The sequence below is a fragment of the Pinus tabuliformis genome, chromosome 4_1, assembly GCF_031772625.1.
Source record: "Pinus tabuliformis cultivar Carrire ecotype Pingquan chromosome 4_1, CPIR1, whole genome shotgun sequence".
In the NCBI taxonomy this organism is placed as follows: Eukaryota; Viridiplantae; Streptophyta; class Pinopsida; order Pinales; family Pinaceae; genus Pinus; species Pinus tabuliformis.
The window spans coordinates 226122745-226699460 of NC_142303.1; the positions used below are offsets into that span (position 1 = coordinate 226122745).

At 39.7% G+C, this 576716-nt stretch overlaps 1 pseudogene; it reads right to left on the reverse strand.

Moving 5' to 3' along the window:
- Nucleotides 1-532096: 532096 nt before the first annotated feature.
- LOC149175058 (cullin-1 pseudogene) lies at nucleotides 532097-532870 on the reverse strand (annotated as a pseudogene).
- Between the last annotated feature and the right edge of the window lie 43846 nt (nucleotides 532871-576716).

Sequence of the window (576716 nt, forward strand, 5' to 3'; positions counted from 1 at the left end):
TCAGATTTTGATGATTTAAGTACCATTGGAAAGATCTCAACAAGATCTACACAATGAGAAATCTATCATTTGAGTTTGAAATGGCAAATAATGAAATAAATTGCTGAAAAGAAGCAACATCAACTTGAGGCACTAATTCCAAATCAGGTATAAATTCTTTTGATTTTTCCTTTGAGAACTTGTTTCACTAATACAAATTCTTAGTTTTGTGTGTAAATATCATAACTAGAGAGATTGGCCATCTCTCTCCTTTGATAAGCTTACATTCCATTGCAGAAGAAGTATTAGTTTTTTTGCAGGTTCCAAGAGGAAGGACAAATGACTACAAGAGAATGGTGTCTCTCTAAGAGACCAATTTGTTTCATAAGAGGATGATCAGCAACAAAGAGGAAATATGATGATGCAAAATCAGTTCCAAACACTTGAAAAACTTTCAGATACTATTGTCTCCATCACATCCATACTTCATAATAAACCATTCACCTCATTCCACTCCATACTTTCCACTTACATTCACATACACTTTCCATCTCTTTTTGTCCATTCATAACCCACAAATAAAAGCAAGGGACTCATTCACATGCTTATTGCCGATTGCCATTTCTACTCTCCATTGCCATTTTCCATTTTCATCTTCCATTTCCTGTCATTTTCATTCCGCAAATAAGCCCTGCTTCAATGCAAATTATTGAGTCCATAGTCCTTTGAGTCTAATTTCTTTGTAAAAACACCTTGAGGCTTGCGTGCCTTAATGGCAAGTTCTCATGCTGACAAATAATGGGAATACATTAATGTCCCTTGTTCGTTAGATCTTCTAGGTGACTCGACATCAACAAATTCATTCGTACCTAGCAAGATGCGTTTGGGCATCTTGACTCTCATTTTCATCAATGGTGAGAGTTCTCATGTTGACTAGTGACATCCATTAATGGCCACTAAGCCAACAATTTCCTACTATGTTCGACATCAAAACATCTTTTCACATAGTAGGAATTGTGCCAATGAGTTTTGAAGACGTGAAGACTATTATTTTCAGCATTTTGGAGCAGATTCAACAAGTTTTAGTAGAAGCAATAAAAAGTCATCTTATCTCTCTATCCATGACTCCTCTTGTTCAGCCACTTGAAGAAGAATATGATTAGAATTTTTCAGCCACCACACATACAACTCATCCATTCTAAAGGGGTAAGTGAAGGTACGCCATTTTCTAATTTTTGACCATAGAATTCCATAAAAAGCTACAATGATAATTGTTGGAAAAACATTTCTCTTCCTCATTTCATAAAATTGTCAATACCATCAGTTGGGGGGGGGGGAATACATTCATCTTCATATTTTGCCACATCCATATCATATTCAGGAGCCCACATACTTCCAACATATATTAATTATTACATTGCTATTATGAGCATACAATGGCTTTTGAAAAAGTGCTTAAAGGATAAATTGGATACAAACAAAATCATGGTTGTCACACAAGAACCAGCCATCATGCAATCCAATAAAGATATACTTTGCAACAATAATCAAAATATCATTATGCAAAGTTCAAAGATCAAAATAGAATGCAAAAAAAAAAAAAAAAATGGTTGTAACACAAGAACCAACCATGTTGCAATTCAAGTAAAACACTTTGCAAAAATATGAAGTTATCAAATGATATCATGCAAAGTTAAGCCAAGCTCAAGGATCAAAAGAGTTAATGTAATATATATTGCATGAGGACATGCAATAGCTTCAGTTGGGGGGTATGTTGAGTCTTGAAAATGTCATTCATTTCCATTACACTTTCACTATTATGTCCATTATATCACCTCCATTTCACTACTATGTCACCACATTCATCCCACTTTCATTATCATTGGGCCATATTTATGTTTTTCCAATCTTTATAAATTCTAAGTCTTTTAAGTGAATTTGTGGTTAAAAATTAGAAAATAATGTGCATATGCTTATACCTAACAAATGGGTTAAGACTGTTGACATGTGTAGGTTGAAAGGAGGCTTCTAGAAGACCCTTATGTGGCACTCTAAGGCCAAATTCAAATTTGAGTGGAAAGAATCATGGGATCATGAGGATATGTGTCACATCTCCTAATTGTATTGTAACTCTAAGAAGACATGTGTCTTATCAGTTCCTATTTTGATTAGAACTCTAGAGGTAGAGGGAGAGATTCATGGACTCTCATTAATGAGATGGCTTCTCATCTTTTTGTATAAATATGAGATCTCTCTCCTTCATTTGTTAGCTTAGAGCTTAGAGTTTGGAGTTTTTAAGTCTTTTAGCTTGTGAGTTTGTAGTTCTTCCTTGATGGCTTTTGAAAGCTTTGGAGAGCTTTGTTGTACTTTGTAATTTTGAAGAATTTGAATAAAGCTTTGATGTTCTCAACATGGAAGGAGATGTGAAGTAGATGTCATGGAGCATATTAGAATGTAAGGTAGAGTAGATTTCATTTTGTAAATTTTGCTTTGATTTCATTATGTCATTTGATTGCTTTCAAGTTGGTAGATTAGATTTTTCATTCATGCAGTTTTAATTCATGCAAGTGTGTTCAACCGGTTGATTGTAGGTTAGTAATGCACATAGCTTTTTAATAACTAATGACATGATGGAATCATCTTGTCCTTCTGCTGATTTATTTTTTTGAGTTCTAATTCCAGCATTGTTATTTCTTTCAGTTTTGTTTTGCTCATTTACTTTCATGCAATTTAGATATCATATTACTCAGCTTGTTTATGATTACTTCCTATAGACAGATTGAGTTGAAAGGAGAAGGATCATAACGGGGGTTGAAGTAGTGTGATTTAGTTGCTTTGCTTTCAGTCTTTGAGTTGCTTTAAGTTCAATTTTTACTTTCTTCAGTTTTCTTTTATACAGCAGTAAGGATACTGGGTTTCATAGTCACTAGCTCATTGATTGGTTATTGCATTCTATTTTGATTGAAGTAGCTGCATATTTACACTTTTGTTTAAGTACTAATTCCATCAATAACATGTTTTAAGATCTTTTGAAGTGCTAAGTTTTGGAAGTTACCATTAGGGACATAGGCCTTGTCTTGAAATCTCTATCCATACTTGTCCTTTAAAAGTATTCTTAAGACCTTAGAATAGGATTTCCATTTGCATTAGACACTTTAGGAAACCAACAAAAACAAAACCCCAAAACAAAATAAAATCTATAAAACAACGAAGTAAGAAAAAGGTTAACTAAGCACATATGGTGCACCACACTTCATTAGTTTACGATACCCGGATTGATAATTTATGTAGAGCAATTTAAGACGTTAAATTGACTAGACATTGCCATCGAGGAGAGATGAAGTAGTTTGGTTATGGATCCATATTAGTCCCGATCATGCTGGAGCGGGTGCCGACATTGCAGTTACAGGACATGGATTTGGATTAGCCAAGACCACGTGAAACTAGGGCCACACGGTGGGCACATGTCATGCCACAAGGAGGTGGCGGACGACCAGTGGCGTGGGGGACACTGTTTCGAGAGTGGATGGAGTGCTAAACGATCTTTGTGGAGGATTGGCCATATGCCGGCATGGACTTCCACGGAGATCCTGACATGCAGCTGCCCACTGGAGAGCAGTGGGATGATGGTGGTAAGACACTTGATCACATTTTTTGCATTATTATTTTTTATGATGTTTTTTGATTTTTCATGTACATGTCCTAATAACGAACGCTATGGTATGCAGATGTAGGACCAGTGAGACATGTCGGGTTGGCTCCAGAGGTGTGGAGGGATGCACAGGGCATTGCAGCACTATCCTTGGCTCCCCCAGCTGATGATACGGTGGAGACAGTGGCGCGGAACCTTGAGGGTCTAACAGTAGGGATTCCAGATTACATGGGGATTGAGGAGGTCCCCAAAGCGTTCCAGATCCACACAGTAGGAGTGGAACCTAGGGTGCACCACCTGTTGAGTTAGGTAGCACGGGCGGTGGTGTGCTACAGAGAGCACAACCCACCTCAGTAGTCGCCTAGGCTTTATTTCCTGTTGGTGATTTTTGAGAGACATGTGTCTCGGATGTATGGAGAACACAGACTCTATTTGGACATGTACACTTATTTTTTGAGCACCTCGGTGCACCACATGAGATATATATATATATATATATATATATATACATATTTCTATGGTTTATTATCGTGTTTTACATGCTTCTTGTATGCTGTTTTGATTACATGTTACGCAAATGTTTGTCTAATACATGATTAGCCAATGTATCAGTTAGCGTGTTTAATTGTCGTGGAATATGCTGATATGTAATGAAATCAAAATCCCTCTCTAACAATTTAACACATAAATACAACCTTAAAATCCGATGGTCTCTAATGGAATATCGCCCATTGAGCTAGTGGACGACAAGTTGAGAGTCCAGGTTCACAACCAATGTACGAATACCGAGATTGATTACCTCAGCCATTAACTCAATAACAACACTATATTCAGTGACATTGTTTGTGGTACAACCTAGACAAACACCTTGAAGGTCTATCAACTCACCATGAGGATCGTAGATCACCCATGCCGCAGAAGACAAGTTGCGAGTAGTGCGGCAGGCACCATCAGCGAAACCAATGTAAGGTGCACCAGACATCTACATAAGAAGCAAAAGACACAATAAGTGGCAATCATGCCTACACACCAAGCCAAAACATGAAAACACACACACAACACACCTGCTAAAAACACACGTATTTACAAACCAAAATGCATGAAATTCACGCATAATACTTTTTCAAGTAAAGCCCATTTTGGGGCTTATCGAGAGGATTCCCTTCATAATCAATTAAATCGTAGGGCCCTTTTTGCAAAACTTCTTTACAATATAAGGCCCATGCCACATGGGCTCGAATTTTCCTGCCCCCAGCTTATCATTCGCTTGATCGTAGAGTAGTACTAAATCTCCCTCAACAAAAGAATGAGGATGGACAGTATGATCGAAGTGAGTTTTCACTCTCTTCTTCTATGCTTCAATAGCTAGAGAGGCTAGCCGACAAGTCTCATCCAGCCATTCTAGGTAAAGAAGGTGTTCTTCTACCGGAGTAGTGTTGGGGAGTAATTCGACGACTAATTTCAAAGAAGGGATCTTGCACTCGATGGGAAGGGTAGCCTCCTGTCCGTAAACTAATTGAAATGGAGTGAAACCGGTGGCATCCTTCACAGAAGTTTGGTAGGCCCATAAGGCAGAGAACAACATCAAGTGCCAGTTTTACTTGTGCATGCTAATGGTACGTTGAAGCATCGTAACTAGAACCTTGTTGACGGCTTCTACTTGTCCATTGGCCTGAGGATAGTATGGAGTCGAGCTATCATGCTGCAAGCCTAGCTGGGTTGTTAGCTCAGTCATCATATGTTTACGGAAATGCTTACCGTGATCAGTGACGATAGCCTGTGGGACTCCGAACTGTGAGATAACATGATTAAACAAAAATTGCACCACTGTGTGACCGTCTTCAGATAGTGTGGGCATCGCCTCGACCCATTTTGTAAAGTAATCAATGGCAACGATGATATACCCATGCCCCCCGGCTGAGCAAGGGTTACAGGTCATATAATCAATGCCCCATTTTGCAAAAGGGTCGACGATAATAACAAGGTGCAATGGAGCGGGGGGCGCATGCATCTTCCTCTGGTAGATTTGGCACTCGTGATAGGATCAGACGGCAAGAATGCAATCCTTGAAGATGGAGGGCCAAAAGTACCCAGCGCGGAGGATCTTTTGAGCAGTAGCATATCTGGACATGTGACCACCATAGGCGCCAGAATGGCAGTCATTTAAAACTTGCTCAGCTTCCTCGAATGTTAAACATCGGCGGAGAACAGAGTCGACGCCGAGACAGTACAAGGTGTCCCTGATAATACGATAGGGCTGAGAGTGATGACGAATCCATCGCCGAGCATCCTTAGAAACATCGGGACGGAAAGAAGATGTCTGCAGATAAATAATGATATCCCCGTACCAGGGATCGAGGGTGCTAATTAGGAACAGAGTTTTGTCTGGGATATGGTCCTCTAACTGAGAGGGCGTAGTAGGAGATGGCAAAGAGCAAAGTAACTCAGCAAAGACAAGGGATTTATTAGACTTGGTGGTGGTGATTCCAAGTCAAACTCTTGGAGGATAACGATCCACTTCGAGTACTTGCCCCCCAGCAGCTGACATGACAGAATGTACATCATCGGGTTGCAATCAGAAACCACTGTCGTAGTGCGCAACAAGATATAATGGCGGAAACGTTGGACGACACAAATGGTGGCCAATTCCAACTTCTCGATGTAAGTGTATCGAGTTTCTGTATCTAGAAGATTGCGACTGAGATAATAAATGACATGTTCAGTGTCATCATCATCATCTTGAACGAGAACCATGCCAATAATGGTGTCAGCAACAACCAAATACAAAGTGTAGTCATGATGATAATTTGGAGGATGCAACAACAGAGAAGAAACAAGGAGAACCTTGAGACGCTCGAAGGACTCTTGAGCAGTGGCATCCCATAGAAAAGGGGTGTCCCACTTCAATAACCACGTGAAACCTTTAGCCACTTCGGCATAGTTTGGAATGAATTATCGTAAAAAATTCGCTTTGTCCTGCAAACTCTGCAATTGCTGCAAAGAAGCAGGGGGAGGAAGATTCAGAATAGCCTCGAATTTAAGGGGATCCAAACAGATGCCCTCTTGGGAGACGATAAACTCGAGAAGTTTTCTTGACTCAAAGCAGAAGACACACTTATGAGGATTAAGCCTGATGCGGTAGTGTCGACAACAAAGAAAGATTTCGCGAAGATGAGCGGGATGGTCTTGGCGTTTTGCTGAATGAGCTAGTAGATAATCTGGGTACGGTTGTACAATGTTTCGAATATCATGGAATGCATACGACATTGCACGTTGGAAGGTAGCACCGACGTTTTTCAAACCGAAATGGAGCTTTTTGTAGGCGAAAGTGCCCCACAGATAGATAAAGGCAAGCTTGTGTTGATCGGCGGGCGCAATATTAATCTAGTTGTAACCAGAAAAACCGTCCATGAATGAATACATTTCACTCCCACTACACTCATCAATGAGCTGGTCAATGAAGGGTGTGGAGAATTTATGTTTGGGACAGGCACGGTTAATATCACAGTAATCGACACAGACTCGGATAGTACCCTATTTTTTAGTCACAGGGACGATATTGGAGACCCAATCTGTGAGTGGGATGGGGTAAATAAAACTAGCCTTAAGAAGCTTTTCAACTTCTGCTTTAATAGCTGCAGCCTCTCGGGGGTGCACGGGGCGTAGACACTGACGAACAGGCTTAGCACCCAGATACGTGGGTATCTCATGCACCACGATGCTAGGATCGATGCCGGGCATTTCTTTGTAAGACCAAGCAAAGACATCGCGAAATTCGCTAAAAATATTGGTATAGAGCTGAATCTCCTCCGCAGTACAAGTGACTCTGACATGGATATGCTTGACAATCCCCGGTTTAACAGAGATGTCGATTGGCTGGGTTTGTGTGATGTTTCCCATGTTCCCTTCAGAAGACACTTGATAAATTTGAATGAGTGTCTGAAGGGGTTGGGTTGGGAGACAAGGAGAAAACCGCTCGAGACAGGTAAGCCTTTCCCGATGGGGAGGGAGAAACGAGGAATGGTGGTGATGATCGAATCAAGGGGGTTCCTCGAGAGACATGGTCTTGATAATGGCTTCATCAGAAGGAAATATTTCCTTTAATGGGTCTGAAGAAGAATTGTCTCCGAGCCAAGGGGAATGAGCGTACGAGTCAAGAGCTCTGCTCGAAGGAGCAGGTTCAGAAGGTCGAGCCGATGCAGCAAAAATTTCGACGTAGTTGAGCTCGGTAGGACTCAACGGAATTTCATCGCCCCATGAGTCTATCTGATCGACGGGGGGAAGAACCCAAGGATCAGAATGAACATAAATCATGTTGACAGGAGCGATGTTAGGAGGTGGGAGTGAGAAAACACCCATAAGGGCAGGATCTTTAAAAAGTCCAGCTCCCACACTCTCACATGGGATGGAGGTATGCTCCACAAAAGGCACGTTGCCTTCGGAAGAGGAGGCGAAGAAAGACAGATGGTCTACTGTGACAATCTTCCCCTAATGAGGGAAACAAATGACACGAAGTAGAGATGAAGCCATGGCTCGCATGGCATATGTCCAACTGCGTCCTAGAAGGAGTTTGTAAGTAATATTGGCATCAACAACTTCAGCTTCCACTTCGACCGTCTTCCCTTCCAAAGTAATAGGCAAACATTGGAGTATACCATAAGGGCGAGACTCTCTCCCATCAAAGGCTTCCAAGGTCGTAGGAGATTGGCTCAGAGTCGGAGAACCAATAGCCTTCCAGCAAGCAACAAACATTATACAAGTCGAAGCGCCTTCATCAATGACGGTATGATGAATCGTTTTGGAATTGACGATGACCTGGATAAGGAAGGTAATCTGGTGAGGCAGTCTCAGAATATGGCTTTCTAGGTCAAAAGTTATCAAATCCGAGTCGGTCAGGTTAATGGCACCGATAGCCAATAGCCAGGACTTCCTTTGAGAGGGGTAGCTCTGGAGAACTTCTAGAGCGGACATAGCTAACGAAGCTTGGGCTAAGTCCTCAACAATGCTATAGTGCTGAGTAGCACGAGCATTAGGGTTGTAAGAAGATTTCCGGAGTACACATTTAGGAGGGGGTCGGATGGGCATCTGAGTGCTAGGTCTCTCGATATGGACCAGAACTGGACGGAGGAGCGCTAAAGGGGTACTCAGGCTCTTTCCCGGCAGGCGATGGATACTCTTTTGCCCGAGTACTAATGTGGATGGGAATCGTCCCAGCCATAAATACTTGAGAACTGAAGGGAGAAGAGGATTGGAATGGATTAGCCACCATTTGCGTTTGTTGTGAGGGAAAAGGCTCTTTGAGCACGGCAGGAGTCCCGGGAGCACCTTTCAACAAACGACTAATTTCAGACCACCTTGGGAAGTCTTTGGTATAGTGATCCTCGTCACAGATAAGGCAAGGATACTTGGGCTTGCATTTGGCGCGTTCCTCGGGTGGAGGTTTAGGGGAATCCTGCTTAGGTTGATTAGCTTTATTCTTTCCTTTTCACTTCTTCTTTCCTTTTGAGGCTTTGTCCGCCGTGATGGACTGGACGACGTTAACCTCGGAAGTATTACTAGAATTGGATACCACCTGAGAAGTATTTTCATTCGGAGCATTCGACTTTTGCTTCCCAGGGTTTGCGAAAGATTTCTTAGAAGGCGGATTAACAGAACCAGTGACACTGTCAACGGATGGTGTTGGCTGGGCTTTGGAAGTTCTGGGTCTCAGGGCATCAGGCAAATAATCGTATAGCGTACCGGACTAGGAGTAAACCAAGTCAAGGTACTGAGCACGTGCAATAACCTGCTCTTCAGTTACACATGCCCTCATAGCAATGTCCTGTGCTATTGGATTGACAAATGAGGTCGTGAACCAATCGGTCAAAAGCTAATCGGGAATCCAAAACTTAATCAAACGACGATGCCGTCTCCATTCATGAATATGATTGGAGATATGCGTAGTCGTTGTTTGTTTTAAGGATGTCAGGAGGTATGTGCCTGTTTCATATCGAATCGGCAACTGAAAATGAGTTAGAAATGCCATAGCCAATGAGTTAAAATCCTGAAAAGATCCGCGAGATAACTCGATATACCATTTAGCAGCAGAGCCAGTGAGGGTCCTTTGAAAAAGGCTGAGCCGGATTGAATCATCAAGCCACGAATTTGACGAACACCATAGATGATAAGTCATAACATGGGCTTGGGGATCTTCTCCAGCTTTACCATCGAATTTGTGACAATCACCGGGAATCTTAGTTGGAACCAGGGGCCAATACGGATTATGAAGAATAGGATCATTTTTCAGTTTGGACACATCCGGTAATTCCAACGTTGCTAAAAAGGGTAATTAAGGGTTAAAGGACATCTGAGGCCACATATAAGAGGTAGTACCAGAGTTGCATCCAGCTGCTGGTTGCCCCCCATTGATTTTGTCCGGACGGATTTGGCCCAAGAGGGTTTTGTTCGTAGGGATTTTGTCCATAGGGGTTATAGGATGGCTGACCATGGATTTTCCCCCCAGCATTCCATTGATTACCAACTTGGCCTGCAGGAGCAACATATGGTTGTTGGTAATTCTGATAAGGACTCACTTGCAGTTGTTGATAATTTTGGTACGGGGCAAATTGAGTTTTCCCTTGGGAATGCTGGAAACCATAAGGTGGCTGGACTCCAAACTGAGCCTGGGAACCAGGATGCGTTTGAAAGGCAGGTTGAGATTGGGACCCAACTTGAATTTGAATACCGGATTGGGTTTGGAGCCCAGACTGGGGCTGAAAACCGGGTTGAGCTTGAGAGGCAACAATCATTTGAGTGCCCGGTTGAGCAGGCCCAGATAGATGTCCTTGGGAGAACTGAGACTGAGCCACCTGGCCATCAGGTTGACCTAGTTGAGATTGAGATTGGCCCATTTGCCCAGAAGGTTAAGCTTGCTGGGTATTGGGTTGTCCTTGCACAACTGAGGGCTGTCTTGATAGACAGGATGGCTGAGAAGACTGGACAGTTGGTTGACCTGATTGGATTTGAGGCTGACCAACTTGTCCAAATGGTTGACCAGACTGGATAGTGGGTTGGCCTTGCTGAACGTAAGGTTGACCGACTTGCCCAGAAGGGTAGCCTTGCTGGACACTAGGTTGGCCTTATTGCATGTAAGGTTGTCCCATATTACCAGAAGGTTGCGCAAAATAGGTAAAAGACGGAGCACCAGAGCCTGAAGGTTGTCCCTAGAAGGGTTGTCCTTGTGGGCCTCCAGGTTTCCCTGGATAAGACTGTCCGTAATACTGCTGCCCATAGGAGGGTTGTGTGTAAGACGACTACCCTTGATAAGGTGGTCCTTAAAAGTTCGTAGGAGATACTTGGCCACCGCCATAACCAGTGGTGGCCCAAGCAACAGATAACGGGAACGTAACCTCAACCGCAGGCTAAGAGGGTAAAGGTCCACGGTGATAGATATGAGCCCCTCTAGAATCGTAATAATGAAACGGATTTTGAGGATCCAGATTTTGAAGAGCATACAGATATTGATCATATGCCCCCCCTGCTGGAATGGAACCAGAAGAAGGTGGGGCACTTAGTGTAGGATCAACAACTCCGGGTATAGATGCCGACGGGCCACTATTTTTCGATCCGGAAGAAGGTCCAACAACAGTGGTCACAACTGAGGATGCAGTAACGACACCAACAACAGGGGTTGAAGAAGCCACACAGATAGTTGGAATAGTCGGGATGGAAGTGACAGACACATTGTGAATTTGAGGAATAAAAGACTCCGAGGTCGGAGTGACGGTGTGAGACCACATAGAACTCATAAGGGAGGTCCTAGAACCCATAACATCCCTCAAAGCCTTATAGCGTAAAGGCAATGTGACACCAAGAGGGGTGATACGAAAAGGTGTAGTTTTCGTTGAGACGGGAATTTCACCGCTCGTCGCAACGGATTCTTCACTTGTGACGGGGGATGTGTCCTCCATATCAGAAGAAGACATTGGGACCGAAACACTAGGAGGAGTACCGGGAATATCTTCTTCAGAAGGCTCCCAAACGGGGTTCTAGTGAATATCGTAAGACTCGTCCTCTAGAGCGCGAGATTTAATCAGTTGGATACTCGGAATAACAGGGAGAGTATCACTAACAACCGGTACCTCAGGAGCAACAGAAGAAGGAGACCCTTGGTCACTTGCAATGGGAGACGGGATCAATGATTCCACCAGGATGATGATTCAAAAAACCCTAGGAAAACTAACGAGAAAGGACCCTACTCAAGCTAACGCAAACAATATCTAACAGGGCAAATGTGAATCGTGGCCGAATAAATTTTAAGACACAGGAACAGAACTTGACCTTTTCATCTTTAAAGAGTCGAGAAAAGGACAAAAAGATGACTCTAGTCACCTTTGAATATTTAATGAGCCTGAAGTGACAAGTGCTCAGACGGACCTTTTCTTTTAGGGAGTCCGAAAAGGAACGAAAGTGACTACTCTGGAGAACTAGGCAAAAGGTTTACCAGACAAATCCGTAAAACTGCATATACACCTTGGCAGTCATATGAAAACCAAGGACTTTCCATACGACAGTTAATCTTCCTGAATGCTATGTTTGGTGCGTTACGGCTTGTAAGGCGACAAACACGGCTTCCTAAGGATAAAGGATGATAACCTAGTGGGGTATCCCAACATATACTCGACGGTACATGGGAGCACAATTCTGTGCTAGACCACTATTGAGTCACAGAAGGAGGAATCACCCAACCTTGAGTGGAAACAAAAGTGACTAGGTTTAAAGACGTCGGAGCACGTCTCTAGCCTAGACATCTAAATAGTGTGCGTTATGTTCCAATGCGTTGTTAGATTTATTCAGTTCATTTTAGAGTTGATCTTGATTATGTTTCAGTTTTTAGGCCTTACCGTATGTATATAACAAATTTCCGGATGCAGCTAGAATGAATAAAAAAAAATATCTTTTTCTTCGATGAACACCTACCTACGGGAGGGTAGAGAGATCATTCCCAAACCAGGAAAACCAAGACAACAAAGGCAGCCACTTAATGCACGAAGACATCAATTCCTAAAGTGCATGGATACTACTAATGAGAGATTTAAACATTCACTTTCCAATATGTAAACTTGAAATGCAAATTCACTTTCACTTTTTTATACTAAATGAATGCAATTCTTTTTGATTTTGATGTCTTTTAAATCTAGAAGAAACAAATAAGCAACAAGCAAGTGTGGAAAACGGTTGATCCAGACAATTGTGATCTATGTTCGGGCAGTGAAGAGAAATCGAATCAATGTCAAAGATTGGTTCAATAACAGTCACTAAACAATCAACCAAAAACAAGCAAAGGGGAAGGCTCAATTAAACCGACAAGAAGCTGCAAACGAACCTTGAGCAATCAAACAACCAAGCCAAACTGATCCAAGAGACTTGAAACAATGAACTAGGTCACATAACCAAAAAAGCAAGATTCATTCAACAAAGCTCACAAGAGAGTGCCTCAAACATAAACAGTGAAAAACAAGTTATCAAACAAGTGAGAACAACAAGGGACCAATAGGGCTGATGGACTCAGGAGGCAGAATTGAAAAAATCAATTCTACAGCAATCAACGCGGGTAATACACAAGCAACAAGCGTTGATAAAGAACACACTGTAGCAACAGAGCGATGTCAGCGCGGAAGTACACGACTTTTCCGCGATGGTCCAATTTACAGAACCGTTGCGTCTGTTAGGCATAATCACACGATGAACAAGATATCACAAAAGGGTGGACGCGATGACAGTGTGACTGTTAAATTTAAAGCCGCGATGATGTTCAAAAAGTAACGGGCAGACCAAAAACTCCCAAATCAAAACAATCAAATCTTCAATCAAATAAGGGCATTTCCCAGATCAGGCTAGGAAACTCAGAAGACTAGTAACTAATCCCCAAAACTTCAAAAGAGACCAAATAAAAAAAAATCAAGACAAGAGTAAAAAAGAAAAGGACAAAGGCCAAGGATCCCCAGCGGAGTCGCCAATTTGTGATGCAGGAAAGTGTTCCCTCTGCGGACAGAGGCAACCCCTCTAGCCCTAGAGTGGGTCTAGTCACAGACAAGGACAGATCAACAATAGATTTCCTTAAACAGTCATAGTTGGAGGTCTACCTCAATCGGTGGTCGATGGAGTTCCGTTGCGCTGCTCTAGCTTCCGCTTCCTAATGAGTGATCAACCTGAAACAATGTAAAGGAAATACAACAAAGCACATAACCAGAAATAAAAAAGATCTATTTACTCACAAAATCAAGAAGTCATGAGCTATCAAGTAAATTACATACAAGACATAGGAAAACATCATTGATTGCATTAATAATGAAATAAGAGTAAGCTTACAACCAAAGTCTTGACGTCACAAGCCTTCTCAGAGGGATCCAGCCAAGCATTCACTCTTTGAAGATGGATCTCCCAATACACAAGTCTTTCTCACTCACAAGTTTTACACAAGATTAAGGGCACTTCACATCCTTCCACAAGCTATCAACAATCTCACACTTGTCACACTCACACCAACTATCTAGCAAACTCACAAACACTAACAACACTGCTCAACTAGTCAACCATCAGCAACTATCCCAAAAACTAGCAGTGCATAGCAATGGTGAGAGTTTAAATAGGAGAAGGAGTCTCCATGAAAGGTGGAAGAGTGAGCTTATCTCCAATGAAGGTAGCAAAAATGATGGAACAACCATGCCAGAGAAAGGAGGGCGATAAAAACTATGTCAACAACCAGGTCTGGAGCCATCTGGAAGGCCGATTGTTGGAACAAATTCGCCCAATCTGGATCATCGTGGGTACATAACTGATCTTCCGCGCTGACATCGCTATTGAATAACGTAACTAGTCAGGTCATCGCTAAAGATCACAAGCAACCTCGTGATGGCACACAAAATCAGACCATCGCGGGAATTAGGTGTACTTCTGCGATGGCAGCACTTCTGGACTGTTTAGGAGCGCCCTTCAGCGCATTATTTAGCCAACAGACGTGATGAGGTAGATAACTTAGGAAAAGTGGGTCATTTGGCAGCATCAGAGAGCATTTGTCTAATATGAGCATGTTTGACTTGAACACATGACACAGTAGGAAGACTGGAATGAAGACAGTGACAAATTACTGTGTAACAATCCTATCTCTGAAACTACAATGAACAAAGATCTGAAATGTGTATGCAAGGTTTAGTACGATTTCATCTCAAATGGGTTTTAATTTCATCTTTTGAAGTTTCATAGAAAAATGTTATAGCGAAAATTCCACGATGACTTGTTTGAGATGGAATTCTGAGCCTACAAAACCCTATCTTCCTCAGCTCATATCTCCTAAAATATAGCGAGAAAATATTTGAAATTATGACACGAGGTTTACCAATCTTTCGGCTCAAATGGGTTTTAATTTGAACTTCTGAAACTTCATTGAAAACTTTATAGTAGAAATTCCACGATGACCTGTTTGAAGTAGTGAAACCCTAGAATCTAAAGCTCTAATACCAAATGTTATGAAACCAACTCACAAAATAGAGGAAAAGATAGATCAATGAATTCAAAATCAACCTCTTCAAGGGGGAAACCTCCTTTACATTACAAAAATGAACAATTATTGGATGATACAAATGACAATACCTCCTTTCTATATATAGGAGTCTAAGGGGTCACAATAGAATCAAAGTCGACATAACAATAATAATGTAAGGGCAAAACAATAACAATAGTGGGCTTCTATTGGGCACAATAATAACAATATGGGGACTACATGGGCACAACAATACAATAAGGGGGTTGCAGTAATAACAATAAGGGGCCACACTAGTAGTATCGAGACCTAACACTTAACAAGTATTTGAATTATTGTTTAACCTAGTTTCCATTAGTTTGAACAAGTAGATTAGTGGTGCAGTAGTGAAGGAAAGTACTTTAAAATCTTGTGACAGTGGCCTCTATCTCATATCCCTCATGGGATCATGATTAGAGGGTCCCACTCTCATAGCCCAAAAAATAGAGTTTGTCTTTTGCATAGCTTAGGGTTCATTCTTAGCTAGATCACTATTTATGATTTCTTGGAAGCACTTGCAGTTGTTATCCTGTTTCCTTAAGTTTGTTGTAGCTTAAAAGGCATTCCATTTCATAGATCTAGTCCTTAACAATATATAGATCAACTTTCTCAAATTCAAATCATCTTTTCCATGTTGGCATGTAGTGATGCATAAATGAAAAGAAAAACATGTTTTGTTGCAGGGATTATTGATCTGCAAGGAGGAACTCATCCATCTAGCTTCAACTAGGTCCTCTCCACCTTCTGCCAAGGCATATCAGCCCATAGTTCAAACCGCTATTTTGCAGCCACCGTGAGTAAGCCACCTTAGCCAAATTAAACCTCCTTGGAGTGTTGGCATTAGTATTGGGTAATGTGCACCTCCCCTACACCTTCTATCACCATCATACATCTCTCCAACACCTCATCTCACTTTTCTTGCACCCCTAAGCCCTTCATTTAACTCCCCGTAGCAAACCTAGACATCTTGTAGCAGTTTCCTGCAGCAGCTACAGGATATCCTGTAGCAGGTTGTTTGACGTTGTTTTAACTAAAGATGGCAGTACAAGAGTAGGTTAGGCCCTCATCTTGGATTCCATTCCCATCAATGCTACTTAGACCAACCTTCCTATTCCTTTTCCTCCTGCAAGATCGGATAAAATAACGTAGCATTTATATTTCAGAATTTAGCAATTAAAAGATGATTTTTTTGCAAATGTAAAATGGGATAGTTATTGCATGTATGTATGAGTCCTAGAATGATAGAACAAATTTCCATTTCCAAATAGTCCTAATAGCTAGAGGATAAATTGAAAGGTTAACATAGTTATTTTTTACAAGTAATTTGTGTCATTTACTAGCTAGATGGTTCATGGAATTTCAAAGCATTTAACATTCAATAACTTTCATTTCCTAAATAGGCAAGCATTTACTTTCCTGCATTAGAACTAGCTTTACATTCATTGTCAGTAGTGAGAATCCTTGATCCGGATTTAAACAGGAACGCAAAAAATTACAGAGATAACCATATACACAAAGATGCAGCGGAAATAATACTTCATTTCATTAATGGAAAATACTGAAATATGCTTACAACTAGAAATGGAAATAAACCAGCTAGGGCGATGGTAGCTTATCTCTGAGAAGAGATGTGATGGCTACATGCCTCTGAACTGTGTTACAATGAGGCTCGAAGGCCTATTTATTGTTGAGAAACAATGGAAAAACCCTTAACATTCCAAAACCTAACCCTAGGAGATGAAACGCCAAACTGTGGGCCCCGTTTGGGGTAAATTGGTACATCAACTTCCTGGGGTCGTAACTTTGGCATATGATCTCCGTTTGACGTGTACAATAGCTCATTAGAAAGATCTATCCGAGCACTATCCGCAAAAAATGTCGTTTAGGGCCTCAAAACGGCTCTGGAAGTTCAGGACCCGAAAAACTGCTAAAAATAGTAAGTTGTGCTACAATTAAGGAAACTGAAAATGCTGAGAAAGACAATGGTGGGGGTCCAGGTGGACTTGGCAGGTGGCCACCAATATCCACCTGGATCATTCCTCCCCCCTTAGGAAGCAATGGTCCCCATTGCGTTGAGCTCCTCCATGAGATGAGGAAACTTCTGCTGAACTTGTTCCCTGGTGAGCCACTTGCACTGCTGAAGGAGTTGGTCTGCTTTGACAACTCGATACAGTTGGATATTCTGTTGGCGAGTGTTCTTGATCTGTGTGTCCATGATTCGATCAGTTGCAGCTTGTTCCATGCAATCTGGATTTAATTCTGTGGGTTTGAGCTGTTCTGCAATGTCAGATGTGTCTAGCAATGGTGGAAAGTATGGCCGAAGGCGGTCCACATTGAACACTGGGTGCAGGCCAAGGAATGGGGGAATGCTGAGCTCAAATGCATTGTCTCCCATAGCTTTAGTAATGGTGTAAGGACCATATCGGAGTGGTCTCAATTTCCGATAGGCTCCAGTAAGGCGTTCCTTTTGCAAATGCAACCAGACTTTGTCGCCCACCTGAAACTTGTGTGGCACCCGATGTTGATCATGTTGCTGCTTGTACTTGGCATTTGATTTCTCAAGAATGTCATGGACTTGCTGGCGAATATGTTGGATGCACTCAATGAAGCTGGTGGCCTTATCTGTTTCGGACTGGACATGAGCTGAATTCATGTTAGTAGCTGCAAGTGGCATGGCCACATCAATGGGGCATAGTGGCTGGAATCCCAAACCCACCTGAAAAGGGCTATGGCCAGTGGAGCTGTGAAGAGCTCGGTTGTAGCTGTGCTGAACATAGGGGAGGCTCTCGTCCCATGTGCGTGGATGCTTTGAGTTATACATGCGCAGAATGTGCACAATCATCCTATTGACAACCTCTGTCTGGCCATCAGTTTGAGGATGGAAGGCTGTGGACTTCGTGAGTTTGGTGTCCAGCATTGACCAGAGACTGGACCAAAATGTGCTGAGAAACCGACTGTCCCGATCTGAGATGATAGACTGTGGGATCCCAAAGTGCACCCACACTCGTTCAAAGAAGAGTTTGGCAGTGGCTTCTGCTGTGATATTCTTCTTGCAGGCCACCATAATGGCCATCTTCGAGAACCTGTCGACGACCACAAAAACACAGTCATTTCCATGCTTAGTGGAAGGAAGGCCTGACATGTAATCCATGGAGATGGATTCCCAAGGTCGACTAGGGGTAGGCAACGGGGTATAGAGGCCTTGCTTCTTAATGGTCGGTTTGGCAATGGCACAGGCAGTACATGATCGGATGTACTTCCCAACATCCTGTCGAAGATTCAGCCAATAGAAATAATTTTGCAGTACTGCCACTGTTTTCTCGACCCCGAAATGCCCAGCAGCCCGACTGTAGTGTGCTTCCCAAATCATCTTGGCACGCTCGCTTGAAGGAACACAAAGGTGACCGAGGTGGCATAATAGGGCATCCTGGAGGTGAAAATCTGCAACATGCCGACCCTCCAAGAGTGTCTGGTATGTGTGGCCGAATTCTGGGTCGCTTTTGTAGAGAAGTGGCCAATCAGAAGTCTCGTGCCCACAAGAGTTGAGCACGGTGGTCAGCGCCATGATCGGTGGTCGACTGAGGCAATCTGCAACATTATTGGTGCTACCCTTTTTATACTTGATATTCAAGTGAAACTGTTGCAGGTATGTAGACCACTTCTGATGGCGATCATTCTGCAATTTCCCTTGGGTCTGTATGAACTGCAGGGGTCGGTGGTCTGTGTGGATGACCGTTTCCTTCCCCAAAATGTAATGCTTCCATTATCGGCAGGCCTGTACAATGGAATACATCTCTTTATCATAAGTGGGGTACTTCCGGACTGTGTCTGAAAGCGTTTCACTGTGATATGCCACTGGATGTCCATGTTGAGTAAGGACTGCCCCAATAGCATAGTCAGAGGCATCTGTCTCGACCTCAAATGGTTGTTGTAAATCTGGTAACGCGAGCACTGGTGCCGTGCAGAGGCGATCCTTCAACTCCCTGAATGCCTTCTGTTGAGATTCAGACCAAAAGAATTTTGCTTTCGCCCCTCCCTTGGTGACTTGACTCAAGGGCCAAGAAATATGAGAAAACCCCAGCACAAACCTGCGGTAGAAGTTGGCAAGACCTAGAAAGCTGCGGAGCTTTGTTAGAGTGGTTGGAGAGGGCCAATCCCGAATGACTTGGACCTTGGCTGGATCGACATGCACCCCCTGTTCATCAATGATGTATCCCAGATACTGAACCTCGGTCATGCCAAAAGTGCATTTCTCCAAATTGGCACATAGCTTGTGTTGCCGCAGTGTTTGGAGAACCTGTCGGATGTGGTGGAGGTGCTCTTCCCAACTTTGGCTGAAGATCAGAATGTCATCCAAGTATACTACTACAAAGGAGTTGGTGAATGGCCGCAAGATGTCATCCATTAGCCTCATAAAGGTTGCAGGAGCATTCGTCAATCCGAAAGGCATGACCAACCATTCGAAGAGGCCCTCCTTGGATTTGAAGGCAGTCTTCCACACATCTGAGGGTTCGATTGGTACCTGGTGATATCCTGACTTCAGATCGATCTTGCTGAAATACTTCGCCCCCTTTAGTTGGTCTAGGAGGTCATCAATCTGCGGGATCGGGTACCTATTATGGACAGTGATCTTGTTCAGCGCCCGATAGTCAATACAGAGTCTCCACGTCCCATCCTTCTTCTGTACCAACACGATCGGGCTCCCACAGGGCGATGAACTCGGACGGATGTGACCTTTCTGCAGGAGCTCTTGAATCTGCCTCTTGATTTCATTGTTCTCCAGAACGGAGCGCCGATAAATTGGTCCATTGGGTAGCGGCGCACCTGGGGTCAGATCGATGGAGTGCTTGACTTGACAGTGCAGAGGAACCCCTGCCGGGGAGGTGAAGATGTCTTCGTACTCCTCCACAATCTTGTCCATCTGTAGCTGTCGTGCAGAGGGACCCCGTTTGGAGGCCGCGGCCACTGTCTTCTTCTTCCCTTGAGGGCGTATCATCAGGAAAACAAATTTCCTGGTTTTGGAAATGATCTTACTGCATTGTTTTGCAGTAATCAAAGAGATGGCGACAGGTGGTGCTACCTCTGGTATCCTGAACAACTTATTTCCCAATGTAATAATAACAGCACGGGGCCTTGATTCATACACAGCATGTCGCTTCCACAAGTATGGTTGTCCTAGTAATACATCACAAACTTCAAGGGGAGCAATGTCACACAATACCTCATCCGTGAAGGGCTTGATGTTGTATGGAAGGCGACACTGCTGGCTCACGCGAAGATCTCGCCCTTGGTGAAGCCACCCAATGGTGTATGGTTGTGGATGTGCTGTGGTCGGTAAGCCCAACCGCTTCACGACCTCTGCCGAAATGAGGTTCTTTTGACTCCCACTATCAACAATGAACTGTATCGGGGAGCCCTTTACCCACATCTGGGAGTGGAAGAGAGGCTCCTCCTCCTCTGGATCTTCGGGTTCATTTTTCTGGATCTTTGCGGTAGCAACAGTGGCGCTGGGATCCGCATCAATGATCTGCTTCCCTTTTTCATACCCCTTATCGGGTTCTGACTCAGAGTCGGAACATGCATCTGATTCTGAAACCTTTAGCTCAGCCACGAGTGACTGCTTGGCCCGACACTCACTTGTGTTGTGAGTGGAGCTCTTATGGAACTCGCACCATTTTCCAGTGTCCTTTCTCGGCTTCGCGGCGTTGTTCTTTGCTTGCAGCTTCGGTTGGTTGTCTTGGGCTGTCCCGCCTTGGCTCTGTCCTTTGTTCTGTGGTTTAGGGGCACCTTTCCCCTGCTTTGGATTCGCAGATCCAAAGTCTCGCTTCTTTTGCTTAAACTTCTGCTCGACCTTGACGGCATATCGGTATGCTGCGCCGAGCGAGGGGATGTTTAGGAATTGTATTTCTTCCTGGATGTACTTGTGCAGGCAGCCACGGTATTTGAGTATCAAATGTTGCTCCGAATCCTTGATACCCAACTTTGTGCGAAGGGTATGGAAAAGATTGGTGAACTCCGGCACGTCTTGGTCCCTTCCCTGCCGTAGCGTGGTCCACTTTATGTATTCATCCTCATAGCTTCCGACAGGGTAGTACTGCTCCTTGATGGCATCCCGGAACGAATCCCAGGTGGGTGCGGCTGAAAATAGTGAGCCAGTACTTTCATCCTTCTGCTCGCAGTAGGTTTCCCACCAGTCCTTGACGTGGGGGGCTGCTTTGAGAAGAGCAAAAACAATCTTTTCCCGACTCGAAAATTCATGAACAGAAAAATAACCCTCTAGCAGATTTAACGATTTATCTACGGCATCGGCGTCTATCTGACCCTCGAATATGGGGATTTCAAAATTAACTTGTACCTTAAAGGGTGTGGCGTTTCCAGAGGAGCTGCTGGAAGCCGATGCGTCGCTTCTGGGTAGCCGCTGAAGGATCTGGGCAAAGCTGTCCATCATCGCGTTCCGTTGTCGCTCGAGGGCTTCTTCGAGCAAGATTTTGATGGGATCTCCTGCCCCCTCGTCTTTCTTCTCGTTCGCCATGGGAGGCCGTCGGGATTTGCGAGGCTGGTCTTGCAAAGGTTCAACCAGTTCAAGCCCTAACTCCTTATATCCCGACCTTGTTGGGGACATGCAAAGAAAAACAGAGAAAAAGCAGACCGCTCTGATACCACTGATCCAGATTTAAACAGGAACGCAACAAATTACAGAGATAACCATATACACAAAGATGCAGCGGAAATAATACTTCATTTCATTAATGGAAAATACTGAAATATGCTTACAACCAGAAATGGAAATAAACCAGCTAAGGCGATGGTAGCTTATCTCTGAGAAGAGATGTGATGGCTACATGCCTCTGAACTGTGTTACAATGAGGCTCGAAGGCCTATTTATTGTTGAGAAACAATGGAAAAACCCTTAACATTCCAAAACCTAACCCTAAGAGATGAAACGCCAAACTGTGGGCCCCGTTTGGGGTAAATTGGTACATCAACTTCCTGGGGTCGTAACTTTGGCATATGATCTCCGTTTGACGCGTACAATAGCTCATTAGAAAGATCTATCCGAGCACTATCATTGTTGGAACGGGCAACATGGGTCCATTCCATGGACCCATGTTGCCCTCGGATTCCCCAAAAAACGTCGTTTAGGGCCTCAAAACGGCTCCGGAAGTTCAGGACCCGAAAAACTGCTAAAAATAGTAAGTTGTGCTACAATTAAGGAAATTGAAAATGCTGAGAAAGACAATGGTGGGGGTCCAGGTGGACTTGGCAGGTGGCCACCAATATCCACCTGGATCAATCCTTTTAGTCAATAGAAGACTGGTTTGGAACCCTAGTGGTCTAGTGCTTCAGTTGAGAAGTGACATGAGTAGAATGTTGCATCTGCTGTGTATATAGCATTGTCACCTCCAAGTTGTACGAAACACCGGGTTGATAAAGTAAAGTTGGTAGCCCTAGGAGTTGCAACATGCTTGTTGCAATACTAAGGCTCATCACCAGGAACTGTTGAGCGGAATTTTCACATGCGCCAGCGAGATTCCCATTGTTTCGGGTGTAAATTTGTCAATCTGTTTAAATGCGCAATGTCGCCTTTGGAGGAAAATCAGGGCCACATGGGGACATGTCCCTGGGGGTTGGGGCTAACCACTTTCCACCATTCGCATAGCCCTCAAATCCATCAACCATAGTTTTAAATGTTCATAGAACTCAGAGCTGGGCCTTGCTTTCCTGCACTCGAAACCTGACCTCTTTCGCTCGCACCATGGTCATGTAGTTTTCCATATGCCCTAGGGCCGTGCCATACCTAAGCCCCCTCCGCATTAGCACCAATACTTCACTGGCCTTTGGTCATGTGTCGTATTATGTGACCTCGGGTTGGGGCTAAACCTCGAGCCCTTGGCTTCTCTGCTTGCGGTTCCATGGTTGTAAGGCAACCTGGGGCCAAGGGCTTAGCCTTGGCCCCATTCCCAAATGGACTTTGCCAAAACTTAAAATAATAATCGTGAACTATAGTGGTTAAGTCCCATCGGCAACGCATTGGTAGAGTGTTGCATTGATTTCCAAGAGGTCTTGTGTTTGAACCTTGTGGAGACCAATTTGGCCCTTAACAAAATTTTAGTCAATCCTGGGGTGCCACGTGGCAGCCCGTGATTGGGCCACATGGCACCCTTTCATAGGTCCACATAAAATATACCACAACCAATCAAATTTCAACAATTCTCAACCAATCATGTATAGCCACTTGGAAGCCTGCCATTGGCCCAAAGTACATAGTCAACCTGCACAGTCAGTGTTGTCTTTTTGGGGCCTGTACCAGGTTTGGAGTTAATTAGCCAAACAAATCCCTGTACTACTGGCCCTTTCGGCAATAGCCTGCGGAGCGCGGATTGAGGTCTCACCCAAAGTAGTATGGGAGGGTGCTAGAACGAGGTTTCCACACCCTTGAGATTTTTGAAAGGTTCGACTCGTCCTTTGTTTGTTCCTGGGTGTAGGTGGCTTTGTGCACCTTCCGTTCCTCGTGGCCTGATACCCTGCCTTTGCGCAACCCTAAGCAAGGGCTGTGCCGCACTCTGCGCTATTTCCTGAGATCTTATTTATCTTCCAGTATTAATTAAGCATTTTCTCCTATTTAAATGTCTTAAGTTATACTTAACAATACAAAACATTCATACATGTTTGCACAGTAAATAAACAATATACTTGCAAATTATATCCAATCATGCATTAAACCAGGAAAAGATACACAAAATTATAGAAAAACTTCTCTTTATTGATTCTCCAATGGTTATAGACTCGACCCGCCCTGCACACTCAGCTGCAGGGGTTCACGCACTCATCTGCAGACTACTAGGCCTTTGCGCAATCCGCTGCAGAGCCTTCTCCTACTCTACGACTCATAGACACACTTTTCACTTTGACTCAATCACTTAGACTTCTCATCCTTCTATTCGTTGCTCTATTTCTTCTACACTTAGAACCTCACTCTATTTATACAATCCCATAGTCCACAGACCATGGGTAGGTCTATCCAGCTGACATTACATTACAAAAATTAGGGTGGACAACCCTGTGACTCTATTATACTTTCGCACCCCGTGTCCGCAATTCGCGGAGCTTTTACAACAAGATTCGGTCAAAACTTGGGCTTTAAGCCCCAAAAAATGCCTTGGGGGGATTCCATGCCTAATAGGCCCCCAAAAGAAACATCGTGACTCGCCCTTGAGTCACTCTGTCGATGTGGAGATCTTTGCACGGAGTCCCTCCAGTTGTTCTTGAACTGCGGCAAGGTCAGCAGCACATTGAGCTGCTGCTTGCTGGATCTGCTGCATATGTTGTTCTGAGACCTCTGTGTCGGAAGTGCTTCTCTACATTAGTGCATGCATCCCCTACATTTTTGTGAGCTTGCCTTCAATTTCTGCTGTGATGGTGAAGGCCTTGTCAATCCAAGACTGAACGCACGCCTTCAAGACTGCTTCCTTGTGTTGTGTCGCGTCCACCTATTCTTTCAACGCTTTAGCCTGTTGCATCCACGCAAGCCTCTGAGAAGTTCCTTTGATGCTGTCATACTGCTGTTGGAGTTCTCACACCTCTGTCTTTAAGCGCTGGATGTTGGGGTCCTCCTATAGATTTGTGAGGACCTCAAATGATTCTTCCAACATGCTGGTGTAGTCTCGTACTGCGTTGCCAATTTCATCTAGTCCTGCTGTGATAGCGCTAGTGCACTGTTCTATGACTTCCGGGGGGGTGGACGGCTGCGCCTTTAACCGCAACTCGACGATCTGAAGGTTCAGCTCCAGCTGCACCTTTGTCATTTCTTCCCTCGCCTCACGTACCCCTACTGCTAACCTGTGGATCCGCACCTCTACTGGCATGTCTGCTGGGATGGCTAGCTCCGGGACGCTTTAGGAACCGTCGTCTATTACCTATACCAGCTTTTGATTCTGCAACACCACTTTGTCGCGTTGCAAGCTCAATTGTTCCATATTGATTTTCTGCTCACTAAGGACTTGCAGTGCGTAACTCTCCCTAGCTCGCAGCTCGACCATTACCCCATCTTGTAAAACATATAATGTCTCTCACAGGAGTGTAGCTATGTTGATACCAAGACCCTTTAGTGTGCTAATTGTAGGCCTGTTGGCCTCATTTGTTGTCACTAGTGCCCCTTCTCGTAACACTATGGTATTTGTCATCCGTGCGTGCAACATCTATTCTGTTGTCGTTGTTCCAACTCCGAGGTTGGTTGAAAGGGTACCAACTTGAGGAGGGTGCACCTGCAACTCCTGCAGCTGCGCTCTAAGGGCCCCCAACACAATCTGGTTTTCTTGCATGAAATTTTGGAGGGCCTCGGAGGTGACATCATGCACTGTCTTTCCGATTTCGTGCAGATCCCCCTCGGTTAGGGTGATCGGGTCAATTGACGACTTTGATGCCTTGACATTTTTATGTGACCTTGCCCGCTCAGCTGGGTGCTGGTGCTTTAACTGTGTTGATGTGGTTCGTGGGTCCACGCCTTCCTCTTCTTCCTCTACTTCCTGCCTATGCAAAGGTGACAGTTGGCCCTCACGCATCGTTGCGGCTGCCTCCTGCGCTGTTGGTGTTGGTGCTGTGGCCTGTTCCTGTTTAGTTGCTGTCTATGTAGCATCCCACGCTACCTGCACTTCTGCTGCCGCTGCTTCCTTCCTTCATTTTTCGGCCAACTGTGCGATGCGCAGCTTGGCCTCGTCTTTATTTCTTTGTGCCGTCGACTTCTCTATCTCTGTGATGTCTGGGGCGTGCCACTCCGATGACCATGCCTCCATTACATTAAAGATGACATCGTCTATGGCTACAAAGGGTAGATTTATCCACTATTTGGTTGGGTCCTTGCGCGCTCTAATGTAAATGTTGTAGATGTCTACTTTGAATTCCACAAAACTCTGCAAGTTGTTGTAGACAGTGGGTGACAACCGCGGCTTGCAGTTGATCTCCATTTTGGGGTTCATCTCCATGAACACCCAAAATATTTTACTGTCGTGGATCCTCTTGGCATCCTTTGTGGCCCAGAGCGAAGCATACTTCACGGCCACTGGAAGGTCCCTGTCAGTTATGGGGAATTGACTATCGTAATTCCCCTGCCACAAGCACTATGGATAGCAGAAGCCATGCATAATGGAACGTTTTTCCCTGTTCTTGAGCTTCACAGAAATTCTCTAAAAAATCCTTGCAGAGGAACTTGGACCAGTTAAATTGGACCTCCTCCGCTCACTGCTCAACCAGTGCGACCACCAGGGCAGGTACTTTGTCTGCACGACACTTGCGCATAACCTTACTAGCCAGTATTTGGGTTGCCACTTTCACTGCTTTGTCACTAGTGCTAGATATGGCGTAGCCCCTTTTCTTATTTTCCAACTTGTATTTTTCCTTCATGGCCTTCACGATGGCCAAGTCATTGTTCTTCCCCTCTGAGATGTCCACGGGGTCCTCTCCTTTGCATGGAAGCAGGGAGATGTAATGAACCAAGTCTGCCGTGATGGGGATGGGATCCTTCAGCCACAAACACCCATCATGCACCAGGAAGAGCAGCTGCCTAATGACGAAAATGGCTATTGGGGCGTGGTAGAAATGCGACACCCAGAGCAGGTTCAGTAGCCTAACCTTTTCCACTCCGCACAACCACCTTCGCAGCTCTAATTCTATAACCCCTGCCACGGTGTTCTGCTTGGGCTTCATGAGGTGCCTGGTATCAAGGTGAGGGAACTTCTCGTGGTCAGCAAGGTCCCAATCTTAAAATTTTAGGCTTGGCACCCATCCTAGGTGTGTGCCCTCAAACATACTGTTGTCTAGGAGGAGTAGGGTCTAGAGTGAGCTCTTGGTCTCCTCCAGGTCCTTGGGCACTTTAGCCTTCCCTTTTCGTGAGGAGAGATAGGCGGGCAACTTTTTCGTGGGGTGCACAGTCTGAGTTTCCTCCTCCATGCCTTCATGCTCGTCTTCTGCAATGATTAGGTCCTCCAGGTCTTCCTCTTATTAATCGATCTCTATGGTGACGGATTTCCCCTTCTCCTCCATTGACAGCTTGGTCCGTAGCGTGTTCCGTGGGGACACACGTATGGGAACCATCGCTTGATTGTCCTTCTTCAGTCTTGGCGTGCGTGGTGATTTCAGGATTTCTGCCACAATCCTGGTACCTTTCAGAGCATCCCCCACAGTCAGGGCCTGCGCGGCCTCCTCGGCGGTCATTTCGATTATCTCCATAACATCCTCAGCTATTGCCATCGTATCTGTCCAGAAATATAGCACTCGCAAACTCAGGGGCTCAATCAACGCTCGGCACGCAACAACCAGGGATCTGCTCAATAGCTCAATTCGCAAATGACCAAGTGTTGTTTGCTGGGAAACCCTTTGTAATTTATAGCGCTTTTTGAATTTGAATTTGACCGTTCCCCCCAAATCCGGTTCATTAATGCTCCCTTGGTGGCAGATTTTCCCAAATATTGCCCATAAATCGTGTCTTAAATGACTTCCGCCCGCTCCATTTTGTCTCAAGTCGAGCATCCCATCATGAATAGTGACTTCAACGGTCACTTTCTGGTCAACCCGCGTGGCAGTGTAGCCCCTTGTGCGCAGTCATGGACCTTGTGACTCTTTGCTTTTGCGTGCAGCTCTAACATCGCGAAGCTCCTGGGCAGAATGGTTTATAGTCCCGCACTCCCTTTCAACTGCTTGGAGCACTAAGACTGTTCTTCCTTTGGCTAGTGAGGTGGTCGCACCACCCATGAAAAGTTTCATCCTGTCATCCATCCCTTTTCTTGGAGAATACCCACCTTTTATTGTTACAGTCAGCATCATGCACTTTACCATTTGCAACACGCTACCCTGGTCAATACGCTTAGCAATGTGCGGTCCAAGCCAAGTCATCAGACTGATCAATTTGCGATGATAGGCCTTAAGCCTGTCATCGTGATCGTATGCATCCTACCTTATCACCCTGGGTTTTTCTTCCATAAAATCTTCCTTTATATCGTCCTCCATCTTCTTGACTTTCGCGCCCACTAGAGCGCTTTTCTTCCTTAATCGTATCCTTTCTTCTTCAAGTTCTTGGAGTCTGAGATTTCCCTATTTGATTTTTGCTTCCAAGGTTCCGTGAACCGTCGTATCTATCGGTGTAATCATGCAAGTTCTAAGTTCTCCAAGTACTATAGGGCTTAATATGGTTGCTTCATACTCTAGCCGTAGTGGTGCCTGTGCGGTTAGGTTTTTGCACGTGGTCCTATGAGCCCAGAGGACCGCTGGTATGTGCAAGTCCCAATCAGTCTGCTTCACATTGTGGACCTTGTTTAGTGCTTTGCGTACTTTGTTAAAAGCTTCTGCGTGGATATTCTTTTGTGCACTTGGTCTTTCCATACTTCGTGGTCCCAACCAGAGAGGTGGTTCGTGCCATTTCCTTACCCGCACTTGCTTACCAATCATGTCTCCTACCACGAGGACGGTGTTCATTCATGCAGGTTTCACACCATATGCCTGTATCCGCCTAGATAGGTGGGTGTGCGGGCCAGTTCATCTGTCATACTTGTCTTTCAAATGTATCTGAGGCTTCCCAAACCACATGAGCATCATCCTTCTGCATTTGCGCCAGTCCTCAAAACTTCTTTTTTGCGTCCCCCATTATCTTGCAGGCGTAGCTCGCAGTACCCATGTTAGAGCGTTGAAACGATGTTGTTCTGGTACTTCTCTTTCAAATTTGTTCAGGAAGTCATCCACCTCACTCAACCCATCATACGTAGGTAGATCTCTTACCTCTCTTGCCACGTAGCGCAACGACCTTGTCATCATGTTACAGTTGAGCGTGGTTCTGCCATCGTTCTATCTCCTCATCAGAATCTGATGTGCAGGAGATTTCGTGCTCCCAAGAGATTCGACCATCCATGGTTGGATTTACCGAATCTTTCTCCTGTGTGGTTATCTTGTAGATGTAGTCGAGATCATTGTCACTGTCGTAGTTGTGCACTGGCTTTGTGTAGCGCAATCCTTCTGCAGGGTCTAAAGGTACCACTACGTGCAAAGACTTTTTCTCAAAGATCATCTTGTGCTTCCTTAGATTTATCACTCCATTCATGTCAGTGGCCCAATCTATTCCCAATAGCGAGGGTAGGGATTGTTGTCATCAACAATCTCTATCACTTCAAAATCTGCTAGCGTGCTTGCTCCTTCGATGTCTACTGTGATTCCCTGCAACCTCCGCATAGGTAGGATCTTTTGCTAGTTTTCCATTCGCAGTTGGATAAGAGACCATTGCAGCGTATGCCTGCCCATGCACTCCCATATCTGCTTTGGCAAGATGTTCGCGTCTGATCCTAGATCTAGAATCACTTGGTCCATCTCATATCCCTGATCTGCGCGGTCAATCTCATCTCCCTTCTTGTTTGCGTGGTGTGATTCCCGAGCTTCTAGACTACACGCGGTTCGTCCTAGCACATCTAGTTATGAGTTCTTGCAGTCCCTTTACAGCCTTGCTGTCGCGCAAAAACTTCATGCATGTATCCAAGAACGTAGTGAGCATCGATGGGTCCATTTCCGGCTCCAGTCTGTCTTTACTTCCTGAAGTGGAGGCATCAGTGAAGCTCCTCTTGGCTTCCATGAAGATCTCCTTAGTGCACTCCAAATCAAATTCTGGTTCCTTCGTTGGGGCCTTGCGAACCCAGTTACTTTCTTCAGGCTGCTTGCCTTTGTCATCCCCTATCATAATATCACTTCGAAGCACGATATTTACATTAGGGTCTTCCTTGCACGGCTCATACCTCATCATTTGCAGGTTCTGAGTCGGGGGAGGTTGGAGTGCTCCTTTATCGTGCAACCTCATTATCAGTGTTGGAAAATCCTCTGCCTCATGATAAAAAAATGTACAATACAAGCATGATGGCCACGTTGGATTCGTATAATCACGAGCATAATGTCCCGGCCCTCCGCAATTGTAACATATCAGCTGTCCACGACCTCTTCCTAGTCCCCCTCCACCTCAGCCTCGTCTGCGCCCCTGAAATTCGGTGCGTGCCATTCCTGTGTTTTGATTGAGGGCCCATGTTTCGATCTGAACTCTGTAGGTAGGACTTCGATCCATCATCACTTCATAATTTCCACCGGTGCACTCATCATGTCCTACTGACCTGAAGAATTTGCAGAACAACTGCTGTGAATTCTGTGTATACTTTTGTAATAGATGGCAGTTATATGTAGCATGCTTTCCTCCTATATGAAAAATTGTGCACCATAACACAAGCACTGCACTTGGTCCTACTTGTGCCTTTGGTCTTAGTGGCATTTTCCCTCCTCCCGCAAGGTAATTCGCAAACACCGGGCAATGGTCGTTGTCGTGCCCCTAGCCCTTGCATTTTACGCACCATACCTTGTCGTGCACTTCTGGGTGAGCCGTCTTGTCTTGTTTCAAACTCTGCATCTCAAGGCACAAGTTTTTCAACTGTGCATGAATCTGCTGGACTCCCAGGTTAGGATCTTGTATCGGAGTCTCGTCTAATCTCATCACGACCTCCAAAGCCTCAGCCTGAGTGGTTAGCCTTTGTTGCGACAATGCGTTCTGTAGATGCAGTGTTAACAATGCTACAAACCATTCGCGGTGTTTCCCATTTGTTAATGTCATGTTCGCTTCGAAAATTGTGCACTTCAACCTTTGATCCCACTCCCACGGGGTTTCGCCTCATAGCATTGTGATTTCCTTGAATCCAATGACCGACTGTGCCTCCGATTTTGGCCTGCTAAATTCTTTGTTTACTGCAACTTGGATATCCGCTATCCTCGCATTTTGATCGTCATTGGAATGCTTAATGTACCAGGTCAGTGCACAATCCTACAGAGCACTGACCAACATTGCCTTCTTTATATTGTCGTCCATGACACCCTGTGCTTCCCATACGGCTTTTATCATGAACCAAAACTGGTTTGGATCTTCATTCCCCACTCCCTTGAACAATGGTAGCTTTATTGCGCTGGCCATACTGCTTCGCGGTGGTGGCGAAGGTGGTATGAGCGAATTCAGGGGTGAAGACAATGAAACTAGTGGTGGTGTGGGTGGGGGTGGTATGCATAGAATTTTCTTCCTTATCAGATTGATCACACTTCTTGGCGAAACCTTCGCGAGCTCTTCTTCGCCCCCTCGCAGAGGTGAAATCAAGGATCTAGTTTCTAGTTCTCTGCTATCTTCATTTCTGTAGATTCTCCCACTCTGCATAGCCCCAAACATCAATTTATTCACATAACTTGTTTTTCACACAACAACATTTTAATCTAAGTGTTCAAAGATTTAACGTACTTACCTCATGGTCCCTTGAGGAAGCCTTGTTCTGCCTCGCTATGGCTGACTGAAGTATCTACTGCGAATTCGGTGATGAATCCCCCTATGATTCAATCAAGCCAGTTATTTACAACACGCGCGATCTTATCTTCCGATGCTTCGAGTCTGCGCACCAATTCTGGAGTCCACACAATAGGTTTGTCGAGTTTATACCTTCCTTAGCTATTTGCTAGCTTTGCGATCCACTCGTAAAGCTCAATAGGGAAGGATGCAAAGAAAATTTTGTGGATCTCCGTATACAAGTATTAATCTAACCACTCTTCCTTTGATAGTCGCAAATTCATGTTTTCCTGCACTGCGAACTCGTGAATCTTTCTGTCCAACCTCTCTTCAATTCCTTTCTTTGTCAGATTATAGTGATACGACATCAGACATCTCTATGCAGATCTTGGTCCCGACAATGGAACCATTTGTCGGCTTGTTGGGGCTTGACCCAAGTTTGGAGTTAATTAGCCAAACAAATCCCTGTATGGCCCTTTTGGCATCATTCCGTGGAGCGCGGACTGATGTCTCACCCGAAGTAGTATGGGAGGGTGCTAGAACCAGGTTTCTGCACCCTTGAGATATCAGAGAGGTTTGACTGGTCCTTTGTTTGTTCTTGCGCGCAGGTGGCTTTGTGCACCTTCCGTTCCTCGCGGCCTGATAGCCTACCTTCGCGCAACCCTAATCAGGGGCTATGCCGCACTCTGCGCTATTACCCAATATCTTATTTATCTTCCAATATTAATTAAGTGCATTCGCCTACTTTAATGTCTTAAGTTATACTTAACAATACCAAAACATTCATACATGTTCGTGCAGTAAATAAACAATATACTTGCAAATTATATCCAATCATGCATTAAACTAGGAAAAGATACATATAATTATAGCAAAACTTCTCTTTATTGATTCTCCAATGGTTATAGACTCGACCCACCATGCTCACTTAGCTGCAGGGGTCCGCGCACTCAGCTGCAGAGCCTTCTCCTACTCTACGACCCACATACACACTTTTCACTTTGACTCAATCACTTAGACTTCTCATCCTTCTATTCGTTCCTCTATTTCCTCTACACTTAGAGCCTCACTCTATTTATACAATCCCATGGTCCATGGACCATGGGTAGTTCTATCCAACTGACATTACATTACAAAAACTAGGTTGGGCAACCCTGTGACTCTATTATACTTTCGCGCCCCGCGCCCTCAATTCACGGAGCTTTTACAACAAGATTCGGTCAAAACTTGGGCTTTAAGCCCCAAAAAATGCCTTGGGGGGATTCCATGCCCAATAGTTAGCTTGCTGAATCATCGTACAGACTGCCCAGTCAGCAGTCTTGCACTTCAACATGCAAAAATTTTACCTGTTTGCGAAAATGATCATAACATGATATCTGGAGCATACGATATCAGTTTTGAGCGATTCAAGTTGCGTTGGATTAAAGTCGACGAGATTTACATTTTGGTACTAGTTTCAAGCAATTTTGAACACTTTAATTTTTGAGCACTTTTATTGATCTCCTGGATGAGCTAAACATCTATGATCCCATATCGAGCAGTGCGTGATATAGGGGAGAACATCTCAACACATACTATTTACTACCGATCTTCCAAACAATGACCCTCAAGATTCATGTGGTATAACACCTGCATCATAATCTAAGCTTGGGCGAGATACCCAAGTTACCAAAAGGTAAGGAACACATGCCCCCAATCCTCCTCAAACCATTGGCTAGATAGGGAGGGACAATACCAACAAGCCCAACTTGTGGGTATGATGCCAAGTGGGATATACTCTGAAAAGACCAAGATAGGGGAGAAACATATCCAACTCTATGGATATTAGAAAGGGGTGATAACCTATAGTCTAGAGATCCTTTTACCCCTATGAGACCTCTATCTCAATTCCACACCCAGGGAGCTCAAACGGGGGGGACATGTCTCAGTGTCCTCAATCAATGATGCTCTCTATAGATCAAGAACATATCATCATGTCTCAATAACAATTGTCTTTTTTTCATACAGGACATAAAATCAAATATCATATTAGAAAAAATTATACATATCAAAAAAAGGATAACATAATCATCCTCCCTCTCGAGGAGGTTTCAACTACAAGCCTAAGATTTTTTCTTGCAACAACACTGTCTCAGTGAAGGTATCTAATTCCTAGCTATATACGAGATTCTCTGCCAACCAGTTCCCACTCTGTCATCATAATGTATCCATGTCATATCCAAAACCTTCTCAAACATCTCTCCAAAAAGCTTCTTCATATTGCCTCATAGCTAGTCACGCTAGCAACCATCATGCTCAACCTCGGTCATGCTTAAAGCTGCAAACTTCCCATTCAAAACATCATGGAAGATCTCATACTAAGGCAACAACCAAATTTGCTTGTCAATAACAATCCAAAAATCATTAGTACATCCATGCAATCACATATCATAGGAAGAATGTCAAAGATAGATCATCCCATGCCAATATCTATCTCGAAGGGTGCTTAGCGACAACTCAATGTGTATGAAGCATCTTAATCATGAATTCACTCAGGTTATGCACAATATATATATATATATATATATATATATATATATATATATATATATATATATATATATATATATATATATATATATATATATATATATATATGAACGGGTGTTGGAACTTCATTGCTTCAATCAACTATTGGTTTCCAGGTCAGGTTCAACAATATCTCTTCAAAACTTCTTGAAATTAAATCAGAGTGTCCAAGGATTTGCATTTTCCAAAAACTCTTCAATATCTTTGCAATGCATATTTTCTTTTCCAAACTTCAGGATGAGATACATCATGCCATGATTCTTCATTTAAAACTTGAAAGGCCATCTCCCTCTTACTTTGATCATCAGAGGCTCATTACCTGTCAAGAGTAGATCATCAATATACATAAAAACCAGAATCAAATACATACCTCGGACCCCTTTTGAAGTAGAGGTTTGGATCAACACATCTTCTTGGCTTCACCAGGTAACTGTTAATGTAGACATAACCAACCGAGGGAGGTTGCTTCATACAATGCTTTCTGCAAACATAACACTTTACCAAACCAATATACTCAGCTTTACATAAGTAAGTATTGTGAAATCAAATAAACTAAGTTAGCTTATCAAAGTTTAGATGCCGAATTAGAACTAATATCAAAATCATCAAATCACTATAACAAATTCTTTGGACCAAGTGACAAGTAGAGCTCACATCCAAATATAAAATTATGACTTTATCATGCAAACAAGTTGTCATCTACTAGATGCAAATACATACACCAAGAATAAGTCATGCAAGTTCCATCCATTTAATGTGAGATTACTTCATATTGAATCATAACTGTCAATATAAGCTAATGATGTCAACACATAATACCAATATAAGTCACTGAAAATAACTATGCCTATATATCATTGTTATTAAGGAAAATAATCAGTTGTCAAATCAAATAATTAGCCATCAGGTAAAATCCCAAATAGCGAGATCTATAGCCCAAAACATATCTCAATCATCAAGTCAAATTTCTAAATAATTATCAAGCATCATGCCAAAACTCCAAACACTACTTATCTATATCAATCAACCAAATCTATTCAAACCATAGCAATTGTTATCAAATATTGTCATATATAAGCCTCAATGGTTAAATCACAATGACATATTTGTATGTATACCTCGATCACCTGCAAACAAAAGTTTAGTCAACATATTCACATTATAGTAAATCAAACATTCAAACTTCCCTACTCATAGAACTTGTTGTCTGTTCCATGTCTGTAGGATTGACATCCTTTAGGTGAACTTCTGATTTTATGCACAAAGCTTCACTTTTGTGACCTGGAGGCATAATCACACCCATATTTCTTCCTCTGTGCATTTGGGAGGTTACAGTCCCACCCTTTAGCTTACTTCCGTGCAACTGAGGCTTAGAGAAAGGGAATTTTTTTTTCTTCTCAGATCAGAATTTTTCCGCAGACCAACAATACTAGATATTTGTCTATTCATGCCCATAAATCATATTTCAATAGTAAAGAATACACATAAGTAGAATACTTATCTGAGAATCGCTATGAACCATTGTTGCCTCATGCTATTTGCTGCATTATCCTCCATTAAGTCATAGACACATTATCCATTCACATGCAAGTAAAAACATGCTGAGAGCCATACACAACTGCTATCATAAAATGTGCTCGTAATAGGAACAAGAATACAATAAATATATCAATCATCAAATCCATAAATACATCAATGCCTTTACACATGAAAATCAAGGGAATGGATTTCTCATTAATGGATGCAATGAACCAACTGGAGGTAGGGTACCACGTTCCACCCGACCGTAGAATGGCTGAGCCAAATCGCTCTTCATCCATTCACCCCCATGCCATATTCCAATCATGCATGTGGGATCTCATAGAACACATCAATCAAAAGTCATCCAGGTCTTCCAGAGGCCATCCACCTCAACCCATAAAATAGTGATTCCACCTCATGGTCAAACATCACCAAAAAACCATCATCAGGTTGGTCTCCATTCAGGCCTTCCAGGGCTTCCAGAGCATTTTTCCAACCAAGGCTTCCAGGACTAATAACTCAACCCAAGCTAAGGAATCATGAGAACCCACTAAAATAAAAAAATGAAAGTAAACCCACAATCACCATGGCTCTCAAGGAAATGGCAAGGCTAGGCAATCCATTGTCGATCCAGGAAATCCTCCATGCCAATAACAAATCACAACCAAGAAACCACATGCATGTGCCATGCATGCCAAAACAGTGAAGAAACCATACATGCAACTCGGTACTTGCAAGAAAATATGATGTCACTGTTGATGTCGATGCCTTCTTGCGCTTTCCTACTCTTCTTTTACCTTCTTGCTCCAAAAATCCAAGTATGTCACACCCACCAAGAGTGCTCCAAGAAAACTCTAAGTCTCCAAGAGTATGGGAGAGAGAGAGAATACTAAGAGAGCTCCAAAACTGAATTAACAAAAGGTTCACTCTGAAAGGAAGAAGCTTCCCAACTGATCCTCAGAAGCCTTTTTATTAATGAGGCCTCTATTTTCTTCATTTTCCATTATTTTCCTTCATTTTCCTCCTCACATTAAACCTGTGACCTTTTACCCTCCTTTTCTCCTAATTTCCATTAGTTTCCTTCATTTTCCTCCTCACTTGCAACCTGTGACTTTTCACCTCCGTTTTCTCCTAAGTTCCATTATTTTGCTTCATTTGCCTCCTCACATGCAACCTGTGACCTTTCACCTCCTTTTTCTCCTATTTTACATTATTTTCATAAATAAATGTGCCAAATACCTTTTTTCCTCTTTAATTCCTTAGCCATTGCCTTTGCTAATTTCCTTAACCATAAACAACCAAATGAACACCAACTAGGATGTCTTGCCCACCAATCAGCTTGGAATAAGTGTCCCATCCTCCGTGGTACATTAGGGCAGTTTTGAGGTCTAAAATGGGCCTCCTAAGGAAATTATAAAATAATAATGGAAATAATAAAATAATATTAGATTACATCATCAAATTTTAGAGGGAAAAAAGAAAAAACTATTTTTTCAACTTGTATTTTCAACTTATCTCATCGGTTTACTCAAATTTCGAGCGAAAACACTCGTCGGATGAAAAACTTGATTCCTCATCCAAGGAGCACCCATGTTACATACTTTCGATGGACTCTGCTACACGAAAGATGTGAAATACATGAAAAACATGATTGCAATCACGTTTTTTTAAAATGTATTTCTCATTTTTCTTATAGCAGGGTCCATCGAAAGTATGCAACATGGGTACTCCTTGGATGAAGAATTAAATTTTGCATCCAACTAGTACTCTCGCTTGAAATTTGAGTAAAACCTTAGGGAGATAATTTGAAAATACAAGTTGAAAAAGTAGTTTTACTATTTTATTATTTTTTAATAATTTTACTTTTTTACTCCAAAAATGGTGAATCATCCCCCAAGGTTGACATCATCATCTTGAATCCTATTGGTTCTTATAAAGTTTATTTTGGTTGTACATTTTTCTTAGGAGACCCATTTTAGACCTCAAAATTCCCCTAATGTTTATAATTTTTACATGAGTTTTTACCCAGCGCTGTTACACTTCTTGTTTATGTGTGTTTCTACTAGGGGTGGTACTACTACCTCTCTCTTAGAGGCTCAATTCTCCTCCCCTCCACAGTGAAAGAACTGTTACACACATATGATCGAACACTCACCAGGCACACCCCCTTTATTTTCAAAGGTGCATGTTGACTCCTCTCAGGTGCATGTTTACTCCTCTCATGTGCATGTTCACTCCTCTCTCTTGTTGACAATTAGAGCTAAGGCATATATTTAAGGTAATGACAACTGGGCCATATTCTGGATGGGGCTCCTATTCCAAATGATGTGAGACCTAATTGGGACCACATATCGGGGAGACCCCTTGAATGTTGGCGAGTCCAGCACCATCAACATTTCTTACTTCCTCTGGTTAAGGCAATGATATTCTCAACAACTCCCCTACACACATTCCTGAAGTTGGTAATTCTTCCTAGCCTGAGACTGTACAATCTTGTGAAATATCTTACACTAGATACGGGCCATCTGCCCCATCACCCGAAAGTTTTCAAGAGCTATCAGATTGATACACAGAGTAGATAATATTCCGTATTTTCCATAGAAGAACCGAACCACCCCCAGCGGGATAATGGTCTTGAAAGTTGAAGAGATGGTTCTCGCCACCCTTGAAGAGTTAGAAGATTCATAAGAAAATGAAGAAAAACAAAAACAAACTCCAACCTTGAATGGTGGTAACAGTGATAATGTAGTGCTCTCAGACAATACTTTCTGCGAGTTAAGTGATGAAGAAGAAGAAGAAGAAGAAAACCAATTATATTTTTATGAATAAGGGGAAACAATGACAAAGACATGCTAGAACAAGATCTGGAATGGATGAATTAGGGCCCACTTGCACTACCAAGTGTGTTACACAAAATGCCTAGGCACCTGAAGAAGCTACTAACGAAGTATAACCCTAATAAAGCAATTAAAGCGGAGGACCATCTAGAAAACTTCTACCTACATTTGAAAACACTTGAGGTACGTTATGATGATGTTGCATGTAGACTGTTTCTATGTACGTTAGATGGCAGGGCAGATATATGGTATCATAACCTTCCTCCAAACTCGATCCAGAATTGGAGAGGTTTTAAGAAATTATTTCTTGAGAAATTCGCTGATGATAAAACCCCCGCCATGCTTTTAAAAGAGCTAGGAAATCTCAAGATGGAGCAGAAAGAAAAGGTGAAATATTTCAATAAGAGGTTTAACTGTATCTTGAACATATTTCCACCAAACAAAAAACCTCATGACTCCATCACTATTGACTATTTCACCTTTGCTTTACCATCAAGCATTGTGCATTTTGTGAAAAGAATTGCAAAACCAAATTTGTCTAAAACTTTTGAAGAGTCGACCATAGTTGGAAAGGACTTGCATGCGATTGGAGTCATCACAGATGATGAACCAATAAAGGACTCCAAAGAAATGGGGAAAAGGTCTCAGGCCTTTGTAATCAAGGCCAAATAAAAGGAAACAATTGATCTTGAGAGCTTGATCCGCTCCATCAAATCTTTGTCCAATGAGTTGGTAGAATTGAAGTGAGACCACCGTGAGAAACAGGCCTCGCAAGTTCAACCTTCGGAGAAGAACTTCCAACACCGATAGTAGCAACAACTAGTTGGCCAAGTTTGTGCAAAGCTCGAAATTTGTGCTGAATATCAAAAGTATGGGCACGGATCAATACTGTTCATTTCATTAAGAATATCGTTAAGAGAAAACATGCCCATAATGGAACCACAACATGGATGCTCTGGCTGTGATTTTTATTGAAACAATGCTTACCGATGAGCAGACTGAGCTGACAGAGGAAAAGTAAGAAATTGTTGCGACCGATGAGACTCTAAGCATGAGGCATGTAGTGAACACATTTAGTTTCATACTTGCAGCTGGAAAGAGAAATGTCGAACAAAACCCACTGAGTAATGAACCGACCTAGAAGTAGACCACTTGATATAACTTAAGAAGCAAAGGGCCAACTTCTACACAAGAGTTAACGAAGTAGAAATTGAAGGGACATTTGTTAAGAAATATTAGTCTGCCAGTTAACTCAACACAGAACACTCATAACAGGTCTGGAAATGAAGTTACAACAAAAAGTACTTCCCCAAGTAGCAAAACTAAGTCCATCACTTTGGAAGTAGCAGACAAGCCAACTCCCCTAGACCCTTCAACAATCTCTCACGCACTAGATTATAACATAGTTGATGAAATGAAAAAGGATCGCGTGAATATCTCACTGTTTGAATTAAAAAATATCACGAGCTAGCAGGACATGCTCCTATGTGCACTCGGACAGTCTGTCTTAGGTAACGATGCTTCTTCACAAAAGGGATCCAAATCTGGTAGGACCTATGGTTCCATGGAATATGTACTTAATGCTTTAATATTCAATGTAAATACACTCTGCCCTTTGTTTCTATTAACATTTGAAAATTTGAATTATAATGTACACAATTGCTTAGTTGATTTTGGTGCATCAGTAAACATAATGCCCCTATCTGTCGCAAAGAAAATCAATGGAAAATATGATAAAATGGATGCATAGATCATTTAGCTAGACAAGACTCTTGTCCATGCAATTGGTGAAATCAAAACTATGCTTATTCGTTTATCATCTACTCACCGAGTTCACTAATTTATAAACATAGTAATTGTGGACATTCTGGAAGCATATGGTTTATTATTGAGCAGAGATTGGTCCAACAAGTTACAGGGGTACTTTTTGACGGACTGGTCACATTTCTGGCTTTCGTATAAGGTTAGAAATAATTAGTTCTGGTTGAACTCAGGGCGATACATGAAACACACGGTAACTACCTTAGAGGGTGAGAATGAGCCAATGGCTTTCGAAGGTCTTATCTTTGGAAATTGCTTTTTGGAAACTGAAATGGGGTGTTATCTTGCTCAGCCATCCCCAGTCCCACCAGATACACAGTTGGAGCTCCTTCCTAATCCAACAGGTGACAATGATATTTGTACAATTATTAGTAGTAATAATAATAATATTAGTGTAGTATGTGGCCCTTGTACATATGATATGTGGAATTTGTATTTTGATGGTTCCAAAATGTAGGAGGGCTCTAGAGCTGGTTGTGTTTTAATAGACCTATGATAGAGAAAACATCTGATCTCTAGTCACTTGGAGTTCGAGTGCATGAACAATACTGCAGAATACAAAACAATCATCTTTGGTTTGCAAAGAGCCATCAACCTCAACGTTGCGGTTCTCAAAGAAATAGGTGAATCAGAAATTATTGTACGGAAGGTACGTGATACCACCTCACCTCAAAAGTTACCAACAAGAGGTATGATGTTTGATTTTTCATTTCCAAGCTTTTAATATTATCTCTATTCCTAGAATGTGCAACATAGTTGTGGATGCATTGGAAAATGTTGCTACTAGGTTGTGTTAGGGTCCCACCCTAACCCCCTTATTTATGTCTTGGGATCACGTCATAGTCAAGAGTCAATAAAGCCCATATTAATATTTGTAAGTGGTTAACCCGCAATTAATGACGGGACCACAGTTAGTTGCAAATGGGCGAAGTATTAGATAGATGGTAAATGGGCGGTAGTATTAGATAGATGGTATTAATAAAACCCACGATATTGGCCCGTGGTATTGCATGTATGAGTCATATATAAAGGATAGAGACTCCCGGCGAGGAGCATCTTGTCTTGTTTTGTAATCGAGCTCTGCTCTATTGGAGGTTTCCCCCTCGAAGAGGCCTGTGAACATTTCTCTTTGAATAATAAAATCATTGCTATTCTGTGCTCTGGGTATATTTTCTTCGCATATTTTGTGTTCTCGGTATCTTTTCTTCGCAAATTCTATGTTTGGGTATTACTTTGCAGGTTAAGAGCATAACAAGTGGTATCAGAGCACTTTCCAGGGCTCGGTGGGATCTCCAAATTTTAGCAAATTTTTTTTTTGGCTAGAGACGTGTTCCGGCGTCTTTAAACCACGGGATTTGTCGTTAAGCGCATAAACCTGCGGATTTGGGGAGGCATGCACGCAGGAAATACAAGAGGTGGTCACGTCTGTTGGACTCCCTTGTAACCCCTGTGGGTACCCCTTCGAGTAGTAGTGCATTAGACAGAACCGCGCACGGACTGTCTTCCACGTACCCTCTCGGTATATAGGAAGCCCCCTAGCTCCCTTGAAACCTCGCCATAGATAAACCTTCGGCCGTCTTGTGGCTACAGTACACCGAGAACAGCACTCGGAGAGATTACTCGCCCGTACGATAGGGTAGTCGGTTGTACGGCTAAGGGTACGGTCGATCCTCCTTAGTTAGAGCCCTGAAACATTGGGCCGAGTACTACTGTCAGACCCTTATGTATATTGCGATCTGTAGCACCTGACACTCCTCAAGACCATAGTTCCCTTTCTATCGGGGGATCACACATCACCTATTCCAGATCAGCAAGGGCAGCAGCAGTAGACATCAGTCCCGCAGCTCCACCAGATCAGCAGTAGCAGTTGTTCCACCATTCAGATCTCTCAGATCCACCAGATCGGAGTAGTTGTGAAGGGTTCCTGTCCCTGGATATAATTTTAGCAGGACTTTTGGCGGCATTGACATTCTGAGGATTTGGCGACTGCAGTATTGATCAGGAAGGAGTAAAACTCCGTTTGGAGTTTTCCAAAAAAAAAAAAAAAAAAAAGAGTCTGAGATCTTCCGAGGCGCTTATTGGTGACCTAGCCCATCAGAATCAAGACGACGAGCTGAGCAAGGTGGTACCATTCAATTTCTTAGTAAAAATTTTTTCAGCGGTCCCAATTTTTGTCCTCAGGTTGGTGTATGGTAGAAACTCGCGCCCAAGCGATGGCCAATGAAAGGATCGACAAAATTGAAGAGCATGTGCACTCCCTCCAATCGGCGGTGAAGCTTATCGAACTTGAGCTTAAAGGAATAAGTAACCAGATAGCTGATGCACTCCGAAAGGGCAAGGAGCCAGCCCACGAGGAGGCGTATAATGGCCATGAATACCATGAGGGTGAGTCTAGCCACTCTCATCACGTCTAGCACACCCATCCACCACCTAGTCAGTGACCTCCCAAGTTGGATATGCATAAATTTGACGGTTCTCACACGTCCGCATGGCTAGCACAAATGGAGCAGTATTTCCAATTGAATCATATCATAGATGAGGGGACTAAGCTTATGGTGGGCACCATGTACTTGGACAATGAACGATGGAAATGGAAGGAATGGCATCAGCGTTGCAATGGACAGTTTCGGGATTGGGCCCAATTTGCCAAAACTCTTCGCAGTCGCTTTGAACAAGAAGACTCTTTCTTGGGGCGTCTCACTAAGCTCCGATAGACGGGTACAGTGGAGGAATATATTACTGCTTTTGAAGCCTTAGCCTTCCGCACTAAGGGTCTCACAGATGAGTTCTACATGGAATGCTTTATCAATGGTCTTAAAGAAGCCATCAAAGCTCAGGTTCTACTCCACCACCCTCCCACATGGACAGAGGCTTGCCAGGTAGCCCGTAAGGTGGAACGTGCATTAACAGCCCAATCCAGCCGCCCCAACTTCCCCGCTAAAGGTCGTCCCTCACAGGCTCCCAATACGACTCAGACACTTAAGATTCAAAAGGTGTCACCTGCGGAAATGGCCGAAAGAAGGAAGCAAGGACTATGTTACTACTGTGATGAAAAATATTCCCCGGGTCATAAATGCAAAGAGCACAAGTTTTTTCAAATAGATGCCACTGACTACAGCTCCACTGAGGAAGATCCACCACTTGAGGAACCGGAGGAGATCGAAGAAGATAACCAAAAGGAAATTGTATCTGATGAACCAATTATTTTGCTAAATGCATTGGCAGGAATTTCTTCCCCTCAAACTCTCAAAATCAGGGGTTTTCTTAAACATCGCCCAGTAGTAGTCTTGATTGATAGTGGAAGTACCCATAATTTCATCCATCAAAATATCGCTGAAGCAGCACATTGTTTCGTCTGGGCAGTTTCTAACTTCCAAGTCTAGATTGCAGATGGGGGCACAATGAAATGTGAAGGTCGCTGTGAAAATGTCAAACTTCAAATGGGGGATTATCAATTGAAAACCCACATGTTTGCAATACACATGGGGGGTTGTGACATTGTCCTAGGCGCGGAATGGCTCCGCACTCTTGGGCCAATCACAATGGATTTCCAGGAGTTATATATGAGTTTTAAGCAGAACAACTCCACACATACCCTCCGTGGACTACAGGCGGGAGCCCCCTCTATCATCAGCTCGCATAGAATGGAAAAATTGTTAAAAAAGGGCCATCATGGAGTGGTAGCTCAATTTAATGCCATCCAGGTAGTAGACACCATGTCTCCGCCAATTCATCCTGAGATGCAACAGATTTTAAATAAACATCGGACGGTCTTTGACAAGCCTCATGAGATTCCACCCTCGCGAGGGGAACATGATCATAGCATCACATTGGTTCCAGGGGCCCAACCCCCAAATGTGCGGCCATACAGATATCCGTTCACCCAAAAGAATGAAATAGAAAAAATCATCAAGGAATTGTTGGAAGCAGGTGTCATTCGTCCCAGCATTAGTCCTTATTCATCCCCAGTGGTCATGGTCCTCAAGAAAGATGGGGAGTGGCGGATGTGTCCCGACTTCAGGGCCCTCAATAAGTTAACAGTCAAAGATAAATTTCCCATCCCAGTGGTTGACGATTTGCTAGACGAACTCAATGGGGCTCAATTCTTCACTAAGTTGGATCTTCGCTCAGGCTATCACCAAATTCGCATGAAGGAAGTCGACATTCCCAAGACAGCTTTCAGAACTCATGAAGGCCATTATGAGTTCCTCGTCATGCCATTTGGTCTCTGTAATGCCCCCTCTACTTTTCAGAGCCTTATGAATCACCTCCTCAAACCATATCTCAGAAAATTTTTCCTTGTCTTCTTCGATGACATCCTCATCTATAGTGGCACTTGGGCAGCACATCTTCAGCATGTAGATCTACTCTTGCAACTGCTCCGAATGCATAAATTATTTGTCAAGATGTCTAAGTGTTCGTTTGGCATGGACGAAGTTGAGTATTTGGGCCACATTGCGGGGCGTGAAGGGGTCAAGGTGGACCCCAAAAGGATCCAGGCAATGCAAGAATGGCCTCAACCTAAGACCTTGAAAAGCTTGAGAGGATTTTTGGGTCTCACAGGCTATTATCGTAAATTTGTCCGCAACTATGGCCGCATAGCGAAGCCCCTAACGCAACTCCTAAAGAAAAATTCCTTCTTCTGGAACGAGGAAGCACAACAGGCATTTACCACTCTCAAAACCGCCATGTGTTCCACTCCTGTCTTAGCACTACCAGACTTCACCAAATCATTTGTCATTGAATGTGATGCTTCGGGAACAGGTATTGGAGCAGTCTTAATGCAGGAAGGGCGACCATTGGCCTTCACCAGCCAACAACTAAGTGGGAAGAATCTAGGCCAATCTACCTACGAGAAGGAAATGATGGCCATCTTACATGCAGTCGAGACCTGGTGACCTTACTTGTTGGGGCGACGTTTCCAAATCCGCACAGATCATCACAGTCTTAAATATTTTTTGGAGCAACGCCTATCTTCCCCACAAAAAAATAAATGGTTAGCCAAAATGCTGGGATATGATTATGAGATCATTTACAAGAAAGGGAAAGACAACAGGGTAGCAGATGCATTGTCGCGCCAATTTGAGGAGGAAAGTACTCTGCTAGCAATTTCCCTCCCCATTCCCGACTAGATTGAAGAGGCTCGCAGGGAATGGTTTTCACATCCCGGGCTCTCCCAACTCATTTCTCAATTACAGGTAGATCCTAATTCCAGCAAGGGCTACTCGTGGCAGAATGATATTCTTCGCTACAAGGACAGAGTCGTAATATCGCCAACATCCACCCTCAAAAGTCGCATTTTGGCAGAATTGCACTCATCTCCCATTGCAGGACATTCGGGCTTTCAGAAGACGTATGCTCACACCAGAAGATCATTTTTTTGGGCCGGCATGAAACAGGACATCCTTACTTTCGTAGCAGAATGTGACATCTGTCAACGCCACAAAGGGGAAACCGTCAACACACCAGGCACATTACAATCATTGCCCATTCCAGCGTCAATTTGGATAGAGGTCTCCATGGATTTCATTACAGGTCTTCCAAAGTCTGGGAATAAGTCAGTCATCATGGTGGTAGTGGACCGACTGTCGAAGTATGCTCATTTCTACGCCCTACCCCACCCATTTACACCAACCTTGGTTGCTCAAACTTTCATGGATCAGATCTTCAAATTGCATGGCATGCCCACTTCTATTGTGTCCGACCGTGACCCAATCTTCACCAGTAATTTTTGGCAGGAGCTCTTCAGAATACAAGGCACTCAACTCAAACTCAGTACTTCATATCATCCGCAAACAGATGGTCAAACCGAAGCCGTCAACAAATGTCTAGAAACCTACCTTAGGTGTTTCACTTCAGAAAAGCAACACCTTTGGGTACAGTGGTTACCTCTGGCGGAGTGGTGGTATAACACCAACTATCATGCCACCACCAAAATGACTCCCTATGAAGCAGTCTATGGACAACTTCCGCCTTCCCCTACTTCTTATCTCGTAGGGTGCTCCAAAGTACAAGCCGTGAATCAACTCCTACAACACCGCGCAACCATGCTTGCCCATCTGCGCGAGAATCTTCATCAAGCTCAGAACCGTATGAAGCAACAGGCTGACCAACATCACTCAGAGCGCCAATTTCAAGAAGGGGATCAGGTCTTTTTGAGGCTGCAACCATATAAGCAAACATCACTCAAAGACAAGGGTTGTCAAAAGCTCTCCCCAAAATTCTACGGACCATACCAAGTACTTCAGCGCATTGGAGAAGTGGCTTACAAGTTGGCTTTGCCACCTACAGCAAAAATCCACCCAGTTTTCCATGTATCGTGCCTCAAGAAAGTGATTGGGAACAATTGCCGAGTTCAAACCAGTCTACCTGAATTGGACGAAGAAGGGTCAATCTGGTTTCAACCTGAACAGGTTCTAGACACACGAGACAAGCACCTGCACGGCCGCATGATTAAGGAGGTCCTCGTCAAATGGAAAGACACCTCTCCGGAAGATGCAACTTGGGAACCAGCCACTATTCTTCAGCAGTTGCCGCAGCTTCAGCCTTGAGGACAAGGCTAGTCTTAAGGGGGAGGGCATATTAGGGTCCCACCCTAACCCCCTTATTTATGTCTTGGGATCACGTCATAGTCAAGAGTCAATAAAGCCCATATTAATATTTGTAAGTGGTTAACCCGCAATTAATGACGGGACCACAGTTAGTTGCAAATGGGCGGAAGTATTAGATAGATGGTAAATGGGCAGTAGTATTAGATAGATGGTATTAATAAAACCCACGATATTGGCCCGTGGTATTGCATGTATGAGTCATATATAAAGGATAGCGACTCCCTGCGAGGAGCATTGTGTCTTGTTTTGTAATCGAGCTCTGCTCTATTGGAGGTTGCCCCCTCGAAGAGGCCTGTGAACATTTCTCTCTGAATAATAAAATCATTGCTATTCTGTGCTCTGGGTATATTTTCTTCGCATATTTTGTGTTCTCGGTATCTTTTCTTCGCAAATTCTATGTTTGGGTATTACTTTGCAGGTTAAGAGCATAACAGGTTGTCACCACTTAGGGACGATTTTTCTGTGGAAATTCTTTATAAGCCATATTTCCTTGATAATATTACTAACTTAAGCGTTTTCAATGATGACTAGCAGATACTGCACTTTATTGTGAATGCTGATGTATTCAAAGATGCAGCTATCAACGAAGATGAGCACGAGAAGGCATTGTAAGATGCAACTACCACAAGCAAAGGAATCCTTATGCTGAAAGATATGGTATCATTAGAAAAGATGTATGACTTGCAAAATCACTTCCAAGGGCCAGTCAATGCAAAGACCCACAGTTAAATGTTGTCGCATGAGCAGGTCAATTTGGGAACAAAATCATATCTGAAGTTTGTCAATCTTGGTACTTGTTGCACACCACAAGAGCGACAATATTTTATTCACATATTCAAGTAGTACTGAGATGTGTTCATGTGGATGTATGATGAGATCAAAACTTATGACATGTGAATTATCCAGCATGTAATCCAATTCAAAGAAGGGGATAAGTCATTTGAACAAAAACTGTGGAAGGTACATTTGACGCTTGAGACTCTAATTAAAAAGGAGTTAAGGAAGCTGTTGGATGTTTGGATCATATATAAAGTGAAACATTTTACATGGGTATCAAACATGGTCCTGGTAAGGAAGAAGTCTGGGGAAATCTGCTTGTGTGTTTATTTCCATAGCCTGAACCATGCCTCAGACAAAGACAACTATCTCGTGTCATCTATGGAACAAATACTGCAAAAAGTATTAGGGTTAGAGATGTTTTCTTTATTGGATGGGTATTCAAGGTACAACCATGTTCTAGTCTCAGAGCCTGACATACTTAAAACAACATTCCACATTAAGTGGGGTACGTTCACATTCAAGAGAATGCCATTTGGGTTGATTAATGTCGGTGCAACATTTCAACGCGTCATGGAAATTGCATTCCATGGATTGATTGGACAAGGCATGGTAGTCTACCTCGATGATGTCACATCTTTTTTCTTAGAAGAGAGCAGACCACATATGCCATTTGTAGAAAATTTTTGAGTGATGTCGTAATTATGGGATATCCCTTAATCCAAAAAAGAGTATTTTCATAGTGTCCAAGGGTAATCTCTTGGGACACATCATTTCCAAAAGTGGGATTGAATTTGACCTGGAGAGGGTCAAAGAAATTACGCAGATTCCCTTCTCGATGAACAAGAAAGCTATGCAGTCCTTCTTGGGGAAAAGCAACTTCCTCCGTAGTTCATCTCCAATTATGCTCATATTATCAAGCCAATACTAGAGATGGTAAATACGGATGAAATCTATAGATGGGATAAAAGGGAAAAGGACACGTTTTCCCATATGAAGCAAGCTATCATAGAATCACCTCCTCTATACAACGTAGATTTCAACAGATATTTTCTGCTCTACACCTTTGCTTTTGATACTTCTCTTCCTGCTGTGCTTACACAAAAGGATAATCAAAACAATGAGAAGCCAATATATTTCATGATCATTAGTCTTCAGGGACCTAAACTCAACTATCCCACCATTGATAAAAAATCTTATGAAGTATACAAGGCGGTGAAGCACTTTTGACCCTATCTTTTGAAAAAACACTGTATCATATTTTTTCCTCACCGAGTGGTCAAATCATTGTTTGTTCAACAAGAGCTGGGTGAGAGAAGAGAGAGCTGGATGACCAGTCTACAAGAGTATGATTTAGAGTTCAAACCAGTTCACACAATCAAGGGCCACAGTCTATGTCGACTAGCAGCAAAAGCAATTGATGGAAAAGAAGAAGAAGATCCCTCTGGATGGGAACAAGAAATCGAAATGTATAATGTGGAGATAATTGCTCCCAATATTATCACAGACTCTTGGTACACAAAATTTGCGGAAATACCTTTAGCACAACATCGTGCCCTCCCACTTATTCGCACGACAGAAGATGGCACTTAGACTTAAAGCATTATCTTATCATTTGATGCATGGGGTTGTGTTCAGAAAGCACCATGATGGAGTATTGCTCAGGTGTTTGGAAGCACACAATTCAGAGAAAGTATTGCATGACCTCCACGATGGACTAGTTGGGGGATATTTTGCGGGCCACACAATTATGCATAAAATCACGCGTGTTGGTTTCTATTGGCCCACATTGCTAAAAGTTGTTCATGCATACACTCGCAAGTGTCTAGTCAAAGGTGTGCTCACCGAAACAAGAAGTTAGTCGCCCCTTTGCAACCTATCGTAGTGGAAGAACCTTTTCAACATTGGGGTTTGGATGTCATTGGAGAAATATTTCCGCATTCATTGAAGCAACACCGCTACATTCTCACTACCATAGACTACTTTACACGGTGGATAGAAGAAATTCCTCTTCAACAGGTGAATGATCAGGAAATCATCAAGTTCCTTTAGCAGAATATCATTTCCAGGTTTGACATTCCTACTTCACTTGTTTTCGATAATCCAACATATTTATCATCACTAAAACTATATGATTTTACATTAGAAAATGGAATTGTATTGAAAAATTTAGCTAATTATTATCCACAGTTGAATGGTCTTGCTGAGTCCACAAATAAGAGCCTCATTTGTATCATAAAAAAATCCATTTTCTCTAAACAGAGGAACTGGAACCCTACTTTGGTAAATTCTTTATGGGCTGACATAGTCACACAAAAGCGCCCTCTGAACACCTCCCATTATTTCCCAGTGTATGGAAAATAATTCATCCTCCCTCCTAACATTTACTTGCTCGCTCTCCAACTTTTGCAAGAATCCTAAGGCAATCCATTATTCCTAGTGCAACGTATGATGGACACTCTTCACAAGTTATAGGAGGAAAGGTTGAATGAAAAATAAAGATTTTTACTCCATCAAAACCATATCAAGAGGTTTCTCGACAAGGAGACTACAGGGAAGAATAAATTTCGTGTGGATGAATTAGTCTTGAAGTCGGACAAAGCCCATGAGGACAAAGGAAAACACACCAAGTTTCAATCCCTGTAGATTGGGTCATTCACAGTTCACGGAAATCTTGGCCAACACACACATTGTATTCAAGCACTTGACGAGAGAATTGACTCTCTCCCCGTTAATGGCCAAGACATAAAAAATTATTTTCAATGATGATCTAGGGTTGGTACCTACACTATGTACATAGTCTATTCTTGTTTGTTTGTGTCAAGTAAATATATGTTGCGTGTCAATGCGTATCTTGGCTTCTTTATGTATGGCTGAATTAAAAGGGAGTCATGTGACACTTCAACATTTGGATAACCTTCTATCCATCTTCCTTGTGTTGGTTATATATTTTGATCAAGGAAGTTCCGATACAAAACACAATCCGTCCGTGAGGAGAGTTTTGGTTAAACCATGAACCTGTATCTATTCAAGAAAACCTCATGCCCACTCTCGGTTTTTATGTTTCGGTGTTGTCATACTTATCCAATTAGTAGAGGAGGATAAGGGGAAAACATAAATGAGAAAACCTAAATTAGAGGTCTCTATATGATTCTCTGAAGGAACAACCTATTCTACTCTCAATAAGTCGAGATCCCTCTTCTACTCATAAAATGAATAAGTGCCAATGCACAGTCCTATAAATTAAATAAATAAAGGAAAAATAAGAGAAAGGTTTCCTACGTAAAGAGGTGAAGCAAGGAACTCCACCGGGGTACTATTCATGATTGCTGGAAGTGAAGCAATGTTTATGTTCCTATAGTGACCCTACTGGGGTACTGTCCTGTTATAGACATTTTTGTGCCTTACAGCTCTAAGCATGAAATGTACATAAACCAAGGGATCCTAAGTCCCTAAAGGTGTTGTTACAGCTCCTAAAGAAACAAGGTCAACAAATTACAGCTTCTCCCAGAAGTTCTCCACCAGAAACTGCTCAGAACTAGTCAAATCAGGATCATTTCAGTTGCTCCACTAGCTAGCTATGTTGCAAAGCACCCAAATACACTAGCTAGGTGCGTTGCAACGCACTTGAATGCACTACCAGGGTGCGTTGAGCGGGAAATGACAAGTGGCAGAGTCATTCCACGAGGTGGAGAGACAATGGAAGCTTCCAGGATCTTCTCCAATGACACTTGCCTCATTGAATTCGACCAATGATGAGTAAGAGGCTCTCAGTATCCAAGTGGAAGCAAGAACTGACAGAGGGAGGCCACTAATCAATTCATGAGCTGACTCATCCTCTTTGCATACATCTATATATGGATCCCTCACCAAGAGATCCAGAGGCTGGAATTTTGTACATTGCAGAGAATTGCTGTTGGTTTTGAGATAGAGATCAGAGTATTGGGTGATTTATGCTTTGTTGGAGGTGAAGAGGGGATTCCTTTGCTGGGGGGTTGATGCTGGATCAGGAATCATCAGTTGTAACTCCTCCTGGACCTTCTTGTTATATCAATAAAACTATTTGAGTTTCTCCTACATGCTTGTGTATCAATGATGTTTTGTTATATTTGCATGTTTAGCTTAAATCTGATCCTAAGCTATTTATGAATATAAATCCATGTCTTTGTGTAGTTTTCCTCTTCTGTGATCTTGCAGGAACTTGGTGAAGCTGGGCAAGTAAGGGAGCAGGTAGTTGGAAGCTGTCAAAGAGGAGAGAGATTGGATCAAAGGACTAGCGCAAGACACAGGTTGGTTCATCCTATTCCTCTTCGTTTATAGTTCATAAAGAAGAATACGAAAGTAGTTTTCTCTGTTTGTTTATAAGGTACTGTCACACCTTAGTGGGATAGGGGCGTTCTGATTAGACACTTTTCCTGTTAACAAAATGGCGACTCCGCTGGGGAACGTGTCTAGTTAGTTTGTTTGTGTTTCTCTTGTTGTTTGTTTCATAAACACAGAAGTAGCAATCAAACTGCATTTGCCATTATCAAATGCAAAGTAGACACCTGCTACTTCAATCCTTTCGTTCCTTTTCATACTCCTTAACGGAAAAGGTCCATCTGAGCACTTGTCACTTCAGGCTCATTAAAAATCGAAGGAGACTAGAGTCATCTTTTGTTTTTTCTCGACTCTTTAAAACTGAAAAAACAAGTTGTGTCAAAGCGTGTTAAAATTTATTTTAAGCGAAATATTCATCCCCTTTTCCTACGTTGATCTTTGGGTTGAGAAAATGGAGCCTACCAACCAAGGAATTCCCCTTGGTGGAAATCCTAGTCCCTTCTCCTCTTGGGGAGATGTTGGTGCGCCCCATATGGCCACATTGTCGCTTCCAGGACTGACAATTGGCTTGCCACTATGGCTCTTCTCAACCAATGTCGTTCAGAACACCACTATTCCTGAACAATCGAATCAGCAACTAAACGAGTCCAGAGTTGCCCACCAACCTTCTACTTCCTCTAATTCTTCCTCTCCCCCTTCCTCTTCGCTTGATGGGGCTGGCAAAGCCAAAAGTCAAGTTCCTAAGGAGAAGAAGGAGAAGAAGAAGAAAGAGAAGAAGAAGAAGGAGCCAAAGGCGAATGGGGGAAAACAAGTGTCGTCTAACGAAAATCCACACACTGCACTGACTAGGCCTAAATCGCCATGTGTCATTTGCAAAGGAGACCACTTTCACAGAGATTGTCCTTGCATACCTCGGATATTAAGGGACTGGTCTCCTCATTTGCACAATCCGGTGTCATCAACCTCTGATGATCATGTTGAAAGCACACCGTCAACTAGCGAAAGTGAAGCCCCAGGACAAAAAGGGAAAGCTAGATTTCCCTGTAAACTGTGCGAAGGCAATCATGCCGTCCACCGTTGTCCCTTCTTAGACGAAGCGAAAAGAGTTTTGGATGATCGTCCGGTTTCACCGTTACGACTTCCTCCTGGATATAAAAAACTCTTTCCGAGTCCATCGCTAGTTGAGAATCCAGCTGGCCCGCTCAAGTGGTCGGCTGAAGCGCCTATCATCGAAGATAAACCATTTGAATCCATACCAGACGAAAGTCAAAAGGTCGAGGCGGCAGTTGACCCGGTCTTGCCTTTAGAGGTTTTATCTTCGGATGATACAGTCACTGAAGAGAACAAAGATGACACCGTCCAAATTCTCTTCATCAGCACAGACTCCGACGAACATGGGGGCAATCTACCCATTCCCTTACCGCAGGAGGGAAGTTTGTCAAAGCCATACTCGACCGTCTACTCGGTCCCACCTCCAAGCAACCTAGTTGTCTCCTTCGATTGGAATCAACTAGGCAGACCCCGTTTACCAGCAAGCATACCATTCCGAATTATTGTTCAAATATATAGAATGGTCATGGCTGGTACCATCATAGATGAGGGGGCTTCTGTGAGTATCCTTTCCTCTATTGCTTGGAAAGCGCTTGGTTCGCCATCACTATTGCCTGAGATGAGAAATCTGACAGGCTTTGATAAAGGAACCAGTCGACCTTTAGGGATCCTTCCCGATGTGCCCATAACATTAAGAAGGAAGACAGTTCAAATGAACGTAATGGTTGTTCAAGGACCCTTGGATTATAACCTACCCCTTGGATGAGACTATATTTATTGCATGGGAGCCATCGTCTCCTCACTCTTTATAGTAATGTGTTTTCCGCACGAAGGAAGAGTGGTCAAGCTCGTGGACCAACTTTCATTTCCCGGATCACGCATAGCAAATAGTCATATACCATCCCTAAATGGTGTCTTCACGCAAGAAATGTCTCAATCCCCAGTCCATCCTCCCGATGAGCGCGAGTAATTCAGAGGGATATGACTGAAACCCAGGGGGCATGCATCCTGGTCTGCTTCGGTAGGAAAACTTCGGGGATAGGGTAGGTTTCTGCGGGAGAATATGACTAGTCTGTACCCCGTCCGTCAGTGGAAGAGGGGTTATTCTAGAATAAGATTCTCTTGTCAAAGTTATGTGAGTTGACAGAACTGAGTCACTCACCTTTGTTTATCTCAGTAGACATCGCCGAAGAAGTGTTTTGTTTGCACCACGAATCGAGCAATCTTTGGGTAACCTGTAAGAGGTAGGCCTTTCCTGATAGAACAAATGTTTTGTCTGCAAATTGAGGGGTAACTTTGAAACCATATTTTATACCTGGGGGCATGCAAACCTTTTTGGAGTGCAAGCAAGGGGCGGCTATTTATTTTTTAAATTTTTAGGACCTCTAACCCTTTAAACTCGTAGGATTAGTCGTCACCTAACTTGCATAAAGAAAGGATGTGGGGCAAAAATCTAAAAGTTGCCGTTTTATATGAGACATTCTTATCATATGACTGGATTAATCGAGTAGTTTTAGCACATAGTTCAAGCTCGTTAAAAAATAAACATAAGACATGAGCAAATGTTTCCACCCGCGTTTAAGCTCGTTAAAAAATGAACTATTCTTCGGTAAATAACCACCGTGAATGAAGCATTTCAGCCATTAAATCCTTCGTCGTGTTTTCACCGTCACCTCCACTTTTCATTGGCCGATCATTCACATCCATTTGATTGTTTTCCCATTTTGAGGAACAGCTGTGAAGAGTGATTTCACTAGCCATCCTTGTGACACTACCGTGATTGGAAAATTCCAACCCTTACCTGGAATCAGCTGCTACCCATTTTATCACTCGTTCCTCAAAAGATGAGTCTTCTTTAAGCTCTTTTCAACTGACTCGTAAAATATGAAAGATTGCCGAGTTTTGGCCTTCCTGCTCGTTAAAGCGACCGGAAGTGCTATCCCTCCTCTAGATTTTAATCTTTTTGGACCTGAGGGATTATTGCACAAAAAGATCGAGCGCTTGTTTTGTTCGGCTCGTTAAAACTATCGAAAATTCATCCCTTCTGTATTGTTTTATACTTTTTTGGACTTTAGGGATTAGATGACGAAAAAGGAATTTTGGAGTTACCTTTAAGTACCTTTTCAGACTCCTAAAAATGAAAAGGACTGAGTTATCTTTGTCGTTAAACTCGTTAAAAAGATCAATAGCGACAAACTTGTCTTTAGACGAGAACGAGTTTCACTATCGCTAGGCTCGTTAAAACATAGCGATGGGTTTGCCCGAAGGGAAAATTATAGAACAAGCACATTTTATCCTCCTCAAGCTTGACAAAAATAAAGAGGTATTGGTCAACAATGACTGGGGAAAAATTGGGAAGAAACTCAAAGAATCTTTATTGGTAGCAAGTCACTCTTGAACATGACACTTCCACTCCGTGCCTGAGTCGGGTTGGGTTGTTTCATTCACTGGTCACATCACCATGGTCACGCCATACCATCCACATTTGGGGTAAATGCTACCAATCCATCACATAAGTGTCGCCGACATGTTCAAGAGAAGTCATCTAGAGAAGTCACTCGTGTCCCATCCACTACCATACATTATACTTCATTCTTTCATGACCGCCACCCTGAACCATATATCACTAGATCGTTTTCACCTCCATCAAAATCATTTGCTCCGTTCCGTGTCATTGATGTGGGATTCATTAAGGCCCTCCTTTGATGGATCGCTTATTGTCGACATCAGCTCATTATCCAAGAAGTTGATCTAGGAACAACCCCTTCAGTACTTTGAAGCTTGCATGCCTCAATGGCAAGTTTCTCACTTCCGGCGACAGGTATACATCAATGACCTTCGACCGAAAGATTTTACGTGGTGTTCGAGGCCAAGTCCTTTATTCACACCACGTGAATAGTACCGCAGTACCTTGAGGGTCATTATCATTATCAGTGATTCCTCTCGCGCTTGTTAACAGTTTACATCATTTACTGGTAATCAAGCGATGTCTTTCCATGTTCGACTTCAAAACATTTCTCACATGGATCGACTTGTACTTCGAGTGAAGATCGGATGAGATTGAAGACCCCGGATCTAGTTTTATCCATCCGGGTTGCGATATATATTCAGGAAAAATAAAGACATTGAAATGTACAGCATTGCAGCACAGATAATCATCCTACCAAAAGGATGATGACTTCATCAGAATCATCAGTCTACCATCAGACGATTGTCTGTCCTATGTACATGAAAATGAATTTATAAAGCTCAGCATGGGAATGCCCGCCTCAGCTAGATCATGAAAACAGTATGAAGATAATGTATTGTATTGTATCTTATTACAGGTCTCCTCCCAGCATTGAAAGAACTTCGGATCCTCCTAATAAAGCATTTCACCCGATAAACGACCTCATACTTTAGGGGGCAACTGTTATAGACATTTTTGTGCCTTACATCTCTAAGCATGAAATGTCCATAAACCAAGGGATCCTAAGTCCCTAAAGGTGTTGTTCCAGCTCCTAAAGAAACAAGGTCAACAAATTACAGCTTCTCCCAGAAGTTCTCCACCAGAAACTGCTCAGAACTAGTCAAATCAGGATCATTTCAGCTGCTCCACTAGCTAGCTGCGTTGCAAAGCACCCAAATACACTGGCTAGGTGCGTTGCAACGCACTTGAATGCACTACCAGGGTGCGTTGAGCGGGAAATGACAAGTGGCAGAGTCATTCCACGAGGTGGAGAGACAATGGAAGCTTCCAGGATCTTCTCCAATGACACTTGCCTCACTGAATTCGACCAGTGATGAGTAAGAGGCTCTCAGTCTCCAAGTGGAAGCAAGAACTAACAGAGAGAGGCCACTAATCAATTCATGAGCTGACTCATCCTCTTTGCATACATCTATATATGGATCCCTCACCAAGAGATCCAGAGGCTGGAATTTTGTACATTGCAGAGAATTGCTGTTGGTTTTGAGATAGAGATCAGAGTATTGGGTGATTTATGCTTTGTTGGAGGTGAAGAGGGGATTCCTTTGCTGGGGGGTTGATGCTGGATCAGGAATCATCGGTTGTAACTCCTCCTGGACCTTCTTGTTATATCAATAAAACTATTTGAGTTTCTCCTACATGCTTGTGTATCAATGATGTTTTGTTATATTTTCATGTTTAGCTTAAATCTGATCCTAAGCTATTTATGAATATAAATCCATGTCTTTGTGTAGTTTTCCTCTTCTGTGATCTTGCAGGAACTTGGTGAAGCTGGGCAAGTAAGGGAGCAGGTAGCTGGAAGCTGTCAAAGAGGAGAGAGATTGGATCAAAGGACTAGCGCAAGACACAGGTTGGTTCATCCTATTCCTCTTCGTTTATAGTTCATAAAGAAGAATACGAAAGTAGTTTTCTCTGTTTGTTTCTAAGGTACTGTCACACCTTAGTGGGATAGGGGCGTTCTGAGTAGACACTTTTCCCGTTAACATGTCCAAGCCTTCTAGTAGTGGAGCAATAGTAGAGATGAAAAAACATACTCTGAAAATCTTAAGATTGCAAACTTCACTACCCTTCCCAACTCGAAACTTTGCAACATCGCCAAATATTATGGTGTGATCAATTGAGAAAGGTATAGAGGGAACCATGTTTGTTCATGGGGTAAGTGGGGATATCAAAGTTATCTAAACAATGAATGAATACTCCTTGAAGAATCAAGACCATGCACAAAAGAGTTAACCAAGGCAAAGAAGATGGAATTATACCAGTGTGTCGCCAAGTGTTGTTGTTGCTACAACACCCTACAAAATTTCTTCTTACGCTCAATTTCAAAGCCTTCCTTGGTCTTGTACATTATCATCGCAAAATTTGAATATCATTCCATGTGTTTCCTTGAGGAGTTTTTGTCCCCTTTGCAAGATAGGCAAAATGTCATATTTTCACATGTTAGCTATCACATCATGTATAAGGCTGTTATGGTGGTTTCAAGAGGTCACCTTTGTGTAAATGAGTTGTTCTAACCATGTAAATGTCCATCCATGCATTTCTAAAGTTTCAAGCACTATCACACAAGTGTCATCACGGTCGTCGCAAAGTTTATGTTAAGTGTTGCACTTGTCATAAGTTGTCACACATAGGGAAATGCATTGTCATGTGTCCTGGATGATCTATGTTGTTGTGTCATCAAGTATTATAAGTGTGTGATCGCAGTCGAAGTCTTATCATTTTTCACATTAGTCTCACCGATCTCGCACTTAGTCCTTTTCTAAAAAGATTCCCGTCCAAGCAACCTAACTTCACCTGACCTCCCTAAACTACGCATTGTGCAATCTCAGTCCTCTAGCTGTGACCTTGCCTCTTGGCATTGTGAAATGTGCATTTCCTTCCTCCCAAGACTGTTTCACTATGAAATTTCAATGCTCAAACCCTGACCTTGACTCCCAAAATTGCGCAATTCCTTCTCCCAGCCTAGCCTTAATTATGCAAGCTCTTGATTTATGCAACTTCTCAATAGCCCAACCTCCCTTGTCTCTTGGAATTGCACAATGTGCTCACCCAGTGCTAATCCTCTTCAACTGTCACACTAATCCCCAAAATTGCACAGTTTGCTCCGTCAGCCCAGCTTGAACTACGAACTGCACAGTCTCAAGGCTCCCCTTTCCTGCTTGAATTGTGCAACTGCATAGTCACTAAGCCCTTTTCCCAGCCTTCCATCCCTTTTTGGCTTAGTAAATGGATCAATATGCACAATCTTAGGCTAGGGTGTTTTCAGACTGATGTCTTCTCGTCATGAGTGAATTGCAGAAACATGTACCTTATTATGCCATGGAAAGATGATGAAGAAGGAGATGAAGGAGGACAACATGATGAATGGCATTCTTGTAGATGAGTATGTAAGCTAATCAATTAAGAGAAAGCAAAGGGACACTAGTTTGCAATCACCATTCAAGACTTGAGATCATTGAAGATCCCTTATCACAAAGCCATGCAGAGGTGAAAAGAAAAGCATTCTTAAGCTGACCCACAACACAGAGAAACAATAGTGGGTTCACATTGACACATAATCAAGCTATCTATGTCGGTAGTGTCATGTCATGTCATGTCATGAGTTGTCACATGCCACACCATTATTGTTAATGATGTAAATTGTGTTACGAAAATATATTGTAAAGTAGAAGTCCAAAGGACATGTATGGAATATGAAGAGTCATGTGAAGTTGAAAAGTCATAGAAAGTCAAACAGTGATGAGGATAGATGAAGAGTCATGAGGAAAGTTAAGCATCACTTCCTCATTGTTATATATACACCCTCATTGTAAGAGTAAAGGATTTTTCACATTGGCTCCTCTCATAAGCCATTGGAGAGACAAGCTAGTTCTTTTGAGAAGAAAGGGGTGGCTCCAACGCTCCACTATTGGAGCTAGTGATGTTCATTGTATACATGTGTCTTGGAAATTTTACTTAATATAAGAAACCCTATTTTCTAACACGTTCTTCATGTATGGATTATGGATGTTTGTAAGACTATTCTATGAATATGTGTAATTCATGTTCACTTTCATCTGTGCTAAATTAGTTGAACTATTTCAGTTATTTTGGTACTTATCATATTGAGAACATGTTGTAATTGCTATTATCGCTGTCACATCCTCATGGACTATTCCACCGGATATTAGACAAATATTCCTCATTACATTGGTTGAAATGACTGTCGCATCCCTGTGGAATATTTTTCTTGGTATTATATGAATCCTTCTTGTTTATGTGTGTTTCTACTAGGGTGGTACTACCACCTCTCTCTTAAAGGCTCACTTCTTCTCCCCTTTGCAGTGAAAGAAATTTGACACACATACTATCAAATACTCACCAGGCACATCCCCTTGCTTTTTTATGGCACATTTTCACTCCTCTCTCTCGCTGACAGTAGGATCCAAGGCATATATTTAAGGTAATCAGAAATTCAGCCATATTCCGGATGGGGCTCCTGTCCCAAATGGTGTGAAGTATAATTGGAACCACATATCGGGGAGACCCCTTGAATGTTGGAAGTTCCAACACTGTCAACAAGATATTATTGAGAGAATCTCTCTCTGAATGAGAAGCTGCTTCAGTCATCTTCATTCAAGTCATCAACCTGTCTATAACATTGTCATGCATGAGTAGATAAAGCCATACTATATCAGATATTCATCATGGTCATATATGTTAGCATATTTTCATCATAGTGCAGTGTCAAATAGCTAATAGGCGTATACTTCAAGAATCATGATCACACCATTACTTCTTTGTCAAATAACTCAATCCATCAAGTCAGGGCATTCAATTTTGCCATATGCCATAATTACTAAGCACATCAAAACATAACCATGGTCAACAAAATATCCAGAATATCAATCTCACTTTTACACTTATATCATCATGGCTACCATGCTTACCACAAACATTATTAATAATATCAAGTTATTGTCTATTAGAATCAAGGTGCTAGCCTCCATCAAGTATACCAATATATCATAGATCAATATTAAATAGAATCAAGAATTTCATTATGTCTAAAAGGTAAGATACTTGTTCACTACCAAGAGAACCATCTCATCATAAGTATGATGAATTAAACTTACTTTCATATGCATGAGCCATTTGTGATGGTGACATTCTCATCAAACATTAGGGCTTACTTTGCCATCAAAATTGCAGCTGAAACATAACATTGAAACAATATACCATGCATACCTTGTAGTATTCAAATATTTATGCACCTTCAAAAAATTGCATAGGAAACTTGTAGCACTTTGTTACCTTTACTAGATCCTCTCTTCATGCATTAGCCATGACCCTAAAGAAGGATCCACTTATAACAACTCATCAAGAGGTTATAAGCATTCAAATATACATGCAGGAAGTATAGGTTTTAATAAAAAAAATAATAAGATCTATAAGTCTAAACAAAATTAAAGACATAAAGGAGCATCACAAATAAGGAAATACTTATCTTCAATAAGAGGTGATCATCTCCCATCATTGTTTATAGTCCACTTGTTGCCTTTAATATATATTTATCAACTTCTTCATCAAGAAGGCCTAACATAAACTATCCCATATAGGGCTTCATCAAATCTCTCACATTGACCATGCTAGGGTTTTTAGATTTCATATCTCACATCTTTTCCATAAATAAGAGTTTCTCTCAAACCCTAACCTCATAATATCCATCAAACTAATACAAAAATTACCTATGGTTTCCTTCAAACCCTAGAGTTATTTTAGGTCTCCTCCATCCTCTATTTCTTCCATCAATGGTGTCATCATAGGGGTAATCTTCATGAATTTTCTTTAGCCCATCTATGATCCCATGTTAATTTTTCATAGGGCTATATTATTCTTTGCTTTGATAATTGCATTTCTTCATTTACACATTAAATTCACCCCATAACATTATAACATCATAATTTAACAACATATGTAACTATGTAGAAAGAACAATATCATCATCATCGATGCAACGAAACATAAAGGAACAATATAAGAAAAGTATTCACACATAGAGACACCAGGATTGGTCGGAGACCAGGGCAAAACCCACTATGGGGAAAACCCTTTCAAATTATTCTTCTTATTAAATTGTCATTGAATGATTTACTAAATGAGAGTACAATAATACATATATTCAACCATAAAAATATCCAGCAATAATCAACTAAACAATATCCATAAAATGAACCCACCAATGGTTATACTCAAAACATTGATTCAAAAGCATGTAATGAACTGTCACTGTTTGTGGTCAACTGCTGAACCTTGCGTTCAAGGAGCAAAAACTTCAGAAAATGGAAAAATCTATATTTAGGTCCCATTCACATGGAGGAGGAGTAATGCATGTGACTGGAAAGGTCTAGTTTCTCCCTTGAGCCTGTAAACAACGACTGTGGTTGAATACAATCTTTAAAGAGACCATGACTGTGATTATGAAACCCTATATGTCAGTCACATGGAGGATGAGTTGTGCATGCGACTGAGATACTTTGGTCACACAGATGAGCCAGTTAGCAAGTGAATATAGTCAAGTTTTTCCTATGTGTGCCTGCGACTGAGGCCCAAAACCTTAAAACAAAGATGCGAGCTTCAGACCTTGCAATTTCATCTTTGAGCGAACCTATTCCTTCTCAGATCTGCCTCAGATCTGTGCGATAAGAAAATAAGAAAGATAATATAAGCATGATCCATGATGATGTCCAAATGAGGTATAGTTCACTTGTATTTATAGCCTTCCAAGGGTGTCCAATTTTCTCTAGGGCCTGATCAAATATGCACATGTGAGCTCATAATTCAAAAATATACTTTCCCTTGTCGAAATTAGATGATCCTTAGGTCAATTTTGTTCCTCTCGAAAAGATGAATTCAATGAAATCATCATCTCCATCAAATGAGCTATCCAAAGTGGAATTTGATTGTAGTTTCATATTTTAATAGGTCCTACCTTCTGTGGAGGAGTTAGCATCAGATACTTAAGAAGAGTTGACAAAAGATATAGTTTTTTAAAAGAGGTCCATAACTACAATATAAGGACAACATGATCGTTGGAAGTCTTGGTTGAAAGGACAACTTCTAGGAAAATCTAAATTGTACACCAAAGAGAAGGTGGAGGAAAAAGTTCCTCATCTCATTTAGTGGAAGATTTTGGGGACCCAAAACCCCCCAAAATGGGGAGGTGTGATCTAGATCTGATCATTATATTGTTTTTCATCCATATCAATGGTTTTAGAGTAGAAAAAGTGGAGGAATCAACTCACATGCCCATTTTTATCGGCGAGACCCAGTTTGGCAAATTGGGGTTTGAAACCTTTCGATAACATTTTGAGGCATCAAATGACATTTTTTTGGGGTAAAAATTTGTTGCTTTGGTGTCACACATTTTTTTCCTATTCTTCACACAAAGACGTTTCTAATTGGAGCAAGAATCACATTAATCAGATTTTGTATGCAAAATTTTATGCCACTCAAAAGTTGACCTTCATGTTTTAACCACCCTCATTTGAGAGGATGTCACATCATTCCCTATTATTCATGGGAAAGGTATAGGCACATGATTATGATGAATAATAGTCTAGAAATGTCCATATTGTAACTCTGGTTAAGAGGTAAGGTATTCAAAGCTAACCACTAGTAGGCTATCAGGTTGTGTTATAACTAGACCACTAGTAGGGAAAGGGGTTCTATTCTTTCAAGTGCATTTGTTCCATAGATGAGCTAAAATAGTCGAGAGAGATAGAAGATAAAGCACGAAGAGTGGATTTGTGCACTATGGTAGCCGAGGAAGAACAATTTTTTTTATTTGCATGACTTAAATTAGAGGGCCATGCCCTTACTTAGTGGGAAAGCCACATAGAGATGGCCCCAAGGTTGGAGGTATAACTTCCAATGACTAAGTGGGAGGAAATCAAAACTCTCATAAAGTCACAATTTTACCCGGTTAGTATTATTAGGTCCCTATAATACTAGTGTAGCCCTTGTTTTGTTATTGTTGTGCCCCATAGAAGCCAACTATGTTTATTGTTGTGCCCCATAGAGGCCCACTATTGTTGTTCTTGTGCCCTTACATTATTATTGTTATGTAGGCCCTAATTATATTTTAACCTTGTAGACTCCTATATATACCAAGGAGGTCTTATCATTTGAATCATCTAAGAATTTTTCATTGTATTATTTGTAAAAGGAGGTTTCCTCCTCGAAGTGGACTATAATTATTTGTTTCTTATCATTTCTAATTCATAAGGATCATAACATTTGGTATTAGAGCTCCGGATCCTAGGGTTTCACTGCTTCAAACATGTCATCTTTCCATTTTTTCTATAACTTTTTTTTATGAGGATTCAAAAGGTGAAACTTTGAACATGTGAAGTAGAAATATGGATGAATAGGGTATCCAAATTTTAGATCTTAGTTCTCTATATTTTTTGAGATATGGTCAAAGGAATTTAGGGTTTCTAAATGATCCTAAATTATATCTCAAACATGTGTCGCGTGGGAAACCATCATAAATTGATCTTTGAGCATTAGATTTGAATTTCATAAAAATTGATTGAAAGTGCACAAATTTTAGTTTTTTGGGTACAATTTTCAGGGCTGAAGGTTGAAATGGTGACACGTGGCAACCCATACAAGTTTGTTATATCGAACTAGTACAAAATTAGGCCGTCGTGGGAGATTGGGCATAACTTTATTTTGAAGAACCCTATATTAGTGTAGCTTGTGGGGTTGGAAAGAGGACATAGAGAGCTACCAAAAGATGAAATTTTAGACATTGGGATTCCAAAATAATAGAGATACAATAAAGGAAAATTTTAAGAACCACCCTAAATTTATATGTATAATAAATGGGCTAATCCCCATGATACATAGGAAAATGGGAGGCGATTTTATCAATAATATATATATATATATATATATATATATATATATATATATATATATATAATTTATTTGGCGAATCTCTCACCAGATTATATTATCTTGTACAATGATGGAGAATCTTTCACTGAATTATAAAATCTTGTAAGATCTTGGCAAATCTTTTACTGAATAATTAAACATTGTGAAGTCTTGGTGAATGTTTTGTTAAATTATGAAACCATATATGATAATAAGAAAACAAATTCATTACACTATAATATACTAACATACATGTTTGGAAAAAATAAACATAATTTTCTCTTCCTACAAACAATGTTCCAAGTTTTAGTGGCCGTGTTTGTCAAAGTTCTTACAATACACTCTTTCATATCCTTCTATTAGTTTTGATAATATTCCAAAACAAAGTTCTTGTAGGTGTTGATATTAACAACGAGTTCTATCAAGGTAGGAGAGATTAATCTTTTCTCTACAACTTTTGTCAAGCTACCACTTTTTTCAAGTTATCAAATTTCTTTCTTATTCCATAGACTCCAACTGCGAGATAAAAAAAACACATCAAGTTTGTTTACCCCAACACGCCAACAAGTAGCAAGCCCCAACTATATTATATAAGAAAGTATTAGGTATCCCAAAGGCTTGAAGGGGATCTAATTGAAAGAATTCACCATTGTGAGAATCCTTCCAATCAATATATGAATATATAAATGTAGATTTATTATTATTATAATTGGAAATCTTCAATTAAGTAATAAAATTTAATTACATCTCTCCCAATCTAAATTGCTTATTAGCATAATTCACTACCCTCATAGGTCTCACATTTTTTAACAACATTGTAACATGTAGATTAATTTCCTTTTTGGTGAACAATCTCCACCTTTTAGGAAAATATGGTGCAATGGCTCCAACCCCTACAGATCATTAGGACAAACTAAGAATAGCACAGAAGATGAAAGGTTGTACAAACCAGCTTATTTTTCAAACAACTAATCCAACATCAGTGCCTAAACTTTTTCATGAAGATATCATATTGAGAATGTTTGAAAAATGGTGAGAAATCTTCTGAGAGGGTGATGCGGAAAGAGTGATAAGGTTTCATTGTTTTGAATTTTTTTTAATTGGTAGACCCAGAATTAAGATGGATCTAAGATGATAGAATTTCCCCTTTAAATAGTCTATGCTCACATGAATACCATGGTATTACCATGGGTCAATACCATGGGTTATCATAAACTTGGAGCTTAAAAATTACTATTAGTAATTTATAAAAATTAATAAAATTAATAATTAATTTTTATTTTAACCAAGTTAAAATGTTAAACATATATTAAATTACAACACCCATTTTTACTCTTGATCCACCAAGCCCTGAGAGGGATCAAATATTTTTTCACTCTATGCTAGTTTGCATATCACGATATTTGATCCCTCTCGGGGCTTAGTAGATCTAGAGTAAAGATGATCTATGCTGGTTTAAATCCCCCATTTAAATAGGCTACATTCCACGTGAATACCATGGGTCAATACCATGTGCCATTTTTATTTTTATTAATACTAATATTAGGGTTAATAATATTTTTTTGCATGGTATTAATAATAATCTAGCCCATGGTATTTGGCCCATAATATTTTGCCCATAGGTTTCACCTAAATATAACACATTTTTTGAGTGTCCTTAAATATAAGGTGAATTATGGAGAAATATAAAAAAATGTTTTATTTGTTTACCATACCTCTCGTTTATTTATATTTTTATTAATTTACCATACCTCTTTTACAAATATGGTATTTGGCCCATAGGATTCACTTAAATAAAACCTCTTTTTTGAGCCTTCATAAATAGAAAGAGGGATATGGACTAAATATAAAAATAGGTTTTATTTATTTACCATACGTCTAGTTTATTTATATTTTTATTTATTTACCATATCTTTTGAGTAAGTATAAAAATATGTTTTATTTATTTACCATACCTCCACTTTATTTATATTTTTATTTGTTTACACCCTTGCATATATATAAGGGGACTTATGGAGTAAATATAAAAAATGTTTTATTTATTTACCATACCTCTCATTTATTTACATTTTTATTAATTTACCATACCTCTTTTATAAATATGGTATTTGGCCCATAGGATTCACTTAAATAAAACCTATTCTTGAAAATTAGGGTGAATGGAAGGTTGTAACTCCTAATTTCAAGGGCTAAATTTACCCTTTTTAACCCTCTCCCTTAAAATAAGGTGGCTATTTGATGCAATATGTAAAAATGTACTATGATACAAAATATTCGCCAACTAAAAATTTAAAACCCCTTAATTTCGCCTAAGGGCGGACATTCGCCCCTAAAATTTTCCATGGATACAATAGTTGCAAGTTCGGCTACAAGTTCAAAATCAAGCCAAAAAAAAGGTGTATCTTTTTAAAATGCATAACTTTTGTTTGAAAAATTGGTTTGAAGTGATTCAAAGGCCATAGTGAAGCATATATATCATTTTTGGTTCCAAAAAGTATCACAAAAGAAAAATGATAGACCCATTAAGCCTCCAGAAAGCTCTACTATGACGTATGAAGAAGTGGAAGAAATTCAACATGGTATGTCAAAATTATGATACCAAGTGCAACAAATTTTGCTCTCATAAAGAGCAACCAAAATTGAACTGGAAGCAATGATGAATGTTAACATTGATGGTTTAAAAGCATAAATAAAATGGGACATGGAAGGTTTGACAAATTGCTACAAGAAATGCTTCCTAATGGAGACGAGGTATTTCATGAAACTCATGATGAGAATGAAAATAACGTGAATCATGATTTTAGAGACTTGAAATTTGGGTTGAAGATCAACCACATTCCAATGATTGATATGAGAAAGTTTGATGGAAAGGATCCAGTGATATCGATACTAAAAATGGAGTATTTATTTGATCTACACGATGTGCAACACACACAAAAGGTACACATTGCATCTTTATATTTAGAACCCAATAAATTTGTGTGGTATCAATGGATTTGTTCTCATAAATCACTTGTCACTTAGACAATTTTTATGGAGGAATTGATGGAAGATTATGAGGATACAAAGAGAAATACTTTCTTAAGCCAATTGATAAATCTAAAACAAAGGGGTTTGGTAGAGGAGCACATTGAGAACTTCCAAATATTGAATATCAAGGTAACTGATATTCCATAGGAACATCTAACTAATGTCTTCATAGGGACTTTAAAGGATAACATCCAACATGAGGCTCACCTTTGGGAACCTAAGTCATGGGAGAATACATTAAAGGTGGGAAGAAATGTTGAAAGAAAACTTATGTCAACAAGGAGGTCTACACTCACAATTATAAAGATGGAAGTGTTGTGGATCCTAGCTTCCCACAACCTACAAGGTTGACACCACAAAAATCGAAGGAAAAAATAGCAAAAGGGCTTTGTTACAATTGTGATAGCGAATACAGTAAAGGTCATAAGTGCGTTGAGAATAATTTATTTTACATATATTGTGAAGAGGAGGAAGAAAAGGAACAAGAAACATTAAAAGAAGAAGATCTACACTTGTTAAAATTTCTGATTGTTCTATGCTGTATCAGTTACTTTAGCCTAATTTACTTTTTTCATTAACAATGCATCCAATTATTAGCAGTATAATCAATCATAATCATAACTGAAGAAAGTACAATATATGTAGTGAAAAAGAAGACAACAACACAACTATAAAAGATAATAGGTTGGTCCAAGACGAGGGAAAACCCCACAAGGGGAAAACCCTTTCAAATCTTCTTCTTTAATAGATCGTCATAAAAAGACTTTAGCAAAGAGTACAATGAGCTCAATACATATGTTTGCAGTGGATAGAAATAAATCAGATCTATAGATCTGTACAACAGAAGAGGGAAACCTAGATCCATTAGATCACCGAATTAAACTAAAGCCAAGATATAAAACCCTAGATCTGAACCCTGGATGCACTCATCAAAATTGTTTGTGTGTGTCCGAAACTCCCTGGATGATCTCTTGGACACTGTGTGAGGGCATCTACGACTGATCAGACACTCTCAGGAATGATCTGTGCGTGTGTATTGGGTAAAGCACACCAAAAACCCTTGGATGCTCCCTTACAGTTGTTGTGCATGTTGGGTGTGGAGCCTGATTATCTTCTTTATTCAGAGGTGTTGCCGCATTGGACCCCAGTTCGTAATGTGGCGGAAATACCACCCGTAAATGTACGCTGCTAGGGGGGTCCGTGGTGGGGGGACGACGATTATTTGGAGCCCCGCCCCCACTGGCGGGGGATCGGGGGTATGCCCCCGAAGCTAAAAATAGATGTAAAATTGCCTTGTAAAATGTTGTAATTTCGTAGTCAATCTGGGCCGTTCATTAGGCAGAGATCTAACGGTAGAAGTTATGTTTAATTTAGGGTTTTTTGCCCTAGAAGGCAACCCCTCACTATATATGAGGGATTGTATTGCGTCTATGTAGATCTGTATTCTTTTGAGTGAGAAAGAGAGAGGAGATTGTGTGAGAGTGAAGATGGAATTACAACGGAACTGTTGTAGGTTGTATCTCTTCAGTTTGCTGGATAATATAAAAGGAAGGACTGGCTATTTCTCCATTGACGTAGCCCAAATTGGGTGAACCACATATAACTGTGTCTCTCTTGTTTTATGTGTTTATATTTCTGCAATATATTTTATGTGTTCCATTGCTCTGTAATATATAATTTTCTAACAATGCATTCATCCGAGACGACCTGGACGCTCTCAAGACCACTCTATGAGAGCGTCCAGGGATTAATGTAGCCCAATCTGACTCTGAATCCCTAGACTCTCTCATAAACCTCTCTGCCAGTGTCTAGGGGTCTCTGTATGTTGTCTTGTCCACTCTGTGATAGTGTCTAGGGACTAAAATTCCCTATTCTGTGCCAGCATCATGAACCCAGAAAATCCTAACTTAGAGTGAACCTCACACCTGCGATTTTGGACCTTTGTGTGAAATCCTTCTGCCGAACCTGTGCGAACTAAGACAAAGGAGAATAATAGAAAATGGCTTGATCAATGTTATGAGATGAACTTGAGGTCATTTCTATAATGTATGTATGAATAAAATAATTCAAAACTTAACTTCCACTTGACCAAATTGGGTGATCTTTAGGTCGATTTTGGTCCTCTCGAAAAGGGGAATTTAATGCAAGCATAATCTTGGTTAGTTGAGCTATCTAATGTGGAATTTGACTGTAGTTGCAAAAATTAACACTCCCTCTCAACTACGAATAATTCCACCTGCCAATATCCTGTCATGTTGTTTTAGTACTTTGATTGTCTTTGCTCAACTCTATATGATAAAACTTTCTCGAATCTAAAAGAAGAAGAATTTGGGAGCAATAGATTCCACCCATACAGATAAATAATATAACTCATCATATAGGGGAGTACACCCTCGATCTTGGAATCTCATAGGGGAGCTTACCCTCAACCTGGAATTTCATTGGGGAGCTTACCCTCAACTCGAAATCCTATTGCATACCGACATTCCAAACAATTAATCTCAGTAGTAATGTGGTAGAACACCTGCATCATAATCGCCTTGGGTTTTATACCCCCAAGTACACTCTCAACTTGTTGGCCAAATGAGGAGTGGTATTCCCAATAATCCCTACTTGTAGGTATGATGTCAACTGGGGCATACTGTGCAAAGACCAGAAAGGGGAGTAGCACCCTCAACCCTATAGGTAACAGATAAGGGAGTACCCTATTATCTAGAGATCCCTCAACCCCAGGAGTCCTTTATTTCGATTCCTCACCTGGGAGCTCAAATAGGGTAGGAAGAGTTGGCTTAATTTCCTTGATTAGTGTTGCCCCTTATTAGGAGGGGCCACATCCATCAGTCCAAGCTACTCTTTGAATACCAAGAACTTTCCTTTTGATATGTGATGGAGCCTGACAGCTCCTCTCTGCACCATGTCTTGAATAAAGTGATATTGAATCTCAATATGCTTGGACTTGTCATGAAACACATGATTTTATGCCAAATGGATTCCACTCTTATTGTCACTGTATATCACTGTAGTATCTAGGACCTACTCAAATAGATCTCCAAAGAGCTTTCTCAACCAGACTGCTTCATAGCTAGCCTTTCTAGCAGCAATGTATTCTGGTTCAGAGGTGCTCAATTCTACAGACTTTTGATTCTTGTTCATCTAGAATATCATGGAAGATCTAAGGCTAAAACAACTTCCAGATGTACTATTTTTGTCAATAACATTTTCAACCCAGTCAACATTAGTATATCCATGAAGTTGAACACTTCTGGATGAATATTTCAGGCCAAGTGTGATCGACCCATGCAAATATCTCAATATTTGTTTGGCAGCTATCCATTGTGTGTGGAGGGGCTTGATCATGAATTGACTCAAAGTGTTTACTGCATAGTATATGTTTGGATGGGTGTTCACAAGGAACATCAAATCCATAATTAGTTGTCTATACTTGGATGGATTTTCCAAGGCTCGTCCTACAACGTCTCCAGATAGCTTCTTGAAGTTCATTTTCATTGATGTAACCATGGATTTGCATTCAGTCATTTCAAATATTTTTAGCAGCTTCACAACGTATTTTCCTTGTGAAAGGAAAATCTCACCAAGCCTTTACCATACCTCAAGGCCTAAAAATTAGTACATGAGACCAAGGTCTTTCATCTCAAATTCAGAGGCTAGCTTCCTCTTACACTCGATCATCAGAGGCCCACTACTTGTCAAGAATAGATCGTCAACATATAAAACTAAAATCAATGGGATACCTTGGTCTACCTTGAAGTAGAGGTTGGGATCAACATTTCCTCTTGTGAATCCAAGCTTCACTAAGTAACTGTAAATGCGTGCATACCCAACTCGGGGAGCTTGCTTCAAAACTTACAATGCCTTCTTCAACTTGCAAACATGTGTTCTTCGATCTTCCACTTCAAATTCATGTGGTTGTTCAACATATACTTCTTTTTGTAACATGCCATGAAGGAACACAGTCTTTACATCCATATGATAAAGAGTCCACCCCTGACTCACAGTAAGGGTAACAATAGAATGTGTGGTTGTATATCGAGCCACGGGAGGAAATATGTCATCATAATCTTCTCCCTCTTTCTGACAAAATCCTCGAGCTATGAACCTTGATTTGTATTTCTCAATGCTACCATCAATTCCATGTTTGATCTTGAATAGCCACTTTGAAGTCACAACATACTTCCCTTTCAGTCTAGGTACAACATCCCATACATAATTTTTCCAATCGTTTCATATTCCTCAGCCATAACATCCTTCCAGACTTGTATACACACACACACACACGCATGAGATCAATTAAAATAATAATTCATATTCACAAATCATTATATTTAAAAATTTTATATTTAGGTTTAATTAATAAATATATAAAATTAGATTTAATCAATAAATATATAAAAATTCAATAATTACAACAAATTTTATCTTCTAAATTATCTATATATATATATATATGTATGGTATATACATACATATATATGTATGTATGTATATACCATACATACATACATATATATGTATATGTATATATACACACATATATATGTATGGTATATACATACATATATATGTATGTATATATACATATACATATACATATACATATACATATACATATACATATACATATACATATACATATACATATATATATATATATATATATATATATATATATATATATATATATGTATATGTATGTATGTATGTATGTATGTATGTATGTATTGGGTTAGCTCATGTGGTCTACAACCATACGTGAAGTTCTTTAATATTTTTGTTGATCACGGGTTCAACTCTCTTCGATTCATTTGGGGCAAAGCCCCGTAATCTAAGGCCTATGGTTTGCGATCCACAAAATCTGGGAAGTGGTCCAGGATTCCTATGCTTTCATTACAAGTGTGTGTATGTGTATATATTTTTCCCTGCTATGCAAAGCATTCAACTTCACATCAACACACATTATGAATTCACCGTGGAGGAAAATGTAAGTTCATTCAAATTTTCTAGAGGTTCCTATGAAAGGCATTCTGGTTTGGCTATTTCTTATTCAATGCTGGGTTGAGGCAATTGTTGACAACATTTCACTACTTATCTTTGTTATCCACTATAAAGTAATTTTCCCTTCTAAAGTTGTCATTTCTGCCATTGTTCAAGGAGCAAGCTACAATAATTTTAGCTTGGCCGCCCCACCATTGAGTTTATCCAACTCTCTCTAACAATCTCATGCTCCACAAGTCCCTTAAATTGGTTTATTTCACCTATCGACAACCTTCCCTACTTCTAAGGCACAAAATTGTGGATTGTTGTGGATGGCTCGACAAAGGTGTGCGAGGTTGGTGCCTTTGGAGCTCTATGTTTCATGCTCCCTCAAGTGGTTCCTTCTCTTACCAAGGTACATTTAAATTTTGTCCAACATGCATACATTTTATTTCGCTAGAGTTTGGTTCGATTGGTGCAATTACATTGTCAATTGCATGGTAGAAATTATTAATTTTCTTAGGGCTACATTGTTCTTTGTTGTTGATAATTATATTTCTATACTTTTCATCACTTACATGTGCATTCACCCCCCAACGTCATAACATCATTAGAAATTATGTAGAAAGAACAATAATATTAGTAATGCAACAGAACAAAAAGGAAAAATAGAAGAAGAGCATACACAAATAGAGACAACAGGATTTGGTGAGAGACCAGGGAAAAACCCCACAAGGGGAATTTAATTCTTATTCTTTTATTAGTTTTTTATCAATTATTTTGTTGAGATACAAAGTGGATAAATCATGAGATTTTTTCTAAGACATCGGGCTATCAAGGGCCAACTAACTTGTGTAGGCCATCCAAGTCATCGTTCAGTGCTAACCAATGTGGGCCATCAGGCCATACAGGCCATTCTAACTAATGTGGACCATTTGGGCCATCGGGCCATGCTAACCAATGCGGACCATAGGCACCACATGTTGCGGGCCATCCTAGGCCATATAAAGTAAGTGTTGCGGACCATCTTGGGCCATAGGGACCATCTGTTGCGGGCCATCTTGGGCCTTAGGGAACATCTACTTTGGGCCATCGTGGGCCATAGGGACCATCTACTGTGGGCCATCCTAGGCCATATAAACCAAGTTCTGCAGTCCATTTTGGTCTATAGGGACCATTTGTTGCAGGCCATCTTGGGGCATATAAGGCAAGTGTTGTGGGAAATCCTGGGCCATAGGGACCATTTGCTGCAGGCCATGGATTATGAACATATCATCAATGTGTGATATGGAACATCAAACTGATATACAATTTGCATAATTTAGTGATGCCATAATATATATTGGGGTACTTAGGGTGATTCATAGTTACTATTATATGTGCCACGAGTGAGTCTCAGAGCATCTCTAATAAACCATCGTCATTGTTATATGTGCCAAGAGCAAGATCATATGAATTGTTCCAAGAGTGAGAGCATACATATCGAGACCATCGCAGAGATCACAAGAACATATACAATTGTAGAGACCATACATCGAAGAGATCATACATCATAGATATGTAAGAGTTTTGTAACCATGCAGGCGTCATGTAACCATGCGAGATTCTTGTAATCGTGCGACATTGTTCCCATTGTAGTGAGACCATACTGATGATGTGAGATATCATTGAGAGACCATTTATTACCATTATAGTGACGTCATACAAAGAGTAGTGGAATAGAAAATGTGAGAGACATGTGGAAATATAGTGAGAATCCTGTACATGCGTGAGATTTGTGGAGCCCATATGGGAATCCCAGTACCAATTGCCATTCAAATTTCGTTTTGGAGATTAAAACAATGAAAAATATATAGATGTTATCATTAATGAAGGGCTGTGACATTTGGAGAAAGCTGACATGAAACATTTGGAGTTGACCTTAAAATTATGCAGGAACTTTAAATTTATCCTTAAATAATTGTTTGCCTTCATAATTATTTTTCCAAATAAAATATGTGCCCAATAATAATAATAATTACTTTATTAATTTTGAATTTTACCCTTGGGGTTTAATGGATTTCTCATAGGAAATTCTTCCTGACACTGCCCCATATTTTAACAGATACTAGGTTGGTCCAAGCATTTAGTAAGCTCTACTCCCCTTGTAAACTTTTATTCTAACTGTGTAATCTTCCTAGTTATTATTTGCATGGTTAGAGTTTCACTGGTTTGGGTGCCACTTTAGTGGTTTTTCGACCTTTGTACCATCATTTTTCTTTTGTGTCCAGTCCCATTTACTTACTTTTCTCTGTTCATCCTTTTACGCCTTGGGATTAGGCACTATCCCCTCTTTGCTAGATTTGTCCTAGGATTTTCCATACCCCCGCACTCCTACCCTATTAAGAATCTTTTAGCCAGCTTATAATAATGTCATGTCAATGCATGAGGTCACATAGGCTCCTCTACTTGAGTAGGATGGAGTGCTCATGGTCGTCTGAGAGCCCACAACAGTGCTTGATAGTTTCATGATCATACCCCTACTCCAATACAACAGGAGATTTCCCAAGCTAATGATGAAGTGCACACAAATTGGGATGAACACACTAATGAGGAGGTTTTAGCTTCAATGATTGATTAGGTGCTAGACTCAAGTCACACCCAGGGGCGCTAAAATCAATACTTGTGCACAATAGAGTTGTATTAGAACATGAAATCTCTCCTCAACAAAGTTTTGTTGCAGTGTAATGCAACAAGGAGAGATATACTAATGCATATTAATGAGTTGCAGAGGGAACACAAAACTTTAGGACTTGAGCACAGAGATATCTCCACTCGGTTGACTAGAATTGAAGCTTTGTTGTAAAAGGGCAGGGGACTTTATTATCTAGGGACCCTTACGAACCCTGTATACATATCCACGTCCTCTTGAGAACCTTTCATGGATCATGTTTTTTATTATCGATTTTGCCTCTTTGGGGATTAGGCCAAGTTTGTTGCTAGATATATAGGGCTTTCTCTAATAGTCAGGCCCAAGTCAGATACTTTTTTATTGTCTTAGGGATGTAATGTTTTTGGACAACCATTGTTACTACAAGCACTCTTTGTATGTAATATTTTAAACTAAATCTTTGTTCTTCAAACGTTGGTTTGGTTTCACTAGTGGCAGACTATTGGGGAAGAACTAGAGAACGACACATATCTTTTGATAGACTAATGCAAGATTTTAGCTTAAAAAAAGAAACTTTGAATGTATCAAGTGTTGAGAGAAATCATATCTCCACATGTGCAAACATTTCCTCAAGTTTTATGCTAAAAAAAGTTTGCATTTTGAGAGATTTGATCCCTCTCTGTGTTTGGTAGATCTGAAATTAAGATAAATTTATACTAGTTAAATTAAAATTCTAAAAACTCTATTCTAAAATAAGCATGCCTATAGACATAATAAAACAATAAATAAAATAAATTGTGACCCTAATCTAAAAATATAAAATAATAGATAAATTGCTTTACCATAAAATCATAATCTTTTTAATTTTTTTAATTAATATCTTTCTATCCTAATAAAACTAACATGTCCACATTTTTGTTTTAAAAAATCATCAAATTGCATTTAAAAAATCAAAATGAACTTAAAAACTTAAACCTAACTCCAATCATTATTATATTTATTTATACACATTATAAATTTCTTCAACTTGAAAACACACCCTTTGCTTTAATAAATAAATAAATAAATAAAATGATAGATAAAACATATTTTTGAAAACACACCTTTTGCTAGTCCCACGGGGTTGGGTGAGTTGGTAATCACAATGTGGTGAAGTTCATTAGAAAGGTGGGCTCCGTACTGAAGGTCATGAGTTCAAATTCTCTGGACTAGCCCGGAGCTGTGGAGAGGGGCGGGCACAGTTCCTAGGGGTTATAGTGGTAGCGGTCAAAATCAACCCCATGTTACGTGAGTTGCGAGGCTGCTCCAGTTGCCGATTCCTCTGTAATCAAAAAACAAAAAAAAAATACAACTTTTGCTTTAATAAATAAACAAATAAAATGATAGATAAAACATATTATTATTTCCAATTTGAGACTCTGAAATGATAAGTAAGAAGTTCTGCCTATACTTATGTTTAAGACTTCTAGGTAAGAGGATATTTAAAATTATTTTTTTACGTGTTGGAAAAAAAATTCTGTTCTTGTATCTTTTGATAAAGTCAAATGGATAAACACTTTATCAAATGGATAAACATGCCGTTGTCGATGGGTCATCAATAATATAGTCCTTACCAGAAAAGGGAACTTCATTATTATTGACGTTAACTACGAATTAAAGAAATTAGGAGGTGGAAGGAATGTTCGGGTGATTATGTTTACTCTTTGGATAATTTTTTCAAGGATTACTTTCTTAGTTTGTTTGGTACAATATTGGTTATAATATGTATATGTGTGGTTTAAACATGTTATATTTTAGATTTTTTGGTTTGAGTTTGGTGGATTTTGGTTTAAAATTGGTTTTTGATTATATTTATGAATTTAACGTTTTAGAAATTTTTTTTGGGATATTCAGTTTGTTGAGTATTTTCAATTTAAACTTGTGATTTCAGGATTTTTATTGGATTTTAAGCAATTAAACTAGAAAATATATCAAAAAACTTTCCAAAATATAACACAGGTAAACTACGATATTTATATATATATTTTCTATAAATTAGAAGGTGGAAAATTTTTCCAGGTGATTATGTTTACTTTTAGATAGTTTTTTCTAAAAATTACTTTCCCACCTGGTTTAGTACGATAATTGTCTTGAACCTTAAGGAGATTATATTTATATGTTTTAAAAGTTAATTTTGGTTTGATTTGTAAATATAATAATATAATGGGTTTAGTTTGAGTTGTTAAAAAATAAATAAATTATATTTTATATTGTTAATAAAGATTTGAAATTTTATAAAATTCAATTTATTTTTATTAAACAAATTAGAAAGTGTAGAAGTGTTTGATGAGATTTAATAAATAATGTGTTAAGTTTTTTTCCTTTGCTAAGTTACATGAGTCTTGAGATGACTGATGTGTCTAACTTGTAGCTTGATTAGCCGCGACTCAAGCGTATCTAAGCCATCAAAATCACTCGAGGATCGCACCTGGCTTGGGCCACACCAGCCCTTAGCACGACTAGATTTTTGCCCATGAAATTTCAAACCAATGACCTTTACACCACAAAGTACCTTAACAGAACACCGAGTCACCATCTATTTTATTCCCTGTGAACTACAAATATTATATATCTCTATTGGATTCTATTTGATCTCATTTCTAACTATATGTTTGATTGTTATCTTACGTGTCTATTGGATTTTATTTTATCTCTTCTTAGCTTTATTGATAGTTGTTATCTTGTATATGTGTATTGGTTTTTTATTTCCTCTCAACTTTATCTTCAGATGAAATATTATTTTAAGAATAAAAATAAAACATAAAGTTGTCATATCATTTGTTTTGCAAATGTATTAGTGTTATGGATATTGTGAAAAACATTGACACTCGTGGATTTTATTCTATCTCTTCTTAACTTTATTGATAGTTGTTGTCTTATATATGTGTATTGGTTTTTTATTTCCTCTCAATTTTATCTTTAGATGAAATATTATTTTAAGAATAAAAATAAACAATAAAGTTGTTATATCATTCATATTATAAATGTATTAGTGTTATGGATACTATGAAAAACATTGACACTTGTTTAAGTTTTCTTTCTATATTTCTTATTATTGATTTTATAAATAGTTTTTTTGTGTGCTTTTTTGAGTTATATATATATATATATATATACATGTTCTTTTCATTAAGATCTAAGTTAGATACTTATAATAGGGTAGAGAATTGCTCGTATAGACATGATTCATTAAGATCTAAGTTAGATGCTTATAGTAAGGTAGAGAATTGCTTGTATAGACATGATCTTTTGGATTTTTTTAGATAATATTACATTTGTGCATGTATAGTTTGTGATTTTTTATTATTATGTTTATTTGTGAAATGTGTAGGGATTGTCATAATTTGTAGTAAGTTAATGATTGTGTATTCCACTACATTACATTTATTTAGTTCTATATATTAGTGGATTCAAATGATGCTTGAGTATTGAGGATTTTGAACTTAAATTAAGCATGGTTGAAATTGAGTTGTGTCTTCATTTTTCGATTGGGTAATTTATGGAAGGGGACATGATAGCTTTGTATCGTTGTTAAGTTACAACGTTGGGGTTGTTAACAAGCTAAACAATTTGACATGAGTTAGTCCCTTTGGGAAGTTCCAGAGTAAATTGAAGGAATTTAATATGCTTAGGTTCAAATTGGGTTGTCGTTGACATGGTTAGAGGTTAAACCTCAACTTGGAAGTAATACCAAGATTCTTGCTACACTAGGGTCATTTCTTATAAATTTTAAAGTGAATCCCCATTCACTCTATAGTCTTGTTTTGAATTGACACAATGGCCTCATTTCCAAAATCATTGATTGTTGACATTTAAAAATGGTTAAGGTTTGAAAACCATTAATGGCATTATGGTCAAGCATTGGGGCCTTTCCTTGAACTTCTATTGTGCTTCTACATTGACTCTGATGCTCTGATAAAGCAAAATATGCAACCCTCACTTCAAGGTATATGGCTACACAATTGATAAATGGTTTCACAGGTCTTCCCTCAAATTGGTGGCGTTGGTTGCCACAAGGAACAAAAGATAAATTCGTAAATGATCTTAAAGCAGATGAGGTAAGAATAAAAATCTTGAGTGCATAGTTTTATGGTTTGAGAATGATATATATTATGAGCATCTTGCATAATTTTTCATGACCAAGAGGCTTTGTTGATCTAGATTAAATTATTATATTGTTTGTGTTGGCTTAGTGGGTCCTGATCCATGTTCATAATTAGTTGTGCCAAACAAAACCCTACACAACTGGCCCTTTTGGCGTCAACCCGCGTAGCGCGGATTGAAGTCTCACCCAAAGCAGTATGGGGGGGTGCTAGAACCAAGTTTCCACACCCAGAGATCAGTGTGATGTCCTGTTAAGTCCTAGATCTGCCCTCGCGCAGATCTCTAAACCCTTAGGGCTTTAGCACTGTAATTCCATTCAGTTGAGCCCTAGGCCTCCGCAAAGGTCTACGATCGACTTCTGCAGACCTTTGACAGATAGTTTATCTATTTACACGCATCATAGACTAATCTCAGATTGAAGTCTACAGACTTGCTTAAGTACTTAATAAACTTAGCAGAAAGTATTATAACCTTTGCATAAACACTTAACTTGCATTGCGTTCAATTAAAGAGATTCATCCAATAGATTCACGCATCAATACATGATTAATTCATAAAGACATTATTTTATCACAGCATAGGTTGCAAACATAAACAATAGAAATAACACATGAATTTATATAACAATCTTCTTTATTGATCTTCAATGTAAGGTTACAATCTCAAAACTTCCCTGCTCACTCAGTTGCAGGGCTCCGCGCACTCAGTTGCAGACTCTACTCTAGGCCTCCACGCACTCAGTTGCGAAGCCTTTCCCTTCTCTTACAACTCGCTTTCTGCGGTATCTCCTATTGACCATTTACATCTCTCATTATCCCCTCTATGACATGACATCCCCTAGACTCTCTAGGACACACCTGTTTATAGCTTCCTACATACAGTCCCATGGTTCGTGGACCATGGGTGGATCTAAAAAACAACTCGATTTTACATAATCAAGGGGCTAAAGCCCCTTTTGACTTCTAACTATCTACGCACTCTACGTCCATAAATCGTGGATACTTTACTTATTTTTACAAAATTTACATCAAAACCTAGGTTTTTGACCCCAAAGCTAACCCGGGGGACCCCATCCCAATAAGCCCCCAACACAAAGGTTGTGACTCGCCCTCGAGTCACTCGGCTATTGCGGTGATATTGCTGCGAAGATCCCCCAGTTCCACCTGCACCATTGCTACCTGAGCAACACTCTGCGTAGTTGGCTGCTTCACTTGTTTGACGAGTTGCTCCGTGGCTAGTCCTTTGCCAACTAGCTTGATCTTCTGCTGTGTGAGCTACAAGTTCGTCAACTTTTCCTGAATGTTTTTCGCAACCTGGTAGGCTTCGTCCAACCAGGGCTCCAATTTGGCCTTAAGCAAGGCCTCCTTCTTCTAGGTTGCCTCAACTTGGGTGAGGAGCTGCTTACCTTTCTATAATTTGGCTAGGCACTGTGCTAGAGCAATAGAGCGTGCTAGTGCGCTAACTTCCTCATACTGCTTCTATAGCTCCTTAGCTTCTATGTTCAGCTTCTGCAGGGTTGGGTCTTCCTGCAGAGTAGTTACTAGTTCCTTCGCCTACTCGAACAACACTGTGCACTCTGCAGTGGTGGCATCCAAAGTGGCCAATCCTTCCTTGATCACAGCTCCGCGCTACTCCCGGACCACCAGCGGAGTCGATGGCTGCACCTTCAATTGTAGCTTAGTTATATGCATATTGAGTTTGAATTGAACTCGAATAACCATGACTTGTGCCTCGCACACACTGACAACCAATTTTCAAACCTTTGTTTCCGGCTATGCGTCCTCCAGAATTTGGAGCTCTGGTACTGTTCGGCATGCCTCCGCAACCACATACTCCAATCATGAGTTGTGTTCTTGGAGCACTTCCTTTTCTTCCAAAACCAGAGTCTTCTTGGCAAACAACTTCTGATTATCCACCTTGATTTCTTTGAAAGCACTAATGGCGTGCTATTCCCGAAGGTGAAGCTCACCGGCGATTGCATGTAGCAACTCATGTAGTGTCTCTAGTTTGATTGCGGCCAGGTTTAGGCCCATTTTTGATATGTTATCTAGTTGGGCGTGTTGTTCCTCGATCTTAGCACAGATTGACCTTGTAGGCAAGGGAAAGACTCACACATCCATCGTCGGCCATAGAATGAGCCCCATACAGGCACGCTGTTCTGTACCAAGTTGCTCATTGTGCCCCTTGCCTTACTTATCTATGCCTGGATCTTAGTCACCTGAGCTGCAACTTGTGAAGGTCCTTTTGGACTCCCCTGAAGGACCAAGTGTACAAATGTTCCAGTTGTTGCAGTACTTCTGTGGCAACGTCCTGTACTTTATCACCAATCATGTCTAGGTCTCTTCCTGTAATCATCAGAGGATCAACCTGCAATTTTTGCGCCTTCTACTTAAGCCTGGATCCTCCTTGCTATTCCAAATCTCTCTTTTTTCGCTCAGAGGTTGTGCTCTGCCCAATCGCACCATCTTGCCCTGTTTCCATCTCGGTTGCTGTTGAAGGTGACTTGTCACCTTTTTGGGCCTGGCGTTGCTCGCATTCTGTATTTTCCTTGGTAACGCTTTCCTCCTCGAGCTACGCTTTTTCTGCTGCGCCTTTCTCCTTTTGTGCAGCCAAGTTCTGCGTAGCCTTCTTGGCTGCATCCTTTATTTTCCTGGCAACCGTACTTTCTGCACTGGTGCTTGGCCTGACAACCAAATCAAAAGGGGTGCGCCACTCAGCCGGCCAGTGCGACACGACTTCCTCCACTTTGGAATTCGAAACCAAATAGGGTAGGTCATACCATTTCTGTGTGGGATCCTTCTGGGCCTAGATGTAAACTCTATGAAAGTTAGCTTTAAATGCGGAAATGGTGGACATCTGCGTGCATAAGGTTGGGGACAACCTTGGCCGCTGGTTGATGGCCATGCGAAAAATTACTTCCATCAAGACCCAAAAAATATTCGTCTCCATAACATGTGCGGGGTTCTTCGTAGCCCAGAGGGAAGCGAACCGTGCTGCCTCCAACAACCCTTTTTCCAGCGGCGGAAATTGGATCTCCTTCGACAGATCCCACGCAACCAGAACGATAGATAGCAACAACCAAGCCTAATGGAACGGCTTGGTCTCATCTTGTACTTCGCGGAAATTTGCAAGGAACTCTTGGCAGAGGTATTTGGACCAATTGAATAGGACACCTTCTGCGCACTGGGCCGCTAGAGAAATGACAGGCGTCGAACTTCGTCCATGTGACACTTCCTCGTTACCTTGCCGACCAATATTTGCATAGCCAACCAGACTGCAGGGTCAGATATGGACAGGATGTAGTATCCTTGCGACTTCTTTACCAACTTAGAAATGATTTTCATGCACTCAACTAGGTCCCTTTCCCCTGTTTTTCCGCCAAACGGCTTATCCAGATTCAACCCATCATGCGGGAACTGCGTAAGCTTATGAATTAGCATATCAGTGATGGGGATAGGCCCTTTGAGCCATAAACACCCATCATGTACCAGTGTGAGTAGTTGGCGTATACACGCTATGTTAATGTTGGTGTGGTGGTAGTGTGGCACCCAAAGCAAGTTAAGCAGCCCAGATTGCTCAACACCTCGGGCCCATTCCTTTGTTTCCAGGTACCAATTCTAGGGATTATGTCCAGAGTGTGACAGAATAAGTGCACCCACTATGACTACGTAAAATTTAGTCCATTTCACCAAATGATCCGGCATATCATTTCTCCCATTATATTTCTCGGTTAACCGCCTATGGCGACCAAATCACAACCTCATCATCCTCCTATAATAATGCCATTCATTAAAGTTGTCTTTGTGCATACCCCACCACTGTGCGAGCGTAGCGCACAGTGCCAAGTCCAGTGCTTGGAAGTGATGATCCCCAGGGACTTCTCTTTCAAAGGAATCCAAAAATTTATCTACATCATTTATACAATCGTAATAGGGTAAATTTCCTACCTTCGATGACACACAGCATAACGATTTAGTCATCATGTTACAACGCAGCGTAGATACTTCATGTAACCGATTCTTCCAACGCTCCAACTCTTCATCTGAATCCGAGGTACAAGAGATTTCGCAATCCCATGCAATCCGTCTATCAGCTGTTGGATTAATCCAGTCTTGGTCGCCTGCTGTAATTTTATAGATCTGATCCAAATCATCATCATTTTCTTCATAGTCACGGACCGGTTCAGTATAGTGTGGTCCTTCTGCATGGTCCAACGATACTACAACGCAGAGCGATTTCCTTTCAAACGACATTGTCCACTTCTTCAAGTTGATGACCCCATTCATATCAATAGCCCAATCAATTCCAAGGAGTGCAGGGTATGGATTGTTGTCATCAACAATTTCTATTACTTCAAAATCTGCCAGCGCGCTCGCACCTTCTATATCCATGGTGACTCCATGTAATCGTCCCATATGGATAATCTTTTGTTGGTTTTCCATTCTAAGCTGGATCAGAGACCACTGCAGTGTAGGTCTCCCCATTCTCTCCCATGTCTTTTAGGCAAGACGTTCGTGTCAAACCCTAGATCCAAAATAACCTGGTCCATCTCATAGTCTCCTATTTGCGCGGTGAGCCTCATCTCGCACCCTGTTCTTACCTTATGCTTGCCAATCTTCCTAACTACATGGTGTCCATCAGGAGTACTTTCCTTACTAGCACACTTATTTATCAATTCCTGTAGCCCCTTTACAACCTTGCTATCGTGCAACAGTTTCATATAGGTTTCCAAGAACGTGGTGAGTACAGAGGGATCAATCTCTGTGGCCGCGCTAGTTCTTGGTAGTTTGCCCTGACTGCCTGAGGTAGATGCCTCAACGAAGTTTTTCTTTGCCTCCATAAACATCTCCTTCGCGTGTTCCATATCGAAGCCAACTTCCTTTTTTGGGGCCTTGCAGACCCACCCACTTTCTTCAGGTTGTTTTCCTTTATCATCACCAGTCGTTATTCTGCTTCTTAGCACGATATTCACATTCGGATCTTCCTCGCGGGGCTCAGCCCTCATCATCTGCAAGTTCTGGGTAGGCTGTTGAGGTTGTGCCTTCTTCTCCTGCATCTTAGCTATCAACACAAGGCATTCTTCTATTATGTGGTCAAACTGAGTGCAGTATTGACATGATGGGCGTGTCTGATTCGGATACTCCCATGCGTAGTGCCCTGGTGTCCCAAAGTTATAGAAAATGACCTGTCCACGACCTCTACCAGGTCCTCCTCCTCCTCGGCCTCGTCCGTGCCCCTGATGTCCTCTACATATTCCCCCAGCGCCCTACTCCGGAGGTCGAGTTTCTACTTGCATTCGGTACGTAGGCTTCCTCTTCGTCATTAATTTGTAGTTGTGGAAGTGGTGTCATTGTGGCCCACCGATTTGAAGAAATCACATAACAATTGTTGTGTTGTTTGCACAAAATTTTGTAGCAAATGACAATTATCTGTTACATGTTTTCCAGCCACCTGACAAATAGCGCACCATAGTGCGGGCCCCATGCTTGGTCCTGCTGGAGCTTCCTGCCTCAGGGGCATTGGCCCCCCCACTGTGATATAATTTGCGAAGACAGGGCAATGATCTTTATCATGCCCCTGGCTCTTACACTTGAGGCACCAAAATTCTTTGTGCATCTCCGACCTAGCCTCTTTTTCCTTTTTTCAAGCTCTGCAATTCCAAGCAGAGGTTCTGTAACTACGAGTGAATTTGTTGGACTCCTGAAGACGCGTCCTGAATAGGTGTTTCATGCAATCTCATTGCGATTTCCAGAGCTTCCACATGAGTCCCTATCTTTTCCTGCGATAAATCAATCCTTAGGTGGGGCAGGAGCGAGGCTATAAACCATTCACGATGCTAACTATTTGTGAGGTGCATATTAGATTCACGGATCACGCACTTCAATCTTTGATCTCACTCCCAAGGTATTTCACCTGCCCTCATCGTGATTTCCTTGAATCCAATTACTGGTTGCAAGTCAGAATTGGGCTTACCAAATTCTTTGTTCAAAGCGGCCTGAGTGTCTGCTAATGATGCCAGCAGGTTATCAGTGTAGTACTTAATGTACCATGTCAGCGTGCGATCCTGCAAAGTGGTAACCAACAATGCCTTATTTATATTATCATCCGTAATTTTTTGTGCTATCCACAGAGCCGTTGTAACAAACCAAAACTGATATGCATCGTCACTTCCCAAGCCCTTAAAGACTGACAATTTCGTTGTATTCAACATGTTGAATGGTGGTGGTGGTGGTGGTGTGGGTGAAGGTGTTTGCTATGGAGGTGGAGTGTACGGATGATGTGTCCATGGAAAACCCTGCCTTATCAATTGGACAACGGTCCGCAGTGAGGCCTGTACCACTCCCTTGTTGTCGCTTGAAGGAGGTCCAATCAACGGGTTATATTTAGGCCCTATTTTTTCTTGGTTTCTAAAGATTCGTCCACTTCGTGTAGATCCAAACATCAAGGCAATCGCATTACCCGCTTTTCACACAAGAGCATCTTAATCCAGGTATTCAAAGATCTCAAATACTTACCTCGTGGTCCCTTGAAGAAGTGTCGCTCTGCTTTGTTATAACTGACTGAGGTATCAACCACGAATTCTGTTACAAATCCTCGTATAACTCAATTAAGCCAGTGATAAACAACACGCATGATCCTATCTTCAGACGCTTCCAACCTCCGCACTAGTTCTGGAGTCCACATTATTGGACCGTCAAGCCTCCACCTTCCTTGGCTGTCTGCCAACTTAGCTATCCACTCGTATAGTTCAATCGGGAAGGTGCAGAAGAAAATTTCGTGTATTTCTGTGTACAAATATCTGTCCAGCGACTTCTCTTTTGTCAGGCATAGAGTTTTGTTTTCTTGCACCGCAAATTCGTGGATCTTTCTATCCAACCACTTCTCAATTTCCTTTTTGGTCGGATTCCAGTGATGCGACATCACACATCTCTTTATGTAGATCCCGATACCAGCAACAGAACCAATTGTTGTCTTAGTGGGTCTTGGCCTAGGTTCAGAGTTAGTTGTGCCAAACAAAACCCTACACTACTTGCCCTTTCAGCATCAACCCGCGTAGCGCATATTGAAGTTTGTCCTGTTATGTCCTAGATCTGCCCTCGCGCATATCTCTAAGCCATTATGGCTTTAGCGCTGCAATTCCCTTCAGTTAAGTCCTAGGCCTCCACGAAGGTCTACGATTGACTTCTGCAGACCTTTAACAGATAGGTTATCTATTTACATGCATCATAGACTAATATTAGATTAGAATCTACAGACTTACTTGCTTAAGTGATTAATAAACTTAACATAAAGTAATATAACCTTTGCATAAACACTTAACCTGCATTGCATTCAATTAAAGAGATTCATCCAATAGATTCACACATCAATACATGATTAATTCATAAAGACATTCTTTTATCACAACATAGGTCGTAAACATAAACAACAGAAATAACACATGAATTTCTCCAACAGTGTTCTTTATTGATCTTCAATGCAAGGTTATAGACTCAAAACTTCCCAGTGCACTCAGCTATAGGGGTCCGCACACTCAGCTGTGGACTCTACTCTAGACTCTACTCTAGGCCTCCGCGCACTCAGTTGCAGAGCCTTTCCCTTCTCTTACAACTCGCTTTCTGTGCTATCTCCTATTGACCCATTACATTTCTCATTATCCTCTCTATGACATGACATGCCCTAGACTCTCTAGGACACATCTATTTATAGCTTCCTACATATAGTCCGATGGTCCACGGACCATGGGTGGATCTCAAAACCAACTCGATTTTACATAATCAAGGGGCTAAAGCCCCTTTTGACTTCTAACTATCTATGCATTCTGTGTCCATAAATCGTGGAGACTTTACATATTTTTACAAAATTTACATCAAAACTTGGGTTTTTAATCCCAAAACTAACCCGGGGGACCCCATCCCAATAGTTTTTCATCCATCTTGATGCTTTTACAATGGAAAACGTGGAGGAATCAACTCACAATACCTTTTTTACTAGTGGGACCCAGTTTGGCAAATCGGGGTCTCAAATCTCCTCGGAGCATTTTGAGGCATTAAATGATTTTTTTTGGGGTAAATCTTTGTCGCTTTAGCACCACACCTTTTTCTCCTATTCTACACACATAGACCTTTCTAATAGTGTAAGAATCACATCAATTGGAGTCCATATGCAAAATTTATGCCACTCAGAAGTTGACCTTCCTATTTTCACCATCATAATTCAAGAGGATGTCACATTAACCACCATTATTCATGGAAAAGGGGCTAACCATGTGATTATGATGAAGAAGTCACTACAAGAGTCCATATTGTAACTCTGAATAAGAGATGAGGTAGTCAAACCTAACCACTAATAGGCTATTGGGTTGTGTTATAATTGGGCACTAGGAGGAAAAGGGGTTCCATTCTTTCAAGTGCATTTGTTCCATAGATGAGAAAAAATAGTCAAGAGGGATAGGAGATAGAGCACACAGACAGGATTTTTGCACTGCAGTAGCCCACGGGCCACAAGGAATACTTCTTTGTACTCACAACTGTTTTCTATTTAGAGAAACAAAACAAAGCAACCTCACCTTCCAACCAGGTTTTTTCCCAAAAAGGTTTCCCTGGTCCTATCTTGTGCCAAATCATGGTTTGTGAGTTTTTATTTCATTTTTCTCTATTTTTTGCATAATTTTAATATGCATGCATATGGAATTAATAGTAATCTATAGATCCATAATTCTAAAGAGAAATAAAACCTTAATAGTGTAGATTTTGGATTTTTAAACACAGTTTGATTAGATATGTTGTGATGAACTATTTAATGGAATATCCATGATAATTTATGGATCATATTGGCATAAGGGTAGGTTTCTTTGGGTATATTGTGGATATTTGTAGGGGATCTAGATTGGTTAGACCAAAAATTTATAAAACCCTAATCAAAGTCGATGAATTTGTGAATGACCCTCATGATCCTGCAAAGGAGAGGTTTTCGTGGCTAGAAGCACAAGGTTAAGATATAAGTAGTAATATGAATCTCCTCATGTTGGCCTTGAGAAATAAGCTCGAGATATTTGGAGAAGATGGGGGTGCTAATGTAGATGAAATATTAGAGGGGATATCAGGAGATTAGGAAGAAACAAAGAACCTACCGAAGAAGGGACCGAAAAAAGATCAACCCAGTCCAAGTGTCATGAATCATTCAAAATCCATGTTAAAAAAGGAAGCGAAGGCCAATATCAATCTTTACCAAGGTGAGATCGACATTATGAAGCTAAATCACTAGTTGCAGCAATTAGAAGTTTATTTTAGTGTCTATCATGTTGATTAAGAACAAAATATTTCATTTTCATTGTTGAAATGAGAGGGCCATGCCCTCACTTGGTGGGAAATCCACAAAGATACCCTGAGGGAGAGCCTCCAGTGACTATGTGGGAGGAATTCAAAACCCTCATAAATTCATAATTTTACCCTATTTTGTATGTAAAGGACCAGTGGATCTGATGGCATTACTTCAATTAAAAGCATGGGTAGATTGTACAATAGCACACCATAGAGCTCAAAAAGATGGCCATAAGGTTGAGTATTTCCCAAAGATCCTAGATGTACTTCTGCAAAAGCAAGTTGTGTTGTTCAAGCCTAGATCGATGGACGAGGCTTGTGTATAGGTACAAAACCTAGAGAACATAGGCTTAAAGAAAGGGAAATCAAGTGGATCTAAGTAGAAGGAGAAAATGGACACTTCTAAGGAGGGGAAGAAGAATTGGAAATGGGGAAAACGTAAAAATATGGAAGCCACAATACACCAATGCAAAGATCCAAAAAACCACTACAACATTGATGGCCATACAAAGGATAAGTGTTGGAAGTTGCATCTAGAGCTTCACCCGAAGAACAAAGAGAAATACAATAAGAAGAAGAATCTCATGGCCACTAATTCGTGTAACCAAGTTGAAAGCAACTCAGATGTGGAAGAGAAGATCGTATATACATCAGCGAAGAAGGAGGTGAATATGAGTAGCCTTCAAAAACAATATGAGAAAGAATTGACCAAACTCTTCCACATAAATATACAAGCCACGAAGATAAATATTGATGCCCTATTTCACTTATGATCATAGCAAAATATCATTGCATCAATGCAGGTCAACAAATTGGGATTGGAAGTTCATGATCATCTGAGCCATATCCACTGGGATGGGTAAATAAGGATGCAAGTTTGAAGGTAATGAAACAATGAAAAATTAGATTTGCTATTAATTTTTGTTTTATTAATGAATTAGAACTAGATGTGGTTCCCCTTGATGTATGCAAAGTGGTGTTTGGAAGTCCCTACATGTACATGTGAGATGCAATATTCATGTAGAGAGCCAACCAATACCAGATCGTAAAGGATGGAAAATAGTTTACCATCAACACCCACAAAGGCAAGTAAAAACTTCTATTGTAAGATCCAACCAAGCCAAGAAATTGATCAGTTCCAACAAGAAGTGTGTTTTAATATTTTTTAAAGAAAATTAGTATGTAGAAGAGTTTGTAAGAGGCAAGGCATCCCTAGAAGGTTGTACTAAGAAACATAAATAAAAACTAGAAGAGTTTTCTATAGGTGTATAAGTATCTTCCAATATCTAATGGGTTACCACATAAGAGGGAAGTGGAGCATGAGATCTATTTATTGGCGGACTCCCCATTTCCAAATATTAGGATATAGAGGTAGTATGTTATAGAAGCAAGTGGCCTAAAGAGACAATTGTAGCAACTACTGGAACAGGATGTGGGTTGCCCATCATTATTGTTCCAAAGAAGGATTGGACTTTGTGGATGTGTATTGATTACATGGCATCGAACAAAATCAGGCTCAAGAACAGGTACCCATGCCTTGGATAGATGATCCGCTCGATCAGCTGCAACAAGTGAAGTACTTAACCAAGATGAAATTAAAGTTGGGATATCACCAGGTTCGTGTCAAAGAAGAAGATTCTTGGAAAACTGCCTTCAAAACCAGACTAGGTTTGTATGAGTGGTCAGTCATGCCATTCAACTTGTGCAATGCACGAGCTACATTTATGAGGTTAATGGATGATATATTGCACCTTTCTATAGATTCATTTTTTATTGTCTATTTGAATGATATACTGGTATGTAATGCTACCTGGTAGGAGGACATCTCACATTTAACGTAGGTGGTGGAGACATTAAAGAAGCATTGATTGCTAGAAATTTCAAGAAGTGTGAGTTTGCACAGAAATCTTTGGTATATCTGGAGTATGTGATAGGTGGAGGAGAGCTGAAGATAGATCCTACAAAGATAGAGGTCATCATGAAATGGCCGATGCATACCAATGTTTATGAGGTTAGGAGTTTCATTGGAGTATCACAATACCTGAAAACATCTATAACCTCATTTTCAGTAGTATCAATGCCACTCCATGCCATGACAGTGAGTGGAAGGAGTTTCCAGTGGAGAAAGGGTCAGTAGAAGGATTTTAAGGAGCTAAAGAAGAATATCAGTCAAGCACAAGTTCTAGCATTACGAAAGTTTCAACTACACTTCAAAGTGGAGACAAATGTGAGTGGGCATGTTATGGAAGTGGTCTTGATGCAAGGAGAAAGGTTTGTATGCTACCATTCTGAAGTATTTCTTGGGGCAGTTCTTAACTACCCTACCTATGACAAGAAGATATATGCCCTAGTACAAGTTATGAAGAAGTGGAAGCACTATTTGATGGGAAAAGAGACAATTATCAACACAAATCACTAGCCACTACAATACCTACAACCTCAATGTAAGATACAAAAGACCAGACATTACAAGTGGATGGAATTTCTACAATAGTTTCATTTACTGATTAAGTACAAGAAGGGAAATACAAAAAATTAGGCCAACAAGATTTCAAGGCCATCTACATCAAAGATCACAACTTTGGGAACTCTGATGCGCATGGAGCCATTCACCCATGATGAATAGTAAGAGGCATATTCAGAGTATTAGGACTTCAAGGAGGTCAACAATTGCAGGGTGAGAGCCATGTGCATAATGGTGACAACACCATTGGCTACCATCTCCAAGATGGTCTACTCTACAGGTTGGATAAGTTATTTGTTCCTAAGGGTGAGCAATTGCAGTTGATTAGAGAGGCTCACAACTCCAAGGTTTTAGGGAACTTTGGTGTAGGGAAGACAATGGCCAACTTGCAGAGGTATGTGTATTGGCCCAAGATGTAAGAACATGTAGCTAGGTTCATAAGAGGATGCATGCTTTGTTTTACCAACAAGCCTAGAAACATGAAATATGGTTTATATCATCTATTATATGTATACACTTGTCCTGAGGAAAGAATTTCCATGTATTTTGTGGGAGGTATACCAACAAATAGGAAGGGACATGACTACCTGTTTTTGGTAGTTTACAGGTTCAATAAGATGTGTGTTTTGATGCCCTGTAAAAAGATCATCAGTGGGAAAGAAGAAACAAACTTGTTCTTTGGACATGTTTGGGTGTACTTTGGGATCCCAAGGAGCATCATTTTAGATAGGGGCACACGATTTATCTGTGAATTTTGGACTACATTGTGGGAGAATATGGACACCAAGCTGAAGAGGTCTGCAACATTCCATCCATAGAGAAATGGGCAAACTGAAGTAGTCAAGAGGAATTTCGTGCAAATTTTGAGGGGTTATAATCATAAGCATCCAAAGACCTAGGACAAAAATCTAGTATATATACAACACTCTTATAATAGAGAAGTCTACATTTCTACTAGTAAGTCCCCATTTGAAACTTGTTTTGGATATTTGTTTCCCTCACCTTTGGATATTGCTTATGGCTAGTAAGGAAGATTTAGGTACAATCTTACAAGGGAAACCTTGAGGGCTAAAACATTTGTTGATAAGATTAGGTATATCAATATATAGGTATAAGAGACACTGCAAAAGTCACAGGGAAAATACAAGACCAGACATGATTAGCAAAAAACAGAGAAATCGTTTAAGGTGGGAGACACAATATGGCTACAATTGAAAAAGGAGAGGTTACATGACACTGGTAATAAAATCAAGGCTTTGTGGTATGGTACCTTTGAAATAATGGAAAATGTGGGTGATAATGCCTATCAACTCAGTCGACCACCATACATGCACATTTACTGAGTTGTGAATGTAGAGAATCTAAAACTCTATGAGCTTTCCATGTTGGATCAGGAAGAGGAACAAGTCTTGTTAGTTTTTCTTAGGGATATTTTGTTATTTGATTTGATAATTGCATTTATTCATTCACATTAAATTCACCCCATAACACCATAACATCATTATTCAGAAACATATGAAACTATGTAGAAAGAACAATATCATCATCATCAATGCAGTGGAACATAAAGGAACAATAGAAGAAAAAAATTCACACATAGAGACATTAGGATTGGCTAGAGACTAGGGAAAAACCCACTATGAGGAAAACCATTTCAAATTATTCTTCTTATTAGATCGTCATTGAATGATTCAGTAAATGGGAGTACAATAATCCATATCTTCAACCATAAACATATCCAACAATAATCAACTAAACAATATCCATAAAATGAACCCATCAATGCTTATACTCAAAACCTTGATTCAGAAGCCTGTAATGAACTGTCACTATCTGCGGTGAATGAGCGAAAAAATTCAGACAATGAAAAAACCAATATTTAGGTCCTGATCACATGGAGGAGGAGTCATGTGTGTGACTGGAAAGGTCCAATCCCTCCCTTGAGCCTGCAAGCCATTGACTTTGGTCAAAATCAACCTTCGGAGAGTGCATGACTATGATTCTGAAACCCTAGATGTCAATCGTGTGGAGGACGAGTTGTGTGTGTGAATGAGACTCTTTGGTCACACGGATGATCCAGTTAGCGAGTGACAGTGGTTGATTTATTCCTATGTCGTTCTTGTGACTGAGGCCCAAAACCCTAAAAGAAAGATGCGAGCTTCAGACCCTGCAATTTCATCTTCGAGTGAACTTATTCCTCTTCGGATCTGCCTCAGACCCGTGTGATCCAAAAATAAGAAAGAGAATAGAAGAATTATCCATGATTATGTCCAAATGAGATAGATGTCACTTGTATTTATAGCCTTCCAAGCGTGTCCAATTTTCTTTAGGGCCGACTTGATCAAATATTCACATGTGGGCTCATATTTCAAAAATATACTTTCCCTTGTCCAAATTAGATGATATTTAGGTCGATTTCGGTCCTATCTAAAAGAGGAATTCAATGCAATCATCATCTCCGTCAAACGAGTTGTCCAAAGTGGAATTTTACCATAGTTTCCTTATTTAACACTCCCTCTCAACTAGGGAGAATTCCATTTGTCAATATCTCACCATCGATCAATGTGTCATCCTGTCATCATATTATATCCAATCTTAAGAATATCATCATCTAATATCATCATTTTTCATCTCGATTCATTTATTACTTATTCCTGCTTATCTCTTGATTTTCCTTGCTCATGTGTTGAATATTCTCGAATCTAAAAGAAGAAGAATTTTAAATTGGAGGGGAGCCTAAGCTATCACCCTCTATTCATCGGGGAGCCACTGCTACCTCCCAGAATCTCTGCCAACGGGGAGCCCAATGCTACCACCTAGGAAACATAAGCGGGAGCCAAGTCTACGACCCATGGGGGAGCTAAACATCTATGACCCCATATCGAGCAATAAGTGATATAAGGGAGAACATCTCAAACCATCCTACTTCTTATCGATCTTCCCAACAGTGACCCTCAAGGGTCAAGTGGTAGAACACCTACATCATAATCCGAGCTTGGGTGAGATACCCGACTTACCAAAAGGTAAATATCATACAACCCAAAGCCTCCTCAAATCGTTGTCCAGATAGGGAGAGACAATCCCAACAAGCTCGACTTGTGGGTATGATGCCAACTGGGATATACTATGAAAAGACCAAGATAGGCGAGAAACATCTATGTCCCTATGGGTAACAGATAGGGGTGATACCCTATTGTCCAGAGATCCCTCAACCCGAGAAGACCTCTATCTCAATTCCACACCCTGGGAGCTCAAATAGGGGGGGAGAGAGCTAGCTTAGTGTACTCGATCAATGATGTTCTCTATAGATTAGAAACATATAACCATGCTCATGTATGGTAATCATCATGTCTCAATAGCAGTTGTCTCCTGTTCATACAGGACATAAAATCAAATATCATATTAGAACAAAATATACATATAAAAAAAAGATACCATAGTCATCCTCCCTCTCGAGGAGGTGTCAACTACAAGCCTAAGCTTGTTTCATACAACAACACTATGTCAATGAAAGTATCTTATTCCCAGCTACATACATGATTCTCTGCCAATTGGTTCCCACTCTTTGTCATCATAATGTATCCATGTCATATCCAAAACCTGCTCAAACATCTTAAATTGATTTGTATTACAAACTTGAAGGTTTATGGAAAATTTGCAAGTAAATTTTTATGTCTTTTAGGGAATGGATCAATTTGCAAAAGTACATAAATTAATGGTTTTTTAAACTCAATTTCAAGCATAAAAATAGAGGCAAATATACCTTACACAACAACACAAGACAACAAAATGATAAAGGAGTTCACCCCTCCAGAGCTACATCTCTTGGTCCAGCTTCCAATGTTGGGCCTCTTTCATTAAGTGCTCAAATATGTGATTTAATGGATTTAAAATGCTCATAATGTAAAACTAATGTCTCTAATGGCTCTAGAATAGTAAAAAACCCCAAGTTGGGCTCTTGTTGGGCTCAATTTGGCCAAAAACTGAGAAAGTTATGCTCTAGAGAAGTTTTGCTTCTAACTTCTCTACAAACAGGACTCCCTTGCTAATTGTTCTATGAATTCCGCCTTTCCAAGTGTTGAGGCTCATCAATAGGTAGACTATATGGGTCATAATGCCACTCTTCAGCTTATTAAAATTGACTTTTCTCAGATTTTTTTACACATTTTTTTTTTATATTTTTCTTAGTGAGAAGGGTGAAGGTGAGTTACTATGTCATGTGGCCTAATGTGTATTAAATGCAGGAATTGGAGTAGTTTTGGGTTGGCTTAAGTGTAGGAACTCGAAGTGGGCAAGAAACAAAGATTTTAGGAGTTTGGTCTCCCTCCTTAGCTCCTCAAATCATTCGAAGGTTCCTCCACCATATATCATCAGCTCGGAGTTACTAGCAACCAAGCAAGTCAAGTCCATTGGAAGCCAAGCCAGTGAAAATTAAGGAAGAGTCATTCTTGAGTTAGGGAGACAAGTATCCCTATTTTATATGGAGCTGTTGGGAGCTCCTGTTTTGTATAAATAAGAGAGACAAGGGACTCATTAGGATTCAATTTTTTGTTGTAGCCAAGAAGCCATTTTGAGCTAAAACAATGTGACTGTTATAATTGTTATGTTGTATTTGACATTTTGATGATAATGAGAAATTCTACCTTGATCCAGCATTGATTTGACTCAGAGGGTTGACGCTCTTGGGTTAGGGGCCAACCCTAGCAACATAAGTTCCTCTTTTTGTATCTGTATTCTTAGACTAAAATGATAGTTAGCTGCTAAAGCTTATTTATGTTTTTTTTGGTTTAAAAGTATTTGAATGATTGCTTAACTAAGTTTCCATTTGTTTGAAGAGGTAGATGAGTGTTGTAGTAGTGAAGGAAAGTAGTTCATAAAATCTTGTGACAATGGCCTCTATCTCATCTCCCTTATGGGATCATGATTAGAGAGCCCCACTCTCACAACCCCAAAAACAGAGTTTGTCTTTTGGTCATTGCATAACTTAGAGTTCATTCTTAGCTAGATCACTATTTATGACTTCTTGGAAGCACATGTAGTTGTTATCCTGTTTCCTTAAGTTTTTTGTAGCTTAAAAGGCATTCCATTTGATAGATATAATCCTTAACAATAGATAGATCAACTTTCTCAAATTCAATTCATCTTTTCCATGTTGGCATGTAGTGATGCATAAATGAAAAGGAAAACATGTTTTTTTGTAGAGATTGTTGATTTGCAGGGAGGAAACCATCAAAACAGCTTCACCTAGTTCCTCTCCACCTTTTTCCAAGGCATACCAACCCATAGTCCAAACCTATGTTTTGTAGCCACCGTGAGCAAGCCACCTTAGGCAAATCCAACCTCCTTGGAGTGATGGGCTTAGTCTTGGGTAATGTGCACGCCCAATACACCTTATATCACCATCATACATCTCTCCAGCACCTCATCTCACTTTTCTTGCCCCCCTAATCCCTTCAACTAACTTCCAGTAGAAAACCAAGACATCCTATAATAGATCAGGACAACAACTACATGATCTCTTGTAGCAGCTTGTTTGACCCTATTTTGACCAAAGATGGTAGTATAAGAGCAGGTTAGGCCCTCATCTTAGATTCCATGCCCATCAATGCCACTTAGACCAACCTTCTCATTCCTTTTCCTCCTTCTCATATCAAAATGGTAGAATTTGGTCCATCTAAAACATTGAAAATAAACCCCTCTCTCTCAGCCCATTAGGAAGCGAAGTTGTGCAACATGCTAATAAAGAACTTGGATGATTTTTCCTAGACCTATAAGGGAATGAAGGGAGTGCACCCTTTGGTGTGTACTCACCACATCTACATCAACAAAGGTTGCAAACGAGTGTGCCAACCTCAGAGGAGAATGAACCCAACCCTCAAAGACATAGTCAAAGAAGAAATACAGAAGTTTTTTGGATGCAGGGTTCATTTACCCCATCTTAGATAGTGAGTGGGTGTCTCCTCTAGTTCTGGTCCCAAAGAAGAATGGAAAATGGAGGATCTGTGTGGATTACAAAGAGTTAAATAAAGCCACTAAAAAAGACCATTTCCCTCTCCCTTTCATTGATCAAGTCTTGGATGGTCTTGCAGGGAAGAAGTTCTTATCTTTCCTGGATGGATTTAGTGGTTACAATTAAATCCAGATCATCCTAGAGGACCAAGATAAAACCACATTCACTTGTCCTTGGGGTACCTTTTCTTATAGGGTCCTTCCTTTTGGATTATGTAATGCCCCTGCCACTTTTCAAAGGGCAGTTCTGAGCATCTTTGTTGAGCTAGTCCATGACTCTGTAGAAATCTATATGGATGATTTCACTCCCTATGGGTGTGATTTCCTGGAGGCTCTCTCTAACTTGGGGAAAGTATTAAATAAGTGCATTGAAATGAACCTATCCCTTAGTCCTAAGAAGTGTGAGTTCTTGATGAATGTAGGGACTGTTCTAGGTCACTCAATATCCCAGGAAGGACTACAAGTGGACCCAAATAAAATTGCTATCATAAAAGGGTCCCTGCTCCTCAAAAATAGAGGGATATCAAGAGTTTCTTGGGCTTAGCTGGATACTATAGGAAATTTATCAAAGAATTCAACAAAATTCCCTCACCATCGTTTGGAATGCTGACCAAGGACTCTGAATTTTGCTGGTCAGAAAGTTGCCAAGAGGCCCTAGAAATATTGAAGGACAAGTTGACTACTGCACCCATACTTAGAGGACCAAATTGGGCTCTTCCTTTCCACATCCATGCTGATGCATCTAAAAAATATATATGATAAGCTCTACTCTAGATAGATGACAAGTTGCCTTATGCCATTTACTTCATTAGCAAAAATCTGTCCAAGGCTGAATTGAACTACACTATGACTAAAAAGGAACTCCTAGCTGTTGTCCACTCCCTGAACAAATTCAGACACTACATCATTGGTTATCAAACCTTTGTGCATACTGACCATGCTGCCATCAAATACTTAATGAAAAAACCTGATGTGAATGCTAGAATTATTAGATGGTTTATTTTATTACAACAGTTTGATTTAACTATCATTGATAAGCTAGGTAGAGAAAATGTAGTTGCAAATTTTTTGTCTAGAATTGTTTTGCCTACAAGTGAGGAAGGGATGGTTGATGATCAACTGCCAGATGAGAATTTATTTGCTATTTCAGTTCTCTCCCCATGGTTTGCTGACATATCCAACTACCTAGTTGCTTCACAGTTCCCTCCAAATCTGTCATCCAAGGAAAAGAGAAAAATTGCAAGGAAGAGCGCCCCCATTCATTTGGATTGGGGGCAATCTCTTCAAGTTAGGCCCAAATAAAATTTTGAGGAGATGTTTCAAGGAGGAGAAAGTATTTGACATCCTTTTAGCTTGTCATGATGGGCCTTATGGAGGTCACTTTGTAACCAAGAGGACAAGTTTCAAGGTACTGCAAGTTGGCTACCACTGGCCCACTCTCCACCAAGATGCTAGAAGATACACCAGTCGATGAGATCAGTGCTATATAATGGGGAAACATACTCCCAAGGATGAAATTCCCTTGAATCCTCTGGTGTCTCTAGAGCCATTTAACAAGTGGGTCATGGATTTCATTGGGCCCATTGATCCACCATCAGGGAAGAAAAAATACATAATTGTATGCATTGATTATTTGACAAAGTGGGCTAAGACCAAGGTTGTTAAGGTAGCAACATAAGAGAAGCTGGTTGAGTTCTAAGGGAGGATGTATTTTACAAGTTTGGCTACCCTAGAGAACTAGTCACCAATCAGGGAGCTCAATTCACATCACTTATGGTGAGAATTTGTTGAGGAAGCATAAGATAAAACATAGGAAATCAAGTACCTATCATCCTCAAGCCAATGGACAATTAGAAGTCACTAACATAGCATTGGAAGGCATCCTAACCAAGGTTGTGAGCAACAACATAAAATATTGGGCTGATAGAATAGTGGAGGACACTTGGGCCTATAATACAACTTGGAAGAAAACCACTGGCTTCACCCCTTATGACATGGTCTATGGAAAGAAGGCTCTGCTCTCCATTGAGTTTGAGTACAACACTTTGAGAATGGAAACATAGTTGGATTTGGATGTTACAAAGGCATAATAGGAGACACTGCACCAGCTGAATGGATTGGATGAATTCAAGATGCAAGCCCCCCTACACACTGAATTTATTCAATCATGGAGGAAGGTTTGGCATGACAAGAACATCAATGACAAGATTTTTCAAGAAGGGGATTGGGCTCTGCTATATGACTCTAGGTTCAAGGATTTCAAAGGAAAATTGATGACCAGGTGGCTGGGCCCATATCTCATAGAGCAGTTCCATGGCAATGGGGCTGTTCAAATTAGAACCATTGATGAGGAAGGCATTCCCTTGCTTGTCAATGGATACAGATTGAAAGCCTATAAAAGACCTCTGTCCAAGGAAGAGTTCATCAGTACCATTAGTAAGGAGGTAAATTTGATTGGAAGTGTCTTAGCTTCTAGGTCACACAATTCTTGAAGACTATTTTTATTTTTGTGAAAAAAAAGAAAAAAACAATAAGGGGCCTAGATGAAAACCTCTATGAGGCATTTGAGGCCAACTCTTGGGTTGAAAACCGCCCTGAGGCAACCTAGGAGTGAGAAAGGAAAAATAAAAAGATCCTTGGGTGAAACCCTCCTTTGAGGCGCCTAGGGTAGGCAGGCAGGCTGAAAACCTCTTATAGGGCAGCCTGTGTGTCTTTAAAAAAAAAAAAAGAGAAAAAAACCTAAAATACCATGGCAAGGACCTCAAACCTGCCCACTCATGAATTCTGTGATTTTGTAGGTTTTTGAAGGAAATAAAAGACTCAGAGCTATAGGGATAACATGCCAAGAATCATATCATTTTTTCCTCCATCCACTTCATCTCGTTCATGCCACCATGTCCCCATCACTCATCTCCATTTTCAAGCATCACAAATCATTTTTTGGCATTTTCTAGCTTGCTACATGATATCCTGTAGCTGCTACAGGAAGATCCTATATCACTACAAGATGCCCTAAAATGATACATGAAAGGGGTCCCGATAGGAAAATCACTGTGCAAGCCTATTATAGCTTGAGTTGGGACCCTACACCACATCATACATCTCCCATCATCAATGTTCCAAGCCACCATATACCTACATAGCTTTGTGTCATTAAAAAAAACCCAGGAAAAAAATAAAAATCAATAAAAGAGGTCCAGAGGACATGTCCTCCCTTGAATTAGCCATTCACCACTCCATCTGAGCCTTCATCATCATTCTCTAACCCCTACACCATGACCCAACCTCCCTATAAGAAAAACACTTAAAGCAGGAAGAAAAAGGCAGCTACATGATTTGCCATAGTAGCTACATGATCTCAAGTAGCAGCCTATGCCATCACTACATCCAGCCTAAACCCGCATTCTCCTTCAAAACTAGAGCAAAGGGAAGCACCATCATCTCAAAAGACCTTATTTATCCTAGCCAGAACTCCACAACAACAACAACAACAACAATAACAAGGATGTACCAAGCACTTGCATACATGGAACAACAAGAAGTGAGCTACATAAGTAGAAGGAAATGAACAGGAATAACAAAAATGAACACTTATGAGAGTAGCAGCACAACATGCCAATCTTCCAACATGCATCGATCAACAAAGGTAGGCACAGGTATGGCCACTCATCGAACTCTTCCCCGAGTATGATATGATGAAAATGTATAAATGTATAAATGTTGAAAAGGTTATTTTTTTATAAGCTGGAGGTGGCTAATTAACTTGGCCACCCTTAGCTCATGATCAAAAAGTGAACTCCCAGTCAGCATGCCATGTTGGAGTGTCAAATCAATGGGCATTAGTAAAAAAGGTGGTCGATTCAGTTATGTGGGAGTGGGTGATGATTACAAGGGGAAAGTGCATGATCACCAGCGATGGGCCAACGGTCCCAATGAGGAAATCCCGTACCACTACCAGCCAACACAACACTCCAAGCCTCGACCATAAATAACATAAAATTCCAAACTTTCATGCACTTGTTGCTCATTTCAAAATCAGAGAGACTGGGACCAACTAAGAAGCCATTAGAGAGTCGAACCTTGTTTTCGCCACCCTATAGGAAAAAGAGCTACAGGAAGCTACAGGAAACTTAGAAAGCTACAAAAAGCACTAGGAATTCCACAAGAAGTCTGCAAGGGGGTGCCTAGGGTCATCCTGGTCAGCAATTTTCATAATTCCAAGCATCACAGTGAAATTTAAGTGGCCCATCTCTCATGTGTTCATGATTTGGTAACTAAAAAGAAAAAAAGGAAAAGACTCTGCAATCTTCTAGTAATTACAGTGGACTAGAGAATTAGACAAAATTTTGGGAAATTTAAGGGAATTGTGTGGATATAGAAAAGGGTATACATAGAAATCATCTACCAAAAAAAATTTAAGCTCTCAGCCACCCTGAAACTCATACTAAAGCTAGCCTACAAAACCTCCTGCATTTAGCTATAAACAAAGAAGAGAAATGGGAGGGGGTTCAATAGAAGAGAACCCCAAAAATACATCAAGGATTCATCTTCACCCCCCTGTGGTATATATATTTAGGAGGCATCACTGTTTTGGCTTCTTTGAGTTTCTCAGGGTGTATGATGATGATATAGTCCATGAGTTTTCCATGGCACTAATCCCTGAGGCTAGAACAAGTGCTACCATTATGGTGAGAGGGCTTTCCATTACAATAAACCGTGAGGTGATCAACAAAATAAATACACTTCCTCAAGGGGGACAATGGAGGAGGGAGGACAAGGCTAGCAACACCTTTGTTAAGAAAAAAATTCTTCCTAAATGATGAAGATCCAATTGAAGCAGAAAATGGGGTCAGGAGGGAGAGCCTTCCCTATCCTTGGGATGAGGTGAGTTACCACATCGTCAAATACATTTCTTGTGAAGGGAGGCTCAGTGTAGCCTACGACTACCAATTTAGACTACTCCATGAGTTGAGGTTCAGAGATGATTTACCCATAAACCAAAGGTTCAATGTTCCTTATTTCCTTTTGCAGTAAATTATAGACATGATCCAGAAGGTGCAAGGAGTGAAACAATAACAATTAGCACATCATGGACTCATTAAGCTGATAATGGAGGATGCCGTGAGCCAATTGAGAATTCCTATTCTTTGGTCCATATTTAGAGACATGGAAAATAGGCTATCCTTGAAATCCAAGCCCTTGAATATGGTGGGACCCTAACCTCTAGTGATGAAGAGGAAGTAGAAGAAGAGGAAGAAGAAGAAGGAGAAGAAGGAGAAGAAGAATAAAAAGAAGGATAAGAAGAAGAGAAAGAAGAAGAGAAAGAAGAAGAGAAAGAAGAAGAGGAGGAGCATAAGGCAGAGACCAACCTTGAGAAACATACTAAAGAAGGGGAGAGATCTCCAAGATTGTCTCCTGAGCCCACTGAAAAGGAGGCAACTTTTGCTTTGGCTTCCTTGAGCACACCCATCAAGTCCAAGAGGAAAAGACAGAGGAAAACTCCCCTCTATTTTAAAACAAGAAGAAGCACTAGGATCAAGCAGGGGAAGCCATAAACACCTACAATAACTCCCATCCTAATTGAAGAGTCACCAAACAAGCAGGAAGAGCTAGGTTCCTTGGGAATGAAGAGTGAGGAAGGCACATCACAACAAGCAACCCCAAAGGCTCCCATCACCTATGTTAGGAAGCTTGTCACCAGGTCAACATCAACAAAGCAAACCAAGGCACCTGTGACCCTCTTATAGAAAGGAAAAATCCTGCTATAGGATCCTTAGACAATGCTATAGGAAACACTGTCAGTGCTACAGGAAATAAAGAAAAAGCTACAGGAAGGACAACCGAGACATAGAGAAGGCATGGAAGAAACACCACAGGTGCAGGAGGGGGAAACTTCTGCGAAAGCATATGAGGGATATGTTCGTGAGTTACAGGAGCCTAGCCCAAATCCAAATCTGAGTTCTTACTATAACTTCATTGAGGGAGGCAGAGTAAAACCATAGAAATTTGCAATCCCTCTCTTCTTTGAGCTCGAGAAAGAAAGGGAAAGAACACATTACTGGATGCAAATTGCCAAGTCAAAGAAAGTAGAAGATGTGGCCCATATGGAGGAAAAAATCTTAGAGATGGGAAGGGAGTTGAGTGAGTTGAGAGACAAAAAACACATCATGAGATCTCAATTATAGGCAGAAAACAAATGGCCGAGGAGGCAGTTGCAGGAAAAAGAGAGCCAATTGGCTACCATGGAAAGCCTCTCCATGGAGGCACTTCAGTGCAGGATTACATCCAAATCATGTGCACTATACCTCAAGGATCAATGGACGCAGTTTCAAATTAAGACATTAGCATAACAAGGGACCTTGCCATTCCAATACTATAGACAATTGATAGAGCTATGTGGCAAGAGCACCTTGGAGGACAAGGCCATAATATCTGAATTTTACCTACACAACTTTGCCTTGACAGACTTGAATGTGTGGGTGATCCAGGTGATTCAGTTTTTCAGTTTCCTTAATTGTAGCATAATTTACTATTTTTGACAAATTTTTGGGTCCTTAACTTTCAGAGCCGTTTTGAGGCTGTAAACGATTTTTTTTTTTGAAAATCATCACTGGCGAATATGAGGTTTTAACTCAATATCTATAGTTATTAGTTGTAGTCCTCAGATAGATCTTTCTAATGAGGTATCGTGTGCGTCAAACGAGGATCGTTTGCCAAAGTTACGACCCCGAGAAGTTGATGTGCCAATTTACCCCAACGAGCCCCATAGTTTGGCGTTTCATCTCCTAGGGTTAGGTTTTTTGATGTTTAGGGCTTTCCATTGTTTCTCAATAATAAATAGGCCTTCAAGCCTCATTGTAACACAGTTTAGAGGCATGTAGCCATCACATCTCTTCTCAGAGATAAGCTACCATCGTTCGAGCTTGTTTATTTCCATTCTATATGTAAGCATATTTCAGTTCTTTGATAGTAATGAAATGAAGTTTTATTTCTGCTGCATCTCTATGTGTGTATGGTTATATCTGTAATTTGTTATGTTTTTGTTTAAATTCAGATCAGTGGTATCAGAGCGGTCTGCTCTTTCTCGATTCTTCTTTTGCATGTCCCCAATGAGGTCGGGCTATAAGGAGTTAGGGCTCGATCTGGTTGAACCTTTACAAGATCAGCATCGCAAACCCCAACGACCACCCATGGGGAAGAAAAGAAATACAAGGGAGCAAGAGATCCTATCAAAATATTGCTCGAGGAGGCCCTTGAGAAACAAAGGAATGCACTGATGGATAATTTTGCCTAGATCCTTCAATGATTGCCCACCTATGGCACATCCACATCTAGCAACCACTATGGAGGCACCACTCCTTTTGAGGTACAATTAAACTTTGACCTTCCCATATTTGAGGGCCAAATAAATGTAGACCCTATAGATAAATGGTTAAATATTCTAGAAGGATATTTTTTTGTTCATGATTTTTCCAGCCAAGCAAAGATTACTTTTTCTCTTCTCAAAGCCACCCCTCCACGTCAAGGACTGGTGGGAAACCTATTGTGAGCAGAAGGATGAAAGTATGCCCTCACTGTTTTAGAAGCTTCCACTTGGAATTCGTTTCGGGATGCCATCAGGGAGCAATACTACCCTATCAGGAGCTATGAGGATAAATACATAAAGTGGACCACACTGCAACAGGGAAGCGACCAAGACATGCCAAAGTTTACCAATGTTTTTCATACTCTTAGCACGAAGTTGGGTATCAAAGATGCTGAGAAAAATTTGGTACGCAAGTACCACGACTGCCTACACAGGTACATCCAGGATGAGATGGAGTTCCTAGACATCTCCTCATTTGGCATGGCATACCGATTGCTGTCAAGATCAAGCAGAAGCTTAAACAGAAAAAGTGAGACTTTGGATATGCAAATACGAAGCAAGGGAAAGGTGACCCCAAACCGTAGAACAAAGGAGAAAGCTAAGGTGGGCCGGCCCAAGATAACCCACCAAAGACGCAAGAAAAGAACAACACCACAAAGCCGAAGAAGGACATGGGAAATTAGTGTGAGTTCCATAAGAGCTCCACTCACAACATAAGTGAGTGTTGGGCTAAGTAATCACTGGTGATTGAGCTGAAGGCTTCTAAATTAGAAGCATGTTCTGCCTCTGAGTCAGAATTCGACAAGGGGAATGAAAAATGGAAGCATATTATCAATGTGGAGCCCAATGCCACCGTTTCCACCATGAAGATCCAGAAGGAGGAGCCTAAAGATTCAGAGGAGGAGGAGCACCTCTTCCACTCCTAGATGTGGGTAAAGGGTTCCCCGCTACAATTCATTGTCGACAGCGGGAGCTAAAAGAATCTCATTTCAGCAGAGGTCATGATGCAGCTAGGCTTACCGACCACATCACACCCACAACTGTACACCATAGGGTGGCTTCACCAAGGAAGGGATCTCCACGTCAGCCAGAAGTGCCACCTTCCATACAAGAGAAAGCCCTTCACAGATGAGGTATTATGTGACGTTTCTCCTCTCGATGTTTGTGATGTATTATTAGGCCAACCATACTTGTGGAAGCGACATGCTGCATATGAGTCAAGGCCTTGTGCTATTATTGTTACCTTGGGAAACAAGTTGTACATGATACCGAAGGTACCACTGCCTATTGCCATCTCTTTGGTTACTGCAAAGCAATGCAGTAAGCTCATTTAAAAAACTAGGAAATTTTGTTTTCCTAATGATACACCCTTAGGGAAAGAAGAATACAGTGGCCATGACTTCCAGATAGGGCCCCTCCGCACGACAACAACATATGGACAAGGTTGTGGTGGAGTACGAGGACATCTTCACCTCCCCCATAGGGATGCCTCTGCACTGTCAGGTCAAGCACTCCATCGATCTGACCCTAGGTGCACCATTACCCAATGGGCCAATCTATCGATGTTTTGTTTTGGAGAACGACGAAATCAAGAGGCAGATTCAACAGTTGCTGCACAAAGGTCACATCCAACCAAGTTCATCACCCTGTGGGAACCCAATCATGTTGGTACAGAAGAAGTATGGAACTTGGAGACTCTGTATTGACTATCGATGGCTGAGCAAGATCACTGTTTGGAATAGGTACCCGATCCCATAGATTGATGACCTTCTTGACCAACTCAAGGGGGGAAAATATTTCAACAAGATCAACTTGAATTCCGGATATCACCAGGTACCAATTGAACCCTCCGATGTGTGGAAGACTACCTTCAAAGCCAAGGAGGGTCTTTTTGAATGGATGGTTATGCATTTCGAGTTGACGAATTATCATGAAACCTTCACGAGGCTAATGGATGACATCTTGCAGCCATTCACTAACTCATTTATAGTGGCATACTTGGATGAAATCCTGATCTTCAGCCAGAATTGGGAAGAGCACCTCCAGCACATTCGACAGGTTCTCCAAACATTGTGGAAATACAAGATGTGTGCTAATTTGGAGAAATTCACTTTTGGCATGACCCAGATTCAGTATCTGGGTTACATTATTGATGAATGAGGGGTGAATGTGGATCCAACCAAGATCCAAGTCATTCAGGATTGTCCAGCCCCAACCACTCTAACAGAGCTCTGCAACTTTCTGGGTCTTGCCAATTTCTATCGCAGATTTGTGTTGGGGTTCTCTCATATCACTTGGCCCTTGAGTCAAGTCACCAAGGGAGGAGCGAAATCAATTTTTTTTTTGGTCTGAATCTCAACAGAAGGTGTTTGCTGAGTCAAAACATCACCCTTATTCTGCACCAGTGCTCACATTACCAGACTTGCAACAACCATTTGAGATCGAGACAGATGCATCCAACTATGCTATTGGGGTAGTCCTTATTCAACATGGGCATCCAGTGGCATATCACAGTGAGACACTTTCAGACAAGATCTAGAAGTATCCCACTTACGATAAAGAGATGTATTTCATTGTGCAGACCTGACGACAATGGAAGCCTTACATTTTGGGGAAGGAAATGATCATCCACACATACCATCGACCCCTGTAGGTGATACAGATGCAAGGGATGTTGTAGAGTGATTTCCATCAGAAGTGGTCCACATAACTGCAAAAATTCCATTTGAATATCAAGTATAAGAAGGGAAGCATCAATAATGTTGCAGACTGCCTCAGCTAACCACCGATCATGGCGTTAACCACCATGGTTGACTCTTGTGGGCATGAGACTTCTGATTGTCCACTTCTCTACAAAAGCGACCCATAATTCGGCCACACATACTAGACACTCTTTGAGGGTCAACAAGTTCCAGATTTTCACCTCTAGGATGAACTATTATGCCACCTGGGACACCTTTGTGTTCCTTTAAGCGAGCGTGCCAAGATGATTTGGGATGCACATTACAGTTAAGCTGTTGGGAATTTAAGGGTCAAGAAAACGGTGGAAATACTGCAAAAGTATTTCTATTGGCCAAATCTTTGACATGATGTTAAGAAGTAAATTAGATCCTACACTGCCTACGCCATTTCCAAATCGACCATCAAGAAGAAAGGCCTCTATACTCCGCTGACTACCCCTAGTCGACCTTGAGAATCTGTTAGGCCCCTAGAATACTAGTGTATTCCATTATTATTATTGTAATTTTAGCCCCTTATTTTTATTGTTGTGTCCATGTTGTCCCCATATTGTTATTATTGTTCCCTATAGAAGCCCACTATTGTTAGTGTTGTGCCCTTACATTATTATTGTTATGTCGGCTCTAATTATATTGTGACCCCTTAGACTCCTATATATAGAAAGGAGGTCCCTTCATTTGTATCATTCAAGAATTTTTCATTTGTGTAATGTAAACGAGGTTTCCCCCTCGAAGAGGCTGATTTTGAAGTCGTCGATCTATCTTTTCTTCTATTTTGTGAGCTGGTTGCATAGCAATTGGTATCAGAGGTTTGGATTCTAGGGTTTTGCTCCTTCAAATAGGTCATCATGTAATTTTCACTATAAAATTTTTGCTACGATATTTTAGAAGATGAAATTAAAACCCATTTGAGCCGAAATCTTGATGAACCTCGGGTATGAATTTTAGATCTTGTCTCGCTATATGTTCAGAGATATGATCCAAGGAAGTTAGGGTTTTGCAGGTTCCCAAATTATATCTCAAACAGGTGACTTGGGGAAATCATCATAATTTTCTCGCTGAGGATCATATTGAAATTTAGTAAAAAGGTGCAGAAATAGGAGGGACTTTAGTTTTATGTGTGTCGTTTTTAGGTCTGAAGTTCGAAACAGTGACACGTGGCACTTCGTACAAGTTCACTCTACTGAAACAATCTATAATCAGGTCATTGTGGGAGATTTGGAATAACTATTTCTTAGAGAATCCAATATTTATCAGACTTGCGGGGTTGGAACAAGGGCTCAAAGGGCTACCATAGGATGCAATTTAAAACCTTGGAGATTCGAAATTACAGACATACAACAGATTCAATATCAAGCTCCTACAAAGCGAAAAAAGTTGTATAGTCCTTTTAAAATTTTGCATAAGTTTGGTTTGAAAAATTAGTTTGAAGGAATTAAAAGGACATAGTGAAGCATAATTATCATTAATTGATGCCCCAAAGAAATAAAATGGAAACACCTAGTAAGCAACCTGAAAGCTCTACCATGACTCATGGAGAAGAGGAAGAAATGCAACATGATATATCAAAATTACAATACCAAATGCAACAATTTTCACTCTCACAAAAAGTAACAGAAGAAAATATGGATGGTTTAAAGAAATGCATGGAAGCTAAGATGAATGGTGTGGAAGCTAAGATGGATGGCATGTAAGCCAAGATGGATGGTGTAGAAGCAAAAATTAAAGACAACATGGAAGATTTGAAGATAGATTTGACAAAGTTGCTACAAGAAATGCTTACTAATGGTGAAAGGGTAGTAAAGGAAACTCATGATGAAAACAAAATAAATGTTAACCATGATTTCATAGACTCTAATGTTGGATTGAAGACCCACCATGTTCCAAATATCAATATGAGGAAGTTTTATGACAAGGATCCCGTAACATGGATACTACAGATGGAGCAATATTTCGATCTCCATAATGTGAAAAACACACAAAAGGTACGCATTGCAACTTTATATTTGGAACCCAATCAGTTTGTATGGTATCGATGGCTTTGCTCTCATAAAAAAATTGTCACTTGGGTAATTTTTACGGAAGAAATGGTAGCACATTATGAGGATAAAAAAAAGCAACACTTTTTTTAGCCAAGTGATAAATTTCAAACACAAGGGTTCAATGGTGGAGCACATTGAGGAATTCCAAAAAATGAATATAAGGGTAAAAGATATTCTAGAGGAGCATAGGATTGATGTGTTCATAGGGACATTAAAGGATAACATACAACTTGAGGTTCGCCTTTGGGAACCTGATTCATTGGAGAAGGAATTCAGGTTGGTAAGAAAAAATAAAAGAAAAATTATGGCAACAAGGAAGCCTACCACTCACAACTATAAATATGGAAGTATTGTTTCACCTAGCCTTCCTCAACCTACAAGGTTGACACCACAATAATTGGAAGAAAAAAGAGCAAAAGGGCTTCGTTACAGTTGTGATAGCAAATACACTGAAGTTCATAAGTGTGCTGAGAAGAAATTATTTTACATATATTGTGAAGAGGAGGAAGAAAAGGAACAAGAAACGTCAAAAGAAGAGGATATACACCAGGAACAAACCTTAGAGAAAGAAGAAATGAATTTGACCATATCTTGTAATGCATTGGCCAGAATTACCACTCCTCAAACTCTCAAGATAGATAGACATATCAAGAAGAAAAAGGTAATAGTGTTGATTGATTCAGGAAGTACCCATAATTTTATTCATTGTAAGATAGCCAAGGAATTGAATTGCTTCCTATATCCAGCACCAGAGTGTCAAGTGATGGTTGCAAATGGAGGAACCATAAATTGCTCTATAAAGTGGCATAACATAAAACTATCCATGGGAGAATATGTATTGAATAGTCTAATGCTTTCCATTCCAATGGGTGGAAGGAAAGGAAGTTGAGGGGTATCGAACAGAAACCAGGAAAGATAATCAACTCTAACAACATGAAAAATCTTCTAAAGAAAGAACAACGAGGCGTAATTGCACAATTATGTTTGCTAGAGGTTCCCATGTTGAAATCATCTATTTCTCAAGATCTCCAAAAAGTCTTCGAAAATTATTCCAAGGTATTTGAGACTCCCAAAGGCCTCCCACCTATTTGTGATCATGATCATTCTATTCATTTGATTCCAGGAAGTGTTCCTCCAAACATCAGGCCTTACAGATATCCCTATGCCCAAAAGAGTAAAATTGAACGTATGGTTGTAGAAATGCTAGAGGTTGGTATAATTCAACCTAGTCAAAGTTCTTTCTCTGCTCTAGTAGTATTGGTGCACAAGAAGGATGGATCATGACGCATGTGTCCGGATTATAGGGAGATCAACAAGCTCACTGTTAAAGATAAATTTCCCATTCCTGTCATTAATGAATTATTGGATGAATTGCATGGATTGATTTACTTCACCAAGTTGGACCTTCATTCAGGATATCATCAAATCAAAATGAAGACTGAAGACATTTTGAAAAAAAACATTTAGAACTCATGAGGGTCATTATGAATTTTTTGTCATGCCTTTTGGCCTTACTAATGCACCTTCTACATTTCAAGGTTTGATGAATTCCATTTTCAAGCTCGCTCTTAGAAAATTTGTGATAGTATTTTTTGATGATATACTAATCTACAACAAGTCTTGGAAGGATCATGTTCAACATGTTGACAGGGTGCTCAAACTATTGGAGGAGAAACAATTATATGAAAAAACCTACAAATGTTTCTTTGGAGTACAAGAGGTGGAATATTTTGGTCATATTGTATCTCATGAAGGTGTTAAGGTAGACCGTAGAAAAATTAAAACCATTAAGGAATGGAAAATCCCCACATCCATAAAGCATCTGTGAGGATTTCTTGGGTTGATAGGGTATTATTGCAAGGTTGTTACAAACTATGGGAGAATAGCAGCACCTCTAAAAAATATGAATTTTCTTGGACTCCAAAAGAAACGAAGGCCTTTGAACATCTTAAAGAGGCAATGTGCCAAGCATCGGTCTCAGCTATGCCAGACTTCACAAAAACCTTTATTGTGGAATGTGATGCCTCAGGAAATGGAATTGGTGCTATTTTAATGCAAAAAGAAAGACCCATTGCTTTCAAAAGTCGTCCAATCAAAGGAAATTATTTACACAAAGATATTTATGAGAAGGAAATGTTGGCAATACTACATGCACTTAAGAAATGGAGACCTTACCTAATGGGAAGACACTTCAAGGTAAAAACAGATCATGATAGTCTGAAATACTTTTTAGAACAAAGATTATATTCAGAAGAGTAACAAAAATGGGTCACAAAGATGTTGGGTTATGAGTTTGAAATCATCTATAAAAAGGGAAGAAAAATGTTGTTGCAGATGCATTCTCAAGAAAGGATGAGGATGTGGAAGCATTTCGTTGTGCCATTTCTATTATCCAACTAGATTGGATAAACGAAGCAAGGGATGAATGGAAGAATGACGAAGAAGTGTGGGAACTCATTCAAAAGTTACAACAATATCCCAGTACATCTGATACATTTAGCTGGAAAAATGATTCATTATTGTACAAAGATCACTTATACCTCTGTAAGAATTCCCAACTCAAACAAAACATTCTTATGGAATTGCACACCTCTCCCTTAGGATGGCACTTAGGATTTTTAAAAACTTACCACAGGGTTAAGAAGGATTTTTTTCTTGGGATGGCCTTAAATCTGATATTCAAAAGTTTGTGGCAGAATGTTTGGTTTTCCAACAAAATAAAGTTGAAACAATTCAGACCCCTGGTCTATTACAACCTTTACCCATTCCAAGTCAAGGTTGGTAGGAGTTTTCAATGGATTTTATCACAGGTTTACCTAAGTCCGAAGGAAAGAGTGTCATCATGGTGGTAGTTGATAGACTTACCAAGTATGCACACTTTTGTGCATTATCTCATCCCTTTAAATCCAGTACAATTGCTACTACATTTATGGAAACAATTCAAAAGCTACATGGAAACCCAAAGATTATTGTAAGCGACAAAGATCGCATTTTCACTGGAAACTTTTGGACATAATTATTTTCTTGTCTGGGTACTCAGTTAGCTCATAGCTCATATTATCATCCTCAATCTGATGGGAAAAATGAGATAGTGAAAAAATGTTTGGAAGGATATCTTCGTTGCTTTGTATCTGATAAACATACACAATGGGTTAAATGGTTGCCTATGGATGGATGGTGGTATAACAATTCCTTCCATACTGCAACAAAAATGACCTGATTTATGGCACTTTATGGATATCATCCACTATCCATCACATCATATTTAAGAGAAAATTCTAAGGTTCAAGCAATGGAAGATCACATCGAACATCAACAACAAGTTCTACAACTCTTAAAGGATAACCTCACTTTGGCGCAGAATAGAATGAAACAACAAGCATATCAACATCACAGGGAAAGAAGTTTTGATGTAGGTGACTAGGTATTTCTATGGCTACAACCATATAAACAAATGTCCCTCAAGAAAGCTAAGAAGATAATAAATTATCACCAAAGTATTATGGTCCATACAAAGTGTTGCAAAAAATTGGTACTATGGCATACAAATTGGAGCTTCCTGTAGCTTCCCAAGTGCACCTAGTTTTCCATGTTTCATGCTTAAAGAAGGTTATAGGTGACAAGCTTTTAGTTCAAACAATATTGCTAGAACTTGACAAGGAAGGAAAAAACATATTGGAACCTGAAGCAGTCACAAGAACAAGAACTCGACAGCTATGAAATCGATCAATTTCAAAGTATCTCATCAAGTGGAAGAACTTACCTGCTGAAGATTCCACATGGAGGATGAGAATTTTATACAGAAGCATCTATAACTATTCAAGTGTTGAGGGCAACACTTTTCTGAAGGAGAGGGGCATGTTAGGTCCCTATAATACTAGTGTATTCCCTTATTATTATTGTCATTATAGCCCCTTATTGTTATTGTTGCACCCATGTTGTCCCCATATTGTTATTATTGTGCCCCATAGAAGCCCACTATTGTTATTTTTGTGCCCTTACATTATTATTGTTATGTCAGCTTTGATTATATTGTGACCCCTTAGACTCATATATATAGAAAGGAGGTCTTGTCATTTGTATCATCTAAGAATTGTTCATTTGTGTAATGTAAAGGAGGTTGCCCCCTCGAAGAGGCTGATTTTGAAGTCGTTGATCTATCTTTTCTTCTATTTTGTAAGCTGGTTGCATAACATAATCCATCTCCATGGATTACATGTCGGGCCTTCCTTCTACAAAGCATGGAAATGACTGTGTTTTTGTGGTCGTCGACAAATTCTTGAAGATAGCCATTATGGCGACTTGCAAGAAGAATATGACAGTAGAAGCCAGTGACAAACTATTCTTTGAAAGAGTATTGGTACACTTTGGGATCACATAGCCTATCATCTTAGATTGAGATAGCAAGTTCCTCAATACATTTTGGTCCAGTCTCTAGTCGATGCTTGACACCAAGCTCACTAAGTCCACAAATTTACATCCCCAAACTGATGGCCAAATAGAGTTCGTAAAAAGAATGATCGTACACATTTTGCACATGTACAACTTAAAGCATCCACACACATGGGATGCGAGTCTCCCCCATGTCTAGCATATCTATAACTGCGCTCTCCACAACTCGACTGGCCACAACCCTTTTTAGGTGGGCTTGGGATTTCAACTACTATGTCCCATTGATGTGGCCATACCATTTGCAGCTACTCAGGTAGATTCGGCTCATGCCTAGTCCGAAGCCGACAAGGCAAACAACTTCATTGAGTACATTCAACACATCTGCCAACATTTCCATGAAATATTGGATAGAGCCAATGCTAAGTACAAGCAACGACATGATCAACATCGGGTGCCACACAAGTTCCAGGTCGACGACAAAGTTTGGATACATTTGCAGAAAGAGTGCCTTGCTGGCCCCACTTCAAACTTTTCCTGCTTTGTTATTGGCCATACAACATCACAAGGTAGTAGGGGATAATGCCTTCTATCTCATTATTCCACCATTCCTTGGTTATCACCTAGTGTTCAATGTGGACCGCCTTTGGCCTTACTTTCCACCATTATTGGACACATCCTACATTGCTAAACCACTGACACCAACAGAGTTAAACCCAGACTACATGGAACAAGACACAACTGATCGGATTATGGACACATAGATCAAGAATGCCCGAAAACAAAGGATCCAACTATATCAAGTTGTCAAAGCAGGCCAACTCCTTCACTAGGGCAAGTGGCTCACCAGGGACCAAGTTCAGCAGAAGTTTCCTCATCTCATGGAGGAACTCAACGCAATGGGGACCATTGTTTCCTAAGGGAGGAGGAATGATCTAGGTGGATTTTGGTGGCCACCTGCCTATTCTACATGGACCCCCGCCATTGTTTATTTTAGTTTTTCAGTTTCCTTAATTGTAGCACAATTTACTATTTTCCACAATTTTTTTGGTCTTGAACTTCTGGAGCCATTTTGAGGCCCTAAATGACGTTTTTTTTTTGGAAAATCATGAGTGGAAAATATATGGTGGTGACTCCATATTTAATGCTAAAAGTTGTAGTCCTCGGATAGATCTTTCTAGCGAGGTATCGTGTGTGTCAAACGAAGATCGTATGCCAAAGTTACGACCCTAGGAAGTTGATATACCAATTTACCCCAATGGGGCCCATAGTTTGGTGTTTCATCTCCCAGGGTTAGGTTTTTGGATGTTTAGGGTTTTCCATTGTTTCTCAATAATAAATAGCCCTTCAAGCCTAATTGTAACACAATTAAGAGACAAGTAGTCGTCACATCTCTTCTCAGAGATAAGATACCATCACCTGAGCTAGTTTATTTCCATTCTGTATGTAAGAATATTTCAGTTCTTTGATATTAATGAAATGAAGTTTTATTTCTGCTACATCTCTGTGTGTATGGCTATATCTGTAATTTATTGCGTTTCTTTTTAAATTCAGATCTGTGGGACCCCAATGCAAAGTTGGGGGACTTGCAGCTGATGGCCCTTACATCATGGATGAGTCATGAGGAGGTCAGGGCTAAGGAAGTGAAGAGAATTGTAGAAAAAGAGGAAAGAGAGCCCCTTTACATTAGAGCAGAGAAAATAAATTACATGGCTGTCATTAGTAACCACAACATCGTTTCCAATGATGGCCAACTTGCACCAAGATACTTGGCTACATAAGAGCAGGCCATGTCCCCTTTTGAGAACACTTTAAGATTGTTGGGGAGTGAATGCCAACAAGCATGCTAGAGGGGACGAAACAACCTACCACACTAGCTAAGGTTCAGAGAGTACCACACCCTTGAGAGGTTGAGAAATGCATTGGAAAGGACTCCCCTATATAAGAATTCCATGCAAAGACTAAAGATCAATTGGATTAAACTAAAACTCAGTCCACCCTTGCTGTTGGGTCTGTTATAAGGTAGGAAGGAAGAAGAGGAAAGAAAGCAGTGGGAAGAGATAGAGAAAAATGTAGGGTTCCATCCTTAAGAGGAAACTCCATCAACAAAGGCCTGGGATGTTAGAGAGGTCATAAGAGCTATGAAATATATGGATATAGACTAAGTTTCTAAGAGGATGAGAAACACTTTTAGTAGGGTGTGGTGATGAGGCTCATCAATAAGCTAAACTATATGGGTCACAATGCCACTCTCTAGCTTATTAAAATTGACTTTTCTCACATTTATTTACATATTTTGTTATATTTTGCTTAGTGAGAAGGGTGAAGGTGAGTTACTATGTCATGTGGCCTAATATGTATTAAATGCAGGAATTGGAGCAATTTTGGGTTGACTTAAGTGTAGGAACTCGAAGTGGGCAAGCAAGAGAGATTTTAGGAGATTGGTCTCCCTCCTTAACTCCTCAAATCATTCGAAGATTCCTCCACCATATCTCATCAACTCAGAGTTACTAGTAGCCAAGCAAGCCGAGTCCATTGGAAGCCAAGCCAATGATAGTTAAGAAAGAGTCATTCTCAAGTTAGGGAGACAAGTCTCCCTATTTTCTAGGGAGATGTTGGGAGCTCCAGTTTTGTATAAATAAGAGAGCCAAGGGACTCATTAGGATTAATTTTTTTGTTGTAGCCAAGAGGCCATTTTGAGCTAAAACATTGTGACTGTTATTGTTATGTTGTATTTGACATTTTGATGATAATGAGAAATTCTACCTTGATCCAGCACTAAGTTGACTCAGAGGGCTGAAGCTCTTGGGTTAGGGCCCAACCCTAGCAGCAAAAGTTCCTCTTTTTGTATATGTATTCTTAGACTAAAATGATAGTTAGCTGCTGAAGTTTATTTATGTTTTGTTTAGCTTAACAAGTATTTGAATTATTTCTTAACCTAGTTTCCATTAGTTTGAAGAGGTAGATTAGTGGTGCAGTACTTCAGAAAATATTTTGAAAGTGGCCTCTATCTCATCTCCCTCATGGGATCATGATTAGAGGGCCCCACTCTCACAGCCCAAAAAACAGAGTTTGTCTTTTGGTCATTCCATAGCTTAGGGTTCATTCTTAGCTAGATCACTGTTTATGATTTCTTGGAAGCACCTGTAGTTGTTATCACGTTTTGTTAAGTTTGTTGTAGCTTAAAGGAATTCCATTTCATAGATCTAGTCCTTAACAATAGATAGATCAGTTTTCTCAAATTAAATTCATCTTTTCCATGTTGGCATGTAGTGATGCATAAATGAAAATAAAAATAGGTTTTTTTGTAGGGATTTTTTATCTGTAGGGAGGAACTCATCCAACTAGCTTCACCTAGGTCCTCTCCACCTCTTGCCAAGGCATACCAGCCCATAGTCTGAACCTCAATTTTGCATCCATCGTGAGCAAGCCACCTTAGGAAAATACAACCTCCTTGGAGAGATGGGCTTAGTATTAGGTAATGTGCACCTCCCCAACACCTTCTATCACCATCATACATCTCCCTAGCACCTCATGTAACTTTTTCTTTCCCCCCTAAGCCCTTCAGCTAACTTCCTGTAGCAAACCATGACATCTTATCACAGATCAGAACATCCTGTAGCAGTTTCCTTTAGCAGCTACAAGATCTCTGGTAGCAACATGTTTGACCTTGTTTTGACCAAAGATGGTAGTATAAGAGCAGGTTAGGCCCTCATCTTGGATTCTAGGCCCATCAATGCCACTTAGAACAACCTTCCCATTCCTTTTCCTCCTGCAAGATCACACAGAATAACATAGCATTTATATTTTTGAATTTAGCAATTAAAATATGCTTTTTTTGCAAATGTAAAATGGGATAGTTAGTGCATGTATGTATGAGTCTTAGAATGATAGAAAAAATTTCCATTTCCAAATAGTCCTAATAGCTAGAGGATAAATTGCAAGGTTAGCATAGTTCTTTTCTCCAAGTAATTTGTGTCATTTCATAGATGATTTATGGCATTTCATAGCATTTACCATTCAGTAACTGTCATTTCCTAAATAGGCTAGGATTTACTTTCCTGCATTAGAAATAGCTTTACATTCACTGTTAGTAGTTAGAATCCTTCTAGTCAATAGAAGACTGGTTTGGAACCCTAGTGATCTAGCGCCCCATTTGAGAAGTGACATGAGTAGAATGTTACATCTACTGTGTATATAGCCCTGTCACCTCCAAGTTTGTACGAAACCCCGAGTTGATAAAGTAAAGTTGGTAGCCCTAGGAGTTGCAACATCCTTGCTGCAATACTGAGGCTCATCACTAAGAACCACCAAACGAAATTTTCACTTGGTTCTAGCAAGATTCCTATCGTTTTAGGGACAAATTCTCTATCTGTTTAAATGTACAATGCCCCCTTTAGTGGAAAATTAGGGCCACATGGGGCCATGCATCCAGGGGCTGGGGTTAACCGCCCATCCCTGTCGGCATAACCCTCAAATCCACCTGCCATGGTTCCAACTGTTCATAGAACCTGAAGCTAACCCCTGTTTTGGTTAACTCGCAACCTGGCCTCTTTTCGCTCGCGCCACGATCACGTAGTTTTCCATATGCCCTAGGGTCGGGCCATACCTAATCCCCCTTCGCATTAGCACCGATACTTCACTGCCCTTTGGTCATGTGTCATATTATGTGACCTCGAGTTGGGGCTAAACCTCGAACCCTCGGCTTCTCCGCTTGTGGTGTTAGTATCAGTATTTGAAGCCTTCGTCCAGTGATCAAACATGCTCTTACAAAGTGATTTTAAGGTGTCAAGGTCAAATTTTGTCATTTCAATGAGTCTTCAAGTAAAATTTGGTCACTAGGTATTAGGTCTAGGGTTTGCTTTTACCCCTTTCAAAGTTGTCCAAATGTCGGTCCGTCTCACCATTCAACTAAGTGTATCATCATTTAGAGGGTTGTCATCATTATGTCAGGTTCCAATGGGTCATTTTACACCTTGTTCATGCTTCAGTTGTGCCTAGGTGAGGTTCATTTCCCTCTCCTAGGGTTTTGAAGGTAATTTCTCTTGGATGGTCAAATCGTCAACAAAACTTGTATCCTAATGTTCATACACCTTCCCCTATCCTTAATGTACCTTATTAAACACTTCCCATCACTGATATCCCTCAATTTCCTCATTTTCGCACAAACCCTAACTTCTTGCTACGATTTGACAATTTTCTAGGCTAGGCCTATGTTTTTCCATTTTGGACCCCTTCCCCTCACTCAATATTTGAAATTCCAATTGCCCCTACTTCCTAGCATCCCTCCCTACTTCCCAAAATTTTCTTAAGAATTTAGAAGCCCCTTATCCCCTTCATTTCACTTCATTTCGACAAATCCCCTGTTCCACACATCGGGATAGGTTTTACTCCAATGATGTTTCTGAGCAAGAAAAGATGAATTTGGGAGAAATGAGAGACGTTTTTGTCCATAATGGGCCAAGGAAGAAAACAATCCTTCACTTTTTACACAGGTGTCATGGTTTTAGAGAAATGTCAAAAATACAGTTGCCTTAGGAGAATTGATGCACCCCTAAAGTGACCTTGGGAAAATCAAGCTTTCTCCTAGCTTGGTTGGCCAAATGACTTTATTGATGAGTCAAATGATAACTAGAAAAACATATCTTTCCAATGAGCTATCATGAGCTCAATTTGGGGTTGAGGAAGACCTTGAAACGTTGACTGAAACAACCCTCTGCCTTTAGGCAACCTCATTTTGCACATTTTGACCAGTATTGGGAGATTTGACTTTTTACAGAGAAAATGAACTCCAAATTTAAAAATTCAAGTTGTGTTGGAAATTAGACTCAATAATATTTCCAACGAGCTATCCCGTGCCCAATTTGGACACCAGGAAGGCCTCCAAAACTGGTCTGCAAAAAGGCATGGCGCACTTGGGTAGTGGCGCGGTGCACCTGCCTGCTTAGCCCAAATTTCACTCAAATCATCTTGCAAAGTCTCCAAATATTGCAAAATTCTTCCTTCCAAGTAAGTGAAACATCCTAAAGTGCCTTTGCAAGATTTTTCATCCTCCTTGATGGTGTTTAGATAGGTGCAAATTCAAACCCTAGTTTGTTGCACAGTCCATTGAAAAAGTTGTCTAGGGTTTGCAAAAATTGTCATTGTTGCTGTTTGCTCCCTGCAATCATTTTCACATTCCTCCACTACACTCCCATCATTTAATATCCCTTACCCCTCTCATTCACACTCATCTATCCCCCTATCCCCAAAACCCTAATACCTAATTCCTACTATTCCCAAACCCTAATTGGCATCCCCAAACCCTATCACTCCCTAAAAACCACTATATCCAGCATCAAAACCCCTTTTCACTCTTTTATTACCCTAATACACTCCATTTATCCTATTTTCCCATATCCCACTCCCCTAAAGTAACTAATTCCCTCATAAAACCCTAAATCCCTCACTAAACCCTAATCTCCAAAAACTATTCCCTTCTTTCCCCAATTTCATTTCCCAAGAGTAAAATCTCTTCATACTCATCACCATTGTCCTCTTTCATCATCATTTTTTCCACCATACCTTCATCTCATCATTTTCCTAAGACAAGCACTATGAGGAAGAGACACTCAGTGATAGTTCTATGGAGAAACATAAGCAGCAAAGCAAAGGCAAAGAGAAGATGCACGAGGATGATATAGATGACAAACAAGAAAGAAAACAAATAGTTGGAGGATAAGCAAAGCTTAATGGATCTAGAAATGTTGAAACTGAAGAAGAAAAATTATGAAGAGGACCATGTCACTTTGACTTCCATTGAACAAGAGATAGAGAATGACAAGGAGTCTTGACTTGAGAGGGCAAACATGCACTTGGAAAAGATGCTGGAGAAGGCCAACAAAGAGAAAAAGATGTTGAGGCACATGGCATATCACTATTTGGCGAGAAACAAAGTTTGCAAAGTGAGAATTAGGACTTTGAAGGCCAAGCTGCAAAAAAATTTGAGGAGGAGAAACGAGCAAGACAAACTCTAGATCTTGGCTGAGGCTTCCTTAGACCAACACAAAACTTGATGCGGGACAGTCAGCCCAAATTTCAAGAAATTTGGGATAATTTTTGTCAATTTTGAATTTTTGGAGAAAAACACAGGTTTTTCTGCCTGGTGCGCCGCGCCACCTGGCGCACGCTTTTTCTAGGGACCTCATTTGGAGGAAAACTCAGCTTTTTTGGATTCCTCAGGCAAAAATATGAATGCCCATAAATGGCCAAGAAATTTTGTCAAGTTTTGAGATTCCAAAAGGGTCAAAAACAGCTCAAAAATGCCCTTTCTGCCCCTTTTTGGTCACAGAGGAAGCAGTGTTGGGAGAACTCACTTTGGAGGAACAAATGGACACCAAATTCAAAAATTCCACATGTTTGGAAAATAGACAGACAAAAATTTCCAACAAGCCCACTTGGAGAAAATTTGGTGCACGGAAAGGCATCCAAAATCGGATGCAAAAAGGCACGACGCATAGGGACAGAGGCGCGACGCACAGGATGGAAAATTAATTTTTTTTGCCAAAAAACTTTGTTTTTTTTTTTCACCTAGTGTTTTCTCAGTTTGACTTTTCTCTCTCTCATGGTCAAACTCATGATGTAATTTGATGTAACTTGATGGAATTTGATGTAAATATGCTAAAATTTCACTCATGGAGGTAGATACATCATGAAAAGGTAGTTTGAAACTGAATGAATCAGTTTCTTAGGTTTTAGAGGCAAGCTGTTCCATTGCCTACTTTTCAGTTCTTAGTTTAGATCTTGTTGAAATAGCTCCTAAAATCATGAATTCGACTCCTAAATCCTAGCATGAGTTATTTGTTGCCTATATTTAGTAGTTTTTCAGTCATTGGTAAAGGTTGGACTCTTGTGAATGCTTTGAGCATTATTGTACATTCATCTCTGCAGTTTGGCAAAGGAATAGACCAGGGTTTGCAACACTTTGTGGGATTCTTGTGGCAAATTTGATTTGGTATTGTTCTTCCCTCTGTAATGCAAGTTTACATGTGTTTATGTATGCCATCATCTCTTTTTGTTTAGCTTAACTAAATGAATCAAGGATAAAGGTAGAATTCATTGATGTTGCAGTGCTCTACCAAGGGTTTGTTTAGTTATTTATGTTTTCAACTGTTTGAAGAGGATTCCTGAGACTTTCATGCCCTCTCCAACTCCTCACCAGTCGTAAATCTCTCCATCTCAGTCAATTTGAAGTACTAAACCATTTGCCTATCTCGCCCCATAGAGATCTCTACAAGACTGTGTCCATTCCCCGGACCTAAATCTGCCTTTCACATTTGAGCCAACAAACCAACATCAAATTCAATCAAAACTCCTATGAGCATATAACTAGCCTAAAATTAGTCTTTACATCAGTCATCTCAAGCCTCATTGATCATATTTTCCTAAGATTGACAAGGAGAGAGCCCTCTCCCGACCTGGTAGGGCTAGCTACCAGGTTAAGCGTGGTTTGATGTTACCCTAGATTCTGCCTTTCTCAGCTTGAGGTAGATTTAGGCCCTAACATGTGGTTCCATGGGTGCAAGGTGACCTGGGGCCAGGGTTTTAGCCTCGACCCCATGCCCCAATGAACTTTTCCAAAACTTAAAATAGTAATCGTGGACTATAGTGGTTAAGTCCCATCAGCAACACGTTGCTAGAATGCTGCGCTGATTGCTAAGAGGTCTCATGTTCGAACCTCATGGCGACCAGTTTGACCCTTAAAAAAATTTTAGTCAATCCTAGGGTGCCATGTGGTAGCCCGTGATTGGGCCACATGGAACCCTTTCATATGTCCACATAAAATATGCCCCATCCAATCGAATTTCGACAATTCTCAACCAATAACGTGTAGCCACTTGGCATCCTGCCATTGGCCCAAAGTACACAGTCAACCTGCACAATTGGCTTGCTAAGTCATCGTACATATTTCCTAGTCAGCAGTCTTACACTTCAACCTGCAAAAAATTTACCTGTTTGGAAAAACGATCAGAACGTGATATCTGGAGCATACGATATCAGTTTTGAGCATTTAAAGTTATGTTGGATTCAAGTCGATGAGCTCTACGTTTTGGTACCAATTTCGAGCACTTTTGAACACTTCCATTTTTGAGCACTTTTACTGATCTCCTAGATCAACTAAACATCCACGACCCCATATTGAGCAATAAGTGATATAGGGGAGAACATCTCAACACATCCTGTTTCCTACCGTTCTTGCCAATAATGAACCTCAAGAGTCACGTGGTAGAATATCTAAATCATAATCTGAGCTTGGGTGAGATACCAAAATTACTAAAAGGTAAGGATCACATGCCCCCAAGCCTCCTGAAACCGTTGTCTAGATAGGGATGGACAATACCAACAAGCCTGACTTGTGGGTATGATGCCAAATGGGATATACTTTGCAAAGACTAAGATAGGGAGCAACATCTCCAACCCTATGGGTAAAAAATAGGGATGATACCCTATTTTCTAGAGATCCCTTGACCACAAGAGACCTCTATCTCACTTCCACACCCTAAGAGCTCAAACATGGAGGGGAGAGTTGGCTCAGTGTCCTCAATCAACAACACTCTCTGCAGATTATCAACATATCATCATGCTTATATTTGGTAATCATCATGTCTCAATAGCAGTTGTCTCCTGTTCATACATGACATAAAATCAAATATCATATTGAACAAAATATACATATAAAAAAATATACCATTGTCATCCTCCCTTTCGAGGAGGTTTCAACTACAAGCCTAAGCTTGTTTCGTAAAACAACACTGTCTCAATGAAGGTACCTCATTCCCAACTATATACGCGATTCTCTTCCAATTAGTTCCCACTCTTTGTCATCATAATGTATCCATGTCATATCTAGAACCTTCTCAAACATCTCTCCAAAAAACTTCTTCATCCTGCCTCATAGCTAGTCATGCTAGCAACCATCGTAATCAACCTTGGTCATTATTAAAGCTACAAACTTCTCATTCAAAACATAATGGAAGATATCATACTAAGGAAACTCCCAAATGTGCTTGTCAATAAAAATCCAAAAATCATCAGTACATCCATGTAGTCACATATCATAGGAAGAATGTCAAAGATAGATCATCCCATGCAAATATCTCGAAGGGTTCTTAGCGAAAACTCAATGTGTATGAAGAAGCACAGTCATGAATTCACTCAGGTTATGCACAACACACACACACGCACACACGCACGCACGCACACACGCTTACACACACACACACACACACACACACACACACACACACACACACACACACACACACCCACACACACCCACACACACACACACAAACACACACACACACACACACACACACACACACACACACACACACACACACACACATGAACAGGTGTTGGAACTTCATTGCTTCAATCAACTGTTTGTTTCCAAGCTAGGCTAACCAATATCTCTTCACAACTTCTTGAAATTCAATCAGAGTGTCCAAGGATTTGCATTTCCATTTTCCAAAAACTCTTCAATATCTTTGCAATGCATATTTTCTTTTCCAAAATTCAGGACGAGATACATCGTGCCATGATTCTTCATTTAAAACTGCAAAGGCCATCTCCCTCTTACTTTGTTCATCAGAGGCTCATTACCTGTCAAGCGTAGATCATCAGCATACATAAAAACCAAAATCAAAGGGATAACTTGGACCCCTTTGGAAGTAGAGGTTTGGATCAACACATGTTCTTGGCTTCACTAGGTAACTGTTAATGCAAACATACCCGACTCATAGAGCTTTCTTCATACAATGCTTTATTCAAACATAACACTTTACCAAACCAATATGCTCAACTTTACATAAGTCAATATTGTGCAATCAAATCAACTAAGTCATCTTATCAAAGTTTAGATGCCAAATCAGAACTAATATCAAAATCATCAATATCACTGTAACAAATTCTTTGGACCAAGTGACAAGTAGACCTCACATCCAAATATAAAATTATGACTTTATCATGAAAACAAGTTGTCATCTACCAATTAATCCAAAATTCATCAAGTCATCCTCATGATCATAATATAAGTCACTAGATGCAAATACATACACCAAGAATAAGTCATGCAAGTTCCATCCATTTATTGTGAGATTACTTCATACTGAATCATAACTATCAATATTTCAACCATTGTGTCAAAGCTAATGATGTCAACATAGAATACCAATATAAGTCACTGAAAATCACTATGCTTATATAACATTGGTATTAAGGAAAATCATCAGTCGTCAAATCAAATCATTAGCCATCAAGTAAAATCCCATACAGTGAGATCTATAGCCCAAAACATATCTCAATCATTAAGTCAAAGTTCTAAATCATTATCAAGCATCATGCCAAAACTCCAAACACTGCTTATCTATATTAATCAACCAAATCTAGTGAAACCATAACAACTGTTATCAAATATTGTCATATACAAGCCTCAATGGTTAAATCACAATGACATATTTGTATTCATACCATGATCACCTGCAAACACAAGTTTAGTTAACATATTCACATTATAGTAAGTCAAACATTCAAACTTCCATACTCATATAACTTGTTGTCTACTCCATGTTTATAGGACTGACATCCTTTAGGCAAACTTCAGATTTTATGCACAAAGCTTCACTTTTGTGAGCTGCAGGCATAATCAACCCATAAAACTTCCTCTGTGCAGTTGGGAGGCTACAATCCCACCCTTGAGCTTACTTCCATGCAACTGAGGCTTAGAGAAAGGGAATTTTTTTCTTCTTAGATCAAAATTTTGCTGCACACCAACAATGATAGATATTTGTCTATTCATGCCCATAAATCATATTTCAATAGTAAAGAATACACATAATGTAGATGGTAATAAGAGTAAGGGATTTGTGTTCGTTGTTACAACACCCTCCAAAATTTTGGCTTACGTTCAATTTCATAGCCTTCCTTGGACTTGTAGATTGTTTTCCCAAACTTTGAAACTCATTCCATGTGTTTTCTTGAGGAGTTTTTGTCCCCTTTGCAAGATAGGAAAAATGTCGTCTTTTCACATGTTAGTTGTCGCATCATGTATATAAGTCTGTTCTGGTGGTTTCAAGAGTTCACCTTTGTGTAAATGAGTTTTTCTAACCATGTAAACATCTGTCGCACTCATTTCCAAAGTTTCAAGAATTGTCGCACAAGTGTCATCACAGTTGTCGCAAAGTGTATCTTAAGTGTCGCACTTGTCGTAAGTTGTTGTAAAGCTGTCGCATGGAGGGAAATGCATATGTGTCCTGGATGATCTATGTTGTTGTGTCGTCAAGTATTCTAAGTGTGTGATCACAGTCAAAGTCTTATCATTGTTCACATTAGTCTCACTGATCCCACACTTAGTCATTTTTTGAAAATCTTCCTGACCAAGCAATCTAGCTTCACCCGACCTCCCTAAAATGTGCACTGTGTAGTATTAATCCTCTAGTTGTGACCTTGCCTCTTGGCACTATGCAATGTGTAGTTCCTTCCTCCTAGGACTGCTGCACTGCACAATTTCAGTGCTCAAACCCTGACCTTGGTTCCTATAATTGCGTAATTCCTTCTCCCAGACTGGCCTTAACTACACATTGTGTAGTCTCTAGCCTCGAGCTCTTGAAATGTGCAAATTCTGAATAGCCCAACCTCCCTTTTTTCCCATAACTGCACAATGTGCTCACCCAGTGCTCATCTTCTTAGCTTGTCACACCGATCCCTAGAATTGCACAGTTTTCTCCCTCAACCCAACCTAAACTACGCACTGCACAGTATCAAGGCTCAAGGCTCCCCTTTCCTGCCTGAAATGTGCAACTGTGTAGTCACTAAGCCCTTTTCCCAACCTTCCATCCAATTCCGTCTCAATCAATGGATCAATATGCACAATCTTAAGCTAGGCGTTTTTCAAACTGATGTCATCTCATCATGAGTTAACTGCAGAAACATGTACCTTATTATGCCTTCGTGAGATGATGAAGAAGGAAATGAAGGAGCATAACATGTTGAAAGGAATTCTTGTAGCCGAGTACACTAGATGATAAATCAAGAGAAAGCAAAGGGACACTAATTTGCGATAAACATTCAAGACTTGAGTTCATTGAAGATCCCTTATTGCCAAGTGGTTGAAGGGAAAGTACCCCTAGGGTCCTTTGGGCTAAGACTCTACCAGACTGAAAATTGCTTATACAAAGAAACACACACACACAGCCATCTTTTTTACTTTTAAGCAAATCCTAATGTTTAGGGTACATACCTAAGGTCCTACGTTCGAGAAGACCGTTAGGGTGCAAACCCTTCTTGGAGTTCCCTTCTTCTTTCTTTGACCTGCAAGACAAACAAATCAAAGAACACAACAGTACATGTATAGAAGTTTATATATAAATCATCTTTATGCTATAAAGTTAGTTATAAAAAAGTCTTTAAGTAACCACTTTCATAAGAATTCAACACAAGAATCTCATAAGCATAAAGAAAGATTATTCGGGAACAAAGACGTGTTTCTTTATATATAAAGGCAAATAAAGTACATATATCGGAAAGATATCACCTGAACACCTTCAGCAGGCTCCAAGCAAGCTTCCTCCTGGATTCGTTCCAGCCTCCAGCCTCCAACAAGAGCTCCTTCCAAGTCTTACTCAATGATGATGTCAAGGATGAATGATCACCAATACACATGGAAACAAGGGTTTCCTATGCAAAATGGGGGAAGTGCAGAATGCACCAAGGACTTCAGACCTGGTCTAAGGGAAAATCTCAGCATAATAATCTTGCTCTCCTTTCTCTCCCCTCCTTGGCCTTCCCTTTGATGTCTTTTTATACCCTCTCCAAAGTAGTTTTTTAGTTAGGAGTTGGTTGGGAACAGTTGGGCCACGGGCACTAACAGGTGATCCAGCAGGTAAACCCGCGATCACCGCCCGAAAAAGAGGAAATTATATTTTTTTAAGTGTTTTAATAGATACACGCGGGTTGGGTAAGACAGACCCGCGTGTACACGCGTTTAACACAGGGCAAAGTCGCGTATAGGGAATAAAACACTGTTTTTTAAATTTTTGGACCAGGTCTGGAAGGAGGGGTTGCCCTAGGCCATAAGTGCAGCATCACAAACCATAAGAGTGACATTTGGAGCTATAACAGATGCCCCCTAATGTATGAGGTCAGAAGGGGAACATGATGGCCGAAATATATTAAGTAAGTACAAGGAAAGGAACTCTGCCGAAAAACCGAGGAGGACTTCACCAGAATTCAGCCTGCCAAGCCACCGAAAGGAGATCAGAAAGAAACACTGTCTGAGGCGGGCATACCCATGCTCAGGAAAAGTAAAGCATGTCCGCATATCAAGTACAAGCGGATCCACTAAGTATACAAGTATAAATGACTGTAAAATACATAATGGATCATCTGATCATAATGAGTAAGTACATGTCTGAATATCACATATAAAACTGTCAATGATGCTGAAAGATGCAACGGATCACTGAAATCAAAGACTGATCCCATAAGGTACCAACTGAACATGATGGAATAGGATGGTACTACACTGTAAACTCAGGTGCCAGCATATAAAATGTCGCCATAACTGACTGCAACATATAAGGTGGAGTGGTATCAACTAGCAGCAACAGGAGCAACTGTCAAGTGAACCAATGAATGCTGATACAACCTGAGGTCTTCACCGACCGCCGTGGTACATTTCTACACCATGGGAATAAATGATCTGAAGTCGACCATGTGAGAAATCGTTTGATTACCGGTCATTGATGTATACCGTTAACAAACGCGAGACTACTCACCGATAATGATAATGAGCGTCAAGGTACCCAGTACAATCTAACAAGTGTGAATAGATGAGCTGAAGTCGAACACCTGTAAGAATCTATCAATCAGGAGACAATGATGGTTTCCCACTGTCGATAGCGAGGAATCTGCCACTAATGACTGCAAACCCCAAGGTACTGCCAAATGGACTCTAGATCTTTGCCCCAGAGCAATGAGTCGGAGTCGATAGGGAAAGATCCGCTAGAAGGAAGGCATTAAGGCATCCTCCATCAATCTAGCGCGAGTGTAACCCGTAGGCCAATAATGTGGAAGGAATCGGACGAAAAAGATGTAGTAACCCAACCGAAGTACGTTTCCGGCGTACACAAGATGTGGCTAGCGCACGGCAGAAACCCTCTGAACCAACCAATAATGAAAGCTGACACAGAGGCGAGGTATCCACCAATAGGGTCAAATGGAAACCAAGGTACTGCACGAATCCCAATGTGTGATAATGTATGCTGATGTCGAACACAAGGGAAACCACTCAGTCAAAGACCCATGATACTGATCGATGCTGAGCACAAGGTGACCTATCAATAATGAAAATAGGGCCAGGGTGCGGTCTCTAGGTCTGCCCTCAGAGCAATGTGTCGTCGTCGATAAGGACAAGACCCGCCAGCAAGAAGTCAATGGGGACCTTCTCAAACCGGCACGAGTGAAGGACCAATATAACTGATGTGATGATAGACATGACACTGACAACCAGGGATGGCCGACTGAAAAATGAGTCAAGAGACACCGCAGAAAGACCGACTCAGGCTAACTTCCCTTGAACAAAAGCACGACTCAATGTGACTATGTGGCAGCATATAATGAATCTGTATAAGTTCGTCATGCAGGAGGCACGAACGAACCCTCCATATGATTGGAAGAGATAACCAATCGGGGGAGAACTGACTCGATAACAAGGCTATGGCTTACCTAAGTCAAACTAAATCCCACCCATGCGGAGGAGACTTTGTTTTGAGTGCTTTGTTCAAGGGCGACACGACTGACTCTAGCTGCCAACAATAAATGGAAATAATGTCCCTGTTCCCGCTCTTTTTGGAATATTTAATTTTTTTGTCTTTTTCTGATAAGCCGGAAAAAGAATAAAAGAATGCTATGGTACAGTGGAAAGAACGAGTGTCGGTGAAACAGATGATCTAGTTCCTGGGAAAGGAACGTTCCTATGCTCAATGCAGGGAGGTGAAAAACTGGTCAGTGACACTCAGAGGTATGTCCCTTCCACGGGTCTGGGTATGTCAAGCTGCAGAGGTCAAGGGTATGCAAGGTTGATTTTTGCAGACGTCATGGTCAAAAGTGGGCTTAAACACGAGTCCAAGTGAAGCCGGCTATAGGCCAAAAGGTGCAAATGGTCAACATGCAATGCAGAAGTACAACTCAACACACATAGGAGCCTCTGGGGTATAAGGCCAGAACGAAACGAAGAAGCAAAGAAGAATGAGTCTTCAATGCATAAGTCATGGCGGGACTACAGAGGACTCCCGAGCCTACTCAAAACGAAGCAGCATGGGCAACAAATGTTAGTGAGGTGCTAACTAGGATGCCCATGTAAAAGGATGGCTCTACCATCATGTCATGATTTAAAGAATCGGCGAGTGAAAATGGCTTGCGAACCATAACATGATGGGGTCGACCCTACGGCAGATGTATCGGTCAAATGGAGGCTAGTATGCATAATGCAACGGAAAAATGGTGTCCCTAACCTATATGCCAGTGAGAACACGATACCTGCCATGACGGGTCAGCAGTCATGGAACCGTCTCGAACCGTCGAAAAATGTCCAAAAATGTCCTGAAAAACAACTCAATCTCGACATTCCAAGCTCCCAAGTAAAAGTGACATGAAACCAAACAAAATAAAATTTTGAAAAAATTTTGCATTTTCAAAACTTATAAAAAGAAATTTTGGACTTACCATTTTCACCGTTTGACTTGGAGAGCAAATTGTGGAGCAAAAGGAGCAAACTTTCCCCGTGACTTATTCCACCCGTTCAAACTTGCCGAAAACTTCCAGGTAAGCACTAAACTTGTCTTGCAATCAATTGTGATAGTTTTTAGGAAGTTTAATTAATGTTTCACCGTTAGATTTTTGCAAAAAATCGCTCTGCGGCGTACACGCGGGTTGGATGTATATAAATCGCGTATACGACGGCCCTACACGCGACTGTGTAGAGGGTAAACCGCGTGTGCGCAGCGAAAAATTTTTATACATAAAACTAATGGATGAAAATGATTTTTTCTTCCAGGATGACTCACATGGCGTGAAAGAGAGCACTCAGCTGTAGATAATGAAGTTATGGACAATGATGAGGCATTAGATGCCTTACGGGGATGCGGATTGTTAAAATTCTTCAAGTTGCCGAATATGAAAGCAAATGTGCGTCTGCTCGAGAGACTTATTGATTATTGGGATGTCGAGGAAGAAGCTTTTATGATTGATCAGATGCCACTCAGGATAGAAGTGGAAGATATATATTTCATCACGGGCCTTTCCCGAAGGGGAGAGGTAGTACACTCCCGGGGCAGGACCCGGAATAGTCTCAGCGTAGACGACTATGTACAACTTTACTGCCCAGGTCATCGGAAGGTCGGGAGTCAGATCTCGATCCCACACGTGGCGAGTTTGTCACTGCGGATAATCTTGTTCACCATAGCTCGAGTGAACGGATCATCTTCGCTACATCAGGCATCACGGGTAAACATGAGCGTAGCAGTGGACTGTCTCACCACGGTGTTTGACTGGTGTACTCCTCTACTTGCCAACATGAAAGAACAGCTTGCTTCTATCAGGAGGGGACAGACCAAAAACTTTGGGTACGGAACCATTTTATGCACTTTTTTCTTTGAGAAGGTTCCAGCACTTCGCCCCAGGGTGGCAGTTCCCATCAGTAGTCCACGTGATCCACGCATGGGCCGGTGGGCTGACTTGATGAAACGTCTGGGGGGTGGGGAAGTGCCCAGGAATGCATTCGACGATGACTTTTTTGCTTGGTGGGAGCAACAGATCATCGCCATAGATGACTACCCCTATGCTGGACTGGATTTCCGAGGAGATCCTGATCTAGTGTTGCCACCGGATGCAGCATGGGGCGAGATCGGTAAGATTTTTTTTATTTTTTATGATTTTATGATTTTTAGGATTTTTCAAGTATAATGATGAACTTTGAAAAATATATTTTTTTTTGATGAGATTCAAATGACTGATATGATGATCATGTTCCAGACATTGGGCCCGTGCGACCAGATGGATTCCCACGGCATGGACGGCGTGGCCGAGGAGCCGAAGAGGAGGCTGCGAATGCGGAAAGGACCCTCAACAACGTCCAGCGACACTTGGCGAGATTGAGCTACCAAGTACCGATGGCCGAGATAGAGGACCTTCCTCCAGATATGCAGCGTCATGTGGTTGGGATGCCACGTGACTGGGTTCGCGTCTTTCGGCGCGTGGCCACTGCTATAGTTAGTTATTTAGCTGCTCATCCAGAGCCGAGGCATTAGATATGCCTGACATGATTATGGGCATTTGAGTCCCAATTTTGTATATTTTGGACACACATATGTACACTCGAGACGCTTTGCGATATATATATATATACAGTTTGACTTTTTGATGCATGATTTTATGATGATGAATGATTGATATGCCAGTCCAATGCTTGATTAGCGATAGAATCAGCTAACCAATTTTGAGATCTTGGAATGGGCAAATAATTAATGTAAATAAATGATCTTTGCAACAACCTCACCCTTAAATATTGGCGATATAATGATGGATCTCTAACCCGATAAATGTTATTTAACTGAGACACTATCAATTGAGAATCAAGATACACTACCAACGAGTCGATCCCATAAGAGATTGCCTCGGATAGTAAATTGATAACAGCTGTATACTCGGCCATATTGTTTGAAGCAGGACCGATACACACACCTCTCGATGTCATCAACTGACCAGTTGGGTAATAAAGTACCCAAGCTGCGGAAGCAAGATTCCGAGTGTGCCGACTAGCACCATCGGCGAATCCAAAATAAACCAAATCATCCATCAACACCTGCCAAAGCAGACCAAAAAGTGCTGATATCAGGAAACGCTCGATAAGATATGTACAAATATACATAAAATACAAAGAAGCCATTGCCTGGTAAAACTAAGCAAAATACTTCTTTAAATAGAGCCCATTTCGGGGCTCCGCCAACTTGTTTCCTTCGAAATCAATTAACTCATACGATCCTTTTTCTAAGACTCGTTTGATAATGAAAGGACCGTACCACATAGGCTTGAATTTGCCTACCCCCAAGGCGTCCTTATCTTGGTCATAGACCAAGACAAGGTCACCTTCAGAAAAGACACGAGGTCGGACAGACTTATCATACTGAGTTTTGACCCTTTTCTTATGGGCCTCATTCGTCGTGGCGGCATCTCGACGCTGCTCATCGAGATGTTCCAGGTGAACTAGGCGCTCCTCGAGACTCGAAGTCTCAGGAAGAAGCTCGACAGCCAATCTCAGAGATGGAATTTCACATTCGACCGGAAAGATAGATTCCATCCCGTAAACTAACTGAAAAGGAGTAAAACCAGTAGCCGTTTTAACGGAGGTTCGGTATGCCCAAAGAGCCGGATACAACATAATGTGCCAATTGGACCGATTTTTATCGATTGTCCGTTGGAGTATCGTCTTAAGAGTTTTATTGACCGCCTCGACCTGTCCATTGGCCTGAGGATAGTAAGGAGACGAATGCTCTTGACGGAAACCTAATTTAAAAGCCAATTCGGACATTAGCTGATTTTGGAAATGACTGCCATGGTCAGTGACAATCTCTCTTGGGATACCGAATCTTGAGATAACTTGATTGAAAAGAAACAAAGCTGCCGTGTCACTGTCGTTCTTATAAGTAGGCATGGCTTCAGCCCACTTCGTGAAGTAGTCTACAGCCACGATAATGTACTTGTGATTTGCCGCGGAAGGCGGATTACAAGTCGTAAAATCAATACCCCACTTAGTAAAGGGACCGACGGTGACAACGGGAAAAAGGGGAGCTGGATGCGCGCGCATCTTGCGAGTAAAAATTTGACACGGGTGACAGCGTTTTACCGCTTCCACACAGTCCTTAAAGAGTGAAGGCCAAAAGTAGCCAGCACGTAAGATGCGCTGGGCTGTAGCAAGCCCGGATAGATGACCACCACAAGCTCCACTGTGGCAATCATTAAGAACAGACTCTGCTTCCTCTAAGGTTAAACAACGTCGAAGAATTGAATCAACCCCTCGACGGTATAAAGTGTCACCAATGATAACATAGTTTTTAGCCAGGTGACGTAACTTGCGACGTTCATCCTTGGAGGAAGTAGAGGGAAACTTCGAAGTCTGGAGATAAACAATGATATCTCCATACCAAGGGTCTTGTGAAGAGATGAGGAATATATGTTCGTCGGGTAAACTTTCCTCATAAACAACATCCTCTCCACAGGAAGCTCAGAAATTAGCTCCGCGAAGACCATAGATTTCTTAGACTTGGCGGACAAGAACTCGAGGTCGAATTCTTGTAAAATGACTATCCATCTATTATATTTGCCCCCAATCACTCGCCTACTGAGGACAAATTGGAATGGATTGACCGCCGCTAAGACAAAAGTTTTGCGTAGCAAAATGTAATGACGGAGCCTCTGGACAGCATGGACTGCTGCCAAGGCCAACTTCTCAACTGGAGAATAGCGGAGTTCAGGGCCTATCAAGCCTCGGCTCAAATAATAAATCACGTGCTCGACAAGAGCATCGTCTTCCTGAACTAGAACCATACCAATGGTAGATTCTGCTGCAGCGAGATATAAAAGGAAGTCTCTACCATAATCCGGTGGACTCAAAAGCGGGGCAGAGACTAATGCCTTTTTCAAAGCATCAAACGACCGCTGCGCAAAGTTGTCCCACAGGAATGGAACTCCTTTCCGTAGCAAACGCATGAACCCTTTAGTGATCTCGGCATAGTTTGCTATAAACCTTCTTAAGAAATTGGCCTTCCCTTGAAGACTTTGAAGTTGACGAATTGAAGACGGGGGAGGCAACTGAACTATTGCCTCAACCTTGAAGGGATCAACCCGAATCCCTTCATTAGATACAATAAACCCTAACAACCGGCCGGATGTAACCGCGAAAACGCACTTATTAGGATTCAACCGGATTTTGTAAAAACGACATCGCTCAAAGACTAATCGAAGATGACTAGGATGATCAGTTCTCTTTCGAGAACGAGCAGCGAGATCATCTAAGTATGCCTCGATGATATGTTTGATGTCGTGGAAAGCGTAAGACATGGCCCGCTGAAAGGTGGCTCCAACATTTTTAAGACCGAAGGGCATCTTTCGATATGCAAAGGTACCCCAGGGACATATGAAGGCAGCCTTATGCTGATCCTCAGGACGAATAGAGATTTGATTATAACCTGAGAAACCATCCATGAAGGAGAAAATCTCATTACCCGCACACTCGTCAATAATTTGATCAATAAATGGCGTGGGGTAATTGTCTTTTGGACAAGCCTTGTTTAAGTCCCTAAAATCGATGCATACGTGGATTGTTCCTTGCTTTTTGTCCACAGGGACTGGATTCGAAACCCAATCCGTAAGAGGAACAGGGTATATAAAACCCGCCCTTAGCAGCTTCTCAACCTCAGCTTTGATAGCCGCTGCTTTCCTAGGGTTAACCGGCCGAAGCCTTTGACGAATCGGTTTTGCGTTTTCGTACGTCTTGATCTCATGTTGGACTATAGAAGGATCAATGCCGGGCATTTCCTCATAAGACCAAGCAAATACATCACGATATTCCTTGAATAGGTCGGTGTAAATTTGAATTTCTTCAGGGGAACACTCACTTCCGATGAAGATATTCTCGATGATGTTAGGATCCTTAGAGATGTTTATAGGTATCGTTTTTGAGATTACCGACATATTACCTTCAGCACGTGTGTGTGTTGGAGCCAAAGGGTTCGATACCGTACAAACATCACTACCAACGAGCTCGGAAAATCTAGATTCTACTTCCTGCAATGGAGGAAGAAAATATGAGCGATGGTGTAAGTCTTCCCAAGGTCGATCTATACCCATCATAATTTCGAGGATTGCTTCTTCAGAAGGTAGAACCGAATCTAAGCAGTCCAAGGCAGAGTTAGAATCAAAGCTCCAAGCGGGGGCCACATGACCATCTAACTCCTCTTCGGAAAAAGGAGTAGAATGGTTATCTGCAGAGTCTACGATAGCCTGATATCTAAGCTCAGCTGCAGATATAGGAAATGCCATTCCATTAACTTGCCCTTCAACTAATGTGGTCGTAGGTGAAGGCAAGGTCCAAGGGTCGGAAAAATGATGAGTTCGGAAGAACTCCTCTCGAGGAGATTCCTTGGATGATGAAATAGCATTGATTCTTGCAAAAGGAGAGGGAAGATCAAACGTACCCATCAATGAGGAATACATCCCTACTCCTAAATTCTCAGTCGGCGGGCGAGGGTTATCCACCAAAGGAACAGTAGAGTCGGAGGTTGCTTGAGGATCGATTGGAGCATAGTCCAATTGATCAACCTTAATGATTTTCCCCTCATGAGGAAAGCAAATGACACGAAACAGAGTCGAAACAACGGCTTCCATCTCGTACACCCAGTTCCTTCCTAATAGGAGATTATAGTCTAGGTTAGCATCTACGACTTCAACTTCGATATTAACGACCTTCCCTCCAACACATATAGGAAAGGCCGGGATAATCCCATGCGGCTTGTGAGAATGGCCATCAAATGCAGTAAAGACGGTTGGTGAAGGAACAGCCGAAGGTGAACCAATAGCCTTCCAACATGACATGGACATAACGCATGTGGAAGCTCCTTCATCTATAACGGTGCGAAAAATATTGATTTTTCGGTATGTTGACTTTACCTGAAAAGCCATATGATGAGGGAGTCTCTTTTTGACATTTGACATGTCAAAAGAGAGCACTAGAGAGTTAGCTGGATCAACTGCTCCAATGGCGGAGAGTAAAGCACTTCTCTGAGACGGACACGACTGGAGAACTTCCAAAGCGGACATAGCACATGGGCCTTGAGCCAAATCCTCCACAATGGAGTAATTTTGAGCAGCTCTAGCATTGGGGTTAATTGTCGCGCGTTTGGCGGAACCTTTCGGTATCCTAGGTACAGTCTCAACAGGAGGTCGCTCAATATGAAGGTCATTACTTCCGGGAACCGTTTTATCCTTAGATGTTTCGGCTTCACCATAATCACGTGACCGAGTAGTCACGTTAACGTTTGAACCCATCATAAAAACATTTGATGCTTTTTCCCCTTCCTGGTTACCCCCAGAGGAGGTCCCAGGATTCGAATTTGCGCCAGCAAGAAGTTGCTGCCCTTGGGGAAACGGGTTAGTCAACACAGCTTGCGAACTAGAAGTCCCTTGCTGTCCTAACAAGCGCTGAGCGTCTTCGATTCTAGGGCAAAGATGAGTTAGATGGTCCCCACTGCATAACTTGCAAGGAAACTTAACTTTCTTTCTCGACTCACCCTTACCACCACCAGCGTTGTTGCCGGATTTATTTGCATCGGGCTTCCCATCCGAGTTCTTCTTTTTACCACGTCCTTTCTTTTTCCCATTGGAATTTTGATTTCCTTTGGGGTTATCGGATTGGACGGCGTTAATGGAAGAATTTTGGGAAGCGGGAGGATTAGACATTGTGACTTGGTTGTTAGGAGCAGTTTGTAATGACAACTGCTGCAATTGATTCAACAAGTTCACTGTAGTCGAGTCTACAGACCCCACGATACCATCCGCGTGCGGACCTGGCTTTGGCTTAGCTAAATCAACCTTAGATCCAGGAGCATCTGGCAAGTACTTTTGGAGGATCCCAGACTAAGAGTAAATCAGTTCTAACTGCTGGGCCCTGAAAATGGCTTGCTCCTCAGAATAGACCCCAGACATGGAGACATCCTTGGAGATCTCAGGTTGCAAAGACTTCAAAAACCACTCTAGACGGTACTCTGGAGGGATTTCGGCTTTAATGAGCCTTTTTCTCCGTCTCCATTCCTGTATGTGATCAGAAATGTGGGTTGCCTTATCCTGACGAAAGGTAGCCAGAAGTTCAGTTCCGGCATCATAGCGGACAGGCAACTGGAAGTGATTCAAGAAGATATTGGCTAAGTCAGCGAACGATGTAAAGCTGCCCCCTGGCAACTCTATGTACCATTTAGCCGCATTACCAGTCAAGGTGCGCTGAAAGAGTCTCAACCTAACCGAATCTTCGATGAGGGAGTTAGATGAGCACCACAAATGGAATGTGGTTACATGATCGCCCGGATCTTCACCACTCTTCCCTTCGAATTTTGGGATGTCCGAAGGGAGTTTGGTTGGGACCGGAGGCCAGGCCGGATTGTATCTGATAGGGTCGTTCGTTAGCTTAGTGAGATCTGGCAAGTTTAACGTTGCCAGAAATGGAAGCCTAGGAGGACCTAGGGGATTCCACCCAGACTGGGCAGAACTCCCAAAGTTCTGAAAAGATTGTCCTGGGATTTGAGAGGCACCAGGCTGCCCCAAGTGACCAATAGAACCAGCTGAACCAAAAGGCAAGCCTTGTGGTCCAGCAAAATTCGGAGTTTGACCAACTCCTGCCGTATAAGCTCCATAGCTTGCAAAGTTTCCTCCTAAAGAATTGTAAGGAGTCGATAACCCCTGATATGGGTTCCAAGCCGAAGCGAGGGGAGGAATACTTTGAAACATGCTAACCGTGGAATACGGCCTACTTCCTTGTTGGCCAATGAATGGATTCGCAGTTCCTGCGTTACTAACCCCAGGGTTATTCCAACCTTGGAAAGGATTGCTGCTTTGTCCTATTGAAGAAAAAGGCATGGATCCTACCGTTGGGTTGGAATGTGGGATATGACCACTTCCAAAAGGAAAACCCTGAAATGAAGCCGATCCGCCCATCATGGACGTAGCGGCACTGAACGGAACTGACGGAATACCCTGTGATTGGGTGCCAAAAAGGAAGGAACCAGTACTAAAAGCATTGGTTTGGGCATTTCCACTCGTGGACGGAATGGAGGTAGACCCAACCAAAGATGTGCTAGCAAACGATCCGAACAAGGAAGCGGAGGGGATGGAAATGGTTCCTCCCCCTTGCACCGATGTTGGGGTCTGCATAGTCGCAGCGCTCGTGGAAGCCATGCTTCCAGTAGTGATTATAAATGGTAAGCGCGTAGCGTAACCTGGACTCGCTGGTCTATATAATGGAGGCCCAACGTATTGCAATACGTCTGGATAACTAGATGGTAGTGGAGAATTTGGAATCACTAATGATTCTGAAAGTTCTTCTACCTCTACGTTATTCTCCGCTTGAAAGCGAACTTGAGAAAAGACTGGAGTGTCCCTCTCTTGTTCAAAAGTACCAGGCCTTGCTTGGCCGCTAATATCCCCGAGAGGAGGATCAATCCCCGATGCGTCAACCGGCGTGGGACGGACCCCACCGGTAGTATTCCCTCTGCGCCTTCTAGGAGAAGGCTCTAAACTAGGTGGCGAGAGACCACGAAGTCTTCGAGACCGTCTTGGAGACCGGTCAGCCACTTTGAATTTTTTGTTAAGATCTAACTAAAGACTCAAAAAATTAAAAGCTAAGCCGACTAGGAGCACAGAGCACACAGTATAAAGTTCCTAAAGATACAGCCAGTCAAACAACTTTCAAGTATTTCCGCTCCGGGTGATTAGGACCGGACACCAAAATACGAGAAAGTGAATCAAAGGGCCTTCCGAAGATAGTCTGGGATGATGAGGGCCCAGTCCTATCAGCGAAGGTATCAGAGGAAGTTACGCTGACCTCCTAACAACAGCCTGCGCCGGTGCAAGCCCCCAAGCTTCGCAAGGGTGCCCTCCGGAAGTACTGTCGAGAGTGATACAACGTCGACCTCAGGTGCCACGGGATTCCCCTCCGCAGCCACCTATGCAGATCCCTAGGAGAGGCAACTATGGGTACCAACTCGTCGCAGAAGCCAGGCGGAACAGTCGTGAGGTAAGTTCGGACAAGTAGGAGAGGGGGTATCTCTCTTCCCTGTCTTCACAGACCCTCGTGCTTAACTCCCAGATCCGGAGCTTTCCTGGTCTTCCTAACGCTATTGGATTTACTCTCTTTAATCAGACTCTTATGTTTGACGTTTTGTGTGGCCTTGGAGAGTTAACTCTCCACTCGCCTAATCCAAGGCCCTAAAATCCTAAACTTGTTGGTGTAATAACTAAAACAAAAAGTTCTAGTGGATTTTAATTAAGCGCTTGATTTTATTAGGCTGTTCTTTAAGTCAAGGGTAATGGAGGTGAAACTTGTGGTGTTTTTATGGACGCAAAAGAAATTAATAAAACTTAGCTACATGCACATGCACTTTTGTTTTCGATGAATAGCAATTTCTATGAGGTTCAGAAGGCACTTATAATAATTTTTTTTTTTTTTTTTTTTTTTTTTTTTCTTTTTCTTTTCAGACTCCACACTCACAAAAACTAACAAAACTAAATATGCCTAAAAAGAGATGCAAATCTTACCCTAATGCAAGAATTAAATGTGGATGCACGATTCAAAGACTACTCTAAAAACAAAGAAGGAAAGTTGCTGCTTTACCAAATTTTGTCTTGCCACTGAAATGCTTAGATAGAAGATGATTTGTTACTAATCATTTCGTCCAAACAATAAAAACAAGTTTTAAGATAAAAACAAAGCACTTTCACTTCGCAAAAAAAGGAAATCAAATGAGAAGCAAGTTTAAGAAAGCGAAACTCAAAAACTTTCAAAAGATTTTCTTTCAATCAAACCAAAAAGTCTTTTTCAAAGGAAAGCTCTCAAAAACTGACACCAATGATTGATAAACAAGCAACCAAACACTTTTGTGAATTGACACCTTTCAAATGATGAGAACTCAACAAACATAAAATGTGTTCGAAATCGCTTTTGACAATCAAAAGCAGCAATGAAAGTCCAAGAAATCAAAAGACAAGTTTCAAGAAAATGGTAACAAACAACTTTCCCGAAACGAAGGAGCAAATGGTCTTAAAAATGATTTCGTTAAGCAAACAAAAATGTCATGAAAACCAAATGGACACAAAGATTGAACACAATCTTCCCACTCTGCCAAAACAGAGCAATCAAGATTCTTAAACAGAAATCTTGTGTGTCAAAAATCAATGACGCTTGCAATCAACGAAAAACAAGACTAGCACTCCTTATAACTAGAGAGAGTTCGAAACAAGATGCCCCCTGTTAAACAGAGAACTGTCACTGGAAATTGACTGTTTTAAACTGACCCAAACCACCAGACAAACATTCAGCCAAAGAAAAATTATAAATCTTGAAAATTATGTGATATACGCGCCTGCAATTATTTGCAGAATGCGTGTATACGCGACTGTAACTAAGGAAACCTGCGTATACGCGGGTTTACTTAATGCAACTTGCGTATATACGCTTCTGTAATCCAGAAAAAGTGCGTATCTGAAGTCTTTCAAGAAAAATAAAAAACACAAACTGAAAAACTGGAAAAGCTTGGAGTTCAAGAAAATATCAGACAGTCAGAACCAACAAACAGAGGGACTGAGCCTTGATTGGCTTGAGGACTACCCAAACTAGGAACAACAAGAGTGTTGTCCCCAGCGGAGTCGCCAATTCTGGTTGAAGGGAAAGTACCCCTAGGGTCCTTTGGGCTAAGACTCTACCAGACTGAAAATTGCTTATACAAAGAAACACACACACACAGCCATCTTTTTTACTTTTAAGCAAATCCTAATGTTTAGGGTACATACCTAAGGTCCTACGTTCGAGAAGACCGTTAGGGTGCAAACCCTTCTTGGAGTTCCCTTCTTCTTTCTTTGACCTGCAAGACAAACAAATCAAAGAACACAACAGTACATGTATAGAAGTTTATATATAAATCATCTTTATGCTATAAAGTTAGTTATAAAAAAGTCTTTAAGTAACCACTTTCATAAGAATTCAACACAAGAATCTCATAAGCATAAAGAAAGATTATTCGGGAACAAAGACGTGTTTCTTTATATATAAAGGCAAATAAAGTACATATATCGGAAAGATATCACCTGAACACCTTCAGCAGGCTCCAAGCAAGCTTCCTCCCGGATTCGTTCCAGCCTCCAGCCTCCAACAAGAGCTCCTTCCAAGTCTTACTCAATGATGATGTCAAGGATGAATGATCACCAATACACATGGAAACAAGGGTTTCCTATGCAAAATGGGGGAAGTGCAGAATGCACCAAGGACTTCAGACCTGGTCTAAGGGAAAAATCTCAGCATAATAATCTTGCTCTCCTTTCTCTCCCCTCCTTGGCCTTCCCTTTGATGTCTTTTTATACCCTCTCCAAAGTAGTTTTTTAGTTAGGAGTTGGTTGGGAACAGTTGGGCCACGGGCACTAACAGGTGATCCAGCAGGTAAACCCGCGATCACCGCCCGAAAAAGAGGAAATTATATTTTTTTAAGTGTTTTAATAGATACACGCGGGTTGGGTAAGACAGACCCGCGTGTACACGCGTTTAACACAGGGCAAAGTCGCGTATAGGGAATAAAACACTGTTTTTTAAATTTTTGGACCAGGTCTGGAAGGAGGGGTTGCCCTAGGCCATAAGTGCAGCATCACAAACCATAAGAGTGAGATTTGGAGCTATAACACCAAGTCATGCAGAGGTGAAAATAAAAGCATTCTCAAGTAGATTTGCAACATAGAGTAGCAGCAGTGGCTTGACACTACCACATCATCAAGCAGTCTATGTGAGCAATGACAGGTCATGAGTTGTCACATGCCACACCATTGTGGTTAATGATGTAAATTATGTTTCAAAAATTTATTGTGAAGTTGAAGTCCAAAGGACATGTATGGAATATGAAGAGTCATATGAAGTTGAAAAGTCATAGGAAGTCAACAATCATGAGGGTAGATGGAGAGTCATGATGAAGGTGAAGCATTACTTCCTCATTGTTATATATAAACCCTCATTGTAAGAACAAAGGACTTTTCACCTTGGATCTTCCCACAAGGCATTACAGAGACAAGCTAGTTCTTTGAAGAGTAGGAGTGGTTGCAATGCTCCACTATTGGAGGTAATGATGTTCATTGTATACATGTGTCTTGGAAATTTTACTTAATATAAGAATCCCTATGGGCCAACACGTTCTTCATGTATGGATTATGGATGTTTGTAATACTATTTTGTGAATGTTTGTAATTCATGTTCGCTTTCATATGTGCTAAAGTAATTTAACTATTTCGGTTATTTTGGTACTTATCATATTGAGAATGTGTTGTAATTTCTATTATCATTGTCGCATCCTCGTGGAATATTCCGTTGGATATTAGACATATCTTCCTCATTACATTGGTTATAATGACCGTTACATCTTTGTGGACTATTCAGCTTGTTGTTGTATGAATCTTTCTTGTTTATGTGTGTTTATACTAGGGGTGGTATTACTACCTCTCTCTTAGAGGCTTACTTCTCTTCCCCTCCACAGTGAAAGAAATTTTACACACATACGATCGAACACTCACCAGGAAAACCCCCTTGCTTTTCAAAGGCTCATTTTCACTCCTCTCTCTTGCTAAAAATTAGAGTCAAGGCATATCTTTAAGATAAACGACAACTGGGCCATATTTTGGATGGGGCTCTTATCCAAAATGATGTGTTGGGACCACATGTGGGGAGAACCCTTGAATGTTGGAGAGTCCAACACCAAAAAATTTTCTTACTTCCTCTGGTCAAGGCAGTAATATTCTTAGCAAATGCCCTACACACATTCCTGAAGTTGTGATGCAGAAGCATTCAGCTCAACAATATCATTGTATTTTAGTAGACATAGGGTGTCTTGATTTTAAGGTATTGTTTTCCTAAGTGTTGAATTAATGTAATTACTTAGGTTTTGAGTGATTTTAATGAAAATAGGAATTAATTAAGTATTGTGAAGCATATTGTAAATGTTCTCAAATGTAAGGGAACATCAGAGAATCAGGATAGTTGAGAGATTGAGAGATTTTAGAATTAACTGCAAATCTTAGATTAGGAGTTAGTTCACGATTTTGTGGATTAGTGAGAATCCTTAGAGATAAGGAAGAGATTTTAGGGTTTTGTTGAGAAGTTTATGGATCTAAACCAGGTATTGGTTGTAGAATCCTTTTGTATAAATGTAAGCCTAAAAGGCATAGTCAGGGGTTAGCTAGTTAGTTAGGAGTTAGAGTGTGAAGAGTTTGATTGTAAGCCTATGGGCAGATTGTGAAACAGAGGTCATTGATATTGGAAATCAAGCCGCAAACAAGAAACTATGTAAATACCTGTTTATTAATACAAACAACTCAATTCTGAGTTTCTGTGGCTGTATGGAGTAATTTAGTTATAATCTATGTGTGAACTAGAGTAAGTTCTATGTAACAGAAGTTGCATGTGCATAATCAGAGGCAAAATACAGAGAAGAATAACAGAGAGGTGTTACGGCTTTGTACACACCAACATTATAGGAGGAAGCCTTTAACGATATAGTGGAGATGAAGGAAGTATAAAGGCACGAGCGGAGTTAAGGAGGAAGTTGTGATGTAGAACAACTGAAGATCAGAACCCCGGAAGAAACCTGAAACCACAGGAACACTAAGAAACAACCTAAACGTGGAGTAGGCAGAAAGGAATGAGAACCATCAGATCTTTTAGATTGACGGATATGAATGGCAGAAGAAGAATGGCGGAGGACTAGATCATGGGGATAGGAGAGCGTGGAAAGTCTTGATCACGGTTGAAGGCCCGCAATCGACCTTAGCAGTCGATCGCAAATTCAAACACTTATGTGAAGTCAACTACGGGGGTTGAGTGTTTGGAAATCTGCGTGTTAGTTGAAGGGCCGCAGACCGTTGGATCACAACTGATGCTGACCATTGGATTAATATCACATGGCATCATTCAGGAGTGAATGGACCTTGGCCAGAAGATATTGCGATATGCGATGTGCGGTGATCAGGTGAACCATCCGCCGTCAGATTAATGAGAAGATCAACGATGGAGGATGTCGATTGGGTTTGTTTATCGGGTGGATCAACGACCATCGAATTGAATGATAAGATCAATGACGTAGAGTGAAGCGTTCGTGAAAAAATGCAAAGTCAACGCAAAAGTCAACGTGGGACCAATTGTTGTTCAAATACCAATTGTTGTTCAGTTGCTATTCAATTGTTGTTCAATTGCTGTTCAGTTGTTGTTTAATTGTTGTTCAGTTGCTGTTCAATTGGTATTCAGTTGCTATTCAGTTGTTGTTCAATTGTTGTTCAGTTGCTGTTCAATTGCGGAGTGGACCTGAGAAGTTTATAGATGCGAGTTAAAGTTATTTGAGTTCCAGAGGACGAGTAGAGATCACACGAAAACCATTGATATGATGGAATGAAACTGATGGTGGAGATTGAACCAATAAAGGTGGGCCTCGGAAAATGTGTCAAGGTTGTGGAAAAAGTGGAAAGGTAAGGTTAATGCGGTTTATGTATATTTCTATTATATGAGGTTATTATAGAAATAAAGCGGGTTAAGGGAAATTAACCATGGTATGATTAGTGTTGAGTAAATCCGAGACCAGAGTAAGAGGGTATGGTTAATATGCACGGGTTTAAGAATTAACGAAAGTTTATGAGGGTTGAACAAGATTCTGCTAGAGAGGTTAATTAAGGATTAGACTATTGAATAGTCTTCGAAACATTTCCGCATGAGACATTATTAAGGGGCCTTAAGCCATAATTCATGAAGGTTTGACTAGGCAGGTCATTGAAATAACAAGGATATGAGATTATGCATTTTATATGCATACTGTGGGTATTGTCGACTTAGCTGACATCATTTTGGTATCAGAGCAGAATTGTGGTTGAGACATTTGGTAAAGCAGCACAAAGAAATTTCTTTGTGAAAATTTAGAATAGAGTTATGTGTTAAGATGTGTATGCATGCAAGAGGGGATCAGATTTTAATCTGACAAATAGTAGGCACACAAAGATAAAGTATAGCAGAATATTTGGAGAACTTGCAGATGCAAGTAAACAAAGAACAATCCATTCAAAGTGCAGGTGAATGGTAGAAAAAGATCGTGCAGAAGTATTGTTGCAGCTCACAAAGGAAATTCCACGGAGAATGTGGGTAGAATTGCTAAGGGATAAAAGAAGCAGGTAAAAGTTTCTGAATGAAAGCAGAATGTGGCAGAACCTTGAGGAATTTCAAAAAAGGTTGGATAAAGAGGACAGTTATGTTCTTAGAAGATGCAGATGAGTTGAAGCCTAGAGGGAGCAGAGAGAAGTGCTCAAAGGAGATTCCAGAGATCGCGAACCAAGAGATTGCCAAAATACCAAGTATAGAGGAAAGCTTGGTGAGGTAAGTGGCAGCAGGTAGGACTTGCTGTTGCAGAGGATTTAATGCAACTCATACTGAATGAGTGAGGAACTCATAGATATGGAGAAGAAGATGACTATTGATAGTCATAGTGGAGGTTCTAAGGGAAACCACAACAGAAGAAAAGTGAAGAAGGAGAATGCCAAGGCAAATGGCAAGAGGATGAGTCAAGTGGACTTTGAGAAGGAGATGGCTGAGATAAGAGAAGAACTCGGTGTGTTAACAATGTTGCTAAAGGAAGGCCAAAGATTAGGTTGGGTGTTAAAGAAGAAGCTAATGAAGTGGCATAAGCTGCAGAGAAAGCTATGACAGAAGCAAGTAAAGTGGCTGACGGAAAAAATCAGAGAAGCTGAGTTGGAAATGGAAGTGTCCATTTGTGAACCAGAGCAGGGTGAAGTTCTGGGTGAAGATGAAGATTGGAAGACTGAAACTTCAAGTGAGACCAAAGGGTCACATGATTTTTAATCTGATAATTTGTGTATGTTTGCAGATGAAACATGCGAAGAAAGACAATTTTATGATATTGTCGTAAAGGAGGAAGAAGACAGGAGGAATCTAAATTCTGTTCTGAAAAAAGAAGTAGAGAAGGATATCAAGCAATCAAGTGAAGGACTTGATGAGATTGAAGAGAAGACCATTGAAATATTTCTACGTCATGTAGAGGACTTGGAATGACAAGAGGACTTGGTGATTGAATCATCAAATGAGATCATGAGGTCTTGTGGTTTTACAACTGATAAGTTGTGGGTGAATGCAGATATTGCAGAAGACAAACCATCTTATGGAACTGTCTTGAATGAAGGTGAAATTTGCCAAGTAAAGTATGATGATGACTATCTTTCAAATGAAGATCAAGTTGAGTTATTACACCAGAAGGAGTTCATAAATTCGTTGCTTAGTGGAAGAAATATCTTCAATAGAGATGAGACAGTTATGTTTTATGATAAGGAATTTGCTATTGATGAGGACAAAGAGGAATTGATTTTCTTAAATGGCAAAAGGAGAGTGATGGACAAACATCTAAAACTATCACAGAGATCAAGGATCAGAATTTTATTCTAATCAAGAATGAAGAAGTAGTATCAACAAGAAGTTATACTTATGACAGAGAAGAAGATAATGAGGATTGTATCGAGCTTTTAGGAGAAATTCCAAGTGAGATGGAAAATTTATGGCATGAGTTAAATCTTTTGGAGAAAAGGCTAGAAAACCAAAAATTAAGTGTTCAGTTTGTAAAATCAGAACTGAATGAGAATGAAGAAGTTCACTACAGTGGACAAGGACAGGAATACATTATTAAAATAGATGGTGTGGAGGAGAGACTAGCTGAGAGTCTCGTGAATTCTGTTGAGAATTCAAATCAGCATATTGATGTGTTGACAGAGGAGGAAGAATTAGAGAAGCATACTGATGTGTTGCCAAAGGAGGAAAATGCACAAAAGACTTATGACTTTTACTTTTATAATTGTTTGGTGACTGCAAGTTTAGTTGCAGATGCTAGAGAAAATTTGGCACAAATGAGCAGCCAAATAAAAATGAAAGAGGAAGATTCTGTGGAAGTATTTAATCCATGGAACAGAGATGTTAAATTGCTGGAGAGAATGCTGGAAAGTCAGGATTCAATACAGAAAGAGATAATCATGAAAGAGGGTAAGGATGAAAGGGAGGCAGAACAAGTAAGAATGAGAGAACAAGTAAAAATAAGCGAAGAAAAAGTAAGTGTAGGAGAAAGAGTAAGTGATAGAATTCGACAACTTCAAGGTGAAGAACAAAAGTTTGAAGAGTTAGTAGACAACAAAAACAACCTGAAACAAAGAGAAAGAGGTAACAGTAAGTGGAAAAGTATGGACCAGCCCAAGGATGTGCTGGAAATGGAAATTGAAAAACTATGGCAGTTGATGATGAAACAATCCATATGGAGAAGATTGATAGTAGCAAGAAGGATGATCAATCAGAACTTGAACCTGATTGACAAGGAGAGGAAAATAAAATAGAAGATAGTAGACATACAGAAACAGCAGAGGCGCAGAGAATTCAGACAACTACAAACTAAAGTTTGGGACTGTAGAGGTTTCCTATCAACATATGAAGACACATGATCAACAGATCATGAACATTTTCTACTTTGGGAGTCTGATGCAGGAGCATTCATATCAACAATATCATTGTATTTTAGTAGACATAGGGGGTCTTGTATTTTAAGGCATTTGGTTTCCTAAGTGTTGAATTAATGTAATTACTTAGGTTTTGAGTGATTTTAATGAAAATAGGAATTAATTAAGTATTGTGAAGCATATTGTAAATGTTCTCGAATGTAGGAGAACATGAGAGAATCAGGATAGTTGAGAGATTGAGAGATTTGAGAATTAATTGCAAATATTAGATTAGGAGTTAGTTCGTGATTTTGTGGATTAGAGAGGATCCTTAGAGATAAGGAAGAGATTTTAGGGTTTTGTTGAGAATTTTATGGATCTAAACCAGGAATTGGTTGTAGAATCCTTTTGTATAAATGTAAGCCTAAAACACATAGTCATGGGTTAGCTAGTTAGTTAGGAGTTAGAGTGTGAAGAGTTTGATTGTAAGCCTATGGGAAGATTGTGAAACAGAGGCCACTGATATTGGAAATTAGGTCGCAGAGAAGAAAATGTGTAAATACTTGTTTATTAATTGAAACAACTCGATTATGAGTTTATGTGGGTGTATGGAGTAATTTAGTTATAATTTGTGTGTGAACTAGAGTAAGTTCTATGTAACAGAAGTTGCATGTGTAGAATCAAAGGCGAAATACAGAGAATAATAACAAAGAGGTTTTACGGCTTTGTACACACCAACAGTACAGGAGGAAGCCTTGAACGTTACAATGGAGATAAAGGAAGTATAAAGGCATGAGCGGAGTTAAGGAGGAAGTTGTGATGTAGAACAACTAAAGATCAGAACCCTGGAAGAAACCTAAAACCACAGGAACACTAAGAAACGACCTAAATGTGGAGTAGTCAGAAAGGAATGAGAATCGCCAGATCTTTTAGATTGACAGATATGAATGGCAAAGGACTAGATCGCGGGGATAGGAGAGCGCGGAAAGTCTTGATCATGGTTGAAGGCCCGTAATCGAACTTAGCCGTCGATTACAAATTCAAACACTTATGTGAAGTCAACTACGGGGGTTGAGTGTTTGGAAATTCATGTGTTAGTTGAAGGGCCATAGACCGTTGGATCACGACTGATGCTGACTGTTGGATTAATATCGCATCACATCATTCAGGAGTGAATGAACCTTGGCCGGAAGAAATTGCGATATGTGATGTGCGATGATTGGGTGAACCATCAACCGTCAGATTAATGAGGAGATCAACGGTGGAGGATGTCGATTGGGTTTGTTGATCGGGTGGATCAACGACTGTCGAATTGAATGGTAAGATCAACGACGTAGAGTGAAGCATCCATGCAAAAAGGGAAAGTCAACATGGAAGTCAACGTGGGACCAGTTGCTGTTCAAATACCAATTGTTGTTCAATTGTTGTTCAGTTGCTATTCAATTACTGTTCAGTTGCTGTTCAATTGCTATTCAATTGTTGTTCAGTTGCTATTCAATTGCTGTTCAGTTGTTGTTCAATTGCGGAGTGGACCTGAGAAGTTTATAGATGCAAGTTAAAGTTATTTGGGTTCCAGAGGACGAGTAGAGATCATGCGACGACCATTGATATGATGGAATGAAACTGATGGTGGAGATTGAACCGATAAAGGTGTGCCATGAAAAATGTGTCAAGGCTGGGGAAAAGTGGAAAGGCAAGGTTAATGCGGTTTATGTATATTTGTATTATATGAGGTTATTATAGAAATAAAGCGGGTTAAGGGAAATTAACCATGGTATGATTAATGTTGAGTAAATCCGAGACCAGAGTAAGAGGATATGGTTAATATGCGTGGGTTTAAGAATTAACGAAAGTTTACGAGGGTTGAAAAAGATTCTGCTGGAGAGGTTAATTAAGGATTAGACTATTAAATAGTCTTCGAAACATTTCCACATGAGACATTATTAATGGGCCTCAATCCATAATTCATGAAGGTTTGACTAGGCAGGTCATTGAAATTCCTGGGATAAATGAGATTATGCATTTTATATGCATACTGTGGGTATTGTCAGCTTAGTTGGCATCAAGTTGGTAATTCTTCCCAGCCTAAGGCTGTACAATCTTAGGAAATATCTTACAACTAGATCTGGGCCATCCACGCCATCACCCGAAAGTTTGTAAGAGTATCAAATTGATACCCAAAGTAGATAATATTCTTTATTTTCCATAGAAGAGACAAACCACCCCCAGCGGGATAGTGGTCTCAATAGTTGAAGAGATGGTTCTCATCACCCTTGAAGAGTTAGAAGATTCATAAGAAAATGTGGAAAAACCAAAACAACTTCCAGCCTTCAATGGTGGTGATGGTGATAATGTAGTGCTCTCGGATAATACTTTCTGCGGGTTAAGCGGTGAAGAAGAAGAAGAAGAAGAATAAAACCAATTATATTTTGATGAAGAAGGGGAAAAAATGATGAAGACATGATAGAACAAGATCTGGACTAGATGACTCAGGGCTCACTTGCACTGCGGGTGTGTTACAAAAAATTCCAAGGCACCCAAAGAAGTTACTAAAGAAGTATGACCATGACAAAACAATTAAAGTGGAGGACCATCTAGACAAGTTCTACCTACATCTACAAACTCTTGAGGTACGTTATGATGATGTTGCATGTAGACTATTTCTATGTACGTTATATGGCAGAGCAACTGTATGGTATCATAGCCTTTGTCCAAACTCGATCTAGAATTGGAGGGGATTTAAGAAATTATTTGTTGAGAAATTTGCTGATGATATAACCCTTGCCATGCTTTTAAAAGAGCTGGGAAATATCAAAATGGAGAAGAAAGAAAAGGTAAAATATTTCAATCAGAGGTTTAAATATATCTTGAACAAATTTCCACCAAACACAAAACCTCATGAATCCATCACTATTGCCTATTTCACATCTGCTTTACCATCAAGCATTGTGCAGTTTGTGAAAAGAACTTCGAAACCAAATTTGGTTGAACCTTTTGAAGAGGCAATCACAACTGAAAATGACTTCCGTGCGATTGGAGTCATCATAGATTACAAATCAATAAAGGACTCTAAAGAAATGGGGAAAAGGTCTCAGGCCTCCGTAAGCAAGGCCAAAGAAAAGGAAGCAATTGATCTTGAGAGCTTGATCCACATTATCAAGTCTCTATATAATGATTTGGTAGAGTTGAAACGAAGGTTAAGTGAGACCACCGTGAGCAACAGACCTCCCAAGTTCAACCTTTTGAGAAGGACTTCCAACTCCGGTAGTAGCAACAACCAGTCGACCAAGTATGCACAAAGCTCGAAAGTTGTGCTGAATATCGAAAGTATGGGCATGGATTAGTACTATTCATTTCATCAAGAATATCATAAAGAGAAAACATGCCCATTTTAGAACCATATCATGAACGCTCTGGCTGTGATTTTTATTGAAACAATGTTTACCGACGAGAAAACTAAGCTAACGAAGGAAAAGTAAGAAATTGTTGCGAAAGAAGAGACTCGAAGCATGAGGGATGCAATGAACACATTTAGTTGCATATTCACAGCTGGAAAGAGCAATGCCAAACAAAACCCACTGAGTAATGACTCGACCTAGAAGAAGACCACTTGATATAAATTAAGAATCCAAGGGTCGACTCCTACACAAGAGTTAATGAAGTAGAAAATGAAGGAAAAATTGTTAAGAAAGATTAGCCCACCCATCAACTCAACGCAAAACACTCAGAACAGGTTTGGAAATGAAGTTACAACAAAAATTGCTTCCTTAAGTAGCAAAAGTAAACCCATCACTCTAGAAGTAGTAGACAAGCCAACTCCCCCAGACACTTGGCAATCTCTCCTGCACTAGATTACAACATAGTTGATGAAATGAAAAGGCTCATGCGGATATCTCACTGTTCGAATTAACAAATATCACGATCCAACAGGACATGCTCCTATGCACACTTAGAAAATCCGTCTTAGGTAACGATGCTTCTTCACAAAAGAGATCCAAAATCTGGTAAGTCCTCTGGTTCCCTGGAATCTGTACTTAATTCTTTAATTTTTAATGTAAATACACTTTGCCCTCCGTTTCTATTGACATTTGAAATTTTCAATTATAATGTACACAATTTCTCTATTGATTCTCGTGCATCAGTAAACATAATTCCCCTATTTGTTGTAAAGAAAATCAACGGAAAATGGGATAAAACAGATGCACATATCATTCAGTTGGACAAGACTCTTATCCATGCAATTAGTGAACTCAAAATTATGCTTATTCATTTATCATATGATCACTTAGTTGACCAATGTATAAACATAGTAATTATGGACATTCCAGAAGCATATGGTGTATTATTGAGCAGAGATTGGTCCAACAAGTTACAGGGTCACTTTGTGACAGACTAGTCACATTTGTGGCTTATGTATAAGGTCAGAAATAATTAGATCCAGTTGAACTCAGAGCGGTACATGAAACACACGGTAACTCCATTGGAGGGTGAGAATGAGCCAATGGATTTTGAAGATCTTATATTTGGAAATTGAAATGGGGTGTTATCTTGCTCAACCATCCCCAGTCCCACCAGATACATAGTTGGAGCTCCTTCCTAGTCCAATTGGTGAAAATGATATTTATATAGTTAGTAGTAATAATAATAATACTAGTGCAGTATGTGGACCTTGTACATATGATATGTGGACTTTGTATTTTGATGGTTCCAAAATGCAGGAGGGCTCTGGAGCTAGTTGCATTTTAATAGACCCACAATAGAGAAAATATCTGATCTCTAGTCACTTGGAATTTGAGTGCACGAAAAATACAGCAGAATACGAAGCATTCATCTGGGGTTTGCAAAGAGCCATTGACCTCAACATTGTGGTTCTCAAGGAAATAGGTGACTTAGAAATTATTGTTTGACAGGTACGTGATACCATACATTGTGTGTTACCTCACCTCAAAAGTTACCAATAAGAGTATGACGTTTGATTTCACCTTTCCAAGCTTTTAATATTATCTCTGTTCCTAGAATGCGCAACACATTTGTGGATGCATTCGAAAATGTTGCTACTAGGTTTTCACCAATTAGGGACGATTTTTCTGTGGAAATTATTTATAAGCCATCTTTCCTTGATAATATTACTAACTTGAGCGTTTTCAATGATGCAACTATCAATGAAGACGAGCACAAGAAGGTATTGCAAGATGCAATTAGCATAAGCAACGGAAACCTCATGACGAAAGGCTTGGTATCATTAGAAAAGATGTATGACTTGCATAGTCACTTCTGAGGGCCAATCAATGCAAATAACCACAGTTCAATGTTATTGTAATAGCAGGTCAATTTGGGAACAAAAACATATCCGAAGTTTGTCAATCTTGGTACGTTCCGCACACCACAGGGGTGACAAGCTTTTATTCACTTATTCAAGTTGTACCAAGATGTGTTCGCGTGGACGTATGACGATCTCAAAACTTATGACATGCGAATTGTCCAACATGTAATCCCAATCAAAGAAGGGGCCAAGTCGTTCGAACAAAAACTGCGGAAGGTACATCCAACGCTTGAGACTCTCATTCAAAAGGAGTTAAGGAAGTTGTTGGATGTTCAGATCATATATAAAGTGTGAAATTCTACCTGGGTATCAAACTTGGTCCTGGTAAGGAAGAAGTCCATGGAAATCTTCTTGTGTGTTGATTTCTGTAACCTGAACCGCGCCTCAGACAAATACAACTATCCCGTGTCATCTATGGAACAAATACTACAAAAAGTATCTGGGTCAGAGATGTTTTCTTTATTGGATGGGTATTCGAGATACAACCATGTTCTAGTCTCAGACACTTACAGACTTAAAACAACATTCCACACTAAGTGGGGTATGTTCACATTCAAGAGAATTCCATTTGGGTTGATTAATGTCGGTGCAACATTTCAACGCGCCATGGACATTGCATTCCATGGATTGATTGGACAAAGCATGGTGGTTTACCTCGATGATGTCACAATTTTTTCTAAGAAGAGATCTAACCACATACGCCATTTGTGGAAAATTTTCGAGCGATGTCGTAAGTATAGGATATCCCTTAATCCCAAAAAGAGTATTTTCATAGTTTCCGAGGGTAATCTCTTGGGATACATCATTTCCAAAAGTGGGATTGAAGTAGACCCAGAGAGGGTCAAAGCAATTATGCAGATTTACTTCCCGGTGAACAAGAAAGTGATGCAGTCCTTCTTGGGGAAAATCAACTTCCTCCGTAGTTCATCTCTGATTATGCTGAGATTATCAAGCCAATATGAGAGATGGTAAATAAGGATGCGATTTATAGATGGGATAAAAGGGAAAAGGACACATTTTCCTATATGAAGCGAGGTATCGCAGAACCACCTCCTCTATACAACCTAGATTTCAACAAATATTTTTTGTTCCACACCTTTGCTTCTGACACTTCTCTTCTTGTTGTGCTTACGGAAAAGAATAATCAGAAAAATGAGCGAACAATATATTTCATGATCGTTAGTCTTTAGGGACCTGAATTCAACTATCCCACCATTGATAAAAAAAGCTTACAAAGTATACAAGGCGGTGAAGCACTTCCGACCGTATCTTTTGAAAAATAATTGTATCATATTTGTTCCTCACCGAGTGGTCAATTCATTGTCTTTTCAACAAGAGCTAGGTGAGAGAAGAGTGAACTGGATGAATGGTCTATAGGAGTACTATTTAGAGTTCAAACTAGTTCACACAATCAAGGGCCACAATCTATCTCAACTAGCAGCAGAAGCAGTTGATGTAAAAGAAGAAGAAGATCCCTTTGAATGGGAACATGAAATCAAAATGTATAATGCATAGAGAACTGCACCCACTATTATCACAAACTCTTGGTATGCAAAATTTGCACCAATACCTTTAGCATGACACCTTTCCCTCCCAATTATCCGCACGACAGGAGAGGGAACTTAGACTTAAAGCATTATCTTATCAGTTGGTGCATGGGGTGTTGTTCAGAAATCACCATAATGGAGTATTTCTCAGGTGTTTGGAAGCACACAATTTAGAGAAATTATTGCATGACCTGCACGATGGACCAATTGGGGGACATTTTGCGGGCCACACAACTATGCATAAAATCATGTGGGTCAGTTTCTAATTGCCCACATTGTTCAAAGTTGTTCACGCTTACACCTGCAAGTGTATAGTCTGTCAAAGGTGTGCCAATCAAAACAAGAAGTCAGCGGCCCCATTGCAGCCTATCGCAATGGAAGAATCGTTTCAACATTGGGGCTTGGAGGTCATTGGATAAATATTTCCACATTCGTCCAAGTAACACATCTACATTCTCACTGCCACATACTACTTTAAGCGGTGGACAAAAGTAGTTCTGCTTAAATAGGTGAATGATAAGGAAGTCATCAAATTCCTTTAGCAGAATATCATTTCCAGGTTCGACATTCCTACTTCACTTGCTTTCGATAATGAAACATATTTCTCATCACTAAAACTATATGATTTTGCATTAGAAAATGGAATTGTATTGAAGAATTTAGATAATAATTATCCGCAGTGGAATGGTCTTGACAAGTCCACAAATAAGAACCTCATCTGTATCATAAGAAATTCCATATTCTCTAAACATAGGAAATGGCACTCCGCTTTGGTAAATTCTTTATGGGATGGTGGAGTCATGCCAAATCTCTCTTTGAACAAAGCCCATTACTTCTTGGTGTATGGAAAAGAATTCATCCTCCCTCCTAACATTTACTTGCCCGCTCTCCAACTTTCACAAGAATCCTAAGACAATCCATTATTCTTAGTGCAACGTAGGATGGAAACTCTTAACAAGTTGTAGGAAGAAAGTTTGAAAGAAAAGAAATATTTTCACTCCATCAGAACCATATCAAGAGGTGGCTCAACAATAAGTCTGCAGGGAAGAATAAATTTTGTGTGGATGACTTAGCCTTGAAGTGGGACAAAGCCCACGAGGACAAAGGAAAACACACCAAGTTTCAATCCCTGTGGATTGGACCATTTGTAGTTCACGAAAATCTTGTCCAACACAAGTATCATCTTCAAGCACTTGACGGAGAATTGAATCTCTCCCCGTCAATGGCCAAGACTTAAAGCATTATTTTCAATGATGATCTGGGGTTGTGACCTACACTATATACGTAGTCTATTCAAGTTTGTTTGATTTTGTTCTTTGTTTGTGTCATGTAAATAAATGTTGCATTTCAATGTGTTTCCTGGCTTCTTTATGTATGGATGAGTTAAAAGGGAATCGTGTGACACTTCAACATTTGGCTAACCTTCTGTCCATCTTCCTTGTGTTGGTTATATCTTTTGGTCAAGGAAGTTCTCACAGAAAATATGATCCATCTGTGAGGAGAGTTTTGATTAAACCATGAACTTGTATCTATTCAGGAAAACCTCATGCCCACACTCGATTTTTATATTTGAGTGTCGTCATACCTATCCAATTAGTAGAGGAGGAGAAGGGGAAAATCTAAATGAGAAAGCCTAAATTAGAGGTATCTATATGGTTCTATGAAGGAACAATATCTTCTACTCTCAATAAGTCGGGATCCCTCTTCCACTCATAAAATGAATAATTGCCAATGCATAGTCCTATAAAGTAAATAAATAAAGGAAAATTAAGAGAAAGGCTTCTTGCATAGAGAGGTGAAGTAAGGAACTCCACCGGGGTACTGTTCAAGCTCGCTGAAATTGGAGAAATGTTTATGTTCCTGTAGTGACCCTACCGGAGTATTGTCCAAGCCTGCTGGTAGCGAGCAACACTAGAGATGAAAAAACATACTCTAAAAATATTAAGCTCGCAAACTCCACTACCCTTCCCAACTTGAAACATTGCAACATCGTTAAATATTATGATGTGTTCAACCGAGAAAGGTATAGAGGGGACCATGTTTATTCATGGGGTAAGTGGGGATATCAAATTAATCTACATGATGAATCAATACTCCTTGAAGAACTAAGACACTGCACATAAGAGTTAACCAAGGAAAGAAGTTGGAATTCTACTAGTGTGTCACCAAGTGTTGTCGCTACTACAACAGCCTACAAAATTTCTTCTTACACTCAATTTCAGAGCCTTCCTTGGCCTTGTACATTATTGTTGCAAAATTTGAAACTCATTCCATGTGTTTTCTTGAGGAGTTTTTTCCCCTTTGCAAGATAGGAAAAATGTCATATTTTCGCATGTTAGCTATCGCATCATGTATATAAGCCTGTTATGGTGGTTTCAAGAGGTCACCTTTGTGTAAATGAGTTGTTCTAACCATGTAAACATCCATCACACTCATTTCCAAAGTTTGAAGCACTGTCACACAAGTTTCGTCACAGTTGTCGCAAAATGTATCTTAAGTGTTGCACTTGTCATAAGTTGTCAGACAGAGGGAAATGCATTGTCATGTGTCCTGGATGATCTATGTTGTTGTGTCATCAAGTATTATAAGTGTGTGATCATAGTCAAAGTCTTATCACTGTTCACATTAGTCTCACTAATCCTGCACTTAGTCATTTTCTGAAAAGCTTCCCGTCAAAGCAACCTAACTTCACTCGACCTCCCTAAACTATGCATTGTGCAGTATCAGTCCTCTAGTTGTGGCCTTGCCTCTTGACACTGTGTAATGTAAATTTCCTACCTCCCAGGACTGCTGCACTTCATAGTTTCAGTGCTCAAACCCTGACCTTGGCTCCCATAATTATGTAATTCCTTCCGGTAGCCAGGCCTTAACTATGCATTGTGTAGTCTCTAGCCTCAAGCTCATCCTTGAGCTCCTGAGTTATGCAAATTCTCAATGGCCCAACCTACCTTTTCTCCTGGAACTGCACAATGTGCTCACCCAATGCTCATCCTCTCAACCTGTCACACTGATCCCTAGAATTGCATAGTTTTCTCCCTCAGCCCAGCCTGAACTGCCAACTCTATAGTATAAAGGCTCAAGGTTCCCATTTCCTTCCTGAAATGTGCAACTCTGCAGTCACTAAGCCCTTTTCCGAACCTTCCATGATGTTTTGGCTTAGTTAATGGATCAATATGCACGATCTTAGGTTAAGGGGTTTTCAGACTGATGTCGTCTCATCATGAGTGAATTGCATAAACATGTACTTTATTATGCCATGGAAAGATGATCAAGAAGGAGATGAAGGAGTGCAACACGTTGAAAGGCATTCTTGTAGATGAGTATGAAAGCTGATCAATCAAGAGAAAGCAAAGGGACACTAGTTTGCAATCACCATTCAAGACTTGAGATCATTGAATACCCCTTATCACCAAGCCATGCAGAGGTGAAAAGAAAATCATTCTCAAGCATACCCGCAACAAACAGTAACAACAGTTGGTTGACATTGCCACATCATCAAGCTGTCCATGTCAGGAGTGTCATGTCATGTTGTGTGATGAGTTGTCACATGCCACGCCGTTGTGGTTAATGATGTAAATTGTGTTTCAAAAATATATTGTAAAGTGGAAGTACAAAGGACATGTATGGAATATGAAGAGTCATGTGAAGTTGAAAAGTCATAGGAAGTAAGAGTAAAGGACTTTTCACGTTGGCTCCTCCTGCAAGCCATTGGAGAGGCAAGCTAGTTCTTTTGAGGAGCAAGGAGTGGCTCCAACACTCCACTATTGGAGCTAGTGATGTTCATTATATACATGTGTCTTGGAACTTTTACTTAATATAAGAAGCCCTATGGGCCAACATGTTCTTCATGCATGGATTATGGATGTTTATAAGACTATTATGTGAATATTTGTAATTCATGTTTGCTTTCATCTGTGCTAAATTAATTGAACTATTTCAGTTATTTTGGAACTTTTCATATTGAGAACATACTATAATTTCTATCATCATTGTCACATCCTCATTACATTGGTTGCAATGACCGTTGCATCCCTGTGGACTATTTTTCTTGGTGCTATACGAATCCTTCTTATTTATGTGTGTTTATACTAAGGTGGTACTACTACCTCTCTCTTAAAATCTCGGTTCTCCTCCCCTTCACAGTGAAATAAATTTGACACACATACAATCGAACACTCACCAGGCACACCCCCTTGCTTTTTGATGATGCTTTTTCATTCCTCTCTCTTTCCAACAGTATGATCCAAGGCATATATTTAAGATAATTGGAAACCAAGCCATATTACCGATGGGGATCCTTTCCCAAATGGTGTGAGGTCTATTTTGGACCACATATCAGGGAGGCCCCTTGAATGTTGGAAGGTCCAACACCATCAACAAGATATTATTGAGAAAATCTCCCTCTGAATGAGAAGCTACTTCAGTCATCTTCATTCAAGTCATCAACCTATCTATAATATTATCATGCATCAACAGATAAAGTCATACTATATCAGATAGTCATCATGGTCATATATGTTGGCATATTTTCATCAAGGTTTAGTGTCAAATAGCTAATAGGAGTTTAATTCAAGAATCATGATCACAACATTACTTATTTGTTAAATAACTCGATCCATCAAGTCAGGGCATTCAATTTTTCCATATGCCATAATCACTAAGCACATAAAAACATAACCATGGTCAACAAAATATCCTGAATATCAATCTCATTGTTACACTTCTATCATCATGGCTACCATGCTTATCACAAACATTATTAATAATATCAAGGACTATCTATTAGAATCAAGGTGCTAGCCTCCATCAAGTATACCAATATATCATAGATCAATATTAAATAGAATCAAGAATTTCATTGTCTAAAAGGCAAGATACTTGTTCACTACCAAGAGCACCATCTCGTCATAAGTATCATGAATTAAACTTACTTTCACATGCAAGATCCATTTGTGAAGAGGGAATTCTTATCAAACCTTAGGGATTACTTTTCCATCAATATTGCATTTGAAACATAACATTGAAACAATATACCATGCATAACTTGTAGTATTCAAATACCTGTGCACCTTATTATATTGCATAGGCAACTTGTATCACTTTGTTACCTTTATTAGATGCTCTCTTCCTACATTAGCTGTGATCCTAAAGAAGGATCCACTTATAACAACTCATCAAGAGGTTAGAAGCATCCAAATATACATGCAAGAATTATAGGTAATAATCAAAACAATAATAAGATCTATAAGTCTAAACAAAAGTAAAGACATAAAGAAGCATCATAAATCAAGAAATACTTATCTTCAATAAGAGGTGATCATCTCCCATCATTGTTTATAGTCCACTTGTTGCCGTCAATATATATTTATCAACTTCATCATCAGCCAGGCCCAACAAAATCTATCCCATCTAGGGCTTCATCAAATCTCTCACATTGACCATGCTAGGGTTTTTAGATTTCGTATCTCACATATTTGCCATCAATCAGAGTTTCTCTCAAACTGTAACCTCATAATATCCATCAAACCCTAATACACAAATTACCTAAGGTTTCCTTCAAACCCTATAATTATTTTAGGTCTCATCCATCCTCTCTTGCTTCCATCAATGGTGTCATCATAGGGGTGATCTTCTTGAATTTTCTTCAGCCCATCTATGACCCCATGTTAATTTTTATTAGGGCTATATTTTTCTTTGCTTTGATAATTCCATTTATTCATTTACACATTAAATTCACATGATAACATTATAACATCATTATTCAACAACATATGTAACTATGTAGAAAGAATAATATCATTGTCATCAATGTAGCAAAACATAAAGGAACAATAGAAGAAAAACATTCACACATAGAGACACCAGGATTGATCGTAGACCAGTGAAAAACCCACTATGGGGAAAACCCTTTAAAATTATTCTTCTTATTAAATTGTCATTGAATGATTTACTAAATGAGAGTACAATAATACATATATTCAACCATAAATCTATCCAACAATAATCAACTAAACAATATCCATAAAATGAATCCACCAATGCTTATACTCAAAACCTTGACTCAAAAGCACGTAATGCACTGTTGCTATCTACGGTCAACTGCCAAACCCTGCGTTCAACGAGCGAAAAATTTGGAAAATGGAAAAATCTATATTTAGGTCCCAGTTGCATGGAGGAGGAGTAACGCTTGTGACTGGAAAGGTTTAGTTTCTCCCTTGATCCTGTAAGCCAACGACTGTGGTCGAATTCAACCTTTAGATAGCCGATGACTGTGATTCTGAAACCCTAGATGCCAATCACATGGAGGACGAGTTGTGCATGCGACTGATGCTTTGGTTGCACGGATGAGCCAGTTAGTGAGTGAATATGGTCAAGTTCTTCCTATGTCGTGCTTGTGAATGAGGCCCAAAACCCTAAGACAAAGATGTGAGCTTCAAACCCTTCAATTTCATCTTCGAGCGAACATATTCCTCTGCGGATTTGCCTCAGACCTGTGCGATTGGAAAGTAAGAAAGAGAATAGATTAATGATCCATGATGATGTCCAAATGAGGTATAGTTCACTTGTATTTATAGCCTTCCAAGGGTGTCCAATTTTCTTTAGGTCCGACATGATCAAATATGCACATGTGAGCTCATAATTCAAAAATATACTTTCCCTTGTCAAAATTAGATGATCCTTAGCTCGATTTTGGTCCTCTCGAAAAGATGAATTAAATGAAATAATCATCTCCATAACATGAGCTTTCCAAAGTGGAATTTGATTGTAGTTGCCTATTTTAACAAGTCTTACCTTCTGTGGAGGATTTGGCACCAGATACTTAAGGAGAGTTGAGAAAAGATACAGTTTTGCAAAATAGGTCCATGAATACAATATAGGGACAACATGATATTTTGAAGTCTACGTTGAAAGGACAGCTTCTAGGAAAAGCTAAATTGTACACCCGAGAGAAGGTGGAGGAAAAAGTTCCTCGCCTCATTTAGTGGAATATTTTGGGGACCCAAACCCCCCCAAAATGGGGAGGTGTGATCCAGATCTGATCATTATATTGTTTGTCACCCATATCAATGGCTTTAGAGTGGAAAAAGTGGAGGAATCAAATCACGAGACTATTTTTATCGGTGATACCCAGTTTGGCAAATTGGGGTTTGAAACCTTTCGATAACATTTTGAGGCATCAAATGAAAATTTTTAGGGGTAAAAATTTGTTGCTTTGGTGTCATGCATGTTTTTACTATTCTACACACAGAGGCATTTCCAATTGGAGCAAGAATCGTGTTAATCAGAGTTTGTATGCAAAAGTTATGCCACTCAAAAGTTGACATTCATGTTTTCACCACCATCATTCGAGAGGATGTCACATCATTCCCTATTATTCATGGGGAAAGGGAATATGCACGTGATTATGATGAATACGACTCTAGAAGAGTCCATATTGTAACTTTGGTTAAGAGTTAAGGTAGTCAAACCTAACCACTAGTAGGATATCAGGTTGTGTTATAACTAGACCACTAGTCGGAAAAGGGGTTCCATTCCTTCAAGTGCATTTATTCCATAGATGAGCCAAAATAGTCGAGAGAGATAGGATATAGAGCACAAAGAGTGGATTTGTGCACTATGGTAGCTGATGGGCCGCAAGGCATACGTCTTTGTACTTGCAACCATTCTCTATTCAGAGAAAGAGAGAGACGCAACCTCACCTTCTAGTCGGGTTTTCTCTCGAAAAGGTTTCCTAGGTCATATCTTGTGTCAAATCATGGTTTGTGAGTTTTTATTTCATTTTTATTTATTTTCTGCATAATTTTAATTTGCATGCATACAAAATTAATAATAATCTACAAACACAAAATTATAAAGAGAAATAAAACCTAATAGTGTAGATTTCAGATTTTTAAATATAGTTTTATTAGATTTGTTGTAGAAAATTTTATAGTGGAATATCCATAGTATTTTATGGATCATATTGGTATCAAAGAAGGTTTATGTAGGTATATTGTGGAGATTTGTAGGGGATCTAGATCAGTTAGGCCAAAAGGCAAAAAACCCTAATCCATGGTCGACAAATCTTTGAATGTCCCTCATGATCCTACAGAGAAGAGGTTTTCACGGTTGGAAGCAAAAGTTTCAGATATAAGTCGTAATATGTATATCCTCATGTCAGACTCGAGCAATAAGCTCAAGATATTTGGAGAATATGGGGGTTCTAATGTAGAGGACAGATCAGAGGGGAGATTAGGAGGCTAGGAAGAAACTAAGAACTAACCGAAGAAAGAACCTAAAAAAGATCAACCCAGTTCAAGTGTCATGAATCATTCATAGTCGCTGTTCAAAATGGAAGTGAAGGTTGATATTGAGTCATACCAAGGTGAGATCGACACTCTAAAGTTAAATCACTAGTTGTAGAAATTAGAAGTTTATTTCAGTGTCCACAATGTTGAGGAAGAACAATTTTTTTTATTTTCTCGACATAAATTAGGTGGCCATGACCTCACTTAGTGGGAAAGCCACATAGATATGGCCCCGAGGTTGGAGGTAGAACCTCCAGTGACTAAGTTGGAGGAATTAAAAACTTTGATAAAGTCACAATTTTACCCTGTTAGTATTGTTAGGTCCCTATAATACTAGTGTAGTTGTTGTATTATTATTGTTGTGCCCCATAGAAGCCAACTATGTTCATTTTTGTGCCCCATAGAAGCCCACTATTGTTGTTCTTGTGCCCTTACATTATTATTTTTATGTAGGCCCTAATTATATTTTAACCCTATAAACTTCTATATATACCAAGGAGGTCTTATCATTTGAATCATCCAAGAAATTTTCATTGTATTTTTTTGTAAAAGGAGGTTTCTCCTTTGAAGTGGACTATAATTGTTTGTTTATTATCATTTCTAAGTCGCAAGGATCATAACATTTGGTATTAGAGGTTAGGATCCTAGGGTTTTACTGCTTCAAACATGTCATATTTCCATTTTCACTACTGTTTTTTTTTATTTTTATTTTTTATGAGGTTTCAAAAGGTGAAACTTCGAACACGTGGAGTACAAATATGTATGAATAGTGTATCAAAATTTCAAATCTTGGTTCTCTATATTTTTGGAGATATGGTCCAATGAATTTAGAGTTTCTAAATGATCCTAAATTTTATGTCCCGTGGGAAACCATCATAAATTTTTATTTGAGAATCATATTTGAATTTCATGAAAAGTGATTGAAAGTGCACAAATTTAAGTTTTTTGGGTACAATTTTCAGGGCTGAAGGTTGAAATAATGACACATGGCTACCCCTACAAGTTTGTTATATTGAACTAGTACAAAATTAGGTCATTGTGGGAGATTGGGCATAACTTTATTTTGAAGAATCCTATATTAGTGTAACTTGTGGGGTTGTAAAGAGGACGTAGAGAGCTACCTACACACGAAATTTTAGACCTTGGGAGGCCAAAATAATAGAGAGACAATAGTTACAAGGTCGGCCAGATAAACAAGCTCAAAATCAAGCCAAAAAAAAGTGTATGTTTTTAAAATGCATAACTTTTGTTTGAAAAAACGGTTTGAAGTGATTCAAAGGCCATAGTGAAGCATATATATCATTATTTGGTTCCAAAATGAACTGCAAAAGAAAAAATGCTAGACTCGTTAAGCCCCCATAAAGCTCTACTATGACGTATGAAGAAGAGGAAGAAATTCAACATGGTATATCAAAATTATGATACCAAGTGCAACAAAATTCGCTCTCATAAAAAGTAACCAGAATTGAACTGGAAGCAATGATGAATGTTAAGATTGATGGTTTAAAAGCATAAATAAAAGGGGACATGGAAGTTTTGATAAATTGCTACAAGAAATGCTTCCTAATGGAGACAAGGTATTCCATGAAACTCATGATGAGAATAAAAAGAATGTGAATCATGATGTTAGAGACTTGAAATTTGGGTTGAAGACTAGCCACATTCCAAAGATAGATATGAGAAGGTTTTATGACAAGGATCCAATAATATCAATACTCCAAATGGAGCATTTATTTGATTGACACGATGTGCAACACACACAAAAGGTACACATCGCATCTTTATATTTAGAACCAAATAAATTTGTGTGGTATCGATGGATTTGTTCTCGTAAATCACTTGTCACTTAGACAATTTTTACGAAGGAATTGATGACACATTATGAGGATACAAATAGAAATACTTTCTTAAGCCAATTGATAAATCTCAAATAAAGGGGTTTAGTAGAGGAGCACATTGAGAACTTCCAAATATTGAATATCAAGGTAACTGATATTCCGTAGGAATATCTAACTAATGTCTTCATACGGACTTTAAAGGATAACAACCAACATGAGGCTCACCTTTGGGAACCCAATTCATTGGAGAATGCGTTCAGGGTGGGAAGAAATGTTGAAAGCAAACTTATGGAAACAAGAAGGTCTACAATCACAATTATAAAGATGGACGTGTTGTGGTTGCTAGATTCCCACAACCTACAAGGTTGACACCACAAAAACTGAAGGAAGAAATAGCAAAAGGGATTTGTTATAGTTGTGATAACGAATATAGTAAAGGTCATAAGTGTGTTGAGAATAATTTATTTTACATAGATTGTGAAGAGGAGGAAGAAAAGGAACAAGAAACATTAAAAGAAGAAGATACACACTTGTTATATTTTCTAGTTGTTCTATGCTGGTTACTTTAGCCCAATTTACTTTTTGATTAACAATGCATCCAATTATTAGCAGTATAATCAATCATAATCATAACTTAAGAAAGAAAAATATATGTAGTGACAAAGAAGACAACAAAAAAACCATAAAGGACAATAGATTGGGCCAAGATGAGGGAAAAATACCACAAGGGGGAAACTCTTTCAAATATTCTTCTTTAATAGATCGTCATATAAAGATTTTATCAGAGAAGACAATTAGTTCAATACATATGTTTGCAGTGGAAATAAATAAATCATATCTATAGATATACAGATATGCACAGAAGCATAGGAAAACCCTGATCCATCAGATAACTAAAGTAAACTAAAGCTAAGATATAAAACCCTAGATCTGAACCCTGGATGATCTCATCAAAACTGTTTATGTGTGTTCAAAACTCCTTGGACACTCTCTCAGACACTGTGTGAGGGCATCTGCAACTGCTCGAATGATCTCAGGAAGACACTGTGCATGCATCTTGGGTAAAACACACCAAAAACCCTTGTACGCTCCCTTATATCTTCTGTGCATGCGTTTGAGATGACCTGGACATTCTCAGGACCACTTTTTGCAAGTGTCCGGGGACTAATGTAGCTTGATATGACTCCGAACCTGTTACACTAAAAAATGTCACCATGACTATTTACAGTTAGTATGGCTCTATCAACAGTCATGCTATCCTCCTGGGCAAGTCTTATGCCTCTGCTCTCCATGTCAAACTCCAAAAAGAGAGAAAGTCTTTGTAAATGTATTTATCTCTGGGTACGCAGGTTCTCTCAACCTTACCTGCGGATACGCACCTAATGTTCACAAAAGCTGCGTACTTGTACGCTCTGTATGTAAAGGGGCAGGTGCGTACCCCTGTAAAGGTCAAAATGCGCAAGTTTCATCTTTAAAAAGTTACTTGTGGTCATTTCTAGAGCATTCTAGAAGGTTGTTCGACGTGTATTGAGCACCTCCAGATGGTTCATGTACCCCTACCAAAGAGGAACTTATCCCATCAATAAGGGAGCTATCCCATCCAAAGAGGGGATTATCCCATTGATGGTGGACCTGAATAACTTCCTCTAGACCACTATAAATACAGGCATTGGGCCAGAAGGAGGGGAGGTTGGAAGCTAAACATTTCTAAGGGTAGATGCTGCTGGAATTAGGACTCCCATTTAGAAGCTTGTGAGGAGAGATTGCCATCTTTGCTTGTTCTATTTGGAAGTGGGTGAGCTTTGTCAAAGTAAAGGAGAACTCTTGATGGACCCTGGGAGGGACTTGCACAACACCAAGGCTCAGGTTGTAATTGTTCCTTTTGTTTCCTATTAATGCAAATGAGTCCATTCTTCTCAATAACTTGTTATTTATGAGTTGTTTCATGTACTCCTTGGTCTATGTGTTAAATATGTTTTATTTTATGAGATTATCAAGTGCTATTTAATCGTTTGATTGTTAGTGAATGCAGGTTTCGAAGTGAAAGAGGAGCTCATCCGGATCAGCGAGGCTGGACTGCTACAACAGCGTTGGACTACAGGTAGGATCTAAACACTTGATTTCTTATATAGTAAATGCATGTTTAGAGAAGGATTGCTCTTATTTGTCTTGTTTGTCACTAGAGAGTCTTAGGCTCCTAGGGAGGTTGGTTGTGTCCGCACTATCGACTCTTTCCGCCTGACAGAACCCCTGGATGCTCTCATAAGCCTATCTGCCAGTGTCTAGGGCTTTCTGGACGTTCACTTGTCCACTCTGTGCCAACATACAGGGACTAAAATTCCCTATTCTGTGCCAGTGTCCTGAACCCAGGAAACCCTAACTTAGAGTGAACCTCACGCCTATGATTTTGGACCCTTGTGCGAACTCCTTCCGTCCAACCTATGCGAACCAAGACAAAAGAGAAGAACATAAAATGGCTTGATAAATGTTATGAGATGAACTTGAGGCCACTTCTATTTATAGGATTTTTTGAGGGTTCACTTGGGGTTAAGGTTGACCCAAGTAGTTACACATGTGGTTAGGGCCAACCCATTCCATAATGTATGTATGAATAAAATAATTCAAAACTTAACTTCCGCTTGACCAAATTGGGTGATCTTTTGGTCATTTGTTCCTCTCGAAAAGAGGAATTTAATGCAAGCATCATATTGGTTATCTGAGCTATCCAATGTGGAATTTGACTATAGTTGCAAAAATTAAAACTCCCTCTCAACTAGGAAGAATTCCACTTGCCAATATCTTGTTATGTTGTTGTAATACTTTGACTATCTCTGCTCAACTCTATATGATGAAAATTTCTCAAATCTGAAAGAAGAATTTGGGAGATATATATTCCACCCATACCGAGAAATAGTATAACTCATCATATAGGGGATTACACCTTCAATCGTGGAATCTCATCGCAGAGCTTACCCTCAACTTGAAATTTCATTGGGGAGCTTACTTGCAACCCAAAATCCTATTGCCTACCAATATTCCAAATAATTACTCTCAGTAGTAATGTGGTAGAACACCTGCAATTAATCACCTTGGGTTGTATACCCCCAAGTACACTCTCAACTTGTTGGCCAAACGTAGAGTGATATTCCCAACAAGACCTGCTTGTAGGTATGATGCCAACTCGGGTATATTCTACAAAGACCAGAAAGGGGAGTAGCACCCCCAACCCTATGGGTAATAGATAGGGGAGTACCCTATTATCCAAATATTCCTCAGCCCCAGGAGCCCTCTATCTCGATTCCTCGCCCTGGGAGCTCAAATAGGGTAGGAAGAGTTGGATCAGTTTTCTTGATGAGCGCTACCCCTTATCAGGAGGGCCACATCCATCAGTGCAAGCTGCTCTATGAATACCAAGAAATTTCCTTTTAGTAATTCCTTGGTGAGAATATCGACAATATGTTCATCTGTCGATATGTGATGGAGCCTGGCAACTCCCCTCTGCACCATCTCTCGAATATTGTGATATCAAATCTAAATATGCTTGGAATTGTCATGAAACATGGGATTTTATGCCAAAAAAATTCCACTCTTGTTGTCATAGTATATCACTGTAGTATCTAGGACATGCTCAAACAACTCTCCAAAGAGATTTCTCAACGAGACTGCTTCGCCGCTGGCCTTGCTAGCGGCAATGTATTCTGCTTCGGAGGTGCCTAATGCTACATAATTTTGTTTCCTTCTCATCTAAGATTTCATGGCGGATCCAAAGCTGAAACAACTTCCATATGTACTCTTTTTTTCAATAAAATTTCTGGCCTAGTCAACATTAGTATATCCATGAAGTTGAACACTTCCAACAGAATATCTCAGGCCAAGTGTGATCAACCCATGCAAATATTTCAATATGTATTTGGAAGCAATCCAATGTGTGTGGAGGGGCTCGGTGATGAATTGACTCAATGTATTTACTGCATAGCATATGTCTAGATGAGTGTTCACAAGGAACATCAAATCCCCAATTAGTTGTCTATACTTGGATGGATTTTCCAAGGTTGGTCCTACAATATCTCCACATAGCTTCTTGAAGTTCATTTCCATTGGTGTAACCATGGATTTGCATTTAGTCATTTCAAATCTTTCTAGCAACTTCACAACGTATTTTCCTTGTGAAGGGAAAATCTCACCAAACCGTTACCATACTTCAAGGCCTAAAAACTAGTGCATGAGACCAAGGTATTTAATCTCAAATTCAGAGGTTAGCTTCCTCTTACACTCGATCATCAAAGGCTCACTACCTGTCAAGAATAGATCATCAACATATAAAACCAAAATCAATGGGTTACCTTGGACTACCTTGAAGTAGAGGTTGGGATTGGCATTGCTTCTTGCTTATCCTAGCTTCACTAAGTAACTGTCAATGCATGCATACCTAGCTAGGGGAGCTTGCTTCAAACCACACAATGGCTTCCTCAACCTACAAATATGTGTTCTTCGATATTCCACTTCAAATCCATGTGGTTGTTCAACATACAATTCTTCTTGTAACATGCCATGAAGGAATGCAGTCTTTACATCCATCTGATGAAGAGTCCATCCCTGACTCACAGTAAGGGTAACTATAGAACAGATGGTTGTATATCGAGCCACGAGAGAAAATATGTCATCATAATCTTCTCCCTCTCTCTGAGAGAATCCTCGAGCTATGAACCTTGCTTTGTATTTCTCAATGCTGCCATCTATTCCATGTTTGATCTTGAATAGCCACTTTGAAGTCACAAGAAACTCCCATTTTGGTCTAGGTACAACATCCCATACATAATTTTTCGCAATCGATTCATATTCCTTAGCCAAAGTATCCTTCCAAATTTGTACACACACACACATATGAGAACAATTGAAGTTATAATTCATATTCAAAAATAATTATATTTCAAAATTTTATATTTAGGTTTAATTAATCAATATATAAAATTAGATTTAATCAATAAATATATAAAAATTCAATAATTACAACAAATTTTATTTTTTAAGTTATATATATATCTATATATATATATATATATATATATATATATATATAGGCATATATATATATATAAAGTGGGTTATTTCAGAGCCAGAGCCATGTGAAGTTTTTTAATATTGTTGTTGATCACGGTTTCAACTCTCTTCGATTCATTTGGGGCGAAGCCCCGTAAACTAAGGCCTACGGTTCACGATCCACGAAATGTGGGGAAGTACTCTAGGTTCCCATGCTTTCATTACAAGTGTGTGTGTGTGTCCCTACCATGCAAAGCATTCAACTTCACATGAACACACATTATGACTTCACCGTGGAGGAAAATGTAAGTTCATTCGAATTTTATGGAGGTTCCTATGAAAGGCATTCTGGTTTTGCTATTTCTTATTCTATGTTGGGTTGAGGCAATTGGTGACCACATTTCCCTACTTATCTTTGTTATCCACTGCAAAGTAATTTTCCCTTCTAAAGTTTTCATTTATGCCATTGTTCAAGGAGCTAGTTACAATCATTTTAGCCTGACTGCCCCCACCATCGAGTTTCTCCAACTCTCTCTGACAATCGTGAGCTCCACAAGTCCCTCAAATTGGTTTGTTTCATGTACCGACAACCTTCCCTACTTCTAAGGCACAAAATTGTGGATTGTTGTGGATGGGTCGACAAAGGTGTGCGAGGTCGGTGCCTTTGGACCTCTATATTTCACGCTCCCTCAAGTGGTCCCTTCTCTTACCAAGGTACATTTAAATTTCATCCAACATGCAACACATTTGATTTCGCTAGAGTTTGGTTCGATTGGTTTAATTACATTTTCAATTGTATGGTAGATATTGTTAATTTTCTTAGGGCTACATTTTTATTTGTTGTTGATAATTACATTTCTATACTTTTGATGAGCCTCAGTATTGCAACAAGAATGCTGCAACTCCCAAGGCTACCGACTTTAATTATCAACCCGAGGTTCATACAAACTTAAGAGGTATTGGCACTATATGTGTAGCATACAATGTGTCCTTCCTTTGTTGTCATGAGAGAAAAAAATTATGCCTATTTGCAGGAATGAAAGACTGAATTTAAAAATGCTTGTAAAGTAACATGAAATCCTCTATCTACTTATTAACATACTTTGCTTGAAAAAGAACCCTATTTTAACCTTATTTGTCACATGTGATGTTTTGACTAATCTAAGCATGGAATATGATCTAGAGAGTACTAACTACTGTGTGCATGTGTAAATATAAAAGAACTCATCTTTTTAATCTTTTTGCTTTATAAATGCAAATGCTAATCTTTCCTTGATCTTTGGTAGGGGAGATAGGTGTGGAGGAAGAGGGGTACAATGATTTTGATGGCTTGGAGGTCAAGCATGGGCCTAATCCTAGCTTCAATGATATTTTTTCTTAATTCGGGCTCAAAACATGCCGCTACAGGAGTTCCCACAAGATGTACTAGTTCTCCTACAGGATCCCCTGTTTTACTATGGGATGTTACAAATTTACTATACGAAATTATAATTCATCGAATGACTAATAAAATAAAATCAAAATTGGATGGGAAAAATTTTGTTATTTAATAGGATGCCTTAGATCCCAATTCCAAATGGAATCACTCAAAAAAACCTTTGTTAACCCATGCTAAAAAATAGCAGAAAATTACTAATTGAAAATATAGAAATTCGAGAACTAGTGAGCTAGTAAATCTATAAAATGCCTAACCTAATCAAGTGAAAATTCAATGGGGAAATTTTTGTTATGAAATAGAATGTTGTTTTGATCTAATGCAAGTGGAACCAACTCGATTGAAGCTCGTTAGCATGGTCTAAAAAATAACAAAAAATTACTGTTCTTTGCCACAAAGGAGTTCCAGAAATCTAGATTTGGGAATAAGAAAGCTAATCCAAGTAGCTCAATGATTACTATGACCTTACAAAGCTTTTCCAAGGATGAAATGATGCTTGTGATCTTGCAAAACAACTTACATTAACCATTTAACCCAATCCTACAACAATAAATCATTAATATTAAATGTAGAAATGGAAAGAAATAAAAATAAGAGATGCATGTGAATAAGAAGTGAAAAGAAGGAAAGAAAATGATACAAAAGGGATCTGAGGCTCCTGGGATGGCCAAGCCCAAGGAAACTCAGAGATCTATGGAGAAGAACAAGATTTAGAAGCTGAACATAACACTAATCTTCATTATTTACATCAATACAATTACATCCCTGCAAGAAAATACAATGGAGCTGCAAAAATATGAGTTCTCTCCACAAGAACACTAATGAAAATCTACCCCAAGAGGAAAATTCGACTTGGTACTTATAAAAAATGATTAGTAATCATTCCCCATGAATGGAGGAATCTTTCCCCACCAAAATCCCTTGATTAGTGGACCTGGTTCCCAATACTAGGAATCTGCATTAAATGGCAGGGAAAACATTCTTAGATTTTCTCAATCATTGGAGTTCCACAATCTATGCCATAATTCCATAATATCTTGTTGATTTATTATTTAATAGTGATCCTTTTGTAGTAGGGATCAAGTCCCTAAATTATCTCCTCCTCCAAATCTTCATAATCTGCCCAATATTCTCATAATATTCCACAAAAATAAATAATATTAGACACAAATATGCAATTATTCATAAACCTTCCTAATGAATATATTAAAGTTAAAAATACAATATCTAATGCAAAAGATAGGTTTAATGTGCTGAAGGATGGTCATAGGTCTTAATTTATGTTTAATTTAGAGGCGTGGGCCTTAATTTCTGTCTAATTTAGAGGCCCATCATACCCCCTGCTGAAAGTGTTGCTCATCCTCTGAGTAACTTAGTGACCTCATTGTGCCTCATTCACGGCCCTGGTGGCCTCTCTCTTGTGCATTAAGAATCTTGGTTGTAAGTTCTACAAGGAAATGCCCAAAAACATATTTGTGCAAATAAAAATCGTTGTTTCTTGACACCATTATTTTTCCTTCTTCCCCTTATTTAAGATGGTTCTTGAATATTTTTCAGTTTGGCAAGGTCTTCCACATCCTTATCAACCTTATGCTACTTTGTTCCACCATTTGGAAACCTCTGAAACCTTCAAAATGTCTTTAGACGAGAAATAGGAAATCATGTAGTAATTCTCGTCAAAACTATAAGAAACCCTTTTTGAGCATAAATGATAGTCTAAGCCTAGGACATGCCCTCAACTTGACTCCCATGCCTTTCTCTCATTTCTATAACATCTTTTAGGCCTTGGACAAAAGCTAAAAAGAGATTAGAGACCTCTTGGAAAGTGTTTTTTCATCACTACAGTTTGAGTTCTGTTTTGATGGTGGATGCCTCATTTTATTTTGTTTCCTTCTTCTTCTCTCTTGTGGCCTAGATGGTTGCCTAATGGCCTTGGAGTTCTTTGTTTTGATTAGGCCTATCTTAGGTACTGTCATTTTGGGTTTTAGAACAATTTTTTCTTTCTTCCTTCTTGTAGCAACATTATGTCTTCCTGTAGTAGCCATTCCTTCTTCCTTCAGAGTCTTCTAACTGTATGGGAGTGATGAGAAATGATGTAGGTTTGTGAAAATGGAGAGGATGCTCTGTTTACTTTTTTATGAAATTTTCAGGGTGAGATGGGGTTTGTTCTTGAAATTATGAAATGGGATGGATGAATGATGGATAGATAGTGAATATGAAGTGGATGGAGGGCTTGGAGTGTTGTGGTGACTTGACCTTTGCAAAAATTTTTTCTTTTAATTGATGTCCTCATTCCTTGAAATCATCATCGTTCATAATTTGACTTTTCAACATTGCATGAGTGAAGGAGTGAGTTGAAATTAACTAGTTGAAGGTAGCTGAGACTGCTGACTCATGCTTAGCTTATAAAACCTCATCTCTCATGCATTGACAAAAAATTTCTAACTATAATATTCTCAAGAGAAGAGGTCAAGAATATTGCATACCTATACCTACCTGATGGTTGTTGGAGAGACATGCATGCTGCTGCTGAGTTGATGTTGATGTGCAGGTGTTGGGGGACCTATATCAACCTTCCCTAAAGAATACCTTACCTTTTGACCCATTTCTCCATCATATTTCCTCTTGTAGCTTCTTCTCAGCCTTCTTGTAGTACTACAAGAAACTCCTGTAGTAATTCAGGACAACCTCTTGTAGCAGACTTGTTTTGTCCATATCTCCCAAACGGTAGAATGATTTGACTTGAAACTTTCTAAGCATGTTTCCATAATCATTATGCACCTCCCAAAAACAAAAAATTGGTCAATGGATGCACGAATCTCGAGAAAAACTAAAAATAACTGAAGGTGATGGAGGTCAATTTCTTGGAAATCGTGCACAAGAATTTTCTGAAATTGCTTGGGCATGTCACCATCCTCCATATGCATCTTCCCATGAAACATATTTTTAAATGGATGCATGGTTTTCAAGTTATGGCAAAAATAAATTTTTGCTCTATGTATTTTTGTTTCCTGTAGTAAAACAGAGCCTTCCTGTAGTTTTATAGGACAACAAGCGAACTGAATGGGAAAATATTGAGAATGATGAGTGGATGGTGGAAATATATGAGGGTGATGGATTGGCATGGCCTTGTTCTTGTTGGAGCATTTGATCAAAGGAGGAGAAAGTCAAAATTTGACTTCTTTTGACTAGGTTTGACTTATTTTTCTTTCTTTGGTGGAAACTTGTTTTTGTTCCTTGTAGATGTTGAAGAGCACCTACATTCATAAAAGAGATACATGAAGCAAGGATTTTTTTCCCCTTTTTTTTTCTTCTAGGCCTACTAGCCACCTCAAGGAGGTTTTCAACTAGTAGGCCTGCCTAGGCGCCTTAAATGAGGTTTTCACCTAGGATATATTTTTTTTCTTTTTCTTTTTTCCCATCCCATAGATTACCTCATGGAGGTTTTCAATCAATGAACCAACCTGAGGCACTTCAAAGGAGGTTTTCACTCGAGTTTTTTTATTTTTTTTTCTCTTATTTTTCATGTTTTTTTTTAACTCTACCCTACTTGAAAAAGAAAATTACTTTCAAGTATAAGAATACTTCAGTGAAGCCATGTGCACATCAAGATGACATAAAAACTGATGTGTAGGCTTGAAATGTATTCTTTGACATGTACTTGAATTTGAGTGATCAAATGCTTTGACTTTGATGATATCAAGCATGATTGAGGAAGAGAGTATTGTTGCACCTTGTTGATTTTTTGGAACCAAACCTAGATATATCTTTGATGCCCTTGGTTTTCTTGTTGATTTGGATCATCTTGGATGTCTTCTTCTTCCATGAAATTCAAATCTTCCCCTTTTTGCTGATTTTTATCTTGAATACATGGAGGATTTGATGGTAACCATGAGGGAGCTCTCTCGATCTCTGATTTTGATGTCTGTTCTTCATCAAGTGCAACACATGATTCTGTGGTCTTCTCATTTGAATCTTATTCTTCTGGATGTGGTCCTTCAATGATATCAAGGTAATCGCTTTTTTGCAATACTCTTCCTGAGCTATGGTGAATACCATTGATCTTAAGAGGAGATGTTTGGAAGTGTTGTACCTCAACATTGTAAGTGGGCTAAGCTACTTCAATGTGTGGGTTTGGAAATGGTGGTATGAGTAGTTGAGTGGGAGTGGGTATTTGAGATGGATGTGGTTGGGGTTGTGGTTGTGGTGGAGGTGAATGGTAGGGATAACATGGAGTTGGGTATGGAGGGTATTGAGGAAAATATTGAGGATATTGTAGATGGCTCCCATAAGTTCCTTGCAAAACTTGTTGCCAAGATTGGTTTTGGGGTTGAGATTGCCAATGTTGCCAAGGAAAGGGTGTGTTCCAATTACTTTGAGATAGATGTGCATAAGCTTGAAATTTTGAATTAGGTTCTTGCATCATACTAGGTTGAATAGGCTGCCATGGTCCTCTTGAAGCTACATAACATAGTTGCATTGGCAATTGACTTGGTCCATTGTCCTCTTGCTAAACTTCCTTCAACCTTGGTAATGATGGACAATGTTTAACATCATGTGATTCTACATGGACAACAAAAATATCAACATCTTCTTATTCTTCATATTGCATTCTTAACATTTCTACTTGTTTGGTTAGATTGCTAAGAATTTCTGTTTTAAAATTATCAAACAAATTTCCAAGTTTAGCTTGACTTACTGATCTTGATGCCGATTTATCTACTCTTGCCATTCCTCTTGATATGTGTTTGCATGTTTCACAAATTTCTTCAAATGATAATTGGTATACATCACCTCTACTCATGAGAGCAAGGAGATCAATCCACTCATCCTTAATTGTTCTAAGTAAGAGGGTTTTAGTGTGTCGGATCCTAAATGATGTAGTTTTCCCTCTTAAAATTATACATGAACCTCTCTATTAGATCCTCAAGGCTCTCATCTTCTCTTTGATTCATTCTAAATATTTATTCTTTAAGATCATGATCTTTATATTTTTCTAGAAATATCTTTTGCATATCATTCCATGATCTTATTGAATTAGTCCCTAAACTCATGAACCATTTGTAGAGTCCAAGGACTGCTTTACCTTGACACCCTTTTTACCTATACTTCTTCCTTTTTCCTATTCCTATCACCTAAATAAATGCAATAAACACAACGTTTTGTTAAGGTAAGAACTTACATGTCCTCTTTTTCATATTTTGTCTATATACCTTATTGTTTTATTAAAGTTTGCATTCATCTACAGAATTGACCTGATTCTGCAGCTAATCCATAGATCCGCAGCTACCTCCATTGTTGACAGGGTTCAAGTGCACCAGCTCAGCAAAATAAGATATAGATTGATGAGGAATGATCCCCTCATGGATTCTTTCCTATTCTCTCGAGCCAATCCTTCAAGAAAATCACACTGTAATATGGTCAACCTCAAAGTCAACTGCAAGATCATATGCTGGAACAGAGTCCAAATTCCATGAAATATTATCAATTTGCTTTTCCAAATAGCAAATAGATGTTTAAGTGATATGGTTTGGTTTAATAGGGATCATAATGAAGATATGTAGGCTTAAAATTCTCATGCTGTTATTTGAAGAAATGCTATACAAACAATGGCCGCTCTGTGTTTTGGTGCGCGCCACTGTATTTAAATTTTGAAGAACATCATGTCAAAATTGTTTATGATTAATAGACTTTGATTCATACTTTCCATGTTGCGTTGATTAAATATTGTTGACTGTCTCGTGGAGGGCCCCTACATCCAGTTCAGGTCTTTGATCCATTGCAAATAGATTTCCTTTGATTTCTTAGAGTTAAATTATGGATGCTCTATTTTATGTTTTAAGATGTAGTCTAATGGAATTCATGATTAAACTGTTATCTGCATCAAAAATTTCATTTGCTTTCTACCTAGAATAATTCGGTTATTTCATTTTCTTTCTACCTGGTATAGTTTAATCATCTCAATTTCTTTCTACCTAGTATAATTTAGCTATCTCATTTCACAATTTGGTTGTTTTATAGCTTATCAATTTTAGTTCTTGTTTGAGTGAAGCTGCAATAGTTAAAGAGTGATAGTCTTTTTCTTGGAAACTGAATTCAAGCATCATTCATTTCCAATTCGATAGAATAGATCTCTTTTGTACATTCTTTCATAGTTAGTCTAGTTTGGCTGCAGCATAAAATTCAAGATAAAATAAAAAACAGTCTAACAGAGTAGAGTTTAGGATCACTCTCCAACCATCCACAAAACTTGATTCAATTGAGATTAATTTTAGAATAACTAGCTAATATATTTTAGGGACAATACTCTAATATAGACAATAATACCATCTCCATATTAATTCTAAATTTATACCTTAACAGTAACCTAAATATCTTAACGACATAAAATAACTTCTAGCACATACAGTGCACTTGTGCTTCATCAGTATACTTGCCCTAGTCGATAATTTATGCTGACAATTTAAGAACATTAAATTGGCTAAACATTTTGGCGCTTCTACCAGGGAAGTAAAAATAGAAGTTAAAAAAAAAGAGAAAAATCATCAATTCAAAACATGATATGTGTAGGGATAGAGACTGTAGAGGTAGATTTGTAGGAAGAGGAAGAAGCTTAAATCCCACAAATCCACTCACTTCACCATGACTTCGAAATTCCACACCACCTATTCAAACTCGAATTCCATTTGTAGGTTGACAAAGACTTCCTGAAGTCTCAAGATAAAAAATCCAACCCAGAACTTCACCTACTTCATCTACTGAAGCTATAATTGAAGAAAATCCTACATCCCAACTACAAGAGTAGTTTTTCTATCCTCCACTGGTGAAAAAATTATAGGAGAAGAATTATAAATTCCTAGTGAAGAAGAGGAACAAGAAACTTATTTTGGCCACCCATTGATAGAGGTACCATAAGAATCAGAAGAACCTTGCATTAGTTCTAAGGAATCTGTCATGGCTGAAGAAGGGGAAGGAGAAGTACACAATGTCAATGGTGAGGAAAATAGGATTGGAGGAGGTAGAGATAGAGGATGAGGTGGAGACAGGAATAGAGGAGGGGGTAGAGGTAGAGGAGGAGGTGGAGACAATAATAGAGGAGGGGGTAGAGGTAGAGGAAATCAATATCCTTTTGGATTTCCTATTTTCGATGAAGATACAACCCTCACAATGAAAAATATTTCACCTTCTATTCTTCCTAATTTCCACGGAAAAAGAAATGATGACCCAAAACATTTCTCTTCAAATTTGAAGTATTATGCAAATCATATGATTATCTGCATGGTGCTCAAAAACTGAAATTGTTCCCTGCTACCTTAAAGGATTCAACATTAAACTGGTTCATGATTTTAGGAATGAATTCTATAAGAACATGCGCAAAATTAAAGAGGATTTCTTAGGCAAATATAGAGATTAATGTATACCTAATAACCTTAAAGATGAAGTCTTCAAAATGACACAAAAGGAAGATGAAAATATTGAAGACTTAGTAGAGAGATTTGTCTATAATATTAAAAGAGAAAAAATGGATAATTTTGACGAGGAAACTTTGAAAGCCCTCCTGCTCAAAGCTATCAAAGATGAATGGATCGATCTCCTTAACTTAAAAGGGAAAGGAGATATTTCTCAATTACCATTCACAGATATTTGTGATCTATGTGTACATATCTCAAGGGGTAAAGCACGAGTTGGAAAGAGTCCTAGGTACCCTCTCTTATCAAGAATTAATAAATCTGCAGTTGGGACAATCAATAGGGAAGAATTAGGAAGCTTGCTTGATACTTTCAAGACAAATATTTTAGGGAGTCTAAGTGAATAGATAGACACCCTTAAAATATAGAATAGGCAAAAATATGAAAATTCCGCATTATCCATTTTTTGTCCTAGATGTCACAAGAAGCATGCCCTAAGATAGTGTCCCTTAGATTCAAAAGCTATAGAAACTTGTGCCATATGTGAATATAACCATGATACTAAGGAGTGTCCTTCTTTACCAGGTCTCAAGGATGTATTTAATGATGAAGGAATACCAGAACAAGTAGACCCTCTTTACTTTATAGCCAAGAGACCATGGAAAAAACCCAAACAAAATCAACCAAAAGGCTTCAAACCACAACAATTTTCTCAGTCTTCACAAAATAATTGGAATCCATCTTGGTAGCCTTGGGCTTAGCCACAATCACAATATTGGAATCAAGGATGGAAAAAGCCTTATGGGGCTTATGCTCAATATCAACAATATTAACCATCCTATATTCCACCACAATTCCTACCCCAATCTAATCAAATTCCTCAAGCTAATCAATTACCTCAAGTCCAAGTTCAGAGTCAAAATCCACAACTCTCCCTACCATTTGCAAAAAAAGCGAATCAACTACCTGCTCAACCACTTCTGAATCCTAATAATAAAATGTCACAACAACTTGTGTACAACATGGAAGGTAAAGTTCCTCAAACTTATGTAATAACTTGACTAGATCTAAATAATGTTCAATTAAGATCTGGAAGAGTATTGCAAAGAAAACCCCTTGTTGTTATTCAGGAAGCAAGAACAAATCTTCAAAAACATAAAAATAAATTTGAAGAAGGAGAGTCCTCTCTCCCTCAAATAGAAAATGTTCTAATAAATACTCCTGTTATAGAATAACACTCAGTATCAATTAGACCACCTTTCCCTGTATGATTGAAAATTGATAAAGGAGTAGAAAAACAAATCACATTGCCTGATTATAATATGATGGATGAATTAAGAAATGTCTATATCAAAATTCCTTTATTACAAGCCATAAAATTAATACCAATCTTTGCAAAAACGATTAAGGAATTAAGTACTCAAAGATAAGGAAGAAAAAGAAAAGACATAAGAAGAATTCAATTAGTTGGGAAAATTGTAGACATTATGATGGGGAAAATGACAATCCAAAAATATCTAGATCCACGAAGCCCCATTGTAAAAATTCACATCAATGGAATTGAAATACCAAACACATTGATTGATCTAGGAGCAACCATAAACATAATGAGTAAACAAGTTATGGATTCACTTAGGTTTCCTAACCTTCAATACACAACAACACTATTATAATTAGTAGATAGGTCTTGATTAAACCTGATGCTGTGTTGGAAGATGTTTGTGTATCCTTAGATTCTTGGGAATATCCTGTTGATTTCATGGTCTCAACACCCAAGAATAATTTAGGAGGACATCCATTAACCATAGGAAGACCTTGGTTAGATACAACTGATGCTTTCATCAGTTGTAGATTAGGTGACATGTTTATCTCCGATGGAAATTCTACAAAGAAATTTACATTATACCCACCTGCAAGAACAACAATAGAAACAAAAAATGAGGAATGGATAGATGATGAAGATGATATACAACCTATTTTCACTACTAAACAAGTAAGAGAAGAGGACCAAATTTTAAATCTATTGGAAAGTAATGAATATTCCTCACATTATGACCGTAGTCGAAATGAATATGTCTCATATAGACAAGTATCATTGCTCTCCATAGAGAAATTTGGGAATTATTTAATAGAAAATTTTCGAAGAAAAACTTTGAATGTTAATGAAAACTTGGAAGAATTACAAAGGAATCAACTTGTAGAAGTCTTATAGAAACATTCCTATGCTTATGCATGGGAATACACTAATATGAGAGGAATTGATCCTAAAACTTGCATACATCATATCTACATCGAACAAAGTGCAAGACCAGTTAGACAACCACAACGAAGAATGAACCCAAATCTAAAAGAAATTGTTAAGGAGGAATTGCAAAAATGCTAAATGTAAATTTCATCTATCTGATATCAGATAGTCAATGGATCTTACCCTTAATAATTGTTCCAAAGAAAAATGGAAAATGGAGAGTGTTACAGATCCATTTGGGCACATCAAATCCCAACATTCAGATTAGTGTTTTAGGGCTCATCAAACCCTAAATTCAGTTGTTTCATGCCCTAAGCAAGTCACCCATTTGAATGCCTCCTTCCCAAACAGTTTCATGACTTGAAGACATCCAGAAATTTCCTCTAGAGGGACCAGCACAGGTAAGCCCTTATGAAGGTGCGCTGTAGAGCAGTTGAGTCCACTGCTAGGGTGCTCTGCAGAGCACTTAGGCTTCCTTTCACCTGCGCTGGGTGAGAATGAGCGAAATTCACATAGGGTTTGGGGAATATTCTTATCTTTTGGAGTCATCTAGAAGTTTCCCTGTCTTATCAACTCCTATGAGCTCGAAAATGGATGAGGAATGAGTTAAGGAGCATCCTATCCTCTCATCCCTTCCTCCATGGAACTAATTCTAAGTATGGAAGGCCATTCAATGTCACCATTAATGACAAAACCTCCTTCATCTTCCTATAAATTGACCACTCATCTAAGTGATCAAGGGTTGGATTATATTGAATTGTAAGGAGATAATGCTACTATGAGACTTGACTTTGGAGCAAATGATGTGATGCCACAAGATTGTCTTGCTTTTGATGTGATGTGGATGGGATCCAAGCTGAAGGAATGACTTTGAATCAGACATTGATGATTGTAATTCCTTCTTCTATCTAATAAAGTGTTTGAACCTTTTTCCATATGTTGTGTTCTTTCATAATGCTTATATGCATGAATTTTTTATGATTCCTTTCATTTATATTCAATGGATCGTATGCTTTGATTGGTTTTTGTCTTCTGTTGTGTTTACAGGGTACTTCTCAAGAGGATTAAGTATGGGAAGGAGCAACGAAACCGATACAAGGGAGATGAGAGGAAATAGGAACTACAGGTAGGCCTTCTATCCCCTCTTCTTATCTATTGTTTATAGGAAAAGTCTAAAACACTTTAAATTGTTGTTCTAGGCACAACTACTTGTCTAGTGAATTAGTGTTTATCTATAGATGCTAAATTCTCCAAAACAAATTGGAAACTCTGTTGGGGAAGAATCCTCTTTCCTAGTAGCTTAACCACCTCCTAAGACATCCTTGTAGACTTTATTTGTGTTCATTGACTGTATTTAAGCTCTTTTACATTGAATTTTGGTCAAAAATTGAGGTTAGATGACTCTTGAGTGGCCTCTCAGGAATCAGCGTAGGCTTGGTCAGGGGACAGTGCTCTGTAGAGCACCGTTGAGTGAGTGACAATGCTCTATAGTGTAGTTAGGCCCTCTTTGACCTGCACTGATCCACATTAGGTCAAATTCCCACCTTTGGTTTGAGTTTTTGCCAAATTTTCTCTGTTTGTTTGATTGCTGATTGATCAATGAATGTTATGTCTCAGAGAACAAGTTTCTATCTCCTTGTCTATCCCTACTTTGATTTGATTGATTAATGTTTCTTTAATGTTTTCTTTGTCATTATTAGTCTATAGTCAAAGTTAGAAAATAGTTGATTAATCTTTGTTCGAAAGAAAGTGTCGTAAAGTCTTCTTTTCCTTCGAAACAAAACTGTCATAAAAGTCTTCATTCTTATGAAAGATTGATTGATTGTATGTGCATATTCCCTTTTTTTTCATCATAACATTAAGGGATTCAAAAAGAAAAACTTGCATCGCTCATATTGTAGTTTGTGAATGGTTGAGAGGAATAGCTAGGGAAATTGCATTAGAGTGCTCTTTGCTCTTTGATCAAAAGAAATCTGATTTCTGTATCCCTAAGTAGCTAGGATTTTCATCAATAAATAGAATGGAAAGAATGCTTATCATGATAGTTTCATTCCTAGGAATTTCAGAATACATCACGTGATGAAATTGAAAGGCAAATTCCTAAGCAAGATCAACTTAAAATTAACATCAATTTACCTAATGGAGCATTGTCACCTAACAAAAAACATTTAGAGGTCTAGGCTAGAGATGTGTTCCGGCGTCGTAAAACAAAGCAGCTATCGCTAACTTGTCTGCAATACATCCCGAGTGTGATACATCAATCCATGTACGTGAGTATATTGTAGCTCATCCACGTACCTTTGGGTATATAGGGCGGTGTTACAGTACGTAAAGTATATGGGAATGCTCTCACTGTACGGTTTTGCATTAGACAACACTTATACAGATTGGGCCTCCACGTACTTTCGGGTATATATGGGAGGAAAACACTAGGTTGCTATCCATACTTAGGTAACCAAGTCGGCCGCCTTGCACACTGTGATACACCGAATACAACATTCAGGGAGATTGTCTGCCCGTACTTCTTGGTTCGCCAGGAGGTATTCTATAGTTCACAGTTGCTTGGTAAATCTTTTTCCTAGATTATCCCTCTTTTTTTTTGTTATGTTACTTTGATTAAGGTAAAATTAATTGACCACAGACAACATCCTCCACGCTCGCTCCTTAGTTGATCTTAGGTTGAGACATGTGGTGACAAATTCGGAGTCCATTGATCAAGGAATTTCTTTTGATGGGAATCCTAGTCCTTTTCCTCCTTTCGGAAATATTGGTGCTCCTTATATGGCTACATTGTCCCTTATGGGACTTACCATTGGCTTGCCAGTATGGTTGTTTTCAACCTCCTTGGTTCAAAATGTCGTGATTTCTCTGCAATAGAGTACACCTCCAACTGGACAAAATCAACCTCCAGTTGATCCTAATGTTGACCCTTTGCCTTCTTTCTCAGTTGTTTCTTCCTCCCCTTCTTCCTCTTCGCCTGGTGAAAGTATTGGTACTAGTAACCAGGTGGCTAAGAAGAAGAAGAAAGGGAAGAATAAGAAGAAGAAGCAAATTGAGGAGAGGGGCAACCAAGAAACCATTGCTTTGAATGCAACATCTGATGAGAAACCATCCATCAAGTGTCACAAAGTTCGATATCCATGAAAACTTTGTGCGAGAGACCATCTTCTTTGAAATTGTTTTGGTATTCCTCAGATCTTAGAAGAATGGTCTTCCCGTTCACATCATCCTATGTCATCAACTTCTAGAGATCATGTTGGTGACACACCATCAACTAGTGGTAGTAAAGTTCATGGAAAGAAGGGTAAAGTCAAGTTTCCCTGTAGGTTATGTGAAGGGAAATACCCCATTCACCTTTGCCCCTATCTGGATGAAGACAAAAAACTGTTGGATAACCGTCCTGCTTCACCGCAGCGGTTTCCATCTGGTTATAGGGAACTCTCCCTAAATCCTTCACTAGTTGATGAATAAATTGACCAAAATCAACCTTCGGTCAAACCCACTCTCTCTGAAAGTGAATCCTATGAGTCTATACTTGACCCAAATCAACAGGTCAAGGAAACAGTTGACCGGATTTCACCTTCATCTAATCGTACCTTTCCCGAAGAGAGTGAATATGATACCACTCAATTTCTTTTTGTTTCTTCATATTCCAATGAGCTTAGGGGCAGTCCTATTGTTCCATCAAGACAGGAGGAAAATACTCCTGCTCTCATAACTCAAGGGGTTAATTATCCCGTTTCTATGGTACCCCCTCCAAGTAGTCTGGTCACTTCCTTTGATTGGAATCGACTGGCAGGATTCCGTCTTCCTTCTAATGTTCCTTTCTAGATCATAGTACAAGTTTGTAATATGATTGCACCTGGCACTATTATAGATGAAGGTTATTCTGTGACTATCCTTTCCTCAATTTCTTGGCAAGCGCTCGGTTCACCATCGCTTGTGTCAATTACCCAGAATCTATTGGCTTTTAACAGAGGAACCAGTCGACCATTAGGGATCCTTCCTCAGTTTCCTATTACTTTGGGAGGAAAAATCATTTATCTGAATGTGATGGTAGTCCCAGGCCCTTTAGATTACAATTTACTTCTTGGGCGCGACTATGTTTATTACATGGGAGCTATTGTTTCAATGCTCTTTCGAGTGATTTGTTTCCCACATGAAGGCATAATTGTCACCATTGACCAATTTTCATTTCCCAGTCCAAATATGGCTTCCAGTCAAACATCTTCCCTAAATGGTCCTTTTGTACCAATGGTATCTTCCCTGCCACGGGTTAATTACGTGGAAACCCATTCCATACCTACATCAACTGATGATCAATTCAGTGATGTTGTACATCATGTACTGGGGGAATTGGAACCAGATCTCTCCTTCATGACCTCTTACGAGTTGTGATTGACCTATGAGGATAATTATTTTACTGTGTCAACCTCGTTAAAAAATGAAACAGGTCCATAAGGATAGTTCTTTTACTGTGTCAACCTCATTAAAAAATGAAACAAGTCCATGATGAGAGTTCCTGGTCTTGTTTCAACCTCGTTAAAAAATGAAACCAAGGATATGAGGATAGTTCCTTGTCTTGTGTCAACCTCGCTAAAAAATGAAACAAGGAGTACGAAGATATGAGGATAGTTCTTGGTCTTGTGTCAACCTCGTTAAAAAGTGAAATAAGGGTCTATGAGGATAGTTGTTGGTCTTGTGTCAACCTTGTTAAAAAATGAAACAAGGAGTATGAGCATAGTTCCTTGTCTTGTGTCAAGCTTGCTAAAAAATGAAACAAGGAATATGAGCATAGTTCCTTGTCTTGTGCCAAGCTCAATAAAAAATGAAACAAGGTCCCCTGGAGCAAAATCCCAGTCGAGTCTTTCACTTGATCTCGTAAAAGAACCTTCATTCCATCCACTTGATAGCCATGAGTAGTCTACTTAAGTGAATGTAATTAAGCTTGGGAGGCATGCACCTAGTGGTAAAGTTAAGTTTCCCTATAGGTTATGTGAAGGGAATCACCCCATTCACCTTTGTCCCTATCTGGACGAAGCCAAAAAGGTGTTGGATAACTGTCCTGCTTCACCACAACGACTTCCATCTGGTTATAGGAGACTCTCCCTTTCATCATGCTAGGGGCATATAAACCAATCTCAAGCATAGTTTTTCATTTCAAGCTTGTGTAAAAATGAAATTGAATCCAAGCATAGTTCCCTATGGTTCAAGCTTGTGTAAACATGAAACTGAAACCAAGCATAGTTCCCTATGGTTCAAGCTTGTGTAAAAATGAACCCATTTCCATTTCAACCCTCGTGATTGCCATTCTATCAGCCTCTTTCATTAGATGAGCCTTGGTTGTTTTCATCCCATTTCCACCATCCCATTGGACGATCATACGCTTTCACTTGGTTGTTTTACCCTTTTTGAGGAACAGTTGTAATGAGTGGTCTTATTAGCTAGCTTATTCACATAAATCAACATGTTTTGAGAAGTTTCAACATCACCGGAACCAGTTGCTATCATAGACACCACTCATTCCTCAAAGTGGAGTCCTCTTTAAGCTCTTTTAAGACTATAAATATGAAAATATTGCTAAGCACTTGTCCTTTCCAGCTCATTAACGGATTGGAAATGATATCTCTCTTGTATTATTTTACGCTTTTTCGGACTTGAGAGAATATTTTACAAAAAATAACTTGTGGAGTTTTCTTTTTGTACCTTTTAAAACTCTCTAAACATGGAAAGGACCGAGTTATCATTGTCATTAAACTCATTAAAAACATCAAACAGCGACAAACTTGTCCATCTAGACAAGACCGAGTTTCACCTTCACTAGACTCGTTAAAACATCAAATAGCGATGGATTTGCCCGAAGGATGAAATTATACAACAAGCATATGTTATCCTCCTCAAGCTTGATAAGAATAAAGAGGTATTGGTCAACAATGACTGGGGAAAATGGAAAAAAGGGAAAACCACTTTATGGTAGCATGTCGCTCTTGAACATGACACTTTCACTCCATTACCGTGACTATCTGGGTTGGGTTATTAGCTTGATGGTTATCATACTGTTGGTATATCATACCATCCATCGCTTTGTTTTGGGTCAATGCTACCAATTCACTTTACTGTCGCCGACATGTTCAAGAGAAGTCATCCATTCAAAATCCATCTTTGCAATACCATAAACCTTCATTTTCATGACCGCCATTCCTGAACCTTGTGTCGTCAGTCAAATTCCATCTCTAAAATCACTACACTCATTTCGTGTCGTTGATGTGGGATACATCAAGGTCCTCTTGCGACGAGTCGCTTCTTGTCGACATCAACTCATTATCCAAGAAGTTGACTTAGAAACACCCATTTAGTACCTTGAGGCTTGCATGCATCAATGGTAGGTTTCTCACTTTGGGCGATAGGTATACATCAATGGCCTTTGACTAAAAGACTTCCTATGGTGTTCGACATCAAATCACCCATTCACACCATGCAGAATGTACTGCAGTACCTTGAGGATCATTATCATTATCGGTGACTTCTCTTGCATCTGTTAACAACTTACATCATTAGTTGGTAATCAGATGGTGTCTTCCCATGTTCGACTTTAGATCACATATTCACATGGTTATACTCGTACTTGAGCGAATGGTTGAACGAGATTGAAGACCACGGATCTAGTTTCATCCATTTGGGCTGCGATATCAGGAGTACTAAATCGTATGTACAAAGGATTTACATTGATAGTCATTCCGATCATGGGTCTATATCTATAGACGACTATTTATGTACATGTAATGAAAGTTTATAAGTTGAGTATGGGTATGCCTTCCCTTAGCAATTCATGTAAAATCAAATATCATGATATATGTATTGTAATTGATGCAGGTCACCTTCCACTTCGATACCTCCTCATCACATCGTAAAGCATTTCATTCAACATTGGCATTTTTCCGACTTCATGCTTTAGTGGGTAGCTGTTATAGATCCATTTGGGCACATCAAATCCCAACATTTAGATTAGTGTCTTAGGGCTCATCAAACCCTAAATTCAGTTGTTTCATGCCCTAAGCAAGTCACCCCATTGAATGCCTCCTTCCCAGACAATTTCATGACTTGAAGACATCCAGAAATTGCCTCTAAAGGGACCAGTGTAGGTAAGCCCTTATGAAGGTGCACTACAGAGTAGTTGAGTCCACTCCCAGGGTGCTCTCCAGAGCGCTTAGGCTTCCTTTCACCTACGTTGGGCGAGAATGAGTGAAATTCACATAGGGTTTTAGGAATATTCTTATCTTTTGGAGTCATCTAGAAGTTTCCCTGTCTTATCAACTCATATGAGCTTGAAAATGGATGAGGAATGAGTTAAGGAGCATCCTGTCCTCTCATCCCTTCCTCCATGGAACTAATTCTAAGTATGGAAGGCCATTCAATGTCACCATTAATGACAAAACCTCCTTCATTTTCCTATAAATTGACCACTCATCTAAGTGATCAGGGGTTGGATTATATTGAATTGTAAGGAGATAATGCTACTATGAGACTTGACTTTGGAGCAAATGATGTGATGCCTCAAGCTTGTCTTGCTTTTGATGTGATGTGGATGGGATCCAAGCTGAAGGAATGAATTTGAATTAGACACTGATGGTTGTAATTCCTTCTTCTATCTAATAAAGTGTTTGAACCTTTTTCCATATGTTGTGTTCTTTCATAATGCTTATATGTATGAATTGCTTCTAATTCCTTTCATTTATATTCAATGGATCGTATGCTTTGATTGGTTTTTGTCTTCTATTGTGTTTACAGGGTACTTCTCAAGCGGATTAAGTATGGGAAGGAGCAACGGAATCGATACAAGGGAGACGAGAGGAAAGCGGAACTACAGGTAGGCCTTCTATCCCCTCTTCTTATCTATTGTTTATAGGAAAAGTCTAAAACACTTTAAACTGTTGTTCTAGGCACAGCTACTTGTCTAGTGAATTAGTGTTTATTCATAGATGATAAATTCTCCAAAACAGAGAGTATGCATCGATTACAGGGAATTTAATAAAGAAACATTAAAAGACCACTTTCCACTTCCTTTCATAGATCAAGTCTTAGACACATTAGCAAGGAAAAGGTATTTTTCATTTTTTGTCAGTTTTAGTGGATATAACCAGATTCAGGTAGCACCTGAAGATCAAGATAAAACCACATTTACCTGTTCAGGGGGAACTTATGCTTACCAAGTACTTCCCTTTGGATTATTCAATGCTTCGGCAACATTCCAAAGAGTAGTCCTCAGAATTTTCTCTGATCTTATTCATGATTGTGTGGAAGTGTACATGGATGATTTCACAGTTTATGGAGATTCTTTTAATGAAGCACTTGAAAATTTAGAAATTTTTTTAATAATATGTAAAGAAAAAAATCTTTCATTACGTCATGAGAAATGTTTCATGATGTTTAGCGAAGGAATTGTTTTAGGTGACCTCGACAAAAGAACTGCTTATAAATTCCTACTTTTAGGATATTATCGGCCTTCCATTTTCAAGGATACCAAGGAATATGTTAAAAGATGTGACAATTGTTAGAGAATGGGCAAACCTACTCTTTCAAATGAAATTCCATTATAGCCACAGGTACTCATTGAACCATTTGAAAAATGGGCACTAGATTTTGTTGGTCCAATCAGTCCACCTTCAAAGCAAAAAAGGTATATTCTGGTATGTACTGATTATGTCACTAAATGGGTAGAAGCTAAAGCACTTCCTTTTGCTACTGAAAATGTTGTAGTTTCATTTCTTTTTGAGGATATTTTCACTCGTTTTGGTGTTCCAAGAGAAATTGTAACAGATCAAGGAACACAATTTACATCTAGATTAGTGCAGAAGCTTGTGGAGCAATACAAAATCAAACATCGAAAGTCCACTCCATACCATCCACAAGCCAATGGACAAGTTGAGTCTACAAATAAGGTGATTGAAGCAATCCTTACCAAGACTGTACACTTACATAGGAAGGATTGGGTAGAAAAGCTTCCAGAAGCTTTGTGGGCTTATAGAACTACATGGAGAAGTACTACATGACATACTCCCTATGAACTTGTTTATGGGAAGCAAGTCTTACTTCCAATAGAGTTCCAGATCTAAACCTATAAAACAACAATCCAGTTGGATCTTGACTTATCAGAAGCACAAAAGCAAAGGATGAGACAACTTAATGAGCTTGATGAAATAAGACAAGAAGCCCTCTAGAAGACCAGCCTAGTTCAACAACAGAGATCCATATGGCATGATAAGTACATTAAAGAAAGGAAATTTCATCCAGGAGATTGGGCAGTACTCTTCGATTCAAAGTTCAAGAATTTCCAAGAAAATTCCAAACCCACTGGCTTGGACCTTATGAATTTGAAAATGTCTTTGACAATGGTGTAGTTAGAATTAGGACTATTGATGAAGATAAAATTCCTCTTTTAGTGAATGGACATCGACTTAGACTTTATCAGAAGCCATTGACAAAAGAAGAATTTGTCAAAATTTTCCAAGATAATTCAGAATTGAAGATGGTTGAGAAGAATTCTTCTTCTTTTCCACCTTAGAAATTTTATTTTCCTATATATACATAAAAAAAATAAAAAAATATAAATGGAATAAAATATCTATATATATATATATATATATATATATATATATATATAAAATAATAATAATAATAATATATAAACATGAAAACCAACATGTTGTTGGCATGCTTATACAGAAAATTTGAAGTAAAAACCAACTCATGTTGGCACCTCAAATTTTCTCTTTTCCAAAAAGAAAATCCCCTTTCCTAAAGTTTTTTTTTCTTTTTCCTCAGCTACATAATTAGTAACTTTCTGTAGTTCAAACAACTTTTTGCAGCTCAGACAAGTTTCTGCAACTCTAATAAGATTTTTGTAGCCAACTTGACAGGAACACTTAGTGACTCAAATTGAAGAATAATTGACAGTCAGAAGTACCTGCAGAAGATATCAAAGGAAAAATGAGGTTAGCAAATCAGTCAAAGGTATGTGATACTTTAATTTTACAATGAGGATTAATATATTGCATATATGAACTAAGAGGACATAACACTGTCGAAATAAAACGAAATCATTGCAAAAGGTGGGTGATGGTCGCTTGTCAAAATCATCATAGTCCACCATTTGAACTCCTTTCTTGTCCCCATTCCTAATCTATCAAAGTAATCACCGAATCATTATTTTGAATGCGCTCTAATGGTTAACTCATTTCCACATCCTTCATTATAATTCACTTGTTCTCTCATTTCTCAGAATTCACCTAGCCTCTCCTCTGCCACTGAACGAAACCCTACCAACACCATTTTTTTTTCCCTATCAAGTAAACAGTCCTTGAGACAAAGAATCTTCCATAATGGGTGTTATTGTTTGAGAAAAACTAGCAAGAAAGAAGTTTTTGGAAGGATATCCTTAGACTAGGGAGTTGTTGCAGAAAGTACAGTGGTTACAATTCATAGAGAAATTTGATGGTTTCCATAGGGAGGTAACAGAAACTTTTGCATGTTCTTTTGAGGGACTGAAGGTTGAAATAGGAGACATTAAATTCACCATAATAGAGTCCTTGATTGCAGTAGCTACTAAATTACCCAAAAGTGGAGAAAAATGGTTCAAAAACAAAGGAATCAATGGGGAAGATTGGAAAGTCTTCTAGAAAAATCCAAACATGGACACCACCATCTTCAAAAAAGGTATTCCTAGTACAACCCTTAAGAGTAAATGGAGGAATTTTCTCCTTGTACTTCAAAAATCTATTACTTGTGAAGTTCAGTTTGGATACATGTTTTTCTACCACATTAGAATAATGTTGAATTTTCTTGAGGAAAATCAAATGAATCTTCCATATTTTCTCTTGCATAGTCTTAAGAAAATGTGCATGAATGTTCAAAAGAAAATTCAATTCATAGAAAATACCATGTACCATCATGGATTGATAAAGATCTTGATTGAGTTTCACCTTCAGGGTTGTTGTAGTGGCTACAACCACCCTCCAAAATTTTTCCTTAGCCCGTTTTGGAGCCTCCCTACCAACCTTTCACAACACCTTGTCTTGCTTCGTCAAGTACTCAAGCTTCAATTTTTTTCATGCACCAAGGCAGCCTGTCGATCACAGCTTGATCCATTCCCCTCACATCTATCCACCTGGACTTAGTCCAGCTACAGGCCGAGCAACATCCCCAAAAAAATTACGCATTTCTAGAGGGTAACCAACCTTCCTTCCAAAAATTGCGCAATTCTGTCTGGTAGCCTGCTGGGCTCTAGAATTGCGCAATTCTGCCAGCCAACACTCCCAGCAGGAATTGCACAAATTTCCCCAACAGGGCTGCTCAACCTAGAATTTCCCAAATTTGGGTAGCAGTTAGCTGCTTTGCCTAGAAATTGCACAAACCTCCTAGGCAACCAACCCAGCTCCCAGCTAGAAATGCACATTTTCCTCAAGCAGTTGAGTAGCTTCATGCATGAGCAGTCTGGTTGACCAGTTCCACCCGGGACCAAGGAAACTTGACTTTCATGCATCCATGACTTTACTTTTCATAGAATAGCAAAAGGAAACATGAAAAAGGCATCCTATGATTCAGGGAGATATTTTTAGTAGCCGGGGGGTTACATGCAAATTTGTTTTAGAAACTTCCCTCCAAGTGTCACTCTTTCCTAGATTTGTGGCATGCGCATCATGAGGAAAAACTTATTTATTCGACACATCAAAGCTCATTATTTCACATTGATCTTGGAGCTCTGACATCCCACAACACATCCAGGACTCTTTGACACATCTGGCCAAGCTATTCACGGGTAAGTGGCCTCAACTTGTCTTTTCCAAAATTTCAATCGCTTTTTGTGTATTCGCTTGTGTGAGTGTTGTTTGTCTGATTTCTTTGAACGCATGCTGTCGTTTACATGTATACTAGCTTGTCCTAGCTTTGTTTCAGTTTTTGTTGCTATCTCACTTGTTGTCGTATTCATGAAATTGTTTTGCACGAACATTCGATGAACCAACGAATTGCTTCACCCACATGCATGTTGATTTGTTTGTTGAATATTTCATTCATGTTTTGCATGCACTGTAAATCACTTCTGCTATCACTTAGTGTCACCATGCATTCACGATCTTATTTTCTTTCAGTTTCTCGTCGGTGAGTCGAGCCAACCTTGGCCTGGACTTTGCCTTCACTGAGACTGCATGACGCAATCTGGGGAAGGAAGGCTCTGCCTTCCTCTCTAGAAATGCACATTTCTTCCCAGCACTTCCCTTTAGGACTGTTTTTCACATTTCTGAGGGGCAGTGACTACTAGCCCAAAAAATTGTGCAATGCAGTCCCTGAGGCTATAGTCACTCCCAGCTGGAATTGCGCATTATGCAATCCCAGCAGCCAACAACCAGTATGGATTGCACATTGCACAGATCCAACAGCCAGTCCTGCCTCCCAGACAGCCCATACTGCCTTTTGTGCAGTTCTAGAAGCCAGTCACCTAGCCTCCCAGAAGAAATTGCACAATCTTGCCCATCAGTTTCCCAGGTATGTGTTGTGTCATTCCCTGAATTTGCTTTGTTTCCACTGATAGATTTCTTGTCATGCTTTCTCCAGATCTTTCAGATGTTCATCTATATCAATGGCTTCCAAGAGAACATGATCATAGGACATTGATGGAAATGCAACTGGAGCAGCAGTTGAGCAAGTGTCCTCTAGTTCGTTGATCTATGAAGATACAAAGTTGTATCTAGGCAAGGACATCAAACTAAAGTGGCAAGAGGTCAATGAAACAATTGCAGACACTTTTGGGGAAAACCTCGAAGACCGTGGTGTACATGAAAATTCACAAGTCTAGCTTGTACCGGATTGCATGTAGATATGTTGCATTCCCATGCGCGAACATGATACACTGGATCATCTCTCACGCTGATCCCGAGATGATGACCTTGAGCAGTGTCAGTGGGATGAAGCTTACGACCTTCTGGGAACGAGATTATGATGAGATTTATTTGATGTCAGAGCCTGTGACTATCATGGAGACTCCATTTAGCTTACCCAACAACAGCGCTAACTCGAGAGACATTCTGAAGAATTGGGTAAAGTTGCCTGCTCGATTCAGGTTGACACCCAACCAGAGCTACAAGACAAAGATACTAAGGAGGGCATACCAATATTTAGTCATATTTTCTTTTTGACTGTATGACCAAGCAAGCATGGAAACCTTCCCACAGAGTTGGGTGGTTTCACTGGACCAATTGTCTAGAGAAGGAAAACCATGTAATTGGTCTGAAATACTCGATCATCAGCTGAAGGAACAAGTAACAAAGGCTTGACAATCACCTGGAGGTATGCATGCAGAGATTTACATGTCCGCCTACATCCTAGATTCAGTCTGTGCCTGACAGGAGTTCCTGGGCTTGGAGTGGGCATGGTCACCGACGGAGACTGCTGTGAACACGTATTTCAAGTTTTTGTCTGAATGCAGCTTTAAAGGAGTAATCACATGGTTGTTCGATCATTTTGTCACCCCAGTGTACAAGATGATATTCGAATAGGATCCACCCTACATGTCAAAGGAAGCAATGGAGGCATTGCAGATTGGTATGCCTCACCGTCCAACACTTTCATCTTAATGTTCAGTGCGGAGAAGTCGCTGCATGTTTTGCCAAAGTTTGCCTTGGATGTACTTGGCATGCAGGAAGTAGCATATCATATCTCGGTAGGATTGAAAACTATACTGCAATGAAAGAAGAAGGCACCTTGGCCCACTCTTCCGTTATGGATTGGGTTAGAGTATCAACCAAGAAGATGTCGAAGCAGAACTTATGAAGAAGTACCCATTTTACCTTCGAAGCTCCAATTCGTATGACCCACATTGCATTGTGAAAGATCACTACATGAGAGTTCAATTCAACTAGGTCCACGGGGCATGTCATTGGGCCGAGGAGGACCCATGGAGATATTGCTATAGTTTCTCCAGACCTAATGAATTGGTCGGCTTTGTTGTGGAATGGTTATTAAAGCAGCATCATGGAGAGCACCAGAAGTAGCAGTACTGGCAGTAGAGGCAAGCATACTAGTGCGCGACAAAGGTAAGAGGAAGATTGTCAATTGCATGGAGTAAGAGCAACGCTGCAAGTTTCGAGCAGATCCACTTGTAGAGAAAGTAGCGATGGATATAGAGGCAAAGAGGTAGCAACACGACAAGCAAATCACACAAAAGCAGAAGGACAAGAAGAGAATGGAAGAAGCAGAGGAGTTGCATGAGCTGAGGGAGCAAATCTGAAAGGAACAAGAGCTGTGAAAAATAGGAGAGGGAAGCACAACAACAATAGATACAGTAGGGGGTGCAACATGTGAAAACAGTTGAAGCAATGCCTATACAAGTAGTTGATTCATTTGAACAGCTGGCATTAGGCTGTAGGTTTTAACCCCGTACAGAAATTACCTGCATACGAATTCTAAAACACAGAAAATAAAAAATGTGAGAGCATAACACATAAAACATATATACACAGAGATTTTCCCCTGGATCCCAAAACCGGGACTACCAGCTTGATTTTTCATTATGTTCCTTTCTATGTTACAATACATATTTATACATGCTGAAGCATACAATACCACGGACCGAAAACCATCGTGTCCAAAACCATGTGTGAAAAGCATGCACAAAACCATAGGTAGGTCCCCCCAACCTAATATAGGGTCCAAAAACAAAATTTTCCGGGGCGATGCCTCAGACCCCATAGAGTGGGGTTACCTGCACCCCTCAAACCCCCTATGACTCCCCCCGCTACACAATTGATGCAACGAAGGGGGGGCTCTGCCCCCCTTCTAACCCCCCAGTTAACTACGTGGGCTAGTCGTGGAAAGAATATAACACAACCCAACATTCTCCCACTTGTTGTTTTCTTTCCACAGGGGGGCCACTAGAGAGCTTAGTGATTTATCCAACCCTGCAATGCCCATTGTTTCTCTACACCAAGAGAACTTCTTAGAGCTCCCAGATTTTGTCAATGCATCTGTAGTATTCTTCAAAGTGTCCACCTTTACCAACAACACCTTTTTGTCTTCTATCATATCCCTCACAAAGTGATACTAAACATCAATGTGCTTTGTCTATGAATGATATGTAGGGTTCTTTACCAAGAAAATTACACTTTGGCTGTCACAGTCTATCCTTATAGCTCCCTGTACTAACCCCATACTTTAACACAATCTCTACAACCAAACTTCTCCCTTGCTTGCATGAGTGGCTGCCATGTATTCTGCCTCTGTAGTTGATAGTGTCACTACAGATTGTTTCTTACTCATCCAAATGACTACACCTCCAAATAGGTTAAACACATACCCACTTGTAGATCTTCTCTGATCCAGATATCGAGCCCAGTCTGCATCAACAAAGCCACGCATATCCAACACTCTGTCTAATCTTGGTCTTCCTTGATAGCATAAACCATAATCATTAGTGCCACACAAATACCTGAAAACCCTCTTCACTGTTGTCCAGTGCTCCTTCCCTGGTTTTGACATAAACCTGCTCAATACTCCCACCGCATGTGCATTGTCTAGTCTAGTACAGACCATTGCATACATCAAGCTACCGATTACACTTGCATATGGAACACGGGACATGTCCTCTTCCTTTTCTTGTGTCTTGGTACACTATTCAACAGATAACCTTACACGTGCAGGAATAGGAACCTTCACCAGTTTACTATCCTGCATATCAAACCTCTACAATATTGTCTTGACATACCTCCTCTGGTTTAACTAGAGCTTCCTCTTTGTCCGATCTCTTTTAATTTCCATGCCCAAAATATAGTTTGCAGCACCAAGATCTTTCATGTCGAATTTGGAGGACAAATGGGTCTTCAAATCCTGGATAATTTCTTTTTCATTTCCAACCAGCAACATATCATCCACATACAAGACCAGATAAATAACATGGTCACCAATTAATTTAAAATACACAGAGTGATCTGCTTTGCTTCTGGTGAAGCCAAGTCCCCGTCTAAATGTATCAAATTTCTGATACCACATCCTTGGTGACTGTTTTAACCCATACATAGACTTCTTTAACTTGCATACCAGTTCTTTCTTACCCTTCACCGCAAAGCCTTCAGGTTGCTTCATGTAGATCTCCTCTTCCAGATCCTTGTGAAGAAATGTTGTCTTCACATACATCTGTTCTACCTCAAAATCAAAAGCAACAACAACAGATAAAAGTAATCTAATAGAAGCTTCCTTGGCAACAGGAGAAAAAATATCACCAAAATCAATTCCTGGCACCTGGGAATAACCTTTTGCTACCAACCGAGCTTTGTATTTCTCCACCTTTCCTTCTACATTTGTCTTCTTCTTGAACACCCATTTGTTGCCAATGTGTTTCCTTCCAGCCGGAAACTCCACCAGATCCCAAGCCTCATTTTTGTGCAAAGATGCCATTTCATCAACCATGGCCTCTTTCCAGAGTTTTCTATCCTCTGAATCTACTGTTTCCTTCAAAGTTCTAGGATCATCATCAGTAATAGATAAAGCAAACTTTGAACAGAAAGCAGATGGACTATACATTTCTGGCTGCCTTCTTTCTCAAACTGATCTTCTCACACCCAGAGTTTGTGGCTCTTCATCTTCTGATTCCTCCTTTGCTGTAGAGTCTTATTCTTCCTCCTTAAGCTCAAACTCTATCTTCTTAGGTTCCTTTGGTTGGACTTCATGTTTAATAACATCTTTCACCTCTCTGAACACCAGATCTCGGTTGTACAAAACCTTCCTTGTTACTGGGTTCCAAAGCTTATAACCCTTTAAACCATCCTTATACCCAATAAAGATGCACTTTTCAGATTTAATATCCAACTTGGTTCATTTCTCCTTTGGAACATGTACATATGCATCACATCCAAATACCCTCAGATGTGAAAGAGAGGGTTTCTTACTAGTCCATACCTCTTGTGGAGTCTTATCCTCCAACGCTGATGAAGGTGATCTGTTGACTAGGTAACATGCTGTCTCCACTGCCTCTGCCCAGAATTCCTATCCTAACCCGACACCACTGAGCATGCTTCTTTCCCTTTCCATCAACGTAATGTTCATTCTTTCTGCAACTCCATTTTTCTCAGGTGTGTATGGAGTAGTCTTCTGTTGTGCTATACCACACTTCTTACAAAATTCTTCAAATTCCTTACTGCAAAACTCTCCACCGTTATCTGTCCTCAGCACCTTTATCTTCTTCTCTGTTTGGTTTTCCACCAGAGCCTTAAATTCTTTAAAACTGTCAAAGACTTCAGATTTATTCTTAAGGAAATATATCCATGTATTCCTTGAGAAGTCATCTATAAAGGATACATAGTACACAGACTTACCCAGTGATGGAACCTTCACAAGTCCAAACACATCACTGTGCACAAGCTCTAATATCTGTTTCACCCTCTTACCACTAGAGGGGAACTCACCCAATTCTGCTTCTCATATATACAATTTTTACAGAAATCAAAATCCAGAGAGCTATTACTCATACCTTCTACTATACCTTTACCATGAAGTATTCGAAGGACCTTCTCTCCAATATGTCCAAGCCTTTGATGCCACAGCATGGTCTTCTCTCCAGAGACCACTAGATTTTTTTCTCCACTTTTAGAAACCACGGAACTATTGAACCCATCAACAATAGTGCTACCTTGCAGCTTGTACAAAGTTCCAATTCAAACTCCCCGCATCAATACCAGTTCCCCCAAACCATCTTACAGGTATCCTTCTCGAACATTGTTTTTACACCTGCATCATCCAACTTGCTTACAGAAATAAGATTTTTGGCTGATGCAGGAATATGCAAAACACCTGGAAGTGTTCTAACCCTTCCACCTTGCAACTTCAACTTTAATTTTCCATGACCAACAATTCTAGTCTTCCTGTAATCCCCTAAGAAGACATCACCACCATCATATTTCTCATACTCGCAGAACCACTCTCTATGGGGAGTGGAGTGAAAGGATGCACCTGAGTCAATCAACCATGCCTTGTGATCTACATGTGTACTTGAAGAAGCCAAGTACACATCACCACCTTCATCTGAGGTGGTTTTCACCTCCGTAGAAAGAGCATCATCAGATCCCTTTCCTTTATCAAGAGCTTTAGATTTATAGTCCCTTTTTTAGTACCCTTCCTTTTCGCATTTCCAGCACACCACCTTTACAGGTTTTCCTGGAGATTTAGATCTCCCTCTAGATTTAGACCTCCCACTCAATGAATTATTTTTGTTTCTGTTCTGGGACCGTCCTCATACAAACAAGGCATCACCATTCTGGCTCTCCATATTTTTTCGGCTCATTTCCTCCGTCAGCAAGGATGAGACTATTTCATCAAACTGCAAGGAAGTTGCATTACTACCTATTGCAATAACCAGACTATCCCACGAATCTGGTAGAGAACGCAACAAACTGATGCACTTATCTTCATCTGAAATTTTAATATCAACAGATGATAACTGACTTACCACAGTATTAAATGCATTTAGATGCTCTGTCACCAAGTCTCCATCTTTCATCCTCAGGTTATACAGCTTTTTCCGTAGGAACAATTTATTCACCAAAGACTTAGATTGTTACAAAGTCCCTAACTTGTCCCACAAAGCCTTTGTCGTAGCTTCCCCTGATACATTCAACAATACTGAATCTGAGACACACAATCATATTGTGCTCTTTGCCTTCCGATCCAACTTCTTCCATTCATCATCGGGCACTTCCGTTGGTTTAGTACTTGGATCTATCGTGATCCACTGATCTTTATCCACCAATAGATCCTCCATCTTGAGTTTCCATAACTCAAAACTCTGACCATTAAATTTCTCGATCTCTATCTTTCCACTGCTCGCCATCTTCTTTCACCACTAGAATCGATCTCGCAGATCTCCCACTGAACAGGGTCTACCACAGGCCCGGGCGAAACCCCTCAGCAACAAAGTCGTCCCCTTGAAGCCAAAACAACTTTGATACCAAATGTAGGTTTTAACCTCGCAGAAATTACCTGCATAAAAACTCTAAAACACAGAAAATAAACAATGCGAGATCATAACACATAAAACACATATACAAAGAGATTTTCCCCTGGATCCCAAAACCGGGACTACCAACGTGATTTTTCATTATGTTCCTTTCTATGTTACAATACATATTTATACATGCTGAAGCATCCAATACCGTGGACCGAAAACCATCGCGTCCAATACCATGGACCAAAAACCATCACATCTAAAACCATGTGTGAAAATCATGCACAAAACCATAGGTAGGTCCGCCCAACCTAATATAGGGTCCAAAAACAAACTTTTCTAGGGTGCTACCCTAGACCCCATAGAGTGGGGTTACTTGCACCCCTCAAACCCCCTATGACTCCCCCCGCTACGTAATCGGCGCAATGAAGGGGGGGCTTCACCCTCCTTCTAACCCCCCGGTTAACTACGTGGGCTAGCGTGGAAAGAATATAACACAACCCAACACAGGTGAACAGGGTGAACCATCGTAGGGGCAAGACTTCGCTCATGAGATAGAATAAGCACTTCAATAGTTGGATGCAGACATGGAGCATCAGGAGTTGGAACATGACACCAAACTCATGCCTCACCACAGAGAGGTCGACTCACCTACTTCAATGCATCCAGATGATGAGCAAGTCTCGAATGAACAAGGAGGCACTGAGACCCTTGGTGATCAGCTGGAAGAAGAGATGCACAACATCTCATTTGATGAATCCCAACATAGAGTTGTGCAGTCTCATAGAGTGTCGAATCTGGAGGATCATACGTCTCCTGTGCAGGTTGAGGAATGAGCGATCGTGAATGATGTGCGCAAACATCCAACTGCCTTGGTCGATGCAACCAGAGTGTATGCCGAAGCCACTAGCTCAAGTGTTCACTTCCTAATAGCTAAGAATGAGCGAATGACAAATGAACTACGAATGACCAAGCAAGAAGGAGACTTGGTGGCAATGTCCTCCAGACCTGAACTAGAGAAGGAAATACTAGATGAAGTATTGTCCCTTAACATAGTTATGCGAGCATTGTACTCCAAGTTTGGTACCGTGCACAAGGCAGTCATCCATCTCAATGGATGGCAGTAACAATGTGTTAGAAGAACATGTATCTTGATGAAGTTGCATGCTGCTATCGATGACATGCAAACATGGATGATGAAGTACTAGGGAACCCCACTTCACTTGCCTAAGATGATGACAGTCAATGTGGTTGAGCTGAAAGCACGTATCTAGAGTCAAATCCGGAATTATGAAGAACTCTCGCAGTTCATCACTAGCATACATGCTTCCCATGCATGAGTATTCAGAAGTATGGATGTTTTGGTGCGCACACATGAGATCCCATCACTTGGGACTCTCACCTAGGTGAAGACAAAGAAACAGGTCCAACTCGAGCTTGACTCGTACTTCAACGAGTTGATGTGCATTTCCACTAGCCCAAACTTGCCCATCAATGCAGACATCATGCACAAGTATGTTTCTGGTCCGGCCACCTTGAAGAAAATGATGCATGTGATTTCAGATGAGTTGGAAAGAGGAGCCCAAGTAGTGTACCCAGATGTTGTGGAGGAAAGGGTTGGGTTTCAAACAAATGTCACCACAGAACACACTAACACCATCAAGGACTACATATCTTGGCATCAGTATGTTACTGTCGATCAGCATGAAGATGTTGAGGAGTTGGAATTCTATGGTTTTCTAAGTCAGAGTGATGTCTAGTTTGGCTTTCTCAAGCCAGTTGTGTTCACATGGGTACATGTGCATTGTAATGTTAATTCATGTCAAGTGTAAGTCAAGCGTCAATAGTGGATGTAACAGTCATAGAGTAGGTGAAGAGTCATGAGGGTAGTTGGACAGTCACAAAGGGGAATGTCAAGGGCCACCCCACCCTTTGCTATAAATAGTCCCTCATAACTAATTGTATAGGCTTTTGTTTGGCCAAGCTTTCGATAAGACTATATTGGAGAGAGATTGGACAGTATTGTAACGCACCTTGGCTTCTCCACTGCACGGAGCTAATACATCTCTTTGGAGGAGTAGGAAGATGTGGTTGTAACGTTCCACTATTGGGGCTAGCGAGTTTACATGGATGTATTGTATGATTGGAACTTACACTTCTTTATATAATAAGAGCGAACACGTTTTCATGCATATGTTGTTATTGTAGTTGGACTGTTCCGGTTGCTTTAGCGATGTATGTTTTTTAACTTACGTATTTGTGTATGAACTATTTTGTATGAAATTATATGAATCTTGTTGTAGATGTGCTGTTGGTTTAACCATCACTTTGGATTGCCGGCTGACCTGCTTTCCAGCTTTTGATGCATCTTCACTCGTGTGTTCTCTTCCCAGCTGCGTACTATTATAGGTTTCCAAGGGGCACACTCATCTCAACCCACCTGTGTTAGAACTTCTCATACACCTTCCTTGACTCACTACAGCGGTCACACCCTTGCTACTGATAGAGTTATCTTACTTGCCTCTATGCAAAATCGCGGTCAAGGCATTACCATACGACCCACTGCTGGGACTCCTACACCAAACAATCTGAGGTCTAATTGGGACTTCTTACCAGGGAGATCTCCTTGACATTTTGGCAGGTCTAGCACCATCAACATTTGTGGTGCTAGAAGGAGGGCCAGATGACAAGTTGTGTCCTCTCATCCAGTTTTGAACCTTTGCATACCTTTCAAGGATTCTTGCACTCTTCTCCCTTTGCGATGTTTCTCAAATCGTGAATATGTCTCCATCACGAATATGTCTCCATCACGGGGGAGTTTTTTGATCTCTTGTCCACTTACACGTATGATGGTGAAGGTGAAGTGGCCTAGCTTGAGTAATTACATGAATTTCTTTCCATGCTTCATGAGGAAGATGGGTGCTCTGATGAACAAGCCAACTTTCTTTGTGCACACACACTTCGTGAATCTCCACTTCATTGGTTGCTTAGCCTACTGGCTGATAGCGTGCACTCACTTGAGCACTTCTGTGATCTCATTGAAGACACTTTCTATCATTTTGATCCAAACTATCTTGACCAAAAACTGTTATAACAACGGAAGGCTCTGCATGAATCGGTTATTGATTTTTGGCAGTGCTTCCGTGACTTGCAGTTTCAAGCTCCGAGGAGCTAGATGAAATTTGCCTATCTTTGGGACCGATTCGAGTATTGCCTTAAGAAAACTGCCCATCCAAAGAAGAAACTTGAAATCAAGCCTCGCTCAACATTCTTTAGTGAGGGAGCTGCGCAATCTCATGTGGACGCGGTCATTGTCTTGAATGACTATTCGCCTTCCTCTCATTCAACAGCTCCACCACTACTGAGTGATGTTGAGGATCATGCTCACATGTTCAGATTTCACATCCTCCTAACATCACTTCACTCAATTTTCGTGCAAATTTGGTTGTGAGTCGTTTGAGTTCTCATATGAATTCTGTTCTACGACCTCTGTCTTCGCACTCAGGTGTTCCTCTAGATGATACTGTCTTGTGTTTGTCCATTCCGGACTCTTCACTTGTTGTGAATGAGGAACAACCCATCGACGGAGTTGGTGTTGCACAACCAACATGCACTATCATTCATGAAGAGTATGAGTGGGAGCTTGAGCATCAACACTCGGCGAAGGAAGACTCCCTTCCTTCCGAACCCCCTCTGTTCTTTCCTAACATATTTGGTGAACCTTCCATCCATGATTTCACATGTGTGTCTTCATCCATGAATGCACCCATTACTAATCACCCGCAGGACTCGCCAAATGTTGGTCCATCATTCGACAACAGAGAGGATAAGCTATTCATTGAAAATCCACTTGATGTTTCATTTGTCTTTTCTGAAAACACAGAGGATGAGTTTGTTCGCTTTTCATCTACCCCTCTGTTTGATTCATCTGATCATGAGGATGCCGATGAATTCATTGATTTTTATAATCATGGTAGTCGTGATCCATTTGTTTCCATATTTGATCATAATCATGACTCTATCACAGTTGATATTTTGAAGCCACCGGTTTATGTTGATCTATCTGATGATGAGGTTGAAACATCCAACAATGTCGAGGCACTTCTACCCGAGCTGATGGTTATGTCAGGTCCTCACTCTTTTGGGGTTAGTCTTACTTCCTATCAGGAAACTGTTCAATCACCCAAGGCTCCTCACCACTCATCTATATGCATTGAAGATCAATATCACACACAGATCATACCTCCTCCACTCGACCTGCACGATCCCATCTCTCATGCATTGGAGGAATCTTACATTGCAAGCATACGTGTATGATGCAAGTTATATTTGTTTCTTTTGTTTTCTTACATGTCTCAGTCGAGAGTGTGCTTATGCTCCAAAGTTGTACGCAGTGTCACACAACACCATGATAAGTCCACAGACTGCTCATCCTGTACTTGCACTCACTTATGTCCTATGGGAACTGTCAAACACAAAGTGTGGTTGTCTTCATTGTTATATATTTCTTGCTTGCTAGTTTGCACAACTAGGTTGCTCACAGACCAAGCCTTCACCAACATGGGTGTTGGGCATGGAATCCCCCCACAACATGTTTTGGGGCTCAAAGCCCAAGTTGTAGTCAACGGGTTTTTTAAGACTCCATGACTTGCGGGCACGGAGTGCGAAGTATAGGTTAAGTCACAGGGCTTTCTGCCCTAAAGTAATGTAATGTAATGTAAATTCATGTCGGCCTACCCATGGTCTGCGGACCATGGGATTGTATAACTCTAAGTTGTAAAGATAGCAGAGGAGGAAGAGAAAAGAATACGAATGGTTCGAGCTTAGAATAAGAGTCTAAGTTTCTTGGGTCATACTAGTAGGAGGAGGCTCTGCAGCTGAGTGCGCAGAGGCCTAGTAGAGTCCGCAGCTAAGTGCGCGGAACCCTGTAGCTGAGTGCATAGGGCGATGTCGAGTCTATAATCCAGATTGAATATTAATAAAGAGAATTTGATTCCTATTTCTGTGTATCTGCTTTGCATTGCTTTCTTTATGTTTATACTGTTTTATTTATTGCGTGCACTGATATGGTTGCTGAATATGCTATAATAATCATTAGTATTGCATAAACAAGTTAAGTAATCGGATAATAAGGGATTAAATAGCAAGGAACTTGGGTATTATATGGGTTGCACCCAAAATAGGGTTGTGTGGAAGCAGCACCGTGGGTTGCAAAAGGATAGCAAGTGCGCGTAGCGACGGGTCAGACCGCGGATCTCTAGAATCCCATTAGACATCCCCAGGGTGTAGAAACCTAGTTCTAGCACCCTCCAATACTACTTCGGGTGAGACCTCAGTCCGCACTCCGCGAACTGTTGCCGAAAGGGCCAGTAGTACCGAGATTTGCTTAGCTAAATCACCTCTGAACCTGGGTCAAGCCCATACAAGCCAACAAATGGTTCCGTTGCCAGGAGACATGCATGAAACTACTCCGCGAAAACAAGGCGATAAAAGGACTACAAGAACTTATCACTAGGTGCACAGGGTTAGGAGAACAACGTGTGGTCCGGAAACTTGGAAAGCATGCATTACGCACAGGAATGGAAATGAGGTTGACTGCACAAATAGGTGAATACGAAATAGATCAGGTAATCCTGGATTTGGGTTCGGATGTGAATGTACTACCGAAGCAAACATGGGAATGCATGGGCAGACCCACGTTACATGGTCCCCTATTCAGTTATGAATGGTGAACCAACAAAAGATTTTTCCCATGGGAAGATTGCAAGGGGTGACAGTCGATATTGAAGGTGTGAGCACGCAGGCGAATTTTGAAGTGATAAAGATTTTCAATGACAGCAATCCCTATCCAGCGCTACTAGGAATAGACTGGGCCACCAATATGAATGGCTTCATAAATCTGAAGAAGCACAAAATGGTCTTTGAGAAAAGGTCACTACGCGTGGTAGTACTACTAGATCTAGCCGAAGGAGTGCGATACATTGAACCGGTGCGCGACGACGATAGTGATGACGATCTCGATTGTATTTACAAGATAACTGCGTGAGAAGAAGATTGGGTGAATCCAATTGCAGATGGAAGGATTTCATGGGAGAGCGAAAGTTCCTACACTTCGGATTCATATGAAGAGATAGAGCGATGGAAGAATCAGCTGCATGAAGTAACAACGCTTAATTTTAACATGATGATTAGATCATTGCGCTGCGTGACAATAGAGGCAAGGGAGCTGCCGACATATGATGGATTAATAATGGTGGATGAATTTATGAGAAAATTTGAAAGCGCAGTACCAGAACAACAACGTTTCGATGCGCTGAAGTGGGCACTGCATGAAACACTCGCACGATGGTGGGGTACGCATCAAGGAAATTTTGAGGACTGGCGCGGATGCAGAAGGATGATGCGCCTATGATTTGGGAAACCACAAATATGGCTAGTAGAAAAATATGATGGACAAGATGATCCACGCACGCACCTCACAAAATGGACCAAGGTCTACAGGGAAGAGCCGCAACCTGAATGGGTACATTTATTCTACCATACCTTGGATGTCATACCCATGAATTGGTATATGGAGACGGAGCTCCGCCATGGTACGGGCGAATGGGATGTCTTGCGCGAGGGATTCTTGTTAATGTTCACATTTGAAGATCAGTTGTCGGATATTGTTGACGATGCGCTACAAGCAGTAAAAGCCGCTATCTTCAAAACACCACAGGAGCCAATGGGAGTACTTCAGCCAGAATGGGCGACATAGTTAAGTAGCGCACTATAGTGTTATAACGTAAATGTTGAAGAAGATGATGAGGACCCATGAAACCTTAACATTTCAGAAACGGAAGGCTCCCACAAGATTCGCAGACCATCACTTGAAGACCTCGACATCACCGTGCCTCTAAAATCGAAGTAGGTCAACATTGGAATGGAGGCAGAGCTGAGGTATGCAATGCTTGGGGACTATTGGGACGATGCCACAGTTGATAAGGTCATGGAGTTACTCCGCGAATACCAAGACTTGTTCTTGACCAAAATTACGGACTTAACAGGGGTCGTTGGCAATTTAGGGATGATGAAGATCACCCTAAAACCCAATGCAAAGCTAGTTAAGCAGTAGCCTTACCCCTTGAATCCAAAATACAAAGAAAAGGTCTGCGATGAATTAGACAAAATGCTCGCAGCCGGAATTATTAAGCTAGTAGAAGAATCTGACTGGGTGAGTCCTATGGTAGTACAGGAGAAAAAATAGTAAAGGGTGAAATAAGGATATGCGTAGACCTCAAGAAGCTGAACAACACCTGTGTACACGATCCATTCCCAAAACCATTCATAGCTGAAGTACTGGAGAATTTTGGTGGTCAGGAAGCATACTCGTTCATGGATGGGTTCTTAAGGTACCACCAGATCAAGATCATGCCAGAAGATAGGAGCAAAACGGCCTTCGTAACAGAATGGGGCTGCTTTCAATACACCGTTATGACATTCAGACTAAAGAACGCGCTAGCTATATTTTCGCGCATCGTGGTTGCCGCATTCAAAGAATACAAACACAAGTTTTTGGAGGTCTATCTGGATGATTGGATTGTCTTTGGATTAGTTAAGCACCATGTAGCAAGCTTACGCTTGATGCTGGATACTTGCCGCCGACACCAGATTGTGCTGAACCTTAAGAAGTGCACATTCCTCGTCCCCTTTGGAAACCTACTGGGACATGTGGTCTGCAAACAAGGACTGATGGTGGACCCTGTGAAGATTGTCGTTATTCTAAATTTGGAAGCACCGCGAAGTGTTAAACAACTGCGCGCTACTTTGGGACACACCGGATACTATAGGAAGTTCATCAAAAGTTATGCCCAAATAACAACGCTGATGGAAAAGCTATTGAAAAAGGATGTTACATATTGCTGGAATGATGATTGCATGAAGAGTTTGGATGTCCTGAAGGGGAAACTGGCCTCTGCTCCAATCCTGGTCTTCCCAAAATGGGATGTGGAATTTCATGTACATGTTGATGCATCGTGTATTGCGCTAGGAGCCGTACTCACACAAGAGGGCGCAGAGGGTGTGGATCACCCGATCGCGTTTGCAAGTCGGAGATTGTCCAAAGCAGAAAATAATTATTCCACCACTGAGCACGAGGGGTTAGCGATGGTGTACGTGCTCCAAAAATACCGACATTATTTACTTGGAGGACATTTCAAGATGTATACTGACCATTCCGCGTTGAAATACCTGGTGAATAAGCCTGTGTTTGGGGGGCGCATATGCAAATGGATCTTACTGTTCCAAGAATATGATTTTGAGGTCATAGTCAAGCCGGGCTGCTTGAACGTAGGCCCAGATCACTTATCACGAATTGAGACGGGTGAGAAACCAATGAATTTGGAGGACGGACTACATGATCCACAACTCTTTGTAGTGTGTGTCACGGACGGACACTTGAAGATATAATCCATTTTCTAACAACAGGGATTGTGCCAAAGGAATACTCAATCCAACAGAAGAAGGAATTGGTGGTGCGTGCGGCGGACATTTTTGTCATCGCAGGGCACCTCTACAAGATGGGAAACAATGAGATATTGCGAAGATACGTACCTGAATTCGAATGAAATCAGATGCTCACAGAAGCACACGAGGGCACTACAGGAGGACACTATGCAGGACGCGCAAACGCATAGAATATTCTTCGCACAGGGTTATGGTGGCCAACCCTGCACCAACATTCGAAAGTGCACTATAAGGCTTGCGATATATGTCAAAGGACGGGAAAACTATCATGAAGGGATGAGATGCCACTAAATCCCCAAATGACACTGCAACCGTTTGAGAAATGGGCAATCGATCAAACTTCAGGAAAAGATGGGTGCGCGCTACATCATCACTGCGACAGAGTACCTGACACAATGGGCGGAAGCACAGCCGGTCAAGGACTGCACGGCCGCTACGGCTGCAAAGTTTTTGTTTGAAAACGTGTTGACATGATTTGGCTGTCCGAAAATCTTAATGAGCGATCACGGAACACATTTCCTAAATGAAACCATCAGTGCACTCATAGAAGAGTTCCAGGTATATCATCAGAAAAGTACACTGTACCATGCACAGGCCAATGGGATAGTCGAGGCATTCAATAAAATACTGGAGACTGCACTAACCAAAGTATGTAACGCGAAGTAGAATGACTAGGACCTGCGCATACCTGTTGTGTTATGGTCGTAAAGGAAAACGTGCAAGAAATTGATGGGACAGACACCCTTCTGGTTGGTCTATGGTACGGAAGCTATCATGCCGATGGAATACATTGTACCTAGTCTACGAATAGTAGCGCTCCCAGGCATGACGGACTGTGAAGCTCTGGAAGAAAGGCTCGCGCAATTAGAATAACTCGAGGAAGAACGGTTTCTGGCTGGATTTCATCAGCAGGTACAAAAACAACGTGAAAAGACATGGCACGACCACCATATCAAGTTGTGCACCTTCAAGGTAAACGACTTAGTACTATTGTATGACAGTAAGTTTGAAAAATTTCCGAGAAAATTCAAAATGCACTGGCTGGGACCATATGTGGTCAAGTAGGTCATAGACCGAGGCACGGTCCAGTTAGTCAAACTAAATGGAAAAGCTTTCCCAAGGAAAGTAAACGGCAACCACCTGAAACCCTACACGGGTGGGCCATCTCTCTGACTAACTAGTCGATGCACAGTCTTCGCGACCTGAAGAGTCGGACAAGGGCGTAAGACTATAAACATATGCACCAGATTCTGGTACCAAGGAAAGGACATGATTCAGACATGAATGATTCGAAGCAAGAATGCAACAGGTCCAACAAACCGCAGAACAGTGTGCTGCAGACATTCGAGCAGTACGGGACCAATTGGAGGGGCTCCGCGCCAAGGTCGCCGCACCAGGAGAGTGACTCGGGATGAGTCACGATGATTGTGTTGGGGGCCTGTTGGGCATGGAATCCCCCCATAACATGTTTTGAGGCTCAAAGCCCGAGTTATAGTCAAAGGGTTTGTAAGACTCCATGACTTGTGGGCGCGGAGCGCGATGTATAGGTTAAATCATAGGGCTGTCCGCCCTAAAGTAATGTAATGTAATGTAAATTCATGTCGGCCTACCCATGGTCTGCAGACCATGGGATTGTATAAATAGAGCAAGGCTCTAAGTTGTAAATATAGCGGAGGAGGAAGAGAAAAGAATACGAATGGTTCGAGCTTAGAGTAAGAGTCTAAGTGTCTTGGGTCGTAGTAGTAGGAGGAGGCTCTGTAGCTGAGTGCGTAGAGGCCTAGTAGAGTCTGCAGCTGAGTGTGTGGACCCCTATAGCTGAGTGCGCAGGGTGATGTTGAGCCTGTAATCCGGATTGAAGATTAATAAAGATAAGTTGATTCCTATTTCTGTGTATCTGCTGTGCATTGCTTTCTTTACGTTTATACTATTTTATTTATCGCGCGCTCTGATATGATTTCTGAATATGCTATAATAATCATTAGTCTTGCATAAACAAGTTAAGTAATCGGATAATAACAGATTAAATAGCAAGGAACTTGGGTATTATACGGGTTGTGCCCTGAATAGGGCTGTGTGGAAGCAACACCACGGTTGCGAAAGGATAGCAAGTGCGTGTAGTGACGGGTCAGATTGCGGACCTCCAGAAGCCCATCAGACATCCCCAAGGTGCAGAAACCTGGTTCTAGCACCCTCCCATACTACTTCGGGTGAGACCTCAGTCCGCGCTTTGCGGACTATTGCCGAAAGGGCTAGTAGTACCGAGATTTGCTTGGCTAAATCACCTCTGAACCTGGGTCAGGCCCATACAAGCCAACAATGGGTCAACCAATGTGCCGATGGATGCATTGGAAATATCGCTTCACGTGATCAGGCCCATGCACCATTAGTGTAGGAGTAGGAGTAGTGTTTTCTTTCAGTCAGTTTGCTTGCATGCTTGTTTGCTTACTTGCTTTTTTTGTCTGCTTGCTTGCTTGCTTACTTACTTTGCTTTCACTTTCACTTCTGCTCTTGCTTTGCTTTGTTGTTTGTTATTTCGTTTGTTTTATTCGTATACTTCTCTCATTTCGTTCATAGGTTAGTTTCGCATGAAACCGTGTGTGACTCTTGAAATGAGCTGGGTGAAGTACAAGAGGGCCTGTACAACTATCAATACTTGGTTATCTATCATCTTGCCTTTGTATGAAGAGCTTGTTACTTTTAGTCCATGATACTTAGAAGGAAAATATGTATTGTTCGAAGTGAACCATGGTGAAAACACAATTATTGCGTGCTAAATAGTGTCACCTTCTCTAGTCGGTTGTTTTTGGGTTAACCCTTGTCAGCTTAGTCAAGTAGAGTTAGGTGAGGGGAAAAACCTTAACAGGCATGTCAGAGATATAATAAACTACTTCTCTGCTGGAACAACCTTTTCTGCTCTCAATAAGTCAGGATCCCTCTTCCACCTCTGAAATGAATAAGTGCTATGCATAATTGAAAAAATGAAAAAATGAAAAAGTCAAAAATTCAAAATGAAAAATGAATAAGGCGAAAGAAGAGAAAGGCATCCTGCACAAGGAGGTGATGCAAGTAACTCCACCAGGGTATTGACTAGGCTCGCTGGCAGCAGAGCCATGCTCGTGTTCCTATGTGACTCTGCTGAGATATTGTCCAGGCATGCTGGTAGCGGAGAAACACCAGAGATGAAACTAAGACTCTGACGACTATACTGCTTGTGCATCAATATACCCCTCAACCCTAATTGAAACAAATTTGTTGCCTTGGCTTGGAAGGTGTGTTAATCGACCAAGAGCTTGGAAGATGCTACATCTTACAATCAAGCTAGTGTGAAACCAAGATGAGCTGAGAACTGAACAATACTTCCGGAGGTGTTAGACTTGCTTTTCACGAACAAGGTCCATTCAGAGAGCTGGAGTTCTACTAGTGTGTTGCTAAGTGTTGTAGCGGCTACAACCACCCTCCAAAATTTTTCCTTAGCCTGTTTTGGAGCCTCCCTACCAACCTTTCACAACACCTTGTCTTGCTTCATCAAGTACTCAAGCTTCAGTGTTTTTCATGCACTAAAGCAGCCTGCCAATCACATCTTGATCCATTCCCCTCACAGTTGTCCACCCGGACTTATTCCAGCTGTAGGCTGAGCATCTTCCCCAAGAAAATTGCGCATTCTCGGAGGGTAACCAACCTTCCCTCCAGAAATTGAGAAATTCTATTTGGCAACCTACTAGGCTCCAGAATTGTGTAATTCTGCCAACCAACACTCCCAGCAAGAATTGCACAAATTTCCCCAACAAGGCTGCTCAGCCCAGAATTTGTGCAAATCTGGGTAGCAGTCAGCTGCTCTGCCTAGAAATTTAGTAAATATCCTAGGCGGCTAGTCCAGCTCCTAGCCAGAAATGTGCAATTTCCTCAAGTAGTTGAGCAGCTTCATGCATGAGCAGTCCGGTTGACTAGTTCCACCAGGGAACAAGGAAACTTGACTTGCATGCATGCATGACTTGATTTTTCCCAGAATAGAAAAAGGAAACATACAAAATGAATCCCATGATTCAGGGAGCTATTTTTAGCAGCCGACGGTTACATGCAAAGTTTTTTTAGAAACTTTCCTCCAAGTGTCACTTTTTCCTAGATTTGTGGCATGCACATCATGAGCCCAAACTTATTTATTCAATGCATCAGAGCTCATTCTTTCACATCAATCTTAGAGCTCTTACATCCCACAACACATCTAGGACTCTTCGACACATATGACAAAGCTATTCATAAGTAAGTGGCATCAACTTGTCTTTTTCAACATTTCTGTCACTTTTTGTGTATTCGCTTGTGTGAGTGTTGTTTGCTTGATTTCTTTGAACGATTTTTGTCGTTTACATGTATACTAGCTTGTCTTAGCTCTGTTTCAGTTTTTGTTGCTATCTCACTGTTGTCGCATGCATGAAACTATTTTGCACGAACATTCACCGATCCGATGAATCGCTTCACCCACATGCATGTTGATCTATTTGCTGAATCTTTCATTCATGTTTTGCATGCACTGTTAATCACTTCTGCTATCACTTAGTGTCACCATGAATTCACGGTCTTATTTTCTTTCAGTTGCCCATTGGCGAGTCAGGCCAACCTTAGCCCAGACTCTGCCTTCACTAAGACTGCATTGTGCAATCTAGGGAAGGAAGGTTCTGCCTTCCTCTCCAAAAATGCGCATTTCTGCCTAGCACTACCCTCCAAGAATGTTTTGTGCATTTCTGAGGGGCAGTGACTGCTGGCCTAGAAAATTGCGTAATGAAGCCCCTGAGGCTGCAGTCACTCCCAACTGGAATTATGCATTTCACAATCTCAACAGCCAGCAGCCAGTCTGGATTACGTATTGCGCAGATCCAATAGTGAGTCTTGCCTCCCAGACAGCCCAGACTTCCTTTTGCGCAGTTCTAGCAGCCAGTCACCCAGCCTCCCAGAAGAAATTGAGCAATCTTGCCCATTAGTTTCCCAAGTATGTGCTGTGCCATTCCCCGAATTTGCTTTGTTTCTACTGACATATTTCTTGGCATGCTTTTTTCTTGTCTCCAGATCTTTCAGGTGTTCATCTGTCTCAATGGCTTCCAAGAGAACAGGATCATAGGAAACTAATGGAAATGCAGCTGGAGCAGCAGTTGAGCAAGTGTCCTCTAATCTTCCGATCTATGAAGATACAAAGCTGTATCTAGACAAGGACATCAAACTGAAGTGGCAAGAGGTCAATGAAACATTTGCAGGCACTTTTGGGGAACACCTCAAAGACCGTCAGGTGTATGTGAACATTCACAAGTCTGGCTTGTATTGGATTTCATGTAGATATCCCATGTTCCCATGTGCAGACATGATACACTGGATCGTCTCTCACACTGATCCCAAGATGATGACCACGAGCAGTGTCAGTGGGACGAAGCTTGCGAAATTCTGGGAACAAGATTATGATGAGATGTATCAAATGTCAGAGCCTGTGACTGTCATGGAGACTCCATTCAGCTTACCCAACAACAATGCTAACTCCAGAGACATTCTAAAGAATTGGGTAAAGGAGCTAGCTCGATTTATGTTGACACCCAACCAGATCTACAAGACAAAGATACTGAGGAAGGTGTACCAATACTTGGTCATATTTTCTTGTCAACTGTATGGCCAAACAAGCACATAAACCTTCCCACAGATTTGGGTGCTTGCACTAGACCAATTGGCTAGAGAAGGAAAACCATGTAACTGGTTCGGCATACTGGCTCATCAGTGATAGGAATAAGTAACGAAGGCTCGACAATCACTCGGAGGTATGCATGCAGAGATTTACATGTCCGACTACATCCTAAATGCAGTTTGTGCCCGACAAGATTTCCCGGGCTTGGAGTGCCACCCGGCCATACGCAAGCAAGCCAGCCCAGCCAGCCAGGATGATCAAGATTGGATTGAGCAAGCCATTGAGGTCTTTCTGTCTGTATGGAGGGAAGAAACAAACTCTAGCTACGATGGAGAAGTTTAGGCGGTTTAGGTAGCTCCTCGGTAGTTCGGCTTCGGGCACTTAGTGTTGGGTTCTTCGGAGGTCACCAGCGGAGGCTGCTGTGAACAGGTATTTCAAGTTGTTGTCCGAATGTAGCTTCAAAGGAGTAATCACACGGCTATCTGATCATTTTGTCACCCTAGTGTTTAAGATGATATTTGAAAAGGATCCAACCTACATGTCAAAGGAAGCAATGGGGCCATTGATAGGCATTGCAGATTGGTATGCCTCACCATTTGAAACTTTCATCCGAATGTTCAGTGCGAAGAAGACGCCGCATGTTCTGCCAAAGTTTGCCTTGGACATACTTGTCATGCAGGAAATAGCATATTACATCTCAGCAAGATTGATAGCTAGACTACATCGGAAGAAGAAGGCACATTGGCTTGCTCTTCCATTACGGATTGGGTTTTGTGAGATCCAGAGTATCAAGAAAGCAGATGTCGGAGCAAAAATGATGAAGAAGTACCCATTCGACCTTCGAAGCTACAATCCGTATGACCCACATTGCATTGTGAAATATCAATACACTTGAGTTCAGTTCAACTAGGTCCACGTGGCATGTCATTGGGTTGAGAAGGACCCATGGAGATATTTCTACAATTTCTCCATACCCAATGAACCGATCGGCTTCGTTGTTGAATGGTTAGCGAAGCAGCATGAAGCAGCATCAAGGAGAGCAGCAATAATAGCAACAGTGGCAGCAGAGGCAAACATACCTCTGCACGACAAAGATAAGAGGAAGATTGTCGATCATATGGAGGAAGAGCAAAGCTACAAGTTTCGAGTAGATCCACTTGTAGAGAAATCAGCTATGGCTATAAAGGCAAAGAGGCAGCAGCGCAACAAGCAAATTGCGCGAAGGCAGAAGGACAAGAAGAGAATGGAAGAAGCATAGAAGGAGTTGCATGAGCTAAGGGAGAAACTCCGAAAGGAACAAGAGCTTCGCAAATAGGAGAGGGAAGCACATTAATAGTAAATACAACAGGGGGCGCAACATGTGAAAACAGATGAATTAGTGCCCGTACAAGTAGTTGATTCATTTGAACAGCTGACATCAGGCCAACATGGTGAACCATCGTAGGGGACTTTTCTGATGAGATAAAACAAGCACTTCAATAGCTGGATGCAGATATGGAGCAACAGGAGTTGGAATAGGACATCGACCTCATGCCTAACCACAAAGAGGTCGACTCACTTGCTTCAATGCATCCAGATGATGAGAAAGTGTCAAATGACCAAGGAGGCACTGAGATCCTTGGTAATTGTTATCACCCCAAGAAACTCTCCTAGGTTGTATATCAGAGATGCTCGGGAACATTACAAAATCAACAAAAATGTTGGAAAATGGTGGATGAATGGAAGGAATGATGCATATTCAAGCCAGATAACCACTTCTACTATGCTTAACCTTAGACATGGGTGAACACCCCCAGACTACAAGGATTTAGACAACAAATGACTCACAGTTTGAGGAACAGGTGAACATGGAGAATACTGACCACACCAGCAGATGCACAAGACCATGTGATGGCCGGCTGCAACCAGTATAAAGGTTTGTAAATCTATTTCCTAATGCACAGATAGGATGACAGCTCTCTGGCACCAAGAAAATAGAAACCTGCAAACACCTTCAATAATACATACTAGATTCTAACACAGAGGTGGGATGACAACCCCTCTAATGCTAAACATCAAGAGCACATGAAAAATGCATAACGGGCACAGCCTGGAATAAAGAAGAAGTGGAAAGTGAGCAATTAACAACAAAAGAAGCTTGCATTAGCTGAAAATCAAGACCAAACACTACAAGTATCACAGTAGTTACAGTCTCCAGAAGTTGAATTTTTACATCAAAAAAATATCCATCAACCATCCCCCATTACATTCTATCTTCTGGATATATATAGAGGATGATTACAAAAACACTCTGCTATGCTATACGAGTAGGGGTCATAATGGACCACCAACCACATTAATTCTTTGGAATGGGCCTCTGATAAAATCTGCTGCTTTATCAAAGTAATTTGACATTCTCTGGTGCTCTGCAGTCCTTCTCGGGCAGGTGGAGTATTGTATGAGAACTCCATAACTGGTAAATGCCTTTGACTGCTCGAGGCCGTCCATTTTCTTCTCGGCCATCCCCTTCCTTAAATACAGTGGTTGAAGATTAACTGTGCCAGGTACAGGTAGCTGGTCTCCTTCCTCCCTCGGGTACATTGTACAGGCTAAGGACACGGGCAATATGGTGGAGGCATGATGGGGAAAGATCAACCGTTGGTATGCGTGAATCAACGACGGAAAGCATTTGCTACAGAGTATTGGGAGGTACTAAATGATCGGAACATCGTGAGACATCGGATCGTGGTCGGTCAGATCTGACGGCTATCGGGTGACATAGACGAGCGCATGTTAACGAGTGGAGTTCGTACGTGTGGGCGATAAGCGGTTTCCCCACACCACTTACGGGAGGCAGGCGGTATACGTACACGGAGGAGCGATCCAGTCTTTGCGCGACACATGGCGGAGGAGAAATATTTTCCCTACGGATTAACGAGTGCGTAGGTCATGCGAGCGGGGCTTGCGACTACCGTCCAATCGTGCGACGGACGGTCGGATGGCGAGAAAAGTGCACAAGGTTTAACATGTGGTAAAAATAGCGGAGACTGTCGGATCATGATGCGATCAATGGTGGGGATTTAACGAAGGATGGAGGGCAGACCATCGCGGGGTCGTACAATCTCGAAGGGTCGTATGGGCGCGGGTTCATTGGTTAAGCGCCCGGGCTTAAGAACAAGGGTTATGCAGAGCTTCGTAGGAGACGGGAAAGCGGGAAATGAAGAGATTTTCAGAGGAAAAACAGAGAAAGCGGGTTTTAAGAGGGTGAGAGGAAACTGAAGGAGGAGGGAAGAGAAGACCGTTGCAAGCTTTCTTTAACCATCAACAACACGGCCAAGCTGTCATTTTATCCCCCAACTACTGAAGTTTGTAGCAGAGCTAACATTGGCTCCTTCTGGGGATGAGATCCTCCCTGTGAGGTCTCAAGAACTATAGACCAATGCCTTCATACAAAATCAGCTTAAAAACATTGCCTAGTATTCCATTAGGCATGGAGTCAAATTAATCCTACACCTAAAACCTGTAAAAGAACACGATTACAAGCATTAAGGCTTGAGAGCCTTAAACATCATAAATATTCAAAAACTAGCGAACTGATGGGTCATCAAAATTTTTTCTCCTCCTCTTGGTCAATTCATCATAGATCAACAAAACTGGATTTACTTGATCCTCTACCTCAAAAAGTGTAGGACATTTGAGTTTAATAGGTAGATATGGATCAAATTTCATCCCCTTTTTGTGTATTTTCCTCCTTGGACGTTCTTCATAGGAGATTTTGTACAGTTGATAAATAACAATGGGGGCTATGTACTTCTCTGTGTCCTCTATGGCCTGCACAATTAGTATAAATGGTGGACCAATGTATTCTTATGCAGGGGACACAGAGACATGATCAGCACCTTTATTTTTCTTAGAACAATCCACATCCAAGGAGACTGTGCACCCTCTTCCTCTGTCATCTGATTAGCTGCCCTTTCAATCTGTATGGAGGCTATCTGGGTAGGCATTGGAAAATCAAGACTGAGATGATTAGTATCAGCCTTGGGCATTAGGTTATGGCATGCCTCAGTGCCAAGTGGGCAACTGTGAGGGATTGTCACTTGAGCAGATAGAGAAACAAAAGATGATGGGTAGCTTTCTTCTCCCTCTTTGATCATTGGGTAGGGGACAAAAGTAGTAAGGTGAATTTGCAGATCTGCATAGTCATTGGAAGTTGGGCTGGCTTTGGGCTCAGAATCTTCGAGGATGAAGGGATCTGTTGCTAGCTGCTCCTGCTGATAAGCTTGTTGTTCTGCAGCTACAACAAACTCATGAGTAGTGCTTAAGGATAATGATTTTTCATAAGCAGCCTTGGTTAAGAAAGGGGTACTGCCCTTATCTTCCAAACCATGGACCTCCTCCTCTTCAGGCTGTTCTTCTTCCATGACTATATTTTGACATAGGGTCTTCACCCTTTTATCCTCGTTTGCAACTTTATTTCTTTGCAAAATCTGCAATTGCTCATTTTCTCCTCTATATGGATTTGACATTGGAAGAGTAAAGGAACAAGGAGCTCCTGCTTCTTCAGAATACTGCTCAGATTTCAGTTTGGAAACTTCAGAGGTTAATAAGTCTATCATCCTGGCCAATTCATCGATCTTAGGAATAGAGGATGATGAGGATTCACCTCCCTGTCTTCTCCTTTCAGCATCACCTTCGAGTCCGTCTGCAGCCAAAATGTTCGATTCTACTTCAAAAGTTGCATCTTGCATATCGGCCAAAGAAGCACATCTTCTTTCTTTTAACAGAAGGTAGAACTGAGAATCAAAGGCATTAGCATAAGTAATCATAGCAAAAGAAGGGGTAGGATTTATTTCATATGGTATTCTGTTGTACAAATGGTTGAATCTCTTGTTGAAATTAGACAGCAGCTCACCATCTTCTCTCTGCAAGTTCCAAAATTCAGTATGATAATAGAGCAGATCTTTATTATCCCCCTAGTGCTTTAAAAACACATCATCTAAGGCCTCAATGTCTGCAATAGACCTAGGGGGTAATTCTTTCAACCATTTTCTAGCTTCCCCATCTAGGCTTTGGACAAAAACCCTCATCCACACATCCTCTTCATTGATATCTAGGTTATCAGCATAGCTATAAAAGGCCTCTAAATGCTCTTCAGCTGTTACTCCTTCTATACTAGTAAACTTGGGCATATATTCTTGATATTTTCCTGCAGGAATGGCATTCAAAGGGACATGCAAGACCAGGGGTCCATACCTAGCAGCAACTATTCTTTCTATCTTTATGAGAGCTTGCTGGCCTGCCATGACTAGGATATATGAAAGGATACTGGTGTACTGAGTGGTATGAATCAATGAAAAGAATGACAGAAACATAGGAATATGATGGACAGCATGGAAAGCTTCTTTGGATTGAGAACTGAAAGGAAAATGAATGACTAAGGAGCCAAATGAATCTCTGAAGGTGACTTTCACTAATAGAGATACACGAGACTTTTAAGGCTTACCTGATCCTGGTGCTCCTTTCTTCGAAATTTTCATCTACTTAACGATCTTCTCAGGATCAGGCACTGATTCAGCTGGTGATTTCTATAGATATCTCTGAGCATGCCTCACAAACTGAGCCAGAACTTCAATGTGGAGTCGCAAAATGTTGGTCTTCCTCCAGTGGAGTCGCTAGATAGATGATTACAACCGGAAATGTGCCCAGACCTTGTCTATCATCAAAATCTGGAACTGTGTCATTCTCCCAGGGAAGCTGAGCCTCAATCTCCTCTCCCCGGCAACGACGCCAATTAATGTTATCACCCCAAGAAACTCTCCTAGGTTGTATATCAAAGATGCTCGAGAACATTACAAACTCAACAAAAATGTTGGAAAATGGTGGATGAATGGAAGGAATGATGCATATTCAAGCCAGATAACCACTTCTACTATGCTTAACCCCAGACATGGGTGAACACCCCCCGACTAAAAGGCTTTAGACCACCAATTACTCACAGTTTGAGGAACAGGTGAACATGGAGAATACTGACCACACCAGCAGATGCACAAGACCATGTGATGGCCGGCTGCAACCAGTAGAAAGGTCTGTAAATCTATTTCCTAATGCATAGATAGGATGACAGATCTTTGGCATCAAGAAAACAGAAACCTGCATACACCTTCAATAATACATACTAGATTCTAACACAGAGGTGGGATGACAACCCCTCTAATGCTAAACATCAAGAGCACATGAAAAATGCATAACAGGTACAGCCTGGAACAAAGAAGAAGTGGAAAGTGAGCAATTAACCGCAAAAGAAGCTTGCATTAGCTAAAAATGAAGACTAGACGCTGTAGGTATCACAGTAGTTACAGTCTCCAGAAGTTGAATTTTTACATCAAAACAATATCCATCAACCATCCCCCATTCTATCTTCTGGATATATATAGAGGATGATTACAAAAACATTTTGCTATGCTATATGAGGAGGGGTCATAATGGACTACCAACCACATTAATTTTTTGGAATGGGCCTCTGATACAATCTGCTGCTTTATCAAAGTAATTTGACATTCTCTGGTGCTCTGCAGTCCTTCTCGGGCAGGTGGAGTATTGTATGAGAACTCCATAACTGGTAAATGCCTTTGACTGCTCAAGGCCGTCCATTTTCTTCTCGGCCATCCCCTTCCTTAAATACAGTGGTTGAAGATTAACTATGCCGGGTACAGGTAGCTGGCCTCCTTCCTCCCTCGGGTACACTGAACAGGCTAAGGACACAGGCAATATGGCGGAGGCATGATGGGGAAAGATCAACCGTTGGTATGCGTGAATCAATGGTGGAAAGCATTTGCTACAAAGTATCGGGAGGTATGAAATGATCGGAACATCGTGGGCCGTCGGATCGTGGTCGGGCAGATTCAATGGCTATCAGGCGACAGAGATGAGCGCATGTTAATGAGTGGAGAGCGTATGTGTGGGCGGTAAGAGGTTTCCCCACACCGCTTACAGGAGGCAGGCAGTATATGTACATGGAGGAGCGATCCAGTGTTTGCGCGACACGTGGCGGAGGAAAACCATTTTCCCCGCAGATTAACGAGTGTGCAGGTCACGTGAGTGGCACTTGCGACTACCGTTCGATCGTGCGACAGACGGTCGAATGGCGAGAAAAGTGCACAAGGTTTAACGTGTGGTAAACATAGCGGAGACCGTTAGATCATGATGCGATCGACGGTGGGGATTTAACAAAGGATGGAGGGCAGACCATCACAGGGTCGTACAATCTCGAAGGGTCGTATGGGCACGGGTTCATTGGTTAAGCACCTGGGCTTAAGAACAAGGGTTATGCAGAGCTTCGTAGGATACAGGAAAGTGGGAAATGAAGAGATTTTCAGAGGAAAAATAGAGAAAGTGGGTTTTAAGAGGGCGAGGGGAAACTGAATGAGGAGGGAAGAGAAGACCGCTGCAAGCTTTCTTTAACCATCAACAACACGGTCAAACTGTCATTTTATCTCCCAACTGCTGAAGTTTGTAGCAGAGCTAACAGTAATCAGCCGAAAGAAGATATGCACAATATCTCTTTTGATGAATCCCAAAATAGAGTTGTGCAGTCTCGTAGAGTGTCAACTCCAGAGGATCATACATCTCCTACGCAAGTTGAGGAACGAGTGATCATGAATGATGTGTGCAAATATCCAGCTGCCTTGGCCGATGCAACCAGAGAATATGTCGACACCACTAGCTCAAGTGTTCACTTCCTAATAGCTAAGAATGAGCGAATGGCAAAGGAACTACACACGACCAAGCAAGGAGGAGACTTGGTGACAATGTCTACCCGAGCTAAACTGAAGAAGGCAATACTAGATGAATTATTGTCCCTTGACACAGTTATGTAAGCATTGTACTCCAAGTTTGGTACCGTGCACAAGGCAGTCGTCCATCTCAACAGATGTTAGTAGCGATGTGCTAGAAGAGCACATATCTTGATGAACTTGCATGCTACTGTTGATGAAATGCAAACATGGAAGATGAAGTACAAGGGAGCCCCACTTCACTTGCCTAAGATGATGAGGGTCAGTGCGGTCGAGATGAAAGCACGTATCCGGAGTCATCTCCGGAATTACGAAGAACTCCCACAGTTCATCACTAGAATATAGGTTTCCCATGCACGATTATTCAGAAGTATGGATGTTGTGGTGCGCACACATGTGATCCCATCACTTGGGACTCCCACCTAGTTGAAGACAAAGAAACAGGTTCGACTTGAGATTGAATCATACTTCGACAAGTTCATGCAGATTGCCACCAGCCTAGACTTGCCCATCAGTGTAGACATCATGCACAAGTATGTTACTGTTTCGGCCACCTTGAAGACAATGATGTACATGCTTTCAAATGAGTTGGATAGAGGAGCCCGAATAGTGTACCCGAATGCTATGGAGGCAAGGGTCAGGTTTCAGATAGATGTCACCACAAAACACACGGACACCATCAAGGACTACAGATCTTGGCATCAATATGTTATTGTCGATCAGCATGAAGATGTTGAGGAGTTAGACTTCCATGGTTGTCTAAGTCAGAGTGATGTCTAGTTTGGCTTGCTCAACCCAGTTGTGTTCACATGGGTACATGTGCATTGTAATGTTAATTCATGTCAAATGTAAGTCAAGTGTCAATAGTGGATGTAACATTCATAGAGTAGGTGAAGAGTCATGAGGGTAGTTGAACAATCACAAAGGGGAATGTCAATGGCCACCCCACCCTTTGTTATAAATAGTCCCTCATAACTCATTGTATAGGCTTTTGGTCAGTCAAGTTTATGATAAGACTATCATGGAGAGATCTTGGACAATATTGTAACGCACCTTGGCTTCTCCACTGAATGGAGCTAGTACATCTCTTTGGAGGAGCAGGCAGATGTGTCTGTAACGTTCCACTGTTGGGGTTAGCGGGTTTACATAGATGTATTGTATGATTGGAACTTACACTTCTTTATATAATAAGAGCCAACACGTTTTCATGCATATGTTGTTGTAGTTGGACTGTTCCGGTTGCTTTAGAGATGTATGTTGTTTAACTCACATAGTTGTGTATGAACTGTTTTGTATGCAATTTTATGAATCTTGTTGCAGATGTGTTGTTGGTTTAACCATCACTTTGGATTGTCGGCTGACCTGCTTTCCAGCTTATGATGCATCTTCGCTCGTGTGTTCCCTTCCCAGCTGCATACTGTTACAAGTTGCCAAGGGGCGCACTCATCTCAACCCACATGTGTTAGAACCTCTCATACACCTTCCTTGATTCATTGCAGCGGTCACACCCTTTCTATTGACAGAGTTATCTTACTTTCCTTTGTGCGAAATCATGGTCAAGGCATTACCATATGACCCACTACTGAGAATCCTACACCAAACGGTCTGAGGTCTAATTGGGACTTCTTACCAGGGAGATCCCCTTGACATGTTGGCAGGGTCCAGCACCGTCAACAGGAGTATAGGTGACAACTGGGAAAATTTTCTAGTAAGGAATCATTTTGAAGAAAGAACTCTTGAACAACCTAGTGGTAGTAGAACCCTTAGGGGAAGGAAGAGAAAAATGGAAACAATCAAAGAACAAGAACCCTAGTCTCAGCAGGAATTATCAGAGGATGAAATTCCCATAGTAGATATTTTGCAAAAAATGAAAAAAGGGAATATTAGAAGAAAGAAAGCTGGAAAAGGAACAAAATATTTATACCAAACCAAGATCCTTCCTCAGAAAGAGAATCCAAAAGATAAAAAGAGGAAAACATAGGGATTACCGAACCCAGGTCTAAGAAGAAGTACTAGATTGAACACGGTGCAACAAGCAGTCTCATGAGCTGTAGAATATATCGATCTTGAGGCGAAGGAGCCAACTGAAGACCCTGAAGACTCTCCAAAAGGATCACCAAAACTATCACCAAGGGTGTCATCACCCCCCTTCAGTTCACCTCCAAGAAGTCCAGTACACAGTCCAGGTGTTGATCATGTTCAACAGGAAATTTATGACTACATAGAGTCATTAGAAAGGAAGGAAGCAACAACTAAAGAGTCAATCCAAAGTCCAGGAGAAGGAAGTAATCAGTTCAATGAGCCACAAGAACCTTCAACATCTAATGTTTTAAAGCAAGATATCTTTGAGCTAGAGACATTGAATAAATACCTTAAAAATGGAAATCAGACACTGAAAGCACAGAATGGAATTCAAATTGCAAAGAGTGACAACCTTATTATTCACTTGAGTTTATGGTACAAAAAGAACAAGAAGTTGAAGAAAGAAAATAGGGCAATGCAAAGAGAAATCATCAACTTAAAATATAAAATCCTCATGAAGAAACCAAGAATGCCAGTGGTTGCTAGAAAGAAGAAGAAATTGAATCCTGAATGTGATAACCAGAAGGCACAAGAGAATGACAATGATGAATTGTATGAGGACATACAAAACCTCCAGCATGGGGGTATGTAGAGTCCAAGGAATTCTTCACCTTGACACCCTTTTTGCCTATACTTCTTCCTTTTTCCTATTCCCATCACCTATATAAATGTAATAAACATAAGGTTTTGTTAAGGTAAGCACTTACATGTCATCTTTTTCATATTTTGTCTATATACCTTATTGTTTTATTAAAGTTTGCATTCAGCTATGGAATTGACCTGATTCTGTAGCTAATCCACGGATTCGAAACTACCTCCATTGTTGACAGGGTTTGAGTGCACCAGCTCAGCAAAAGAAGATATGGATAGATGAGGAATGATCCCCTCATGGATTCTTTCCTATTCTCTCAAGCCAATCCTTCAAGAAAACACACTGTAATATGGTCAACCTCAAAGTCAACTGCAAGATCATATGCTAGAACAAAGTCCGAATTCCATGAAATATTATCGATTTTCTTTTCCAAATAGAAAATCGATGATTAAGCGATATAGTTTGGTTTAATAGGGATCATAATGAAGATACACAGGCTTAAAACTCATGTTGTTATTTTAATAAATGTTATAAGAACAATGGCCGCTTTTTGTTTTGGTGCGCGTCGCTGTATGTAAATTTTGAAGAACATCCTGTCAAAACTATTTGCGATTAATAGACTTTGGTTCATACTTTCCATGCTGCGTTGATTAAAGATTGTTGACTCTCTCGTGGAGGGCCCCTACGTCCAATTTAGGTCTTTGATCCATTGCAAATAGATTTCCTTTGATTTCTTAGAGTTAAATTATGGATGCTTTGTTTTATGTTTTAAGATGCAGTCTAATGGAATTTGCGATTAAACCGTTATCTACATCAACAATTTCATTTTTTTTCTACCTATCATAATTTGGTTATTTCATTTGCTTTCTACCTGGTATAGTTTGATCATCTCATTTTCTTTCTACCTAGTATAATTCAACTATCTCATTTCACAGTTTAGTTGTTTTCTAGCTTATCAATTTTAGTTCTTGTTTGAGTGAAGCTGCAATAGTTAAAGAGTGACAATCTTTTTCTTGGCAACTGAATTCAAGCATCATTCATTTCCAATTCGATAGAATATATCTCTTTATACATGCTTTCATAGTTAGTCTAGTTTGGTTGCAGCATAAAATTCAAGATAAAATAAAAAACAATCTAAGAGAGTAGAGTTTAGGATCACTCTCCAACCATCCACAAAACTTGATTCAATTGAGATTAATTTTAGAATAACTAGCTAACAGATTTTAAGGACAATACTCTAATATAGACAGTAATACCATCTCCATATTAATTATAAATTTAGACCTTAACAGTAACCTAAATATCTTAACGGCATAAAATAACTTCTCACTTGTGCTTCATCAGTATACCTGCCCTAGTCGATAATTTATGTTGACAATTTAAGAACATTAAATTGGCTAAACACCATTTAAGAGCTCTATCCTTCAATGTTGCTGGAAACAATCTTAATTTTTGAATTTTTAATAAATAACCATAATATCTACAAACAATCTCAAATTCAAAGAGAAAGTTTTCCGGATCCTCTGACATTAGACCATGAAATTTCAGAAGAAAAGATGAAGGGATATTCTTCATGTGCACAGTACCATCAATATATTGAATGGCAAATCTGAGAGGATCTTCCTCATTGTCATTATCTCCATCCATTTGTTCCACATTCTTTGCCATTTCTTCTTCTTCTACCTGCAAAAGTGGATGTTGATGTGGCTCTTACTATACCACGTGATCAAATGGGGGGTGGGTTGGTGTTGGAGAATTTTTTTTTTTTATGATTGAACGGAAACACTAATGCAATGCACTCCTATATTTTTTGAAATGAAATATGCCTAATAAAAATATTTTTTGTTTTTGCAAAAAGTAAAAAGAAATGAATAAACTAGGGAAGAAAACAATGCATACTTTGACACCTCCCCGACAACTGCGCCAAAAAGTGACGAGCCTCGGTATTGCAACAAGAATGTTGCAACTCCCAAGGCTATTGAATTTAATTATCAACCCGGGGTTCGTACAAACTTAAGAGGTATCGGCACTATATGTGCAGCATACAATGTGTCCTTCCTTTGCTGTCATGAGAGAAAAGAAATGCTGCCTATTTGCAGGAATGAAAGACTAAATTTAAAAATTCTTGTAAAGTAACATGAAATCCTCTATCTACTTATTAACACACTTTGCTTGCAAAAGAACCCTATTTTAACCCTATTTGTCACATGTGATGTTTTAACTAATCTAAGCATGAAATCTGATCTAGAGAGTACTAACTGTTGTGTGCATGTGTAAATATAAAAGAACTCCTTTTTTTAATCTTTTTTCTTTATAAATGCAAATGCTAATCTTTCCTTGATCTTTGGTAGGGGAGACAGGTGTGGAGGAAGAGGGGTACAATGATTTTGATGGCTTGGAGGTCAAGCAGGTGCCTAATCCCAACTTCAATGATGACTTTTCTCAATTCGGGCTCAAAACAAACTGCTACATGATTTCCTATAGGATGTACTAGTTCTCCTATAGGATCCCCTAGTTCTTCTACATGATCCCCTATTTTACTACAAGATATTACAAATTTACTATACGAAATTATAATTCATCGAATGACTGAGAAAATAAAATCCAAATTGGATGGTACAAATTCTGTTAATGAATAGGATGTTTTAGGTCCCCATTCCAAGTGTAATCACTCAAAAAGACCTCTGTTAACCCATGCTAAAAAATAGCAGAACATTACTAGTCAATAATATAGAAATTTGAGAACTAGTGAGCTAGTAAATCCATAAAATTCCTAACCTAATCAAGTGAAAATGCAATGGGGTAATTTTTTTTATGAACTAGAATATTTTTGTGATCTAATGCAAGTGGAACCAACTCAATTGAAGCTTGTTAGCATGCTCTAAAAATGTAGAAATTTACTGTTCTTTGCCACAAAGGAGTTCCAAAAATCTAGATTTGGGAATAAGAAAGCTAATCCAAGTAGCTCAATGATTACTATGACCTTCCAAATCTTTTCCAAGGATGAAATGATGCTTGTGATCCTACAAAAAAACTTACATCAACCATTTAACCCAATCCTACAACAAGAAATCGTTAATACTAAATGCAGAAATGGAAAGAAATAAAAACAAGAGATGCATGTGAATAAGAAGTGAAAAGAAGGAAATAAAATGATAAAAAAGGGCTCTAAGGCTCCTGGGATGGCCAAGCCCAAGGAAAATCAGAGACCTATGGAGGAGAACAAGATTTAGAAGCTGAACGTAACACCAATCTTCATTATTTTCATCAATACAATTACATCCTTGCAAGAAAATACAATGGAGCTGCAAAAATACGAGTTTTCTCCACAAGAACACTAATGAAAATCTATCCCTATAGGAAAATTTGACTTGGTAATTATAAAAAATGATTAGGAATCATTCCCCATGAATGGAGGAAGCTTTCCCCACCAAAATCCCTTTCATTAGTGGATCTGGTTCCCAATACTAGGAATCTGCATTAAATGGCAGGGAACACATTCTTAGATTTTCTCTATCATTGGAGTTCCACAATCTGTGCCATAATTCCATAATATCTTGTTGATTTATTATTTAATAGTGATCCTCCTGTAGTAGGGAGCAAGTCCCTAAATTATCTCCTCCTCTAAATCTTCATAATTTTCCCAATATTCTCATGATGTTCCACAAAAATAAATAATATTAGGCACAAATATGAAATTATTCATAAACCTTCCTAATGAATATATTAAAGTTAAAAATACATTATCTAATGAAAAATGAGAGGTTTAATGTGCTGAAGGATGGTCATAGGTCTTAATATATGTTTAATTTAGAGGCATGGGCCTTAATTTATGTCTAATTTAGAGGCCAGTCAACTTTTCATCACTTACATGTGCATTCACCCCCCAACATCATAACATCATTAGCAATTGTGTAGAAAGAACAATAATATTAGTAATGCAGCAGAACAAAAAGGAATAATAAAAGAAAATCATACACAAATAGAGACACTAGGATTTGGTCAGAGACCAGGGCAAAACCCCACAAGGGGGAAAACCCATAATTTAATTCTTTTTCTTTTATTAGATTTTTGTCAATTATTTTGTTGAGATACAAAGTGCATAAATCATGATATTTTTTCCAACACATCACACTATTAAGGGCCAACCATCCTGTGTAGGCCATCCAAGTCATTGGTTCAGTGCTAACAAGTGTGGGCCATCGGGCCATAAGGGCCATTCTAACCAATGTGGGCCATCTCGGCCACTGGGCCATGCTAACCAATGCAAACCATAGGAACCATCTTCTGCAGGCCATCCTTGGCCATATAAACTAACTGTTGTGGGCCATCATGGGCCATAGGGACCATCTGTTGCGGGCCATCTTGGGCCATAGGGACCATCTGCTGTGGGCCATCGTGAGCCATGGGGATCATCTACTGTGGGCCATCCTAGGCCATATAAACCAAGTGTTGCAGCCCATCCTGGTCCATAGCGACCATTTGCTGCGGGCCATCTTGGGGAATATAATCCAAGTCTTGTGGGCCATCCTCGGTCATAGGGACCATTTGCTGTAGGCCATGGATTATGAACATATCATCAATGTGTGATATGGACCATCGAATTGATATAGAAGTTGCATAATTTAGTGATGCTATAATATATATGGGGGTGCTTAGGGTGATTCACAGTTACTATTATATGTGCCAAGAGAAAGATCACATGACTTGTTCCAAGAGTGAGAACATACATATCGAGACCATCGCAGAGATCACGAGACCATATACAATTACAAAGACCATACATCGCAAAGATCATACATCATAGATATGCAAGAGTTTTGTAGCCATGCAGGACTCATGCAACCATGCAAGATTCTTGTGATCATGTGAGAGTGTTCCCATTGCAGTGAGACCATACTAACGATGTGAGCCATTTTCTGTATTCAAGCTTCTGTGATCCATTTTGAATTAAACAAAGTCTTTCTGTAGAAATCACATGAGAGAATTTTTTGGCCGACACATTTCGAACCAACAAGTGTGGCTCATCATCATGACCAGATGAAGAGGCAGACCATGGAAAAGCTTAAATAGAGAGCCTTTAGCGAGAGACCATTTATTACCATTATAACGACGTCACATAGAGAGCAGTGGAATAGAAAATGTGACAAACCTGTGGAAATATAGTGAGAATCCTATAGATGCGAGATATTTGTGGAACCCATCTAAGAATCCCAATACTAATTTCCATTCAAATTGCATTTTGGAGATTAACACAATGAAAAATATATAGATGTTGTCATTAACGAAGAGTCGTGACATTTGGAGAAAGTTGACATGAACCATTTGGAGCCGACCTTAAAATTATGCAAGAAACTTAAAATTTAACCTTAAATAATTGTTTGCCTTCATAATTATTTTTCCAAATAAAATATGTGCCAAATAATAATAATAATTACTTTATTAATTTTGAGTTTTACCCTTGGGGTTTAATGGATTTCTCACGGGAAATTCTTCCTGACGTTGCCCCATATTTGAACAGATACTAGGTTGGTCCAAGCATTTGGTAAGCTCTACTCCCCTCGTTAGCTTTTATTCTAATCGTGTAATCTTCCTAGTTATTATTTGCATGGTTAGAGTCTCACTGGTTTGGGTGCCACACTAGTGGTTTTTCGACCTTTATTCCATCCTTTTACTTTTGTGTCCAATCCCATTTACATACATTGCTCTGTTCATCCTCTTATGCCTTGGGATTAGGCACTATCCCCTCTTTCCTATATTTGTTCCAGGATTTTCCATACCCCTGCACTCCTACCCTGTTAAGAATCTTTTAGCCAGCTTATAATAATGTCGTGTCAATGCATGAGGTCATAAAGGCTCCTCTGCTTGAGTAAGATGGAGTTCTCATGGTTGTCTGAGAGCCCACAATGGTGCTCGATAGTTTCATGATCAGAACCCTACTCCAATACAACAAGAGATTTCCCAAGCTAATGATGAAGTGCACACAAATCGGGATGAACACACTAATGATGAGGTTTTAGCTTCAATGATTGATTAGGTTCTAGACTCGAGTCACACCTAGGGGTGCTAAAATCAGTACTTGTGCACAATAGAGTTGTATTGGAACATGAAATCTCTCAACAAAGTTTTGTTGGAGTGTAAGGAAGCAAGGAGAGAGATACTAATGCAGATTAATGAGCTGCATAGGGAACAAAAAACTTTAGGACTTGAGCACAAAGATATCTCCACTTGGTTGGCTAGAATTGAAGCTTTGTTGTAGAAGGGCAAGGGACTTGCTTATCCAGGGACCGTTACCAATCCTGTAGATGTATCCACGTCCTTCTGAGCACCTTTCATGGATCATTGTTTTTATCAATTTTACCTTTTTGGTGATTAGGCCCAAGTTTGTTGCTAGATATATAGGGCTTTCTCTAATGTTCAGACCCAAGTCAGATACTTTTTAATGTATTAAGGATGTAATGTTTTTGGACAACCATTGTTATTACAAGCACTCTTTGTATGTAATATTTTAAACTAAATTTTTGTTCCTCAGACATTAGTTTGGTTTAACTAGTGGCAGGCCATTGGGGAAGAACTGGACAACGATGTATATCTTTTGATAGGCTAATGCAACATTTTAGCTTAAAAAAAGAAACTTTGAATCTATCAAGTGTTGAGAGGAATCATATCTCCACAGGTGCAAACATTTCCTCAAGTTTTATGCTAAAAAAAGTTTATATCTTGAGAGATTTAATCCCTCTCAGTGTTTAGTATATTTGAAGTTAAGATGAATTTATGCTAATTAAATTAAAATTTTAAAAACTTTATTCTAAAATAAACACACCTATCGACATAATAAAACAATTAATAAAATAAATTATGGCTTCAATCTGAAAATATAAAATAATAAATAAATTACTTTACCATAAAACCATAATATTTTTATTAATATCTTTCTATCCTAATGAAATTAATATTTCTACGTTTTTGTTTTAAAAAATCATCAAATTACATTTTAAAAATCAAAATTAACTTAAAAACTTAAACCTAACTCCAATCATCATTATATTTATTAATACACATTATAAATTTCTACAACTTGAAAATACACCCTTTGCTTTCAAAAATAAATAATAAAATGATAGATAAAACAACTTATTATTATTTCCAATTTGAAACTTTGAAATGATGAGTAAGAAGTTCTGCCTATACTTTAGTTTAAGACTTTTAGGTAAGGTTCTCTTCTGTATCTTTTGATAAAGTGAAATGGATAAACACTTTATCAAATGGATAAACAGGTCATTGTCGATGGGGACATGGTTTGTAAACACATGAAAAATGGGGAATAAAATCGTTCAATGGGTCATCGATAATATAGTCCTTACCAGAAAAGGGAACTTCATAATTATTGACGTTAACTACGAATTAAGGAAATTAGGAGGTGGAAGGAATGTTCGGGTGATTATGTTTACTCTTTGGATAGGTGATTATGTTTACTCTTTGGATAATTTTTTCAAGGATTACTTTCTTAGTTTGTTTGGTAAAATACTTGTTATAATATCTGTAGAGGTTGTTTAAACATGTTATATTTCAGATTTTTTGGTTTGAATTTGGTGGTTTTTTTTTTTTTTTTTGGTTTAAATTGGCTTTTGGTTATATTTATGAATTCAATGTTTTAGAAAACTTTTAGGATACTTAGTTTGTAGAGTATTTTCAACTCAAATTTGTGATTTCAAGATTTTTATTGGATTTTGAGCAATTAAATTAGAAAATATATCGAAAAACCTTCCAAAATATAATATAGGTAAACTACGACATTTATATATATTTTTCTAGAAATTAGGAGGTGGAAAAAATGTTCAGGTGATTATGTTTACTCTTAGATATTTTTTTCCCAAAAACTACTTTCCCACACTATTTGGTACAATAATTGTCTTGAACCCTAAGGAGATTATATTTATATGTTTTTTTTTTCTCGACAAAGACTATGATCTATTAACTTAAAATAAAAATAATTTTACAAGTAATAGAGGCCTCAGAAGAATCATGAGGGCTTTCTACACAACAAGTTTGCCCCAGAGTAGAAGGATTCTGGGCATATGTGCTACAAAAGACTACATGACAGAAGAACATATCAGAGAAAGACCACTAGATAAGAAGATTGTGCATGAGAACACGGAAGTGAGTATCCATAGCGAGTCTAACTGTAAAAGCGTTGCCATTGCCCTGGAAATGACCAAAATCATCAAGCCGACGGAATTGAGGCATGTCTGTCTTTAATGAAACCTGGAAGCAATCATCTGCTTGACAACCAAAAAGCAAAAAGAAACAAAACTGAGCCGCGTGGCCTTAGGCTTCCTTGTCCCCGCCAAGAGTCTTCTCTTCTGCTGGATAGTCGCTAACCAAACACAGAGCTTCATTGCCAGCCTTATCGTCCTCTGGGATCAACATGGGGTGATTAGTATCATTCAGAATTCCATCCCCAACAACAGGGTAATTTTCTACATGGGGCAGAATGATTCTTGGGCTATCAATATGACCTGGTTGATCAACCAGATCTTTCTCCTGGCTTCCCACTGTCAATTGCTGCTCGCTGCTCTGAGAGGGCTTCGGAGCGATACAGGCCAGAGGATGGATCTGGTTTTCTTCTTCCGAGAGAATGATGGTGATATGGGTAGAAATCAGAGGTCTGTTGAGGTTGCTTTGGAATTTAAAATGGGTGGTTTGAAAAGCGCTATTTAGGATTGGCCTACGAGCAATGCTAGGGGATTGCACATTCGCCTGAGAGGGAGGGAGATTGATGGGTGAATGTTCAGGGTTCTCAGAGCTGCTGGCTGTAGGCCGAGAGCCATCACCATGGCGCCCTCTGGGTCGCTTCCTGCCACCTTGGCGGACCATATTGAGGAGCGTATGGATGGCCACAGAATCAACAGAACAAGCAAAGAGCGCAATTGAGAGACAGAGTGCTTGAGCCAGAGAACAGGAAATACAAACTGAGAAGGTTTGAGAAAGATGTCAGAGCCGCTTACCCCTGAGACGAGCCTGAAACCTTCGAAGCGCGCCTCTGTAAACGGAGACCCTCTCGCCACCCGGAACCTTCGAAGACCAGAACTCAGAGCAAGAAGAATGAATACGCACCATGAGAGGGAAGAGCCGGGATGTGTTGAATATAACAATCCTCGCCATGCTTCGAATAGAGCAAACCATAAATGCCCAGATACCGCCATCTCCATCGAAATGCTATCTATCCGCTTTACTTAAGGTGAGGTTCTGGGGAGCCCCGCTGCTCTGCCGCATGCGGTACTCACCATTAACAGTTGGCATGAGAACCATTTATGACACCTGTGTCACCCGCATCCGGGGATATTTATATGTTTTTAAAGTTCATTATTTATTTATTTATCTAGGTTTGATTTGTAAATATAATAATATAACGGGTTTAGTTTGAGTGGTTAAAAAAAAAATTATTATTATTATTATTTATATTTTATATGGTTAATAAGGATTTGAAATTTTACAAAATTTAATTTAGTTTTTATTAAAAAATTTAGAATGTGAAGAAGTGTTTGATGAGATTTAATAAAGAGTGTATTAAAGTTTTTTTTCCTTTGTTAGGTTAAGTGAGTCTTGAGATGATTGGCATGCCTAACTTGTGGCTTGAGTAGCCACGATTCAAGGGTATCTAGGTCATCGAAATCACTCGAGGATCGCACGCCACACTAGCCCTTAGCATAACTAGATTTTTGGCCACGGAATTTCGAACCAATGACCTTTACACTACAGAGTGTCTTAACGGAACACCCTATCACCATCTATTCTATGCCCTATTGACTACAAATGTTATATGTCTCTATTGGATTCTATTCGATCTCATTTCTAACTTTATGTATGGTTGTTATCTTATACATGTCTATTCCATTTGATTCTACTCTTGTTAACTTTACAGAGTGTCTTAACAAAACACTCTATCACCATCTATTTTATGCCCTATAGACTACAAATCTTATATGTCGCTATTATATTCTATTTAATCTCATTTCTAACTTTATGTACGGTTGTTATCTTACATGTCTATTAGATTTTATTCTATCTCTTCTTAACTTTATTGATAGTTTGTTGTCTTATATATGTGTATTGGTTTTTTTATTTCCTTTCAACTTTATCTTTAGATGAAATGTCAATTTGAGAATAAAAATAATCATATCATTTATATTATAAATGTATTAGTGTTATGGATATTGTGAAAAACATGGACACTCGTTTACATTTTCTTCCTATGTTTCTTCTTTTATATGTGTATGCTGATTATTAGTTTTATAATTAGTTTTTTGTGTGCTTTATATATATATATATATATATATATATATATATATATATATATATATGCTTACTATGTTTTTTTGATTACTTATATATTTTAGATGTGGCACCTAAGTTATATGCTTATAATAGGGTAGAAAATTATTTGTATAGATATAGTTTTTTGGATTTTTTTAGTTAAAAGATAATTATACCGAAGGTGTGTTTTTTTTTTTTTAAATTGGTCAGGTTAGGCATTGTTTATCTTTTTCATGTCCATTTGACATCTGTTTGTCTATTGTTTTGCCCATTAAGTGACATTTGTTTGCTAAATTAAATAATAAATCACATCCGGAACAGCACAATCAAATTCACATCAGCACCACATTAACGGCTAAATAAAGAAAGAATGAATAAATACGAACGAGGGAGACAAATGGCTCACTGCCCACGACCTTCCCGTTAGCTCACTAACATGGAACTCTACCACGCATGTTCAGTTGGAAGGAACGGAAAACAAACACAGTTTATTCAACTCGAAGCCTCAACCCGAATACTGTTATTTTTGCAAGTGGTGTGGATCCTCTCAATAAATTACACTAACATTATCTACAAAGGTTAAGAATCATGCTTTAACTTTCCTCATTATATTTTAAATAAAACCGACATAGATCCATCTTAAATACAGATCTAACATGAGCCGAGAGGGATCCAATTTCTTTACATGTAATTTCTTTTATGAGCTGATATTATTTAAATGTTTTGTATAGTAATTTTTTTAAAGATTTTTTTAAAATTTTATTTTGGCCAACATGAACAAAATTTCAATTTTGACGAGCAACACCTTTACACATCATACTAAGCTATAAAATAAGCTTCTCGACTTAACTATTAAATAAATTTTAACCTCAATTATACTTCATATCATTAAAACTTTATTTTAAAATTATTTTGTAAAATACGCTTCTCCACTCAATTATTAAATAAATCTTAACCTCAATTATACTCCATATCTTTAAAACTTTTATTTAAAATTAAATAAGATAATTTTATATAAAGTAAAATTATAGATTTAATTATGTCGTATCTATATAATAATAATAAAAATTAAATTTATTAAATACAACCTAGCATCAATCATTTAAATGCCTCGTCCCCTTCATTGCCTTGCTTGCTTTCTTAATAATTAATACAAATTCTAATTTCATCCAACGAAAGCGACGGATTTCTTCTTCGGGTTGGTTCAATTGCACTTTTTGTTTAATTTTAAGATAGGATAACTTAGATTCACTTAGAAATTCAAGCGTGAGTAATTACATTTTATATTTATTTTAAAAATAAAATAACAATGGTTATGATGGGCGAAATCATGTTAAGAGGCAACAACGTCATGAAGAGTTATCTCCACTCGTCATATACAAAAATGCATGGAGTATTTTATGACAAAATTTAGAGAAATTATGAAATCAAATGTGTAATAATAATTTAATTTTAATATCATGATTAAGTTAGATGGTTTATGAAATCTTGTTTTATTATATTGGTGTATGTAATTTTTATGTGCAGAACAAGCGAGCTATTAAAATTTATAAAAGTGTATATATTTTATTTTTTCTAAATTTAAACTTATGATTTTTCAAAAAAATAAATGTTTTTAACGATTAGGTTTTTTTTATGTATGAATATAACATTAAGACATTCCGTGTCATGATTCATTGGCTCTTTAGCATTATTTTATGTTTATAGTGGTTTTTGTTAGTTTAAGTGTCTGTAAGGAACTAGTTTGAGTCTTTATATATTCAATATGGTTCTTACAAGTTGCAATCCATCAAGTGTTAGTATCATCTATTATCTCTCATGGGGAGTTTACCTTTTCATAACCAATGTTGTAATGACTTATGACAAGTAGGAGGTTTGAAATACACAATATTAAAAAACACCTTCTAGAATAGGTTTTTGTAAAGCCTCCAAAAAATGTTCTTAATCCATTTATAGCAAAGGTTGGTAGTGGAGGTGGGCAAACAAAGGTTTTTAGTAGATGTTGGAGTACATATTGCAGAAAGGGTAACACATAACTATATAGTAACCCATCCAATGGTTAACATATTATGGATAAATTTATACAAATAAGTATTCTGTATCAAAATCCTATGAAACCCAAGAACCAAGAAGCATACTTGTTATCAAAGAGAAAACATACCAAAAAAAGCTATAAAGTCTACCAACAAGGCATATGATTTATAGGATAAGGCAAAGGTCAAATTCTGAATAGCAAAAAAGAGATCCAAAGATATATAACCAGAAAAACTGCCATGATGAAGTGTACATATCTTAATATGAAGAGGCCAGAGGTCTGATGGAAGTTTGTTCCTATAATATCCAGATAGGGAACCTGCCACAAATTTCTCCAAGTAGATGAAGCCCTCCATGCCCTGCAAACCTTTCTTTGAGAGTAAATTAGCCTTAACATTCCTCTCCCTATGGATGTGCTCGTAAGACAACTCATGGAAAAACTAGGCTGATATTTGAGTTCTGGCCATCTAATGGTGAAGTTGTAGAAACTGAAGGTTGCCCTTACCCTTCAACCATTCAATAACAACTTTTGAGTCCCCAAATATTTGTAGAGAGGGCAGATCCAAAGAGGCAACATTGAACAAAAGTGCCCACATCGCTATAACTTCAACCTTCATATTAGTGCCTCTAACAACATTCAACCAATATTGGACACTTAAATTCCCATGCATCATAATCAGACCACCGCACCCACATGTTCCCTATTGTTGGGCCCCAACAAAATAGCCTGTAAGCTCGTTCAAGAAGAGTGCCATAGTTGAGATGAAGCAACACTTGGATATAGACAGAGATGACAAGTAGTCAAGGAAAAATCCAACGACCTAAGGGAGGATCCATAAACAATTGAATTGTGGTCCCTAAAAAATCCTCTTGTTCGTAACCTTCCAAATACCCCAAGCAATGAAGATTAGAAGAAATTTAAGGAATCCCATATATTGTGTCCACTATTCTACACACAATTCCTAAAAACTAGTCATTCCTAGGTCAGGAAGATTGAGGACTTGACCAAATTCCCTCCATATTTCCCTCGAGAAACTATAGGAGAAAATTATTTGAGCATAAAATACACATGTTAGTACCCAAAAAATCACGTCGCACCGGATTGTCTCAAGTCATAATCATGTTATCCATAGCAAGCCATAGGAAATATTTTAGTTTTAGTGGGATGTACCAGTCCCAAATATTGTTCGTCCACCATCTAACACCAAATTTGTCCACATGTTCATTTATCAACTGATATGCCAACTTAATAGTTACCTGTCCTATGGAAATATTACCACACCATATAAAGTGTTATTGTTTTATTGAAATATAATGAGTTATCTTCATCTTGGAACTAGGAAAGGTACAAGGGTTTTACATAGGTTGATTCTGATTTGTGTAATTTGCAGTCGAAAATTTACTTATATATCGTAAACAAAAACTAAATATATTCATTTTTAGGATTTGATTATGGAGCTTCACATTAAAAATCCATGATACCTATGATGTAGTGCTTCCCAATACAGGGAATAGACACCTTAAATTAAATTTGATTTAAACAAGCCATTTTCGGCATGGATTTTTACACTATTCTTGATGCTAGCATGTTATGAAACCAACTCACAAAATAGAAGAAAAGATAGATTAATGCCTTCAAAATCAGCCTCTTCGAGGGGGCAACCTCCTTTACATTATAGAAATGAACAATTCTTGGATGATACAAACGAAAATACCTCCTTTCTATATATAGGAGTCTAAGTGGTCCCAATATAATCAGAGCCTACATAACAATAATATTATAGGGGCACACCAATAACAATAGTGGGCTTCTATGGGGCACAATAAGAACAACATGGGGACTACATGGGCACAACAATACAATAAGGGGCTACACTAGTAATATAGGGACCTAACATGCCCCTCTCCTTCAAAAAGTGTTTTCCTCAATGCTTGAGTAGTTTTGGATGCTTCCATATAAAATTATCATCCTCCCGTGTGAAATATTTAGCGGGTAAGTTCTTCGACTTGATAAGATACTCTGAAATTGATCGATTTCGTAGCTGCCGAGTTTTGGTTTTCGTGACTACTTCAGGTTCCAGTATGATTTTTCCTTCCTCGTCAAGTTCTAACAATATTGTTTGAACTGGGAGCTTGTCATCTATAACCTTCTTTAAACATGAAACATGGAGAGTTGGGGGAACTCAGGAAGATGCAGGAAGCTCCAATCTGTATGCCACAGTACCAATATTTTGCAACACCTTGTAAGGACCATAGTACTTTGGTGATAATTTATTATCCTTCTTACCTTGCTTGAGGGACATTTGTTGTATGGTTGTAGCTGTAGAAATACCTAATCACCTACATCAAAAATTCTTTCGTTTCGATTTTGATCTACTTGTTTTTTCATTCTATTCTGTGCCAAAGTGAGGTTATCCTTTAAGAGTTGGAGAACTTGTTGTTGTTGAGGGTCTACCTTAACACCTTCATGAGATACAATATGACCCAATTATTCCACCTCTTGTACTCCAAAGAAACATTTGGAGGTTTTTGCATATAATTGTTTCTTCTCCAATAGTCTGAGCACTCTATCAACATGTTGAACATGATCCTTCCAAGACTTGTTGTAGATTAGTATATCATCAAAAAATACTAACACAAATTTTCTAAGGAAGGGTTTGAAAATTGAATTCATCAAACCTTGAAATGTAGAAGGTGCATTGGTAAGTCCAAAAGGCATGACCAAAAATTCATAATGACCCTCATGAGTTCTAAATTTTGTTTTCGGAATGTCTTCAGTCTTCATTATGATTTGATGACATCCTGCGTGAAGGTCCAACTTGTTGAAGTAAATTTCTCCATGTAATTCGTCTAATAATTCATCAATGAGAGGAATGGGAAATTTATATTTAATAGTGAGCTTGTTGAGCTCCCTATAATATAGACACATGCACCATGATCCATCCTTCTTATGCACCAATACTATTGGAGAAGAGAAAGAACTTTGACTAGGTTGAATTATACCAGCCTCTAGCATTTCTGCAACCATATGTTCAATTTCACTCTTTTGTGCATAGGGATATCTATAAGGCCCTATGTTTGGAGGAACACTTCCCGGAAAATGAATAGCATGATCATCATCACGAATAGGTGGGAGGCCTTTGGGAGTCTCAAATACCTTGGAATGAATGTCCAAGACTTTTTGGATATCTGGATAAATAGATGATTTCAATGTGGGAACCTCTAGCGAACATAATTTTGCAATTACACCACATTGTTCTTTCTTTAGAAGCTTTTTCATGCCGTTAGAGTTGATTATCTTTCCCGGTTTACCTGTGGTACCCCTTAATTCAACTTCCTTTCCTTCTGAAAAAAAATTCAAGAAGAGTTCTTCAAAATTAAAAGTTATTGTACCCAAAGTGTAGCCATTGGACTCCTAGTACAACATCAATACCACCCATTGGAATGGAAAGCATTGGACTATTCAAAACATATTCTCCCATGGATAGCTTGATATTATGGCACTTTCGAGAGAAATTTATGGTTCTTTCATTTGCAATCAACATTGACACTCTAGTGCTAGATATAGGAATCAATTCAATGCCTTCGCTATCTTACAATGAATAAAATTATGGGTACTGCCTGAATCAATCAACAATATTACCTTTTTCTTCTAGATATGTCCTTCTATCTTGATAGTTTGAGGAGTAGTTATTCCGGCCAATGCATTACAAGATATGGTCGGGTTCATTTCTTCTTTCTCTAGGCTTTGTTCCTAGTGTGTATCCTCTTCTTTTGACATTTCTTTTTCCTTTTCTTTTTCCTCTTCATAATCTATGTAAAAAAATTTCTTCTCAGCACACTTATGACCTTTTGTGTATTTTTTATCACAACTATAATAAAGCCCTTTTGCTCTTTTTTCTTCCAATTGTTGTGGTGTCAACCTTGTAGGTTTTGGAAGGATAGGGGAAACAACACTTCCATCTTTACAGTTGTGATTGGCAGGCTTCCTTGTTGCCATAATTTTTATTTCAATTTTTCTTGCCAACTTGAATGCCTTCTTCAATGAATCAGGTTCCCAAATGCGAACCTCATGTTGGATGTTATCATTTAATGTCCCTATGAACACATCAATCCTATGCTCCTCTTTAATATCTTTTACCCTTATATTTAATTTTTGGAAGTCCTCAATGTGCTCCACCATTGAACCTTTTCGTTTGGCTAAAAAAGGTGTTGCTTTTTGTATCCTCATAATGTGCTATCATTTCTTCCGTAAAAATTTCCCAAGTGACAATTTATTTACAAGAGTAAAGCCATTGATACCATATAAACTGATTGAGTTCCAAATATATAAAGTTGTAATGCGTACTTTTTGTGTGTTTTGCACATCATGGAGATCGAAATATTGCTCCATCTGTAGTATCCATGTTACATGATCCTTGCCATCAAACTTCCTCATATCGATCTTTGGAACATGGTGGGTCTTTATTCCAATTTTAGAGTATATGAAATCATGATTAACACTTCTTTTGTTCTCATCATGAGTTTTTTATACTACCTTTTCGCCATTAGGAAGCCTTTCTTGTAGCAACTTTGTCAAAACTTCCTTCAAACCTTCCATGTCTTTCTTCAAATCTTCAATTTTTTCATTCTTCGAATCAATATTAACATTTCTTTTGTTCTCATTATGCATTTTCTCTACTACCTTTTAGCCATTAGGAAGCTTTTCTTGTAGTAAATTTTTCAAACCTTCCTTCCAACCTTCCATGTCTTTCTTCCAATCTTAAATGTTGTCTTTCATACTCTCCATCTTATCTTGCACGTCTTTCTTTAAACCATCCATCTTAGCTTCTGTTACTTTTTGTGAGAGTGAAATTTGTTGCACTTGGTCTCGTAATTTTGATATATCATATTGCATTTCTTCCTCTTCTTCATGAGTCATGTTAGCGCTTTTAGGTTGCTTACAAGGTGTTTCCATTTTCTTTCTCCAGGTCATCAATTAATGATAATTATGCTTCAATATGCCATTTGCATTCCTTCAAACTAATTTTTCAAACCAAACTTATGCAAGATTTTAAAAAAACTACACACTTTTTTTCACTTTGTAGGAGCTCGATATTGAATCTAATGCATCTCCAAAATTTCGGATCTCTAAGGTCTGAAATTATGAAATGTGGTAGCCCTCTGAGTTCTCTTTCCAATGCCACAAGTCTGATTGAAATTGGATTATCCAAGAAAGCGTTATGCCCAATATCTCAAGATGGTCTGATTATACACTTTTTCAATAGAGCGAACTTGTACGAAGTGACACGTGTCATTGTTTCAGCCTTCGGACCTGAAAATGATGGAAAAAACCCACAGTCCATCCTATTTCTGTAACTTCTGAAGAAATTTCAATCTGATACTCAGAGAGAAAGTTATGCCAATTTTCCCAAGGTCACCTGTTTGGGATGTAATTCATGAGCCTGCAAAAATCCTAAATTCCTCAAATCATATCTTCGAAAATTTAGTGATACAAGATCTGAAATTAGGACCCGAGGTTCAAAATGATTTCACCTCAAATGGTTTTTTTTTTTTAGCATCTGAAACTTCTTAGAGGAAAATTTATAGCAAAAATTCCACGATGACTTGTTTGGAGTAGCAAAACCCTAGAATCCAAAGCTCTGATACCAAATGTTATGAAACCGGCTCAAAAAATAGAAGAAAAGATAGATCAACACCTTCAAAATTAGCCTCTTCGAGGGGGCAACCTCCTTTACATTACACAAGTGAACAATTCTTGGATGATACAAATGACAATACCCCCTTTCTATATATAGGAGTCTCGGTGGTCCCAATATAACAATAATATTGTAGGGGCACAACAATAACAATAGTGGGCTTCTATGGGGCACAATAATAACAACATATGGACTACACGGGCACAACAATACAATAAGGGGGTTGAACTAATAACAATAAGGGGCTACACTAGTAGTATAGTGACCTAACATAGCATATTAATAAATATGATAAAATTTACATTAAATTATATATTTTTAAAGATTTCATTTAGGTGCTTAGGGGATTTTTAGGTAGAATGATATAAAATGTTTAATTGAAAAATTAAATGGGTTTTTGATTTTTTACAACCAATTTACAACTAGATCATAACTTAACCAATTTTTTTATACAACGGAAAATTTCTATTTTTTGGTCAAGTTTGTATCGAAATTCCGGCTTTGGGGATTCTTAAGATAACTCCCACATTTTTTTTAAGCTAATTATGATAAAGTCCCACCTTAAATTGTGTTCAACCTAAAACATTATTGGGTATTTTTTTTTTGTTTAGGAATGGCCATCCTTGACATAAATACTTCTTAACTATGGTTAACGTACATGGTCACTCATTATTGTGGGACCCACATGAGCTGTGCAAAGACAACCGTAAGTACTTCTGGAAAGATGAGAAATAAAGAAAGAATAGAATTATTTTAACGTCCACAAAGCTAAAGATATCATGTGGGACAAATTTCTTCTCCATCTCATTCTTGTATTTGACCATTTTCTTGTGAAGCCTCATAATAAATGCTCCTAACTTCTCGACAAACCCCTCGCTAAATAAATTACCCCAAGAGATAGCTGCCAGAATATCTACATAAATTTCCTAGTTGTCTTTGAAGGCCTCGTATTCTAAAATGAAATGTTTTATGTTTTCACTTTTCTGGAAGAGCAAAAAATACACACTATTTCCTCCCACAATTCTTTTGGCCTTTTCCAGTGCCCTGTTTCACAACAGAGTTGATGAGAATTAGTCCTTAACTGAGCAATAATAATTTTTTCTCTCCAATAAATATTGGCCCCTATGTACCCTTTTTGTTGATGATTATGAGTGGGATTAAACTCTTCACTATAATATTTTTTCTTTCTCCCTAGCTCCTTATCCTAAGTACACTTATGAAACTTATCCCTAAATTGTGATTTTATGCTGTTTTAAATATTTTTAATTATAAATAAATTTAATTTAAAAACATGTTTTATTATTTATTCAAATTGTAATTTAATGTTTTTTAAAATGTTTTTTTATATGTATAAATAAATTCAACTCACTTATAACATTAAAATTATGTGGTTGGAAAAAATGATTTAGCCAGGAATGGTGGTTCGAGCAACACTTGTCAGAGAAACATCAACACATGTGTGAGACTATTGCAAGCCTTAACACATTTCCTCCCCTCCATCCTCCACCCTTTAGGTTGTTATCTTTTGTTTGCTGCAACATTTTTTCAGCAACGTCATAGGCATGTTCTATTCCTTTGGTGTATCTTTTCACCTTTAGGGGCAATTGCTAGTTTACATTTGTGCATGTATAATTTGTGATTTTTTTATTATTATGTATATTTGTGAAATGTGCATGGATTGTCATAATTTGTAGTGAGTTAATGAATGTGTATTCCACTACATTTATTTAGTTCCATACATTAATGAATTCAAATGATTCTTGAGTATTGAGGATTTTGAATTTAAATTAAGCTTTGTTGAAATTGAATTGTGTCCTTATTCTTTGAAGGGGACATGATAGCTTTGTACCATTGTTAAGTTACAATGTTGGGGTTGTTAACAAGTTGAACAATTTGACATGACTTAGTCTCTTTGGGAAGTTACAGAGTAAATTGAGGGAATTTAGTATGCTTAGGTTCAAATTGGGTTGTTGTTGACATGGTTGGAGGTGAAACCTCAACTTGGAAGCAATACCAAGATTCTTGCTACACTGGGGCCCTTTCTTATCAATTTTGAAGTGATTCCCAATTCACTCGAGGACCTTGTTTCGAATTGACACAATGGACTCGTGTAAAAAATCATTGATGGTTGACATTTAAAAATGGTTAAGGTTTGAAAACCATTAATGGCATGATGGTCAAGCATTGGGGCCTTTCCTCGAACTTTTATTGTGCTTCCACATTGGATTTGATGCTCTGATAAAGAAAAATATGCAGCCCTCACTTCAAGGTATATGTCTGCACAACTGATAAATGGTTTCACAGGTCTCACCTCAAATTGGTGGCGTTGGTTGCCACAAAGAACAAAAGATGAATGGGTAAATGGTCTTAAAGCATATGAGGTAAGAATACAAACCTTGAGTGCATAGTTTTAGGGTCTTGAGAATTATATAGATTATGAGTATCTTGCATCATTATTCATGACCCAGAGGCTTTGTTGATCTAGATTAAATTATTATATTGTTTGTCATCCATCTCAATGCTTTTAGAGTGGAAAATGTGGAGGAATCAACTCACCAGACCAATTTTACTGGCGGGAGCCAGTTTGGCAAATTGGGGTCTAAAATCTTTCGGAGGCATTTTGAGGCATCAAATGATGTTTTTTGGGGGTAAAAAATTGTCTCTATAGCACCGTGCCTTTTTCTCCTATTTTACACACAGAGAACTTTCTAATACTGCAATAATCACATCAAATGGATTCCATATGCAAAATTTATGCCACTCAGAAGTTTACCTTCCCATTTTCACCACCATAATTTGAGAGGATGTCACATTAGCCCCCATTATGCATGGAAAATGGGCTAGCCATGTGATTATGATGAAGAAGACTCCAGAAGAGTCCATATTGTAACTCTGGCTAAGAGGTAAATCAAACCTAACCACTAATAAGCTATTAGGTTTTGTAGAAATTCCTTGTAGATTCAAACTGCAAATTGTAATATGCTAAAACAATTTACTTGAATCTACTCTACTCATCAGTGAAAACATTAATTGATTGATGAAATCACGAAGCATATAAGAGAAATAATTCAATCACACATAACATAGTGATTTTATGGGGAAAGCCACAACTAAAAACCCTTGCTATCTGTATATTACATTAGTCAAAGAATCTGGATGAATACAACATGCTCTGCTCAACCTTGAGCTCAACTTGCACAATTATTTTCTATGCTCTTCTAGAATAACTGCATTTGGCCAATGCTTAACCAAATTTCCAAGCCTGTAAGATCCTAATTCCTTGCATTGTTCAATGAGGAATTAGGCCTCTATTTATTAGGAATTTTCCTCCATTAGATTGTGCAGTTCCTTTAGGATCTTCCTTTGACTACATGCACCATATGTACAATTTGGATGATCATACAACTGATAGTACATTGTCCCTGAACTCCAATCTCAACAGGGTCTTTCTCAGATGTGACATGCATGAGTTATTTATGAGTTAATCATCAATTTACTGGTTGATCACTTTAGGCAGCACCACATTGCACTTCAGACAACATCACACTACACTTCAGGTAGCACCACACTGCACTTCAGGCAGCACCACACACGACTGCAGGCAAAACCACACTCGACTGCAGACAACACCATACTACTATACCTCCCACTAGCTCCTCCATCAGTTGGAACTAGTTTAATTGACTTTAACTCAGTTTAACTGAATTAATTAATTACAACTCAAAATAAACTCAATTGGTGCTCCTAATTGTAGGAGATAATCTGCATGACTCTAGTTAGACCCTCAATTCAAATTAACAATCTAACTAAGTTAAATTAACTTAGTTAACTATTACAAGTTTTCATGAGATGTAGAATTACAATTTTATTCCCAATTTAATTCAAGGACAAATTAAATTAGGATTTTTTTTTTTAATATTTCTTGTTTCTATTTTCAACACTCCCTCTCAAAAAGAAAGGAATTCAAATCTATCCCAATCCATTACCTTTGGAATGTTATACATGCAACTCTTGTCACTGTTTTTGTTTCTACTCCAACATCTGCAACTGCATCAAACAAAATAAACTGAATCAACTGTGTCTACAACTGTCTATTGGGAAAACTGTGCTGCTGCTAACTCTGCTACTAAGCCTCCTGCTCTGCGTTCAACATTGCTTCGCACTCTTGAGTATTTGACTGACACTGATCCTCCTACTACTGAATATTGTGGCCCCCCATAGCAAGGTAATGATCCATGAGATGAAAAACATGTCAATGGATCCTGCCCAAATTTATGCACACTTGGGACTATTGCTTCACATCGCCCCACCTCTCACCCGGAGGTATGGATGCATGTTCTCCTTTTGCCCACTTCGTTCGAAATTCCCCCCTACTAGAGGTCTCTGCTTGAGTGGATGTCTCCACTCGACCTCCTCTCTGCTTCTCCAATTGTGGCTAATCCAAAACTTGCAGAGGCTTCTTCTGAGGATGTTGTTGAGACATCTAACATCCTCCCTGTCAACCACCAAATATATAGTCTTTGTATTTCTCCTCAAGGCTTTGCATGCATGAGATAAATTTGATCTAATTTTACTATTGTTGCTACTTCCGTATTGCTGCTACAACTACTAAAATAATGATTCTAATCTCCCCATATCCTGAAGTAATAGCTTCCATAGGGTTGCTCCCTTTGAAACTAGACTTGTTGAAATTCGGCAACAAGTATATTCCAATTTAATTTGTCCTTGAATTAAATTGTGAATTAAAATCGAATTTAGTCTTAACAGCGACTTGGAAATAATTAATTAATTTATTTAAATTAATTAGTTGGAGAAATTCAAGTTAGAAGTCTTTCTGAAGTCATGCAATAGTTATCCCTTAAATTACGGAGATAAGATTGAGATATATTTGAGTTGTAATTAGTTAACTCAATTTACTAAGTTAATTCTATTCAAATTAGTTCCAAACTGTTTGAGGAACTAATAGTGAGTTAACAGTCAGTTGATGCATTAATGCACTCAACTAGTGCTACTCCAGTTAACTGAAGATTCCCTCATCATAAACTCATGCATGTCTATTCTAAGAAAGACCCAATTGAGATTAATGTTCAAGGATAATGTACTATCAGTTGCATGTGTTTTCTCATGGAGAAAACTCATGCATGTAGTCAAGGATTCATCCTTGAGGATTGCGCAGTTTTGAAGGCTTGGTTTTCCACTTGGTAATAGGCTAATCATCCACAAGGAACAGTGTAAGGAAATAGGAGCTTGGAGGGCAGAGAGGAAGGATGAAGAGAAGCCAAAACTTCCTATGAACACCTGTGAGGATTGTATTGAGATCTGGCTAGCTGTGAGAGATAAGGCTTTGTATAATTCCTATGTATTTCCACCATGTAATACAATAGTGTGGGGTTTTTTAGCTGAGGCTTTCCCCAAAGTATTTTCATGTGTATTGTGCCATTGATTCTTCTTCTTCTAGTTCTATTGTTCAGCTCGATCTTTAAGCTTCCGCAAATTGATAGTAGAAGTAGGTTACAGTATTATGCTTTGATTTATATTGCATTCTCAGGTTAACCTATCACAGATTTTCTACATGGTATCAAAGCTGTGAACAATATACTGAGAAGAGAATTCAAAGTTTGAAGTTCGGGGTTGCAGGTGCAAATCGAATTCATATCATACTTCAAGGTTGGCCAATGGCGTTCTATGGCTTAAGACTCAAGTATGCCTTGGAAGGTAGCTCGAATTACATAGCATGGAAAGAAAGAATGGAGGTTGTATTAGAAGACAATGGCTTGAAGGAATTCATTGATCAAGAAATCCCAAAGTTAGCTTTAACTAATGCACAAGAGTTGGTTGAGTGGAAGAAGTGTGTGGTGAAGGTGAGACAGATCATCCTTGAGGGAGTTCAAGACCATATTGTCTTGAGTCTCCATGGGAAGGATACTCCATTCTCAATGTGGAAGACATTGAAGGACCTCTATCAAAACAGTAGCGACCAGAGGAAATTGGCGCTCAAGGATAAGCTTCGAAGAATCAAGATGGAGAAGGGAAATACCATTTGCACATATTTGAACAAGCTCACCACCTGCAGAGATGAGCTTGGCAGTGTGGGAATAACTACTGCCGATGATGATATGGTGAGCCTAGCTTTTCTTGGCCTTCCAAAGAGTTGGAATAGCTACTAGGACTCTGTGAATGGAAGGGAGAAACTGTTGGATTGGGAACGACTATGGTCAGATCTTATGCAAGAGGAGATCAGGAGGAGCACACGAGATGGTTCTTCATCCAAGAATGATGATGAAGAAAATCTGGCCTTAGCAAGTAAGGCAAGGAAAGGGAAGGGGAAGACTTCCCATTTCAAATCGAATTCTTCTCATGGAGGGAAGAAGGGTGACATGTCTAAAGTAAGATGCTTTAATTGTCACAAGATGGGACATTATGTGACTAATTTCCCATCGAAGAAGTCCAAGAAGGGATCCTCAGAAGGATCGAAAGGTGAGGCATTAGCCTCTCAATTCGAAATGGACTTTACCCTCATTGCATGCATGGTGTCATCGATGATGGGTTGTTTCTGGTATCTTGATAGTGGAGCCTCATTCCACATGATTGGTGATAAAAATTTATTCAGTGCCTTGGAGGAGAAAGACCTCAAGATGCGCATAGAGATGGGTGACGACAGAAGGTATGGTGTTTTAAGAGTGGGCACGGTTGCTTTTCAGAGGGAGCATGGAGCTCCTCTCACCTTGACAGATGTGATGTATGTGCCTAGACTGAAGAAGAACTTGGTATCGGTCGCAATGTTGGAGGACAAAGGCTATGATGTTGTCTTCAGTAAAGGAAAGGTGTTGCTAAGACACATAGCCACAGTTCAGACCAATAGGATAGGGATTCGGGTGAAGAATCTCTATAAACTAGAGGTAGATGATTGTGCAACATTGAGTACAAAAGCAAAATTGGTGCAAAGCCAAGACATCTGCAAGTTGTGGCACAGGCAGTTGGGCCATTTGCATCATGGGGCTTTGAAGATAATGCAGCAGATATCTACATGACTTCCCAAAGGTAAACTTGAGCAAGTTGACACATGCAAAGGTTGTACCTTGGGAAAGTACACCAAGTCTTCCTTTCATGATCGAGATAGTTGAGTAGAGGCTATCTTAGAGCGAGTTCATATTGATTTGTGTGGACCATTCTCGACGACATCCATAGTGAAGCAAAGGTATTATGTGATTTTCATTGATGACTATTCTCGTAAATGTTGGATTTATTTCATGCAGAAGAAGGACCAAACTTTCACAAATTTTTGTGAGTTAAAAGCTTTGGTCGAGAAAGAGTTAGGGAAGAAGGTCAAGACCTTGAGAAGTGACAAGGGTGGAGAATATGTCTCTCAAGAGTTTAAGGACTTATGTGCAGTGGAAGGAATTAAAAGAGAGTTGACGACACCTCATAACCCACAACAGAATGGGGTGACCGAGAGGAAGAACATAACTATTGTAAGGGCAACACGAGAAATGCTACATGACCAAGGCCTACCACTTCAGTTGTGGGCTAAGGCATGCAACACAACGGTCTATTTGCATAATAGAAGCCCAAATCACATACTTGGGATGGAGACACCAGGGGAAGCTTTCTTCGATAAGAGACTAGATGTGGGTCACTTCAGGATCTTTGGCTCATCAGTATAGTGCCATGTGACAAAGGATGCACGGAAGAAGCTTGAGCCGACAACAGAGTTGGGTATATTCATGGGGTACACTGATACACCTCACAACTATCGAGTGTACTTTCCTACCAGTTGGAGGACAGTTGTTCTCAAAGATCTCAAGTTTGATGAGTAGAAGGCCATGCGAGTTTCCCTTGAGAGGGAGCTCCAACTGTGGAGGAACTATTGGTTCCTAAGGAGGAGGAGCCTCAGACTGATTTTGAGCAGCCACATGCAGAGGTTCTAGGAGTGGAGACATCCACTCAATCAAAGTCCTCCAGAGATGGACGGAAGCACACAAGAGAAGCTGACAGATTGTTGGAGGATGCAAGAGAGAATGTGGGAGCACCATCTTCTCAACGTAGACAGATGAGGTCACCTGAGAGCTACACTGGATACATGGCCCTTGTTGGGGAATGTGTTGAGGCCGAGCCATCTTCCTTTGAGGAAGCATTGTAGCATCCAATTTGGGTTGATACTATGGTGGAGGAGTATGACTCCATAGTTCATAACAGTGTTTGGGACGTGGTTCCAAGACCAGAGAACAAGTTAGTTGTGAGTTCCTATTGGTTTTACAAGGTAAAGAAAGATGTTGATGGTAGTGTGGAGAAGAATAAGGCGAGATTTGTTGGCCGTGGCTTTTCACGGGTCGAGAGGATCATGTTGTTGCTGTATATTTCGACAGAGGAGCAAGATGCTAACATTTTGACAAAGGCATTGTCAAAGTGTAAATTCAAGTTCCATAGAGACAGGATCGGGGTGGCAGATAATCCCTTTCTTGTTGAGAGGGAGTGTTGAAATATGGCAACAAGAATATTCCAATTTAATTTGTCCTTGAATTTAATTGTGAATTAAAATCGAATTTAGTCTTAACAGCTACTTGGAAATAATTAATTAATTTATTTTAAATTAATTAGTTGGATAAATTCAAGTTAGAAGTCTTTCTAAAGTCATGCAAGAGTTATCCCTTAAATTAAGGAGATAATATTGAGTTATATTTGAGTTTTAATTAATTAACTCAGTTTCCTGAGTTAAGTCCAGTTAAATTATTTCCAAACTGTTTGAGGAACTAATAGTGATTTAACAGTTAGTTGATGCATTAATGCACTCAACTAGTGCTATTCCAGTTAACTGAAGATTTCCTCATCAGAAACTCATTCATGTCTATTCTGAGAAAGACCCAGTTGAGATTAATGTTCAAGGACAGTGTACTATCAATTGCATGTGTTTTATCATGGAGAAAACTCATGCATGCAGTCAAGGATTCATCCTTGAGGATTGCGCAATTTTGAAGGCTTGGTTTTCCACTTGGTAATAGGCTAATCATCCACAAGGAAAAACACAAGGAAATAGGAGCTTGGAGGGTAGAGAGGAAGGCTGGAGAGAAGCCAAGATTTCCTGTGAGCATCTGTGAGGATTGTACTGAGATTTGGCTAGCTGTGAGAGCTAAGGCTTTGTATAATTCCTATATATTTCCACCATGTATGATAATACAATAGTGTGGGATTTTTTAGCTGAGGCTTTCCCCAAAGTATTTTCATGTGTATTATGCCATTGATTATTCTTCTTCTGGTTATATTGTTCAACTTGATCTTTAAGCTTCTGCAAATTGATAGTAAAAGTAGGTTATAATATTCTGATTTGATTTATATTACATTATCGGGTTAACCTATCACATATTTTCTACAAGACTCCCTCTAAGTATCTATCTCCCCGTGGGAAATCTCTTTGCCCCTCAATATACCAATATCAATGATCAAAACTCCTTTTTGTGTCACTAAACATTGGCACATTGATCTTCCCACTAGCAGCCTTCTAGCTCCATAAAGAAGTCTGCACATAGGGTCTTCTGGATCTGCCCTGAACTAGAGCTCCATTAATCTACAATTCGGAATTATTCTCTTCTATCGTGATTTCAGCTCTGATACCATCTAGAAATTTCTACAAATATAGCTATGATACCATGTAGAAATTTCTACAAATCTAGTTCTGATACCATGTAGAATTTTCTACAAATCTAGCTCTAATACCATGCAGACATTTCTACAAATCTAGCTCTGATACCATGTAGAAATTCCTTGTTGTTTTAAACTGCAAATTGTAATATGTTAAAACAATTGACTTGAATCTAGTATACTCATCAACAGAAACAATAATTGATTGATGAAATCATGAAGCATATAAGAGAGAGAATTCAATCACATAGAACACAATGATTTTCTGGGGAAATCCACAGTTAAAAACCATTGCTATCTACATATTGCATTAGTTAAAGAATCTGGACAAATACAATATGTTCTTCTCAACCTTGAGCTCAACCTGCACAAGTATTTTCTATCCTCTGCCTGATTGGCTGCATTTGACCAATACTTAGCCAAATTTCCAAACCTCCAAGCTCATAATTCCTTGCACTGTTCAATGAGGAATTAAGCCTCTATTTATTAGGAATTTTCTTCCATTGCATTGCGCAGTTCCTTTAGGCACTTCCTCTAACTGCATGCACCATCTACAAAATTTATATGATCATAAAACTAATATTACATTGTCCCTAAACTCTAGTCTCAACTGGATCTTTCTCAGATATGACATGCATGAGTTATTTATGATTTAATCATTAGTTTACTGGTTGATCACTTCAGGAAACACCACACTGCACTTTAGGCAACACCACACTACACTTTAGGAAACACCACACTGCACTTCAGGCAACACCACAATCGACTGCAGGCAACACCACACTCAATTGTAGGCAACACCACACTACTAGACCTCCCACTAGTTCCTCCATTAGTTGGAACTAGTTTAACTGACTTTAACTCAGTTAAACTGAATTAATTAATTATAAGTCAAAATAAATTCAACTAGTTCTCATAATTGTAGGAGACACTCTACATGACTTTAGTTAAACTGTCAAATCAAACTAAATGAGCTAATTAATTCAAATTAACTTATTTCACTATTACAAGTTGTCATGAGATGTGGAATTACAATTTTATTCCCAATTTAATTCAAGGAAAAATTAAATTAGGATTTTTTTCTTGATGTTATTTTTAACATTTCTTGTTGCTATTTTCAATAGGTTGTGTTATAATTGGGCACTAGGAGGAAAAGGGGTTCCATTCTTTCAAGGGAATTTGTTCCATAGATGACAAAAAATAGCCAAGAGGGATAGGAGATAGAGCACACAGAGAGGATTTGTGCATTGTAGTATCTCACGAGCCACATGGCATACTTCTTTGTACTTGCAACCATTTTCTATTTAGAGAAACAGAACAGAGAAACCTCACCTTCCAACCAGGTCTTTTCCCAAAAAGGTTTTCCATGTCATATCTTGTGTCAAATCATGGTTTGTGAGTTTTTATTTCATTGTTCTCTATTTTTTGCATAATTTTAATATGCATGCATATGGAATTAATAGTAATCTATAGATCCATAAATCTAAAGAGAAATAAAACCCTAATAGTATAGATTTTGAATTTTTAAGCATAATTTTATTAGATATGCTGTGATGATCTGTTTAATGGAATATCCACGACAGTTTATGGATCATATTGGTATAATAGTAGGTTTCTTTGGGTATAATATAGAGATTTGTAGGGGATCCATATCAATGAGACAAAAAGTTATAAAACCCTAATCAAATTTGATGAATTTGTGAATTATCTTCATGATCCTCCAAAGGATAGGTTTTCGCGGGTGGAAGCACAAGTTGAATATATAAGTAGTAATACGAATCTACTCATGTCAGCCTTGAGCAATAAGCTCGAGATATTTGGAGAAGATGGGGGTTTTAATGCAGAGGACATATTAGAGGGGAGATCAGGAGATCAAGAAGAAACAAAGAACCAACTAAAGAAGGGACCCAAAAAAGATCAACCCAATCCAAGTGTCATGAATCATTCACAATCCATGTTCAAAATGGAAGCGAATTCCAATATAAAAATGTACCTATGTGAGATCTACATTCTAAAGCTAAATCACTAGTTGCGGCAATTAGAAGTTTATTTCAACATCCATCATGTTGATGAAGAACAAAAGATTTCATTTGTATTGTTCAAATTCGAGGTCCATTCCCTCACTTGGTGGGAAATCCACACAAAGACCCTGAGGTTGGAGGGAAAACCTCTAGTGACTAAGTGGGAGGAATTCAAAACCCTCATAAAGTCACAATTTTACCCTATTTTGTATGTAGAGGAGCAGTGGATCTGGTAGCACTACTACAGGTAAAAGCATGGGCAGAGTGTACAAGAATACACCACAAAGTTAAAAAAGATGGCCATGATGTTGGGTATTTCCTTAAAGAACCCATATGTACTCCTCAAGTATCTCGGGGATCTACAGAATAATATGCAAAAGAAAGTGATGTTGTTCAAGGCTAGATTGATGGACAAGGCTTGTGTATAAGCACAAAAATTGGAGAACATAGGCTTGAAGAAAGGGAAATCAAGTGGATATAAGTAGAAGGAGAAACTTTATGCTTCTAAGGAGGGGAAGAAGAAGTGGAAATGGGGAAAAAGATAAAAATACGGAATCCACAACACACTAGTGCAAAGATCCCAAAAACCACTACAACATTAACAAAAATACAGAGAAGTGTTGGAAGTTACATCTAGAGCTTAACCTAAAGAAAAAAGAGAAAGACAATAAGAAGAAGAATCTCATGGCCACTGATTCATGTAACCAAGTTGAAATAAACTCGGACGTGGATGAGAAGATCGTCTATACATTAGTGAAGAAGGAGGTGAATCTGAGTAGCCTTCAACAACAGGATGGGAAAGAAATAATCAAACTCTTCCACATAAATATACAGGTCACAGAGGCAAAGATTGATGCTTTGTTTGACTTAGGATCACAACAAAATCTCATTGTAGTAAAGTTGGTCAATAAATTGGGATTGGAAGTTCATGATCATATGAGCCATATTCATTGGAATGGGTAAATAAGGATACAAATTTGAAGGTAACACAACAATGAAAAATTATATTTGCAATTAGTGTTGATTTTATTGATGAAGTAGAACTAGATGTGGTTCCCCTTGATGTATGCAAAGTGGTGTTTGGAAGTCCCTACATGTACATGCGAGATGCAATATTCATGTAGAGATCCAACCAATACTGGATTGTAAAGGATGGAAAATAGTTTACCATCAACGCACACAAAGGCAAGTAAAAACTTCCATTGGTAAGTGTCAACCAAGCTAAGAAATTGATCAGTTCCAGCAAGAGGTGTGTTTTACTATTTTTAGGAGAAAATTAGTATGTAGAAGAGTTTGTAAGAGGTAAGGCATCCCTGGAAGGTTGTACTAAGAAACATAAAAAACAACTAGAAGAGTTTTCTATAGGTGCATAAGCGTCTTCCAAGATTCTAATGGGTTACCACCCAAGAGGGAAGTGGAGCACGAGATCCAGTTATTGGCGGACTCCCCATCGCCAAATATTAGGATACAGAGGTAGTCTGTTATAGAAGTAAGTGGCCTGAAGAAATAGTTGTAGCAATTATTGGAACAAGGTGTCATTCAATTGAGTACATCACCTTGTGGGTTGACCATCATCATTGTTCCAAAGAAGGATGGGAATTTGTGGATGTGTATTGATTACAAGGCATTGAACAAAATCACGCTCAAGAACATGTACCCTATGCCTAGGATAGATGATTTGTTGGATCAACCGCAACAAGTGAAGTACTTAACCAAGCTGAACTTAAAGTTTGGATATCTCCAGGTTCATGTCAAAGAAGAAGATTCTTGGAAAACTACCTTCAAAACCAGACAAGGCTTGTATGAGTGGTTAATCATGCCATTCAACCTACGCAATGCACAAGCTACATTTATGAGGTTAATGGATGATATTTCACCTTTCTATAGATTCATTTGTTATTTTCTATTTGAATGATATACTTGTATGCAATGTTACCTGGGAGGAGCACATCTCAAATTTGACGTAGGTGTTGGAGACATTAAATAAGCACCATCTGCTAGCAAATATCAAGAAGTGTGAGTTTTCACAACAATATTTTGTGTATATGGATCATGTGATGGGTGGAGGAGAGTTTAAGATAGATCCTATAAAGATTGATGTCATCATGAAATGACCGATGCATACTAATGTTTCTGAGGTTAGGAGTTTCGTTGGAGCATCAAAATACCTGAGGAAGTCCATAGCTTCATTTTCAGTAGTAGCAACACCACTCCATGCCATGACAATGTGTGGAAGGAGTTTCTAGTGGAGAAAAGGATAGCAAAGGGATTTTAAGGAGCTAAAGAAGAAGATTAGTCAAGCACCAGTTCTAGCATTACAAAAGTTTCAAATACGATTCGAAGTGGAGACAAATGTGAGTGGGTATGTTATGGGAGTGGTATTGATGTAGGAAGCAAGGCTTCTATTCTACCATTCTAAATTAATTCATGGGGCAACTCTTAAATACCCTACCTACAACAAGGAGATCTAAGCCCTAGTGCAAGTTTCGAAGAAGTTGAAGCACTATTTGATGGGAAAGGAGGCAATGATCCACACAAATCACTAGCCACTATAGTACCTATAGCCCCAATGTAAGATACAAAATATCATGCATTTTACGTGGAAGGGATTTCTACAATAGTTCCATTTAGTGATTAAGCACAAGAAGGGAAACACAAACAAGTAGGCCAACAAGCTTTCAAGGCCACCCACATCAAAGATCACAACTTTGGGAAATCTGGTGCACATGGATCCATTCACCCATGATGCATACTAAGAGGCATATTTAGAGGATGAGGACTTCAAGGAGGTGTTTCAATAGTTTGTTGAAAACAACAACAAGAAATGATAAAAATAGAATCTAGAAATTCCAATTTTAATTTGTCCTTGAATTAAAATTGTGAATTAAAATCGAATTTAGTCTCACCAACTGCTTGGAAACAATTAATAAATTCATTATGGATTAATTAGTTGGAAAAATTCAAGTTAGAAGTCTTTTTGAAGTCATGCAACAATTATCCCTTAAATTAAGGAGATTATCCCTTAATTAAGGAGATAAGATTGAGTTATATTTGAGTTGTAATTAGCTAACTCAGTTTACTGAGTTAAGTCCAATTAAATTAGTTCCAAACTGTTTGAGGAACTAACTATGAGTTATTAGTTAGTTGATGCATGCATGCACTCAACTAGTGTACTCCAGATAACTGAAGATTCCCTCATTAGTAACTAATGCATGCCTATTCTGAGAAAGACCCAGTTGAGATTAAAGACAAGGACAGTGTACTATCAGTTGCATGTGTTTTCCTATAAAGGAAACTCATGCATGTAGTCAAGGTAAGGTTCCTTGAGGATTGCACATTTCATACAGGGTGTGAGATCAGTGTGAGAGATCAATTTTCCACTTGGTTGGAGAAGATAATCCCAGAGGAACATTGCAAGGAAATAGGAGTTTGGAGGGTAGAGGAGAAGGCTTGTGAGAAGCTTTGATTGCCTGTGAGCATCCAGGAGGATTATACTGAGAGCTGGCTAGCTGTGAGAGCTAAGGCTTTGTATAATTCTGATGTTTTTCCACCTTGTATGATATATAGATAGTGGGGTTTTTAGCTGAGGCTTTCACCAAAGTATTTTCATGTGTCTTGGATGATTGATTCTTCTTCTTCTGGTTATATGTGTTTAGCTTTATCTTGCTCAATCTTTAAGCTTCCGCAAATTAATAGTAGAAGTAGGTTATAGTATTTTGCTTTAGTTATATTGCATTATCAGGTTAATCTACAGTCAGATTTTCTACATGGTTTTAGAGTGAGATTTGTAGAGAATTTGCAGAATTTCTACACAGTTGTAGGGCCAGAGCCATGTGCATGATGGAGACAACACCATTGACTACCATCTCCAAGATGGGTTACTCTACAGGTTGGATAAGTTATGTGTTTCTAAGGGTGAGTGATTGTAGTTGATTAGAGAGGCTCACAACTCCAAGGTTGTATGGCACTTTGGTGTAGGGAAGACAATGGCCAACATGTAGAGGTATGTGTATTTGTCCAAGATGAAAGAACATGTAGCTAGGTTCATAAGAGGATGCATGCTTTTATTACCAGTAAGCCTAATAATAGGAAAGTGGGTTTATATCATCTCTTATATGTACCCACTCTTCCTTAGGAAAGAATTTCAACGGGTTTTGTGGGAGGTTTACCAAAAAATAAGAAGGGACATGACTACCATTTTTTGGTAGTTTACAGGTTCAACAATATGTGTGTTTTAATGCCCTGTAAAAAGATCATTAGTGGGAAAGAAGCAACAAACTTGTTCCTTGGACAGGTTTGGGTGCACTTTGGGATACCAAGGAGCATCATTTTAGATAGGGGCACAATATTTCTTAGTGCATTTTGGAATACATTGTGGGAGGATATGGACACCAAGTTGAAGAGGTCTGCAACATTCCATCCATAGAAAGATGGGAAAACTGAAGTAGTCAAGAGGACTTTGGTGCAACTTTTGAGGGGTTATAATCAGAAGCATCCAAAGATCTGGGATAAAAATCTAGTATATCTACAACACTCTTATAATATAGAAGTCCACACTTCTACTCGTAATTCCCCATTTGAAACTTGTTTTGGGTATTTGCTTCCCTCACCTTTGGATATTCCATATGGGTAATAAGGATGAGTGAGGGACGATCTCACATGGGATGCCTTGAGGGTTAGCTTTTTTTTTTTAGAAGATTAGGCATATCAATATATAGCTAAAAGAGACACAAAAAATGTCACAGGGAAAATACAAGACTGGGCATGATCAGCACAAAAAATAGAAATTGTTTAAGGTGGGAGACACAATATAGCTACAATTGAACACGAATAGGCTATAGGACCTGGTATGAAAATCAAGGATTTGCGGTATGGTACCTTTGAAATATTGGAAAAGGTGGGTGATAATGCCTATCAACTCATTCTACCACCATACATGCACATTTACTCAGTTGTGAATGTAGAGAATCTAAATCTCTATGAGCCTTCCATGTTAGATCAGGAAGAGGAACAAGTCTTGTTAATTTTTCTTAGGGCTATATTGTTCTTTGCTTTGATAATTTCATTTCTTCATTTACACATTAAATTCACCCCATAACATCATACATCATTCTTCAACAACATATGAAATATAGAAACAACAATATCATCATCATTAATGCAGTGGAACATAAAGGAACAATAGAAGAAAATCATTCACACATAGAGACACCAGGATTGGTTGGAGACCAAGAAAAACCTACTATGTGGAAAACCCTTTCAATTTCTTCTTCTTATTAGATCGTCATTAAATGATTTAGTAAATGAGAGTACAATAATCCATATCTTCAACCATAAACCTATCGAGAAATAATCAACTAAACAATATCCATAAAATGAACCCATCAAAGCTTATACTCAAAACCCTGATCCAAAAGCCTATAATGAATTGTTATTGTCTACGGTCAATTGCCGAACCCTGTGGTCAATGAACGAAAACTTCGGACAATGAAAAGACCAATATTTAGGTCCTAGTCACATGGAGGAGGATTCATGTGTGAGACTGGAAAGATCTAGTCACTCCCTTGAGCCTGTAAGCCATCGACTGTGGTCAAATTCAACCATTGGAGAGCTTGCGACTGTAATTCTGAAACCTTAGATGCCAGTGGCATGGAGGACGAGTTGTGCATGTGACTGAGATCTTTTAGTCGCACAGATGAGCCAATTAGTGAGTGATTGTGGTTGAGTTCTTCCTGTGTCATGATTGTGACTGAGGCCCAAAACCATAAAACATAGATGCGAGCTTCAAACCCTGCAATTTCATCTTCGAGCCAACCTATTCCTCTCTAGATCTGCCTTAGACCTGTGCAATCCACAAATAAGAAATATAATAGAGTAATGATCCATGATGATGTCCAAATGAGGTAGAAGTCACTTGTATTTATAGCCTCCCAGGGGTGTCCAATTTGCTTTAGGGCCGACCTAATCAAATAAACACATGTGGGCTCATAATTCAAAAATATACTTTCCCTTGTCCAAATTAAATGATCTTTAGCTCGATTTTGGTCCTCTCTAAAATAGTAATTCAATGTAGTCATCATCTCCGTAAAATGAGCTATCAAAAGTGGACTTCACCTATCAATATTTGACCATAAATCAACATGTCATCCTGGCATCATATCATATCCAATCTCAAGAATCTCATCATCACATATATTCACCGTTCATCTCGATTCATCTATTGCTTATTCCTCCTTATATCTTAATTTTCCCTACTCATATGTTGAACATTCTTGAATCTAAAAGAAGAAGAATTCGACATAGGAGGGGAGCCTAAGCTACCACCCTCTATTCATTAGGGAGCCACTATTACCATTCGGAATATCTACCAACGGGGAGCCCAATTCTACCACCTAGGAAACATTAGTGTGGATTTCTACCATAGTTTCCTATTTTAACACTCCTTCTCAACTAGAGAAAATTCCACCTATCAAAATATGACCATTGATGAACATGACATCCTGTCATCATATCATATCCAATCTCAAGAATATCATCATATAATATCGTCATTGTTCATCTCGATTCATCTCTTACTTATTCCTGATTATCTCTTGATTGTCCTTGCTCATGTGTTGAATATTTTCAAATCTAAAAGAAGAAGAATTTGACATCGGAGGGAGCCTAAGTTGTTGCCCTCTATTCATCAGGGAGGCACTACTACCACCAATAATCTCATCCAGTGGGGAGCCTAATGCTACCACCTAGGGAACAACAGCGGGGATCCAAGTCTATGAACCACATCAACATCAAAGAGAACATCTCAAAATAACATCGAGGAGCACATCTCAACCTGGAATCTCATGGGGAGCTAAACATTTACGACCCCATATTGAATAATAAGTGATATAGGGGAGCACATATCAACCCATCCTATTGCCTACCGGTCTTCCCAACAATGACCCTCAAGAGTCATGTGGTAGAACACCTACATCATAAACCTAGATTGGGTGAGATACTTGACTTACCACAAGGTAAGGATCACATGCCCCCAAGCCTCCTCAACCCATTGGACAGACGGAGAGAGATAGTCCCAACAAGCCCAACTTGATGCCAACTAGGGTATACTATGCAAAGACCAAGATAGGGGAGAAACATGTCCAAACCTATGGGTAAGAGACAAGGGTGATACCCTATTTTCCAGAGATCCCTCAACCCCAGGAGCCCTCTTTCTCAATTCCACACCCTGGGAGCTCAAACAGGGTGGGGGAGGAGCTGTTTGAGTGTCCTCAATCAATGATGCTCTTTGTATATCAACAACATATCATCATGCTCATATATGGAAATCACCATGTCTCAATAGAAACTGTCTCCTATTCATATAGGATATCAAATCAAATATGATATTAGAACAAAATATACATATCACAAAAAGGATACCATAGTCATCCTCCCTCTTGAGGAGGTGTCAACTACAAGCCTAAGCTTGTTTTGTACAAGAACACTATCTTAATGAAGGTATCTCATTCCCGGATATATGAAAGATTCACTACCAATTGGTTCCCACTCTTTGTCATCATAATGTATCCATTTCATATCCAAAACATGCTCAAATATCTCCAAAAAGCTTCTTCATCCTGCCTCATAGTTATTCATTCTTGCAACCATCGTACTCAAGCTCAGTCATGCTTAAAGCTATAGACTTCTCATTCAAAACATCATGGAAGATCTCATACTAAGGTAACACCCAAATGTGCTCATCAATAACGATCCAAACATCATCAACACATTCATGCAGTCACATATCATAAGAATAATGTTAAAGATAGATCATCCCATGAAAACATCTCGAAGGGTGCTTGGCGGAAGATCAATGTGTATGAAGCGCTCAATCATGAATTTGCGCATGTTATATATATATATATATATATATATATATATATATATATATATATATATATATATATATATATATATATATATATATATATATATATGAACGGGTGTTGGAACATCAATGCTTCAATCAAATGTTGGTTTCCAGGTCAGGTTCAATAATATATCTTCACAACTTCTTGAAATTCAATTGGAGTGTCCAAGGACTTGCATTTTCTTTTCTAAAAAACTCTTCAATAGATTTGCAATGCAAATTTCTTTTCCAAACTTCAGGATGAGATACATCAATAAGAGTCTTTTCGGTAGAAATCACATAGGAGAAAATTTTGTGACGCGTTTCAAACCAGCTAGTGTGGTTCATCATCAAGACGAGATACATCGTGCCATGATTCTTCATTTCGAACTTGAGAGGCCATATCCCTCTCACTTTGATCATCAGAGGCTCATTACCTATCAAGAGTAGATCATTAGTATTTATAGAAACCAAAATCAAAGACATACCTTGGACCCATTTTGAAGTAGAGATTTTTATTGACACATCTTCTTGGCTTCACAAGGTAACTGTTAATGCAGACATACCTGACTCGGGGAGCTTGATTCATACAATGATTTCTGCAGACATAACACTTTACCAAACCAATATGCTCAACTTTACATAAGTCAATATTGTGCAATCAAATCAGCGAAGTCAACTTATCAAAGTTTAGATGCCAAGTCAAAACTAATATCAAATCAATATCACAGTAACAAATTCTTTGGACCAAGTGACAGGTAGAGCTCACATCCAAATATCAAATTGCGACTTTATAATGCCAAAAAGTTGTCATCTACCAATTAATACAAACTTCATTAAGTCATCCTCATGATCATAATATAAGTCACTAGATGCAAATGCATACACCAACAATAAGTCATGCAGGTTCCATCCATTTATTGTGAGATTACTTCATACTGAATCATAATTGTCAATATTTCAACCATTGTGTCAAAGCTAATGATGTCAACACAGAATACCAATATAAGTCACTGAAAGTCAATATGCCTATATAGAATTGTTATTAAGGAAAATCATCAGTCATTAAATCAAATAATTAGTCATCAGGTCAAATCCCAAACAATGAGATCTATAGCCCAAAAAATATTTCAATCATCAAGGAAAAGTTATAAATCATTATCAAGCATCATGTCAAAACTCCAAACACTACTTATCTATATCAATCATCCAAATCTAGTGAAACCCTTGTAACTGTTAGCAAATATTGTCATATACAAGCCTCAATGGTTAAATCACAATGGCATATTTATATGCATATATCGATCACCTGAAAACACAAGTTTAGTCAACATATTCACATTATAGTAAGTCAAACATTCAAACTTCCCTGCTCATAGAACTTGTTGCCTGCTCCATGTCCGTAGGAATGACATCCTTTAGGTGAACTTTTGATTTTATACACAAAAATTCACTTTTGTGGCCTACATGCATAATTGTACCCATAGTCCTTCCTCCGTGCGGTTGGGAGGCTGCAGTTGCATCCTTGAGCTTACTTCCGTGTGACTAAGGCTTAGAGTAAGGGAAAACTCTTTCTTCTCAGATCAATTTTTTTTTGTAGAACAACAATATAATATATTTGTCTATTCATGCCAATAAATCATATTTCAATAGTAAAGAATACATATAATGCAGATCATAATAGGATTAAGGGATCTTATTGAGAGAATATCCCTCTGAATGAGAATCCACTTTAGTCATCTTCATTCAAGTCATCAACCTGTTTATAATATTGTCATGCATTAGTAGATCAAGTCAGAATATATCACATATTCATCATGGTCATATATGTTAGCATATTTTCATTAATGGTTAGTGTCAAATAAGTAATATGAGTATACTTAAATAATCATGATCACAACATTACTTCTTTGTTATATAACTCAATCCATCAAGTCAGGGCATTCAATTTTTCCATATTCCATAATTACTAAGCACATCAAAACATAACCATGGTCAACAAAATATCCTTAATATCAATCTCATTGTTACACTTCTATCATCATGGCTACCATGCTTATCATAAACATTATTAATAATATCAAGTTATTTTCTTTTAGAATCAAGGTGCTAGCCTCCATCAAGTATACCAATACATCATAGATTAATATTAAATACAATCAAGAAGTTCATTATGTCTAAAAGGTAAGATACTTGTTCACTACCAAGAGCACCATCTCATCATAAGTACCATTAATTAGACTTACTTTCATACACATGAGCCACTTGTGAAGGGGACATTCTCATCAAACCTTAGGGCTTACCTTGCCATTCATATTGCAACTAAAGCATAACATTGAAACAATATACCATGCATACCTTGTAGTATTCAAATATCTGTGCACATTCTTATATTGCATAGGCAACTTATAGCACTTTGTTACCTTTACTAGATCCTCTCTTCCTACATTAGCCATGATCCTCAAGAAGGATCCACTTATCATAACTCATCAAGAGGTTAGAAGCATCCAAATATACATGAAGGAAGTATAGGTAATAATCAAAACAATAATTAGATTTATAATTCTAAAAAAAAGTAAATACATAAAGGAAAATCATAATTCAAGAAATACTTATCTTCAATAAGAGTTGGTCATCTCCCATCACTGTTCATAGTCCACTTGTTGCCTTAAATATATACTCATCAACTTCATTATCAACCATGCCTAATGGAAACTATCCCATCTAGGACTTCATCAAATCTATCACATTGACCATGCTAGGGTTTCTAAATTTTGTATCTCACATCTTTGCCATAAACCATGGTTTCTCTCAAACCCTAACCTCACAATATCCATCAAACCCTAATACAAAAATTGTCTAGGGTTTCCTTCAAACACTAGAATTATTTTAGGTCTCCTCCATCTTCTCTTGCTTCATGACTTTTCTTCAGCCCAACTCTGATACCATGTTAATTTTTCTTAGGGCTATATTGTTCTTTGCTTTAATAATTGCATTTCTTCATTTACACATTAAATTCACCCCATAACATCATTATTAAGAAACATATGCAACTATGTATAAAGAACAATATCATCATCATCAATGGAACGAAACATAAAGAAACAATAGAAGAAAATAATTCTCACATAGAGACACTAGAATTGGTCGGAGACTAGGGAAAAACCCACTATGGGGAAACCCTTTCAAATTCTTCTTCTTATTAGACCCACATTGAATGATTTAGTAAATGAGAGTACAATAATCCATATCTTCAACCATAAACCTATCCAACAATAATCAACTAAACAATATCCATAAAATGAGCCCATCAATGCTTATACTCAAAACCCTAATTCAGAAGCCTGAAATGAACTGTCACTATCTGCGGTAAACTGTCGAAGCTTGCAATTAATGAGCGAAAACTTTGGACAACAAAAAAACCAATATTTAGGTTCCGGTCACATGGAGGAGGAGTCATGCGTGCAACTAGAAATTTTTAGTAGCTCCCTTGATCTTGTAAGCCAACGATTGTGGTCAAATTCAACCTTTGGAGATCTTGCGACTATGATTATGAAACCCTAGATTCTAGTTGCATGGAGGACGAGTTGTGCGTGCAACTAAGATTATTTGGTCACACGAATGATCCAGTTAGCAAGTGACTGTGGTAGAGTTCTTCCCGTGTCATGCCCGCGACTGAGGACCAAAGCCCTAAAATAAAGATACGAGCTTTAGACCCGACAATTTCATCTTCGAGCCAACCTATTCCTTCGTAGATCTGCCTCAGACCTGTGCGGTCCAAAATAAGAAAGAGAATATAAGAATGATCCACGATGATTCCCAAAGGAGGTTGAGGTCACTTGTATTTATAGCCTTCCAAGGGTGTCCAATTTGCAGTAGGGCCGACCTGATCAAACATGCACATGTGGGCTCATAATTCAAAAATATACTTTCCCTTGTCCAAATTAGATGATCTTTAGGTCGATTTTGGTCCTCTATAAAAGAGGAATTCAATGCAATAATCTTATCCATCAAATGAGTTTTCCAAAGTGGAATTTGACCATATTTTCCTATTTTAACATGTCCTACCTTCTGTGGAGGATTTGGCACTAGATACTTAAGCAAAGTTGACAAAAGATACAATTTTGCAAAAGAGGTCCAACACTATGATGCAAGGGCAACATCATCTTTGGAATATTGGGTTGGAAGGACAACTTCGAGGAAAATCTAAATTGTACACCCGACAGAAGGTGGAGGAAACAGTTCCTCACCTCATTTAGTAGAAGCTTTTTGGGACCAAAAACCTCCCAAAATGGGGAGGTGTGATCTAGATTGGATCATTATATTGTTTTTCACCCATATCAATGGTTTTAGAGTGGAAAAAGTGGAGGAATCAACTCACATGACCATTTTAGCGGTGAGTCCCAGTTTGGCAAATTGGGGTTTGAAACCTTTCGATAACATTTTGAGGCATCAAATGACATTTTTTGGGGTAAAACTTTGTAGCTCTACTTTCATGTTTTTTTTTGTATTATACACATAGATACATTTCCAATGGCACAAGAATCACGTTAATCAGAATATGTATGCAAAATTTATGTCACTCAGAAGTTGACCTTCATGTTTTCACCACCATCATTCGAGAGGATGCCAAACCATGCCCTATTATTAAAGGAAAAGAGGATAGGCACATGATTATGATTAATAAGACTCTAGAAGAGTCCATAGTGTAACTCTGGTTAAGAGTTAAGGTAGTCAAACCTAATCACTAGTAGGCTATCGAGCTCTGTTATAACTAGACCACTAGTAGGAAAAGGGGTTCCATTCTTTCAAGTGCATTTGTTCCATAAATGAGCCAAAATAGTCGAGATAGACAGGAGATAGAGCACAAAGAGTGGATTTTTTCACTATGGTAGCTGATGGGCCATATGGCATACTTCTTTTTACTCACAACCATGTTCTATTTAGAGAAAGAGAGCAAAGCAACCTCACCTTCTAGTTGGGTTTTCCCCTGAAATGGTTTCCCAGGTCATATCTTGTGTCAAATCATGGTTTGTGATTGTTTATTTCATTGTTATATTTTTATGCATAATATTATTTTTCATGCATACACAATTAATAATAATCTACAGATGCAAAATTCTATAGAGAAATAAAGCCCTACTAGTGTATATTTCAGATGTTTGAATATATTTTTATTAGATTTGTTGTGGCAAATTGTCCAGTGGAATATCCATGGTAGTTTATGGATCATATTTTTACTAGAGCGGGTTTCTTTGGGTATATTGTGGAGATTTGAATGGGATCTAGATCGGTTAGGCCAAAATTTTAAAAACTCTAATCATGGCCAAAAAATATTTGAATGGCCCTCGTAATCCGACAAAGAAGAGGTTTTCGTGGTTGGAAGAAAAATTTGTAGATATAAGTTGTAATATGAATATCCTCATGTCGGACTTGAGCAATAAGTTCATGATATTTGGAGAAGATGGGGGTTTTAATGTAGAGGATGGATAAGAGGGGAGATAAGGAGATCGAGAAGAAACTAAGAACCAACTAAAGAAAGATCTTGGAAAAGGTCAACCCGTTTCAAGTGTTGTGAATAATTCATAATTCCTATTCAAAAATGGAAGTGAAGGCCAATGTCGAGTCATACTAAGATGAGATTGACTCTCTAAAGCTAAATCACTGGTTGTAGAAATTAGAAGTTTATTTCAGTGTCCATAATGTTGAGGAAGTACAAAATATTTTATTTCCGCGACATAAATTAGAGGGCCATTCCCTCACTTTGTGGGAAAGTCACATGAAGATGGCCCTGAGGTTGGAGGGAGAACCTCTAGTGACTAAGTGGGGGAATTCAAAACTCTCATAAAGTCACAATTTAACCCTGTTGGGTATTGTTAGGTCCCTATAATACTAATGTTGACTTGTATTGTTATTGTTGTGCCCCATAGAAGCAAACTATGTTTATTTTTGTGCCCCATAGAAGCCCACTATTTTTATTCTTATGCCCTTACATGATTATTTTTATTTAGGCCCTAATTATATTTTGACCCTTTAAACTCCTATATATACCAAGGAGGTCTTTTCATTTGAATCATCAGAGAATTTTTCATTGTATTATTTGTAAAAGGAGGTTTCCCCGTTGAAGTGGACTATAATTAGTTGTTTCTTATCATTTCTAAGTTGCAAGGATCATAACATTTGGTATCAGAGCTCTGGATCGGGTTTTGTTGCTTCAAACAAGTCATATTGCCATTTTCGCAAGGATTCAAAAGGTGAAACTTCGAACATGTGGAGTATATATATGGATGAATATTGTATCCAAACTTTAGATCTTTTTTCACTATATTTTCAGAGATATGGTCCAAGGAATTTAGGGTTTCTAAATCCTCTTAAATTTTGTCTCAAATAGGTGTCCCGTGGGAAATCATCATAAATTTCTCTTTGAGCATTAGATTTGAATTTCATAAAAAGTGTTTGAAAGTGCATAGATTTTAGTTTTTTGGGTACAATTTTCAGGGTTGAAGGTTGAAATAGTGACACGTGGAAACCCATATAAGTTTGTTATATTGAACCAGCCCATAATCAGGTCATCGTGGGAGATTGGGCATAACTTTATTTTGAAGAATCCTATGTCAATATAACTTGTGGGGTTGGAAATAGGACACAGAGAGCTACCTCAAGACGAAATTTTAGACCTTAGGAGGCCAAAATCATAGAGATACAACAGTTGTAAGGTCATCCAGATCAACAAGCTCAAAATCAAGCCAAAAAATAGTGTATATTTTTAAAATGCATAAATTTTGTTTGAAAAATCAGTTTGAAGTGATTAAAAGGGCATAATGAAGCATGAATATCATTCTTTGGTTCCAAAATGTATCACAAAAGAAAAAATTCTATGCTTGTTGAGCCCCCAAAAAGATCTACTATGACATATGAAGAAATGCAACATGGTATATCAAAATTACGAGACCAAGTGCAACAAATTTCACTCTCATAAAGAGAAACCAAAATTGAACAGGAAGCAATGATGAATGTCAATATTGATGGTTTAAAAGCATAAATAAAAGAGGACATGGAATGTTTGACAAAGTTTCTATGATAAATGCTTCCTAATGGAGACAAGGAATTCCATGAAACTCACGATGAGAACAAAAAGAATGTGAATCATGATTTTAGAGACTCCAAATTTGTGTTGAAGACCAACCACATTCCAAAGATAAATAAGAGAAAGTTTGATGGCAAGGTTCTAGTAATATCAATACTACAAATGGAGCATTTCTTTGATCTATACGATGTGAAACACACACAAAAGGTACACATTGCATCTTTATATTTAGAACCCAATAAATTTGTGTGGTATCGATGGATTTGTTCTCATAAATCACTTGTCACTTGGACAATTTTTACAGAGGAATTTATGGCACACTATGAGGATACAAAGAACATTACATTCTTTAGCCAATTGATAAATCTCAAACAAAGGGGTTTAGTAGAGGAGCACATTGAGAACTTCCAAATATTGAATATCAAGGTAATTGATATTCCATAGGAGCATCTAACTAATGTCTTCATAGGGACTTTAAAGGATAACAACCAACACGAGGTTCACCTTTGGGAGCCTAAGTCATTGGAGAATACGTTCAGGGTGGCAAGAAATGTTGAAAGAAAAACTATTGCAATAAGGAGGTCTATACTCACAACTATAAAGATGGAAGTGTTATGGCTCCTATCTTCCCACAAACTACAAGGTTGACACCACAAAAACTGGAGGAAAAAAGAGCAAAAGGGATTTGTTACAGTTGTGATAGTGAATAGAGTAAAGGTCATAAGTGCATTGATAAGAAATTATTTTACATAGATCATGAAGAGGAGGAAGAAAAGGAACAAGAAACATCAAAATAAGAATATCTACACTAGGAAACAATTCTAAGGGTTGAAATAGAAGAAATCAATCCAACCATATCTTGTTATGCATTGTTGGGAATTTCCACTCCTCAAACTCTCAAGATAGAAGGATATATCAAGAAGACAAGGGTATTAATGCTTATTTATTTGGGTAATACCCATAATTTTATTTATTGTAAGATAGCCAAGGACTTGAATTTCTTTCTATATCTAGCACCCGGGTTTTAAGTGATCGTTGTATATGGAGGAACTATAAATTTCTCAAGGAAGTTCCATAATATCAATCTAACCATGGGGGAATATGTCTTGAATAATTTAATGATTGATATTCCAATGAGTAGTGTTAATGTTATATTAGGAGTCCAATGGTTACAATTGTTGGGGACAATAACTTTTATTTTTCAAGAACTTTTCTTGAATGTTTTGTGGGAAGGAAAGGAATTTGAATTTAGGGGTATCAAAGGGAAACCTGGTAAGATAATCGGCTCTAATGGCATGAAAAAACTTTTGAAGAAGGCACAATGAGGGGTAATTGTACAATTATGCTCACTAGATGTTTAAACATCTAATTCATCCATTTCTCCATATCTCCAAAGAGTCATTGATATTCATTCAAAGGTATTTGAGACTCCCAAAGGTCTTCCACCTAATTTCCATCATGATCATGCTATTCACTTGATTCTAGGAAGTGTTCCTCCAAAAATCAAAGCTTACAAATATCCTATGCCTAGAAGAGTGAAATTGAATGTATGGTTATATAATTGCTAGAGGCATGTATAATTAAACCTGGCCAAAGTTCTTTCTCTTCTCCATTAGTATCGGTGCACAAGAAGGATGGATCATGGTGTATGTGTCTGGATTATAGAAAGCTCAACAAGATCACTATTAAAGATAAATTTCCCATTCTTTTCATTGATGAATCATTGGATGAATTACATGGAGGGATTTACTTCACCAATATGGATCTTCGTTTAGGATATCATTAAATAAGAATTAAGACAAAAGACATTCCGAAAACAACATTCAAAACTCATGAAGGTCATTATGAATTTTTGGCCATGCCTTTAATCCTTACTAATGAAATTTCCACATTTCAAGGTTTGATAATTTCCACTTTCAAACCCTTCCTTAGAAACTTTGGGTTAGTATTTTTGATGTTATACTAATCTACAACAAATATTTGAAATATCACGTTCAACATGTTAACAGGGTGCTCAAACTATTGGAGGAGAAACAATTTTATGTAGAACCACCCAAATGTTTCTTTGTGGTACATGAGGTGGAATATTTGGGTCATATTATATCTCATGAGGGTGTTACGGTAGAACTTAACAAAATTAAATCCATCAAGGAATGGAAAATCCCCACAACCTTAAGGAATATTTGAGGATTTCTTGGGTTGACAAGGTATTATCGCAATTTTTCGCACCTCTAGCAAAATTACTAAAGAAAGATGCATTTTCTTGGACTCTAGAAGCAACTAAGGATTTTGAACATCTTAAAGAGGCAATGTGCCAAGTTCCAGTCTTAGCTACACTAGACTTCAAAAAAACCTTTATTGTGGAATGTGATGCCTCAAGAAATTACACTGGTGCTATTTTAATGCAATAAGGAAAACCCATTACCTTTGAAAGTTATCCAATTAAGAGAAATAATTTACATAAACCTATTTATGATAAGCAAATGTTGGTAATACTACATGTCTTGAAGCAATGACGCCCTTACCTAATGGGAAGACACTTAAAGTTAAAAACAAATCTGATAGCCTTAAATACTTCTTGGAACAAATATTATCTTTAGAAGAGTAGCAAAAATGGGTCACAAGGATGTTCGGTTATGACTTTGAAATCATCTACAAAAAAGGGAAGGAAAAATTTTGTTGCATATGTACTCTCAAGAAAGGATGAGGATGCGGAGGCAATGCTTTGTGCCATTTATATTATCTAACCTGATTGGATAAATGAAGTAATGGATGAATGGAATAATGATTAAGATGTGTGGATAATAATTCAAAAGTTGTAGCAATATCCCAATGCATTTGATACTTTTGTCTGGAAAATTGATTCACTATGGTACAAAGGTTGCTTATATCTATGTAAGAACTCCTAACTCAAACAAAATGTTATTTTGGAATTGCACACCTCTCCTATAGGAGGGAAATCATGATTTTTTAAAACTTACGACAGGGCCATGAATATTTTTTCTTAGGATGGCCTTAAGTATGATATTCAGAAGTTTGTGGCCGAATGTTTGGTTTGCCAACAAAATAAAGTTGAGACAATTAAGACCCCAAGTCTTTTACAACCATTAGCCATTCCAAGTCAGTGTTGGGGGGAGGTCTCAATGTATTTTATCACATGTCTACCCATGTCCGAAAGAAAGAGCATCATCATGGTGGTAGTTGATAGAATTAGCAAGTACGCACACATTTGTGCACTATCTCCTCCTTTCAAAGCAAGTACAGTTGCTATGACATTTGTGGAAATAGTTCAAAAGATGCATGGAAACCCAAATATTATTGTAAGTGACAAAGATCCAATTTTTAGTGGAAATATTTTGACATAATTATTTTCTTGTCTTGGTACTCAATTGGCTCATAGCTCATCATATCAGCCTCAATCTAAGGGGAAAACTGAGATAGTGAACAATTTTTGGAATGATATATTCGTTTCTTTGTATTTGATAAACAAACACAATGGGTAGAGTGGTTATCTCAAGCAGAATAGTTGATCTAAAAATGAAAGTGAAGGTTTCATTGATTAATTTGCAGGTTAGTTTATGTCCTTTTAGGTAACGGATCAAAATTGTAAAAGTACACAAACATAACTTAGTTTGCAGAAATTTTATAGTAATAAGGGGAAAAAATTGCAACATAAAACAAGAGCAAATTGATAACGGAGTTCACCCATCTTGGGCCACGTCTCCAAATCTAGCTTCCAATGGTGACCACTTTATTAAAATGATCAAATGATCATTACATTTGTTGATAAGTGTCAAACTAAAAATTTGACACTTCCATGCTACTCAGAATGCTCAAAACCCCCCATCTAGGCTCTTCTTGAGCTTAGAAAGGCTTAAAATTGAGAAAAATATGCCCCCTTTTCCAAACTGTCTGCAAATGGTTCTACATACTCCTCTACTCTACAAAAGTTTCCACAAAATGGGCCTTTGGCCTAACGATGGCACGATGTATTTGTTTCCCACAAGTCTCGGGTTTGATCCATAGGTTTTGGCGCTATTGGCAAAATGTTTTTATTATATACCACTTTTATTTAAACGAGTCATAACCCTCACTAATAGCCCCACTCTCGGTTTCCATGTTAACCACGTAGCCTTGGGTTATGGGCGCGGGCGGTGTGCTACGTGTCCCAGCCCCCTCCATTCTACTGTTGGTCCCATCGGTTCATATGGCCGCAAGACATGGGCGTGGACTGTTGTTTTATGTGCCCAACCCTCCACTCCTTCTACCACTGGACCCCTGCAACAATAAATGACCTAACCCTCTCCCCAACCATCATACCATGAAACTTTAAATATAACCGCTCCACGAACTTATATAACAAGAACCACTTGTGGCCTGTTGGTCGGGAACTCATTTTGTGAACTAGAGGTCGTGGGTTTGATTCCCATAGAGGGTGGTCAATTCATTAAACAAAATTTTGGCACCAAAACATAATCCACTTGGTTGCCTCTCATAGGGCCATGTGGTGCCATCTAATTGGCCCACGTCGTAGCCTATGATTGGACCACCTCACCAATCTGTATCGCCAATTCCATTGCCATATGCCCTCATGTGATAGGTCCCCATGCCATCTATAAAACCTAGTCAAAAAATGATGTCACCACCATGTTAGCATATGGATTTCCATGTTAGCACCCATACCTACACAATCAACCCCGTTAGTTGACTTTTTGTTTGTTTTCCAAAACTTCAAAACGTGATAACTTGCTCATCCTATGTTGGATTGATGTGATTAAACTATCATTAGAATCAGAATGACGAGCTCTATGATCTGGAACTAATTTTGGGAGAATTTGAACACTTTGATTTTTGAACATTTTCTAGATCCTTTAGATCACTCCTCCCCACTGGAAGCTTTTGAACCACCAAAAATCTGTTTTTAATCAACAAGTCAGTGAGAGTACAAATCCCTCACTTTTTCGATCTCTATCCATTTTTATTTACTTGGAATGGTACCTTTGAGCCCCACACAAATATACTCCACATTTCCCTTGCATGAAGTCCTTAATTTCCTGTCAAGAGTAGTGTCTTCATACAACTCATTTAAATATTCAAGAGAAAAATCTTCTATAAATGGAATCTAAACATTCTCCTCTTGATCAATGATCATAGGAGGCTCATACAATCTCAAGTTTCCATATTCATAATAGAATAAATTTGCATGTAAGGTGGAAAGTCTAATCGAAAATTGTTGTTACCAATCTTCACCAAGATTTTGAAAGGACCATATCTATTTTTTTTGAGATTTTTACCTTCACCTTGCAAACTTTCCTTGTCGTTGTACAACTAAACTTGATATCCCACTTGGAAATCACGATAAACCCGATGCTTATCATGTCTTTCTTTGTACTTGGCTTGGCTTTTCTCCAATTGTTCATGTACCCTCTAATGCACTAACTGGATTCTTTCGATGAAATGCTTGGCTTTGTCCACATCACTATGTCCATCTACTGCAATATCTTTACCAAAGATAAAATCCAAAGAAGACTATGGAAAATAACCCAAACAAGCTTCAAATGGAGATACTTGTGTAGATGAATGGTTAGCATGATTGTAGGCATGATGGATGTAATGCAAATTCTCATCTCAAAGTTTAGGATGCTTACCACAATATCCTTGAAGGAGATGCACTACTATTTTGTTCACTACCTCTGTCTGATCGTTAGTTTGTGTATGAAATGTTATGCTCTTCTTCAAATTTGTGTCCATGAGTTCCCATAAACTTGACCAAAACCTCTGAATAAATCAAAAATCTCAATCAGAAACAATAGAAGTAGGAAACCTAAAGTGAACCCAAATATTTTGGAAGAACATATGTGCAGTTTGTTCAGCTATGACTTGCTTCTTACAAGGTATCAACACAGTTTTGCTGAAACGATCCAATACAACATACAAATAATCATGACCTTTTCTAGACATAGGTAGCCCCCCTACAAAATCCATAGAAACACTTTCCCAAGGACGAGAAGGGATAGGAAGTGGAGTGTACAAACCCAATTTCCTATTACTTGGCTTACTAGTAGCGCACATAGAACATCCTTTTACATATATTGATATAATTTCATTCATATGAGGCCAATAAAAATACCTCTGTAGTTGAGAAACTGTTTTGCCTACACCAAAGTGACCAACAATAAGAGAAGTATGGGCTTCCCTTATGACATTAACTCTTTCACCCTATGGAATACACAACTTGCCAAGATGATACAACAACTTGTTATGAACATGATAATCCAACTCTTCAACATGGTTGCCTTAACTCAAAGTTGCATAAACATCTCTGAAATATTTATCCTGAGCATAATGTTCAATATAACTTTCATGCATGATTGAATTATGCTTAAGAATGATAGATGCATTAACAATCGGCCTTGACAACATATCTGCAACATTGTTGTAAATACCTTATTATACCTAATGACCAAATGAAATTGTTGTAGAAATCTCATCCATCTAAATGTCTAGTTTGTTGTAGATTGGTTTGCGATTGAAGAGTTGCAAAGGTTGATGGTTAGTATGAATAATTGTTTCTTTACCCAGCAAATAATGCTTCCACTTCTTCACACATTTTACCAAAGCACACAATTATTTATCATAAGTTGGATAACTAATTATTGCATTGGAAAAGGTCTCAAAATTATAACATATTGGCTTACCATGTCGCATCAACACTACCCCCCTAGCATATTCACTTGCATCAGTTTGAATTTCAAATGGCTGGGTAAGATATGGAAGTCCTAGAACTGGTGTTGTATTGATTTTCTCTTTCAAAGTGTCAGTGATTTATGGTGCTTGCCTCCCCACTGAAAGACCTGCTTCACACTTGTCAAAGCATGTAATAATGTTGCAATAGATGAGAAGTTAGCGATAAATTTTCTCCAATAATGGGTTGCTCCCAAAAAAATCCTAACTTCTGTTACATTGTTGGGTTTAGGCCAATTAAAAATGACTTCAACTTTGGAGGGATCAATTTTCAATTCACCACCTCCTACGATATGACTTAAGTAAACCAAAGAGGTTTTCCCAAATTCACATTTAGACATCTTCAAATACAACTTTTACTTTTTAAATACATCTAGAACTTGATTTACATGATTGAAATGCTCTTCACGAGTCTTACTAAAAGTAAGAATATCATCTAAGTAGGCTATGAAAAACTCATCAAGGAATGGTCACAATAAATCATTCATAACTCTCATGAATGTAGCAGGTGCATTACAAATCCCAAACGACATAACTATCCATTCAAACACCTTGTTTTGTCTTAAAAGCAGTTTTCTAAATATCATCTTCAACAATCCTTATTTGATGATAACCGCTTCTCAATTCTAACTTCGTAAAATAAACAACATCCTTTAAATGATCTAGCAAATCATCAATGTGAGGAAGATGATAATGATTCTTTACCCTGATCTTGTTCAAAGCTTGGAAATCCACACACATGCGCCATGCACCATATTTCTTTGGAACCAACACAATAGGAGACCCACAAGAAGATGTACTAGGTCTGATGACCCCTTTGTCAAGCAACTCTTGGATTTACTTCTTGATCTATTCATTCTCCAAAACTGACATTCTATACATGCCAATATTGGGAAATGGTGCATCCTGCTACAATTGTATCTCATGTTGTATTCCTCTTTTTGGAGGTAACCCTTCAGGTTCCTGAAATTTTTTGTCATAAGTATTAACAACTTCAACCAATTCATGTTTGATTTTAGAATCACATCCTGAGAAAGATTTAGATTCAAAAGTATCTTATCTTTTATCATCAACAACACAAAATTATTACTAGCATTCATAAGCCTTTTCGTTTGTCTTGCACTAACAAGAGATAAGTTCATATTTTTGTGATGTGTACTCAACTCCATCTTTGAAAAGATGATACTTGTTCTGATGATGATATAATATGGCCTTTTAGTCATATAAATATGGTCTCCCTAAGACAATCCCACAAATGTTAAGTGGTACAACATCAAGCTCAACCTCATCTATAAAATTAACAATGATGGCAAATTTGAGTTCACATTTTCTTGTCACTTGCAATTTGGCATCATCACATACCCAACCCAAAGGGTAAGGTTTTATATGAGGTGTAGTCTCTAAATTAAGTTTCTTGACAATTTCTTCAGAAATAATATTGACATGAGATCCACTATCAAATAGTGTATCAACCTTTGTATATTTTGTAATGACCTTGGTATGAAAAATCTCACTTCTTTCTTTATCATTTTTAGATTCAATAGACTTACTAGAAGTACTAGTACTTGCATTAGAAGCTATACCTTTCATTTCCATGGCTATGATTTTAGTTTCATCACCTAAATGAGATTCTAGATCTTGTTGAGTTTGAAGCATAAAAACCGATACTAAAGCACAAAAACTAATAGCTTGAAGACTTAATATGTTAAAATATACGAGGTATTTAAAATAATAATTTATTATATATATAATTGTACAAGTCATGATTGTTTATATACCTAAGCACGTGTCCTTTCGTGAATGGGCATGTCTTTTAGACATGCTTTTTCACTTAACTTAATGACTATTTAACCTAATTAATATTTAATTATTTAATCTTTATATTTATTTTATTTAATTACTTGTTATGAATTATATTCATAACATAGCCCCTTCCTTCAGAATCTTTGTCCTCAAAGGTATATTATTGGCAATTGTCTTTGCGGTTGTTGTCTCGGCATATGGAAGGCGAAAGGTCTCCGTCACTGGTGGCTCAACGTCTATAATTCGCTAATAACTCTATTTTGAGTCCAAAGTTGTCTTCCTTTTGCACCTTTTTTTTAATAAGTTATCTATATATATATATAGTTTATAATCATATAATTTAATTATAAAAAAATAGAGTTTAAAAACACTACTATTTAAAAAATAATATATATATATATATATATATATATTATAAAGTTATAATTTATATATATATATATATAATATGTAATTATATAATTTATACATCAATTTTATAACCTTTTTTTTTTAAATTATGTTATTATAGGATTAACATTACTATCTTAATGTAATGTTTATTGGCCTATTATATTAACCTTGTCATATAAGACCACCCTTATATGATACGTTCATTAAAAAAACATGTGACAACAATCGTTTTAATTTTTATAAAAGGTGTGATGGTGAGCCCTCGTGTCGTTTGAGATCCGTCTCTTGACACCCACAACACGTCCTAAACCCATGCGGGAATGATAGCCGTTGTTTGAAACTGACATCGTTGGAGCCACGGGACAAGCCTGAACGGGTCCGGACAGGGGCAACGCCGACAGAGAATTGGTGCTAGCCGAGAACGTGGTGTTGACATCGTTGAACTGGATATGAAGAATGTGGTGTTCATCGATGACCTGAAGGCTATGTGCGAGCAATATTCATCCAACTCCATTGAGATCAAAGCTTTCAAAGGGGCTGAATAAGATTGCGAGTTGCTGAAGCTAATCCCATTCTTGCGAAATGTGAGCGACCTGGACGATGTGAGGCTGGCGATTCAGGCCAGACATGACAGGCCCGTTCGTGCCATTGTGGTAGAAGAGAGTTAATTGATCGCAGTTCAACAACCCAAAGAAAAAACCGTTGCAGAAAATCAAGTCATGTTTTATATGCAGATGCGCTGGAATTACATCTCCCACTATCTCCCATGATTTTACAGACGAATCATATATTTCAACCATGATATCTGCTCCATTGTTATTGTTGGTAGCCTTGCCTTCCGAGATGGCCCACTCACTGATACTTGCAATGTGATCTTCATAAAGGTTGGGTTGTCTTTTTGACAACTTTCAGTGTATTACATGTTCATATTTTTTTGAAAGTTGTTTCTCCACAACTTGTTTCAAGCGACGTAATATGGAAGGCTACAATACATTGTCTAATATATTGCACTGAAAACATTTGACAAGTGACCCCACAACATTTTCAGTTTTGATCTTAGCAATTCCAAAGGTCATCCTTCAATTTTTCTCGAGAATCCTCCTCTTCAAGATCAATCTATTTATGAAAATTATGTTGGGTGTCTTCCCTGTCAAGTCTATCATTATGATTATCCACCAAAATAGCTTTGTTCTTACACTCATCTTGACCTTGTACTAGAAGGAGATGACTTGCATTGGACCTATCCAATATCATACCATCTATCCTCTCATAATCTACCACAACTTCAGTTCTAATTGTTGAACTCAAGTCTTTATCAATTTCAATAGTAACAAAAGTTTGAAAAATGTATGCTTTATCATGGTCAAGAATGGCCCTTGATACATATTCATCATTATCTATTACATTTTCATTTTCATTATCATCGTTGTGATCAACATCTTCTTCTCCTACTTCACCTAGTTTCGTTTCTTCATTATCGTTATTATCTTCCTTATTATCAGTTTCCCTTTGACATGATTTAACTTCAGCATATGATTTTTCTAAACACTGAAATGCTTCTTGCATTTTACTAAACTTCTCAACGCATGCAGGACGTGAATGTAATGGCACATTGTGCTGCGAACAAAATTCAAAGATTCGCATCATTATATTGTGTGCCACGACTCTGATACCACTGAAGCATAAAAACGGATACTAAAGCACAAAAATTGATAGATTGAAGACTTAATATGTTAAAATACACGAGGTATTTAAAATAATAATTTATTATATATATAATTGTACAAGTCATGATTGTTTACAATGAGGACCCGCATTTATATACCTAAGCAGGTGTCCTTTCGTGAATGGGCATGTCTTTTAGACATGCCTTTTCACTTAACTTAATGACTATTTAACCTAATTAATATTTAATTATTTAATCTTTATATTTATTTTATTTAATTACTTGTTATGAATTATATTCATAACAGAGTTATAGCAAAAATATTTTGTTTCCCCTTGCTATTAAACTTCTTTGGTCTCAATTCTGGATGTAATTTCCAGCAATAGTCTTCATCATGGCCATCTTTTGAAAAATGTTTGAAATAAGTTTCTCTCCCTCTTTCTTTAATGTAGCACTCCTCTTGCCTTTTCCTTTAGCTTTCCCCTTTCCTTTGTCTCCATATTTAAAGGGTTTCTTGCTGGACTCTTGAGGAACATTTTTGCCTCTTGATTCTAAATGATTAGCCTGAACACACACTTCATCTATATTGGTGGGAATAAACATAATTATAGTATGTCTCAAATAATTATGCAATCCACCTATATGTTTAAGAAGGATATCTTGTGTGTAACGTTGGACACTCTGTTCTTTAGCTTGTCTAAAATTTTTCCAATCCATTATTTATTTTTTCATGTAAGCTAATGGATAAAATTGTTTCCTTAATGCAACTATAAAATTATTCCAAGAAGAGATAATTTTACCACTTTCCTCCAAACCTTCTTGAGTTCTAACCTCCCACAAGATAAGAGATGCATCTCCCAAATGAAGAGAAGCAAGTTGGATCTTTGTGACATCATCATCAATCTTTTGGATCCTACAATAAAATTCAATTTGATGAACCCAATTATCCAACTTTTCAAAATTTACTTCTCCATCATACATTGGAAATTCAATCTTGACATCACGCTTAAGCAAAGCAGACGTAGTATGTCCTTTTGGAGATGTTGGAGGAGTTGGTCTATGTGAAGAAGGAGGTGTAGAAGGGGGTGAAGGAGGAGTTGAAGGAGGAGAAGGAGGTGGAGGCTTGCTACCATCCCCACTATCACATTTTGGTTGATCATAACTTTCTCCTTTCAACCATGTTGTTCTTTCATTATACAACAATTTCACCATCTTAGTCATATCAAAGAAATCTTTTCTGAAAGTTCTCTCATCCGCAAAAACTAATTATTTTCCTTGTCCTTGTTCATGTGCCTCTTGTGGAGTATGTGGTATTCTTGAGACAATTGTAGGGTTAGGTTATTCAAGTGCTCCTTCTCCTCTTCTCAATCTGGACCTTATAAGCATTCAAAAACCTTGGAAATTCTGTTAAACCTTCACAAAAACAATGCTCTAATACCAAACTAATCTAAAAATGAAAGTGAAGGTTTCATTGTTTAATTTGTAGGTTAGTTTATGTCCCTTTAGGCAATGAATCAAAATTGCAAAAGTATACGAACATAAGTTAATTTGCAGAAATTTTATAGTAATAAGAGGACAAAAATGCATCATAAAACCAAAGAAAATTGATAACAGAGTTCACCCATCTTGGGCTATGTCTCTGGGTCCAACTTAATGGTGACCGCTTTATTAAAATTCTCAAATTTTCATTACATAATTTTAAAAGATTAAAACTAAAAATCTAACACTTCCATGCTACTTAGAATGCTCAAAAACCCCCATCTAGGCTCTTCTTGAGCTCAAAAAGGCTTAAAATTGAGCAAAATATGACCCCTTTTCCAAACTGTCTACAAATTGTTCTACATACTCCTACTCTTTGTAAAAGTTTCAACAAAATGGGCCTTTGGCCTAATGGTGGTGCATTGTATTTTTTGCCCGCAGGTCGCCAGTTTGATTTGCTGGTTTTGACGTTATTAGTGCAGTGTTTTTATTATATAATTTTATTTTTTTAAAAGGGATCGTAGCCCCGCTGATAGACCCACTCCTAGTTTCCATGTTAACCACATGGCCTTTTTCCATGGGCACGGGAGGTGTGCCACACACCCTAGCCCCCTCCATTTTTTTGTTGGTCCCACCGGTTCATATGACCATGGGTTGTGGTGCCACGTGCCCAACCCTCGACTCCTTCCGCCATTAGTCACCTACAACAATAAAAACAATGGTTGGGCTGGTCAAGTGTGCTTGCTAGCACGACCCTCTTCCCAACCATAAAACCATGAAACTTTAACTATAACTGCTCCACATTATGTAATAAGAACCACTTGTGGCCCGTTGGTCAAGTGATAGTTTTGTGAACTAGAGGTCGTGGGTTTGATTCCCATGGAGGATGGTCGGTCCGCTAAACAATTTTTTAGTGTCAAAATAGAAGCCAGTTGGTAGCCTCTCATAAGGCCACATGGCACCCTCTTATTGGCCCACGTGGTGGCCTATGATTGGACCACCTCACCAATCTATACCGCCAATTCGACTATCATATGACCCCACATGATTGGTCTAGCTTCCATCTGTACAAACTAGTAAAATATGATGGATGAAATCAACACAACATCAATGTATGGATTTCCACATGGCTTTCCACATCACCATCTATACATGCACATTCAACCTTGCAAGTTGACTTTTTTCCTGTTTGTCGAAAACTTAAGAAGGCAAGAACTTGCTGATACAGTGTTAGATTGATGCAATTCAAGCATCATTGGAATTAGAACATCGGGATCTACGATTTGGTGCTAGTTTCAGGAAAATTTGAACACTTTTATTTTTGAGCATTTTTTGGATCCTCTGGTCAATGGTGGTATAACACTTCCTTCCATACCGCAACAAAAATGACCCTGTTTATGGCACTTTATGTATATCAAACACCATCCAACACATCGTCTATAAGAGGTAATTATAAGGTTCAAGCAGTGGAATATCACATGGAGCATCAACAACAAGTCCTCCAACTCTTAAAGGACAACTCGAATCTAGCATAGAATGGAATGAAACAACAAGAAAATTAGCATCGTAGTGAAAGAAGTTTTGATGTGGGCGATTGAGTATTTTTATGGCTACAACCATACAAACAAATGTCCCTCAATCAAGCTAAGAAGGATAATAAATTATCAATGAAGTACTATGGATTTTATAAGGTGTTGCAAAAGATTGGTACTATCGCATACAAATTAGAGTTGTCTGCATCTTCATGAGTACACCTAATCTTCCAATTTTCATGCTTAAAGAAGGTTATAGGTGAGAAGATCCCAATTTAAACTATATTGCTAGAACTTGAAGAGTAAGGAAAAATAATATTGGAGCCTGAAACAATAATAGAAACAAGAATTCAACAACTATAAAATCGATTGATTTCAGATTATCTCTTTAAGTGGAAGAACTTACCTGATAAAGATTCCACATTGGAGGATGATTATTTTATACATAAGCATCCATAACTGCTCAAGCGTTGAGGACAACACTTTTTTGAAGGGGAGGGGCATGTTAGGTCCTTATAATACTAGTGTAACCCCTATATTGTTATTTTTGTGCCCCATAGAAGCCCAATATTGTTATTTATGTCCCCTTACATTATTATTGTTATGTAGGCCCTAATTATATTTTGACCCTTTATACTCCAATATATACCAAGGAGGTCTTTTCATTTGAATAATACAAGAATTTTCCATTATATTATTTGTAAAAGGATGTTTCCCCCTCGAAGTGGAATATAGTTTTTTGTTTCTTATAATTTCTATGTCGCAAGGATCATAAGAGGTATGTAGAGGACCAGTGGCACTAGTTCAAAAAAATCAAGGGAAAAGTGCACAAGAGTACACCACAAAGTTCAAAAACATGGCCATAATGTTGGGTATCTCCCTAAAGAACCCAGATGTACTCCTCAAGTTTCTGGGGGGTCTACACAGCCATTTGTGAAAGAAAGTGATGCTATTCAAGCCTAGATCAGTGGATGAGGCTTGTGTACACGCATAGTACCCGGAGAACATAGGCCTAAAGAAAGGGAAATCAAGTGGATCCAAGTAGAAGGAGAAACAAGACACTTCTAAGGAGGGGAAGAAGAAATGGAAAGGGGGAAGATAAAAAGTTAGTTGCCACAACAAACTAGTCCAAAGATCCCAACAACCATTGCAACATCAACAACCATACAAAGGAGAAGCACTGGAAGTTGCATATAGAGATTAAACCGAAGAAAAAAAGAGAGTCAATAAGAAGAAGAATATCATGGCCACTAATCCGAGTAACCAAGTTGAAAGCAACTTGGATGTGGATGAGAAGAACATATGTACATTTGTGTAGAAGGAGGTGAATCTGAGTAGCCTTCAACAATAGGAAGAGAAAGAAATACCCAAACTCTTCCATATAAATATACAGGTCAAGAAGACAAAGATTGATGCTCTATTTGACTTAGGATCATAGGAAAATCTCATTATACTAAAGTTGGCCAACAAATTGGGATTAAAAGTTTGTGATTATCCAAGCCCATATCCATTGGGATGGGTAAATAAGGATGCAAAGTTGAAGGTAACCAAACAGTGCAAAATTATATTTTTTATTAGTGTTGATTTTATTAATGAAGTAGAACTAGATGTGGTTCCCCTTTACATCTGTTGTGTGGTGTTTAGAAGTACCTACGTGTACATGGGATATGTAATATTCATGTGAAGAGCTAACTAATACTAGCTCGTAAAGGATGGAAAGTCATTTACCATCAACGCACACAAAGGCAAGTCAAAAATTTCACTGGTAAGTGCCAACCAAGCCAAAAATTGATCAGTTCTAGCAAGAAATATGTTTTACTGTTTTTAAGAGAAAATCAATTTGTAAATAATTTGTAAGAGAAAAGGCATCCCTGGAAGGGTCTACTAAGAAACATAAACAACAACTAAAAGAGTTCCTACATGTGTATAGGGATGTATTCAAGTAGCCTAAAGGGTTACCACCTAAGAGGGAAGTGGAGCACAAGATTCAACTATTGTTGGACTCTTCATTGCTAAATATTGGGTTGCACATGCAGTCTATTATAGAAGCAAGTTAGGTGAAGAAACAATTGTAACAACTACTAGAACAAAGTGTGTTATGAAACCAGCTCAAGAAAAGATAGAAAAGATAGATCAACGCCTTATAATTCAGCCTCTTCGAGGGGGCAACCTCCTTTACATTACATAAATGAACAATTCTTGGATGATACAAATGAAAAGACCTCCTTTCTATATATAGGAGTCTAAGGGGTCATAACATAATCAGAGCCGACATAACGATAATAATGTAAGGGCACAATAATAACAATAGTGGGCTTCTATGGGGCACAATAGTAACAATATGGGCACTACATGGGTACATCAATATAATAAGTGGGTTATACTAATAACAATAAGGGGTTACACTAGTAGTATAGGGGCCTAACATGCCCCTCTCCTTCAAAAAGCGTTGTCCTCAACGCTTGAGTAGTTCTTGATGCTTCTGTATAAAATCCTTGTCCTCCCATGTGGAATATTTAGCAGGTAAGTTCTTCCACTTGATGAGATACTCTGAAATTGATCGATTTCGTAGCTGTCAGGTTCTTGTTTCTGTGACTGCTCCAGGTTCCAATATGATTTTTCCTTCCTCTTTAATTTCTGGCAATATTGTTTGAATTGGGATCTTTTGCAACTTTTGAATAAGTGGCCATACTTCTTCGTCCTTCTTCCATTCATCCCTTGCTTCATTTATCCAATCTGGTTAGATAATATAAATAGCACAAAACAATGCTTCCACATCCTCATCCTTTCTTGAGAGTGCATCTGCCACCACATTTTTCTTCCCTTTTTTGTAGATGATTTCAAAGTCATAACCCAACATCTTTGTGACCCACTTTTGTTGCTATCATGATCCGTTTTTACCTTGAAGTGTCTTCCCATTAGGTAGGGTCTCCATTTCTTAAGTGCATGGAGTATTGCCATCGTTTCCTTCTCATAAATAGCTTTGCTTAAAAACTTTCCCTTGATTGGACGACTTTCAAAAGCAATGGGTCTTTCATCTTGCATTAGAACAGCACCAATTCCATTTCCTGAAGCATCACATTCCACAATAAAGGTTTTTTTGAAGTCCGGTGTAGCTAAGACCGGTGCTTGGCACATTGCCTCTTTAAGATGTTCAAAGGCCTTTGTTGCTTCCGGAGTCCATGAAAATGAATCTTTCTTCAATAATGTTGTTAGAGGTGCTGCTATTCTCCCATAACTCTTAACAAACTTGCGATAATACCCTGTCAACCCAAGAAATCCTCGCAGATGCTTTATGGATGTGAGGATTTTCCATTCCTTAATGGCTTTAATTTTGCTAGGGTCTACCTTAACTCCTTCATGAGATACAATATGACCCAAATATTCCACCTCCTGGACTCTAAAGAAACATTTGGATCTTTTTGCATATAATTGTTTCTCCTCCAATAGTTGTAGCACCCTGTCAACATGTTCAACATGATCCTTCCAAGACTTGCTGTAGATTAGTATATCATCAAAAAATACTAACACAAATTTTCTAAGGAATGGTTTGAAAATTGAATTCATCAGACCTTGAAATGTTGAAGGTGCATTGGTAAGGCCAAAAGGCATGACCAAAAATTCATAATGACCCTCATGAGTTCTAAATGTCATTTTCAGAATGTCTTCAATCTTCTTTCTGATTTGATGATATCCCAAACGAAGATCCAACTTGGTGAAGTAAATTGATCCATGCAATTCATCCAGTAATTCATCAATGACAGGAATGGGGAACTTATCTTTAATAGTGAGCTTGTTGAGCTCCCTATAATCCGGACACATGCGCCATGATCCATCCTTCTTGTGCACCAATACTACTGGAGCTGAGAAAGAACTTTGACTTGGTTGAATTATACCAGCCTCTAGCATTTCTGCAACCATACGTTCAATTTCACTTTTTTGGACATAGGGATATCTGTACGGCCTGATGTTTGGAGGAAAACTTCCTAGAATCAGATGAATAGCATGATCATGATCACGCATAGGTGGGAGACCTTTGGGAGTCCCAAATACCTTGGAATGATTGTCCAGGACTTTTTGGAGATCTGGAGAAATAGATGATTCTAATGTGGAAACATCTAGCGAACATAATTGTGCAATTACACCTCTTTTCTCCTTTTTTAGAAGCTTTGTCATGCCATTAGAGTTGATTATCTTTCCTGGTTTCCCTGAAATACCCCTTAATTCAACTTCATTTCCTTCCATAGAAAATTTGATGAAAAGTTCTTGAAATTAAAAGCTATTGTACCCAAGGATTGTAGCCATTGGACTCCTAGTACAACATCAACACCTCCCATTGGAATGGAAAGCATTGGGGTAGTCAATACATATTCTCCCATGGATAGCTTGATATTATGGCACTTTCCAGAGCAATTTATTATTCCTCCATTTGCAATCATCACTTGACACTCTGGTGCTAGATATAGGAAGCAATTCAATTCTTTTGGTACCCTTCAATGAATAAAATTGTGGGTGCTTTCTGAATCAATCAACACTATTACCTTTTTCTTCTTGATTTGTCCTTCTATCTTGATGGTTTGAGGAGTAGTAATTCCCGCCAATGCATTACAAGATATGGTCAGATTTATTTGTTTTTCATCTAGGCTTTGTTCCTGGAGTATATCCTCTTCTTTTGACCTTTCTTGCTCCTTTTCTTGTTCCTCTTCACAATCTATGTAGAATAATTTCTTCTCAGCACACTTATGACCTTTTGTGTATTTGCTATCACAATTGTAACAAAGACCTTTTGCTCTTTTTTCTTCCAATTGTTGTGGTGTCAACCTTGTAGGTTGTGGAAGACTAGGGGCAACAACACTTCCGTCTTTATAGTTGTGAATGGTATGCTTCCTAGTTGCCATAATTTTGCTTTCCATTTTTCTTGCTAACCTGAATGCCTTCTCTAATGAATCAGTTTCCCAAAGGCGAACATCATGTTGGATATTATCCTTTAAAGACCCTATGAACACATCAATCCTATGCTCCTCTAGAATATCTTTTACCCTTATGTTCAATTTTTGGAACTCCTCAATGTGCTCCATTATTGAACCCTTTTGTTTGAGACTTATCAATTGGCTAAAAAATGTGTTGCTTTTTGTATCCTCATAATGTGCTATCAATTCTTCCGTAAAAATTGCCCAAGTGATAAATTGTTTATGAGAACAAAGCCATTTATACCATACAAACTGATTTGGTTCCAAATATACAGTTGCCATACGTACCTTTTGTGCATTTTGCACATTATTGAGATCGAAGAATTGCTCCATCTGTAATATCCATGTGGTGGGATCCTTGCCATCAAAATTCCTCATATCGATTTTTGGAATATGGTGATTCTTCGATCCAACATCAGCGTCTATGGAATCATGATGAACATTTCTTTTGTTCTCATCATGAGTTTCCTTTACTACCTTTTCACCATTAGTAAGTATTTCTTGTAGAAAATTTGTCAAATCTGTCTTCAAATCTGCCATGCCTGTCTTCAAATTTGTGTTCAAATCTATCTTCAAATTGTCCATCTTAGCTTCCATGCCATTCATCTTAGCTTCCACACCATTTATCTTAGCTTCTGTTAACTTTTGTGAGCGTGACATTTGTTGCACTTGTTCTTGTAATTTTGATATATCATGTAGCATTTCTTCCTCTTCTTCATGAGTCATGCTAGAGCTTTCAGGTTCCTTACTAGGTGTTTGCATTTTCTTTCCTCGGGGCATCAGTTACCGATAATAATTCTCTACTATGCCCTTTGAATTCCTTCAAAATAAATTTTCAAACCAAGCTTAAGCAAAAATTTAAAAAAAATCTACACACCTTTTTTCACTTTGTAGGAGCTTGATATTGCCTCTGATGTATCTCTGTACTTTCCAATCATCTAGTTCTGAATTTGTGACCTGTAGTAGCTCTCTATGTCCTCTTTCCAATGCCACCAGTCTGATCCAAATTGGATTCTCCAAGAAAGAGTTATGCACAATCTCCCAAGATGACCTGATTATAGACCTTTCCAGAAGAGCAAACTTGTATGAAGTGCCACGTGTACAATTTTCGATCTTTGGTTCTGAAAAAGATATACAAGAAACTATATTCCGTCCTCTTTCTGTACCTTCTTATGAAATTTCAATCTGATTCCCAGAGAGAAAGTTATGACGATTTTCCCAGGTCACCTGTTTTGAATGTAATTCAGGAGTCTGCAAAAAGACCAACTTCCTCAGATCATATCTCCGCAAATATGGCGTGAAAAGCTCTGAAATTTGGACCCAAGATTCAACGTGATTTCTTCTCAAATGGGTTTTTTTTGCGACTTCTGAAACGCCACATAAAAAAAGTTATAGCGAAAATTCCACGATGACCTATTTGGAGCAGCGAAACCCTAGAATCCAGAGCTCTGATACCAAATGTTATGAAACCAGCTCAAGAAAAGATAGAAAATATAGATCAACGCCTTAGAATTTAGTCTCTTCGAGGGGGCAACCTCCTTTACATTACATAAATGAACAATTCTTGGATGATACAAATGAAAATACCTCCTTTCTATACATAGGAGTCTAAGGGGTCATAACATAATCAGAGCCGACATAACAATAATAATGTAAGGGCACAATAATAACAATAGTGGGCTTCTATGGGGCACAATAGTAACAATATGGGCACTACATGGGTACATCAATATAATAAGTGGGTTATACTAATAACAATAAGGGGTTACACTAGTAGTATAGGGGCCTAACAAGGTGTCATTTGACTAAGTACATCACCATGTTGGTCACCCATACTCATTGTGCCAAAGAAGGATGGGACTTGGCGGATGTGTATTGATTATAGGGCATTGGAAAAATTATTCTCAAGAACAAGTACCCCCTGCCTAGGATAGATGAGCTACTGGATCAGTTGCAACAAGTGAAGTACTTCACCAAGCTAGAATTAAAGCTTGGATATCACCAAGTTCGATTCAAAGAAGAAGATACTTGTAGAACCACGTTCAAAACCATACAATGTTTGTATGAGTGGTTATTCATGCCATTCAACCTATGCAACGCACCAACTACATTTATGAGGTTAATGAATGATATAATTCTCCCTTTTATATATTCATTTGTTATTGTCTATTTGGATGATAAACTAGTATATAATGCTACATGTAAGGAGCACATCTCACATTTGACGCAGGTGTTGGAGACATTAAATAAGCACCAACCACTAGAAAATATCAAGAAGTGTGACTTTTCACAATAATCTGTGGTGTATTTGGGGTATGTGATAGGTGGAGAAGAGTTGAAGATAGATATTTCCAAGATAGACACCATCATGAAATGGTTGGTGCCTACAAATTTTTTTGATTTTGGGAGTTTCATTGGGGAAACAAAATACCTCAGGAAGTTCATAGCCTCATTTTCAATAGTAGCAACGACACTCCATGCCATGATAGAAAGTTGCAAGAGTTTCCTATGGGGAAAGCATTTGTAGGTCTTAACCTTGTACAACGATTACCTACAATCGAATTCTTAAAATAGAAAATATACAATAGCGAGAACATAAAACAAATACACATAGATTTTCCCCTAGATCCCAAAACCGGGACTACCAAATTGATTTTTCTTTATTTTCCTTTCAATGTTACAATACATATATACATGTAGAAGCAATCATAAACCCCAATCCATTAACCCTGGTTTAGAACATAACCGTAGTTCCCTTGACCGAATCTATAAATACCATGGGCTGAAAACCCTAATGCCCAAAACCATGTGCAAAACCCATGCACAAAACCATGTGTAGGTCCGCGCACCATATTTGGGTCCACCCCCCATCCTTGTATCTGCATATATATAGGATTTTTTTTTCCTAGGGTGATGCATCGGACCCCATGCAAGGGGGTTATCGCCACTACCCCTCTGTGACCCCCCTACTGCACTTGGCTCAATGAACAGGGAGTACTATCGCATGTGACTTGTCATGGAAAGAATATTACAGACACCCAATAGGGTTAGAAAAGAGCCTTTGAGGATCTAAAGAATAATATTAGTCAAGCATAATTTCTGACATTAACAAACTTGTAGCATCCCTTCAAAGTGAAGACAGATGCAAATGGTCATGCTATTGGAGTAGCCTTGATGTAGGGAGGAAGGCCTGTATGCTACCATTCTGAAGTATTTCATGGGAAATTCTTAACTACCCTACCTACAACAAGGGACTTTATGCCTTGGTGCAAGCTATGAAGAAGGGGAAGCACTATCCAATGGGAAAGGAAACAATTATCCACATAGATGACCAACCACTACATTACCTGCAGGCCCATAGTAAGCTACATTAGAACATGAATGAAAAGTAGATGAGGTTTCTACAATAGTTTCATTTAGTGATTAAGTATAAGAAGGGAGACACAAACAAGTTATTTGACATGATTTCAAGGCCACCCACATCAAATACCATAAATTTGGAAACTCTGATGCAAATGAAGCCATTCACCCATGATGCATACCAAGAGGAATATTGAGAGGATGAGGAATTCAAGGAGGTCTTTCAACAGCTGTAGAGTCAAAGCCATGTGTACAATGGTGATAAAACCATTGACTACCATATCCAAGATGGGTTACTCTGCATTTTGTATAAGTTGTGTTGCTAAAGTTGAGCAATTATAGTTGATTATAGAGGCTCAGAGCTCCAAGGTTACAGGGTACTTTGGTGTAGGGAAGATAGTGCCCAACTTGCAGAGGTACGTGTATTGTCCCAAGATACAAATAGGTAGCTAGGTTCATAAGAGGATGCATGCTTTGTTGTACCAGCAAGCCCAGTAACAAGAAAATGGGTCTATATCATCCCTTACCTGTACCCACTCATCCTTGGGAACTCATGTCCATGGACTTTGTGGGAGGTGTTAATTTTTCTTTGCTTTGAAAATTGCATTTATTCATTGACACATTATTTTCACCCCATAAAATCATAAAATTATTCATATTTACATCATTATTCAGTATCATATGCAACTATATAGAAAGAACAATATCATGATCATCAATGCAGTGGAACATACGAGAACAATAGAAGAAAAACATTCATACATAGAGACACTAGGATTGGTCGGAGACCAGGGAAAAACCCACTATGGTGAAAAACCTTTAAAATTCTTCTTTTTATTAGATTGTCATCAAACGATTTAGCAAAAGAGAGTACAATGATCCATATATTCATTCATACAACTATCAAACAAAAACAACTACACAATACCATGAAATGAACCCAACAATGCTTACACTCAAAATCCTGATTCTGAAGCTTGTAATGAACTGTCACTATATGAGGTCAACTTCCAAACACTACACTCACTAAGAGAAATATTCAAAAAACTGAAATTTCATCATTTAGATCTCAGTCGCATGGAGGAGGAGTCATTTGTGTGACTAAGAAGCTTCCAATCACTTTTTGGAGACTACAAGCGAGCGACTACAATCTACACTTGAGATACTGAAACCCTAGATGTTGGTCGCATGGATGATGAGATGTGCATGTGGTTTGGATGCTTCATTAACATGAATAATCCTAGTAGCAAGCAACTGCAGTCGAGATCTCTCTTTCCATTTCCTGCGAATGAGGCCCAAAACCCTAAAACTAAAATGCGAGCTTCAGACCCTGAAACTTCGTCTTCGAGCGAACTTGTTCTTCTGCTGACAAGCCTCAAGCCTGTACGAGCCAAAATCCAAGTTAAAACAGTTTCTCATGATGATGTCAAAATGAGTTAGAGGTCACTTGTATTTATAGGCTTCCAAGGGTGTCCACTTTTCTTTAGGGCTGACCTTATCAAATATGCACATGTGGAATTTTATTCATAAATACAATTTCCCTTATCTGATTTGAGTGATATTTAGGTCGATCTTGGTCCTCTCGAAAAGAGGAATTCAATGAAATCATTATATCCCTATCCAAAATGGAATTTAAACCTAGTTTCATATTTCAACACTCCCTCTCAACTAGGGAGAATTTCACCTGCATCATGTCATGAGTATCTTGTCAGCAAATCATATGTAGTGTCAAGTATCTCATCATCACATATAGTCACTGATCATCTCGATTCATCTCTTTCTTATTTGTGTTTGACTCTTGATTGTCCCTGCTCATATGTTGAACATTATCAAATTTAAAAGAAGAAGACTTTTGACATTGAAGGGGAGTTCAATCTACAATCCTCTATCCATTGGGCTACTACTTGGAATTTCTACCAGTAGGCTACTACCTAGAATCTCTGCCAGTGGGCTACTACCCGAGAATATGAGTGGGGATTCAGATCTATGACCTACATCAACATAGGAGAGCATGTCATCAGGTAGCACATCTCAACTTGGAACCACATCGGGGAACACATCTCAACCTAAAATCTCACGGGGGAGCTACTACTACAACCCCATATCGAGCAATAGGTGATATAGGGGATCTACTACTAAACCCATCCTATTGCCTACAAGTATTCCCAATAATGACCCTCAATTGTCATGTGGTAGAACACCTACATCATAATTTGAGCTTGGATGAGATACCCAACTTACCAAGAGGTAAGGATCACATGCCTCCAAGCCTCTTCAAACCATTGGCCAAACAGGGAGGGATAATCCCAACAAGCCCTGCTTGTGGGTGATGCCAACTGGGGTGTAATCCACAAAGACCAATATAGGGGGAGCTACTACTCCAACCCTATGGGTAACAAATATGGTTGATACTCTATTTTCCAGAGTTCCCTCAACCCCAAGAGCTCTCTATCTCAATTCCTCACCTTGGGAGCTCAAATAGGGGGGAACAGATGGCTCAGTGTTCTCAATCAGTCCTACTCTCTTTAGATCAGAAACATGTCATCATACTTATATTTGGTAATCATCATGTCTCAATAGCAATTTTCTCCTGTTCATACAGAACATCAAATCAAATATCATATTAGAACAAAAATATACATACATAAATACATACATACATACACACACACACACACACACACACACACACACATATATATCACAAAAAGGATACCATTGTCATCCTCCCTCTCAAGGAGGTGCCAACCACAAGCCTAAGCTTATCTCGTACCTCAACACTGATCAATATATGAAGGTGTATCAGTCTCAACTATATGCGGGATTTTATTCCAATCGATTCCCATTCTTTGTCATCGCAATGTATCCATGTCATATCCAGAACTTTCTCAAACATCTTACGCAAAAAGCTTCTTTATCCTGCCTCATAGCTAGTCATGATAGCAAGATCATACTCAACCTCGATCATGCTTAAAGATACAAACCTTTCATCCAAAAACATCATGGCAGATCTCATACTAAGGTAACACCCAAATCCGCTCATCAATAATAATCCTAAACATCATCTATACATCCAAGTAGGCACATATCACTTGAAGACTATCTTAGACCAAAAATAGATCATCCCATGCAAATACCTCAAAGGGTGCTTGGAGGCAATCCGATGTGTATGAAGTGCTCAATCATGAGTTTACTCAAGTTATACATAAAACATATATATGTGAATAGGTGTTCAAAAAAGAACATCAATGTTTCAATCGACTGTCGATTGCCAAGTCAGGTTCAACAATATCTCTTCACAACTTCTTGAAATTCAATCAAAGTGTCCGAGGATTTTCATTTCCACTTCTTCAATAGCTTCGCAATATATATTTTCTTCTCCAAACTTTAGAAATCGATTCATAATGCCATGATTCATTATTTCGAGCTTTAGAAGCCATCTCCCTCTTACTTAGATGATCAGAGGCTCATTACTTGTCAATAGTAGACCATCAACATATAAAACGAAAGCCAAAATCAAAATCATACCTTGAAACACTTCTGAAGTACACATCATCCTAGATTCACTAGATAACTATCAATGCGGACACATCTAGATCGAGGAGCTTGCTTCATACAATGCTCTCTACATAACACTTTACCAAACCAATATGTTTAGTCTTACATAAATCAATATTTTACAATTAAATCAACTAAGTCAGCTTATCAAAGTCTATATGCCATATCAAAATTAAACGCACCAATATCACTATAATAGATTCTTTAGGCCATGTGATAGGTAGAGCTCTCTTCAAGTCATGACTTCTTCTATTATCATGCCAACAAGTTTTCATTTAATTATCAAGCCAAGCTTCATTAAGTCATTGTCATGGTCATAATAGAAGCCACTAGATGCAAATGCATACATCAAGAATAAGTCATGCAAGTTCCATCGATTTATTGTGAGATAGATTCATACTAAATCACAAATGCCAATACTTCAACCATTGTTCTAAGTACAAGGAGGCCAATACAAAACCATTATCGAATACTAATATAAGTCACTAAAAGTCACTATGCCCATATAACATTTTTATCAAGGAAATTCATTAATCGTCAAATCAAATCATTAATCATTAGGTCAGATCCAAAATTTGATATCACAGTGAGATCTATAGTTCATAACATATATTAATCACCAAGCCAAGGTTCTAAGTCATTATCATGTCAAAACTCCAAACACTGCTCATTTATTTCAATCAACCAAATATAGTCAAACTCTTGTAGCACAAACTTCAATGGTTAAATCATAATGACATATCTATATGGATATCCCTATCACCTACAAACACAAGTTCATGCACAATTTTTTGTTGTTTACTTCATGTCTATGGGACTGACATCCTTCCGGTGAACATCTGATTTCATGCACAAATTTTTTTTTTTGTGTCCTAGAGGTATAGTTGCACCCATATACCTTCCTCTATGCGGTTGGGAGACTACAATCACAACCTTGACCTTACTTAGATGCGACTAAGAGGATATAGTCGAACCTGTAATCTTGCTTTTGTGCGACTAAGGCTTAGAGTAAGGAAAACTCTCTCTTCTCAAATGAGAACTTTGCTGCAGATCAACAATGTCAAATATTTGTCCATAAATCACATACTTCAATAGTAAAGAATATACATATAATGAAAATGATAACGGGAGTAAGAATCTTATGGATATATTATCCCTCTGAATGGGAATCTACTTTAGTCATCTTCTTTCATGCCATCAACCTATCTATAATGTTATCATGCATCAATAAATCTGTTAGATCATAAAGTCATACTATATAATATATTAATCATGATCATATCATGTTATAAACTACTTCATCATGGAATCAATATGTTATCAAGCGTTAGTGTCAAATAGATAACATGAGTAAAATTCAAGAATCATGATCACAACATTACTTCTTTGTCCATCAAGTCAGGGTATTCAATTTTTCCATATGCCATGCACATCAAAACATAACCATTGTCAACAAAAGATCATGAATACCAATCTCAGTGTTATACTTCTTTCATCATTGCTACCATTCTTTTCAATATCAATAATATCAAGTCATCATCTACTAGAATCTAGGTGCTACCCTTCTTTATGGGGCCAAGATATTCAAAATGATAGATGTTAGCCATCAAGTCCACGAAAAACATCGTGACTAAAAGGTAAGATAATTTTTGAATATCAAGTGCATCATTTCATCATATGAACCATGAATCCAAATCACTTTCATATGCATGCATGAGCCATTTGAGAAGGAGACAGTCTCATCATACCTTAGGGATTACCTTGTCATCAATATTGCAGCTGAAACATAACACCATACATACCTTGTAGTGTTTAGATACCTGTGCACCTTGTTAGCTAGTAGTAATTTGTCACCTTTTCATTAGGTGCCTCTTTACTTTTTCCAACACTAGTTCTTCTCTTCATGCACTTACCATGATCCTCAAGAGGGATCCACTTATTATATCTCATAAAGAAGTTAAAAGCATCCAAATACTCAAATATATATGCAGGAATCATAAGTAATAATGAAAATAGTAATTAGATCCATAAGTATAAAGTAAATATATAAAGGAGCATCATAAGTTGGAAAGTACTTATCTTCAATGAGAGGTGATCAACTCCCTCTTGAACCAATCTTCAAGATCCAACACTGTCCATTGTCCATATAACAATATTGCCTTCACTATTTCAACCAACTTTTTCAGCAATCATGACTAATAGAGACCGTCCCATCTAGGGCTTCATGAATTCAGACACAAGTGCTTGAGTATCTTCACATTGACCTTGCTAGGGTTTCTAGATTACATAGCTCAAATATTTTCCATAAACCAGGGTTTCTCTCAAACCCTAACCTCATAATATCCATCAAACCCTAATAACCAAATTGCATAGGGTTTCCTTCAAAGCCTAAAATTCTTTTAGGTCTCCTCCATCCTCTCTTGCTTCCATCAAAGGTGTCATCATAAGGGTGATCTCCATGACTTTTCTTCAACCCAACTCTGATACCATGTTATTTTTTCTTAGGGCTATATTGTTTTTTGCTTTGATAATTGCATTTCTTTAGTGACACATTAAGTTCACCCCATAACATCATAACATTATTCAAATTTACATCCTTATTCACGAACATATGAAACTATATAGAAAGAACAATATCATCATCATCAATGCAACATAACATACAAGAACAATAAAAGGAAAACATTTACACATAGAGACACCAGGATTGGTCAGAGACCAGGGAAAAACCCACTATGGGGAAAACCCTTTCAAATTATTCTTCTTATTCGATTGTCATCAAACGATTCAAAAAAAGAGAGTACAATGATCCATATCTTCATCCATACAATTATTCAACAAAAACAACTACACTATATCCTTGAACTAGCATTGTCTACAGTCAACTGTCAAACATTGAGGTCACTGAGGGAAATATTTGGACAACTGAAATTCCATAATTGAGGTCCCAGTCGCATGGAGGAGGAGTCTTGCGTGCGACTGGGAAGCTTCCAATCACTTTCTGGAGCCTACAAGCAAGTGACTACAGTCTCAAACTAAGATTCAGAAACCCTATATGCCGATCTTACAGAGGATGAGTTGTGCTTGTGGCCGAGATTCTTCGGTCACACGGATGAGCCTGGTAGTGAGATATTGTAGTCAAGATCTCTCTATCATGTGCCTACGATTGAGGCCCAAAACCCTAAAACTAAAATGCGAGCTTCAGACCCTGCAACTTCATCTTTGAGCGAACTTGTTCTTTTGTGGACAAGCCTTAGACCTGTGCGAGCCAAAAAAAAGATAGAAGAGTATCTCATGATGGTGTCCAAATGAGGCAGATGTCACTTGTATTTATAGCCTTCCAAGGGTGTCCACATTTCTTTAGGGCCAACCTTATCAAATATGCACATATGGGGTTTTCTTCATAAGTACACTTTCCCTTATCTGATTTGAGTGATATTTAGGTCAATTTTTGTCCTCTTGAAAAGAGGAGTTAAATGAAATAATTATCTTCATCAAATGAGCTGTCCAAAGTGGAATTTTACCATAATTTCATATTTAAGAAGAGGTTTATCAACAACCATGAAGGCACATGACTACTTGCTCATGGTTGTTGATAGGTTTAGCAAGACATGTGTTTTGATGCAATGTAAAAAGACCATCAGTGGGCAAGAAGTAACAAAAAAATTCTTTGGATAGGTCTAGGTGCACTGTGGGATACCAAGGCAAATTATTTCAGTCAAGGACATGTTCTCAGTGCATTTTGGACTACAATGTGGGAGAATATGGACACCAAGTTGAAGAGGTATGCAACATTCCATCCACAAACAAATGGGAAGATAGAAATAGTCAACAAGAATTTTGTGTATATTTTGAGGGGTTATAATTAAAAGCATCTGAAGGGTTGGGATGAAAATATGGCATGTATACAACACTCTTATAATAGATTAGTCCACACTTCTACTGGTAAGTCCCCATTTGAAACTTGCTTTGGATATTTTTTCGCCTTCACCTTTGGATATTGCATATGGGAAACAAAGGGGAGTGATGGAGGATCTTATAGGGGACACCTTGAGGGATGATTTTTTTTTGAGAAGATTAGGCAGATCAATATATAGGTACAAGAGACACTACAAAAGTCATAGGAAAAGTACAACACCAAACATGATTAGCACAAAATAGAGAAATCATTCAAGATTGGAGACACAATATGGTTATAGTTGAATAGGGAGAGGCTGCAAGGCCCTGATAAGAAAATCAAGGCTTTATAGTATGGTCCCTTCGAAATATTGGAAAAGTCGGGTGATAATGCCTATCAACTCAGTCTACTACCATACATGCACATTTACTCACTTGTGAATGTAAAGAATATAAAACTCTATGAGGCTTCCATGCTATATTAGGAGAAGGAACAGGTCCTACCTTCCGATGGAGGATTTCGTGGAGGATGGAGAAGGAAGTAACCAAGATAAAGGATGAAGGACTCTTCTCAGCACTCACTAGCACATTCCAAGAAAATAACATTTGGGTAATCGATATTGGTGCATCTAAACACATGACTGATCATCACAAACAACTGAAGACATTATCAAAGGGAAAATATTCTTACTCTATGGAACTTGAAGATAATAAGAACTATCATGTAAGAGGAATTGGATCAACCTCCATAGAGCTAGAAAATGGAAGCACCATTCATCTGAACAAAATCCTATTTGTTCCAGGCTTGCATAAGAACTTATTTTCTATTTCAAGTTTATAAGACAAGGGTGATAGAGTAGATTTCATTAATGGAAGAGTTGTAGTATGGAGTAAGAACTCAAGCATAGAGAATGCTAGAGTAATTGGTATTCGTGAAGGAAGACTTTACATGTTGATATCTCCTCTTGCACAAGCTTTGGTTCACATTGAAATCAACCCATGTGAAATCTGGCATAGAAGATTTCGCCATATTCAGTTCAAAATACTTCCAACTCTAAGTTCTATAGTAGAAGGAATCCATGAATTGAAAGAAGATCACGAAGGAGTATGCAAAGGATGTGCATTGGGTAAGAATACCAAGAGACCATTTGAAAGTAGTGCTTCATGATCAAAATAAATCTTGGATCTTATTCATTCTAATGTTTGTGGTCCTATGAATCCAAAATCACTTGGATTTCATCTATATTATGTCACATTTAATGATGATCATTAAATAAAAACTTCGGTTTACTTAATGAAATCCAAGGATGAAGTATTTACCAAATTTCAAGAATTCAATGCTGAAGTAGAGAACCTTACAAAAAATAGAAACAAGATACTAAGGTCTGATAATGGAGGAGGGTATACGTACAAGGTAATCATAGCCTTTTGTAAGGAGTCTGGGATTAAAAGGGAGTTGATAGTCCCATATAATCTGAAACAAAATGGATTTGTAGAGCGAAAGAATTGATCCATTGAAGAAAGTGTAAAAGAAATGTTTCATGATTAAGATCTATCGAAATTTTCATGGTGAGAATCCACAAAGACAACTACATATATTCAAATTTGAAGTTCCCTAGGGTCACTAGAGAACAAAACTCCCAAAGAAGTATTCACTTTGAAGAAACCAACTGTAGATCATCTTTGAATCTTTGGTTGTCTTGTATATATTCATATACCAAAGGACAAAATAAAGAAGTTGGATCCATCAGGCATGAGAGGAACATTAGTTGGCTACAACAAATCCACTAAGGCCTATATAATCTACATAAAAGAAGGACACCATATAGAACTCAGTCGAGATGTCATATTTGATGAAAGTATTGCATTCAAGAAATCAAAGGAACTTCCCATGGATTTTGATGATGAATAAATTCCAGTTTTTGAAGAAGAAGTTAACAGGGAAGAAGAAGAATCTCACCATGAAGATGAAGGTCCTAGTGAACCTATTCAACCTGTGGTCATCCTCGAATCAAGAAAGAGACATAATTGGTTGAAGTCAAAACTACTTGATGCAGAAGGTCATGGAGAAACTCAAGGCACATTTAGAGAAAACAAGAAGCCCAAACGATATTGTGGGTATGCATCCTACATGAAAAAACTAATAGAATTTGAGCCATCCACTTTTGAAGAAGCTGTCAATCATTAAGAATGGAAGGATGCCATAAATGAAGAATATCAATCTATAATGAAGAATGGAATTGGGAGATCGTGCATAGGCCCGAAGAAAAATAAGTGGTAACTTCCAAATGGATCTATAAGATCAAACTTGCAACAGATGGAAGTATTAACAAGTATAAGGCAATATTTTTGGCTAGGGGTTCTCTCAACTTGAAGGCATCGACTATGAAGAAACATTTGCTCTGAAAAAAAAGGTATACAATTATAGGTCCATTGGTCTCTTTGGCAGCATCGATGGGATGGAACATCCAACAAATGGATGTCAAGACTGCATTTCTGAATGACACAATTGATGCGGAAGTCTATATAGAACAACCCTTGGGATTTGAAGTTAAAGATAATAAAACATATGTTTGAAAATTGAATAAGGCATTATATGGCCTCAAACAAGAGCCAAGGTCATGGTATGCTAGGATGGATGCATACCTTCAGAGATTAGGCTTCACAAAGAGTTTTGTTGATCCAAAACTTTATATTATGGTTGTGAAGGGTGAAACAATAATCCTTCTTCTATATGTATATGATCTTCTCTTGACAGGTGTAGAAGGTTGAATTGAAGAATGTAAGAAGCAACTAGCAGTAGAATTTGACATAAAGGATATAGGGCTAATGCATTACTATTTGGGACTAGAAGTCTGGCAAGGGCCTGATGAGATTTATCTGGGTTAAGGGAAGTATGTGATCAAGATGTTGAGGAGATTTGGCACAATGGATTGCAAACCAATGACAAATATGATGATCACAAACTTGAAAAGGATAAGGAGTTTCGAATCAAGCCTGGTGGATCCTTCCAGGTATAGAAAAATGATTTGCTCACTTATGTACTTGGTGAATACTCAACCAAACATATAGTTTGCAGTAATTGTTCTCAGTCAATTCCAAGTGGATCCGAAGCATGATCATTGGATATCAACAAAACATATTCTAAGATATATGTAACTAACCATCCACTACTGCCTGAAATATGATAAAAGGAATGATTTTCACTTCATGGGATATAAAAACTCCAACTAGGGAGGCAGTGAGCAGGATGGAAGGAGCACTACAGGAGGATGTTTCAGTTTTGGATCCTCCATGATCTCATGGATGAGCAGAAAGAAAGATACAATTTCTTTGAGTAGTGATGAGGCTGAGTATATTGTAGCCTATCAAGTAAACATATAAGCAATCTGGTTAAGGAAGCTGCTATCAGACCTATTTGCAGGACCTATGGACCCTACAATGATACATTGTGATAACATCGGTTGTATATGATTGTCTGAAGACCCAATATTTCATGGAAATAAAAATCATATCAACAACAAGTATCACTATATTCAGAAGCTAGTACAAGATGGTGTATTGTAGCTACATTATATCTCCAATGATGAGCAAGTAGCTGACATATTAACAAAATATCTTCCTAATAAGAAGCTTGTATATTTCAGAGACAAGCTTGGTTTGGTAGATGTATCCTCCCTAGTTGAGAGGGAGAGATAAGCACATCATTCTTGTCTTCACTTGGGAAGACAAAATGGAGAATTAGGTAGGAATTTGGCATCCAATACTCTTTGAGGATGTGGTAGGGAATCCAAGATGAGAGTAGTCATGGACCGGTGTTCTTTGATGACTGACTATCTAAGATAAGAATAGTCCAAAGAAGGTCATACTCTATGAACAACCGAGTGGAGTATGTACCTTGAGAGACAATGATGATGATGTCTATAAATCATTGGTCCCACCAGCATTGTGCATTGTTGGAAATATGATACAGGTTTTTTCCTTGATGGAAACTCACTCAAATGACAGTTCACAGTGTAGCAGGTTAACAACAAAGGATTACAGATCAGACTCCAAAGAATGAAGAAAGAGAGGTATATGCAGGTTCACTTTGTCCAAGAAGCGTATACATGCGGGTTAACAAAACAAAAGGAGTGTATAATGTATACACGCACTTTCACAGGAGGAAAAGCGCGTACATGTTGGAAAACCAAGATTTTGGTTAGAGGTATTTGGTCCAAGGTATTTTGGTTTGAGGTATTTGGTCCAAGGTATTGACCCTAGGTATTTGGTCCAAGGTATTGGTCCTAAGTGGTTTTGGTCCAAGGTATTGGGAAAGGCCTAAGATTATATAAGGAGGAGAAGATCATTAGGCCAGGTGTGCAAGTAATAAGTTTCTAAGGAATACTTCTATCTGAATTATATTTTATGTTGCAGGGTTATGTTTGGGACCATATCTGCTATTGGTTGAGACTAGATCTGATATTTTGTGCTTGTTTTATTCATTATCTATCAAGATCTAGGTTTGTCTGAAGTCTGGAATTGCATCAAAATTCTAAGTCAATATTTGTAGATCTGTATACAGGTTCGTCTCAGCCAAAGAGTGTATACACACAGGTTCGGTTCTTTCAAGTAGCGTATACAAAATAAAAGCTTCTTTTTCAAATCTGACTAATCTATTTGATCAAATTCTGTTGTTTTACTATTGTCTGTCAATGAAGTCTTCTTAGATCTGAATGTAAAACTGAATTCATAAGGAGGCTTGCATTTGATTGATTGATTGTATAAATGAGAAGAAGTGATCTTTGTCCCTGCCTGTGTAAAAATCTGTAATTTGACAGAAGATATTCAGTATATTGATGGTGGATTCAAACTTGATTCAAAAGTTTATGTGTGCAGTATTTTTGAAGACATACGCATGTTTAATTCACGAAAGTAGCATATAAACGCAGGTCGGGTTCAACCAAGTAGCATATACACTCTAATACATGATTTTTGAGGTTACAGCTGGTTCTGAATGATGATGTAGGGTTTTGGGTTCAGCACAATGTTCTGGTGTCAGTGATCTGTTTGTTCAAATTAACAGAATGTTGGTTGATGCAATTTAAGTTTAAATGTTTTGGTGGGTCCAGTGTGAAAATTTGATGAAATGTGGCCTTTAGATTGTGGTGTTGTGATCCAGGAGTATCCAGTCTGAAAATTCATGAAACGTGGTCCCTGGGGGAAGAGTGGAGTTTTCTGTAGGTTGGCACCTACGTACTAGTTAACATATTGGCTAGAACAAGAGCTAGGGGGTTGTAGCTCCCTTCTAGTAGAAGCTGGAGAACGAGAGAAGGTTGTAACCATCTACAAGTAGAAGCCTGCATACCGGTATGAGTCTACACCAGTACAAGATTGTAAACATATTTTCTTATTATTAAACGAAGACAAAGATGACAGCAGTAGGTGGTTTTTACCCACATTGGGTTTCCACCTTAAATCTTGGTGTTCATGTGTGTTGCTTATGTGTGATGCTTTATTCTGGTTTTACTACACTATCTAATAAATCTCTGATATACTGGTTTAAGCTCACCACATGATAAATTGTCTAAATCACAAGTTCTCTGTATATACGCTAGTCTCCTTAATCACAGATGCGTGTACATGCTAGTTCACTTCACTTAAGTAGTGTATATAAATCTGTTTGGGAAATAAAATTATTGATATGATAATACTGATTCACCCCCCTCTCAGTATTATTTCCAACACTCTGATCTTGTGGAGAGATAGAGATGTTAGTCAAGGCCTTACTATATGACAATGCTGGTTGGTATGATGCTAAAAAAATGGGTTACCAATCCAACACTTCTTATGAGATCTGTTCAGATTGAGAATTTCCATGTACCATATATAAATACCTCCCTAATTAAGAGGGAGTGTTGAAAAATATGCAACTAGGTTCGGTTTTCATAAAGATGAAATGTACTTTTGATTCTTGTAAAGTGTGAGATGAAAGAAAATTATTATTATTATTTTTGGAGCATAGGTTTCATGCTCAAGGTCTTTTATTTTATAGGTCAAGAACCCATTGAGTGATTCTAGGGTTTGTCCTATGTCAAGAAGCCAAAAGAGTCATTGTCATAATTTAAAGGTCCCATCGGGCACACTATAACTTGTAAATAAAATTATTTTTGTCTTAAAAAGTGTCTAGATACCCTCTAAGACCAAGTCGGCCTAAAAAGAAGAGCCACGTCCACCTTGAAGAGCCTATATATAGGAGGGAACTCGTCCTCCTTGAAACACATTCACTCATCTCTCATTATAGCGAAGAATAAGGAAGAAGAAGATATCGTAGAAGGAAGAGAACGAAGAAGATCTTTATTTTGGCTATTTCTTTCTCACACGTGTTAAGGAGAACTAGGGTTTCTGCAATAGATCTAGGGTTTCCATCTACAAGTTCAATCTTGAAGAAAAGAAGGAAAGTAGGTAAAGTGAAGGTAACCAAGGGTCATCCTCAAGCACTAGAATTGAGGGAAAGGCAAGTGAAGGTCAAAGGAAGGCTCATAAGGTAGATCAAAGCTCACATGTGTGGAAACATCAATTGCTGGGGGGGCTTAAATTTCAGATCTATAGTGGAGGCTAAAATTCTGCAGTTGGAGGTTGAAAAAATGCTACTGGAAGAGATTTGACTAAATCAAAGTTAGTAAATCATACAGAGAGGTTGGTATTGGTCTTGGAGGGTACTGGAGTCAGTCTTAAGGTCTTGGAATTCGTCAATTAAAGAATTTATAAGGAAGAAAGAGATTTGTGGGTTTTCCTCTCAAGTGGAGAGGTTTTGGCCTTGACTTGCAACCCATATTTTGTGTTCTTGTTCTTCTTGTTTTGGTAGTTTTTTGATGATACACACATATAATAATAAGTAAAAAGACATTACAAATAATTATCAAGTAAATACAAATCACTATAATCATTTCCCTATATATTTCTCAACACATCCTACTGTTGTATGAAGAGCAGTAGATGGCGCAAGTGTGGAAATCCAGTGCCAAAGGAAAGATTTCCCGTTAAAGGTAAGTAATCATCACTATAAGCTCTCTTTCCATTGTGTTGATCAAATGGTAGATGATTACATATTAGGATCATAATTCCTTGAGCTAGTTAATCCTATTACTATAAATAAGAAAGACCGAATGTTTGAATTTTATATTAATGGAATAAAAGTAAAGACCCCTTTACTTTTGGAAGGTAGAAGTTGGAGTAGAGAAAAATAAAAATCTAAGGTGCGAGAGATAGATTAAAACTAGTGATCTAAACAAAATGGAAAGGAGTATATTCAATATGCATACCCATACAAAAGTATTAAACTCCATCAGGGATAAAATTAGGAAATAATGTACTTAAAATAACCCCAATGCATTTTTGCATAGGTAAAAATACTTCGTCTCTATCCCATACAGTCCCTTGGTTAAAGAATTCCCACAAAAGGCTTCAATGACCTTAATGAGTGCTTCAAAATTACAAGTTTTCTAGGAAGAAATAGATGGCCTAATAAAAAGTGTCTCATAGAATCCTCTAAGAGTGCATGGGCATGCAAAGGATTTTAGGTTAATAAACACTCTAAACATAAATGAGGAAAGCCATGTCAAGTCATAAATTACAAGCCTTTGAATAAAGTTCTTTAGGATATTAGATACCCTATTCCGAATAAAAGTTCCTTGTTGCGATTTTTTTTAGGGAAGTCAATCTTCAGTAAGTTTTACTTAAAATTTGGATTTTACCAGATTCGCATAGTTCCAGAAGATAGGCACAAAACTGCATTTGTAGTCCCTCATGGACAGTATCAGTGGAAAGTTATGCCATTTGGGTTAAAAAATGCCCCTGGTGAATTTAAAAAGAGAATGGAGGACATATTCAAAGAATATTCTTGGGTTATTGTTTATATTTATGATTTGCTAATATGTTCCAAGAATTTGCAGAAACACCTTAAACATTTGCAACTGTTTCATGAAATAGTATTTGAACATGGATTTGTCCTGTCAAAGACTAAGATTGAGGCAAGACTAGGATCGAGTTATTAGGTCTCAAGATTTCAAAAGGACAAATCTTGTTGCAATATCATATTATGAAGACCTTCAACATGTTTCCAGATTCACTAAATGATAAAACCCAACTCTAGAGTTTTTTTGGGACTCTAAACTATAACAAGCCATTTTACAAAGGCCAAGTCAGAGATGTATTGATACTGCAACAAAGATTAAAAAAGAATCCCCCTGCATGGTATCCTGCCATGACCAATGCAGAGAAAATAATGAAAGAAAAATTCAAAGAATATCCTCAACTATCTCTGCCTATTTATGAGGGTAAATACATCATAGAAATATGTGCTTCGAATAGTATATGGGTAGGAGTTCTACTTGAAGAAATTGATGGCAAAGAATTAGTCTACTCATATGCATCTAGATCTTCCATGGAAGCAAAACTAAATTGTCCCTTGAGCCATAAAGAATTCTTAGTTGTAAAAACGACCATCCATCATTTTAGGCTACATTTGAAGCCTATTCCTTTCCTTGTTAGTTCTAATTTAAAGGTCCTACTTGGGATGTTAAAATCCAATAAATTGATCACAAAGAGCTATTTAAAGATTTAAAAATGGGCTCTTTTGCTAGATAATTTTGGTTTTAACATTGAGCATAAGCTTGAAAGATTAAATTGTTTAGCTGATATGCTATTTAGAGAAGCAAAATGTGCAAATTTGGCTACGTTTTCTAGAGAGTACATGGATAAAGGAAAGAGACCAATGGAATGGGTAGAGGCGTCTTCAAAAGTAGAAAAAGTTTCCAGATGCAAGATCAAAGAGGGAAAGATGAAAAGGATCTAACTGATCAGTAGACCTAAATTAAGACAAGAGGTAATTGAATTTTTCAATAAAGAAAGGGTCGAGAATCAACTTTGCACAAGTCTGATTCAAGAAATTAAGACATCACTCCAAATACAAATTTTGGAAAAATGGGAGCAACAAGCAGACATTGTGCCTAGTTTATAAAAAGTTGAAATATAGATTGGTAGGCATGCCAAATATATGCAAGTAGATTATGATGACTACTATGGAATGTGTTGCTTTGACATTGGCCCCATACCTATCACACGGGAACATTATTCCTTCATACTACAAATAGTAAGATAAAAAAGATAAGTAGTCATTTCTGCAAATACTAAGCATCTAGTTTGGAAGCCATGGACATGGTGGACATCATTTTTTATTGAGAAATTCATGCCAAGAGAATATTGGAATTATAAAGGAGCTTTGTTTATCCTAAATATCCAAAATGTTCTAATAAGAGTTATACAATCCAAATTATGGTTAAACTTCAAACTAAAATTTGCAAGATGTGAGATGTCTATGTTAAACACTCTAGAAAAATTGATGATTGAGATGGCACTAAAAAATCAACAAATTGAGATAGTTAGTATTGCTCGAGAATAATTTTTCTACAAGTTCAAAGCCAAAACATCATACCAAGAAGAATATCTACTAACAAAGGACCATATACTAATGGTAGGTACTATAACATGGAGATGCCCTGATGATTATTTTTTCCCTATACCAGATTATATGGATTCCCAAGATCCAGATCTGTTAGATGACAACATGTCATGGGATGAGCTCCACAATCTCGAAAATCAGATGGAGCTATAAAACTAATAATTAGCATGAAGCATAGTGGACCCTTACTCCACTTTGTACTACTATGACCTATCAGCCATGAGAATATTTTAGTTTTAAGTACTCTCAGTTGCTCTGTAGGTGGGAGAACACTCCACTTTGTACTACTCTGGCCTATTGGCCATGGAAATCTTTTACTTTTAAGTACTCTTAGTTGTTTCATGGGTTGCATAACATTCCAGTTTGTACTACTCTGACTTGTCGTCCATGATAGTATTTTACTTTTAAGTACTCTCAGTTGCTCCATGGGTGGCATAACACTCCACTTTGTATCTTATCATGGTCAAGCTTGGGTCCCCATATGTCAAAAGAACACTTAAGGGACGAGATAAAATGAGGCAATCTCCTCATGCCCCGAATCTTAGTACATAGCTTTACACTGGTTAGTGTATATTTTAAAAACCTAAGAATGATCTCATTTGAGGCACTAGGAGTTAGAGTCTAAAATAGTGAAGCTTTGAGTATGCTCTTTTCTTGACCCTTGTGCGAACTTGAAGATAAAAAAAGATCTAGCATATCTATCTAAGTATGAGAATTATCTAAGTATCTATATATGCTCTCTCCTACACATAATGCAATCTGGATGATAAAACACAGGCTAAGCTAAATGTTTGTGTCAAAGTTGCAGAGTGAGGAATAACATATAGAAGTTGCATGCAATGTAAAGTTATTGTAAAGACAAAGATCAGTCAAAGTTTGAGTCTTAGCATATGAATGATATCAAAGCCAAATTTTGGCATGATCTTCAAGCTTCTATAATGATGTAAGCACTTTGTTACACGAATACAATATTCTAAGAGATTTCTTGTCATTCATTTATTTCATAAGATCTTCTTTGTAGTTTCATATTTGGTAGATTAACAAACCATGTTTAATAGTGGGATGTGAGGCGAGTATTGAATGGTCTGTTTAAGAATAGATAGTCATTGTTAAGGCCTTTGTAGTCATTCCCTAGTATAGTCTTTGACCCTATTAAGCTTTGTTAAAATTATCTCTATCAATATGGATCCCTCTTTTGATCAAATTAACTATGTAGAAGTTTCTTCAGATGGCACTACCATGACATCAGTATCAGAACAATGAGTTTCTAGTCGATCAACAACCACTTCACATAGAAGTTGGATATATATAAATGATAAAAACTATACTAAACACTAGGAATTTCTGCCGACCAATCCTAATAAAGTTTATAAGTTGAAATGGTGGCACTATGTACCCCACTCCTTTATAAAAACTCCTATGTTGATATTCCATTCTCCCCTTATAATAATCCAGTAAACATAAACCTGCTTGATCGTCATATTATAGATTAGGCTAAAAAGAAAGGTTTATTGTATGCACATATTGGAGTAACAAAATTTGGATTAGGACCGCTTGTTCACCCATATCTGCCTGTTTTTTCTTTATGTTGTATCAAATACAAGACATAATAACTTCTCAAATGCTATGATAGGATGGATCTTGATTGATTCTAGTCATGTTGCCTATGTAATTTTATGAGACCAAGATGGTCATAGATAGAAACAGTTCCCAACATGCTCAGAATTTTACAAACTGAGATGCTCATGAGACCAGCAACAAGTTGAAGATCTTTTCGCGTTGATTCCGATGGTATGTTCGGTTTTGAAAATGGCCTCCGTATGAGGGAGAAAATGCACCTTGAAGTTTTTCCTCAAAAGGTAAAAAAGGGGCAGAGCAGGCCAAGTGGCAGTGTCTCAACAATACATGTGGAAGTCAAACAGTAGGACACATGGTGGTCATAGTCAAATTTCAGGTCAACTTGGGAAAAAGTCAAAGTCAAATGGTCAAATTCAACGGTCAATACTCATGGTTCCAATAGGCAAGGCTTTGCTTCAGGGTTTCGTGGTTAATGTCCCAATGCCAATGAAAGTTTGACACGTGGCGCATCCATCATGAGACAAGTGGAAATTTCTAGTTGGAGGAAGATGGACCAATGTATTGGTACCGCATGGCCCAATTAGAGGGTGAAACATGGCCCTATCAAGAGAGGCCATGTGGCTCTATGGGCCATATTAAAATTGTTAAACTGCTTTCCGGGGGGTTTGATCCCGAGACTCTCCGCACACAAATTTTGCGCTCTACCATTCCACGATGTGGCTCGTTGTTAAGCATTGGGCACGACTTTATTTTTTAATTGTGTTATATGACATATGGGGATATGGGTTGGCGGAGCCTGCCAACCTGGAAGCCCCGCCAAACCCGTGGATTATTATGGCACTGCCCCAAATAGTTATCAGCCACGAGTCACAGTGGGATACCACGAAACTGCCATAGTATTGCCACAGGAATGATGTGTCAGCACAGGTGTTAAATGCCATGGGTTGAAACGTAATGTTACCATCGAGACTATGGTTATAACTATATTGCAACATAGCTAGCATGAAGTTGGTACAATGTTTGTTATCAACCGTCGGGATTCATATGCCATGATTAAATTGTGGGTTATACCATATATAACCTATGTCGTGGGGTCTAATGTTTGTTATGCCACAGGAACCCAAACATATCATCTGTCGGTTCAATTGAGCTTATGTTTATCCTATGGTTACGACTATATCATATGCGATGCCACGAGGTCTTGTCACCATCGGGTCTTTGTTATACCATATGTGGTATATGGTTGCGCCAGAGCGAAGTGCTAAGTGCAAACTTTGGTTTTATAACCGAAATGTGCCACAGAGATTCGTATATTTGCAAAACTCATCGACAACGATATGTAATATAAATTGCATTACGGTTTTGTGCCACAATATGGGGAGTTGTATCTATTAACAACGATTCAAAAGTTTCAACCATTTATTATATGGTATGAATGTTGTTAAAACCATATTTTAATATGGTGTGGATTTGTTGATATATCTTGTTGCAAACTTTGGAAATGCTCCAAATATCACATGACGCGGATGCATTCCAACAATTACTATGTTTGCAATATTGTTGCAACGAACTCTAAAGTTAGAGTTTCAAAACATTATAAATGTATTTCCAATGCACCAGAGCAACGCAGAAGTGGGTTGTGAGCTAGCTTTGGAGCATAAATTGAAATTGGCATTCCGAGGTCTTATGGAAGCCAAATGGAGCGTTTTAAAAACCAAAATAGGGGTTTTGAGGCGCTCTGGACACACTAGTAGAGTCCATTTGTCATTTGCAGTAGCTGATACTTGAATATTGAGTCCTATCTTTTGACAATAACCATTGATGCTTGCGAGCACGATCCTGAATGATGAAGTTGATATAAAGAGAATTTTTGAAGCCGATATATTACTTGTTGATCTCGAGTTGAGTACGAGGACTGTTGCTACTTAATCCTCCTTGTAAAGGCGCAATCACCTCTTTGTAGAATTGATTCAGTTCAAGGGTGAGATTTCTCTGTAGGAGGACATTTCCTGAAGGGAAACATTTCCACTCCATCGTTAGCTCGACTCTAAAGAGACAAAGAATAATGATGTACTCACTTTCCATGCAAGATAAACAAATTAGCCTAGCCTTTGAGCAAGGCCTGGAGACATAGCCTAGAAGGGGTGAACTTCGTCATCAATTGGTTGTGTCTCTTGCTTTATTGTCTTTTATATGCTTTGAATATTTTCCATCTTTAAGTTCATTAAAATTTGATTATTCATATGTGGATAAATTATGAACTAAAGACATAATTATAAAAGCTTGCAAAGTGTCAGAGGATGTGTTATCACCCCAAGAAACTCTCTTAGGTTGTAGCTCAGAGATGCTCGGGAACATTACAAACTCAACTTAATGTTGGAAATAGATGAATGGAAGGAATGATGCATATTCAAGCCAGATAACCACTCATACTTTGCTTGACTCCAGACATGCGTGAACACCCGCAGACTACAAGGCTTTAGACCACCAATTACTCACAGTTTAAGGATTGGGTGAATATGGAGAATACTGACCACACTAGCAGATGCACAGGACCCTGTGATGGATGGCTGCAACCAGTAAAAAGGCCTACAAATCTAATTCCTTAGTGCACAGACAGGATGACAACTCTCTGTCACTAAGTGAAAAGAAACCTGATTAGTACATTCACTAATACATACAAGATTATAACACAGAGGTAGGATGACAGCTCCTCTAATGCTACACATCAAGAAATCAGGAAAAATGCATGTCAAGCACAGCCTAGAACATAATAGAAATGTAAAGTGAGCAATTAACAACAAAAGAAGCTTGCGTTAGCTGAAAATGAAGATGAGACTCTGCAAGTATCAAAGCAGTTACAGTCTCCAGAAGTTGAACCTTACATCAAAACAATAACCATCAACCCTGACTACATCTGTTTTTTGGGTATATATAGAGTTTGATTACAAAAATGTTCTGCTATTCTAGACGTGGAGGAGTCATAATGGACCACCAACGGCTTTAACTGCCTGGCAGAACTTCTGAGTGCAATTGCTTGCTGTAGTGAACAAAATTGATCTTCCTGGATGCTCTGTTGTACTTCTCGAGCAGGTGAAGTGTTGTAAAGGATACAATTCCATAACTGCTAAATGTATTTATCTGCTCGAGGTTCATCCTTTTCCTCCTCGGGTACCCAGTGAGTTGAATGCGGTGGTTGAAGAGGAAATGCAGCAGGTACTGATAGACAGTCGTCTTCGTCCTTCGGGCGCATGAGACAGTTCTAGGACGAGAGGGCTGCATGGCGGACGCATGTGCAGGATGGGGAATAGATATCATTCGTTGGATTGAATGAATGAACGGCTGAGATCTCTCAGTGGGAGGCATCGGGAGGCAGCGTGAGCAAAACAATCGTGAGCCGTTGGATCTCTGGTGGACAAATCCAACGGTCATCGGGTGAGGGAGATATGCGGGGGTTAACTAGCGGGGATGGGTGGTTTCGGCAGTGGGTGGTATTTATCACACCGTCGTTGGGGCCTGGGTGGTAATCGTACAAAGGTGTGTGATACCTATCATCGGGCGATGCGTGGTGGACGGGACGTGATGAAAACCACTTTTGATCGCGGGTTATCGGGCAGTCAGTTTGCGGGCACGGGAAGAGCGGACGCCATCCGATGGCGGCAGAGATGATCGAACGGTGGGGTTTTAATCGCACAGGTTTTGTTTGATGTGATGGGGCAACGACGGGTTATGGGTTTTGCGAAAATGTGCGGTTATATGGTTTTTGGGGTTTTAAATGCCCAGGGCTTAAGGAAAAGTATTTTATGTAATATTAAACAAAAGTATGTGTAAAGGGGATGAAGAGGGAAATGGATGAGGGAATGGAGAAGGGTGAGGATGTCTGGTGTAGGCTTTTTCTAAGTAAAACCAAGGACCCAAGCTTACTTCCACTCCTCGAACATCAGCAACATATAGCAAAGCTAACACTGACTCCTTCTGGGGATGAGAACCTCCCTGTGAGGTCTCAAGAACTTGCAGATCAATGCCTTTCCTGTGAAAATAAAATAGAAAAATTTCCTAGTGTTCCATTGGGCATGGAGTCTAACTGATCTTACACTAAAACTGATAAAACAACATATTTACAACTTTAAGGCCAAAAGACCTTAAACCACATAAATTTTTAGAAAACGCCCATTAACTGGGCCATCAAAAATTGTTTCTCCTCCCATACTTTCCAGCATGAAAGTATTGTTCCCTGGATCTGAGAAAATAATAAAAGGCCTCGTCCAGAAAGCATCAAACTTCCAATGGTTGTCTTTCTTCTCTTTCATTGTATCCCACTTCAGAACCAAGTCTCTAACCTGGAAATTACATATTTTTGTCCTCCTGTCAAAGACTTCCTTGATCTTCTTTTGATGTGTTGTAGACTTTTCAACTAACTGTTCCCTGATTTGGTGTAACTTTGCTAAATCAGTGATTCTTTTTGCCATATCCTCTTCCTCATCTTGTTCTTCCTGAAGGAATTTTGCCACAGGGAGAGTTAACTGAGTTGGGAATATAGCTTCAGTGCCATATACCAGCCTAAATGGAGAATTCCCTGTGGATTTCTTGATGGTCACTCTATCAGCCCACAGTACATATTTAAGCTTAGAATCCCAATTCTTTTTGTTGTCTTCTAGCAGCTTTTTAATTATCCTTATCAGGCTTTTGTTGGAAGATTATGCTAGACCATTGCCTTGAGGGTAGTATGAGGTGGAATGAACTAGCTTAATACCCATAGAGTCACACATATCCACCAACTCGTTTGCCCTGAAGGCTGTTGCATTGTCTGTGACTAATTTATGTGGACAACCAAATCTGGTGAAGATATTCTCTGTCAAAAACTTCATGACCACATTATGATCAGCCTTTCTGGTAGGAATTGCTTCAATCCACTTAGTGAAGTAATCAGTGGCAACTAATATCCATCTGTGTTGGCCATTGGAATGTGTATTGATTTATCCAATGAAATCCAAGCCCCATTGTTGAAAGGACCATTTGCATGTATTGGTTTTAAGGGCAGGGACTTCAATTGTTGTTTTCCTTCAAATCTTTGGCACCTGTCACATGATTTAACAAATGAAAAGACATTAGAAAACAAGGTGGGCCAATAGTACCTAACTCTGAGAATTTTCTGGGCTATAGGTTTCCAATAATGATGCCCTCCACATATGCTGGAATGAAATTGCTGCATGATTTCAATGGATTGTTCTTTTTCCAGACATGTCAAAAGCATTCCATATGGGTCCCTCCAGTAAAGCAGACTTTCATGAATGCAAGATTTTGCTACCTTGAGCTTAACAATTCTGGCTTGACTTGAACTAAGGCCTGGAGGGACTTCTAGCTTCAATAGGAATTTGGCTATTGCAGAGTACCAATCACAAGAATCTAGGTTTTTTGCTAATGACTGTTCTTTCCCTGGTTCAGCTGCTTCCTCTTCTTTTGTTTGACCATCTTCTGCAATTGTGCCCAGGAAATCTATGTCCAATGATCTGCAATTTTCTTCAGCCAATAACTTGGCAAGGCCCTGGCCTCTGACAAGCTTGGTGGGCTTCAATTCTATATTAAATTCAATTAAATTTGCAATCCATTTAGCCCTTCTTCCATCAACATCATGCTGTGTCAAGACATCTTTTATTGAAGCAGAGGGTACATATGCAATTATCTTGGAATGCAGAATATAAACTCTAAAAGCTTTCAAAGACTTTATAAGAGCATATGCTTGTTTCTCCATAATATCATACCTCAGCTCAGCATCCATTAATGTTTTGCTGAAAAATGCCACTAGATGCTTTGAGCCTTCTTCATCTGCTTGCAATAAAACTGTTGCAAGGGTGTCTTCAAGGCAAATGAAAATATGTGGAACTCCTTGTTGTAATCTGGACTTCTTAAAGTGGGAGCTTCCATAATAGCTTTCTTAATGGACTCAAAGGATCTTCTTGCTACATCTGTCCATTTGATCTCCGACCCCTTTTTTAACATGGAAGTAATGTGCTTCACAAGTTCTACAAAATTTGAGATAAACCTCCTTACAAAATTTATTTTGCCCAGAAAGGACTAGATATCCTTCTTTGATCTTGGGACAGACAAGGTCTGTATTGCTCTTACTCTTTCTGGGTCAATTCGGACACCTGCAGCAGAAACAACATGTCATAATAGCTTGCCCTCTTCCAAAGCAAATTGTGACTTTTTAGGATTGACTGAAATCCCAAACCTTCTGCACTTCAGGAACACCTTCTTTAAATGTTGTAAGTGATCTTGATGACTGCTGGAGTACATTGTTATATCATCAAGGTAAATAAGGAGTAACTTGTCCTTCTCCCCCACAAATGCTATATGCATAGCTCTCTAAAAGGTGGCTCCAGCGTTCATCAACCCAAAAGGCATCTTGGAATACATAAAAGTGCCCCAAGGAGTGGTGAATGCAGTCTTCTCTTGGTCATTTGGATGTACAGCAACCTGGTTATAGCCTGAAAATCCATCCAGGAAAGACATTACTTTGGCTCCTGAGACCTTTTGCAGCAAATGCTCCATCTTGGGTAGGGGATAGTTGTCATTTTTAGAGCATTTGTTCAAGTTTCTGAAATCAACACAGAGTCTGATTTCTCCACTTTTCTTCCTCACTACCACTAAGTTGGCTACCCATTTTGAATATCTGAGAGGAACTATGATTTTGGCATCCAATAATTTCTTGATTTCTTTTTCAATTAGAGGAAGGAGCAAAGGATTTATCAGTCTCAGCTTCTGCTTAAAAGGGATGGTGTCTTTCTCTAAAGGAATTTTATGATGAATGATCTTTTTGTCATATGTTTTCAGGTCACTATACTCCCAGGCAAAGGCATCAACAAATTTCTTCATTAAATTGCAGTATTCAGCACTATGGGCAGTAGACAAGTGAGTGGACAGATTTATGTATCTTGGCTGATCTTGACTCCCTATATTATGCTTACAGACTGCAAATTGGTATTCTTTTTGGGCAGCCTTATAAGGCACATCATTTTGGTCAAACAACTTTTCTAATGGGACCAGACCCTTAGGTATATGATTGCTGGACAGTTGGACAATGCTATCTTTGCCAATTTTGTTTCTAAGCTGGGATTGGGGACTTTCTTCCAAGGCTTCATTTTCTTGGTCAATTTGCATTTCAAAAAATTCATCAATGACTTGCAGAAACCTATTCACTTCATCATCATTTTCAAAGACTTTCCAATGCTGGACATTATCAGGCAAGGATGGTCTATATTTCATTTGAACTTCATATACTAGTCTAGGAGGCATGGGAGGGATAAACATGCTAGCAAACACAACAAGGGAATCAACAAGCTGATTTTTGGCTCCAGGGACATATGAGATGCAAAAATTATCAAAAGAGTCTTTAAGTCTCCATACCTCATCTCTGTATGCTTTCAGCCTTGGATGCTTTTCTTGAAATGTTTTGTTTACTTGCTGAATGATAAGGTCAGCATCTCCAGACACCTTTATATTTCTGATCCCTTTGTCTTTAGCTGCGTTAAGTCCCAATAGCAGAGCCTCATACTCTGCCATATAGTTTGTGACTTGGAAAGCCAGCTTAAAGGACAAATGTGTACTTTCTTGTTCTGGAGATATCAGCACCACCCCTGCTCCTGCGGTCTCCCTGGAACATGCTCCATCAAAGAACATTTACCAAACTTGACTTCCTTGCTCTCCCTCGGCCTGATTTGTTGGTTTCTTGAGCTGCATTGAGGCCTTCTGGGATTCTTCAATTTGGAGGATACACGCTCCAAAATCAGTGTCCAAGGCATATATGGGATGATTAGAAGGATTCTTCTCATCACTGATGATGTATGCCCGTTGTGCTCCTATGTTCAATCTCCTGCTTTCTCCTCCAAAAACTGGGATAGTGGCATAAGATAAGTCATTCTGTAATGTCCCACCTAGTCTCTTAATCCACCCTCTAGACAGCAGCATGCCAAACTTAGGAGGGACATCTGCTACCAAAATATCCATCATCATGCTCTTCATGGGCAGCTGAGTTAGGGTAATGGCTATATCTTTAATCAACCCCAGACATTTCACCTTTCTTGAATCAAATGAGAATAAATCATGATATGGTCTGGTGATGTCAAGGCCTAACTCTTCCATGACAACTTTAGGCATCCAATTGTGGTTGGCCCCCATGTCTAGCAGGCAATTGTGGAGGATTTTGTCATGAATGGTCAAGGAGACATAAAATGATGGAGAATTATTATCAGCAGGTTCGATCATAGGGCTAAGCACAACTACAGGCTTGTCATCTTGCAAATTGACATAGTCAGTGGAGGTTTGTGTGGCTTCCAGCTCAAGAGCCTCAAGGATAGGCTTTCTAAAAACTTCACTCCTTACAAGTTCTAACATATATTTTTAACTTTTGAACTTCTGACTCAAAACTAAAAGGGGAAGGGGACTTATCGGGACCTCTTACCTCTTGAGCTAGTGCTTTGAGGATGACTGGATTAGTTGTTGATCTTTCCTATCTGATATTTTGTTGCACTGTTTGGACAGCAACTCTTTGGGCAGGATTCTCCTTGAAATTGTTTGCTTTTGACCTGAGACTATATCTTTGTTGTTCATCAGTCTGCAAAACAACCTCTCTGTCCCAATCTTGACTGGTTTGGTCCTGCAGTAACGATTCTTCATATGCAGCCAATGTCAAAAAGGTAGCACTACCTTTATCTTCCATGCAACGGATTTCATCCTCCTCTTCAAACTGCTCCTCCTCCATGACTACATTTTGGAAAGGAGCCTTAACTCTTTGTTCTTCATTTGCTTCTTTACCCCTTTGAATGATTTGTAATTGTTCATTTTCTCTTCTGAATGGATTCAGATTTTATGGAGCAAATGTGTTTTGAAACCTTTCTTTCCCATAACTCTACTCTACTTTCAGCTTAGATATCTCAGCAGCTAATGACTCTATCATTTTAGTCATCTTATCTAGTTTAGGTTTTGAAGATGAAGCAGAGGAAGAAGAAGCCTCACCTCTCTGCCTTCTTCTATCAGCATGACTTTTAAGCTTTTCTGCAGCCATGATATTTGATTCCACCTCTAGTGCTGCATCCTGCATATCAGCTAGAGTGGCACATCTTCTTTCTCTCAAAAGCAGGCAGAAATCAGAGTCAAAAGCATTGGCATAAGTGAGTTTGGCAGAGGTGGGGGTAGGCTTTACTTCAGCTGGTATCTTATTATACTTATGGTTAAATCTTTTATTAAAATCAGGCAAAGGTTCCCCATTCTCCCTCTTTAAGTTTCCAAACTCTGTATGGTAGTAGAGCAGGTCTTTTCTATCCCCCCATTGTTTCAAGAATGCATCATCGAATGCTTCAATGTCTATTATGGACCTATGGGGCAATTCTCTGAACCACTTTCTAGCCTCTCCATCAAGGCTCTGAACAAAAACTCTCATCCACACATCATCTTCACTGATATCTAAGTTATCAACATAACTATAAAAAGACTCAAGGTGTTCTTCAGTTGTTACCCCCTCTGTACTAGTGAATTTGGGCATATATTTCCGATATTCTCCTGTAGGCATGACATTCAAAGGGATAGGCAAGACCAAGGGTCCATACCTAGCAGCTATAATTCTTTCCATCTTCGTAGGAGCTTGCTAGCCTGCGATAACTAGGATATGTGGAAGGATACTGGCAGATTGAATGGTAAGAAGTAATGAAATAGATGACAAAACTGAGGGAAACTGATGGACTGTATGGGAGGCTTTCTTTGGATTGAGGTCCAAAGGGGAACTGACTAAACAAGGAGCTGTATGAATCTCTGAAGGTATTTCTTTACTAACAGTGCTAGGCTCTAAATCTTCAAACTGTATATCCTCAGCTATAACCTTCTCCTTTAAAGATACATAAGGTTTCTTTGGCTTACCTGATCCTGATACTCCTTTCTGTGATGTTTTCTTCTGCTTAGCAATCTTCTCAAGGTCAGGCACTGGGTAAGCTAGTGATTTCTGAGGATTTATCCGGGTATGCCTCACAAACTGAGCCAGAACTGAAACGTGGAGTCGCCACCAGGTAGGTTCTCCAGTAGAGTCGCCAGATAGATGATTACAACTAGAAATGTATCCAGACTTTGTCTATCATCAAAGCATGGAACTGTGTCGTTTTCCCAGGGAAGATGAGCTTCAATCTCCTCTCCTCGGCAACGGTGCCAATCGATGTTATCACCCCAAGAAACTCTCCTAGGTTGTAGCTCGGAGATGCTCGGGAACATTACAAACTCAACTTAATGTTGGAAATGGATGAATGGAAGGAATGATGCATATTCAAGCCAGATAACCACTCCTACTTTGTTTGACTCCAGACATGCGTGAACACCCCCAGACTACAAGGCTTTAGACCACCAATGACTCACAGTTTAAGGATTGGGTGAATATGGAGAATACTGACCACACCAGCAGATGCACAGGACCCTGTGATGGCCGGCTGCAACCAGTAAAAAGGCCTGCAAATCTAATTCGCTAGTGCACAAATAGGATGACAGCTCTCTGTCACTAAGTGAAAAGAAACCTGATCAATACATTCACTAATACATACAAGATTATAACACAGAGGTAGGATGATAGCTCCTCTAATGCTACACATCAATAAATCAGGGAAAATGCATGTCAAGCACAACCTAGAACATAATAGAAATGTAAAGTGAGCAATTAACGACAAAAGAAGCTTTCATTAGCTGAAAATGAAGACGAGATGCTGCAAGTATCAAAGCAGTTACAGTCTCCAGAAGTTGAACCTTACATCAAAACAACAACCATCAACCCTGACTACATCTGTTTTTTGGGTATATATAGAGTTTGACTACAAAAATGTTCTGCTATTCTAGACGTGGAGGGGTCATAATGGACCACCAACTGCTTTAACTACCTGGCAGAACTTCTGAGTGCAATTGCTTGTTATAGTGAACAAAATTGATCTTCCTGGATGCTCTGTTGTAATTCTCGAGCAGGGGAAGTGTCGTAAAGGATACAATTCCATAACTGCTAAATGTATTTATCTGCTCGAGGTTCATCCTTTTCCTCCTCGGGTACCTAGTGAATCGAATGCGGTGGTTGAAGAGGAAATGCAGCAGGTACTGATGGATGGTCGTCTTCGTCCTTTGGGCGCATGAGACAGTTCCAGGATGAGAGGGTTGCATGGCAGACACATGAGCAAGACGGGGAATATATATCAGCCGTTGGATCGAATGAATGAATGGCGGAGATCTCTCGGCGGGAGGCATCGGGAGGCAGCGTGAGCAAAACAATCGTGAGTTGTTGGATCTCCGGTGGACAGATCCAACGGTCATCGGGCGAGGGAGATACGCAGGGGTTAACCGGCGGGGACGGGCGGTTTCAGCTGTGGGCGGTATTTATCGCACGACCATTAGGGCCTGGGTGGTAATCGTACAAAGGTGTGCGATACCTATCATCGGGCGACGCATGGCAGACGAGACGCAATGAAAACCGCTTTTGATCACGGGTTATCGGGCGGTTAGTTTGTGGGCGCGGGAAGAGCGGACGTCGTCCGATGGCGGTGGAGATGAGAGGACGACTGGGGTTTAATCGCACAAGTTTTGTTTGATGTGACAGGGCAACGACGGGTTATGGTTTTTGCGAAAATGCGCGGTTATATGGGTTTCGGGGTTTTAAATGTCGGGGGCTTAAGGAAAAGTATTTTATGTAATATTAAACAAAAGTATGTGTAAAGGGGATGAAGAGGGAAATGTGTGAGGGAATGGAGAAGGGTGAGGATGTCCGGCGTAGGCTTTTTCTGAGTAAAACCAAGGATCCAAGCTTACTCCCGCTCCTCGAACATCAGCGACATATAGCGGAGCTAACAGGATGATCACACATTTTTAGATAATTTTGGTGTCAGAGCAAGGCTTGACTAGATTGCAAGGATGAGTAGAAGCATGAAGCAAAGTTAGATGCAAGAATTGGAAGAATCCAATCAGCAATATCGGCAGGAGAATGCTGCATTGCGAGACATGGTGAAAGCATTGTAGGAAGAAAAGAAAATACTGCAAGTGAGGATTGAAGCCATGTAGAGAAATCGACAGAGGGGAAGTATCTCAGAACAGAGTCCATCCATAATTGGAGACAATGAAGCATATCCACTTCATCGGTTACATGAAGAAATCTCATATCCATTTGCTTCTCCAAAATCACAATCAGTGGAAGAAGCAATTGGTACCTTTTCCTCACCTTCTGAGGAACTTCCTTATGTACCAACATCTCAGGAAATTGCTTCAAACACAGAGAAGGAAGAGGTTTCAAGCGATCCCGAGATTGGAGCTTTCGAGAAACATACCAAAGGAATTGGTATGAAGTTGATGAACAAAATGGGATATCAGCAAGGTAAAGTCCTCGGCAAGCATGGCCAAGGTAGACTCCAGCCAATATTTGTTCAGGAAAGACCCCAATACGAAGGATTTGGATTTGACCAGTCAACATGTGACTACTATGGAAAGAAAGGTCACATATAAGATTAGTGTTGGTCATGACATCCTGAGAAAATTCCAAAAAAGCTACAAGATTGTAAAGGTAAGGAGACAAGTCATTCTAGCAGTGATTCGGAAGGTGAGTCTTTCAATCAAAATTTTATTATGAATATTGTTAAATAGACTTATCCATGTACTTTCTGTGGAAGTAATAGCCATTGTGTAGTTGGCTACTAGAAGCAAAATGTTTACATCAAGAAGGTGCATGCTACTATGAGTATTTCGTGGAAGGATGACGCGACACTGTAGATAAAGAAAATTATGGGAAATACTTTGGTAAAGTCAGGAAAGGACTCGACACTGTCAAAACAAAACTCAGAGAAATCGAACAAGAAGACAACTGAAGTAGACTCAGGAGAGAGAGTTTGTTCACAGTGTAAGCTGAAAGGACATTCAAAAAACATATGTCCAATGCTACCACATGAATTGACAACATCACAACTGGGCCAGGGGGAAGCAACAAGAACTGGCAAGGAAGAATGTAAGTATCCAAAAAACTCACTTACTTGGAATTGGGAAGATTTCATGCCTTATGTGTAAATTATGTGTCTGTGATTTGTCATCACATCAGTAAGTCTAGTTGAGTCTGTAATAAGGTCTAGACAGTTTATGTACTGATGAATGATGTAATAAATTCCTTATTGTAATAAAATTTTGGGAAACCAAAATTCTTTTAGTTGGGAGGAATGATCCAAGATGGATCTTGATTGAGTCTAGTCATGTTCTCTATGTAATGTTTGAGACCAAGATGGTCATAGATAGCAACAGTTCCTGACCTGCTTAAAATTTTATAGTCTCATATTCTCACGAGACTAAAGCCAAGTCGAAGAGCTCATCGCATTGATTTTGGTGGTACGTTCAGTTTTGAAAATGGCCTCCGTAATAGGGAGAAAATGCACTTTGAATTTTTTCCCCAACAGATAAAAAAGGGGCCAAAGCAAGCCAAGTGGTAGTCTCTTAGCAAGACACATGGCAGTGAAACAACAAGACACGTGGTGGTCATAGTCAAATTTCAGGTCAATATGGGCAAAATTCAAAGTCAACTGGTCAAATTCAATGGTTAACACTCACAAATCCAGCAGGCAAGGTTCTGCTTTAGGGTTCCGTGGTCAAGATTTCAGTACCAACGAAAGTTTGACACGTGGTGCATCCGTCATGAGACAAGTGGTAGTTTCTGGTTGGAGGAAGATGGACAAATGTATTGGTACCACGTGGCCCAATCTGGAGAGGCCGCGTGGCTCTATGGACGAGATCAAAACTTTTAAGTTCGGCTTTCAATGGGGTTTGATCCCAAGACTTTCCGCACACAAATTCCATGCTCTACCATTCCACCACATGACTCACTATTAAGCATTGGGTGAGACTTCAAATTTGAATAAGTGTCGTATGGCATATGGTGGTAAGGGTGTCGTATGGCATATGGGGGTAAGGGTTGGCGGAGCCCACCAACCTGGCGGCCCCACCAAACCTGTGGATTATTATGGCACTGCCCCAAACAGTTATCAGCCATGGGTCGCAGTTGGATGCCACAGAACCACCAGAGTATTGCCACGAGAACGATGTGTCAACACTGGTGTTAAATGCCACGGATTGAAACGCAATGTTACCACCGAGACTATGGTTACAACCATATTGCAGCACAATTGGTACAATGTTTGTTATCAACTGTCGGAATTCATATGCCATGATTAAACTAAAACTTTGGGTTATACCATATATAACTTATGCCACGGAGTCCAATGTTTGTTATGCCATGAGAACCCAAACATATCATCCGTCGGTTCAATTGACCTTATGTTTATCGTATGGTTATGAATATATCATATCCGATGCCACGAGGTCTTGTCACCATCGTGTCTTTGTTATACCATATGTGGTATATATATGGTTGCTCCAGAGTGAATTGCTAAGTGCAAACTTTTGTTTTATAACCGAAATCTGCCACGAAGATTTGTATGTCCGCTAAACTCATCGGAAAGAGTTATATGCGGTGAGACAAGTTATGAAATATACATTTCATTATGGTTTTGTGTCACGATATGGGGAGTCATATTTATTAACGACGATTCAAAAGTTTCAACCATATATTATATGGTATGAATGTTGTTAAAACCATATTTTAATATGGTGCATATTTGTTGATATATCTTTTTGCAAACCTTGGAAATACTCCAAATATCACATGACGTGGATGCATTCCAACGATTACTATGTTTGAATATTGTTGCAACAAACTCTAAAGTTAGAGTTTCAAAACATTATAAATGTATTGCTAATGCACCAAAGCAATGCAGAAGTGGGTTGTGAGCTAGCTTTGGGCAAAAATTGAAATTGGCATTTTGAGGTCTTACGGAAGCCAAATTGAGCATTTTAGAAACCAAAATAGGGGTTTTGAGGCATTTCGGACACACTGTCAAAGTCTGTTTGTCATTTGCAGCAGTCGATACTTACAGATTGGGGCATATCCTTTGACAGTAACCATTGATGCCTGTGAGCATGATCCAGAATGGTGAAGTTGATATAAAGAGACTTTTTGAAGGTGATATATTGCTTTTTGATCTTGAGTTGAGTACAAGGACTATTGCTTCTTAGTCCTCCTTGTAAAGGAACAATTACCTCTTTATAGAATTGAGTCAGTTCAAGGGTGAGAGTTCTCTGTAGCAGGACGTTTCCTGGAGGGAAACAATGCCACTCCATCGTCAACTTCACTCTAAAGAGACAAAGAATAATAATGTACTTACTTTCCATGCAAGATCAATAAAGCGGCCTAGCCTTTGACAAGGGTCGGGAGACATAGCTTAGGAGGGGTGAACTCCGTCATCAACTAGTTGTGTCTCTTGCTTTATTGTCTTTTATATGCTTTCAATATTTTCCATCTTTAAGTTCATTAAAATTCAATTATTCATATGTGGATAAATTATGAACTAAAGACATAATTCTAAAATCTTGCAAAGTGTCAGAGGATGATCACACGTTTTAAGATCACCCCTCAATGATGGATATTCCTTTGCTACAAGAATTTCCAAATATTCAGTAGCATTATATTATCCTAATATCTATGACCTACTCAAAGCATACATCTTACCTACCACTTTTGATATGTCTATAAATTTCCAAATCATTGAATTAAAATCCATGTTCATTGTTAGGTTTGGAAATGATAAACTTCCCCTCTAAGAAAATCAATCCAAACCACTTTGCACCTGCACAATGTGGTGGAAAAAGACAAATCCAGACAAGTCCAACCTCTAACCTTTGATTGGGTTGGCATACAATACTTGATTTCTAGGGAAGAAAAGTCATCAAACCTAAAATACCAAATACTTACTGATATAAACAAACCCCATAAGCCAATACCTTTATCCTCAATAACCAAAACTTAATCTCTAAATATCCTTGACGTACCCTCTTACAAACCAGATGAACTACTCGTGTATATCCTATCAAACTTCCTCCAGATCATATATAACAAAATAACCCCACAAAGGGATGTATAGTAACTATCCTGCATATCAAGAAAAGTTCAATGATCTCAAGAGACAAAGATATATAGAACCTTCCTCTCCTCCTTTGTATCAGTTAACCATGCTATCATTACCAAGAGAAGGCCTGGGTCACATAAAGAAATTCCCTAGTGGAGAAGAATATTATCTTCCTGGTAGAAACCTCCCCACTATCCCTTTCATACAATTTTCTAAAGATTTGAAAACAAAAAGAGAATATCTTCCTCTAAGACCTTCAACACTAGGAGAATTAATTTCAGATGAATGTAAGTTGTTAAATTTATCCAACTTACAAGCTTCACTGACATGATGAAACATAAATGATCTACATAAGGATTTATTACAGATCAAACAAGATGTAGAGTCAAAAAGAAAGAAATAAAATATATGTCAGATAAAATATACATTTCGTCTCATGTTCTTATAGACACCACAACCTTAAGAAAATCTCTACAGAAAATCAAAGAGATATCTAGTGCTTTGAGCACATTGAGCCCTTATAGAGAAATTTGCTACATGGATGTTGATGTTGCAAAGACATGTAATGTTACTCATATTTTCTCCTTCAATGCTCCAAGAACCAATGGGAGAAGATGCCACATACTTTCTTTTTACTTTGACAAACTTCCATCACAAATGGTCTAATGGATGTAAGTATTGGGGTTAGATGTGGTGTTTGACCCACATAACAAGGATAAAACTGAATGAAAGTGGAACATGGGATATGGAAAATACAAAGGGACACAAGTCAATAAATTTTAAAAAACTAATGGGGGATATGTGGAAATTACATGAAATAAAACAAAGGGTAATTCCCCCCCTTGATCTTGCACTGTCCTCAAAGAATTCTGAAACCCATAATTTCTTGCAAAAGGGAATGGAATCAAAGGCTCATCTCACACATAAACATTTATATATTGTCATAATAGTTAAAAGGAAATATACTTAATCTTAATTTGACTAAGAAAATCATCACCATGGATGATGCACAAAACCCCTATGATTATGAAGCAAATGTTATAGGTTAAAATCCTCATACAAGGAATGAAGAGATAGCTGACTCCAATGGATGAAGAAACCAAGAGATTCCTATGGATATTTCAGAAACCATGTGGAGGTTGAGGGTGATAACTCAAAATTATAAAGAAAAAAATGAGAGGATAATTGAAGCCTAAGAAGAACAAAGCCAATCACACAACCACGCTTGAAAGTTTGATGAGAATACACTTGCAATTGTGGAATGGGAATTTTTTTACCAATACTAATGGGGGGAGTTAGAAACTCAAATGGTTAGTCATGTTGTATCCCACAATACAAGATGACCCTCCGAGTATGGGACATACAAACCATCTTTGTCGGAATCATTTTTTAGTAGGTCATATATAGATAAAGACATCTTGAGAAACTCAAAATATTCCCTTGGTAGTCATAGGAGGAAGATGCCTCTCAAAGATACAAAGATAGCTTGTAGGGAAATTTTCAAAAGACAAAACCACCTACATTTGATGGAGAGGTTAAATATAAATAAGAAGTTGAGGCTTAGCTCAGGATAAGAAAAGATTTCCAAGGTCACAACTATTATGAAAATATGAAGGCCAGAGTTTTCCTTTACAATTTAAATGGTAGAGCTTTCATTTTGTGAGACCACCTCAAGGAAGTAAATAAGATCAATGAAAGAAAGATTATATGGAAGAAATTCAATAAATACTTAAAGGAAAATACTTATTTGGGGAAAATGATTATAAATGGATACAAACCAAATTATTGGAGCTACTAAGCTATGCCAAATATACTAAATATGAGAGGATGAAAATTTAAGGTTTCTTGTATGGAATACCTTGATCCTATACATAAAATATTGAATTTGAGAAATCCAAGACAATTGACAAGGAGATAAAAAAGGCCAAGAATTCTTACAAGCATAGTAATGGAAAGATAACTTTCCAAAATATGTCGAAAGATAAGAAGAGAGAGAAGATGGCCTACATGAAGAAAGAGTTCAAACCTTTTCACTTTAGACACCAATCAAGGACCTTCTAGCCAACTGATACATCCCAAAGCATAACAAATCCATTTGGTTTTTGGGAAAGAGGTCAAGGAAACCAATTCAATGTGAGATTTTAGAGAAGACTACCAATATAGGAATTTCCCTTATAAAAATTATAGAACCAGGGTTTTTCACAAAATCCAAAAGGCTACCATGGTGAATGAGGTGACATGAACCATTCCTCATATTTATGTTGAATTCAAAGTTTGTCAGGAATACTTCTAATCAATTATGGTTCAAGTTGAAAGTAAGATTGCAAAGCAATTTTCTAAATTGGTATAGGTTTGGTGGTTGAAACGAGTGATGTTATTCTGCCCACATGGGTTCCATTCCTGCACACAACATGCTAAGTTCTTAACGAGTATATTATTGTAACAAATTTAATCCATGGTGTCAACCTAGCCTTGTGCCCTAAAGAATCTAAGGTTTACCCTAGGTACCATCCTTTTAATGAGTGAAATTGCCCAAGGTTTTTCCTTGAGAAGTGTTACTTGGAAAAAAGAAAAGGAAAACAAGATTGCAAATAAATCCATTTCCATTTTAATTGATCAATATAGTCATTTATGTTACACTTAAATTTGTTGAAACTTGTGTTCTTAAGAAAAGTAACCATATTAAGCTATGGCTAATCCAACTAGTAGCTGGGAACTAGAGAAAGGTTAGCAAAACAATGGAGAGCTTTCCATTAGAATTGAATGGAATCTTTTCATAGGTAAACCTGAATTATTTTTCTGTTTGATTCTTATGATGTCCTTATTGGAATGGATTGGGTTTAAGAACATTGGGCTATGCATGACTTGTTATCATTGTAGTGTTGCCATTGATGTCAACCAATGCTTAGCACTATCTAATTTTTAATCATGATTTCTATACCTTGTAATAATCTAATATATGATCCTATATGATTGTTACATTGTCTCAAGGTGGCACGTTAATGTCCTAAAGCTAAGCCGCGGGTTAGGTTGAAAAAGGGAGGTTTATATGAGTTAGCATTGATGATTAAAAGGGCACATATTATAATTCACCCTAGGAGGCTTGTTACCAGTGTTACAACACAATTCCTGTAAACAGAGGGAGTTTTACTCCCTATATGTGGTTTTCTCGAATTGTGTGCGCACTTAGTTAATTCCAGGGGCATTTTACTATTGTTTTTGCACTTGGTAAATGGTCAAAAGTTCGAGGAAGGTTTCTCTTCATCTTGAAGATGGTTAAATTTGAAAATATCCCTCATTCAATGAAGATCAAACAGGATCAAGTCATGGAGGAGAAATGTTGAAAATACCAGATCAATTATATTATATGAATAGGGAGGCTAAGTGTTCCATTACTTTGATTGCAATTATTATTTTAATTACTTGAGAAAATTATTTATAGGAGAATGCCTTGAGGAGTTGAGGTTGGTTGATGTATTAAGTGAAAATAAAAAGTGTGTGAAAATGAAGCAAAATATGTATATTTTCTGAAGACTTGCATAGATAGAACATAAGTTGCAAAAGGTAGTAGAAACATGTTTCATCCAACATCTTGAGTAGAAAGAGAGGAGATAGAGTAAGGAATGATTGAAGATCATTTTGTGTATGATTTTTGCTAATGCATTGATCAAAATATTGTTGTTTATGCAAAGTTTGTTTTTGGACATATTTATTATATTGCAGAGAGGACTAACATGTTGTTGTTGAGTTGTGAAGTTCTCCTTGGAGTTTAGTATGAAAATGAATGAAAGCATGGCTCCAATATTTTGAGGATCTTAGGGCCTCCGTTCAGTAGTGGCTAAACAAGAAAGGGGTAGTTTCTCCTTGCTGATGGTGGCTAGTAAAATGGTATTTTTGGAGTGGTAGCTCCATCCAATGGTGGATGGATAGTCCAGTAGTGTTTGGGCAAGGCTTATTGGGAGTGGTGGCTTCTAGCAAGTGGTGTCCAAGAAATACATGTGAATAGATACTTCCTAGCTGGTGGTGGAAAAAAATACTGTTAAAGGGGTAGTGGCTCCCAGCTGGTGGAGAATAGATGAAATATGTAATGATTTGATTTATATAATAATAATAGAATGAGAAGAAACACAATAACAACTTGTGTTTTTTGTCCCTTTAGGGTTTCCACTAGAAATGTTTGGTGTCTTATGTGTGCGATTTTATTTGTGGTTATGTGTTATGTTATGATGCTCTGATCTCTCTTTATGTGTTTTAGATTGTAAATGTTTAAAGGATTAATCAAATGGCAGAAATTTTTTATGTGTCATCACTATTGATTTATCGCCCCCCCTCAGTAGTGATCTACATTTCCAACAAGTGGTATCAGAGCTGATTCTCTATAGTGAAGCTTAACCGCTCAAGAGTAGATCGTGGACCATGACCAAGAACAAGAAGAAGATGCCTCAAAAGAAGAGGAGAAACAAATAAGTTAGGAAGATTTTAAATTTTGAAGAACCCGTCTTTTTGTTGATCAAGAAGGTGAAGATAGTTGTGATGGCCATCTTACATCTGATTTTCCATTTCCTTGCATATGTAATGATGATTATGGCCTTGATATTGATAGGTTAGAAGATGATAACCAATTGATTGAGATTGATATTTTGGGTAGAAGTGGAGGTAATCCTTTTAGAGAGAAATCAGATTTGCAAAATTCTAATGGTGAATAATGATGCAAGATAGTGTCCCTAGAGGTGGAGATTAAAAGATTCACAGCTGAGAATATAGAACAATGAAAGTTATTGCATATTTTTTATGAAAAGGAGTGTGCCTACAAAGAAGAATCATCAGATTGAAAACTCAGCTAGAAGAAGGAAGGAAATTTGAAGAAGGAATGGGAAGCAATATAAGGAAAAAGAAGATCAATGTCAAAGTATAGAAGCTAAAGTGGTTTCATTGAGAATTGATCTAGAGAAGAAAAGAACTTAATTAAATTGGAAAAGAGCAGTCAAATATCTACTTTATTCAAATCAGGTCTTATCCTACATAAGGGAAAAACTAGTTCACAAGAAGAACTTAAAATTCACATAGAAAAAGATAGTAGAAAGAGTAGAAAGAAAGAAAGAAAACAAATAGAGGAGGAGCCAAAGGTCGAGCCAGAAAAATTATTTTCATCAAGAAGACCGTTAGCAACCTTTGGAGATGTTATATGCTTCAACTGCCAAAAACTTGGACATATAGCAACAATTCACAAAAGTAAAGAGATCAATACCACTCAACAAAATAAGCATAAAATCGAGAAGAACCCATAAGCAAGCATCCAAGGAATATTTCCCTCATCACGAAGATCATCTGTAGTCAGGTATAATAGTTCCTTTTATGGATATTGTTTCTCATGCAATGTTTTTGTCCATAAAGCTATTGATGTTGAAAATGTAGCAAGAAAATCTCAGTTTGACTTTGCCTTGGTCAAACTAGAGAAAATTTGAATTTATATTTCAGCTGAATTCTTGGAGGTATTTAATTGAGGTGAAATGACACTTATCACTCAACTAACTCAGTTAATTCGAGTCGGGGAAGCTTGAGTTCAGTTCAGTATGTTTGGTTGCTAATTTGTAGCAATATATTTCAGTTAATTTGAGTTATTGTCAGTTTAACTAGTTCTCATTGTCAGAAGAACTAGTGGAGGTCAAGTTGTGGAAGTGGAACTTCAACCACACTTAGTGATCAACCAGTTAACTGATCAATTAGCCCAAAATAATTCTTACATGCAGAGAATTCAAGTTGCCCAGTTGAGAAGGAGATTCTAAGGCAGTGTACTATCAGTTATAGCATATTCAATGTGTATAGGTGATGCATGCAGTCAGAGGAAGGACCCTGGGGAATGACACAATTTAATGGTGGGAAATTCCTAAATAATAGGGGCCAATTTCCCAAGTAAACAACACAAGGAAATAGGAGCTTGGAGGGCTTGAAAATTGGCTAAGTGTTGGCTATAGTCAGTCAATCAGACAGAGGGATAGATTATACACTTGCAAGCATATGTATTTAATATCTATTCTCTGATTAATGCAATATAGAATGTAATGGGTTTTGAGAAGTTTCTTTCTGCTAGATAAATCTCTATGCATGTGTGATATTTCCTTTTGCTTGTCTACAATTATTGTTCTAAATGGTGAATTAACTTCCACAGATCGGTAGAGTAGCTTCAAGTCTCATGATTTAGTAAATTTCATAAGCAGCATTGAATCTACAAATTAATTTATACATGGTATCAAAGCTGGAAACACTGTAGAGAATATATTTCGAAGTTGTCATTGCAGGAGGTTTGAATTTGCAGATTAGTGTTGCAGGTTTTCTTCAGGACTGAGAATATGGCTTTCAATGGAATAAGGCTTGAGTATGCCCTTGATGGAAGCTAAAATTATGTTGCATGGAAGGACCACATGGAGGCAATACTGGAGGATAATGGGTTGAAGGAATTCATTGATAATGATATTCTGAAACCAGTAGCATTTGTTGCTAAGGATTTAGCAGAATCAAAGAAGTGTGTTGCCAAGGAGAGGAAAATAATATTGGAGGGAGTACGAGACCATATTATCTCAAATATCCATGGGAAAGAAACTCCATATGCAATGTGGCAAGCATTGACAGATTTGTTCTAGGATAATAGTGACCACATGAAATTGGCACTCAAGGAAAAACTTCGAAATATTAAGATGTAGAGGAACGAGACCATTCCATAGTACCTGAGCAAGTTCACGGAATGTTGTGATGAACTTGGTCAAGCTGGTGTTACTATAACAGAGGATGTTTTGGTGAGCCTATCCCTTCTAGGCCTTCCCAAGAGCTGGAAAAACTACCAAGATTCAGTGAATGGGAAGGAGAAACTACCAGATTGGGAATGCTTATGGTTCGATTTGGTACAAGAGGAAATAAGGTGGAATACCAGAGATGAGACTTCATCCAAGGGCAAGGATGAGGAAAACTATGCCTTGGATGGAAAAGAAAAGAAAGGGAAAGTGAAGAAATCCCAATCCAAAGCATAATCTAGTCAAGGGGGCAAGAAGAAAGACTTGTGTGGAATCAAGTGCTTTCATTGTCATAAATTCAGTCACTATGCCATGAAGTGTCCATACAAGAAGACAAGAAAGAAGGCCTAAGGAGGAGCAGCAGGTGAAGCTCTGGCTTCACAATTCGAGTTTAATTTTACTCACATTACATGCATCGCTAACATAATGATGGGAAGCGTGTGGTATCTCGACAGTGGTGCCTCGTTCCATATGACGGGGAATAGAGATTTTTTCAGTGATTTGGAGGGTAACGATCTCCAAATGCACATCGAGATGGGAGATGATGGAAGGTACAACACGACCGAGATTGGTACAATCACCTTACAGAGGGAGTCAAGCTCTCCTCTCAGGCTCAAGGATGTGATGTTTGTTCTGGGTCTAAAGAAGAATATTGTCTCCATTTCAGTTTTGGAAGATCGTGGCTACGATGTGATCTTCAACAAAGGAAAGACATTTCTGAGACATATAGCCAGGGGACAGGTGAAGCAGATCAGGGTTTGTGTGAAGAAAATTTACAAGCTAGATGTGGAGGATTGTGCTGCATTGAGCACAAATGAAGAAAAGGTTAAGAGCCGCGATGTCAGTGAACTTTGGCATAAATTACTTGGCTATTTGCATCATGGTGCTTTGAATATCATGCAACAAATTACCAAAGGCCTCCCCAAAGGATCACTAGAGTAGAAGGACACATGCAAAGTGTAACACTCCTCCCATATCTACCCAATTAACCGACCAACTGGGGTAAACATGTGACGAGAGGCTACTACGATATGATTCAACCTCCTAGGTATCCTTAAGAAAGTGGAATCAATGGAAACCCATCAAACATACCTTCCACATCAGCAACAACTCTCCTAGGAGCCATCCCAACCACATAAGTAACCAAACCTTGAGTCCCATTGAGTTTTTAAGCTATTAAACCTCTCGACACTCCCATGCTATGGGAATGCTAGTGTCCAGGGAACTCTGGATGCTCCCACAAGCCTACATGCCTGCGTCCATGGACTATTTCCAGTAGACCTGTGCCAGAGTCTGCGGGATTTAAGGCACTTTTCAAGCCCAGAATTCTGGCCACTGCCCAGAACTTGTTGTAACTTCTGGAATCCATTAAACACATGATGACAAGACTAATAAACCAAAACCTAACTCCAGGACCAAGACTAACCATCCCCAACCGGGACTGACATTTTGTAAAACACTTGGCATGAATGAAATCCATAGGAAATGAATACAAGACAACACATAAATGAATGATAAATCATATGATACTTGACAAGAAGGATCACCACCCTCTTCCCTTAACTATTTTGACATCAATTAGGTCTTGCATTCATTATCCTTTCAATTACAAGTAAATACATGAAATAACCATGACAATAACTAGTCATATAACCATGCTTATAACCAACATTAAACCATGAAAATAACAGTGAGATATCAGCCATTAAATCCACATATTAATAAGTACAAAAGAAAGAGAACTTGTATTTTATTAAACATAGGAAAATCCGACCAGGTTTGGGACTTCCACGTACCACTTAACCATAGACATGGCTGAAACAAATCTTTCTTTCAGCCAGTCACCCCCGTGCCATATTCCAAGCATGAATGTGGGATCTCATGGAAAAACCAATCCAAAAATAACCAAGGGAATCTAGAGGTTAAACTACCTCCACCCTCACCAATTTATGATCACACCAAAACCGATGCTCCAATCAAAAAACCGAACCAAACTTGGAATTCCATCTGGAATCCATCACTATCCTTGAGGAAATTTTCGTGTCCTTGTCTCTCCAGATTTACCACAATCCAATCTAGGATCACAAGGCCCTAAACCGAGACACCTCCCTCAGGCTTTACCATTTGTCCCGCCAAAACTGGTCAAGGGAATCCTATGCCTTTGAGAATGAACGTTGAGACCACCACTGCCTTGGATTCCAAAATCCATCCAACAATTCCAATGCTCAAAACTGAGATCAACATCCCAACACACCATGGCATCCGGAAAAAGGCAAGGCTAGGCTGAAAACCACTGTCATAACTTGGAAAAACCATGCCACTGACAACAAGAGAACCATACACCAACATGCAAAGCCATGCATGTCAAAACCAACTAGGAAATCACACATGCAATATGTTACCTGCAAGTATTCCTGCTGAAGCTTCTTGATCTTGCTCTTCCTTGCTTGATCCTTGTTTTCCTTCCTTTCCTTTGCTTGCTTTTCCTTCCTTTCTCCAAAGCTAGAGTGCTCCAAGGAACTCTAAGTATCCGAGAGTGAGAGAAAGAGAGAGAATAGTGAGAGAGCTCCAAAACTGAACTGATAAAGATTACACTGACCAAGCCTGCCCACTGATCCTCATAAGCCTATTTATTAATGAGGCCTCTGTTTTCTTCAATTTCCATTATTTTCCTTCATTTTCCTCCTCACATGCAACTTGTGACCTTTCACCTTCCTTTTCTAATATTTTCCTTTATTTTCATAAATAAATGTGCAAAAATTCCTTTTGCCTTTTTGATGCCTGTAGCCATAAACACATCTAGTGATTCCCACTAGGATATCTTTGCCCAACATTAAGCTTGGAACAAGTGTCCCTTAACTGTGGTCTTATTTTTCCTTTATTAAATTTTATTACATGGGTTTTTCACCAGGGTTGTTACAGAACCTTCCTCCCTTGGGGAAAACTATCCTTGGTGTTAAACCACACCAAGACCTAAGCAAAACCGCTGAAAATCAAACATACTTCCCATGGAACTTTATAACTTAGCTCGTTGTAGTATTTACAATGAAAGACCTGCTCAAAATCAAAACATCATGACAACATGACCAAATAACAACCATACTGCTTACTGGAGCTTTATAACATAGCTCATTATGATATTTACAATAACCACATATACACATTTACACATTTTCTAAACCTATAAATAAAAGGATGTGATGCCTGCATTTGCAATAAGAGAATCCATAGGCTCACACCTCAACCCTCAAAGTAATACCAGGATTCACCTCCTTCCCAAGAAGTCCATAATCCACTACCATAGTCAAACTTTATCCAATGTCTAGCATTATAATCTTGCAACACTTGTCTGCTCAGGGAACAGTTACCGACTCATTGTTCCAGGGCACACTCCCAATGTGAATTTGATTCCATTTGGAAATCCTAATGACCAAAACAAATATATCCCCGACCTTCCCTTCTCTGCTACACAGTCCCTCGGGCAATCTAGTCACCCCTTCTGCGCAGTCGCTCACCTTCCAAGTTCCTTGGCATCCCCTATCCGGAGCGATCCATCTCTTGGGAAGGCTTCCTCACATCAGAAATTCAACCAACAAAGGCATATGCCTGCCTCAAACCATCATACTAGTCATAGCATGCTCATGGAAATCAATGGCCACTATTGGGTACCAGTGTACCATAATGGCCCTGCTCTTGAAGTGCTTTTCCAACATACTGCTACATGTTCCAATTCCTTTAGTCGTTGCTGCTAATATTTGGAGTCGATTTCAACCACCCAACTGAGCATTTATGTGCCTCCTGTACCAAGCACATAACTTCCATTAGATTAAAATAAATTCAAATCATACCTCATTGGTAGTGTTAGCGCTCGAATTTGCCTCAGGCTGAAGAAGGCGAAACTCAAGGTAACATCAAACCACTTAGCCTCGTAGCTAGCCCTACGGGGCAGGAGAGGGCTCTCTCCGGTCTATCTCAGCAAAAAGTTTTCTAAAAGGGGCTGAGATGACTTTAAAAGAAACTGATTTTAGGCTAGTAAATTGATAGTAAAAGGGGTTTTAATGGATAATGGGGTTTTCTGGGCTGTATGGGGCAAAGAAACAACTTGAACAGAGAAATATAATCAAAAACACAGATTATCTCCTGAGGCAAGGTAGGCAAGAAATTTAACACCAAATTTAGATTAAATGGAATGGCAAGACTGCTGAGGAGCTGACAAGGGCATAGAGGATGAATCCTTGTCAAACAGAGGAAAACATTGAATATGAACAAACTTATAGGCAGAGCATAAAATATTATGAATTCTACCTAAACACTTCATTTGTTCAATTAGAAATGATCATGAAGTGAAATGAAACATAACAGGTTACATATGAAACAGAAGGAAAACTTATGCTAAATTGTCATACCACAGGAATCTCAGGGGTCAGAGCTGTATTTTTCATTAAATCTCTGTTAAAATTTGTACAATGAAAGCTCTCTGTTCTCCACCAGCTCTCAGAATTCTCTCCCCCCACTCTCTTTTTCAAATGATTATTTTTATACATTAAATAAGCTCTGCTGCTTGAAAACAGATCGATCCAAAAATGAGGAGTTGTTTCTAAAATAAAAAAGAGAAAAAACTTTATGTTCTAAAAACAGAATGTTTCCCTTGAAATCTTCTGATGGCCAATTAAGAGACAAAATCTGGAGCGCAGATCCCATAGAATCAGGACTGAAGTCTTAAATCGCATCCCATTCTTTGGCTGTGATGGATAGTCGTGACTTATTTTTAGCTTGCCACATTACATCTGACATTTTAATAAAACAACCTTTAAACTAAAATTCTGCCAATTCAGCTCATGGTGACAACTGTACTGAGAGAGGTTTGCAAGGTTACATTCAACGTTTAATTTAAATTTATTTGCAGGAACGACCCAATAGCCAGAAAGTCCTCGGAAATGATCAATTGGAAATTCATCGAAAAGGTCAAATGTCCATTTCACTACTTGTAGTTAACACCCAGATCCTAAATGTGAAACAACAATAGCGTAAGAATCACTATCTTTAACGTGCTGGATAACCACTCAATGTATTTTAGTCGTCCTGGCTGTTCCCGTAAAACCAATAGTGCTAATTTGAAATCCTTGAGAAACTTTCTTCCAAACCATAACAAAAGGGGACTGTGTCGATATCCTTGTTGGCTTTGCGTTTTCGAGGAAGAATATTTAAACTCTGCGCGCTGACTTTAAAGGAATGTTGATCACAGAATCAAACTATGTGACCATGGGTGCCTCTTCATTGAACGATGTGCATCTTCCATCACCGATTGCTACTTCTGCACTATAACTAACAACAACACCCTCTGGAGTTTTGTGTGTCAAAGAATTATAGTAATCCATCACAACCTTGGAGTCAGCTACCTTGGAAATCATTATGCCGGGAATTGAAAAGGGAATGGGCTTTGCCACAAAGTCCCCGTATGTGGGATTTTCCAAAATAATGAAACCCAATGCACCGAGGCTTTTAGCAGTCTCTTGAATGGCAAAAATTTTGAACCGCATGGTGTAGAAGCCCGAGGAGAAGAGGCATATCAACAAGCTACCCACAACCATAGATTTGTTCAGAGCCTGCGGATGTTGGCATTTTTCATAATATGGTGTTGTCCTGGGAGGCTGTTCAGTTCTTTTCAGTGCGTCAGTAGCCAACGCAAGCCTGAAGAGAAACATGACATTTCCAGGAGTTGGGCCTGATAGTCCTACTCCTTTGACAGTCTGATGACAAGATGGATGATGCGTCTGGACCACTGTTACCAGCTGAGCCTCAAATAATGATGCGTGTAAGCTACAAGTGTGAGCCATTGCATTGATACGACGCATATATATATACATTAACAATAAATCCAGCTCTAAAAACATTAAAAAGCCTGAAATGTTCTTAGCAGGGCTAGGGGCATCTTTGTTTATAATTCTTAACTGAAAAGGCCGCTGCAATGTTTGTAGCCTCCGAAAGTTAGCTCATCAAGAGGAGCAACACAGCCAATGCTTCCATCAAGCGTGCCACATAGAAGAGCATACCGATTGGTTCGATCAGAAAGTGATGTAGGAAGCATCTGTAAGCGTAAAAACTTTGATACATGTGCACCCACATGGAACTCAGCCCTAGGAAGAAGCTTCTGTCCTTTCCAACTTTCCATGCTTTTGGTGCATAATAGAAGATCTGGATGTTTTTCTGATCATCTGAAACAACAAGGCTCAGAGTAGTTCCATCAATTAGGAACTCTGTAGCATAACAATTAAGTGAACCAAAATTCTTTGCTAACAAACTTAGTTGTGCGCCATCCTCTTTCCAATTTAGAAAATATATACTTTTATGAACATCACCAAATAAAATAAACTTTTTCACAATATTCAGTTTAACAACATAGTGAGGTGCATCATAAAATGCAAAACCATTCAATTCTTCACCATTCCACTGGTGCAAGATAATTTTTGACCCAGCCGCTATGAGTATATGACCCTGGAGGGATGCTAAAGACGAAATTGCCCCTTTCAGTTCTTTTGAATACACCTCATTTACCCAGTTATCAGAATTATTTGAATCCTGCTTAATGGATGCAAGGATAATTCGACCTCTTGCAGCAACATCCTCTCCTTGCACATAGGCTGTCCCAATGGCTAGTAACGTTTCATTCTCTTTAGTTGAAGTGTTTAATAGTATCACCATACGAACAGAAATGGCATTTTCTGATGTTTGCAATGGTATTGAGGCCCTTGCCTCCCACTGACTGCCTGATTTTGCTGGTTCTAAAATCCGTACTTCAAATTCATCAACAACATATGATTTATGCGCATCTTCAGAAATGTTATTATCTCCCTCCGTCAAATGATTATTGTCCTGGTCAACCAGCGAAGGCAACACTTGACTCACAGGTCTGGAAACCTTCAATGGAAGAGCAGAGTAGGTGACTTCCAACTACTTTGACAGGGTTTTCCTTTAGCCTCAAACCACATTCCTTTGATCAATAAGACGCAGGGCATTCCCAGCGCTAACACAATCATTTGATTCAATAGCTGTGACAATGAAGTTTGTTTGGGATTTCCAGTAAGACCTCTCCAAATAGCTTGTAACTTGTTTTGCCTCTGATTTCTGATGATGTTTTGTTTTCTTCTGTTTGTGCTTTTGCAGAGATAGGAGCTGAGGAAGTTGCTGCCTTTTGGAGAGCTTTAGAATTTGATACATATTCTAAAAAACACATTTAATGATTTCTTCTTCAAAACAGGGTTTTGAAGAAGAATCAATCTCACACTGACATAAGATGGAGTCTAACATCGGCTCCACTTGGGATGGCAGCTGCCGCTTCTTGGAGGTGCCAAGAACCGCAGAACTTTGGGAGAGCAGACAGTGCCTCCACCCATTGGGCAATGGAGTCATCATCGACACAACTGAAACTGAACTCAAACTGATTTGATCTCAAGACTGAAATGACTGAAAAAACGACTTAACAATCTTCAAGCAAACTAAAACAAGATGCTGCCCTTATGGCTGCTTATTTATTTACAAAATATACTCTAATCTGCTGTACAAACAATAGATCAGGTAATACTGAAATGCCAGATTAACCATTCAAGTAAACTTGAAAATGATGCCGCTTGAGAATGCTTCCGTGAGGACACAGATATAATTGTTGGCGGCCCTTCATGCACGTAATGAGCCTGGTCACGGAAAAGACAGCCTGATCTATCAATCAAACTGAAAAATGTGTCCATGTATGTTGCCATTGGATCGCGGAAGCCGGACTCTGTTGGCTGCCCCAACTCTTCAATACATACTTCCAGCTGCACACTGTCAATGTAAACATCTGTAGGCAAGTCTGTTATTTCTTGTTTCGATGGAGGAAGGATTTCCAAAAACTTTTTAGGGTCTTGGAAATCATATGACTGGATTTTCTCATCTAAGCATTGAATCTCCTTTTCGATTCTTTCAACAATTAACTCACAAAATCTAGTTTTGAACCAAGGGAACTTTGGAGATTTCAACAAATGAAGCAAGGCACTGAAAACATCTTCATCAAATTCGGTATCTGCTAACTCCTTTCTTATTCCTTCTACAACTTCACACAGGGTAAGGTTTGCCACATACCCTACCATTGCATGAAGGGATCAGAAAGCGTTGGAATGTCTGGATCGAGTTGGAGTCGCCAGGTGAATGGTTCAGCCTGCATATGTATCTGACTGCTGTCCACCATCAGCATCAGATCTGCAATTTGATTTCATGTACTGGGACAAGACAATCAACAATTCGAATGTTCTCCCCAGTATGGTCGCCAATATGTTAGCGCTTGAAATTTCACCTCAGGCTGAGAAAGGCAAACTTCAAGGCAACATCAAACCACTTAGCCTCGTAGCTAGCCCTACGGGGCAGGAGAGGGCTCTCTCCGATCTATCTCGATAAAGATCTTCAACGGGTCAGATAACCAATAAGGAAACACTGATTTTAGGCTAGTAAACTGATAAAAGATTTTGTTTTGGGATTTTTGGATTTTGGTGGAAAATCGGGGAAAAGCAATTTTGGGTGCGGGGATTGGACACAGTTTTTGCAGGGGGTTCTTTGGGGCAAGGTAGGAGACTGTATTGGGGCCTTTAAATTAAGTGAATGGGTAGGAATGACCTGTGAGGAGCTAAGGAGAGCAAGCAATCACCTTGAGTTCTCCTTAAACAGATGAAAACATTGATATTAAGCAAATTTAAAAGCAGAGCATGGAAATCATGAATTCTACTTTAACACTTCATTTGCCTAATTTCAGAAGAAAAAGAAAGAGGATGATCTCACATAACACACTTACAAGTACAAAGAGAAGCACACCATCAATACATGTAACCACAGGAATCCCAAAAAGGACTGCAAAACCCTGGTCTTTCTTCCTTTGCCAAAATTGCAGAGATACAATGAATAATACAATAGAGCTTTCTCCCTCAAGAGTCCAACCATGAAAATGACCAAGAAAGTACATAATATAGGCAATATAACATCTTTCCTTGCCTCTAGGGGTCGAGCTCATCCTTCTAGGAGCTGTTTCAACCAATTCTAAACTGAGCACTAAAATCTAGGCAGTCAAAACAACTTGCCTCTATAAGCTAGGAAACCAATTCATTCATTAAATGTTTGCTATTTCATGAATGAATCTTCTAGAATAGGTAAATAAGTGTCATATCAACATGAAAATACAATAATTACATCAAAGAGGGTGAAAAATGCCATCCCAATTCAAAACTGGTCAAAGATGGGCGAATTCCTGAGCTGTAGATGAAAAATTATGAAAATTGCCTGATAGGTCGCGTCCTAATCCTGATAGGTCACGCTTCTTTGGAGCTCCGTTTGAGGCACTTCCAGGTGTCCAAATGAGGCAAACGTGGGCTTGTTGGAAAGTTCTGGATGTCTACTTTCCAACCCAACTAGAATTTCTGAATTTGGTTGCCATTTGCCCGTCCAAAATTGCAATCTCCCAAGACTGCTCCCTGTTTGTCAAAAAGGTGGCAGAAAGTCAATTTTTGCATGTTTTTTGACCTTCTGGAGGCTCAAAACTTGATGAAATCTCTTGGTAATTGCTGAGCAGGTGTATCTTTGCATGAAAAATCCAGAAATGCCGAGTTTTCCCAAAATGAGGTTGCCCATCGAATAGGTCGCGCACGGCGCGCGACCTATCAAGGAGAAAAACCTGTTTTTTGCCCAAAAATTCATAAGTGACAAAAAATGCTCAAAATTTTTTGAAATTTGTGCTGTAGTGAGGTCATTTAATATCATGCTCCTTCAAGGAAGCCTCAACCAAGATGTGGAGGGGATCGGGCCTTTTTCGTCATTTTAGTGCCTTGGCCAACCGCCCTTGAATCACCTTCATTTTAGCCTTGCATACGTGCATTCGGGCCCAATAGTGGTTTTTCATATTTCAGAGCAGGTCCTTATCTTTGTTGGCCTTAGCCAGCAGCCTCTCCAAATGAGCATTGACCCGGAGAAGCATAGCCTCTCGCTCAACGGGTACCAAATCGCCAGGTCTCTTTCGAGCCAAGTTGCGGTCCTCATGAATCCTCTGCAACTCATCAAGAGTGTGCTCATCCTCCAACTGCTTGTTGCGCTGCTCTAAATATGTGATTGTCCATTGTGCTCCTTCCAATCTTCACTGCAATGAATCATTTTCAGCTCTTAGGTGCTGAATGATCTCCTTTGACTCTAGGCTAGGAGAACTGATGTCAAGGTCAACAACCTCTATGTCTGGAACACCTGATGGCCCCTCATCAATCCTGGGCTGTTTTCCCCTCTCTGATACCTGTGCTGCTGTCAGATACGAGGCCCATTCCACCTGGTGTGGAGATAACACTCGTTGTGCTGATGAAGAAGGCGAGACCCCTTCCACCTGGTGTGGAGATAATACTCGCCTAGCTGATGCAAATAAGGCCCTATGGCCTCTCTGATAAGTGACCAATGGAGGAGAGCTAATATGTCTGGTCTCAGGACTATCATGCTACTGTGAAGGCCCTCCCTCCTCATGAACAACCTCAGGGGGAGATGATGCTGATGCTGTGAAAATCCCGAGAGATAAAATCCTCCCATGGGATACCCTGCTGAGCCAACTGATGCATGACCACAAGCTGGATCAAACCATAATGATAAATTCTCCTGTGTTGCTGTGCTGGGCTCCTTCTCTGCACCAAGGGCACCATCCTCTCAATATCCCGGCACATGAACCATGGTATGTTCATCATTCGTACCCGTGTGAAGTGCATCAACAAGCGAATATGGTACGAATACACATATGCAAACCTGCCCTCACAGGTGAAATAGAGCATGATGAGCCTCATCAAGGGAGCATATTCATCCCTCAAAAATCTGAAAGGAAACATACCAGTTATGGACCTCATGTAGGCAGGTTTAACGAAGGGCTCATACCGAAACCTGTCCAACACTTTGCGTTTGTTCCACTCTTCTCCCACATTTGGTATTCCTGTTGCTTGAGAAATACTTTCAGATGACAATATAAAATCCACCCCTGCAAGATTTACATGTCCATTATGCAAATGCAAAACAAACAAGCAAGCCAATTCCCTATGATGCTGAATTTGAGAAATCCTCTCGCAAAATTCATAACATGAGAGGTAGCGGAAACATGTGACCGCAAGTGGAAAAGCCTGCAAATCGGTCAAAGAGGTGGGCTCCTCTCTCTTATGGTGACCACCCTTACCACCCCTGTGAGGCCTCCTTTGTAGCTCAATTTCTGGTGTTGACTCATGGTCATCACTTTGCTCATAGTCGGTTTCGGTTTCTGACATGGTTTCAGGAGCAAAGTGGCTGAAATGTACTGCTGCTTCTGCTCAAATGACCTGCTGTTTTTCCCTGTTTGTAATGTTGTTTCAAGGGGACAAATAGCACAAGGGAAATGTTAGGGAAGGGAGACTTTGAAGGGAAATTGGGAAAAATATATGAAATAGGGAAATAGGAAGTTAAGGTGAAGAATCATGACATACATATCATCATACAATTTCATTTGCAAGGATGTTATGGGAGGTAGGGTTTAGGGTTTGATTCTTGATTTTTAGGAATAGGGGTAGGGTTTTAGGGGCTTTTGATATTTTGGTAGGGATATTAGGTAGAAATGATATAGGAGGTGGTAAAGAGAAGTGAGGAAAAAGTGGGGTGACAAGGATGACCTTGAAACAACAAAACAAACCATAGTTCTACAAGCATTTTGACATTTTTAAAGCAAATATACATGAATCTCTCATTTCAACTTGATGGCAGTAAAACACATTTCCCATGCTCATTTTTCTTTACCAAGCAAAATACTTTGATGATCAGAGGCCTACCTGCAATCTTGAAGAAATTTGAGGTCGTTTGGGAGTTTACTGGCGATTTTTGTAGATGAATTCCCAACAAGTCACGCGTAGGTGCTGATAGGTCGCACGCGCTCAATAGGTCGCGCCAGTGTATTTTTTCAACTGGATGAACCCCCCTGATAGGTCGCGCCGGCCCAACAGGTCGCGCGCAAGTGTTGACAGGTCGCGCGTGGGCTCAGCTTGCCAATTTTGCTCAATTTCTCTCCAAATTGCCCAAATCGCTCTTCACTATTGCTTTGAAGCAAATGATGATCAAATAGAAGGAGAGAGGGGCTTTATAGGCTTGATTTAAATTAATTTCTCCTCAAACCCTCTTTCTAATGTTTTTAACTTGACACTTTTTCAAAATTTAAATGCTGCTGACTTTATGGTTTCCTTTTGTCCTGAAATTGTTTGAACTGATGCTTTGTCTTGAAAATTTTTGTAGGGAAAGCTTCTGAGGAATCTTGGCAAAGGGGACCAGGGCTGCATGCTGTCTTTTGAAAACTTTTGAATTTTTACAATTTTTTACAGCAGCACAGGTATCAGAGAGGGGCAAACAGCCCAGGATTGATGAGGGGCCATCAGGTGTTCCAGACATAGAGGTTGTTGACCTTGACATCATTTCTCCTAGCTTAGAGTCAAAGGAGATCATTCAGCACCTAAGAGCTGAAAATGATTCATTGCAGCGAAGATTGGAAGGAGCACAATGGACGATCACATATTTAGAGCAGCGGAACAAGCAGTTGGAGGATGAGCACACTCTTGATGAGTTGCGGAGGATTCATGAGGACTGTAACTTGGCTCGAAAGAGACCCGGCGATTTGGTACCCGTTGAGCGAGAGGCTATGCTTCTCCGGGTCAATGCTCATTTGGAGAGGCTGATGGCTAAGGCCAACAAAGATAAGGACCTGCTCCGAAATATGAAAAACCACTATTGGGCCCGAATGCACGTATGCAAGGCTAAAATGAAGGTGATTCAAGGGCGGTTGGCCAAGGCACTAAAACGACGAAAAAGGCCCGATCCCCTCCACATCTTGGCTGAGGCTTCCTTGAAGGAGCATGCTATTAAAAGACCTCACTACAGCACAAATTTCAAAAAAATTTGAGCATTTTTGGTCACTTATGAATTTTTGGGCAAAAAACAGGTTTTTCTCCTTGATAGGTCGCGCGCCGCGCGCGACCTATTCGATGGGCAACTTCATTTTGGGAAAACTCAGCATTTCTAGATTTTTCATGCAAAGATACACCTGCTCAGCAATTACCAAGAGATTTCATCAAGTTTTGAGCCTCCAGAAGGTCAAAAAACATGCAAAAATTGACTTTCTGCCACCTTTTTGACAAATAGGGAGAAGTCTTGGGCGATTGCAATTTTGGAGGGGCAAATGGCCACCAAATTCAGAAATTCCAGTTGGGTTGGAAAGTAGACATCCAGACCTTTCCAACACGCCAACGTTTGCCTCATTTGGACACCTGGAAGTGCCTCAAACGGAGCTCCAAAGAAGCGCGACCTATCAGGATTAGGGCGTGACCTATCAGGCAATATGTTAGCGCTTGAAATTTCACCTCAGGCTGAGAAAGGCAAACTTCAAGGCAACATCAAACCACTTAGCCTCGTAGCTAGCCCTACGGGGCAGGAGAGGGCTCTCTTCGATCTATCTCGGTAAAGATCTTCAACGGGCGAGATAACCAATAAGGAAACACTGATTTTAGGCTAGTAAACTGATAAAAGAGTTTGTTTTGGGATTTTTGGATTTTGGTGGAAAATCGGGGAAAAGGAATTTTAGGTGCGGGGATTGGACACAGTTTTTGCAGGGGGTTCTTTGGGGCAAGGTAGGAGACTGTATTGATGGCTTTAAATTAAGTGAATGGGTAGGAATGACCGGTGAGGAGCTAAGGAGAGCAAGCAATCACCTTGAGTTCTCCTTAAACAGATGAAAACATTGATATTAAGCAAATTTAAAAGCAGAGCATGGAAATCATGAATTCTACTTTAACACTTCATTTGCCTAATTTCAGAAGAAAAAGAAAGAGTATGATCTCACATAACACACTTACAAGTACAAAGAGAAGCACACCATCAATACATGTAACCACAGGAATCCCAAAAAGGACTGCAAAACCCTGGTCTTTCTTCCTTTGCCAAAATTGCAAAGATACAATGAATAATACAATAGAGCTTTCTCCCTCAAGAGTCCAACCATGAAAATGACCAAGAAAGTACATAATATAGGCAATCTAACATCTTTCCTTGCCTCTAGGAGTCGAGCTCATCCTTCTAGGAGCTGTTTCAACCAATTCTAAACTGAGCACTAAAATCTAGGCAGTCAAAACAACTTGCCTCTATAAGCTAGGAAACCAATTCATTCATTAAATGTTTGCTATTTCATGAATGAATCTTCTAGAATAGGTAAATAAGTGTCATATCAACATCCAAATACAATAATTACATCGAAGAGGGTGAAAAATCCCATCCCAAGTCAAAACTGGTCAAAGCTGGGCGAATTCCTGAGCTGTAGGTGAAAAATTATGAAAATTGCCTGATAGGTCGCGCTTCTTTGGAGCTCCGTTTGAGGCACTTCCAGGTGTCTAAATGAGGCAAACGTGGGCTTGTTGGAAAGGTTTAGATGTCTACTTTCCAACCCAACTGGAATTTATGAATTTGGTGGCCATTTGCCCCTCCAAAATTGCAATCTCCCAAGACGGCTCCCTGTTTGTCAAAAAGGTGGCAGAAAGTCAATTTTTGCATTTGTTTTTACCTTCTGGAGGCTCAAAACTTGATGAAATCTCTTGGTAATTGCTGAGCAGGTGTATCTTTGCATGAAAAATCCAGAAATGTTGAGTTTTCCCAAAATGAAGTTGCCCATCGAATAGGTCGCGCGCGGCGCGCGACCTATCAAGAAGAAAAACCTGTTTTTTGCCCAAAAATTCATAAGTGACCAAAAATGCTCAAAATTTCTTGAAATTTGTGTTGTAGTGAAGTCATTTAATATCATGCTCCTTCAAGGAAGCCTCAGCCAAGATGTGGAGGGGATCGGGCCTTTTTCGTCGTTTTAGTGCCTTGGCCAACCGCCCTTGAATCACCTTCATTTTAGCCTTGCATATGCGCATTCGGGCCCAATAGTGGTTTTTCATATTTCGGAGCAGGTCCTTATCTTTGTTGCCCTTAGCCAGCAGCCTCTCCAAATGAGCATTGACCCGGAGAAGCATAGCCTCTCGCTCAACGGGTACCAAATCGCCAGGTCTCTTTCGAGCCAAGTTGCGGTCCTCATGAATCCTCCGCAACTCATCAAGAGTGTGCTCATCCTCCAACTGCTTGTTGCGCTGCTCTAAATATGTGATTGTCCATTGTGCTCCTTCCAATATTCGCTGCAATGAATCATTTTCAGCTCTTAGGTGCTGAATGATCCCTTTGACTCTAGGCTAGGAGAACTGATGTCAAGGTCAACAACCTCTATGTCTGGAACACCTGATGGCCCCTCATCAATCCTGGGCTGTTTGCCCCTCTCTGATACCTGTGCTGTTGTCGGAGACGAGGCCCCTTCCACCTGGTGTGGAGATAACACTCGTTGTGCTGATGAAGAAGGCGAGACCCCTTCCACCTGGTGTGGAGATAATACTTGCCTAGCTGATGCAAATAAGGCCCTGTGGCCTCTCTGATAAGTGACCAATGGAGGAGAGCTGATATGTTAGCGCTTGAAATTTCACCTCAGGCTGAGAAAGGAAAACTTCAAGGCAACATCAAACCACTTAGCCTCGTAGCTAGCCCTACGGGGCAGGAGAGGGCTCTCTCCGATCTATCTCGGTAAAGATATTCAACGGGCGAGATAACCAATAAGGAAACACTGATTTTAGGCTAGTAAACTAATAAAAGAGTTTGTTTTGGGATTTTTGGATTTTGGTGGAAAATCGGGGAAAAGCAATTTTGGGTGTGGGGATTGGACACAGTTTTTGCAGGGGGTTCTTTGGGGCAAGGTAGGAGACTGTATTGATGGCTTTAAATTAAGTGAATGGGTAGGAATGACCAGTGAGGAGCTAAGGAGAGCAAGCAATCACCTTGAGTTCTCCTTAAATAGATGAAAACATTGATATTAAGCAAATTTAAAAGCAGAGCATGGAAATCATGAATTCTACTTTAACACTTCATTTGCCTAATTTCAGAAGAAAAAGAAAGAGGATGATCTCACATAACACACTTACAAGTACAAAGAGAAGCACACCATCAATACATGTAACCACAGGAATCCCAAAAAGGACTGCAAAACCCTGGTCTTTCTTCCTTTGCCAAAATTGCAGAGATACAATGAATAATACAATAGAGCTTTCTCCCTCAAGAGTCCAACCATGAAAATGACCAAGAAAGTACATAATATAGGCAATCTAACATCTTTCCTAGCATCTAGGGGTCGAGCTCATCCTTCTAGGAGCTGTTTCAACCAATTCTAAACTGAGCACTAAAATCTAGGCAGTCAAAACAACTTGCCTCTATAAGCTAGGAAACCAATTCATTCATTAAATGTTTGCTATTTCATGAATGAATCTTCTAGAATAGGTAAATAAGTGTCATATCAACATGAAAATACAATAATTACATCAAAGAGGGTGAAAAATCCCATCCCAAGTCAAAACTGGTCAAAGCTGGGCGAATTCCTGAGCTGTAGGTGAAAAATTATGAAAATTGCCTGATAGGTCGCGCTTCTTTGGAGCTCTGTTTGAGGCATGTCCAGGTGTCCAAATGAGGCAAAAGTGGGCTTGTTGGAAAGGTCTAGATGTCTACTTTCCAACCCAACTAGAATTTCTAAATTTGGTGGCCATTTTCCCCTCAAAAATTGCAATCTCCCAAGACTGCTTCCTGTTTGTCAAAAAGGTGGCAGAAAGTCAATTTTTGCATGTTTTTTGACCTTCTGGAGGCTCAAAACTTGATGAAATCTCTTGGTAATTGCTGAGCAGGTGTATCTTTGCATGAAAAATCTAGAAATGCTGAGTTTTCCCAAAATGAAGTTGCCCATCGAATAGGTCGCGCGCGGCGCGCGACCTATCAAGGAGAAAAACCTGTTTTTTGCCCAAAAATTCATAAGTGACCAAAAATGCTCAAATTTTTTTGAAATTTGTGTTGTAGTGAGGTCATTTAATATCATGCTCCTTCAAGGAAGCCTCAGCCAAGATGTGGAGGGGATCGGGCCTTTTTCGTCGTTTTAGTGCCTTGGCCAACCGCCCTTGAATCACCTTCATTTTCGCCTTGCATACGTGCATTCGGGCCCAATAGTGGTTTTTCATATTTCGGAGCAGGTCCTTATCTTTGTTGGCCTTATCCAGCAACCTCTCCAAATGAGCATTGACCCGGAGAAGCATAGCCTCTCGCTCAACGGGTACCAAATTGCCGGGTCTCTTTCGAGCCAAGTTGCGGTCCTCATGAATCCGCCGCAACTCATCAAGAGTGTGCTCATCCTCCAACTGCTTGTTGCGCTGCTCTAAATATGTGATCGTCCATTGTGCTCCTTCCAATCTTCGCTGCAATGAATCATTTTCAGCTCTTAGGTGCTGAATGATCTCCTTTGACTCTAGGCTAGGAGAACTGATGTCAAGGTCAACAACCTCTATGTCTGGAACACCTGATGGCCCCTCATCAATCCTGGGCTGTTTTCCCCTCTCTGATACCTATGCTGCTATTGGAGATGAGGCCCCTTCCACCTGGTGTGGAGATAACACTCGTTGTGCTGATGAAGAAGGCGAGACCCCTTCCACCTGGTGTGGAGATAATACTCGCCTAGCTGATGCAAATAAGGCCCTGTGGCCTCTCTGATAAGTGACCAATGGAGGAGAGCTGATATGTCTGGTCTCAGGACTATCATGTTGCTGTGAAGGCCCTCCCTCCTCATGAACAACCTTAGGGGGAGATGATGTGAAAAAATCCCGAGAGATAAAATCCTCCCATGGGATACCCTGCTGAGCCAACTGATGCATGACCACAAGCTGGATCAAACCATAATGATAAATGCTCCTGTGTTGCTGTGCTGGGCTCCTTCTCTGCACCAAGGGCACCATCCTCTCAATATCCCGGCACATGAACCATGGTATGTTCATCATTCGTACCCGTGTGAAGTGCATCAACAAGCGAATATGGTACGAATACACATATGCAAACCTGCCCTCACAGGTGAAATAGAGCATGATGAGCCTCATCAAGAGAGCATACTCATCCCTCAAAAATCTGAAAGGAAACATACCAGTTATGGACCTCATGTAGGCAGGTTTAACGAAGGGCTCATACCGAAACCTGTCCAACACTTTGCGTTTGTTCCACTCTTCTCCCACATTTGGTATTCCTGTTGCTTGAGCAATACTTTCAGATGACAATATAAAATCCACCCCTGCAAGATTTACATGTCCATTATGCAAATGCAAAACAAACAAGCGAGCCAATTCCCTATGATGCTGAATTTGAGAAATCCTCTCGCAAAATTCATAACATGAGAGGTAGCGGAAACATGTGACCGCAAGTGGACAAGCCTGCAAATCGGTCAAAGAGGTGGGCTCCTCTCTCTTATGGTGACCACTCTTACCACCCCTGTGAGGCCTCTTTTGTATCTCAATTTCTGGTGTTGACTCATGGTCATCACTTTGCTCAAAGTCGGTTTCGGTTTCTGACATGGTTTCAGGAGCAAAGTGGCTGAAATGTACTGCTGCTTTTGCTCAAATGACCTGCTGTTTTTCCCTGTTTGTAATGTTGTTTCAAGGGGACAAATAGCACAAGGGAAATGTTAGGGAAGGGAGACTTTGAAGGGAAATTGGGAAAAATATATGAAATAGGGAAATAGGAAGTTAAGGGGAAGAATCATGACATACATATCATCATACAATTTCATTTGCAAGGATGTTATGGGAGGTAGGGTTTAGGGTTTGATTCTTGATTTTTAGGAATAGGGGTAGGGTTTTAGGGGCTTTTGATATTTTGGTAGTGAGATTAGGTAGAAATGATATAGGAGGTGGTAAAGAGAAGTGAGGAAAAAGTGGGGTGACAAGGATGACCTTGAAACAACAAAACAAACCATAGTTCTACAAGCATTTTGACATTTTTAAAGCAAATATACATGAATCTCTCATTTCAACTTGATGGCAGTAAAACACATTTCCCATGCTCATTTTTCTTTACCAAGCAAAATACTTTGATGATCAGAGGCCTACCTGCAATCTTGAAGAATTTTGAGGTCGTTTGGGAGTTTACTGGCGATTTTTGTAGATGAATTCCCAACAGGTCGCGCGCAGGTGCCGATAGGTCGCGCGCGCTCAATAGGTTGCGCCAGTGTATTTTTTTAACTGGATGAACCCCCCTGATAGGTCGCGCCGGCCCAACAGGTCGCGCGCAAATGTTGACAGGTCGCATGCGGGCTCATCTTGCCAATTTATCTCAATTTCTCTCCAAATCGCCCAAATTGCTCTTCACTATTGCTTTGAGGCAAATGATGATCAAATAGAAGGAGAGAGGGGCTTTATAGGATTGATTTAAATTAATTTCTCCTCAAACCCTCTTCCTAATGTTTTTAACTTGACACTTTTTCAAAATTTAAATGCTGCTGACTTTATGGTTTCCTTTTGTCCTGAAATTGTTTGAACTGATGCTTTGTCTTGAAAATTTTTGTAGGGAAAGCTTCTCAGGAATCTTGGCAAAGGGGACCAGGGCTGCATGCTGTCTTTTGAAAACTTTTGAATTTTTACAATTTTTTACAAAAATGAGAAAAAGACCTTGTCTTTAAAAACAGGGTTTTTAAATCCAAGGTTAAAATTAGTTGTACAAGATGAAATCTTTGAAGAAATCTTTGAAGAAAAACTTTGATAGTCATCCCTCTGGCCTGCTGGGCATTATTGACCTTTAAAGACATGAACTCAAAGACAAATTGGACCTAAACCCTAGACCTAGGACTTTGACAAGACAAGGAACCTTGAAAGAATTTATAGACTGAAACAACTTGATCCAGCAGTGCCAAGAGAGGAATAAAGACACCAGCTCCTCCATCAGGGTTATGGCATGCCTAATGGAATGCAATGAAATGACACTGATGAGACACCTACTTATGCAAATGCAAAGAGCTTTGATCGCTGATGGAGGGCTTCTAGGCCGACTCTAACATTGGCTCCAATGGGGATGGTAGCTCCTTGGAGGTACCAAGAACCTTAGACCTCTGGCAGAGCAGACCAGTGCCTTTCGATCATTGGGCAACGGAGTCATTATTTACAAATGTGATCCAAACCGGGACAACTTTATTGACTTTAACAATTGACTGAAACTTAACTGAAACTTGACTCAAACCGACTCGATGACAAATTGAAATGATGGAAAAAACTTGATTCTAACAAATTAACTCAAGACCTAAACTTAAAACTTAAAACTTGATGGCAGTACATAACCGCCTAGGTTACAAGACAACATACCATCAAACTATATCATAATGCCAATGTAACCAATCAAGGAGATGCCTTCTTGAATGATTCTCCCAATCAGATCTCATGATCAACAATAGATACTGGTAACTGGGCATCCAGAAACATAGCTGATGATGATCTCCTTCATCACTGAACAAAACAATAATCACTTTCACTGTTAACTGTAACAAATCTGCCATTGGATCCTGGAAAACACGAAGACTTGACATTGCCACCTCCTGCTGAAAGAACAAGGTATCCTTTGTTTCAAATTCTGATCTGCCTTCATCATGTGCTTCAGTAAAAGTATGCTCATAAGCTTCAAAAAACTCTAAACAGGTAGATGAGCAGATCTCCTCTTGTAAAAACATTTCAGCACATGAAACATATGAAGAATCTGAAAAGTAATCCTGTATGCTATGATCTTCGGTAGTCTGACAATATGGTAGGTGATCTTCATATGATATGACAGCCGGATTATCATCTTTGTGAAGGAAAACATTATCTGTTTTCTGATCTACAAGACAATCATCTTCTTCAACAGAGGAAGAAGTTTCCCCAACATTTTCCTGACTATGTGTGCATTGCAAATCTGCTGTAGCTTGGGCTGTAACAAGACCTTTCAAAAGCTGATCTATCTCCTCTTCAGACAAAGGAGACAATGCCTTTTGTTCTCTTCTGCTTAAACAGTAATTATCTTCATATGATAGGGCACTCAAACTATCATTTATTACTGAGTTATTGAAAGGAGATTCATCACTTACTTGCACAAAGATCTCACCTTGCTGTTCATGAACATCTGAATCCAAAACTTTGTCTATGATCTCAACAGCAGAGCTCTCTTTGATGGGTTGCATGTTGTTGTCTTCTGTGGGCAGATCTGTAATAGAACCCTCTCTTTCATCATTTTCAGCCATATGGCCATCTTCAAGCTGCTGATCTTGATTCTGCTGCAAAATTTCCTGATCATCTTGATGAGTATCCACTAGGTTCTCTTCATGTTGCTGAAATGGATTCTCATACAGAGCCTCCATGATCTCAACGTCCATAAAATTATCGTCTTCATAATATTTCTCAAGGCTTTCAATAAAATTAGAAGCATGTTTGCAACAGTCATGAACCAAATTTAATGATGGATAAGATGCTTGATATCGTTCAATGAACATAGCATGAAAATCCTTTAAACAGTAAATACAAGCAGGCGGCAAACTTTCATACCAAGATTGGGCTTCACCTTCCAGAGTGGCCAGGAATATCTTCATCAAGCAATCTTCAGGAAAATCCACCTTCAATTTGCGAATATGCATGTGAAATCTAACCAGATGTAGAGCAGCATCCTTCTTACCATCATCATTAAATATAGGCAGATTCCTTGACCAATCTACCTTCGGAATTTTATTTGGAAAACCAGGGATGTGATCTCGGCTCAAGGGAGTGTATCTTCTTGCAATCCGATCCATCTTGAAAAACTCAAAGCTACTGATCTCTCTGCAGTGAAGTCACCATGAAGCATTGATCTCTGGAATTTTCAGTGAAGGAGTTGCCAGTGAATGATTTCAGCCTTGTCAGTGTCTGATCGTTGTCCACTATCAACAATCAGATCTGAACTTGATACATTTACTGGGGTAAAATGCAAATGAAGTGGATGTATTCACAAGCTCACGGAGATTGACTGAAGCAGCGTTTATCTACTTCCGCTTATGCAAAGCAAAAGCGTTTCGAAGGCTACCTGGCATAACTTCAGGCTCCGTCTAAGACTTATGAAACAAACACATCAATCCACATACAAGTTTGTTCTCCCCAGTATGGTCGCCAATATGTTAGCGCTCGAATTTTCCTCAGGCTGAAGAAGGCGAAACTCAAGGTAACATCAAACCACTTAGCCTTGTAGCTAGCCCTACGGGGCAGGAGAGGGCTCTCTCCGGTCTATCTCAGCAAAAAGTTTTCTAAAAGGGGCTGAGATGACTTTAAAAGAAACTGATTTTAGGCTAGTAAATTGATAGAAAAAGGGGTTTTAATGGATAATGGGGTTTTCTGGGTTGTATGGGGCAAAGAAACAGCTTGAACAGAGAAATATAATCAAAAACACAGATTATCTCCTGAGGCAAGGTAGGCAAGAAATTTAACACCAAATTTAGATTAAATGGAATGGCAAGACTGTTGAGGAGCTGACAAGGGCATAGAGGATGAATCCTTGTGAAACAGAGGAAAACATTGAATATGAACAAACTTATAGACAGAGCATAAAATATTATGAATTCTACCTAAACACTTCATTTGTTCAATTAGAAATGATCATGAAGTGAAATGAAACATAACAGGTTACATATGAAATAGAAGGAAAACTTATGCTAAATTGTCATACCACAGGAATCTCAGGGGTCAGAGCTGTATTTTTCATTAAATCTCTGTCAAAATCTGTACAATGAAAGCTCTCTGTTCTCCACCAGCTCTCAGAATTCTCTCCCCCCACTCTCTTTTTCAAATGATTATTTTTATACATTAAATAAGCTCTGCTGCTTGAAAACAGATCGATCCAAAAATGAGGAGCTGTTTCTAAAATAAAAAATAGAAAAAAACTTTCTGTTCTAAAAACATAATGTTTCCCTTGAAATCTTCTGATGGCCAATTAAGAGACAAAATCTGGAGTGCAGATCCCATAGAATCAGGACTGAAGTCTTAAATCGCATCCCATTCTTTGGCTGTGATGGATAGTCGTGACTTATTTTTAGCTTGCCACATTACATCTGTCATTTTAATAAAACAACCTTTAAACTAAAATTCTGCCAATTCAGCTCATGGTGACAACTGTACTGAGAGAGGTTTGCATGGTTACATTCAACGTTTAATTTAAATTTATTTGCAGGAACGACCCAATAGCCAGAAAGTCCTCGGAAATGATCAATTGGAAATTCATCGAAAAGGTTAAATGTCCGTTTCACTGCTTGTAGTTAACACCCAGATCCTATATGTGAAACAACAATAGCGTAAGAATCGCTATCTTTAACGTGCTGGATAACCACTCAATGTATTTTAGTCGTCCTGGCTGTTCCCGTAAAACCAATAGTGCTAATTTGAAATCCTTGAGAAACTTTCTTCCAAACCATAACAAAAGGGGACTGTGTCGATATCCTTGTTGGCTTTGCGTTTTCGAGGAAGAATATTTAAACTCTGTGCGCTGACTTTAAAGGAATGTTGATCACAGAATCAAACTATGTGACCATGGGTGCCTCTTCATTGAACGATGCGCGTCTTCCATCACCGATTGCTACTTCTGCACTATAACTAACAACAACACCCTCTGGAGTTTTGTGTGTCAAATAATTATAGTAATCCATCACAACCTTGGAGTCAGCTACCTTGGAAATCATTATGCCGGGAATTGAAAAGGGAATGGGCTTTGCCACAAAGTCCCCGTATGTGGGATTTGCCAAGAGAATGAAACCCAATGCACCGAGGCTTTTAGCAGTCTCTTGAATGGCAGAAATTTCGAACCGCATGGTGTAGAAGCCCGAGGAGAAGAGGCATATCAACAAGCTACCCACAACCATAGATTTGTTCAGAGCCTGCGGATGTTGGCATTTTTCATAATATGGTGTTGTCCTGGGAGGCTATTCAGTTCTTTTCAGTGCGTCAGTAGCCAACGCAAGCCTGAAGAGAAACATGCCATTTCCAGGAGTTGGGCCTGATAGTCCTACTCCTTTGACAGTCTGATAACAAGATGGATGATGCGTGTGGACCACTGTTACCAGCTAAGCCTCAAATAAGGATGCGTGTAAGCTACAAGTGCGAGCCATTGCATTAATACGACGCATATATATATACATTAACAATAAATCCAGCTCTAAAAACACTAAAAAGCCTGAAATGTTCTGAGCAGGGCTGGGGGCATCTTTGTTTATAATTCTTAACTGAAAAGGCCGCTGCAATGTTTGGAGCCTCCGAAAAGTTAGCTCATCAAGAGGAGCAACACAACCAATGCTTCCATCAAGCGTGCCACATAGAAGAGCATACCGATTGGTTCGATCAGAAAGTGATGTAGGAAGCATCTGTAAGCGTAAAAACTTTGATACATGTGCACCCACATGGAACTCAGCCCTAGGAAGAAGCTTCTGGTCCTTTCCAACTTTCCATGCTTTTGGTGCATAATAGAAGATCTGGATGTTTTTCTGATCATCTGAAACAACAAGGCTCAGAGTAGTTCCATCAATTAGGAACTCCGTAGCATAACAATTAAGTGAACCAAAATTCTTTGCTAACAAACTTAGTTGTGCACCATCCTCTTTCCAATTTAGAAAATATATACTTTTATGAACATCACCAAATAAAATAAACTTTTTCACAATATTTAGGCTAACAACATAGTGAGGTGCATCATAAAATGCAAAACCATTCAATTCTTCACCATTCCACTGGTGCAATATAATTTTTGACCCAGCCGCTATGAGTAGATGACCCTGGAGGGATGCTAAAGACGAAATTTCCCCTTTTAGTTCTTTTGAATACACCTCATTTAGCCAGTTATCAGAATTATTTGAATCCTGCTTAATGGATGCAAGGATAATTCAACCTCTTGCAGCAACATCCTCTCCTTGCACATAGGTTGTCCCAATGGCTAGTAACGTTTCATTCTCTTTAGTTGAAGTGTTCAATAGTATCACCATACGAACAGAAATGGCATTTTCTGATGTTTGCAATGGTATTGAGGCCCTTGCCTCCCACTGACTGCCTGATTTTGCTGGTTCTAAAATCCGTACTTCAAATTCATCAACAACGTATGATTTATGCGCATCTTCAAAAATGTTATTATCTCCCTCTGTCAAATGATTATTGTCCTGGTCAACCAGCGAAGGCAACACTTGACTCACAGGTCTGGAAACCTTCAATGGAAGAGCAGAGTAGGTGACTTCCAACTACTTTGACAGGGTTTTCCTTTAGCCTCAAACCACATTCCTTTGATCAATAAGACGCAGGGCATTCCCAGCGCTAACACAATCATTTGATTCAATAGCTGTGACAATGAAGTTTGTTTGGGATTTCCAGTAAGACCTCTCCAAATAGCTTGTAACTTGTTTTGCCTCTGATTGCTGATGATGTTTTGTTTTCTTCTGTTTGTGCTTTTGCAGAGATAGGAGCTGAGGAAGCTGCTGCCTTTTGGAGAGCTTTAGAATTTGATACATATTCTAAAAAACACATTTAATGATTTCTTCTTCAAAACAGGGTTTTGAAGAAGAATCAATCTCACACTGACATAAGACGGAGTCTAACATCGGCTCAAATTGGGATGGCAGCTGCCGCTTCTTGGAGGTGCCAAGAACCGCAGAACTTTGGGGAGCAGACAGTGCCTCCACCCATTGGGCAATGGAGTCATCATCGACACAAATGAAACTGAACTCAAACTGATTTGATCTCAAGACTGAAATGACTGAAAAAACGACTTAACAATCTTCAAGAAAACTAAAACAAGATGCTGCCCTTATGGCTACTTATTTATTTACAAAATCTACTCTAATCTACTATACAAACAATAGATCAGGTAATACTGAAATGCCAGATTAACCATTCAAGTAAACCTGAAAATGATGCCGCTTGAGAATGCTTCCACGAGGACACAGATATAATTGTTGGCAGCCCTTGATGCACGTAATGAGCCTGGTCACAGACAAGACAGCCTGATCTATCAATCAAACTGAAAAATGTGTCCATGTATGTTGCCATTGGATCGCGGAAGCCGGACTCTGTTGGCTGCCCCAACTCTTCAATACATACTTCCAGCTGCACACTGTCAATGTAAACATCTGTAGGAAAGTCTGTTATTTCTTGTTTCGATGGAGGAAGGATTTCCAAAAACTTTTTAGGGTCTTGGAAATCATATGACTGGATTTGCTCATCTAAGCATTGAATCTCCTTTTCGATTCTTTCAACAATTAACTCACAAAATCTAGTTTTGAACCAAGGGAACTTTGGAGATTTCAACAAATGAAGCAAGGCACTGAAAACATCTTCATCAAATTCAGTATCTGCTAACTCCTTTCTTATTCCTTCTACAGCTTCACACAGGGTAAGGTTTGCCACATACCCTACCATTGCATGAAGGGATCAGCAAGCGTTGGAATGTCTGGATCGAGTTGGAGTCGCCAGGTGAATGGTTCAGCCTGCATATGTATCTGACTGCTGTCCACCATCAGCATCAGATCTGCAATTTGATTTCATGTACTGGGACAAGACAATCAACAAGTCGAATGTTCTTCCCAATATGGTCGCCAATATGTTAGTGCTTGAAATTTCACCTCAGGCTGAGAAAGGAAAACTTCAAGGCAACATCAAACCACTTAGCCTCGTAGCTAGCCCTACGGGGCAAGAGAGGGCTCTCTCCGATCTATCTCGGTAAAGATCTTCAACGGGCGAGATAACCAATAAGGAAACACTGATTTTAGGCTAGTAAACTGTTAAAAGAGTTTGTTTTGGGATTTTTGGATTTTGGTGGAAAATCGGGGAAAAGCAATTTTGGGTGCGGGGATTGGACACAGTTTTTGCAGGGGGTTCTTTGGGGCAAGGTAGGAGACTGTATTGATGGCTTTAAATTAAGTGAATGGGTAGGAATGACCGGTGAGGAGCTAAGGAGAGCAAGCAATCACCTTGAGTTCTCCTTAAATAGATGAAAACATTGATATTAAGCAAATTTAAAAGCAGAGCATGGAAATCATGAATTCTACTTTAACACTTCATTTGCCTAATTTCAGAAGAAAAAGAAAGAGGATGATCTCACATAACACACTTACAAGTACAAAGAGAAGCACACCATCAATACATGTAACCACAGGAATCCAAAAAGGACTGCAAAACCCTGGTCTTTCTTCCTTTGCCAAAATTGCAGAGATACAATGAATAATACAATAGAGCTTTCTCCCTCAAGAGTCCAACCATGAAAATGACCAAGAAAGTACATAATATAGGCAATCTAACATCTTTCCTTGCCTCTAGGGGTCGAGCTCATCCTTCTAGGAGCTGTTTCAACCAATTCTAAACTGAGCACTAAAATCTAGGCAGTCAAAACAACTTGCCTCTATAAGCTAGGAAACCGATTCATTCATTAAATGTTTGCTATTTCATGAATGAATCTTCTAGAATAGGTAAATAAGTGTCATATCAACATGAAAATACAATAATTACATCAAAGAGGGTGAAAAATCCAATCCCAAGTCAAAACTGGTCAAAGCTGGGCGAATTCCTAAGCTGTAGGTGAAAAATTATGAAAATTGCCTCATAGGTCGCGCCCTAATCCTGATAGGTCGCGCTTCTTTGGAGCTCCGTTTGAGGCATGTCCAGGTGTCCAAATGAGGCAAAAGTGGGCTTGTTGGAAAGGTCTAGATGTCTACTTTCCAACCCAACTGGAATTTCTAAATTTGGTGGCCATTTTCCCCTCCCAAATTGCAATCTCCCAAGACTGCTTCCTGTTTGTCAAAAAGGTGGCAGAAAGTCAATTTTTGCATGTTTTTTGACCTTCTGGAGGCTCAAAACTTGATGAAATCTCTTGGTAATTGCTGAGCAGGTGTATCTTTGCATGAAAAATCCAGAAATGCTGAGTTTTCCCAAAATGAAGTTGCCCATCGAATAGGTCGCACGCGGCGCGCGACCTATCAAGGAGAAAAACCTGTTTTTTGCCCAAAAATTCATAAGTGACCAAAAATGCTCAAAATTTTTTGAAATTTGTGTTGTAGTGAGGTCATTTAATATCATGCTCCTTCAAGGAAGCCTCAGCCAAGATGTGGAGGTGATCGGGCCTTTTTCGTCGTTTTAGTGCCTTGGCCAACCGCCCTTGAATCACCTTCATTTTAGCCTTGCATACGTGCATTCGGGCCCAATAGTGGTTTTTCATATTTTGGAGCAGGTCCTTATCTTTGTTGGCCTTAGCTAGCAACCTCTCCAAATGAGCATTGACCCGGAGAAGCATAGCCTCTCGCTCAACGGGTACCAAATTGCCGGGTCTCTTTCGAGCCAAGTTGCGGTCCTCATGAATCCTTCGCAACTCATCAAGAGTGTGCTCATCCTCCAACTGCTTGTTGCGCTGCTCTAAATATGTGATCGTCCATTGTGCTCCTTCCAATATTCGCTGCAATGAATCATTTTCAGCTCTTAGGTGCTGAATGATCTCCTTTGACTCTAGGCTAGGAGAACTGATGTCAATGTCAACAACCTCTATGTCTGGAACACCTGATGGCCCCTCATCAATCCTGGGCTGTTTGCCCCTCTATGATACCTGTGCTGTTGTTGGAGACGAGGCCCCTTCCACCTGGTGTGGAGATAACACTCGTTGTGCTGATGAAGAAGGCGAGACCCCTTCCACCTGGTGTGGAGATAATACTCGCCTAGCTGATGCAAATAAGGCCCTGTGGCCTCTCTGATAAGTGACCAATGGAGGAGAGCTGATATGTATAGTCTCAGGACTATCATGCTGCTGTGAAGGCCCTCCCTCCTCATGAACAACCTCAGGGGGAGATGATGTGAAAAAATCCCGAGAGATAAAATCCTCCCATGGGATACCCTGCTGAGCCAACTGATGCATGACCACAAGCTGGATCAAACCATAATGATAAATGCTCATGTGTTGCTGTGCTGGGCTCCTTCTCTGCACCAAGGGCACCATCCTCTCAATATCCCGGCACATGAACCATGGTATGTTCATCATTCGTACCCGTGTGAAGTGCATCAACAAGCGAATATGGTACGAATACACATATGCAAACCTGCCCTCACAGGTGAAATAGAGCATGATGAGCCTCATCAAGGGAGCATACTCATCCCTCAAAAATCTGTAAGGAAACATACCAGTTATGGACCTCATGTAGGCAGGTTTAACGAAGGGCTCATACCGAAACCTGTCCAACACTTTGCGTTTGTTCCACTCTTCTCCCACATTTGGTATTCCTGTTGCTTGAGCAATACTTTCAGATGACAATATAAAATCCACCCCTGCAAGATTTACATGTCCATTATGCAAATGCAAAACAAACAAGCGAGCCAATTCCCTATGATGCTGAATTTGAGAAATCCTCTCGCAAAATTCATAACATGAGAGGTAGCGGAAACATGTGACCGCAAGTGGACAAGCCTGCAAATCGGTCAAAGAGGTGGGCTCCTCTCTCTTATGGTGACCACTCTTACCACCCCTGTGAGGCCTCCTTTGTAGCTCAATTTCTGGTGTTGACTCATGGTCATCACTTTGCTCATAATCGGTTTCGGTTTCTGACATGGTTTCAAGAGCAAAGTGGCTGAAATGTACTGATGCTTCTGCTCAAATGACCTGCTGTTTTTCCCTGTTTGTAATGTTGTTTCAAGGGGAAAAATAGCACAAGGGAAATGTTAGGGAAGGGAGACTTTGAAGGGAAATTGGGAAAAATATATGAAATAGGGAAATAGGAAGTTAAGGGGAAGCATCATGACATACATATCATCATACAATTTCATTTGCAAGGATGTTATGGGAGGTAGGGTTTAGGGTTTGATTCTTGATTTTTAGGAATAGGGGTAGGGTTTTAGGGGATTTTGATATTTTGGTAGGGAGATTAGGTAGAAATGATATAGGAGGTGGTAAAGAGAAGTGAGGAAAAAGTGGGGTGACAAGGATGACCTTGAAACAACAAAACAAACCATAGTTCTACAAGCATTTTGACATTTTTAAAGCAAATATACATGAATCTCTCATTTCAACTTGATGGCAGTAAAACACTTTTTCCATGCTCATTTTTCTTTACCAAGCAAAATACTTTGATGATTAGAGGCCTACCTGCAATCTTGAAGAATTTTGAGGTCGTTTGGGAGTTTACTGGCGATTTTTGTAGATGAATTTCCAACAGGTCGCGCGCAGGTGCTGATAGGTCGCGCGCAGGTGCTGATAGGTCGCGCGCGCTCAATAGGTCGCGCCAGTGTATTTTTTTAACTGGATGAACCCCCCTGATAGGTCGCGCCGGCCCAACAGGTCGCGCGCAAGTGTTGACAGGTCGCGCGCGGGCTCAGCTTGCCAATTTTGCTCAATTTCTCTCCAAATCGCCCAAATCGCTCTTCACTATTGCTTTGAGGCAAATGATGATCAAATAGAAGGAGAGAGGGGATTTATAGGCTTGATTTAAATTAATTTCTCCTCAAACCCTCTTTCTAATGTTTTTAACTTGACACTTTTTCAAAATTTAAATGCTGCTGACTTTATGGTTTCCTTTTGTCCTGAAATTGTTTGAACTGATGCTTTGTCTTGAAAATTTTTGTAGGGAAAGCTTCTGAGGAATCTTGGCAAAGGGGACCAGGGCTGCATGCTGTCTTTTGAAAACTTTTGAATTTTTACAATTTTTTACAAAAATGAGAAAAAGACCTTGTCTTTAAAAACAGGGTTTTTAAATCCAAGGTTAAAATTAGCTGTACAAGATGAAATCTTTGAAGAAATATTTGAAGAAAAACTTTGATAGTCATCCCTCTGGCCTGCTGGGCATTTATTGACCTTTAAAGACATGACCTCAAAGACAAATTGGACCTAAACCCTAGACCTAGGACTTTGACAAGACAAGGAACCTTGAAAGAATTTATAGACTGAAACAACTTGATCCAGCAGTGCCAAGAGAGGAATAAAGACACCAGCTCCTCCATCAGGGTTATGGCATGCCTAATGGAATGCAATGAAATGACACTGATGAGACACCTACTTATGCAAATGCAAAGAGCTTTGATCGCTGATGGAGGGCTTCTAGACCGACTCTAACAGGTAGCTCGTAAATAAGGTACACTTGCAATCATGTTTACTTCCTATCACAATAAGTCAAACTAACATCTTTGACCAAATCATCATGTATAAATATATCACATCAGTTTAGCTCAAAACACAACCATCATAGATCAAATCATAAATCACATGTAACCATCATAAACCAAAATCATAATTCACATGCATAATAAAACTGAAATAAAATACAAATGCTTATCCTTTAATCAATCCTTAGATTCTACCTTTGTCTTTATTCCGTACACACTCCGGATCAGTTTCCACACCCGAAAAACACCCAGTGCCTTCTCCACAATCATGTGAACATACACATAGTGTGCATCACACACATACAACCACACACGACATACAATGCCATGCAATACATACACCTATCCCTGACATACAACGCATACACCTACACCCAATGTACAACACAACACTACATACTGCTACATCTAGTGTACACCACAACACAATACATACACCTACACCCAGTGTAAAACAAAACACAAATACATACACAAAGTACAACACAATGAATACACATGTCATGATACCATGACTACACCATGCACATACATAATACCGCATGTACACAACACAAGATGTATGACATGCACATAATACCGCATGTACACCAGTACCACATGTACAACATGTACACAGTACCACCTATACACAACACCAGCTGCATAACATGTACACAACATCACATGTACACGACACCACCTATACAACGTGTACACAATGCCACATGTACATTGTACCAACTGTATAATGTGTACACAACACTAGACGTACAAAATACCACATGCACAACATGTACACGACACCACATGTACACAGTACCATAGGCACGACATGTACACATCACCACTTGCACATAACACCATATGTACAGCATGTTAACAACAGCACATGCTCACAACACCACTCTTACAATCATGCACACAACACCATACATAAATAGCACAACATCTACAACATGCACGCAACACCACATGTACATAGCATCATCTGTACACAACACTTCATATCCAACATGCACACAACACCATATGCACATAACGATGCTTACCCAACATTTACATAACACCATCTATGCCCAACACTGCATATGCAATATTCACACAACACTATCTGTACCACCCTATACATAACATTGCATAACAACACACACACACTATATATATACACAACGCCATATGTGCAGAACATCACAGATGAAACATGTACAACATATACAATATATGCACCACAATAGTACGACACTTCCAAAACCACATTGTCTCTACCAAGCAACCTTGCTTCCAGTGTCTCTCTGCCATCCATGCTTATCCTAGCATGCTGCACATCATGTTGTTTTCATTTCATTGATGTATCTCTCAGCATTAGCCTGTCCATAACATAAACATAGACATAGTATAATCACATAATATCAATTCATATCCACATGATACTGACCTCAGAGATCTGTCAAGCTACTCTTCCCACTTGATTCCTCATGAACCAAGAATCTCTTCATGCCATTCACCTGCATAAGCAATCATTCCTCCACAAGAACGATTCCTAATGACCCTGTCAGACAGTGAAATAGATACATACATACATACATATATATAACATTAGCACAAACAATCATGATCTCGTCAGAAAACGACATACCTACATACATACATGTATACATATATATACATGGACACAATCATGATCACAACATAATTACCAGATATCATAAGGTGAACGTCAAGAGAACTTACTTTATCCGTGCAACACATCTACAACATTGAGAACAAGAATTCCCAACGTAGCTAAGGTACATGACACCTCAAATATATTTACTTTACCTTTCATGATTACTTTTCTCATGATTGTCCTGCCATTGTCCATTTACACTAATGGACCTGTTGTCCCTTAAGAAACCAATTTCTAGGCTATGGAGAAATTGTGCTTAAGACATTAAATTTTGTTATGCATGTCACTTATTTGTATAATGTATTTTCATTTGAGAGGTCCAAAGGACTTGATCTTAAAACCTTAATATTTAGCTGATATGAAAGTCTCAAGATGCCACGTGATGCTGAATATAAATGATGTGTGAAGAATATTTTGAGAAATTAAAGACAATATGTTGTGTTTGATAGAAACTGTTATCTGTAACTTAGAAGAAATATAGTGAAAGGAGTTTTAAATATGGGAGCGCTATTTTAAGGACATTTAACTTTATTCACCTAAGAAAACAAACACCTGCAGCTTCATACCATATTTAAAGAGAGGAAGAGACATAATGACACATCATAGAGAAATTACAAAATCATACCCAACACTGTATGGAAAACTCCAGATTCTTTCATTAATCATCAGTTTATCAAGTACAAAATAGTATAGTCTTCAGATTCTTCAAAATTTAGAACTTTCTTCTATAATTTTCCCTCTTTTTATACATCATGAGACAGTTGGCAACTACCAAAACTGTCAAACTACTTAACTACTTTCTAACTGTCTAAAGTAAAAAGTCATTTCAAAACATTACATTGGAGGGTAAAAGGCACCTCATTTTCCTCAGGAAATAAGATAACATAAAGTAAAAAGGAATTAAACTATGATTGGTGATTGTTGATCATTGTTCGAATCTATGGCTTGAGTAGGTGGTCCTACTGATGTATCTTTTGTCTGTTCTATCATCCATTCTATGCATTTTCTCCACAATCTTACATTTGACTTTGGTGCTTCTTCCAATTTGTCAAGTGCTATTTTGCATGTTGTAATCCTAATATAAGTAGGCTTATCTATAAACAAAGTCTTCACCATCCACAGAAGCTTAAAATATTTATTAAGGTAATCCACAATAGTGGCCCCCTTCAATACTGTTGTCTTTTCATGAGTGTTGTCAACTTTTATTTTTTCCTCAACTAGCAAAATCTCATATGTTTTCCATGGAAGCAAGTTTCCTTATAGATCCCCGCAAGAGGGAAGCCCAACTCTAGCCCTTTTATCAAACAAGATGTTAAACTTGGAAATTGCTTCCTTTATCTCCTTTATCTTCTTCTCAGCAGTATTTTTGTAAATATTTCTGACAATCATCTTGTTAAATCTATTGCACATAGCATTCTATCTGGAATGTCATTCTCCTTTAGTTCTGAAGCAGACTTAGAATTAATAAAATCTATCATTCTCTTTGCAAACTTTGATCTGTCTAAATCTTTCTGCTTATCTTTCATAACCACACTTTCCACGTCTCAGACAATTGCTTTCTCATCAGAAATAATAACAAGGAACTCCCAGATGCTCCTAATAATTTCAATGATTTCATCCCATAAAAATCTCCCTGGCTTGAATTAAGGACATATTTCCATTCATTTTCTCCTTTAGTCTTTTAATTTCCTCTTCAACCCTTAGAAGATCTTCTATGTACTTCTTTGCATTTTCCTTTTCCATTCTTGCTTCTTCTTCTCTCATATTCAATAGCTTACAGGTTGTTTCCATTTCCTTTTGTGCTCTCTTCACACCATGCTCAGCCATTTTTAACTCTCTTCCCAACAGTAATACCTATGCTACTGGATCCTCTGTATTGGCTAGCATTACTATTGTACAGACATGAGTATCTACCTGTTGTTGCAGCTTATCCAAAGATTCTTTAAGTAAAGAAACTTCTTCAGTTTTCTGCAATACATCCTGTAACAACTTCTCCTTTTCATTTTCAACTTCAGCTATCCCTGCAGCAATGGGATGCTCACCTATAGGTAGATTCAATTTCTTCTTTAAAACCCCAATCTCTGACTTAGCAGATTGCAACAATTTTTGTATTGCAGGTTGATCATCAGGGTTGACACCTATTTTTACAATAATCTTCTTTAATTCATCTACCTGGGCATTCAGAGCCCTGGAGTTGGCTTTCTCCAACTTTAATTGTTGAATTACTTTATTTAACATTTTCTCTGCTTTAATAGCAGCTGCATTTGTTTTATGTAAATCATTGACAATCAATTGCCCAGTTTGCATGTGCAAATTGATCTTGTCAAGCATTGGAAGCTTATGAGTATCAACAGTCAAATTAACAGTTTTGAAATTACTGGTGGACCCAACTAACATTTCAGTAGGATGAGAGAAAGCAATTTTAAGTTGACTTTTCTCCAAATCCATAGTAGATAACAATCTAGTTTGCTTAGGAACAACTTGAGACTCAGCTTGAGCCTCCATATTTAACTTCACTTTCTGGTTTCTCTCAGCTATTTGAGCAAACATACTTTGAATCAAAGGAACCTGATCATGAACATGTTCTCTAGAGGATGGAGAAGCTGGTGCACCCTTTGTTTCTCCCAATTGGATTACTAAACCAGGTTGTGCTGAAGACATTACATCTAGAAGTTTAGTCCTTTTTTCTACTTCTAATTCTTCTTCATCCAAATCAATAACATCTTCTCTACCCCTCTTGACACCTTTTCTGAAATACTAGGGGTTTCAATCTATGTCCCCTGGGTGTTCTGTAAACCTCCATTTTCCATTTTCTTTGTTTCTCGTCTACTCTCATGCACAAAGGTTGAATATCCATTCTCTAACCTCCTCTTTGAAATAATTTGATGCGGGTCATAAGCCCACTCAACCACTTGTAAAAGACACATGTCATTCAATAATTTCTCGACCTCTTGAGCAGCCTATCTAGTGTTCACAATGAAGGGTCCTACTACTCTGGGAAATTTAAAGAAATAGCTTTTCTTCATGGGAACAAAATGAACTTGATCCACATTCAAGCTTTGTCTGATAAATTCAAGAGCAAAGAGCCTCATTGGCACAAATTTCGATAACCTATATGGTTTGATAGAGGCTCCATAAAGTCTAATCTTTGCATGTTCTTCAAATATGAACCAGTCTCCACACCTCACATCTTTACTCAATTGAAGGAATTCTTGAGCTTTAGGAAGAAATGTTGGGGGCAAGGTTCCATTCAAGATCTTGTAGGCCACTGGAAGGAATAAAGAAGTGAATTCAAACAAGCCACCATCTCCTGGATCACCCCTTATCAGGTCTGTCTAGAATACCACTAACTGCTTCTTTTTATTTATGTCAACAATATTTAGTTCCAAACCTGTAAAATGTTCAGCATTCTAGTACAGAAATAAATAAGTAATAATTGAAGGAAACTTAAAGGACCCAGTAAGAGGCAGAGTCATGAATTGAGTATTGATAGTGTCTACCCAAAATGTTGGAATATCTAGTACTACTTCTGGTTTCATCATTAAAGAGAAAAATCCTAGCACTACTTTATCAACCTGCCTGGAGTCTTCCTTCCCCATAACGTTAGAAATTACTTGCAAGACTGGTCTTATATCTACTACAAAGATGTCTAAAGAGAACAGATTTCCATCTAGAGAGAATTGGTATCTACAATGACAAGGTATTCGTGATTCAGAATTGGAAATAATGTTTGAGGTACTGCCCATTGACACGCAGCTGTAAAGTTTCACCATCAAGATTCTCCAAGAAGAATGTATTATTTTCCCGTACTTCTGTAATCCTGAATGGGCCATACTAGAGAGGATAAAACTTCCCATGTTTACCCTTGTCCTCTCTCCTGGTATCCCACCTTAACACTAGATCTCCAGCTTTAAAATCAATTTCTTTAGCTTTTCTGTCAAAAATACCCTTCAATTTTTATTGATACATATCAAATTATCTCTTACCTTATCTTTGCTTTCATTCAAATCCAGTGCCTTATGCATCCTTCTTATTAGAGCATTGGGTTCTTCTTTTGCCTCCTGAATCATTGCAATCACAAGCTTCACAAGCTAACAAGGAAACAAAGCTTGAGTTCCATACACTAACTCGAAAGGTGATTTGCTGATATACCTTTTTGTAGTCACTCGGACAACCCAAAGAGCAAACTTTAATTTTGAATCCCAGTCTTTTTTATTCTCTGCAATGGTTTTTTTAAGAATTTTCACCAATGTTTTGTTGGTGGATTCAGCCAATCCATTCCCCTGAGGATGATAAGTTGTTGAATGAGATAAAATGACATTATATTTCTGACAAAAAGAAACAAACTTAATTGAACTGAACACTTGAGCATTATCAGTTATGATTTTGACAGGGCACCCAAATCTACTAAAAATGTTTTCCTCTAAAAAGTTCATCACCACTTGGTCATTTTCCTTTTTAGTAGGTATAGCTTCTACCCACTTGGTGAAATAATCAGTGGCTGTAAGAACCCATTTGTGTTGTCCACTCGAAGGTGGATTAATTTCTCCAACAAAGTCTAGCCCCCATTGTCTGAATGGTTATTCTATGAAGACTGGGATCAATGGCAATGGAGCTAACCTCTTTTTCTCAGCAAAAAGCTGACACTTCTGACAGCTTCAAACAAACTTATATATATCACCAAATAAGGTGGGCCAATAAAATCCTACCTCAAGAATTTTGTGTGCGGTAACCTTCCAATTGTAATGCCCACCGCATAACCTTTCATGATAATCTTTAATTGTCTCTATAGATTCATCTACTTTCAAACATAGCAAAAAAATTCCCACAGGATCTTTCCAATACAATCTACCCTCCACAATCACATATGGTTGTGCCTTGATTTTTTATTCTCTATATCGTGTTCTATCCAATGACTGGGGACAAGAAAGAAAACATAAATAATGAACTATGTGCTTATACCATTCTGAGCATAAAAATTTATATCAGATCTTCATACCTGGATTTGATTTTTCTTCACCCTCTTTAATTATTTCTTCATTTACAGGTGTTAATAAGTTGATTCCCAATGCCTGAAAGTTTGACTCTGTCAACATCTTCGCCAATCCATGCCCTTTCACTAGTTTGGTTGGCTTTATGTCTAGGTCATATTCTTGGATCTTAGCTATCCATTTTCCTCTTTTACTTTCCACATCACTCTGGACTAAGACATCCTTCACTACAACATTTGACACATAAGCAATGATCTGTGACTGTAACACATAAGTCATGAAGGCTTTTAGGGCCTTTACCAAGGCATATACCTGCTTTTCAAGAATATTGTATTTGAGTTCAGCATCTCTAAGAACCTTACTAAAGAAAGCAACTGGTTGTTCTTTTCCTTCATCGTTTTTTTGTAACAAAACAACAACTATTGAATTGGGTGACGCAAATGAAAATATTTGAAAGGGCTTTTGATAATTAGGACTAATCAAAACTGGAGCTACTTGTAATGCATCTTTGATCCTGGAAAATGACTCCCTGACCTCCTTGGTCCAATGTACTTCATTTTTCTTCTTCAACATATTAGTAATCTCTTTCACAATTTCAGCATAATCTGACACAAATTTCCTTAAAATAAAAAATTTCCCATAAAGTTTTGAATGTCTTTCTTACTTCTAGGCAGGGGTATTTTTTGTACAGTTTGCACCCTTGCTGGATCTATCTTACTCCATATCTTGAAAAAATGTGCCCCAACAGTTTGCCTTCTTCTAGAGCAAAAATAGACTTCTTAGGATTTAAAGAAAGCCCATATTTTCTACACTTCTCGAAAGTAGTTTTAAGATGTTTCAAATGCTTCTCATCTAACTTAGAGAAAACAATGATATCATCCAAGTATATTACTACAAACTTATCACCCACAAATGCAATTTCCATAGCCCTTTGGAATGTTGCACCTGCATTCATTAGCCCAAAGGGAATTCGAGCATCCATGAAGATTCCCCAAGGAGTTGTGAATGCAGTCTTCTTTTGATCTTCTTTATCAACAACCACCTGATTATATCTGGAGAACCCATCAAGCATTGACATTTTGAATGATCCAGTTACCTTCTGCAGCACATGATCCATTTTAGGTAATGGATAGTTATCTTTTAAGGAGGCTCTATTCAAATTTCTAAAATCCACACATAACCTTATTTCTCCATTTTTCTTCCTTACAGGTACTAAATTGGCCACCCAATCAGAGTGTCAGAGTGGAACTATTATCTTGGAATCAAGAAGCTTCTTAACTTGTTTTTCAATTGATGGCAAAAGAAATGGATTGATCTGCCTGACTTTCTTCTTAAATGGTCTAATCCCTTCTTTCAGGGGAACCTTGTGCTGAATGATGTTGACATCATATGTCTTGAGATCCTCATAGGACCAAGAAAAAACATCAATGTACTTATTGAAAATCTCAATATACCTTTCTTTATAATTAAATGGAACTTCCTTAAACAATTTGACTAACTTGGGCTCCTTTTGGGTTCCAATGTTGTAATCTTGGATCTATTCATCCTGTGAAACTTTCTCAAACTAACAACTACATCATTAGAATTAAAAAGTATTTCAAGAGGGACAAGTCCTCTTGGCAGAATATTATCTTTCAATTGAATGATTTTCTGATTAGCTATAGAATTTTTAAAATCACTTACTTCTGCACCTTCTGTTACTTCATCCCCATCTTGATCAATTTCGGTGCCTTGAAAGTCTTCAATCATTTTCAAGAATTCCTTAATCTGTTGATCATCCTCAAAAACCTGCCAGTGCTTTATGTTATCTGGAACAGATGGTCTGTGCTTCATTTCGACCTCATATCTCAATCTTGGATTTATAGGAGGCCTAAAGTACTGGATACCATAGCCAAGGAGTCTGCTAACCTGTTACCATCTCTTGGAATGTACTGTATGTTGAAAGCCTCAAATAAATTCTCGACTAAATCCCAAACTTCATTTCTATATGCCCTAAGCCTAGGCTGTTTTGTTTGACAATGATTTTTTTATCTACTTTATAAACAATTCTGAATCTCCAAAAACAGAAATAGACGGAACCCCCATTTGTTCTGCTATTTGAAGAGCAATGATTAAGGATTCATATTCTACCACATTGTTAGTTGCTTCAAACTCTAATTTAAAAGAAAATGGGATCATGTTACCTCCAGGTGTAATTAATAGAAAACCAGCACCTGTTCCTTCCTTAGAGTAGGCACCAGCAAAGAAGCACTTCCATACCCCTTCTGTTTGCAGCTCTGTATTCACACATGCTGAAGTGAGCTGCCTTTGATTATCTTCAACCAATTCTGCATTGTCATGTAGCATGAAACAAGAAAAGTCATTTTTTTTGGTTGTACACAGGTGAATTACTTGCTCCGTTCTTTTTAATTGTTTTAACAAACCTTGTTTCTCTGTACAACCTTCTCTCCTCTCCACCAAAAATTGGTATGATAGCATAAGTAAAATCTAACTTCAAGACTCCCCCCAATTTAGACCCCCATGACCTAGATAGCAGCATTCTGAACCTAGCAGGGATATATGCTACTACTACATCCATTACTAAGCTTCTGGCTGGGATCTGGGCTAATGACACCAAGACACTTGACTTTATTTAAATCAAAAGAAGATAGGTCTCTGTAAGGCTTAGTAACTTGTAAATTCAACTGTTTCATTACTGATAGTGGCATAAGGTTGTGTGAAGCTCCAGAATCAAGCATACAATTATGCAAGATGAAGTCATGAATCAATAAAGAAATGTAGAAAGGGGGTGTTAAAGAATCTACCTCCTCCACATGTGTGCCAAAAACAACTACTGGTTTATCTTCTTGTAGATTCACAATGTCATTTACATTCACATTCTGGGACAATTTGATAAACTCAGCAATCTCCGTTTTATAAACTGGTGTCTTGACCAACTCTGTGACAGATACCTGAATTTCAATTTTTTCCAATTCTTTAGTGAGACTAAATGCATGGACCAGTTTGGTATTTTTTTCTGTTTCTTCTTCACTTTTCCTCATAACTAGAATTTCTTTTGGAATGGAAACGATTTTTTCTAAAGGAATTTTATCAATTTTATCCTGGGAAGACTCACCTTGATGTATCTGAGTTTTGCTATTTGTACTCTACTGTTGCTTTCCTTTATTCAACTATTTTGCAGGCTGTGCTTCCTGTGGAGTCACCTTTTGTAAGGGAGCAGGAACTTGCTACTCACCTTCATTTTCTTGAACTCTAGATATTTTTCTTGATCTCAAGTCATATTTCTTATGCAATTTTGCCTGCATAAAATCAGTAAATTGCTTCCAGTACTCATCAATTTCATTTTCATCATAAGTGGCATCTATTTCAGTATATTCTTCTCCTTCAACACCTAGTTCATCTTCATCTCCTGCATACAATGTGGAAATATGATCATCATGATCTTTAGAATACTCTTCTGATAGTTCACCAGGAACTGCCTCTAAGTAAAGTGGTGCTTGAACTTGATCTTGGTCTTTTCTTTCCTTCTGCAAAATCTAGAAAGGTTATCTTCTATATTGGGGATTAAAGTTTTTGTTTTGTTGTACTTGCCTTTGATAATTTTTACTCTCCAAATCCAATCTAATCAATTTGCTAGACAAATTTTTAATCACCTTGTTCATATCCTCTAATGTTTGACTTTGAGAGGATTCCTCTTTGGACTTTCCCTTATCTTGGGTATGCTGTGCCTCTGGTGCTTTGCCTGCAGCCACCATATTTGCTTCTATTTCTAAAGCATCAGTTTGAATCTAGTCAAGGGTTATGGATCTTCTCTCCCTTAATGTAAATCCAAAATCTTATTCAAATTCCCCTACAAAAGTCACTTTTGCACCAATAGGAGGCGGCTTGATCTCCACTGGAAGACTGTTGTAAAGATTATTAAACCTTCTGATGAACTCAACAATGCTTTCATCAGATTTTCTTTTAATAGAATTGAATTCTGTAAGTGAATACCCATGATCTCGCTTCTCTCCCCATCTCTAGGTGAACTGGTGCTCCATATCTTCCCATGTAGGGATAGAGTTATTAACAAGCCCTTTAAACCACTTTCTTGCTTCACCATCTAAGGATTGCACAAAAAGTCTTAAAACAACATCCAAGTGTTCAACATTGAGATTTTCTGCAAAATTACAAAACACTGCTATATGCTTCTTTGTTGTTTGTTCATCTTCCCCTGAGAAATGAGGAATAATTTTTAGTTATTCTTGAGGCATTGGATTTAATTGTTGAGGCAACTGAATAGGTGCATACCTATTAAACAAGAATGCAGGCGCTGCCATGTTTGCACTTGAACTTACTGAACCTTGAGTACCAGCAGATGTAGAACCTGTCTGAGGGGTAAATGGAGTATGAAAAGGGGGTAATGTAGATATAGGTTCAGGTTGAACAACTATAGCAGATATATTTTTAGATACTGAAAAAGAGACAAACTCTAAAGACTGTTCTTGGCAGTTGGGTTCTTGAAATAAAGTGGATGTAAAAGGTAATTCTTGATCAAGAAAAGGTGAATGTTTGGATGAAAGATGTGCAGAACTGCTACCAGGTGCAGACAGTGTAGGGCTTGGTGTAAATGGATTTTTTGGCTTTCCAACCCTCTTAGAAACTAATCTCTCAGGGTCCGAAAGGACTTGAGCTTTCTGCTACGAGGTATCTGACCTCGTATGAGGCCTTTTTGAAGCCAGAGTTGTTATTCTTGTTCAATACAACCAAATATTTCCTCCTCACTGATTAGCTAGAGGAAAATATTAAAAACCCAGGGAAAAAATGTTCTTCCCTTCGTTCCCCGACAATGGTGCCAATTAATGTTGTCCCTTAAGAAACCAATTTCTAGGATGTGGAGAAATTGTGCTTAAGACATTAAATTTTGTTATACATGTCACTTATTTGTATAATGTATTTTCATTTGAGAGGTCTGAAGGACCTGATCTTAAACCCTTAATATTTAGCTGATATGAAAGTCTCAAGATGCCATGCGATGCTGAATATAAATGTTGGGTGAATAATATTTTGAGAAATTAAAGACAATATGCTGTGTTTGACAGAAACTATTATCAGTAACTTAGAAGAAATATAGGGAAAGGAGTTTTAAATATAGGAGTGCTATTTTAAGGAAATTTAACTTTATTCATAAAAGAAAACAAAGACCTGCAGCTTCATTACCATATTTAAAGAGAGGAAGAGACATAATGACACATAATAGAGAAATTACAAAATCATACCCAACACTGTATGGAAAACTCCTGATTCTTTCATTAATCATCAGTTTATCAAGTACAAAATAGTATAGTCTTCAGATTCTTCAAAATTCGGACCTTTCTTCTATAATTTTCCCTCTTTTTATACATCATGAGACAATTGGTAACTACCAAAATTGTCAAACTACTTAACTACTTTCTAACTGTCTAAAGTAAAAAGTCATTTCAGAACATTACATTGGAGGGTAAAAGACACCTCATTTTCCTCAGGAAATAAGATAACATAAAGTAAAAAGGAATTAAACTATGATTGGTGATTGTTGATCACTGTTCGAATCTGTGGCTTGAGTAGGTGGTCCTGCTGGTGTATCTTTTGTCTGCTCTATCATCCATTCTTTGCATTTTCTCCACAATGGTACATTTGACTTTGGTGCTTCTTCCAATTTGTCGAGTGCTATTCTACATGCTGTAATCCTACTATAAGTAGGCTTATCTATAAACAAAGTCTTCACCATCCACAGAAGCTTAAAATATTTATTAAGGTAATTCACAATAGTGGCTCCCTTCAATATTGTTGTCTTTTCATGAGTGTTGTCAACTTTTCTTTTTGCCTCAACTAGCAAAATCTCATATGTTTTCCATGGCAACAAGTTTCCTTGTAGATCCCAGCAAGAGGGAAGCCCAACTCTAACCCTTTTATCAAACAAGATGTTAAACTTGGAAATTGCTTCCTTTATCTCCTTTATCTTCTTCTCAGCAGTATTTTTGTAAATATTTTTGACAATCATCTTGTTAAAATCTATTGCACATAGCATTCTATCTGGAATGTCATGCTCCTTTAGTTCTGAAGCAGACTTAGAATTAATAAAATCTATCATTCTCTTTGCAAACTTTGATCTGTCTAAATCTTTCTGCTTATCTTGCATAACCACACTTTCCATGTCCCGGACAATTGCTTTCTCATTAGATATAATAACAAGGAACTCCCAGATGCTCTTGATAATTTCAATGATTTCATCCCATAGAATCTCCCTGGATTGAATTAAGGACATATTGCCCTTCATTTTCTATTTCAGACTTTTAATTTCCTCTTCAGCCCTTATAATATCTTCTCTATCCTTCTTTGTGTTTTCCTTTTCCATTCTTGCTTCTTCTTCACTCATATTCAATAGCTTACAAGCTATTTCCAATTCCTTTTGTGCTCTCTTCACATCATGCTAAACCATTTTTAACTCTGTTCCCAACTGTAATACCTGTGCTGTTGGATCCTTTGTATTGGCTGGCATTACTATTGTATAGACATGAGTATCTACCTGTTGTTGCAGCTTATCCAAAGATTCTTTAAGTAAAGAAACTTCTTCAATTTTCTGCAATACATCCCGTAATAGCTTCTCCTTTTCATTTTCAACTTCAGCTATCCCTGCAGCAATGGGATGCTCACCTGTAGGCAGATTCAATTTCTTCTTTAAAACCCCAATCTCTGACTTAGTATATTGCAACATTTTTTGTATTTCAGGTTGGTCATCAGGGTTGACACCTATTTTTACAATAATCTTCTTTAATTCATCTACATGGGCATTCAGAGCCCTGGAGTTGGCTTTATCCAAATTTAAATGTTGAATTACTTTATTTAACATTTTCTCTGCTTTAATAGCAGCTGCATTTGTTTTATGTAAATCATTGACAATCAATTTGCATGTGCAAATTGATTTTGCTAAGCATTGGAAGCTTATGAGTATCAATAGTAAAATTAACAGTTTTGCAATTACTTGTGGACCCAACTGACATTCCAGTAGGATGAGAGAAAGCAATTTTAAGTTGACTTTTCTCCAACTCCATAGCAAATAACAATCTGGTTTTCTTAGGAACAACTTGAGACTCATCTTGAGCCTCCATATTTAACTTCACTTTCTGGTTTCTCTCAGTTATTTGAGCAAACATACTTTGAATCAAAGGAACCTGATCATGAAAAAGTTCTCTAGAGGATGGAGAAGCTGGTGCACCCTCTCTTTCTCCCAATTGGATTACTAAACCAAGTTGTGTTGAAGACATTGCATCCAAAAGTTTAGTCCTTTTTTCTACTTCTGATTCTCCTTCATCCAAATTAATAACATCTTATCTAGCCCTCTTGACACCTTTTTCTGAAATACTAGGGGTTTCAATCTCTATCCCTTGGGTGTTCTGTAAACCTCCATTTGCCATTTTCTCTGTTTTTGGTCTACTCTCATGCACAAAGGCTGAATATCCATTCTCTAACCTCCTCTTTGAAATAATTCGATGAAGGTCATAAGCCCACTCAACCACCTGTAAAAGACACATGTCATTCAATAATTTCTCGACCTCTTGAGCAGCCTATCTAGTGTTCACAATGAAGGGTCATTCTCCTTTGGGAAATTTAAAGAAATATCCTTTCTTCATGGGAACAAAATGAACCTGATCCACATTCAAGCTTTGTCTGATAAATTCAAGAGCAAAGAGCCTCATTAGCAAAAATTTCGGTAACCTATATGGTTTGATAAAGGCTCCATAAAGCCTGATCTCTGCATGTTCTTCAAATATGAACTAGTCTCAACACCTCACATATTTACTCAATTGAAGGAATTTTTGAGCTTTAGGAAGAAATGTTGGGGGCAAGGTTCCATTCAAGATCTTGTAGGCCACTGGAAGGAATAAAGAAGTGAATTCAAACAAGCCACCATCTCCTGGATCACCATTTATCAGGTCTGTCTAGAATACCACTGACTGCTTCTTTTATTTATGTCAACAATATTTAGTTCCAAACCTGTAAAATGTTCAACATTCTGGTACAGAAATAAATAAGTAATAACTGAAGGAAACTTAAAGGACCCAGTAAGAGGTAGAGTCATGAATTGAGTATTGATAGTGCCTACCCAAAATGTTGGAATATCTAGTACTACTTCTAGTTTCATCATTAAAGAGAAAAATCCTATCACTACTTTATCAACCTACCTGGAGTATTGCTTCCCCATAATGTTAGAAATTACTTGCAAGACTGGTCTTATATCTACTGCAAAGATGTCTAAAGAGAACAGATTTCCATCTAGACAGAATTGTCCAGATTTAGGAGCTAGGAATGAGGTAGCATAAGAAAACTCTTGGGATGACAGGTTATCATAATATGTGACCAAAGACTCTTCAATAAAGGTGGTGTAAGTTCCAGATACAGGGTAATTCAAATCGAGGTGGATTAATTGAGAGGTTACTTGGAAAACACTCTCCCAAACTAATTCATTACAAAAAACTTCTTGGGGTACATTGTTGAGGCTAACCACTGAATGAATTCAGGGAACAAGTGAGTCTTTGGGAAAAACGTTGCTAAAACACCTAACCTAACCATTTCCATGAGTATAGGGGACTTTTTATGGTTCAGAGTGACTTCTTGATATAGTGAAAGGTGCTTAATTGTGCAGAGGGTATCAGAAATATCACGTTCAACGTCCGTTAACAGGGTATGGATGACTGAGGAAGAACTTACTTGTTTGGCCATAGTGTCTATGGATGACAATCACTGATGACAGTTGCTGACTCAGAATGCTGAACTAGAGGTGAGGCTGCGCGGTACCAAAAGAAAATGACTAATGAAACGGGGTTTTTTACTTTTCTTTTATATATGGTAATCAAAACGGAGGAAAACCTACAATTAATGTAATGAATTAATGCAGTGGCAGATGAGGTGATGGGGTACAATGGGTGAGGTGGATGGTAATGAATGGGAGTGATGGATGGCATGGAGGAGGTGAGGTGGAGTGAAACGGTGTGGGTGGCCCGATGCAGGGGTAGGGACTGTACGAGAGGTTCTTCAGGCTTGAACCCCCACAGCGATCATGGGTCGTAGATCTTGGTCAACCGGTTGATGTCATGGTCAACTTCGGGGGTTGAGCCTAAATTATAATTCATGCTCATTGTTCCCCCGCAGAGCGCTTTACCTGCGTTTGAGTTGTCGTTTGATCACACTTCATAGAACCGCTCGAGTTTTAGCAGATGGGTCAGGCCCACTTTATATTGCCTTGAATGTCGCTGATAGCATAAATCAAATCACTACTTTAGACTTTCAAATTCTCTTTTGATTTTTCAAAACTTTAGACATAATATTTGATTTTTTTTTTTTTGTGATCATATTAAAAAATTCAAATGACAATGGATGCTACCACAGGACCCAACCAATCCAACTAGTTGTTATACGCTTGCCTTCAGCTGCCCTTATACATGCACTGAGCTTCATCCAGGTCTTACATCACATGTTGGGTTTCATTCAAATCTCCCCGGGCTCCATTAAATTTCCTCTTTCCTAATCAATTCGCCATACCCCAAACATAAAAGGAAAGAAAAGAAACAAACAAGAAGAAAACCATGGCAAACCTATAACAATATGAAACCACAACCAAAGTGGCATGGCCATGTACAAGACACAAACAAAACTGCAATCAAGCACAACAAATCACCAAAAGACCAAAAGCACAAGACTAACAACAAACACCATGACTCAATCCCCATGGTTCCCAGTGCTTCCAAAGGAAAGCTCAACCTGAGCCTTCTTCAAGATTCCACGGAAATTTCTTTAACATGTAATCTCTTGCATCATATTGGCATCAACACATAATTGTGTTGTAGCGGCTAACACCACCCTCCAAAATTTTTCCTTAGCCTATTTTGGAACCTCCATACCAACCTTACACGGTACTTTGTCTTGCTTTTTCAAGTACTCAAGCTTCAGTGTTTTCCTCGCACAAAGGCAGTCTGTCGATCATTGTTGATCCATTCCCCTCACAAGCTGCTTACCCGGACTTGGTCTAGATGCAGGCTGAGTAGCTTCCCCTTGAAAATTGCACATTTATGGAGGGCAACCAACCTTCCCTCCAAGAATTGCGCAATCCTTTATGACAGCCTACTGGGCTCCCGGATTGCGCAATCCTACCAATCAACCCTCCCAGCAAGATTTGTGCAAATTTTCCCACCAGTAGGTTGTTCAGCCCAGGATTTGCACAAATTTGAGCAGTAGTCAGATGCTCTACCTAGTAATTGCGCAAGCCTCCCAGGTAGTCAACCCAGCTCCCAGCTAGGAATGCACATTTTTCCCAAGCAGTTAAGCACTTGCATGCATGGACAGTCTGGTTGACCAATTCCATCCGAGACCGAGGAAACTTGAATTGCATGCATGCATGACTTGATCTTCCTGTAATGGCAAGAGACAACATGAAAAAGGCATCCCATGATTCAGGGAGCTATTTTTAGCAGCCAGGGGTTACATGCAACAACATATCTAGGACTCTTCAACAAATCTGACTCAACTATTCATGGGTAAGTGGCCTCAACTTGTCTATTTCAGCATTTATGTCGCTTGTTGTGTATTCGCTTGTGTGAGTTTTGTTTGCTTGATTTCTTTGAACGCCTGCTATTGTTTACATATATTCTAGCTTGTCCTAGATCTGTTTGAGTTTTTGTTTCTATCTCATTACTGTCGCATGCGTGAAACTGTTTTGCACGGACGTTTGCCCAATCGACGAACAGCCTCACCCACATGCATTTTAATCTGTATGTTGATTCTTTCATTCATGTTTTGCATACACTGTTAGCCACTTCTGCTATCACTTAGTGTCACCATTCATTTCATTGTTTTACTTGCTTTCAGTTGCCTATCGGCGAGTCCAGCCAACCTTGGCCCTGGCTCTACCTTCACCAAGGCTGCATTGTGCAATCTGGGGAAGGAAGGCTCACCTTCCTCTCCAGATTTGCACATTCTTGACCAGCACTGGCCTCGAGGACTACTTTGCGCATTTTTGGAGGACAGTGGCTGCTTGGCCCAAAAATTTGCGCAAATCAGTCCATGGGCCAGCAGTCCTTGCAGATTGGTATGCCTTACCGTCCGGCACGTTCATCTGAGTGTTCAGTGCGGAGAAGTCTCTACATGTTCTGCCAAAGTTCACCTTGGACGTGCTTGCCATGCAGGAAATACCGTACCACATCTCGGCAGGATTGACAGCTAGACTGTAGCGGAAGAAGAAGGAATCTTGGCCCGCCCTTCCATTGTGGATTGGGTTATATGAGATCTGGAGTATCAATTAAGCGGATGTTGAAGCAGAACAAATGAGGAAGTATCCTTTCGACCTCCGAAGCTTCAACCCGTATGACCCACATTGCATTGTGAAGGATCACTGCGCAAGAGTTCAGTTCAACTGGATCCATGGGGCATGTCATTGGTCCGACGAGGACTCATGGAGATACTATTACAATTCCTCCAGACCCAATGAACAGGTCGGCTTCGTCGTAGAGTGGTTAGCAAAGCATCATGGAGAGCACCAACATTAGCAACAGTAGTAGCAGCAGTGGATCCAGTAGAGCCAAGCATACCTGGGCGTGACAAAGGGAAGGGGAAGATTTTCAACCGCATGGAGGAGGATCAAATCTGCAAGTTTTGAGCAGATCCACTTGTAGAACGAGTAGCTATGGCTATTCAGGAGAAGAGGCAGCAGTGCAACAAGCGAATCGCGCGAAGGCAGAGGGATAAGAAGAGAATGGAAGAAGCATAGAAGGAGTTGCATGAGCTGAGGGAGAAACTCTGGAAAGAACAAGAGTTTCACAAATAGGAGCAAGAAGCGCAGCAACAACAGATTCAGCAGAGGGAGCATCACGTGCAAACATATGAAGTAGCGCCCGTACAAGTAGTTGATTCATCTGAACAACTGGCATCAGTTGAATAGGGTGAACCATTGCAGGGGAAATACTTTGCTCATGAGATAAAACAGGCCCTTGAATAGTTGGATGCAGAGATGGAGAAGGAGGAGTTGGAACAGGATATTGACCCCATGCCTCACCACAAAGAGGTCGACTCACCCACTTTATTGCATCTTGATGATTATCAAGTCTCAAATGACCAAGGAGGCACTAAGATCCTTGGTGGTCAACCGAAAGCAAAGATGCACAACATCTCCTTTGACGAATCTCATCACAGAGTTGTGTAGTCTCAGAGAGTACTGAATTTTAAGGACCAAACATCCCCTATGCAATTTGAAGAGCAAGTGATAGTGATTGATGTGCACAAACATCCAACTACTTTGGCTGATGCAGCTAGAGTATATGTCGAAGCCATGAGCTCAAGTGTTTGTTTTCTCATAGCTGAGAATGAGCGAATGGTGAAGGAACTACAGGTGGCCAAGCAGGGAGGAGACTTGGTGACAATTTCCACCCAAGCTGAACTGAAGAAGGCAATACTAGATGAATTATTGTCCTTGGACGCAGTTATGTGAAAATTGTACTCCAAGTTTGGTATCGTGTATAAAGCAGTCATTCATCTCCACGGATGGTAGCAACGATGTGCGAGAAGAGCACGCATCGTGAAGAACATACATACTGTTGTTGATAACATGCAAGCATGGACGATGAAGTACAAGGGAGCCTCACTTCACTTGCCAAAGATGATGAAGGCCAATGCAGTCGAGCTACAAGCAAATATCCGTAGTCAGATCTGGGACTATGAAGACCTACCGAAACTCATCACTATCATACAGGATTCCCATGCATGTGTATTCAAAAGCATGGAGGTTATAGTGCACACCCATAGAATCCCATCACTTGGGACTCTCACCCAGGTGAAGACCAAGAAGCAGGTCCGACAGGAGCTTGACTCGTACTTCGACAAGTTTATGCGCACCGCCACTATCCCAGACTTACCTATCAGTGCAGACATCATATGCAAGTATGTTGCTGGTCTGGCCACACTAAATACAATGATGTGCATGCTCACATATGAGTTGGAAAGAGGAGCCCGATTAGTGTACCCAAATGCTATGGAGGCAAGGTTTAGGTTTCAAATGGATTTCACAACAGAACACACAGACACTGTCAAGGACTACCAATCTTGGCATCAATATGTCACTGTTCATTAGCATGAGGATGTCAAGTAGTTGGACTTCTATGGTTGTCAAGTTCGAATGATGTCTAGCTTGGCTTTTCCAAGCCATTATTCACATGGGTACATGTGCATTGTAATGTTGAGTCATGTCAAGTGTAAGTCAAGTGTCAAGAGTGGATGTAACAGTCATAAAGTAGGTGAAGAGTCATGAGGGTAGTTGAATGGTCACAAAGGGGAATGTCAAGGGTCACCCCACCCTTTGCTATAAATAGTCCCTCATAACTCATTGTATAGGCTTTTGGTCAGCCAAGCTTCTACTAATACTATCTTGAAGAAGGCTTGGACAGTATTGTAACGCACCTTGGCTTCTCCACTGCACGGAGCTAGTACATCTCTTTGGAGGAGCAGGTGGATGTGGCTATAACGTTCCACTGTTGGGGCTACCAGGTTTACATGGATTTATTGTATGATTGTGACTTACACTTCTTTATATAATAAGAGCCAACACATTTTCATGCATATGTTGTTATTGTAGTTGGACTGCTCTAGTTTCTTTAATTATATATGTTGTTTAACTTACGTACTTGTGTATGAACTAATTCACATGCAATTATATGAATATTGTTGTTAATGTTTTGCATATGTTGTTAATGATGTCACCATCTGTGTCGACTGCTCTGACGGACATCAAATAGGCTTTTCACTTGAACCTTGCCATAACAACCGTCGCACTCATCTCGAACTGATCCATGAGTGTTGTACGTGTTATCTTACCTTATATGATGTGACTGTCGCATCCGAGTGGATTGCTCCACCGGAAGATGTGCATGTCCTTTTTGTTGTGTGTTCCTAGCTAAGTTGGGACTGATCCCTTTCAACCTGGAACTCACCTTCACCTCCTTCCCCCTTCAAAGTGTTGGAACCTCTCATACACCTTCCATGACTCACTGCATCAGTCACACCCATTCTGCTGATAGAGTTATTCTACTTGCCTCTGTGCAACATCGCGGTCAAGGCATTACCTTATGACCCACTGCTAGGACTCCTACACCAAACAATATGAGGTCTAATTGGGACTTCTTACTGGGGAGATCCCCTTGACATGTTGGCAGGTCCAACTGTTATGCTCTTAACCTGCAAAATGATACCCAAATACAGAATATGCGAAGAAAAGATATCCAGAACACAGAATAGCAATGATTTTATTATTCAGAGAGTGATGTTCACTTGCCTCTTCGAGGGGGCAACCTCCAATAGAGCAGAGCTCGATTACAAAATAAGACATGATGCTCCTCGCAGGGAGTCTCTATCCTTTATATATGACTCATACATGCAATACCATGGGCCAATACCGTGGGTTTTATTAATACCATCTATCTAATACTACGGCCCATTTGCAACTAAATGTGGTCCCGTCATTAATTGCGGGTTAACCACTTACAAATATTAATATGGGCTTTATGGACTCTTGACTATGACGTGATCCCATGACATAAATAAGGGGGTTAGGGTGGGACCCTAACATGCCCTCCCCCTTAAGACTAGCCTTGTCCTCAAGGCTGAAGCTGCGGAAACTGCTGAAGAATAGTGGCTGGTTCCCAAGTTGCATCTTTCGGAGAGGTGTCTTTCCATTTGACGAGGACTTCCTTAATCATGCGGCCGCGCAGGTGCTTGTCTCGTGTGTCTAGAACCTGTTCGGGTTGAAGCCAGATTGACCCTTCTTCGTCCAATTCAGGTAGACTGGTTTGAACTCGGCAATTGTTCCCAATCACTTTCTTGAGGCACGATACATGGAAAACTGGATGGATTTTCGCAGTAGGTGGCAAAGCCAACTTGTAAGCTACTTCTCCAATGCGCTGAAGTACTTGGTATGGTCCGTAGAATTTTGGAGAGAGCTTTTGACAACCCTTGTCTTTGAGTGATGTTTGCTTATATGGTTGCAGCCTCAAAAAGACCTGATCCCCTTCTTGAAATTGGCGCTCTGAGCGATGCTGGTCAACCTGTTGCTTCATGCGGTTCTTAGCTTGACGAAGATTCTCTCTAAGATGGGCGAGCATGGTTGCGCGGTGTTGTAGGAGTTGATCCACTGCTTGTACTTTGGAGCACCCCTTGAGATAAGAAGTAGGGGAAGGCGGAAATTGACCATATACTGCTTCATAGGGGGTCATTTTGGTGGTGGCATGATAGTTGGTGTTATACCACCATTCAGCCAGAGGTAACCACTGTACCCAAAGGTGTTGCTTTTCTAAAGTGAAACACCTAAGGTAGGTTTCTAGATATTTGTTGACGGCTTCAGTTTGACAATCTGTTTGCGGATGATAGGAAGTACTGAGTTTTAGTTGAGTGCCTTGTATCCTGAAGAGTTCCTGCCAAAAATTACTGGTGAAGATCGGGTCGCGATCGGACACAATAGAAGTGGGCATGCCATGCAATTTGAAAATCTGATCCATGAAAGATTGAGCGACCAAAGTTGGTGTAAACGGATGGGGTAGGGCGCATAAATGAGCATACTTCGACAGTCAGTCCACAACCACCATGATGACTGACTTGTTCCCGGACTTTGGAAGACCTGTAATGAAATCCATAGAAACCTCCGTCCAAATTGATGTCGAAATGGGCAATGGTTGTAATGTGCCTGGTGTGTTGACGGTTTCCCCTTTGTGGCGTTGACAGACATCGCATTCTGCTACGAAAGTAAGGATGTCCTTTTTCATGCCTGTCCAAAAAAATGATCTTCTGGTGCGAGCATACGTTTTCTGAAAGCCCGAATGTCTTGCAATGGGAGATGAGTGCAATTCTGCCAAAATGCAACTTTTGAGGGTGGATGTTGGTGCTATTACGACTCTGTCCCTGTAGCGATGAATATCATCCTGTCACAAGTAGCCCTTGGTGGAATTTGGATCTACCAGCAATTGAGAAATGAGTTGGGATAGCCCGGGGTGTGAAAACCATTCCTTGCGAGCCTCTTCAATCCACTCTGGAATGGGGAGGGAAATTGCTAGCAGAGTACTTTCTTCCTCAAATTGGCGAGATAATGCATCTGCTACACTATTGTCTTTCCCTTTCTTGTAAATGATCTCATAATCATATCCCAGCATTTTGGCGAGCCATTTATTTTGTTGTGGGGAGGATAGGCATTGCTCCAAAAAATATTTAAGACTGTGATGATCTGTGCGGATTTGGAAACGTCGCCCCAATAAGTAAGGTCGCCAGGTCTCGACTGCATGTAAGATGGCCATCATTTCTTTTTCGTAGGTAGATTGGCCCAGATTCCTCCCACTTAGTTGTTTTCTTGTGAAGGCCAAAGGTCGCTCTTCCTGCATTAAGACCGCCCCAATACCTGTCCCCGAAGCATCACATTCAATGACAAAGGATTTGGTGAAGTCAGGTAGTGCTAAGACTGGAGTGGAACACATGGCGTTTTTGAGAGCGGTAAATGCCTGTTGTGCTTCCTCGTTCCAGAAGAAGGAATTTTTCTTTAGGAGTTGAGTGAGGGGCTTCGCTATGCGGCCATAGTTGCGGACAAATTTACGATAATAGCCTATGAGACCCAAAAATCCTCTCAAGCTCTTCAAGGTCTTAGGTTGAGGCCATTCTTGCATTGCCTGGATCTTTTTGGGGTCCACCTTGACACCTTCACGCCCCACAATGTGGCCCAAATACTCAACTTCTTCCATGCCAAAAGGACACTCGGAAATCTTGACAAATAATTTATGCTTGCGGAGCAGTTGCAAGAGTAGATCTACATGCTGAAGATGTGCAGCCCAAGTGCCACTATAGATGAGGATGTCATCGAAGAAGACAAGGACAAATTTCCTGAGATATGGTTTGAGAATGTGATTCATAAGGCTCTGAAAAGTAGAGGGGGCATTACAAAGACCAAATGGCATGACCAGGAACTCATAATGGCCTTCATGAGTTCTGAAAGCAGTCTTGGGAATGTCGACTTCCTTCATGCGAATTTGGTGGTAGCCTGAGCGAAGATCCAACTTAGTGAAGAATTGAGCCCCATTGAGTTTGTCCAGCAAATCGTCAACCACTGGGATGGGAAATTTATCTTTGACTGTCAACTTATTGAGGGCCCTGAATTCGGGACACATCCACCACTCCCCATCTTTCTTGAGCACCATGACCACTGGGGATGAATAAGGACTAATGCTGGGACGAATGACACCTGCTTCCAAAAGTTCCTTGATTATTTTTTCTATTTCATTCTTTTGGGTGAACAGATATCTGTATGGCCGCACATTTGGGGGTTGGGCCCCTGGAACCAAGGTGATGCTATGATCATGTTCCCCTCACGAGGCTGGAAGCTCATGAGGCTTGTCAAAGACCGGCAGATGGTTATTTAAAATCTGTTGCATCTCAGGATGAATTGGTAGAGACTTGATTTCGACTACCTGGATGGCATTAAATTGAGCTACCACTCCATGATGGCCCTTTTTTAACAATTTTTCCATCCTATGCGAGCTGATGATAGAGGGGGCTCCCGCCTGGAGTCCACGGAGGGTATGTGTGGAGTTGTTCTGCTTAAAACTCATATATAACTCCTGGAAATCCATTGTGATCAGCCCCAGAGTGCGGAGCCATTCAGCGCCGAGGACAATGTCGCAACCCCCCATGTGTATGGCAAACATGTGGGTTTTCAACTGATAATCCCCCATTTGATGTTTGACATTTTCACAGCGGCCTTCACATTTCATTGTGCCCCCATCCGCAATTTGGACGTGGAAGTTAGAAACTGCTCGTACAAAACAATGCACTGCTTCTGCGACTTTTTGATGGATGAAATTATGTGTACTTCCACTATCAATCAAGACTACTACTGGGCGATGTTTAAGAAAACCTCTGATTTTGAAAGTTTGAGGGGAAGAAATCCCTGCCAACGCATGCAACGAAATAATTGGTTCGTCAGAGACATTGTCCTTTTGGTTGTCTTCTTCTAGAGCCTCATGTTCCTCAAGTGGTGGATCTTCCTCTGTTGAGCTGTAGTCAGTGGCATCTATTTGAAAAAATTTGGGCTCCTTGCATTTATGACCTGGGGAGTATTTTTCATCACAGTAGTAACATAATCCTTGCTTTCTTCTTTCGGCCATTTTCGCAGGTGACACCTTTTGGACCTTAAGTGTTTGAGTCGTGTTGTGAGCTTGTGGGGGGCTACCTTTAGTGGAGAAATTTGGGCGACTGTATTGGGCTGCTAATGCACGTTCCACGTTACGGGCTACCTTGCAAGCCTCTGTCCATGTGGGAGGGTGGTGCAGTAAGACTTGAGCTTTGATGGCTTCTTTAAGACCGCTGATAAAACATTCCGTGTAGAACACATCTGAGAGACCCCAAGTGCGGAAGGCTAAGGCTTCAAAAGCTGTAATATATTCATCCACTGTACCCGTCTGTCGGAGCTTAGTAAGACGACCCAAAAAAGAGGTTTCCTGTTCAAAGCGGTCTTGAAGAGCTTTGGTAAATTGGGTCCAAGTCCTAAAAGGTCCATTGCAACGTTGATGCCATTCCCACCATTGCCACCTTTCATTGTCCAAGTACATGCTCCCCAACATAAGCTGAGTCACATTATCTAAGATGCGATTCAGTTTGAAATACTGCTCCATTTGTGCTATCCATGCCGACGGGTGAGAACCATCAAATTTATGCATATCCAACTTGGGAGGTCGCTGACTGGGTTGTTGGTGGGTGTGCCAGACGTGAGGAGAGCGGCTAGACTCACCCTCATTGTATTCATTGCCATTATACGCCTCCTCGTGGGCTTGCTCCTTGCCCTTCGGGATTAATTGCTGGACCTGGATACATAGTCCATTAAGCTGATTGGTGAGGGTTTGCATGGATTCTTCAAGTTTGTCCATCCTTTCATTGGCCATCGCTTGGGCTCTAGTTTTTTTTTTTTTTTTTTTTGAAAACTCCTAACGGAGTTTTACTCCTTCCTGATCAATACTGCAATCACCAAATCCTCAAAATTTCAATGCGGCCAAAAGTCCTGTGAAAATTATACCCCGGTATAGGAACCCTTCACAACAACTCCGATCTGGTGGATCTGAGAGATCTGAATGGCGGATCGGATAGCTCTGGGCGGCAGAACAGACTGCTGCTGCGGATCGGCTGGATCTAATAGATCGGAATGACTGATCTGTGAACTCAAGACTGCGAGACTGATGTCTACTGCTGCTACTGCACTCCTTTGCACAAGCGGATCTGATATAGATGATGTGCGATCCCCTGATAGAAAAGGGAACTATGTTCTTAAGGAGTGTCAGGTGCTACAGATCACAATATACATAAGGGTCTGGCAGTAGTACTCGGCCCAATGTTTCAGGGCTCTAACTAAGGAGGATCTACCATACCCTTAGCCATACAACCCGACTACCCTATCGTACGGGCGAGTAATCTCTCCGAGTGCTGTTCTCGGTGTACTGTAGCCACAAGACGGCCGACGGTTTATCTATGGCGAGGTTTCAAGGGAACCTAGGGGGCTTCCGATATACCCATAGGGTACATGGAAGACAGTCCGTGCGCGGTTCTGTCTAATGCGCTACTACTCGAAGGGGTACCCACAGGGGTTACAAGGGAGTCCAACAGATGTGACCACCTCTTGTATTTCCTGCGTGCATGCCTCCCCAAATCCGCAGGTTTATGCGCTCAACGACAGATCCCGTGGTTTAAAGACGTCGGAACACGTCTCTAGCCGAAAAAAAAATTTTGCTAAGAATTGGAGATCCCACCGGCCCTAGAAAGTGCTCTGATACCACTTGTTATGCTCTTAACCTGCAAAATGATACCCAAATACAGAATATGCGAAGAAAAGATATCCAGAACACAGAATAGCAATGATTTTATTATTGAGAGAGTAATGTTCACTTGCCTCTTCGAGGGGGCAACCTCCAATAGAGCAGAGCTCGATTACAAAATAAGATACGATGCTCCTCGCAGGGAGTCTCTATCCTTTATATATGACTCATACATGCAATACCACGGGCCAATACCGTGGGTTTTATTAATACCATCCATCTAATACTACGGCCCATTTGCAACTAATTGTGGTCCCGTCATTAATTGCGGGTTAACCACTTACAAATATTAATATGGGCTTTATGGACTCTTGACTATGACGTGATCCGATGACATAAATAAGGGGGTTAGGGTGGGACCCTAACACCAACCCTGTCAACATTTGTGGCGCTAAAAGGAGGGCCTAATGACAAGCAGTGTCCTCTCTTCCAGTTTTGAACCCTTGCATATCTTTCATGGATTCTTGCATTCTTCTTCCCCTGAAGTGTTTTTTGAATCGTGAAGATGTCTCCATCTCGGGGAAGCTTTTCAATCTCTTGTCCACTCACACGTATGATGGTGAAGGTGAAGTGGCCTGGCTTGAGCACTTACATAAATTTCTTTCCATGATTCATGAGGAAGATGAGTTTTCTGATGAACAGGTCGGTTTGTTTCTTGCATACACACTTCGTGAATCTCCATTTCGTTGGGGCCTCAGCCTACCGGTTGACACCATGCACTCATTTTAGAACTTCTGTGATCTTATTGAAGACACGCTCTATCATTTTGATCCAGACCATCTTGACCGGAAATTGTTACAGCAATGGAGGGCTCCGCATGAATCTGTGATTGATTTTTGGCAGCACTTCCGTGACTTGCAATTTCAAGCTCTGAGGAGCCAGATGAAGTTTTCTTATCTTTGGGACTGGTTCGAGTATTTCCTTAGGAAATATTCCCGTCCCAAGAGGAAGGTTTATATCAAGCCTCGCTCAACATTCTTCATTGATGGAACTGTGCAATCCCTTGTGGGAGCGGGCACTATCTCAACTAACTATCCGCCTCCCTCTCATTCAACAGCTCCACCATTGCCTAGTGATATTGAGGATCATGCTCACACACCTGTTCATCCTTCACACTCTCCCAACATCACTCCACTCAATTTTCACATAGATTTGGTTGTGAGTCCTTTGAGTTCTCATATGCATTCTTTTCTGCGACCTCCATCTTCGCACTCAGGTATTCCTCCAGATGATGTTGTCTTGTGTTCATCCATTACGGACTCTTCACTTGTTGTGAATGACGAACAACCCACTGACAAAGTTGGTGTTTCACAACCAACATGCGTTGTCATTCATGAGGAGTATGAGTGGGAGCTTAAAAACCAATAATAGGCAAAGGATGACTCCCTTCTGTCCGAGGCCCCTCCGTTCTTTCCTAACCTCTTTGGTGAACCTGACATCCATGATTTTGCATGTGTATCTTCATCCATGGATGCACCCATTGTTGATCACTCGCAGGACTCACCGAATGTTAGTCCATCATTTGACAACGGAGAGGATAAGTTATTCATTGAAGATCCACTTGTTCCTTCATCTGTCTTTTCCAGAAACATAGAGGATGAGTTCGTTCGCTTTTCATCTAGCCCTCTGTTTGATTCATCTGATCATGAGGACGCTGAAGAATTCATTGTTTTTTTCTGATCGTGGCATTCATGATCCATTTGCTTCCAATTTTGATCACGATCATGAATCTATTGTAGTTGATCTTTCGAAGCCACCTGTGTATGATGATATACCTGATGAGGAAATTGAGACACCCAAGACTGTCGAGGCACTTCAGCCCGAGCTGATGGTTATGTCAGGCCCTTGGTCTCTTGGGATTAGTCTCACTTCCGATCATGAAACTATTCAATCACCCAAGGCTCCTCATCACTCGTCTGTATGCATTGAAGATCCATCACACTCACATATCACACTTCCTCCACTCGAACTGCACGATCCCATTGCTCATGCATTGGAGGAGTCTTACATTGCAAGCACTCATTCGCAACGCAAGTTACCTTTGTTTCTTTTATTTGCTTGCATGCCACATGCAAGAGTGTGCTTATTCTTCAAAGTTGCACGTAGTGTCACACAGCACCATGAGAAGTCCATGGACTGTCCGTCATGCACTTGCACTCACTTATATCATGTGGGCACTTTGAAACACGAAGTGTGGTTGTCTTCATTTTTATATCTTTCTTACTTGCTGGTTCACACCACTGGGTTGCTCGCGGACCAAGCCTTCACCAACTTGGGTCTACCAATGGGCCGGTGGCTGCATTGGAAGTATCACTTCACGTGATCAGTCCCATGCACCATTAGTGTAGGAGTAGGAGTAGTGTTTGCTTTCAATTGTTTGCTTGCATGCTTGTTTGTTTTCTTGCTTGTTTGCTTACCTGCTTTTCTTTCACTTTCGCTTTTGCTTTGGCTTTGCTTTCATGTTTGTTGGTTCATTTGTTTCGTTTGTAGGTTAGCCTTGCATGGAACCATGTATGACTCTTGAAGCAAGCTGGGTAAAGTACAAGAGGACTTGTACTGCTATTACTACTTGGTTATCTATAATCTTACCTGTATATGATGAACTTGTTACTCTTAGTCCATGATACGTCGAAGGAAAATACGTATTGTTTGAAGTGAACCTTGGTGTAAACACAAAGCTTGCGCACTTAGTATCACCTTCTCTAGTCAATTTTTTTTGGGTTAACCCTTGTCAACTCGGTCAAGTAGAGTAAGGTGAGGGGGAAAACCATAACAGGCACATCAGAGATATAATAAACTACTTCTCTGCTGGAACAACCTCCTCCGATCTCAATCAGTTGGGATCCCTCTTCCGCCTCTGAAATGAATAAGTGCTATGCACATTGAAAATGAAAATGAAAAAATGAAAAGTAAAAAAAAAAAAATGAAAAATGAAAAATAAATAAGGTGAAAGAAGAGAAAGGCTTCCTGTGCAAGGAGGTGATGCAAGTAACTCCACCGGGGTACTGACCAGGCTCGCTGGCAGTGGATCCATGCTTGTGTTCGTATGTGACTCCACCGGGCTACTGTCCAGACCTGCTGGCAGTGGAGCAACACCAAAGATGAAACTAAGACTCTGACAACTATACTGCTTGTGCACCTATATACCCCTCAACCCCAATTGAAACAACTGTGTTTCCTTGGCTTGGAATGTGTGTCAATTGACCAAGGGCTTGGAAGATGCTACATCTTACAATCAAGTTAGTGTGAAACCAAGATGAGCTAAGAATTGAATAATACTTCCGGAGGTGTTAGACTTGCTTTTCACGAACAAGGTCTATGCAGAGAGCTGGAGTTCTACCAGTGTGTTGCCAAGTGTTGTAGCGGCTACAAACACCCTCCAAAATTTTCCTTATCCTATTTCGAAGCCTCCCTACCAACCTTACACAGTGTTTTGTCTTCCTTCTTCAAGTACTCAAGCTTCAGTATTTTCCTCGCACAAAGGCAGCCTATTGACCACAGTTGATCCATTCCCCTCACAGGCTGCTAACTCGAACTTGGTACAGCTACAAGCTGAGCAGCTTCCCCTTGAAAATTGTCTATTTCTAGAGGGAAACCAGCCTTCCCTCCAGGAATTGCGCAATCCTCTCTGATAGCTTGCAAGGCTCCCAGATTGCACAATCCTGCCAGCCAACCCTCCCAGCAGGATTTGCACAAATTTTCCCAGCAGCAGTTTATTCAACCTAGAATTTATGCAAATATGGGCAGCAATCAGCTGCTCTGCCTAGAAATTGCACAAACATCCCGGGCAGTCACCTCAGCTCCCAGCCAGGAATGCGCATTTTTCGCAAGCAGTTGAGCACTTCATGCATGGACAGTCTGGTTGACCAATTCCACCCTGGACCGTGGAAACTTGACTTGCATGCATGCATGACTTGATCTTCCCAGAATAGCAAGAGACAACATGCAAAAGGCATCCCATGATTCAGGGAACTATTTTTAGCAGTATGGGGTTACCTGCAAATTTGTTTTAGAAGTTTCCCTCCAAGTGTCACTTTTTCCTAGATTTGTGGCATGTGCGTCATAAGACCAAACTTATTTATTAAATGCATTAGAGCTCATTCATTCACATTGATCTTGGATCTCGGACATCCCACAGCACATCCAGGAATCTTCGACACATCTGACTCAGCTCTTCACAGGTAAGTGGCCTCAACTTGTCTTTTTCACCATTTTTGTCGATTTTTGTGTATTCTCTTGTGTGAGTGTTGTTTTCTTGATTTATTTGAATGCCTACTATCATTTACATATATTCTAGCTTGTCCTAGCCTTGTTTCAGTTTTCGTTTCTATCTCACTGCTGTCACATGCGTGAAACTGTTTTTCATGGACGTTCGCCCAACCGGCGAACTGCCTCACCAACATGCATGTTGATCTCTCTATTGATTATTTCATTCATGTTTTGCATAAAATGTTAGTCACATCTTCTATCACTTAGTGTCACCATACATTTCATTGTCTTACTTGCTTTCAATTGCCCATTGGTGAGTCGGGCCAACCTTGGCCCGGTCTCTGCCTTCACCAAGGCAACATTACGCAATCTGGGGAAGGAAGGCTCACCTTCCTCTCCAGATTTGTGCATTCTTGACTAGCGCTAGCCTCCAGGACTATTTTTTTCATTTTTGGAGGACAGTGGCTGCCTGGCCCAAAAATTTGCACAAATCAGTCCCTGGGCCAGCAGTCCTTCCCGGCTGGAATTGCGCATTGCACAGTCACAGTAACCAACTGCCTGACTAGATTGCGCATTTCGCAGATCCAACAGCTAGTCCAGCCTCTGAGACAACCCAAACTGCCTTTTGCATAGTTCTGGCAGCCAATCACCTAGCCTCCTAGTAAAATTTGTGCAATCTTGCTCATCAGTTCCCCATGTATGTGTTGTGTCCTTCCCTAGATTTTATTTGTTTTCACTGACATATTTCTTGCCATGCATGACGCTTGTGTCCAAATCTTTCAGGTGTTCATCTGTCTCAATGACTTCCAAGAGAAAAGTATCTCAGGACACTGATGGTATTGCATTTAGAGCAACAGTTGAGCAGGTGTCCTCTAATCTGCCGACCTACGAAGATACAAAGTTGTATCTAGACAAGGACATAAAATGAAGTGGAAAGAGGTGAATGAAACATTCGTAGGTACTTTTGGATAAGACCTTGAAGACCTTTAGGTGTACGTGAACATTCATAAGTTTGTCTTGTACTGGATTGCATGCAGATACCCCGCATTCCCATGTGTGAACATGATTCACTGGATTGTCTCTCACACTGGACCCGAGATGATGACCTTGAGCAGTTTCAGTGGGACAAAGCTTGCAACCTTCTAGGCACAAGATTACAATGAGATGTATCAGATGAACAAGCCCATGACTTTCATGACTCCTCCATTCATCTTGCCCAACAACAGAGCTCACTCCAGAGACATTCTGAAGGATTGGGTAAAGGAGCGAGCTCGCTTCAGGATGACACCCAACCAGATCTACAAGACAAAGATATTGAGGAAGGTGTACCAATACTTGGTCATATTTTCATGTCGACTAAGTGGCCAAGCAAGCACTGAGACCTTCCCTTAGAGTTGGGTGATTGCGCTAGACCAACTGGCTAGAGAAGGAAGACCATGCAACTGGTCCGGCATACTGGCTCACTAGTTGAAGGAACAAATCACGAAGGCTCGACAGTCACCCGATGGTATGCATGCAGAGATTTATATGTCCTCTTACATTCTAGATGCATTCTATGCCCAACATGAGTTCCTGGGCTTGGAGTGGGCATGGTCACCAGCAGAGACTGTTGTGAACACGAATTTCAAGCTATTGTCTGACTACAGCTTCAGAGGAATGATCATATAGTTGTTCGACCATTTTGGCACCCCAGTATACAGGTTGATATTCGAACAAGATCCACCCTGCATGTCAGAGGAAGAAATGAAGGCATTGTTAGGCATTGCAGATTGGTATGCCTCACCTTCTGACACGTTCATCTGACTGTTCAGTGCGTAGAAGTCTCTGCATGTTCTGCTAAAGTTCGCCTTGGACGTGCTTGTCATGCAGGAAGTAGCGTGCCACATCTCAGCAGGATTGACAGCTAGATTGCAGTGGAAGAAGAAGGCACCTTGGTCCGCTCTTCCATTGCGGATTAGGTTATATGAGATCCAGAGTATCAAGCAAGAGGATGTTGAAGCAGAACAGATCAGGAAGTATCCTTTCAACCTCCAAAGCTTCAACCTGTATGACCCACATTACATTGTGAAGGATCACTACGTGAGAGTTTAGTTCAATTGGATCCATAGTGCATGTCATTGGGTCGAGGAGGACTCGTAGAGATATTGTTACAATTCCTCCAGACCCAATGAACAGGTCGGCTTCATCGTAGAGTGGTTAGCAAAGTAGCATGAAGTAGCATTATAGAGAGCACCAATATTTAAGAAATATTAGTAGCAACAGCAGAGGCAACAGAGCCAAGCATACATGTGTGCGACAAAAGGAAGAGGAAGATTGTCGACCACATGGAGGAGGAGAAAAGATGCAAATTTCAAGCATATCCACTTGTATAATAAGCAGCTATGGTTATTCAGGCGAAGAGACAGCAATGCAACAAGCGAATCACACGAAGGCAAAGGGATAACAAGAGAATGGAAGAAGCAGAGAAGGAGTTGCATGAGCTGAGGGAGCAACTCCGAAAAGAACAAGAGTTGCGCCAAAAGGACCAGGAAGCACAGCAACAACAGATCCAGCAAAGGGCACATCACGTGCAGACAGACAAAGCAGTGCCCATACAAGTAGTTGATTTATCTGAACAGTAGGCATCAGGCGAACAGGGTGAACCATCGCAGGGGAAATAATTTGCTCATGAGATAGAACAGGTGCTTAAATAGTCAGATGCAAACATGGAGCAGCAAGAGTTGGAACAGGATACCGACCTCATGCCTCACCACAAAGAGATTGACTCACCTGCTTCATTGCATCCCGATGAGGAGCAAGTCTCGAATGACCAAGGAAGCACTGAGATCCTTGGTGGTCAACTGAAGGTAGAGATGCACAACATCTCCTTTGATGAATCTCATTATAGAGTTGTACAGTCTTAGAGATTACCGACTCCGAAGGACCAAACATCCCCTTTGCAATTTGAAGAGCAAGTGATCGTCACTGATGTGCACAAGCATCCAACTGCTTTGGCCGATGCAACTAGAGTATATGTCGAAGCCACGAGCTCAAGTGTTCATTTTCTCATAGCTGAGAATGAGCAAATGGCGAAGGAACTATAGGTGGTCAAGCAGGGAGGAGACTTGGTGACAATGTCCACCCGAGCTGAACTGAAGAAGGCAATACTAGATGAAGTATTATCCTTGGATGCATTTATGCGAGCATTGTACTCCAATTTTGGTACTGTGCATCAAGCAGTGGTTCATCTCCATAGATGGCAGCAGCAATGTGCGAGAAGAGCACGCATCTTGAATAACATACATATTGTTGTTGATAACATGCAAGCATGGACGATGAATGACAAGGGAGCCCCACTTCACTTGCCAAATATGATGAAGGCCAATGCGGTCGAGCTGCAAGCATGTATCTGGAGTCAGATTCAGAACTATGAAGACCTACCGCAACTCATCACTAGCATATAGGCTTCCCATGCATGAGTATTCAAAACCATGGAGGTTATAGTGCACACCCATGTGATCCCATCACTTGGGACTCTCACCCAAGCGAAGACCAAGAAGCAGGTTCAACAGGAGCTTGACTCGTACTTCGATGAGTTGATGCGCATCGCCACCAGCCCAAACTTTCCTATCAGTGAAAACATCATGCACATGTACATTATTGGTTCAGCCACACTAAAGACAATGATGTGCATGCTCATAAATGAGTTGGACAAAGGAGCCCGAGCAGTGTACCCAGATGCTATGGAGGCAAGGTTCAGGTTTCAAACGGATGTCACAACAGAACACACAGACACTCTCAAGGACTACCAATCTTGGCATCAATATGTCACTGTTGATTAGCATGAGGATGTCAAGCAGTTGGACTTCTATGGTTGTCTAAGTCTGAATGATGTCTATTTTGGCTTGTCCAAGCCATTGTTCACATGGGTACATGTGCATTGTAATATTGAGTCATGTCAAGTGTAAGTCAACTGTCAAGAGTGGATGTAACAGTCATAGAGTAAGTGAAGAGTCATGAGGGTAGTTGAATGGTCACGAAGGGGAATATCAAGGGTCACCCCACCCTTTTCTATAAATAGTCCCTCATAACTCATTGTATAGGCTTTCGGTCACCCAAGATTCTACTAAGACTACCTTGAAGAAGGCTTGGATAGTATTGTAACGCGTCTTGGCTTCTCCACTGCATGGAGCTAGTACATCTCCTTGGAGGACCAGGCAGATGTGGTTGTAAAGTTCCACTGTTGGGGATAGCAGGTTTACATGGATGTATTGTATGATTGTGACTTACACTTCTTTATATAATAAGAGCCAACACAGTTTCATGCATATGTTGTTATTGTAGTTGGACTTCTCTAGTTGCTTTAATGATATATGTTGTTTAACTTATGTACTTGTGTATGAACAGATTCACATGAAATTATATGAATCTTGTTGTTAATGTGTTGCATATGTTGTTAATGATGTCACCGTCCACGTCGACTGCTTTGCCAGACATCAGACAGACCTTTCACTTGAACCTTGCCATAACAACCGTCGCACTCGTCTCGAACTGATGCATGAGTGTTGTACATGTTATCTTACCTTGTATGATGTGACTGCCACATCTGAGTGGACTGCTCCACTGTGCATGTCCTTTGTGTTTTGTGTTCCTAGCCGAGTTGGGATTGATCGCTTTCAACCTGGAACTCACCTTCACATCCTTACCCCTTCGAAGTGTTGGAACCTCTCATGCACCTTCCTTGACTCACTGCATCAGTCACACCCTTGCTACTGACAGAGTTATTCTACTTGCCTATGTGTGAAATCGCAGTCAAGGCATTACCTTACGACCCACTGCTGGGACTCCTACACCAAACGGTCTGAGGTCTAATTGGGACTTCTTACCGGGGACATCCCCTTGACATGTTGGTGGGTCTAGCACCATCAACAAATTGTCAATGCTTAAATAAACATAACATTACACTAGTTACCTTACCTTTCTATGCCAAGCATGGTTCTTGCAATTGAACACATCCACACCTTCTGTCAAGGGACTCCAATTCCCTTGACATATCCACCTGTAACTAGAGACTAGCTAATATACATGTCAAATACAAGTTCATGAATCTAGCACATATCGACATAATGTCGGACAAGATTAAGGTTAAGATGACTTCTGGTATGCAAAGTACTCATTCATTTGGAATTATGGTTTCTAAACATAACCAAAAGAATTCTTGCCCAATTCCTTTCTTTGACCTTTTCCTTGCTGCAATTGAGTGTTACTATGCACTGTCACATCACCTAATTGTTAGTTATATAAACACATCAACTATTACCTTGTCATGCTAATACCAAGCATGTTTCCTGCATTGTTTACACATGTCAAGCACATGTTCCAAATATGAAGACAATCATATCTATCAATTTGAAATCAACCTTTACCAAGATTAGAAATCATGTCATAATTCATAGTCAACTCATAGTCATTAGAGATAATACTACAACTGTCACCTATTACACTCAAGTACATGTCAGTTATCTCAACACATATGTGTTAGTGAAATCATCTTAAAACAATATCGTTCATTCATGCAATATTACAGACACATACTCATATCATGTTAGTAATAAAAAATTCAGACAACATATAGGCGACATAATAGACACCACACTCAACCACCAATTAAACGACATAATCAAACATTCAAGAACAAAGTTGACATAATCAATCTCATACCTTAATGTATTGCAGGAGTGTTGGCTTGATGGGGCCTGACCCAGGTTTGGATTTAATTAGCCAAACAAATCCCTACACTATTGACCCTTTCGACATCATCCCGTGGTGCGCTGACTGAAGTCTCACCCAAAGTAGTATGGGGGGATGCTGGAACCAAGTTTCCGTACCCTGGAGATGTCTGAGGGGTTGCTTTAGTCCAACTGTGCCTACCTTCGCGCAGGTCACATCATGCACTATCATGACCTGCGAGACCTTTGCGATCTGTTGGGATCACCTTTCGTGAAACCCTAACCAGGGGCTGAGATGCTTTCGCGCTGCTAGGGTAGCGATCTGCACTATTTCCCCAAGTTACATTGTGTATCTTACTGATCTTCTTACAGATGTTAGTTAACTTCGCGTAATAGATACTTTATCTCACATTTACTTAATCAACACAATCATATATGTTCACGGATCATATAAACAGCAGAAATGTAATTTATACCCAATACATTCAATGCAAAAAATAGTAAATGAATACACAGGAATGGCATAAAACTTCTCTTTTTAATGCTTCAACAGTTATAGACTTGACTCTCTCTACACACTCAGTTACAGGGGTCTGCGTACTCAACTATGGACTACTAGGCCTCTGCGCACTCAGTTGCAGAGCCTTCTCCTACCCTACGACCCAAAGACTCGACTCTACACTTCAGACAAGACTCAATTCTTCATCATTCCTCTATTTTCTTTATTGACTGATTTACAACTTAGAGCCTCGCTCTTATTATACAATACCATGGTCCGCAGACCATGGGTAGATCTCTAAAGTCGACATTCCATTACAAAATTGAGGGCAGAAAACCCTATGACTCATTTACAACTTTGCACTCCGCACCCACAAAATGCGGAGTCTTTACATCAAATTTATACTTTTTAGCCAAAATCTAGGCTTTTAGCCCCAAAACTTCCCTTAGGGGATCTCTTGCCCAACAGGCCCCCAACAGAAACATCGTGACTCACCCTTGAGTCACTCTGTCAGTGCGGAGATCTTCGCGCGGAGACCTCCCAACTCTACCTGGACTACTGCAAGATCGACAGCGCACTGAGCAGCTGCCTGTTGCACTTCCTGGATGTGTTGTTCAGAGACTATTGTAGCTGAACTGCTTCCCTGCACCTGTTCCTGCGTTCCCTGCATCTGTGCGAGCTTGGCTTCAATTGAGGTTGTAATGACCAACGCCTCATCAATCCATTGTTGTATGTGCACCTTCAGGACAACTTCCTTATGTCACACAACGTCTACCTGATCCTTGAGCGCTTTTGCCTATTGCATCCGCGCGAGCCTCTATGTAAGGGCCACTGTCTACGCGGTCCCTTTTATGTCATCATACTATTGTTGCAGCTCGCGCACCTTTGTTTTCGGGCACTGTATGTTCGTGTCCTCCTGCAGAGTGGTGAGGACCTCGAAGGATTCTTCAAAAAGTTTGGTGCAGTCCTTCACTGCATTTCTAATCTCCGCTATTCCTGTTGTAATGGCGCTGGCGCGCTGCTCTTTCACCTCTAGCAGAGTAGAAGGTTGCACCTTCAATTGCAGCTCAACAATCTAAATGTTCAACTCCAGTTGAACCTTAGCCATTCTTCTTTCGCCTCACGCACCCCTGCTACTAATCTTTGACTGTGCACCTTTGTTGGTGCCTCTACTGGGATGGCCAACTCAAGGACCATCTGGCAGGCTTCCTCGACTAGCTACCTGTTTTGTGTGACAACCTCATCGTGCTGTAGGCTTAGTTATTCCATATTAACCTGTTGCTCGCTCATCACGTGGAGCACGCAGCCTTCCCTAGCCCATAATTCTGCAGTCACTCCATCCTGCAAAACATAAAGCGTCTGTCGAGGGAGCGCAACAATGTTTATCCCAACTCCCTTCAGTGCACTGACCATAGGCATGTCAGCCTCATCTTCTGCAACCAGTGTGCCCTCTGGCAACACTATGGTGTTGTTCATGCAAGCCTGCAGCATTTCCTCAGTCATGGTCATGCCTATTGCAAGGCTGGTCGATAGAGTACCAGGCTGAGGAGTGCGCACCTACAACTCTTGTATCTATGTCTAGAGGGCCCCAAACACTATCTGGTTTTCCTTCGCGAACTGTTGGAGGGCCTTCGCGATGATGTCCCACACCATCTCCCCTATGTCATGGAGATCCCCCTCAGGGAGGGTGATCGGGTCAAAAGAAGTCTTGGAGGCTTTCGACTTCTTCCGTGGCCCCACCTGCTCTCTCGAGCACTATCACTTTAGTTGTGTTGATGACATCTGTGGGTCCGTGCCACCTTCCTCTGGATTTGTCTCCTATGCGGGCAGGCGACTTTGCTCCTTTGCATTCCTTCCTTGTTTCCCTCTGCTGCTCTTCTACTACCTTCGCGACATCACGTACCTCCTACACCTTGGTTGCTGCCACTTCATTCCTTCTCTTCTCTTCCAACTATGCCATCCGCATTTTTGCCTCCTCCTTTTTCCTTCGTGCAGCAGACTTCTCTGATTCCACTGTAGAGCTAGCTGGAGTGTGCCACTCTGGCAGCCATGACTCAAGCATGACAAATATGACATTGTCCATGGCCAGGTAAAGTAGCTCATTCCATTTCTTCACAAGGTCCTTGCGCGCCCTGATATACACATGATGGAAGTCCACCTTGAACTCCGCAAAGCTCTGCAGACTGTTATAGACAGTGGGCGATAACCACGGCTTACGGTTAATCCCCATTCTGATGTTCATCTCCATGAACACCCAAAATATTTGTTGTTTCTGATCCTCTGCATGTCTTTAGTTACCCACAGTGAAGCGTACTTCGCTGCCTCTGGAAGATCCTTCGCAATCGCGGGGCACTGGCTGTCCTCAGGCAATTCCCAAGCCACCAGAACTATGGATAGAAGAAGCCATGCATAGTGGAAAGTCTTCCCTTATTCCTGTTCCTCGCGGAATTTTTCCAGGAACTCCCTGCACAAGTAATCTGCCTAGTTAAATTGGACCCCCTCTGTGCACTGCATGGCAAGTGCAACCACCGGCACGGGCACCTCGACTCCGTGGCACTTCTGCATAACTTTCTCGGCTAATATCTGCATCGCGAATCTGACCACAACGTTATTGATACTGAAGATCACGTACCCTCTCTTTTTATTCTCAGCTTGAAGCTTTTCTCCATGGCCTCCGTGATAGCCAAATCATCACTTTTACCCTCGGACATGTTCGTTGGATCCTCCCCTTTGTAAGGGAGCTGGGTAATTCTATGAATTAGGTGGTCCATGATGGGGATGGGCTCCTCCAGCCACAAACACCCATCATGCACCACGCAAAGTAGTTGCCTAATGACAAATATAGTCACTGGGGCACGATGGTAATGCAGCACCCAGAGCAGGTTTAACAACCCTGCTTTCTCTACTCCTCGCAACCACTTATGCGGCTCCAACTCTATGACTCTTGCCGCTGTATTTTTCTTCGGCTGCATTAGCTGCACGATTGCCAGATGTGGGAATTTCTAATGGTCCGCGAGATCCCAGTATTCAAATTTTAGAACCGGCACCCATCCCAAGTTCACTCCATCAAAAACGATATCATCGAGTAGCAGCAGAGTCTGCAGAGAGCTCTTGCTCTCATCTAGGTCTTTGGGCACCCTTGCTTTCCCCTTCCACAGAGGAACATACACAGGTAGCCTGGTCAGAGGGTCTGCACCCTGGGTTTCTTCCTCCATTTCTTCGTCCTCCTCCTCGACCAGGATTTCCTCAAGGTCTTCCTCCTCCTTATCGGCTTCCAAGTTGATTTCCTTCCCCTTTTATTCCATGGTAAGTTTAGTTCTCAACGGTTTCTAAGGGACACACGCATTGATACCATAGGCTGCTTATATTTCTTAGGTCTCGGTGTGCGCATCGATTTAGGGATTTCTGCAACTATCCCGGCGCTTTCTGGGCATCTCCTATTGTCATGGCCTGCGCGGCCTCTTCAGTGGTCATCTCTCCGATATCCATGGCTTCTTCAGACGTTTCCATATTGTTGTTCCACAAATCTCTCAACGGCTCAGGTAAGTGCTCAAACAATGCCTTCGACTTCAAAAGATTGAACAAATCAGGGTTCATGAATCTCTGGGCGCGCAATAGCTCAATTCTCAAATGGCCAAGTGTTGTTTGTTGGGCAGCCCTTTGCAATTTATAACGCCTTTTGAATTTGAATTCAACCGTTCCCCCCAAATCCAGTCCATTAATGCTCCCTTGGTGGTAGATTTTCCCAAATCTAGCCCATAAAGTTCACCTTAAATGCCTGCTGCCCGCTCCATTTGGTCTCAAACCAAGCATCACATCATGAATAGTGACTATAACGGTCACTTTCCAGCCAACCCGTGTGGCAGCACAGCTACCCTTGCGCTGTCGCGGACCTTGTGACACCTCGTTACTGCGCGCAGTCCTGACATCACGTAACTCTCGGGCAGAGTATTTTATAGTCCCACACCTCCTTTCAGCTGCCTGGAGTGCTAAGACTATCCTTCTTGCGGCTAGTCAACTAGCTGGGCCACCTGTGTATAGCTTCAACCGACTGCCATTGACTTTTCTTGGGAAGAATTCGCCATTTAACTTCACCAACTACACCGCACCACCATCTGTGATTTCCTTAATAACATACGGTCCCATCCCATGCAGTGAACTGAGAAACTCTCGGTGGTGGTCCCCAAGTCTGTCAATGTAATCGAGCTCATCCTGCTCTATTACTATGGTCTTTCTATCAAGAAAGTCCTTCTTTATTCCTTCCTCAAGCTTCTTGACTTCCGCTTCCGCCATGGCACTTTTCTCCCTCAATTGAACTCTTTCATTCATGAGTTCTTAGAGCCTAAGATCACCCTGCTGGATCTCTTCATCAAGTCCCCACCATTCATCTTTGAGCTCTTCCAACAGCGCGAGCCTTTCTTCCAGGGCTCCGCGGTCCGCTACCCCTGTGAGCGTCACTATGCGCGGGCTAGACACGATAAACTCCATAGGCGTTATGGCCTCTACTCTATCGTCCAACCAAAAAGGCGTATGTCCGGGTACACGCATGTCCCAACCACTTCGCTACACGTTGCGTACCTTGTTCAGCGCATTGCACACCTTATCAACTACTTCTCAGGCTAATAGCCTTCTACGCGATTGTTCTTCCCACATATTGTCTACCAACCTTAAGAGCCAATTGCACATCTGTCCTCCCAAAACACGCTTATTGAACATACCTATCAGCGCGGAGTTCATGCGCATCCGCGTAGGTTGTTTTCCATATGTCGGCATCCAGCTGGCTAGATGTGTGCACGGATTATCCTACCCATTGTATTTATCTGTCAATCACACTCTAGGCTTCCCAAACCATGTGCGCATCATCCTTCTACACTCGCGCCAGTCATCAAAGCTCCCTTTGTGCGTACCCCACCACCTCGCGGGCGTAGCGCATAGTACCCAATTAAAAGCCTGGAAGCATTGCTTTTCTGGCACCTCTTTTTCTAATTTGTCCAGGAAGGCATCTACCTCACTTAACCCATCATAAGTAGGCAGGTATCTTACTTTGTTGATACGTAGCGCAATGACCTTGTCATCATATTACAATTCAATGTAGTTACCATAAACGGTTCTGCCATCGCTCCATCTTTTCATCTGAATCTGAAGTACAGGAGCTCTCGCACTCCCATGCAAGCTATCCATCTGCAGTGGGATTCACCCAGTCCTGGTTTCACACTGTTTTCTTATAGATACAGTCCAAATCATCATCGCTTTCATAGTCACGCATTGGCTCTGTATAGCGTGATCCTTCAATAGGGTCCAGAGGTATAACTACATGTAGTGACTTCTTTTCAAAAATCATCTTGCGCTTCTTCATATTAATCACCCCATTCATGTCAGTGGCCCAATCAATTCATAAGAGCATGGGATAGGGATTGTTGTCATCAAAAATCTCTATCACTTCAAAGTCTACTAGTGTGCTCGCTCCCTCAATATCCACAGTGATTCCCTACAATCGCCCTATGGATATTATCTTCTGTTGGTTCTCCATTCACAGCTAAATAGGAGACCATTGTAGCGAAGGTATCCCCATTCACTCCCATGTCTGCTTCGACAGAACATTCATGTCCAACCCCAAATCTAGTATTACTTAGTCCATTTCATATTCTCCCATCTGCACGGTTAGCCTCATTTCTCTTCCCGTCCTCGTCTTATGCTTTCCAATCTTCTAGACTACGCGCGTTTCTCCTAGCGCGGTCCCAGCACATTTGTTAATGAGTTCCTGTAATCCTTTTACAACTTCACTGTCGCGTAGTAACTTCATGCATGTTTCCAGGAACGTCATGATCATAGATGGGTCCATCTCTAGCTCCGGTTTATCTTTGCTTCCTGAAGTGGAGGCATCAGCGAAGCTCTTCTTAGCTTCCATGAAGGTTTCCCGACTACGCTCCAAATGAAACTTCGCTTCTTTCGCTGGAGCTTTGTGAACCCAAGTACTATCTTCGGGATGTTTGCCTTTATCATCTCCCGTCGTGATTCCACTTCAGAGCCCAATGTTCACATTCGAATCTTCCTCGTGTGGCTCAGACCTCATCATCTATAGGTTCTGAGTCGGGGGAGACGGTAGCGCTCCTTTGTCGCGTATCCTAGCTATCAGCGTAGGACAATCTTCCATCTCATGATCAAACAAGGTACAATATAGACATGATGGACATGTTGGGTTCATACAATCATGGTCATAATGTCCTGGCCCTCCGCAATTTTAGCATATCAGTTATTCGCGACCTCTTCCAGGTCCTACTCCACCTTGGCCTCGTCCGTCCCCCTAAAATCCAGTTCGCGCCACTCCTGCATTCTGGTCTAGGGGCCGCGATTCGACCTGAACTCTGTAGGTGGGAGTTCTATCCATCATTGGCTCATAACTCCTACAAGTGCGCTCATTATGTCCCACTGACCTACAAAATTACAGAACAATTGCTGCGAATTTTGCGTGTACTTCTGTAACAAATGGTAGTTGTCTGTAGCATGCTTTCCCCCTATTTGACAAATCGAGCACCATAAACCAAGCATCACACTAGATCCTGCTTATGCTTCCAGCCTTAACAGCATTGGTCCTCCTCCCATGAGGTAATTTTCAAACACCAGGCAATGGTCCTTATCATGACCCTGACCCTTGCATTTTATGCACCACACCTCTTCGCGCACTTCCAGGCGAGCTGTCCTGTCCTGTTTCAGACTTTGCATCTCAAGGCATAAGTTTTTCAACTGCGCGTGGATCTGCTGAACTCCCAAGTTAGGATCTTGCATCGAGGTCCCATGCAGCCTCATCGTAATCTCTAAGGCCTCTGTCTGAGTCGTTAACTTCTACTGTGATAGCACGCTCCTTAAATGCGGCGTTAATGATGCTACAAACCATTCACGATGTTGTCCATCAGTTAGATTCATATTAGCTTCGCGAATTGTACACTTCAACCTCTGATCGAACTCCCAAGGAGTCTTTCCTGGTAGCATCATGATTTCTTTGAATACAATGATCGAATATGCTTTAGACTTCGGCCTGCTAAATTCTATGTTTAGCACTACTTGGATATCTGTGATTCCCGCATTTGGATTATCGTTGGAGTGCTTAATATACCAGGTCAGCACGCAGTCCTGCAGGGTGCTAACCAGTGTTGCTTTCTTTATATTGTCATTTGTAACTCCTTGTGCTTCCCATACGGCTTTTACCCGAACCAAAATTGGTCCAAATCCTCATTTCCCAATCCCTTGAACACAGGCAACTTTATCGTTCCTGCCATATTGACTCGTGGTGGTGGCGGAGGTGGTACGGGTGAAGATGGAGGTGAAGGCGGTGAAGCTGCTGGTGGTGGGGGTGGTATTCATGGAATTCTTTGCCTTATCAAGTGGATCACACTTCGCAGTGAGACCTTCGTGAGTTCTTCCTCATCCCCTCACGAAGGTGAAATCAAGGGGCTATTTTCTGGTCCCTTATTTCCTTCATTCCTGTAAGTTTTTCCACTTCACGTAGCCCCAAACATCTAGGTAATTGCATAACCCTCTTTTCACACAATAACATTTTAATCCAAGTATTCAGGGACTTTATGTACTTACCTCGGGTCCCTTGAGAAAGCATCGCTTTGCCTCACTACAGTTGACTGAAGTGTTTACTGCAAAATCAGTAATGAATCCTCCTATAATCCGATCGAGCCAATGATCAACAGTGCGCATGATCTGATCCTTTGATGCTTCCAATCTTTGCACCAACTCTGTGGCCCACACAATAGGACCATCGAGCTTCCACCTTCCTTGGCTATCTGTTATCTTCGTGATCCACTCGTACAAATCAGTAGGGAAAGATGCGAAAAAGATCTCATGGATTTCTGTGTACAAGTAGCAGTCCAACCACTCTTCTTTTGTCAGTTGCGGGTTCCTATTCTCCTGCACCGTGAACTCATAAATCCTCCTATCCAACCAACCTTCAATTCCTTCTTAATTAGATTCCACTGATATGACCTCAAACATCTCTATGCAGATTCCCATCTTGGCAACGAAACCATTTGTTGGCTTGATGGGGCCTAACCCAGGTTTGGAGTTAATTAGCCAAACAAATCCATACACTACTGGCCCTTTTGGCATCATCCCGTGGTGCACGGACTGAATTCTCACCCGAAGTAGTATGGGGGGGTGTTGGAACCAATTTTCCACACCCTGGAGATGTCTAAGGGGTCGCTTTAGTCCAACTGTGCCTCCCTTCACGCAGGTCGCTTCGCACACTGTCTTGACCTACGAGACCTTCTCGATCTATTAGGATCGCCTTTCATGCAGCTCTAACAAGGGGCTAAGATGATTTCGCTCTGCTAGGGAAACAATCTGCGCTATTTCCCCAAGTTACACTATGTATCTTACTTATTTTCTTACAGATGTTAGTTAACTTCGCATAACAGATACTTTATCTCACATTTACTTAATCAACACAATCATATATGTTCACGCATTATATAAACAACAGAAATGTAATTTATACCCAATACATTCAATGCAGAAAACAATAAATGAATACACAGGAATGGCATAAAACTTCTCTTTATTAATGCTTCAACAATTACATAATCGACTTGCCCTACGCACTTAGCTATAGGGGTCCTCGCACTCAGCTGTGAACTACTAGGCCTCTGCGCAGTCAGCTGCAGAGCCTTATCCTACCCTACGGCCCAAAGACTCGACTCTACACTTCAGACAAGACACAATTCTTCATCATTCCTTAATTTTATTTATTAACTGATTTACAACCTAGAGCCTCGCTCTATTTATGCAATCCCATGGTCCGTGGACCATGGGTAGATCTCTAAAGCCGACATTACGTTACAAAATTGAGGGCAGACAACCCTATGACTCATTTACAACTTCGCGCTCTATGCCCACAAAATGCGGAGTCTTTACATTAGATTTATACTTTTTAGCCAAAATCTGGGCTTTTAGCCCCAAAACTTCCATTGGGGGATCTCGTGCCCAACAAGGGGAGGATATCTTGTCTGTGCAATCAATCCATATTAGCATGATATAACTTCACGACATATCAACTCAAAAATAAATATGGTCATGATATCCATGATAGTCACTAGCTAATATGTTCACATTATAAACTCATAAACACTTATCATTCATACATAATAATCACATATACACCATTAGTCTAGATTAGTATGACATAATATCACAACTCGTACCTGAATGTCATAACCCTAACCATTTGCATAGACCAATCCAAATTAGTATGGTACACATAACATCAAGATCTTAATGTAATAACCCTAATCATCAAGTTACTAGCATATAACAACAACAAGTTAACCTATAACATACTCATCAATAACATATAATGTAATAATCAAGTTATCTAGCATAAAACAACAAGAGCAATGCATACAACCACAGGTTACTACCACTCATGACTATCTGACACATGAGCATATGACTACACTAATAAACTAGCATCTATTATGTATGTAACCATACCATCAATATAATGAAAGGCATACACATAAACATAACGCATATAACAATCCTTAACCTACATACCTGCATGCCCAACATACAAACCTGTATGACGACATGCTCTTGCCTCGAGGTCCAATGCTGCAACTTCACTTTAATGATCTGCATCTCCTGCTCTATCTCAGCCAACACATCAACATCATAACAAACAACAACATCATGATGACCTAATTTCATATAATGACCTCACAATGCATGTCCGACCTACCATACATGCATAACAAATGCATATACAACCATACACTCATGATGACACATCCCACAACAACGCCCTCAACCTTCACATGGCAACATCATTACAACCATGATCAACACCATGTAAATACAACATGCACATGACTACAGGCATAAGCAACACATATGCAACTGACATGAATGCATGACCAATACACCGCCCATCTAGTCCGAGGGGTGAACCGTACTCTGATACCACTTTGTGGTATCAGATTTGACCCAAAGTGAGCACAACCTGCTCCGATATCACTTTGTAACACCCTCATCCCATATCTACCCAAGTGACCGGCTAACTGGGGTAAACATATGACGAGAGGCTACTACGATATGATTCAACATCCTAGGTATCCTTAAGGAAGTGGAATCGATGGAAACCCATCAAACATACCTTCCACATTAGCAACAACTCTCCCAAGAGCCATCCCAACCACACAGGTAACCAGCCCCTGTGTCCCACTAAGTTTTTAAGCTATTAAACCCCTCGATGCTCACATGCTATGAGCATGCCAGCATCCAAGGAGATCTGGACACTCCCACAATCCTACATACCTGCGTCCAGGGACTATTTCCAGCAAACTTGTGCCAGAGTCTCCAGGATTTAAGACACTTTTCAAGCCCATAATTCCGGCCACTGCCTAGAACTTGTTGTAGCTTCCTAAATCAATTAAACACATGATGACAAGACTAATAAACCAAAACCTAATTGTAGGACTAGGCATGACCATCCTCAACCGGGGCAGACATTCTGTCAAACACTTGGCATGAATGCAATCTATAGGAAATGAATATAAGACAGAACGTAAATGACTAATAAATCATATGAGACTTGATAAGAAGGATCACCACCCTCTTCCATCAACTGTTTTTACATCAATTAGGTCTTGCATCCATTATCCTTTCAGTTACAAGTAAATACATGAAATAACCATAACAATAACCAATCATATAACCATGCTTATAAGAAACATTAAACCATGAAAATAACAGTGAGATATCAACCATTAAATCCACATTTTAATAACTACAAAAGCAAGAGAGATTAGCATTTATTAAACATGGGAAAATCTGACCAGGTTCAAGACTTCCACGTACCACCCAACCGTAGACATGGTTGAACCAAATATTCCTTTCATCCAGTCACCCCTGTGCCAGATTCCAAGCATGAATGTGGGATCTCATGGAAAAACCAAGGGAATCCATAGGTTAAACCACCTCCACCATCACCAATCTGTGATCACACCAAAACCGATGCTTCGATCACAAAACTGAACAGAACTTGGAATGCCATCCAAAATCCATCACTATTCTTGAGGAATTTTCCATCTCCTTGTCTCTCAAGATTTACCACAATCCAATCCTGGATCACTAGGCCCTAAACCGAGACACCTCCCTCATGCTTTATCGCGTATCCCACCAAAACCGGTCAATGTATTCCTAAGCCTTTAGGAATGAACCTTGAGACCACCTCTATCCCATATTCAGAAATCCATCTGGCAATTCAAAATCTCAAAACCGAGATCAATCCCAACACACCATGGCATCTGGAAAAATGTAAGGCTAGGCTGAAAACCACTGTCATAACTTGGCAAAACCATGCTACCAATAGCAAGAAAACCATACACCAACATGCAAATCCATGCATGTCAAAACTAGCTAGGAAATCACACATGCACTATGTTACCTACAATTATTCCTGTTGAAGTTGCTTGATCTTTCTCTTCCTTGCTTGGTCCCTGCTTTCCTTCCTTTCCTTTCCTTTGCTTTCTTTTCCTTCCTTGCTCCAAAGCTAGAGTGCTCTAAGAAACTCTAAGTATACAAGAGTATGAGGGAGAAAGAGAATAATGAGAGAGCTCCAAAACTGAACTAACTAAGCTTACAATGACCAATCCTACACTGACCAGGCCTTCCCATTGATCCTTAGAAGCCTATTTATTAATCAGGCCTCTATTTTCTTCAATTTCCATTATTTTCCTTCATTTTCCTCCTCACATGCAACCTGTGACCTTTCACCTTCTTTTTCTCATATTTTCCTTTATTTTCATAAATAAATGTGCCAAAAATGCCTTTTTCCTTTTTAATTCCATTTCCTTTTCCTTTTCCAATTTCCTTTAGCCATAAACACACCCAGTGATGCCCACTAGGATATCTTTGCCCAACATTCAACTTGGAGTAAGTGTTCCTTAAACGTGGTCTTATTTTTCCTTTATTAACTTTTATTACATGGAATTTTCACCAGGGTTGTTACACAAAGGGTCTATCTTGGGGAAGTACACAAAAGCCACTTTCCAGGATCGAGACAACAAAGCACATGCAGTCCTTGGAAGGATCCACTCTAATTTTTGTGGACCTTTCTCGATAGCCTCCATTTCCAGGCATAAGTATTTTGTCATTTTTATTAATGACTACTCACGGAAGTGTTGGATCTTCTTCATGCAGAACAAGGATGAGACTTTCTCCAAGTTCCTAGAGTTCAAGTCACTGGTGGAGAAAGAAATGGGAAAGAAGGTGAAGCATCTTAGGAGCTATAATGGAGGTAAGTATGTGTTGAATGAGTTTAAAAAATTTTGTGCTAAAGAAGGCATTTGACGAGAGTCAACAACACTCCACAACCCACAACAAAATGGGGTGGCTGAGAGGAAGAATTGAAGCATTGCGGCAGCAACATGGGCGATGTTGCATGACCAAAACCTACGTTTGCACTTGTGGGATGAAGCATGCAGCGCAACAGTCTATTTGTAGAACATGAGTCCTCATCGGATTCTTGGCATGATAACACCAGAGGAGGCTTTCTCGGGGAGGAAGCCATATGTGTCGCACTTTAGGATCTTTGGAGCCTTTGTCTATTTCCATGTCTCCAAAGAATCAAGGAAGAAGCTAGAGCCAAAGTTGGGGGTATTTGTGGGTTACACAAAAACTCCCCACAATTACCGTGTGTATTTTCCATCCCTCAGAATGACAGTTGTGTGACGGGATGTCAAATTTGATGAAGGCAAAGCCATGTGGTGCTCTATTGAGAGGGAGCTTCATATCCCACCAGAGAAGGAGCCTCAGGATGTTGTGGAACAACCATAAGTTGAGGATCAGAGACTGGAGACAACCACTAGAGAAGAACCATCTAGAGAAGGTAGGAAGAGGACTAGGGAAGCTGAGAGACTTGTGCAGGATGCGAAGGAGAATGCGGGTGCTCCAAATCAGTGCATGCATAGAAGGTCACCAGATCGGTACACTAGATACATGGCTCTAATGACTAAGCTAGTAGAGACTGAGCCATCCTCTTTTGAGGAAGCAGTAGAGAAACTAGTATAGGTTGATGTTGTGGAGGAGTATGAATCCATTGTGAAGAGCAATGTTTGGGAAGTGGTCCCAAAACCAACAAACAAATAAGTTCTGGGTTTGAGATGGAACTTCAAGGTGAAGTAAGCAGCAGACGGAAGCATAGAAAAGTACAAGGCTATATTTATGGCCAAGGGGTACTCTCAAGTTGAGGGGATTAACTATGAGGAGACCTTTGTTCCTGTAGCAAGGTACTCATCCATCAGATCAATCCTTACTTTGGTTGCACAAATGGGGTGGAATATCCACCAGATGGATGTGAAAACTACATTCCTCAATGGGGTTATTAAGGAGGAGGTGAATATCAAGTAACCATGAGGCTTCGAGACTTTTGATCAAGAGTCTCATGTGTGCATACTCTAGCAAGCATTGTATGATCTCAAGTAAGCACCCCATGCTTGGTACACCGGGATCAACAACAATTTCACCGGTTTGGGATTCACCAAAAGTGAAGCAGATGAAAACATCTATCATAATTTGGTAGAAGGTAAATTGTTGATTATTGTTCTATATGTTGATGAATTTATTTTTATTATTGTTGAATTTGTCCCTTCTTGGTGAGATAACTTTGATGACACTTGGAGAGGGTGATTTTGATGTAGTGTTATAAATGTTATGCATGTTAGAATTATGCATATGCTTGTATTCTATAGACCTTGTTTAGGTCACATGATTTCTAAGTGCTTATGATAAAGACTAATTTTGGTTAAGTGTATATTATCAATGTTTTCTCTTTTGGTATCCTAGTTTGGACATAGGCATATGAGACACATAGATCCATGGATGATCATGGTTATGTGGAACATATGTTTAATTACGATTTATGGATGATACATGATTTTTTATGATTATATATACTTAATCTTTTACTAAGCAAGATGTGGCAGGGGGGTTGGTTATTTGCAAACAAGGATGCTCAAATTATAAATGATTGTGGAAGTCATTTCTTGAAAACTAAAATGACTACGGAATTCATGCACAATTCTTGGTCTTGGAACAAGACCTTACCAACAAACCATCATATGAGTATGAGCTCATAATAAATACCTTAAGGTGAAGCGCATAGTTGATGAGAAGCCATGGAAATTAGGGCACAAAGTCCTAAATCCATGAAAGATAAAGACGTAGGGTCTTAGATCTATAATAAAAAGATTGGGATGCAGAGTCCTCAATCTACTAAGGCACGAAGATGCATGAAATAGGGATGTGGAATCCCTATTCTCCGGAAGAAAAATACCACTCATGGGTAGCTCAGGGATGAATTTCCTTAATAAAATATCATTTCTGACAATTCTGGAGTGACTTTCTAAAAATAGAAAGTCATTTCTAGCATCTCAAGTGTGACTTTCCAAAAATAGTAAATCACCTTGCATAAATTGGTAGTCAAGCATAGTTGAAGGAAAATAAATTAAATTATCATTAATAAATCCTAATAGTTGAATCTCGACTTAATCCTCAATATTATTATTATTATTATTATTATTATTATTATTATTATTATCTTTTATGAGACTATGATATTATTATTAAAAATGGAATTATAGGTCACCTTGATCTCCTCATTCACTTCGCACCTCTCTCCTTGATGATTCTCATGGATCTATGTAACTCTCTCTCTATTTTAGTAATACATTACACTCTTTTTTATGCACTCATTAAAGAGTGTCATATTCCTCTTACACTCATTAAAGACATGGCACAAAAGATTCCTTGTACGCTTCCTTTAATGCATATGTTAAACTCTCCTTAACTAAGGTATACATACCTCTCCTTAATGGCTTGGGTTACACTCCTCTAGATGGAATACAAGGCATGCATGTTACTCCTCCTAAGAGTTTGAGAGATTTAAAAAATATATATATTATGAGAGGGAGAGACTTGGAGAGTAGCCAATTTCTTTCAAAATGAATTTGAAATTCCTAAACAAAATTACTACGTAGCTCTACCTAGTGGAGCTAGCCATGAGTGGTATTAGGAGGAAGTGAAATTTATCTTCATCGACTTGCCTTGTATATCTCTCTACTACTATATTTTGGTTCTGCTTGTGAGATTATACAGCTCAGGGATTCCAGGGGGGAGAAGTTCTTCCTGGATATGGTTGGGAGGAAAACCATATGGTTCAAGTGAGTTGGTTAAAGAATCAAACGTGGATCATATTCTCAATGATTGGAGTTGAATATCTTATCAGGTTGTTGTGGAAAAAGCACAACCCCCCCATTATTCACTTAATTCTCATTATGGGGACCCTTTGATTGAATGATTGGTTATATTACTATTTGATTTTGAGCATTTGGATGGCTTCAATGAGTTCAATTTGTTCCTATCTTCCTATCATAACTCGTTTGATCTCATTTGGAAATTTGATTTGGAAATATAGCCTAATTGAAGATTGGATGTTTTTTTTACTACTTTGGCCTTATATAATGTATTTTACCTTTTATTTTATAAATTTGTCTCTTTGTAAATAATTATCTTTTTGGAAATGTTTATATTTGCAAATATTATTTTTTTATTTTATATCATGCATTTCATAGCCCTCGAGACCAAGAATCATACATAGGCTTTAAGCCTAAATCATAAAACAAGTGACATACATACATACATACATATATATATATATATCTATATATATATATATATATATATATATATATATATATATATATATATATATATATATATATATATATATATATATATATATATATATATATATATATATATAGTATCAGAGCTATATTAAAAATATTCAAAGTTTGAACTCATATTTATATGGCTTATGGCATATATTCAAAGTTAATATAGCCAACGGGAGAACCCACCTGCCACATCATTACTCTCGTTCCCATCAGGGTCAGCACTTATCGAAGATTTTCAACTGAGCAAGCTTTTAAAAAAACTCTGATATAACAATCCCTCTGATTGCTGATATTCGAATATGCCAATCCCACTGATATTCTCATAGTGATATAACCTCCTGCTCCGATCTTCGATAATCTCTCCATCTCTGATATCCCAATGTGCCTCCCCCTTCGACTTCAGTTATCTGCTAGGCTCCAATATGTCGGACCCGATATGCATATTAACGATGGTCTAATCAGAATATCGCATTTGCCAATATATCAGAACTTTTAAAAGGTAACATTCTTAAAACCCCCGATAATCCATTCACCTCCGATATTTGGAGCTGATACAGTTAAAAAAATAATTTAAATGTGAAATCACATCCGCTCCATATCGGAGCCTCCCAATATCGGCATTTTTGTTTGCGCACATTATAAAAAGTTCCAATGGGCTTACCTCCAATACCACTCAACTTGTGCCACATGTATCATCATCTAACCACTGTTATAGCCACTAAATTTGAAAAATCCACTTCGTTATAAAGTTAGGAAAATAAATGATGGTTTAAAGATTGGTATTGCATTCGCTTCGTAACACCCATATATCGTAAGATTTGTTGTGTGACTATGTTTAAACCTCCGATACGCATTTCTCTGATGCCTATCAATGCTTACCATTTGTCAGCTCCAGGGGGTCGTTGTCTTATTAATATAAAATTCGTGATAAATATTGATTTTGGGGTTTAATGAGAGTTTTTTCAAAGTTTGTTTTACTCTATTTTAGTATATAATGGCTAATTTTGATTTTGGTTTTGATAGAGGGCTTCCGATATATGGCTGAAAACAAAAACGATCCAATGAAATTCCTCGAGGCAACAAATGAATCCTTTATTAGCAGAAATCTATTGAAAACCACTAGGTTAATTTTAGCACCACGCGGACTAAATTGGGGAATTCGTTCTTAACTATCCCATCAACGTTTTTCCAGATCCCAATCAAAGCAATCCTTCTATTTAATTGTATTTTTAATAACTCTACTATTGAGAGATTCGGGGAAATGGTTATTATTTCTAAATCATGTATAAAAACCCATCGCTGGGCTGAGTTAGGGAGGATTCAAATCCAAGAGAAGAGGTAGAATATTTAGGATATTTTAGCCTGCGTTCATAGGAGTTTCAATGCTCATTTGCACTATTGTAGTGGGATTGAAGTCTTCTTTACAGACATATATCAAGTTGCTGACAACGAGGGATTTGCACTACTGTAATCTTTTGAGGTTCTGTAACTTGATTCATATTCATAATAAATTTTATTTCTGTAATTGTTGTATGACACTATTGTTTGCATCGATTATTGAAATAAATGTTTTCAGTTTTCAATTACATTTATGTTGTATGAGTTATTTTTTGGCTTTATCACTATTGTTAAATGTTAATTGTTAGCCCATTTAAAATTATGATCAAGCTACCTTGCAGAATTAATCAGAAAAGCATCTTGAAAACTGGAAATATATAAGAAAAATTATTTATTTCTTTAGGCTGCCAGGTATCGAACAGTTTAGAGTTATAGATGTTTTTCTTTTCTACATGGCATTTTATTTGAACTAATTCAATACTATGACATGAATTTCTTGTTCATATACATAATTTTATTAGGAGTTGGAAATATTTACAGTTAACTGTATGGTAACTATTTATTATGGATTTAGTTGTTTGTATTTGTTTTCATAAGGATTAGATCTCGTTAACTATTTTCTTTGTCTATTTCCTTCATTCCAATTTCAATTCCTACATGCTTCTTTTCCTGTCATTTTAGCTTGCTCTTGATTGAGAGAAAGACTATTCTTTCCTTCAAATGAGATATGATAAGTGCATCATAGGTATATTTTGAATTTTAATTCTTTTTTCTACATCTTAGAAGTTCTCTTCCCAAGGAGACAAACTTTAGTTGTGGCTTGACTGAGCCTTATATCAACTTAAGGATCACTTTCTTGCCTGATCAGCAGGAGGACTGATTTGATGTCTCTTCTCTATTGGTAGGTGAAAATCATATTTTAAGCCAGTGGAGATAGAGAGAAGGTAACTAGACCCAGTTTAACCTGTCGGAACCACCATTTCAATGGAAAAGGAGCTGCTCTAAGTTCTCGACCGGGTGGTCTCTCTTATAATGTTGTAGGCAAAGATTTTCGAGCCTTCAACATTTTTGGTGCTAGAAGGAGGGCCAGTGAATTGTTTTCTTTGAATATTTTTTCTATTTAATATGGCCCCATGTAAAAGACTTCCTTGGAGTTTCTTTATTGGACCTCATCCAAAAACCACTCTAGTAAAGGCAATCAAGATCTTGTCTCAAGTAAAATATAATGGTAATACATCTGCTTTTAATCATCTCCTTCAATTTATCTTAAGTTGCAATAATTCCAATATTGACAAAGATATTTTTTGCAGAACCTTTACTCTACCTTTGATAGGAAAAGCCAAAGAGTGGTGCTTGTCACTTCCAGTTGCCTCTGTATGTAGTTGGGACAAATTTTCGAAGATTTTCCTTCATGCATTTCAGGAATATGACTACGAAAAGGTGTGTGATCAGTTAGAAGAATTGCGTAGGATGGAAGGTGATACTTTGGATATGTTAAATGTTAGATTTTATATATATATATATATATATATATATATATATATATATATATATATATGCACATAATCTATCAACACAAACATAGTCCACATAACCATGATTCATTGATAAAATAGGTCCTTATGCCAGCCTTTGCCACGTTCTTGGTTCATATATTTTTATATGTTTTTAATGCCTTCAAGGCTTCACTATACATGTTATTTATTTAATTACAATAAAGCACATTCAAATATTTCTTAAGCACACTATTTCAACTCAGAAATATAACCTAATCCTTCTTATTAAGTGTAGACAGTGCATCTTATACCATTTATAATATTAAGGACAAAAATGCAGTCATCGCTTATCTATGGGAGATATGAGCTTTTCATTCATTCAAAAGGGATGCAACGTTAGATTAAATCTATAAGGAACACAAACCAAGTCATTCAAACCTAAGAAACAACCCCATTGACTTCACTAAGAAATCATTTCACTAGTGCAATCCCAACATTATCACTAGTGAACTCTTCCTACAGTAGAAGGTTAGCATAAATCCATTGATCTTGTGAAACTTTCATGCTTATCCATACATCCTCATTGATCCAGGGGATCAATTTAGTACTCAAAATTCAAATTGTGCGACAAAGATCGAAACCTGTACCAATGTGTAGATCTCAATGATATGAATCTAATGCAACTTGAATCGTTCAAAACCGATATCGTATGCTCCTGATATCATGTTCTGATCGATTTCCCAAATAGGCAAAAAAATGGCAATTGGGCAGTTTGAATGTGTTTTTTGGTTTTTAAGGGCCAGTGGCAGGATACCACTTGGCATCACCAGTATGGTCAAATTTTTACGTGTTGTGATATATTTTTCGTGTATTTTTGTGGCCCAATAACTGGGAGCCACGTGGGCCAATGGTTGGCAGCCACGTGGCCTCCCCACATTGCCTAAAAATTTGGTTAAGGGCCGAAGCACCCCACAAGATTTAAACACAGGAGCAAGCACCAAGCACCAAGGCACACTACCCCCTCTCCACCGCTATGTTTCTTACCCCATACAACTCTCGACCTTCAATTAAATGTGAGCGCATTTGTATTTTGGAGTAGGGCCCTGGTCCTCGCGCCCTCAGAACCAAAGGGTGGGACTATGGTCTATGGCTTAGCCCCAGCCCCAAGCCATGGTTATAAACCACACAACATAACATAATGGAACTGCAATCAAAGTTTGCAGTGGGGGCCAACCCCTAGGGTGCGGAGCGGGGGCCAGCCCCGGGCCACATGGGCCATACATGACCACAGGTGGGAAATTGGATAGGTGGAGTATAGGGTCTATCCCTCATACATATGGTGCACCATATAAATTTGGCGGAGCAACGGAGGGGGCCACCCCCTAGGTGCATGTAACGGGCCCTCACATGACCGAGCCCTCCAACAATTTGGGCGCACTGAAATTTTGGCCCTAGCCCTGGGTTTCAAGCACTAAACGAGCCATAACATGACCAAGTGTCAAGACCGTTGGGTGCCGACCGACAAGGGTGGGCAATTAGCCCCAGCCCCTGGGCACGTGCCCCCATACGACCACAAATTTCAGAATTTTGGGGGTTAGTGGAAATTTTAAGTGTTCGACAATTTCACCCATCGGATGGGATTATAGGCCATATTTGTACACCAGTTCCTGGTTTTGGGAACTCAAGCTAGGTTTGAGTCAAATTGGAGGATGGTTAGCTATGGAAATTGAAAAAAAAAACTTGGAAGAAGCATAACTCTCTCAGTTTTTGACCAAATGAGGTGCAAAAAGAGCCCAAATGGGTGGATCTAATGTGTTACCTCTAAAAAGAGGAAAATAGAATGAAGTTCATTTGTACCAGGATGATTCAATTTTGAACATTGGTTTGAACAAGATGCCAGTGTTAGAGAATGCAGGAATCAAGATGCAGATGCAAGATCTACTTAACAAATGGAACATTAGTTCTAATACATCTTCTTGTGGGTCTCCTAGTGTTTTGGCTTTGAAGAATGATAGTGCATGGCGATGGTGATCACATTTGTTGTAGAGTCAGGCCAAAAACAAGGCTAGACATGATAAACTTCATGTTGACCACAATTTTGAGGTTGGAAATGAAGTAAAGATTTGCATCAACAAATAAAATCTTCAAGGTGAAAAGAACTTGAAAATGGGTAAGCCTCCTATGATTGAAGACATAGGAGAGAACAATCACATTTCTTTAACATAAGTTTTCTCTTCTAAACATCTTGAAGAATTGCAGCAAGGTCCTATCCTTGACGGAGAAATAGGAACCTCAAGAAGAAGGAACGAGAAGCACCTTCCTGTTGGTCTCAAATGCACAAATCCAAGAAAATATAAATGGATTGGGGTTGGAAGGGTGAGGGAACTATACCCTCATCTATTTATTGACTGAAAATAGTCTTTTGGACGTCCAAAAACTTCCAGTTGGGAGTGATCCAGGGTATCAATTTAGTGCTCAAAATTCAAAGTGTGTGACACAGCTCAAAGCCTATACAAGTGTGTAAATATTGGTGATTTGAATCTAACTCCACTTGAATCGTTCAAAACTGATATCTTATGCTTCCGATATTGCGTTCTGATCGATTTCCCAAACATGCAAAAAAAATGGCAATTGGGTACTTTGGCCGTGTTTTTGGGTTTTTAAGGGCCAGTGGCAGGCTACCACTTGACTTCACCAGAATGGTCAAATTTTTATGTATTTAGATTGGTTGTTGTTGTATTTTGGTGGCCCAATAACTGGGAGCCACGTGGGCTAATGGTTGGCAACCACATGGCCTCTCCACATTGGCTAAAAATTTGGTTAAGGGCCAAAGCACCCCACAGGATTCGAACATGGGACCAAGCACCAAGCACCAAGGCACACTACCACCACACCACTGCTATGTTTCTTACCCCATACAAGCCTCAACCTTCATTTAAATGTGAGTGCATTTTTATTTTGGAGTTAGGGTCCGGGCTAAGCCCTAGCACTGGTCCCCGCGCCCTCAGAACCAAGGGGTGGGATCGAGGGCTAGGGCTTAGCCCTAGCCCCAAGCCATGGTCACATCCAACACAATATAACACAATGGAACCATAGCCAGAGTTTGGAGTGGGTGTTGTGGGGAAAAATGCCTATGCAGGACGATCCTATCCACCTAAGGTGTGACAGTGCCTTAGCAACAAACAAGGACAGCTATTCTGGTTTCTTCCTTTATGAAATGTGAAAGAAGAGAGATCAATAGACTTACCGGTGTCTTCCGTTTGTCCCTCGATCCGGTCTCTCTTCTCTTTGGGAGTTCACAGCTACTTGCCTTCTCACTCGCCCAGCTTCAACAGGTTCATGCAAGATCACAAGAGAACAACTACTTGCCTTCTTGCTTGTCCAGCTTCAACGGGTTCCTGTAAGATCACAAGAGAACATCTACTTGCGACAAGAGAAGAACACTACACAAAAACAGATATTCACATTCATAACTAGTTTAGGATTAGAAATAAACTAAAAATACTAATGCATTCATACATCAAAAATACATCAGCATATAGGAGAAACCAAGATAGCTTTGTTGATGAATAACAAGGTTCAGGAAGAGATACAACCCAGAGGGCTCCAATCCAGCATCTCCTTCCCAGCAAATGGAATTCCTATCTTCACCCCCTTCAAAGCATAAAGCACCCAATGATTCCAATCTCAAACCAATAGCAATTCTTTGCAATAACAAAATTCCAGCCTCCAAGATCTCATGGAGGAGAGATCCATATATAGATGTTTGGAGAGAGGATGAGTCAGCTTGAGATCTGACTAGTGTTCTCTCCCTCTGTCAGTTCTTGATTCCACTTGGAGGTTCTTGCTTCCACTTGGAGATTTGGAACCTCTTACTCATCACCAGTCAAATTCCCTGAGGCAAGTGTCGTTTTGGAAGCTTCTGGGTTTTGACACCTTGAGAAATGAGCTTGCCACATGTCCACTCTCGTTCAACGCAGGTAGCCAGTGTTCCCTTTGACATTCAACGCAGGTAGCCAGTGTTGGCTTTGACATTCAGTGCAAACAGCTAGTGTAGCCACTGAAATGATCCTGAATTGACTTGTTTTTGAGCAGTTTCTGGTGGAGAACTTCTGTGAATTGTTGTGGTTTGTTAGCCTTGTTCCTCTAGGGGTAGGAACAACATGTTTAGGGACTTTGGATCCCTTAGATTATGGACATTTCATGCTCAATGCTGTAAGGCACAAAAATGTCTATAACAGTTGCCCCCTAAAGTATGAGGCTGTTTATCGGGTGAAATGCTTTATCAGGGGGATCCGAAGTTCATCCAATGCCGAGAGGAGACCTGTAATAAGATACAATACAATACATTATTTTTCACACTGCTTTCATGATCTAGCTGAGGCGGGCATTCCCATGCTCAGCTTTATAAATTCATTTTTCTGTACATAGAACAGACAATCGTCTGATGGTAGACTGATAATTTTGATGAAATTATCATCCTTTGAGTAGGATGATTATCTGTTGCAATGATGTACATGTCAATGTCTTTATTTTTCCTGAATATATATCGCAGCCCGGATGGATGAAACTAGATCTGGGGTCTTCAAACTCGTTCGATCTTCACTCTAAGTACAAGTCGATCCATGTGAGAAATGTTCTGAAGTCGAACATGGAAAGACATTGCTTGATTACCGGTCAATGATGTAAACCGTTAACAAGCGCGAGAGGAATCACCGATAATGATAATGACCCTCAAGGTACTGCAGTACAATTCACGTGGTGTGAATAAAGGACTTGGCGTCAAACACCACGCAAAATCTTTTGGTCGAAGGTCATTGATGTATACCTGTCGCCGGAAGTGAGAAACTTGCCATTGAGGCATGCAAGCTTCAAAGTACTGAAGGGGTTGTTCCTAGATCAACTTCTTGGATAATGAGCTGATGTCGACAAGAAGCGACCCGTCAAAGGAGGGCCTTAATGAATCCCACATCAGTGACACGGAACGGAGCTAATGATTTTAATGGAGGTGAAAATGATCTGTGACATATGGTTCAGGGTGGCGGTCATGAAAGGATGAAGGATAATGTATGGCAGTGGATGGGAAACGGTTGACTTTTCTGAACGACTTATCTTGAACATATGGCGACACTGATGCGATGGATTGGTAGCATTACCCCAAATATGGATGGTATGGCGAGACCATGGATGTGACCGGTGAATGAAACAACCCAACCCGATTGTGGTACGGAGAAAAAGTGTCATGTTCAAGAGCGACTTGCTACCATCAAAGTTTTCTTTAGTTTCTCCCAATTTTTCCCCAGTCATTGCTGACCAGTACCTCTTTATTTTTTGTCAAGCTTGAGGAGGATAACATATGCTTGTTCTATAACCTGCCCTTCAGGCAAGCCCATCGCTATGTTTTAACGAGCCTAGCGATAGTGAAACTCGTTCTCGTCTAAAGACAAGTTTGTCGCTATTTAATGATTTTAACGAGTCTAACGACAAGGATAACTCGGTCCTTTTCATTTTTAGAGAGTCTGAAAAGGTACATAAAGTTAACTCCAAAAGTCATTTTTCGTCATCTAATCCCTTAAGTCTGAAAAAGTATGAAACAATACAGAAGGGATGAGTTTTCGATAGTTTTAACGAGCCGAATAAAACAAGCGCTCGATCTTTTTGTGCAATAATCCCTCAGGTCCAAAAAGATTAAAATCTAGAGGAGGGATAGCTCTTCCTGTCCCTTTAACGAGCTGGAAAGCCAAGGACTCGGCAATCTTTTCATATTTTACGAGTCAGTTGAAAAGAGCTTAAAGAAGACTCGTCTTTTGAGGAACGAGTGATAAACAGGGTTAGCAGCTGATTCCAGGTACAGGTTGGAATTTTCCAATCACGGCAGTGTCACAAGGATGGCTAGGTGTAATCACTCTTCGCAGCTGTTCCTCAAAATGGGTAAACAAACATATGGAGGTGAACGATCGGCCAAATGAAAAGTGGAGGTGACAATGCAATCACGACCAAGGCTTTAATGGCTGATGATACTACATTCACAGTGGTTATTTACCGGATAGTTCATTTTTTAACGAGCTTAAACGCGGGTGGAAACATTTGCTCGGTCTTATGTTTATTTTTTAACGAGCATGAACTATGTACTAAAACTGCTCGGATCTTTGCGTTTATTTTTTTAACGAGCATGAACTGTGTGCTAAAACTGCTCGATTACCCAGTCATATGATAAGAGTGTCTCATGTAAGATTCCATTTTTTATGGAGCTTGCGCCTTACCAAAGCTATGCCCCGCATCCTTTCGTTATGCAAGTTTGGAAACGACTAATCCTACGAGTTTAAAGGGTTAGACCTACAGGTTTAAAGGGAAGGACCTAAAAATTTAAAAAATAAATAGTCGCCCCTTGCTTGCACTCCAAAAGGTTTGCATGCCCCCAGGCATAAAGTACGATTTCAAGGTTACCCCTCAATTTACAGATAAAACATTTGTTTTACCGGGAGAGGCCTACCTCTTTCAGGCTACCCAAAGATTGTTCTGTTATTCTTTCAACAAAACACTTCTTCGGCAATGTCTACCGAAATAGACAAAGGTGAGTGACGAGACCCGCCCTCTCACATAACTTTGACAAGAGAACCTTATTCTAGAACAACCCCTCTTCCAACCACGGACGGGGTATGGACTAGTCATATTCTCCCGCGGAAACCTACCCTATACCCAAAGTTTTCCTGCCGAAGCAGACCAGGACGCATGCCCCCTGGGTTCCAGTCATATCCTCCCGGATTACTCGCGCTCATCAGGAGGACGGACCGTGGGTTGAGACATTTCTTGTGTGAAGAGACCATTTAGGGATGGTATATGACTATTTGCAATGCGTGATCCGGGAAATGAAAGCTGGTCCACGAGCTTGACCACTCTTCCTTCGTGCGGAAAACACATTACTCTAAAGAGTGAGGAGACTATAGCTCCCATGCAATATATATAGTCTCGTCCAAGGAGTAGGTTATAATCCAAGGGTCCTCGAACGACCATCACGTTCATTTGAACGGTCTTCCCTTTCAATGTTATGGGCACATTGGGGAGGATCCCTAAAGGTCGACTGGTTCCTTTATCAAAGCCTGATAGATTTCTCATTTCAGGCAAAAGCACTGGTGAACCAAGTGCTTTCCAAGCAATAGAGGAAAGGATACTCACAGATGCCCCCTCATCAATGATAGTGCCAGCCATTACCATTCTGTATATTTGAACGATAATTCTGAATGGTATGCTTGCTGGTAACCGGGGTCTGCCTAGTTGGTTCCAGTCGAACGAGACAACTAGGTTGCTTGGTGGTGGGACCGAATAGACGGTCGGATATCGCTCTGACGAACTTCCTTCCTGCGATAAAGGAATGGGTGCATTGCCCCCGTGTTCGTCGGAGTCAGTGTTGATGAAGAGAATTTGGACGGTGTCGTCTTTACTCTCCCCTGTGATGGTATCATTTGAAGATAGAGCCTCTAAAGGCAAAACCGGGTCAACTGCCGTCTCAACCTTTTGACTTTCGTCAGGCATGGATCCAGACGGTTCATCTTCAATGATAGGTGCTTCGGCTGACCATCTAGGTGGGCCAGCCGGGTTCTCAACTAGTGAAGGACTTGGCAGGAGTTTTTGATATCCAGGAGGAAGTTGCGCTCGTAAAATCGGGCGATCTTCCAAAACTCTTTTAGCCTCATCTAAGAAGGGACAACGGTGGATGGCATGGTCGCCTTCATACAGTTTGCAGTGAAATCTAGCTTTCCCTCTCTGTCCTGGGACTTCACTTTCACTAGTTGACGGTGAGTAGTCAACATGGCTATCAGAGGTTGACGCTACCGAATTGTGCAAACGGGGAGACCAGTCCCTTAGTATCCGAGGGATGCAGGGACAATCTCTGTGGAAGTGGTCTCCCTTGCATATGACACATGGCGATTTAGGCCTGGTCAGTGTTGTGTGTGGATTTTTGTCAGACGACACTTGTTTGCCCCCAGTCGCCTTTGGCTCCTTCTTCTTCTTCTCTTTCTTCTTATTTTCCTTCTTCTCCTTAGCAACTTGGTTTTTTGTTTTACCAGTTTCGTCAAGCGAAGAGGAAGGAGGAGAGGAAGAGTTAGATGAGGTAGAAGGCTGGTTGGCAACTCTGGTCTGGTCTAACTGTTGACTCGACTGTTCAGGAATGGTGGTGTTCTGAACGACATTGGTTGAAAAGAGCCAGACCGGCAGGCCAATTGTCAGTCCTGGAAGCGACAATGTGGCCATATGGGGCGCACCAACATCTCCCCAAGAGGAGAAGGGACTAGGATTTCCACCAAGGGGAATTCCTTGGTTTGTGTGCTCCATTTTTTCAACCTAAAGATCAACGCAGGAATAGGGGTGATTGTTCCGTTTAAAATAAATTTTAACGACGCTTTAGACACAACTTGATTTTTCAGTTTTAAAGAGTCGAGAAAAAGCTAAAGATGACTCTAGTCTCCTTCGATGTTTTAACGAGCCCGAAGTGACAAATGCTCGGATGGACTTTTTCTGTTATAGAGTCTGAAAAAGGCCAAAAGGAACTGCTCTGGAGTTCTAGGCAGAGGGTGTGCCAAACTTTTCGCAAAACCGCAGAATACTTTTTAGGGTACGGGCGGTTGATCTTCCTGAATGCTGTGTTCAGTGCATTGCGATCAGTAGGGCGGCCGACATGGTTTCCTAAGGATAAAGGTTTTATGCCTATAGGGGTCTCCCAATATATACGCGACGGTACGTGGGAGCACAATCCGTACTGGCGCTATTGTCCCTCAGGAGGAATCACCCACCATCCACGAGATCGACAGTCACCAAGCTTAACGACGCCGGAACACGTCTCTAGCCTAGACCTTTATGTTGTGCGTTATGTTGCAAAGCGTTGTTAAGTTCATTCAATTTATTTTAGGTTGATCTTTTTAGAAGTTTGCCTTTCAAGGTTCACCACGAGATGTATGATACAATTCCTAAATGCAGTCTAAAGATGATAAGCAAGCTTTATATCTTTTCAACTTTGAAAATCCTAGCTACTAAGGGAAAAGAAAGACACCATCTTTTCTCAAAGAGCAATCAGCACACTCTAATGCACTTTTCCTAAATCAGACATGCAAACTATCAAGATGCAAATGCACAATGCAGGTGTTTGTTTTCTGCTTTCTTAGTATTGATGCCTACACAGAAAGCTTTTTGTACAACTTTGAATTTGCTTTTAAATGACAAATACAAACAAGTTTACTTTTTCGAAATCAGAGAGGGTAGAAGAGATTACAACACTTAACGATTTTCGAAATGAATACTTGTTTCGACACTTAAAAGAGACAAACTCAAACCAATAAGCAAGAGTAAATGTATAATCAATCTGCAAACAGCCAATGAACTCTCTTCTAAGATCACAATCAACAGATCTGAATCAAGGGCTACAGGATGACTATTTCGCTCATGCAAAGGAAAACTATAAATGACGCCACAAACACATAAAAACACTCACAGTCTTTTTGTACAAAAGGAGGCGGAATCTAAGCAGAGAAAAGGAGTTATCAGACTGGTACCTATGCTGGTTACAGGCTGCAAAAATCAGAGATCAAAACAAGGCAAAACAGAGCAGAGAACCCCAGCTGCACAAGGGCAAACTGGTTTAGCGCAACCTCAACACAGGGGTTTTGACATTCAGCGCAGGTAGCCTTCACGGGACCTGCGTTGAAATGCAGAATCCCTTCACTGGGTCTGCGTTGAAGGAGAAACTCTCGTTTCTCACAGGTTCTGGGTCACAGATTGCTATTTAATTCACTGTTTCAGGCCAAATAGAAGCAACAAGAAAGGTGTAATCAAAGGGATGCTTTGAGGGAGTACTAAGATCTATCACAAAGGATCATCAAATCATTTGTGAGTCCATTGTTCAGATCATAGACAAGTCCAGTGATTGGATCAAAGCAGCAACTGTCTACTTCGCATCCGGGAATAGCAGATGCAGTTCGATTATTGCTGTCAAGTCTATGAAATAAACAATGATAGAGACACAAATAAAATGACTAAACAAATTTCCCCAGCGGAGTCGCCAATTTGTTGTGGGGAAAAATGCCTATGCAGGACGATCCTATCCACCTAAGGTGTGACAGTGCCTTAGCAACAAACAAGGACAGCTATTCTGGTTTCTTCCTTTATGAAATGTGAAAGAAGAAAGATCAATAGACTTACCGGTGTCTTCCGTTTGTCCCTCGATCCGGTCTCTCTTCTCTTTGGGAGTTCACAGCTACTTGCCTTCTCACTCGCCCAGCTTCAACAGGTTCATGCAAGATCACAAGAGAACAGCTACTTGCCTTCTTGCTTGTCCAGCTTCAACGGGTTCCTGTAAGATCACAAGAGAACAGCTACTTGCGACAAGAGAAGAACACTACACAAAGACAGATATTCACATTCATAACTAGTTTAGGATTAGAAATAAACTAAACATACTAATGCATTCATACATCAAATATACATCAGCATATAGGAGAAACCAAGATAGCTTTATTGATGAATAACAAGGTTCAGGAAGAGATACAACCCAGAGGGCTCCAATCCAGCATCTCCTTCCCAGCAAATGGAATTCCTATCTTCACCCCCTTCAAAGCATTAAGCACCCAATGATTCCAATCTCAAACCAACAGCAATTCTTTGCAATAACAAAATTCCAGCCTCCAAGATCTCATGGAGGAGAGATCCATATATAGATGTTTGGAGAGAGGATGAGTCAGATTGAGATCTGACTAGTGTCCTCTCCCTCTGTCAGTTCTTGATTCCACTTGGAGGTTCTTGCTTCCACTTGGAGATTTGGAACCTCTTACTCATCACCAGTCGAATTCCCTGAGGCAAGTGTCGTTTTGGAAGCTTCCTGGGTTTTGACACCTTGAGAAATGAGCTTGCCACATGTCCACTCTCGTTCAGCGCAGGTAGCCAGTGTTCCCTTTGACATTCAACGCAGGTAGCCAGTGTTGGCTTTGACATTCAGTGCAAACAGCTAGTGTAGCCACTGAAATGATCCTGAATTGACTTGTTTTTGAGCAGTTTCTGGTGGAGAACTTCTGTGAATTGTTGTGGTTTGTTAGCCTTGTTCCTCTAGGGGTAGGAACAACATGTTTAGGGACTTTGGATCCCTTAGATTATGGACATTTCATGCTCAATGCTGTAAGGCACAAAAATGTCTATAACAGTGGGGGCCAACCCCAGGCCACATTAGCCATACATGACCACAGGTCGGAGCAGGCAAGAGCGTATTGGATGGGCGGAGTAGAGGGCCTAGCCCTCAAGCATATGGAACACCATATAACCTTGGTGGAGGAGCGGAGGGGGCTAGCCCCTAGGCACATGCAGCAGGGGGGCAACCCTAGGTCACATAAACCCTCACATGACCTAGCCCTCCAACAGTTTGCACGACGGAAATTTTGGTCCTACCCTTGGGTTTCAAGCGTTAAATGTGCCATAACATGACCAGGTGTCAAGACCGTTGGGGTCCGATCAACAAGGGTGGGTGGTTAGCCCCAACCCCTGGACACGTGCCCCCATACAACCACAAATCTTAGAATTTTGGGGGTTAGTGGACATTTAAGTGTTCGACAATTTTTCCCATCGGGCAGGATTGTAGGTTAGATTTTTCCACTGGTTTTGGGTTTGGGGCGCTCAAACCAGGTTTGGGTCGAATTGGAGGATGGTTAGCTGTGGAAATTGAAAAAAAAACTTGGAAGAAGCATAAATTTCTAAGTTTTTGACCAAATGAGGTGCAGAAAGAGCCGAAATGGGGGTTTTTGATAGTTCTGGATCCATTTGAGACATCAATTTTGCATTTTGAGCATTTTAAATCCATGTAAGCACAAATTTTAGCACTTAATGAAAAATTCCCTACATTGGAAGTTGGACCAAGAGAGGGGTGAACTCCTTTATCATTTTTGTTGTTATGTGTTTATGATATGGTATTTTGTCTCTGTTTTGGCTGTTAACTAAGTTTAAAATTCATTACTTTATGCATTTTGTAACTTGATCCATTACCCAAAATACATCAAATTTTCACTTGCAATTTGGTCATCACCTTTAATTTTCCATTACAGATCACTCATTTGGGCCATAATTTGTCATTTAGCATATCTAAATAATGATTCAAGTCTTATCATGAAAATCATTAGCCTACCAATCATTCACATTTCAATCTAGAATCCATACTAGGTTTACACATAAGAAATACTTATCTTGCATCTATAATGAAGATGGGCAACTAAGTTTGGGACTTCAACTCTCCACCAACCATAGACAAGCTGCAGCTATTACCTCAAGCCATATTCCAAGGGTCTGATGTGGTCTCACTCAAGGGAATAAATACCAATCTAGCAGTTGAAATGAGGACTCCAAAGACTCTTCTTCCTCCACCCACCAACTACTTAACAATTCACCAATGCACATGGATCTCTAGAGGCCAACTGCTTCCACCCTCCAGCTATCCAATCAAGGACAAATAGTACTTAGAGAAAACCAAAGGCTTTCTACCTAACCCTTCTTCTATGCTACCTCCTGCAAATCCATTCTCCTTTTGTCTGCTATGCATAATTCTAACTCTTTGAGACTGCTACCTGCTTCTCCTCAACGAATGTCTTTTGCAACACGACCCTTTTTTGCAGAAGTTGGACTTTCTTTCCCACTCCCATCTGAGATCTAGTTCACTCTCTTTTTTCAGTTTGTTTCCCTCTATCCCCAAGTCGAGCTCCCTCTCTCCATGAATTAGAATGAGTTTTCCCTCCTCTGTCTAAGAGAGACTTCCTCCACTCTCTGTCTTTTTCTACTATGCAGTTCCCTACTAGCACTCTATCTCTCATTAATTCTCCTATCCTTTTTCTATTTGTTTTGCATGGTTGTGGTTTTCAAGCCAACATGGGATTGTCCCTGGTGTTGCAACCCAATTAATTTCCAACAAAAATCTCTTTCCATAAACCATCCCCATGCATTTAAAGCTCAACATCCAACCTTTAATGGCTATCATATACTTTATATTTTTCCTTCCTTCAACAAGTAAGATGAATTTCCTAAGCAATTTGACCTCCCCATACCTCTTGGAATCCATGTCCCTTACTCAGGCCATTTAATTTTTGGAATTGAATTACATGATGAGATTACATGGCCAAATCGAGTAATTCATGGCTGGGATGCTACAAACCCCTCCCCCTTGGGGGAACACCATCCTCAGTGTTCTCTATCCATATACACAGAGGAAACATACTAAATAAAGAAACAATAACATATTTTCCTTAGAGATTTATATTCACATCTATTTACAACATTTACATATATTTACATGTCACACATTCATAGTTGTGTGCCCAACAACTAAGCAATTATAAAAGAAAATTTAAATCATATATGCCACTTTCTGTGGCTCTTTCCAATTTCTTGGTGCTTTTGCTGCACCAAATTCAACTTGGATTATTTCCTTTGTTCTAGAAGGTTGCATTCCTTCAATGTCCAACATTGTCTTTCTTTGCAATCTTGTCCATCAGAAAACAATTCCCAACTCATTTATTCCCGATACAGCTCCAATATGCCTCTGATTCCAATCAACTATGCTCATGACCAAGAAACCCAATTCATTTTTCAACCTTCCCTTCTCTGCTTTTCAATCCCTCGGGTGCTCCATTCCTTGGAAAGGCTTCCTTGCATCAGAAGGAGTTCATTTCATGGCACACCATTCCTTCAAAACTACCATATGGCCATAGCATGCTTGATGTACATTAATTGACATCATCGGTGCTAGTGTATCAAAATGGCCCCATTCTTGAAATATTTAATCAATGTGCCACTGTACATTTTGATACATTTCAACTACAAATACTTATTGTGTTGCCAAGTCCATCCACCCAACTAGGTGATTCCATGCTTTCATGCATCATATCACATATGCCTCCATAAGTTTCATCATTAAGGAAATGCAATAAATTTAAATCATACATCATCAACAATATGAGGTGAACTTGGAATTCTCCTTTAATTCCTATCATGGAAAACCATGTTAGTTCATAACCCAAACCATCATAGATCAGATCATTGAATTTATATTCATAAAAAAAAAATCTCAAAAGTCATGAAATATTGATACTTATCTTGGTTTGCTTATTGTTGCTTCCTTTACATACACTGAATTAGTAGCCAATCGGGCAAGCACCCAGTGCCTTCCTTTCACTTTAATATGTGCACACACAAGATTGGTTTCTTGTCGACAAACATCCAATGCCTTATCTTAACTTTGACCACATAGACACACCAGATCGATTACCCTTCGACAATCATCTAGTGCCTTCTCTTCACCTTAACCACGTAAACACACCAGATTGGTTTCCCATCAGCAAACATTTAATGCCTTCCCTTCACTTTGACCATGTACACACACCAGATTGGTTTCCAGTTGGAAAACATCTAGTGCCTTCTCTTCACTTTTATCGTGTACACACACCGGATTGGTCTAGTTCCTTCTCTTCTCTTTGATTTAAAATTTACTAAGTGACTCATCGACCTCAAGGTGAGAAATTTAGCCCAATCAATATCATATGATTATGGGCACTACCAAACCATGTAGTCTTTTTTCGACAAGAATATAGGTTTGTTTCACACCTGTGTAGGCCCAAGAAGTCCCATACCTTCCTGTGTGTGGCACTACACATTATAAGGCCCCATAAAGTCTCATAGTTGTCTAAACACTTTTTCACATACACAACACACAGGCCTAGACAATCCCATACTTGTCTATCCTAAACACACAAACAAAACACACAGGTTCGGACAGTCCCATACCTACCTGACCTGAACACATTTCACATCACACACTTATACACATGGTACAACATAACACATGTAATAGAGCTTTACCCCATTCCCACACACAACACATGCACATGTACAAAAAAAGCACATATACACATAACATATCACATTACACAATATTACACTAATCCAGAGATCACCTTGTCTCCATGCATGTGAATTGGACCATACTGCCTGTTAGCTTGAGGGGGCCTGACCCAGGTTCAACGTTAGTTAGCCAAACAAATCCCTACACTACTGGCCCTTTCGGCATCAGCCCACGGAGCGCGGACTGAAGTCTCACCCGAAGCAGTATGGGGGGATGCTGGAACCAAGTTTCCACACCCTTGAGATGGATGTGATGTCGGTTTATTCCGGCTATACCTGCCTTCGCGTAGTTTTCTTAGCCCTCTGTTCCACCCTTTAGTACCTTTGTGAAAGGGTGCAATTGGCTTTTGAGCAGCCCTAACCTGGGGCTGATATACTTTCACACTACTAGGGTAGCGAGCTACAATATTTCCCAAACTACGCTAAGTATCTTACTTGTCCTATTAACAGATATTAGTTAGCTTCACATAAACAGATGTTCTTACTTGCATTCACTTAGCGCACAATTACATATATTTGTGCATCATATAAGCATTATAAGTGAAATTCATACCCAATATAACAAGATGCATAAACAGGAAATAAAGACACATAAATTATAGAATACCTCTCTTTATTGATAATTTCGAACAAATACAGACTTGACCCGCCCTTCGCACTCAGCTGCAAAGCCTCTACCTATGCTATGACCCAAGATTTAGACTTCTACTTTAGAGCTATCTCTCATACATGTTCAATCTTTCTTGATTGATTTATTTTCTCCCCCCTAACTACTCAGAGCTTAGCTCTATTTATACAATCCTATGATCCGCGGACCATGGGTAGATCTTCTACAGCCAACATTACATTTCCAAAATAAGGGCAGACAACCCTATGAATCTTTAACATCTACACGCTCTGCGCCACAAAATGCAAAGTCTTTACACTTGGATTACAAAATTATGACCAAAATATGGGCTTTCTGCCCCAAAACTAATCTTGGGGGATCCCGCGCCCAACAGGCCCCCAACACAAACATCGTGACTCACCCTCGAGTCACTTTGTAGGTGCGGAGATCTTAGTGTGAAGACCTCCCAGCTCTGTTTAGATCACCACAACTTCAGCAACACACTGAGCGGCCACCTATTGGACTTCTTCCACGTGCTGCTCAGTGACTACTGCTAAACTGCTTCCCTGAATCTTCTGTTGAGCTGCCTTCAGTTGTGCGATATTTCCTTCGATGGAAGTTGTGATCGAATAAGCCTCATCTATCCATGGTTGTAGGCATGCTTTTAAGATCGCTTCTTTATGCCAAGCGGCATCCAACTATTCCTTGAGCACCTTTGCCTCCTGCATTTGTGTGAGCCTCTATGTGAGGGCAACCGTCTGCGCGGTCCCTTTGACCTCGTCATATTTTTGTTGTAGCTCGCACGCCTCTTTCTCCAGTTGCTCTACATTTGGGTCCTCCTGCAAGGTGGTGAGGACCTCGAATGACTGTTCAAAATGCTGCATGCAGTCTACTGCTGCACTGTCGACCGCCAATATTGTTGTTGTAACGGTGGTGGTATGTTGTTCCCTAATTTCTGGTGGAGTTGAAGGCTGAGCCCTCAACTACAATTCTATGATCTATAGGTTCAGCTCCAACTGAACCCGGGTCATCTCTGCTCAAGCGTTGCGCACCCCTGTGGCCAACTTGCGGACACGCGCCTCTACTGGTTCTTCTACCTGAATGTCCAAATCTAGGACCATTTGGCATGCTTCCTACACTACCTGCATTATTTGCTTGTTCTGCTCCACTTCCTCGTTGCACTGTAGGCCCAACTACTCGTTGTTGATGCGCTGCTCGCTCATCACCTGCAGAGCGTGACTCTCCCAGGCCCTGAGTTCCGTGATGACTCCATCCTGCAAGAGGTAGAGCGTCTCCCGAGGGAGCGCTTACATATTATGTCCTACCCCTTTCAGACTACTAACCATGGGCCTGTCGACCTCCTTTCTTATAGTGAGTGCCCCATCTAGTAGCACTATCGTGTTGGTCACCCTTGTGCGCAACATCTCCTCGGCAACTGAAGTGTTAATCGCGAGGCTGGTGGACACTGTGCCACCCTGTGGAGTGCGAACCTACAACTCCTGCAGCTTTTTCTGAAGAGCCCCTAATACCAACTACTGCTACTCTTCGAACTGTTGGAGTGCCTCTGCGGTGACATCCCTCACCGTTTCTCTAATATCATGCAAATCCCCCTCAGTGACGGTGATTGGGTCGAATGATGTCTTTGATGCCTTGGTTTTCTTTCGTGGCACTGCGTGCTCTCACGGTCGCAAATGCTTGAGTTGGGTGGACATCGTCTGCGGGTCCGCGCCACCTTGTTCTATCTCTGTTTCTGCCTCAATCCCGGGTGAAGGTGACTTCTGTCCTTCACACTCTTCTCCTCCTGTTTGTTGTTGTTTCGCCAATTTTGTGGCATCGCATGCTGCCTGGGCCTTAGCCTTTGCTTCTTCCTTTCTGTGCTTCTCCACCAACTACTCCATTCAGAGCTTGGTTTCTTCCTTCTTACACTGCACGGTGGACTTTTCCATTTCAACCACGGAGCCTGCTAGAGCGCGCCACTCTGGTGGCCAAGAGTCGAGGACTGCGAAAATTACATCATCAGTCGCCAGATATGGTAGGTTATGCCATGCCTTCGTAGGGTCCTTTCGTGCCCTAATAAAGACATGGTGGAAATCCACTTTGAACTCTGCAAATCTCTGTAAACTGGCGTACACTATGGGCGACAACCACGACTTGCGATTCATCCCCATCTGAATATTCATCTCCATCAAGATCCAAAAGATCTTGTTTTATTTTATACGTTGAGCATCCTTTGTCGCCCATAGCAAAGAGTACTTTGCTGCCTCTGGAAGGTCCAGCGTGACCGAAGGGAATTGGTTGTCTTCGGGTAGCTCCCATGCCACCAGTATGACCGGGGGCAAGAGCCACGCGTATTGGAACATCTTTCCCTGCTCCCGTGCCTCGCAAAAGTTCACAAGGAACTCGCTGCATAGATAATTTGCCTAGTTGAACTAGACTCCTTCAGCGCATTGGGCCGCTAGCGCAACCACAAGCGTGGGCACCTCATCCACACGGCACTTTCACATCACTTTCCCTGCTAATATTTGTGTTGTGACCTTGACTGCAGGGTTGTTAATGCTGGAGATGGCATATCCTCGCTTCTTCTTCTCCAACTTGAACTTCTTCTTCATCGCTTCCGTGAGGGCCAACTCGCCACCTTTTCCCTCTAATATGTTGGCTAGATCCTCCCCTAAGTAAGGCGACAGTGTGATCTAATGAATCAAGTGATTTGTGATGGGAATGGGCTCCTCTAGCCACAAACATCCATCATGCACCAAGCAAAGCAACTACCTGATGACAAAGATGGTCACTGGGGTGTGGTGGTAATGCAACACCCAGAGTAGGTTTAGCAACTCGACTTTCACTACACCCTTGATCCATGTGCACGGCTCCAATTCAATCGTTCTCGCCGTCACGTCAATCCGTCGATGCATTGGCTGCTCAGTCACTAAATGTAGGAATTTCTCATGATCTGCAAGGTCCCAATCTTCAAACTTCAGTATAGGAACTTGCCCTAAGTGCGGCCCCTCAAAAACAATATCATCTGGGAGCAACGGAGTTTGTAGGGAGCTCTTGCTCTCGTCTATGTCCTTCGGCACCTTGGGTTTGCCCTTGCATGGAGGAACATATTCAGGTAACCGGGTAATAAGGTCTGCACCCTGGGTTTCAACTTCCATTTCCACGTCATCCTCATCGACCAGAATTTCTTCGGATTCCTCCTCGTCAGCCTCCATATTAATGGCCTTCCCCTTTTCCTACAAGGTGAGCTTGGTCCTCTATGGGTTTCGTGGTGAGACGCACACCGGGATCGTAGCCTGCTTATCCTTCTTAGGTCTCAATGTTCTCGGCAATTTACGGACCTCAAATATTGCTTCAACGCTCTCTGGGGCTTCTACTACCACAATTTCCTGCGCGGCTTCCTCGGGTTTCAACATCATTCTAGTGAGGAGGTCCTGCATCTCCTTCGGTAATCTCTCAAACACTGAATTTGCTCTCAAAGCCTCAAAATTCGTAAGGTCCATACACACCTAATAACGCAACAACTAGATTTTCAAAATGCCAAGTGTTTTTCACTGGACAGCCACTTGTAATTTATATGGCCTTTTGAATTCAAATTCGACCGTTCCCCCCACATTCGGCCCATTAATGCTAGATTGGCAGAAAATTTTCAAGAATCTAAGCCATAAATTTTGCCTTAAATTCCTGTTGCCCACTCCATTTGACCTCAAACCAACCATCAAATCGTGAATAGTGACTTTAACAGTAACTTTCCGGCGGACCTGTGCACTAGCACAACTATCTTCGTACTGTCACAGACTCTGTGACACTTTGTTGCTTCGCGTAGTCCTGAAATCGCGCATCTCCCTAACCCAAGCAATGTAGTTTATAGTCCCGTGCCTCCTTTCAGCTACCTGGAGCACTAAGACTGCGCTTTTGTCGCTTAGTTAGATGGCCAGGCCACCTATGTATGGCTTCAATCGATTTTCATTCACCTTTCCTAGGAAGGGATCGCCATTCAACTTAACCAGCTAGACCGCACCATTGTCAGTAATCTCCTTAATAACATAGGGCCCGAGCCAATGCATTCTGAATTTCCCTGGAAATTTATCAAACTTACTATCATACAACAGCACCAAGTCATTCACCTTAAAGGTGCACAGCTTAATATGTCGGTCATGCCACGCTTTTTCGCGCTGCTTTTGGACCTGCTGGTCAAAATCTAGCCAAAACTCTCTCTTCTTCAAGTTCATCCAACTACACGAGCCTCTCTTCCAGGGCTCTACGATCCATCATACCTGTGAGCGGTGCTATGCACAGACTAGGCACAATGTATTCAATAGGCATTACCGCTTCAACCCCGTATACCAGCCTAAAGGGTGCTTGTCCCGTTAACTTCTTGCATGTCATCAGATAAGCCCATAATACTGCAAGTATGCATAGGTCCCAATCATTTCGTTGAGCATTGCAAACCTTGGTCAGCGTGGTTTCAAGCACTTTTTTGAATGCCTCCACTATCCCGTTAGCCCGTGGGTGATAAGGTGTGCTCTTTTGGTGATACACCTGAACTGTTGGGTGTGGAGCATGATTATCATCCTAATTTAGAGGTCTTTGTTTTAGCCGGATGTATACCCCAGGAAGATTGTACACCCATCCATGTAGGGGGGTGCGGGGGTGACTTGTCCCCCCTGCGAGGGTTCAGGGGGGGGCCATCCCCCAAGCTGGGGGGTCCAGGGGCCAACGGTCCACAGGCGAGGGTTTCAGCGGTAGCGCCCCCGAACCTAAAAATAGATGTAAAATTGCCTTGTAAAAGTATAGTAATTTCTAGTCAATCTGGGCCGTTCATTAGGCGGATGATCTGATGGTAGAATTTATGTTTAGTTTAGGATTTTTTCCCTAGAAGGCAACCCCTCTCTTTGTATGAGGATATTGTATTGAGGCTGTGGAACATATGTGTATTCTCAGAGCGAGAAATAGATAGGTGAGACTGTGAGAGAAAATAGAGGATATTACAGCGGATCTGTTGTAGGTTGTGTCTCTTCATTTTGTTGGATAATAAAAAGGAAGGACTAGCTATTTGGGGTGGACGTAGCCCAAACTGGGTGAACCACGTATATCTGTGTCTCTCTGGTTTTATGTGTTTGTGTTTTTCTGCATATCATTTGTCTTGCATTTCTCTGTCATATATAATATTTTTCTAGCATGAAATTCTTCCGTCAGCGTGCTAATTGTTTCGTTCAGAAAGTGCGTACCCCGATCACTCATCAAAATCTTTGGACATTTAAATTACGTCATTACATTCTCAAATAGAAACTTCGCGGCATTCGCGCCCGTGCAGTCCTTCACCGGTTGCGCTTCTGCCAAACGAGTCAAGTACTATGTCGCAAAGGTTGTCTTGCTCCTATCCTCCGGAATGATTTTGATTTGGTGGTACCCAGAGAACCCATCAGTGAAGGAGTATGCTTCCTGGCCACCTACATTGTCTAACACTTGATCCGTGAACAGAGTTGGGAAAGGATCATGCACACAAGCGTCATTTAGTTTTCTGAGATCCACGCATATCTTTATCTCATCCTTCTGCTTCTTCTCTTGCACCACCATTGGGCTTACCCAATTAGATTCTTCCATAGGCTTAGTTATGCTTGTTGCTAACATTTTGTCTAGCTCTAAGCGGACCTTTTCCTTGTATTTCAGATTCAGGCGGTAAGGCCTCTACTTAACTGGCTTCGCGTTGGGTTTTAACGTGATCTTCATCACTCCTAGATCTCCAATTATTCCTTTCAAATACGTAAACTTGGTAGGGAATAAGTCCTGATATTCGTGAAATAATTCAGCGACCTTATCCACCATCGTGTCGTCCCAGTAGTCTCCAATATTCGCGAATTTGGGTTCTGCCTCCGTACCAATGTTCACCTGTTTAGTTTTCATCGGCGCAATTATATCAGGGTTCTCAATTTTTTGTCCTTGGACCTCGTCGTGACCCTTTGTTTCTGGAATGTTAATCTTCTGCGGATCCTCGTCCTCCTCTTCAGCAGTTACATTATAACATTCCAGTGCATGACTCAGCTAAGTAGCCCATTCAGGCTGCATCAAGTCTAAAGGATCCTGCATTATCCTAAACATGGTTGCTTTCACCTCTTGTAGCGCTTCATCAATACCGTCAAACCCATCCTCAAAACTAAATGTCATCATGAATCCTTCGCGCAAGATATCCCATTCACCTATCCCATGGCAGAGCTCTGTTTCTATATACCAATTCATTGGGATAACATCCAAGGTATGACAGAATAGGTGCACCCATTCAGGTTGTGGATTTTCTCCATAGGCCTGCATCCATTTGGCCAGATGCGCACACGGATCATTCTTCCCATCGTACTTGTTTGTTAGTCACATATTAGGCTTCCCAAACTGTGTTCTCATCATCCTCCTACACTCGCACCAATCATCAAAACTTCCCTTTTGCGTACCCAACCATCTTGCGGGCATAGCGCGCAGTGCCCAGTCTAAGGCCTGGAAGCGTTTCTTTTCTGGCACCTCCCTTTTAAATTCATCCAAAAAGGTATCTACCTCATTTAGACCATCGTAAATAGGTAGATTTCTTACTTCTAATGACACACAGCGTAGCGACCAAGTCATCATGTTGCAATTCAGCGTAGTTACTTCATGTAACCGATTCTGCCAGCGTTCTATTTCTTCGTCATAGTCCGAAGTGTGCTCACGATCCCATGTAATCCATCCATCTGCGATGGGATTCACCCAGTCTTGGTCTCGCGCTGTTATCTTATAGATGCATTCCAGATCATCATCACTCTCATAATCACGGATTGGTTCCGTATAGCACAATTCCTCAGCAGGATACAAGGGTATTATTACGCACAGTGATTTCTTCTCAAATGTCATCATTCGCTTCTTCAGATTGATTACCCCGTTCATATCAGTAGCCCAATCAATTGTGAGGAGCACAGGGTATGGATTGTTGTCATACGCAATCTTTATTACTTCAAAGTCTGCTAGTGCGCTCGCTCCCTCAATATCCACGGTCACTCCCTGCAGCTGCCCCATGGGTATGATTTTTTGTTGATTAGCTAAATCGGAGAACATTGCAGCGCAAGTCTCCCCATTCACTCCCATGTTTGCTTCGGTAGAACATTCGGATCTGACCCCAAATCCAGAATGACTTGATCCATTTCGTATTCTCCGATCTGCGTGGTGAGTCTCATTTCATGCCCCATCCTTGTCTTATGCTTACCGATCTTTCGAACCACCCGTGGTTTACCTGGCACGGTCCCAACGCATCTATTGATGATTTTTTGTAACCCTTTCATAGCCTTACTGTCGCGCAGTAACTTCATACATGTATCCAAGAAAGTTGTGAGCATAGATGGGTCCATCTCCGGCTCAGATTTATCCTTTCTTCCTGAAGTGGAGGCCTCAGCAAAGCTCTTCTTATCTTCCATGAATGCTTCACGAGCGCGCTCCAAATCAAACTCAGCCTCTTTTGTCGGGGTTTTGCGAACCTGTTATCACAAAATCAACCCCTGATAGGCTGTTGATCAGGTGGACCTTGAGTAACTCTTTCAAACCAACTTTTGGCTGAGGCTTATCCTCCTCAGCCTGAGAGGGCTCTCTCAAAGGGTTAATGATATTGATTTAAGATATGGATAGATGGCTAACTCTATGGTTTGGGATTTTATATGTTTATAGGTTGAAAGATGGAGACTTGCTACCATTGGGCTATGGAGTCAGTGACAGAGATAAGGATAACAAATAGCTCTTCTTATAAAACTAAGGCTTGTATATACTTCAATGAAAGAGTGACACATTCAGGAAAGTCTCAATAACTTGAAGTTCATAGGAGTCAGAGCATGTGGGCATGAATTCTGAGTAATGATACATCAAGGTATTCAAAAGGAAAGAACTTAAATTGATTGATCAGATTTTAATACCTAAAGGAAGTCAGAGCATGAGTAACCATGAATTCTGAGTAATAATTATTAAAACATTGAAGAAAAACATCTAAAGATAGGACCCAAGAACTCAATTCACCATAGTTTAACACTTAAAGGAAGGCAGAGTATGTTCCTCCATGAATTTTGAGTAATAAGCATTAAGACTATGGAAGTAAAACATATCAAAGATAAAAGATAAAGCTCATTGAAGTACACTAAGAATCTCAGCTTCAGAAAAGTCCAACTGCTTCTGTATATATCAGTCCCTGCACAACATTTACAAAAGTAGTCTTTTTCTATAACCTTTTCCAACCCTTGTTACATTAGATTTTCTCCAATATATAGAGTTCATTACAGGACTTAGATTCCTCCTCCAACATGAGGGGAATTCAAATTCCTCCTAATTTGACACCTATTGACACTTAAAACAAACTATTAATTACAACTAGTTGTTAACTAGCAGTCCTAGTGACCTAATACAACTAGGAGTGTAACTCCTTATTATGACTAAACCACCTCACCTAAACATTAAATGCATTCTTTGACAATTGTATCCTCATGAAGTCTAATTTGATGAAGCCTCCCACGTTATCACCTGACTGCTGATGACAAACCCTAGAAATTAGGGAACATGTTTCCCTGTTTTTAGGTTTAGGATCCTTGAAAGTTGGCACATGGGACAAAGCCTTTATCTCCTCATACATGACACATTTTATGAAATTGAGGAATTTTTTTGTAGTCCATTTTTTATAGAACAAAAACCTCTCCTGGTTTTTTAAAACACTTCTCCAGCTGTTCAGAATTTGTCCTTGAAAAACACATGTAAAACAGGAAAAATTCGTTCTCTGAAATTAGGGTTTCAAAGAAAGCTTATTATCTCCCAACTGAAAACACTTATGAGGAAAGTGAGATAGGTTATTGTATCTGGAGAGTTGATGAAGAAAAACCTCCTTCAAAATTCCAAAATATCTTTTCCTGTGACCACAAACTGTCTTTGAATATTAGGTGCAAACTGGCAAATTCTGGTTTGTGAAAAACTGCACCTATAGCAGTTTCATAGCGCAACTTTAACCATAAATTCCTCCCACCGTAGAACGAATTTGAAGAGACTGAAAGAGGTTTTTGTATTTTAGTATGTTAGGAAGAAAAGCCTCTTTTAGTTTTTGAAATTGAGTTCTCAGTTGCTCAGGAGACCTTCTGTAATTTGACTAGTAAAAGCAGAAAACAGAGTTTTTTATGCTGAAACAGGCTGCTTCAGGGGTTTCGTAGCGCGCTACGAAAAATCCTAGTTCAGAATCCCCGATTTCATAGTGCAGCCAGTGCAAATTCTAGGTTTTGCACTACCAAAACACCTAGAGTGAGTTTTTCACTACGAAAACCTTGACACAAGTTTGACACATGGAATTTTAGGTGATGTGGGACCAGTGATGGGCAAGAACGGAGTGTTGACCCTATTTGACCATACCAACAAGACTCTTTTCTAAATCTTAGACACTAAAGCGACCATGGAAAGACTAGACCAAGACTAACACCAATCCTTTGGAATCTTAGTGATGTCAAAACACATGGTGAGGCTTTTAGGACATGGAATGAGGCTGTGAAACTTTTTTTTTTGGAAAAGAGAATGACACTTATTGAGATGAGATGACTCAAAACCTATAAGACTATGACTAGAAACAAGGCAAACTTTCCAAAGCTTAGAAACAAAAATTTTAGGGTGATAACAGTGGCTCCACTAGGGATAGTGTGCCCTTGTGGTATACTAAGAACTTGTAGCTCCAGTGCCGCTATCCATCTTTTAGAATAAAACTCTGAACTTCTGTCCAATTTGCTCCTCAAACCTCTAATGATTTCTGAAAGAAGAATTCAATACTGCACCCACTGAAACAGATGCTCAATCAACCTACCCTGAGCTTATTTGCACATTCCTACCTACCCTATCAGCTACAATCTCCACTTGTAGCTCAAGGAACATGAAACTTCCAATGAAGCCAGTCATCGATCTGATCTGACACTTGAATCTCTTGACTATGCTTGAAGCAAAAATAAACCAGATACTGAAATAACCAAGGTAGCATGAGGTGTAACTGTTCTTCAAGATGAAAATATAATTGGAAGCATGAACAGTAAATCTTTCCATGTAGTCAGCTATAAGGTCAAAAAACACATGGTTAGTTTGATGATTCTCATAACATTCTATATCTTCAAACAACTGATCCTAAGCTACACAACATTTATTTGATATGCTATCCAACTGCTTTTCTGAATGATTCCCACAAACAATGTAATTTTCCTCATTATTATGATCATTCTTTGATGTACGTTGCTGCAAGGAATTACAAAAATGAACAACCTTTTCCTCTGCCTGAGGGTTATAAAAAAATTCTTCCAGCATTTCTTCTTGGTGTTTGTAATCATTTTCATACTCTTTATGATCAAAAGACTGGCAAGTTTGCTGCATCTCTACATCAATCTCGGAGGATGTAATATGATTTTCATAAGTAAACCCCTGCTGATTTTCATGCTGCATTTCATGGGATGTTGTACTTTCTTCTTGGTGTTGAAATGTATTGTTATGAAGAGCCTCTAAAATTTCTTCATCCATAAACTCATCATCATCATAACAATCCTCCAAATATTGAATAAAACTCGTAGAATGTTTACAACAATATTTGACCAGCAATAAGGAGGGATGACAGTCTTTATACATGTCATAGAATACATCATGGAAATCAACAAGAGAATATAATGAACCATTTTCCAAGCTTTTATACCAAGACCATGATTTTCCTTCTAAAGTGGTCATAAACATCCTCATGAGACAATATTCAGGGAACTAAACCTTAAGACTGCGTACATGCATATGGAACCTAACCAAATGAAGAGCAGCATTGTCTTTCTTTTCATCTTTGAATATTGGAAGATCATCTAAACAATCAACCTTTGGCATAGGATTTGGAAAACCAGGGATATGAGACCGATTCATAGGGGCATACTTGGCATTCATTCTTGCAATGGAACTCATTTTGAAACTTCATCAAGCTACTGATCTTCTAGCAGTGGAGTCACCTTCCAATTTTTTATTTGATGTGTGGAGTCGCCAAGGTAGTTTTGCAGCCTCAAAAAGATGTCTGAGCTCCTGCTACCTTCAGAAGTTCAGCTTCTTGATTTCGGGAATGAATAGACTTCAGGCTCCCGGCAGATGCACCAAAATGTTATCACAAAATCAACCCCTGATAGGCTGCTGATCAAGTGGACCTTGAGTAACTCTTTCAAACCAACTTTTGGCTGAGGCTTAGCCTCCTCAGCCTAAGAGGGCTCTCTCAAAGGGTTAATGATATTGATTTAAGATATGGATAGATGGCTAACTCTATGGTTTGGGATTTTATATGTTTATAGGTTGAAAGATGGAGACTTGCTACCATTGGGCTATGGAGTCAGTGACAGAGATAAGGATAACAAATAGCTCTTCTTATAAAACTAAGGCTTGTATATACTTCAATGAAAGAGTGACACATTCAGGAAAGTCTCAATAACTTGAAGTTCATAGGAGTCAGAGCATGTGGGCATGAATTCTGAGTAATGATACATCAAGGTATTCAAAAGGAAAGAACTTAAAGTGATTGATCAGAGTTTAATACCTAAAGGAAGTCAGAGCATGAGTAACCATGAATTCTGAGTAATAAGTATTAAAACATTGAAGAAAAACATCCAAAGATAGGACCCAAGAACTCAATTCACCATAGTTTAACACTTAAAGGAAGTCAGAGCATGTTCCTCCATGAATTCTGAGTAATAAGCATTAATACTATGGAAGTAAAACATATCAAAGATAAAAGATAAAGCTCACTGAAGTACACTAAGAATCTCAGCTTTAGAAAAGTCCAACTGCTTCTGTATATATCAGTCCCTGCACAGCATTTACAAAAGTAGTCTTTTTCTATAACCTTTTCCAACCCTTGTTACATTAGATTTTCTCCAATATATAGAGTTCATTACAGGACTTATATTCCTCCTCCAGCATGAGGGGAATTAGAATTCCTCCTAATTTGACACCTATTGACACTTAAAACAAACTATTAATTACAACTAGCTGTTAACTAGTAGTCCTAGTGACCTAATACAACTAGGAGTGTAACTCCTTATTATGACTAAACCACCTCAACTAAACATTAAATGCATTCTTTGAAAACTGTAACCTCATGAAGTCGAATTTGATGAAGCCTCCCACGTTATCACCTGACTGCTGATGACAAACCCTAGAAATTAGGGAACATGTTTCCATGTTTTTAGATTTAGGATCCTTGAAATTTGGCACATGGGACAGAGCCTTTATCTCCTCATCCATGAAACATTTTACAAAACTTAAGGAGGTTTTTGTATTCCATGTTTTCTAGAACAAAAACCTCTCCTGGTTTTTTAAAACACTTCTCCAGCTGTTCAGAATCTGTCCTTGAAAAACACGTGTAAAACAGGAAAAATCCGTTCTCTGAAATTAGGGTTTCAAAGAAAGCTTAGTATCTCCCAACTGAAAACACTTATGAAGAAAGTGAGATAGGTTATTGTAGCTGGAGAGTTGATGAAGAAAAACCTCCTTCAAAATTCCAAAATACCTTTTCCTGTGACCACAAACTGTCTTTGAATATCAGGTGCAAACTGGCAAATTCTGGTTTGTGAAAAACTGCACCTACAGCAGTTTCGTAGCGCAAGTTTAACCATAAATTCCTCCCACCTCAGAATGAATTTGAAGAAACTGAAAGAGGTTTTTGTATTTTAGTATGTTAGGAAGAAAAGCCTCTTTCAGTTTTTGAAATTGAGTTCTCAGTTGCTCAGGAGACCTTCTGGAAGTTGACTAGTAAAAGCAGAAAACAGAGATTTTTATGCTGAAACAGGTTGCTTCAGGGGTTTCGTAGCGCGCTACGAAAACTCCTAGTTCAGAATCCCCGATTTCGTAGCGCAGCCAGTGCAAATTCTGGGTTTTGCGCTACGAAAACACCTAGAGTGAGTTTTGCACTACGAAAACCTTGACACAAGTTTGACACATGGAATTTTAGGTGATGTGGGACCAGTGATGGGCAAGAACGGAGTGTTGACCCTATTTGACCATACCAAAAAGAATCTTTTCTAAATCTTAGACACCAAAGCGACCATGGAAAGACTATACCAAGACTAACACCAATCCTTTGGAATCTTAGTGATGTCAAAACACATGGTGAGGCTTTTAGGACATGGAATGAGGTTGTGAAACTTTTTTTTTTGGAAAAGAGAATGACACTTATTGAGATGGGACGACTCAAAACCTATAAGACTATGACTAGAAACAAGGCAAACTTTCCAAAGCTTAGAAACAAAAATTTTAGGGTGATAACAGAACCCATGTACTATCTTCTGGTTGTTGCCCCTTGTCATCTCCCATCGCGATTCCACTCTGGAGCACTATATTTACGTTCAGATCTTCATTGCATGGCTCAGACCTCATCATCTGCAAGTTCTGAATCGAGGGAGGTGGTAGCACTCCTTTGTCACATATCCTAGCTATCAGCGTAGGACAATCTTCTGTTTCATGACCAAACAACATGCAATACTTGCACGACGGGCACTTTGGATTAGTGAAATCATAGGCATAGTGTCTTGGCCCTCCGCAATTGTAGCAAATCAACTTTCCTCGACCTCTACCAGGTCCTCCCCCACCTCGGTCTCGTCCGCGCCCCTAAAATCCTGTCCGCGCCATCCCTGCATTCTGGTCAAGGGGCTGCACGGCCTGAACCCTATAGGTGGGAGTTCTATCCATCATCAATTCATAGCTCCTGCAAGTACGCTCATCATGTCCTATCGACCTACAAAAGTTGCATAACAACTATTGCGGTGTTTGCACATAATTTTGTAGCAAGTGACAGTTATCCGTAGCATGCTTTCCAGCTACCTGACAGATAGCGCACCATAAAGCAAGTGCCGCACTAGGTCCTGCTTGATCTTCTAACCTTAAAGGCATCGATCCTCCTCTTGCAAGGTAATTTGTAAAGACCGAGCAGTGGTCTTTGTCATGACCTTGGCTCTTGCATTTCAAGCACCATACCTCTTCACGTACCTCTGGTCGAACCATCCTGTCCTGCTTCAGACTTTCCATCTCAAGGCACAGATTCTATAGCTACGCGTGGATCTGTTGAACTCCTAGATTAGGATCTTGCATCGGAGTCTTGTGTAGTCTCATGGAAATCTCCAAGGCCTTTGCCCGAGTTGTTATCTTATGCTGCGACAACGCGCTCCTTAAGTGGGGTAGTAGCGAAGCCACAAACCACGTGCGATGTTGTCCATATTTCAAATTCATATTGGCTTCGCAGATTTGACACTTCAATATTTGATCCAATTCCCACGGCGTCTCATCTAGTCGCATCGTGATATCTTTGAATCCCACAATTGACTGTGACTCAGACTTAGGCCTACTAAACTCCCTATTTAGTGTTGCTTAGATGTCTGCTACTCTAGCATTCAAGTAATCATTAGAGTACTTAATGTATCAGCTTAGTGCGTGACCTTGGAGAGCACTAACCAGTGTGGCCTTCTTTATATGATCATTTGTAACACCTTGAGCTTCCCATATAGCCCTCACCATGAACTAGAATTGGTTTGGGTCCTCATTTCCCAAGCCTTTGAACAAAGGAAACTTCACTGTATTCGCCATACTGAATCGTGGTGGAGGTGGAGGTGCTACGGGTGAAGTTGGAGGCGATGGTGGTGAAGATGGAGGTGCTGTGGGCGGAGGTGGTATTCGTGGGAATCCTTGTCTTATCAACTGAATAGCACTTCGAGACGAGACCTTCGCTATCCCTTCTTCATCCCCTCGTGGAGGTGAAATCAAGGGGCTATACTTTGGACCCTTATTTCCTTCATTTCTGTAACTTTTTTCCGCTTTGCGTAGTTCCAAACATCAAGGTAGCTACATAACCCATTTTTTTCACAACAACATTTTAATCCAAGTATTCAGATATTTAACATACTTACCTCGCGATCCTTTGAAAAAACGTCGCTCTACCTCGCTATAGCTAACCGAGGTGTCAACCATGAACTCAGTAACAAATCCTCCTATGACGCGATCGAGCCAATGATCGACAGCACAGGTGATCTTATCCTCTGATGCTTCCAACCTTCACACTAGCTCTAGGGTCCACACAACAAGTCCGTCAAGTTTCCACCTTCCTTGGCTAGCTTCGCGATCCACTCATATAGCTCAGTAGGAAAGGAGGCGAAAAAGATTTCGTGGACCTCCGTATACAGGTATCAGTCCAACCACTGTTCTTTTGATAGTCGTGGGTTTTTGTTTTCTTGTGCCGCGAACTCGTGAATCCTTCTGTCCAACTAGCCTTCGATTTCTTTCTTAGTTGGATTCCAATGATACGACATCACACATCTCTTATGCAGATTCTGGTCCCGGCAATGGAACAATTTGTTGGCATGAGGGGGCCTGACCCAGGTTCAGCATTAGTTAGCCAAACAAATCCCTACACTACTGGCCCTTTTGGCATTAGCCCGCGGAGAGCAGACTGAAGTCTCACCCGAAGCAGTATGGGGGGATGCTGGAACCAATTTTCCACACCCTTGAGAAGGATCTGATGTCGGTTTATTCCGGCTATACCTGCTTTCATGCAGTTTGCTTAGCCCTTTCTTCCACCCTTCAATACCTTCGCGAAAAGGTGCAATTGGATTTTGAGCAGCCCTAACCTGGGGCTGATATGCTTTTGCACTGCTAGGGCAGTGAGTTGCAATATTCACAAACTACGCTAAGTATCTTACTCATCTTATTAACAGATCTTAGTTAGCTTCGTGTAAACAGATGTTCTTACTTGCATTCACTTAGCCAACACAATTACATATATTCGTGCATCATATAAGCATTATAAATGAAATTCATACCCAATATAACAAGATGCATAAACAGGAAATAAAGACACAGAAATTGTAGAATACTTCTCTTTATTGATAATTCCAAACAATTACAGACTAGACCCGCCCTGTGCACTCAGCTGCAGGGGTCCGCGCACTCAGCTGCGGATTTCTAGGCCCCCGCGAACTCAGCTGCAGAGCCTCTACCTACGCTATGACCCAAGACTTAGACTTCTACTTCAGAGCTATATCTCATACATGTTCGATCTTGCTTGATTGATTTATTTTCTTCCCCCTAACTACTTAGAGCTTAGCTCTATTTATACAATCCCATGGTCCACGGACCATGGGTAGAGCTTCTACAGCTGACATTACATTTCCAAAATAAGGGTGGACAACCCTATGACTCTTTAACATCTACGCGCTCTGCGACTATAAAATGCAGAGTCTTTACACTTGGATTGCAAAATTATGACCAAAATATGAACTTTTAGCCCCAAAACTTCCCTTCGGGGATCCCGCGCCCAACACTGCCTCATTTGTTTTTCCCATGTTCTTAACCTTGACATGGGAATAATGTAAGAGATATGTTCAGATTTTTATAAATTAACAAAGTTATTTTTTCTGCCCAATAAATTCCTCATCACAGTGGGACTATTTTCGTGGCAACCATATGATCAATTAAATTTTGAGTACTCATCTTTTCATTCAAATGACTTCTTAAAACCCTATTAGAAACAATGGAATTTTCATAGGTATAAACATATATATTAATCAGCATGAGCATGTATGCCATATACCACCATCCACCAGCATAATCATGGATTCACCATACAAGTATCCATCAGCATAAGCACATATGTAATGTATAAGTACGTGTGCAGGTATGGTCAAGGGTTAAGAGAACTCCCTTATTTCCAATTTCCTAGCTGCACGTCTCTATCCATTATTCTCATGGACCCAATAAGCCCATTAGGTTGTTACATCACTTAATCATGGCCACAACATCCATTAGCTTGTACCCACATATATCTAGGGTTTAAATGGCTCCCTTATTAAGGCCAAGCATACGTTGTACAATTTCTTCACACTACTATTTTTTTCATTCTTACTTGCTATTCTATTCATGTCTATTTCCCAATAACATCCCATTTTACCTGGAACTTTACTTGGCATGTTCTCCTTCATGCCTATCAAGCACTACCTTTTTTCAGGATTCCATGGCATTCCTACTACTCTAACCTCTTTAGTCCAAGATCCCCAAGCATGAAATTTGAAATTTTAATATCGGAAACCAATGGAAGAGGAAAACAAAGGCAATTATTTTAAAGGACATGAAATTCACAACAACAGTCATTCACAAAAATAACAAGTACAACAAAGTCGTAAATGAGACCAAAACTAACATGATAACCAATACCAAAAACTAGCATGATAACCAAAACCAAAAACCAGCATTACCATGCACAAGTCTAAAACAAAATGATATCAAATCAATAAGTTAGTAAATTAAGCCATAGCACATTCGCATAAAAGAAACAGTCCCCAAATTCAACTCAATCACCATGTCAAGTCCAACATTCATGGCACTCTTGGCCATCATATAATGCACATAGGTACGTATATACATATTCATATTCACATACCAAAATCAGTTCAAGACTTCTTCACAAGTCTCACAACAACCTTGAATCCTTATATTCCCCAAAAGTTCGCAGCACCCTTTTTAACACACATGTACATATATATATGTCAAAGATCTTGGAATCCTGCATCGTTGATGTGTGTTCTCGTGGCTCATAGGGGCTATTTCCTTTCTTCTCATGCCTGTGGGGATAGTCCCTTTTTTGATGTCCTTCCCCATAGTTCCAACAAGAGATTATCTTCTCCTCCTTCTCATCCTCATGAGGCCTTGTCTTGCTTTTACATTCCTTTGTTTTGGAGGATTTAGTCTGGTATGTCATTTCTCGCAACTATATTTGCAACCCAGTATTCCACTAAGCCATTTCTTCTTGTTTCCTGGCGATTTTTCAATGTTCTACCCTATAGATCTTTAACTCATCTTCCAATTCTTTGAGATTAGCCTCCATATTTCTGAAGGTTGTTTTCTTTTGGAGCGATGTCCATCTTTCTTGTTCTCGATGGGCTTGGTTCATACCCTACTAGACCATGTCACAATACATATTTATTTTGATACCATTGAGTCTTGTTATGTACTGCCACATACAATCTATTATCAGTTCATAAAATAAATTAAAAACACAAATGTCAATTTTCATCTTTTACCATGTTAGGCCAAGTATGGAATCCTATAGTTGTCACACATCCAACATGTCATAAACCAGGGCACCAATTATCACATACGTAATCTTGTTTTCAAGACTTAGTAATTAATATCTATTAACATTATTCATGATCTTTATTACGCCAGAGAAAAAAATAGAGTTAAATATCTGACCATACTGACAACATTATTTAAAATCATCCTCTTTATTGAGTTCATAGTACTATTTTTAATCAAATTCCTAAGCACAAGAAGAATTCGACCTTCCTATAAAGGTCAATAGCAACCATGGCATCTGCAATTTCAAAGGATCAGTTAGAAAAATCTCATGTTATCTTAACATTTTTCATACTTATAATTCTCATATTTACACAAATGCATTGTAGGACCTACATACAACTTAAGTTAGCACATTTTGTGACACTGTATTAGTCAACATGCACTCTACTTATGAAATTAGTTAATAACTAACCATGGTCTTGGTTTCTATAACAAATACCTGCAACCAAGTACTTATCATTCACTTGAATCCCTAAAAGTTTCACAACGTCATACCTCTAATCCCTTGAGGCACTATATCATATACAAGTCATTGGATATTCCCATGCAATTATCATATCTATCTATATATAGAAATATATATGAAATCAATAGTAGTAACCATGTTACGAAACACAAGCAATCACGAGATCATGCGAGAATTCACATGCACACACAAATACAAAATTTCATAAATATACACAATGCAAACAACACAGGGAGTTTTCCTAAGCTTCCTTGCACCATATTAATAGTCTCATACATATTCTTCCAAGCATGCAAAGTCTCACCATATGACCAATAATGATGACGCACTAAAGAAATCATATACTCAACCATTCCACATAGCTGGAGCACAATAAAAATGAATCAATCGTGCATGCCATAATCATTTACAACTAGATTTTAACACCTAGACATGTGTTTTATCAATCTTCTAAAAGTTATTAAGAAGCCCCCCCCCCCCTTGGGGAGTCCCTACTGCTACTTGATCATGCTAGAGTCCAAGAATGGCTCTAAATTATTACTTGAGATAAGCCCAGTGTTGAACTTATATGCTCTGATACCACTCTGTAATAACGCCCCTTACCCAACACCTAGAGTCAAGGGTGGTCACTATGCATACCCAATCTTCAAATTGTTGTTATGAAAATAGGGTATAAAATTTTTGATCTTTTCCAAACTTCTCTAAACTTAGGATAACCATCACCATTGCATTTCTCTTGTTGATATGAATCCAATGATATAAAAAATTTCATCAATCTGACCTCTGGATTGAGAAATATTGCCTCTCAAAGAGTAAGCCCTACCACATCATCTATCTACCACATGGTAGCCCACCACCAGCCCACGTGGCCGTCGGCCTCTTGGACCAATTGATGTCAACCTTCTCCACTCACCTTCCCAAAACTCTTCGTTGTGCCCAACCGAATCCATTGGTCATGGACTAGCCATGTCATCACAAGGCCTTCATTGTAACTCTTCTTATACCTCTGGGATGGTGTCTAGGGACATATCATCCTATTATTTCCATGCCGACAGTTCCTAAGCATGCTTCTTTGATAACCACCGGGTCCATGTCGGCAGGCTTACGTGTGAAGTGGGGATGTATGGCCTCCTCTCCTCATTGGTCCGCCTTTCATCTATTAACTACCACCACAATCTATCCCATGTCACCCCACTTCCTTCATTCTAGTGCCTCCTTTGTTGCACCTCTTTACTTTTCTGGGGTCATAGTGTCAGGACGACCTGACTGGAGAGACCCCTTCTCTGCCAATCAGGTACATGCTTCACCACCATGGTATGATTATGTCACCCCACAAGTCTCCTCCCTACGCTTACAAATGGCTCCTCCTATTAAACTTTCGAGGTGAGACCTCCATGCCTACATGGATTGGTGGGTATTACCTCCAAGAGATATTATTTTTGATTGGCCCAAGTGGCTCCACTCCCTGCCAATGGGAACACTCCTTCACTTCCAAGTTGTAGGCTTAGATACCCTTGTGCTCCACCAACCCTTCCATTCCATTATGCCACTTCTTGCTTATGTTCTGGGGTGAACCCATCGGGTTGACTTAGCAATTTGGTTGATTCTCTACCAATGGATACACTACAGTGATGCAGGCTCTGCCACACTCCCACCTTACATCATCCCGCAAGGCCTTCCTTGCCTTGTGCATTCAATTCTTCTGCCCCAACGTTCCTCTAGGGTGATACTTCTGAGGTGACGTCTTCCCATACTTACTATCATGGCGCTTTATCCTAACTTTTTTGTTTCATCCTCCCTTATGCATCCAGTTTCATTATAGTGGGGTGATATCTCTAGGGGTTCACCTCTGACCAATATCAGGACCGATGAGTTGGCATCATCCCACCAATGTGCATGTGATACTTCGCTAGTTCTTCAGGGCTAGAGGCTAAGGGATATGTCAATGACTTTTATCCAATCATGATAAGGGAAAATATGGGCATGCCAATGATGAGCGTCCACACCTAGGGTTTCTCCAAGATTAAAGGGTAAGGTCGTCAGCTTCATTATAAGGCCAAGTCTCTACCCTCCCTTGCAACGACACTGCTCTATGTGGAACCTCTTCATTCAGGCATGGTTATTCTTGTGGCTTGGATGGACTTAAAAGATTAACAAATCCATCATCGTTAGCATAATGCCTTCTGAATGGATTCACAAGGTTATAGCCAATAATATATATATATATATATATATATATAGAGAGAGAGAGAGAGAGAGAGAGAGAGAGAGATAAGAGGTCCATGAAACCATGATTCATTGATAAAAGAGATCCTTATTCCAGTCTTTGTCACATTCTTGGTTCAAATCTTTGTAGATGTTTTTAATGCCTTCAAGGCTTCATTGTACATGTTATTTATTCAGTTACAATAAAGCACATTCAAATATTTCTTAAGCACACTATTTCAACTAAGAAATGTAACCTAATCTTACTTATTAAGTGTAGACATTTCATCCTATACCATTTAGAATATTAAGGACAACAATGCAGTCATTGATTATCTGTGGGAGATATGAGATTTTCATGCACTCAATAGGGATGCAAAGTTATATTAAATCCAAGAACACAAACCAAGTCATTTGAACCTAAGAAACAACCCCATTGACTTCACTAAGAAAGCATCTCACTAGTGCAATCCCAACACTATCTCCAGTGAACCCTTCATGTAGTAGAAGGTTAGCATAAAGCCATCGATCCTATGAAACATTCATGCTTATCCATACATCCTCATATGGATCATAACCTATCATTTAGCATATCTATAGAATGATTCAAGTCTTATCATGCAAACCATTAGCCTACCATTCATTCACATTTCAATTTGGAGCCATACCACGTTTACACATAAGAAATACTTATCTTGGATTTATAATGAAGATGGGTAACTGAGTTCGGGACCTTGAATCTCCACCTAACCATAGAAAAGATGCAACCACGCTACTTGCAACTGTCACACTCGATCCAGATTCTGAGGGTCTAAGGTGGTCTTGCTCAAGGGAATAAACATCAATCTACCATCTAAAATAGGGACTCGATAGATCTTCTTCCTCCACCCACCAACTACTCAACAGTTCACCAATGCACAAAGAGCTCCAGAGGCCAACTGCCTCCACCCTCCATCTATCCAATTAAGGACAATTAGTACTCAGAGAAAACTAGAGGCTTACTTCCTCTCCCTTCTTCTACACTACATCTTGCAGCTCCCTTCTCCTTCTGTCTGCTATGCAGAATTCAAACTCTTTGAGACTACTACCCGCTTCTCCTCAACAAATGTGTCCTGCTACATGAACCATTTTCTACATAATTTGGGCTTTCTTGCCTACTCACGTTTGAGATCTAGTTCTTTCTCTTTTTTCGGCTCATTTCCCTCTATCCCTAGGTCAGTATCCCTCTCTCCATGAATGAGAATGACCATGCCCTCCTCCATCTGAGAGTGACTTCCTCCACTTTTTGTCTTTTGCTACTATACAGTTCCCTACCAGCACTCTGTCTCTCGTTAATTCTCCTGTTCTTTTGCTATATGTTTTGCCTTATTGTGGTTTCCAAGCTAACATGGCATTGTCCCTGGTGTTGTAGCCCAATTAATTTCCAATCACAGTCCCATTCCATAGACCATCCATGTGCATTTAAATCTCAACAACCAACCTTTAATGATTGTCTTATACTTTAGATTTTTCCTTCCTTCAACAAGTAAGCTGGATTTCCCAAACAATTTGACCTCCCCAGACCTCTTGGAATCTATGTCCCTTACTCAACCCATTTAATTTTTGGAATTCAATTACATGGTGAGATTACATGGCCAAATCGACCCATTCATGGCTGGGCTATTACAATGAGGATGTATATGGCACTATCACTATGTCATGTTATTTGTGTTGCTGCTATAAAATGATTATTTTGCAGATGTTTATGCAAATCATGGTGGTTCTTAGTAGTTTTACCATGGTCTTGTTATAGAGAGTTCATTGTTACTTTTTTCTATACTTAATGGCCTATGAGGATTTCAGATGTTGTAAAAGGTCTTCATTGATATCAGATTTCTAGGTTGTTGGGATCTTTGATTATGGCTGAGGTGTTGAGAGCAGCCATGCTATGTACCGTACTTTTATTGATACTAATGTATATATCATATATTGTTGCTCATGGATTCCATGTATTTGTTGCATATCATTGTATTGATCGTGCATCAAGGAGAGAACATATGTGTGCATTTTAATATCCATGTATCATCATTGTTTCATATTTTTGGTGTATTAGACATGGAGAGACCCATGTTGTCTAGCGTGTATTGTAAAAGTAGTCAAATTCAACTATGTATGGGCTATTGGGTGTCAAAGTTATGTCATGTCTTGTATATCATTGATATAGCCCTATTGCATTGGGTGAATGATGTAAACATGGGTCCATAGAGTCACTAGTTGATGATATGCATGCTTATAGGAGAGTCATATATTAGTAATATGTGCTTATATAGCCATATATTTGAACCATGAAGCCATGTATTTGTATCACACTTCATTGTGTGTCATTGGTCAAATTCAGTTGAAGTCATAGTCTATGAGTAGTCTCTTGCACTTGACAAGGAGGCTTATTGCAGAGAAGCATAAGTGTTACTACATGAGCAAAGAGAGTATGATTGAAACCTTATTACATGTTTAAGAGGAGCATAGCCATCATCAAAGGATGCATGGTGTTGGCTAGAGACATGTTCATCTTACCGGAGAGACATCCATTCTTATCAGAAGATTAGTTTGTCTCAGCTTTGTAGTCAACTTGGTTTTGGGAATTTCAAGGGGAGTACTTCTCTCAACCCTCACATTGTTAGAATTTTTATTTAGTGTTGTTATTTCCTTTTCCATTGATGTCAAAGGGGGAGAGAGTGTGGAGATCAATGTGTTGAGCTTAGCTTCAGAATTCAGGTTCAGAAGGGAATATCAGGTTCTGGTTGACATCAATGTCAAATAGGGGGCTTGTTGTCATTGAAGTGAACCAGTGCTTAGCACTATCTACTTTGTAATCATGATTTATATGCCTTGTATTGGTCTAATGTATGATCGTTACAATGTCTCAAGGTGGCACATTAATGTCCTAAAGTTGAGCTGCAGATTAGGTTGAAAAGGGATGTTTATATGAGGTAATGCTAGTGATTAAGAGGGCATAGAGCATTATAACACACCCTAGGAGGCTTGTTACCTGCGTTATAATGTATTTCCTATGAGAATAAAGAGTGTTACTCCCTGTAGGTGATATTTCCCGAATTGTGCACACACTCAATTAATTCCAGAGGCATTTTACTATGGATTTTGCACTTGGTCAATGGTCAAAAATTTCAAGGAATGTTTCTTTTCATCTAGAAGATGGTTAAATTTGAAAATACACATCATTCAATGAGTATCAAGGAGGACCAAGTCATGGAGGAGAAATGTTCAAAATACCAGATCAATTATATTGTATGAACAGGGAAGTTGAGTGCTCCATTACTTTGATTGCAATTATTTCTTTAATCACTCCAGAAAACTATTTATAAGAGAATTCCTTAAGGAGTTGAGTTTGGTTGATGTATTGAGTGTAAATAAGAAGTGTGTGCAAGTGAAGAAAACTATGTAGATTTTTTGAAGACTTGCAAAGATAGAACAAAAGTTGTAGAAGCATGTTTCAACCAACATCTTGTGCATAGAGCGAGGAGATGGAGTAAAGAGTGATTGAAGATAATTTAGTTTATGGTTGCTGCTAGTGCACTCACCAGAATATTTTTTTTTATGCAAACATTTTTTTGGACAAATTTATTATATTGCATAGAGGACTGGCATGTTGTTGTTGAGATGTGAAGTTCTCCTTGGAGTCCATTACGAAAATGAATATAAGTGTGGCTTCAAGAGTTTTAGGAGGCTGGGGCCTTCATTCAATAATGGTTGAACAAGAAATGGGTAGTTTCTCCTTGATGGTGGTGGCCAACAAAAGGTATTTTGGGAGTGGTAGCCCCATCTAGTGGTGGCTGGATATTCCAGTAGTGTCCGAGTGAGGCTTATTGGGAGTGGTGACCTCCAGCAGGTGGTGGCCTGCAAAGTCATGTGAGTAGAGACTTCCTAGCTGTTGGTGGCTAGAAATATTGTTAAAAGGGTAGTGGCTCCTAGATAGTGGAGACTAGCTGAAATATGTAATGATTTGATTTATATAATAATAAGAGAATGAGAAGCAACGCAACAATGACAAGTGGTTTTTATCCCTTTGGGGTTTCCACCAGAAATTATTGGTGTCTTATGTGTGTGATTTTATTTATGGTTATGTGTTATCTTATAATGCTCTGATCTCTCCTTATGTGTTTTAGATTGTAAATGTTTAAAGGATTAATCAATTGGAGAAAATTTTATAAGTTCCATCACTACTAATTCACCCCCCCACTCTCATGAGTGTTCTACATTTCCAACATGACTTCCACAACAAGATGTTTGACTATATGAGGATGGGAACTCAAGGAAAAAAACATTCCAAGGGTGATATTTGTTAAGTAGATCTTATGGGGTTTCTTGTGAACTAAAATGAAATATTTAAAGAAAAGTGGATGGAATATAGTTGTGGAAAGAAAATGAATAGAGAAAGATAAAAGGAAGTATAGCTACAATAAGTCATATAAATAGAACTAGAAATTGAGACATAACAACAACATGAAAATAATTATTGATATTTAGGGCTAGATGCAATGTTCACTTACCTCTTCAAGGGTTCAACCTCAGACACAAGTGTAGCTCCAAATACAAGAATATTCAATTGAGAATCGATTACATGACTTCTTCTGCAATGTATAGTCTCTATTTGAACAAAACCAAAACCGCTTGAAGGACCTCCATGAAAATGCAGCCTTAACAACTTCCTAGTGGACCCTCTTTATTGATGTCATCTATCTTTATTGATTTCGCACACTAATACCTAATGGGTCCTTATTTAACATTTTAGTCCACGAACTAGGGGAACTAACATGGGACCCTAACTATTTCAATCTTTGGTGTCTAAATACATGTTTTAGAAAAAAATGCCTATTACATGCAACACACATAATAGAATCAATAGAAGACAAAGATAAAAAAACTTGAAGATTTTCTTGTATTGCAAAAGTGTAATGATGTATTTGTGCATAAATTATTGAGATGTCCTCTAAAGAAGGACATTGATTCCCTAATTGACTTTGTATCAATAGTTGCTTGAGTTTCCATTGAGACTTCTCGTAGCATAAGTAGCCAACATAGTGAAAAATCCAATTACAAGAGTTGTTGGATAAAGGAAAAATTTAGATAAGTGTGTCTCCATGGGGATGCACCCATATTTTTTCTAAAAAAATAAAGAATTCTTAAGCTATATATAAACTACAAACAACTAAACAAAGTTATAGTGAAGAACAAGTATATGTTTCCATGAAATTATGATTTATTTGACCAAGTGTGAGGCGAAAAGGTATTTCCAAAAATTTATTTGAGATCAAGATACCATCATCAAGGAAGAAGACATCCATAAGAAAACATTCTAAAAATTCAATCTAAAAAGTGCACTAACTAAATTCGTGTGCCTCATTATTAGTGTCTTTTATAGATATATGGACAAGTTTATGATTATTTTCATTAATGGTATTTTAGTTTATTCTAGAAATGAAATGATTCAAGTGTTGATAGAACATAACTTGTACCTAAAACTCAACAAATATGATTTCTATTAGAAGTAAATTCAGTATTCAATTCACATAATCTCACAAGAAGGAATATCTATGGATTTGAAAATATGGATGCCATATTAAATTGGCACACACTAAGAAATGTAACAAATATGATATCCTTTATGGGTCATGTTGATTCTTACCAAAGGTTTATAGAGGGATTTCCTAGAATTTCCTATCCCATGGCTTCCTTGTGGAAGAAAGTTTGAATGGTCCCAAGGATGCGACGAAAGCTTTTAGCAATGAAAAATATCCTCACAAGCACAAATCAAAATGGAGATTTTTTCATGTGCATGGACACTTGCAATGAAGGAATTGGTGAAGTTCTCATGCAAGGTAACCATTTAGCATGTTGTGATTCACAAAAGTTGAAGGAACACGAGAAAAATTATGCTACTCATGACTAAGAACTTAACATAGCAATGTATGCATTGAAGTTGTGGAGATAGTGCTCGATGGGAAAAGGTTTAAGCACACCACCAATCATATCAACTTGAAGTATTTATTCAACCACTCAAACCTTGATGTTAGCCAAGGAAGATGGATGGAATTTCCTGATGAGCTCAAGCTCAAAATCAAACACATAAAAATGAGGAGAAAAAAGGTGTTTATGTAGTCAGCATAAAGATGCATGTGGTAGTTGTTAGTTTTTTCAAATCAAATTTAAATAATAATAATAATAAAATTGATTCCATTGCAAAAGGTAAGCATTATATCAAAGAGAAAGATAGGTTTTGTTACACCTCAAATTCTCTATAATATACCCTACATTTTTCATGAGATGTGACCATCATGATGAGCCAAAAGTAAGATCATATTTTTTTGTATGTGGCCATGTTGGGATGATTGATGTATAATTGTTGGTTATTGGTGGCCCAGATCACCTCTGGTGGATGGTCATGGCAAGCCCTTTTAGTCCCCATTCTCAAGGTGCTTGGTTTTATTGCTCTTACCAATTATCCCTTGATGGTAGTAACTACCATCAATTGGGAATTTATGTCCTAGGTAGGTATTTAAGCATCTTAGTATGGATCTATTGGGATACATGGGTTAAGGGAATCCTAGATACTCAATTATTTTATTTTTTATGAGTTAAACCAAATTTTGGCTTAGTTTATTAAAAAACCCGCAAATAGTTGCAAGTCTTATAAAATAACATTGTGTCATCACTTTAACTAAAAGATATTTATGAGAAGTAATACAAGATAGATAGGGTTCCCATTAGGAGGTGTTTCGACTTGTTTAGAAGCATATAAATGGCATATCTCTTGAGACAAAAATCGCTTGGGCTAATATTTGATACAAATATTCACTTGATAATGTTATTATCAAGTATTTCATGATGATAAATGCATTATTTTTTATTTTAATTGCAATACCAATTTATGTTATTAAGGCACTAACTATGAATTGGGCTCCATGTGAAACAAGCCCCGAGGTAGTGGTAATTTATGACTTATTTTTGAGAGGAACATTATAATAATGGTTATACAAGGTATGGTAAGTTGACAATGTAGAAATTTCACCTATAGAACAAACCGATATATGCAATGTCCTAAAGCATAATACTTGTTCTACTTCTACAAAACATTAAGCGGAAGCATAATCGAATTCATGAGCAACATCAAGTAGAAACATGCATAACATATCAAGAGAAATAATCACGCATAACACAAGATATATCCAGGGGAAAGCACCAGCATAAAACCCCAACCTTGTATTATCAATCAAGTGGAAATCCTCTTCACAATACAAAAAGAATTAGCTCTCAAGCTATTCAGTTCTAAATGAACTATGAAGATATGAAGATATCTCATGAACCAACCAAGCCCTATATATAAAGGCTTTACCTATGGTCCAATCCCTATTTCCTTGCACAGTTTGCTTAGGAAATAATAGCAAAAGCATATGCAATTAATTCCAAACATACCAAGTCAACCTATGGTCCAACTATGCAATCCTTGAGGACACTAGTTCCTCAATCATGCAAAAACTACTTACTAGAAATAGTCAAGCATCTGATAGTACATTGTTCCACATCTAATCTCAACTGGGTCTCTGACAGAACTGACATGCAACAGTTATCCATGAGTGAATCCTCAGTTATCTAAAATAATAGTTGTCACATGCATGCAAGCATTAACAAACTATATTTTATTATTTTAACAACTTGTTAAAATAATCTAACTGGACTTGACTAGTTAGAACTAAGTCAACGGATTCTCTCATTATAGAACTCATACTTATTCCCTCAATCAGTGGAGGAAATTAAGGATAAATTCCTCAATCAGTGGGATAACTCATGTGCATGCTCACAAAGACTTCAAATTTGAATTTCCTTAACTAATTAACTCAACTGAATTAATTAATTAATATTTCCAACTGCTGCTAAGACCAAAATTAATTTTACTTCCTATAGATAGACTAGGGACTACTATAAATAGGAAGGGACCCAGAAATGCTATTTTTAGAACTTTCTATTTTTAGCAGTTTCACCTCTCACCCAATGTGGCCAATGACCTCACTGGCCAAACTGCTATTTTTAGACATGCTATTTCTAGCAGGTCTATTTTTAGCACATTCTAAATTTAGCATTTCTTGTTGCACACTTTTCAACAGACAATGCACATCATTAAATTATTTAAGTTCGTGCTACATGTCATAAAGGATGTTTTATAAGTGTCATTGTGGCATAGGTTAAAGGTTTTGAACTATGTAATATATGTTCTTAGGTATAATGTTGACAACTTTTTATTGCATAAGACTTAAGGTACAATATTGTATCATTATTGTGGCATTGAGGTATTAAGTGAAATTTTTATATTATGACATCTATGGTAAGACCCAAGACCATATGCTATAAGCTTGCATGGGAGGTTGATAATACAACACAATATGGCTCAAGTTCATGAACATATTATGTTGCATGGTTTGGCACATCGGTGCTATGATGTATACAATTGAAAGCATGTTGAAAAGGATTCATGTTGAGAAGTCATGATAAAGGTGGTATATTAAATATTAGATTTGGCACATATTTGAAAGTTTAGAGGTCTAGTAACAACATTTATCTTGATATCTTGAAATGTACATGACACATTTAGTATGAGATATTTTCACACATGACAAGCCTTGCGATATGTTAGGGTATGTAAATTGGTTGATGAGTGTTGTTTACCATTCTTCTGGCATTCAATAATTGATAGCAGAGTTGGGAGGTCACCTTGATATCATGATTAATTTTCAATGTATATTATGTTGAATACTTGTAGCCTTGCAATTGGTTCGAAGATAAATTTAAGGAGGTGAGTTGTGTGAGGAGATAACACACAACTAGTATTTTTTAACATATGAAGTCAAGGTATGCCAATATTTTTTATGATTGTAGACATAGATGATATTTATGGTAGCTTCTTGTTCATGATTGAAATTTTCCGATGGATTTGATATTTTTATTCATTCTTTTCATCCTTGTTATGTATTTTTCATAGTCTATCATGTAGTGTATTTAAATAAAATAAAAAGAAAAGAAAATAGGGCTTTGTCCATTCATTATAATATTTACTTGTATCGTGCTATGTTTTCCTCATATCCAAGTTATGAAATCCAATGCATGTCAAGGAAAAATTATTTCTTTTACCGATTAAACAAGAATGTTCACTCTATTATTATCATACTCATTCCCAATCAATTTTGCATGACACTAGCATACATTTGGTTTTGTAAAATGGGTTGTATATATTCCCTATCTCCCTCACACCCAAATAATTGTTAACAACTCAAGTGTGTATGTTGTTGTTTTCCCATTAATAAACATGATATTTCAACATATTGTCTTCCCTTGTTTCTTACACCCATTACTTGGTTTAAACAAAGAAAATAAATCATGCAAGGTAAGGATACTCTAAATGCGCATTTTTTTCGTAATTTTGAATATGTACACAATGAAACTATGTCTTGGTCATATTCATAAAAAACAAAGGCACAAATAGGGCTTGGCTTCTTCATGAAAACTATACTAGTTATGATCTTAACAATATTATTTCCTTTTCATTCTATACCCATATCATTCCATACTCTGTCTTTCAAAAAAGGAAAATAATGTGCATGGCAACAATGTGTGAGGCATATATTTTAAGGATTTTATGGGCTCTAAATGTGCATGTATTGAGGTTTTCCATGACTTTATTTTAAAGAAAATATTTTTCGCTGATATGGGAACTTGGATATGTTATTAAATCCATCATTTCCCTTCCCAATGTTGTGATCACTCCTTAACCATTGTTGGTAGCAAAAATATTTATAATAAAGAAACAAATCATGTTATTTTTTCTTTTTCAAATGATAAAGTGCCCTTGACAAAAGAAAATAAATGCCTCGTATAAACTAAGCCCATACTCTATAAAGTTTACATACAATTCATCACTTCATCTTCGAAACCCTCATACTTAATAACCTTAGCCATCATTAAATTGTATAAATGAATACTTAGTGAAGTACTATTTATTTGTGTTTACATGCAATTAAAAGTGCATAATAAGTTTGGAATTCTTTATGGAATGGAAAATTACTATATTTATGCATTTTGCTAGATCAACTTCTTTAGCAAAGTTTCTTGTGGAACACAAAGAGGACATGGTAGGAGACCTAAATGTCATTTGGAAAGAAGGGAGACACAATAGGATAAGGTTTCTTTGTACATATTGATGCAAATTTTGATGAGTTAACCAATTGGCATAGATAGGGCATATTTTCCTGGGTGGGAAAGATTTACCTCAACCATTCATCCTTGCCAATGCCCCCTCGCAACCTCATCCTAACATAATAGACATTTATTAGTCTAGCCAGACATTATGGATAATGGGTGGGGAGGAAAACTGAATATACCTATCTCTAGAATTACCAATTGGCTAGTAGTCATAAGAAGCCACATGTGCCAATCACCGTTAATGTTTCTAGCTTTACCAAGTCATTTTATTAAGACCATAAACCCATTGATATCAAGTCTTTCTCACTAAAGGTGTCAGCTACTGAACAAGGAAAACAACCTATGGTCGAATTCCCTAGTACTAAATCTTCCCAATTTGTCTTTGCTCACTCAAAAGGAGACACTAAGAATACAAAAGGAGAAATATTTCATGTTTAGACATGCACCCAAAATTATCTCAATATTGACGTTTTCTTTTATTATTATGGTCATGTCGACGGTATTCACTGGATTTTGCCTGGATTACGCATTTAAAAAAAATGCTACAAATTTGATGCTTTTGATATTTTTAAAGATCAAATTTTATATCTTAAGCTTGTTTTGATATATGCAGGGTTGAGGTTATGATATTGATATATCTTGATGATTTTTCATATATGTTATTGTCATGGTTTGCATATGGTTCTATATACGTTGTTTCAAGATGATTAGTGACAGTTACACGGGGTACATGAATATGATGGAGACACTTTATTTCATTTATGAGTCTAATGGGCCCCTACTTGTCTTACAGAAGTCACATACATGATCTTTTAGTTATTTTATTAATTAAACATTAATTTCATTGATTCTAATCGCTTTGTTTTTTATTTCTTGTAATTTTTATTACGTAAAAATAAAACGGTTAAAACCAAATAACTACAAGAAGAGAATACAAAAGGAGAAGGAGAGATTAATTAGAAAATAAATTCATATGGAGAGAGACATGCTAGCGATTTGAGAGTTTTCTACACCTGATTATTTCTCACATCCATACTTAGCTTTCTTTCGGTTTAATAATTTAGTTGATATTAGCGATTTCTTGAGAAGTGGTAGAGAAAGGCAATGTGATATTAATTTGGTCTTCTATTTTGAGGTTGTTTATTTTTCCAAATTGTTTGATTTTTTTTTTTTATTATGTATTTGTTTTAGTGTTAATTAGTGATACATTATGCAAATTGTAAAATTTGTGCATCACACTACATGAAGTGGTTAGTTTAACATTTGGAAATGCCACTTGAGCAGACCCAATATATTTTTTTTATTTGATAGCTCCATTTTGGGAGTTCTTAATCTAAATAGCACTACTATATATAAATGAAACTTTAATATAACTTTATAACAATAACCAACTACCAATTGGGGGCATTGTTGTGTATGTGTTATATTCTTTGCATAATTAGGTTCACACATGATTTGTATGTGCCGGGGATAGTGAGCGGGGAAGGGGATAGACTAGTGAGCGGGGTGGGGGATAGACCCTCCAACATAAACTTGGGCAACTTTTTATATCATTTCTTAGCAATTTTCAGCACATTCTTTTCACTTTTAGCAGTTTTGTGGTACATGGTGGTTTAGTGCTTGGTTTTATAATTCTAATTCAAGGTTAATGGATTAAAGATATGGTGGTTTAGTGCACGATTTTATAATTCTAGTTAAAGAACTTTAGTTGTATTCTAATTCAAGATTATGGATTAAAGATTTATGGATGTCGTAGGATATACATTATGTATCGTACCATAATAAAAATATAATACACTAAAAAAATCTTTTTAGTTTCACTATTTGAAATTTTACGATAAAAACTGTGTTAAATGTTTGTGTATACCCACCATTATATTTTATGTATTTTTATTAAAAATCTATTTACAACAATTAATTATATAAAATTAAAATCAACCTAAATTTAACTATTTATTGATAATTCTACTTATAAACTAAATATAATTATTCTTTAAATTCCAAAAACGACAATATTAAACTATAATCAATAAATCAAGTTATCTTCCTAAAACCCTGAATTTTATTAACATTCAAATACTTTGATATTTAATTAAAACAAATCTAAAACTTTATTTTATCATAGATAATGTTTCATTTTCAATGACCATTCCATACCCAATAAATCATTGGGAAGACCTTTACACTAAGCAACATAATAAAAATGAGAGTTGCATAACCTTTTTCTTGAGGGAATTAACAATCTTCTCTCCGGAAAAATAATTCCAAAAAAAATAATAAATCGCAACATTATAGAAATGAAAATCACATAACCTTTTCGTAAGGGAATTAACAATTTTTTCTAAAAGAAAATAATTTCAATAAAAACAATGTAAATTTTAAAAATAAAAATAAAAAAATCACATAACGTTTTCTTGAAGAAATAAACCATAACAATCTTTTTTAAAACAATTTCATGACCAACATGGAAAATATAAACAATATTTTCTTGTGGGAAATAATTTCAAGACAAAAGTCATTTTTAATTTTAAGCAACCTCTTTATATAATATTTTAATTTTAAGGTAGATTTCTTTTGCTAGAAAAAGTGCATCATGGTCAGTATTATCAAAATAATTAAATAGGGTATATCATATTGAATCTTTATGTTTTCAAGATTTCTCTTTTTAATAGAAAGTTTGGGATAATCTTTTAAGGTAACTTTCATAATATATAATAAATTTACAATATTTTGATATAGTTTTATTTAAATTTGGGTTTACAAATTGATTATATTATAACAATTTTGAATATAAAAATTTTTAAATGGTTATAATGATTAAATATTTGTTGCACTCAATATTTATCTTTTCAGGATTTCATATTGCACTCAACGTTATTATAAAAAATAAAGTACGGTTATCATGGTTTCCTTCCATTCTAAGTCATCCTCCTCTTTTTAGTCAAGAGCATCATCAAAATGATGGATGAATCAACAAGGAAACTAATTTTGAAAAAAATACACACAAATTAAATGGCATGCATCATATTGAATTATTTATATTATCTTTTCGAGATTTCATATTTCACTATGCTGGTTTTATTTGAAAGTTGGATGATAAATCTCCTGTAAAATATTTTTATATAATTATAATAATAATTAGAATCAATTTTAATTTCATATTTTGAATTGAAAATTTGAGGATAAATCTCATGTAAAATATTTTTATATAATTTTAATTATAATTATAATCAATTTTAATTACAATGTTAATCTCTCAAATATTGGAATAAGAGGAAATTAATTTAACATAAATATTTTTTTCAATAATTTTTTTTTGTAATTTTATCACTTTTTATATATATTAATTATATCATTCCTAATTGTGTTTAGTTTAGGTGGTTGGGTGAAATGGTTGTTATCCTCCTTATCTAGGTTCAAGTATCATATGTTGACATGTTTATGCTCTGGAATAGATTAAATATGTTGTGCTTTGAAATGTTTACGCTCTGGAATAGATCAAATATGTTGTGCTCTTAAATGAGTCTATACTGAGGGTTGACCCAGTGTCAACAACCTTTCTCTTCCCTTCGGGCTAAGAAGGAGGTTGACTTTCTTCCCTGGGTGGTACACAATGCCAAAAAAAATGCATTGGAAAAAAAAATCATTCATTATACCATGAGGTGTAGATGAATTGGTTTGAGTGGAATTTTATCTCTATTAGGTCTTAGTTCAAACCTCATGGGGAGGGGTTGAGGATTATAGTCACTTTTGGAAGAATTGAATTATCCCAATGGGCATCCAAGCTAGCCCCAACTTAAACGCACCCTAGTTACTACATATATGTATCATTAATCATGCATTTTCACTAAAACTCTAATACTTTTTAAGTTGACAATAACAGATTTCCTATAAGCATTCATCTACCCCTTTATGTCGAAACTCTAGAATAGAGTTCAACAAAAGAAATGTCAATTGCCTTTAAATCTAATTAAAATGTATTTTCTTAAAGCATTTAATTTTTATGAAATTATATGGCTTCCTAAGTATTTGATAAATTTAAAATTAGTATTAAAATATATTTCACTTTTAATTAGATTTTCTTTGCTTCATTTAAATATATACCAAATTTGAGCTAATAATAAGTTGGAGAGAAACCAGAATTAAGAAAAGAATGAACCATGGCGGCAATCTGAACTAGGATTTTGCGTTAGGGTTTTGTCGCTGATCACCATGGCAGGGCGCGGAGGAGGGAGTTCAACTCCCTCCTACAGTCAAGTGGTTGCAGACAGAAGTAAGGGAACTGGATCGCATAGCTTCAAGAAACCAACGGAGGTGGCAACAGAGACTATGAATACAGAAAAATCAGAAAATATCAAACCTCATGAACAAGAAGATAATCATGAGGAAGCTAGTAAGGAGAAGAGGATAGAGGTTAGCAGTCAGAAAGTTGCTCCTATGAGTAAAACAGGGGTCTATAAACCCAAGTCGACGACTATTCCTCGGGTCGTTTTAAGTGACCCAGCATTACAGGTGCACAGAGATCACATGGTGGAATATGCAGTTCTCTGCAAATTTATGGGGATTTGGACGACGGATAAGGCTCTGCAAGCATGGATAAGGAACCACTGGAAACCAAAGGGGGAAATCAACCTTCAACTTGGGTCCAAGGGCTTCTTCACGGTGGTGTTCACAAGCTTAGAGGATAAAGACAGGGCAGGACCATATTTTTACGCTTCTGCGGGCCTTTACATGAGACCATGGGTGATGAACTTTGTCCCGGAATGAGAAACTTTCACATCAGTACCGGTATGGATAAGACTCTACTCCCTTCCTTTGGATTATTGGTTGTCAGAGTCTCTAAAGGCTATTGGCAACAAGCTAGGGCATTTTATAAAGATCTTAGATGCTACTCTAAGAGGAAAATACACTTCCTCGCCCAGATATGTGTGGAAATAGACATATCTGGGGCACTTTCGAATGCAATCATTTTAGAGGTGTATGACAAGGAATAGGTGCAGGCAGTGGACTATGAGCACATCCCATTTATGTGTCATAAGTGCCATGAACACAGGCACTTATATAGGGACTGCTCACTGAACAAGCTGGAGAGCAAGACGAAAGACACTATAGGCAAAGATCCCGAGGGTTTTACTAAGGTGGGGGTAAAGGGAAAGGAGGCAAGCGGTACCAAAAGAAAATTAATGAAGACGGACAACCAAGCCACAATAGTTTCAAGATATTAGAAGAAGAAGTTGGAAACAATGGGACAAACCAGGAATCGGAGAATATTCCCACTGAGAAGGAAAGGGATGCCAATATGGAGGATATACCAGAGAATAACAAACAAAAGGATGATATGTTGAGCATTATGGAGCTCAGTAGGGACCATGAGATGACCCCAAGTGAGGCTGGAACGGAAGACCATGAACTACAGGAGATTCTAGAGAGGGAGAATTTAGATCTAGAAAAGTTTCTGGAGCAGGGAATCACTAAAGGGGTAGACTCTCTGCCAAAAGAGGAGTTCGACAGGGTTCAACAGCTCTTCCTCTGGAGATCACAAATGAAGGGTTCTGGAGTCAAAAGAAACCATGATATCCAGGAGAATAGAGGGGTGAAAACGATGGAGGATACACCAATGTATTCTTCCAAGAACTCAGGTAGGAAAAGCGGAAGAAAAAAACAGAATGATCTGCTGACCGAATGTGGGAAACTTATGATCAACTCAGGTAAGTTGATGGATATTACCAGATACTCCTTTACAAATATTTCTTAATGAATCTTACAACCTAGAACATTAGGGGTCTAGGAAGTAAAAGGAAACAAAGAAATCTTAGCAGTAGAATAAAAGAAGAAGAACCAGATATGGTTTTTATCCAGGAAACAAAATGTTCAATGGACAAGATCAAAGAGATACATAGCAAATGGTTAATCAAGTATGAGTATCTAGAGGTTAAAGAGGACAACTCGATGAGTGGGATTCTTACGCTATGGGATCCTCAGAAACATGGAATCCTAGATGTTGAAGCTTCTAGGAACTAGCTATCGCTAGTGATTCAACCTTTGGGTGATAAGGAGATCTACATGATCACTAATGTCTATGGTCCTCAAAAACTAGAAGACAAATTTAAGCTTCTCACCTCCCTTGAGAAGCTGAGAGAGAGATATCCTTATATGCCTTGGATTTTGGCAGGGGATTTCAATATGATCAGATCTCTTACAGAGAAAAAAGGCGGTACCAGAAAACTAGGTAGAGACTCCATTGCCTTCCAGAACTTCATGAATAACATGGGGCTAGTGGACACTAAAACAATAAATGGCACTTTTACTTGGAACAATAAGAGGGGAGGGGCTTCTCAAGTCGCCTCTAAACTAGATAGATTCATAATCTCAGAGGACCTCCTTCTCACAGGCCTTGATGTGTCAGCTTTAATCCTTCCCTTCGGAGGCTCGGACCACTGGCCTGTCCAACTTGAAGCTACTTTTATGGGTACACTGAGGAACAGACCTTTTAGGTTTGAAAATGTCTGGCTCTCTCACCCTGACTTCACCAGCAATATTGACAAATGGTGGATGGAAGATATGCTCATTCAAGGCACTAAAATGTTCATGTTACAACAGAGACTTAAACACATCAAATATAGGCTTAAAGATTGGAACGAAAAAGAGTTTGGTAATATTTTTAAAGCAAAAAAAGAAGTTGAGAAGAAACTCCAGAGGATTAATCAGGTCATCATCACAGAAGGTTTTACCGAGGAATGGAAAATTCAGGCTAACTCTCTTCAAAACGAATGGGAAAATCAGTGCATGGAAGAGGAGATTTTCTGGAGACAGAAATCAAGGGTGCATTGGATTAGAGAAGGAGAAAGAAACATGAAGTTTTTTCATAGATCAACCTTGGATCATAGATCACATAACAGAGTTTCAAAACTTAAAGATTCTCAAATGAAAGAGCTTGTCCCTCACAAAGAAATGGAATCTGTCCTAGTTCAACACTTCCTTAGCATAGCAGAGGAGCCTCTCATCGACAGATCTCGATTCATTAACAATTTCACAAAGTTCATTCCTAAGCTTGTAACCAGGGAAGACAACCACAATCTTAACAAGCCAGTGTCTGAAGAGGAGGTCAGTGAAGTTATCAATGAGATGCAAAATGGGAAAGCTCCTGGCCCTGATGGTTTCAATGTGGACTTCTTCAAAGCTTGTTGGAAAACAGTCAAACAAGATATCCTTGATGTTGTGGAGGACTCTAGAAGATCCAAAACTATCTTGAAGGCTCTTAATGCCTCTTTCATAGCTTTGATTCCAAAGCAGGAAAAAGCTATGACACTGGACAGATTCAGACCCATAGCCTTATGTAATGTGGTGTACAAAATTATTTCCAAAGTGATCGCTAACAGACTCAAGCCCCTTCTTCCTGCTCTCATCTCAGAGGAGAAAACTGGATTTGTGGAAGGAAGATAGATTCTCAACAACATCATACAAGCTCACAAGGTGGTACACTCTCTTAAGATTAATAAGCAAGTTGGTATGATCATGCAGCTTGACCTAGCGAAAGCTTATGATAAGCTAAGATGGTCTTACATCAGTGCAGCGCTAAGAGCTTATGGCTTCGACCACAACTGGATAAGATGGGTTATGGCCCTTGTATCCACGGCTAGCTTTTCCATTCTGCTTAATGGCTCTCCCTCTAGAACCTTTATGCCTTCTAGGGGTCTCAAACAAGGGGATCCACTCTCCCCTTTCCTCTTTGTTATCATGATGGAAGGGCTAGGCAGAGCGATCAAAATGGAAAATGTTGAAGGAAGAATCCAGGGGCTAAAACTTACCCCAGATGGTGATGCTTATACTCATCAATAATTTGTGGATGACACAATGTTGCAGGGCATTCCCACGGTCAAGGAAGCCAAAGCTTTCAAACAGATCTTGAATGACTTTGCTTTGGCCGTTGGCACAGAGGTAAGCCTTGACAAATCAAAGTTTTTCTTTTTTAACACTGACATTTCTATTCAGAGGAACCTCACCAGAATTCTCGGGTTTCAAAGGGATCAGTTACCTTACAAGTACCTTGGAATGCCTCTTACGGAAAAACATCTAAGAAAGGGAGTGTGGGAGCCGGTAACTAATAAACTTTAGGACAAAGTCAGGAAATGGACTTGTAGGTCTTTGAATTTGGTGGGGCGTCTTGTGCTTACAAAGGTTGTCCTTCAGGCTATTCCCATTTTCATGTTTTCAGCTCTTCCTGCTCCTAAAGGAGTTATGCAACAAATCAAGAGTATTCAACGAGATTTTCTTTGGGACAAGGGAAGAGAAAAAGAAGTGGGCCTTAGTAGCTTGGAACAAGCTCTACAAACCTAAGGCCCATGGTGGCTTGGGACTTCATGACCCTAAAACCCTTAGCAAAGTTTCGGGAGCCAAACTTTGGTGGAGGTGGCTCAAGGAATTGGCAACCCCTTGGGCCAAGCTTTGGAAACAGAAATATGCAAATAATTGGTAGGAGAGGGATCATATCCAAATGTCTGGGCTCATTAAGGGCTCCCACACTTGGAACCTTGCTTGGGAGAATAGAGCCATTTTCCAGTAGCATAGTTTCTGGGAGATCCGATCTAGGAACCTTGCATGGTTTTGGGAGGATAACTAGCAGCAGGAACCAAATTTGTTTAGATAATAACTAACCGCTCTCAAAAATGACACTGAAAACAAAGATTTACTTATGGTAAGTGACTTCTAGGATTAGGTAAGGGGAAATGGTAAATGGCGAATGTGGAAGTATCTTGGTTATAGTGAAGAGAGTCCTTTGAAGGCCAGGGCGGATTCCCTTGCTCTTGACCTGGAGTAGAGGAAATTTTGGCGTCATCCTCGTCTGACCAACTGAGATGGGGTCGAAACACCGAAGTCACCTTTAACCTCAAAGAGGCTAAACACATGGTCCTAGGTTTTGATTATCCAAACCCTAATCAGGTGTGGAATGACCTTTGGCAGAACTAGCAATGGATGAAAATCAAGTTGTTTATGTTGGCCCATCCAAATGCCATCTATGTGGCTTATTGGAGGAGACGATGGAACATTTACTAAATCTTTGTCCCTTCACCTCAACCTTGTGGAATTGGGCGGCCTCAGTCTTCAGGAAAACTAACAGGGACAAACTAAGCATCACCAACACTTTGAAGAATTAGAGGAAATACTTCTCAAGTAATGAAATCATTAACAAGGCTTGGACTCTGGTTCCAGGATTTATTATCCGGGATGTCTGGAAAGAACACAATGGCAGGATTTTGAAGAACAGAATAGGCTCGACCTAGAACATCATTGTCCAAATTTTATGACAGCTCAAAGATACAATAGGAGCCCTAATGTGGAAAATTCCTAAGGACACTCCATCGCCCTAGGATGCTAGCATACTACTGTAGTTGGGTCTCCATTCTCTGGTTCCCCAAGGCACTGACAAGGGTGTGAGCAAAACAACTGTTGGTAAAGATATCTAGCAGCCTCCTTGTTATAGACATATTTTGGCACTGCAACCCCAATCACATGTGTCCATAAACCAAGGGCTTCTAAACCCTCAAAGTGTTGTTTCATACCCTAAAGTAACAAGGTCAGCTGATTACATCATTTCCCAGAAGTTCTCCCTGAAAAAATACTAAGAACTGGTCAAAACTGGACCATACAGACTGCTCCATGCTAAGGGTGCGATGCATCTCACCTATTACACATGGGGGGTGTGATGCATACTGAAAAGCCCTTCTATAGGGTGCAATGAGCGAGAGCAGACAAATGTCAAAAGTAGTTTGCTAGGTGGAAACTCAAAGAATCTTCTAGAAATTGCTCATATGACACTTGCCTCTCTGAATTCACCTAGGGATGAGTAAGAGATCATGAAATATCCAAGTGGAACCAAGAACTATCAGTGAAATGAAACTAATCAAAATCCCAAAGTTGACTCACTCTCCTACAAACATCTATATATGGATCCCTCATCCTAGAGATCCAGGGGGCTGGAATTTTGTAATTTGCAAGGAAGTGTTGTTGGTTTCTCTTTGAAGACATTGTTGGGTGATCTTTCTTTGTACGAGGTGAAGAGGGCTTTCATGCTAGAAGGATGATGCTGGATCAGACAGCTTGGTTGTAATCCTCTCTTCTACTACTTCTATCAATAAAGCTATTTGATTTTTCCTCCATATGCTTATATATCTCGGAATCTTGTATTTGTATATGCTTTTATATGGTTAATGTACATTTGATCCTACATTGTTCATGGTTATAGATCTCTATGCTTTGATGGTATTTTGCTGCTTTGACTCTATAGGTGTTCTTTGAAGCGGGACAAGCGAGAAAGGAGTGGCAAAATCTCTATCAAGGGAGAGAGGAAACGAGCAAGGAGACTAGCGAAAGACTGAGGTTGGTACTCTCTGCTTCTCTCTCATCTATCTCTCATAAAGGAAAACACAAGTAACTTTAGTTTGCTTGTTTCTAAGATAGCTACCCGTCTTAGTGGGACTAGCAGCTCTAAATGGACACTAGCTTTCCCGATAACAAAATGGCGACTCCACTAGGGAGCGAATAGTTTGTTTGTTTTGTTACTATTGTTTGCTTTATAAACCACAGACAAAGCCTGAAGTTAAGCCAGCTAGCCTTCGAACTGCTTTTGCTATGCAACTGCAAAGTAGATCAACGTTGCTTCAGTCAATCTCTGGGTTGGTTTATGAACTGAACATCTAACTTGCAAACATCCTAAGTGCCCTGGTGGTAGCTCAAATAACCTCATTAGATCAGTCCTTGTACTTTGTGTTTACTGACTATCATTAGCTCAGCCAAAATCCCTGAATTTAGTTGCAAACTGTGAGTGAAAACCAAGCTCAGTCTCATCCCTAGACCATCGCACTGTCTCTCATTGGAAATCTAGGTGCATCGCACCTCTCGTGTGTTGCAGGTGAGATGCATCCTTGTTTCCCTGTGTTACAGGTGCGATGATTGAGTAAGACTGTTTCTGCCTCCAGATTTTGGTTTTTTCTTCATTGTCTTCAACTTTATTCAGTAGTTTTGTTGTCTATGATCAGTATATCACTGTTGAAACAATTTTCCTTTGCATTATTTCAGCCTCCACTGATAAGGAACTGTGAATTTTTTTTATGTATGTTTCATCAATTACAGTGCTCCTTCACAAATAGTAGCTTAATCGAACTGTTGTCTTTTGATTTGAAAGTGTCACAAGTGTCGTTTTCAGTCAAGAAAAAGAGTGTCGCAAAGCATTCCTCTTTTAGATAGTCAATTACACTTTTGCCATTCTATTTGGTTTGAATTAATAGTATTTCAAGTGTCGAAAGAAATTTTAAATTTGAAATCGCAAATTATCGTCTTGGCCTTCCTTTCGTTTTTTGAAGAGAAAATTGTTAGTACTGTAGCTTTGAAAGAAAATGATTCAGATCTATACTTAGTTTTCTTTTTTTCATTCTCACATTAAGGAAACTGAAAAAACCAATACATGCATGTGCATTTGCATTTAGACTGCATGCTGAAATTGATTTAGGAAAAGTGCATCTAGTGTGTGCTCTCTGCTCTATGTTGAAAGAATTTCACTTCTCTTTCCTTAGTAGCTAAGATTTTCATTGCAAAAAAGAAAGTAAATGATTGTTTATCGTCTTAGATTGCATATTTAGGAATTGTATATCTACATCACGCGGTGAACCTTAAAGGCAAACTTTTTAAGAAAGATCAACTGTAAAATAAACCTCAATGAACATAAAAACGCTTTGGAACCTAACGCACAACATTTAGAAGTCTATGCTAGAGACGTATTCCAGCATTGTAAAGCCTGGTAACTATCGCTTTCATCGTAGGTTGGGTGATTCCTCCTCTTTGAGATGACAAGTGCCAGTACGGACTTGTGCTCCAAAGTATCGTTGAGTATATATTGGGAGACCACAATAGGTTACATCCTTTATCCTTAGGAAGCCATGTCTACCACTCTGTCGATCACAATGCACTAAACACAGCATTCGGGAAGATTGACTGTTGTACCGTAAAAAGTATTCTGCAGTTTTACGATTGGTTTGGTAATCCCTCTGTCTAGATTTCCAAAGTAGTCATTTTTGTTCCTTTTTAGACTCCTTAAAAGAAAAGGTACATCTGAGCACTTGTCACTTCAGGCTCATTAAAAATCGAAGGCGACTAGAGTCATCTTTAGATTTTTCTCGACTCTTAAAAATTGAAAAAGCAAGTTGTGTCAAAGCGTCATAAAATTCATTTAATTAGGAATAATATTTTCCCCTTTTTATTTTGAGTTTATCAAGTAATCCGCAATCGTGGAAGAAAGTCAATCAAAACTTCGTCGTTCACGGAGACTAACGAGTCAATTGCCTTTGACTCTAGAAATGAAACCATTCTGATCCAAGTGATCTCGTTTAACTAGGTCAAAGTCTCCTGGTTTGTTTGAAACTTGTGTTTCAACACCCTCAGAGACTCCAGTTACTCCAACTATTTCTGGTATCCCTGCCTTTACAGAAGAAGTTCCACAATTACAAGAGGACATTAGAACTAATCCTAGTGTAACAGTAAACACATCTATTCCTGAACCATCTCCATCTAGGACTGATTCGGAAGGTATCAACCCTCTGACATCTGTCGCTACAGAGTGTGTACCTTCTTCGGCACTAGAAATATTTTACGGACCTGATGGTCTACCTCTTCCACCTGGACTGATTGCAATAGAAGATATTGTGGAGGATCTTCCATCTAGTACCCCATTGCATTTTGGAACTGGGATCCACCTATATCCTTCTAATTCAGAAGTTAGTCACCCTTCATCGCAGGTTCCTGTAGAATCACTAGGAAGTCTTTTGTATAGACTTAATATGTTTGAACAACCATCGACATCTAGGACTGTGTCATCCGATACAGCAGCAGCAGAACCTCCTGCCACTACTCTGACAATGTTCACTGGTATACCATCTGTCCCAAATAGCTCTCAACCGCTAGATGAAGTCCACCTAGGGACTGTTTCGACAATATGGTTTGTTCCCGTTTGTTTGTCCGGAATAATATCTAGAATTTCTTATGTTGAGTCTCAGCAAATTGATCCTTCACAACAGTATCAATTTGGGCAGTCCAATCTACAAAGACCAATTTTCCCTTTGAACACTAGATTGCCACCATATGGGGGGCAGTATGCCTTTTCATTTTTCCCTCTAGGAGAACAACCATATGAGAGTTCACAACAGAATTCAGGTCAAGTTAGAATGCATCCAGTGGTTGGGTGCCAATACTACCTCAATAGCTAAGAGTTGTATATTCAATGCAACCAAATCTACCTGTGTCGAATATTCCCACTACACCGTCTATTGTGACGGTGTCACAAGTACAAGTGCTGCCTGTTGTATGTCAACCTCAAGTCTCTCAGGTCGTAATACAACAGCCTCTTGTCTCAACGACTCAACCACAGTCGCCAATTAGTTTCTCCTTAACTGAAGTGACTCAAGCTCAAACGGATACTATCACCCCTCTTCTTGGTCAAACATCCAGTATTGGACAACAGCAAATGGCTTCACAACCATGGCTGGTGCAATATCAACAACCGCAATTCTAGCAAGCTTACCGAGGACCTGAGCAACAAAGCTTTGTGGGTAATGGGCAGCCGTATATTCAAAACGGTCACCATCAATCATATCATAATGGTTATGCCCATCAACCTTATCAAAGTTATCAGCATCAAATACATTATGCTGGTATGCAAAGACCCACTGCTCAGGCGATCCCATCTTATCCTGGGTATGCTTCGCCAAACCTGAATCAACAGTTGCCTTTCGTTGCAACTTTAGAATTACCAGATCTAAATCGGCTAACAAATGATCCAATTGCTTACGCCCCTTGGTGGTCGGTGATTCCTCATAAACTTCCATCATATATTCCTAAATTCAATGGAAATCCTGGTGAAGATCCTTCGAATCATGTGATGACCTTTCATCTATGGTGCTCGTCCAACACTCTCAATGATGATTCGATTAGGCTTCGCCTTTTTCAGTGAACGTTAACTGGTCCAGTAGAAAAATGGTACATCAAATTGCCTAGAGCTTCATTTGATAACTTTAGCGCCCTTGCCACCACCTTTTTAACCCATTTTTAGTTACCAATAAGGTACGAAATAGGAACAGAGCTTCTTACCAATTTTAAGCAGACGACAGCCACTCACATATCTAATCATATTCATGAGTGGTGATGTCGTCGCCGAATGGTAAAAACATATGTTCCTAATCAGCTGCTAGTTGAATGGTTTATTAAGTCGTTGTTACCTTCTATTACAGAAGATGTGGCTAAGGGGGGAGTTGTCACTGAAGAGAAAGTCATTTCTCGTGTGCAATATCTAGACTTGATCTATACTCAGTCTGGCACGCTCTATGAAAAAATTCCTGATGCTCCTAGACCAGATTTTTTCGTTCCTCCTCCTCCTAAATCAAACAAAGACTCTCATGCCGGCAATGGCGTGATAGGTACAACCAGCACGAAAACCGCAAAGGCTACATCTAAGAAAGCCTTTACGGTTTCTGGTCATAATGCAAATGAAAAACTTCTCGCCTCAGAGGTTAATGCCATGTCGACCGACAAAGGCAAAGAACCGAAGCAACCAGGGGGAAAGAAGAAAGGGAAAAGCAAAAAGAAGAAACAGAATGATTTGTCTCCTGAAACATCTTTTGCAAACCCTTCTGGGCAAAGGAAACGTCCTGGGCCATGTCACATATGTGATGAGGACCATTGGACGAAAGATTGTTCCTATAAAGCTGAGATTAAGAAGTTCTTTAAGAGTTCAAAAACCTCAGCGATATTGACCGATCCATTTCCAAACCCAGAAACCAATCTGGTTGCTAACGATAATGCTTCCCCTTCCCAAGTGCTTATGTTGTCCATTTCGAAACAACAAAATGATGCTTTGATATCGACAAGGAATAAAGATTACAGGAATCCACAGCTGTCGAACAACAAGGTTGCAGATCAATCTAGTAGTTCGACAACAACTTCAACCGAAGTTGTGCCACCCATCATTCCTGTGCTAACGATAAAGCCGCCAAAGGGAGTAGTACACAAATCAACATTTAATCCTCGTGCCCGAGCAGCACAGAATTATAATATAGTAGAGGATCTAGCCCAATCGCCATCCGCTATGTCGACGCTTGAGGTACTGCAAAATTGCCCCTCCCAAAAGTAGGCTCTATTATCAGTAATAGGTGGGATTGACCCAGCGGATTCCAATCTTGTGGCCTTTAATCATAAAGGATTTGAACCTCAGTTACTATCTCAACTCGCTTTCCTCATACAAGTGAAATCCCTCAACAAAACTGTTCATCGAACGATTATTGATCAGGGGGCATCTACCTACATTATGTCAATGAGTTGTTGGAAAAATTTAGGCTCACCACCCTTGTCAAGATCATCTTACAAGCATTCGATGGACGAAAATACACCCCATACGGGATTTTAAGTAACTTGCAAGTTGAACTGGGGGGCAAGACAGTAGAAATTGACGTCGAAGTTATCGATGGAAACCTCGATTACAATATCCTACTAGGAAGGCCCTGGATTTATGCTATGGCTACTGTTGTATCAACTTACTTTAGAAAGATTGCATTTCCTTTTCAAGGAGGAATTACAATTGTTGATCAACAAACCTTTCTCCCCAACAATTCACAAGTTACAGGAAGCATTCCAATGATCCATGGAAGCTCTCATTCGCTTCAAAATGTCGGAGTAGGCCTACTAAAAGACCCTGCCTTAATGGGTACTTTTGCCCTATCACCTCCAAGTAATCTAGCGGAAGTGGCCACAGTAGGAACCTGCAATATGATATCTTCCATTCAGAAGATTTCCGAACATTTTGTTAGCATGGATCATCAACAGGTATTGCCTCCAAGCCCAATATAAATTTTGTAGCAATCAATTTTCTCAGCCTAGGCAGCAAACCCAAATCAACATTGATCGAGTGTTTGGGTAGATAGGTCAAAGGAATATGGCACCTCTTTAGATCCTTGGTCACATGTACATTCTACAGACCAAGGAATTATTCAGTCGATGATGATAGGAGAGGCACCATGGGAAGATTACCACCATCGTTCCCATCTTCCAAATTACAACGAAGATTATGCCAGCAACCTTGATCATCCTTCAGTTTTTTATTTTCTATCAAATACTGTAAATACGGTGGATTCCGAGTGAAATCTGTCCAATATCGAAGAAACTATCGCCATAAATATCTTGACCAAACTTGATGTTGTAGATAATATTCATGTCGGCAAATATTGTTCTTCTTCAGAACTAGAAATATATTGCACTCTCTTTCGTGAATTCAGAGATGTCTTTACATGTTCACATGAAGAAATGCCAGGCATTGACTCAAGCATAGTTGAACACGAAATCAAGATGTATCCAAATGTCAAATAGGTACGAAAACGACTTCGGAAAGTGCACCTGAAGAAAGTCGTTGCCATCAAGGCAAAAGTTGAAAAACTTTTACATGCTGGTTTCATTTACCCGGTTCCTCTAACTGATTGGGTATTGAATATTGTTCCTATTATGAAAAAGCAAGGAACGATTAGAGTGAGCGTTGATTACAGGGATGTAAATCAAGCTTGTCCAAAGGACAACTACCCTACACCCTTCATCTACCAGATAAATGATGAATGCGCCGGATGCGAAATCTTTTCATTTATGGATGGATTTTCTGGGTATAATCAAATAAATATCCGCCCACAGGACTAGTCAAATACTGCACTTATATGTCCATGGGGCACATTCGCGTACCACAAATTACCTTTCGGTTTAAAGAACGCAGGGGCAACCTTTCAGAGGGCTTAACTGACTTGTAACTGTATTAAAATCATTTAAATGGTTTGCAACAGATCCACCTTCCGACATATTCATATTAAATAACCGTTTCATAAGAAATACCTTGTTTGAGGCCGAGGGTTTTTCATATAGTTTCGACAATGTCTGCATCAAACCCTCTGTCGTGGTTTCCTTCGAAATGTTGAAGGCGACTGACGCAGCAAGGCACAACCGTATTGTTCCGAGTGCCTTTCTATCGAGAAGGTTCCATTCTTCGTCTTTCATACCCGTCGGCATCTTTGTTTTTCCACCCAATGGTAGGTATAGATCTTTCTGATACAAATAATCTTCCATCTGCATCTTCCACAGCGAGAAGTTTTGGCCGTTAAATTTCTCGACCCTAAACTTACCATCTTCCGCCATTGCTCCCACTCGAACCAGGAACCCTTCTTTCCTGTGAGTTTATCAGCCAAATAAACCTTCGGCTCTGATACCAGTTGTTAGAAAATTATATATTATGGAGCAATGGAACACATATAATATTGCAGAAATATAAACACATAAAATGCACAAAACAAGAGAGACACAGATATACGTGGTTCACCCAGTTTGGGCTATGTCCACCCCGAACAGCCAGTCCTTCCTTTCTATTATCCAGCAAAATGAAGAGACACAACCTACAGCAAATCCGCTGTAATATCCTCTGTTTTCTCTCACAGTCTCACCTCTCTGTTTTTCCCTCACAGAATACACATCTATCACACAGCCTCAAATACAATACCCTCATACAAAGAGAGGGGTTGCCTTCTAGGGCAAAAAACCCTAAACTAAACATAAGTTCTACCGTCAGATCATCCGCCTAATGAACGGCCCAGATTGACTAGAAATTACTATACTTTTACAAGGCAATTTTACAGTTGTTTTTAGCTTCGGGGGTGCTGCCCCCGAAACCCCCCGCCAGGGGGGGGCTCCCAAAGGTCGCAGCTGCCCCCCCCTAGACCCCCCCTGCAGTGAATATTTTACGGGCGGCATTGCCGCCCCCATTTTGAACTGGGGTCCTATGTGGCGATACCTTTGAATATAGAAGATAATCAAGCTCCACACCCAATATTTAACTTCTCAATCACTTCTTCAAGTGACCGAGGCTCATCATACTCAATCCGATATTTAAATTCTAATGGTAATCGGCTAACAAATCTTTGAAATTTGTCTTTCCCATCCTTAAGATACGGTACATACCTCAACAACTCCAGGAAATTTGTCATGTACTCTTCATTTGTCATCGATCCCATCTGTAGCTCATAGAATTCCTTGGCTTTACTATCATAGTACCTCTCTAACAAATATTTATTCCTGAAAATTCTCTTGAATCCATGCCAACTCAACTCTTTTTTCATGATGTCTCTAACCGCTTCACATCTTCCCACCAAATGTTTGCTTTCCCTTTAAGGTTGAAGATAGTTGTTTTGGCCTTCATATTCTCTGTGTAATCATGGAGCTCAAAGAACTTCTTCATCCCTAGTAACCATGCCTCTGCATCTTCCATTTTCTTCAAATATCCATCAAAGGTAGGTGGCTTGGCTTTCTTGAAATCATCTGGAAAATATCCCTTGGCATTCCTCCTGTAAGGATGATAACGATTATGACCATGGTACCTGTCGAAACCAAAACTAGAATAGAACCTATGTCCATCACCTCTACTATTAGGTGTGTCCAAGAACCAGTGATCTTTGATTGTGTCATCCCTATCCAACCTATGCCCACCATGATACCTACTTCCATATGCCTCGTTAGTATTGTCCTCTTGTTCATGATTTATATGAAGCAGACCTTGTCTCTGTAACTGTAAGTCTGAAAAACTCTAAAGGATAACTACATTAACCTCTGCTTGTTTCTCCTGTGCTTGAATGATTTTTTCATTATCTGCTTTGCAACTTCTCATTTCTACCTTCAAACTTCTCAATGTGTCTGCTATATCAGGAGAGTGCACATCACCATGCTGCTCATCTAATCTATAGAGAGAATCTTGTGAATTGTAGTCTACCATCTTGCTAGTCATATTTGATCTTCTTCCTGCAAATATACCATATCAACTAAACCAAAATATAAACATAATCGTAGTAGTATATAAACATCATCTCAATCATCATTCAATTACCATGCATGACCATACCAATAGCATGTCATGCCCTCATGCACGAAAACTAAAATCATGACAATGCATGCATACATCCACATAGACAACAATCATACCAAGAAAATTCATATTCAACCAACAAGCATTCACGATAAACACATCCCAACAACAACACCTTAAACTTCTACATGACAACACAACTACAACAATTACCATCACCATGCATACACATCAAACACATATACAACCTACATGCATGCATGACAACCATATTTCGCCTATCCAATCCAAGGGGTGAAGCATGCTCTGATACCACTATGTAACACCCTCCTCCCACATTTACCCAATATAACTGGTCCACCGGGTAAACATGTGATGAATAGTTACTATGATATGATTCAACTCCCCATGTATAGTTAAGGAAGTGCAATCAACAAACCAAAAGCCAACCTAACCTTTCTCAGGAGCTACAGGACCCCCAGGGACTAACCAACCACTCTAGGGGCCCAACCCCTAAGTTAGCTTATTTTTTGTTGATCTAGACCCCTAGTCGCTCCCATGAAAAGCCCTCCAAGTGGTTGAAGCTCTCCAGTCACTCCCATAGCAAGGCATCCATGCGACTGCAGCCTTTTTCAAGTAGTTTTGTGCCAGCAACCCTGAATTCTAAGCCACTTTTTCAAGGCTAGCACTTAGGCCTCTACCCAGAACTTGATGAAATTCTCAAAAATGATAACTAACAAGAAGATAAGGCCTCTAATGTGAAACTTGAATAAGGACCTAACCAAACTCATCCTAACCATGACATGCCTTTCGTCAAACACATCATAAATATGTAGTGTACAAGTCATTTAAATAGATCTGAACATAGGGACCTCATACTTATCTGAGGCATGGAATCCCCCCAAGGCATGTTTTGGGGCTTAAAGCTCAAGTTTTGACCGAATCTTGTTGTAAAGCTCCGCGAATTGCGGGCGCAGGGCGCGAAAGTATGATAGAGTCACAGGGTTGTCCACCCTAGTTTTGTAACGTAATGTCGGCTGGATAGACCTACCCATGGTTCATAGACCATGGGATTGTATAAATAGAGCAAGGCTCTAAGTGTAAGAGACTAACTAATAATGAAGAAAAAATGAGACGTCTAAGTGGTGGAGTCAAAGTGTAGAGTGTTTATGTGGGTCGTAGAGTAGGAGAAGGCTCTGCAGCTGAGTGCGCAAAGGCCTAGTACTTCACAGCTGAGTGCGCGAACCCCTGCAGCCGAGTGCACAGGGCGAGTCGAGTCTGTAACTGGGGAAAGAATCAATAAAGAGAATTTTTTCTATAATTTTGTGTATCTATTCTTGGGTTAATGCATGATTGATATAATTTCCAAATATATTGTTTATTTACTGCACGCACCTGTATGAAGGCACGAAAGTATGATAGACTCACAAGGTTGTCTACCCTAGTTTTGTAATGTAAATTTGGTTGGATAGACCTACCCACGGTCCGCGAACCATGGGATTGTATAAATAGAGCGAGGCTCTAAGTGTAAGAGACTAACTAATAATGAAGAAAGAATGAGAAGTCTAAGTGGTGGAGTCAAAGTGTAGAGTGTGTCTGTGGGTTGTAGAGTAGCAGAAGGCTCTGCAACTGAGTGTGCGGACCCCTGCAGTTGAGTGCGCAGGGCGAGTCGAGTCTATAACCGGGGAAAGAATCATTAAAGAGAATTTTTGCTATAATTTTGTGTATTTGTTCTTGGGTTAATGTATGATTGATATAATTTTCAAATACACTGTTTATTTATTGTGCGCACCTGTGTGAAGGTCCTATTTTGTTAAGTATAACTTAAAGCACTCAAGTAGGCAAAGATAATTAACTAATATTGGAATACAAGCAAGGTTTTGGGTAATAACGCAGAGCATGGCGCAGCCCCTGGGTAGGGTTGCGCGAAGGCAGTATATCAAGCTGCGAGGACCGAGACAATGCGCGAAGCAACCTGCACGTAGGGACAAACCGTGGACCAGGAGAACTCATCAGACATCTCCAAGGTGTGGAAACCTGGTTCTAGCACCCTCCCATACTACTTCGGGTGAGACCTTAGTCCGCGCTCCGCAGACTGTTGCCGAAAGGGCCAGTAGTATTGGGATTTGTTTGGCTAATTAACTCTGAACCTGGGTTAGGCCCCAACAAGCCAAAACCAATGTGCATCCTGGACCAGAAGAGTCTCATGCTCCAGAATCGAGCCATAGAAAAATTCAATGTGTATTGGAAGCACTTTAGGCTAGAGGAGGCCTCATGGGAAATGGATGATCCCAGGAAATTTAATTATCCCATATTTTTACCGGTTAAAGAAAGTGTGTACATGATTGTAAATATTTTATAGAGTTGTGTATACAAAGCTCCATGAAAAGGTATGTGTTGTCTTTTGTTTCTAGCGGTTCATAGGGGCAAATGAACACCAAGAGCAGTGTTCCCTCAAGGTGGAGGGACTATGAAAACCCCACCCATGGTTCTCTCATAAACTACATTGTAAATATTTTTGTAATATGTGAAAATTAAAAGGGGGACTAAGTTAAAGGGACATGTATTCCATAGTTGAGGAGGAGGATTGTTTGCTTGGGATGATGGGGTTTCTTGTGAAATAAAACCTGAACTACAAAACAACCATTAAAAACTGGCTGATGCAGGAATTTAAGAGACTGGTTTTTTAATTAAATGGCCTATAAGGGAAAGTATGCAGGCCCATGTTGCTTGAGAAAGAGAAATAAGAAAAGAGGACAAGCAGTCCAGCAGAGACTATGCATTGCATGACAATGAGGACGTAGCAACAAATGTAAAACAAGGAAAAGACAACAAAAGACACATTCATTCGAGAGGGAAAGAGACAGACAGAGAAGGCAAAGGAAATTTGGGCATCTAGTGAGAGAAAATCAATAGAAGGCTATGAAGAGAAGAGAAGAGAAGGTGATTGGTTCTCTGGTTCCCTGGAGGCAGTTTGTTGAGTTGCTAGTATTTCGGACCCTGTAATAGCTTGGGGCCCCTGGAGGCTATGGATTGAGATAGGATCCCTAGATCCCTCTAACATCTTGGGTCCCTTGAGGCTATGGATTGAGACAGAGTCTCTAAAGCCCTGTAACAGCTTGGGTCCCTGGAGGTTGTGGGTTGGGATAGCATCTTTGGAGCCTTGTAATAGATTTGGTCCCCTCGATGTTGTGGATTGATGTTAGGCCCCTATAATACTAGTGTATTCCCTTATTATTGTCATTGTATCCCATTATTGTTAATGTTGTGCCCATGTTGTCCCCGTATTGTTATAGCACATTCTGAGGATACAAAAAGCAACATCTTTTTTAGCCAATTGATAAATTTCAAACAAAAAGGTTCAATGGTGGAGCATATTAAGGACTTCCAAAAGTTGAATATAAGGATAAAAGATATTCAAGATGAGCATAGGATTGATGTATTCATAGGGACATTAAGATAACATCCAACATGAGGTTCGCTTTTGGGAACCTGATTCATTGGAGAAGGTATTCAGGTTGGCAAGAAAAATTGAAATCAAAATTATGGCAACAAGGAAGCCTACCAATCACAACTATAAAGATGGAAGTGTTGTTGCCCCTAGCCTTCCACAGCCTACAAGGTTGACACCACAACAATTGGAAGAAAAAAGAGAAAAAGGGCTTTGTTACAGTTCTGATAGCAAATACACTATAGGTCATAAGTGTGCTCAGAATAAATTATTCTACATAGATTGTGAAGAGGAAGAGGAAAAGGAACAAGAAACATCAAAAGAAGAGGATACACACTAGGAACAAAGCCTAGAGAAAGAAGAAATGAATCTGACCATATCTTGTAATGCATTGGCCGGAATAACCACTCAAACTATTAAGATAGAAGGACATATCAAGAAGAAAAAGTTAATAGTGTTGATTGATTCGAGCAGTACCCATAATTTTATTCATTATAAGATAGTGAAGGAATTGAATTACTTCCTATATCCAGCACCAGAGTGTCAAATGATGGTTGCAAATGGAAGAACCATACATTTCGCTGGAAATTGCCATAGTATCAAGCTATCCATGGGAGAATATGTGTTGAATAGTCCAATACTTTCCATTCCAATGGGTGGTACTGAAGTTGTACTAGGAGTCCAATGGCTACAATATTTGGGTACGATAGATTTTAATTTTCAAGAACTTTTCTTGAAAAAAAATCAGAAGGAAAGGAAGTTGAATTAAGGGGTATCATAGGGAAACCGGGTAAGAAAATCATCTCTAATGGCATGACAAAGCTTCTAAAGAAAGAACAATGTGGCATAATTGCACAATTATGTTCATTGGAGGCTCCCATGTCGAAATCATCTATTTCTCCATATCTCCAAAAAGTCTTGGACAATCATTCCAAGGTATTTGAGACTCCCAAAGGCCTCCCACCTATTCGTGATCATGATCGTGTTATTCATTTGATTCCAGGAAGTGTTCCTCCAAACATCAGGCCTTATAGATATCGCTATGCCCAAAGGAGTGAAATTGAACGTATGGTTGCAGAAATGCTAGAGGCTGGTATAATTCAACCTAGTCAGAGTTCTTTCTCTACTCCAGTAGTATTGGAGCACAAGAAGGATGGATCATGGTGCATGTGTCCAGATTATAGGGAGATTAATAAGCTCACTATTAATGATAAATTTCCCATTCTTGTCATTGATGAATTATTGGATGAATTGCATGGAGAAATTTACTTCACCAAGTTGGACCTTCGTTCAGGATATCATCAAATCAAAATGAAGACTGAAGACTTTTCAAAAACAACATTTAGAACTCATGAGGGTCATTATGAATTTTTTGTCATGCCTTTTGGCCTTACCAATAGACCTTCTACATTTCAAGTTTTGATGAATTCCATTTTAAAACCCTTCCTTAGAAGATTTGTGTTAGTATTTTTTGATGATATACTAATCTACAGCAAGTCTTGGAAGGATCATGTTCAACATATCAATAGAGTGCTCAAACTATTGGAGGAGAAACAATTATATGCAAAAACATCCAAATGTTTCTTTGGAGTACAAGAGGTGGAATATTTGGGTGATATTGTATCCCATGAAGGTGTTAAGGTAGACCCTAGAAAAATTAAATCCATTAAGGAATGGAAAATCCCCACATCCATAAAGCATTTGCGAGGTTTTCTAGGGTTGACAGGGTATTATTGCAAGTTTTTTTAGAATTATGGGAGAATAGCAGCACCTCTATCAACATTATTGAAGAAAGATGCATTTTCTTGGACTCCAGAAGCGACGAAAGCCTTTGAATATCTTAAAGAGGCAACGTGCCAAGCACTGATCTTAGCTACGCCAGACTTCACAAAAACCTTTATTGTGGAATGTGATGCCTCAAGAAATGGAATTGGTGTTGTTTTAATGCAAGAAGAAAGACCCATTGCTTTCGAAAGTCGTCTAACCAAAGGAAAGTATTTACACAAAACTATTTATGAGAAGGAAATGTTGGCAATACTACATGCAGTTAAGAAATGGAAAAATACCTAATGGGAAGACACTTCAAGGTAAAAACAGATCATGATAGTCTTAAATACCTTTTAGAACAAAGATTATCTTCAGAAGAGCAGCAAAAATGGGTCACAAAGATGTTGGGTTATGACTTTGAAATCATCTTCCAAAAAGGGAATAAAAATGTTGTTGCAGATGCACTCTCAAGAAAGGATGAGGATGTGGAAGCATTTCTTTGCGCCATTTCTATTATCCAACCAGATTGGATAAATGAAGCAAGGGATGAATGGAAGAATGACGAAGAAGTGTGGGCACTCATTCAAAATTTACGACAAGACCCCAGTACATATGATACATTTAGCTGGAAAAATGATTCATTATGGTACAAAGATCACTTATACCTCTGTAAGAATTCCAAACTCAAACAAAATATTCTTACGGAATTGCACACCTCTCCCTTAGGAGGGCACTCAAGATTTTTAAAAACTTACCACGGGGTTAAGAAGGAATTTTTTGGGATGGCCTTAAATCTGATATTCAAAAGTTTGTGGTGGAATGTTTGGTTCACCAACAAAATAAAGTTGAAACAATTAAGACCCCAAGTCTATTACAACCTTTATCCATTCCAAGTCAACATTGGGAGGAGGTTTCAATGGATTTTATCACAGGTTTACCCAAGTCCAAAGGAAAGAGTGTCATCGTGGTGTTAGTTGATAGACTTACCAAGTATTCACACTTTTGTGCATTATCTCATCCCTTTAAAGCTAATACAGTTGCTACTGCATTTATGGCAACAATTCAAAAGCTACATGGATACCCAAAGATTATTGTAAGCGACAGAGATCCCATTTTTACTGGAAATTTTTGGACATAATTATTTTCTTGTTTGAATACTTAGTTAGCTCATAACTCATCATATCATCCTCAATCTGATGGGAAAACTAAGATAGTGAAAACAAAATTGGAAGGATATCTTCACTGCTTTGTATCTGATAAACATACACAAAGGGTCAAATGGTTGCCTCTAGCTGAATGGGGGTATAACAATTCCTTCCATACTGCAACAAAAATGACCCCATTTATGGCACTTTATGGATATCATCCACCGTCCATCACATAATATTTAAGAGAAAATTCTAAGGTTCAAGCAGCGGAATATCACATCGAGCATCGACAGCAAGTTCTCCAACTCTTAAAGGATAACCTCACTTTGGCAAAGAATAGAATGAAACAACAGGCAAATCAACATTGTAGCGAAAGAAGTTTTGATGTAGGTGATTGGGTATTTCTACGGCTACAACCATACAAACAAATCTCCCTCAAGCAAGCTAAGAGGATTATAAATTATCACAAAAGTATTATGGTTCGTACAAGGTGTTGCAAAAGATTGGTACTATGGCATACAAATTGGAGCTTCCTACAACTTCCTGAGTGCACCTAGTTTTCCATGTTTCATGCTTAAAGAAGGTTATAGGTGACACCATTTCAAACAATAGTGCCAGAACTTGACGAGGAAGGAAAAATCATATTGGAGCCTAAAGTAGTCACAGAAACAAGAACTCGACAACTACGAAATCGATCAATTTCAAAGTATCTCATCAAGTGGAAGAACTTACCCGCTGAAGATTCCACATGGGAGGATGAGAATTTTATACAGAAGCATCCAAAACTACTCAAGCATTGAGGACAACACTTTTCTGAAGGAGAGGGGCATGCTAGGCCCCTATAATACTAGTGTATTCCCTTATTATTGTCATTGTAGCCCGTTATTGTTATTGTTGTGCCCATGTTGTCCCCATATTGTTATTATTGTGCCCCATAGAAGCCCACTATTGTTATTGTTGTGCCCTTACATTATTATTGTTATGTCGGCTTGACTATATTATGACCCCTTATACTCCTATATATAGAAAGGAGGTCTTGTCATTTGCATCATCCAAGAATTGTTCATTTGTGTAATGTAAAGGAGGTTGCCCCCTTGAAGAGGTTGATTTTGAAGTCGTTGATCTATCTTTTCTTCTATTTTGTGAGTTGGTTACATAATAGTTGAGATAGCAGACTCTAGAGACCTGTAAAAACTTGGGAACATGCCAATCCTGGAGCAACATCATATAAAAACTTGATTGAAGACTTTTGGTTACTGCATTACTATTACAGTGGATTATGGACTCCTTCAAAGGGGGTGGATCATTATGTGTGTGCACTTGGTGGTGGGATAGAGTACCTTTGGACTCCCTGTGTGACATAGGAAGTAGGGGTCGGCTAGTGGGATTTAGGAAGGAGGTCCTCTAGAGCCCCTATTTCAGTTGGAAGTTAGTGATTGATTCCCTTAAGTAAGCATCCCCCTCAGATCCTGGAATATGGCTTGAGGGTGACAACTACAAGTAAGTGTGGCTACAATTTTCTATGGTTGGGTGGAGATTCCTTGTACCAGACTCAATTGCCCTGCAAGTTCAAAGATAAGTATATGCTTGTACTTGTTTATATGTTTATGAACCATGAAGCATTCCCTGTAGAAATTTGATATAAATTGCAATTGCTCAAGATTTCAGAGTGAAAAACAAAAGACATAATTCTACTCTACTAATCTGCAAAATGGAAATACAATTTAGAACAACATGCATAGACATGCAACAAGAAAAACCAGAAATACACAGTGATTTCTAGGGGAACACTACTGAGAAAAATCCCTCAAGCCTCTTTGCATTAATCAGTTGAATAGAGAAGATATTACAATTGCTTGCTCCAACTTTGAGCACAACCTGCAAAAGAATAATTGTTCTCTCTGTTGAATGACAAACTTTGGCCTACACTTAGCCAATTATTTGCTCATTAATCCTCCTATTTCCTTACTCAATTCCTGATGAAATTAGCTCCTAAAAGATAGGAATTCCCTCCTAATTGATTGTGGAATTCCCCGGGATTGATCTCTCGACTCATGCAACACTTCTACACTCAAAACTAGTCTACAATTGATGTTACACTACCTTGTCATCTCCACTTTAGCTAAGGAATTCAAATTCCTTACATGGATTAGTTATTTTGGGCTAATTGATCATTTAAATGACATATCTTTGAGTTATAATGTTGTCTCATGGCACAACTAAACTTCAATTGACTCTATCAATAGTTATAGGTCAATTAACTGAATACAAATAAAAATAATTGAATTGGATTACTAAAATTTATCAACCACACATGCATAACTGAATTCCAAACCCTCTAACTCAAATTTAATAAACTAACTGAATGACAAGATCCATGTCACACTGGTTAACTACCTCCAAGTTGTCCTGCTGATGTGGAAATTTGATTTACTCAATTTGACTAAGGCTAAAGTCAAATTGAGCCTTTCTTACGACATTTTTTTTCAACACTCCCTCTTAGCAAGAAATGGAATTTTCATGACCTCTAATATGCACCGGTGGAATTTGAATTTACCTCTTGACAATGCCTTTGTCAAGATGTTAGCATCTTTGCACATCGGTTGGAATGTATTGTAGTAGCATAATTCTCCTCTACACACAATCTCACAAATAATGATATTGGATATCAATGTGCTTGGACCTGTCATGAAATATCGGATTCTCGAAGAGCTTAATGAAACTTTGATTATCACAATATATCATTATCGGATCCATCTCCTCATTGAAAAGACCCACAAGTATTTTCATCATCTATATGGCCTGACATGTTGTTTGACTTGCAGCCATGTATTAAGCCCCTTCTGAGCTGAGCACCACAAACCTCTACTTCTTGTTGTACCAGGAAATAGTTACAAACCCAACACTAAAGATTGCACATAATTAATTTTCCTTTTTGATGGACTCCCTGCCCAATATGCATCAATGAAGCCTTGAAGCTTCACTCCCTTTGTCCTCCTGTACCATAATTCATACTTGGTAATGCCTCTAAGGTACCATAACACATGCTTTCATGCATTCCAGTATAGCTTTGTAGGAGTCACCATAGCTTGACTCAGTTGGTTTACTGCATAGCACATGTTGGGTATTGTGTTAACAGGATACATCAAAGACCCTACAAACTACCTATAAATGGTAGCATCAACCTCTTCACCTGAAGTAGTATTCTCCTTCCTCCAGTTTGTAGAGGTGTGTCCATGGGCTTACAATTCTCCATGTGAAATATCTAAACTATTTGAGAGGAATACTTCCCTTGAGACACAAACAATTCACCATCACCTTGCCATACATCTAGCCCAAGGAAGTAATGCATTAGGCCCATGTCTTTCTTCTCAAATTCCCTTGCAAGATCCTCTTTGCAAGAGTGGATTAGTTGCTCATCACTTGTCAATATTAATAATCAACATATAAAACAAGAATAAACAAATTACCATCTATCACAATGTGATATAGGTTCGCATCTACTTCACTTTTGGTGAAGCCCTATCCACTGAGATAATTGTCAATCTGAGTGTACCATGCTCAAGGCGTCTGTTTGAGACCATATAATGCTCTCTTGAGTCTGTACACATGTGACTCTCGATCATATGTCTCAAATCCTTTTGGATACTCTATGTAAATTTCCTCCTCAACAAAACCATTGAGAAAGGCGGTCTTCACATCCATCTGGTGGATTTTCAACCCCATATGCACAACCAATGCTAGAATGGATATGATTGAGAAATATCTTGTAACTGGTGTAAAGGTTTCCTCATAGTCTACTCCCTCTATATGAGAGAATTATTTGGCCACAAATATGGCCTTGTACTTCTTGATGCTCCCGTCAGCTACATGCTTCACTTTGTATATCCATATTGAACCAACCATTGATTTCTTTTCTGGTCTCCGCACCACCTCCCATGCACAACTTCATAAGGGATTCATATTCCTCCACCATGGCATCAACCCAAACAAGTTAAGAAATTGCTTCCTCAAATAAAGAAGGCTTTGTATCAATGAGCTCTATCATGAGACTCGTGTAACAATTGTACCTATCAGGTGAATTCCTCTTCCTGCACTGTGATGTAGGGGCTCCCACATTCTCCCTAGCATCCTGCAACAATCTATCAGCTTCTCTAGTTCTCTTTCTCCCCTCTCTGGAAGATTCTGGTTGAGTGGGTGCCTCCAGTCTGCCTCATGTTTTATCCACTTCATGTGGATTCTTCGCAACTTCCTGAAGGTTATCCTAAGGCTCGTTCTTTGGAGCTAGAATCTCCTGCTCTAGTGGGATACTTAGCTCTCATTCCAGAGAGCATCTCATAGCCTTCTCTTAATCGAACTCGACATCTAGCCTTACAATCATCATCCTCAGTGTAGGTAAATACACTTGGTAATTGTGTGAAGTTTAAGTGTATCCTACAAAAACTCCCAACTCTGTTCCAAGCTCAAGTTTCTTCCTAAAATACTTGGAGACATGACAATAAACTAAAGCTCCAAAAATTCTGAAATGAGACACATCAGGCTTTCTCCTAGAGAAAGATTTCGTCAGTGTGATCATGCCAAGTATTCTACTGCAAGTATTTTTTTGTGTTGCATGCTTATGCCCATAGATGTAATGGTCACCCCTGATCATGCAATATGGATCTTGTTGCTTCCATTATGCTCATTTTATTCCTCTTAGCTACCTCATTCTGTTGTAGGTTATGGGGTGTTATCAACTCTCTTCGAATACCTTCTTTCACACAGAAATATTTGAAGGCATGTGAAACAATTCACCTCCATTGTCGCTCCTGAGAGCGTTAACCTTCTTCCCAATCTCCTTCGCAACCAATGCCTTAAATTCTACAAATTTTGAGAAAACTTCATCCTTCTTTCGCATGAAGAAAATCCAACAATTTCTAGAGAAATCATTAATAAAAATAACATAGTGTTTATGTTTTATTGTGGAGGTTGTAGAAAAGAGTCCAAAAACATTAGAGTGGACTCACTCCAAGATTACATCTTCTCTGCTATCTTGTCCATTGAAAGTGGATTTGATATATTTCCCCAATGTGTAACCCTTGCATACATCCTACTAGTCAAGCGAGCCTTCAGGAATACTGGTGGTAATTTGTTGCATGATTTTTAAGGAACCATAAGGTAGATGACCCAATATCATATGCCAGAGTTCTCCAACATCTTCAATCTTCACTTTTTCATCCTTACTGCTCAAATCAGTGCAATCTCCCACTTCAAGTTTGTATACATTCTTCTCTCAAACCCTAATCTGCTTCACTTGCTTAGTAACTATTTGTATCAAAAAGGCTTTCCCTTTACTGAAAAATAACATCATAGCCACGATCCTCCAAAACTGCTATAGAGATTAGGTTCTTCTTCAGCCTAGGTACAAGCATAACATCTTTGAGGTAAAGAGGAGAGGCACTCTACATCTGAAAGGTGACAGTAGCAATTCTTGTAGCACTGTACCTCCCATCATCGCCCATTTTGATGTGCATATGGAGATCCTTATCCTCCAGATATTAAAAAACTCCTTGCACCTTGTCATATGGAACAAGGCACCGGAATCAAGGTACCACAATGTTAAAGCCAGAAAATCGTACACATATTTGTACAATCCAGAAGGCACCTAAAGTCTTCCAAAAAAATGCACGAGTGAATATTTTCCAGTTGAAGACATAATGAAGTTCAAAAAAATAATTTATCCTAAGGTCCAAATTATATTAAAAAGTTGAAGTATGTGTGGCTTTTTCTTTGATATCCATACGATGCGCGGTATTTCCTTCGAAAGCAGTGCAGTAGAGAAAATGGCTGACTCATCAATTCAGGACCACTTCCCACACTTCGAAGACGATTCACTGATAGGATCTCAGTCAAGGACAACCAAATTCAAGTTGCCCTCAAGATATGTAACCCTTAATGGAATCATCTTGTCCTACTCATAAGTCATTATCATTCATGAACCAAGATAGGGAAGATGGATTCAAATTCTATATAAACAGAGCATGGGAAAGCCAAAACATGAGACAATGTTATGCTAGCCAAACTGCTATCAGAGCAACCCTACATTTTATTGTTAGAGAAAAAGAAGTAAGAAAATTAGTATGTTTCCCATATTGCTTCTAAGCAATTCATAATCCTTGAGAGAGCCTTCATACTTCTTTGAGAGAGAGGAGAAGCTTGCAAAGAGATTGAGGAAAGGAACCTCCTTGCTGAGGATTTTTTAGCACCATGCCTCAAAGAATTCCCTTCAAGTGTTTAGTATTCATCTTCCACCACCAGCAGTCAATAAATGGAGCCTTTTTCCATTATTTGGTTGACTTATTTGCTTCATTAAGCATTATTTTTGTATTTATCTCTTTGTTTTAGTTTATGTTTGTATATGCATTGTTTTCACCATTTGCAATGCTTTGTTTCTTCATGCTAGTTCATTAATAGCATCAACTTATCTGTATCCCTTTGCTAGGAACAACCAACTCTTAGGGAGGTGTCTTTTGGTACACCATTGCTACAAAAATACTACTACAGAATTGGCAACCTTATTGTTGTCTTTTCTTTAATCTAAAGGTTGTGTTTGCATGACCCTCTCTCTGCATCATCACCTCATAAGGCGTTCAATACCTATCTAGAATTTTTGCAGGACCTTTTGGACCTATTGTTAGCTGAGAAAACTTATGTGTTTACAATTTATTGTCAACTGCGTAGCTTCTTTTCAGGTAGACATGCAAACTACAGATTTTCCTCTTACAGACGCGCTACCGCGTATGTGCATAGTGAAACCCATGCGATTTCCAGAAAGTGAAATATATCTTGTAATTTCACATTTTTTAGGTGATTGGAAGGCATTAGTGAATTGCCTTCACCTCTGCAGATTTTTTACAGTCAGTTTAGATTGCTTAGTTGCTTTAATAATCACAATTAGTAGAGTAATTAGATTATCTTTACTTTTTTGCTCACAATTCACCTAACTTAACTAGTAAAGGAGTAAGTGGCCCATCATCCACAAATCTTCTTACTAACCAAAGCATTCATTTCTTTCATTTTGTGGGACTAGGACCAAGTGTTATTATAGAAAGTAAGTAATCTCTACTTCCCTTGCATCTCTTAGATGAACCTGGGTTTGCATATGAAAACTTTCTTAAAGCACTTGAATTTCCATCTCCCTGTTTTGAAATTCACATAGTGTAATAGGAGAAAGAGTAAGCGGCCCATTATCCGCATATCATTTCTTTTTCATACAAGGAACAGTTGAAATATATTGCAATTAGGAGGATATTGAAATGTATCACTAAATATCCACATCTTCTCACACTTTACATGCTCACTTGATCACTTGCACACAATTACACATCACACACTAAGCTTCTATAAACTTTGTATTAGAAGGCATCCAGTTTCCAGAGCTTTTGATACTTAGTTTATTTTAGCTTACATCTCACACCCTAAAGAAAAGTAAGACCCTTAAAAAGAAACCATAACTTGAACCAACTAAATTCCCCATAGGGGCCACCAAAGAATTTATAGTTCAGGTTAGGACCATTGGGGATAGGCATCCCATAAGCCTCCATGGTCATGTTACGTCTTTGAGATATAGCAGTTGATTTTTTAAGGATCTTAAAATCCTTCAATTATCCCATGGAAAATAATATCTGGCCATGGCAGAGACCCGATTTAGAAGGGGTTCGGCTTAGGTCCAGTGCGTACGGTACTCTTTGGGGCTACCTGACCCATCTAGTGCTCGGTATTGGTAACTTACTACCCAGAAGATAAAGACTTGAATGTTCATGTGGGAAGAAAGTACTTTACTGTCCAAAATCTAGGGAATCCATACTTATAGGTGGAGGTGTGGGAAACACAAAAGCCTCATCCATTACCTTGGTCGATTCTTCAGCTACTGGAAGGTGTTGCCAGTTCTTTCAAGATGTTTCCCCAATACCCATCAGAAGATATCTTCACAAGGCCCAGATATTTTGAGAGTGGAGAGGATGAATAGGTCTTCATAGGATATTTTATCATACGCCAAAAACAAAAACAAAAAAAAAAACCATTTTTGTTTGATTGATCACAAAGGCTAAAGTTAAAGAGAAAGTAATCATTTTATTTTCACTTTCTTTTATGTATGTGATTTATTTCCTTTAAGAATCATCTCCTTCCCCCAATCACACAAAGTATCACACACTCTACTCGACACCATAGGGGATCCCATGGCTCCCCATCGATCTAGATGTTTTCTAAACCTTCCTCCATTACCAGGAGGAGTGTTAGGTCTCTCACCATTTAGGTGTAGAATACGCAAATCAGCTATTATTATAGGATATTCCTTTATCAGTGAAAATTTGCTTGGAACTCCTCCTCTTCAAAGTACCCCATACACTATTCCTGAGGCGAGTCTCCATAACTGGCCTCCAGGGAGTCCACGCGACACTCAATAGGGTAACCACCATCAACATGGAACCCCCATTCATATTGTTGTCCAAAATCATTTCGCAATGGCGGAAAACTCGCAAATTATATTCTTAGCTTCTTTAAACCTTCTAGATTTGAGTAATCTAACCAATGACTTGATTTCACATGACCATAATTGGCCACCCATGCCCACCAAGCTCCCTTCTAACCTTCCGAAATTCGAAGGGAAATAAGGAGAAGACCCAGGAAACCATGTCATGAATTTCACCTTTGGTGTTCATCTAATAATATCACAGATGATATTATTCGACTACGACTATTTCAACGCACCCTGTACCAGTAGTGAAATGGTATATTGACCAACCTTCTGTGTCACATGGAAACTTTAGCTCCCTAGTTATAACATTCCTCACATTCTTCCAGCTCTCGGTTCGTCATGACTCGGGCCTGTAACTCCTCACCCACTTCAAACAAACACCTAATACACACATATCGGATCATATCCATGAATGGCAGAAATGACGTAACTTGTGTAAAGCATAGTTTGAAGACAAATTCGTCCTCGACCTATTTTTGAGATCCATCATCGGAAATTTCAAAACACGTGGAAAATTTATCCTCACATAACAAGGAAGAAGCCATCAGCAAATTTCAACAATTAGAGCTTATATACAGCCAGTATGGATATCTCTATCATGTGCTTCCAGATGCCCCATGCCTACAGACTTATAAAGAGACACTAGGCGCATCCAATGTTGTCGATAGGTTAATTGGGACCATAGCCCAAAATCATCTTGACAACACTTTCCAGTACCCTAGATATAACTACAGTGGCCAACCATTTGGTGCCACAGCACCACCTCACCACACATCATATTACCCTGGACAACCTATGCCCATGTAGAATGTTGTTAGTCTAGTTAATCAACACCAGCCCATGCATGGATGCCCACACCCTCCCCCACATGGAAACCAATATACTCCTAGGAATGTGGAAGCAATTCCTCCTTCCCAAAACTCATACACTAGTCGGGACAAGGAAATCAATATTCTCCTTTCTCTACACCGCAACAGAATAACCCACCAGTATAAGCTAATGCACGGGTTAATCTAGTGAAACCTTCTCTTGCTCAATAACAACAATCTAAGGAACAATTGAACTCAACTAACCCACCTAATGTTGCAAAGAAAAAACCAAAGAGCAAGCCAAAAGGAGATCCTGTCCAAGGGGCCAATCAACAACAACCTCTGCGGGCACCATATAGGGGCAACCCCAACCAAAATCAAAACCAGGGGCAGGCCAATAAAAACCCACAGAGGAAAAACAAGAAAACAAGTCTACAGACTAATCATTCTTGTGCCATCTGTGCGGAATACGGTCATTATACCCAACATTATCCTCAACTCCCCGAGTTGAAAAGGATACAGGACAATAGGGGCAGGGAGGACAACATACTTCAGTAATGTAGGATCCTTTCCCCCATCAGGGATTGGTTAACACTCAGCAACAACCATCCCAGCCAAATCCCTTTGGAGGGAACCCCATAATAATTATAATCGCAACATTTACATGGAAGGAGAAGACATTTTCCTGCAGACACGAACTAGAAATTATGAATCTCCCCTAGAAACCAACCGATCCACCTCGACCACGGTAACACCTATAGCATCGTTGACCATCCCTTGAGTTCCTATAGAACCCATGCCGAAGATGGTCAAAGTACCTTTACTGCGAGAAAGACATAACTCAAAATATGCTCATAGCTACAACATATTTGACGACTTAGTACAATCGCCCTCAGTTATGTCAGCATTAAAAGTCCTAGAAGGATGCCCAACCAAATGGAAAGCCCTACTTTCTACCTTAGGCGTAATTGACCCGGCTAATTCTCGCTTAGTGGGCTTTGATTTGGATAAAGCTACCGCATGACTACCATCAGCCATTGCTTTTCAAATCCCAGTCTCAGTCCATAATATGACCATCCATCATTGCATAGTCAACAAAGGGGCATCCACATGTATAATGTCCAAATTAGTTTGCCAGAAACTGGGATCCCCCGAACTCAAACCTTCTGACATCACTCTTAGAGCATACAACGATATTCCTTCAGTTCCCATAGGTCTATACCAAGGCGTTCCAGTACAATTGGGTAACAAAACCGTGCTAATAGATATTGAAGTATTGGACGCATAGTTGGATTACAATATCCTATTGGGCTGAAGTTACATGTACGAAATTTCAGCAATATCCTCTTTTGTATTCAGGGTAATGATGTTCCCCCATTATGGGATAATTATTACAATCGATCAACTCACATATTATGAGAAGAAGACATTAATTGCACCTAATGGTGTGCTACCTTTTGTCGCAAATTCTCTCCAATTGATCACCACTTACATTGAATTCAGCCCAGGCCAATTTAAACCATCAACTCTCCTAGGGACATTCCCAGGAGACCCACCTATGATAGAGGATATTTCTCTAGCCATAGGAGCACTAGTGTGCATGATGAGTTCATCAAACACCCCTCAAGATCAAGAACCAGTTTCAAATACCAACAACAATGTTGTTACCAATCCTGCTTTCTCACCATATGCTATCACCCACACACCCTTATTATTCCCCTCATATGGTTTTGTCTCGCAGCAAGTCATTGCAACACTCTAATTTCCCAATATGGCTCTGGCGATACCAGTCTGGTATCTGGTCCCTCAAGCCATGTCAACAAGCTTAGGTATCACTGCAACAAGCAGCAGTCCTATTCTTCCTCAGGATAACACACAACAACAAGAAGTGCCTACAACAAGACCATTTGATGCCAGAAAAAGGGATAAGAAAAAATGCAAGAAGGAAAAAAATTCAAACACTCCCCCCTCTAGGGTTCCTCCACCCTGTACTTTGTGTCAAATAGTTGGGCACCCCACCAATATATTCCCTGAGTTGGACGAGATTAAAACTCTTTTGCATGCCCCAAAAGCGCCAGTGAACCCTCCTCCCCCTGCTAGAGAAAAGAGCACACCCGCGCATAAGGAATTTCACACCAACCATGCATGCACCATATGCATGGAATATGGGCATTACCCTCATCATTGCCTCAAAATCCCTCGATATCGAGATGTGTTGGGTGCACTCACCCAAACCAATACCCCATTACTACTAGCAAAGGATGGGTCTAAAACCATTTTTATGTCATGAGGGAAGAATATTCTTGATCCTATCCCTCTTCTAGTCCCTCAAACTCCCACCATGATCGGAGGAAATCCCGGATCGTGGACACCCCAAAATACCTCCACATGCACTTTATGCGACAAACCATATCATTTGATCAGCGAATGTCTTGAATTAAGGGCATTCAACCAATTGTATTCAGTTACCCGCATTTCCCAAGGCACCAGACCCAAGCATAAATGTCACACTTGCCATATTTGTGCAGGAAAACATTATGTGCGACACTACCCCCATCTTTCTCGATTTCACTCTATGTTGGGATTCATGCAGCGATTCATCGCTAAGAATTTTGATTTAGTCGGATCAAATATTGATCCATCGGATCACACCACACCATAAGGGAATGAAGAATCTAGGTCTATCTTATGTGTGTTTGAGAAAAAAAGGTCGCTAACAGTTCAGTCGGGCCCCTATCATCACATCTCCTCTCACCATCATCTATCTAGATCAGGAAAAAAGACCAAACGATCTAAAGTCACCTAGACAAAATGATCACCCCTCACATGTGCCCTATGCGATAGACACAAAAGCCTAGTAAACCAATGTTAAGAGTTTGGAAACATAAGATACGTCTTTCGCTTATTAGTGCACATCCTACAAATCCATCTCTCAAACCAAGAGAGACTCACATGGTGTTATTGTCACATCTTCTCTTAAACACTTATACGTGGAATTGTTTGTACCTTCCACTTTTTATAGTAGCAAGAGCAGCATTGAGATCCACCCAAAATATTAGGAAGCCACCCCACATTGATACTAATATCCAGAGGTTGTCGGCACCCAGGATTTCACCACCTCATGACACCAATGAAGCGTCATAATTTTGAACTATGGACAATATTTACGCTCACACCATTTTAGTGTTAGTACTAGTCCTGTGTATAGTATTTTCACCAGTAACTCTCATAGTACCGAGACATGTCATATGTTACAAACATTTCAACAACTTAGGATTCAACGTCAATTTCTTATTGAGGAAGATACTTTTGCTCCTTTTACACCAACAAGGTTGCAAGAACGTCCTCCCACTCGTTGTCAACCCAACATTATAGAAATCCTGCCACCACCTAACGTTGATGACATGTAACACCGCATATGATTAATTTCCTCATCCGTAAGAACCCTGATTCATGTTGTCTGCTCATAATTCTTTAGTGTCGAGATCGTTACGCCTACCACACCAATGGTAACACCACCGACGGTATAGACCCATCCCATCTGCACATCGTCAACTTCGCTTGGTTCTACAGCATTGATGAGCCTCATAAATGGGTAATTATATGGGCTCATTTTACCTCCTAACTAATCCGAATTGGATCCATGAAGAGTTATCAGAGAACCATGACTGTATCAGGTCGGGAAAGACTTCAAAGAATTAAGAGCAGCGATCAGAAACACCTCTAAACAGTGGCAATTAGTAGCCAGCATGGATGATGAGGACCTCGGTCAAAGCGCGCTAACCAAGGCCCATGGAGACTGCACAGGAGGAAAAACTAGCCCTTGGTAATGCCGGATCGGGAAAAGTAGGCAGTTTTTTATGTGTGATTAGTGTTAATCGCACATCACTGGGAAAAACCCCTTGAGAAGGAGAGGCCCTGAGCGCTTGGTCGCATGAGAGCCAAGAAACCCGTGGGGAAAAGGCTAAAGGCAAAGGCAGGACCTGCGCTCCAAAAATCGGCGGTATTTATCGGGGGCACCCTTGGGAAGTAAGTAGATTTGGTGAAAAAGCAGCGATTCCACTCAGCACCCGACGCATGGCAAGCGGAGGAGAGAGAAAACTGCCGCTCATCGCGCTCTAACAGTCGAGAAATTCAACCGTGCGAAATGAGCGAATGGCGTCAGATATGGGGGATCCATATCTAACGGTTGAGATCACGCCCGATGGGAAAGTAGGAATCGATAGGGGATTAAGCCGCGATCTATAAGAATTTGATGTCTGATTTGACCGCCAAGGTGGCAGATGACTCATTCCATGACGTAACTGAAAAACCAAACCGAAAAAGCGAACTGGCGCAGTTTGCAGGAGCACAAGTGGCCACTCCCTGTAAGCCTGATGATGATGCCAAAACAAGGAACTCCAAGCGAAGCTGTAGCAGGCGATCCGACGGAAGTGGAAGGGGAATCAAATAGCCATGAGCTCAAATGGATTTAAAGCCATGAACAGACAAAGCAGAAGACATTGGAAGACAGAAGACGAAAAAAGAGAAGAAAAGGAAGAAGACAGAGAAAACGAAGAAAAGACAGTGAAGCAAAAAGCAAAAAGGAGACAGAGGGCCAAGCTAACCAAAGGCAGCGTCGAGCACCAAAGAACTTGAGAGATTCAAGCCATCCCTGAGAGGATCTGTCCGGACTGAGCACCACATTGGGCTCCTTCCATTAAAGACCAGAGAGGTCAAGAGCTAGTAAGGCAAGAGTCTGTGCACTCTAGTAGCTTGGGAAATCCAAGTACCACCCTGCCAAGCAAATTCTGTTTCAGGAAACTCATATTGAGCTCCTTCATTATAATTCTTTGCTTCAAGACACAATAAAAGAAGGCCACCACTGAGAGCTAGACCGCAGATGTAGCCCTGGAGGATAGGGTGAACTCCTTATTAATTTCTTGTGTTCTTGTATTTGCTTACTGTGTTCCTCTGTTGTCTTCCATTTCAAGTGTCTGTGTATTTGCAATCTGATCGATCCGTTTCGTAAATAACATAGACACACACTAGCACATGAGTCTGTAATACCTTCAATTAATAATTCTTAACTGAGATCACTCATAGGGTGATTTTCAGATCACTAACCTAGCCAAATCAACCATTCTCTTAGCTTATTGTATGATTTTCTGATTATATTTATGCTTATGGAGTGAGTTGAGTTAGTTATGATGCCATGTGGTCTAACATGTGTTTAATGCAGATTATTGATGAATTTCGAGGTCAAAGTCAAGGATCCAGTGGAAAAATGGCAGAAATAACTCGAAGTGGACAAAGGAGAGGACTTATAGGAGGGAATCCCCCTCATTTATTACTCCTCACTTCAAATTCCCCTTCATTCATCTCGGAGTACAAGCAGCCGAATCATGCACTAGAAGGCAGTTGAGCAAGTGGAGGATGACTGATGATTATCTCGAGTTTTGGGAGCCAAGCCTCCCTGATTTTAAGGAAGCTATTGGTAGCTTCATTTGTATAAGTAGAGAGGCCTAGGGCCTCACTAGGGTTAGATTTTTGTTGGATTTTTGCTTATGTAAACTCTGCTCCAACTTCGAGCTTATTATTTTGTGACAGTTTCATGTAATCTTGTTATTGTTTTGATAATAAAGATGGAATCCTTTTTGAGCTAGCACTGAGTTACCTCAGAGGGCTAAAGCTCTTGGGTTAGGGCCCAATCCAAGCATCCAAGCTCCTCTTTACTTGTATTTGTATGTTTTATTTCAGTTTGTAGATTAGGTTGTTGTTAGATGTATTTCTTTTATGGTTAAGAATAGGTTGCTTTTGATGATTCAGTAGTTTGCTTCCATTTGTGCTTTCTGTAGCAAGTTAAGCAGTGATAAAGAGAAGATTCAAAACACTAGAAATAGTTCCTTGGCCTCCCTTCCTCCCTTTGGGACAATGATTTGAGGCAAGGACCCTCTTGCTGCCCCAAAAACACAGATTTTCCTCATTCATAGGACTTCTAGTGTTTGCAGCTTTTTAGTAGGTGAATAGTCCAGTTCTGCTTTGCTTCATATCTTCTTCAGCACGCTCACTTATTTATTTGCAATATTCTTCTTTCATGCTTTCCTTTCTTGCAGCATTTCTCAGCATTTCCTTTCATAGATCATAGTTTAGACTAGTTTGATGCAAAACTCTGTTTTTTCTAGATGCACTCATTTCACTGCTTGTTTGATCTTATGACTGTCAGTTCCATTGTAGAAGATCTCTTCTTGTAGTAGGCTAGCTTATTAGCCATCACATCCTCCATCTAATCCATGCCCTATAGGTTGCCCAAACCTCACCTCAATTCTGCCTTAGTTTCCTGCATTTTCCATAGAACTTCTGCCTCTCTCCGTGAGCAAACCCAATCATATTCCTCTCTCATGGTGATTCTTGGTAGACCCGAGGTGCCCTAACACCTCATTCCAACCTTCATCCACCTTTTCCACCCACTCTCACACCCTCAAAACAGTGAAAACTGCTCTCAGCCTCCTCCTGTAGGCCTCCTGTAGTGGCCCTGTTTTCCTCCTGTAGATTCTCTGTGTCCTCCTGTAGATTTTCCTGTAGGCTTTCTTTTGAAGGCCGAGTGTGGAAAAAGCCTCCAGAAGGCCACCTAAGACCTCCTAGGACCCATCCACACCATCCTACATCCTCTCAAGTCCCAAAACCACCCTCCAACGCCACCTATAAGTTGCCAGATTCACACACAATAAATTACATGCATGTCAAATTCACATAAAAATCCAAAATGATGTTTTTTGCTTATTTACTTCCAGAAATAGCTCAGTTGGATGTTGTTTACTTCCTTGAGTAGGTAATGGCATTCCTTTCATGGTTTTCACAGTGCTTTCTGCAAAAGTATGATTAGTTGGTTAATTAGGGTTTACTAGGTTTGCTTTACAGTTCAGTCTTTCTCCTTTCTGCAGTTAGAGTAGCATCTATAGAGTAATATTTCTCTCCTTTCATCACATGTAGAGCTTCTTCTGGAATCCATAGAAGTTGGCTTTGGCTCCTATTGATCTTGCGTCGGCTGACCAAGTGACAACCTACAGTAAGAACTAGTACTTGTGCATACAGCACCGATGCTTCAAAGTTTTTATGAACTACCGGGTTGATAAGAGTAAAGTAGGTAGCCTAGGAGTTGCAGCATTATTGCTGCAATACTGGTGCTCACCACTTTTTGGTGCCATTGCCGGGGAAGCGTCAGAGTATTCTGTGATTACTGCTTTCTTCTATTTTCTATTGCAACATTCTGCTAATAGTTTATTTCAGCAAAAGTAGACTAGTCCTTTCTTTTCCTTCAGTTCTGCATTTCCTTGCTTTCCTTTTCAATTCTGCAAATTTCATTTCAGCAAGAGTAGACTAGTCATTTCTTTTCCTTTCAAGTTTTGCATTTCCTTGCTTTCCTTTTCAATTCTGCAAATTTCATTTCAGCAAGTTCATTTCAGTTAGTTGCAATTTGTTCAATCAATTTCAGTTTTGTAGGTACTATTAGTGTGGGGAAAAAAGAAACAGAAACCAACCAAAAATATTTCCTTTCATGCCTCGTAGGAATAGAGATAACTCAGGAAACTTTTTCCCAACACCCCCACTACTTCACACAGCCAGCCTTCTCTCTTCTTCGGCGGCTGCGATCAAGAAGAACCTTAGGTGAATAGCAAGTCATATTTGAAGAACCTATAGGGGAAGAAGAAGAAGAAAACATTCCTTTGGAGCCAATGGCTGAAAACAGAAATTCTAGGGGGAATGGAGAGAGAATAGAGGGTACCTTTCCCATTTGGGAGACCAATGGGGACACCAAAATGAAGAATATAAGCCCTTCCGCGCTACCTCATTTCCATGGTCTAACTACCGAAGGTCTTGACACCTTTTTGCTCGAGTTTTTTGTTATCTATCACTATGCAGAAGATGAGCAAAATTTGAAACTGTTCCCTTCTACTCTCAAGGATGCAGCACTGCACTGGTTCATGGGATTACCTGGAAATATCATCACAACTTGGGCTCAGATGCAGCAAGCCTTTAACAACAAGTATCGAGACTATTGTAGGTCAAAAGATACTAAAGAAAAAAAATTCTGAATGACCATAGGAAGTGATGAGTCCCTGGAGGACTATGAAGAAAGGTTCTAGCTCAATTGCAAAAGGGTCAGGTGTATACTTGACCCTGAGTATCTGAAGCTGGTCCTGCTCAAGGGAATTCAGGAAGATCTTTTAGACACCCTCCATCTACTGGCCGAGGGAGACATCTACCAACTATCCTACGAGGACATAAAGACTGTTTTTAGAAACCATTCTAGAGAAGCTAGAAAGAAAGGTAGGGGGAGTATACCCATAGCCAGTACCTCTTCCTCTAACTCATCCATTAAAGGAGAAATTGGAAACATGCTAGAAGACTTCAAGAGTGAGATGCTACAGACTCTTGCCATGCAAATGGATACCTTACATATCAAAAGGAAACAAGAGGAAGCAGAGAGGGCTTTGGCCATTTTTTACCCTAGATGCACCAGGAGGCATCCTAGGAATGAATGCCCATTGAACTCTATAGAGGTTTGTTCAGTCTGTGAAGAAAATCATTCTACAGATAAGTGCCCTTCCTTACCCAAACTTAAAGCTGTATATCAAGGGGCTGAGGGAGTCACTGAACAGCTCTATTACATAAACCAAAGGAGGCCACATGGACCTAGACCATACTAGCAAGGGATGAAAGGGACATCTCAGGCATACTACAGCCCCAACCAAGTCACTTCCATGCCTTCCTGGGGCCCTCCTACTCATCCTTCATGGTCCACACCTCCTCCTTGGTCCTTCACATCTCAATATCATGCCCTACCAGCCACCCATTCATTTCAATCCTATGCTCAGCCACAGCCTCAGTGGAATGCACCTCATCAAGTGTGGAGGCCCCAATACAAATCTCTTCCCGCTCTTTTGCCTCCACCACCTGCCCAACCACAACCGCTACCTCCTGCTCCACCAAAGTAACCCCAAATGCCTGCCTAGCCAAATCCGAACCCGAACAACAGATAGGCTCAACAAGTGTATAGTGGGGAACCATCATGCCCAACTTATGCTGTGGAGATTCAGGAAATTAACTTGCGATCTGGGAAAGTTCTCCCAGATAGCCAGCCTCCACCCAGGGAGGTTGAGGAAGATAAAGAGGAAAGTGAACCTAAAGCAATTCCACCCTTTCCTGAGAGACTATCCGCGACAGTCCAGCCTACCCCAGAAGAAACTGAACTCCTGGGAGAATTGAAACATTTATGTGTGAAGATACCACTTCTCCAAGCCATAAAAGATGTACCTATCTACAATAGGTTGATCAAAGAGAAGTGCTTTAGGCATCCAGGAAGGCGCAAGAGAGATGCCCCAACCATCAATGTCATAGGACAAGTGTCTAACCTAATGTTAGGGTAGGTAATCTGTCCAAAATATCTGGACCCTGGAAGCCCAGTAGTCGATGTCCAGATCAATGGCACCATGATCCCACATACCTTGATTGATCTGGAAGTTGCCATTAATGTGATGACAAAGGACACAATGCTCAAACTTAACCTCCAGGGCTCCTTGAGGAAGACCACGACTGTGCTACAGCTAGCAAACTGCTCCACCATGACCCCTGAGGGGATTGTGGAAGATGTGATGGTATCCATTGATTCTTGGGAGTACCCTGTTGATTTCCTAGTTCTCCAGCCAAAGGCAAAGCTCACTGGGTATCCTCTCATTCTGGGAAGACCCTGGTTGGCTACCACCGATGCCTACATTAGTTGTCGAGTTGGGAACATGACCATAAAGAATGGGCACATGTCCAAGCAGTTAATCCTATATCCTCCTGCCCAACCCTTGCTAGAACATGATCTACCTATCTGGTTGGAGGAGGAAGATGAGGATGAAGTCTATTCTGCACCGCTTTGTGCATTATAAATCGCCATGGGGGGGAAACAGCAAGATGAGGACGATATGATTGAAAATATGATTCAGAATCCACCTCCCAGTGTATCACCATTAGAGGATATAGTAAGAGAAACCCAAAACAACCCCTCAACTAATCTCTGTGCAGTCGACTCCACTTCTCTCCGTGTTAAGAATATAGAGTTCGGCCCAGAAAGAACCTTGAAAATCAATCCATCCCTATCCATTTCCCAGGAAAAGGAACTGTGTAGCCTACTGAGAAAACACCTAGATGCCTTCGCCTGGAGTTATAAGGAGATGAAGGGAGTGCACCCTTCAGTATGTACTCATCATATATACATCAAGGAGAATTGCAAGCCAGTCAGGCAGCCTCAAAGGAGGATGAATCCAACACTTAAAGATATTGTTAAGGAAGAACTGCAGAAATTGCTTGATGCAGGATTCATCTATCCCATCTCTGACAGTGAATGGGTCTCTCCTTTGGTGCTAGTGCCAAAGAAAAATGGTAAGTGGAGAATCTGTGTCGACTATCGGGAATTGAACAAAGCCACTAAATGGACCATTTTCCTTTACCTTTCATAGATCAAGTGTTAGACGGTCTGGCAGGGAAAAAGTTTTTCTCTTTCCTAGATGGGTTTAGTGGGTACAATCAGATTCAAATCATCCTGGAAGACCAAGATAAGACCACTTTCACTTGTCCTTGGGGTACCTTTGCATACCGGGTCCTTCCTTTTGGTTTGTGTAATGCTCCAGCCACTTTCCAAAGAGCGGTATTGAGTATATTCTCTGAATTAGTTCATGATGCAGTAGAGATATACATGGATGACTTTACTCCTTATGGTTCTGACTTTCAGGAAGCTTTATCTAACCTAGGGAAAGTTCTAGACAAATGTATTGAGATGAACCTATCCCTCAGTCCGGAAAATGTGAATTTTTTATGACTGAAGGGACAATGTTACGTCATGCAATATCTCAGCAGGGATTGCAAGTGGACCCCAACAAGATCGCCATCATCCAAAGGGTCCCACATCCTCAAAAGGTGAGAGATGTCAGAAGTTTCCTAGGCTTAGCTAGGTATTACAGGAGAATCATTAAAGATTTCAGCAAGCTAGCCTCTCCTTTGTTTGGCCTCTTAGGCAAAGATGTCGAGTTCATATGGTTAGAAAACTGTCAAGAAGCCCTAGATACCTTGAAGAGCAAGCTCGTGACTGCCCCAATTCTAAGAGCCCCAAACTAGGCCCTACCTTTCCACATTCACACAGATGCCTCAAACAAAGCAATAGGAGCAGCCTTAGGAAAAATTGATGAAAATTTACCTTATGCCATATACTTTATAAGCAAAAACTTGTCAAAGGCAGAGTTAAACTATACAGTGACCGAGAAGGAACTCCTAGTTGTCGTGCATTCCTTAAACAAATTCAGACATTATATCACAGGCTATCAAACCTTTTTGTACACTGATCATGCTACAATTAGATATTTAATGAATAAACCAGATGTAAATGCTCGCATTACTAGATGGTTGCTTTTACTGCAGCAGTTTGATTTGACCATTATTGATATGCCTGGTAAAGAAAATGTTGTTGCTGACTTTTTGTCTAGAGTAAATTTGCCTGCAGGTGAAGAAGGAATGGTGGATGACCAAATGCCAAATGAACATCTATTTTCTATCTCAGTACTCTCTCCATGGTTGTTGATATAGCAAACTACTTGGTTTCAGCACAGTTCCCACCACACTTGTCCTCAAAAGAGAAGAGCAATATAGTAAGGAAAATTGCCCCTTTCACCTGGATTAGGGGCAATCTCTTCAAACTTGGCCCAGATCAGATCTTGAGAAGATTTATCAGGGAGGAGGAAGTCTTTGACATCCTCCTGACCTGTCATGATGGGCTGAATGGAGGTCATTTTGCAACAAAAAGAACTGCCTTTAAGATATTGCAAGCAGGCTACTATTGGCCCACTCTTCATTAGCATGTGAGGAGATATACCAGCCTGTGTGATCGGTGTCATAGGATGGGGAAACCTACTCCAAAGTTTGAGATGCCCATGCAACCTCAAGTGACCTTTGAGCCATTTGAGAAGTGGGGCATGGACTTTGTGGGTCCTATCAGCCCTCCTTCAAAACAGAAACAATACATCATTGTGTGCACCGATTACCTGACAAAGTGGGTAGAGACAAAAGCAATCAAAGCAGCAATAGAGGAAAAAGTAGCTGAGTTTTTGAGAGAAAACATATTCTACAAGTTCGGGTATCCAAGAGAGTTGGTCACAGATCAAGGCAGTCAGTTCACTTCCAATTTGATTGAAGACTTGCTCACACATCATAGAATCAAGCACAGGACTTCCACCCCTTACCATCCACAAGCCAATGGGCAGGTGGAGGTCACTAACAAAGCATTGGAAGGGATCCTGACCAAGGTAGTGAGCAGCAGCAGAAAAGACTGGGTGGACAGATTAGTTGAGGCCACTTGGGCCTACAACACAACATGGAAGACCACCACAGGGTTCACACCATATGAACTAGTCTATGGGAAGAAGGCTTTGTTGTCAATATAATTTGAACTTAATACCCTAAGGATGGCAGCTTAGCTGGACCTAGACCTCAGCCATGCACAAAAAGAAAGATTACTTCAGCTCAATGGATTGGATGAACATAGATTGCAGGCCCTTCTCCATACAGAGGTAGTTCAGCTTCAGAGAAAGATATGGCATGACAAAAATATCAAGGAGAAGCAATTCCAAGAGGGAGATTGGGCACTACTCTATGATTCAAGATACAAATATTTCAAAGGCAAGCTGAGGACAAGATGGTTAGGACCCTACACTATGGAGAAATGCAATGAAAATGGTTTAGTTTTGATCAGAACCATTGATGATGAAGCCATCCCCATGCTTGTCAATGGACATCAGTTGAAAGTCTACAAGAAACCCCTCTCCAAGCGAGAGTTCATTGAAGATTTGAATAAGACAGTGATGGTAGTGGAGCATGTCTTAGCCTCCACTTCACCCACTCACTGAAGAAAAAGAAAAAGGGATAAAAAAATAAGGACTCAAGTGAAAACCTCCATGAGGCGCTTGAGTCCCATCATTGGGTTGAAAACCTCTTTTGAGGTGGCCCAGTGATGTCAAAATAAAGAGAGAATAAAGAATGAGATCCCTGGGTGAAAACATCCCTTGGAGGTGCCCGGGGCAGGCAATTAGGGTGAAAACCTCCCTAAGGTGCCCTAGTTGTTTTCAAAAAAAAGGGGAAAAATAAAAATGAATTTGCATTTTCATTGCAAGTTTGTAGGAGGACTACAGGAAGCAGAAGAAGGTGCCAAAGGAACCCTCACATCCACACCATCACCTATCCTATCTTCTCCACACTTTTCTCCATCATTTTTGGCATTTCTTTCACCCCACTATGCTTCTTTTACAAAAATTGTGTTTTCTACAGGAGGCTCCTATAGGAATTACAGAGAGCCAGAAATGGATATAAAAGGCAGTTCGAGGGACAGGGAAGCTTCACGAAGAACCTATAAACCCTCCTACAGTCTTCAAACCTCCTTGCCATCATTTCCAAGCCTGCATCCACCCCAAGCATCATTCTTCTTCCTGTCCAAGAGAAACACAGAAAAAATAGTTTTCAAAAAAAAAAATTAAGAGAGGAAGCAGCACCATCCACCTCACCTGAAGCCTCTACTACCTCTCCATCTCGATCTACACCTCTAGCATCATCCTCAAAGCTCCAAGCAGAGAAAGAAGGTGAAGTTTCAAGGGGAGAAACAGCTACAAGAGCTCCTATAGGAATTCCTGTAGCAACTGATCCCATCAAAACCCAGCACCAGCAGCAGGAGAGTGCAAACAAGAAGGTTAAGAAGACACTTGAAGCTCAGATCCAGCCAGAGAAGAACCTACACAAGACACAGCCACACATCAGCAAGCAGACAACATGCATCAAAAGAAATAAAGGCATGCAGCAAAGAGAGAGCCACAGCACCTCACAGCAAATACATTCGGATCACAGGTAAGTAACTAACTCGCTCCTCTGTTTGCATTTGTGTAATTAGAAGTCATGCAAAAGAAACGAGATGGTTGAGGTTGAACGAGGGAAAGGTGGCCAGTTAACTTGGCCACCTTCATCTAGTTGACTCCACTCATCTGAGATGTCACCCACACATGCGCACAGTCAACTCAAGAAAGATGTCAAGGACAGGTAGTGGAGGAAGTGTGAACTCCGATGCAATCATGAGGGATGATTACGAGGAGGGGCCATGATGACAAGGCAGGTGGGGACCAACGGTCCGAATATGGCCAACGTATACTTTGCCAGCTCACCCCCCATCACCGGAAATATCCATAAAGGGTAATAAGTACTCCTCCCTGAGCATTCTCACCACCTTTTCCTTCATTCTCTCCTCGTAACTCAGCTACAGCAGTCTCCTTGTGCCCCCACAACCTCATAACCATCATCCTCCATCAATCTCTCCCATATTCCTGCTCTCAGCGTTTTCTATAGGAGCACCTACAAGAATTCTACAGGAGGGACAGCAGGCTTCTACAGGAGGGGCAGTGAGTAAGGGAGAAAACACGAGTTTTAGCACGATTTTCAGTCTGAGGAGGTAGGTTCCTTGCATGCTCCCATTGAATATCAATATATGCAAGAAGTGGTTTCGATTTGATGAGGAAATAAGTCTTTAGGAGAGGAGAAAATACATAAAAAATAAATAAATAAATAAAAATAATAATAATAAGAATCATAAAATAAATAAATAAAATAATAAATAATAAAATAAAATAATAATAAAATTAATAATAAATAAAAATTTAAAAAATAAATAATAATAATAATAATGCTTATTTAAAAAAAACACAGTCTCCTCTGTTTCTCTGTTTTTTCCAAAATTCATTGTCTCCACCTCCATATTTGGTTTTCCAAAAAGAGTATAGACAATATGACAGGAGGGTTTATGACAAAGGAGCCCACTAACTCCACTAAGGGTAATAAGTACTCCTCCCCAAGCATTCTCACCACCTTTTCCTTCATTCTCTCCTCGTAACTCAGCTACAACAGTCTCCTTGTGCCCCCACAACCTCATAACCATCGTCCTCCATCAATCTCTCCCATATTCCTGCTCTCATCGTTTTCTATAGGAGCACCTACAGGAATTCTACAGGAGGGACAGCATGCTTCTACAGGAGGGGCAGTGAGTTGTTTTGAAGGGAGAAAACACGAGTTTTAGCACGATTTTCGGTCTGAGGAGGTAGGTTCCGTGCATGCTCCCATTGAATATCAATATATGAAAGAAGTGGTTTCGATTTGAGGAGGAAATAATTCTTTAGGAGAGGAGAAAATACATTTAAGAAAAAAAAAAAAAAATTATCTTATTTAAAAAAAAACACAGTCTCCTCTGTTTCTCTGTTTTTTCCAAAATTCATTGTCTCCACCTCCATATTTGGTTTTCCAAAAAGAGTGTAGACAATATGACAGGAGGGTTTATGAGAAAGGAGCCCACTAACTCCACTAGGCTCCATGTACATCCACAAGTGGTGGACATCCTCACAAGGGCAAATTAGATGAATTTATTTGAGAAATTCTGAGGGTTTGATGAGGAGATTGCCCAAGAATTTTCCCTCTCTTTGGTCCCTCACACCAGAACACATGCCACTATCACCTTGAGAGGTCTTTCCATGGAGATAACCCCTGAATTTATTAGTAGGGTCACTACCCTTCCTCTTGGGCTGCCTTGGAGTAAGGATGAGAAACCAATTGGCCAAGCTGCAATGAAAAACTTTTTCCAAAACAATGAAACCTCTGTAGAGGATAAAAATGGCATTAGAAGTGTTGTAGGGAAAAGTATCCGACTCGGATGACCCTAACCCACTCTAAGGGTGACAGTTCCTTAGCAACAATTGTAAAACAAACTACTGAAGGTTTACTTCTTTATGAAAGCAAAAGAGGATGGAGAAAGCACTAACCGTTGCCTTGCGCTTAATGTCGAATCCAAACTCTCCTCTTTGGCTGCTTGTTCCTAGCTCTTTGTCCTTCTGCTCGCCCAGCTACAATGAGATCCTGCACAAAGACAAAGAAGGAAACTATAAGAGGCATGCAATCATAACTGGTTCATGGATTAGTGTAAACCAAACATGCAATCATCACAATATATAACTGAAACAAGAGCACATAGAAGAACCTCAATAGCTTTTATTAATGAAGAAATAAAGGTTCTGAGAGGATTACAACCATTGCAGGCTCCAACCCAGCAACACCTCCCAGCAGAAAGAATTGCTCTTCTTCACCTCTCTCAAACAATCACCCAATAACTCAAGAATGAAACCAACAGCATATCATTACTTTGCACCAAATTCCAGCCTCTTGAGCTCATAGGAGAGAGCTCAATATATAGATGAATTGAGAAAGGATGAGTCAGCTTGCAACTGATGTGTAGCTGCCTTGTGTCCTCTCTCTCTTCAGTTAATCTTCAGTTGATCTTCAGTTCTTGAGTCCACTTGGTGAACCTTGCTTCCACTTGGAGAAACAAAGCCTCTGACTCATCACAAGGCGAAATACCTGACTCAAGTGTCATTTTTGGAAGATTCCAAAGCAATGACTCACTGTGCCACATGTCCAAACTCGCCCAACGCAGGTGGGCTTTGTTCTACCTGCTTTGCAACGCAGGTACACCATGGAGCAGTTGTGTTTCAGCGCAGAAGCCTAGTGGAGCACCTGCTTTGATTTCAGGATTGCTTGTTTTTGAGTGTTTTCAGGTGGAGAACTGATCTGAGAGCTGTTTGTTTGCTGACCTTGTTCCTCTAGGGGTAGGAACATCATGTTTAGGGAACTTTGGATCCCTTGGATTATTGACAATTCATGCTTATTGCTGTAAGGCACAAAATTGTCTATAACAAGAAGGGCTAGCATACCATATCCTTGGGATGAAGTTAGCTACCAAATAATCAAATACATTTCTTTTGAGAGGAGGTACAGCATTTTCTATGGTTATCACTTTAGAATCCTCCATGAATTAAGGTATGGCATGGACACTCCAGCACCTCAGAAGCTCAATATCCCTTACTTCCTCCCGCAGTCCCTCATTGACTCCAGCACTAAGGTTCAAGCAGGGAATTCAGAGTAGCTAGCTCACCATGGGTTAATTAAAATCCTAGTGGATGAAGCCCTCCATACATTTACACTCCCTATAGCATGGGAAGTCTTCTGAAACATGACAGCTGAGGATCACGTAAAGGCCCTAACCTATGATGTCAGTCCTATTGGCAGTGAAGAGGAAGAGCAGCAAGGGTGATAATGTGAAGCCACTGGTGACTTAGCAGAACAAGGAAGGAAAGAGGAAGGAACTGAAATAGAGGAGGAGAAAGCTGAAGAAACAGAGCAGGAAGAAATAGAGCAAAAAGAGACAAAAGGAGGAGAAAAAGAGGTAGAAAAGGCAGAACAAGGAGAAGGGTCCCCTGAGACTCTGGAAAGGGAGGCAGCAGCTACCCTCACTACCCTCAGTACACCAATCAAGCCAAAGCAAAAGAGGAAAAGGCAAGTCTCCATGTATTTCAGGGCTAGGAAGAGCACAAGAATCAAAATAGGCAAACCTCAGCCCTCTTCAAAAATGCCAATTACAATTGAAGATTCACCCTCTGCCAAAGGGAAAGAATCCCCTTCCAAGGCACCTATCACATATGAAAGGGGGACTCCTAGATCTTCCACATGAAAATAAAATATATAACTACAAGACCCAAAAACAGTCCTACAGGAGGCTCAGAGAATTCTATAGGAGACATTTTCAAAACTACAAGAGACCCAAAAGCTTGAGAAAAGGATGGAAGGACAACCACAGGTAAAGGAGGAAGCAATAGAGCTACAAGAACCTGATCCCCAGCCTAGTCTTGCCTCCTATTACAATCTACTCGAGGGAGGAAGGATAATCCTACAAAAATTTGCAATTCCATTATTCTTTGAATTAGAGAAAGAAAGAATAAGAACACATAGGTGGATGCAAATAGGCAAATCCAAAGGAGTTGAGGATATTGGCCATATGGAAAACAAACTCAGATAAATGGGCAGAGAGTTGAGTGCTCTCAGAAACAGGGAAGCAATTACAAGAAGCCACCTTGAAACTAAAAATGAATTGTTAAGGAGGCAGCTGCAAGAGAAAGAGACTCAGCTGGCATGCATGGCCAGCTTAATAATGGAGGCATTGCAATGTAGAACACCAGCAAAATCCTATGGCCTATATCTCAAGTACCAATGGTTACAATTCCAGACAAAGACTTGGCACAAAGAGGCACAATGCCTTTCCAAGATTACAGGCAGTTTATGGATCTGTGTGACCAAAGCACATCAAAGGATAAGGCAAATATGGCAAAATTATACCTACATAACATGGCCCTCACAGACATGAATGTGTGGGACCTAATGCTGTTAGGAAATTATATATTACGAAGCAATGGAACACATAAAATATTGCAGAAATATAAGCACAGAAAACGCATAAAACAAGAGAGACATAGATACACGTGGTTCACCTAGTTTGGGCTACATCCACCTCGAACAGCCAGTCCTTCCTTTCTATTATCCATCAAAATGAAGAGACACAACCTACAGCAGATCCGTTGTAATATCCTCTATTTTCTCTCACAGTCTCACCTCTCTGCTTCTTGCTCGGAGAATACACATCTATTACACAGCCTCAAATACAATGCCCTCATACAAAGAGAGGGGTTGCCTTCAAGGGAAAAAAACCCTAAACTAAACATAAGTTCTACCGTCAGATTATCCGCCTAATGAACGGCCCAGATTGACTAGAAATTACTATACTTTTACAAGGCAATTTTACATCTGTTTTTAGCTTCGAGGGCGTTTCCCCCGAGCCCCCGGACCCCCAGCCGGGGGGGACGAGTCCCCCCCGCGTGGAGGGGTGTACAAACTTCCTGGGGTATACATCTGGCTGAAACAAAGACCTCTGAACAATCTCCCACTTGGAGAATGATTGTAGCAACTCCATCGTTGCTTCATTTGTTGGACAATGACTCCTCTTTGGACCTGGTTGTTTCTCATCTTCATCGTCATCCTTGAAGACCAATTGAAACTAAGCAGATCCTCAGTTTCTCCCTGGCTACAACTTTCGTTAGCATATTCGCGCGATTCTGGCTAGTGCGTATCTTTTCCAGCATCAACTCTCCATCTTCCAACACTAATCATATGAAATGGTACTTGAGCTGTATGTGTTTAGTCCTGGAATGAAATGCTGAGTTCTTTGCAAGATGAATGGAACTTTGGCTATCACTGTATAACGTGCCCATATCATGCTCCTTACCCAATTCACCCATAAACCTTTGTAACCAAATCATTTCTTTACTAGCCTCTGTAGCAGCAACATACTCTGCTTCTATTGTTGAAAGTGCAACAACACTTTGGATTTTTGAAACCCAACTGACAGTTGTTCCACCTACAGTAAATACATATCCTGTAGTGCTCCTTCTGTTATCTCTGTCACCTGCCATATCTGCATCAACATATCCCTATAGAGAAATGTTTGAACCACCAAAGCATAATGCTTGATTTGTGGTACCTTTCAAATATTTGAGAATCCATTTCACTGCCATCCAATGTTCCTTTCCTAGATTGTTCATGTACCTGCTTACAACTCCCACTGCATGTGCAATATCAGGCCTTATGCAGACCATTGCATACATTAAGCTTCTAACTGTTGATGCATATGGAACTTTAGACATATAATCCATGTCTTCTTGGGTCTTTGGGCACATTTCCTTACTAAGTTTGAAATGGCTAGCAAAAGGTGTACTAACTGGTTTTGCATTGTGCATATTAAATCTTTTTAACACCTTTTGTATGTACTCATTCTGAGACAATGTTAATTTACGATCTCTAGTTATTCTCATACCAAGGATTTGTTTTGCGGCTCCCAAATCCTTCATTGCAAATGAATTTGCCAATTTTCTTTTGAGCACATTTATTTCCTGCATGTTATACCCTGCAAAAAGCATGTCATCTACATACAATAACAATATAATATAGCTGCCATCATTTTGCTTTTTTATATAAACACAATGATCAAAGTGACATCTAGTATAACCTTGTTCAGACATAAACTTGTCAAATTTTAGATACCACTGCCTTAGAGCTTGTTTTAAGCCATACAAGCTCTTCTTGAACTTGCACACTAGTTTCTCTTTCCCTTTCACTTCATATCCTTGTGGCTGCTGCATATATATCTCTTCCTCCAAATCCCCATGGAGAAAGGTTGTCTTTACATCTAATTACTCAAGATGCAAATATTCAGCTGATACTAGACTTAGAATAGTTCTCATTGAAGTCATTTTAACAACAGGAGAAAATATTTCATCAAAATCAATACCTTTCTTTTGTGCAAACCCCTTCACCACAAGTCTAGCTTTGTACCTTTGTTTTCCTCCATCTTCTTCCTTCAGCCTGTAAACCCATTTATTCTGCAATGTAGTTTTACCTGCAGGCAACATGACTAAGTCCCAAGTCTGGTTATGCATTAAGGAGTCCATCTCTTCTTCCATGGCTAGCTCCCACTTCTTCCTGCTTTCAACCTGCATTGCTTCTTCATAACATTCGGGTTCACCAGAATCAGTCAACAATAAATAATATAATGAAGGAGAGTATTGTTCAGGGGGTCTACTTATCCTGGTGGATCTTCTAACACCACTTTCAGGTGTTTGAGGTGCCTGTTGTTGTTGTGGTGGTTGTTGTTGTTGTGGTTGTTGATTATTATTATTTTCAGGCACCTTTACTTTTTCAATGATTTCATCAAGGACTGTGTATTCCTTGTTTTCTTTTTCCTGTTTCTTTTCCTGCAACTGATTCTTATACAAGACCTTTTCATTAAATATTACATCTCTGCTCCTAATGATTTTGTGATTTTCGTAATCATATAAGAGATAACCAAAATCATTAACACCATATCCAATAAAGGTACATTTCTTTGACTTTGCCTCAAGCTTTGTTCTATTTTCTTTATCAATATGGACAAAGGCCTCACAACCAAAAGGCTTTAAAAAGGAGTAGTTTACCTTTTTACCTATCCATGCTTCCTCTGGAACACCACCATCCAAGGAACTTGAAGGCCCTCTGTTTATTAGATAAACAGCAGTATCTACAGCATCTGCCCAAAACTATAAAGGAAATCCTACATGCAATCTCATGCACCTTGCACGCTCCATGATTGTTCTGTTCATCCTTTCTGACACACCATTTTCTTGTGGTGTTCTTGGAACTGTCTTTTCTTTGCGAATTCCATGCTCTGAACAGTACCTATCAAACTCTTTGCTGCAATATTCACCTCCATTGTCTTATCTAAGATACTTCAATTTCTTTCCTGTCTCAAGCTCAACCAAAGCTTTCCATCTCTTGAAAGTATCAAATACATCAGATTTCTTCTTAATACAATAAATCCAAGTTTTTCTAGTTGTGTCATCAATAAAATTAACATAATAATGAGAGCCACCGAGAGATGATACCTGAGTAGGTCCCCATACATCTGTATGCACAAGCTCTAACTTTTCGCTCTTCTTTTCTTTCCCAACTCTAAGAAATCTGACTCTCTTCTGTTTTCCATAAATGCAATTCTCACAGAAGTCCAAATCAACATTCTTCAAACCTGGAAACAAATTCCTTGAGTGAAGAATCTTCATCCCCTTTTCACTCATGTGTCCGAGCCTGTGATGCCATAATGCTACATCTGCTCCTTTGGAAGTTAAAGCATTAACGGAGTTAGAAATACCATTGCATAAATACAATGTACCAACCTTTCCGCCTTTTTCTATTACCGGGGCTCCTTTGGTGACCTTCCAAGATTTATCTGTGAAAGTTGTCACACAACCTTCACCGCCTAACTACCCTGTTGAAATCAGATTTTTCTTTAGATCTGGAACATGCCTTACCTCCTTTAGTAGCCATTGGTTTCCATTCTGCTGTTTTACAAGAACCTTACCCATTCCAACAATTTTACAGGGTTTATCATCACCCAAACGAACTTGTCCAAAATCTCCTTGAACATAGTCATGAAAGTATTTCTTATCAGGTGTGGCATGGAATGAGGCTCCTGAATCTACCACCCATGAATCAGTAATATTTTCGAAAGAAAGAATCAAAGCATCTTGTAACACCTCACCTGTCACATTTGCTTCATGATTGTTTTCTTGTTGTGCATCTCCTTCTTTTCCCTTCCGAGATCTACAGTCTTTCTTTAGGTGTCCTTTCTTTCCGCATTTCGAGCACACTATCCCCGATCTGGACTTGCATATGCCTTTCCTTGATTTACTGTGATATCCTGAGCTCTTTCCTCTTTCCATTTTTCTTCCCCTGGACTCTGCACTCAAAGCATTACCCGATGTCTCACCAGAGCTTTTCCGTCACATTTCCTCGCTAAGGATAGCACCGCCAACATCATCAAACTTTAAAGTACTAGATCCAGAAACAGAGTTACTAATGGCCATTACTAAACCATTCCAACTTTCTGGCGGTGAGCACAAGAATAACAGAGCTCTAACTTCATCATCAAAGTTTACCCCTACAGAACATAACTGACTTGTAATAGTATTAAAATCATTTAAATGGTCTACAACAGATCCACCTTCCGACATCTTCATATTAAATAACTGTTTCATAAGAAATACCTTGTTTGAGGTCGAGGGTTTTTCATATAGTTTCTCCAACGCCTTAATCAAACCCTTTGTCATTGTTTCCTTCGAAATGTTGAAGGTGACCGACGCTGCGAGGCACAACCGTACTGTTCCAAGTGCCTTTCTATCGAGAAGGTTCCATTCTTCATCTGTCATTCCCATCGGCATCTTTGTTTTTCCGCCCAATGGTAGGTACAGATCTTTCTGATACAGATAATATTCCATCTGCATCTTCCACAGCGAGAATTTGTGGCCATTAAATTTCTCGACCCTAAACTTACCATCTTCCGCCATTGCTCCCACTCAAACGAGGAACCCTTCTTTCCTGCGATTTTATTAGCCAAATAGACCTTCGGCTCTGATACCAGTTGTTAGAAAATTATATATTACGAAGCAATGGAACACATAAAATATTGCAGAAATATAAACGCATAAAACAAGAGAGGCACAGATATACGTGGTTCACCCAGTTTGGGCTACGTCCACCTCGAACAGCTAGTCCTTCCTTTCTATTATCCAGCAAAATGAAGAGACACAACCTATAGCAGATCCACTGTAATATCCTATGTTTTCTCTCACAGTCTCACCTCTCTGCTTCTCGCTCGGAGAATACACATCTATTACATAGCCTCAAATACAATGCCCTCATACAAAGAGATTGGTTGCCTTCTAGAGAAAAAAACCCTAAACTAAACATAAGTTCTACCGTCAGATCATCTGCCTAATGAATGGCCCAGATTGACTAGAAATTACTATACTTTTACAAGGCAATTTTACATCTGTTTTTAGCTTCGGGGGCGCTGCCCCCGAGCCCCCGCTGGCCCCCAGACCCCCCAGCCGGGGGGGACAAGTCCCCCCCACGTGGAGGGGTGTACAAACTTCCTGGGGTTTACATCCGGCTGAAACAAAGACCTCTGAACAATCATGCTCCACACACAACAAATGCCAGGTTAGGGGACCTACAACTAATGGCCATGGCCTCATGGATGAACCATGAAGAGTTGAGGGCAGCAGAAATAAAAAGATTGATGATAAAAGAGTAGAATGAGCCATTAATGATAAGAGCTGAGCCATCAGATCCCATGGCACTCATCAACACACACAACCTACTTGCCAATAATCCTCAGATTGCCCCTAGATATCTAAATGATCAGGCACAAGCCATTGCACACTTTGAGGATATGCAAAGGCTACTTGGGGATGACTGTGTGCATGCATGCATGAGGAGATGGAACACCTTACCACACAGTCTGCAGATCAGGGAATATCATTCCCCCATGAGGCTGAAGGAGGCATTAAGAAGGGTGCCAATGTACAAGCACTCCATGCAGAGGCTGAAGGTCAACTGGATTGGCCTCAAACTAAGTCCCCCACTATTATTAGGCATGTTGGAAGGTAGAAGAGAAGAAGAAGAGGAGGAGTAGTGGGAAGAGATAGAAAGGAAGGCAGGATTCTATGACAAAGAAGAGAAGACCACATCAGAAGCCTGGGATGCTAGGGAGGCCACTAGGGCCATCAAGGATGAGGAGATGGACTAATTTGCTCAAAGGATGAACAACACCTTCAGTAGGGGGGTGATGATGAGCCTCATAAATGGGTAATTATATGGGCTAATTTTACCTCCTAACCTAGCCAAATCAACCATTCTCTTAGCTTATTGTATGATTTTCTGATTATATTTATGCTTATGGCAACAATAACTCGAAGTTGACAAAGGAGACAACTTATAGGAGGGAAACCCCCTCATTTATTACTCCTCACTTCGAATTCCCCTTCATTCAGCTCACAGTACAAGCAGCCGAATCATGCACTAGAAGGCAACCGAGCAAGTGGAGGATGACTGATGATTATCTCGAGTTTTGGGAGCCAAGTCTTCCTGATTTTAAGGAAGTTGTTGGTAGCTTCATTTGTATAAGTAGAGAGGCATAGGGCCTCACTAGGGTTAGATTTTTGTTGGATTTTTGCTTATGTAAACTCTGCTCCAACTTCGAGCTTATTATTTTGTGACAGTTTCATGTAATCTTGTTATTGTTTTGATAATAGAGATGGAACCCTTTTTGAGCTAGCACTGAGTTACCTTAGAGAGCTTAAGCTTTTGGGTTAGGGCCCAATCCAAGCAGCTAAGCTCCTATTTAATTGTATTTGTATGTTTTGTTTCAGTTTGTAGATTAGGTTGTTGTTAGATGTATTTCTTTTATGGTTAATTATAGGTTGCTTTTGATGATTCAATAGTTTGCTTCCATTTGTGCTTTCTGTAGCAGGTTAAGCAGTGATAAAGAGAATATTAAAAAGGCTAGAAGTAGTGCCTTTGCCTCTCTTCCTCCCTTTGGGACCATGATTTGAGGCAAAGACCCTCTTGCTGCCCCAAAAACACAGATTTTCCTCATTCATAGGACTTCTAGTGTTTGCAACTTTTTAGTAGGTGAATAGTCCAGTTCTGCTTTGCTTCAAATCTTCTTCATCATGCTCACTTCTTTATTTTCAATAGTCTTCTTTCATTCTTTCCTTTCTTGCAGCATTTCTCAACATTTCCTTTCATAGATCATAGTTTAGACTAGTTTGATGCAAAACTCTGTTTTTCTAGATGCACTCATTTCATTGCTTGTTTGATCTTATTGGTTGACTGTCAGTTCCTTTGCAACAGATCTCTTCTTGCAGTAGGCTATATTATCAGCCATCACATCCTCCATCTGATCCATGCCCTATAGGTCGCCCAAACCTCACCTCAATTCTGCCTTAGTTTCCTGCATTTTCCATAGAACTTCTTCCTCTCTCCTTGAGCAAACCCAATCATCTTCCTCTCTCTTGGTGATTCTTGGTAGACCCTAGGTACCCTAACACCTCATTCCAACCTTCATCCACCTTTTCCACCCACTCTTACACCCTCAAAACAGTGAAAACTGCTCTCGGCCTCCTCCTGTAGGCCTCTTGTTGTCGCCCTGTTTTCCTCCTGTAGATTCCCTGTGTCCTCCTGTAGATTTTCCTGTAGGCTTTCTTTTGAAGGCCGAGTGTGAGAAAAGCCTCTAGAAGGCCACCTGAGACCTCCTAGGACCCATTACACCATTCTACATCCTCTCAAGTCCCAAAGCCACCCTCCAACGCCACCTATTCGCTGCCACATTCACACATAATAAATTACGTGCATGTCAAATTCACATAGAAATACATAAAATCAAAAAGATGTTTTTTGCTTATTTACTTCCAGAAATAGCTTAGTTAGATGTTTTTTACTTCCTTGAGTAGTTAATGGCATTCCTTTCATGGTTTTCATAGTGCTTTCTACAAAAGTATGATTAGTTGGTTAATTAGGGTTTACTAGGTTTGCCTTACATTTCAATCTTTCTCCTTTCTGCAGTTAGAGTAGCATCTGTAGAGTAATCTTTCTCTCCTTTCATCACATGTAGAGTTTCTTCTGGAATCCATAAAAGTTGGCTTGAGCTCCTAGTGATCTTGCGCCGGCTGACCAAGTGACAAACTGCAGTAAGAACTAGTACTTGTGTATACAGCACCGACGCTTCCAAGTTTGTTACGAACTACCGGGTTGATAAGAGTAAAGTAGGCAACCTAGGAGTTGCAGCATTATTGCTGCAATACTGGTGCTCACTAGGCATCAACCACTGAATCTTATTCTTGCTTATCGACCAACACAATTAGGTCTAAACCCCAACCTCAACGCATCGTACAACCCAATAGAATGTTAGATAATATTTTTCACTCAGATGAAGATATTCTAGAGGCCATGACAGAACTTGAATGTCCATGGGACATCATGCACCATCATTCATTTTTCTACCTGAAAAATCATTTGTGCCTACTAACGTACCAACCCAAGATATCTACGCCATAGAGTCAAAATATTTCCTACCACTAGGAAAGGTAGATTGGTTCAAAAATACCATCCCAACACCTGACACATTTGAGGAAGGGGCCATGTCAAAATATTTCACCTACCATCAAGGTAAATATTTCGAACAAACCTGGCAAATTCGAAGAGATCTCCCTTGGGGCAGCATGCTCTCTATAGGAAGTAACCACATACACATCCTTGTTCCAAGAGTACATGGATTTTTTTGCATGGCATTACTATGAGATCTCAAGCATTAGTCCCACCATTTTGGAATACCATATTGACATGTGGCCTGACGCCCATCCCGTTAGGCAGAAACAACGTCAATTACATCCCTCTAAGGCAAAAACAATCAAACAGGAAATTGATAAACTCCATAAAGTTGGATTCATCTATCCTATCACTTTCAAATCTTGGGTTTCTAACCTTGTACCTGTCATGAAAAAACAAGGCACCATTTGCGCTTATATTGATTCCTGAGATCTGAACAAAGCTTGTCCCAAAGACAATTACCCTACACCATTTATCAACCAAGTCATCAACGCTTGCACCAAGCATGAGGTCATATCCTTCATGGACGAGTTCTCTAGTTATAACTAGATCCAAATTCGCCATACAGATTAGTACAAAGTCGTATTCACAACCCCTTGGGGTACATTCGCATACCAAATTATGCCTTCCGGTCTTAAAAATGCTAGTGCCACCTTCTAGTGGGCCATGAATTACATCTTCCATGATTTGGCTCATATTATCCTCGCCTATTTGGATGACCTTACAGTGCGATCCAAGAAGTGTGCTAACCATTGGAGGATATCTGCGTGGTTTTTCAGAGATGTCGACAATATGACCTACACTTAAACCCTCTTAAGTGTGTGTTTTGTGTCAATTCCAGCAGACAACTGGGATTTATAGTTTCCGAGTAAGGTATTAGAGTTTACCCTCTTAAATTCCAGGCCATTAAGGAAGTGCCACCTCCAAGAATGTTGAAACAGTTACAAAGTCTACAGGGTAAGCCAAATTTCTTACTACGCTTTGTCCCCAATTATGCTACTTGCACGCAAGGCTTTTTGTGCCTCCTTCGTTAGGATATTCCCTTCCACTAGGATAATCGGGCTCAAAAATCATTTGAAGATTTAAAAGATGCAATATCTCAAGCTCCTTTGGTTAGCCCGCCCAACAACAATAAGCACTATACCCTATATCTATCAGCATCATATGTAGCCATCGCTGGGGTATTAGTCCAGGATGGACCAAATAACAAGGAGCACCTAATTTATTACGTCATGAAGAACCTATCTGGGCCTTCCTTGAATTATGAACTAGAATAAACAAATATCTTAGCCCTAGTACATTCAGTATAGAGGCTTCAGCATTATATCATCCTTCAAACCACTACTGTAATAGCAACTATCAACGCCATGCGATATTTTACCACTTGCCATATGATGAACGACAAATATGCTTGATGGATTGTTATACTCTGAGAAATCGATTTACAGTTTAATTCCCCTAAAAGCAAAAAGAAGTTCATCCTCACTGATTTCATCACTGATCTCCCAATAGAGACCCAGGGATCTCCCATTAATGATGTTATTCCCAATGAACATCTATTTTTAGTATCAACAGACAATCCTTGGTACAGTGATATCCTCCTCTTTTTATGAACTTAAAAGCTCAAACCTCAGCTTACTCGTGACGATCAGAGGTGCATATGCTAGCAGGCCCCCCATTACCTTCTTCTAGTAGATGTCCTCTATTAACATGGCATTGAAACTATCTTTCGTCGGTGCCTCTCTCACGAACAAGTCGAGTAGGTCTTAAATGACTGCCACAATGGGGCTTGTGGTAGCCACCTCTCAGGGATGGACACCACTTTTAAAATCCTCCGTACCAATTATTTATGTCCCACCCTTTTCCATGATTGCATACAGGCAGTCAAAATATGTGAGTGGTGCCAACAATACACTCCTAAGGTGCAAGACCCACCTGCTTCCCTACATTTGGTCATCGTTGTCGGCCCCTTCTGCAAATGGGGCATAGACTTCATGACGTGTAACCCCACATCATTCGACAACCATAAGTGCATTGTGGTCACTGTTGACTATTTCACCAAATGGGCAGAAGCAATGCCCACATATAATAACACTGCGGAAATTGTTGCACAGTTTTTCTTTAACCATTTCATAACATAGTTTGGTGTTCCCATGGAGTTGGTTTCTGAACATGGTAAACATTTAGAGAACGAAATATTTCAGGAGCTATCCCAACACCTTGGTTTCTCTCACAAGTTTGCGTCCCCATACTACCCTCAATGCAACAGTTAGGTAGAAGTTGTCAACAAATTTCTCAAAACAATGTTGCAACGTATGGTGAAAAATCACAAAACCAATTGGCACCACATGGTGTTTTCAGCCCGGTGGGCGCACCGCATAGCAGTCAAAGCATCTACAGGGTTCACACCCTTTCAATTAGTATATGGGGTTGAATTTGTACTCCCCATTGAGTGTGAGATCTTGGCCCTGTACTCAGCCATCAAACATCTTGTTATCACAAAATCAGTACTAAGGGCTGCTACCTAGCAAGATTTCATGAAACTATTTCAAACCAGGCTTTAGACTAAGGCTTAGCCTCCTTAGTCAGAGAGGGCTCTCTCACAAATGTTTCTTCTTGATATAAATTAAGGGCAAGAAAAGATGGCTAACTCTTAAAACAGTATGTTGAAAATAAGCTGGTTGGAACAACAAAATAAGACCTCTTCCATTGGGCTCATGGAGTCAAACACTTCTGCAGTAAATAATCAATTACTCATTCATGGAAGCCAAGGCATACTATGTCTAAATCCTCAGAACATTTCTCAAGAAGAACTCAACTCATAAACATACACAGGAAGTCTGAGCACTAGGTGAATTCAGAGTGATTGCATATTTAGTGAGCTGTAAAACAAGAAGAATAAAGACCAAACTACATATACTCTGAGCATTTTAACACATGATGAATCTTGGGAAGAAAAAGTACTGCTTGTATTACTGTCAAAGTCCTTTTTTACAAAAGCCAATATGAAAACTCTGTTTTTTTATAAATTTCCCAACCCCTATTACATCCTAATCTGATCCCTTTATAGGAATCTATTCCTCTCCCTCTAGAATGGGCTCGAAGGCCCTATTAACTACTCCTACATGCTATTTAACTAATTCATTAATTACAAACATGCTGAGCTGTAATTACACAAAATCCTAATCAAACTAAAACACTAATTCCATTCCCCTCGTATGCTTGATTCTTCTTGGATCCTTGACAGCTATCCTCCTTCAGTTAGGCTGAGATGGCTGAGCTAAAGATGCAAGGAACGCTGACTTTGGATACCTGTTAGCGCTGATGGATCATTTATCATCAGAATCAAAACACCTATTTTTAAGGTCCATGTCTCCTACCATCCTTCGAAAATTCAGCAACATGTCCCAGCTCTTTTAATAACCCCAAGTATGGAATGCTGCCATGTTTCTGATGTGCTGTAAGTGGTATTGATATACAGGTGTTTCTCTTCCTCAACTCCCGCTCACAGTATCACAATAGCTGTTGTGCGTTTAAAATCACCATCTACAGCAGTTTCGTAGCGCGCTACGAAACTGCTGTGTGATTTTTAAAAAACACAGTCTACCTCTCATTCAAACCAAACTTATCATTGTTTGCGTTGAAGCAGGTACATTTCCAGTGTGATTCTCACTAATGCAAGTAACAACAATGAGCCTGATATCTTTGTTTTGGTGCCTTAGAAGCTCTGGCTTTACCAACGCACTCAGGAATGGAATCACTGCATCCTGCATTATCTCAGAAAGTTACTGTTCCACCATAGATAACTGGTCCTCCACTTTCTGACTACTCCTCATTCCAACAAATGAACAACAATTTGCAAGTAATCCTGTTTAGCTGCCAGGCTTCAATGTCAATAGCTTTTCCTAAAAAACTCAAACAGCATGCCCGGATTCCTCTGTTTTCTGGAGATACTTTGGCTGGAACATAGTTTACTAGTTTAGCATTTAGTCCCAGCTCTCTTTCCTCAGTCTTCCAACTCGATCTGAAACACCTACAAGCAAATCATCAAAGTTTTCCAAAGAGGATGAGGATGAAACATTTGTAAATTCATTGTTTGCTATGTCTAGCTCCTGAAAGAGGAACAATAGAAAATCTTTCTAGGAATATAGTTTTTCTTGGGCAAACTTATATTCTGCTTCTTGAGATTTTGTTTTTTAGGCCATGAAGAGCTTGGTTAATTTTATTCTCAAATTTCAGAGCCGTGATATGAACCGGTGAATTAAGTAGACCCGAGGATCCATTTGTTTCTTCTGGAAGCAACCTCGATCTTCTCTGTAATATATCATGAACAAATGAACTTCCTTTCTGAGAAGTCACATCAGGTAGAGTATTTGCTGCTTGGAAGAGATCATAGGGTTGGGTACGAGTTGCAAATGAATCGCCAAATGGAGATTCACTTGTTTTGTTGTCTTGATCTCTAGGGTTTGCAAGAGATACAGGGTCAATATTTAGAGGCTCCACCTGATAGTTAACCTTTTGAATAGTATTGTCTTCATCAACTGTTATTGAATTTTGACGTGACTCTGCAATATCTGCCAGATTCATTCCAATGCGAAGCTTCTTTAGAGATAACTCTATATTATTCTGCAGGCTTCTCCCCACAATCTGCCTTGTACCCTGTATGATACGTAAAGCCAGACACAAATTCTTCTCAACATCAGCTCGTACTTCCAGGGATTCAGATGCATGAAGTATGCTGGAAACAAGCATCATCAGGTTCGCCTTTTTATCACAGCGTCTACAATAATATTCCACATCTAAACCAATGCTTTGCTATACGCCTGCCATATGACAAAGTAGAGCACACTCTAGGTGAGCAACATGCCCACAAACAAATTCTTCATTCAGCTTTCCCTCACATCTGATAGTACAGTAGTCTGCCACACTCTGATCAGTAGCCTTCCCACCGAGAATACAAGAGCATTCACGGCAAAAACCAAATTCGATACAGCATATATCACAATTCATCGCCTTGAGAGATTTGGTCTTGCCAGTTTCTAGTCCACATTTCAAATTTCCAGCTTTACATCTCCTCTCTGAAGTATTCCCACGCGATTCTGATTCTCTCACACGCTTTCTTGATGTAACTTTGATGGATCACCAGTTTGCATATCATGTTCTCCTCGGAACATTCAAACCCAACCCAAGCCTAATTTAAAATGCCACGTGCTTACTACCCCGCTCTGATGGTATGCAGAAAGTCCGTTTCATAAGCCACATTGCGGCCCTTCTTGATTGCCTTGAAATCAGGCTCGAACATCTGTTCCAGTTGCTCAACGCACTCCGTCACTAACTGCTGGTGAGATAAAACTTTTCGGCTCTTCATGATTCTTACAATTGATGCATCAATAGCATAACGCCGAGCTTTATCTACATCCTCAATAAAATTTTTCTTCTCATCCACCGGTGGAAAAGGAATCTTTATTCTCCTCATTTTGTCGGTGAATTTTGCGTTGAATTCAAAATAATCTGTTTGCGCCACAGTTTTTGTGTTTGGTTTTTTATTGAGGATTTTGTATTTTGCGTATGCAAGGGAGTGCAGCGATCTGACAATATCTTCATCGGTTCAATTCAACTGAGACTTGATTTCAGAGTAACTTAGCCTCTCTGACGCATTGAACAGCAAAAGTGCAGATGCCTGATGAGTTGTTACAATAAGTTCCATTGGCTTAGGATCAAACTTCCCAATAATATTACAGGTTCCCAAAGAATATATCCATGTAAGCTTCCGATGTTTAGTTTTTGTTTGATAAAGCTCTTTGAACACCTCAACACATTTAACCATCTCAGCAGGTAGATTAAGATCAAATGACTTGTAACTTGGCCAAAATCCAGTTGTCAAAACTGTCACAGTCAAATCTATTCCGGGATGCGCAAGTGGGTTCTCATTAAGATATTCTTCATAGTTCTGAACGGATAGATTATTGAAGCGCACATAACGAAACATTCTTTCCTTGACCAGAACAACATAGTTGCATTGATTCAGGACAGCATATTTTCTTTCAAGACAGTCAAGCAGACGGCCAGGTGTTGCTATTACAACTTCACATATATAGTGAAAACTCAGACCGCAGAGAACTCATTTCTGCCCATAACCTGTAATTGGCCCTCAGAGTTATAGGATGATTTCCTCCTCTGTTGGTATCTTCTGTATAGCCCTCATACTGTCCAAAAATTACATCTTCAGCTCCCCTCAGGCGCAACCTTTTCTTGGAATTTGAAATAACTTTCATAACGCCATCCCTGCCCTGTTTCAATATCATGGTGACAGGTATTGTATGTGGTTATATAACAGCTTGACAAACCTCGTTTCCTACAGTGTTTCCATCAATTCACCTTAAATATCTGTCATTTCCCAATTTCGTAGCGCAGCCAGTGCAAGGTCGGTGTTTTTCGCTACGAAATCACTAAAACAGGTGGCGCTGCGAAACTGCTAACGGATTTATGCGCTGCAAAAACAGTTTGTCCTTCAGCTAAACTGAAAAATTTTGGCAACACTATTTTCAGTGATAACACATCTCACCGACACCAAACCTTTCGATCAAAGGTTGGTGCAGCTGGAGCTTGTCAATGAAAGTTGACGAGAATCTTTCTAGCATAATGAAGCACACAAAAAGAGGGTCAAATCCTCATTTGATCACAACATCACCCCTCGGACATTCACCAAAGGTGAGTTAGTTCTCGGCAATGATGTTGCCCAAGAGGCTATAGGGCCCAAGAAATTCGAGACATTATGGAAGGGTCCATACATTGTCAAATATTGCCTCCTCAAGGGGGCATACATCTTATCAGAGCCCGATGGGACTTGCCTAAAAAATATCGTCAATGGACTCTACCTCAAAAAAATTCACCCATAAGAATGCTCAAGTAGCCCTAGAATGTACATGTATGCACCATGATTTATCTTTATGATGATCACCTCATCATGGACCCACTCTAATACTGCTCTCTCATCATGTGTCACAGATCGATCATCCCCCAGTCTATCGTTACAGATTTGTTGATGGTGCTTCTCGATGGTCGCAAAACCTCGTTGTTGCAGCCTGGGCTTATACTCTCCTGACGGAACACTCTATCTCACCAATGGACTATGTATCAGGTTAGCCACCAACAATCAAGCCGAATACAATGCCATCATAGGCCTCTTGGTAGATGCCTCCCTCCTAGGTATCCAACATCTGTATGTATTCCTTGATTCTCAAGTTGATGTATCGCAATTAAACAAAACCTTTCAAGTTCATGATCCACGCCTTTTTTAGAAGTATCTGCATGCACAAAGGTTAGCTCAAATTTTTTATAATATCACATTTAAACATATACCAAGGGATCAAAATCACACAACTAATCGCATAGCTAATGAAGTCGTAGATTGGAATGCATCACATATATACCATGAACCATAAGCATAATATCCATCACATATATATATAAAAATACATACATCACATACATCATATGTATAAGCATGTACACCAAACACATCATGAGAGCCACCAAAAATCTCATCTCGTATATACATATCAAAAAATATATATGAGTACAAAATATAATTGTACATCCACTGGCTCGTGGCCAGGTAAATAAATCCCCAAAAACGGGGGTTCACCCTCATAATGGGTGCTTGCCCTGGTACATACATCAAAAAATCTACATCTAGGGACAGGGCCCTCCCCCCTCTCCTGAGGTCCAATCTTCACATTGGGTGCCAAAATGGGACCGGCAGTGGCCACCACCATCCACAATGTGTTGAAGAATCGATTGATTTTCCTGATCATGTGCCATCGTCATCTCCAACACCACCTCTTCTAGTCCCACCCAACCATCCTCAAGCGTCCCCCTAGTTAAGGCGTTGGCTCTGCACTGCCAAAGCTTATGATTGAGCCTCTGTTGCCTCGGCACGCTCTTGAGACCTCTCCATCTCCACGAAGGCAAAAGAACTGGACCCCTCCCTAGAGTGACCACCGATCTCAAGTCGTCGACACTACACCAACCTCTCAGGTCCCTACTCCACCCGAACATCCCGCCGTCGTTGCAGTATAGTAGGACCACCAACCACTCCCATCTATCGTGGACCGTTGCCTACTAAGTAGGCTAGCGGTCATCCATGTGACTTAACATATGCAAGTACAAAGACATGATATCAGCATCATATAAAAAATGCACCATAAAGCATACATGTCAAAAAACTGAAATGCAGAAATAACAAGTAACATACATGTTGGCCCCCAAGTGTCACCAGGAGGGAGCCCCATATCTAGATCACCCGTAAATTTCACTCCATGATACAGGTACTTCATAATCATCTTAGGGTTGTACCTAAACCAACCCTCCACCTCGACATTCCATTAACACCCTACTGCGCCACCACCATCCCATGGCATCAAGGGCACCCACCATCTTATCCTAGGATCCCTAAAAATACCTGGGGTACTATTATAAAAGGTTGTAGCATCACAACCCTCTCGTACAGGATGCTACATAAAATGTTAGCATAAAAGAAGCTCGGAGCCCCTCCCTGCCGGACCTCTATCAACTAGGATGCCATCCCCCTATACACAAAATCCTCCCAATCAAAAAAGTTCCTCACATGCAGCCTCTACAATACTGTGATCCGGGGCCCCAATACCTAGTGTGGGGAAGTCAAACCTGCCAACCACACAATCATCGCCAGCGTTGCTTGCTCGGTAATATCCAAGATAGTCGGAACCCTAATGCACCCATCCCCAATAGGGTTAGGCCCGCAATGTCCCTATGTCTCGGCCCATCGTCGGATATCCACACGCCCCACTAACAAGGGATGAGGAAAAACCTCTCCACAAGGTACCATCCCTATCATAAAATACACATCTATTGTTACATCGATCCCCTTAATGATGAAGATCTAACGATAGATGTCCAATAAGCGGAACAAAAAATGCAGGAACCCATCCTACAACTTCAAAATGGGGTTCTGAGGAAACTTTAGTAAAACCCACCTGGCTAGTGTCCTTCTAGCCGTATGGTCCCCTACGATCATTGTCCAAAATGGCTCCCAATCTTGCTCTCACCACAACATACCAACCTTCCATCAAGGATGCCAATATAAATAAAAAATCAGCCTACTAGGCTGCCAAAAATCAAAATTTTAAACGGGTCATGCGCCTTTTACCATTACAGACGTGCATGTTGTGCATCTTCTTTTCGAACAAATACACAATGCGTGCATCTGCCAAATGAAAAGTAACAGCGGTGCCCATCCCAGGACCGCGTGTCTTCTCACTGAGCAGACACATTTTCTGCACTCCTGTTCTAGTTACAGGTGCACAAATAATGCGAGGTAGGAAAGCTAAGTCGTGGCAATGCCATTCCAATGATGTTACAACTTTCGGCCTGTCAATCACACTAATTGTGCGGATGATAGGCCAATTACCATGCCTTCTCCACGTGTACCCAAGGAATACATGCGGAGACCATGTGGCTTAACCAAAATGTCTGACACGGTCAAGAATTTTCACCCTAAAAAGGTTGTACAGGGTACCCTCATATGGCCTACCTAACCTAAGACAATCAAATTCACAAATATTAGGTCTCCATCTCTCACTTGTCTCTCCCCTTGTGTTTCCCCAGTACATAGGCTGATCGCAATGGCAAGAAACAACTCCTAAATCAGCTTTGGCCTCCCAAAATAGTGAGTGCAAATGAGGTGGCATTGGGCCCACTTTTCCCTATATATCACCCTTTTTGACATCTTCTCAAGCCCAGTACAGGAGCTCATGTTCTCCATTATCAAAATCGTCAGAGACACAAGGATATGGACCACATCATATTCATCATTGTACCCTCCATTCCATTTGTTCCCCAAACTCATTTTGGACCCGCCAAATGCTTAGAATATCACTTCAGGTGCACCTTCTCTTGTTTTTCAATCCATCTTGTTCAATTTATTTTAGATTATTTATATTATCAAAAAAGATGTTTTCACTCAGAGTATTGGTTATTAAAATTGTAGGTACATCAATAACCTATGATCAAGATCAATGCCCTGGTGGTCAAAGTGATAAAGCAAGTATCATTCACTACCCAACATGATAGGCTTCCTACAAAGCTTTGCATATCCTAAAATCATTTCTCCGAATTGCACCACAGGGTCCATCATCTCAACCATGTTTACCACCACCTCCCCTTGCATATGGTAAATGTCCACGCCGATTGATAGAGCCTTCCCACTCATGGATCACCTCATGTTATAGATCCCCACATTCTAATGGGATCCATGACCATCTACCCAGGACCAGGAACCACTTTAGATTGCATGCCTTGAATATCAGCCTCATTCTTATTCACTTGTTGCTTACCAACCCCATTCTCAGGGCACCCCTTATATGTTGCGATGGATCAATACGAATGCACCATCATGTTCTACATTTGGCCTACAATTCACCCATATTACAGTAAACCATTTGCATAACTTCATCTGCCTCATCAATGCAGCACTGAGACCAACCAATGGGGTCCCCGCCCCTTGCAAAATACAATTTACCTTCATCATCATGCAAGTATTTGTTTTTATGGGGCACCTATCTCCGTGCATGTACATCCCAAACCACCTTTACATTCTTTTGGAAAATGTACAAAGATTTTTTTAGGAAAAAGGTTCCCACCCATATTTCATGTAGTTTTACCCGGCAACAGTTTCTAGTCACCCTTAGTCAGATCTCCCACATCATCCTTGTTCATTTACCCTCTTCACGCCAGTCAGAACATACTTACACCTACCCTGGAAGTCCTACTGACTCTAAGGCCATCCATGTCAACAAAAGTGTTTTCACTATCGCCACTTGCATTATAGCTCTGACCTCGAGCCTTTTGACCATATCCACTCATATCGCCATCTTTCATTATCATGCCTTCTCTAACCCACACTATTACAATATGTTTTCACCTTATATTAATTCCCTGAATCAGCATTTCGAACAGTTTACACATCTTTCTTGTCGACTTCAACACCCATATTCTAGGATCGAGGCAGTAACTTGGATACTCCCCCCTTTAAGGGACATCCTTGGGTGGCGCAATGGGAATCATTATTGCCCACTGATGTCATCGGTCCCCCTAACATTCGACACCAATGCAAGTTTTCATGTCAAGGTGGTACCGTACTTAATAATTGTTGCAATTCTTTCATTTAGTCAAAGACCCATGTATCACTAAGCACCCCATTTAGCAGTACTTACATCGTGATGCGGGGAAGTACCCAAATTCAAAGACCCATGCATACCCCAACACCTCACTCAAACAGTGCTTCACCTTTCTTATGCATGGGGGAACCAAATTCAATCTATTTTTCAAGAAACACCCTTGAGGGCGTCAATAGTTATCATCATTAGTCATCAGCATGTAAACCACCACAATGTTGACTAGACAGAAGTATTTCCTATCTTATTGTAATAATTCATCACTAATAATCATAATGAGCATGGGACATGCCCGACTCATATAGACACTTTTTAATTTTTAGGTTTTCTTCAAAGTGTGGTTATCATTTATGCTCAGTTAAAGGGTTTCCCTACTCATCTCCCTAACAAGTTATTCTCTCTCTGAAGAAGTTGATCAGATTCTCAGTCAGAACAGAAAAATGTGATGTATTTTAGCAATATGTTTTCTCCTAACCTCATACATAAGGGGGCAACTGTTAAAACCAAAAAATCGTACACATATTTGTACAATCCAAAACACACCTAAAGTCATCCACCAGAATGCACAAGTGAAAATTTTCCAGCTAAATACATTATGAAGTTCAAAAAAATTAATTTCTCCTAAGGTCAAAAATATATGGAATTAAAAAATTGAAGTCTGTGTGGATTTTTATTCGATAGTCGCACGACGCGTGGTATTTCCTTTGAAAGTCGCATGGTTGAGAAAATGGCCAACTCAACAATTCAGGACCACTTCCCACACTTCAAAGACGGTTCCCTAACAGAATCTCGGTCAAGGACATCGAATTTGAGTCACCCTAAAGATATTCAACCCTCAATGGAATCATCTTTTCCTACTCATAAGTCATTATCATTCAAGAACCAAGAGAGGGAAGATGGATTCAAAAATTCTATATAAATAGGCCATGGGAAAACCAAAACATGAGACAATTTTATGCTGGCCAAATTGCTATCAGAGAAACCCTAAAGTCCATTGTTGAAGCAGGAGAAGAGCATTAGTATGTTGTCCATATTTCTTCTAAGCAATCCATGATCCTAGTGAAGGGAGATTCCGCCATCGAGAGAGACTTCATACTTCTTTGAGAGAGAGGAGAAGCTTGCAAAGAGATTGAGGAAAGGAATCTCCTTACTCAGGATTTTTAGTACCATAGCTCAACTAATTTTCTTCAAGTGTTTAATATTCATTTATTGGATTCATTTCCTAACACCACCAGCTAATAAAGGGAGCCTTTTCCATTATCTTGTTGACTTGTTTGCTTCATTAAGCATTATTTGTGTATTTATCTCTTTGTTTTAGTTTATGTTTGTATATTCATTGTTTTCACCATTTGCAGTGCTTTGTTTCTTCATGACCATCCACTAGCAACACCAACTCTATATGTATTCCTTTGCACGGAATAACCAACTGCTAAGGAGGTGTATTTTGGTACACCATTGCTACAAAAACACTACTACACACACATTCCCCATAACAGTGTTGGCCATGCATGCTATCAGGGTAAATTCTAATTTGAATAGTGAAGCCAATGCTTCACCTCCTGCTCCTCATGAAGGCTTCTTGGTAGACTTCTTGTGCAGACATTTTGTTGCATAGTATCTGTATTCGTGGCAGTGGAAGCATTTTATCTTCCTCAAGTCTTTCTTCTTGCCATTATTCTGGCTGGATTCGGGTTTGCTATGGGTCTTCTTCCCTTTTCCCTTCTTCCCCTTTCCAATTAAGGAAAAATTAGCTTCATCCTTAGCTTTGGATGATTTTCCATCGCTATTATTTCTCCTAAACTCTTCTTGAACCAAATCAGACCACAACCTTTCCCAATTCGGTAATTTTTCCCTTCCATTCACAAAGTATTGGTAGTTTTGCCAGGATATTGGAAGGCCTAGAAGATCTAGGCTTACCAGGTCATCTTCTGCTACATTCACCCCGACCCCTCCAAGCTCATCTCAAACTCATGTAAACCTCGAGATATATTGCGAAATAGTGTCATTTTTCTACATCCTGATGTTTCGAAGTTTGTCTTTCAAAGCCAATTTTCTATGGTCACTGTTATTTTCGAGTAGCTCAGTCAATGTCTTCCACATAGAGAATGGTGTCTCTTTTCCATGTAGATTTGAGACCACATGGTCTCTCACACCTTCTAGAAGAATTCTCCTAGCCTTTGCAACACCCTTCTTCCATTGGGCTAATTGTTGTGCATCCGACTACTGGGGCTTTGCAATGTCAGTTTTAACATATTCTAACACACCATTATCATCAAGCACTGCTTCCATTCAATTCTAGGCTATTGTTAGGATGGGGTCCCCTAGGGTCAATTTTGGGGCAAAAGCCCAAAGTTTTATGTAAAGGAATGTAAAGTCCATGCAAATTGTGGTCGCGGAGTGCGTAGATAGTTAAAGAGTCAAAATGGGTTTTACCCACTTTTATGTAATTTAATTCGGCTTTTTGAAGAACTACCCATGGTCCATAGACTATGGGATTGTATAAATAGGTGTGTCTTAGAGAGTCCAAAAATAATACATAGAAGATGAAGACGACTGTAATGGGTCAATAGAAGAAGGATCATATAAGTCTTGGAGGAGGAAAAGGCTCTGCAGCTATGTGTGCAGAGGCGTAGAGTAGAGTCTGCAGATGAGTGCGCAGACCCCTGCAGCTGAGTGCGCAGGGAAGTCTTGAGTCTGTAAGCAGAACTGAATATTAATAAAGAAGATTATTACAGAAATTCTTGTGTTTTACCTATCTACTTCTATTATGTATGAATGCGCTTTATGTTGTGATGAATGATGGGTTTATAAAATAATGATGTATTAATGCGTGACTTTACTTGATCTATATTGTTATATGAACGCAATTGATGTTAAGGGTTTACATGAAGATTATATCATTGTATGTTAGAGTTATCGACACTTAAACAGATCTGAGTAAATATTGGGCTAAGAGTAATCTTTGATGCGTGTAAGTAGTTGATTTACCTATTCAGGGTCCACGAAAGCCAGTTGTAGACCTTCGCAGAGGTCTAGAGGTTGATTAAAGGAAGTTACATCAATAAGCCATAAAGGCTTATCGATCTACGTGAAGGCAGATCTAAGGCACAAAATGACATCACGCTGATCTTTGGGTGCGGAAACTTGGTTCCAGCATCCCCCCATATTGCTTTAGGTGAGACTTCAGTCCGCACTTTGCGGATTGATGCCAAAAGGTCCATTAGTGTAGCGATTTGTTTGGCGCAACTAACTCTGAACCTAGGTCAGGACCCACTAAGCCAACAAACGGTTCTGTTGCGGGGACCGGGATCTGCATAAAGAGATGTGTGATGTCGCATCACTGGAAACCGACAAAGAAAGAAATTGAGAAGTGGTTGGATAGAAAAATCCACGAATTGTGGCACAAGAGAACAGAAATCCGTGCCTGAAAAAAGAACAATGGTTGGACAAGTATTTATACATAGAAATACACAAAATTTTCTTCCACACCTTCCTGATTGAACTATATGAGTGGAATGCTAAATTGGTAGATAGCCAAGGAAGGTGGAGGCTTGATGTTCCAATAGTGTGGACCCTGGAGCTAGTGCGAAGGTTGGAAGCTTATGAAGATAAGATCGCACACTTTGTCGATCACTGGCTCAATCGAGTCATAAGAGGATTTGTGATAGAATTCACGGTCGATACCTCAGTCAGCTACAATGAAGCAGAGTGGCGCTTTTTCAAGGGACCGCGAGGTAAGTATTTGAGATCTTTGAATACTTGGATTAAAATTCTATTGTGTGAAAAGCGGGTTATTCCAATACCTTGATGTTTGGATCTACTCGAAGTGAAATTTTCTTTAGAAATCACAAGAGAGCATGTCCTGAATACAACCCATTAATAGAACCTCCTTCGAGTGACGACGAGGGAGCGGTACAGGCCTCACCGCGAAGCATTGTACAGTTGATAAAGCAGGTTTTCCGTGAATACCTCATCTGCCCACACCACCTCCACCTTCACCTCCACAACATACACCTTCACCCACACCACCACCACCTCCACCACCGTTCAATATGTCAAATACCATGAAGTTGTTCGTTTTCAAGGGCTTGGGAAGTGAGGACCCAGATCAGTTTTGGTTCGTTATGAAGGTTGTATGGATGACACATAATATTACAGATGATCATATAAAGAAGGTGTAGTTGGTTACTGCTCTACAAGATCGCGCCTTGACATGATACATTAAGTACTTCACTGATAACCCATTGGCTTCATTAGCGGACACTCAGATTGCTCTGAACAAAGAATTCAGTAAGCCCAAGTCTGAATCGCAATCAGTCATTAGATTCAAGGAAATCATGATGAGGCCCGACAAAACGCCCAACGAATTATATCAAAGATTGAAGTGCCAAATTCGTGAAGCTAATATGAATCTCACGGATGGTCAACACCACGAATGGTTTGTAGCCTCACTCCTGCCCCACCTAAGGGTTGCTTTATCACAGCAAAAGATAGGGACCCAAGCGGAAGCCCTGGAAATTGCGATGAGATTGCATGAAACACCTATTCAAGATGCTGCTTTGGGAGTTCAACAGATTCACGCAGAATTGTAGAATCTCTGCTTGGAATTACAAAGCTTGAAAAAGGAAAAAGCAGCTCGGCCGGAGGTGCACGAAGAAGTTTGGTGCCTCAAATGTAAAATCCAGGGGCATGATAAAGATCATTGCCCTGTTTTCGCGAATTATATTATATGGGGAGGGCCAAAGCCCCTGAGGAAAGAGGTTGTTGTAGGACCAAGTATAGGGCCAGCGCCGTGGTGCGCTACTGTCAGGTAGCTGGAAAACATATAAGCGCCGGAACAATTATTTTTCAATTTATGTAAATCGGTGGACCACGATGAGTGTGACTGCTGTAGCTATGAATTGATGATGGAAAGAATGCCCATGTATCGAATGCAAACAGAAACTCAGCCTCCGGATCAAGGTGCTAGGGGAGCACACATAGGATATCATGGGTGCCGATGAGGCAAAGGAGGAGGAGGACCTGGTAGAGGTCAAGGACAAGTTATTTTCTATAATTGTGGAGTGCCAGGACACTACGAACGGGACTATACGAGCCAGACACGCCCGTCATGCCAATATTGTACTCAGTTTGACCACGCGATAAAATAATGCCCTATATTGATATCTAAGATGCAGGAGAAGAAGGCGTAGCCTTAGCAACCTACCCAAAATATATAGATGATGAGGGTCGAACCCCGCAAGGAGGATCCCAATGTGAATATTGTGCTGCGAAGTGAAATGATGACTGGTGATGATAAAGGGAAACAACCTGAAGAAAGTGAATGGGTCTGCAAGGCTCCAAAAAAAGAAGTTGGGTTTGACCTGGAGCACGTGAAGGAAACGTTCATGGAAGAAAATAAAAGCTTCACTGAGGCCTCTACCTTAGGAAGTCAGGACAAGCTATCTAAAAAGGTTGACCCCTCCATGCTTACCACTTTCTTGGAGACTTGTATGAAGCTATTGCGCAATACCAAGGCCATGAAATGGCTACAAGAACTGATAAATAAGTGTGTTGGTAAGGAAGGTGCTCCTGAAGGACACCACGCAGTCAGAAAAATAGGCAAACATAAGATGAGAACATACTCACCGCACAAATAAGAGGCTATGAGATGGACCAAGTTATTTTGGATCTGGGGTCAGATGCGAATTTTTTTCCTAAATAGACATGGGAAAGAATGGGGAAACCCATGCTGCAGTGGTCTTCGATTCAATTGAGAATGGAAAACCAACGGAAGGTTATTCCTATGGGGCGATTGCATGGAGTGACCGTAGATATAGAAGGTGTGAGTGTGCTAGCCTATTTTGAAGTGATAGAGATTGTTGATGACAGCAATCCATACCCCATGCTCCTAGGAATTGATTGGGCTATTGACATGAATGGGGTAATCAATTTGAAGAAGCGGACAATGTCATTTGAAAGAAAATCACTCTGCATTGTAGTACCGCTGGACCCTGCAGAAAGACCGTGCTACACTGAACCAGTCCGTGATTATGAGGAAAGCGACGATGATTTGGACCAGATCTATAAAATAACAACGCGAGATCAAGATTGGGTTAATCTGACAGCCTATGGACGAATTTCATGGGACCGCGAAAGTTCCTGTACATCAGACTCATATGAGGAATTGGAGCATTGGCAGAATAGGTTGCATGAAGTATCTACGTTGTGCTGCAATATGATGAGTAAGTCACTACGTTGTGTATCATCAGAGGTAAGAAATTTACCTTATTATGATGCTCTAACTGATGTAGATAAATTTTTGGATACATTTGAAAGGGAAGTACCTAAGAAATATTGCTTCCACTAGAGTTGGCGTTGTGCGCTACGGCCGCACGGTGGTGGGGTACGCATAAAGACAGTTTTGAAGAATGGCACGAGTACAAAAGAATGATGAGATTGCGGTTTGGTCGCCCAAACATTCGGCTAACTGAGAAATACGATGGAAGAAATGATTTGCACGATCATTTAGCAAAATGGACTAAGGTCTATGGAACGGAGCCACAGCCAGAGTGGGTGCATATATTTTGTCACACTTTGGACATCATTCCTATGAATTGGTACCTGGAAACGAAACTCTGCCATGGCACCGCGGAGTGGGATATCTTAAGGGAAGGATTTTTTATGACCTTCAGCTTTGAGGATGGGTTTGAAAGCATCGACGAAGCATTGCAGGAGGTTAAGGTAGTAATCTTCAGAATACACAGGATCCTTTAGTATTGGTTCAACCAGATTGGAGCATCCAGCTGCGCCATGCGCTAAAATGCTATAATGTGACTGCTGAAGGAGACGATGAAGATACAAGGAATATTAAAATTCCAAAAACAGAAGGCCACCGTGAGGTAGAGGGACCGCAGATAGAGAACCCAGACATCACAGCGCCATTCAAAACTAGGCAAGTAAATATTAGCACTGAGGCAAAGTCGAAGTTTGCGAAGAATGGCGATTATTGGGATGATGCCACAATAGATAAGGTCATTGATTTGCTCCGCGAATATCAGGATTTGTTCCCTACAAAATTTTCAGACTTGAAGGGCATCAAAGGCGATTTAGGAGTGATGAAAATTACTCTAAAACGGACGCGAAGCCTATGAAGTAGAGGCCATATTGCCTTAATAAAGAAAAGGTACGCTTAGAGTTGGATGAGATGCTGGAAGTAGGCATTATTGAACCAGTGGAGGAATCTGATTGGGTGAGCCCAATGGTAGTCCAAGAGAAGAAGTAGAAAGGAGAAATATGAATTTGCGTAGATCTCAGGAAGCTTAACGATGCCTGCATTCATGATCCTTTTCCGACACCATTCACAGATGAAGTACTGGATAATGTTGGAGGGAAGGAGGCCTATTCATTCACTGATGGTTTCTTTGGATACCATCAGATTAAGATCGCGCCAAAACACAGGAGTAACACCACCTTCGCAACAAAATGGGGATGTTTCCAGTATATAGTGATGCCTTTTGGACTTAAGAATGCGATGATGATATTCTCGCGCATAGTCATTGCGGCGTTCAAAGAGTTAATTCACAAAATTTTGGAGGTATATTTTGATGATTGGACAGTGTTTGGGCTAGTAAAGCAGCATGTATCTAGTTTGCGCTTGATTTTGGATACATGTTGAAGGTATCAAATTGCACTGAACCTGAAGAAATGCTTGTTTTGCGTCCCTTTCGGAATTTTGCTAGGTCATGTGGTGTGCAAGCAAGGACTAGTGGTGGACTCTACTAAGATTGCGGTAATATTTAATTTGGAGGCACCAAGAAGTGTCAAACAACTGCGCGCAACATAGGTCATACTGGATACAATCAAAATTTCATCAAGAGTTATGCTCAGATTACCGCGCCTATGGAAAATTTGCTAAAGAAGGACGCTACATTTTGTTGGAATGAAGAATGTCAGCACAGTCTAGATGTATTGAAAGAAAAGATGGTCACCATGTCGATCTTGGTATTCCTGGATTGGAATAAGGAATTCCATGTGCATGTTGATGACTCGTGTATTGCACTAGGAGCAGTGCTAACATAGGCCGGTGAAGGGGAGATGGATCATCCTATAGCGTTCGTAAGTAGGAAGTTGTCAAAAGCTGAAAAGAATTATTCAACGACGGGCGCGAAGGTTTGGCTAGGGTGTACGCGCTCCAAAAATTCAAACATTACCTGCTAGGCGGACATTTCAAGATGTATACAAACCATTCTGCATTGAAGTATCTAGTCAATAAGCCTATGTTGGGGAGGGGGAATATGCAGATGCTTGTTGTTGTTTCAAGAATATGATTTTGAAGTAATTATGAAGTGAGGAAGATTGAACGTCGGACCCGACCATCTATCATGCATTGAAACTAGAGAGGAGCCTACCAATTTGGAAGAAGGGTTTCCTGACACGCAGCTCTTCGTGATGCGCATAGTGGATAATCACTTTGCACATATTATCCACTTCCTGACTACACAAACGGCTCCGAAGGGACATACCAGTCAAGAGAAGAAAGAATTGGTCGTGCGCACGACAGACTTTGCGATCATTGCGGGCCATTTGTATAAGATGGGATCGATGAAATACTTTGACGTTATGTGCCTGATTTTGAGCGAAATAGTAACCTTGCTGAAGCTCATGGAGGAGTTGCGAGAGGGCATTATGCAGAAAAAGTAACAGCGCAAAATATTTTACGCATTGGATTGTGGTGGTTAACGCTACATAAAGACTCTAAAGCGTATTGTAGGGCATGTTATCACTTAGAACTAAAAATTTGATGCATATAATTTTCTATCCTAGCCCGATGACAAAGGTCTGTGTTAGTCTAATTTAGTTTTAATTTTCTTCCCTTAGGATTTGGAGTTTTAAAGAGTTTTTAACTCAAGTCATTCTCAACTCCCATTGGTTCCCCTCTACCCATCATTGTTTTGTAGCCACCTCTGTGTCTTATGTGAGCCACCGTGTCTTTTAGTAATTTCGCAGCACAATTCCAATTCGCCAGTTTCGCAGCGCAATCATGATTAACCAGTTTCGCAGCGCATCATGATTAGGCAGTTTCGCAGCGCATCATTAAAATTTAAAACTAACAGCGCTGCGAAATCATGGATTCGTACTTCCGCAACGAATCTTTCCCGAAATGTCAAGTCCGTTAGGTGAGTCATCAGCCATGTCTTCTCATGTCAGTTCATATATCTCTCCTATCACGTTTTAACGCTCATTGCCACTATCACCACCACTAGATCTGTTGATACGCATGTATTATCATTACCAAGAAATTTCATCGTGCATAAACCTTAATGATGGTCGTAAGTCTTGCATGAATGAAAAATCTGCAAGATTATATCTTGAACAGTTTTAAACGGAAAATTTCAAAATTCAAGCGAGGCTGATAATCAAGCGAGGCCGAGTCACAATTCCAACCGGAGCTGGTAGTCATTGTTTGTGAAGATCTGAAAGAATCAATGGAGAAAAAAGAGCACAGATCCGGTAAGCCTCTAAGGACTGAACCTGAAGGCCTGGATATAACACTGAGGAATGAAGAGGTAAAGAAAGCATTTAAAAATGCCGGGTGCTGGAAATTTTGCAAAAAGTTACAAGGAGGGCATGCACAGGTAACTAAAGAATTTGCACTAAACTTCACTGGTTTGAATTCAAAGGTAGCCATGTTAGAAGTGCAAGTTTCTCTAGAAGCAATATCTGCTGTGACAGAGATCCCAAGAGGACAAGAGGAATGGTTTAAAATTTTCAAATTTGACATGAATCCTTGTAAGGAGTTTTTAAAGGATGCATATGTAAATGAAGATTTAACTAAGGCAGTGCCCAGGAATTATGTCAAGGAACATTATGCTCTTTTACTCACTTGCATACAGAAATATTTGACTTGTGAAGGGAGGTATAACAAGGTCTATTCTTACCATTTCAAACTGCTTTTGCATTTCACTGGGAAAGTCTCCATAGACCTACCTTTTTATTTGTTCCGTAGCTTGAGTAAGATGTGTGATAAGGTGCAGTTGAGGAAAGAGGACTGTGAAACCTCTTTGTTTCATCATGGTTTGATCAAGCTGCTGGTTTTAGATGGCCTCCAAAAGATAGACAGAGACTAGAATTCTTTTATTTTTATGGCTGGATTCCAAAGCAAGACTGGCCTCACTCCACAACCGGCCAGAGATTTTACAATAGCTGAGCTCCAAAAAGAAGCAAGAGCTAAAAGGGTTCCAAAGTCACAACTAAGAAAACCAGTGAAGCCACTAATCATTCAAGATCAACCTCAGCAATCAACTAAGGGAAAAGCTCATGGTAAGAAGACTATACCTGAAACAAGCACATCTGAAGCAGTCTCAAGGGTAAGAACAAGAAGCCAGATAAATAAGGAAAAAGGTAAAGCTGTAGCAGTTGAAGAGAGCCCAGTGTCCAAGGCAAATTTGAATGATTTATTACAGGCCATTGAATTCGAGCAGTCCCTACCAGTCCAAATTGAATTGATGCAGTCAGAGCAAGAAGGTACCAAGAAATCCAAGGCTTCAAAAAGGCTTAAATTTGATGAGCCAGCTGAAGAATTCATTTTTAAACCTAGAAGACCTATGACAAGGAGATTCCAGCAAGTACAGGAAGCACTGCCGAGAACAGAGGAAACAGGGGAAGGAACACAAAAAGACACAGGCAGAACCTTCATTACAGTTAAAGAAAACAATATAGCAACTTTGAAGAGCCAATTGGAGTCAGCCAAGTATGAGATTGCTAAATTGAAGAAGGCCGCTAGAAAACATGCAGCCATACATGCAAAATATTATAAAACCTTATGGAAAGGGAATGCTGCAGTAGAAGCTCAGTTGAATTCAGTGGTTGATGGCCATGCACAATTTCACACCTGGACAGTACCAGCAATCAAAGAAGCCAAGTATATCAGAAGGATTAATATGCAACTGAGAGCTGGGAATAGAGCTATGAGGAAACAAATTGAAGATTTGAAGACACAACTAAGCCAGCTACCTGGTAAATGAGTTTTCTTTTTAAGTAAGGTTTTGTTTCAAATTTTTGACAAATTTGCTTAATCTTATTTTTCTGAAGAAACATAATCCCTGTTCAACATGTGGAAAGTCGAAGGGAGTTTTTTGGCAATCAAATACTCGGTTGATAAAGATCTCGGGTCAAAGGCAAAATGTTTCAAATAACTCAGCAGTTCCGTAGCGTGCTACGAAACTGCTGAAGATGTTGTTTTTAACGCAAATCAAGTAGTTTAAATTATAAGCAGGAAGTTTGAAAGGGAAACGTCTAAAGGGTGTGCAAGACATCAGCTGGAGCGAACAACAGTCAATCAGGTCAAGACAGATGGATGTTTAAAAGGGTTGAATATTCAAATCCAATTTTGAATTTTTGTCGTAAAGCCCCTTTATCACAGTTCAAAATATATCAAACGATTTGCCTGCAAGAAATTTTTGCCTGTACACATGTTCGTGAAAAAATCTTACAATGCATCAAGGACGTGGCAGTCTTCCACATCTTGGGTAATTAAAGGCTAAAGAACATGCTTCTGTGCATTCAAAGATTTTGGAAAAAACTGAAGCCGAGAAGCAAGGGTAACCTCCTAATATTTCTAAGCAGTTAAAAAGTTTCAACATCCAAGGTCAACATGGGGCATTAAATACCCATCTCAGCCATTTCAACCAAACTGAAAGAGGACCAGGTGTCAAAGAACGAGGAGAAGCCATCATGCATATAATATGGAGTTAGAGTCATAGTAGATTTAGAACTCTAAAAAAAAGCTCCAGTCAGCACTTTATTGTATTTATTAGTTAGTTAAATAGTTGATAGGTGTCATTAGAGGTAGTTATCGAATTCCCCTCATGCTGGAGGAGGAATCTCGATCAGTTAGAATAAGAATTCTATATATAGCTGAAACAGCAATGTAATGAGGGTTGGAAAACTTTATGACATAGCATTGTATTTGGCTTATGTAAAGACAGAGTTTCAGTAATATAATTTGGCTTTACTTCTCTGGATTCATGAAGGATTTCTATGTTTAGAATGTGTGATCTTGTCCTTTCCTAAATTTTTTACAGTTGTATAAATGTATAATCACTCAGAATTCACTGATTGTGCTCTGATTTCCTGTATGCATTTATAAACTGTGGTTTCATATGAGTTATGTTCTGAATATTCAAATGCTGAATGCCCTGACTTCTATGTAAAGTCAAGATCCTTGTTTATTGAGGTGTTGTTGACTCCATAGGCCCAATGGAAACTTGTTTAATGTTTTTCCAGCATCTATATTTGTCACAGTTATTTCACAAAGAGTTAGCCATCTTATCTTAATCAAAATCATTAACCCATCTAGAGAGAGCCCTCTCAGGTTGAGGAGGCTAAGCCTCAGCCTAAAGTAGGTTTGAAATAGTTACTTGAAGTCTTCCTGGTCTGCAGCCTTCCAGGGCCTGATTTTGAGATAACATTTTGGTGCGTCTGCCGGGAGTCTGAAGATTACTCATTCCCGAAATTATGAAGCTGAACTTCTGAAGGTAGCAGGAGCTCAGAGGGTTTTCGAGGCTGCATTCTACCTTGGTGACTCCATACAATCTTAAAGTTAAAAAGGTGGCTTCGAGAGGAAGATATACAAGGAGTAATCCTGACCCAAATCCACCTACTCCTGTGGATAATCCGAACACCATCTCAAGGAGCAGGCAAAGATTTCCTGATATACCAGGTACTTCATTTGTATCAAAATCTCTGTTCCCTGAATTTTCTAGAAGTCCTGAAGATAAAATTGTAGATGATAAAATTCATGAGGTATTGTTGAGGTCTGAGAACGAAGAAGAGCTTATTGGAATTATTTTAGATTTGCAAAAAAGAGGCATTGATACTTCATCCTTAGTGTCACAAAAAGATAAGGAAGAGTTTTGGGAGGTTGTTACTTCAGAATTACTATTAGAAGAAGAAGATTTGAACCAACTCAAAGAGCTTGATCCTTTTGAAGTTTTTCTCAAATCCAAAACTGGTTTACCTCTCCCAAATTGGAGTTCCTTTGTCAGTGGTTTGCAAAGTCCAAATAGCCCTTTTCGTACTAGTACTTTATCTTCTGCCTCTGTTAGTCCAAATAGTCCTCAGACACTATCTCACACTAGTTCTGGTCCCACTGGTCATACAATACCTGTTGTCACTGCTCCTCCATTCATTATGGCTATACCTGCTAGGTATGCTCCTCTAGCTCTCCCTGCTGTTTTACATGATCTTCCTAGTAAATATGCTGCCAGAATTCCAACGTGGGGAGGAGATGAAGATATTACAGCAGAGGAACACGTGGATAGGTTCAATGATTTTGTTGACAGGGAAGAAGTGGATGATGAAGATGTAAAACTAAGATTGTTTGCTCAAACCTTCATTGGGGAAGTCAGAAAATGGTTTAAAGCCCTTAGAGCCGGAAGTATTCATAGTTGGGTAGAATTTGAAGACAGCTTTCTAAGGAAATGGGGAAACAGAACCAACCCTGTCCAAGCCCTTACTGAATACAACAATCTTAGGAGAGCTCCAGAGGAAACTGTCCAAAACTTCTCTAAGAGGTTTAATAAAATATACAATTCTATTCCAGCTCATTTGAAACCTCCTGGAGCTTTGGCACAGTTGAGATATGCTGAATCATTTGATTCAGATTTCTCTCTTTTACTCAGAGAAAGAGAGTCTGCCACTCTTGCTGACATGCAAAATGATGCAATTAAGGTAGAGGTGAATATGCTTGCTGCTAAGAAATCAAAGATGGCAAAGACCAAGCTGAAAGAAGAAGAGAAGCCTTCTACCTCTGCTCAAGAAGACAAGTTTGAAACAATGATGAAAACCATGGAGAAATTGATGGACCGACTAGCTCTTGGAAATGCTTCTGCTCCTCCAGCACAGCAAGAACCTCAATTCAGGAACCCTCAGTTCAGAAGACCTCAAAATCAGCAAAGGCCAAGAGACAATAGAAATCAGCAGGCAGATCCTTCAGTGAGACCTCCCTTCCAGCAAAATTTGGTAGATGAAGAAGATGAACCTGAAGTCCCTGAGGAATCAATCCATTGTTTTGATGAAGAAGTGTCAGGGATTTTCTTGACCAAGGAGGAACATGATGAGTCCAGCATGATAAAATCGGGAGAAGAGCCTTCAGATTTTTTAAAGGGCTATCAGCACGCTATCTTTGAGATGCAAAAGCAGTATAATCTTAGGAATAGAGATGTTCCTATTACAGCAAACAAAGCACAGCTCAAGAAGAATACATCAAGGACAGCTGATGATAAAAAGGAAAAATCAAAGGTAGTTGAAGGTAAAGATGATTCTCCTCTTGACAAAAAGGATATTCAAATTTCTTCTCCTCCCAAAGAAATTGACAAGACTACTTCTGTTTTTAATATTGAGAATGAGATTGCAAAAATTAAAATATCAGTCCCTTTTAATGAAATTCTCAAGGTAGACAAATACAGAAGCAAAATTGTTGAAATGCTTAATTCACAACCAGGAGTGGCTGATATCCTAAATGTACAAGAAGATAATCCTATTATCTGTTTGGGTCCAAGACTTGAGGATGAACAAAATGAAGAGTTTCCCCCTTTCTACATAAGCATTACCATTCATGATATGACTCTACATAATGCTATGTTAGATTCGGGGGCATCACATAATCTCATGCCTAAGGTAATCATGGAAAGACTGGGGTTAGAGGTAACTAGGCCATATAAGGATTTATTTTCCTTTGATTCAAAAAGAGTCCATTGCATTGGTTTGATAAAAGATGTTGTTGTGGGGCTCACACAAATTCCAGCAAAAACAACTGTTATGGACATTGTTGTTGCAGACATTCCACCAAAGTTTGGGATGCTTCTTTCAAGGTCATGGGCAGCAAAAATCAAGGGCACAATGCAGATGGATCTTACATATGCTACCATCCCAGTGTTTGGTGAACAAAGGAGGTTGTATCGCGAAACAAGGATGGCCTACATGGTAAGCAGCAAAGAAAAGCCTCAGAATTTTCCTATTTACTCATGTGATACTGGTCTTGGATCAGCTATCCTTTTCAATGAAGCAGTTGGAAGAGAATCACAAGATAAACCTGCGGAAAATCAGTGTCAAGAAGGGCAGCAAGGAGATGAAAGGGACATCATGGGCTGCTGGTCATTATACTTTGATGGATCGGAAGGAAGAGAAGGGGCAGGAGCTGGGATTTGGATCACTAGTCCGACTGAAGAAAGTAAGTTTCTCTCATACAAATTAAACTTTGATTGTACCAACAACATGACTGAGTACGAATCTCTGGTTTTAGGTTTGGAAACCTTGATAAAGTTGAAAGCAAAAAACATTGATGTTTGTGGAGATTCTGAATTGGTAATTAAACAAGTAGAAGGTACATATCAAACTAAGGATGCAAGGATGAGAGCATACAGAAATTTAGTGTTGGAAATGTTGGAAAAATTTCAATCCTATTCCTTCAGCATCAAAACTAGAGATCAAAACTCTATTGCAGATTATCTTGCTGTTTCAGCCAGTCTCTTTATTATTCCTAAGCATTCTTCTGAAAGCTATGAAGTGGAGGTTCGCCATAGACCAGTCATACCGGATAATATCACAAATTGGCAAGTTTTTGAGGATGATCAGCAGGTAAGGAACTTCATTGAATTAAAAGAAGATTTTGAGCACAATCAGATAGATCAACAGAATATGTTAATAGAGTCAAAGGAAAGTTCTGAAGTCTTACAGTTGCAAAACAACTTAATCCCTAAGGGCCTCATTCCCCTTGAAAAATTATTTGATCAAAATGATGTGTTCAAAGCACCAAGACTACAAGCTAATGAAGAGGAAGTGGAAAACTGCAATTTAGGTGACTCGGTTGTGCCTAAAATAGTCAAGATTTCCAAATTCCTTTCAGCTGATATGAAGACTAAATATGTTGAGATGATGAAAAGATTCATTGATGTTTTTGCATGGAGCTATGCTGACTTGAAACAATATGACTCTTCAATTATACAGCATACCATTCCTATTAAGCAGAATGAAAAGCCTTTTAAGCAGAAGCTAAGAAGGATTAATCTTCTTCTAATGCCACTGATCGAAAAAGAAGTGAAAAATCTCTTTGATGCTAAAATTATTGTCCCAATCAGATTTTCAAATTGGCTTGCTAACTTGGTACCAGTCAGGAAAAAGAATGGAGAGATCAGAATTTGTATAGACTTCAGGAACTTAAACAAAGCTTCATTGAAAGATAATTACCCTCTCCCTAAAATGGATTTCATTCTGCAAAACATTGTTGTTTCACAAAGGATGTCTATGCTTGATGGCTTCTCAGGGTACAATCAGATTCTTGTTCACCCAGATGATCAGGAGAAAACAGCTTTCACTACACCATGGGGAACATTCATGTATGCAAAAATGCCCTTTGGCCTCATGAATGCAGGAGCAACTTTCCAGAGAGCAATGGATATTGCTTTTGCTGAAGAAAAGGATAAATCAGTGGTGGTTTATCTTGATGATATCACAGTTTTTTCTAAAAGAGAAGAAGACCACTTAAAGCACCTTGAAAGGGTCCTTCTGAAGTGTAGGAGGTTTGGTATTTCTCTAAACCCAAACAAAAGTATTTTTGCTTTAACTTCTGGCAAACTGCTTGGTCATATTATTTCTGAAGAAGGAATTAGGATTGATCCTAATAGAGTTAGTGCAATTCAAAGGTTAGATCTACCAAGGAGTAAGAAGGAGATTCAATCCTTTCTTGGGAAAGTGAACTTTGTTAGAAGATTCATTCCTAATTTTGCTGAAGTTGTCAAGAACATAACAAAAATGTTAAAGAAAGGAGCAGATTTTAAATGGAAAGCTGAAGCAAAGAAATCATTTGAAGAGATCAAGAAGGCACTTACTCAAGCACCAGTACTCATCAGCCCAGATTTTACCAAGGAGTTCCTTATCTTCACATTTGCTTCTTAAGACACAATTGCTGGAGTTTTATTGCAAAAAGGAAGTCAAGGTACTGAACAACCCATTTCTTTCTTTAGCAAGACATTGGCCAATGCTGAATTGAAATATAATATCTTAGAGAAGCAAGCCTATGCATTGGTGAAAGCAATTAAGGATTTCAGAATTTATGTTTTGCACTCTCACATTGTTGCATACGTGCCAAATGCTGTTATAAAAGATATTCTTACACAAGCTGATCCAGATGGAAAAAGGGGAAAGTGGATAGCAAAACTGTTGGAGTATGACATTGAGATCAAACCCACCAAGTTGGTAAAGGGTCAAGGCCTAGCCAAATTGTTGACTCAGTCAAATCTGGACTGTATTGATATTAATTTAAGCACAGAAATCTCAGAAATTTCTGAAAATGAAGAAGAATTGGTCCAAATAAATGAGAAATTCTTGATCTCAGAATGGTACAAGGATATAGCATTTGTTTTGCAGCATAATAGAGCTCCTGATAATCTTTCAAAATCCAAAGCTCGTTTTACCAAGTTGAAATCTCTCAGATATTTTGTGTATGACCAAAATTTGTTTTGGAAGATGCAGGAGGAATATTATTAAACTGCCTCATTGAAGAGGAAGCTGATAAAGTAATTGATGAGTTTCATAAAGGGGATTGTGGAGGACATCACTATTGGAAAGCCACTGCAAACAAGGTCTTGAGAGCCGGCTATTTTTGGCCAACTATGTTTAGAGATATCTATAAAAAGATAGCCACATGTCACGAATGTCAAGTGTTTGAAGGAAAGAGAAAGCTTATGCTAATGCCCTTGGTTCCTATTTATGTTGAAGCACCTTTCCAGCAGTGGGGATTAGACTTTATAGGGGAAATCCATCCTCCTTCATTAGGACAGCATCACTGGATTCTCACAGCCACCGATTACTTTACAAAATGGATAGAAGCAATACCCACAAGGCAAGCAAATGATTCAGTGATTATTTCTTTCTTAGAAAACAATATATTATCAAGATTTGGTTGCCCAATCAAGATCATTACAGACAATGCTCAAGCTTTCAAGTCAAAAAGAATGATTAATTTTTGTCATCAGTATCACATCTCCCTTGGACATTCTACTGCTTATTATCCACAGGGAAATGGTTTGGCTGAGTCATCAAACAAAAGTCTTGTGAGAATCATTAAGAAGCTGCTGCAAGAAAATAAAAAAGCTTGGCATTTGAAACTGAAATATGCTTTGTGGGCTGACCGGATTTGCACAAAGAGGTCCATTGGAACATCACCATATGAGCTAGTATATGGGGCAGAGGCTATATTTCCCACATCCCTCGGAGTACCAGTAATGAAGTTGATTCAAGGACTAGAAGAGGAACCAAATGCTATACAACGAAGGATCAATCAGCTAATAGCTCTGCAAGAGAAAAGAAACGAGGTGTTTGACAGTCATCAACAAAACCAAAACAGGATCAAGAGAGCATTTGACAAAAAGATCAAAGAAGTTACATTCCAGATTCATGATAAAGTCCTGAAATGGGAAGCTAGAATTGAGGAGAAAGGTAAACATGGTAAATTTGAAAATTTGTGGAAAGGGCCATATCAAATTTCTGCTTTCCATGGGAATAACACCTACATTCTACAAGAGATTGATGGAACACCATATGCTGGAGGACCTGTTAATGGTAGGTTCCTAAAGCATTACAATTGATTGAATTTCTGCCAAGTATCTCACAAACATTGTATATAACCGTTTTATTAGTCTTTCTTTGTTGCAAATAAATGACAAGCTGAACAAGAAGCTCAAGCCCGAGGTGAAGGCTCACAAAGCTGGAAAGGGATGCTTGTCAACTCTGTTTATGTTTTCATAAATGGGACAAAGCACTGGACCTGCGAGTTCTTAGTGTACTACAGGAGCACACTATGCCAAGTGGAGCCACTGTTATCACTTAGAACTAAAAATTTGATGCATATGATTTTCTATCCTAGCCCGATGACAAAGGTCTGTGTTAGTTTAATTTAGTTTTAATTTTCTTCCCTTAGGATTTGGAGTTTTAAAGAGTTTTTAACTCAAGTCATTCTCAACTCCCATTGGTTCCCCTCTACCCATCATTGTTTTGTAGCCACCTCTGTGTCTTATGTGAGCCACCGTGTCTTTTAGTAATTTCGCAGCACAATTCCAATTCGCCAATTTCGCAGCGCAATCATGATTAACCAGTTTCGCAGCGCATCATGATTAGGCAGTTTCGCAGCGCATCATTAAAATTTAAAACTAACAGCGCTGCGAAATCATGGATTCGTACTTCCGCAGCGAATCTTTCCCGAAATGTCAAGTCCGTTAGGTGAGTCATCAGCCATGTCTTCTCATGTCAGTTCATATATCTCTCCTATCACGTTTTAACGCTCATTGCCACTATCACCACCACTAGATCTGTTGATACGCATGTATTATCATTCCCAAGAAATTTCACCGTGCATAAACCTTAATGATGGCCGTAAGTCTTGCATGAATGACAAATCTGCAAGATTATATCTTGAACGGTTTTAAACGGAAAATTTCAAAATTCAAGCGAGGCTGATAATCAAGCGAGGCCGAGTCACAATTCCAACCGGAGCTGGTAGTCATTGTTTTTGAAGATCTGAAAGAATCAATGGAGAAAAAAGAGCACAGATTCGGTAAGCCTCTAAGGACTGAACCTGAAGGCCTGGATATAACGCTGAGGAATGAAGAGGTAAAGAAAGCATTTAAAAATGCCGGGTGCTGGAACTTTTGCAAAAAGTTACAAGGAGGGCATGCACAGGTAACTAAAGAATTTTCACTAAACTTCACTGGTTTGAATTCAAAGGTAGCCATGTTAGAAGTGCAAGTTTCTCCAGAAGCAATATCTGCTGTGACAGAGATCCCAAGAGGACAAGAGGAATGGTTTAAAAATTTCAAATTTGACATGAATCCTTGTAAGGAGTTTTTAAAGGATGCATATGTAAATGAAGATTTAACTAAGGCAGTGCCCAGGAATTATGTCAAGGAACATTATGCTCTTTTACTCACTTGCATACAGAAATATTTGACTTGTGAAGGGAGGTATAACAAGGTCTATTCTTACCATTTCAAACTGCTTTTGCATTTCACTGGGAAAGTCTCCATAGAACTACCTTTTTATTTGTTCCGTAGCTTGAGTAAGATGTGTGATAAGGTGCAGCTGAGGAAAGAGGACTGTGAAACCTCTTTGTTTCATCATGGTTTGATCAAGCTGCTGGTTTTAGATGGCCTCCAAAAGATAGACAGAGACTGGAATTCTTTTATTTTTATGGCTGGATTCCAAAGCAAGACTGGCCTCACTCCACAACCGGCCAGAGATTTTACAATAGCTGAGCTCCAAAAAGAAGCAAGAGCTAAAAGGGTTCCAAAGTCACAACTAAGAAAACCAGTGAAGCCACTAATCATTCAAGATCAACCTCAGCAATCAACTAAGGGAAAAGCTCATGGTAAGAAGACTATACCTAAAACAAGCACATCTGAAGCAGTCTCAAGGGTAAGAACAAGAAGCCAGATAAATAAGGAAAAAGGTAAAGCTGTAGCAGTTGAAGAGAGCCCAGTGTCCAAGGCAAATTTGAATGATTTATTACAGGCCATTGAATTCGAGCAGTCCCTACCAGTCCAAATTGAATTGATGCAGTCAGAGCAAGAAGGTACCAAGAAATCCAAGGCTTCAAAAAGGCTTAAATTTGATGAGCCAGCTGAAGAATTCATTTTTAAACCTAGAAGACCTACGACAAGGAGATTCCAGCAAGTACAGGAAGCACTGCCGAGAACAGAGGAAACAGGGGAAGGAACACAAAAAGACACAGGAAGAACCTTCATTACAGTTAAAGAAAACAATATAGCAGCCTTGAAGAGCCAATTGGAGTCAGCCAAGTATGAGATTGCTAAATTGAAGAAGGCCGCTAGAAAACATGCAGCCATACATGCAAAATATTATAAAACCTTATGGAAAGGGAATGCTGCTGTAGAAGCTCAGTTGAATTCAGTGGTTGATGGCCATGCACAATTTCACACCTGGACAGTACCAGCAATCAAAGAAGCCAAGTATATCAGAAGGATTAATATGCAACTGAGAGCTGGGAATAGAGCTATGAGGAAACAAATTGAAGATTTGAAGACACAACTAAGCCAGCTACCTGCTAAATGAGTTTTCTTTTTAAGTAAGGTTTTGTTTCAAATTTTTGACAAATTTGCTTAATCTTATTTTTCTGAAGAAATATAATCCCTGTTCAACATGTGGAAAGTCGAAGGGAGTTTTTTGGCAATCAAATACTCGGTTGATAAAGATCTCGGGTCAAAGGCAAAATGTTTCAAATAACTCAGCAGTTTCGTAGCGCGCTACGAAACTGCTGAAGATGTTGTTTTTAACGCAAATCAAGTAGTTTGAATTATAAGCAGGAAGTTTGAAAGGGAAACGTCTAAAGGGTGTGCAAGACATCAGCTGGAGCGAACAACAGTCAATCAAGTCAAGACAGATGGATGTTTAAAAGGGTTGAATATTCAAATCCAATTTTGAATTTTTGTCGTAAAGCCCCTTTATCACAGTTCAAAATATATCAAACGATTTGCCTGCAAGAAATTTTTGCCTGTACACATGTTCATGAAAAAAGCTTACAACGCATCAAGGACGTGGCAGTCTTCCACATCTTGGGTAATTAAAGGCTAAAGAACATGCTTCTGTGCATTCGAAGATTTTGGAAAAAACTGAAGCCGAGAAGCAAGGGTAACCTCCTAATATTTCTGAGCAGTTAAAAAGTTTCAACATCCAAGGTCAACATGGGGCATTAAATACCCATCTCAACCAAACTGAAAGAGGACCAGGTGTCAAAGAACGAGGAGAAGCCATCATGCATATAATATGGAGTTAGAGTCATAGTAGATTTAGAACTCTAAAAAAAAGCTCCAGTCAGCACTTTATTGTATTTATTAGTTAGTTAAATAGTTGATAGGTGTCATTAGAGGTAGTTATCGAATTCCCCTCATGCTGGAGGAGGAATCTCGATCAGTTAGAATAAGAATTCTATATATAGCTGAAACAGCAATGTAATGAGGGTTGGAAAACTTTATGACAGAGCATTGTATTTGGCTTATGTAAAGACAGAGTTTCAGTAATATAATTTGGCTTTACTTCTTAAGATTCATGAAGGATTTCTATGTTCAGAATGTGTGATCTTGTCCTTTCCTAAATTTTTTACAGTTGTATAAATGTATAATCACTCAGAATTCACTGATTGTGCTCTGATTTCCTGTATGCATTTATAAACTGTGGTTTCATATGAGTTATGTTCTGAATATTCAAATGCTGAATGCCCTGACTTCTATGTAAAGTCAAGATCCTTGTTTATTGAGGTGTTGTTGACTCCATAGGCCCAATGGAAACTTGTTTAATGTTTTTCCAGCATCTATATTTATCACAGTTATTTCACAAAGAGTTAGCCATCTTATCTTAATCAAAATCATTAACCCATCTAGAGAGAGCCCTCTCAGGTTGAGGAGGCTAAGCCTCAGCCTAAAGTAGGTTTGAAATAGTTACTTGAAGTCTTCCTGGTCTGCAGCCTTCCAGGGCCTGATTTTGAGATAACATGGCATGCGATGCATGTCAGAGAACAGGCAGGCCATCGCAGAGGGATGAGCTACCTCTGACTTCGTAGGTGTCATTGCATCCATTTGAGATGTGGGCAATTGACTTTGTAGGACCAATTCAACCCCTAGGAACGAAGACAGGTGTGCATTATATCATCACCGCGATAGAGTATTTGACCAGATGGGCAGAGGCACAACTTGTGAAAGATTGTATAGGGGCAACAGCAGCAAAATTTTTGTTTGAATATGTGTTGGCTAGGTTTGGTTGCCCAAAGGTTTTGATGAGTGATCGCTTATGCATTTTCTTAATGAAACGATCAGTGTGCTAACAGAAGAGTTCCAGGTTAACCATCAGAAGAGTACGCCATATCATCCTTAGGCCAATGGAACAGTTGAGGATTTAATAAGATATTGGAGAATGCACAGACAAAGGTTTGCAACGTGCAGTGAAATGATTGGGACATGCAAGTATCGGCCATGTTATGGGCTTACATAACTACTTGTAAAAATCTTACTTGTCAGACACCTTTTAGGTTGGTCTATGGCGTCAAAGATGTGATGCATATGGAGTACATTGTTCCTAGTCTATGCATAGCAGATTTCACAGGAATAGCGAACCATGGAGCCTTAGAAGAATGGCTCGTGCAGCTAATGGAGCTCAAGGAAGATAGATTTCTCACTGGATTCCTTAAGCAGGTTCAGAAGGAACGTGAAAAAGCTTGGCACAATCGGCACATCAAACTGCGCACCTTCAAGTTAAATGATTTTGTTTTATTATATGATAGCAAGTTTGATAAGTTTCCAGGGAAGTTTCAAATGCACTAGCTAGGACCATATGTCATCAAATAAATTACAAATGGTGGAGTAGTTTAGCTCGCGAAGTTGAATGGAGATCCATTTCCGGGAAGGGTAAATGGAAGTTGATTAAAGACATACACGGGGGATCCAACCCAATGACTACATGACGGTAGCACAATCTTAGCGCTCCAGGCAGCTGTAAGGGAGCACGGGACTATAAACTACATTTCCTGCATTATAGAGCTACGCGAGAGGGGGGCTATGCGAAAAAGGGTGATGTCACAGTACTAGAAGAGGCGCGAAGGGAGTTGCGCTATAAAGGGAGGTATTGCACAGCACAACCAGAAAATTATCGTTACAGTCATTGTTCATGATTTGACTGCTAGAAGACAGTTAAGAGGAGCGGGGGGTGGCATTTAAGGCAATTAAGGCTAAAATCTTTGGAGATCTCCCGCCAAATCAGCATTTATGAGCGAATTTTGGGGGGAACAGTCGAATTTGAATTTGAATTCGCCTATAATTATGCGTGGTCGTCCAACAAAAAACACTTTTGCATCCTTAGAATTTATGTGTTGTGTTGTCGATTGTTTATGAATCCTCAGGTTTTCGCTGATTTGGTCACTAGTTCTGTATTTGATAAGTTACTCGAGGATACCCAACGGTTTATTCTCAGCACGATGTCTAGACCAGGAGAGACTGCTAGCACTAGAGAAGTTGTCGCCTCTAAGGGAGTTGCTCCAGAGGTTATGAGCATGGAGGCTCTAGCTCCTGTGCCGAGGTCACCTAGGCCAAAGCCTACACCAGTGAGAGAAGTCCCCAAACCTAAGAAAGACAAGTAGAAGAAGCCAATGCTGGTGCGCGAGTCACCAAGGAAGCATGCTGCTACCCAGGCCCAAAAGAAATAAAAATAGTCGGTGAAGGATAAGGGGAAAGTGGTGGATTTAGAGGCCGAAGAGGGCGTGGAGGATATAGACATTGAGGGGGTGGATCCTATCTCCAAGTTGCCGGATTATATCCCTCCATGCAAGGGAAAAGTGAAGATCACCAAAGATCTAGATGCAAAGAAGTTCTTGATCCACACACCCTTGTTACCGGAGAGCATCACTTTTTAAGGTCCATGCTTGGCGCGGATTCCACATTTAAAGCTGGAAGACTGGGATTTGGCAGACCACGAGAGGTTCCCCCACCTTGCAACAGAAAATTACATGAGAAGGATCTATTATAAAGAATCAGGTGTCACCACGTTGGGCCCTATGGAATGGATTCGCAGAGTGAATCAGTCGGGGTTGTTGAACCTACTGTGGGTACCCCACTCCCACCGCTCCAACATCAACCTCATTGTTATCAAGCAATTGTTGACCTTGGTGCATGATGGATGTTTGTGGATGAGCGCGCCAATCCTAATCACTCATATGTTGATCCATTGGATCACGCTATTTCCACACTCAGGGTTGAATTCAGCTAGGGAGTTTTGCGGAAAGACGAGTGAGCATTACCTCGCAGAGAAAATGAAGGAAAAATTCAAGCTAGTGAAGAAGCCGCATGGGTACTCCATCACATCTATCACCAACCCCACGGTACAAGTTGCTACACAAATCCTAGCTGGGAAAGTCATGAGAAAATGTCGCACAAATGAGGTTTCGGTGCCAGTAATTTCATTGGTTGCACAGTGCGCGGAGGGCGTGCAGTTCAATTGGTCGCCATACCTCTGTAAAATTCAGAAGGTGAAGGATGAGATAAAAACCTTCCACTACTCGTGGTTTTTTCTCTCCATCGTGCTCATAGCCTGGGACCTACCGAAGGATAGTTAGTTTCCTTCTATGGAGAAGGGATTGTCGAAGGCTACACAGTTTGCATCCCTCTGGGAAATAAAGGACGTTACGCGTGTCACAGAGACCAAAGTCTTCTGGGTGTTGATGGAGGTGAGAATTTGCATGGCCATCAACCAAAAGCCATGGTTGTCACCAACCATGTTTAAGCAATTAGCAGAGTATGCAGAGTTTAAGGCAGATTCCCACCCCATCTACATTAGGGCGCAGAAGGATCCGCAACAAAAATGGTTTAATCTGCCTTACTTAGCCACGGACGACACCATCCAGGAAGCCATCAAGCATTGGCCGGTAGATTAGCATTCTCCATCTGATCTAGCCACAAGCACCAGCAAGTCCACGAAGAATAAAAATAAGGAATTAGCAAAGAATAAGGTCCAATAGTTGGCTGAGAAGCACAGAAAAGAGGCCAAGGAAAAGGACTGTGTGGAAAAGGAGCGTGTAGTGAAGCATCAAGCCGAACAAGGAGAGCGCGACTCCAAGCAGAGTGGTAAGTCCCCTTCGCCTCAAATGAAGGAAGAGGAACAGTCAGAACAGGGCAGTGGCGGTTAGGAGGAGCAGAGCACTCCCTTGCGAGTGAAGCGGTATAGGGAACAAGAAAAGGAAGTGACCCAGAAGAAATCCAAAGCAACAAAGTTGTCACTAGATCCAATCACTCTAACAGAAGGCGACCTTGACAAAATTGGAGATAATGTGCACGATATTACAATGGAACTGCTCCAACAGTTCAAACAACAGCAACAGCAGACGCTAAGTACCATTCAGAAGGATATGCGCGAGCTGCAAATTCAGATGAGTAGGATCCAGGTGGGCGTAGGGAAGGTAAGCTTCGCACAGACAAGCTTGGTACCCGGGACTAGTCAGGCAGCAGAGATGGTCGAAACATTGGATCTTCGAGCAGTCGCGTTACCAAAAGGATCCTTGAGCACGGAGGCAGCCGACGACAAGGTCATCGTAAGTTCTATGAGGAACACTGGCCTCAACCTAGCTATGCTCTCCAATGAGTACCTTCACACACTTCAGTCAGGTGTGACAGTGTAGCTAAGAGCACGAGAGCAGTGCGCGCTGAGCCTCATAAGTGTGTATCGGGTGAACAATGAGCAAATGCTCTCCGAAAAGATGGAGGCCTTGAAAGCAAAAGACATAAATCCAAGTGCAGAGCACTCAATTAGCAGCCATGGTGGTAGAAGCATGCAAGGCGGTGCCAGAATTGCATATCCCTGAGGAGGCACCACTGGAGGCACAAATCAGAAAGCTTGTTGCGGGCGTGCGGGATGTTAAGGAAGAGGTGGCTAGAGTTTAGTTCAAGCTGAACATGAAGATAACATAACTGGAGCTGAAGTCACAGCCGTCAACCCCGCCAGAGGTAAGAGAATAGCACGAAGTCGCTGTCAAGGATGGAGTTGCTACAGTGGATTCTGCGGTGGTGGACTTCACCAAACTGTTTGAGCAGGTTATGGAAGTAGTGACGAGCCTGCAGGAAGATCCCACCCTGCAGGTATTGAATACAGAAGTCCGCGAGCTACAGCAGCAATATGATGAAGTAAGGGCGACAACGCGCACCATTGCTATGGCACAATGCCTCGCCAAGCTGCAGGAGGCTAAGCAGCTGCTTACACAGGTGGAAGTAGCACAGAAGAAAGAGGCAGTCCTTAAGGCCAGATTGGGGCCTTGGTTGGATGAGGCCTACATAGTCTCTGCCAATATTTAGGAAAAATTGGCGAACTTGCAGAGTACGCAGCAGAAGATCAAGCAGGACAGTGCAGGACCAGCCATAGAGCAGCTGGTAGAACAGATCAAGCAGGCAGCCACGCAAAGCACGACTGAAGTAGCAGTTACACAAGTGGAGTTGGAGGATCTTTACAGCAAGATCTTCGTGCCAGCCAAGTGACTCAAGGGTGAGTCACGATCTTTGTGTTAGGGGCTTGTTGGGATGGGGTCCCGTAGGGTCAATTTTGGGGCAAAAGCCCAAGTTTTGGGGGAAAAGCCCAAATTTTTATGTAAAGGAATGTAAAGTCACCACAAATTGTGGTCACGGAGCGCGTAGATAGTTAAAGAGTCAAAAAGGGTTTTACCCTCTTTTATGTAAGTTAAGTCGGATTTTGAAGAACTACCCATGGTCCACGAACCATGGGATTGTATAAATAGGTGTGTCTTAAAGAGTCCAAAAACAAGACATAGAAGATGAAGACGAATGTAATGGGTCAATAGAATAAGGATCGTAGAAGTATTGGGGGAGGAAAAGGCTTTGCAGCTGTGTGCGCAAACGCCTAGAGTAGAGTCTGCAGCTAAGTGCGCGGACCCTTGCAGCTAAGTGCACAGGAAAATCTTGAGTCTGTAAGTTGAACTGAATATTAATAAAGAATATTATTACAGAAATTCCTGTGTTTTACCTATCTACTTTTGTTATGTATGAATATGCTTTATGTTGTGATGAATGATGGGTTTATAACATAATGATGTATGAATGCGTGCCTTTACTTGATCTATATTGTTATATGAACGCAATTGATGTTAAGGGTTTACGCGAAGATTATATCATTATATGTTAGAGTTATTGACACTTAAATAGATATGAGTACATACTGGGCTAAGAATAATCTTTGATGCGCATAAGTAGTTGATTTACCTATTCTGGGTCCGCGAAAGCCAGTGGTAGACCTTCGCGGAGGTCTAAAGGTTGATTAAAGGAAGTTACATTGATCAGCCATAAAGGCTTATCAATCTACGTGAAGGCAGATCTAGGGCACAAAACGACATCACGCTGACCTCTGGGTGCGGAAACTTGGTTCTAGCATCCCCCCATACTGCTTCGGGTGAGACTTCAGTCCACTCTCCACGGATTGATGTCAAAAGGGCCAGTAGTGTAGGGATTTGTTTGGCACAACTAACTTTGAACCCGGGTCAAGACCCACTAAGCCAACAGCTATGAAATTTGAGCTATGCTCCAGGGCATACTCCAATCTCAGTCTGTTGAAAGACATTCCCCCAATCCTGAAGAAAAATTATTGCACTAACATTGCAAAATTTAAATTCCTGAGATAAAAGTTTGAAATACTAGTTCTAATGTTATTTCAGGGCTCTGATACCATGTAGAAATTTGATATAAATTGCAATTGCTCAATATTTCAAACTGAAAAATAAGAGACATAATTCTATTTATTGATATGTGGAATGGAAATCACAATTTAGAACAACATGTATAGACATGCAACAAGAAAAACCACAAATACACAGTCTTTTCTATGGTAACTCAACTAGGAAAAACCCCTCGAGACTCTTTGCATTAATCAGTTGAACAGAGAAACTATTACAATTGCTTGCTCCAACTCTGAGCACAACTTCCAAAAAGAATAATTATTCTCTCTTTTGAGTGACAAACTCTGGCCAACACTTAGCCAATTATTTTCTCATCAAGCCTCCTATTTCCTTATGCAATTCCTAAGGAAATTAGCTCCTAAAAGACAAAAATTTCCTCCTAATTGATTTTGCAATTCCCAAGGATTGATCTCCTTAATCATGCAACACATGTACACTTAAAACTAGTCTACAGCTGATGTTATATTGCCTTGTCATCTCTAATTCTGCTGAGGAATTCGAATTCCTTGCATGAATTAACTTTTTTGGTTGATTGATCAGTTAACTAATAGATCTCTGAGTTATACTGTTGTCCCACTGCGCAATTGAGCTTCAACAGACTCTATCAATAGTTAGAGGTCAGATAACTGAATACAATTGAAAATAACTTAACTAGATTACTAAAATTTAGTAATCACACTTGCATAGCTTAATTCCAAGCCCTCTAACTCAAATTTACTAAGCTAAATGAGTGACAAGATCCATATCACGCTATTTAACTGCCTCCAAGTTGTCTTGTTGATGTGGAAATTTGATTTAATCAATTTCACTAAGGCTAAAGTCAAATTGAGCCTTTCTTGCTATATTTTTTTTTCAACATTCTCGATTGTGTTAGTCCTGGATTCTGGAATTGTATTTATGGTATTAATGTATGAATATTTGGATGAATTTTTATGAAGATTTGATATGGATGGACATGTTAAATATGTGTGTGTGTGTGTGTGTGTTGTTTCTCTAGAACGAATGATTCTATTAAAATAAACTAAGTGAGCCTGAACTTCAGAACTGGAAATAAGATGTTGTGTGAATGACTTTCTCATGTTGAGCACAGCACATTAGGTGCACAAAATGTGTAATAACCTTAATCAGAATGAAATGCTTAAGTGTATTGAGAAGAACACATAAACGAATAATAGAGGAACATAAGGCCATGTTGTAGGCCGCAGAAAAAATCATAAGACCTTGGATTAAAAACTTGAAACATTGGGCGCAGAGACCATTTTTATTAATTTGAAATAGTTACACAGAATATTGTCTGCTTAGCAAGGTCTGCATTCACTTACATCCATTTATTTTCTTGTGTTACAGGTTGTTTTGTCGCGCGACAAACATTGCATTAACATTGAGGCTTGTTTACCTTGGAGACAGATGAGCCCATCACCTTTACCTAAATGGCCTTCAGCCTTGCATTCTGAGTAGGATGGATATATTTCATTGGCATCCTAGTGTTGTCGGTGAGGCACTAGAAGGTTCTACACATATTCATGGAGCTACTTACAGGTTCAAAGTGGATTCTGGCATTGTCGGTGTGTGGCAGGTGAGGTGGAAACCTCTTTGGAGTCCACACTAAGCCCATGGTAGGTAATGGTCACTAAAGTGCCTACGCCGACATGCATGGGATTCCCTGTCTAAGAACAGAGAATGCAATTAGGAAAGGAGCTCCTTGGAGTTGGATTTGTCCAAGCTTAGGAGGGTAGCACCATGGAATGCCTTAATAAACCATTGGCATCGACATGAAGCCTTGATGTTGATCTGGAGGTTTGTCGAACCTCTGAGGTAGATCTATGGTCAAACAGACTGGCTCAAGGAATTATGTACAGTAGGAGAGCTTGTTCTTGGGGCAATCGCGAAGATCCCCATCTGAGACATCACATGAGGCAGAGCCGAAGTCCCTTAGTTGATCCATAGCAGAGAATGAGAAGGAAAACTCGTTATGCACAGATGGATCATCAAACCCTAGCCGTGGAGACCTTCCATTGGCATGGTCGATTTCCCCCTTACGTAATTGGTCACAAGAGTGTTGACGTGGCCCAGAAGGAATACCCGAGAAGAATGGTACGGGAAGCAATGGGAGTAAGTGAGATAATGATAGTTGGGATAAGCTGGTGGCCACACAAACCTGACTAATATGTTATTGGTTGAGGATGGACCCAGCTAACAGGTCATCCCATTAGGTTCACACTGGAGTAGTCGCATAAGGTGTAGGTGGAAGGGAGCAGGGTGAGTGGCACAAGATGATGTGGCAGTGCCACCATGCATCCCAATCGGGAGCAAGGTTCGTGTAGGGGTGCGGTCCACCAAACCGATGTGGCTCAAAGATAGAGCCCAGAGGTTTTACCCTGGAACATCTCTAAAGGCACAGGAAAGGGAGAATTGGGATTGAAGCACCGCGATGCTGCGATAAGATGATGTGTACCTGGTGGTGTTTCTATTGGATGAAGGGTTGGCCCACAACCCACATAAGCCCGGACGCCTAGCCTAAGAGAATGAAAATAAGGCGCAACGGAAAACACTAGGAAAAGCATGACGGGATGACGCAAGGAGGTGACGTGGACGGGCCCGCACCATTACTGTAAAGTTATTTGTTGGGGACTAGCCCACTCTCTGAGTCAGCCTGACGAATTTCACCCAAAAGTTTAAAGCGAGAGATAAATATAAACTGCCAAGAGGTAATGTAGTAGGATGACATAAGTCACTCCACACAACGGTATGCATCCATCCTATTGGTGGAGAAGGGTCCCGCCCAGCATGTCAGCCCAACACCATGACCTCGGAAGTGATTAAGAGGGTAGGAAATTACAAACACCTAGATGGAGGTGAGCGAGATGACATGGGAGTGGTCACAGTGGTAGCAAGGATTTGGATATGGAATACCAATGGGGAAGAGGTTGTACAACCACACCATCCTCACAATCTCGGTAAGTGAAACTCGAGGAGAAGTAAAGGGTGCTTTTGGTAATACGCTAGAAGAGACCAAACGAGATGATGTGGGTCATTTTCTTGGCCATACATGCAAGCCTGGAAAATCTCTCATTGGTGGAGGGAGGACCCACATCCAGGTCAGCCCAATGTTGTGTTCCCATCATAATAAAGAGTCATCACAAGAGACAAGGTGTCGGGATGATGCGAGCCTATGGTAGCAGCGATTGCCGAATAGGCTTGGGCCTATGAGGAGGAGATAAGAGGGGCCCATTGTCCATGTAAGCCTGGTGCAGAGTAGTTGATAGATAACTAAACTCCTAGTTTTGGAACCGCCAAGAGAGAGCAAGCTAGGTGACATGTCCTTGGGGACCCACCCGAAAGGCGTTTATCTAATGCGAAGAGTGGATGCCCTTCTCGTTTTTGGCAGGCATGGTGAATGTGTGTGTGTGTGTGTGTGTGTGTGTGTGTGTGTGTGTGTGTGTTTCATATATAAGTATGCAACTATTAACGTATAATTTAAAAAAATAAAAAATAAAATATCCCATTCCTCTAATGGTAACCTGAGGGGTCAGGTGACGTTACAAGTTGGGATATTAGAGTCAGGACTTAAGGGCTAAGATTTAGTGAGTTAGTGGTTTAGTAATCAAACATAGTCAACCATCATATACTACTTAGCCATAAACATTGTTCACCATATTAAGCTAGTTAATATTTATTTAATATAGTTAACTATGGTAAACCATAAACTAGTTAACCATGATTAAATAATGTCCTTAACTTTGAGTAACCATGGTCAACAAATGGTCAACCATGCACCACTATAGCCATTCATAACTAAATGCAGACTTTTAGTTTCCACCCCTCCTCATAAGGGTGAGGAGTGAAGGTGTGCATACTAGTCAATTATAGTTAATCATGATCATTGACTATGAGTTAATGGGCTAAGGGGTTAAGGGTTAGGTGGGTTTTTAATGTCTAGTGATGTAGATTTAACTTCAAAGATAAATGATAATAAATAAATATACATCGTATCTATCTTAAGCAACAAAATCATAATAGAGCTACAATTTCCCGTAAGCAACAAAGCAAATTTGAAATAATGGATACAACAACAAGTTGTTAACCAAGCATCTAATTTAATGAGAAAACACACATTGAAGATAGAATATAATAATAAAAATAATAAAACACCAGTAAATTAAAGCATTTATTTCATTATAAATCTAGGAAGTTGTAAAAATTACCTAGAAATAAAAAGTTGAAAACTTGATTACAAAAAAAAGTAGCAAACCAACTCTAGCTAAGCAATAGTCAAAAATAAAAATAGAGGTGGACAATGAGATTTATAGGACAACTTTCTTCCCAACCTACCCCCTCTTTAGAGATAGAGATCCCTCAAGCCCTCAAACACTAATGCTACACTAGTTATCACACAATATTTCCCTTAAGATGCCTAGCCTCAAGTACCCATTAAACAAGAATTAATCTCATTAGAAATATTGTCCAAGTCAGGGGAAGGAACAACTCAAAAGTGGAACCCTCTTCCATGCTTATACATACCCCGTATATCTCCTAAATTTAGCTCACAATGATAAATAAATAAATAAAATGTTTACTATCATGCACAGTCCAGATGTCATTCTCATGTACAAAAAAAAGTATTTTCACATTCTCCTTTAAATTGTTCTAGTGTGCACTTATACATACATACATGGATACATATCTACATACATACATTTTTTTCCATGTAACTTATCTAGGGAAAACCCCAAGCACTTTCCATCGTTTTAAGTATGGTACCTAAGTGTTGAAGGTGTTGGATAACGCCAACATACTGGGGGTCTCCCTAATGTGAAGTCCCAATTAGATCTCACACCATTTGGAGTAGGAGCCCCATCTGGAGTATCGGCCCGACCGCCATACCATAAAGGTTCGTCTTGGTTTCAACAGATAACATATGAGATTATATACATAAACCTTGAATAAGTAAATTGACATTATGAAACACTGATTGTAATGTTTAAAAGGAGACTTTCACAAGGGGAGAGACAAAAGTAAGCCTCTATTAGTATTAGTACTAACCTAAGAGAGACACACGAGCAAATAAATATTTGTTAGTTATATAGTGAAATAGTTCACATAGACACAATGATCATAAATCACATACAACACACCTTCAACAAGATAAGAACCAAGGATATCAAAATAGTTCAATTTACTTAGCACATATGAATGAAAATATATAGAAAACATTTAAATATTAGTCCTAAGACATTCACAATACAAGCATGAAAATGTGTTGGCTCATCAAGCTTCAATTATAAGGTGAAAGATTCAAGTACATAGTTACAATGGTGAGGCACTAGTTCCAATAGTGGAACATTAAGTCACTTCTTACCTCTACAAAGAATATTTACTCTCTCTTATGCCAAGTAGAGCAACCAAGACTAGCTCTCCAAGCTTAAGCCTCCAAAATCTCTCTCCTTGAATTATGAGGTTACTTTTATAACAAGAGGAATGACCTTTCATTTCCCCTTGACTCTTGGTTTACCCCCATGACTCTTGCACTTCTAATTTTTTCCTTTGGACTTCTAAACAACTCTTGAGCTTCTAAATGACCTTTGGACTTCTACATGTGACTTTTGGACTTCTCCTAAAGACATTATGTCCATATATGAATATGTGAATTTTCATATTCCACATATGACTCTTGGACTTCCACACAATACATTTTATCCTTTTCTTTATAATACATCATTACATTCCACATGATGATGTGGCATGACACATGGACACACTTTGACCATTATGATGACACTTATACAAGTTACAACTTGACATTGGTGACATGGACTCCATGATGAGGTGGAAATTCCAAGTTGTATTGCTTGTTGCTTCATATTGTGCATTCTTGATGGTAGATTTGATCTATGAAAGATCCACTTTGTTACTCATATTCACCCCTTAAAGGGTCTTTTATCATATCGGAATCCTCTGAGTCAGCATACAATGTCTTCTTTCTATTTCGGTCCATGATATGCTTCATGTCTCCGTGATAGCTCTCTTTTGTTCTTCTTCTCCATAGGTGTTTCTTCATGCTTTCTCATTGCCATATGCTCTTGAGAATCACCTTTTCATGATAGTAAGGTACTCCTACCAATAAATATCATTCATGGCAAGGCAAGATCAGTCTTAAAAACATCTATTCTATCACTACCTGGCTCCTTGAATGATCTACTCATGATAGGCCTGTGACAGAGTTAAAAGAATAGGGCTTGATTAGGAGGGTGCATTCAAACTCATAAGTGGAGTAGGAAGGCTCCATCATTAATTTTTACTACGTCATGCACTATAAAGAGGATCTCTCCTTGGTCTAACATAGTGACAAAGTTGAAGGGACAATGTGGAAGGTTTTATGCTTCAAGGTTGCACTATGCACTCTAAAGAAAAGAAAGGAAGGCTTGAAAGTGCAGTTTGACCAGTCAAGGGTGAGGAGAGACATACTTCATCCTTCCCTACTATGCCATGTGATCAAATAGAGGGTCCAAGGAAGGATTAGGGCGCATGAGCGCATTGAGAAAGAGGGAAGGTGAAAGGTTCAGCCTTCAGGATTGCACTATGCGCTCAAAGGGAAAGGAGGCTTCTAGGAGAGCGTAGTTTGACTGGTCAAAGGAAGAGATTATTCTTCCTTTATCCTTCCTTAATATTCCATGTGCTTTAAAGGAAGAGATTAAGCAAGGCTTGGGCGCGAAGCGCATTGGGAAAGGGGGAAGGTGAAAGGTTCAACCTTCAGGAGTGCGCCATGTGCTTAAAGAAAGACGAGGCTTGAAAGAAAGCCTAATTTTCTTCTATAAGGGGTCACTATTACTTTCGAATGAAATTTCCATTCAAGGCTAGTGCATGTTTACCTAACAGTGGGTTCTTCACCGTTGGGAGTGTGCTTTTCAATGAGGGAGGGCATAGGAATGAAGCCACTTTTGCCTAGGAGAGTTTTCACTATACTAAGAGGATATGAGTGTATTTTCATTGCATGATTTGCCTCTGCAAAAGGGTGGAAGAGGTCCATGATTCCATCTAGGAGTGCTCTATGGTTTCATGCAAGGAAAATGTGACCAAAACTCAGTGTAGTGAGTTTATGTAAGCGAGAAGGATCAAGTGACTGCCCTTGGGAGGTTCATAATGTGCAGTAAATTTGAGTTGATCTTGAGGGGGACTTAGTGCACCAATATTTGGGAGTAGTATTACATCATTGAGGCACATATATAGGTTAATATTCATACTCGATAAGAGGTCTAATGGCTTCACAACTTTCACTAGGGTTAAGGACTAATAAGGGCTCCAAAATGGTTAAGTGTGGGATCAACAGAGTAAATGAGAGAAATGCATTTGGACATGACTCAAATTTGGATCACACACATAAAACCATCAATACAATCTAGAAGGATACACAAGACTCATGAATAACAGTCACACCTCGAAATGACAGCAAAGCTACACTTATTTCTAAGTGCGACAATTGAAACGACACACTACGACACTTAGAATACAAGTTGCGACAATTGTGACGACTATGACCAAAAGGTATGTTAATCTATAGAGACATGTCTGGTGCATATTCTAATGATATATAAGACCATAAAATGTGGAAAAGTGCACCAAAACTAACTTTAGTGATGTGCAAAGGTGTGATAGATGCAAGAATGAAAATCACAAAAGCGACACCTGTGAGATGAGGAAAGCATAAGGCCACACTTGAAAAATGTGAATTATCTCGAAAGAAACACATTATAGAGTGAATATAACATGAAAATTCCACTTATTAAAATGAAAACAAGAGAAATCTATAGTTGTGAATGTGAAAGTGACACTTGTGAGAGTGAAAGTGCGCAAAAGCGACAGTTGAGAAAACTCACCAGAATAAAAGTGCAATTGTAGTCAAAGTGAGGGAGACTATTAGTGAAAGTGTGCATTGATTGTTGACATGAGTTGAACATTTAAATAGCACTATCTTTATGGATGGTGTTATGCATGTTCAAGCTTTCATAAAGGAAGTGCACTCATAAACTCATCAGAAACTAAGCATGTGTGTGCAAGTGACTTGATAATTCAAAACTAGGAGGAAGACTTTAATGATTTACAAAACATCAAATGACCATGGAGTAACCATAATATGATAGACCATTATATCTTCAGTAGGGTCCAAAATTCAAGTGTGAGCAAAATTTTGAAGGGTGTTGATCGCAGCGACAACACTTGGCGACACACTCGTAGAACTCTAGCTTCTTTTTTTAGGATTAATTCTCTAAGCGAAAGGTATCAGTCTTTCAAGAAGTATTGACTCATCTTGCATATTACCTTGGATTCCCTACTTAAGTCGGTTAAAGATATAGTCCCCTCCATTCCCATACTCGATTAAACACATATTAAGCCTTACCAAATCACAATTGTTTCAATCTAGGAAAGGGTAATATATAACTATGAGTTTAAGATAATTAGAGTACATTTCTGGCATTGCTTCGCTACCAGTAGGCCTGGAGAGTAACCCGGTGGAGTCACTACAGGAACACAAGCATTGCTTCACTACCAGCGAGCTTGAACAATACCCCAGCAAAGTTACTTGCTTCACCTCTTTGCACAAGAAGCCTTTCTCTTCTTTCACCCTTTATTTATTTTATTTATAGAACTGTGCTTATGCACTTATTTATTTCACAGGCGGAAGAGGGATCCTGACTTATTGAGAGAAGGAGAGGTTGTTCCTTAAGAGAAGGTAATATAGACCTCTAATATTTGTTTTCTCATTAATTTATTTCCCCTTACCTTTCTCTACTTACAATACCGAGTTGAGGAACGAGGATCCTAGAATAGATACAATATTTTTAGTTAAAACAAAAGATTTATGTTCAAGTGCATCGTATTTTCCATTCAGACCTCATTGACTTTAAAGATATGTAAACCCAAAATAGAGAAGAGGTAATAGATTAGCCAAGCATTGTTCATCATCACAATTGCCCTTTTCAATTTTTGCCACATTGTGTTTGAAACTAAACAGGAGCAACTTTCATCTAAAGTCTCACTAAACAAAACAAAAGGAAAATACACGACCAGACAACAAAACCAAAAGCAAAAAACAGATCAAATGGAGGCGAAACATAAAACAAGATGCATAATATACAATAAGAAAACAAACAACTGCAAGGACTCGGTGGAAAGCTGGATAGAGGGTGGATGCAATGTAAGAGAAACTAAATGCAACTAAGCCTACTCCTAACCTAACTAGCTAGAAGGTCAGGGCTAAGTGTAATTATATTTCCAATGAATACACCGCAATAAATCTTGACCTGCAAACACGAAGATAAGAGTAATTACAACTAATATATGATGATGTTTAATAGAAAAGATAGAATCTTGAAAATCCTACACAAAACATTGAAGGTATTTCTTAAAGGAAAAAAGATGTGTCATATCACCTGACTTTACTAAACCTACCACCTTACCTTGTCAATGAAAACCATAATCAAACAAACCTTGATGGCTGCATGTGAATGTACCCACACTTAGATTATCTTCCTTAGAAAACATCAAGAGAGAAAGGAAATTGCTTTTAGCAAATGGACTTGCTAAGTAAGATGCTTCTAACTGATGATAGATTGGATCATAAAATTCAAAAACATCCTCTTGAAAAACCTGATATCCTTGAAGAGATAATTTCTCAATTAATGGCATGGAATCAGGAAAAGAATCGTGTAATGGAAAATAAATATGATCATATTCAGAAGGCTTTTCAAGATTGTGAGGACCTGGCATAACTATTAGAGAAGGCTAAAGTGCCTCAACTACTTGAAAAGTGTCTAAATATTGAGATGATAAATCATAAATTTCAATTGATGTAAAACAACCACCATTAGGTACACTAGTGGAAAAATGATCAATTGAATGACAATTGTTAGAACATAAGCCATGATCAGATGGACCAATTAAGACATAATATTCTCGATTAGGAGACAACAAAGATAGATAAGTTTAAACATCTTTACAAATGCTTTGAACGAAAGAATCATCTTCCTCACATGTTGAATGTGATAAACCATCTACTTGTGATCGGCTATAAACTGCACTGACATCATAATCATTAAAAATGAATGCCAATATGGCAAGCACATGAAACCATTTTAGATGTAGTGGATGACAAAGAGGGACTTGATTCAACAAATAACACAAGCATTCATTAACACTCAAGAGGATATCTGGTGCCAAAATGAAAATTATTAGCATCATAATATTCACAAAAACGGTTAGGAGTTGATTACTTTCAACAACATTTAATAGACATGAATTCTTCAGCCTATGATCATCTTTAGAATGATCAGCTTCACAGATGTGTTCATCCA